The sequence below is a fragment of the Lagenorhynchus albirostris genome, chromosome 3, assembly GCF_949774975.1.
Source record: "Lagenorhynchus albirostris chromosome 3, mLagAlb1.1, whole genome shotgun sequence".
NCBI lineage: Eukaryota > Metazoa > Chordata > Mammalia > Artiodactyla > Delphinidae > Lagenorhynchus > Lagenorhynchus albirostris.
The window spans coordinates 48,877,931-49,454,646 of record NC_083097.1 but is presented as its reverse complement, the minus strand read 5'-3'; the positions used below and the strand labels follow the sequence as shown (position 1 = coordinate 49,454,646).

The following is a 576,716-nucleotide window of genomic DNA, read 5'->3' as shown; positions in this document are numbered from 1 at the left end:
ACAGGAATAACGATGCAGAAGTAGAGAATGGACTTGAGGACACGGGGATGGGGAAGGGTAGGCTGGGATGAAGTGAGAGAGTGGCATGGACATATATACACTACCAAATGTAAAATAGATAGCTAGTGGGAAGCAGCTGCATAGCACAGCGAAATCAGCTCGGTGCTTTGTGACCACCTAGAGGGGTGGGATAGGGAGGGTGGGAGGGAGGGAGACTCAAAAGGGAGGAGATATGCGAATATACATATATGGATAGCTGACTCACTATGTTATAAAGGAGAAACTACCACACCATTGTAAAGCAATTATACTCCAATAAAGATGTTAAAAAAAAAGACACAAATACTGTATGCTAACACATATATGTGGAATTTTAAAAAAAGGTTCTGATGAATCTAGGGGCAGGACAGGAATAAAGACGCAGAGGTAGAGAATGGACTTGAGGACATGGGGAGGGGGAAGGGTAAGCTGGGACAAAGTGAAAGAGAAGCATGGACATATATACAATATCAAATGTAAAATAGTGGGAAGCAGCTACATAGCACAGGGAGATCAGCTCGGTGCTTTGTGACCACCTAGAGGGGTGGGAGAGGGAGGGTGAGAGGGAGGGAGATGCAGGAGGGAGGGGATATGGGGATATATGTATACATATAACTGATTCACTTAATTATACAGCAAAAATTAACACAACATTGTAAAGCAAATATACTCCAATAAAGATGTTAAAAAAAAAGTTCTTCCATATATCCTGAAGTCAAATTTTCATCTAATAGTTTGATAAATGTGTAGAATTTATTTTAATAAATGATGAGAAGTAAGGATCTAGCTCCACTGTTTTCTGAACAGCTTACTTCTGTACCAAAAGGAGAATGACCTCTGAACCTGCTGGTCTGTGTAGTGTCAGCTGACTCCCCCCCACCCCTTTCTCTGTTATGTCAGAAGTTTACTTGCACTTAGGCTTGCCATAATCAAATAAAGAATTACTTATCTAAACGAGGCAAAACATAGCCTCTTTTTCACTTAGTCATACACTAATTTCATAGAAATTCTTTCTCAGTGTTTCACCTTCACAGATCTTTTTAATAATTGTCATTCAACACCTTCCTAGGATCCACAGAAATGAAAGGGTATTTTGTCTTCACCTATTTTCACATAATAAATCACCAGCTACATAGTAGGAACATGTTAACTGGTGACTAACCTCGAGTATCTCTCACTCTCCATTCAACTTTTGGGGTTCCCTGCTATATTTTCCTAAGCTACGCTTATTAATTCACTTATAAGCAGGTACCAGGTATGAACCAAGAATGAGGTAAAAAAGGAAGCACAAAGATAGCTATTTTTTTTACCCACAAAGAGGTTTCAATCAAATGTACAGACAAACAGATAAACTGTATGATTTGTCTTTTGCAGTACAGCAAATTACCGCAAAACTTAGAGGCTTTAAACAACATTAAATATTAATTGTAATAGTTCCTATGGGTTAAGAACTCAAGAGCAGCGTGACTGGAGTTTCTGGTTCAGGGTCCCTCATGACAATGCAGTCAGGTATTGGCTGAGGCTATTGTCATCTGAAAGCTTTTCTGGAAAAGGACGATCTACTTCCAAAGAGGCTAACTGAAATAGGTAACAAATTGGTGCTGGCTTTTGGTGGGAAACCTCAGTTCCTCTACACGTGGGCCTCTCCACAGAGCTGCTTGAGTGTCCTCACAATATGCTCCCCATAGTGAGCACTCCAAGAGAACAAGATAAACCCTGCAACTCCCTTAATGACCTAATCTTGAAGTCACATTGTCACTTCTGTTATACTGGTCACACAGACCAGTCCTGATTCTCCATGGGAAGACACTACAAAAGAGCAAATATCAGGAGACAAAATCATCAGGAGCCATGCCGAACTGGACAGTTAGAAAAGAGGCTTTTTGCAATCTTCAGAAAGAAAAATGGAGCTGGAGGAATCAGACTCCCTGACTTCAGACTATACTACAAAGCTACAGTAATCAAAACAGTATGGTACTGGCACAAAAACAGAAATATAGATCAATGAAACAGGATAGAAAGCCCAGAGATAAACCCATGCACATATGGTCAACTTATCTTTGATAAAGGAGGCAAGAATATACAATAGGGAAAAGACAACCTCTTCAATAAGTGGTGCTGGGAAAACTGGACAGCTACATGTAAAAGAATGAAATTAGAACACTCCCTAACACCATACACAAAATAAACTAAAAATGGATCAAAGGGACACCTTCAAGATGGCAGAGGAGTAAGACGTGGAGATCACCTTCCTCCCCACAAATACACCAGAAATACATCTACATGTGGAACAACTCCTACAGAACACCTACTGAACGCTGGCAGAAGACATCAGACCTCCCAAAAGGCAAGAAACTCCCCACATACCTGGGTAGGGCAAAAGAAAAAAGAAAACACAGAGACAGAAGAATAGGGATGGGACCTGCACCTTGGGGAAGGATCAGTGAAGGAGGAAAAGTTTCCACACACTAGGAAGCCCCTTCACTGGCAGAGACAAGGGGTGAGGGGAGGGAAGATTCGGAGCCACGGAGGAGAGTGCAGCAACAGGGGTGTAGAGGGCAAAGCGGAGAGATTCCCACACAAAGGATCAGTGCCAACCAGCACTCACCAGCCGGAGAGGCTTGTATGCTCACCCGCTGGGCGGGTGGGGGTTGGGAGCTGAGGCTCAGGTTTCAGAGGTCAGATCCCAGGGAGAGGAATGCGGTTGGCTGTGTGAACACAGCCTCAAGGGGGCTAGGGAAAGAGTCTCGAACTGCCTAAGAGGCAAGAGACCATTGTTTTGGGGTGTGTGAGGAGAGGGGATTCAAAGAACCGACTCAAAGAGCTCCAGAGATGGCACGAGCCACGGCTATCAGCGTGGACACCAGACACAGGTATGAAACGCTAAGGTTGCCACTGCAGCCACCAAGAAGCCTGTGTGCAAGCACAGGGCAATCTTCACACCTCTCCTCCCAGGAGCCTGTGCAGCCCGCCAATGCCTGGGTCCCGTGATGCTGGGACAACTTCCCCAGGAGAACACGCAGTGCACCTCAGACTGGTGCAACGTCAAGCCGGCCTCGGCTGCTGCAGGCTCACCCCACATTCTGTACCCCTCCCTGCCCCTGGCCCGAGTGAGCCAGAGTCCCCTAATAAACTGCTTCTTTAACCCTATGCTCTCTGGGCGGGAACAGACGCCCGCAGGTGACCTACATGAAGAGGCGGGGCCCAATCCAAAGCTGAATTCCAGGAACTGTTCAAACAAAGAAGAGAAAGGGAAATCTCTCTCAGCAGCCTCAGGAGCAGAGGATTAAATCTCCACAATCAACCTGATGTACCCTGCATCTGTGGAATACCTGAATAGAAAAGGAACCGTCCCAAAATTGGGGCAATGGACTTGGAGAGCAACTGGAGACTTGGGGTTTGCTGTATGCGACTGACTGGTTTCTGGTTTTATGTTTATCTAAGTTTAGTATTTTGAGTTTATTATCATTGGTAGATTTGTTTACTGATTTGGTTGCACTCTTCCTTTTTTTTTAATACATACATATATATTTTTTTTCCTTTTTCTATTTTCGTGTGTATGTGTATGCTTCTTTGTGTGATTTTGTCTGTAGAGCTTTGCTTTTACCATTTGTCTTAGGGTTCTATCTCTCCATTTTTTGTTTGTTTGTTTCTTTTTAGTACAGTTTTTAGCACTTGTTATCATTGGTGGATTTGTTTTTTGGTCTGGTTGCTCTCTTCTTTCTTTTTTTTAATTACTTATTTTTTTATTTTTAATAATTTTTTTAATTTTTTATTTTAATAACATTATTATTTCTTTTTATTTTTTTTCTTTCTTTTTTTCTCCCTTTTCTTCTGAGCCATGTAGCTGACAGGGTCTTGGTGCTCCAGCCGGGTGTCAGGCCTGTGCCTCTGACGTGGGAGAACCAAGTTCAGGACACTGGGCCACCAGAGACATCCCTGCTCCATGTAATATCAAATGGTGAAAGCTTTGCCAGAGATCTCCATCTCAACTCTAAGACCCAAGCCACTCAACAACCAGCAAGCTACAGTGCTGGACATCCTATGCCAAACAACTAGCAGGTCAGGAACACAACCCCACACATTAGCAGAGAGGCTATCTAAACTCATACTAAGCTCACAGATACCCCAAAACACACCATCGGACACAGTCCTGCCCACCAGAAAGACAAGCACCCGCTTCATCCACGAGAACACAGGCACTAGTCCCCTCCACCAGGAAGCCTACACAAACCACTGAACCAACCTCAGTCACTGGGGCAGACACCGAAAACAATGGGAACTATGAACCTGCAGCCTGCAAAAAGGAGACCCCAAACACAGTAAGTTAAGCAAAATGAGAAGACAGAGAAACACACAACAGATGAGTGACCAAGGTAAAAACCCACCAGACCAAACAAATGAAGAGGAAATAGGCAGTCTATGTGAAAGGGAATTCAGAGTAATAATACTAAAGATGATCCAAAATCTTGGAAAGAGAACAGAGAAAACATAAGAAACGTTTAACAAGGACCTACAAGAACTAAAGAGCAAACAAACAATGATGAACAACACAATAAATGAAATTAAAAATTCTCTAGCAGGAATCAAACTGAGGGAAAATAACTGAGGGAGAAGAAGGGATAACTGACGTGGAAGATAAAATAGTGGAAATAACTACTGCAGAGCAGATTAAAAAAAAAAGAATCAAAAGAATTGAGGACAGTCTAGAGACCTCTGGGACAACATTAAATGTACCAACAGTGAAATTATAGCAGTCCCAGAAGAAGAGAAAAAGAAAGGGACTGAGAATATATTTGAAGAGATTATAGATGAAAACTTCCTTAATATGGGACAGGAAATACTCAATCAAGTCCAGGAAGCACAGAGTCCCACACAGGATAAATCCAAGGAAAAAGACACATAATAATCAAACTATCAAAAGTTAAATACAAAGAAAAAATATTAAAAGCAGCAAGGGAAAAGCAACAATTAACAGGCAAGGGAATCCCTACAAGGTTAACAGCTGATCTCTCAGGAGAAACTCTGTAAGCCAGAAGGCAGTGGCAGGACATATTTAAAGTGATGAAAGGGAAACACTTACAACCAAGACTACTCTACCTAGGAAGGATCTCATTCAGATTCGACAGAGAAATTAAAACCTTTACAGACAAGCAAAAGCTAAGAGAATTCAGCACCACCAAACCAGCTTTACAACAAATGTTAAAAAAACTTCTCTAGGCAGGAAACACAAGAGAAGGGAAAGAACTACAATAACAAACCCAAAACAATTAAGAAAATGGTAATAGGAACATACATATCAATAACTACCTGAAATGTAAATGGATTAAATGCTCCCACCAAAAGACATGGACTGGCTGAATGGATACAAAATCAAGACCCGTACACATGCTGTCTACAAGAGACCCACTTCAGACCTAGGGACACATACAAACTGAAAGTGAGGGGATGGAAAAAGATATTCCATGCAAATGGAAATCAAAAGAAAACTGGAGTAGCAATTCTCATATCAGACAAAATACACTTTAAAATAAAGACTATTATAAGAGACAAAGAAGGACACTGCATAATGACCAAGGGATCAATCCAGAAGAATATATAATAGTTGTAAATATTTATCCACCCAACATAGGACCACCTCAATACATAAGGCAAATGCTAACAGCCGTAAACGGGGAAACTGACAGTAACACAATCATAGTAGGGAACTTTAACACCCACTTTTACCAATGGACAGACCATCCAAAATGAAAATAAATAAGGAAACAGAAGTTTTAAATGATACATTAAACAAGATGGATTTAACTGATATTTATAGGACATTCTTTCCAAACACAACAGAATACATTTTCTTCTCAAGCACTCATGGAACATTCTCCAGGAGAGATTACATCTTCGGTCACATATCAAGCCTTGGTAAATTTAAGAAAATTGAAATCATATCAAGTATCTTTTCCAACCACAATGCTATGAGACTAGTTATCAATTATAGGAAAAAATCTGTAAAAAATACAAACACATGGAGGCTAAACAATACACTACTTAATAAACAAGAGATCACTGAATAAATAAAAGAGGAACTCAAAAAATACCTAGAAACAAATGACAATGAAAACACAATGACCCAAAACCTATGGGATGCAGCAAAAGCAGTTCTAAGAGGGAAGTTTATAGCAATACAATCCTACCTCAAGAAACAAGAAACATCTCAAATAAACAACCTAACCTTACACCTAAAGCAATTAAAGAAAGAAGAACAACAAAACCCAAAGTTAGCAGAAGGAAAGAAATCATAAAGATCAGATCAGAAATAAATGGAAAAGAGATGAAAGAAATGATAGCAAAAATCAATAAAACTAAAAGCTGGTTCTTTGAGAAGATAAACAAAATTGATAACCCATTAGCCAAACTCATCAAGAAAAAAAAGGAGAAGATTCAAATCAACAAAATTAGAAATGAGAAAGGAGAAGTAACAACTGAAACTGCAGAAATATAAAGGACCATGAGAGATTACTACAAGCAACTATACACAATAAAATGGACAACCTGGAAGAAATGGACACATTCTTAGAAAAGCACAACCTTCTGAGACTGACCCAGGAAGAAATAGAAAATATAAACAGACCAATCACAAGCACTGAAATCGAGACTGTGATTTAAAATCTTCCAACAAACAAAAGCCCAGGACCAGATGGCTTCACAGGTGAATTCTATCAAACACTTAGAGAAGAACTAACACCTATCCTTCTCAAGCTCTTCCAAAATATAGAAGAGGGAGGAACACTCCCAAACTCATTCTACGAGGCCACAATCACCCTGAAACCAAAACCAGACAAAGATGTCACAAAGAAAAAAAATTACAGTCCAACATCACTGATGAACATAGATGCAAAAATCTTCAACAGAATACCAGCAAAGAGAACCAACAGCACATTAAAAGGATCATATACCATGATCAAGTGGGATTAATCCCAGGAATGCAAGGATTCTTTAATATACACAAATCAATCAATGTGATATACCATATTAACAAATAGAAGGAGAAAAACCATATGTTCATCTCAATAGATGCAGAAAAATTTTCAACAAAATTCAACACCCACTTATGATAAAAACCCTCCAAAAAGTAGGCAAAGAGGGAACTAACCTCAACGTAATAAAGGCCATATATGACAAACCTTCAGCCAACATCATTCTCAATGGTGAAAAACTGAAACCATTTCCTCTAAGATCAGGAACAAGACAGGGTTGTCCACTCTCACCACTATCATTCAACATAGTTTTGGAAGTTTTAGCCACAAAAATCAGAGAAGAAAAAGAAATAAAAGGAATGCAAATCAGAAAAAAGAAGTAAAACTGTCACTGTTTGCAGATGACATGGTACTATACATAGAAAATCCTAAAGACACGTCCAGAAAACTAGTAGAGCTAATCAATGAATTTGGTAAAGTGCAGGATACAAAATTAATACACCAAAATCTCTTGCATTCCTATATACTAATGATGAAAAATCTGAAGAGAAATTAAGGAAACACTCTGATTTACCATTGCAAAAAAAAGAATAAAATACCTAGAAATAAACCCACCTAAAGAGACAAAGGACCTGTATGCCGAAAACTATAAGACACTGATGAAAGAAATTAAAGATGATACAAACAGATGGAGAAATATACCATGTTCTTGGATTAGAAGAATCAACACTGTGAAAATGACTATACTACCTAAAGCAATGTACAGATTCAATGCAATCATATCAAATTACCAATGGCATTTTTCACAGAACTAGAACAAAAAATTTCACAGTTTGCGTGGAACACAAAAGACGCCGAATAGCCAGAGCAATCTTGAGAAAGAAAAACGGAGCTGGAGGAATCAGATTCCTGGATTTCAGACTATACCACAAAGCTACAGTAATCAAGACAGTATGGTACTGGCACAAAAACAGAAAGATAGATCAATGGAACAGGATAGAAAGCCCAGAGATAAACCCACACACATATGGTCACCTTATTTTAGATAAAGGAGGCAAGAATATACAATGGAGAAAAGACAGCCTCTTCAATAAGTGGTGTTGGTAAAACTGGACAGCTACATGTAAAAGAATGAAAATAGAACACTCCCTAACACCATACACAAAAATAAACTCAAAATGGATTAAAGACCTAAATGGAAGGCCAGACACTATCAAACTCTTAGAGGAAAACATAGGCAGAACACTCTATGACATAAATCACAGCAAGATCCTTTTTGACCCACCTCCTAGAGAAAGGGAAATAAAAGCAAAAATAAACAAATTGGACCTCATGAAACTTTAAAGCTTTTGCACAGCAAAGGAAACCATAAACAAGATGAAAAAACGACCCTCAGACTGGGAGAAAATATTTGCAAATGAAGCAACTGACAAAGGATTAATCTCCAAAATATACAAGCAGCTCATGCAGCTCAATATCAAAAAAACAAACAACCCAATCCAAAAATGGGCAGAAGACCTAAATAGACATTTCTCCAAAGAAGATATACAGATTGCCAACAAACACATGAAAGGATGCTCGACATCACTGAGCATTAGAGAAATGCAAACCAAAACTTCAGTGAGGTATCACCTTATACCAGTCAGAATGGCCATCATAAAAAGTCTACAAACAATAAATGCTAGGGAAGGTGTGGAGAAAAGGGAACCCTCTTGCACTGTTGGTGGGAACGTAAATTGATACAGCCACTACGGAGAACAGTATGGAGGTTCCTTAAAAAACTAAAAATATAAAGACACAGCCCTACTAGAGAATGGACTTGAGGATGTGGGGAGGGGGAAGGGTAAGCTGTGACAAAGCGAGAGAGAGGCAGGGACATATATACACTACCAAACTTAAAATAGATAGCTAGTGGGAAGCAGCCGCATAGCACAGGGAGATCAGCTCGGTGCTTTGTGACCACCTAGAGGGGTGGGTTAGGGAGGGTGGGAGGGAGGAAGACGCAAGAGGGAAGAGATATGGGAACATATGTGTATGTGTAACTGACTCACTTTGTTATAAAGCAGAAACTAACACACCATTGTAAAGCAATTATACTCCAATAAAGATGTTAAAAAAAAAACTAAAAATAGAAGTACCACACGACCCAGCAATCCCACTACTGGGCATATACCCTGAGAAAACCATAATTCAAAGAGTGTCATGTACCATAATGTTCACTGCAGCAGTAGTTACAATAGCCAGGACACGGAAGCAACCTAAGTGTCCATCGACAGATGAATGGGTAAAGAAGATGCGGCACATATATACAATGGAATATTAGCCATAAAAAGAAACAAAATTGAGTTATTTGTAGTGAGGTGGATAGACCTAGAGTCTGTCATACAGAGTGAAGTAAATCAGAAAGAGAAAAACAAATACCGTATGCTAACACATATACATGGAATCTAAAAAAGAGAAAGAAAAGGTTCTGAAGAACCTAGATGCAGGACAGGAATAAAGATGCAGACATGGAGAGTGGACTTGAGGACACAGCGAGGGGGAGTTGTGGGCTGGGATGAGGTGAGAGAGTGACATGGACATGTATACACTACCAAATGTAGAATGTATGGCTGGTGGGATGCAGCCGCATAGCACAGGGAGATCAGCTCAGTGTTTTGTGACCACCTAGACAGGTTTGGATGGGGAGGGTGGGAGGGAGACGTAAGAGGGAGGGGATATGGGGATATGCTTATACGTATGGCTGATTCACTTTGTTATACAGCAGAATCTAACTCACCATTGTACAGCAATTATCCTCCAATAAAGATGTTGTAAAAAGAAAAAGAAAAGAAAGAAAAGAGGCTTTTCTTTCACTTCTGTAAGCCTCCACTTCCCCATCTCCAAAGTGGAGATAATCACAGTACCTACCTCATAGGATTTTGTTGAGATTGAGGAACATAATGCATTTGAAATGTGATTATAGCATCCAGCATACAGCTGGTAGTGAATAATAGCTAGCTATGTATTTGTTTATTTATTTAATTGCTATTAATAGTTTTATTCATCATTCAAACATCCTGGAAAGGAGCGCACATGAAATACTCAAACCTCTGAACTCAACAGTAAGTAGCAACGGTTCTGCAACACACAAAGACAGACACACCAATACACACACACACAGAGACACACATACACAGAGACACAGACACACACACACACACCCTTGGTGAAACCATTCATTGCTATAATCATCTTAATGGAATCTATCAAAAAGGGTAAGTGACCTTAAGCAGAAAAGTGACGTTATTGGCAGGCTGAAGGAATATCTAATGAATCCCAAGGACAGAAAGTAAAAGCAAGCTTCAAGAAAACTAGTATGAGGAACTAGGAAGTAAGAAATTTCCTCTGTTTCTCAGGAACCACATGGTCTTTCAACTCTGCCTCTTTCTCCTCTCTCCCTATCTGTCCCTGCCCACACTATACTTCCTCAGTTTCTTCATTCAGGCATCCAGCAGAGAATAGAATCTCTGAGTCCAATTCCAAATTTCCAGGAAGAAGAATCTGATTGGGCCGTTTTGTCCATCCCTCACACAATGTTCTCTGATGGGAGAGAAAGGAGGACCAGTACAGGATTTACCGCCCACTCATCAGTATGTGAGGGAGCAGACTCTCTTTTCAGAAGGAGATGTAGGAATTAAGATTAAATGATTGGTGAAAGAAACTACTAGACTCTCTGGTACAGACTCTTGGCAAAGAAAACCATTACCAATTTGGTTCAAGTCAGCAAAATGAACCACATGTCCAACTCAGAGCTGAAGAGCTTTAATCAAAATTGGTACCTTCTTCAAAGAAATAAAAATAAATCTGTTCATTGAATGTACATACAACTAGCAGCCTCATTTATATTCTCATTTGAACAGATGTAGGGCAACAGATATCTACACACAAACACATACACGCACACACACACACACAAATAAATTATAAATAATGCTAGCTAGTGACCAATGCAGGGAAGAAAATTACCAAGTAAATTCATTTGATGTTTACATTTTACTCTCAAAATAGATTGATTGAATTATTCAAGCCTTGCATTTAATAGGAGGAAGTCAATTTCAACATATATTTCATGTAGACCCATAATAAACCCTCTGCACTTTATAGGTGACAGGATCCTTACAGTAAATGTGTCTCTAAACCAACTAACTCACTCAACTGAACCAACTTTTCACTCAACTGAAAAGAATCCTAGAAAATAACTTCTTGGTTTCAGAACTTTTGAGAACCTGTTTTGAGAGGTGGGTCCCAGTATTTGCCAAACTACTAATTCTAGTTGCTTCTTAGGCACGATCTCTTCACTATTTTAATAAAATGCTGTCTATTTCTTTGGTCTCTGAAACAAACCATTTGATTCTGAGTTATAAAATGAACATGGGCAGAAACAATTTCTCATCAGATAAAACCTTGATACTAAATGATACATCATTGGCCCTTGATACATCATTCAGGGCCACATCCCAGCTTGTTACTTCTCACTTTGTTTTTAACAACTTAGTACAACATTTGGATAAAGTTGTGTTATATGCTAAATTGTGCCCCCCCCAAATTTACATGTTGAATACCTTAGAATATAAATGTATTTGGAGAGAGGGCCTTTAGAGAAGTAATTAAGTTAAAACGAGGCTCTTAGGGTGGGTCCTCATCCAATCTGACTAGTGTCCTTAAGTGAAGAGGAAATTTGAGCATGAGGGGCCCATGCACACGAAGGAAAAATCATGTGAGGACATGGAAAGAAGACAGCTACCTGCAAGCCAAGGAGAGAGGCCTCAGAACATATAAATTCTGCTGACACCTTGATCTTGGACTTCTAATCTCCAGGACAATGAAAAAATAAACTTCTGTTGTTTAAGCCACCTGTGCTGTGGTATTTTGCTACGGCAGTCCTAGCAAACTAATATAATTGGATGCATGTTTTGTTTATCAAAAAATAGAAACACAATTCAATAAATATTTACCTATTAGCTGCCTCAAATACTTTCTGGAATGAGGCAAAGAATCAGGAAATAAATTACTGAGAGCCTACTGCAAGCCCAGCTCTCGGCAGATGACTAGAACACAGAGATGAATGTGGTGTCATCGTAGCCATCAGGCACTCAAAGTCTAGCAAGGGAGTAAAACTAATGGCTTCTGTGCCAAACAGAGGTACATGTAAGGTAACTCCTTTGAGGAGATGAGTGTGTGTTTCCACTGGGCTGGAAGAACAGTAGTGAAGAAGAGACATGAGGCAACAATAAGTCACGGTTCAGGGGGAAAACAGCAATCTTCCTATTTCTGATGTTTCAAAATTATGTGTGAGTACAAGCAGTCTTAAACTGCAGATAAAACCCTGATTTACTTCTCAGAAAGAGTAGTTCAACATCAACTAACTAAATAAAAATGGGATAGACATTTGCTAACAATTAAATTAAGAATACTAAGTATCTACACTGAATAGTTCCACCTAAGTCTCCTTTTATATCCAGTTTATCCTGTTAGCTCTTCATAATATAATCCTCTCTCAAACTAGATATTTTCCAAGGACCACACAGCCGAGGATCTTTCAAAACACATCCTAATGGTCAAACTAGGCATTTTATAATATTTGAACTTTGATTATTTTTACTCCCAAACTATGTGCTTCACATTAAGATGAAGTATAATTACACTTTTAATCATATATTTGTCCAACATTACGAGCCAATCCATGAATTCAAGAGAGTGTAAACATCTAAGGAAAACATCACCGCTATTTTCAGCCATCCTCATATTTTCGAAAGACCCCATCTCTAGAGAAACGGAGTGGCCCTGGTCTGTTCAAGCATTCAAGTCCAGCTCTGGGGCTCCCACAGAAGTCAGTGACCTGCCTCGCATCTGGCACCTGAAGAATAAGGCACTTGCTTTAACCAAAAGAATAGAATACCTGCAGTGTAAGACCTTGTTCCAGAATCCAATACATCAATTGACTATCCTCTGTTCTTGCCAAAAGTTTATTAAAGCAAATTGTATTTGAAAGAGGTTCTATTGAACATGTTAATTATCTAAACTCTAAACCTGAAGTCACTTAAAGTTATTAGAAAAAAAATCCCCAACGATCTCACTCATTCCTTTGCAGAAATGATCCAATACTTATAGTCTAAATATTTTGCTTTGGTGCAAAAAATCAGTTTATAATACAATGTATCTTTCACAAAATTATATTTTGAATATACTGTCCCTTATGGTACTCAATAGCCATTATGTATAAGAAGTTTCACAATCTACATAATAAATTCCCCTTTTCATATTGTGCAGAACAATATGAAAATTTTGCTCATATTGTTCTTCTGCTCATCCTGTTAAAATAGGAGTTTTCCTAGGTTAGGTCCTACCTCTCTTCTCTCATTACATCCTCTCAACCACAGTGGCTTTATCAAGTTCCCAACTGTCATCTCGATGTCAGTGACCCCAAACCTCTCCAACCACCATCAGCCCCAACTCTCAAACTAGCACGGTCCAACAGAGCTTTCTGTGATGATGCAAGTGTTCTAATCTATGCTGTCCAATATGGTCATTACTAGTCACATGTCACTACTGAGCACATAAGTTAAATTTACATATGTTGGCTAGTGGCTACCATATCGGACAGCACAGCTCTAGGCTTCCATTTGTACTTGACCCCCATGCCTGCCAGCACTTCAAAACTAATATGCCCAATTCAAGATCTTCAGTTTCTGCCCCCAAATAGCTCCTCCCCTTCGTTTGCTTATTCCTATTAATTGTGCCACCATTCTCTTGTTCACTCAGACTATGAGGGTAAAGCTATTTTTGACACCCACTTTTCCCCACATCCAGATTGCTTACTACACCATCAAACCTCTGATCAAGGAATAAAAAATCATTTAATAATTAATTTTTTAGGATAAATGTGTACAGCAACATATTCATGCATTTTAATTGGTATTTTAATTATGCTTTTCCCTCCTGGAAACATTAGCTGGTATTCAATATTGCATCCATGTAAGGTGAATTACATAGTGTGTATTGATCAGAGGGGGAATTTCAAACGAGAAATCTGTGATATACAGGGGGAGAGGGAAAAATGTCAAAGTTAGGCAGTAGAAATAATATGAGCTAAATTATTTAACTCAAGAGAAACTGTAGATGGTAGACATAGAAGGAGTAAGGAAAGAAGCAGAGGAGAAGGACAGGAAAGAGAGACAGCAAACAGAATTCTTCTGGCTGGTAAGACAAGGAAGGCCTTACTGGAGGTTTAACAAAATAGAGTTAAGATCTCAGTGAAGGTTGAAACTATGCAGGCCACTCCTGGCTGCTCTGAGGTAGTGACTTGCACCTTTCAATAACTACTTTATAATGAAGAAAACACAGATACTTGGTAATTAGAGGAGGAACTACAGTTTGTCTAGAGCAACACTATCTAATAAAAATATAATGCAAGCTACTTGTGCAGTTTTAAATTTTCTGGTAGACTCATATAAAAAGTAAAAAAAGAGAGAGAAATTCATTTTTTAATTATTTTATTTAATCCAATATGTCTAAAATATCATTTCAATATGTAGTCAATATTTTAAAAGTTATATATGAGATAATTTACCTGTTTTTGTGTAAGTGTTTGAAATCTGGTCTGTATTTAACACTTAGAGTGCATGTCAATTTGGACACTAAATTTTCATCGGAAATAAATACTTGATATGTATTTAGATTCCATAAAATTAACAGTTGGAAAAGTACATTCACATAGATATCGTGTGGTTCTAAACATTCATGTTTCCAAATCTGAATTATCAGTTTTAGATTAATTAAAATCAAATAAAATGCAAACTTTTGTTTCTCAGTCACACTCCACACATTTCAAGTGTCCAATAGCCACACGTAGTTAGTGGCTACTCCATTAGACAACACAAGCTTAGAGCTTACACCACTTTAAGAAAAAGCCTTGGAGGATTTTGTCAGAAAGTTTTGCTGTAGACAAAGGCTGCATGATAAAGGAAAGATTTGGAGTTATGTATAAAACAAGAGTTAGTTTGAGCATGCACAGCAGAGAGACCTTTGGATATTGCAAACCTATTTTTTCTCACCAACTGACTCTTTTCAGGCCAGCAGGTGATAAATCATGTGGTTAGAGAGTCACATTGTCTCACTGCTCTCTACTCTCTGACCTCACTGAAAGGAACACTGACCCGGGAAATAGAAGTAGCTCCCCTCTCGCAAACTACTCCACCATATAAAGTAAGGTAATGGAGGTTAAGCAAGGAGACAAGAAAATGAGGAATATGCACATGCTTGGGTTGTAAGTCCAAAAAGTCACTGGATAATTTTTTTTTGCATTTAACCATCGTATTGCTGTCCAATTGGAAGAAATATATCCTATCAGAGAAAATGACATATCAGTATCAATAATCTTCACAAATTCAAAGATTCATAGTAACTGAAAATAGTAGCCTGTCAGCTACCAAAGTACAAGAATTTTTTGTCTGTTTTATTCACTGCTCTATCTCCAGAACCTAAAAACTAGGTCCTTAATAGGAGATGAGCAATTATTTGTTTAGCAAACAAATTAATAAACAGTTCAATAGCTTCTCACGCAATAACCCCAAAGCAATAATACCAGAGTGATGTTCTAAATCTGCCATTCATTCATTTTTTTCAACAAACATTTAATGTATTCACTATGTGTCAATCACTCTATTAGATGCTGTGTATATAGAAATAATAAACACTATAAGGACTGAATAAAAAGGAGAAATGTCTTTATGAAGAACTCTATTTCACGATAATAAAAAAAAATCTTTACATCAATTAAAAGATCCACTTGACTAATAGTGGTTTAATTTCCTCAAAATTATATCAAATATTAAATTGCAACTTAATCTGAGGCCACTATATTTCACCTAACACTTAAAACCTTACACAACCTCCATCAACAGAAATAAACATTCCCCTTACAAAAAAGTACTATGAATTTGACTCCATCTGGTTTTATTTATCATACCCTAATTAGGCATTTCATTTAAGTTTTCTTTCCAAGTCCATGTGGGAGTTTTCCTATCATTTCCTGCTTAGCTCAAGAGATTTTTTTTCCTATATTGAGGCTTTTCAGACCAAGCTAATCATGGGCACACTTCCAAAATGTATAAGAATTAGAGAAAGGAGTTGATTGCTTAATTCTTGCCTCTAACTTGAAGCTTGTGTTAATTATCTAAAGCCAGAGGCCTCAGCATGCTCTCCAGAGCCCTGTGATCCACTGATTAGCAATGACAAGGCCATCTGGCCTTCCCACAGCACATTGGAGAAAGTGTCTTTTGGCATAAAAATCAGGGATGCCTGTAATTTAGAATGAGTCAGTGCTGCCACCACTTCTGAAAGAGATGATGTCTGACTGCAATACAAGTCCTATTCCAAAGGCAGCTGTGTCTGTGCACACTAATACCTCCCTCTCCCCATCTGCATAGCCTTTTATAACCTACCTTTAGCAATCCCATTCTTCAACACTCCCCTTTTGATTATGTTTCTTTCTCCTTACTACACCTAAGCTGGCAAACCTTGATTTGAGGCTGGTATGTACTTTCGGACTGGTGTCCAAATAGCTATTAATTAAGGGGATGCCAAATTTGAGACAGTAAAGGAGTTGGAATAGTCAGAGGGATGGCTGGGGGAGCCAGCATTTGGCATGTGGGTGAACCAAAGCAAGGGGGACTAGCTCTGTCCTGCTCCTTCCTCATCCATGCGGCCCGGCCCACAAACTGAAGAAGAAAGGGAACACAAGGATGACAAACATTCCAGTGGGAGAGACTGGTTGGGTGCCCACTGGTTTATCTTGACGGGATCAGCAACACACACTCATTGAGACTTTGAAGACAGCCAGCACTCTGGGCTTCTCCAAGCTGATGATTTTCAGCCAGTGTTTCCAGGGTAGTTTTATTCCACAAAAACCAAATAACAATATAGCCCTCAGTCATTAGACCATGTGTCCTATTTGTGGATTAGAAAAATTGGTCACCAGAATGTTGCCTAAGGATCTCTGGGTCCAGGAGCATTGTTCTTGTAAACCCCACTTATTTCCCAAGGCCATCACTAGACTGAGAACCGATGAAAATAGAAGACAATAAAAGTGAAAAGTGAACTTCCCTGGAGAAAAATCCATTTGATGGTGAGGCTTCACAGATGATTCCTTCATCATCTCATGGATGAGGTGTTCGGTGCAGGCAGGCAAAACACTGAAACAGCTGAATAGGTGAGCACTGTATTTTTGATTCACTAAATATTCACATTGGTAAATATACCATATCAGTTGTAATTTGCATCAAGCCTCCCTTTGGATCTCAGGATATTGCCTTTCATGTATATTCACTGTGAGTCTCACAAGACTGACATTCCCAGTGAATTATGTAGGCTTTATATTCTATTAATGTAAAAATTTGCCTTTTTAGTGTGTCCAGATTTCTTAACAACAGTGGGCTTTTCGATGCTGAGTATTCTGATTGAGTGCTTTTGTAAAGTTAGTGTTTTAAATTGAACTAAAAATTCTTCTTGTAGTTAAATGGTCTGGACAGGTCTAAGAAGACCACAAATACCCATAGACTCTTCCTCTTTGGTCTTTCTGTGAACTGAACAGTCTCAGATGGTCCAACACAGGCATTCTATACCGCATAGGTGAGAACAGACGCAAAGACACAAGAATCCCTTATTCTGAGAGGAAGAACTCTCCACCTTATGTTACAAACTACATCCCACCAAACTGGAAAAATTACAGTATTCCAAGGAATCAGGATTAAAATTCACACTGGCAGCCACATTTATCACTCTTGATTATAAAATTGCATCAGGTTTAACTGTCATGTATCTGTCAAGGTTCTATGCAAATTCAGATATTCTCCCAATGCCGTACATGTCATCTGTGATTTCTTATATTCAGTTTGGCAAGCTTCTATTCTCTTCAGGAATTCCTCTAAGTGTACCAGTATCCATTCTGAACATTACATTACTTCCTCAGGTCTTACACTGATAAATAAGAATATAAAGAGGAGATAATTATATTGTTATTTTATAGCTCCTCTCTTAAAAGGAACCCAAGGCTCTGAACAAATATTTAGCCTGAATTAAAAAAAAAGGAGAGGAGCTTCAAGATGGCAGAAGAGTAAGACGTGGAGATCACCTTCCTCCCCACAGATGCACCAGAAATACATCTACACATGGAACAACTCCTACAGAACACCTACTGAAGGCTGGCAGAAGACCTCAGACCTCCCAAAAGGCAAGAAACTCCCCACGTACCTGGGTAGGGCAAAAGAAAAAAGAATAAACAGAGACAAAAGGATAGGGATGGGTCCTGCACCAGTGGGAGGGAGCTGTGAAAGAGGAAAGGTTTCCACACGCTAGGAAGCCCCTTCACTGGCAGAGACAGGGGGTGGCGAGCGGGAAGCTTCAAAGCCACAGAGGAGAGCGAAGCCACAGGGGTGCTGAGGGCAAAGCGGAGAGATTCCCACACAGAAGGTCGGTGCTGACCAGCACTCACCAGCCCGAGAGGCTTGTCTGCTCACCCACCAGGACGGGCAGGGGCTGGGAGCTGAGGCTCGGGCTTCGGAGGTCGGATCGCAGGGAGAGAACTGGGGTTGGCTGTGTGAACACAGCCTGAAGGGGGCTAGTGCACCACGGCTAGCCAGGAGGGAGTCCGGGAAAAAGTCTGGAGCTGCCGAAAAGAGACTTTTTCTTGCCTCTACTGCTTCCTGGTGCACGAGGAGAGGGGATTCAGAGCACCGCTTAAAGGAGCTCCAGAGACAGGCGCACACTGCGGCTAAAAGCGCAGACCCCAGAGACTGGCATGAGACGCTAAGGCTGCTGCTGCTGCCACCAAAAAGCCTGTTTGCGAGCACAGGTCACTCTCCAAACCTCCCCTCCCAGGAGCCTGTGCAGCCCGCCACTGCCAGGGTCCCGTGACCCAGGGACAACTTCCCCGGGAGAACGCACGGCGCGCCTCAGGCTGGTGCAATGTTACGCCGGCCTCTGCCGCTGCAGGTTCGCCCCGCAGTCTGTACCCCTCCCTCCCCCCAGCCTGAGTGAGCCAGAGCCCCCGAATCAGCTGCTCCTTTAACCGGGTCCTGTTTGAGCGAAGAACAGACGCCCTCAGGAGACCTACACGCAGAGGCGGGGCCAAATCCAAAGCTGAACCCCTGGAGCTGTGCAAACAAAGAAGAGAAAGGGAAATCTCTCCCAGCAGCCTCAGGAGCAGCGGATTAAATCTGCACAATCTACTTCATGTACCCTGCATCTGTGGAATATCTGAATAGACAACGAATCATCCCAAATTGAGGAGGTGGACTTTGGGAGCAACGATATATTTTTTTTCCCTTTTTCTCTTTGTGAGTGCGTATGTGTATGCTTCTGTGTGTGATTTTGTCTGTATAGCTTTGCTTTTACCATTTGTCCTAGGGTTCTGTCAGCTTTTTTTTTCCCTTAGTATACTTTTCAGCGCTTGTTATCATTGGTGGATTTGTTTTTTGGTTTGGTTATTCTCTTCTTTCTTTCTTTTTAATTACTTTTAAAAGATTTTTTAATAATTATTTTTTGCTTTTTATTTAAATAACTTTTTTATTTTATCTTATTTTTTTTCTTCATTTCTTTTTCTTTTCTCCCTTTTATTCTAAGCCGTGTGGATGACAGGCTCTTGGTGCTCCAGCCAGGCATCAGGGCTGTGCCTCTGAGGTGGGAGAGCCGAGTTCAGGACACTGGTCAACCAGAGACCTCCCAGCTCCACGTAATATCAAATGGCGAAAATCTCCCAGAGATCTCCATCTCAATGCCAGCACCCAGCTCCACTCAACGACCAGCAAGCTACAGTGCTGGACACCCTATACCAAAAAACTAGCAAGACAGCAACACAACCCCACCCATTAGCAGAGAGGCTGCCTAAAATGATAATAAAGTCACAACACTGCAAAACACACCACCAGACATTGACCTGCCCAACCAGAAAGAAAATATCCAGCCTCGTCCACCAGAACACAGGCACTAGTCCCCTCCACTGAGAAGCCTACACAACCCACTGAACCAACCTTAGCCAGCAGGGGCAGACACCAAAAACAACACGAAATACGAACCTGCAGCCTACAAAAGGAGACCCCAAACACAGTAAGTTAAGCAAAATGAGAAGACAAAGAAACACACAGCAAATGAAGCAGCAAGGTAAAAACCCACCAGACCAAACAAATGAAGAGGAGATAGGCAGTCTACCTGAAAAAGAATTCAGAATAATGACAGTAAAGATGATCCAAAATGTTGGAAATAGAATGGAGAAAGTAGAAGAAACGTTTAACAAGAACCTAGAAGAACTATAGAGCAAACAAACAATCATGAACAACACAATAAATGAAATTTAAAATTCTCTAGAAAGAATCAATAGCAGAATAACTGAGGCAGAAGAACGGATAAGTGACCTGCAAGATAAAATAGTGGAAATAACTACTGCAGAGCAGAATAAAGAAAAAAGAATGAAAATAATTGCTGACAGTCTCAGAAACCTCTAGGGCAATATTAAATGCACCAACATTCGAATTATAGGGATCCCAGAAGAAGAAGAGAAAAAGAAAGTGACTGAGAAAAAATGTGAAGAGATTATAGTTGAAAACTTCCCTAATATGGGTAAGGAAACAGTTAATCAAGTCCAGGAAGCACAGACAGAGAGTCCCAAAAAGGATAAATCCAAGGAGAAATACGCCAAGACACATATTAATCAAACTATCAAAAATTAAATACAAAGAAAAAATATTAAAAGCAGCAAGGGAAAAATAAGATACAAGGGAATCCCCATAAGATTAACAGCTGATCTTTCTGCAGAAACTCTGCAAGCCAGAAGGGAGTGGCAGGACATATTTTAAGTGATGAAAGGGAAAAACCTACAACAAACATTACTCTATTCAGCAAGATTCTCATTCAGATTTGATGGAAATTAAAACCTTTACAGACAAGCAAAAGCTAACAGAATTCAGCACAACCAAACCAGGTTTACAACAAATGCTAAATGAACTTCTCTAGGCAGGAAACACAAGAAATGAAAAGACCTACAATAACAAACCCAAAACAATTAAGAAAATGGGAATAGGAACATACATTCGATAATTACCTTAAATGTAAATGGATTAAATGCTCCCACCAAAAGACACAGACTGGCTGAATGGATACAAAACCAAGACTCGTATAGATGCTGTCTACAGGAGATCCACTTCAGACCTAGGGACACGTACAGACTGAAAGTGAGGGGATGGAAAAAGACATTCCATGCAAATGGAAATCAAAAGAAAGCTAGAGTAGCAATTCTCATATCAGAAAAAACAGGCTTAAAAAAAGACTATTACAAGAGACAAAGAAGGACACTACATAATGATCAAGGGATCAATCCAAGAAGAAGATATAACAATTGTAAATATTTATGCACCCAAAATAGAAGAACCTCAATACATAAGGCAAATACTAACAGCCATAAAAGGGGAAATCAACAGTAACACAATCATAGTAGGGGACTTTAACCCCACAACTTCACCAATGGAGAGATCATCCAAAATGAAAAGAAATAAGGAACACAAGCTTTAAATGATACATTAAACAAGATGGATTTAATTGATATTTATAGGACATTCCATCCAAAAACAACAGAATAAACTTTCTTCTCAGGTGCTCATGGAAAATTCTCCAGGATAGATCATATGCTGGGTCACAAGTCAAGCCTTGGTAAATTTAAGAAAATTGAAAGAATATCAAGTATCTTTTCTGACCACAACACTATGTGACTAGATATCAATTATAGGGAAACATCTGTGAAAAATACAAACAATTGGAGGCTAAACAATACACTACTTAATAACCAAGAGATCACTGAAGAAATCAAAGAGGAAATCAAAAAATACCTACAAACAAATGACAATGAAAACACGATGACCCAAAACCTATGGGATGCAGTAAAAGCAGTTCTAAGTGGGAAGTTGATAGCAATACAATCCTACCTCAAGAAACAAGAAACATCTCAAATAACCTAACCTTACACCTAAAGCAATTAGAGAAAGAAGAACAACAAAACCCAAAGTTAGCAGAATGAAAGAAATCATAAAGATCAGAGCAGAAATAAATAAAAAAGAAATGAAGGAAACGATAGTAAAGATCAATAAAACTAAAAGCTGGTTCTTTTAGAAGATAAACAAAATTGGTAAACTATTAGCCAGACTTATCAAGAAAAAAAGGGAGAAGACTCAATTCAATAGAATTAGAAATGAAAAAGGAAAAGTAACAACTGAAACTGCAGAAATATAAAGGACCATGAGAGATTGCTACAAGCAACTATACACAATAAAATGGACAACCTGGAAGAAGTGGACACATTCTTAGAAATGCACAACCTTCCGAGACTGAACCAGGAAGAAACAGAAAATATGAACAGACCAATCACAAGCACTGAAATTGAAACTGTGATTAAAAATCTTCCAACAAAAAAAAAAAAAAATCTTCCAACAAACAAAACCCCAGGACCAGGTGGCTTCAGACGAATTCTATCAAACATTTAGAGAAGAGCTAACGCCTATCCTTCTCAAACTCTTCCAAAATATAGCAGAGGGAGAAAAACTCCCAAACTCATTCTACAAGGCCACCATCAACCTGTTACCCAACCAGACAAAGATGTCACAAAAAAAGAAAACTACAGACCAATATCACTGATGAACACAGATGCAAAAATCCTCAACAAAACACTAGCAAACAGAATCCAACAGCACATTAAACGGATCATACACCAAGATCAAGTAGGGTTTATCCCAGGAATGCAAGGATTCTTCAATATATGCAAATCAATCAACGTGATACACCATATTAGCAAATTGAAGGAGAAAAACCATATGATCATCTCAATAGATGCAGAGAAAGCTTTTGACAAAATTCAACACCCATTTATGATAAAAAAAAACCCTGCAGAAAGTAGGCATAGAGGGAACTTACCTCAACATAATTAAGGGCCATATATGACAAACCCACAGCCAATACTGTCCTCAATGGTGAAAAACTGAAACCATTTCCTCTAAGATCAGGAACAAGACAAAGTTGCCCACTCTCACCACTATAATTCAACATAGTTTTGGAATTTTTAGCCACAGCAATTGGAGAAGAAAAAGAAATAAAAGGAATCCAAATCAGAAAAGAAGAAGTCAAGATGTCACTGTTTACAGATGACATGATACGATACATAGAGAATCCTAAAGATGCTATCAGAAAACTACTAGAGCTAATCAATGAATTTGGTAAAGTAGCAGAATATAAAATTAATACCCAGAAATCTCTTGCATTCCTATACACTAATGGTGACAAATCTGAAAGTGAAATTAAGAAAACACTCCCATTTACCATTTCAACAAAAAGAATAAAATACTTAGGAATAAACCTACCTAAGGAGACAAAAAAACTGTATGCAGAAAACGATAAGACACTGATGAAAGAAAATAAAGATGATACAAAAAGATGGAGAGATATACCATGTTCTTGGACTGGAAGAACCAACATTGTGAAAATGACTATACTACCTAAAGCAATCTACAGATTCAAGGCAATCTCTATCAAACTACCACTGGCATTTTTCACAGAAGTAGACCAAAAAATTTCACAATTTATATTGAAACACAAAAGACCCCGAATAGCCAAAGCAATCTTGAGAAAGAAAAACGGAGCTGGAGGAATCAGGCTCCCAGACTTCAGACTATACTACAAAGCTACAGTGATCAAGACAGTATGGTACTGGCACAAAAACAGAAAGATAGATCAATGGAACAGGATAGAAAGCCCAGAGATAAACCCACACACATATAGTCATCTTATCTTTGATAAAGGAGGCAAGAATATACAATGGAGAAAAGACAGCCTCTTCAATAAGTGGTGCTGGGAAAACAGGACAGGTACATGTAGAAGAATGAAATTAGAACACTCCCTAACACCATATACAAAAATAAACTCAAAATGGATTTAAGAGCTAAATGTAAGGGCAGACACTATCAAACTCTTAGAGGAAAACATAGGCAGAACACTCTATGACATAAATCCCAGCAAGACCCTTTATGACCCATGTCCTAGAGAAATGGAAATAAAAACAAAAATAAACAAATTGGACCTCATGAAACTTAAAAGCTTCTGCACATCAAAGGAAACCATAAACAAGACCAAAAGACAACCCTCAGAATGGGAGAAAATATTTGCAAATGAAGCAACTGACAAAGGATTAATCTCCAAAATTTACAAGCAGCTCGTGCAGCTCAATATCAAAAAAACAAACAACCCAATCCAAAAATGGGTAGAAGACCTAAATAGACATTTCTCCAAAGAAGATATACAGATTACCAACAAACACATGAAAGAATGCTCAACATCATTAATCATTAGAGAAATGCAAATCAAAACTACAATGAGATATCATCTCACACCAGTCAGAATGGCCATCATCAAAAAATCCACAAGCGGGGCTTCCCTGGTGGCGCAGGGGTTGAGAATCTGCCTGCTAATGCAGGGGACATAGGTTCGAGCCCTGGTCTGGAAGGGTTCCCCATGCCGCAGAGCAAGTAGGCCCCTGAGCCACAACTATTGAGCCTGAGCGTCTGGAGCCTGTGCTCCACAACAAGAGGGGCCGCGATAGTGAGAGGCCTGTGCACCGTGATGAAGAGTGGCCCCCACTTGCCACAACTAGAGAAAGCCCTTGCACAGAAACTAAGACACAACACAGCAAAAAATAAATTAATTAATAAACTCCTACCCCCAACATCTTCTTAAAAAAATAAAAAATCCATAAATTCTGGAGAGGGTGTGGAGAAAAGGGAACCCTCATACACTGTTGGTGGGAATGTAAATTTATAGAGCCACTATGGAGAACAGTATGGAGGTTCCTTAAAAGACTAAAAATAGAACTACCATACGACCCAGCAATCCCACTCTTGGGCATATACCCTGAGAAAACCGTAATTCAAAAAGAGTCATGTACCACAATGTTCATCACAGCTCTATTTACAATAGCCAGGACATGGAAGCAACCTAAGTGTCCATCAACAGATGAATGGATAAAGAAGATGTGGCACATATATACAATGGAGTATTACTCAGCCATAAAAGGAAACGAAATTGAGTTATTTGTAGTGAGGTGGATGGACCTACAGTCTGTCATACAGAGTGAGGTGGGTCAGAGAGAGAGAAACAAATACCATGTGCTAACACATATATGGAATCTAAAAAACTAACAAAAAAAATGGTCATGAAAAACCTAGCGGCAAGTCAGGAATGGAGACGCGGACCTACTGGAGAGTGGACTTGGGGATACGGGGAGGGGGAGGCGTGGGCTGGGACAGAGTGAGAGTGGCATGGACATATATACACTACCAGGTGCAGAGTGGATGGCTGGTGGGAAGCGGCCACGTGGCATGGGGCAGTCAGCTCGGTGCTCAGTGACCACCTGGGGGGGTGCCATGGGAGGTTGGGAGGGTAGGAGATGCAAGAGGGAAGAGATATGGGGATATATGTATAACTGATTCACTTTGTTATAGAGCAGAAACTAGCACACCATTGTAAAGCAATTATACTCCAATAAAGATGTTTAAAAAAAAAAAAAGAACTACCATATGACTCAGCAATCCCACTACTGGGCATATACCCTGAGAAAAGCAAAAGCATAATTCAAAAAGAGTCATGTACCACTATGTTCATCACAGCCTTATTTACAATAGCCAGGACATGGAAGCAACCTAAGTGCCCATCGACAGATGAATGGATAAAGAAAATGTGGCACATATATACAATGGAATATTACTCAGGCATAAAAAGGACCAAAACTGTGTTATTTGCAGTTAGGTGGATTTGCAGTTAGGCACCTAGAGTCTGTCATACAGAGTGAAGTAAGTCAGAAAGAGAAAAACAAATACCGTATGCTAACACATATATATGGAATGTAAAAACAAAAACAAAATGGTCACGAAGAACCTAGGGGCAAGACGGGAATAAAGACACAGACCTACTAGAAAATGGACTTGCGGACACAGGGAGGGGTAAGGGTAAGCTGGGACAAAGTGAGAGAGTGGTAGTGTATATATGGACATATACACACTACCAAATGTAAAATAGATAGGTAGTGGGAAGCAGTCGTATAGCACAGGGAGATCAGCTCAGTACTTTGTGACCAGCTAGAAGGGTGGGATGGGGAGGGTGGGAGGGAGGGAGAGGCAAGAGGGAAGAGATATGGGGATATGTATATGTATAACTGATTCCCTTTGTTATAAAGCAGAAACTAACACACCATTGTAAAGCAATTATACTCCAATAAGAACGTTAAAAAAAAAAAAAGGAGTAAATTGATCTTTGGAGAGGAACATTAATCCTTTCAACTTTCTTATGTGTCATTTAACAAATTATCCATTCCAAGGCAATAAATGGCTCTCTATCAGCCAGGCTGAATTAACAACCCTGCAAGCAGTAACCATTTTATATATAATTTACTAATGATATTCATTATATCGTCTTGCCAAACCTTCATAATTATGAGAAAGAAAAGCAGACAAAGCCAACTCTACAAATAGGCAAACTAAAAGATCATCCACCCATCAGTCTCACCAGCCAACCCATAGCGATCCACCCTTCCTACTTGAAATCAAATCCCATAACATCATTCGACAAATATGTATTTATTTATGTATTTATTGAAGGCCTACTATGTACCAGGTCTACCTTCTCTAGGGGTCACTGGGCAGTACACACATAACCTGAAAGGGTAGGATGGCTTTTATCTTTCTTCTTTTCCTACATTAATTGACAGGAGAGCTTGGCCCTAAAGAATGGATTAATTAGTGCATGTAAAATTAAGAATGGTATAAGTAGAAAGGAGCTAACATTGCTAAATGCCACCTAAAAGTCTCACACATTTCATGTATAATCTTATTACAGCAACCAAGTGAGAAATAGTTTATGTGTATAATTTTATAATTAGGAAAACTTGGACTCTGAGAGGTTGAATATAACTTGCCTAAAGACACACAGCTCTGTATAGTTAACTTACACCTGTCTCACTGTTGAGCCTTATTAACTTACAAGCTATGTATGAATTAATAATAGGATACAGATGCTAAACAAAATGATGCAATGTTTGGCTTCAGGGATTAAAAGTATAGTGTTCAGATCAAGGAAGTGTAGTACTCGGATCATGGGGGATTTTAGTCCTTTTATCCTGAGACTAGCAGAGCATACCCAGAATGTATATTCAGTTCTAAGCATGAAATTTTAAAGAATTCTGATACTCAAAAATGTGCATAAAATGGGCAACAAAAAGATAAGGAAGGTGGGAACCCATCTCATAAATAAACTATGGAGAGAACTGAGGAATTCAGCCTGGAAGACAAAATGCTGAAAGGGATTATACAATAGCTGCCTTCAAATACTTCTGCTGTGCTTTTTAAAAAGGCACGAGTTTCTTCTTGGTGGCTCCAGAAGACAAACTAGGAAAACAGGAGTGCTCAGAGGGAATGAAGGCGTGTGTACTAGCTGCTACACCTTCTGTACCGTTTGAAATACTTAACACAGACTTAAACAAATTAATACGTTAATTACACTGACAACTCATAAGGAGGCAAAGGCTGAGATGATAATCCAATGGCTTTATCACAAAAGAGCATTACTGGCAATCCCCAATGTACCCAGTCTGAAATTTCTTCCAAGGTTATGAGCTTTAAACTCTTTGTTTCCTTTATCTTGCTAGCTACTTCATGTTAATAACTGTTAGCAAAAATTAAAAATCAGGGCTTCCCTGGTGGCGCAGTGGTTGGGATTCCGCCTGCCGATGCAGGGCACACGGGTTCGTGTCCTGGTGCGGGGTGATCCCACGTGCCGCAGAGCAGCTGGGCCCGTGAGCCATGACCGCTGAGCCTGCGCGTCCAGAGCCTGTGCTCCGCAACGGGAGAGGCCACAGCAGTGACAGGTCCATGTACCGCAAAAAAAAAAATAAATAAAAATCAGCATCCATAAAATATCTATTTCAACTTTGCTTTATTAGTGTATTTTGAAAATTAAATACATCCAATTAAGAAAATATATACAAATTGTCCCATCATAGGCTTTAAAATCTGTGAGCATTTTAACAGCCAACAGATAGCAAACACTCGACCAGTGAAGACGGATAAAGCTGTAACTTAATGGCTGACTCAAAAGAGGAAAGTATTAAGATAATAGTTTGATTCTTCCCTATTTTCCAGTTATGTTAATTACAACAGGCTGTCTACATGCTTAGAGTCAAACCATTTTAGCATCAGTCCAGGCTAAGTTCGTGCGGAAGCACAATCAGGACTTGGAAGAGGTTCAACTACAGATCTTGGCTCCTATCTTGTTAACCAACCATATACTGAGATGGAACATCATGGCAAACCTTGATTGACAAAGATGAGGTCTTTAGACTCAGTTTTTCACAAATGCAATGTACTGTGACGGATGGGATACCAAACTCTACAATTTAAATGGAGGTCAATAGATGGTAAAGTTCAATGCAAATTATTACTTATGGCAACAAAATACTGGAGACCAAAATATATAGATATTGAATTCTCAGTATCTGTGAATAGTGAACTGGTTAAAGACATTAAGGAGCATTCATATACTGAAACACAAAGCAGGCATTGAATTCATGCAAAACATGACATAAATCAATATTCCACCTTAACATGAAACTTTACATTGCTTCCACCAATGGTCATTCAACATCAGCGTCATAGACTGCTGAAGGCATGATATTCTCACATATTATACAGCCATATATCACTAGTCAAGCAAGATGAGTTTGTTGCCCTTGCCAGCATTCCCAGAACCTATTTCTCCACTTATCCTAGGAAATATGTGACATTCAACACCCTGCTAATTATGGTCAATGTGCCCCTGCTTTGTCTGCTAAATGTCTCACATCATCTTAATTGCACAAAGTAATCTTCATGTCTCACTTCAACTAGTTCTGTTTGCTTGACTTACTTTTTGCATGGCTTCTGAAGCAGTGGATATAATCCTTTCTTTGATGAGGATGCTATACAACATGGTGGCACTTGAGGATCAAAAAAACCTGAGTTTGAATCAAAGTTCCACTGCTGACTGGCCATAACACCTTGGGCAAGATATTGAACCTTTCTGAGACAGAGTTTTTTCATCTTTAAACTGGGACTACTGCCCAAAGTAATCTACAGGTTCAATGCAATCCCTATCAAAATACTAATGGCATTTTTCACAGAACTAGAATAATCCTAAAATTTGTATAGAACCACAAAAGACCCTGAAGAGCCAAAACAATCTTGAGAAAGAAAAACAAAACTGGAGGTGTCGCACTCCCTCATTTCAAACTATACTACAAAGCTACAGTAATCAAAACAAAATGGTACTGTACTGGCATAAAAACAGACATAAAGATCAATGGAACAAAATAGAAAGCCCAGAAATAAACCCAAGCTTATATGGTCAATTAATCTTCAACAAAGGAGGCAAGAATACACAATGGGGAAAAGACAGACTCTTTTATAAATGGTGTTGGGAAAACTGGACAGCTACAAAAAGAACGAGACTAGACCATTTTCTCACACTATCTACAAAAAATAAATTCAAAATAGATTAGACTTAAATGTAAGGCTTGACACCACAGAAGTCCTAGAAGAAAACACAGGCAGTAAGCTCTTTGACATTGGTCTTAGCAATAATTTTTTGGATCTGTCACCTCAGGCAAGGGCAACAAAAGCAAAAATAAACAAATGGGACTACATCAAACAAAAAAAGACTTTGCACAGCAAAGGAAACCATTAATGAAAAGAAAAGGCCATCTATTGAATGGGAGAAGATATTTGCAAATGATATATATCTGATATGTGGTTAATATCCAAGTTATATAAAGAAATCACACAACTCAATACAAAAAAAATCCAATTAAAAATGGGCAAAGGCCCTGAGTAGACATTCCTCCAAAGAACACACACAGATGGCCAACAGGCACATGAGAAGATGCTCAACATCACTAATCATCAGAGAAATACAAATCAAAACCACAATGAGAAATGATCTCACACCTGTCAGAATGGTTATCATCAAAAAGACAAGAAATAACAAGTGATGGCGACCTTGTCATTGTCTTGATTTGGAGAATAAATGCGGTGTAAGAAGATGTGTACAGGTGCCAAGCTGACAAGGAGGTGAACTGGGATGGTTGACTTTATGTGTTATCTTGACTCAGCCATTGTACCTAGACTGTAAGTCAAACACCAGTCAAGATGTTGCTGGGAAGGTATGTGTTGCATGCAATTAATATTTAAAACAGTAGACTTTGAGTAAACAGATTATACTCCATAGTGTGGGTAACCTCATCCAATCAATCATCCAATCAGCTTTAAAAGCAAAGAATGAGGTCTCTAAAAAAGAAGGAATTCTACCTACAGACAGCTTTCAGATTGATTGCTGCTGTAACACCAAATCTTCTGTGAGTCTTCAACCTGACAGCCTGCTCTGTAGATTTCGAACTTACCAGCTCCCACAACTGTGGGAACCAATTCCTTAAAGTACGTCTCATTATATACATGTACATATCCTATTGGTTCTGTTTCTCTGAAGAACCCTGACTAATACAATACGTGTGGGTATGTGTGTGTATGAGCAATGAGGGCTCTCTGTGTCTTTTGTCCATTATATATATATATTTTTTAATTTATTTATTTATTTATTTTTGGCTGTGTTGGGTCTTCGTTTCTGTGCGAGGGTTTTTTCTAGTTGCGGCAAGCGGGGGCCACTCTTCATCACGGTGCGCAGGCCTCTCACTATCGCGGCCTCTCTTGTTGCAGAGCACAGGCTCCAGACGCGCAGGCTCAGTAGTTGTGGCTCAGGGGCCCAGTTGCTCCACAGCATGTGGGATCTTCCCAGACCAGGGCTCAAACCCATGTCCCCTGCATTGGCAGGCAGATTCTCAACCACTGCGCCACCAGGGAAGCCCTGTCCATTATATTTTTGTATGCTTATATATTTTTGAACTTGTAACAAATATTTTATATTAGGTAAAGGAATTTCTTATCAGGTATGTATTGTATTTTTCTTTTGTTGATTTTTTTATCTTATATATGGTACTTTATGCTATATAAAATTTATACTTTAAAAAAAATAAGAAATAACAAGTGATGGCAAGGATATGGAGAAAGGGGAACCCTCGTGCATTGTTGGTGGGAATGTAAATTGGTGCAGCCACTAAAAAAACAGTATGGAGTTTCCTCAAAAAATTGAAAATAGAACTACCATATTATCCAGCAGTTCCACTTCTGGGTTTTACCCAAAGAAAACAAAAACACTAATTAGAAAAGGTACATGCACCCCAATGTTCATTGCAGCATTATTTATAATAGTCAAGATATGGAAGCAGCCTAAATGTCCATCAATAGAGGAATGAATATAAAATATGTGGTATATATGGTGTATACGCACACGCACGCACACACACACACAGCAGAATACTACTCAATTGTAAAAAAGAATTAAATTATGCCATTTGTGAAAACATGGATAAATGTATGTAGAGGGTATTATGCTAAGTGAAATAAGTCAGACAGAGAAAGGCAAGTACCATATGATCCCTCTTGTATGTGGAATTTAAAAAACAAAACAAACAAACAAAACAAAACAGAAACAGACATAGATATGGAAAGCAAACTGGTGGTTCCCAGAAGGGAGTGGGGTGGGATGTTGGGTAAAATAGATGAAGAAGATTAATAGATATAAGCTTCTAGTTATAAAATAAGTCTCAGGAATGTAATATATGACATAAGGAATATAGTCAATAATACTGTAATAATTTGGTATGGTTACAGTTACCAAACTTGTCATGGTGATCATTTCATAATGTATTTGAGTTTCAGATCACTATATTGTACACCTGAAACTGACATAATATTGTCAATTTTTTTAAAAAAATCAATAAATCCACATTTTGATACCAAAAGAAAAAGTGATACTGACTTTAAATATGGTTTAATGGCTTAAATGAGATGAACATGACTGTAAAATGCTTACTTAGCACAGCGCCTGGTAAGTAGTAAGTACTCAGTAAATAATACTTTTTAATTGTAGCGTTTCTTCATGCATCCTTTATCTGACTTTTCATCACACCTCCATGGATCAAAAATGTTCAAACCATTCCACTGATACAGTAAAAGAACCTCTTGGTCATAGAACATTAAACTAACTAGATGGACTTTTATTAGACATAAACAGAAGATCTAAATTTTACAATAAAGAAAAATCTCAGAATCATGGTTCCTTTTGCAGGGGGGCATATAACAGTGATATGGTCACTTTGTGCCAGATTTGATTAAAATTCAAAAACTTTAAACTAACATGAAATACAAATTTGATTGCATCTGGGAAAATTCAATCAATTTAGTTTTTAATTTTCTGTCTTTTCAGGGACAGGAAACTGGACAAATAAAATCCATAGATCATACAACAAAAAGAAATTTACTTTAAAACAATAACTTTGCCCTCTTCTAAAGGCTTTTTGTCTGAGAAATTTGCAAATGGTTCTGATTTCAGTTTCATCATCAGCTCAAAGTAAAATTCCCCCAAGGAGAGGCAAGGAATAAACGAAGTATAGGAAAAGCAGAAAGGATGTTAAACAATGCACACAGCCAAGTATTGGAGTGTGGGCAATGCTCAGAGAGAGAGTGGGTGCTTGGTGGTCAACCCCTAATTATAAGAAAGTCTCCCTCATTTCAGACAGCTCTGCAAGAAGAGGGCAGTCCCCAAATAGCTCACACTGAAGCAGCCTGGAAACCCCCAGTGGATCTCCTCAGCTTTGCTCAGACTTCCTGGCTTCAAAAAGAGTAAGCATCTACAGTCTCCTCAGCTTTGCTCAGACTTCCTGGCTTCAAAAAGAGTAAGCATCTACATCTACAATGATATTGAACTTCCCTCCCTCCCTCCCTCCCTCCTCCTGCATATGTACATCAAAAGAAAAAAAAAAGTCCATGTCACAAATTGGCAATCATGGGCTGAATTCACTGGATAGATGTACTTTGTTTGGCTTGCAGAGTTTAAAAGAAAAAGAATTTTTTTATTTGCCAACACTTAAAATTGAGAGATTTCACATAAATTTGAGATCTCGGGCTCATCTTAAAAATTTCAGAGATTTGGATCCAGTAACTCTATTGCTGGGTGTATACCCAAAGAATGAAAACAGGATCTAAGAGATCTATGCACTCCAATGTTTATTGCAGCATTATTCACGACAGGCAAGATAATGGAAACAATCTAAATGCCCATCAACAGATGAATGGATGAGATATATATATATATATGTGTGTGTGTATATATATGTGTGTGTGTATCTATATAGATAGACAGATAGATACACACACAATATTATTCAGCCATGAAGAAGAAGGATATTCTGCCATTTGCGACAACATGGATGGACTATGAGGACTTTATGCTAAGTGAGGTAAGTCAGACAGAGAAAGACAAACACTATATGATATCACTTACACGTGGACTCTAAAAAAGCCAAATTCATAAAAACAGAGAGTAAAACAGAGAGTAAAAACAGAGAGTAAACTTATCAAGGGATGGAGGTTGGGAGGATAGGACAGATGTTGTTCAAGGGTGCAAATTTGCAATGAGTAGTAAATAAGTGCTAGAGATCTAATGCACAGCATAGTGAATATAAACAACAATATTGTATTATAATCAAACTTGCTAAGAGACTAGAATTTACGTATTCCAACCACTAAAAAGAAATGATAACCATGTAACATGATAAATGTGCTAATTATTGCTACAATGGCAATCATATCATATAAATACATAATATGATAGAAATGTATCAAATTAACATGTACACCTTAAATTTATACAATGTTTTGTGTCAAATATATTTTAATTAATTAATTAAAGTAAAATTTAAGTGAGTCAAATAATAATTTTTAAAAATTTCAGAGATTTGGCAATGCCAGGCCAGCACACCCAGTGGAGATAAAAAAGGCATTCTCTTTTAAGGAGTGTATTCTCTCCAATCTGCCACAGTCCCCACCACTCCCTATTCTGACACCCAGCCCACCACACTTATTTACATTAGCTGCCTGGCACTGGTAGTTATTTGACTGCCCAGGGCCAACTGGAAGGCCATCGAGAACATCAAGCCAGATGCGACAATCAAATGTAAGTAGCAACCAATATGCCTATTAACCCAAACTGAAAATAAAACAGCAGAAAACCAAATTGCTTAGTGGAAAAATCCTGAACTCAGTGTTAAATTATATGGTTTTCCTCCCTGTGTCCACTATTGTATGCAGTTAGGCAAGTTACTTATCTTTTCTAAATTTCAGTATCCTCAAATACAAAGTGGGGATGATAACACCAGTGTCATAGTAGATGTCATAGAACATAATTTGTGTTACTTTAAAGTCCTTTATAAAGTAGAATAGCGTCAATATAGATTATGATACTGAATGACTCTAAGCAATATTTGACATAAGGATAAATGAAAAAGTTATACTATAGATGTTTTTAATGTTCTTACAAAAATATTCTAATGTATCAACCTGCTGATGATTTCACATTATTCTCTATGCTTTGCCAGTTCAAAATGCAAACTTTTAAGTACTGTAGCTATAGTTTAAAATTCTTTGCTGGTAAGAGAGAGAAAAATTAAAGGAAAAAATATGCCTTTGTATCTCATTATACTTAGGATTAATTACACTTTGGGTCATTCTGGTTTCTAAAGGCTAATGGGAACGTGACAAGCTTAACCGAGGGTTTGGATAAGGCACAGATCATTCACTTTTTTCCTGCCTAGAATTAAGCAGTATTTGGATTAAGCAGTGTTTGGATCTGATTACACCCATAAAGCTGCTGCACCCAAATGAATTTCAAATAAAGCTTCCTAAAGATATCAGAGTTCATTAAATCTCTTCCTCCTAGAACCGCAGGCAGGATTTGGGAGATGAGATGACCCTAAGCCCGTCATCTGGGGTTCCCTTCATAATTAATAATTCCAAACCCTGATTCACAGACAACATTAACAGAGGCAAAGGGACAGCCAGACTAGGCACCAAGACTTCTAATAAAGCAAGCAAAATTTCTCACAATTTTCCCTCATCAGGCCAACAATCACAGTGCTAAACAAAGGGAATTGTTTCAATAAATGATGCAGTGACATACCAGTCTTGGTGCCTCCTCCACGAACTGCGGGGTCAGCCCTGCAGGAAGCTGTGACATCATATGACGCTGCCCCCCAAATATGCCTAATATATGCTCCTTAAATTGAACTGAACTGTCTTCATTCCCCATTTTCTATTTTAGCAGCACAAATGATCTAAAAAGCTCTAGGCTCTTGATCTATCTGGGACATTCTCTATTTTGACCTTGGTGTTTATTATGGTAATATGCCCCACCCCCAAAATTGGGCAAAATGATAAATCTGTTTGAAATATAAGACTTGGGTCAAACTGTACACACTGGAACCTCCTAGATTCTGAAAAGGCATCTTGATAATGCAGTCACGATATACCACCGCTTATATTGCTGTGGCACTTAAAATTCAGTCTCTGAATGGGAGGGGTGAGTTTCTCCAGCTCCACTCCTTTTCCTGCACTCCCACCTCTTCACCTCTAGAGGCCAGTGTCATCAGCGTTCCCACGCCGTCAGAGGGGAAACGGCGCACTAGATAGCTAAGAGACCAAGCATTCCTCTTCTGACTCTGGCCCTCCCTGACTGGGCAAATAACTTAAAATCTCTGTGTCTTGGTTTCCTCATCTGTAAAGTGGGGTAATTACTCTATAATTAACTTACTTATTTCATTTATTTATTTAACTTTTGAGAAGATTAACTAAAGTAACGTATGTAAAGGGCTTGGCACAATGCCTGGCACACAATAATTGTGTAACAGATGTGACCATCTCTAGAGTATAGGGAGAAGAGTAGGATGGGCATCTGACCCAGAGGGAGCCTGAGGAAAACGAGGGTGGGATAATGGGACAAGTCAGCTCTCAGTTTCCATTGGTGTTATCCTCAGGCTCTGTGGGTCCAGATCAATGCTTCTCAAGGCATTTTCTTGAAATAACCCTTAACTGTAAAGAGAAGTGAATGCATGCCCTGGGGGCCTGTTGGAAGCTTTAAAATTCATTCTTATGTTTTGTGTTGAAGATTCATGTCTTTTTATGCTGCTCTCAAGCAAAACTGTTTTTGCTTTAATGTAAAAATAATATTGCCTCCTCCTAAATCTCTGAGAAAATTGAACCTCTCAGGAGATGTACCATGATTATATTGTGACTTTGCCTACCCCTTGGCACCTTCCCCAGACAGCTGAGGACAAATATGCTTCAATTTGCTCCCCATGTGGAGTTGTCTTTCCATTAGCACAAATGATAGTGTGGGTCCAACTTGGGCTATTGCAGCATCTCATTATAAACATATAAAACTCTGAGGCTCAGAGAAGCTACAGGACCTTCTCCAAATCACAATGTGGGAAGGGTTGGATGCAACCAGGGACAAGCTCTTCGGGTTCAGCCCACCTTCCTTATAAACATAAAACGGAGAACAATGCATTTGGGCATTTGGGCAATTTAGAACAGTCATCGTTCTAAAATGGTCTTAAAGGAATTATAAGTATTGCAGGAATACTAAGGGAAAGCATCTCTTAATGTCATAACATTTAAGAGAAGGGCCTGCCATCTACCAAACAGAGGTAAATAAATAGGAAAACTCCTCTGTAGCTCAGTTTGGGGAAGGAAGATAAGGAGTTTGCATCTGAAGACTTCATAAAAGTCACATTAGCTAAACTTGTGTTCAGGTAAAATGTAGTATTTACAGATTGGTCTTCTGCACTGACCATATGTCACTGTTTCTTACCCAAAAAGGATGTAGATGCTGACTGGTTTGTAGTTCTTATATAGGAGTAGCTATTGCATAAATACTGCCGTTGAAAAATAACATCTAAATTCAAATAAGTGCTAATATTAAAGGGTAACCACTCTGTCTACTTTTTAAATAAAAGATTAAATGGAACTTCAAATAATATCTATGATATGCAAGTCTAAAAAATTTTTATTTTCAAGTTTCCTGCCACAATAGTGATGCCTGTATACGTACCTCTAGAGGGAGCTCAAGGCTTTCCCACTATTCAATCTCATCTTTCCCCACTTTCTTTAGCGTCTTCACTGACACAGTCCTTGGGCCTCTCCACTCTGCCGAAGACACTCCACCCTGTTCCTCCCCATCCCCATAAAAGACAGCAGAACTGTGGGTGGGCCTCAGGAGAAAGAAAACCTCTAGTTTAGCACGGGGCCAACCTCTAGTCTAGCAGCTCTCTCCAAGGCACCAGGCAGCTATTCTCCTTGGGATAAAGCTGAATTATTAACAAGCCCAGTGATGGCCTGGAGGATCTCCTTAACAAACCCCTCACACCAGCAGCAGCAGCAGCAGGTAACTATGATGTGATTGTGGACCATTCATATCCCAGCCATGCTGGCTTCTCCCCAGACATGTGGCTATCGATGGGGACTTTTCATTCCAGCATTTGTGGTTATAGAAACATACACACACACACACACACACACACACACACATATATATATATATATACACACATATATATATATTATAATCTAGCATTTCCCAAAGTATATTTCAAAGATCACCAGTTTTACACTAAATTAACAAATTTTATATAAATTCCCTGTCAAAGAAGTTTAGGAAACACTGGGTTAAACAGAGTTCAAATGTTCTTTACTGCAGGACACCTCATAATCTTTAATGCCTGGTAACTCTCCAAAAGAAGGGACAAGAAGGAAGTGTTTCCCAAACTTATTTGATCACAGAACCTCTTCAGGGCTTCCTCTTGGGACTATTGTTAGAACGTTCTCTCAGAAATATTGCCCAAGTTGCTGAGACTGGTCAAGAAAAGAAGCACAGATTAGGGATTTTTAAAAATAATTCACCCCTGTATATTTCAAACAAAAACACTAATTCAAAAATATACAGGCACCCCAATGTTCAGAGCAACACTATTTACAATTACCAAGATATGGAAGCAACCTAAGTGGTGGGGCTGTGATGAACTGGGAGACTGGGATTGACATATATACACTAATATGTATAAAATGGATAACTAAAAAGAACCTGCTGTATAAAAAAATAAAATAAAATTCAAAAAATAAAAAACCAAACAGATGAATGGATAAAGAAGATGTGGTATGTATACACAATGGAATACTACTCAGACATAAAAAAAAGAATGAAATTTTGCCATTTGCAGCAACATGGATGGACTTGGAGGGCATTATGCTAAGTGAAATAAGTCAGACAGAGAAAGGCAAATACTATATAATATCACTTATAAGTGGAATCTAAAAAATACAACAAATTAGTGAATATAACAAAAAAGAAACAGACTCACAGATACAGAGAAGAAACTAGTGGTCACCAGAGGGGAGAGGGAAGGGGGAGGGGCAATAAAGGGGTAGGGGATTAAGAGGAACAAACTATTGTGTATAAAATAAGCTGCAAAGGGCTCCCCTGGTGGCGCAGTGGTTGAGAGTCCGCCTGCCGATGCAGGGGACACGGGGTCGTGCCCCAGTCTGGGAAGATCCCACAAGCCGCGGAGCGGCTGGGCCCGTGAGCCATGGCCGCTGAGCCTGTGCGTCCGGAGCCTGTGCTCCGCAACGGGAGAGGCCGCAACAGTGAGAGGCCCGCGCACCGCAAAATAATAATAATAATAATAATAAGCTGCAAGGATATATTGTACAACACAGGGAATATAGCCAATATTTTGTAATAACTATAAATGGAGTATCACCTTCAAAAACTGTGAATTACTATATTGTACACCTGTAACATATAATGTTGTACATCAACTATTCCTCAATTTTTTAAAATGAAAAACAAAAAAAAGGAAGGAATTTGGTCTGAATTATCGGGATATTGGCTTCAATCATCCATTCTAATTGACACTTAAAATGAAAGCTTCTGAGGCTCTCATGATCAGGTCCCCCTGCCACCACCTAATATTTTCATGCTACAGAACTCCTTAGGCCAATAGCATATGGAAATATGGGTTAACACTCCCCAAAAGCAAATGACTATTTACAACACAAATTGAGAGTCCCCGTAAAACCCTTAAGTCACAGATTCTCCCAGCACATTTAAAAAATGATTCTACTTACAAAACAAACTGTTTCTAGCAGTCACCACACTTCCATGAGATGGGATGGCTGGGGTGGCAAGAACAGCAGGGCAGGGGGTTCGCATGGGGGTCATGGGCAGGCCTTTTCTAATCACCTTTCTCAGGCGTCTCCTCTCAGATTCTCTCCCCAGCTGAGAATCACTACCCCGTTATAGACATGAGATGCATCCCGAAGAAACATGAAAGCAGAAAAATGACTAAGAATGAGAGGCTTCCCTGGTGGTGCAGTGGTTAAGAATCTGCCTGCCAATGCTGGGGACACGGGTTCGAGCCCTGGTCTAGGAAAATCCCACATGCCGCAGAGCAACTAAGCCCATGTGCCACAACTACTGAGTGCAAGCTCTAGAGCCCAGAAGCCACAACTACTGAAGCCTGTGTGCCTAGAGCCCGTGCTCCGCAACAAGAGAAGCCACAGCAATGAGAAGCCTGCGCACCGCAACGAAGAGTAGCCCCTGCTCACCATAACTAGAGAAAGGTTGAGCACAGCAATGAAGACCCAACGCAGCCAAAAATAAATAAAATAATAAAATAAAATAAATTACAAGTACTTGGTAAGTTAGAATGTTTAGAAAAAAGAATGAGAACTGTAAGACTGTAGTTTCGAAGATGGGGTTATATACCCCAGAAAATATGTTTTAAATTAATAGAATTTCTATTTTTCTCTCAAAATTAGAAATTAGACGTTAATATTTAACATACAGAATGACAATAGTACATGTACACAATTTGAAAAAACTATACACACACATTTTACAGAGAGACATTTTCAAAATATTTTGCTGATGGAGGCATAATTTAAAAGTTGAGAGACCAATGGTGTAGAAAAATACCACCTCAGAAAGTTTATGTCAGATTAATTAGAAGATAACTTAGACAGATGTCAGCCTGCTGTCCAAAAATAGTATACCATTCGCAAATAAATGCCAAGATGAAACTGAACTTATTTCTTTAATGGTTTCATACTGTTATAGGAACAAAACTTCAAATTCTGCTAAAACTGTCACTTTAGGAAATAACAAACATTGGGACTTGGGTAGCAACCAAGGAAGGAAGAAACAAAACTAAAAGTTAGCTTTTAAAACTATTAAGATCAAGATACAGGTTCTCTGCTCAAAAATATCAGCCACACATGAATTTCTGGCATTTTTCAATCAAAATAAATATTAATCAAGAGTAGTCTAAACATATTCACTTTTTACATTTAAAAATTGATGAGACTATATTTTTAATTTTGAGTGGGAATGAAGCTTAATGAAACTTGTGAGGATCTAACTGAATTCCTCACCAATTTATAAAATGCAAAGAAGTAGTCTGGGTAAAAAGTTAGGTTCTTCTTCTAAGACTAAATGGTCAGTCTCTTTACAGAGTTTTCAAAGTTTACTCAAAGAGGAGATAGGTTATCTTATGTTTTCCATAAGATAAATCCTATTTTAACAGTATCATTCAAAAGAGAAGTTCAGCCTTCCAAGATGAATTATATACAAGTAAAATGAGTTAATGTAAATATATTTCAATAATCATGTGTTTTAACATAGAAAGAAGCATATTTATGTTCATATAAAAGATGATACAATGTGTACAAAATATTTTTGCCTCTATGTTAAAGCACGCTTGTCGACTAGTAACATTCATGTATACTTTTATGGATAAATTGAAGGCCTGGAGATTTGTCAAGATCTTCACAATCCATATCATGTTCTAAATCTAGGAAAATCCTTGACTAAATCCTTATGAAAACAATTATGTATTTTTGCTTAATATAGAAGTCCACGCTCCTCTACTCTAATACTGTTAGTTACTATAATAAGTTAACCAGAGCCCTTTAATCATATCATCCAAAAGGGTATCTGTTTTCTCCTAATATTCACCTAAAAGCCCCTGCCATCAGCTTAAGATTAGGAACTGAATCTTCTAGGATAAACACCAAAAGAACCTAAGCAAAAGAGTGTGCCGTATACCCTGGACTACGATACTACAGGAAATAATCGACAGGTACCACTGATACCATCAGGAAAAGTCAACTGTGACTGAATGATGATGTCCAAGGCTTTTTAGTCCCCAAACTGAAGACTATATGAGGTAGACGGCTTCCATCTAATACCTTCCAAACCAAACCTCTTCAGAGGCAGAAAACACTGATTACCTTGCAGTGCTTTGCATGGTTTTGTGCCATATCCTCTTGGCTATTTTCTTGCCTCTCTGCTGGTTCAAGATTATAAATTGTTAGTAGACAGCTCCATTTTTAATCATGGTAATCTCTAACAAACCATCAGGTGGACGACTAATTATTCAGACACTGGAAAATCTAATCAATCCATATCCAGATAGATTATGGAACATACAATGTTCCAAACACGAGGAACTAACTCTAATTCAACTGCAGACAACATTCTCTGAATAACCTTCAGATCAGCAGGTACAGGACAATAGCACAGATCCCGGTTGAGCATGTCCCAGAGATCGTGGCCTCTCCTTCAGCTCAGGCTAAAGAAAGAGTAACCAAGAAGTGAAATAGAACTCACAGCTTGCAAAATTATACCATGACTCATGAACTAGATAAATTGTTCTAAATTGTGGCATGTAAGACGAACTATCTTAGCCCAAATGTTTTAACAGCAGCTCATTCAGACCATATAGTCCAAGATAAGACCATAGACTCACCTAGTTTCCAAATTCTGACTAATCCCCACCAAGTCCACCCTCTGGCTGACTCTAATCCCCAAAACTTATTAAGTGTCTTACCCAGGTTCGCCCATGTGTACATGCTTCCCTGCTATTAGACTTAACATTTTTTGACTACAGGTATGTTTCTGATGGTCTTTGGTCAGTCGGTCTGTAAAAGTCATAACGTCACACATCCACATGCTGTCTTGATAAAGAGGGTTTGTGAGTAAGGTGTATTTTTTTAAGCAAATGAGAAAGAAAGGAAAAAAAAACAGAAATGGAGGAAAAAAGAAAGAAAATTGGTCTGCTTCTTTGACAATATCAAATTCTTAGGCCCCAGTGATTCTTCTTCTATGTTGCTTCCAATGAATAGAGAAACCATACTGAGTTTTGTGAAACGTTTTGTTGCCTAGATAGCCTATACCCACCCCACAGATCTTAGAATATTATAAGCAATTAGCCAGTGCTATGCAAATATCAATGAAAACAACAATACAGTAAATTTTCATATATGTAGAGTAACTTCTAAGTTTGTTTTTGCGGCATTGCCTTATTTGAGATAATCAATGACCCTGATATTATTCTTATTTTAGAGACAAGGTCTCTAAATCACTGTCAAGCAGCTTAAGAACTAGAACCAGAATGCAAACTCAGTTATTAACCAACATGATGAATTCCTTTCCATTTTTTTGCAGAGACTTTATAAAATGAGAACTTACATAACCATGTACATAATAGTATAAAAAAATTCAGGTCAATCATCGTTTTCTTTTAGGGAAAACTAGAGTTGCTTTTTTTTTTTTTTTTTTTTTCCTCCGGACGCGCAGGCTCAGTGGCCATGGCTCACGGGCCCGGCCGCTCCGCGGCATGTGGGGTCTTTCCAGACCAGGACACGAACCCACGTCCCCTGCATCGGCAGGCAGACTCTCAACCACTGCGCCACCAGGGAAGCCCTGGAGTTGCTTTATTTTAAGTGTTGTTGATTAAAGAAAACAACCTTTTATCATCATTTTCATAGACTATAGATAGCATTTATGCAGTCAGAAGTTGTTTTAATTAGACACTGACCAAAACCAAAAGTTTTCATTAGATTTAACACTCAGTAATACTACCAAAGTTTTAATCTCACCTTACCAATAGGTCAAACACAGTCAAATGCTTTAAAAAGGCTTTGGCCATGCAGTCATCGTATTGGAATAATCACCTTTTAGATGGTCAGCAGTATTTGAAATGTGCACATGACCTCAGGTAAAAGCAATGGCCTGTGGAGAAGCTTAGCACATTTTATACTGGACTATTGAGCACATTCACAGTTCATAAAATTTAATGGTCTGTCTGTAATGATTTATTTTTAAGTCCGCCAGAGGCTTCCAGGGAGAACAAAACATGACCAAATGCCATCAACTACTTTGTCAAGCTTAATGGTAGCATTTAAAACCCCACCACAAACTTACAAATTAACTACTGTCTCCCAGCATGAACTGAAAGTCTCCCCTTAAATACATTAAAGTGCTTCTTGACCTACCAGGAATTTCTCTGAGCTGAAAAGGTATATGCTTTCCAGGTACTAGGTCAGAAATGTTATGAAAGAAGTCAGACTCATTAACACTATTCATACATAGGACTGTGGACCAAATTAAGAGCAGGTGTAAGATGGCATCCCTGAAAATCAGGACAGTCATTTTTACGGGTGGGAAGAGGATTAAAAAAGGATTGTTAATAGGAACTAGCTCTCTACTACCAGAGGCTAAGTGTGAGGGTCTAAATCTGATAACCGCTAACCAGAAAAGTGCACATTCAGTCCTGTCATCATATGCTTTAGTGTTTCCATGTAAACTGCTAACTAAGGGGAAAGAGCTATTTAAACCACTAGCTGTTAATTCACAAATCATCTGATGAACACATACACATTCTGGCCAAAAAAGAGCAGCTAATGTGTCAGGGGGACTCACTGTAATTTCTCTGCAAGACCCTCATTTGATCATTATGTGACTAAATTGATGACTCAATTTTGTGTCTGCATCCTTGCACTTATCCACACACTTGCAGAAAACAGACTAATGAGCAATAAAATGATCAAAAGCACGATAAAACAGAACAGGAATAAAGCCCTCAATTAACCACAAACTGAGAGAAATTCCTAGGTAAAAATCACTGTAAAGCATATTATCCCTGCTCCCGATATTGTATCTGTTAAAGCATCTAAGCAAGACTAGGCATAGAACAGTTACTCCGGAAATATAATGGATTAATAATAAACGTAGGATAGAAAAATATAAACATGGAGAATGAATAAAAGAATAAATGAATGCCTGGTTTTTACAAAGGCCTTTATTTTTATTGAAAAGTATTTCTCTCCTCTGAACTCAAGAAGTGCTAAGCGTGCACCAAACAATTCTAATTAAAAACCATCACCTTATTTGAATGTCTTCGACACAAAAGTTTTCATTCATATCTCTTGATGTCTGGTGTCTATATCCCATTTTTTCACCCTAGCCCTTTTGGTCTCTTGTCTCTTCATTTTAGTCATTTTATTAACCTTCTAATTATAAAAGTAATGCATGCTTAGTACAAAAAAAAATCAGAAAATATGAAAGATTACAAAGAGAAAATAAAAGTCAACGTTAATCCCACAACCCAGAATTAACCACTGATAACATTTTAGTGACTTCTCTTCAGACTTTTCCTTGTTCATATATTCAAAACAAGACACACTACACATACTATTTAATAGCTTTTTGTTTCAGTTTATTTTTCAAAAACACTTTGACTTAGTTCTATGAAATGAACCTATGGCTCCCTACTGATCCCTGTGGTTAAAAACACTTCAGCACAGGTCTGAGAATGCTTTTATTTTAGTTTATAGTTATATCCTATTAATCCACCAAGGATTTACCACATCACTGTTTGCGTTAGTCCAAAACTCGAATTATCAATGGGAGTCTGGTTAAATAAACCATAAACCTCCATGCAATGGAGGGATGGGATCTATGGTATCATAGATAGCTATTAAAAAGACTAGCTATCTGGGCTTCCCTGGTGGCACAGTGGTTGAGACTCCGCCTGCCAATCCAGAGGACACGGGTTCATGCCCCGGTTCAGGAAGATCGCACATGCCGCGGAGTGGCTGGGCCTGTGAGCCATGGCCACTGAGCCTGTGCATTCGGAGCCTGTGCTCCGCAATGGGAGAGGCCGCAACAGTGAGAGGCCCACGTAAAAAGACTAGCTATCCTAATATCTTCTCAGTACTTGATAAAAGTTTGATCTTTTGATAAGTTTAGCTTAGAAAGAGCTAGAGTTACTGTGAGTGATTTTCACCTTTAAAGAATTTTTTTTCTTCATGGACCCTTGACAAAACAAGTTACAGAACAGTATGTATTTCTACAAAGAGGTCTTAGTAAGAATTTTTACTTTTTCATCTTTATATCCCTCATGGTATACATATACTTCAAATTTTAAAAAGCACTGGTAAGAATAAAGCAGGAAAATTTTAATTAGGAAAAAAGATAGGTCACGAACTGTGACGGCCTGAGATTTTACACTACAAGCTAACAGGTTAACATGGTACAGTTTCATGAATACTGACAGAAGACACAAGACTCCTGGGTCAGAGATAAAGGACTATTACTGACAAAAATGGCAAAAGCAAAGCATCGGTATTTTCTTAGACCAGTTTCCCAATCTCCAATTCCCAAAGGTATTGCAAAGAGGGCCAGATGATACCTGCATACACCCTGGGTTGTACTTCGGGAAAATAACTGAGCTTTAAGCATCTGAATCTTTTCAGCACGCATGCCTGTTCTTTGCTCTGGAGGAAGCCACCTCTGTTTTCCAAGGCTATTCACTATGCAGACATGCATAAAAAGGTAATCTGGAACAAAGGGAGTCAGTGCCTCTGCTCTCAAAACTTGCAGAAATTTGAGAGACTTATAGAGAATCAGTTCCTAGTAGAATATATATCACTCTTATTAGTGGCTGCATATTTAATGATATTAGTGTTCTATGATATATTTAACTAATATCTTAGAGCTTAGTTGTTTCTACAGCCATCATTAACATTCTTGGATTTGTCCTATTACTTCTTTGAGATTATTCTAGAAATGGGATCGCCAAGTCAGACTTTAGTCAGACTAAACTTTTTATAAGATTTTCTTCTGTGTACCTTGCCCTCTAAGAAGCTTGTTGCTCATACCCTGCTTATGTAATAAATATTTGGTTCCCCTTATTTTCACTAATGTGGGATATTATCAATCTGTTTGATCTCTTCAAATCTAATAGGCAAAGTGATATCTTTGTTTTCATTTGTTGATTATTAATAAAACTGAATATTTTTCACTATATTTATTAAACATGTATCTTCTTTTATATTTTAAATATTGATATCCATCAAGCCATTATTTTTTTATAGAAGCATTCATCTCTGTCTTATTGATTGGTAAAAATTCTTTTCTTTTTTTAATTTTTAAATTTTTTATTGGCTGCACCACGCAGCTTGCAGGATCTTAGTTCCCCAACCAGGGATCAAACCCACGGCCCCTGCGGTGGAAGTGCGGAGTCCTAACCACTGGACCACAGGAGAATTCCCGGTAAAAATTCTTTATGTATCTTTTTTTTTATATAACAGAATTTTTATACAACAGAATAAATCTAGTTCCATGCACACCTGTAAATATTTACCCTATTCTTAAGGGCAACCTTCAAGCCCCCAGATTATTACTCTATCTCTGGGGGAAAATCTAGGGTAATTCTACAGCTATAACATAACTATAAACCCCTTTATTTCATCCTTTGGGCATCTCTGTCTTAATATGTCATCAAAGGTCTGTGCTAAATAGCTTAAAACTCATCCAATTGCAAATGTGAATTTTCACATAAGTCCTTCTTTCTTTTCCCTGCCAAATTTTATAGGATTAAGTTTGAAACTAATTATAAAAGCAATGTGGAACGCTAAGAAACAAGACTAAAAAAGGCTCTAATAGAAGAGTTTGATCCTAGCCTGTTATAATAGAAGTCTCTCACCTCTCCTAGTGTTACAGTGAAAGTCATTATCCACTAATATCCCTATTTCCCAGGCCAAGTAAATACAAAAGGTTGTTAAATCTGCATATAAGACACATGTGGTTTTGCTATAAATATAAAACTTAAAGAAGTGACATAATTTGTTAATCTTGCTAGTTGTCTCCCTATCTGGAGACTATTTTAATTACCTTTGAAAATTGTGTTCCATCAAAAAAACAAATCATTTTTTGCAGATCATAGCCGGAAATTAGAGGACTATAATAGGGAAAATAAATTTAAAGTACTTTAAAGAAGTGATTGCAACATTAAAATGAAGTCCTTCGACTCTATAATAAAGCACCTTTTCCCCACAGAAAGAAAGAAAAAAAAGCTGTTAGGCTGCTATATTCAACTTACAAGAGCAAAATTTGACAAGGACTTTCTGTGAAATGAAAGGCAATGTGTTAAATGAGAACTCAGTCGTGAATACCAAATCTCAAAATTCTCAAGGAAACCTTTTCACTGATTCCAGGTAGCTGATGTGTTTAGGTAGCAGATATTTAAATATAATTTTAAAAACTAAAACAAAATGAATAAATAATTTCAAGGTCAGGGTAAAAACTAAAATAACATAAGAGATCCAGATTCCTCCAGTGTTTATATTGGTTTAAAGGAATCAAAGTTGAACTAATATTCCTTAAGAGTTGGGAAAGCAGTGCCTCTGGATTCTCCAAATTCATGAGGTGCAAAGAGAACCTTCAGAACCCCATTAGAGACATCCAGGGACCAAAACTATATTATGTCCAAAGAAGCCAGTGGACTTCCCTGCTGGCTCTGTGGTTAAGAATCTGCCTGCCAATGCAGGGGACATGGGTTTGATCCTTGGTCCGGAAAGATCCCACATGCCACAGAGCAACTAAGCCCATGCGCCACAACTACTGAGCCTGAGAGCCACAACTACTGAAGCCTGCGCACCTAGAGCCCGTGCTCTGCAACAACAGAAGCCACTGTAATGAGAAAACCGCTCACTGCAACAAGGAGTAGCCCCCGCTTACCGCAACTAGAGAAAGCCTGCGTGCAGCAATGAAGACCAAATGCAGCCAAAAATAAATAAATAAATATATTTGTTAAAAAGAAAAGAAGAAGAAGAAGGCAGCATTTCTGGTGGCACCAGAAAGTGAAAGGTACTTTTGCAGCCAGATGTTGTCAATGTTCTCCATTCCTTGGGTCATAAAGAAAAGACCCCAAGTGGCCAGTAATTGCATTGTTTTTCTTCTTGACATTGTGTAACTATTTGGGGCCCACACATGGACATATATACGTGTAACTTTAATCCAACACCCCACAAACTCAGTCTCCCTATCTTGCTCAGGCCTGTACTGGAACGTAAAAGAATATACATGAACTGGACTAGTATCACCTCACCCCCTCCCTTTTATTTCCTTATTTCTCAAAACAACCCCCATTATATATTGAGCCTCAGGCGGTTAAGTGACTTATTTTATATCTCACACCTAGGAAACAGTCAGTCAAGTTTCTTTCACTCTCAGAAACTTTCAAGACTTGCTTTCTCTTTGTGGCTCTCTTGGCACCTGAGTTTCACTACCTTCTGGAGCACAGTGAGTGTCTGTTGGGCTTTCTTATCCCTCCCTAAGGTGGTCACAGAGGCCCAGCACAGCAGACAGTACCTTCTGCCTTTTGGAAAGAGAAGAGATATTCTCCTATTTGTGCATCCTATGCCAGGTACAGCTAAAACTCTACCTCTCTATAGTCACGATATCACAAAATTAGCCCGATATGCTAAGGGACGCTCCTTGGGATCATTCTGATAATCTTTCTGTTCTATGCATTTCAGAGGTGGACCTCACATGCAGAATGAGGGAGGAAGCCTCTCAGGAGGGAAGAGGCTGGGTAAACAGGTGAGAACAAAGCAGGAAGCAAAGAAGGGATCAGGCACAGTGCAAAATTTCTCTAAAACTCTAGAGGAAGAAATAAACATTCAGGAAACCAAGTGCTCAGGGGATGAGGTCAGTTGGTACTTCAGTCCACAGCTAAGATAACACCAACTATCCCTCTGCCCCCTGGGACAAGACAGATCTGATGCTCTTGGTTCTGAGTGGGGGCAGGGGGATGCCTAGCCATAGTTTGGGATGTCTGGCCCATGTAAAACCCTTCTTCTCTAAGAGATACCCTTATGATCTGTGGGATACTCTGTTAATAAATTCCCCTTTTTGGATTAAAGTCTTACTCTCAGATTCTCACAGGAAGGCACCTTGGTCCTGCCCTCATGCATGCCTAGTTTCTCTCATTCTGGAGCCTTTCTGGTTCACACTCTTCATTTAGTAAACACTTAGTCTTCTTGACCTCCCCCATCTATTATTCTCCTAGGGCTGCTATAAAAAATCATCATAAAATTGGTGGGTTAAAACCACAGAAATTTATTTCGTCACAGTTCTGGAGGCCAGAAGGCCAAACCTGAGGAGTCAGCAGGGCTCCCTCTGAAAAATCCAGGGGAGGATCCTTCCTTGCCTCTTCCAGCTTCTGATGGCTCCAGGAATTACTTGGCCCATGGCAGCCAAAGACCAGTTGCTTCCTCCATTTTCACATCACCTTCTCTCCTTTCTTATGACACTTATCATTGGAATGAGGATCCACCCAGTAATCTAGGATGATCTCATCTCATGATCCTTAACTTAATTACATCTGTAAAGGGTCTTTTCCCAGTGAGATCACATTCACCAGTTCTGGAATTAGGACACGGACATACCTTTTGGGGAGCCTCCATTCAACCCACTACACGCATGTAGGCACATAGTAGAGAAACCTAACTCAGTTCCTGTTTGTCTGTTTACTTTCCATCCTTTAAACAACACTGTCCAATAGAACTTTCTGCCACAACGGAAATGTTCCATATCTATGCTGTACAACATGGTAGCCACATGTAGCTACTGAGCACTTAAAACGTTAGCTAATAGAATTGAATGACTAAATTTTAAAATTTTTATTTAATTTTAAGCAACTGAAATGTAAGTAGCCCCATGTGGTTAACGGCTGCTATATCAGACAGCCACAGTTCTAAAATTTTTTTGTAAGATTTGCTTTTTATATTTTTTTTCCGACTTTATTGAGGTAGGATTGATAAAAAATTGCATATATTTAAGGTCTACAATGTAATTATGTGATATATGTATATATTTTTAAATGCTTACCACAATCAACTTAATGAATATATCCATCACCTCACACAACTACCTTTGTCTGTATGTGTGTGGCAAGATTGAAGATCTACTCTCTTAGCAAATTTCAGGTATACAATACAGTACTACTAACTATAGTCACCATGCTCTACATTAGATCTCCAGAGCTTATTTATCTTAAAACTAAAATTTGTGCCCTTTGACCAGTATCTCCCTAACCCCACCCCACCCCCACCCCTGGCAACCACCATTCTACGCTCTGCTTCTATGTCCTCAAAGTTCATATGTTTTTTCACAAATGGCAGGATTTCCTTCTTTTTATGGCTGATTTTTATTCCATTGTATACATATATACCACATTTTATTTATCCATTAATTATTCATGGGCTTAGGTTGTTTCCATATCTTGAAAATTCTAAAATTCTGACAAGGCTTACCTACTGTCTTCTCCTTTCCTGTTTTCTTCTTTTGTGTGTGTGTGGTACGCGGGCCTCTCACTGTTGTGGCCTCTCCAGTCGCGGAGCACAGGCTCCGGACGCGCAGGCCCAGCGGCCATGGCTCATAGGCCCAGCAGCTCCACGGCATGTGGGATCCTCCCGGACCGGGACACGAACTCACGCCCCCTGCATTGGCAGGCGGACTCTCAACCACTGCGCCACCAGGGAAGCCCTCCTTTCCTGTTTTCTGTCCTTACGAGTTTACACTCATTTCTTTATTGTCCTTCTCATGAGATTATAGAAAGTAGCAAAGATAAATACATGAGATTGTGGAAAGTAGCAGAGATGAATACATGTATTCACAAAAATAAATACAAGTAGCAAAGGTGCTTAGTCTGCCATATTTAACTGGATGGCCCTATCAATTATCATGGAACTGGCTCATATTCTCTCATTATGATAAAAACTATCATGGGAAGGGGAGTTCATTAACAAATTCAATATTTGGGTGGCTTTTTCTGGGTCATTTTGGCTAAGGTCTCAATCTTAGGACAGAAGAAAAATGGAATAATAGTACCTTGAGACTGCAAAAGCCAGGGTCGGCTGCCCATATTAATGACTCTTTTGAAAACGTACACTATTTTAAAAGAATATGGAAGTCATCAGGCAGGTAGAATGTTAGATGATGTTATTAACTTTGTTACCACACCATATGAATCAGACATAAGTACAAGGTCAAGTCTGACTCAGGCAACAAAGATTTCACAAAGATTTTATGAATTTTAAAATTAAAATTATGTGCTCGCTTTCAGCAGCACATATACTAAAATTGGAACGATACAGAGAAGATTAGCATGGTCCCTGTGCAAAGATGATGCGCAAATTAGTGAGGCGTTCCATATTTCACCCGCACAGAGGATTGGTGCCGACCAGCAATCACCAGCCTGAGAGGCTTGTCTGCTCACCCGCCAGGGCGGGCAGAGGCTGGGAGCTGAGGCTCCGGCTTCGGAGGTCGTATCCCAGGGAGAGGACTGGGGTTGGCTGCGCGAACACAGCCTGAAGGGGGCTAGTGCGCCACAGCTAGCCAGGAGGGAGTCCGGGAAAAAGTCTGGACCTGCCTAAGAGGCAAGAGACCACTGTTTCCTAGTGCACGAGGAGAGGGGATTCAGAGCACTGTCTAAACGAGCTCCAGAGACGGGCACAAGCCGCAGCCATCAGCATGGACCCCAGAGCTGGGCATGAGATGCTCAGGCTGCTGCTGCAGCCACCAAGAAGCCTGTGTGCGAGCACAGGTCACACTCCACACCTCCCCTCCAGGGAGCCTCTGCAGCCCGCAACTACCAGGGTCCCATGATCCAAGGACAAATTCCCCGGGAGAATGCACGGTGAACCTCCGGCTGGTGAAAGGTCACGCCGGCCTCTGCTGCCGCAGGCTTTCCCACAACCGTACCCCTCCCACCCTCCGGCCTGAGTGAGCCAGAGCCCTCGAATCAGATGCTCCTTTAACCCCATCCTGTCTGAGTGAAGAACAGACGCCCTCAGGAGACCTACACACAGAGGGGAGGCCAAATCCAAAGCTGAACCCCAGGAACTGTGCAAACAAAGAGAAAGGGAAATCTCTCCCAGCAGCCTCAGGAGCAGCGGATTAAATCTCCACAATCAACTTGATGTACCCTGCATGTGTGGAATATCTGAACAGACAACGAATCATCCTAAAATTGAAGCGGTGGACTTTGGGAGCAACTGTAGACTTGCGGTTTGCTTTCCGCATCTAATTTGTTTCTGGTTTTATGTTTCTCTTAGTTTAGTATTTAGAGTTTATTATCAGTGGTAGAATTGTTTATTGATTTGGTTACTCTCTTCCTTTTTTTTTATAGGTAAATTTTTTTTTCCTTTTTCTCTTTTTCTGAGTGTGTATGTGTATACTTCTTTGTGAGATTTTGTCTGTATAGCTTTGCTTTTACCATTTGCTCTATGGTTCTGTCTGGGTTTCTTTGTTTGTTATTTTTTTAGTATAGTTTTTAGCACTTGTTATCATTGGTGGATTTTCTTTTTGATTTGGTTGCCCTCTTCTTCCTTTCCTTCTTTCTTTTTTTCAAGCTTTTCTTTTAAGCCATGTGGCTGATAGGGTCTTGCTGCTCCAGCCGGGTGTCAGGCCTGTGCCACTGAAGAGGGAAAGCCAAGTTCAGGACATTGGTCCACCAAAGACCTCCTGTCTCCACATAATAACAAACGGCGAAAGCTCCCAGAGATCTCCATCTCAACACTAAGACCCAGCTCCACTTAATGACCAGCAAGCTCCAAGACTTGATACCCTATGCCAAACAACTAGCAAGACAGGAACACAAGTCCACCCATTAGCAGAGAGGCTGCCTAAAATCATAATAAGTTCACAGACACCCCAAAACAAACCACCAGAGGTGGACCTGCCCACCAGAAAGACAAGAGCCAGCCTCATCCACGAGAACAGGCACTAGTCCCCTCCACCAGGAAGTCTACACAACCCACTGAACCAACCTTAGTCAATGGGAGCAGACACCAAAAACAATGGGAACTACGGACCTGCAGCCTGCAAAAAGGAGACCTCAAACACAGTAAGTTAAGCAAAATGAGAAGACAGAGAAACACACAGCAGATGAAGGAGCAAGGTAAAAACCCACCAGACCTAACAAATGAAGAGGAAATAGGCAGTCTACCTGAAAAAGAATTCAGAATAATGATAGTAAAGATGATCCAAAAATCTTGGAAATAGAATGGACAGAATGCAAGAAACATTTAACAAGGACCTAGAAGAACTAAAGATGAAACAAACAATGATGAATGACACGATAAATGAAATTAAAAATTCTCTAGAAGGAATAAATAGCAGAATCACTGAGGCAGAAGAACAGATAAGTGACCTGCAAGACAAAATAGTTGAAATAACTACCACAAGGCAGAATAAAGAAAAAAGAATGAAAAGAATTGAGGACAGTCTTACAGACCACTGGGACAACGTTAAATGCACCAACATTCGAATTATAGGGGTCCCAGAAGAAGAAGAGGAAAAGAAAGGGACTGAGAATATATTTGAAGGGATTACAGTTGAAAACTTCCCTAATGTGGGAAAGGAAAGAATCAATCAGGTCCAAGGAGCACAGAGAGTCCCACACAGAATAAATCCAAGGAGAAAAACGCCAAAACACATATTAATCAAACTATCAAAAATGAGGGCTCCCTGGTGGCGCAGTGGTTGGGAGTCCGCCTGCCAGTGCGGGGGGCGCAGGTTCGTGCCCCGGGCCGGGGGGATCCCACGTGCCGTGGAGCGGCTGGGCCCGTGAGCCGTGGCCGCTGGGCCTGCGCGTCCGGAGCCTGTGCTCCGTGGCGGGAGGGGCCGCAGCGGTGAGGGGCCCGTGTACCGCAAAAAAAAAAAAAAAAAAAAAAAACTATCAAAAATGAAATACAAACAAAAAGTATTAAAAGCAGCAAGGGAAAAACAACAAATAACACACAAGGGAATCCCCATAAGGTTAACAGCTGAGCTTTCAGCAGAAGCTCTGCAAACCAGAGGGAGTGGCAAGACATATTTAAAGTGATGAAAGTGAAACACCTACAACCAAGACTACCCTACTCAGTAAGGATCTCACTCAGATTCGATGGAGAAATGAAAACCTTTACAAACAAGCAAAAGCTAAGAGAATTCATCACCACCAAACCAGCTTTAAAACAAATGCTTAAGGAACTTCTATAGGCAGGAAACACAAGAGAAGGAAAAGACCTACAACAACAAACCCAAAAAAATTAAGAAAATGGTAACAGGAACATACATATCAATAATTACCTTAAATGTAAATGTATTAAATGCTCCAACCAAAGGACATAGACTGGCTGAAGGGATACAAAAACAAGACCCATATATATGCTGTCTACAGGAGACCCACTTCAGACCTAGGGACACGTACAGACTGAAAGTGAGGGGATGGAAAAAGATATTCCATGCAAATGTAAATCAAAAGAAAGCTGGAGAAGAAATTCTTATATCAGAAAAAATAAACTTTAAAATTAAGACTATTACAAAAGACAAAGAAGGACACAACGAAATGATCAAGGAATCAATCCAGAAGAAGATATAACAACTGTAAATATTTATGCACCCAAAAGAGAGCACCTCAATACATAAGACAAATGCTAACAGCCATAAATGGAGAAATCGACAGTAACACAATCATAGTAGGGGACTTTAACACCCCACTTTCACCAATGGACAGATCATCCAAAATGAAAATAAATAAGGAAACACAAGCTTTAAATGATACATTAAAAATAGATGGACTTAATTGATATTTATAGGACATTCCATCCAAAAACAGCAGATTACACTTTCTTCTCAAGTGCTCATGGAACATTCTCCAGGATAGATCATATCTTGGGTCAAAAATTAAGCCTTGGTAAATTTAAGGAAATTCAAATCATTTCAAGTATCTTTTCCAACCACAACGCTATGAGACTAGACATCAATTACAGGAAAAAATCTGCAAAAAATACAAACACATGGAGGCTAAAAAATATACTACTAAATAACCAAGAGATCACTGAAGAAATCAAAGAGGAAATCAAAAAATACCTAGATACACCACTGTAAAGCAACTATACTCCAATAAAGATGTTAAAAAAAAAATACCTAGAAACAAATGACAATGAAAACACGATGACCCAAAACCTATGGGATGCAGCAAAAGAGTTCTAAGAGGGAAGTTTATCACAATACAACCCTACCTCAAGAAACAAGAAACGTCTCAAATAAACAACCTAACCTTACACCTAAAGCAATTAGATAAAGAAGAACAAAAACCCCCAAAGTTAGCAGAAGGAAAGAAATCATAAAGATCAGATCAGAAATAAATGAAAAAAAATGAAGGAAACGATAGCAAATATCAATAAAACTAAAAGCTGGTTCTGTGAGAAGATAAACAAAATTGATATACCATTAGCCAGACACATCAAGAAAAACAGGGAGAAGACTCAAATCAACAGAATTAGAAATGAAAAAGGAGAAGTAACAACTAACACTGCAGAAATATAAAGGACCATGAGAGATTACTACAAGCAACTACATGCCAATAAAATGGGCAACCTGGAAGAAATGGACACATTCTTAGAAAAGCAAAACCTTCCAAGACTGAACCAGGAAGAAACAGAAAAAATAAACAGAACAATCACAACCACTGAATTGACACTGTGATTAAAAAACTTCCAACAGGGCTTCCCTGGTGGCGCAGTGGTTGAGAGACCACCTGCCGATGCAGGGGACACGAGTTCGTGCCCCGGTCCGGGAAGATCCCACATGCCGTAAAGCGACTAGACCCGTAAGCCATGGCTGCTGAGCCTGCGCATCCGGAGCCTGTGCTCCGCAACGGGAGAGGCCACAACAGTGAGTGGCCTGCATACCACAAAAAAAAAAAAAAAAAAAAAAAAACTTCCAACAAACAAAAGCCCCAGACCAGCTGGCTTCACTGGCGAATTCTATCAAACATTTAGAGAAGAGCTAACACTTATCCTTCTCAAACTCTTCCAAAATATAGCAGAGGGAGGAACACTCCCAAACTCATCTACGAGGCCACCATCACCCTGATACCAAAACCAGACAAAGATGTCACAAAGAAAGAAGACTACAGGCCAATATCACTGATGAACATAGATGCAAAAATTTTCAACAAAATACTAGCAAACAGAATCCAACAGCACATTAAAAGGATCATATACCATGATCAAGTGGGGTTTATCCCAGGAATGCAAGGATTCTTCAATATACGCAAATCAATCAATGTGATAAACCATATTAACAAACTGAAGGATAAAAACCATATGATCATCTCAATAGATGCAGAAAAAGCTTTTGACAAAATTCAACACTGATTTATGATAAAATCCCTCCAGAGAGTAGGCATAGAGGGAACTTACCTCAACATAATAAAGGTCATATATTTCAAACCCACAGCCAACATCATTCTCAATGGTGAAAAACTGAAACCATTTCCTCTAAGATGAGGAGCAAGACAAGGTTGATTAGCCACAGCAATCAGAGAAGAAAAAGAAATAAAAGGAATCCAAATCAGAAAAGAAGTAAAGCTGTGACTGTTTGCAGATGACATGATACTATACATGGAGAATCCTAAAGATGCTACCAGAAAACTACTAGAGCTAATCAATGAACCTGGTAAAGTAGTAGGATACAAAATTAATGCACAGAAATCTCTTGTATTCTTATACACTAATGATGAAAAATATGAAAGTGAAATTAAGAAAACACTCCCATTTACCATTGCAACAAAAAGAATAAAATACCTAGGAATAAACCTACCTAAGGAGGCAAAAGACCTGTATGCAGAAAACTGAAAGAAATGATGAAAGAAATGAAAAATGATACAAACAGATGGAGAGATATACCATGTTCTTGGATTGGAAGAATGAACATTGTGAAAATGACTGTACTACCCAAAGCAATCTACACATTCAATGCAATCCTATCAAACTCCCAATGGCATTTTTCACAGAACTGGAACAAAAAATTTCACAATTTGTATGGAACACAAACGACTCCAAATAGCCAAAGCAATCTTGAGAAAGAAAACTGGAGCTGTGGGATCAGGAATCCCAGATTTCAGACTATACTACAAAGCTACAGTAATTAAGACAGTATGGTACTGGCATAAAAACAGAAAGATAGATCAATGGAACAGGATAGAAAGCCCAGAGATAAACCCACGCACATATGATCACCTTATTTTTGATAAGGGAGGCAAGAATATACAATGGAGAAAAGACAGCCTCTGCAATAAGTGGTGCTGAGAAAACTGGACAGCTACATGTAAAAGAATGAAATTAGAACACTCCCTAACACCATATGCAAAAATAAACTCATAACGGATTAAAGACCTAAATGTAAGGGCAGACACTATCAAACTCTTAGAGGAAAACATAGGCAGAACACTCTATGACATAAATCACAGCAAGATCCTTTTTGACCCGCTCCTAGGGAAATGGAAATAAAAATTTAAAAATGGAACCTAATGAAACTTAAAAGCTTTTGCACAGCAAAGGAAACCATAAACAGGACGAAAAGACAACCCTCAGAATGGGAGAAAATATTTGCAAAGGAATCAACGGACAAAGGATTAATCTCCAAAATATACAAGCAGCTCATGTAGCTCAATATCAAAAAAACAAACAACCTAATCCAAAAATGGGCAGAAGACCTAAAGAGACATTTCTCCAAAGAAGATATACAGATTGCCAACAAACACATGAAAGGATGCTCAACATCACTAATCATTAGAGAAAAGCAAATGTAAACTACAGTGAGATATCATCTCACACCAGTCAGAAAGGCCATCATCAAAAAATCTAGAAACAATAAATGCTGGAGAGGGTGTGGAGAAAAGGGAATCCTCTTGCACTGTTGGTGGGAATGTCAATTGATACAGCCACTATGGAGAACAGTATGGAGGTTCCTCAAAAAACTAAAAATAGAACTATCATATGACCCAGCAATCCCACTACTGAGCATATACCCTGAGAAAACCACAATTCACAAAGAGTCATGTACCACAATGTTCACTGCAGCTCTGTTTACAATAGCCAGGACATGGAAGCCACCTAAGTGTCCATCGACAGATGAATGGATAAAAAAGCTATAGACAATGGAATATCAATGTATATACAATGGAATATATATATATATTCACGTGAATATATATATATATACACACACAATATATATATGTATATATATATACATCAATGTATACACAATGGAATATATATATTCACGTGAATATATATATATATATTCACATCCACGTATATACAATGGAATATCACTCAACCATAAAAAGAAACTCAACTGAGTTATTTGTAGTGAGGTGGATGGTGACTTCACAATCAGAGTGAAGTCAGAAAGAGAAAAACAAATACTGTATGCTAACACGTATATATGGAATCTAAAAAAAAAAGAAAGAAAAAGGTCCTGAAGAACCTAGGGGCAGGACAGGAATAAAGACGCAGAAGTAGAGAATGGACTTGAGGACACAGGGAGGGGGAACGGTAAGCTGGGACAAAGTGAGACAGTGGCATGGACTTATATACACTACCAAATGTAAAATAGATAGCTAGTGGGAAGCAGCTGCATAGCACAGGGAGATCAACTCGGTGCCTTGTGACCACCTAGAGGGGTGGGATAGGGAGGGCGGGAGGGAGATGCAAGAGGGAGGAGATATGGGGATATATGTATATGTATAGCTGAGTCACTTTGTTATACAGCAGAAACTAACACACCATTGTAAAGCAATTATACTCCAATAAAGATGTTAAAAATAAATAAAATTATAATTATTTTTCCAAGTCTCTTTCCAATCTGTATTCCTTCAAATTCTGCCCCTTTTTGTCATCCTGGAAGAAAGGCAGGCAAAGCAAAGATTTATCCTCCCATAGTGACCAGTAGCTTTATCTGTAGTTTGTCAAAATAGGCCACGACCAGCCTCCTCAAGGTTAGGTCAAACTTTGAAATCTTAAATTATCAGTCTCTTATGTGTTCAATAGAAAACTGCTCATCCTGTTCACACTGTGCTATAAGGAACACTTAATAAATGTGCAAGAAGAGTCAGACAGAAAGCACACGAAGAAAGAAGCTTGCTTGCAGGTAAGTTGCAAAGAAGCCAGACTTGAGAACTGATTGAGCAAATAGAAAACACAAGGAATGTATTCACTTTTTTAATTGCCAAGGTTACTGAATTTATAGTTAGTCTGTTCATGAAGGAAAAAAAAACAGTTTTCTCACAGCTAACATCTGCATATGTCATAATCTATCTTCAGACATCAGTTTTACAAAAGTCAGAGATAGAGTTGCTTTGTTAGGGAGTTGGTAGCTTACAGGAAATGCTCAAGAATTCTTTTGTCTTGGAGACTAAAACTATGCAGAATAAAATTGTTATTTTTGGTTTGTCTCAGAGTGCAATGTGGGTTTTATTTTATCCTGACTGTGGGACATTATGGGCACACTTATTCATAATGGTGGCAGGGCCATATCAATTTTACTTCCACAGTTGATAACCTAACTCAATTAGCTACTAACAAATTATACTGAGAAAGCCATTATGCAGATGACTAAAGCCAACAAGCCATTCAATGTCAGTTAATGTGGATACAGGTTTTCCCATGTTCCAGACTACTGAACAGGTCTCTCTCTCTGTATTATCACTAAAATCATATCCCAACAATTTAGTTTATTAGGATAACATTAATGGTGACAAGTGGATACAAAATGGCCTATAATCTAAGTTGGCGAACTATGACTTGTAGGCCAAATTCAGCCCATCCACATGGTCTTATAATTTTTATTGGAACATAGTTAAGCCCATCCATTTACATATTTTCTATGGCTTCTTTTGCTCTACAATGGCAAAGTTGAATAGATGCAACAGAAACCTGCTGCCCACAAAACCAAAAATATCTACTCTCTGACCCTTTACTGAAAACACTTGCCATGCCTTGATCTATGATTTCAAATGAAGTTCAGAATTATTATTAATTTAGTACGTTCCTGGAATATCCAAATGTCCAGCCTTATAATATTAGGTTATAGACATTAAGGTCACATACATGTTGAATATGTATTAAAGCTCCTTTTTATTAAGTCATTTCTATCTCAAAGGAACACAATGTATCTTTAGAAAAAAGATGAAGTATGTCTTCAAATTTTGCCTATGGAAATAAAGGCTTAGAAAATATATTGTGCTACCTGGTTGACTCAGGGAAAGGTGATTACCCCAAGCCTCAGTTTCCTCATCTAGAAAATGAGAGTAATCCATACTTCATGGAATAAGTGATTTATTGGGAGAATTAAATTCAATGAGGTGGGTGAAATATTTAGCCCAGTACCTGGCACTCAATGCATGTTAGCTATTAATGATACCATCACTTAGTTAATTAAAAATAGAAGCATGGGGCTTCCCTGGTGGCACAGTGGTTGAGAGTCTGCCTGCCGATGCGTACCGCAAAAAAAAAAAAAAAAAAAAAAAAAATAGAAGCATGATTAGGTAGTAAATGAGGACTTGTGGTAGAAAAAAAAATATAGAAAATCACATTTCTTTGTATAAACTCTGATGTCTAACAATGAATTCCTTTTTAAAAATTAAACATGCAACTAAGCATATTGTCACATAGATAAATCTCAGTGTAAAGGCTTCCTACAACAATAATATATATGACAGAGCACTTATTAGAAAAGAAAAATACTGCCTTAAAGAATGTTAATTGGCAAACAGTACCGGGTAAGAGACATGTCTGGCAAGACTCCAGGACATACCCACTCCTGCATTTAAGACAGTCAACTAGTCTTAAATCTGAACTATTAATTCCAGTTGGAAAGACAACTTTTAATGGAGCCAAATAGTGATGGTTGAGTAACTAAGACATGCTATGCTTATTGATTTAAAGGAAAAAAAAAGCCTTGATTTTTTTCTGTATTGTTTTTAAGCTGTTTATTGGATTTTAAGTCATCTGACATAAAAAGCTCCTCCCTCAAAGAGCCGCCTAGACAAGAGGATGTATCCATTTCTAACAAATGGGCCCTTTATACTGAACCCAATCAAGACATATGAGAGGGTTTCCCTGGTGGCGCAGTGGTTGAAAGTCCGCCTGCCGATGCACGGGACACGGGTTCGTGCCCCGGTCGGGAAGATCCCACATGCCGCAGAGCGGCTGGGCCCGTGAGCCATGGCCGCTGAGCCTGCATGTCCGGAGCCTGTGCTCTGCAACGGGAGAGGCCACAGCAGTTAGAGGCTCGCGTACCGCAAAAAAAAAAAAAAAAAGACATATGGGAACCCCAGCAAGATGACAATATGGTATCACTTTACATTAGTATTCCTTAAACATTTGTTCACCTTTTATTCAATGGATAAAGGTTTTTCTATTTAAATTTTCTACTCCTTACATTCCAAACATATGAATATTAACTTCTGCTTTTTCCCCCAGTGTCTTCCACCATGCCTTTCTGTGATAGACTAAATATGGCCACAAATTTTTTTGCAGGAAATGGAGTCTGTTTTCCAATTGCTTGAATCTGAGTTGGCCTGAGTTGTGGTTTGCTTTGACCATTAGAATGAGGGAGAAATGACATGTGTGACTTCCAAGCATCAGTTCACTTGCAGCTTCCATGCTCACCCCCTGGAACACAAAGAAGCCCAGCTAGCCTTCTCAAGGATGATGGCCTTCCTGGAGTGAGACATCATATGGAAAGAAAGGCCCAGCCACCCCATGCATTCCAGCTCTTTCAGCTGATACCTTGGACCTATGAATGAGGTTATCCAGAATGAGCTGGCCCCAGACAGTCTGCCAAGGGGACTCAAAAGCATGAGTGAACACAGCAAACTCCAAGTGCAGCAGAGATGAGCCGCCCCAAATGAACCCTGCCCAAGTTAACAATCTACAGAATGATGAGCAAACAAAGAGCTATTATTTAAAGCCACTAAGTTTTGGATCTGTTATGTGAAAACTGAGACACATCCCATTTGATACATTAGGCTAAAATTAAGGCAGCCCAAACCTATTAATCCCCACGTGAAATTAAGAGAATTGGAGTAGAGGTAGGCCTTGATCAAGTCCTACCAAAGATGATGGAAGAAGACTAAGGTGTTGAAGAGAAGCAGCTTATGAAGCTTCTGAATTACTTCAGCTGCTCCACAACAAATAGTTCTAACTTTCCAGTCACAGAATTGCAGAAAGTTAGAAGTCAAAGGAAACTTTAAAATCTTATGGTCCACTATTGTATAGCACAGGGAACTCTGCTCAGTATTCTGTAACAACCGAAATGGGAAAAGAATTTGAAAAAGAATAGATACATGTATATGTATAATAGAATCACTTTGCTGTATGCCTGAAACTAACACAACATTGTTAATCAACTATACTCCAATATAAAATTTTTAAAATTAAAAAAAAAATCTTATGGTCCAAACCCCTCTCTTTATAAATTGGGAAACTGAGGGCCAAGGAGTAAGACACTTGTCCACAGTGAGGGGATCTTGGGCAGAGCTAAAGCTTGACTCCATGTCTGCTTTCTAATTGCTTTCTCACTGCTTCAGCAGGCATAAAATCCTTCCCCACACATCACGTCAGTTTACCCTCTTACCCACTCTAAGAAGTGGGTGGGGCAGATATTATGATTCTAATTTTATTAAGGAAGAAAGTGAGGCCAAGATTAATCCAAGTTCCCATTGCTAAGACTGCCAAAGTTCAGAATAGAACTCAGGACTTTGGCCCCTCATCAACTAGATTAATTCAGTCAACATTTGCCAAGCACCTGCTATGTGCAAGCTGGTATGCTGCTGGGGAGAGTCAAATGAATAATTACAAGTGTTTCTAACCCAGCAAAGGAGATGAGCCTCTTCTAAGAGATGAGAAACTTCACTTTACTCTCCTCACTTCTGGGCCCTAGGGTCTCTGAGAAAGCATGCGGTTTTCTCCTGGTCTTACTAAGAACAAGCAGACTGGAGTGTGCAGCCTGGTATCAGACTTGTAGCTATTGGGCAGGTCCTTATGACAGCTATATTTCTTTGGTCACAGGCAACAGAAACTACAGGCAACAGGCTGCTCAGAATAAACATAAGTGCATGGGAACCAGTGAGAAGACTGGAGAACTAGATTTGACCACCAACAGAATCCAGCTGCTCCAGAGGCTGTTAAGAAGGAATTCAGGAGTTATCTTTAAGACCTGTCTGCCAATGAGACAAATGGATTCCAACCATATTCAGTCTCTTTGTCCCTCTACTTAAGATTCATACTCCAGGGAGGGAACATTCAACTGGTCTAACTTGGATCAAATCCTAGCTCTTGGCTAGTGAAGGACAGTGCACCCGATTGGAGTCCCACCAGGCTACTTCCAGCAGGGACAAGGTAATGAGCCTAACATGATGCTGTTAGGAAGAAGAAAACGATTTTAGGCAGCCAAAGAGAAAGAAAAAAAAAATCCATAAGACTCTTAGAGTAACAGAAAACCAATTCCATCCTCTAGAAAATAAAACTGGGCATCAATTCCCAGCACTCTTAGTCTGTAATGGCTCCATGTGAACCATCTTGGCAGTAATTTAAGAGCTTGGCAAGTGGCAGTTACCCATATACCATCTACCACAGTTGCAGCATGAGTATAAAAAGCACACATCCAACCATGCTGAGCTTGAGACAGCCTTCTTTAGTAACAGAAACAATAACTGTCACACTCTTCTGTCACTTGTGCTTTATCACTGCCACTCTTGGGGGGTGGTGAACCAAAATAATAATAATAATGAAATAATTGTGTCTAGAGGCACCAGACTAGGCATTTTATATACATTAGCTTTTCTTTTACTAACACTGCTTTATGGCATGCAAAATACACAGGATACAACTTCATTCTGTCTTATGGTTGTCCTTGGCCAATATTTTCTCCTTTTTATTTCTAGAAGTCTCTAGTGATTATTTCTATCACCAGCATTATTTCTATAGGATGCTATAGGTCTAGTTGACAACAATAAGGGGCTTCCAGAGAAAAAAAAGTTCCAGAAAATGAAAGCTGCAGAGAATACTGCCTTGAGTTTTCTCAGGAGCTAACTCGTGCCAGCCTGCAATATTTCCTCTGGCTTCTAGGTTGAAATATTTTGCTTTTGGATTGACTTCGTAGGTGTAACATAAAAGAGAAAAATCAACTGGCTTACAGAAATAGATCACAGGCAGGCCGAGGCCCTGGTCTTGCTAGGGAACAGGTAACCTACAGAATTTGCCTTTGCAGTGAATATCCAGGGATAGTCTGAGGTTGCTTTGCCCTGGCTACTGAACCTGGTTAGCAGGCAGGCACACAGCCTGAGTCTCCAGAACAGCCCAGAGCATCTTCCCTCTGTGTAGGTAGAGTCAACAGCAGGTGGGAAAGTTTGGGGGATGAGGAAATCCCAGGATCAGTCTGGGAGCATCCTGCTTTGTCTATTTTTTGTAGTTATCATAAAGCAGTTCAATTTTTATATACTTTACTATTAAAAAAACTGTATGTTAATAAACAGTATCTGCTGGCATTTTTCTATCAGTCACAGCATCACTTTGTTATACAGCAGAAGTTAACACAACACTGTAAAGTAATTATACTCCAATAAAGATGTTTAAAAAAAAAAAAAGAAGCAGACTGGGGAAGGAGAAGAGCTGTTAGGTCAAGGAGCATTGATCACCTGCTGGATAAATGGAGGAGAGGGATTTTATCTGAAGCAAGTAAAGGTGGTAGTTCAAAAAATGAATCTGATTCAGACTGAAATCAAGGACCAGCCAAAGATAAAACAGAGCAAAGAATAAATATTTCTCAAGGGATTTAACAAACAGAAAAGATAGGGAGAAAGCTAACCCTATAATACTGTATTAAAAAAAACTAAAAGTTTGGAATAATTTCAGGAGTCTAGTACACTGTTGAGTGCTGAGAGCAGACACCTAGAGACAGAGGCATGAAGGCATCAAGATATTAGTCAATATCATTTAAGGTGTTAGTCTAGGTAAAAATGGACATTATATACATGAAGGTAAAAGAAAATAAGCATTGATATGAGTGCATTTAGTTAGACTCTTTTTGTACAGTAAAAATAAGCAGGCCCCAGTTATATCTTATTTTGGAAGTATAGTACAGTTGACCTTTAAAGAACAAGGGTTTGAACTGCGAGGGTCCAATTATGTTCAAATTTTTTTCAATAGTAAATACCATAGTACTGCATGATCTGCAGTTGGTTGAACCCACAGATGTGGTACCTGCAGATGGCTGACTATAAATTATATTCAGATTTTCAACTGCACAGAGGCTCAGAGCCCTTCACCTCTGCATTGTTTAACAGTCAACTGCATAAGGACAGGTAAAGAGTAAGGAGGCATTGAGAAAACATCTCAACCACCAAAGAGTTAATCTGAGGCCAAATGTCCAACATTAAGAGAAAGAAGAAGGCTCACCAAGAACTGGAATGAAAGTTTGTCCCTGCGATTCCCAGCAGAAGCTCTGGGAACACAGGGCATCTTGTCATCCCATCAGAAACAACAGTCCAGGGTGCTTCCGGGAAGATGGCGGAAGAGTAAGACACGGAGATCACCTTCCTTCCCACAGATACACCAGAAATACATCTACACGTGGAACAACTCGTACAGAACACCTACTGAACGCTGGCAGAAGACCTCAGACCTCCCAAAAGGCAAGAAACCCCCCACGTACCTGGGTAGGGCAAAAGAAAAAAGAATAAACAGAGACAAAAGGATAGGGATGGGACCTGCACCAGTAGGAGGGAGCTGTGAAGGAGGAAAGGTTTCCACACACTAGTAAGCCCCTTCACGGGTGGAGACGGCAGGTGGGGGAGGGGGGAAGCTTCGGAGCCACGGAGGAGAAAACAGCAACAGGGGTGCAGAGGGCAAAGCAGAGAGATTCCCGCACAGAGGATCAGGGCCGACAGGCACTCACCACCGAGAGGCTTGTCTGCTCACCCGCCGGGGCTGGGAGTTGAGGCTCGGGCTTCGGTCGGAGCGCCGGGAGAGGGCTGGTGTTGGCGGTGTGAACACAGCCTGCAGGGGGTTAGTGCGCCACGGCTAGCCATGAGGGAGTCCGGGGAAAAGTCTGGACCTGCCAAAGAGGCGAGAGACTTTTTCATCCCTCTTCGTTTCCTGGTGCGCGAGGAGAGGGGATTAAGAGCGCTGCTTAAAGGAGCTCCAGAGACGGGCGCGAGCCACGGCTAAAAGCGCTGACCCCAGAGACAGGCATGAGACACTAAGGCTGCTGCTGCTGCCACCAAGAAGCCTGTGTGCAAGCACAGGTCACTATCCACACCCCACTTCCGGGGAGGCTGTGCAGCCCGCAACTGCTAGGGTCCTGGGATCCAGGGGCAACTCCCCCAGAAGAATGCAACGTGCGCCTCAGACTGGTGCAACATCATGCCGGCCTCTGCTGCCGCAGGCTTGCCCCGCAATCCGTGCCCCTCCCTCCCCCCGGCCTGAGTGAGCCAGAGCCCCCGAATCAGCGGCTCCTTTAACCCTGTCCTGTCTGAGCAAAGAACAGACGGCCTCCAGCGACCTACACGCAGAGGCAGGGCCAAATCCACAGCTAAGCCCGTGGGAGCTGTGAGAACAAAGAAGACAAAGGGAAATCTCTCCCAGCAGCCTCAGAATCAGCGGATTAAAGCTCCACAATCAACGTGATGTTCCCTGCATGAACAGACAGCGAATCAACCCAAATTAAGGAGGTGGACTTTCAGAGCAAGATTTATGGTTTTTTTCCCCTTCTCCTCTTTTTGTGAGTGTGTATGTGTATGCTTCTGTGTCATTTTGTCTGTATAGCTTTGCTTCCACCATTTGTCCTAGGGTCCTATCCATCCGTTTTTTTTTTAATGTTTTTTCTTTTTTTTCTCTTCATAATTATTTTTTTATTTTAATAACTTTATTATATTTTATCTTACTTTATTTTATTTTATCTTCTTTCTTTCTTTTTTTCCTTCCTTCCTTCCTTCCCTCCTTCCTTCCTTCCTCCCTCCCTCCTTTCTTTCTTTCTTTCTACTTCTACTAATTCTTTCTTTCTACTTTTTCTCCCTTTTATTCTGAGCCGTGTGGATGAAAGGCTCTTGGTGCTCCAGCCAGGAGTCAGTGCTGTGCCTCTGAGGTGGGAGAGCCAACTTCAGGACACTGGTCCACAAGAGACTTCCCAGCTCCACATAATATCAAATGGCAAAAATCTCCCAGAGATCTCCATCTCAACACCAGCACCCAGCTTCACTCAACAACCAGCAAGCTACAGTGCTGGACATCCTATGCCAAACAACTAGCGAGACAGGAACACAACCCCACCCATTAGCAGAGAGGCTGCGCAAAATCATAATAAGTCCACAGACACCCCAAAACACACCACCAGAGGTGGACCTGCCCACCAGAAAGACAAGATCCACCCTCATCCACCAGAACACAGGCACTAGTCCCCTCCATCAGAAAACCTACACAACCCACTGAACCAACCTTAGCCACAGGGAACAGACATCAAAAACAACGGGAACTACAAACCTGCAGCCTGCAAAAAGGAGACCGCAAACACAGTAAGATAAGCAAAATGAGAAGACAGAAGAACACACAGCAGAAGAAAGAGCAAGATTAAAAACCCACCAGACCTAACAAATGAAGAGGAAATAGGCAGTCTACCTGAAAAAGAATTCAGAATAATGATAGTAAAGATGATCCAAAATCTTGGAAATAGAATAGACAAAATGCAAGAAACAGTTAACAAGGACCTAGAAGAGCTAAAGATGAAACAAACAACGATGAACAACACAATAAATGAAATGAAAAATACTCTAGATGGGATCAATAGCAGAATAACTGAGGCAGAAGAACGGATAAGTGACCTGGAAGATAAAACAGTGGAAATAACTACTGCAGAGCAGAATAAAGAAAAAAGAATGAAAAGAACTGAGGACAGTCTCAGAGACCTCAGGGACAACATTAAACACACCAACATTCAAATCATAGGGGTTCCAGAAGGAGAAGAGAAAAAAAAAGGGACTGAGAAAATATTTGAAGAGATTATAGTTGAAAACTTCCCTAATATGGGAAAGGAAATAGTTAATCAAGTCCAGGAAGCACAGAGAGTCCCATACAGGATAAATCCAAGGAAACACACACAAAGACACATATTAATCAAACTGTCAAAAATTAAATACAAAGAAAACATATTAAAAGCAGCAAGGGAAAAACAACAAATAACACACAAGGGAATGCCCATAAAGTTAACAGCTGATCTTTCAGCAGAAACTCTGCAAGCCAGAAGGGACTGGCAGGACATATTTAAAGTGATGCAGGAGAAAAACATGCAACCAAGATTACTCTATCCAAAAGGATCTCATTCAGATTTGATGGAGAAATTAACCTTTACAGACAAGCAAAAGCTGAGAGAGTTCAGCACCACCAAACCAGCTTTACAACAACTGCTAAAGGAACTTCTCTAGGCAAGAAAGACAAGAGTCATCTCAATAGATGCAGAGAAAGCTTTTGACAAAATTCAACACCCATTTATGATAAAAACCCTGCAGAAAGTAGGCATAGAGGGAACTTTCCTCAACATAATAAAGGCCATATATGACAAACCCACAGCAAACATCATCCTCAATGGTGAAAAACTGAAAGCATTTCCACTAAGATCATGAACAAGACAAGGTTGCCCACTCTCACCACTCTTATTCAACATAGTTTTGGAAGTTATAGCCACAGCAATCAGAGAAGAAAAGGAAATAAAAGGAATCCAAATCGGAAAAGAAGAAGTAAAGCTGTCACTGTTTGTTTGCAGATAACAGGATACTATACATAGAGAATCCTAAAGATGCTACCAGAAAACTACTAGAGCTAATCAATGAATTTGGTAAAGTGGCAGGTACAAAATTAATGCACAGAAATCTCTAGCATTGCTATATACTAATGATGAAAAATCTGAAAATGAAATCAAGAAAACACTCCCATTTACCATTGCAACACAAAGAATAAAATATCTAGGAATAAACCTACCTAAGGAGACAAAAGACCTGTATGCAGAAAATTATAAGACACTGATGAAAGAAATTAAAGATGATACAAATAGATGGAGAGATATACCATGTTCTTGGATTGGAAGAATCAACATTGTGAAAATGACTCTACTACCCAAAGCAATCTATAGATTCAATGCAATCCCTATCAAACTACCACTGGCATTTTTCAGAGAACTAGAACAAAAAATTTTGCAATTTGTATGGAAACACAAAAGACCCCGAATAGCCAAAGCAATCTTGAGAACGAAAGAAGGAACTGGAGGAATCAGGCTCCCTGACTTCAGACTATACTACAAAGCTACAGTTATCAAGACGGTATGGTACTGGCACAAAAACAGAAAGATAGATCAATGGAACAGGATAGAAAGCCCAGAGATAAACCCATGCACATATGGATACCTTATCTTTGATAAAGGAGGCAGGAATGTACAGTGGAGAAAGGACAGCCTCTTCAATAAGTGGTGCTGAGAAAACTGGACAGGTACATGTAAAAGTATGAGATTAGATCACTCCCTAACACCATACACAAAAATAAGCTCAAAATGGATTAAAGACCTAAATGTAAGGGCAGACACTATCAAACTCTTAGAGGAAAACATAGGCAGAACACTCTATGACATAAATCACAGCAAGATCCTTTCTGACCCACCTCCTAGAGTAATGGAAATAAAAACAAAAATAAACAAATGGGACCTAATGAAACTTCAAAGCTTTTGCACAGCAAAGGAAACCATAAACAAGACCAAAAGACAACCCTCAGAATGGGAGAAAATATTTGCAAATGAAGCAACCGACAAAGGATTAATCTCCAAAATTTACAAGCAGCTCATGCAGCTCAATAACAAGAAAACAAACAACCCAATCCAAAAATGGGCAGAAGACCTAAATAGACATTTCTCCAAAGAAGATATACAGACTGCCAACAAACACGTGAAAGAATGCTCAACATCATTAATCATTAGAGAAATGCAAATCAAAACTACAATGAGATATCATCTCACACCAGTCAGAATGGCCATCATCAAAAAATCTAGAAACAATAAATGCTGGAGAGGGTGTGGAGAAAAGGGAACACTCTTGCACTGCTGGTGGGAATGTGAATTGGTTCAGCCACTGTGGAGAACAGTATGGAGGTTCCTTAAAAAACTACAAATAGAACTACCATATGACCCAGCAATCCCACTACTGGCATATACCCTGAGAAAACCAAAATTCAAAAAGAGTCATGTACCAAAATGTTCATTGCAGCTCTATTTACAATAGCCCAGAGATGGAAACAACCTAAGTTTCCATCATCGCATGAATGGATAAAGAAGATGTGGCACATATATACAATGGAATATTACTCAGCCATAAAAAGAAACGAAATTGAGCTATTTGTAATGAGGTGGATAGACCTAGAGTCTGTCATACAGAGTGAAGTAAGTCAGAAAGAAAAAGACAAATACCGTATGCTAACACATATATATGGAATTTAAGAAAAAAAATGTCATGAAGAACCTAGGGGTAAAGCAGGAATAAAGACGCAGACCTCCTAGAGAACGGACTTGAGGTTATGGGGAGGGAGAAGGGTGAGCTGTGACAGGGCGAGAGAGAGTCATGGGCATATACACACTAACAAACGTAGTAAGGTAGATAGCTAGTGGGAAGCAGCCGCATGGCACAGGGATATTGGCTCGGTGCTTTGTGACAGCCTGGAGGTGTGGGGTAGGGAGGGTGGGAGGGAGGGAGATGCAAGAGGGAAGACATATGGGAACATATGTTTATGTATGACTGATTCACTTTGTTATAAAGCAGAAACTAACACACCATTGTAAAGCAATTATACCCCAATAAAGATGTTAAAAAAAGAAAAAAGAAAGACAAGAGAAGGAAAAGACCTACAATAATGAACCCAAAACAATTAAGAAAATGGGAACAGGAACATACATATCAATAATTACCTTAAATGTAAATGGACTAAATGCTCCCACCAAAAGACACAGATTGGCTGAATGGATAAAAAAACAAGATCCATATATTTGTTGTCTACAAGAGACCCACTTCAGACCTAGAGACACATACACACTGAAAGTAAGGGGATGGAAAAAGATATTTCATGCAAATGGAAACCAAAAGAAAGCTGGAGTAGCAATTCTCATATCAGACAAAATAGACTTTAAAATAAAGACTATTAGAAGAGACAAAGAATGACACTACATAATGATCAAGGGATCGATCCAAGAAGAAGATATAACAATTGTAAATATTTATGCACCCAACATAGGAGCACCTCAATACATAAGGCAAATACTAACAGCCATAAAAGGGGAAATTGACAGTAACACATTCATAGTAGGGGACTTTAACACCCCACTTTCACCCATGGAAAGATCATCCAAAATGAAAATAAATAAGGAAACACAAGCTTTAAATGATACATTAAACAAGATGGACTTAATTGATATTTATAGGACATTCCATCCAAAAACAACAGAATACACATTTTTCTCAAGTGCTCATGGAACATTCTCCAGGATAGATCATATCTTGGGTCACAAATCAAGCCTTGGTAAATTTAAGAAAATTGAAATTGTATCAAGTATCTTTTCCAACCACAATGCTATGAGACTAGATATCAATTACAGGAAAAGATCTGTAAAAAAATACAAACACATGGAGGCTAAACAATACACTATTTAATAATGAAGTGATCACTGAAGAAATCAAAGAGGAAATCAAAAAATACCTAGAAACAAATGACAATGAAGACACGACAACCCAAAATCAATGGGATGCAGCAAAAGGAGTTCTAAGAGGGAAGTTTATAGCAATACAATCCTACCTTAAGAAACAGGAAACATCTCGAATAAACAACCTAACCTTGCACCTAAAGCAATTAGAGAAAGAAGAACAAAAAAACCCCAAAGTTAGCAGCAGGAAAGAAATCATAAAGAGCAGATCAGAAATAAATGAAAAAGAAATGAAGGAAACGATAGCATAGATCAATAAAATTAAAAGCTGGTTCTTTGAGAAGATAAACAAAATTGATAAGCCATTAGCCAGACTCATCAAGAAAAAAAAGGTAGAAGACTCAAATCAATAGAATTAGAAATGAAAAAGGAGAAGTAACAACTGACACTGCAGAAATACAAAAGATCATGAGAGATTACTACAAGCAACTCTATGCCAATAAAATGGACAACCTGGAAGAAATGGACAGATTCTTAGAAATGCACAACCTGCCAAGACTGAATCAGGAAGAAATAGACAGTAGGAACAGACCAATCACAAGCACTGAAATTGAAACTGTGATTAAAAATCTTCCAACAAACAAAAGCCCAGGACCAGACAGCTTCACAGGCGAATTCTATCAAACATTTAGAGAAGAGCTAACACCTATCCTTCTCAAACTCTTCCAAAATATAGCAGAGGGAGGAACACTCCCATACTCATTCTATGAGGCCACCATAACCCTGATACCAAAACCAGACAAGGATGTCACAAAGAAAGAAAACTACAGGCCAATATCACTGATGAACACAGATGCAAAAATCCTCAACAAAATACTAGCAAACACAATCCAATAGCACATTAAACGGATCATACATCTTGATCAAGTGGGATTTATCCCAGGAATGCAAGGATTCTTCAATATACGGAAATCAATCAACATGATACACCATATTAACAAATTGAATGAGAAAAACCATGTGATCATCTCAATAGATGCAGAGAAAGCTTTTGACAAAATTCAACACCCATTTATGATAAAAACCCTGCAGAAAGTAGGCATAGAGGGAACTTTCCTCAACATAATAAAGGCCATATATGACAAACCCACAGCCAACATCATCCTCAATGGTGAAAAACTGAAAGCATTTCCACTAAGATCAGGAACAAGACAAGGTTGCCCACTCTCACCACTCTTATTCAACATTGTTTTGGAAGTTTTAGCCACAGCAATCAGAGAAGAAAAGGAAATAAAAGGAATCCAAATCGGAAAAGAAGAAGTAAAGCTGTCACTGTTTGCAGATGACATGATACTATACATAGAGAACCCTAAAGATGCTACCAGAAAACTACTAGAGCTAATCAATGAATTTGGTAAAGTAGCAGGATACAAAAGTAATGCACAGAAATCTCTGGCATTCCTATACACTAATGATGAAAAATCTGAAAGTGAAATGGAGAAAACACTCCCATTTACCATTGCAACACAAAGAATAAAATATCTAGGAATAAACCTACCTAAGGAGACAAAAGACCTGTATGCAGAAAATTATAAGACACTGATGAAAGAAATTAAAGATGATACAAATAGATGGAGAGATATACCATGTTCTTGGATTGGAAGAATCAACATTGTGAAAATGACTCTACTACCCAAAGCAATCTACAGATTCAATGCAATCCCTATCAATCTACCACTGGCATTTTTTACAAAACTAGAACAAAAAATTTCACAATTTGTATGGAAACACAAAAGACCCCGAATAGCCAAAGCAATCTTAAGAACGAAAAATGGAGCTGGAGGAATCAGGCTCACTGACTTCAGACTATACTACAAAGCTACAGTAATTAAGACAGTATGGTACTGGCACAAAAACAGAAAGATAGATCAATGGAACAGGATAGAAAGCTCAGAGATAAAGTCACGCACATATGGTCACCTTATCTTTGACAAAGGAGGCAGGAATGTACAGTGGAGAAAGGACAGCCTCTTCAATAAGTGGTGCTGGGAAAACTGGACAGGTACATGTAAAATTATGAGATTAGAACACTCCCTAACACCATACACAAAAATAAGCTCAAAATGGATTAAAGACCTAAATGTAAGGCCAGAAACTATCAAACTCTTAGAGGAAAGCATAGGCAGAACACTCTATGACATAAATCACAGCAAGATCCTTTCTGACCGACCTCCTAGGGAAATGGAAATAAAAACAAAAATAAACAAATGGGACTTCAAACCTTTTTCACAGCAAAGGAAACCATAAACAAGACCAAAAGACAACCCTCAGAATGGGAGAAAATATTTGCAAATGAAGCAAGTGACAAAGGATTAATCTCCAAAATTTATAAGCAGATCATGCAGCTCAATAACAGAAAAACAAACAACCCAATCCAAAAATGGGCAGAAGATCTAAATAGACATTTCTCCAAAGAAGATATACAGACTGCCAACAAACACATGAAAGAATGTTCAACATCACTAATCATTAGAGAAATGCAAATCAAAACTACAATGAGATATCATCTCACCCCAGTCAGAATGGCCATCATCAAAAATTCTAGAAACAATAAATGCTGGAGAGGGTGTGGAGAAAAGGGAACACTCTTGCACTGTTGGTGGGAATGTAAATTGATACAGCCACTGTGGAGAACAGTATGGAGGTTCCTTAAAACACTACAAATAGAACTACCATATGACCCAGCAATCCCACTACTGGGCATATACCCTGAGAAAACCAAAATTCAAAAAGAGTCATGTACCAAAATGTTCATTTCAGGTCTATTTATAATAGCCCAGAGATGGAAACAACCTAAGTTTCCATCATCGCATGAATGGATAAAGAAGATGTGGCACATATATACAATGGAATATTACTCAGCCATAAAAAGAAACGAAATTGAGCTATTTGTAATGAGGTGGATAGACCTAGAGTCTGTCATACAGAGTGAAGTAAGTCAGAAAGAGAAAGACAAATACCGTATGCTAACACATATATATGGAATTTAAGAAAAATAAACTGTCATGAAGAACCTAGGGCTAAGACAGGAATAAAGACACAGACCTACTAGAGTATGGACTTGAGGATATGGGGAGGGGGAAGGGTAAGCTGTGACAAAGCGAGAGAGAGGCAGGGACATATATACACTACCAAATGTAAGGTAGATAGCTAGTGGGAAGCAGCCGCACAGCACAGGGAGATCAGCTCGGTGCTTTGTGACCGCCTGGAGGAGTGGGATAGGGAGGGTGGGAGGGAGGTAGTCGCAAGAGGGAAGAGATATGGGAACATATGTATATGTATAACTGACTCACTTTGTTATAAAGCAGAAACTAACACACCATTGTAAAGCAATTATACTCCAATATTTAAAAATAATAATAATAATAAAAACTATGTTAACCAAAAAAACTAAAATGAAATAAAAATTTGGGAAAAAACATTAAAAAAAAAAAAAAGAAAGAAACAACAGTCCATAGTTGCCAGCTGGTTTATTGATTGCATCTCAAATTTATATTTTTTAAGAAAACATATCTGATCAGGTCAGATACAGAACACTCGTGCATGTTCCAAATCACTAGATGAGCTTTAATTTCCCATAAGTTTAGCCTATGTAAGTTGGCCTTTTAATCAAAAATTTCAACAAATATTAATTGAACACCTTCTATGTGCTTGTCAATGGCTCAGGCACTGGGGATACACCAGAATATGGAACAGGATAAACAAGATCCCTGCCCTCACAGAGCTTATGGAGGAAGTCAGGGTGGGGGGTGGGAAGATGAAAATTTTAAGATAATAAATATAACAACAGTCTGAGAAGGACATTGTGCTCTTAAACATTACAGGGTGCCTAACCCAGACCTGTGGGGGTCAAGAAATATTTTGCAGAGGAATGACATCCACAATGGTCAAAGTATGTTTGTGTATCTGTGTGTGCATGTGTGTGTATGTGTGTGTGCATGTGTGTGTGTGTGTGTGTGTGTGTGTGTGTGTGTGAGGGAGGTGATCCTAATGCAGGAAGAATAAATATATACCAAATCCCAGACACGGTAAACTATCTGGCCTTGGTGACAAAAAAGTACAAGGCATAAGTTTTTGAGACTGGAGCATGAAGTGTGATGGGGGAGTGGGGAGTGCAGAGACTGTAGCCAAGAGTAGCAATCAGTAAACACAAAGGGAAGACATTCAAAGGTTTCAGGCAGAAGAGTGACATGATCACACTTACATTTAAGGAAGATCACTCTGGCTGGCTGCTGTGAGGAAGATGAGAGATGAGTAAGAGTGGAAGCAGGATGTCACGGAGGAAATCCAGAAGGTGGTGGGCTTGGGGTGGGTGGACCTGTACAGAAAGAGGAAGTAGATAATTGTGGAAGATCTTCAGGAGGTGCTATCAATGACTTGGCAACTGACTTGAGTGTCATGGTGAAGAAGAGAAAGAAGTCAAACTCAACACTAAGGCATCTGGCTACAGGCTACTGAGAACTTGAAATTAAGAGAGGAGAAAGATGTGTTCAGGTCTGAGCATGATGAACTCAGGATGTTTATGGGAAACCTACACGAAGATGTCCAGTAGGCAGCTGGTATATAGACACATAGATATAGAGTTGGAGCTCACCAGGAGTACAGTCTAACCCAGAGATAGAATTTTGACAGTCATCAATGTATATAGATAATAATAGATGCCAGGGGCTCACATGAGCTCTCCCAGCATGAGTCAGCTGGACCAAATGGCAAGGTCACTCAGCACAAAGCAAAGTGCAGGAAGAAGTTCTGGCTGCAGAAATTCTGATTCTACAGAAATAACCACCTGGGGTCATTTTATGAGAAAAGTCTGTGAGCAGACAGTATTTCCTGGACTAACACAGTGGGAGAAGGAGGTGACTAACCTCTTCTACTTAGAATAATGTGGTTCAAATCTTTCTTAGTCAGTTCTATAGCTGCTATAACAAAATACCACAGACTGCATAGCCTACAAAAACAGAAACTTATTGCTCACAGTTATGGAGGCTGGAAGTCTGAGATCAGGGTGCCAGCATGGCAGGAGAGGGCTCTCTTCCGAGTTGCACACTTCTTGTATCCTCAAGTGGTGGAAGGGGCTAGTGATCTCTTTGGAGCCTCTTTCATAAGGGCACTAATCCCATTCATGAGAGTTCCACCCCCATGACTTAAGCACCTCCCAAAGGCTCCACCTCCTAATACCATCGCCTTTGGGGACTAGGATTTCAGCCCATGAATTTGGCAGGGACACACAACTTCAGACCACTGCATTTTGTGACACAGAATAGTCATTTGTTGATGAGATTGTCTGGAATAGACTGACATGCATGATAAGATAAATGATAAGAAGCTACTGGATCACTCTTCTTAGAGCTTCGACCATGGAAGCCCAGTCGAATGAAGAAGGGTAAGAGCTCCACAGTGCCCAGAATGCTAGTACTACTTCTCCACAGCCACTGTGCACATGTGCAAGAGGAGAAATATTGGAATGGAAGAAATATGGGAATGAATGAAGCACCCTGGGAGGAGAGTCACCAGAAATGATCCCCTACCATGGCAGCCCCCAGCACTGCCTGACCAGGTACCCAGAAATCCCGGCAGCAAACTCATACCAGCACCCATCACGGCATGCTGCCCAGGTTGCACATGACCAGGAGGAAGACAAAAATATTTTCCTACCATTTCTTCCTTTCATTGGCAAAGCTGGAATTTCTAGAAGGTAGGAGTGTCCTGGGTCACTGTTGATGTGAAAAATCACATTGGTGCTATTGTCTTGTATTGTTGAAAATAATTCTTTGAACTCACATCTCTAACAAAAGTGAGAAGAGTATTACAGCCTGAGAAGGCCTGGTGTTTTACATCATTTACATTAGTTATTTCACTTTACACTTAAGACATTCCATTGCATTCATTTACCTTATCTGACTGGCCCCTCCTTGATTAGCAGTCTGTGGCTTAAGTTGGCCTCCCAACTTGTGAATCTTTGATATTATAGAACAAACTTTCAGTAGGTCAGAGTGTTCTGAGCTTAAGCAGTTTAATTTGTTCAAAATAGTACAAATCACAAGATTGTGGTCCCTATTTTTAACAGTGGCAAACACAGGGCACTTTCAAGATGGTGGAGGAGTAAGACGTGGAGATAACCTTCCTCAGAGATAACCTTCCTCCCAACAAATACATCAAAACTACATCTACATGTGGAACAACTCCTACAAAACACCTACTGAATGCTGGCAGAAGACCTCAGACTTCCCAAAAGGCAAGAAACTCCCCAACGTACCTGGGTAGGGCAAAAGAAAAAAGGAAAAACAGAGACAAAAGAATAGGGACGGGACCTACACCTCGGGGAGGGAGCTGTGAAGGAGGAAATGTTTCGACACACTAGAAAGCCCCTTCACTGGCAGAGACGGGGGGCTGGGTGGCAGGGGAAGCTTCAGAGCCACAGAGGAGAGCTCAGCAACAAGGCTTCACAGGGCAAAGCGGAGAGATTCCCACACAGAGGATCACTGCCGACCAGCACTCACCAGGTCCTGAGATGCTTGTCTGCTCACCTGCCAGGGCAGGTGGGCGCTGGGAGCTGAGGCTTGGTTGGAGGTCAGACCCCAGGGAGAGGACTGGGGTTGCCTGTGTGAACACAGCTTGAGGGGGATAGTGCGCCACAGCTGGACAGGAGGGAGTCCGGGAAAAACTCTGGACCTGTCTAAGAGGCAAGAGACCACTGTTTCGGGGTGCATGAGGAGATTCAGAGCACCGCCTAAATGAGCTCCAGAGATGGGCACGAACCACAGCTATCAGCACTGACACCACAGACAGGCATGAAATGATAAGGCTGCTGCTTCAGCCACCAAAAAGCCTGTGCGCAACCACAGATCACTATCCACACCTCCCCTCCCAGGAGCCTGTGCAGCTTGCCACTGCCAGGGTCCCGTGATCCAGGGACAATTTCCCCAGGAGAACACACAGCGCTCCTCAGGCTCTTGCAATGTCACGCCGGCCTCTGCAGCTGCAGCCTCACCCCACATTCCGTACCCCTCCCTCCCCCCAGCCAGAGTGAGCCAGAGCCCCCTAATCAGCCGCTTCTTTAACCCCGTCTTGTCTGGGTGGGCAACAGATGCCCTCAGGTGACCTACATGCAGAGGTGGGTCCAAATCCAAAGCTGAACTCCCGGAGCTGTGTGAACAGGAAAGAGAAAGGGAAATTTCTCCCAGCAGCATCAGGAGCAGTGGATTAAACCTCCACAATCAACTTGATGTAACCTGCATCTGTGGAATACCTGAATAGACAATGAATCATCCCAAAATTGAGGTGGTGGAATTTGGGAGCAACTGTAGACTTGGGGTTTGCTTTCTGCATCTAATTTGTTTCTGGTTTTAGGTTTATCTTAGTTCAGTATTTAGAGCTTATTATCATTGGTAGATTTGTTTATTGATTTGGTTGCTCTCTTCCTATTTTTATTGTGTATACATTTTTTTTCTTTTTTTTTTGTGACTGTGTATGTGTATGCTTCTTTGTGTGATTTTGCCTGTATAGCTTTGCTTTTGCCATTTGTCCTGGGTTCTGACTATCCATTTATTTTTATTTTATTATTTTTTTTTTTTAGTGTAGTGTTTAGCAGTTGTTATTGGAGAAATTCTTTTTTGGTTTGGTTGCTCTCTTCTTTCTATTTTTTATTACTTTTTTATTTTTCATAATTCTTTTTTATTTTAATAACTTTATTTTATTTACTTATTCTCATTCTCTCTCTCTCTCTCTCTCTCTCTCTCTCTCTCTCTCTCTCTCTCCCCTCCCTCCCTCCCTCCCTCCCTCCCTCCCTCTCTTTTCCTCTGAGCTCTGTGGCTGACAGAGTGTTGGTGCTCTGGATGGGTGTCAGGCCTGAGCCTCTATGATGGAAGAGCCAAGTTCAGGACATTGATCCACCAGAGACCTCCTAGCTCCACGTAATATCAAACAGCAAAAGCTCTCCCAAAGATCTCTATCAAAACGCTAAGACCCAGCTCCAATCAACGACCAGCAAGCTATAGTACTTGACACCCTATGCCAAACAACTAGAAAGACAGGAACCCAAACCCACCCATTAGAAGAGAGGCTGCCTAAAATATAATAAGTTCACAGACACCCCAAAACACACCACTGGACACTGTCCTGCCCAGCAGAAAGACAAGATCCAGCCTCATCTACCAGAACACAGGCACCAGTCCCCTCCACTGAGAAGCCTACACAACCCACTGAACCACTGGGAGCAGACACCAAAAACAAAGGTAACTATGGAACTGCAGCATGCAAAACGGAGACACCAAACACAGTAAGTTAAGAAAAATGAGAAGACAGACAAACACAGAGCAGATGAAGGAGCAAGGTAAAGACCCACCAGACCAAACAAATGAGAGGAAATAGGCAGTCTACATGAAAAAGAATTCAGAATAATGATAGTAAAGATGATCCAAAATCTTGGAAATCAACCGTAGAAAATACACGAAACAATTAACAAGGACCTAGAAGAACTAAAGACCAAACAAACAATGATGACCAACACAATAAATGAAATTTAAAATTCTCTAGAAGGAATCAATAGCAGAATCACTGAGGCAGAAGAAGGATAAGTGACCTGGAAGATAAAATAGTGGAAATAACTATCACAGAGCAGAATAAAGAAAAAAGAATGAAAAGAACTGAAGACAGTCTCAGAGACCTCAGGGACAACATTAAAAGGATCAACATTCAAATTATAGGGGGTCCCAAAAGAAGAGAAAAAGAAAGGGACTGAGAAAATATTTGAAGAGATTATAGGTGAAAAATTCCCTAATATGAGAAAGGAAATAGTCAATCAAGTCCAGGAAGTGCAGAGAGTCCCACACAGGATAAATCCAAGGAGAAACATGCCAAGACACATATTAATCAAACTATCAAAAATTAAATACAATGAAAAAATATTAAAAGCAGCAAGGGAAAAGCAACAATTAACAGACTAGGGAATCCCCATAAGGTTAACAGCTACTCTTTCAGCAGAAACTCTGCAAGCCAGAAGGGACTGACAGGACATATTTAAAGTGATGAAAGGGAAAAATCTACAACCAAGATTACTCTACCCAGCAAGGATCTCATTCAGATTCGATGGAGAAATTAAAATTTTTACAGACAAGCAAAAGCTAAGAGAATTCAGCACCACCAAACCACCTCTACAACAAATGCTGAAGGAACTTCTCTAGGCAGGAAACACAAGAGAAGGAAAAGACCTAGAAAAACCACCCCAAAATAATTAAGAAAATGGTAATAGGAACATACATAGCAATAATTACCTTAAATGTAAATGAATTAAACACTCCAACCAAAACACATAGACTGGCTGAAGGGATACAAAAACAAGACTCGTACATATACTGTCTATAAGAGACACACTTCAGATCTAGGGACACATACAGACTGAAAATGAGGGGATGGAAAAAGATATTCCATGCAAATGGAAATCAAAAGAAAGCTAGAGTACCAATTCTCATATCAGACAAATAGACTTTAAAATGAAGACTATTACAAGAGACAAAGAAGGACACTACATAATGATCAAGGGATCAATCCAAGAAGAAGTTATATCAATTGTAAATATTTATGCACCCAACATAGGAGCACCTCAATACATAAGGCAAATGCTAACAGCGATAAATGGGGAAATCGACTGTAACACAATCATAGTAGGGGACTTTAACACCCCACTTTCACCAATGGACAGATCATCCAAAATGAAAATAAATAAAGAAACACTAGCTTTAAATGATACATTAAACAAGATGGACTTAACTGATATTTATAGGATATTCCATCCAAAAACGGCAGATCACACTTTCTTCTCAAGTGCTCATGGAACATTCTCCAGGAAAGATCATATCTTGGGTCACAAATCAAGCCTTGGTAAATTTAAGAAAATTCAAATCATATCAAGTACCTTTTCTGACCACAACGCTATGAGACTAGATATCAATTACAGGAAAAAATCTATAAAAAATACAAACACATGAAGGCTAACAATACACTACTAAATAACCAAGAGATCACTGAAGAAATCAAAGAGGAAATCAAAAAAATGCCTAGAAACAAACAACAATGAAAACACAACGACCCAAAACCTATGGATGCAGCAAAAGAGTTCTAAGAGGGAAGTTTATAGCAATACAGTCCTACCTCAAGAAACAAGAAACATCTCAAACAAACAACCTAACTTTACACCTAAAGCAATTAGAGAAAGAAGAACCAAAAAACTCCAAAGTTAGCAAAAGGAAAGAAATCATAAAGATCAGAGCAGAAATAAATGATAAAGAAATAAAGGAAACGATAGCAAAGATCAATAACACTAAAAGCTGGTTCTTTCAGAAGATAAACAAAATTGATAAACCATTAGCCAGACTCATCAAAAAAAAGGGAGAAGACTCAAATCAATAGAATTAGAAATGAAAAAGGAGAAGTAACAACTGACACTGCAGAAATACAAAGGACCATGAGAGATTACAACAAGCAATAAAATGGACAACCTGGAAGAAATGGACACATTCTTAGAAAAGCACAACCTTCCAAGACTAAACCAGGAAGAAAGAGAAAATATAAACAGACCAATCACAAGCACTGAAATTGAGACTGTGATTAAATATCTTCCAACAAACAAAAGCCCAGGACCAGATGGCTTCACAGGCGAATTCTATCAAACATTTAGAGAAGAGCTAACACCTATCCTTCTCAAGCTCCCCCAAAATATAGCAGAGGGAGGAACACTCCCAAACTCATTCTACGAGGCCACCACCACACTGATACCAAAACAGGACAAAAATGCCACAAAAAAAGAAAACAACAGGCCAGTATAACTGATGAACATAGATGCAAAAATCTTCAACAAAATACTAGCAAACCGAATCCAACAGCACATTAAAAGTATCATACACCATGATCAAGTGGGTTTTATCCCAGGAATGCAAGGATTCTTCAGTATACACAAATCAATCAATGTGATAAACCAGTTAACCAACTGGAGAAAAACCATATGATCATCTCAACAGATGCAGAAAAAGCTTTTGACAAAATTCAACACCCATTTATGTAAAAAAACTCTCCAGAAAGTAGGCATAGAGGGAACTTACCTCAACATAATAAAGGCCATACATGAGAAACCCACAGCCAACATTGTTCTCAATGGTTTAAAATGGAAACCATTTCCACTAAGATCAGGAATAAGACAAGGTTGCCCACTTTCACCACTATTATTCAACATAGTTTTGGAAGTTTTAGCCACAGCAATCAGAGAAGAAAAAGATATAAAAGGAATCCAAATCGGAAAAGAAGTAAAACTGTCACTGCTTGCAGATGACATGATACTATACATAGAGAATCCTAAAGATGCTACCAGAAACCTACTAGAGCTAATCAATGAATTTGGTAAAGTAGTAGGATACAAAATTAATGCACAGAAATCTCTGGCATTTCTATACACTAACAATGAAAAATCTGAAGGAGAAATTAAGGAAACACTCCCATTTACCATTGCAACAAAAAGAATAATATACCTAGGAATAAACCTACCTAAGGAGACAAAAGACCTGTATGCAGAAAACTATAAGACACTGATGAAAGAAATGAAGGATGATACAAACAGATGGAGAGATATACCATGTTCTTGGTTTGGAAGAATCAACATTGTAAAAATGACTATACTACCCAAAGCAATCTACATAGTCAGTGCAATCTCTATCAAACTACCAATGGCATTTTTTACAGAACTAGAATAAAAAATTTCACAATTTGTATGGAACACAAAAGACCTCGAATAGCCAGAACAATCTTGAGAAAGAAAAATGGAGCTGGAGGAATCAGGCTCCCTGACTTCAGACTATACTACAAAGCTACAGTCATCAAGACAGTACGGTACTGGCACAAAAACAGAAAGATAGATCAATGGAACAGGATAGAAAGCCCAGAGATAAACCCATACACACATGGTCACCTTATCTTTGATAAAGGAGCCAAGAATATATAATGGAGAAAAGACAGCCTCTGCAATAAGTGGTGCTGGGAAAACTGGACAGCTACATGTTAAAGAATGAAATTAGAACACTCCCTAACACCATACACAAAAATAAACTCAAAATGGATTAAAGACCTAAATGTAAGGCCAGACACTATAAAACTCTTAGAGAAAAGCATAGGCAGAACACTCTATGACATAAATCCCAGCAAGATCCTTTTTGACCCACCTCCTAGAGAAATGGAAATAAAAATTTAAAAATGGAACCTAATGAAACTTAAAATCTTTTGCACAGCAAAGGAAATCATAAACAAGACGAAAACACAACCCTCAGAATGGGAGAAAATATTTGCAAATGAAGCAACTGACAAAGGATTAATCTCCAAAATTTATAAGCAGCTCATGCAGTTCAATATCAAAAAAGCGAAAACAAACAACCCAATCCAAAAATGGGCAGAAGACCTAAATAGACATGTCTCCAAAGAAGATATACAGATTGCCAAAAAACATATGAAAGGATGTTCAACATCACTAGTCATTAGAGAAATGTAAATCAAAACTACAATGAGGTAGCACCTCACCCCAGTCAGAATGGCCATCATCAAAAAATCTAGAAACAATAAATGCTGGAGAGGGTGTGGAGAAAAGGGAAGCCTCTTGCACTGTTGGTGGGAATGTAAACTGATACAGCCACTATGGAGAACAGTAAGGAGATTCTTTAAGAAACTAAAAATAGAATTACCATATGACCCAGCAATCCCACTACTGGGCATATACCCTGAGAAAACCATAATTCACAAAGAGTCATGTACCACAATGTTCATTGCAGCTCTATTTACAATAGCCAGGACATGGAAGCAACTTAGGTGTCCATCGACAGATGAATGGATAAAGAAGATGTGGTACATATATACAATGGAATATTACTCAGCCATAAAAAGAAATGAAATTGAGTTATTTGTAGTGAGGTGGATGGACATGGAGTCTGTCATAAAGAGCGAAGTAAGTCAGAAAAACAAATACCGTACGCTAACACATATATATAGAATCTAAAAAAAAATTGGTTCTGAAAAACCTAGGGGCAGGACAGGAATAAAGATGTAGATATAGAAAATGGACTTGAGGACACGGGGAGGGTGAAGGGTAAGCTGGAACGAAGTGAGAGAGTGGCATGGACATATATACACTACCAAATGTAAAATAGATAGGTAGTGGGAAGTAGTCACGTAGCACAGGGAGATCAGCTCAGTGCTTTGTGACCACCTAGAGGGGTGGGATAGGGAGGGTGGGAGGGATACACAAGAGGGAAGAGATATGGGGATGTATGTATATGGGTAGCTGATTCACTTTGTTATACAGCAGAAACTAACACACCAGTGTAAAGCAATTATACTCCAATAAAGATGTTAAAACAAAAAAAACACAATGGCAAACAAAGTGGCTGCCAAGATCACTGGTACTGAGTTATAATTAACCTAAGAATATTACACATAAACTTCCAAAACGCATTCTGAATCAACCCATAAGATTTCTGGTGAAATCTCTCTCTCTCTCTCTCTCTCTCACACACACACACACACACACACACACACACACACACACAATTACCTCGCCTGCCTATGTGTGCATTATGTTTTGTGGTGGCTGTTATTCACCTCACTGACGCATGCTGAACCCACCCGAAGTGGCTGCGCTCCTGAAAATGGCTACTGAAAGTGGCTACTGCTCCGATTGTTTTGCTGGGGAAAGGAAACTAGAAACGAGACAGATGAAAACTCTTAAGAATATTAGCTTCATGCTTTCAACACTGTAACTATAAAGTAAGTAATTGTAAGGTAGAAAGAAAAAAATCAGGTCACCTGCTAAAAGTAAACAATTATAAATAATCAAAAGTCCTCCCACACAGGATCCAAATCTCAAAGCAAGAGATTTCTATCATAAACATTTGGCAGCTTCCATTGTTTGGTGACCCTCACTGAGAAAAATAAGATACTTGCATTAGGAAAAGAGAAACCAACACGCCTCAAATCCTTTGTCTCTTGAATATCATTTTACAATTACAGCAGCTTGCTTCTGAAGATTTCAGAACACTGTGCAAACAATTATGAGATCCCATTACAAGGCTGTTGGGGGAAAGGGGTTTTGAGAAAATAAAGCCTGTGCAAGGCGACCCAGCAAGCCACGGGGGGTGGAGAGAGAATGAAACTCTTAAAGCTGTGTCTATCCTTCTGTTTCAACTTTCTCACTTAGGGAAAATATGTATCCTACTTCCATATTCCTTTCAAATACATACCCCCGAGAACTTAAAACATGAAATGAAATGTCTCCTGTCTCCAGCTAAAGATCCAAGGACACACAAATATACCAGAATAACCTAAGGGCAGTGGCCTGATCATAGCTGTGCCCACAGCCCCACCACGATGCCTGCGAGATAATAGATACTCAGTAAATACTTTTAAAACCAATTAATCCAATGAAATATCCACAAAAAAGGCTATTCCTCTCATATACAAATATATTATCAAACTGTCCCAAATCCATAAATCACACACTTGTTTATTTCAGATGTGAAGTTCTAAGGTTTCCTTCCCCTAAGAATGTTGAAAGCTTTTCCCCCCATCTAAAATTAGTATGTCACAACAGAATAGCTACTTATTTATGTTCACAAGTCTCTGTTAACACTACAGAGCGTGTAGTGTCTTCTGGAAGGACCTACCTTCTGTAGGTCCTCTAAGAAGTGCTGAGATATTATTTCATGTCAACATCTCTGAAAGACTCTGAAAAGAAACTATGGTCACTGTAATTGGCACAAAAATTTTGGTATTTAACATATAAACAAGTCAGAAATTTGGTCCTCAAATTTGTTTAGATACCAGAAATAACCTTTTAAAAATAAACAGTTCAAATATCACCAGAATGCACTCAGAAGAAGAGAAAAAAGGCAGAACAAAGGGGAAGTAAAAGAAACTGACTAAATACCAAGTCACTATGTTGTGTACCAGGAACTAGTATAGTGTTGTAGGTCAATTATATTTCAAAAACAAACAAACTCATAGAGAAAGAGATCATATTTGTGGTTACCAGAGAGAGTGGAGGAAGAGGGAATTGGAGGAAGGTAGTCAAAATGTACAAACTTCCAGTTATAAGATAAATAAGCACTAGTGATGTAATGTACAACATGAGAAATATAATTAACACTGTTATGTGTTACGTATGAAAGTTGCTAAGAGTAAATCCTAAGAGTTCTCATCAAAAGGAAAAAATATTTTTTCATTTAATTTTATATCTATATGAGATGATGAACATTCACTAAACTTATTGTGATAATCATTCCATGATGTATGTAAATCAAATTAGCATGCTGTACACCTTAAACTTATACAGTCCTGAATGTCAATTATATCTCAATAATACAGGAGGGGAAAAAACTGACTGAATCTTACATAAACCAAAAGAGCACTTCCACCCCAACACAAAGAGACTGCAGAATTAATTTTTGATTAAACTAAATTTTGATCTTTGCTTCTTTGCAGGATTTTTTTTTTTTTTTTTTTTTTTTTTGGTCCTGGTTCTCACCTCCGGGAAGCACGGAGTCAGTAAAAACTGTGCACTGTGGTTCCCGTCACCCCTCTTCTCCAGATCAACACGCCAGTCACTTCCACCATTGCCCATGTGTCAAATCCCCTTGGATTTCTGGCACATTCTGCTCATCGGTCTCTGTCTAAGGAAAACCAGGAGTCCAGGTTTCCCCCGCAGGGCTGCCACTCCCTCCACTTTGAAAACTTGAGGGGCAGCCTGTTTGGAAACCACAACACCCTGCTTTCTGTCTCCCCATTCTCCCAGTGCAGACGTGTGCAGATGAGGGCTAAAGGCCACACACACACACCAGGCCTGCTGAGGACTTCAGACTCCAGGAGTGAGCCACGACATTGAACCGAGGGCTCTTGTTGTTGTTAATGAATTTACTAAGATATAATTATTGTACAATAACTTGCACATATTTAAAGTGTATAACTGGATAAAGTTGACCTATGTACATACCCATGAAACTGTCACCTCAATCAAGATGGTGGACATGTCCATCACCCCATAAAATTTCTTTGTAACCCTCTATAGAAACTCTCCTTCTCATTCCTCCCTGTCAACTGCTGCTCTGCTTTCTGTCACTAAAGATTAGTTTGCATTTTACAGAGTTTTATATAAATGGAATCATATGGTATATACTAATTTTTGTCTGGCTTCTTTTACTCAGCATATTTATATTGTGAGCCATCCATGCTGTATACACCAATAGCCTATTGCTTTTGATTGCTCAATAGTATTCCATTGTATAGATATACTACAATTTGTTTTTCCTTTCACTTATTAATGGATATGGATGAAGTTTCCAGTTTGGGGCTATTACAAACAAAGATGTTAAGAACATTTACGTACAAGTCATACTCAAGAGGCCAGAGACTCTCTATTCATAAGAATGAACAGATAGGCTATGGACTATATCTAAAATTTTCATTCAAAAAGTCAAAGTAAAATAGCCCCACAGGATGCTTATGCACAGGCTACTGTGAGACGACAAAGTTGATTTTATGATTCTACCTTAAATTCTTTTTCAATGTCAAGTTTACATCTAGACACAGAGAGGTTTTGTATCTCTTAAAGCACATAAAAAATAGATTCCACTTTTCCCCCAGATACAGGCATACCTCCACTTATTGCACTTTGCTTTACTCACAGATATTGCCTGTTTTTTCAAACTGAAGGTTTGTAGCCACTTGCATCAAGCAAGTCTATTGGTGCCATTTTTTCAATAACATTTCCTCACTTCAGGTCTGTGTCACACTTTGGTAATTCTCACAATATTCAAAGTTTTTCATTATTATTATATTTGTTATGGTGATCTGTGATCAGTGATCTTTGATATTACTATTGTAATTGTTTTGGAGTGCACAAACCATGCCCATTTAAGACAGAAAACTTAATCGGTAAATGTGTGTGTTCTGACTGCTCCGCCAACCGGCTGTTCCCGTCTCTCTCCCTGTCCTCAGGCCTCCCTATTCCCTGAGACACGACAATATACAAATTAGGCCAATTAATAACACTACAATGGCCTCTAAGTGTTCAGGTGGAAGGAAGAATCACATGTCTCTCACTTTAAATCAAAAGCTAGAAATAATTAAGCTCAGCAAAGAAGGCATGTTTAAAGCTGAGATAGGCTGAAAGCTAGAACCCCTGTGCCAATCAGTTAGCCAAGTTGTGAACGCAAAGGAAAAGTTCTTGAAGGAAGTTAAAACTGCTACTTCAGTGAATACACAAAAGATAAGAAAGCAAAACAGGGCTTCCCTGGTGGTGCAGTGGTTGAGAGTCCACCTGCCGATGCACGGGACGCGTGTTCGTGCCCCGGTCCGGGAAGATCCCACATGCCGCGGAGCGGCTGGGCCCGTGAGCCATGGCTGCTGAGCCTGTGCATCCGGAGCCTGTGCTCCGCAACGGGAGAGGCTGCAACAGTGAGAGGCCCGCGTTCCACAAAAAAAAAAAAAAAAAAGAAAGCAAAACAGCCCTATTACTGATATGGAGAAAGTTTTTGTGGTCTGGATAGAAAATCAAATCAGGTACAACATTCCCTTAAGCCAAAGCCTAATCCAGATTAAAGCCCTAAACATCTCCAATTCTATGATGGCTGAGAGAGGTGAGGAAGCTGCAGAAGAAAAGTTTAAAGCTAGCAGAGGCTGCCTTGTGAGATTTTAGGAAAGAAGCTGTATCTATAACATAGAAGTGCCAGGTGAAATAGCAAATGCTGATGTAGAAGCTGCAGCAAGTTACTCAGGAGATCTAGCTAAGATAATTAAAGAAGGCGGCTACACGAAACAGATTCTCAGTGTAAACCTAATAGCCTTATACTGAAAGAAGATTCCATGTAGGACTTTCAGAGCTAAAGAGGAGAAGCTAAAGCTTGGCTTCAAAGCTTCAAAGGAGAAACTGACTCTCTTGTTAGGGGCTAATGCAGCTGATGACCTTAAGTTGAAGCCACTGCTCACTTACCATTCTGAAAATCCTAGGGCCCTTAAGAATTCTGCTCAGTCTACTCTGCCTGTGCTCTCTAAATGGAACAACAAAGCCTAGATGACAGCACATCTGTTGACAGCATGGTTTACTGAATATTTTAAGCCCACTGTTGAGATCTACTATTCAGGAAAAAAAGATTCCTTTCAAAATATCACTGCTCATTGACAATGTACCTGGTCACCCAAAAGCTTTGATGGGGATGTACAAGTTTAATGTTGTTTTCATGCCTGCTAACACAACATCCATTCTGCAGCCCATGGATCATGGAGCCATTTCGACTTTCAAGTCTTATTATTTAAGAAATACATTTCATAAGGCTATAGCTGCCATAGATAGTGATTCCTTTGACAGATCTGGGCAGAGTAAATTGAAAACCCTTCTGGAAAGGAGTCACCATACTAGATGCCATCAAGAATATTTGTGATTCATGGGAAGAGGTCAAAATATCAACATTAACAGGAGTTTGGAAGAAGTTAATTCCAGCTCTCATGGATGACGGCGGGGCTCAAGACTTCAGTGGAGGAAGTCACTGCCAGTGTGGTGGAAACAGTAAGAAAACTAGAATCAGAAGTGGAGCCTGAAGATGTGACTGCATTGCTGCAATTAAAACTTGAACAGATGAGGAGTTGCTTCTTATGGATGAGTAAAAAAAGTGGTTTCTTGACATGAAAATTACTCCTGGTGAAGATGCTGTGAAGATTATTGAAACAACAACAAAAGATTTAGAATATTACATAAACTTAGCTGATAAAGCAGTGGAAGAGTTTGAGAGGACTGACTCCAACTTTGAAAGAAGTTCTACTGTGGGTAAAACGCTATCAACCAGCATTGCGTGCTACAGAGAAATCATTCATGAAAGGACCAGTTAGTTGATGCGGCACACTTCATTGCTGTCTATTTTAAGAAAGTGCCACAGTCACCTGAAACTTCAGCAACCACCACACTGATCAGTCAGCAGCCATCAACACTGAGGCAAGACCCTCCACCAGCAAGAAAGATTATGACTCACTCAGGGTTCAGATGATATTTAGCATTTTTTAGCAAGAAAGTACTTTTTAATTAACATATACACATTTCTTTTTTAGACATAATGCTATTACACACTTAATAGACTACAGCATAGTATAAACATAACTTTTATATGCACTGGGAAACAAAATTTTGTGTGACTCACTTTATTGTGATATTCACTTTATTGCAGTGGTCTGGAACCAAACCTACTATATCTCTGAGGTATGTATGTCTGTAATTATCTTAAAACCCTTGAGGCCATAATGTTAGAGAGAAAGAGAGAGCAGACACAAGAGAGAGTAGAGCAGACACAAGAGAGAGTAGGGCAGAACAGTCTCCAAACCTAACTTATTGAACATCGTTGGGAGTGTAGAGGACATCAACTCCTTGGTCTAAAAACTGTCAGAAGGAAAGAAATAAGCATTTATCCTTTTTTCCTCTATGAGCTATATTTCATAGTAAGCAAATAGCCTAATTTGATAAGGAAAAGTGTTTTTTTCCCCCAAAATTCCATCCAATAAACATGGAAAGGATGGTAGAATTAGAAAGTCACCACTTTTCATTCCCTCATCAAATGAATTAGTCAACAGTAATCAGTGGATGAAACTATTAGATAAAAGGTTGATGGGGAATTTACAAAGGAGGAATTGAGCTATCATCACCTGAACCTAGTGAACAATCTTGGAATTACTAAAAATAGGTGCATCCAGATATCATACACTTTCTGACATTTTATAACATGGATCACAGAGCACAACCTATGAAATATTCTTGCCCCGAAAGTTGAAACTGAATAGAATCAATGAAGGAAGTCAAGTAATACAGGTCCAAGTTAACTGACACCACAGGAAGCAAAAAGAAAAATCCAGAAATCTAAGGGACAACTGACCCAATTTTTTTCAAAAGTTAGGGACCGGATAAAGAATTGAAGAGGAGGACTGCCGTTAACATTGAGGCAAGACCCTCCACTAGGAGAGATATCATGATTCACTGAAGGCTCAGAGAATGATTAGCATTTTTTAGCAATAAAGTACTTTTAGCATTTTTAGGCATAATGTTATTGCACACAATAGACTATAGAATAGTGTAAACATAACTTTTATAGGCACTGGGAAACCAAAAAATTCATGTGACTTGTTTTATTGCCATATTCACTTTATTGCAGTGGTCTGGACCCAAACCTGCCATATCTTCAAGGTATGTCTGTACTTCATTTGTCCATTCAGCCACATATTCATTCACTCAAAGTTATCGAATGCATATTATACGCCTGCAACTGTACTAGATGCCACTGGAATACAAAAGTTAAGTTAAATACTTGCTTAGTGAGGAGCTGGCATCTTTACACTTTGAAAACCAATACAAGTTGTCCTTTGCCTGTTTTAACATGCCTTACCTCCATGGCAAAAATAAGTGAAACAATAGAATCAACAGACTGCCTAGATTGTTAGAAACATAAGCCAACTCCCACAGAGCACCAAGAGGAAGCTTCTGTCCCCTTTGTAGTCATTGTTCTTTCCATGCCAAAGCAGGGAGTTAACGTGGATATGAAGCTACATGATTTATTACCCGCAGTAACACAAGAATCAGTGAAAGGAGCGACAGGACAGCAGTAATCAACAGCTCTCCTAAGCATGTTGAGCAAAAGTTAACCCTTTGATACACAACTCAAAATCTCTTCCCTGAATGACCTCCTTCTTCATCTATCTACAAACCCACCCAACCCTTCTGCCCAGATCTTTTTCCAAAATGGAACTAGATAGACTACATGCAGCACCACTTCTATTACTTTTGACTGCCTTTTAATGTTGTTTTTTCCCCTCAATATAAATCCATTGGTATAAAATAAGAGGACGATTTCTAGGCCAACAGATGTGAGGCACATTCAGCTATACCCTCTCCTCTTTGGGAGCACAGTATACCCTTAATGACTTCATTATTGCACTTAAAAGAATGAAAATCACTATACCTGTTTTCTCAGGAGTATCTTTTCATATATAAGATCATGGTATCCATACCAGTATCCCTAAATGCACTAACTTTACACTTTCTATTTCTACTGATTATCCCTGATACCTCCCTTCTTCCAACATAATAGCTTTTCTTTTCATCAACACTATCTATTTAAAACAGAAGGACAGTTGAGTCTCAGGAGTTTTATTCCCCTACTTAACATGTAAGATGCACATTTTTCTAATATTTTTGCACGTAATATTTTCTAGGTATGGTTGATGCCTAATTAGGCAAGCTGAAATGATAGTAGGAATATGAGTAACCTTGAAAGGTATTTCTGTCTGATTTTGTGAGTATTGTGCAATCTTTGTTCTCATACAGTATCAGTCAATTTATTTTACTATTTTTCTTAAACTGATGTTTAAATGAGTTTGCAATCTATGGCATATACTAAATGGGCTAGGGATTTGGAGATAAAGTGAAAGAAGCATCATATATATGGATTTTAATGTGTCCTGAGCTAATCCACAAAACAAAAGTGATAGTGTTTGCTTAGCTTGTGAGACACTTAAGCTACCTTGAAGACTACAGCTTTCTACCATTGAATGCCATGAGTTATGCATACACCTATATATAGCATCCGCAGGGATTATCAGTCCATTTATAACCGGTACCGATGACACCAGAGTACAAGAAATGTCACATTTCTTTCTTTTTCTAAGTCAAATTAAACCCAATTCAAGCTCCAACTGGCCAAGGTTGAGAAGAAGAACAAGATCAATCAGATGTCAGCAATGCCTTATAAGAAGAGATCAAAAATTTTAAAACAGAAAAACACTAGAGCTTACAGAGTCTATAAAACCGAGACCCCATGTTCCAGTGGTTCATTCAAAGGCTGTCAATTTCTAGTGTCTATGGTTGCCCATGTACCATTACAATCCAGGTTCTGCCTTCTCTGGCGATAGGGGGCATGGAAGGTACATTCTGGTGGAATTAGATCTCCTCCACTTCCTAAACTACCACCCCATTCCTATACCAATCTCAGGGAATCTAACTGTGTATCTCCAGAAAAATGAATCACTGCTGCCCAACCTTCAAACATAAAACTTTGTATCAATAAACCCTCTTAGACAGTTTCACCAGATCACCAGACAGATCATCATGGTGATATTCACCTTCGAAATAAAAAGGCTTCTCTCAAGAGTTGTTGAGAGGAGAAGAAAAATCATAATGTTTCAAATTATATTGGTCAGGGTAGCACTAGTTATTGTGAGAAATAAAACCCCCAATATTCATGACTTGACACAGTAGGAAAAAAAATATGGATTTTCCTGGTGTGCATCATACTCTATTCCACATAGTCATTCAGGAACCCAGGCTGACAGAAGTTCAGCTGTTTTCAACTTGCTTCCAAGGCTGCTCTGGGCATTGACATCCAGCAAACAGAAATGGGAAGACAACATAGAGGAGGCACCCTGCTTCCTATCCACCTCGGCTCAACTGTGGCACCCATTAATCTTCTTACATTCTAGCAGAAGAATTGAGTCACAGAGCCTCACTTAAGAGCAAGGGCACTGATAAATTCTATGTGATGAAAAGGAAAGCATATATTTTCATTAATAATTAGCCGTTTCCACTACCAAATCATAGATAATCCAGAATTAAAATTTATCTGCTCAGTTGCTCTTCTTATCTGGTAATGAGACTCTCCAAAGGGCCAATAATTGGGAAGAGGGTGAAGAAGAGCAAAAACTCAACTAGATCATGATTCTCTTGCATAATGGAGAGAGATGGACAAGGAACAAGACAGAAATTCATAGAGCAATCAAGCTGTGAAGAAGTGTAAGTAGAGATTGCGTGGCTCATCATCTTATTTTACAAGTAAGAAATTAGAGCCCACTAAGGTTAAGTTAGTTTCCCTAAACCACAAAACTCATTAATGGCAGGAAAAAAAAAAGGAACTCAGATCCCTTGAGCCTTTGTCGGTGCTTTTTCCCACTAAGGTTCAATTTTTCCAGTTTTTGGCTTTGTTTTTTGACCAAAAAAGCATAGACACAATTCTTTCTAGTTAGAACTGTGAGACTCCAGAATTGTCCCTTGGGAAGAAAGATGGAGAGGAAGAGAACTTCACACTCTACCCAAATAATGCTGGTGAGCCCTTGCTGACTTTCTTATATACCTGTGATCAGGGTATAACTTCACAGCCCCAGGGTCACCAGTCACCAGCAAGGCCTCTGCTTTTCACACTTTGTTCCCATCTTGAACCACATATATTTAATTTTGGCAAGTCGTTCGTTTCCCTTTTGGCAGCATTCATACCAAAAACTGTGAATTTATTGCCAACAGGGACTACGTTTAAAGTCACTGATGATTCATGGAAAAAATCGAAATTTCTATTTAGGGATGATTCTGCTTCAGCACTGAATCATGTTTTTCAGAGTGGCTGTCACTGCATTTGGAACAGTATACTGGTCTCCCTCAGTTCATTGGCTCCTGTTATTTATTCCTCACCTGAAGCCATTGTCTCAGTTTGTGATGCTATAGTTCGTTGCTATGGAAACAATTACTGTTGAGTCAAAAGACAAAAGGATAATGGCTTCATGCATAGCCTCAGTAGCAGGAACTGATGAAAATCTCAGTAACAAAGATACTATTTTCACAGTGAAGTTACTAGTAAAATGTGTTACAGAAAGGGGAAATGGAATGAGAGGAAATAAAATGTCACTTGAATATGCCTGTGGTTTCACGAGGAAAACATTCGTTAATCTAGTTGGAAAAGTAGAATTGTGTTATGAGCTGATGATCCCTCCAGAGTGATCCAGAAGTTGCTAGAGTGAGGTACAATCTCACAGAATTTACCTGTCAGAGCCTCTCTACCTTTATTAGTAAAAGGCGACCTGCAGCTCTTTCTATGTAACTTCTTTTTACAGGAGGAGCTGCCAAGAAAGCAAGAGAGCCAGGGAGACTTACCAAAATGTCAGAATGATGAATGGAATTTCCCTGTTGATCATGAATTTTAGCTAAGGTCACAAAGCCACAAAGCAATAGGTACTTTATACATCCCACGTTCTAAAGAGAGCCACCAAAGGAGCCACCAGACACATCCTATGGCACTTACTAGTGAGTGCAGCTAACATCACCCCTCCATGCCTACTATACGGTGGCTCTCAAACATGGCTGTACAATAAAATAAGCTGGAGAACTTTTCAGAAATACCCATGCCTGAGCCCAACCAGTGAAGTCAGAATCTCTGTGGCTGGGCCCAGACACTAACATTCTTTTAATGGCTTCCCAGGTGATTCTAATAGGCAGCCAGCTTGGAGAACCATTGATCCACAAGAACAGAAGACTAGAATCTTTGGAGTTGTACCATACTGCCTTGGGGTGAATGCTCGGGCTTTTCCCTCCCTTTCTGGGCCCAGGTCAGGGAACTCTGCATTGAAGATGCCTCTGGCTATGCTCCCCAAAGGACTCACTCACCTACCCCAAAGAGAACCAGCACGTGGATACGAGCCACGCAGCTGTCGTGGACAGCCAGGGAAGGACCACGACAGCAGCAGTGAAATCAAAAGACTTTGGCTCTCTTCTAAGATCTCGCTCATCTTGTCTAGCCCAGGAGGAGCTAAAAGCACAAAAGGAAGGAAGAAAAGAGAGATGGTGCCCCCTTCACTGCCAGTACAAATACCTCAAGCTGAGGCCTGGCTGGCTGTGCAGGAATTTTGTGTAGCACAAAATTGGATGTGAGACTAAAGTTCCAACATAGACCAGATAAGACTGGACTTTTCAATATCTGAAAATGACTGAGGACATCGAATCTGCCCAAGTTGTTACTAAGGATACAAAAGAAAACGTGATTCAAGAGAGGGTGTTTTAAAAAAGTGATAGGAGAAAAATAAACCACTTCATATTTGAATCCCTCTGAGTTGAGATGTTCAATAAACCACTGGCAATCGATGGCTTTAATTCCTACATGGATTAATTGCATCACAACTTGAGGACATGAGAAAGCAATGAATTATATAACCTCCCATATTCCCTCTCTCAGTGATTCTACCATAAGTAAGTTACCAAAGGATTAAAAAGCAAAAAAAGGCTACTTTCAAAAAAAGGAGGACATTCCAAAAAGGAAGATAATACTCCTTCACTTTCTAGACCTAACCACAAAGAGGAGTTATTCTATTTGCAGGTACACAGGATGGGGCCCAGAGATTAAGGTGGTACCCTTGGGATCATCCTACTCTTCTTTTGAAATGTACTGATCAGAAGCAGTACCTGGGAGTCACCTACTGAAACTGCTAGAGTGACTGGCAGCATGATCACTAGAATGGAAGCTAGACCTGAAGGTAACCGAGAGCTGAAAGTCATTCAGAATGGACCACTCCATGGCTGTGAATGGCTGGGGCTTGTTATCCAACCTTGCTTTACTGTCATCATAAGCCATTCTTTCTTATTCACTTTCTGGTTGTAATTTACTCATGGGTGAGAGATGAAGGAAAAGTCCTGGAGACCTACACCCAACTACAGAAGTGTAGGCCACCGTGCAGTTCCCTGGATAAAGGTTCTGACTCTAATTAGTTGACTGAGCTGTCCCCAGGAAGGCCATTTTGGCAAGTACGTAAGTGATGGCTTAATTGATGGCACAAACTCACATTTCTTTGCATAATACATCAAACAATAAAAAAAGGAAAAGAAAAATCTCTTTCCACAATCAAGTCCAAAGACCACTGGGTGTTGACTGAGAGGTAGCCCATCAGCCGGCCATTTGCATTCTTTTCAAACAACAAATTTAGAATTGCTTTCACAATTACTAATAGATAAAACCCCAAAAGGATGGACATCATCTCTTAGAAGGCTCAAAATAAACTGTGTATTTCTTAAGATGGATTCTATTCCATTAGTATAGTATGAGTTAAATAAATCTATATATTGGATAGATGGGTGAATGAATGAACTAAAGATCAAACAAATGAACAGAGAACACCCGTGTTCAAGTTCAGACAAGCCTAGAGCAATGCTGTGTTGGGGGTGGGGCCCAAGGGAAGTAAGAAAAAAAGGAATTCATTTGTAGGAATTTTCCATTACCTAATAAATGTATCCATCCTCCCCAAAAAATCAGTTAATAAGAGTATTAATATATACAGAGTGGAAGCCAATTACCCAACTTAAATCCTCGTTAATCAAAAATTACTCAGATTTTCGGCCCTGAACCAAGATGGCGGAGTAGAAGGACGTGCTCTCACTCCTTCTTGCGAGAACACCAGAATCACAACTAGCTGCTGGACAGTCATCAACAGGAGGACACTGAAACCCACCAAAAAGGATACCCCACATCCAAAGACAAAGGAGAAGCCACAACGAGATGGTAGGAGGGGCATAATCACAGTAAAATCAAATCCCATAACTGCTGGGTGGGTGACTCACAGACTGGAGAACACTTATACCACAGAAGTCCACCCACTGGAGTGAAGGTTCTGAGCCCCGCATAAGGCTTCCTACCCTGGGGGTGCGGCAACGGGAGAAGGAATTCCTAGAGAATCAGACTTTGAAGCCTAGTGGAATTTGATTGCGGGACTTCGAAAGGACTGGGGAAAACAGAGACTCCACTCTTGGAGGGCACACACAGAGTAGTGTGCGCATCGGGACCCAGGGGAAGGAGCAGTGACCACAGGGGAGACTGAACCAGACCTACCTGCTAGTGTTGGAGGGTCTCCTGCAGAGGCGGGGGGTGGCTGTGGCTCACCGGGGGGACAAGGACACTGGCAGAAGTTCCAGGAAGTACTCCTTGGTGTGAGCCCTCCCAGAGTCCGCCATTAGCCCTACCAAAGAGCCCAGGTAGGCTCCAGTGTTGGGTTGCCTCGGGCCTTGGGCAAATCGTTTAACCTCTGTGCACCCCGCTTTCCCCCTGTCTAAAATGAGGATAACAACCCTGTTAAGTAAGTTCTGTGAGAATCAAACATAAAGCACTTAGTATCATGTAGTCAAATACACTCATTAAATAAATTTTTCTCCCCAGCCAGGGTAGAACTGTCCCCAGCATACTCCACTGTCCTTTTCCTTCGTCCTTCTGCCCCACCTACTAGGCAAAACTGTACCCAGATCAATGCTGCTGTCTGCCTGGACAAAAGGCCAGAGTAGTGAAAACTGGTGCCGCCACAATGCTAAGTCTCCACGTCAGCATCACTACATGAGCAATTCACTAGTCTTCAGTCGGCTCCTTCCACCATCCCCACACCTAACAGGCTCTTCCCCAATCAGAACTGAAGGCTATGAAGTCCAGGTAAGTACTAGCAAACCTCTAAGGAGAAATTCGGGGGAAACTGAACACTAGTCAGAAAACTAATGAGTTTTTTTTTCCCTTTTGTTTGACTTCAAACTGTAGTCACAGTTATGTTATAAAAAATTGTAAATAACCTCTGCCCAGCCTAACCCATCTCTAGGGCATCAGTTTGCCCACAGACTCAAGGAACTGGGATTTTATAGTTCGAAAAGAGCAGTGGGGGAGCAAAAGCAAATTAAGGAGGACAAAGAAATGAAGCTGGAGGAAGAAAGGAACTTCCTTAAGAAGAAAGTGAAGCTCTTAGAAGTCAGGCCAGGCAAACTCAAAAAATAGGTATCACTGTGCCTGTTTTTTAAACATGGCGCAATGGGTTGAATAACAGCCCCAAAGCCGTCCACATCCAGAGCCCCAGAACCTGTGAATGTTACCCCAGAGGACAAAAGAGAATGCACAGATGTGATTAAACTAAGGATATTGAGATAGGGAAAATGTCCAGCATTATCTGGTGTGTCCCAAACAGAATCATGTGTCTGAATGAGAGGGAGGCAGAGGGAGATTTGACACTGAAGTAGGAGTTGTCACGAAAAGAGACAAGAGATCAGAATGATGTAAAGAAGGGGTTGTGGCTGGGGGAGGGATGAATGGGGAGATTGGGATTGACAATCTATACGCCAATATGTATAAAATAGATAATTAATGAGGACCTGCTGTACAGCACAGGGAACTCTACATAGTGCTCTGTGGTGACCTAAACGGGAAGGAAATCCAAAAAATGAGGGGATATACGTATACATATGGCTGATTCTCTTGGCTGTACAGTAGAAACTAACACAGCATTGTAAAGCAGCTATACTCCAATTTAAAAAAAAAAAAAAAAAGGAAGGGATTGTGAGCCCAGGTAGCCTCCAGAAGCCCAGAAAGGTAAGGAAATGGCTTCTTCTCTGGGGCCTGAAGAAGGACCCAGCCCTCCAATCCCCTGACCCATAGCCCAGTGAGAGTGATTGGGTTTCTGAACTGCAGAGCTGTAAGAGAATGAATTTCTGCTGTTTCAAGCCATTCGTTACAAAGTAATTTGTTAGAGCAGCAAGAAGAACCTAATACCCAGGGGCAGTATGGAAAACCTCAAGCATTACAGGAACACTTCAAGGTGACAAGTTCGGCCTGTGTCATGAGGGAACACACTCAGATCTGGTCCTTAGGGCTTCAGCCCCGGTGAGGGGACAGCCTAATGAAGAAAAGCCATCAGGCAGCCCTGCATCAGCACAGGCCTGGGTTCAATGTTTTTCTATCAGATGGTGCCTCTGGAAGGAAGCAGCCTGCTCAGGGGGGGAGTGAGCTGGATTTGCTCAAAAAACAGATGCTGGGCTTCCCTGGTGGCGCAGTGGTTGAGAGTCCGCCTGCTGATGCAGGGGACACGGGTTCGTGCCCCGGTCCGGGAAGATCCCACATGCCGCAGAGCGGCTGGGCCCGTGAGCCATGGCCGCTGAGCCTGCGCGTCCAGAGCCTGTGCTCCGCAACGGGAGAGGCCACAACAGTGAGGGGCCCGCGTACCACAAAGAAAAAAACCAAAAACAAACAAACAACAACAAAAAAAGATGCTTTATGTGCTCCCAGAATTAACTGACTTCTCGCATATCTCTAACTACTGGGGATCCCAAAGGACCAAACTGGATGAGGTGTGTTAGGGGGAAAAAACCCTATATAGAGCTGTTATGGGCTGACTTGTGTTCCCCCAAAATTCATATGCTGATGTCCTAATGCCCAGGACTTCAAAACATAACATTATTTGGAAAAATAGAATAGAGTGAACCCCTAATGCAATATGACAAGTGTCCTCATAAAACGGGGAGGTTTGGACACAGACACACATGAGAGAACATCACGTGAAGATACTGTAGATTGGAGTTACGCTGCCACAGGCTGAGGAACTACCAGAAGTGAAGAGGGAGGCCTGGAGGAGTCTTTCCCTGGTGTGTTCAGAGGGAGCCTGGCCCTGCTGACACCTGGACCTCAGACACTGGCCACCAGAACTGTGAGAAAATAAATCCCTGTTGCTTGAGCCACTCAGTTTGTAGTGCTGTGTTACAGTAGCCCTAGCACACTAATACAAACTCCCGAAGGAAAGAAAAAAGAAAAGGAAGGAGAGCTCCCTGATTTAACAGACAGCGCTGGCCTGACGCAGGGTAAAGAAAGAACAGGACAGAGCTGGTTAAACTGTTAAAGTTCAGCTGGGCCTGTTTCCAAGGGAGGCGAGGAGAGGGGACATGGCAGGAGGAAAATGTACCTTTCCTGCTGCCTGAGGGGGCCAGGCCCCAAGGCTGAAAAGAATCAGAAGCTAAGAAAAGGGAAGTTCGGGGGTCAGTGGCGTGTTCAGAAGCCTCTGGGGTGCAAGTTTCAGAAGTCCTAACCTCTGCTTCTGTTCAGGAATATGAGGGTGATTCTCTAGCTCAAGCAACTGTGGGCACCAAGCAGTTCCTGTGTCCAGGGAGTTACGGAGCAGCAGCCAGAGCCCTGGTGGTGTGTGCAGCTCTCCTTCCTTCTCTCTGGGCACCGGGGCCACAACTAAGAAGCCTCGGAATCTCTCAAAGGTGAAGACGTTCAGAAAAGCTGGGACGGTGGCGACTGCAGGGAATCATTCATGTCTGACTTTATTGAGAAATTCCTTGCAAAACACCTCACTTCTGGTCACAGCACATCCACGTAAGAAACACCAGCTCCCCTGAGAAAGTGATCTTACAAATTGCAGGGAACCTGCTTCTGCAAGTTAATCACAGGTTTACAACCGTAGCTCTCAGAGGCGGAAAAGAGCAGTTTATGTTGAGAATTAGAAAAGAATTTTATCTGAGTGAAGGAAATCTGACTTCGCAACCAGATTAGAGGCTCGTTGAAGGAGGGCTAGACCTTGATCCAGTGGAACCTCCACTGTGACACTGGGTTTTCTCCCGCGTTCCTTCAACGGTTGTGGGTGGAAGCCTGGTGGGTTGTTGAGTGGATACCAGCCCCCAGCCACCGGTTATGGCCATGCCCTCCCTCAGCTTGCAAGCTCTCAGGGCAGGAGGTATCTTCTTTTGCGCCTAGAACAGTCCTCACATGTTTCATGGTACTAACTGAAAGAGAAGCACGGAGCCACACCAGATTGTAATCATTAGCCCAGAGGACCATCCTTTAGAGCATCAAATACAAGGAGCAACCCTTGATTACAGTCCACTCAGGTCAGGGCTGAGGCTTCTTAACCAAAGCTTCTTTAACCCAATCCTTTATGGGCTGCAGGTGAGGGAAATCAGGGACATAGGAGTTTGGTCCAGAGGATATTTTAATATTCTACCTTTGTTTTATGCACAGTATAATTCTCATGCCAGAGACCTCATCCTGTCCTTTGGTATTTAAAACACATTAATTCACGTCCCCTCTTCCACACACCGCACCCTCCAGGAGCTGCATTCCCAAGGTCACCACCAGCCCTCAATTTCTGTTCCCTAGACGCTCGCCACCTCTTATGGGGCTCCCTCTCATGGCTGTTTTCTTGGAAATTAATCATTTTCTCTTGAATCCCCCAGTGACTTTGACACTGCCACCACCATACCAAAATAAAACCAAACGCCACTCAGCCATCTTTAGCACATGCACACAAAGGTTGCAGGAGTTCAGAAGTTTGCAATGTGGCAAAGCAAACACATAATTTTAAAGTGAATAGTAAAGGGGCAGGACAGGAATAAAGACGCAGAAGTAGAGAATGGACTGGAGGACACGGGGAGGGGGAAGGGTAAGCTGGGACCAAGTGAGAGACTGGCATGGACATATATACACTACCAAATGTAAAATAGATAGCTAGTGGGAAGCAGCTGCATAGCACAGGGAGATCAGCTTGGTGCTTTGTGACCACCTAGAGGGGTGGGATAGGGAGGGTGGGAGGGACACACAAGAGGGAGGAGATATGGGGATATATGTTTATGTATAGCTGATTCACTTTGTTATAAAGCAGAAACTAACACACCATTGTAAAGCAATTATACTCCAACAAAGATGTTAAAAAAATAAAATGAAGTGAATACTAAAAATCCCTGTTCTTAAAAAGACTTGCCCACTCCTCCACTGGGAAGATCTCTTGGTCCACCTCTTCCACAGGCTCCAAGTCCTGTGAAGATCCTACTTCTTCCAGTCCATACCTCCAGGCATACCTTCCTTCCTTAAGTGGCTTACAAAGGTTTTCCTAAATTAAGACAATACCCTCCCTAAGATATTTTCAGATGCCAATTACTAATGACAAGTTTTGTACCCCAATACTATTCAAATCTGGTTTAAACTGGCTTGTTAGTTTTTTTAACAAAAAAAACTATTTTTCCCTATTTTTAAAAGCCGATTAATGTAATTTGTTCTATTTTTTAGTTTACTGCTGCATTTGGCTCAAGTTTCTGTTTATAAATAATCCTACTCTGGTTCACCTACACCATGCATTTCTGCCTTACATCATGTTTTGACAAATTCTGACAAAGTTAAAAGGGAATACGAAGCAACCAGCTGCCCCCATTTCAAACTTATCTTATGGAGTTACATTTTATTCTTGCTAATAACAACCCACGAAAGGGGTACTTATGAAAATTAGAAAATCTTTCATTTCTACATAAAATAAAAAATTGTCACTCCCATTCGAAAGTAATTGTATTAACAGAGTGTAAGAATAATTTATATTGAGTTATTAAATTAGTAACAAATTTATTTACTTCCAATCCGGAGTAACATCAGAGCCTATAAATGATTTTGCACATACCTGGACCCACACAGTGACCTTAAATGTATTTCATCTCGTGGTAAATTTTAAAAAGCAGAGGAGAAAAGAGGAAGTATATTTTTTATATTTTTGCTAATGGTGGACAGATTGGCAACGCCGTGTGTCCTGGGAATTCTGAAGTTTTGTTCCTTTTTTAACTCTTCCCTGCTCCCTCCCACCTCAGAGGAGACCAGGAATTCCTTGGATAGAGCACTCTAGCCATCTCCTTCAAGAATGAATTGTAACTGAGTGGAGGTTAACAGGTTTACTGAACAGAACATGGACTACGTATATTTGAATTCTTGCTCTGCCATTTCTAGCTGTATAATTTTGCATAAGTTATTTAGCCTCTTTGAGACACGATTTCCCTATTCATAGCTTGGAGTTATCAGAAAATTTATCCAAAATTTCAAAACAGGCAAAAGGGATTAACGGGTATACTTTCAGTGCAGTTTTGTATTGGCATTTCCATTGTCTAGGGTATTTTTCTACTCTGTAGGAGCAGAGTTTAACTGGCAAGGTTTTGTCCAGTAGGAACTGATGGGGTTCAGGACACACTACCCCAAAATATGGCACCTTACCATATCGAGTATCTCAAGCTGAATGAGTTTGAGAAAACAGCAGAAGCAGGAAGTTCACTCTGACCTTTCCCTTCCTGCCTTAAACAGGTCATAAAACTCTCATGTTGAAGGTACCTCCCTGAACCAAGAGGAAGGAAGACATTCTTATCACCAGAGACAGAGAGTTAGGGGCCGAGAAATCTGTACAAACAAACCTTGTTAAACTCACTCTTACCTTCCTTGTTACTTCTTCACCATTTACTACCTCTTGCCCAAACCCGACTGTCTTGCCATTCTTCACATATTTATTGTTTCTTTCTCTAAAAGGTATAAAAACTGCCTGGTCACTTCTTTGGGTCTTCATTCTCTTGTGAAGGATCCCATGTACACATAAAAATTAAAGTTGTATGCTTTTCTCCTGTTACTGTCTTTGTCAGTTTAATTTTCAGACCCAGCCAGGGACTAGAGTCTCTTAGAAGAGGGTCAAGGAAAACTTTTTCCTACCCCACAGGACGCAGAAAATTTCTATCCAGTGTAAGGTGTAACCACAAAGATTATGGGTTTTGGCCCTGGTGGACAGTACTCAATTTTGTATCTTATGTAGCAATCTTATCCTAACATTGCCTACAGAATACCTAGCTTCTCAAATGCCCTCTGAACTAGTTTTAACATCTTAATGATTCTTTCATTAATTAATGAGATAAATGAAATCTTTGATATATGTTCATTTCATATTTGCACAAGACTCACGGTTTTATCTTTGTGAAATCATGCCTTAAAAGAGGTAATCACTTCCATCTCTTTGTGTTATGAGAGGATTCAATGAAGTGAAATTAATAATAATAATAGGTTTATATTTTATTGATTGCTTACTCTGTGCTAAACAGGTACTTCCATGTGCTCACCTATTTAATCCTCACCACCCTGGGAAGTCAGCATAATCCCCATTTTATAGACAAAACTGTGGCATAAAATGGTTAAGAAAGGTACCCAGGTCACAGAGCTAGTAAGTGTCAGAGCTGGTGTAGAAACCTTTGAAGGAAGTTATGGGACCAATGTGCCTAGTACTTGGTAGAACCCATTCTCTTCCTTTTCTATAACCTCAGCAGCACCAGGACCCAGCTGTCCTAAACACCAGGGCTGTGAAAAGAATGTGGTAGTTAACAATTCCTTGCCAGCTGCACGCTTGCTAAAGAGTCGGTAGATATCTGAGTAGGGCCACCTCCCCTCCAGCCTCTCACATCCAGACTATCCCCTCCATGGTCAGCACTGGGTCACCGCCTCCAAGGTATTACCCCATTCTCCAGAGATGCTCCTTCCTCTGAACTCTGACACTAGTCTCTAAGAAGTTGAATAGATTGACGCACACTGCTAATTATTTTAGCCAGTGTCAGGATCCCCCTTGAAATAGCCTGGTCCTTTGGGGACTGCAGGTAACTTAAAAGAAGACAAGGAGAAGTTTGGAGATTTTCTTGACGTCATGGTTCTCAGATAAGAAGTCTCACTCACAGCTCAAAAACAGGTTATTCTGAACCAAGCTCATATGAAGGAAAGGAAGACAGAAAGAAAAGGCAAAAACCCCTTTTCCCACACACAGAACATCATCTTAACCATCCATACCATAGGGAAGAAGAAACAGAAACTTACCCAAAGAGATAGAGAAATTGATTGGCCCTAATAACCTTCACTTTTATCTGAGACATAGGTTCTGGGAGAGCTTTCCTATCATCTCTTTGGGACCACTTGGCATCTTGAGGCCTGTTGTCCTTAAGCACTGAAGGATCCTGACTTCTCTAGATGTTTTGATAACTGGGTCCTTCCCTTTTGTTTGTCATTAAGAGGCCCAAGCAAGAACCATGATTACAAGACTTCTGCATACCACCTGAGGGAGGGCAAACACTCTAAACTGGGAGAAAATAAATCCCTGTTGTTTGAGCCACTCAGTTTGTAGTGCTGTGTTACAGTGGCCCTAGCACACTAATACAAACTCCCGAAGGAAAGAAAAAAGAAAAGGAAGGAGAGCTCCCTGATTTAACAGACAGCGCTGGCCTGACGCAGGGTAAAGAAAGAACAGGACAGAGCTGGTTAAACTGTTAAAGTTCAGCTGGGCCTGTTTCCAAGGGAGGCGAGGAGAGGGGACATGGCAGGAGGAAAATGTACCTTTCCTGCTGCAGAAGGACAGGCTGAAGGGGGTGTTCCTGCTGCCTGAGGGGGCTAGGCTCTGGGAGCTGGGTCTGGGTCCCTGAGAACCTGTCAGATGGTCCGTGAGCCTGAAACTGTTTTCATAATAATACTAAGACATCATTTGCCTTCTTCACTGTTTTTGACATTTGCAAAAGCAATGGTGGGGGTAAAACTGCTGGCATTTTAACACAAACCAAGGCAGGGGCACAAAACTGTACCAGTGGTCATATTATTCTTCACCAGCATGCACTCACAGTTTTTTTAAAATGTCAGTTCCACTTAAAAATCTCCTTGATGAATCAGTTAAAAATAGCAATTTTATTAACTCCCAACCCTGAGTACACCTTTTTAATAAGCTTTGTGTCAAAATAAGAAGTGCATATAAAGCACTTCTGCTATCATGAGGTTGTCTCAAGGAAAAGTACTTGTGTGATTGAGTTTCAAGCTGAACTAGCTTCTTTCTTCATGGAACACCATCTTTACTTTAAAGAATGACAAAGAAACTGGTTGGTGGACATTTCTCAACAACAAATCAAGTGAGCCTGTCACTTCAAGGAAAATTGACAGTATTTGTTATTAACAATAAAAATTTGAGCTCTCAAGCAAAAATTGGAATTTTGGAAAATTTGTACCCACCAGTATGACCCTGACAAATTTCAGATATATAAAGCCTTTTCTGAGGAGATGGGTAGTAATCACAATAAATAATTGTGATTTTTTAAAATATTGTGTAACAAAATGTGTCAACATTTGGAAGAGCTGCATTATTTAGTGACCTAATGTTTTCCAAATGATCAATGCATGATGCTACAAAATCCTATGTGGATAAAAGAGCCATTCAAAGTGCAAGATGGACCAATGGATTTTAAGTTACAGAGGACAAAAATTCACTGACATGTTCTCATATTCTACACTGCAAGTGACCTTTAAGAAACTGTCTTGTTGACTATACTCTGAAAACTATAAGACACTGATGAAAGAAACTGAAGACAACACAAACAGATGTTTGTACCATGTTTTGGATTGGAAGAATCAATGTTGTTAAAATTAATATACTGCCCAAGGCAATCTACTGATACAATGCAATCCCCATCAAAATACCAATGGCATTTTTCACAGAACTAGGACAAATAATTTAAAAAATTGTACGGAAACACAAAGACCCTGAATAGTCAAAACAATCTTGAGAAAGAAGAACATAGCTGGAGGAATCAGGCTCCATGACTTCAGACTATACTACAAAGCTACAGTCATCAAAACAGTATGGTACTGGCACAAAAACAGACACATAGATCAATGGAACAGGATAGGAAGCCCAGAGATAAACCCATGAACTTATGGTCAAAAAAATACAATGGAGAAAAGACAGTCTCTTCAAGAAGTGGTGCTGGAAAAACTGGACAGATACATGTAAAAGAATGAAATTAGAACATTCTCTAACAACATATACAAAAATAAACTCAAAATGGATTAAAGACCTAAATGTAAGACTGGATAGTATAAAATTCCTGGAGGAAAACATAGGCAGAACACTCTTTTACATAAGTCATAGCAATATTTTTTTGGATCTGTCTCCTAAGGTAAAGGAACCACAAGCAAAAATAAACAAATGGGACCTAATTAAACTTAAAAGCTTTTGCACAGCAAGGAAACCATCAACAAAATGAAAAGACAACCTACTGAATAGGAGAAAATATTTTGCAAATGATATGACTGATAAGGGATTAATAGTCAACATATATAAATAGCTCATACAACTCAATGTCAAAAAAACAAGCAACCTGATTTAAAAATGGGCAGAAGAATTGAATAGACATTTTTCCGAAGAGGAAATGCAGATGGCCAACAGGCACATGAAAAGATACTCAACGTTGCTAATCATCAGGGAAATGCAAATCAAACCCACAATGAGCTATCATCTCACAACGGTCAGAATGACTACCAACAAAAAGAACACAAATAACAAATGTCGGCAAGGATGTGGAGAAAAGGGAACTCTCATATACTGTTGGTGGGAATGTAAATTGGTGCAGCCACTGTGGAAAACAGTATGGAGGTTTCTCAATAAACTAAAATAGAACTACCATATGACCCAGCAATTCCACTCCTGGGTATACATCAAAAAAAATCAAAAACACTAATTCAAAAAGATACATGGAAATGGGGATATATGTATATGTATAGCTGATTCACCTTGTTATACGGCAGAAACTAACACACCATTGTGAAGAATTATACTCCAATAAAGATGTTAAAGAAAAGATACATGCCCCCTAATGTTCATAGCAGCATTATTTACAATTGCCAAGATATAGAAACAACCTAAGTGTCCATCTACAGATGAATGAATAAAGAAGATGTGATATATACACTGGAATACTACTCAGCCATAAAAAAGAATGAAATTTTGCCATTTGCAGCAACATGGATGGATTTGAAGGGCATTATGTTAAGTGAAATAGACAGAGAAAGACAAAAACTGTATGATATCACTTATATGTGGAACATAAAAAATACAACAAACTAGTGAATATAACAAAAAAGAAGCAGACTCATAGATATAGACAACAAGCTAGTAGTTACCAGTGAGGGCAGGGGCAATATAGCAGTGGGAGTGGGAGGTACAAACTATTGGGTGTAAGATAGACTCAAGGATGTATTGTACAACACAAGGAATATAGCCAATATTTTGTAATAACTGTAAATGGAAAGTAACCTTTAAATATAGTTTAAAAATTTTTTTTTAATTTTTAAGTCAACTTGCGATGCTTTGCTTCATAAAATAGCAAAAGTGTGCTAAAATAACAGATAAATAAAAGGTTAGTATATTCATGTCTTCATCTGTATCTGACTGGTGAAGTAAAACACTTCATGAAGTAAAAATTTTCTGAATTTTATAAAAAAGAAATTACCTCTTGTTGAATTGTGGTTTAGTATCAAAGAAGAATACTCACAATTATCTGAAAAGACTAATGAAATATTTGTCCCTTTTCCAACTAAATATCTAGTTGAGTTCATATTTTCTTCACACGCTTTGACCAACACAACAGATTACAACAGACTGAATGCAGAAGCAAACATGAAAATCCAGCTGTCCTCTTTTAAGCCAGACACTAGAGAGAGTTGTAAAAATGCAAAACAATGCCACGCTTCTCACTAAATTTTTTGGTTTGGATAATGTAGTTATTTTTCATGAAAACATCTGTTATTTATGTTCTATGTATTGGGTTTATCATTGTTATTCTTAGGCAAAGAAATAAATATTTTATTTTATTTATTTTTTTTTTTTTACAGTCCAGGTTTTTTATTTTCTTTACACCCATCATGCCATGAATTCATAGGGAATGGGCTCCAACAGTTCAGGCTCCTTTCCATTCGTTCTCACGAAGTGTGCTTCTCTGGGTGGAGCAGGCTGGCGCTTCGGTTGAACCCAAGTACCTTTCTCTTTGGCTTCCTTCTTTTTCTGATCATTTTCCTTCACCTGTTTCAGGAAGCTATCTCGGCTCTTAGAGTGCTTAATATGCTCGATACGCACATTAATTCTCTTGGCAAGAATCTTGACCTTGGGGGATTCCCTGGTGGCGCAGTGGTTGGGGGTCCGCCTGCCGATGCGGGGGATGCGGGTTCCTGCCCCGGTCCGGGAAGATCCCACATGCCGCGGAGCGGCTGGGCCCGTGAGCCATGGCCGTTGAGCCTGCGCGTCCGGAGCCTGTGCTCCGCAACGGGAGAGGCCACAGCAGTGAGAGGCCCGCGTACCGCAAAAAAGAAAAAAGAATCTTGCCCTTAACTTGTTTGTTTACAATGATGCCAACAGCATGCTGCGTAACATTGTAGACTCTCCCAGTTTTGCCATGGTAACATTTGTGGGGCATTCCTTTTTGAACAGTGCCCATTCCCTTGATATCTACAATATCACCTTTCTTGTAGATTCGCATGTATGTGGCCAAAGGAACAACTCCATGTTTTCTAAAAGGCCTAGAGAACATGTAGCCGGTGCCCCTCCTCTTTCCTTTTGTGTTGGTCATTTTGGCGAATTACTGGAAGATGGCGGTTCCGGCCCAGAAATAAATATTTTAAATGTCTGTTTGACTTTCTAATATGGTGAAGATTGGTAGATAAAATAAAAGCTCAATAATATTTCATAGTGTAGATGGGACTGAGACCAAAAAGTATGAAAACTGCTGCCTAAGGTTACCAGCAGATGGCTCTCTTTAGTATGTAAAGAAGGACCTATACAGATGAGAAGACTAACACTGGCATATCCTGGAGCCTGCCTATGTGCCGGCCCTAGTCCTTAACTAAGGAGTAGGAATATGCCCCATATCAGCAGCCACCCTAACACAATGTCTTTATGTATCTATACCATATCCTTCTCTACAGCGAAGTGTGAGCATCTTTTTGAATAAGAATCCTAACTTCTACTCGTTCATGTCCAGTAAGTACCTTACCAACAGTAAATATATTATAGACTGATTTTTACCAAGAAAACCTATCTCGTAAGGGGTTTGTTCTCCTGAAGATGGACTCAATCAATTTGTTGTTGTACTGGCATTTACATAGCCTGGGATGGGGGAGGGGATGGATAAATCAGGAATTTGGGATTAACACACACACACTACTATATATAAGACAGATAACCAACAAGGACCTACTGTATAGCACAGGGAACTCTACTCAATATTCTGTGATAATCTGTATGAGAAAAGAATCTGCTAAAGAATGAATGTATGTATATGTATAACTGAATCACTTTGCCGTACACCTGAAACTAACACAACATTGTAAATCAACTATACTCTAATACAGCTTTTTTTAATAAAAAAATTAATTAAAAATAAAAATACATAGCCTGGGAGGAAGTGCTCTGCCTCTTTCTGGAAGGCTCATTCTCTTCAACAAAAGGGGCCGTGAGGAAAAGGACAGGACTCCTGTCTAGTTATCCAGACCAAACCAACACAATTTGACTTTCTCAATGTAGTGTTGCAACCAGACCTCCCACATCCTGCGGTCGATATTTGTGAGTCATAACACTCTGAAACAAATTAACTAATGCATAGCAAATAGGGAGGAGGCAGTTGAGTTTAACAACCTGAGGTTTGTAGAGGACTTCAACCTTTTCAAACCACCTACAGCTCTCACTGACTTCTTACAACACTATGACGTAGGGTGACCACTGTTACTATATTAACCAAAGAGCAAACAAGCAAGGAGAGATGGAATCACCCACCCACACCCACACAACAGCTTGGATGGGGCACATCAGTGCTGGACCTGGGGCTCCCAACCCCCAGCAGGTGCTATTTCCAGCCCCCTGAGGGAGCTCTGATTCTCACTGCCCTTTTGGTTTTGAAAGCGGCAAGGAGAAGGCCAGCGGCCATCTTTGCTCTCACATTCTTGTTTCTTGTGTGCTCTGCTCTAATTCTTTTTTTTTTTTTGCGGTACGCGGGCCTCTCACGGCGTGGCCTCTCCCGTTGCGGAGCACAGGCTCCAGACGCGCAGGCTCCGCGGCATGTGGGATCTTCCCGGACCGGGGCACGAACCCGTGTCCCCTGCATCGGCAGGCGGACTCTCAACGACTGCGCCACCAGGGAAGCCCTCTGCTCTAATTCTTTGATTCGGAAGCAAAAGTACTTCTTTTTTTAAGTAAATTTCATCTCTCCCTGGCATATTTTCATCTTTAAAAATGTCTCATATGTCACTGAGATTCCTTATTGACACCCCAATAAATCACAACTCAAAACCAGCTGGTCGGAAAAAAGCCAACCTGGCTCTGTGGTGTAGTGATGTAACTACCAGCCCTCTCTCTTATGTCTTGCCTAGTAATACACATCAAAGTGCTGAAGTTGTAACATATAGACACATATATTCTGGCAGTACCTGTTCCCATATTTTCCAGATGATAACATACAGATCAAGTATCAAGAGCACTTTCCAAAAATAATTTGCCATTAGAAAAGATATAGGAGCTAAAGACCAAAACACCCCAGAACTTCAGGGTTTCCTGCTTCATCTCCCTCATTGTTTCAGGTGCCTGGAATAATAATTTGGGTCTAGAACACTAGTAGTTCAGAACACACGTGGAAAGCCATGTGAGGTTCTATGGAATAAGACAGGTATTTATATGCAGGCTCACATGTTTCTGCTTCCAGGCTATAACTACACGGGGTATCTTCTTAGGAGGCCACAGACAGTCTGGATACACATTTTCAAAGACATCATGGATCCCAAGCAGCATCAGTTTTGTACTCAGATCTGACAGGCCACTCTCGTGTAATCAAGTTATGACTATTTTCCTAGTGATCTTCTCACCTCCACCCACTTCCAAGCCATGGACACCAAAGCATGCAGAGTGCACTCACCTGAGACCAGCTCCCATTCCAGAACTCAGGCCTTCCAAAGACTCACATCTACTGAGGTCCTCCGAGAGTTGTGGCGCTTTCATTTCATGAATATTAGTAAAAAGCAAAGAATGCTAGACTTGAGGCAGGGCTGTTTCTTTAAATCCCAAGGTGATCAAAGTTTGTAGTGATCAACGGAGAGGTCCCTTCTACTCTTCACCCCTTATTTCTGTCCCCTGCTCTTAGTTTTCTCTTCTGACAATACCTCAGGTTCATCAGACAAGGGCCTTCATCGAAGCCAAGGCACATGCAGCCCCTGAGCTTGCTTTTCTGTTACTGACTCCCAATTCTGGGATGATGGGATGGGCCTGGGAGGGCCACACCCTAATTACAAGCTGATTATAACACTTTCCAGCTGCTGATACAGAGGCCTGCTTGTCAACTCCTCTTAAAGTTTTCCCAGAGGCTTTCAGATGTTTGTGATGCTGAACTTTGCCAAAATATGATTCGTGTGTTCCGAGACGGAGGCTTTTCAAGTCAGACAGACCTAGGTTCAAATCCCAACTTTCCTATACCCCATATCTAGCCCTTGAGCAAGGTACTTAACTCCTCTGAACCTCAGCTTTCTCATCTGTAAATGGGAGACAAAAATAGCCATTTGTGAAAATTAAATGAGGTAATTTCCCAGAACAAGGTTTAGCAGATAAACGTGGTTCTTTTGCCTTCTATACTCTTACAAAATGTAAGGAGAGAAAATCAAGTGAGTTAATACAGAAGAGCAATAGCTCTTTCTAATCCTGTCTCTAATCCTTCTGCTGTGAACTATCCACTTTATATTCACAGATCCAGCAGAAGCTATTACACATGGGCTTACAGCCTCAAGACTTATAGCCCCAGCTTCACCCCCTTTCTTGGTAAGGGGAGGATGTTGACAAAAGTCTAGAAAGATTAGCTCTCCCGACCACAGGTTAAACCACTGGCTGGTAAACTGCCTACAGATTGGAATCAGCTGGAAAGCTATGGAAAAACAGCAAAGTGTTTCCCACCCTCAGAGATTCTGATTGAATTGGCCTAGGGTGAGGCCTGGGTCTCTGTATTTTTAAAGGCTCCACACATGATTCAAGTATTCAAAGAACTGACAGCCACTGGGTTCTGATTGAAAAGCATAAGGATTATCCCAGAGGGAACTTTGACTTGATTCATGACATTAAGATGTTTGTTTCCCTGGAGCCGGCAATAACCCCAGCCAGCAATTATTCCAGGGAACCTTGCTCCAGTCACTTGTTCACATTTAGAATTTTAAATTCAGCCCCAAAGCCTCAACTACCTCTGATCTTGTGTCAAGCAAATACAGCCTCCCCGCTGTGGGTGGCAGGCTGAGAAGGGGATGCGCCTTGCTCTGTTTTTTTCTGTTATTCAGTCCACCACCAACAACTGGTTAAACTCTAAAACATTCAAGCAAAGAAGAAAGCATCTTTTACACGCCTCTCTCCTCAAGTGAGAATCAGGTTGCATTAAAAAAGTGTAAAGAATCTCCAGTTTTATTCTCTAGACTCGTACACAGAGATCCAAGCCAGGGGGTGGAGGAGAAGGGGGGCAAAGGGAGATCGGAGTGAGGACAGGGACAGCTAAAGGAACAAGAGCCTATTAGGGGAAGAGTTTTCAGACAGCTGTGTTCTATAGTTTATGCCACTAGAGCCCGGGCTGAACCACCACCATCTAGGCAAGAAGTGAGGAGCTCCAGTTGGGGGAATGTCCTGGCTTCTTGCAGACTTTCCACGAGGGACCCTAGTTATATGAAAACAGTTGGTGGCTGTGACTTCTAGTGTGTGCTGCCACCTGCTGGAGAAGGCATTTATTTATCCCACATCACTCCTTAGTAGAGCATGTATCACAACCCAACTTACAGATGGGGAAACTGAGCCTCTGAGAGGCAACTCACTCGGCCTCAAACAAGGTCAAGCTCAAATCCACGTCTTCCAAGTTCAGTGTCTTTTCCAGGACCCCACACATGATTAAGATGATGCTTCTTTCCTGAAAGCACAAACCTCATTCACAGGAGGATCACAGTAAAAGTACATTTAAATGGTTGCTCTGAAATCACAGTAGAAGGCTGGCCCAGCATCCTCGGCTAGATTTCCAAGGTCTGGCTGAGTTCTCTGAGCAGTGGACAGCCTAGCTAATCCGACTGAGCTTTAATGAACTTGCTTCCTACCTCAGTGGAAAATATTTGTTGTTTCTCAGTCAAGAGACTTGCTGCATGGGCTTCTTTCTCCTCCAGGCACAGCCTAAATCTCTTACCATCAGACTCAAGCCTCTACAGCTGGGTCTGGCAGCAGCTAGGTCCCTCTTTCACAAGTTTATCCTTTTTTTCTCTCTCATCTGGCCTGCAACAGCCTCTGAAGATAACTGGGCAAGGTCCTGGGAGTGCTGTCTCATTCCAGCAGAGATGGGAAATGCACCCAGCTCTCTCCACACCGTCCCTCAGATGTTAGACTGACAGTTGAGAAGGTCTCAGCAGAACCAGCCAGGCCCAAGGAGCCTTCACTGAAGTCACAGAGCCAGTCATGAGTACCGAGCACTCACCGGCATTGATGGGAAGAGTCAAAGTAGAAGACGCCATCATACCACCACCAACGCCTGCGCCTCCACAAGTTAATAATCAAATGCGGTAGGAGGGAGGGTTGAGACCAGCAGTTCTTGGCCCTCACTGTGCCTCACAATCACTGGACCCCACCTTGAGATGCTGATTCAATTCATCTGGGATGGGACTCAGCCGTCAGCACGTGACTACAGACACCAGGTGGTTCTAATGTGAAACCAGGCTTCAGATCCACAGAGCCAGATAAATGGCAACCAATACAAGAACAGGATGTTCACGTATAAGGAGGTGCCACCGCAGTACTGCTTCAAGAGGGCGCTAGACCGGTGAGGGAGGCTGTAGAGGCGTGGGATTTAAATCACAGGACAGCTATTGAGAGGCAAGCCCGCAAAACAGAGAGAAGGAGCTCTGAGGTGTCCAGAAGGAGGAAATGACCCGTGGGAGTCTCAGCCATGGGAGAGAGCTGTGTGCTGCAAGCAGAAAAGACACATACCTGGGTCTGAGAGCATAAGGCTCGTGGTAGCCCTGAAAACTCTTATCAGAGCTGTTACAGGCTGACTCAAGAGGCAATTGTGAGCTATTTATCCCCAAATTAGTCCTTTTTGCCCATGTTTTACCGAGCTAAGGTTTTTCTAGAGTAGCAGCTATGGCAGCCATCCCTAAATTGCTCAAATCACAGTCAGTGGAGGATATGTTTTTCCATCCTGTTTCTCACACTTTGGTCCAAACTTGTCAGGTATAACGGCTCAGTTTTTGCTTGGAACTCAGTATTCCTGAATCCTCAAGTGCCTTCTCCTGTGGCTTTTGGCCCAGAATTCAACGTAGTCTCCTGGTAAATTAGGCTGAGTGGTGTAGAGTTGCAGCATGACAGCCAGAAGATACAAGCAGGCCTGACAGCCGCTAGGCCTCTTTCCCTCATCCTCACTTCGGCCTTCTAGATTTTATCACACTGAAGATAAACTCAAGGAAATATTTTCCTAGGAAAAGTAGAGGAGAGAGAGTATTTCTCCTAAAGGCCTAGGGTAGAGCTGATCAAGTCTTCCCAGCCCAGGCACATCTCCAGACCCATCTTAGCACCATGCCCAGCCATGCAGAAAGGAGAGAGAAACTGCTTGAATATCCTGAGGGAGAAGGAACAAAAGAGGTTCTGTCCTAGGAAGCAAGAACAGTTCAGCCTCTTTGTAGCTAGAGGAAAGCTCCGCCTATGAAGCCAGGACCTAATAAATGTCCTGGGGCCTACCCCCTGGCCCCCAGCTTCCCAGTGCTCCTCAGGAGCGGCAGAGCCGAGGGGACAGACAGGAGCCTGAGGTCTCTACATGGAGGCCACAAGCCTGAGGAGCCCGGCACCTGCTCTTGGGAACAAGGCTGCTGATTGGCTTCCCCAGGCCTCCCCCTTAAGTTGTTCAGAGGAGCAGTTCTGAAGCCCCTGTTTGGGGTCATTTTCCCAGCACCTTATACAGCACATAACCTTGAGGCAATAGTTTCCAACACCGGGTTTTCAAGGTAGCCTATGGTTGTCCAAAGTCTCCCAAACTTTTATTTCTATGCCTGTCTCCCCCACGGGGCTGCAAATACCTTGAGGAGTAGAGCAGTTTTCTTTTTTCTTTTTTTCTGTATCCCTACTGCCTAGTGTATAGGCCCGAACATTAAAAAAAAAAAAAGCTTAATAAATGTGGAACACAGACATAAGTGAATGCACTTGTCTACAGTGCCCCAGGTTCCCAAGTTACCCATGCGGCTCACTTCTTGGGTCTCTGAATGCCTCGCTCGTTCCAGCCCCCGCCACGTGGCAGCCTAAGACCTACCGTCTCAGCCTCTCACTGGGCACCAGTCAGATCCTGACCTCATGGCATGACCCCCGGATATTAGTGAAGCCCTATACGGAAATTTGCCCCTTGTCCTAAACATTAAATTGTACAAAATATTGGTCCTTTACTTGTTTTCAAGAGAAATACACATTTTAAATATATAAATAAAATCATGGCCTTGGTATGTGTAGTTCAGTACTTTGAGCTCTTCAGAGATGGGATCCTATAAAATTTCACAAGTAGTCTCCTTCAGAGAAGTGAGAGAGACCGTTACATGATGGATGACTCTGAGAGATGCTAAAGTAATTCTCTGAAATTTTTCTGAAGTTTTTCTATGAGCCTCAAAATCAGCAGAATCTCACCTTCTCTTTGCATGAAACAGTAGACTCTAACCATCAAAAGGGTTGCAGTCATTTCAGAAGTGGAAATAAATAACCCTCTCCTATCAGCTGTCTTCTTTTTGTTTCACATGCACACCAGTGAACTAGTCTTTACTGAACACCTGTTATGTGCATGTGATATTTCTCTGTACCCACAATTCAGCACTTAGCTCATATTATCTCCCAGACAAAATTAAATTCTTTGAGAAGACCTGAATTTTTCTCATAGTTCTTTCTAACTCTCCAAAGCTCAAGTCTAGCCCTGAATAGTCAGTCGTACAATACAAGCTGATGACTTCTGAGTCTTTCCTGAGCCTTAGAATAAGAGAGCACCAATTTCCCGATTGACAATTTACCCACAAAATTACAAAATCAGAGGATATTAATCACATATACTTGCATGTGTTATTAAAACATCTCTGTGATGCCAGGTTTACCACAAGCAGTCAAATTATACAAAACCTTTATAAATTAAGTCAGGAAAAGCAGAACAAGGCCAGCCTCCTATCCAAATGCCAGGGACACAGCTCAAGCTCTAGAGTGGGAGACACAAAAAATAATGATAATCTTAAAACAATGTAGCAAGGGCTATTAAACATGCCAATGTTCATAGCAGCAGTATTTACAATAGTCAAGACATGGAAGCAACCTAAATGTCCATCAACCAAGGAATGAATAAAGAAGATGTGGTACATATATACCATGGAATATTACTCAGCCACAAAAAAGAACAAAATAATGCCATTTGCAGCTACATGGATGGACCTAGAGATTATCATACAAAGTGAAGCAAGTCAGACAGGGAAAGACAAATATCATATGATATCGCTTGTATATGGAATAAAAAAAGATACAAATGATCTTATTTTCAAAACAGAAGCTCACAGACATAGAAAACAAACTTATGGTTACCAAAGGGGAAAGGGGGTGAGGGATAAATTAGGAATTTGGGAGTAACATATACACACTACTATATATATAATGGATAACCAACAAGGACCTACTGTATAGCACAGGGAACTCTACTCAATATTCTGTGATAACCTATATGAGAAAAAAATCTGAATATATATATATATATATATGTATAACTGAATCACTTTGCTGTATACCTGAAACTAACACAACATTGTAAATCAACTATACTTCAATAAAAAATTAATTTTAAAAAATAGGGCTATTAAAGAGGTATGCACAAGAGCTATGAGAGGTCAAAAGCAAGACTCCTGGATCCTGAACGAGAAGAGGGAGGCTTCATGGAGGAGTTGACCCCTGAGCTGGGTGCTGGAATATACGTCAGCACTTAGAGGCAAGATGCGGGGAGAAGGCGACAGATGTCAGGCACAGGAGTGTGGGTGCTCTTCCGGGAACGGAAGATGTTCTGAGCAGCTGGAGCACTGGAGCAGGGAGCATGGTGGGAGGGCGCCCAAGGTTTGGAATGCATCCTATAGCCAATAGGAAGGGGAGCCTGTGGGTGTTTGAGACAAGATGTCGTGTAACCGGATTTGGGGTCTAGAAAACTATGTCTGCAAGACCTGGAGAGAATGAATTGAGGAGGAAAGAAAATGATGAAGGAAAGGGGCAGACACAGCTCTCTCCCTTCCTTCCTGCAGAAGACGTGCAAATCATTCCCACGGGTGTCACACTGTTACCGGGAAGCAGCTCTGGTTCATTCTGGGAGAGTCAGACCCTACTTGTAAAGTCTGCATTTCAACACCCACCCCATGGAACTTGATTTAGGACAACTGACACTGCAGAGGTAATTGTCCCATTTCCATCCCAGCAGTTACTTGTGCACCAAACATTCTAAAACAAAATATGATGGCTCCATTGACAAATATCCTGTGTTGAGTTCTCCAGTTTCTCAGCACCCCGAAGTTCCAATATCTGCCTTGATTGTTTTAAAATGACAATTTCCTTAGCAGCTACTCTCATATTATCTGACAAGAATTTGTTAACTCCTTTCAATGCCAGAAAAGATATCCAAGGGCATTTGTCTCTGATCCTATCAACTGTGGCAACAGAGATGGGGTTCAATTTTTGTAGCTCTGGGCAGGCATCAAGCCTGTATTGGAGTCGATGAAATACAGTGACCAAACTGTTCTCTTGAAATGAATTTCAGAAGAGCTAGAACTCTGCTCCTATTCCCTTCTGGAGCTCTGAAATTGCTTCCTTATCTTTTACCTTTCTTTTTTCCCCAGGAAGAATGATTAAGTTGATCGGCAGTTTCTCCTTACTCCCTAAAGAAAGACCAACTGCTCCAAAGGTATTTTGAACTCTTTCCTATTTTAAATGCTGTCTCCCTGTGAAGCCAAAATAGACCCACCTGTCTTTCAGTTTAACCCCTTAGGAGGAAAAAAAGTGAGTCAGAATCAAGTCTTTTTGCAAAAAGGACTGCTGAGTTTTCTACTCATTTGGGCTGGAAAACAAGATCTCCTGTCTGACAATGAGAATACACACAAGAAAGCAGGGTGTCCCCTTGTCTAGGCATCAGGCACCTCTGTACTGGAGGTGGGCTCAGGAGACCCATCAGGTCTGCTGTCATTTCTGGTTTTCTCGTCTGTTTCCCCTCCACGTGTCAAGCAGGGTCTGAGTCTAACTCATCTCTGCACTGGCACTGCCTGTCACAGCGGATGGTGCACCATCGTAAGGATAACTTCAATTCAACACGAGCCTGCTCCGTCCTGGGCACTGGGCCGGCTGCCTCAGGAAGACATGGTGGTGCTTAATTTACTCAACATTTCCATTTTACATATGGAAAGGATATGATCCCCATTTCACATATGGAAAACTGAAGCTCACGAGGTTTATTCAACTTACTCAAAGTTACATACCCAGGAAGTGTCAGCAAAGATTTGAGCTCACTCCTTATAACTCCAAACCCACGCCTTTTCCACTCACCACGCTACCTCCAAAGGGGTGAACTGGTTGCTATTTGAGGGCTTCCATTTTGAGCTAATTCTCCAAAGTCCAAGCACTGTGTGTGGACTGATTCGCTTGACATAATTATGTTTTAAAGCAAATGTCTATAAGCAAATTCAAACTTCCATTTGACTTGCACTATAAAATTTTTAAAAATATATATTTTTATTGGAAAAATATCCCCTGTAAGACCAAAGTGGAAACTTTTTAGCACAGCAACTATAACAGACTCCTAGAACACGTTACTCAAAGGACGAGCCTCAGACCAGCAGCAGCAGCTGGGAGCTTTATAAAAGTGCAGAATCTCAGGGTCCACAATATTGGATCAGAGTCTACATTTTAATAAAATTAGGTGATTGGCACGTGCATTACCATTTTAGAAGCACTGACCTAGCCTTCTTAAACCTTCATAGCATGTTCCCCAGTTACCCCCTATGTTATTTATCTCACCATCCCCGCTCCTCTCCCAGACTCCAGACAGCCTTTCCATATATAGGATTTCTGTGACCTCACCCTCACCCATTGATATGAGTAGATTACATGGCATCATGCCTATGGTAGGTCTGCCTAAGGATGATTGACGAATGAATACTTACAAACAAACTCAGAACCACAATCTAGCCACGATGTACTTCAACAAACTGGTTTCCACAAATTGAATCAGTAATTTAATCCAGTGGTTCTGAACCCTGGACTCACATTAGAACCACATGGTGAACTTTCAGAAAACACTGACACCCAGGTTCCACCTAAGCCCAATTAAATCAGATTCTAACGTGCAGTAGAGTCGAGAGCTTGGCCTGGCTTGTCAAATCCTGTGCCTAGTAAACACTCAATAAGTGCCTGTTGAATGAATGAATCCGTTAAAGTTGAAATGCCATTATTTACCCATAGTGATATTTAAACTCACTGAGAATCCGGAGTTTTTATTCAAGTCACTTATCCAACTGGAATTTTGCTTTCCCTGACTTAATCACAAAACGAATCCTCTTGTTTCTTACTAGAATATAGTGCATCTAAATTAGCAACTCTGGATTTCCAGGCATTATGCTTACAAGCAATTCATGACAGTGACTACTCCACAATAGTAGTAGGAAGTGAGGACAGACACAAGCCGGGATGGGCGTGCTCAGGTAGGATTCTAGTTAGAGCTGCATTTGGGGTTTGAAAGCCTCTGAGCACGCTGTTAAGTAGTGTGGCAGCTTCATGCATTTTCTGCCTGGGGAGTATGGTAGGCTGATTGCACTGATGGCCCAGTTAAGGCTTTCTGGGTCTCCATGCTCCTGCAATGTGATTTATGGCTCCTCCCATCACAATCTGGAGTTTCTTCCCCACTTCCTGCATCTGAGCTTTGACTAACAGAACACAACAGGTGTGATGGAACCCTTGTTCCAAGCCTGGTCCGCAGGAGTCCTTGCACATTCCCACTCTTTTCTTTTGAAACCTTCCATGACCATGTGAACAAATTGGGCTAGGCTGCTGGAGGACGAGACCACATGGAGGAGAACCGGTTATTCCAACAAAGCCCACAAAAGCCCAGCCAAGATCAGCAGAGCTGCATGCCCATCCCACAGCGGGCTGAAGTCACGTTTGTCAGCCAGGCTAAGACCAGAAGGATCATCCAGCTGATGGGCAGACCATCGGCAATAAGAAATGCTTTTTTTTTTTAACATCTTTATCGGAGTATAATTACTTTAAAATGTTGTGTTAGTTTCTGCTGTATAACAAAGTGGATCAGCTATATGTATACATATAACCCCATATCCCCTCCCTCTAGTGTCTCCCTCCCATACTCCCTATCCCACACTTCTAGGTGGTCACAAAGCACGGAGCTGATCTCCCTGTGCTATGTAGCTGCTTCCCACTACCTATCTATTTTACATTTGGTAGTGTATATATGTCCATGCTACTCTCTCACTTCATCCCAGCTTATGCTTCCCCCTCCCTGTGTCCTCAAGTCCATTCTCTAAGTCTGTGTCTTTATTCCTGTCCTGCCCCTAGGTTCATCAGAACCATTTTTATTTTTTTTTTAGATTCCGTATATATGTGTTAGCATATGGTTTGGTTTTTTTTCTGACTTACTTCACTCTGTATGACAGACTCTAGGTCCATCCACCTCACCACAAATAGCTCAATTACGTTTCTTTTTATGGCTGAGTAATATTCCATTGTATATATGTGCCACATCTTCTTTATCCATTCATCTGTCGATGGACACTTAGGTTGCTTCCATGTCCTGGCTATTGTAAATAGTGCTGCAATGAATATTGTGGTACATGACTCTTTGTGAATTATGGTTTTCTCAGGGTATATGCCCAGTAGTGGGATTGCTGGGTCATATGGTAGTTCTATTTTTAGTTTTTTAAGGAACCTCCATACTGTTCTCCATAGTGGTTGTATCAATTTACATTCCCACTAGCAGTGTAGGAGGGTTCCCTTTTCTCCACACCCTCTGCAGCATTTATTGTGTGTAGATTTTTTGATGATGGCCATTCTGACCGGTGCGAGGTGATACCTCATTGTAGTTTTGATTTGTATTTCTCTAACGTTAGTGATGCTTATTGTTTTAAGCTAATTTGGGGGTAGTTTGTTATGCAGCAATAGCCAACTGAGGCAAGGCAAGTGAGTGATGGGGCTGTTTCTTTAAGATCAGAATGGTTTAACTTGGTAATGAAGGCTGTTGGGCTGCACCCCACAGACCTACAAGGCCTGCACTTGCCCAGCTTCAAGACCGAAGAAAGAAACCAGAGTCAGCAATAGGGACATTAATGGGTTAATGGATGGGGGAGCTTACATGTCTGGAGCAAGGTCCTGGAGCGACACGTCACCATGTGCAGCAGATGGCGTGCAGGACATGGCGGCAGGCTTCGCTCCAGGGAGGGAAGGGGAAACTACCAGTTATAGGGGAACTGACATCAGGTGGGCTCATTAGTAATCAGGGAAACCAGCAGAGGGGCACACCCCTCACTGCCTGTTTGATAAGAATAATCACTAGCTGGGGCCTGGGGCAAGTACATAGGAAGGTCAGTCTTGTGTGTGGTGTGTGGGTGAAGCAGGCACTGGTCAGGCAGGGGATGTAGAGAGAAAGAGAACGGCCATCTTGAGTGGCCTGTCCATACAGAGGCTAAGTGTCATCTTCCTGGTTCCACATCAGAATAAAATCTATCTCTGTAAAAACTAGCAGTTTCTTATTTCTTCTCCCAAGAAACATTAGTATTATGAATGCATACATGCTCTGTTTACCAGTTAATATATATACTTTTTTCCTTATTACCCTGCCAGTTGAGCACAGAGCAATGATCGTCAAGTCTGTCCTGTTAATAACCACAGGTCATATTAACTACTGAGCTGAATTAACTTTGGTGCTCTGCTCAGTTTTCAGTCAATACAATGGGCCAAGCACAAAGACTGCATCAACACTTTCACAGTGCTTTTCAAAGAAGTCACCTCTGCCCAGCTCATATGCAAGTCATGAGAAGGATTTCACCCTACTAAACAGAGGCCATAAGCCCACAGTTCTTCCCTCAGGGAAGAACCAGACAGCTCCATTCCAGCTCTGAGCAGAATCCCAGGGGTTCTTCCCTGGAACACTTTGAGACTCCCCAGAGCACACAACAGCTCTTTGATCTTCTTTGGTAGAGACTCTTGTTTTATGAGTTAATATTATTTGCCATTTATTGAATTTTAACAATGTGCTGAGCACATTCAGGGAGCAAGGATTGGGTGCAAATCCTGACCAGAATGCTGGTCATATTACCAAGGCGAGCTTTCAAGTAATGTTATCTTCCAAAAATTCAGGAGGAATAGAACAGAAACACCTTTGCAGTTGAATAATGGCTCCAGTACGTGGTCCCTCTGGTAAACAGAGATATAAGAAGATGTGAACTAGAAGTTTTAGTTGAGGCACCAGAACTAAAATTGCCACATTCTAGAGTGGATGTGAGACAATCGTGTGTAGGATTTACATTCAAGGTGATCAGAGTTCATTCATGTGACTCTGATCTTTGAACCACTCTCATATCTCACACCCAGGCTTCTCTCACATAAAATGATAAGGGTTAGAATTGGGAGAAACATTTATGAGAGACCTATTGGTATGCTGAGCCCAGATACTTCTTCAGGGGTCTCTGGCTTCAAGCCTAAGGACAGGGGCCACAGCAAGAACACCTGGAGAGTCTGACATCTGGTATGGCTGCTTCGGTGGCACAGCAGAGGATGAGGGTGTGTCAAGCACTACAAGGCCGCCTGAGCACATCGTTGAGGACTAGACGCAGGTCCCTCTTGTGAGGGCACTAGCAGGAGGCCCTCTTAGAGGCTTTCGCAGATGGCTGCCTAAAGGGGCAGCAAGATGCCAGAAGCACCACCAGATGCCTAGGGCTGAGCAAGAGGAGGCAACAAACCACACTGGGAGCACTGCCCTCTCTAAGAGAAAGTGCAGGTGAGAGATCACCGGCCGCTGGGATGAGCAGAAGCAGGTGGGGATGGGAGGTCTCTGAAGAACCTACAAAAGTGCAAATAAGGAAAGGAGTCCACTTTCAATACTTGCCAGACTCGAGGACAGAATGCCAGCTCCTCATGGCGTCAGTCAAGCTCCAGCTTTCCCGGCCTCTTCTTTTCTCCTACTCATGCTGCTACCCTGGAGGGTCAGAAAGTGAGGTTAGCAAGATGGACAAGGGCAAAATATAATGTCGGGGAAAGTGAAAAAGCAGCCCAAAGCAAGGGCAAGGCTTCAGTGTGTCTTGGTGGGGGAAAATAACTGGAATGGATTCTCACAGTCCTGGAGGCCCAAAGTCCAAAATCGGTTTCACTGGGTCGAAACTGAGGTGTCTGCTGGCAAGGCCACGCTCCCTCTGGAGAGTCTACGAGAGGGTCAGCCCCGCTTCTCGCAGCTTCTGGTGGCCGCCAGCATTCCTTGTCTCGGGGCTGCATCACTCCAGTCTCTGTCTCTGTGGTCACACCACCCTCTCCTCTTCTGTCCGTGTAATAAAACTTCCCTCGGTTTCCCTCTTATTAAGGATACGTGTGACGGATTTAGGGCTCACCCTGATTATCCAAAATAATCTCTCTACCTCAATATCCTTAATTTAATCCCATCTTTTGTCCTATAAGTTATAATTCACCCTTTTACCATATAGGGTAGTATTCGCAGAGTCCGGGGATTAGAATGTCAAGGAAGTGTGAAGGAAATTAAAGAAGGTGTTTAAGGTGGGGTTAACACCTGATGAATAACCTGAGGCATAGAGAGGTTAAGGGACTTTCCTAAGGTCACAGAAGCTAAATACCGGGTAAGTCAGGTCTTGAAGAAGCTAGTCAAAAGCTCTGCCTCCTATCATATGCTCTGACCAATGGCATTGGAATCCTTCGCATGCTATAGCTATTTTCAAGTATTACTCAAGCATCCTATAATAGTTTCCTCAAAAAAAAAAAAAATCGCCATTTGGAGGCTTCTAGGAAAACATGAAAGAAAGGAGATTCCTTCAAATTCAGTTCCCTGGAGTTCTCATCCATTTCTACTCCAGTATTGTTGAGAGACCTCCAGGCCAAAAAAATAAAATATGGGATTTCTTTTCTGGGAGGAGAAGAGCTGGAGATACAATAAAACACCACCAAACAGAGTTCATGGAGTCTAACTGTGCAGAAAGTATTCAGTGAATGCCTATTTCCAGCAGAACCTTGTCTGATCATTTACTGCAAAATTGCAGAAGGGAAGGGCCAGCAGCCTTCCCTATTATGTAAATGTAGACAGGGAGTGCTCCTTAGGGGTCCTTGTGCCTTGGATGTGTGACTTGTAGCCCAGACTGAAAGCAGCAGAGAGGACTAGCCCAGTGCTGGTGAAGGGTGAGGATAATCATCAACATTTGGAGAAGTCACCAAAGCACCTCCTCACTGAACCTTTACAGGGCAGAACCTTTACACCTGTGCGTCTCCACAAGCCCTGTGTTAGCGTGGAACCATGCTCCAGGGAGGTGCAACACAGAAACCCATCAGAGGTGACACAAGAATCCAAGAGCCCGAGAAAATGGAACATAGCCGTCAGCAAGTTAGTGTCGAGAGAGGGGCTGGAGTGGAAAAGAGGGGGGGCACCGGGGAGCTGAGAGCTGAGGGTTGGCTCCTGGAGGCCACCTCTCTGGAGACCAGGAGACAGTGTGTGAAAATGGATGGACTGAGGTGGAACAAATTCACAGAATGTTGCAGGGATTAGTGCCCCAAAACAAGAGTGGGAAGCTTAATTTCCTTGACAGTTTTACATAGGGTGACAGTAAAGGAAAGCCAAAGACTGTTTAAATAACTTGAAAAGCTCTTGTCTTAGTCATCATGAGATCTTTGCAAACTGCGCTCATTTTTAAATCAATGGCTGTCAACATGCTAAATGCTAAAAATATAACCATTCCCCCTTTTTCATCTTATAGACATGAAAATATTGACGTGATAAGGGTGTTTCCACCTCTGCCACCCACTTAGTGTCAATTCAAAGGAGAAACTGTTATAATTAGTCCTTTTCAAATGATCTTGACTTTCTTCTATCGTCTTCCAAATTCAGAAATACAAAATCTGTTGAAAGGGAACTTGCTACTCTCAAAAAAACTTGTCATCTAATTATATCCTTGAGTTGAGCAAATCTTTGCTGCTTTTCTCTTCTTGAAATCAGAAAAATCACTCCTTCCCTTCCTGGGGTGCAGATGGGTGTAGTTTCTCTTCCTGGATTTTCCACTCAACCCCGATCTCTGAGGTCTCCAGACCGACTCTCTAACAAAAAAGGGAAATCTTTGCTTTTATTGATTTTGTACAGCTTAACACAACACTGGAAGCACACACAGGGGACCTGACCCTCACACACAGCCAATAGCAGTAGAAAACGTCTGAGCTGACTTGGACCAGTGACGGCTCTCATCTCATTCCTAAGCTCACTCTTTTTATAGTAGCTACAAAATTCTGCTCATTGGGCCCGCTGGTCCCTTTGCTGACCTGTCCTGTGTTACCCTATTTTCCACGTCAGTTTTCAGCGTAAAGTCAATGATAGCCAACCTTGTAGCCTTTGCAGGTCAGAACGATGTTACCTTTCAACAGGCACACTGGGATTTTGCTGCAGACACTTCAGGCAGAAAACAAACCTTGCTCAGCATTTTAGACCACCTCTGGGTCATAAATGGCAAAGAGGATCCTATCTGCTTGTCAACACTGATTGAAGTGACTTTAGAGCCATGCTGGGAAGGATTCTGAGGCTATAAACTGGCTCAGTGGGAAAGAACGCTGTGATCACTTAGCAAGGGCCTGGCAGCACCCAGGGCTATTAATTTGCCAGTCTTGTTCAAGATGGAGCCATCTTAAAATCAACATCACCTGCTGAAGTGTATACTGGTCTCATATGCAGGCTTCTGGATGCTCGAACCAGACCTGTGGTTGACTTCTGTGATTTCAGACAATATCTTTGTTTCGCTTCCTCCTGCAGGAACACATTCTGTTGACAGTAATCCCTCTCAGAGGTGCTTGAAGATGAATGGGTTAATTTTAAAGTATTTAGGGCTCTTTGAAGGAAAAGCACTATGTAAATCCCAAGCAATTGTACTGTTATTGTCTGGGTTACCTATATAAAGAAACAAGTCTCTTAGGTCATTGGGCTTCTTTGACTGGATTTCAGTCTGTGAGGCGCTAAAAAAAAAAATTGCTATCGTATGTGACTAAGACAAATTGACCAAAAAGAATACTATATGGGTTGGAAAGCTGTTGCATTTCTTTACACTAACAATGAAATGTCAGAAAGATAAAGTAAAAAAAAAATTCCTGTTTAAAATCATGTCAAAATAAATAAATAAATAAAATACCTATGAATAAACTTAACCAAGGAAGTGAAAGACCTAATCACTAGGAACTAAAGAACGATATTCAGACTTCCCTGGTGGTCCAGTGGGTAAGACTCCATGCTCCCAGTGCAGGGGGCCTGGGTTTAATCCCTGGTCGGGAACTAGATCCCACATGCATGCTGCAACTAAGAAGTCCACATGCCACAACTAAGAAGCCCCTGTGCCGCAACTAAGAAGCCCACGTGCTGCAACTAAGACCTAGTGTGGCCAAAATAAATAAATAATAAATAAATAAATAAATATTTTTAAAAAAGAAAGAAAGAACATTGTTAAAGGAAATTGAAGATAATACAAAGAAATGGGAAAATATCCCATGCTGTTGAATTGGAAGACTTAATAATGTTAAAATGATCATACTACCCAAAGCAATCTACAGATTTAATGTAATCCCTATCAAAATACCCATGACATCTTTCACAGAACTAGAACAAATAATTCTAAAATGTATATGGAACCACAAATGACCCAGAATACCAAAAGCAATCCTGAGGAAAAAGAACAGAGCTGGAGGCATAACCTTTCCAGACTTCAGACTATAGTACAAAGCTATAGGAATCAAAATAGTGTGGTATTGGCAAAAAGAAATACATATAGATTAATGGAACAGAATAGAGAGCCCAGAAATAAACCCACACACCTACAGTTAATTAATCTTTGACAAAGGAGGCAAGAATATACAATGGATAAAAGACAATCTCTTCAACAAGTGGTATTGAGAAAGCTTGACAGTTACATGTAAATCAGTGAAATTAGAACACTCCCTTACACCATATACAAAAATAAACTCCAAATGATTTAAAGACCTAAATATAAGACATGACACCATAAAACTCCTAGAAGAAAACATAGGCAAAACATTCTCTGACATAAATTGTAGAAATATTTTCTTAGATCAGGCTCCCATGGCAAAAGAAATAAAAGCAAAAATAGACAAATGGGACCTAATCAAACATAAAAGCTTTTGCACAGCAAAGGAGACCAACAACAAAATGAAAAAACAACCTAAGGAATGGGAGAAAATATTTGTAAATGATGCAAATGACACAAATGACAAAAGGTTAATTTCCAAAATATATATACATACAACTCATATATACACAATATATATACTCATACAACTCAATATATATACTCATACAACTCAAAATCAAAAAAACAAACAACCCAATCAAAAAATGGGCAAAAGACATGAATAGACATTTTTCCAAAGGGGACATGTGGATTGCCAACAGGCACATGAAAAGATGCTCAATATCGTTAATCGTCAAAGAAATGCAAATCAAAGCCACAGTGATTTATCACCTCACAACTGTGAGAATGGCTATCATCAGAAAGAACACAAATAACAAATGTTGGATAGAAGGTGGAGAAAAGGGAACCCCTGTACACTGTTGTTGGAAGTGTAATCTGGTGCAGCCACTACAGAAAACAGTATGGAGGTTCCTTAAAAAACCAAAAATAGAACTACCATATGATCCAGTGATCCCACTCCTGGGAAAAGATGAAAACTCTAATTTGAAAAGATACATGCACCTCAAGGTTCATAACAGCACTATTCACAGTAGCCAAGACATGGAAGCAATCTAAACAAACACAGTATAGTAAATCAACTATACTTCAATTAAAAAAAGAATACTATATAGGCTAGATCCATAACTGGATAGTTTGACATGCTCTGTTAACATCATCTGGTCAAACCTCTGGCATTTTGACTAAGAGAACACAGTAATGGTGAACGTGGTCCTCTCAAGAACAAGCTGGAGAGGGCCTCTTACTTTCATGCTGTGAGGCTAGTGGAGCCGGGAACTCCCCTGCATGCCCCACTGGACCATCGTTCCGGTGCTCATCATCATTGTTTCAGCCACCTGATTTAGCCCTGCATCTGAGGAGCAGGGTCAACGGACTCACCAAAAAGGAATCCCATGGCTCAGCAGTAATCCATAGGTTCAAAGCAGCAGATATGGGGACTTCTGTAGCTGGCACCCTGGATGGGAAGCAAGTATTTGCAATGGCCTAAAACATGTTTGTGTCACGGGCATTGGGGAGAGTAAGAAATAAGGACAAATCTGTCTTTAAAATGCTGTGTTATACACACAGTGACAACAGTAGAAAGAGAAGAGACATACTGCAGAGTTGGCTGGATAATGATGAGAACCTGGAATTAAGGAGATGAAACCCAGGCTCTGGTCCTTGCTCTGCTCTCCACTGGCTGGGCAGCCTGGGATGTGTCACTTTACCTCTTCGTTCTGTCATTGGTATAGGAAGAACTTGGACTAGATGATCTTTAAGGTTCTTCCAATTTGAACTTTCTGTGAATCCATGATTCTAGTATTAGTTACTAGGCAAGGTGAGAAGCCCCATGAGCATATCCTTCTGGAATCCACATGAAACCTTTCCACCCCCAAGGGATTCAGCCATAGTAGTTGGGCATTTCTAGGTGTGAGGGCCACCAGGGGAAGAAAATATCAACGCAGCTTCCTTCAGGAGGCTGGGGACTGTGTTGTCCTCTCTCCCCACACTGGAACCAGTAGAGCAAGAGGGCAAAGCCATCTAGATGCTGTCAAGGATGAGGCTGAACAAGTGGGTCAACCTTTGCACCTTCCGATGGGACCACAACCCAAAGAGACCTGAGATACGAAGTTTTTTGAACGTAAAATAAAAAATTGGGGGAGCGAGTCACCAGAGCCACTTGGAGGTGAGATGGCCCCTCTGCATACACTTTCTGTTAGTCAAAAGGAATTAAACCGTGGGCGTTCCCCTGACCACTCCCCCAGTGGACTTCCACTCTCAAGGCCTGAGCTTCAGAAGCGGGAGGACAGCCTCTCCTCCGTAAGTGAGCAGAGGCACTCTTGCCCTCTGCGGGGGACGGTATGGGCAGGGAAACAGATGTCACGAACCAGAGAGACCAGGGAAGATTTCTTTCTGAGGCAACGATCCCCTTTGTCCCCTCTTGGGGTCAGACGCTGGCCCTGGAAGTCAGCAGTAGATCTGGCATTGCACAGATTCCGCTCCTGATAAACAATGGTTTAAATAAATTGAAATATGACTTAATTACGCTTCTATGTAGCACTTCAGCCTGAGCGACTCCAAAAAGGGAAGCAACTGTTGTGCATAAACCCTACTAAAAGCCCAAGTCAGCTGCCCTACTTCGAACTCCAGAGAGCTGTCGTGGCTCATGACCATTCTTTCCCATTCTGAAGAGCTCTCCTGAACTTTGTTTTCAGTCAAGAACGGAAGCCCTTTCTAATTGCTTAGGCATACAGATTTTTAAAAGAATTTTGTTTTAAGTGTTTTCACATCTGATTTTGAAATAATATTACCCATGATCTTCCAAAAGGCATTCACCCAATAACATGACCACACACGGATATGGTGCTTTATGGTTCAAAGTGTGCTTCCCAACGGGCTATCTCATACCACACTCAGAAGAGTAGACCCTCCTCCACTGTCCCATGTTACAATGCAGGCCAATTCCTTGCATTAAATAAGTAGATAGATGGATAGGTAGGTGATAGATAGACAGACAGACAGACATAGACAGCCTCTCTGGGGGTTGGTGACCCAGCGCAGCCCAGCTTGGTGCTTATTTTGCTCTAAGGTTACCTTTGTAGCACTTTAACCCTCTTCCTGTCCCCTGAGGAAATCCTGGGATGGCTTTGCCAAAAAGTCCCATACCCAGCATGAATTTATACTTGTTTCTGGGAGCTACAGGCTGAGAAGGAAGAGCTGTGTTCATGATCAACTTCCCTTTTGAAACTTGAATAAACCTGACACAAACTCATGATAATAACAATGGGCTTGACTGGCCAAACACATTACTGTAATTGTTTTCTGAAGGAGGATTTTTAAAAAGCATGAGTCAGCATAAGTTCTTGAAACTTCTGCGCTGTATCTTGGTTGGACCAGCTCAAACCAACCTCCAGGCATCGGTTCCCCTATTCAACTCTCTTTCAACTCTCAACTCTCCAAGAAGTGGAGGCTCTTCCTGCCCACGGAGCCTCCACAGAGGCTTTCCCATATTTCACCAAAATCTGAAAAAGAGCTGAATTAATCTGCTGTTGGCCTCTTGATGTGAACATGTTGCTTACCTTCATACCTCTCCTGAGTGTTTTTTATAAACTATTTTTCTAATATTGAATAAAAGGAAGATTTTTTTCTGTTGTTAATAACATTTTAAGCATTGGAAGTAGTTGGAGTATTTGGAGGGGTTAGGAGAAGGGACAAAGAAGCTTCCCAGGCCCCAGGAGGTGTTTCTTGTCTGAGAAAGGCATCTCAGTACACACATTCTGACTCTGACCCAGAGTTGAGTGGTGCCCAGTTTTGGATGATACCCAGCAAAAACATGAAGTCACCCCAGTTATTAAGATGACTGACTTTACTGTCCCATTTTTCAAATTTTGCCTTTGCCTGAACTGCAGGAATTCTTGATGTGTAAATGTACATGTATGTGTGTGGAGTGTTGCATGTGTGTGTGTGCATATGTGTGTGAGTACACATGGGCATGGAGATGGAAAATTTTGCAATGTATAAAGCTTAAGCTAAATTGTTGTTGGGAATAATAATTACTTACAGGTGAAGAACCTGAGCGGCAAGGAAGGGGATGTGGCATTTTTGGGCCTTGAGAACAAGTCCCTGTGAAATGAGAGCTGGGTCACCCATCCACAGCCCCCAAAGCTGTTTGCAGCCCACTGACTCCTGGCCCCCTGCCCTTAAGCTCAGTGTTTCTCAGAGTCTCACCAACATACTTTTAGTATTTTTCATATGGGTCACAACTGGGGTAGAGTGTTATTCTATTTGCAGATTATTAGATTAGAAAATTATAGGTTTACTGAGTTAGCTTACTATTCCACAGTCCATAAGGAAAGACCAAGGAATGTGTTCAGACCTTGTGAACACTTGTTCAGGCTCCTTTTCTACCCTACACCTCATTCTAGGCCCTGTGTGATGAGTTTTCTAATGTGCCGACTTGGCCGGGCTATAGTCCCAGTTATTCAATCAAACATTAATCTAGGTGTTGCTGTGAAGGTATTTTGCAAATGCAGTTGAAGTCTCTAATAAACTGACTTTGGTTAGGGAGATGATCCTGAAGAATCTGGGTGGGCCTGAGCAATCAGTTGAAAGGCCTTCAAAGCAGAGCTGAGACTTTCCCTAAAAGAGAAGAGAGCTTCCTTCTGTGAATTCCAGCTTGTGATCTTGGAATCCTGGATCCTGCCCTATGGGTTGCAGACTTGCTTTGCCAGCTCCAATTACAGAGGCCAATTCCTTGTATTAAATAAGTAGATAAATGGATAGGTAGGTGATAGATAGATAGATAGACAGACAGACATAGATAGATACAGATATAGACATATGAGTAAACATACAGATATATAAATATATAGATATAGATCTCCTACTGGTTCTGCTTCTCTAATAGAGATTTGGTACCAGGAATAAAATATGAACACATGAAGATATGGTTAAACCCTGACTAATATACCCAAGTCTCTCTAACATCCATGACTGTGAAACTTGAAGCAAAACAAAGCAAAAACAAAAGTGAGAATTAAGGAGAAGAAAATAGCCTCATTGTCAACCTTCCCTGGGCTTTAAAGAAAGCTTGGGGGTGATTTATATAAAAGCTAAGTGACATTGTAAAAAGAAAGCAAAACAAATCCTTCAGCTACTTTTTCTAAGCCTCTAAAACCTAAAAATGTAAAGTGTCCTTCCCCCAGAAAAAAAGGCCTGCCTTCATTAAAATGCCAGTAAATTCCATAATAATAAACTGAATCCTAATCAGCGGAATCATTCCTCAACTGAAGGAAGAGACATGGTCCCCATGTGGAAGTCCCTGCCATCTGGCAGATGAAGATCTGATGACGAAGTCCCCTGGCTTCATGCACATGCCTTTCCCACTTTAACTCCAACTCTAAAGCCATGAGGTGTCAGTCAAGAGTCTGGTGTATGTTTTCCTGGTTCTGCCTCTCCATTCCCACAAAGATGACCAAATCCATGGTCCTGGAAGGTCGTTCACCAACAAGTTTTTATTGACACCTACTCTCTCCAGGCTCTTCTCTGGGTGCTGAAGATAAGTTATTGTCTTTGAGAGCTTGCTTTGTGGTTGGAGAAATAATTTTTTTGTTTACTTTTATATATTTTTTTACTTTATTCCCTTATTTTACTATAATATATGAATAGGTTAGTAAGTAATTAACTTGGGGATCTAGTAAGGGTTATGATGAAAACGAAGTTGGGTCATGGGGTGGAAGTGGTGATGGGGCGAGAGAGCACAGGGCAGACTCCCTAAGGAGCTAAGACCTGGAGGAGGAGGTGGAGGGAACCAAGCAGAGCTCTGGAGTGTGGAAGATTGTGAAAGCAGCCACAAAAGCTAATGAGGCGCTAGCAAACAAGATGCAGTGGCTTGGAAAGTACGTGCACATCAGGCTCACTCTCTTGCTGATCCAGAAATCCTGTGACTGCGAGCATGTGAAGACACCTGGGCCAGCTAAATAAAGTGGTTGTTATTTTAAACCATTAAGTTGTGGGATGTTTGTTACATAGCAAATGCTCACTGATACATGGAGGTCCTCACTTGTTACATTTGAGATGGGGTCTAGGGAATTTTGTAAAGTCCACCTTCTCGCTCAGCATTCAGCTTTATCCACACCTCCGTGAGCGCCTCCTCTTTGTCCTGACTCACTCTTGGAGGTAGCTCTCAATGGGAGGCTGATGTTTCTGTGTGTCTTGCAAGCAGAGGCATTGACTGACTTTGTTCCAGAATATCTTTTCAAGTATTTTTGTTTAGTGAACAGCCTTGGGAGACAGAGATAGTGTGATGCTTCGGAGCACAGGGTAAGCATGCTTACTCTGTAAAAGATGCGAGTTCCTCAAGCTCCAAGGTCCTTTCCTATACGTGCACATCACCTTGTCCTGTTCGCATCACCTGGTAAGAATTGGGGCTTGGGGAAGGGGGTACAAGAAATCGCCAATATTCTGGCCACTGCTGATGCTGTGAGCAATAAAGTCCTTTGTTTCTCACTCAGGAGTTTCCAGTCTCGGCCGGCATCCATGAACCTGGGGCAGGACAACTCGTTAAATTGCAAGAAGGCAAAATCTTAGACCGTTCACATTTCCTGACACCCATTAATCAAAACTCCCATAAAACTATCAGCCAAACTCACATAGGGGATGCTTCTCTGAGTGTCTGTAAAGGTACATTTCTCTGCAAATTACCCTGAAAACACATTAAATCATTAAAGAAAAAGGAAATGGTGGGCTAGATACAGATATACTAGAAACACAGAGCTTTAAAGGCAAAAGAAAAATATAGCTTGTCTCTCCACTTCCTGCTTTCTCTTTCCACCCACGCCCCCAGCACACAGCGAAAAGGAAGCTGACCCGAGCTGTATTATGCACGAACTCCATCACAGGGGCACGTGGAGTAAGAAACCAGTGAAGCCAGAAAACGTTTTAAGTCTTTATTATAACAACCTAAGAAAAACAATCAGAGTTCTCGCTCCATTGGCTACTTACACAAAATTTTCATGCATCCTAGCATCTTAACACAATTCAAATCTCCATTTTCAGAGCAAAAGAGATATATATTTATTCCTAACCCCATTCTCCTCAGTTCAGCCTTTCTACCAGGAAGCTCTGTCTATCCATTTAACGTGTTCTCAGGTTTGTCCGATAAGTTATTGCTCTTAGACTAGAACGCTGGTAGGGGAAGGCTGATGGAGGAAAGATGCTGAGGCTCTCAGGAGAATCCACTTAGGGCATCAGTTAAATGCCCGCTGAGACGTCCTACAGAGGAGCAGTTACTGAATCAGACCAGAGTTGAGCACCTGAGCTGAGCTTTCAGAAAATGTCCTTGTCTCCTATCTTTGGGTAAATGTGTTTGCGAGCCAATAGCTTTTTCCCACAAGGCTCCGCCAGGACATAATCCACCCACAAGCTCCATCAGCCATAAGGTACCAATTCCTCTAAGTATAAGCAGAATGGTGGTTTTCAACCTTGGTTGCTCAACAGAAACTCCTAGGGAGCTTTTTAAAAAATACTGATTTCTGTAGGCCCACCCTAGGCCAATTAAGTTAGAATCTCAGGGGGAGCCAGGAATGAAAACCTTGTTAGAGCATGACAGTAGAGTATAGCTCTGGGCATATAAATATCAAACCAAATGCCTTTCTTCCCAATCCATCCTATTCTAGAGGGGGAATTAGTCAAGTTTTAAGATATGTATTTCTTTAGCCTGAATTGGAGATCAGAACTCTCGTTCACTTGTTCATTCAATAAACATTTGTTGATCACCTGGTAAATGTCATATACACCCTCAAGGAGTCAGAATCACAGGGGAAGACAGACAAGAGAGGCAGCAACTTCAGTGCCTCGGAGGGGAAGGCAGATGCTACACAGCACAGCGGCGGGGCACCCACAGATCACGTGTCTTTCTTCTCCTGCCCATCTCAGTCCTTGGCCTCCTCGCCCTCACCCCTGAACCCCAATCCTGATGCACTTGTGATTGTTAGGTCCCGATTGTAAGGGGATGTTCATCACTCAACAATCATCTACCCAAACCAGACAGTGCTTTTAATAAATCTTGTGAGCACCTGAATAGCCTTTTCCTCTCTTATTCAAAACAGAAAGAAAAGGAAAAAACAACTGACATTCCTAAACCCCAAGGTTACATGGAAATTCGGAAGTGACACATTCTCAGTGGGTTTCAAGCTAGAGAAAAGGCTGACGAAATGGGCCCCTGGCATCCTCTGCATGGAGGAAGCCAGTGCCCGTGGCAGAACCTTTTATGGAAAAATATCTGACCGGAGCACAGCTGCCAAGGAGCACAAACAAACCAGAGCTGGAGAAGACGAAGGCGCTCTCAGACCTGTAAGATACGGGGGGAGCGGGTGTTACCTGTTCTCAGCACACAGGGAGTAACGTCTTACAGCCACATTATCAGAGAGTATAATCTGCCTTATTTTTTTTTTTTTACATAGACTACCAAGCATCCTCCACAAAATGAGCCAGACAGCCAGACTTCTTTTTTGGGAATGCTGAATCTTATAGTGTACTTTTTAACATTTTCTGGAATAAGCACTGCTATGTGTACCCTTCACGCTGTGCTGTGATGAAGAGGAAAATTGGACTTGAACATCTGCTCCATGACTTAATAGTTGGATATCTTAGGAAAGTAATTTCTCCGAATACTTACATCCCTGGTCTGCAAGTTGGGGAAAATGATCACAGGATTATTGCCGAGACTGAATGAAATGATACATGTAAAGCCCTTACCTCAGTGTCTGGCACACAGTAGGTATTCAGAAAGAGTAGCTATCAGTGTCCACAATCCAAACCCACACTTGGAAGGAGACAAAATATAGCAACTTTGAATTTCTGGTTTCCTGCAGCAGTGTCCTACGTGTTTCTCCTTGCCTAATAAAGAAAAAAGAAAAATCCTGCGTTTAATAAACAGTATCTCCCAGATCAGGCCCATGTGGTACTGAGCAGATATGGGACAATATCTGGGATGACACATCAGGATCCTGCTCTCACACACTGTGAGACAGTAAAACGTCTGTAATATCCTGTTGCTGCATATCTGTGTAGACTCTTCCACATTATCACTTGTAAGCCAACTTTTCAGAACACTCCGGTAGACAAATGGAGAAAAATAGGACTTCCTCTCAAGTTAGAAAATGTTCCTTTATTTTATTTATTTATTAATATATTTTAGGTTGTCTTAAAATTTTTATTGGAGTACACTGTTGCGTTAGTTTCTGCTGTACAGCAAAGTAAATCAGCTATACATATACATACATCCCTTCCCCTCTTTTTTGGCTTTCCTTCCCATCTAGCTCACCACAGAGCACTAAGTTCCCTGTGCTATACAGCAGGTTCTCATTAGTTACCTATTTTATACATAGCAGTGTATATATGTCAATCCCAATCTGCCAGTTCATCCCCCGCCCTTTCCCCCTTGGTGTCCATACATTTGTTCCCTATGTCTGTGTCTCTATTTCTGCTTTGCAAATAAGTTCATCTGTACCATTTTTCTAGATTCCACATATAAGCGATATTATACAATATTTTTTTCTCTTTCTGACTTACTTTACTCTGTATGATAGTCTCTAGATCCATCCATGTCTCTGCAAATGGCACAATTTTTTTCCTTTTATGGGTGAGTAATATTCCATTGTATATATGTACCACATCTTCTTTATCCATTCATCTGTCGATGGACATTTAGGTTGCTTCCATGTCCTGGATATTGTAAATAGAGCTGCAATGAATATTGGGGTGCATGTATCTTTTTGAATTATGGTTTTCTCTGGGTATATGCCCAGGAGTGGGATTGCTGGGTCATATGGTAGTTCTATTTTTAGTTTTTTAAGGAACCTCCATACTGTTCTCCATAGTGGCTGTATCAATTTACATTCCCACCAGCAGTGCAAGAGGGTTCCCTTTTCACCACACCCTCTCCAGCATTTATTGTTTATAGATTTTTTGATGATCGCCATTCTGACAGGTGTGAGGTGATAAATAATTCTGGTTTTGATTTGCATTTCTCTGATAATTAGTGATGTTGAACATCTTTTCATGTGTTTGTGCCTTTATTTCAATGTTCTTTTATTTAAAAACCCTTTTCCAGAGTCAGGCCCACCGGTGTGAACTGAAGGAAAAGAGCAGGGAGTGAGGTGATGATGAGGCTAAGTGTTCTTAAGAGCATCAGACACAAGGAGAAGGGACAGAGGCAGGCACCCAAATGGGGCACATCTGAGACCCAGGTTCTCTGGGCCCAGGAACAAGCTGAGGGGAGCCAGCGCCCAACTGTGGGAGTTTTAAGTGGCACGTGCTCAATCCAGGCCCAGCATCCATTTCTTCAAATCTTCAGCATGGCTCCTCTAGGTGCAGAAGGACCAGCTCCAACCATTCATGCAGAGCAGCTCCCACAGGGACTTCCAACAGTTCACTGTGCAGCCAGAAATCAAGATCTCGTGGCCTCAGTTCCCACGATAAATGGAGCCACTTGTACCTGTAGAGAGGCGTTGTGTGCAAGCAAAGTTGGATTCGGGAAGCAACTTCTTGCCATCTTTCAACCTAACCTTTTCTTGGGTACTGACTAAGGAATGCGTACAGTTAGACATTACTCTTTTTCCTGCCTTCTCTTAGTCAGCTGGCCACATCTCAAGCACTGAGCTAACTACATTTTCTTTTAAAAACAGGAGGCTACTCAGGAACATACATCACTTCAAAATGGCATGCAGACACTCAAGGAGTCTGCCGTATTCTTGAGCCCCCAGAAGTGCAAACAAAAGGGAGACACTGAAGAGCAAAGAGACAGAAAGAATAAAAAGTCCTCATCTCTATCATAAGCAGGACCATCATAAGTGGTCAATTAATTTGAAGAAATCAAGGCTATAAGTCATGGAAACAGATACATTCTTATCATAAATGTGTTATTTTAGTTTAAAATATAGAAGTGCAGATCAATTCACCAAGGCCTTCCCACTGGGTGTGGGTCCATTCATTCAAACTTCCCATTGTCCTTCTTGCAAGAAACATTTCTAAGACGCATCCTTCTGGTGGAGACTGCTGCCTCTTCACCCAAATCCATTCTCACCCTCTCTCTGATAAAAGGATTTTAGCTCAGCATGTTTTTGCCCCAAAACCATACATTTCCCAGTCTCTCCTGTAGTTAGGCATGGTTTAACTACAGTCACGTGGTCATGTGACTGAGTTTTTGTCAGTGGAGTGTTGGCAGAAGTGAGGGTGCCTCTTGTGACTGATGTCTTGAGATAAAGGTTATGCCTCTTCAATGCTCTCTGTCCTCTTCTGATTCCAGAACCCGTAACACAGTTTCTACCATTTAGGTACCAACAAGGCCTAGGGGGTTGGCAGAACAAAATGATGAAAATCCTGGATCCCTGAATGACTGCACAGACCAACTCCCCGCTGAACTAGAATGATCAACTTGGATTACTACATAGGACAAAAAAAAAAACAACAAGCAAATAAAATTCCATCTTCTTTAAGCCAACAAATTGTGAGGCATATCTGTACAGCAGCCTTAGACCTCTCCTCACAATCTAATGATCTATGATATCCAGATTGAACTTATTAATAAAGACTAAAATTTTTTTAAGTTATATATATATACATATGCGAAGCAATTGGAGGGTAAATCCATCACACTTTTTATGACTTTCCCTCTGTTTCTTTATAGATGTCTCACCACATCTTACTTGAAATTTTTAAAGGTACTGTTTTATCAAGTCTTTACAAAGCATTCAATTTAGTTTTCGTAGAAATAATTTTCTTCATTTTCACCCTCACATTTCATCCTTTTATAGTAATATGTAATTACATTCTTAGTTAGAAAACAACACAGCTGGTATATACACATTGCTGAGCACGCTGACCCCTGGTGTGTCAGTTAGCCGTTGCTTGGTTGCAAACCATCCTGAGGCCCACACTTCCACAGTCAGCAGTGGAGACTGGGCTCCGGGAGCTCCTTGTGTGTCAGCTGCCATCAGCTGGGCCACTCTGCTTCTGGGGTCTGACAGAATGTTGGCTGAGGTGAAGGGGCCAGCAGACCACCTGGGCTTGTTCAGTGAGCCACAGCGTACTTGTCACTTCTGCCACATCCTGTGGTTCAAAGCAAGTCCCAAGGCCAGCCACTGTTCAAGGGTAGAGGAACAGACTCCACCCTCTTAGAGGAATTGCACAGGGGCATGGATACAAGGAGCGAGTGAGCTGTGAACATATTTCATAAACGGTTTCCACACCTGGTAAACACACCCTGGAGAGGTGGGAGTGGAAGCAAATGGACATATCTCGGGAGTGACCCTCCAGCCAAGAGGGTGCCAACGGGTGTCAAGCGTGTCAGTCAGTATGATTCGTGGGGGAATGGAGATCCCCTGCTCTTCTAGGAAAACTGTGAAGTGGACACTGTTAAAGAGAGCTCCTGCTATTCCCCAAACCTGAGAAGCTTTTAGAGCGAGACAACCTGCTTTTACCTTCCAAGTTACAAGCATCTGGGGGTAAGACTGACGTGGCAGAGAGAGTTGGATGGTGCTCACCAAATGCCCCCTGTGCATCCTCTTTCCTCACATTCCCTCACCTGCTGCAGTTCTACTGGGGCCATGTGCCTGGTTCTGGCTCATGAACTACGTCACTTATGGGCTGAAACAGTAAAAGCCAATGTGCCTCCTCAATCCCTCTTTTCCCTTTGAGCAGCCACCCTGAAATCCACACGTACCAAACGGTGTAGCTACAAGATTAGGGAGGGCCACACAACCCAGAATGAACTTTACATGACGGAGTATTCACTGTGCTGTGTTACACCACTGAGATTTCAGGATTTATCTTATACCCTAGCATATGCAAGTCTGTCCTGATTTATTCAAATGGTAATGTTAGGCTGAAAACGCACAAGGACTCTGGGGAGACCAAAATGATCTGCGAAGTGCATCCCGTGCTCAAGAATCAGAGGTCAATGATTAGCATGTAGAGTTCTTTTTTTTTTTTTTTTTTTAACATCTTTATTGGGGTATAATTGCTTTACAATGGTGTGTTAGTTTCTGCTTTATAACAAAGTGAATCAGTCATACATAAACATATGTTCCCATATGTCTTCCCTGTTGCGTCTCCCTCCCTCCCACCCTCCCCATCCCACCCCTCCAGGCTGTCACAAAGCACCGAGCCAATATCCCTGTGCCATGCGGCTGCTTCCCACTAGCTATCTACCTTACTACGTTTGTTAGTGTGTATATGCCCATGACTCTCTCTCGCCCTGTCACAGCTCACCCTTCCCCCTCCCCATAACCTCAAGTCTGTTCTCTAAGAGGTCTGCGTCTTTATTCCTGCTTTACCCCTAGGTTCTTCATGACATTTTTTTCTTAAATTCCATATATATGTGTTAGCATACGGTATTTGTCTTTTTCTTTCTGACTTACTTCACTCTGTATGACAGACTCTAGGTCTATCCACCTCATTACAAATAGCTCAATTTCGTTTCTTTTTATGGCTGAGTAATATTCCATTGTATATATGTGCCACATCTTCTTTATCCATTCATCCGATGACGGGCACTTAGGTTGTTTCCATCTCCTGGCTATTGTAAATAGAGCTGCAATGAACATTTTGATACATGACTCTTTTTGAATTTTGGTTTTCTCAGGGTATATGCCCAGTAGTGGGATTGCTGGGTCATATGGTAGTTCTATTTGTAGTTTTTTAAGGAACCTCCATACTGTTCTCCATAGTGGCTGAACCAATTCACATTCCCACCAGCAGTGCAAGAGTGTTCCCTTTTCTCCACACCCTCTCCAGCATTTATTGTTTCTAGATTTTTTGATGATGGCCATTCTGACTGGTGTGAGATGATATCTCATTGTAGTTTTGATTTGCATTTCTCTAATGATTAATGATGTTGAGCATTCTTTCATGTGTTTGTTGGCAGTCTGTATATCTTCTTTGGAGAAACGTCTATTTAGGTCTTCTGCCCATTTTTGGATTGGGTTGTTCGTTTTTTTGTTATTGAGCTGAAAGAGCTGCTTGTAAATTTTGGAGATTAATCCTTTGTCGGTTGCTTCATTTGCAAATATTTTCTCCCATTCTGAGGGTTGTCTTTTGGTCTTGTTTATGGTTTCCTTTGCTGTGCAAAAGCTTTGAAGTTTCATTAGGTCCCATTTGTTTATTTTTGTTTTTATTTCCATTACTCTAGGAGGTGGGTCAGAAAGGATCTTGCTTTGATTTATGTCATAGAGTGTTCTGCCTATGTTTTCCTCTAAGAGTTTGATAGTTTCTGGCCTTACATTTAGGTCTTTAATCCATTTTGAGCTTATTTTTGTGTATGGTGTTAGGGAGTGATCTAATCTCATACTTTTACATGTACCTGTCCAGTTTTCCCAGCACCACTTATTGAAGAGGCTGTCCTTTCTTCATTGTACATTACTGCCACCTTTATCAAAGATAAGGTATCCATATGTGCATGGGTTTATCTCTGGAGTTTCTATCCTGTTCCATTGATCTATCTTTCTGTTTTTGTGCCAGTACCATACCGTCTTGATGACTGTAGCTTTGTAGTATAGTCTGAGGTCAGGGAGCCTGATTCCTCCAGTTCCTTCTTTCGTTCTCAAGATTGCTTTGGCTATTCGGGGTCTTTTGTGTTTCCATACAAATTGTGAAATTTTTTGTTCTAGTTCTGTGAAAAATGCCAGTGGTAGTTTGATAGGGATTGCATTGAATCTATAGATTGCTTTGGGTAGTAGAGTCATTTTCACAATGTTGATTCTTCCAATCCAAGAACATGGTATATCTCTCCATCTATTTATATCATCTTTAATTTCTTTCATCAGTGTCTTATAATTTTCTGCATACAGGTCTTTTGTCTCCTTAGGTAGGTTTAGTCCTAGATATTTTATTCTTTTTGTTGCAATGGTAAATGGGAGTGTTTTCTTGATTTCACTTTCAGATTTTTCATCATTAGTATATAGGAATGCCAGAGATTTCTGTGCATTAATTTTATATCCTGCCACTTTACCAAATTCATTGATTAGCTCTAGTAGCTTTCTGGTAGCATCTTTAGGGTTCTCTATGTATAGGATCATGTCATCTGCAAACAGTGACAGCTTTACTTCTTCTTTTCCAATTTGGATTCCTTTTATTTCCTTTTCTTCTCTGATTGCTGTGGCTAAAACTTCCAAAACTATGTTGAATAATAGTGGTGAGAGTGGACAACCTTTTCTTGTTCCTGATCTTAGTGGAAATGCTTTCAGTTTTTCACCATTGAGGATGATGTTTGCTGTGGGCTTGTCATATATGGCCTTTATTATGTTGAGGAAAGTTCCCTCTATGCCTACTTTCTGCAGGGTTTTTATCATAAATGGGTGTTGAATTTTGTCAAAAGCTTTCCCTGCATCTATTGAGATGATCATATGGTTTTTCTCCTTCAATTTGTTAATATGGTTTATCACATTGATAGATTTGCGTATATTGAAGAATCCTTGCATTCCTGGAATAAACCCCACTTGATCATGGTGTATGATCCTTTTAATGTGCTGTTGGATTCTGTTTGCTAGTATTTTGTTGAGGATTTTTGCATCTATGTTCATCAGTGATATTGGCCTGTAGTTTTCTTTCTTTGTGACATCCTTGTCTGGTTTTGGTATCAAGGTGATGGTGGCCTCGTAGAAGGAGTTAGGGAGTGGTCCTCCCTCTGCTATATTTTGGAAGAGTTTGAGAAGGATAGGTGTTAGCTCTTCTCTAAATGTTTGATAGAATTCGCCTGTGAAGCCGTCTGGTCCTGGGCTTTTCTTTGTTGGAAGATTTTTAATCACAGTTTCAATTTCAGTGCTTGTGATTGGTCTGTTCATATTTTCTATTTCTTCCTGATTCAGTCTTGGCGGGTTGTGCATTTCTAAGAATTTGTCCATTTCTTCCAGATTGTCCATTTTATTGGCATAGAGTTGCTTGTAGTAATCTCTCATGATCTCTTTTATCTCTGCAGTGTCAGTTGTTACTTCTCCTTTTTCATTTCTAATTCTATTGATTTGAGTCTTCTCCCTTTTTTTCTTGATGAGTCTGGCTAGTGGTTTATCTATTTTGTTTATCTTCTCAAAGAACCAGCTTTTAGTTTTATTGATCTTTGCTATTGTTTCCTTCATTTCTTTTTCATTTATTTCTGATCTGATTTTTATGATTTCTTTCCTTCTGCTAGCTTTGGGGTTTTTTTGTTCTTATTTCTCTAATTGCTTGAGGTGCAAGGTTAGGTTGTTTATTCGAGATGTTTCCTGCTTCTTAAGGTGGGCTTGTAATGCTATAAACTTCCCCCTTAGAACTGCTTTTGCTGCATCCCACAGGTTTTGGGTCGTTGTGTCTCCATTGTCATTTGTTTCTAGGTATTTTTTGATTTCCTCTTTGATTTCTTCAGTGATCTCTTCATTATTAAGTAGTGTATTGTTTAGCCTCCATGTGTTTGTATTTTTTACAGATCTTTTCCTGTAATTGATATCTAGTCTCATGGCGTTGTGGTCAGAAAAGATACTTGATACAATTTCAATTTTCTTAAATTTACCAAGGCTTGATTTGTGACCTAAGATATGATCTATCCTGGAGAACGTTCCATGAGCACTTGAGAAAAATGTGTATTCTGTTGTTTTTGGATGGAGTGTCCTATAAATATCAATTAAGTCCATCTTGTTTAATGTATCATTTAAAGCTTGTGTTTCCTTATTTATTTTCATTTTGGATGATCTGTCCATGGGTGAAAGTGGGGTGTTTAAGTCCCCTACTATGAATGTGTTACTGTCGATTTCCCCTTTTATGGCTGTTAGTATTTGCCTTATGTATTGAGGTGCTCCTATGTTGGGTGCATAAATATTTACAATTGTTATATCTTCTTCTTGGATCGATCCCTTGATCATTATGTAGTGTCCTTCTTTGTCTCTTTTAATAGTCCTTATTTTAAAGTCTATTTTGTCTGATATGAGAATTGCTACTCCAGCTTTCTTTTGGCTTCCATTTGCATGGAATATCTTTTTCCATCCCCTTACTTTCAGTCTGTACGTGTCTCTAGGTCTGAAGTGGGTCTCTTGTAGACAGCATATATAAGGGTCTTGTTTTTGTATCCATTCAGCTAATCTGTGTCTTTTGGTGGGAGCATTTAGTCCATTTACATTTAAGGTAATTATCGATATGTATGTTCCTATTCCCATTTTCTAAATTGTTTTGGGTTCGTTATTATAGGTCTTTTCCTTCTCTTGTGTTTCTTGCCTAGAGAAGATCCTTTAGCATTTGTTGTAACGCTGGTTTGGTGGTGCTGAACTCTCTCAGCTTTTGCTTGTCTGTAAAGGTTTTAATTTCTCCATCAAATCTGAATGAGATCCTTGCTGGGTAGAGTAGTCTTGGCTGCATGTTTTTCTCCTTCATCACTTTCAGTATGTCCTGCCACTCCCTTCTGGCTTGTAGGGTTTCTGCTGATAGATCAGCTGTTAACCTTATGGGGATTCCCTTGTGTGTTATTTGTTGTTTTTCCCTTGCTGCTTTTAATATGCTTTCTTTGTATTTAATTTTTGACAGTTTGATTAATATGTGTCTTGGCGTATTTCTCCTTGTATTTATCTTGTATGGGACTCTCTGTGCTTCCTGGACTTGATTAACTATTTCCTTTCCCATATTAGGGAAGTTTTCAACTATAATCTCTTCCAATATTTTCTCAGTCCCTTTCTTTTTCTCTTCTTCTTCTGGAACCCCTATAATTCGAATGTTGGTGCGTTTAATGTTGTCCCAGAGGTCTCTGAGACTGTCCTCAGTTCTTTTCATTCTTTTTTCTTTATTCTGCTCTGCAGTAGTTATTTCCACTATTTTATCTTCCAGGTCACTTATCCGTTTTTCTGCCTCAGTTATTCTGCTATTGATCCCATCTAGAGTACTTTTAATTTCATTTATTGTGTTGTTCATCATTGCTTGTTTCATCTTTAGTTCTTCTAGGTCCTTGTTAACTGATTCTTGCATTTTGTCCAATCTATTGTCCATTCTATCTCCAAGATTTCGGATCAACCTTACTATCATTATTCTGAATTCTCTTTCAGGTAGACTGCCTATTTCCTCTTCATTTGTTAGGTCTGGTGCATTTTTATCTTGCTCCTTTATCTGCTGTGTGTTTTTCTGTCTTCTCATTTTGCTTATCTTACTGTGTTTGGGGTCTCCTTTTTGCAGGCTGCAGGTTTGTAGTTCCTCCTGTTTTTGATGTCTGTCTCCAGTGGCTAAGGTTGGTTCAGTGGGTTGTGTAGGCTTCCTGGTGGAGGGGGCTAGTGCCTGTGCTGTGGTGGATGAGGCTGGATCTTGTCTCTCTAGTGGGCAGGTTCACGTCTGGTGGTGTGTTTGGGGGTGTCTGTGGCCTTATTATGATTTTAGGCAGCCTCTCTGCTAATGGGTGGGGTTGTGTTCCTGTTTTGCTAGTTGTTTGGCATAGGTTTTCCAGCACTGTGGCTTGCTGGTCGTTGAGTGAAGCTGGGTGCTGGTGTTAAGATGGAGGTCTCTGGGAGATTTTCGCCGTTTGATATTATGTGGAGCTGGGAGGTCTCTTGTTGATCAGTGTCCTGAAGTTGGCTGTCCTACCTCAGAGGCAGAGCCCTGCTTCCTGGCTGGAGCACCAAAAGCTTTTCATCCACAGGCTCAGGATAAAAGGGAGAAAAAGTAGAGGGAATTAGTAGAAGTATGAGGAAAGAAAGAAGGAAAGGAGGGTAGGAAGGAAGGAAGAAAGAAAGAAAGAAGCAAAGAAGGAAAGAAGGCAAGAAGGAAAGAAAGGAGGGAGGGAGGGAGGGAGGGAGGAAGGAAGGAGGGAAAGAAGGAAAAGAGACAGAAAGAAAGAAGATACAGTAAAAATAAAATAAAGTATAATAAAGTTATTGAATTAAAAACTTCTTATTTAGAAAAAAAAAAAAGGGACGGAAAGAACCTTAGGACAAATGTTGGAAGCAAAGCTATACAGACAAAATCTTACACAGAAGCATACACATACACCCTCACTAAAAGAGGTAAATGGGGAAAAATCCTAAATCTTGCTGTCAGAGACCACCTCCTCAATTTGGGATGATTCGTTGTCTAAAGGAGGGAAGGAAGGACGGAAAGAAAGAAAGAAAGAACGAAGGTAAAGTATAATACGGTTATTAAAATTAATTATTAAGAAAAAAAATTTAAAAAAAAACATGGACGGATAGAACCCTAGGACAAATGGTGGAAGCAAGACTATACAGACAAGATCTCACACAGAAGCATACACATACACATTCACAAAAAGAGGAAAGGGGAAAAAATCGTAGATCTTGCTCCTAAAGTCCACTTCCTTAATTTGGGATGATTGGTTGTCTATTCAGGTATTCCACAGATGCAGGGTACATCAAGTTGATTGTGGAGCTTTAATCCGCTGCTTCTGAGGCTGCTGGGAGAGATTTCCCTTTCTCTTCTTTGTTCTCACAGCTCCCAGGGCTAAGCTTTGGATTTGGCCCTGCCACTGCCTGTAGATCGCTGGAGGGCGTCTGTTTTTTGCTCAGACAGGATGGTGTTAAAAGAGCCGCTGACTGGGGGCTCTGGCGCACTCAGGCCGGCGGGGACGGAGGGGCACAGAGTGCGGGGCGGGCCTGCGGTGGCAAAGGCCGGCGTGACTTTGCACCAGCCTGAGGCGCGCTGTGCGCTCTCCCGGGGAAGTTGTCCCTGGATCCCGGGAACCCGGCAGTGGCGGGCTGCACAGGCTCCGCGGAAGAGGGGTGTGGAGAGTGACCTGTGCTCGCACACAGGCCCCTCGGTGGCGGCAGCAGCAGCCTTAACGTCTCCCGCCCGCCTCTGGGGTCCGCGCTTTTAGCCGCGGCTTGCGCCCGTCTCTGGATTCCACGCTTTCAGCCGCGGCTCGCGCCCGTCTCTGGGGTCCGCGCTTTCAGCCGCGGCTCGCGCCCGTCTCTGGGGTTCGCGCTTTTAGCCGCGGCTCGCGCCCGTCTCTGGAGTTCCTTTAAGCAGCGTTCTTAAACCCCTCTCCTCACGCCCCAGGAAACAAAGAGGGAGGGAAAAGTCTCCTGCCTCTTCTGCAGGTGCAGGCTTTTCCCCGGACTCCCTCCCGGCTAGCTGTGGTGCACTAACCCCTTCAGGCTATGTTCAAGCCGCCAACCCCAGTCCTCTCCCTGCGCTCCGGCCTCAGCTCGCAGCCCCGCCCGCCCCGGCGGGTGAGCAGACAAGCCTCTCGGGCTGGTGAGTGCCGGTCGGCACCGATCCTCTGTGCGGGAATCTCCCCGCTTTGCCCTCCGCACCCGTTGCTGTGCACTCCTCCGCAGCTTCGAAGCTCCCCCCTCCGCCTCCCGCAGTCTCCGCCCGCGAAGGGGCTTCCTAGAATGTGGAAACTTTTCCTCCTTCACAGCTCCCTCCCACTGGTGCAGGTGCCGTCCCTATTCTTTTGTCTCTGTTTTTTCTTTTGCCCTACCCAGGTACGTGGGGAGTTTCTTGCCTTTTGGGAGGTCTGAGGTCTTCTGCCAGCCTTCAGTAGGTGTTCTGTAGGAGTTGTTCCACGTGTAGATGTATTTCTGGTGTATCTGTGGGGAGGAAGGTGATCTCCGCGTCTTACTCTTCCGCCATCTTCCGCCTTCTCCCCGCATGTAGAGTTCTTAAAATAGATTCCCAGGAACACAGAATTACTATAGTGTCAGGTTACTTATATTCCCAAAAAATAAGTAGTTTTTTTTTTTTTAAAGAGAGCTCTTTGATAAGCCCCGAGTACCAGGAAAAGATAACATGAAAGACCATTCTCTGTGTGCCAAATTCACCTCCAACTCTAGAGCTTCAGTGGGGGGTCGGAGGGCTCAGGTCCTATGGTAGGCGGAAGGGGCGCAATGTGTCCATTTTTACTTTACTCTGAATAAATCCCATTGCTCAGGACCACTGGATACTGACTCAGTTTATAGATCACCCCACCATTTCCCCAAAGGGAGGAATACGGAAGGGGCCTGATTTCAAATCAATAGACTGAGAGTAGGAAAATTTCTAGATAACCACAGACCCTCCAAGTAGGAGCCTAACCTCATTCCAACCCCATCCCCTGGAAGGCATGCTACTCTCACAACCAGAGCTCCCTGATTGTAAATGGGAAAGACCATGGTCAAACCCTAAACACAAAAGCTCCAGACACAGTGTTCTAAGGAGAGCTTCAGTAAGGCAGAGAGTTCACTTGAGTGTAAGTGGACTCTACCCCCTAGGATGCCTTTTTGTCTCTTTGTGAGTGGGGAGAAAGAGTGTCAGCTTCACTACCATGATAATTAGAATTGGAAAAAGCAGCAGATAAATGTGTCTGTCCATATTGTGTCATCATGATACAGCAGTTACAAGTATTCTGAGACACTGAAACAAAACATGCATTTAGAAGCATGTGTAAGTTTTCAGGGGTTTGAGCATCTTCCTCAGACATATCACTTCAGATGACACTCCTCTAAATCTGTAATATCCCCGTAGCCTGGTAAATCTGGTGAGAATGGGGGAAGGATCAACTATAATGTATGCAGGTTAACAGAGAGCTGCACTTAAAGAAAAGGAAATAGTTGAGGAGGCTTGGGTTGGCATGGAGAGGACTAGACAGAGAAGATAATAACAACTAAAGAGATGATGCAAATGATCCAATTCTCATACATTTAAAATCAACAACCTGGGTTCTTTTCTGACGCGAGGCACTAGGATTGGCACTAGAGCCCTGGTCACCTAACCTCACAGACTGCACCTGCATTCTCTGTAGATTACAAGATATCCCAGTGTCCCTTCTCCCAGGGATAATAAGTGAAATATCTAACAACTGGTCCAGCACGGTCAGTAGTGAATAAAACAAAAGCAAAAATCAATAAAGCACAGGCATGGACCAGTCTGAAGGAAGGACAGCCTCAACCCCCCAGGGCAGTCCTCAATCAGCTGCCACCCTCCACATACCTGGGCACCGCACTGACGGCCCCTGTACTGCCTCACCCAGCTGAAGCACATTCACTTTTCAAAAAATTTGTTTCACCCCAGTAACAGAGAAAAAACCAAAACCATCTTCTAAATTGAGAAGGAAATATGCCATGTACATTTTTTAACCTTCTGCATGGCCCCTGGCATATTCAGCTCTCTGGGGTACCTGTTTTGGTGACTGAAGCAATAAGGATCTGGATGGCATTGAGGATCCTGAGAAGCTGGGGGACACTGTCAGATCCACTGTCCAAATCCTTCCCAGTCCTCACAGCCCAGTTTGGACACCACTTCAGTAAAATCTTCTCAGATCCCTTGCCCAGAAGAAACCTCCCAGAGCAACTTCTCTGAAGTATTCTTATGACACTTATCCCATTCTGCTTTTTAAAAATGCCTTTCTCTCTTCCCAGAAACTTCAAATTCTGGGAAGGCAGGGCTCACACATGTTTTTTGTTTTTTTAATTTTTGAATTTTATTATATTTATTTTTTTATACAGCAGGTTCTTATTAGTCATCAGTTTTATACACATCAGTGTATACATGTCAATTCCAATCACCCAATTTATCACACCATCACCACCACCCCCGCCGCTTTCCTCACTTGGTGTCCATACGTTTGTTCTCTACATCTGTGTCTCCAATTTCTTCCCTGAAAACTCACACATGTTTAATCGTTGGATCCCTCACAGGCTGAGCATGGCGAATACCTGACCAAACAAGTGAAGGAAGGGAGCACAAGCCCAACCTGGGGGAGAGGGAATGGAGGGGAAGTTGAGGTAGAAGAGATGCTGGGGGTGGGGTTGGGAAGGGCAGGGAGGAGATTCATGTTTAAGGGTCAGGGAGTAGACATGGACAGACTCGGTGATGCCCAAGGCACTAGTGGACAGGGTTGTGACCCTGCATTTGGGGGAGATGCTCCCCATTTTCCCTCCTGGGAAATCTGAGAGCATCTCTTCCACTTTTTGGCACCTCCCCTCCCCTTTCACTTTGCTCTTTTCTACTGTAGGGTAACGTGATGTATATAGCATGACTACCAGAGGTCAGCATCATATAGGACACAAAATTAAACCAATAAGTTATTGGATACCTACTATGCAAGGCACTGTTATGGAACTAAAAGTCATGATGCTTATAGATCTTACTAATTGAGTGTGAAATGAAAAGGAAATTTCCCAGTCAGGGAAACTATCAAGTTCATTCCACATAACACTCATCAATGATTTGTCATCACTTCAATGAACTCTTTCCTGGCACAAGCACACCTGTTTGGGAGTAAAAGCTGTTAGATATTCAGTGTTGATAGGAGCGTGGTGAAAATGGTATACGCATACACTGCTGGGGGCATTATCACCAGAAAAAAATATAGAGCAATATAACTTTTTGGCTATAAAAATATTCATACATTTGACCACATAATTCCAATCCTGAGACTATGTCCTTTGGCAATAAATCAACAGAAGAAAAAAGTACATATTATAGCACCACATTCAACACCTTAAAACGGAAACAATTCAAATGTCAATAATAGGGAAAAGATTTTATAACTTTATGGTTAGTTTAATCACAATGAATTATGTAACTATAACAGTGGGTATTTATGGGAAATTTGTGGATATATAAAATATTTATAAATAATAGTAAATGACAAGAGCATACTTCAAAGTTTTTTGAGTACTACAGACATAACCGTGCAAAACTCTACGTGCATACGGACAAGAACAAAAAGATAATACTCAAAAATAATGAAAAAGATAACCACAGGAATTCCTTGGCAGTCCAGTGGTTAGGACTCCGCGCTTTCACTGCTGTGGGCCTGGCTTCAATTCTGGTCAGGAAACTAAGATCCCACAAGCCACAGGGTGAGGGCAAAAAAAATAGAAAAAGAAAAAGATAACCAGATGTGTTAAGGCAGTGGATTATTTTTAACTTAATTCTATTAAAAGTAGGGGTGCTACTTGGCAGAGTTCCACAGGAATGGAAAGAGGGGAGAAGTGAGAAGGTCAGTGAAAGACTAAAGGGGGAAGAAAGACTTTAGCCCACGACAAAATTCACCAACAACATACTGACGTTCACAGAGCTGCAATATCTGTTTGGCATTGAGTGTTTCCAATAAGGATAATGATTAGATAATTTGTAATAAGAAAGCATGCTAATGAATGAAATCTACTTATTCAAAAGGAGACTTATTCATGAATTCTTTCCCCTTTCCAAATTACATGCATGCTTGACTATATTAGATATGTATGGATATGTATTTGAATTTAATATAAAAAGAATGTGTTTGGAGTGGGTACCCTGGCTGTGGCCCCACCGTAAACCAGCTGTGTGGAGCTGAGAAAGTGACTGACAACCCCTGGGTCGCCATTTCTCCACGTACAAAATAAAAGAGCCAAACTGCAACTCTGAGGGGCCCTGGGCTGTAACATCTCCTGAAACTGGGAAATCTCCCATTTCTGGGAACTTGATGGAGTACACAGATCCAGCTCTTCTTTCCATTTAGCAATGTCCAGACTCCTGAATTAGGCAGGGAACCTGCCTTTAGGGGTTCTGACCACACCGGGTTAGAGCTTATCACCACTCATAGTTCTTTATTTATCAAATTACACTTACATGGTGCTTATGCCCTGTTAGGCGCTATTGATGAGTACTAACTCATTTAATCTCTCCAAGCACTCTAGGATGTAGAAAATACTCTGCACTCGTTTTACAGATGAAGAAACTGAGGCACGAGCAGTTAATAATTTCTCAAGGTCACTCAGCCGGCAAGTAGCAGAGCTGGGTCTCAAGTCCAAACAGTCTAGATCCAAAGTTCATACTCTTAACCATGAAGGGATGGATTTGGGAGGCTGTTTTCTGTTCATGTGACACCCACCACCCCCAACTCTCCAGCTAGGAGTTCGCAATCTCATAAGAGGAAAAGAAGGCTCAAATATAAAATTGCCAAGAGCATCCTACCTAAGAATGGCTCAGAATACTCCAAACTTTATCCTTCACCTTGGTGTTAGATAAGACCTAATGGATCCTTGTGGACTAACTAGGTTTACCAACACCTTCTGTAAGTCTGGCATTAAGAATAGACCACGTGGAATTTGGAATAAGAGGAAAGGGCAGATAAACAAGATCAAGTGCACTCCAGGGTGGGCCATCTCAGGACACATGCTTAAAAAAATGAAACTGAGTATTCAAAAGCCAGCCCTGGTTCCACCCAGGTCCCTAAGTTTCCCCTACCATTCCCATTCCTTGGTGATCGTTCCCTCTTCTGAACCCAGAGGGAGGAATTCAGCAAATACTTGTAATAAGAATGTGAACCGTAGAATAACAGATCCAATGAAGACAGAATTTGGTAAAGTATCTGTTTGGCTCAATTTAGACAATAGAATTGTCTTGAAAATTAATCTTTCCTTTTCTGTTTATAACAGCAAAACATGTTCATTACAGATATTTCAAATGATACAGAAAAATATATAAAGAAGAAAATAAATACCTACAATAGAACCACCCACTGTTAACCTTATGGTACATATCTCTTGATCTTTTTTCTGTGCATCTTTGTATTTTTGATACAATATTGGGATATAATTCGATAGCCTGCTTTTTTTCACTTAACAATAAAGCATCAGCTGTAATGACTATATGGAATTATATGTGAGTAGTAGGATTAAAAAATATGCAAAAACAAAACTGACAGTGGGTGCTTTTGCCTTCTAATATGAGAGGTTACATAATTTCTATCAGTGGAGAAAATTATATACTGTGTCATTCCATTTGGAGACTGGTCGGAGACCTAGAAAGTCAAATCTAATCATCCCAATCCTTCTGTGTTACTAAAGAGCTTAAACCCAGAGTAGACAAGTCCTTTGTGAGTGTTTGGATCTACAAGCAGAGGGCTAAAGTCATGGAGGGTGAAAGAGGTAGAGCAATATGATGGGGACCCAGAGTAATGGAACTTTTCAGGAGTCTATGATGACACTAAATAACAGAAACACCTACTCCAACCTTTAGTACAGGCTGCTGCACACCCAGATGCCTCACCAGAGTGGGCTGAGGATAAACCAAGAAAAGAGGACAAGCGATGTGTCTGGGCTGCCTCGCAGTCTGTGAGATGAAAACTGAGGTTGACAAAGCCAGAAGTCAGCACTGCAAATGCCTGTAAGAACTTGGCTCCTGGAAATTCATCAAAGTCCTAGAGAGGATATTGAATTTTCCACACGCTGTCAGATAAAGAGCTTGAGCCAATTTCATTTCAGTCTCAACAGATAGGGAAGCTCAGATGCCATGTAGCTATAGTGATGTCCCATAATTTATTTATTCAGTCTCCAACCATTGTTCATTTATATTGTTTATGCTTTTTCACTCTTACCAATGAAATGATAAACACTATAGCAGAGACTGTTAGCTAGTCACCAAATCCATGTCCTTCTCCTCTTCCTGAGCACAAAACTAGATTATACCTCCTAGCTTCCTGTATAATTAGATGTGGCCATAAGACAGAGTTAGAGCCAACAGAAAGTAAATGGAGGTGATGTGCTATCTCTTGGCCAAGGCTTTTAAATAGTGGTGGACTTCATGCCTTCTCTTTCTCCTTCTGCCCACTAGATGCTAAAAATGACAAGGCTCTAAGGAATGATGAGGCCACAGATGGAGGGAGGCTGGATCCCTGAATTACTTCATGGAGGAGAGCCTTTTGCCAGCCAGGAATCCCACTTTGAAGCGTTTCATGAGTGAGAAAAAGCCATTCTACCTTTTTTTGGCTTATCTGGAACTGCATTATTGGTTTGTCCTAACTCTACAGACATCTTGAAACACCAGTGCCTGCACACCTATCTATACTAGTTAGGACTGTCACTAATTCGTGTTCAAGTTTGGAACATTTTAAGGCATTTGATAATCTATGGCCAAACCGAACCCAGAATTTTGCCTCTGATAATCATTTGAGGTCGTTCCAATTCCTGTAACTGTACATTACAGTGTATAAAATGGCTTTCAACTCATCCCTTTATAGAGAAGTAAAAAATATTGGTTGAGAATGACTGCACCCTCCCTCTGTACCGAGCATGTTATACACTTAGTTCACTACACACATTGAACCACAAAGAGCGACTTTCACTATTAACTGAGCCCAGCTCTTCATTAGAAACCTCTCAGCACCCTTAATCTACATGGCACATCTCCATCTCTTGTCTCCATCTCACACTGTTCTAATCCAGCACCATCTTGTCTGAGCCAGATTGCCCACTGTTGGCTTCAGAGCCCTTGTTATACAGTCACAATTTTTGCTTGCTTGTTTGTTCAAAGTGAGTTTCCAAGTACTTTTAAGTGTTGTCTCTATATGAACTGCTTTTCAGAAAAGGGCCTTTTAGTGGAGTCTTGAAAGCAAAATTTGTATGTTTCAATACTTAGAAATCTCACTGAATCACCTACAAAGAACAATATAAGATGTGGCATATTCAACCCTGTACATGTAAAAATTGTATATTATAATGTATGACATATAATAAGGACTATAAAAGTAACATCTAACTTTCCTCAATTTTTGCTATTTTTCTCTTTTTTATGCTTAAAGTATTGACAATTAAGGGTTTATTTTTCAAGACCGATCCTCTGAAGGCTGACCTCCCAGAACTGGAGTTGCTCTTCTGCAAAGTCCCAAGGAAACTGACTAAAGCTCACTCCTTGAAGCAATATATTCTGGTCAAGCACAAGATTTAGACTCCAGTTCCCCATCTCACCAGGATGGAGCTGAGGTGGCTAATCCTGCCACGAGCGGCCAAACGTTCCAAAGGCTTGGACATCAGTCCCTCTAGCTACCACATAGAGAAAGAGCCAGTGATTCCCTAGTCATGGAGCTTAAAAGCTCCACAGCCCAAGAGCTCCTCTCTGGAGTCTGGTGCCTGGTTCTGCCAGATTGCCAGGCCCAACCTACATGGTCAAGAGTGGACAGACATGCCTTCTACTGCCCCATCTCTGTGGATTTCCCAGGAGAACACTGCTCCAAGAGATGTACCATGTGCTGCTGACCATTTGGCTTTGTTTGCATGAAAAACATATACTTGAATTTGCAGAAGTTAAGATATGGCTCTAACGTACTCGATTTCCTGTCTCACCTACTCTCCAATTCTGTCAATGTGGTGAATGACATTAATGGATATTCTAGGGTTCAACCATCTTTGCGTTTTTAAGATAAACCAAACTGGATCATTAAAGCTCTACCTACATATATAAGTGTATATACGTTATACATTGTTGGGTTTTCATTTCTGCCTGACTCTTCTGGATCCCAAGATTATACTAACTTTACAAGGTGAGTTGAGGAACATTTACTCTTTTCTATTCTCTTGAAGAGCACTTCAAGATTAGAATTATGTTCCATGAATATTTGGTAGAATTTACCTATAATATAGGTGATTTGGAAGGATTGGTGATTTTTTTTACTACTGATCCGATTTCTGTAAGGATGTGGTTATTACCAGGGCACTCCAGGAAGCCTTAGGTAACAAGTTCTGTGATCATCACTACCTGTTTCTGCAAGTTTCCCTGTCAGAACGGAAGCTCCACGGGGAAACACTGTGTTGGTTTCATTGATCACGGGGTTTCCACCTCACAGTACCAGCTTGAAATATATGTGTTGAATTAATGCTTTGTTAAATAAAACATTAATGAAATCTACTGAAAAGCTATCAGAAATACTAAAAATATTTAATAATATTAACAAAGTAGCAAGCTACAAAGTAATTATGTATAGCCCTCAAATATCAGTATTGACTAGTTTGAAAATATACTGGAAGCAAAATTTCCACCCACATTAGCAACAGCAAAGGGTCTAGGAACAAAATTAAGATGAAATGCAGATATTAACAAAAGAAAACTAAAAACATGTTTGATGGACACAGAATATTTGAATAAATGAGGAGACGTACACATTCTGAAAGTGGAAGACTGTATCTTGCAAAGAGATCAGTGCTCTAAAAAATAAATCCATTAATTTACTTTCAAATAAAGGAGGGGAAACAGAATGCAAAGCCTTATGAGCTAAAACAGTATGATAACAGCATAAGGTTCAGTAAATGGATAAATGGAAAAAAGAGAAAGCTCAGTGTATATATATGATGACGGCATTGACAGTGAGAGCAAATACTTACACGTACTTACTATGCGCCAGCTACTGTTCTACATGTTTTATGTTTTTATCCTTAAAACAACGCTGGAAGGTAAAGTACTATTATTAACTTATCCCCATTTTTACAGATGGAAAAACTGAGGCCAAGAAAGTGGAATGGAGGAAGGGAGAGGGTTAGTCTGTAGACTTGCATGTAATCTCTGTTTTATACATTGTGCTCATGTCCTCTACCCAGTCTAACATCCCAAAGTCAGCAGCCTCTTTGAGGTTGAAGCTCCCATCTCCTCAGCAAGGGTGGCCACCTGGGGCGGTGGAGGCCATCGGGAGGCCTGACTTTTTATGCAGACTTCCAAGCCATCCTGCTCTCAGTCCCCACACTCTTCTAGGACACGTGGTACCTCCAATTCCTAAGCCTTTCAGGGTTTCTACAACTTACTGGCCTCCTCCTATGCAGGCAGCTTGGGTTTCAATGTTCTTCCCTTTGATCAATCTGTTAACATTTACCTTAATATTTTTCCATCTTTTAAATTTTTTGTGAAAGTGTCATCTACTGCTGTCTCCACGGTTAAGTTTGTAGATGTTGACTTTGTTGATTTCTTCAAATCAAAATTGGGTTTTAAGAGGCAGCCCAAGAAAACTTATTATTTTCAATGTACTATGTTCAACCAGAAGTCCACATATTAATTCACCCTAAGGAAATTATCAATGAAGAACACAAAGATTTATGTCAAAGAATATTTATTGCTTCTTAATGTATAATGGCAAAAAAATGAGGATGGTCAAAATAGCTAACAATAAAGGATTAATTAAAGAACTTAGGGGACTCTGTGGTGACCAGGAAGCGGTGCCGTTCAGATCTCCTTCAACAGACTATTCCACGGGGGAGAGTTGACAAGAAGCCTCCGGCTGCCATCCCTTTGGATCCACATCAGTGTTCGTGTTGCGGTCACGCTTCCTCCCTGCTGCCCTCCCCCACCATTGACTAAGCATGGGAGGGGCACCGGAGCCAGGCCGTTCTTGTCCAACATGAGAACTGTGCGGTGGGCAACCTCTGCCCAAGGGCTGACTCCCCATCAGCCTAGGCAAGCCCTTCTCAGGGCTGTGAAGCTCTCCCTGGCAAACCCTTCCTCTTGATCTCCTCTCACAGGTGTCAGACTTGCACCATCCCCCTGCCTTGCCTGTTCCCTCTCCTTTGTCCTTCACAGAGATTTCTCCCGACATGTTCCTTGTACAGGCAATCCTCTCCTGGCATCTGCTTCTTGGAGGACCTGAACTGACAGAATATTAAGGCAGTTTTCCGAATATTAAGGCAGTTTTCAAATATTATATTTATAAAAAATGTATAAAGATAGAAAAATAAGATATAATGCTATCAAAAAATGCCAGTATTCTAAATGCATACACAAAGGATCCTGGTTTTGTTTTTTTAAAACCACATAGAGTAAAAGGGGTGTGTGTGTGTGTACACAAAATCCTTCACACATACACATCACAACATTAAGAGTGGTTATTTCTGGGTGAATGGATTATGAGTTGCTGCTTCTTTACCTTTTTCTTTATTTTCCAATGTTTCAATAGTGAACGTTATTACATTTATAATCAGGAGCAAAGATAAAGTGCACACACACACACACACACACACACACACACACAGTACTCATAAGGACCCTCAATCCCCCTGAGGCAGGATGCTGTCTGAAGGAGCACACTGCTGGCTTCATCTTCGTAGGTCGGTGCACAGTAGGCAGGCACAGCTCAGCAGCTAGGAATACAGATTATAATGTCAGCACTCAACAGCTTCCAAACTGTGCTTGGCTGATTCCAGATGTTTTCAAAATCCAAACTGCATTTAGGAATCTTGATGGATCATCAGAAGGAAATAAAACAGGTGGAGAGTCAATCCTACCAAGTCAGTATTTACCCAAACTACTTGATTTTCCATTTTATTACTTAACCGGTAAGCAAGAGTGGTGTCTTCTCCTCCTTGAAGGACAGGCGACTTTCCTCCCAAGCTTGCAAAAGTGAGGTCAGGGGACACCCAGCTGGCATAGGGCACACGCGCTGTCCTTCCACTCGGTCACCCTCCAACTTGCTGTTTGTCTCTCCAGCACAGAGCCTGCCCCGGGTTTGCTGTTCTTGAGGAACCCTTGTGAATCAACATGTCAGAACAATGTAACACACCACCACCACAAGAGGAAGAGCTGACACTCATCAGATGCCTACTTTGTGCCAGGTAATGTTCTGAACACTCCCCACACATTACATAGCTCATTTAATCTTCACAAGAATCCTACTGGAAAAATACTAACACCGTTCCTGTTTAACAGAGGAGGACGCAGAGGTGTAGAGAGGTAAAGCAACTCTGCCAGGACCGCAGAGCCAGTGTGAGGTGGAGCTGGAGTTTGAACACAGGACGTAACAGAGGAGAAATAAGATGGACAACAAAATGCAACTCAGGGGCACAGCGGTTGTCCTTGGCAGAAATGAAAGTTGGACAATGCCAGATAAGCAGCAGAGGAAGTGCGATTCCCCTGGGGAGCAAATCTGGCAAAACAGACCAGAGGATATGGACTTAAAAAACAGGGGAGGAAGTCAAGCAAGGGCCACTATATATGCACTGAGAGACACACAGGTAAAGTGATGCAGACAGGCATGAAGTGACAGCCAGGGGACACAGTGAACAAGTCCAGGAGGCCATTCTGTGGTGGAAAGGGTCATGGAGAGGAAGGGGGTGAGCATGTGAAGATCAGATCTAAGGGGTGTGAAATTAACAGGGAAATCGATGGCAGAGAGATGGGACTGTCAGCCAAGAGGAAGGAATGGACACACAGGGGTACAGATATCTCCGCTCTGAAAAAGCAAAAGGCCAAGAAGAGGGAAGCACTGATTGAGAGGGAAGTGCGTCATTTCCTTTTCACTGTTATTTTAACCCTTACATGACGTCTTCCTCAGCTGCCCTGCCAAACAGTGAGAACAATGAACTCCTCCCCCAGGGCTTACATGTTATAGGATGAGAAGGGAGCACGTCACTGGAGGCTTGAGTGAGGGTGGATGGTTGGTTTTCTATACATGCTATGTGCTTTTAGGGATTCTTGCCAAGAATGAGGTGTGATTTCAGGTGAGTAGGTGCCATTGGAGAAGAGAATCTCCTCCTGCCAAATTATTGTGGCCGTGAAATAAGATCACACATGTGAAGGACACATGCACAGGGCTTGACACTTAGTATGTGCTCAGTGAATAGTGGTCGTGAGCAGGGGGCGTCTCTCTCTACTCGGAAACATTCAATGGCTCCCCTCTGTCAACAGGACACAAGTCCAGGTGCCCAACCTGGCACTGAAAGCCTGTCGTTGGCGAGGCCCCTGCTTACATTTTTATAACCTTAACCACAGAATTGATTCACTACATTTACATCTTGGCAGACTTAGTCTTACTCAGCAATGTCAAAGAGCCAATGTAAGAGGATTTAAGAATTAACTGGCACGGGTCCCCTTCATCACAGAGCTTAGTCATGGATCACAGGAGTTTATCGGCGAACTCAGGTCCAGGTGGGTGAAGTGAGGGAACATCATGAGCTGAATCCTGAAATACTAGTCAAGTTTGCATGAGGTGTGATGCGGTGCTGGGTCCCCACTGGAGAGCAGCTTTCTGTTCTGACAGCAGCAGAACAGGAGAGAGATTGGTGAGTTCAAGATCACAGGGAGAAGAGAGGAGAGCATATGTTGTGTAATTCCAATTAGAAAACAAAGCTGGAACATTGGGTTATAGGGTAGATGGCCACAAGTGGTCAGGCTTAAAAATAAGCGAACAGGGCTTCCCTGGTGGCGCAGTGGTTGGGGGTCCGCCTGCCGATGCAGGGGACACGGGTTCGTGCCCCGGTCCGGGAGGATCCCACATGCCGCGGAGCGGCTGGACCTGTGGGCCGTGGCCGCTGAGCCTGCGCGTCCGGAGCCTGTGCTCCACAACGGGAGAGGCCACAGCGGTGAGAGGCCCGCGTACCGCAAAAAAAAAAAAAAAAAAAAAAAAAAAAAAAAAAAAAAAATAAGCGAACAGCAGTGGAGACAGGGCCCACTTGGCGAAGCCCAAGGAAACCTAGAGCAAATAAGAAGAAAACAGCTGCAGGCATTGTTCTCCAGGATAATGAAGACTAAAAGCCATTCCAGACACACAAACCTCATTTTTACCAATCATTCTTTGGCTCAGTGCAAAGAAGCTACTTTTCTTTTATTTGTTTTTTGCTCTTTTTGCCCTTCTCCTGGGAGTTTCCTCCCCTGTGCTCCATCCCCATCCTGAAGATTCTATTCCCAGTTCCAAACACAGGCACAGGATGTAGGCTTGCCTGGCCATCAGGACATCTTGTTCTTTTGGACCTAGTGATTGGTTCGGAGTTGAGTCTGTGGCCCAACAAGAACTACTCAGATGCAAATAAGACCTTTGTTGGGGCAGTAGGGGAAAAAGCACTTCTTCTGCTGGAATTTCCATAAGGAAGATGACATGTACCTGGAACTGCCCAGGAAGCCAACACTATGGAAAACAGAGCCAAAAAATGCCAGAAACTGGGTCCACACGACGCTGGATCAAACTGCACCTGAGACCAATATATTCCAACAAGGTCAACTAAGGGAGCCAATAAATTTCCATGTTTCTTAAGCCAAGTTGAATTGGGTTCTAGCCTCGCAACTAATGGAGTCACAACTAATGAAGAAACAGAAGCTGAGGCTGAAATAAACTGATCTCTGCCAGAGAGGTGGGATGGCCCCTGGACACGGAGACACACTCTGCCTCCTTCACCTGCCCAGCATGCAGGAACCTTAACCAAAGGCTGCACCTCGCCGGAGGGACAGCAGGTGTGGACTCCCAAAGACCCAACAGCTCTTAGCCCAGACCTGCAAGGAAAATAACTATCCTCCCTTGTATGCAGAGAGACCTCGTGCAGGCAGCTAAGAGGAAAAGCCAGCTGTGGGAGACTCTCCGGACAGTTTCTGCCCCATAATCTTCACCACAGCCAGCCCCTCTTGCCCACTGTCCACCAACTCTATCTGTCTTCGCCAGTGGCACTTGTCTCATCACTGTCCCCTGACCACAGCGTGTGTTCTCCTGACTCTACGTACAGGATCCTCCACCTCCTCCGCTTCACCCACCTACCTTGCCCATAAACCTGGCTCAAATCTCTGCAATTTTCTCTGGCCACAACAACACACATTTGAACTCAGTTTCCTTATCCATAAAACAGGACAATAATCTTTTAGATATTTAGCTATTAAAATATAATAATGATCATTGTAATACTGTAATAGCCAACGTTTATGGAGCGTTTTAATATATGTCAGGCACTGCCCTAAGTGCTTTATTTACCTCATTTAACCTTTATGTACCTTTGTGGAAAAAAGCATTGTTTTTACACACGTTTAGGCAACAAAGGCACAGGGAAGTTAAGTAATTTGCACAGCGTCTTACAACTAGAAGGTGACAGAGACATATTTCAAACCAGAGCAGTTTGCTGCCAGAGCCTTCATTCTTAACTGCTACGTTCGCTGCTCTAAAGGGTATTAAGATAATGTAAAAGCGTGGGATGCAAACATCAGAGTCCTGCCCAGACCACTTCTGTCTCAAACTGAAAATCCCCTCAGAGAAGTTTAATTACAGGTGACAATGGCAAGATGCTTTTTTTCCAAATAATATTTTATGACTTCACACCTAGGTATGAGGCCTAAGAAAGACTCTCTCTTCCCTTAAACCTCTATAGGTCCTATCACCAGTCGGCTGCCCAAGCCCGAAGCAATGATAACTGTACCCCAGGGGCACTCGTGAGAAAAGGTGAACTAGGGCTGGATTAGGATCATTTATCTCTCAAACCAGGAACTAAACTAGGTTAACAAACATCCAGATTTGCCCTGACCAGTCCTGGTCTGTGTCTGTTGCCCTGGTGGGAACTAATAAGTACCCAAGTTTGGTGTGAACCATCAGTTAGTTGGTGACCCTAGGCCCACCTATGTGCCAACTAAGAGAGGGAGATCATCATGAACATCCTTTCCTTTCCTCCTATGACTACCTCTCAGATTCATGTTCCTGCTACTACATACCTTCCTGAAACCAGGGAGATGGCATTTCCATGCTGTGGGGGTAACTTCTGGAGCTTATCTTCAGAAGCTGTGAAATGGCTAAGAGCAGACATTAGCTCAGCAAGATGAAATCAAACTATGTTAGTGAGGTTGGGCTGCTATAGCAAAATGCCATAGACTGGGTGGCTTGAATAATAGACATTTATTTCTTATATCCTTGGAGGCTAGGAAGTCCCAGATCAAGGTGCTGGAAGATTGGGTTCCTGGTGAGAGACCTCCTCTGGCTTGTGGATAGCTGGCTTCTCACTGGGTCCTCACAAGACAGAGAGTGAAAGAAAGGGCTCTGGTGTCTCTTCTTTTTATAATGGCACTAATTGCATCATGGGGGCCCCACCTTCAACCTCATCTAAACCTATCATCTCCTAAAGGACCCACCTCCAAATACCATCATGGGGAAGGAAGGGAGGGGTTTATGGCTTCAACCCATGGATTTGGAGGGAACACAAGATTCAGTCCCTAACAAACAAACCAAAAAACCTCACCCCAATTCCATTACCCGTCTCAAATAGTATTTAGCTGTGTCTCACTTCACTCAGGTCTCTGCTTGAATGTCACCTCACGAGGCAGCTTTCCATAACCAGCCTTTCTAAAAAACACTAAGCACTGCCAGCTTCAGTCTTCCCAGCCCTCACACACAGCTTAATCTTTCTTCTTAGCAATACTGTGTGTGTGTGTGTGTGTGTGTGTGTGTATAAAATATCTTTGTCTTGCCTAGTGAAAATATTCCGTAAGAGCAGTCCCAAGGAGAAAGCTGTCTGGAATTTCGTGGCAGAAGCTATGCCAGCTGCTGTTTCCCCACCACACAGCCCTTCCTCAGTGGGCGGCGAGGATAAACGTTTTCAAGCATGTGTGGTGCATATAAACTGACACTGTCAAATCATCCATGGACTCACACGAAACTTGTTTTATTTGTGTAACAGTATATTCTTTCCTTAACCAGGGAGGCCCGTTCCTACTCAGCGTTGGCAAAATGAAATTTGCCTCAAACCAGTAAATTCAAACCACAGTGGCACGTTTTTAGTCACTACTAATTGAAAATGTAGTCCTTGTGTAAATATTCAAATTCAGGTACTTTGTTATGACTGACTGTCCAGTTTAAAGGGCTTCCTCTGGTTAAACTCTAAGTTACCAGCCACCTCCTCTGGTTTAACTCTAAATCACCAGAAGGCCTCACCCTGGCCCATCACAGGGCAGCAGTGGCTGCTGGGGGAAGGTGAGGGTCATTTACATTACCAGTGGGCTCAGCTGCTCCGGCCTCACCCCACCGCCAGTGAGAGGCGGATACCAGCCTTGCTACCAGTCACCGGAGCCTCAGGGAGACTTCTCCAAGCTCTGACCTTGGGGGGGCAGAAATAGGCCAAGTGCCCCTCCCAGACACTCGACCTCTGCTTTCCAGGAAGCCCCCACTTGTATTTCCTGCTTGGGGGCCAGTAGGGGCTGCAGCGGGGAGGGGACCAGGCAACTTCGCTGGTCTGCTGTACGGTTTCCTCCACTCCTGCCCAGGGTGCACCATGCCTCGCCTTGTGCCTCACCTCATGATCTGGGGATCTTTGTTCTCTGCAATCTGAGGGGGCTGGTGATGAATGACGAACAGCAAGCTTCACAGCTTCACACTCCATCACAAATAAGCCCACAAGAAAAAGACTTTCTATGTACAGCTCTACTCCCCACACCCAAGTGCTCTGTAACACGCAAAGCTCTACCCGCCCATGAGGGAGTGCTGTGCCTGGTTCCAAACTTTCCTGATTTCCTCCTGCCTTGTTTTGATAACATTTTATCCTGGGGTGTTTGTTCTCTGCAGAGATGACAAGGCAGGAAGCATACGGATCCTGATTTGTCCTCCACTGCACAGACGTTGGAGCTGAAAGCCCAGCTTCAAAGTTTTGCTCTGCCACCTGCTTGCTGTGTGACCTTGAGCAAATCACTCAACCGCTTGGACACAATGTCTTCTCTGTGGAGGGGGTAGTATCATGAAAAGTAAACAAGTTAGTAGATGAAAAGCTTTAGGACCATTCTGGGCATGTAGTAAGTACTGGGCCATAGGTACTCAATGAATAAGGCTAGGCTCTGGAGGTCGGGGCTGCTGCTGTATCTGCAGAGCATTCAAACGATTCAGCCAAATTGCATTATCTTCATGGCACGTCCTCTGCAGGCTGTCCCTGCATGCTCAAGTGGGATGGCATTAGTGGCCCTTAGCAGGAAGGGGGGCCTGGTGATCTCAGAAGAGATTGCCTGACTTGGGTCCTGGGATGTTGGCAGAATTGCTTTTCAAAAATTTGGCTTTGCAATTTTTAATTGCTCAATCTTGGTTTTTCTGGCCCAAAGAACAGAGCTTCCTGCCCTCAGACCCCTCCTGAGAGAAGTCCTTAGCCTTGACAAGGAAGGCTACTTCGTGCATGCCAACATCTGCTTCCAGCAAACACAGGCAGGTCATTTGCATAAATCACGCAGACCTGGCAACTACGAAGGGGTGATGGGGTTACCTAGACAGGATTCTTTATCTGTTTGCAGTAATCACAGTTCTGATATTGTGCTCTTTTTGCCTTTTGCCTGGACAGCAGTGAGATGCAGAGAATCTTAGTGAGCAGAGACAAGCTGGGCAGCCAGAGGTGGGCAGCCTTTCAGGGCCCGGGTCCCGCCCGGCCACATGTACACTGCACCCCGTGGACATGTGCACTGGCAAGGATGGCCTTAGAAGCTGGAGGAGGGAGCACCTCTCCCTTCGCCTGGAGGTTTTGGCTTACAGACCCATGAAGCACCAGTGTGGGCTCTGGCGGGTCTTCTTCTTTCAGACAACCCAAGACCATGCAAATCCTAGAGAGAGAGAGAGACTGTGCCTGTGTGTGGGGATGGGAGCACCGGGAGAGGCGATGCATGCGTGGGAAGGCTGTGTGAAGGCCAGGCCAAGTGCGAGAGGCTGCATGGCACAGGGAGGGGAGGAGGGATAGCGCCTGGTGAGTACGGGTGGGGAGGCCGGGGAGGGAGATAGCTGATGGATGGCTCGGGGGCCGTGCAATGATGTGGTGAAGAGCACGGCCCGAGGTCAGGCGGCCCAGTTGATATCAGCGACCAGCCGTGGGACCCAGGGCCTTTCTCAGCCTATTTTCATAACTGGAAAATGGAGGAAATAATACTCATATTGTGAGAATCATATTAAATAGTACCACCATCAAAATGATCTTTGTCGTTGTTGTTTGCTGGATTACAATCATGGGTGCAGAGTGAAGGGAGGTATTCTTTGAGGTCTAGGAGCACCTAGGGAGTGACTCTGAACCACTCTGACTCTGACTCTGACTTTATGTGATTTTTCAATGAAAGTAGAATCCCATATATTCATCTACAGTGAGAAGTACAACTTGAGAGGAGACCAGACTCTTGTGTTCCACCAGCACACACTGTTTCTGAAGACGGGCTCCAGGGGGATAAGGGCCCAGTCGAGTTACCCCAAGGCTCTCTCTCCCCTGGATTTTATGGCACTGACAACTCCCATCTCTAAGGAGTCTGATCTTCTGGTTTGACATGTTAGAATCACACTGGAAATTACACAGGGGGGTGATATGTAATTTGATATGATTTAATGGTGTTAGACAATAGTGGTTAAGAACTCTGCATGTGAGAGTAAGACAAGGGAAGGGTAAGCAGAAAGGAAGGACCAGGGAAGGGAAAGAGAGGCATAGGAGAAATACCCAAAGGCTGAGTAGCCAGGAGCATGTAACTGCACAAGCTTTAAGCCACAGCCAGCCAGTAGCAGAGAATACAATTCAATCAAGTGTCCAGTCGGCCCCTGGAGCCTCTGTGGCAAAATATTATATCTTTATTTTACACCACATGGGGTTTGCTTAAATGTCTTTTAGATGGTTTATTGTGGGAGAGGGCAACCTTAATGAAAGAATAGGTATCATATACATACTTCAGGACTCTGAAAGAAGTGTAGAAGGAAGTATGACTTGCTACTTTTTCTAACAAAAATGGAAATTTGTAATTTCTGTTAATAAAAAGGCCGCCACCACATGAAGAGATGCTCAACATCACTAATTATTAGAGAAATGCAGATCAAAACTACAATGAGGCATCACCTCACACCGGTCAGAATGACCATCATCAAAAACTCTGCAAACAATAAATGCTGGAAAGGGTGTGGAGAAAAGGGAACCCTCCTACCGTGTTGGTGGGAATGTAAATTGGTAGGACGGTTATGGAGAACAGTGTGGAGGTTCCTTAAAAAACTAAAAATAGAATTACCACAGGACCCAGCAATCCCACTCCTGGGCATATATCTGGAGAAAACCATAATTTGAAAAGATACATGCACCCCAATGTTCACTGCAGCACTATTTACAATAGCCAAGACACAGAAGCAACCTAAATGTCCATCAACAGAGGAATGGATAAAGAAGATGTGGTACATATATTTAATGGAATATTACTCAGCCATAAAAATGAATGAAGTAATGCCATTTGCAGCAACACGGATGGACCTAGAGCTTATCATCTAAGTAATGTAAGTCAGACAGAGAAAGACAAATATCAATATGATATCACTTACATGTGGAATCTAAACAAATGATACAAATGAACTTATTTACAAAACAGAAACTGACTTGTAGATCTCGAAATCAAACTTATGGTTACCGAAGGGGAAACATGGGGGGAAGCAATAAATTAGGGGATTGTGATTAACATATACACACTACTATATATAAAATAGATAACTAATAAAGACCTACTGTATAGCACAGGGAACTCTATTCAATACTCTGTAATGGCCTATATGGGAAAGGAATCTAAAAAAGAGTGGATATATGTACATGTATTCTGGATATATGTACTGATTCACTTTGCTGTACACCTGAAACTAACACAACATTGTAAGTCAACTATACTCCAATAGAAATTAAAAAAAAAAAAAATGCTGCCACGGTGTTTTCTGTTCAGTGAGGTAGAGACCCCAGAATGGCCTGCCCAGGCCTGCATTACCAGACCCACAACTGATAGGCTCTGGGTCAGTGAGCTGGGTCTGGCAGGACCTCAGGAGACTTTCTAGAGCTGGGAAAGCCTGGAAAGACTGTGGTCATCAACAGCCCTTGCAGTGAGCGTGCAGGCTGCCAAGCTCTCACTGGCTACAATGGAGAGTTTCCTCTAGACCCCCCCTTGGTTGGGCCTGTGTCCCAGCTCACTCTGCTCTTCATGGTGGAATCTTGGAGGGTACAGTGCTCATCCCCCCTGCCCTAAAAGGCAGCCCAGAGCATCTGCCTCACGTCCCCGCTGCCTAGTAAAGAAGGCTCCTCAAAGCCAGTTGTGGCAACTGTCCAGCAGCTTCATCACTGCCTCGTAACCTGCTGCCTTCCTGCCCAGGTTTGCTCTCAGCCCCTCATTCTTGATTTTGGCTCTTGCCTATAGCCCTTATCTAGCTGTTTGGACTTGGAGCTCCTGGGTAGGGTAAGAGTCTGAATCTGAGTACTCTCTCCAGACTCTGGATCTTCTGCCCTGCGCGTGCTGAAGAGAAGCCATGCTAGTTTCGGTTCTTGGAATGCAACTCTGTGCTCTGGGTCATGGAAGCGTGGCCGGGCTGCCCTAATTACAACTGCCGAGATTTCTTCTTATGCTTCTGTCTATGGAGGAAGAGATGCAGGTACTCCCAGAACAGAGAAAGCGTTCCAAAAACTCTTGTCTGTCTTCTGATAATTTACTAAGTGGTTAGATCTTTCTTGCAAAAGAGAAAACAGCCAAGGGTTTAATGCCAAGGTTCCACATTTGTGGAGTTGTCTAGGAAGTACTGCTTCTAAGAGAAGTGAAGCTGGATGAATCTTACGAAGTCTAATCAAGTATATTTGATAAAGCCAGGACAGGAATCAGAACTAGTGAGAAAGAGTTAAGAACTAGTTAAGAACTAGTGAGAAAGCGTCTCTGCTATTCTTTGATGTTTATTCTTTTATGTATCTTTTTAAAATGCAGCACTTAGTAACTTACATAGCATAGCTGCTTTCCTTAGAGAAAAAAAGGTATTAATTGAAAATTTTACAATTCTCATTTGAATCTCATATATTAAAGTACATCTCTAAGTATTTAATCTAGTGGTTATAACCCTTTATGCATCAGAAATAACTAGGAAGCATATTAAAAATACAGATGTTGAAGCCTCATGCTCATAAATTCTGGACCCAGGCATTTGCTCTGTCAGCATATGTGATGTTTGAGAACCACCAGTGTAGCGCCTCTCAAATTTTAAAGTGCATATGAATCATCTGGGACCTTGTTAAAAAATATCGATTCTGACTCAGTCGGTTTGGGATGTGGTCTGAGATTCAGTGATTCTAACAAGGTCCCAGTCTGAGTCTGATGCTGCTTGGTTCGTACATCACATTTTGACTAGAAGGCATGGACAATGGAACCAGGTGCAACCGCTCACCTGTTGGCAGCTGGGCCCAAATTGGAGGCTAGGTACCTGAGAGAAAATAATCAGGCTCCTCAGGATGGACTCCTGACACTAAGTCATGGAATGATTAACAATGGACTTTACATACATCATCTCAGTAAATCTGCACATAAATGACACAAGATTTATCTATCTATCTATCTATCTATATATATATATATATATATTTTTTTTTTGGATGAGAAACCCAAGACTCAGAAAGTCATACAGCTAGTAAGTGCATATATTGGTTCTCTATTGCTATTTTACAAATTACCACAAACTTAGTGGCTTACAACACAACTTTATTATCTTTTGGTTCTAGAGTTCAGAAGCCCCCAAATCAAGGCATTGGCAGGGCTATATTCCTTTGGGGGCTCAAGGACAGAATCTATTTTCTTTCCTTTGCAGCTTCCGGAGGCCACCAGCATTCCTTGGCTCAAGCTCCCTTCCTCCATCTTCAAAGTCAACAACATCTCTGATCTTTTTTCCTTCATCTCCAAGCACTGCTGGGAAAGCATCTCTGCTTTTAAGGACTCAGGTAGTTAGACTGAGCCCCTCTGAATGATACGGGACACTCTCTCACCTCAAGGTCTGTACCTTAATCGAACCTGTAGAGTCCCTTTTGCCATCCCAGTTTCCAGGGATTAGGGTACAGACATCTTTGGGGCCCATTATTCTGCCTACCATCGGGGGTAAAGCAAGATTTGGAGCCTGGAATCAAATTCAGATCTGATTCCAAAGTCCACGCTCCTTCCAGTACACAACTCAAAACAGCAGCTAAATTGAATGTCGTTGCTGTTGTGTTTTCTGGAGGCCAAATGGAGAATGGAGCTTAAGTTTAGTGCACCTGTAGGCAGCCTGAATTCTATTATCATTTTTAATTGAACTCAATGGTGCTGAAGTAGATTTTATTTGTTGCAATTCATTTTGCATTCTCCTTAGACTCATCGAAACAGGCCTGCTGTGCTAGTGCAGATTCGCACTAACATCTAAGTGTGGTTCCTGGTTGTTATTTAACCTAACTAAAACATTAAGATGGAAACCAAGGAACATCTTTCAGATTTGGCAACGAATTATTTATACTTTCAAGCAACAATGTGGAAGCAAGATTAGTAAATGAACCTTGAGTATTCGAGTGCCTTGCAGGGAGCTTGTGACTAGTGAGGGTCTATGTTCACCACATCAAACTCCCCGCCACCATAGCAGCAAGGTGTTCCTGTCTGCAGAGATTTAGCCCTTAAACTGGGGCAAAACTCCTCCCACTCTTCTTGAGTGCATTTAGAACTAGGTTTTCTTTTTAAGAGCAGCAAGTTCATCCACAGAACTGGGGCTTCTAGTTATCAGAAACGTTATCATCAGGACAATGTGAAAAGAGAAATATTTAGTATGGGTTCTTTTAAATCCATCTATTACGGGTTGAATTGTGTCCCCTCCAAAATGAATTGTTGAAGTTCTAACCCCCAGCACCTCAGAATATGGCCTTATTTGGAAATGGGGTCACTGCAGATGTAGTTAGTTGAGATGACCGTTGTCCTCATAAGAGGAAAGAGGCAGGGGGAGAAGGTGCCCATGTGACAAGATGCAGAGACTGGAGTGACGCATCTATAAGCCAAGGAATGCCAAGGAGTCAGTAGACACCAGAAGAGGCAAGGAGGGATTCTCCCTTACAGGCTTCAGAAGGAACCAGCCCTGCCCACACCTCAGTTTTGGACTTCTAGCCTCCAGAATCATGAAAGAATACATTCGTTGTTTTAAGCCACCCAGTTTATGGTACTTTGTTACAGCAGCCCTAGGAAACTGACATACTTATCTTTCAGGATGTTGTTACAATTTGTATTTCTCACTTTACAGAATGGATGTATTACTGAAGATGTAAATGAAAATACATCAAACAATGATTGGAACATGACTTAAACACTGGAGATGTAGTCCCACAGAATGATTTTGACTACAAGATGTTACTTAAACCACACCACAGAAATCTTGCCAAAACACCATTCATGGGGCTTCCCTGGTGGCGCAGTGGTTAAGAATCTGCCTGCCAATGCAGGGGACACAGGTTCAAGCCCTGGTCCAGGAAGATCCCACATGCTGTGGAGCAACTAAGCCCGTGCACCACAACTACCGAGCCTGTGCTCTAGAGCCCACGAGCCACAACTGCTGAACCCACGCACCTAGAGCCCATGCTCCGCAACAAGAGAAGCCACCATGATTAGAAGCCTGTGCACCGCAATGAAGAGTAGCCCCTGCTCACTGCAACTAGAGAAAGCCGCGCACAACAACGAAGACCCAATGCAGCCAAAAATAAATAAATAAATTAATTAATTAAAAACAAACAAAACCACCATTCATTATGAAGTTGAACTTAGCAAAACAGGCATTTCCTAGTCTGGTTTCAGGAAGTTCTAAAATAACATTATAGAGCATGGACACAGCTCAGCAGTGGCAGTAACAGTCAAATGAGAACCCACTCACTTGTAAAGCACCTACTATGCTCCAGGCACTGTGCTAGGTGCTTTTCAGACATATTTTTCCAGACTATTACTCCTCCCTTTTGTAAAACAAAAAACAAACAAACCTTTTCCTTTGGGTGTTGACCTCCTGCAAGGGTAGAATCAGTGGAATGACTAATATAATCGAGTAGAAATCTCTGCCATGGTCCCACACTGACCCTTGTCATCACTGAAACTGCTCCTCCTTCTGAAGCAGTAACCTCAGTATCTTTGTCTCTCATTACCTCTGCCTGCCAGTCCTTCCAAGTTACTTATTAACCGCTCCTGCAACCACTGTTCTAACCCCATCAGGATCTGCAGTCCTTTGGACTTCCCATTTACCCTATCTTTTGCCTTCCCCTATCTTTACTTCCTTTTCATTAGTCTTAGAATTCATTGCCCATCATCTGGCTCTAAATCCTTCATCCTCTTCTAACAGCATCATCCGCTAAAACCCAACTCTGTGGCTACAGCTGAACAGAACAATACTGCGGGAGAAAGTCACACATGGCTATTTACCACACACATATGTTGCTTTTATAATGAGGAAAAAAAAGTTATTAAAAAGCAATTGCTCCGCGACGGGAGAGGCCACAGCAGTGAGAGGCCTGCGTACCGCAAAAAAAAAAAAAAAAAAAAAAAAAGCAATTGACCATGTAATTGGCTTGAAAGGTTTTTGCATTTTGTCAGCTTTTCAACTGCTATCTCTAAATTATTTCAGAAACAAAATTGCTAGTCTTTTGAGTTTTCCTTCTCTGAATGTTCATCTATAGGTTATATATATATATATATATATATATATATATATATATATATGTATATAAAACCTTTGGACTGTTTCGGCTCCAACATATGGCTTGGAAGTTATCACTCCAGTCCTTACAGGAAAAACCTGGACAAACTGAAAACCAATGACTTTTCTTGGACTCATCAGAGAACTGAGTTTGCAGGGCAAACTGTCTCCCCAAAATGTGGAGAGACAGGCAAATCCAGAGTCACAGCTAAAAGCTACTTACTTGGAGCAGAAGTGCCAGAGCCATAAACTGGTAGGATCAATTCTGGGGACCACAGTCTCAGGGGGAGCCCTTACTTTGGTGAGTATTACCTCCAGGGGCCCCACCAATTTCTCCTGGTAAAATCAGAGAAAGGTTCACTCATGGCTCCGGCTGATGGAAGGGAAGGATCATGCTTGTGAAAAATACCCAGAGCTTTCTCCATAACAAAGGCCTGATCCCCAGGGAAAAGACTTTACCAGACCCTTGTCCTAAAGCATGGGAAAAGGGCATTCCTCTCACTACAGCCCCTTCTCACCTTCGTGTCTTACCTCAGAGGGACGAGAGGGCTACCCAAGAAGAAACACATGGGACTTCCCTGGCGGCACAGTGGTTAAGGATCCACCTGCCAATGCAGGGGTCACAGGTTCGAGCCCTTGTCTGGGAAGATCCCACATGCCACGGAGCAACTAAGCCTGTGCGCCTCAACTACTGAGCCTGTGCTCTAGGGCCCATGAGTCACAACTACTGAAGCCCTCACGCCTAGAGCACGTGCTCCACAACAAGAGAAGCCACCGCAACGAGAAGCCCGCGCACCGCAACGAACAGTAGCCCCCACTAGCCGCAACTAGAGAAAGCCTGCACGCAGCAACGAAGACCCAATAGGGCCAAAAATTAATGAATGAATTAATTAATTTAAAAAAACAAGAAAAAGAAACACATGGTGGTCACAGGCCAGACACTCAAGCCCATTAAGACTTGAGATTTAATCATAAGATCAGAGAACATTCCCCTCCCACACACTTTTCCACCACACCAACAGGGCTCCAGTATAACGGTGGATTGCTGCTAAAAGAGATACCAGACACAGGTCCTCTCTGAGGAGAAGTACTTAGGGAAGCCCAAAGTCAAAGAGGGGAAACAAAAACAAGAACCCTAGGACAATTTGAAACCTCTGGCACCAAGAGCTAACATTAAACATTAAATACAGCCTAACTCCTAGCCAGATTAACATACCTGCTCACACTAGAAGATCATTTATCTCAGTCCCTATTACCCAACACAGTATGTCCAGCTTTCAACCAAAAATTAAAAGGCATGCTAAAAGGCAGATCAAGATCTGTGATCAAGCAAGAAATCAGAGGTCTCGGGCAAGCATCAGAATGAGACTCATATATAACATAGATATTAGAATTCTCAGACAGGGAATTTTAAATAGCTACCATTAGTATGTCATGGGCTATAATGAAAAAGACAACATGCATAAAGAGATGGGTATTGTAAGCAGAGAGACAGAAATTCTAAGAAAAAATCAAAAGTAAATGCTAGAAGTCAAAAACACTGTAACAGGGCTTCCCTGGTGGCGCAGTGGTTGGAAGTCTGCCTGCCAATGCAGGGGACACGGGTTCGTGCCCTGGTCCGGGAGGATCCCACATGCCATGGGGTGGCTGGGCCCGTGGGCCATGGCCACTGAGCCTGCGTGTCCAGAGACTGTGCTCCGCAACGGGAGAGGCCACAGCAGTGAGAGGCCCGCGTACCGCAAAAACAAAACAAAACAAACAACAACTACATGAAGAAAGGATGCTTATTGGAGAAGAAATAAATGAAGGTAAAATCAAACCTTTCTGGCTTTTTAAAATTCTTAATTGATCTGAAAGGTAACTGTTTAAAGTAATAGTAACAATGTATTGGGTGATTACAGCACATAGATGAGTGAAATAAGCGACAGCAACATCATAAGGAGTGGGATGCGAGAAGTGGGAACACTGCTATAAGATACCTACATTACACAGGAATACTGCTATTTGAAGGTGGACTTAGATTAGTAAAAATGTAAATTGTAAACCTAGGCAACCATTAACATTTTTTAAAAAGAGATATAATTGAAAGTACATTGGAAGAGGTACTAGGAACCCAAGGCTATAGGCCTCATTCAGGGCCCATTTCCTCACCTGTGAAATGGTAAGGTTAGAATAGATCCTCTCTGATTCCCTTCCTGCTCTGAAATTCTTTAACTAAAATCATTAAAATAAAACAAAAACAAAAAAAAAGCCTATATATCTGCCTTTATATCTACAAGGAGGAGCCTTTTGAAAGGTATAAAAATAATCAATTCCCTAATCTATTACTGCAGTAAGTGTAAGTTTGGGTTTCCATAGTTCCATACTGTGAGGTGCCTTTAGCAGGCTTATCTAGTAAGTATAATAAAATATTGGATTTGCTCACCTGGTTCAGCACTTCTCAATGCATTGTGTGTGAGTAAAGAACACACAAGGCTGAAGGAAAGGCCATTTCACACTATTGATTTCACTGCCAGAGACAGCACAAGACATATGCCTTTCAATCCAAAAAAGAAAGAAACCGAGCTGTTCCTTGACTAAACAGAACTCATAATTAGTTTGTGATTACCTCCTAAACTGTCAATAGACTTTCCTTTCCTGGCTGGTGTCAATATGCTTCTGAGCTCAGAGTATACATTTATGAGCTACAACTTCGCTGTCAATCAAAAAGTTTTGCTCTTCTAGATTATTGCTTAAGTTGCAATGTTCATTAAAAAGGAAAGAAAAAGAAGTCACTTTAGGGCCAGCCCAGAGAGCACTGTGGAAATGACCTGCCTCTTCTGAAATGAGATACTGATCTTGCCTCAGGCTAAAGCTATTGAGAAAACGAACAGCTCACTGGCAGATCTACTCACAGCTCATCTCCAGACTTAACCTGCTTTAACCCCTTTCAGTAAAAAACCCCAACAAGCAGACTTCTAGTCATAAGGCTAATTTCCAGCTTTAAAACATCATCCTAGTGGCAGACAGATATAAATGCTTTAAGCCTCACTGGACTCATAACCTGTTCTAGCAGTCACTTGCATTCTATTTTTGCCCTACAGGGAAATTAAAGTGGCATGAAAATCAATGTTTCACCTTGAAGGAAAAAAGGGCTAGATGACCAGACATCAATACATTTCTTCTTGGATTAGACGGTTCTTCAAAGCACACTTGGCTAAATAACTTTCAACAGGCCCAAATGAGTTGGATGCAGGCATTAACTGGAACAAGGAACAAATCTTGCTTGTTAAAGATCTTTGGCTAACTGGCGACGCTCTACTTGTTACAGTAAGAAAGGATTCAAGAGAAAATGTAGTCAATGACTCTCAGTTCTGAATTTTATCTAAGTGCTTCAGACCATGAGAGTCTCCTAGGCCAGGAGTTCAACTGGCCAGAAGCAAAATCAGAGAAATTCAGACCAATAGCTACAGCTCTTTTCCAGGGTATTAGGGTATTCACCTCAAGGGCTCAAAAGCTCAACTTCAGACAACTGCACGGGGCTGTCATGGGACATGAGGTTCTGCATACTAACCTGGATGTGTTTGGGACAGAATGGTTTCTTCTTAAGAGGAAAAAGGTAACTTTGAACTGCCGTTTCCGATGTCACAGTCCTATGGAAGTACCGAGATCAGAGATTCACATTTAAGGAATGATTATTTTCTTTTCTCTCCCCATTTTGCCAGCTGATCCTAAACCACACTAAAAGAAAATGTTCTAAAGTGTGGCATGTATTCTGCCTTTTAAGTTCAGACCAAAAATGATAACGTATTTGTGAAGTGTTAAAAAAAAAAACTATTTGTTGCATATTTGCCTCTTTGCCAACCGTTTACAAATCCAAAAACAACAAAGAGAAAGGCAGTTGTTTGCCTTCATTTCTTCATTTTTAGGTGGCATGTGAGTCCAGGTTACATAGGTGTTCACAAAGATCTACATATTTTTTAAAAACACAAGGGGGCAGGGGAGATAGAGAGAGGGAAAGAGACAGAGAGGACTCTTGCCTGAGGTGTGCCATAACAATAATGGAGTTTATGAGATTTAGGACAGTTGATGAAATGCGCACCAGGATCAATCTACCTTTCCATAGCTTGGTCATTGACTTATCTAGGTTAAAATAAAATTGCTGAACTTGCTGTAAATGAAAAGGCAAGCTAGTAGAGGTTAAGAGTTCTATGGCCAAAACAACAAAACAAACAAAAATACCACTGGAAATTTCTAGTACTGTAAGGTCTTTGAAAAATTATAGAGAGGTCTGGTGAGCACCACCTTATCCACTGTAGCATCATCAACAGAGAGACAACCTGACATTCTGTGCATCCTGTGACACCACGCAAGTATATTACCGATGGAGTCTTGTTGCCAAAAATGTTAACCTGAATCCAGTTACAAGGAAACAATTAGAACACTGCAGAGTAATGGAGATTCTACAAGACAGCTACCTTGGATTCTTCAAAAAAGCGCCAATGACATGAGAAAAGGACTATTCTAGGGTTAAAAACTAAACCACCAAATGCGATATATAAATGTTCAGTAGATTCCAGACCATAAAACAAAACGGGCATGATATAAAATACATCTTTGAGGGCATTTGGAAAATTGGAATACAAACTATTAGATATTATTGCATTAATTTTCGTCAGTATATAGTGGTATATTAGTGGATATGTAGAGAAATGGCAGTCTTAGAGGCATGGAAAGAGTAAATGTGGCAAAATGGAACGATTTGGTGATGAAGGGTACACTGGTGTTCGTTATACTGTTTTTTTTTTGAATTTTTGAATTTTATTTTATTTTTTAATACAGCAGCTACTTATTAGTCATCCATTTTATACACATCAGTGTATACATGTCAATACCAATCGCCCAATTCAGCACACCACCCTCCCCCCACCAATGCTTTCTCCCCTTGGTGTCCATACGTTTGTTCTCTATTCCTGTGTCTCAATTTCTGCCTGGCAAACCGGTTCATCTGTACCATTTTTCTAGGTTCCACATATATGCGTTAATATACGATATTTGTTTTTCTCACTCTGACTAACTTCACTCTGTGTGACAGTCTCTAGAAGCATCCACATTTCTACAAATGACTCAATTTCGTTCCTTTTTATGGCTGAGTAATATGCCATTCTATATGTGTACCACAACTTCTTTATCCATTCGTCTGTCAATGGGCATTTAGGTTGTTTCCATAACCTGGCTATTGTAAATAGTGCTGCAATGAACACTGGGGTGCATGTGTCTTTTTGAATTGTGGTTTTCTCTGGGTATATGCCCAGTAGTGGGATTGCTGGATCATATGGTAATTCTATTTTTAGTTTTTTAAGGAACTTCAATACTGTTCTCCATAGTGGCTGTATCAAATTACATTCCCACCAACAGCGCAAGAGGGTTCCCTTTTCTCCACACTCTATCCAGTATTTGTTGTTTGTAGATTTTCTGATGAAGCCCATTCTAACTGGTGTGGGGTGAAATCTCATTGTAGTTTCGCTTTGCATTTCTCTAATAATTAGCAATATTGAGCAGCTTTTCATGTGCTTTTTGGCCATCTGTATGTCTTCTTTGGAGAAATGTCTATTTAGGTCTCTGCCAATTTTTGGATTGGGTTGTTTGTTTTTTTAATATTGAGCTGCATGAGCTGTTTATATATTTTGGAGATTAATCCTTTGTCCGTTGATTTGTTTGCAAATATTTTCTCCCATTCTGAGGGTTGTCTTTTTGTCTTGTTTATGGTTTCCTTTGCTGTGCAAAAGCTTTTAAGTTTCATGAGGTCCCATTAGTTTACTTTGTTTTTATTTCCATTACTCTAGGAGGTGGATCAAAAAAGATCTTGCTGTGATTTATGTCAAAGAGTTTTCTTCCTATGTTTCCCTCTAAGAGTTTTATAGTGTCCGGTCTTACATTTAGGTCTACAATGCATTTTGAGTTTATTTTTGTGTATGGTGTTAGGGAGTGTTCTTTCATTCTTTTACATGTAGCTGTCCAGTTTTCCAGGCACCACTTATTGAAGAGACTGTCTTTTCTCCATTGTATATCCTTGCCTCCTTTGTCATAGATTAGTTGACCATAGGTGTGTGGGTTTATCTCTGGGCTTTTCATCCTGTTCCATTGATCTCTATTTCTGTTTTTGTGCCAGTACCATATTGTTTTGATTACTGTAGGTTTTTAGTATAGTCTGAAGTCAGGGAGTCTGATTCCTCCAGCTCCATTTTTTTCCCTCAAGATTGCGTTGCCTATTTGGGGTCTTCCATGTCTCCATACAAATTTTAAGATTTTTTATCCTAGTTCTGTAAAACATGCCATTGGTAATTTGATAGGGATTGCAATGAATCTGTAGATTGCTTTGGGTAGTACAGTCATTTTCACAATACTGATTCTTCCAATCCAAGAACATGGTATATCTCTCCATCTGTTGGTATCATCTTTAATTTCTTTCATCAGTGTCTTACAGTTTTTGGCATACAGGTTTTTGTCTCCCTAGGTAGGTTTATTCCTAGGTATTTTACTCTTTTTGTTGCAATGGTAAACAGGTGTGTTTCCTTACTTTCTCTTTCAGATTTTTCATCATTAGTGTATAGGAATGCAAGAGACTTCTGTGCATTAATTTTGTATCCTACTATGTTACCAAATTCATTGATTAGCTCTAGTAGCTTTCTGGTGGCATCTTTAGGATCCTCTATGCATAGTATCATGTCATCTGCAAACAGTGACAGTTTTACTTCTTCTTTTCCAATTTGTGTTTCTTTTATTTCTTTTTCTTCTCTGATTGCCAAGGCTAGGACTTCCAAAACTATGTTGAATAATATTGGTGACAGTGGATGTCCTTGTTTTGTTCCTGATCTTAGAGGAAATGCTTTCAGTTTTTCACCATTGAGAATGATGTTTGCTGTGGGTTTGTCATATATTGCCTTTATTATGTTGAGGTAGGTTCCCTCTATGCCCACTTTCTGAAGATTTTTTTATCATAAATGGGTGTTGAATTTTGTCAAAAGCTTTTTCTGCATCTATTGAGATGATCATATGGTTTTTCTTCTTCAGTTTGTTAATATGGTGTATCACACTGATTGATTTGCATATATTGAAGAATCCTTGCATCCCTGGGATAAATCCCACTTGATCATGGTGTATGATCCTTTTAATCTCTTGTTGGATTATGTTTGCTAGTATTTTGTTGAGGATTTTTGCATCTATATTCATCAATGATATTGGTCTGTAATTTTCTTTTTTTGTAGTATCTTTGTCTGGTTTTGGTATCAGGGTGGTGGTGACCTCATAGAATGAGTTTGGGAGTGTTCATTCCTCTGCAAGTTTTTGGAAGAGTTTGAGCAGGATGGCTGTTAGCTCTCCTCTAAATGTTTGACAGAATTCACCTGTGAAGCCATCTGGTCCTGGACTTTTGTTTGTCGGGAGTTTTTTACTCACAGTTTCAATTTCAGTACTTGTGACTGGTCTGTTCATGTTTTCTACTTCTTTCTGGTTCAGTCTTGGAAGATTATACCTTTCTAAGAATTTGTCCATTTCTTCCAGTTTGTCCATTTTATTGGCATAGAGTTGCTTGTAGTAGTCTCTTAGGATGCTTTGTATTTCTGTGGTGTCTGTTGTAACTTCTCCTATTTAATTTCTGACTTTATTGATTTGAGTCCTCTCCCTCTTTTTCTTGATGAGTCTGGCTAATGGTTTTTCAATTTTGTTTATCTTCTCAAAGAACCAGCTTTTAGTTTTATTGATCTCTGCTATTGTTTCCTTTGTTTCTATTTCATTTATTTCTGCTCTGATCTTTATGATTTCTTTCGTCCTGCTAACTCTGGGTTTTGTTTGTTCTTCTTTCTCTAGTTCCTTTAGGTGTAAAGTTAGATTGTTTGAGATTTTTCTTGTTTCTTGAGGTAGGCTTGTATAGCTATAAACTTCCCTCTTAGAACTGTTTTGCTGCATCCCATAGGTTTTGGATCGTCATGTCTCCATTGTCATTTGTTTCTAGGTATTTTTTGATTTCCTCTTTGATTTCTTCAGTGATCTCTTGGTTACTTAGTAACATATTGTTTAGCCTCCATGTGTTTGTGTTTTATACGTTTTTTCCCTGTAATGGATTTCTAATCTCATAGCATTGTGCTCAGAAAAGATGTTTCATATGATTTCAATTTTCTTAAATTTACTGAGGCTTGATTTGTGACCCAAGATGTGATCTACCCTGGAGAATGTTCCGTGCACACTTGAAAAGAAAGTGTAATCTGCCGTTTTTGGATGGAATGTCATAAATATCAATTAAATCTATCTGGTCTATTGTGTCATTTAAAGCTTGTGTTTCCTTATTAATTTTTTGTTTGGATGATCTGTACATTAGTGAAAGTGAGGTGTTAAACTCTCCCCCACTATTATTGTGTTACTGTCGATTTCCTCTTTTATAGCTATTAGCAGTTGCCTTATGTATTGAGGTGCTCCTATATTGGGTGATATGTATTTATAATTGTTATATCTTCTTCTTGGATTGATCCCTTGATCATTATGTAGTGTCCTTCCTTGTCTCCTGTAACATTCTTTATTTTAAAGTCTATTTTATCTGATATGAGTATGGCTACTCCAGCTTTCTTTTGATTTCCATTTGCATGGAATATCTTTTTCCATCCCCTCACTTTCAGTCTGTATGTGTCCCTAGGTCTGAAGTGGGTATCTTGTAGACAGCATAAATATAGGTCTTGTTTTTTTTATCCATTCAGCAAGCCTGTGTCTTTTGCTTGGAGCATTTAATCCATTCATGTTCAAGGTAATTATTGATATGTATGTTCCTATTACCATATTCTTAATTTTTTTGCGCTTGTTTTTGTAGGTCCTTTTCTTCTCTTGTGTTTCCCACTTAGAGAAGTTCCTTTAGCATTTGTTGTAGAGCTGGTTTGGTGGTGCTGAATTCTCTTAGCTTTTGCTTGTCCGTAAAGCTTTTGATTTCTCCATTGAATCTGAATGAGATCCTTGCTGGGTAATCTTGGTTGTAGGTTCTTCCCTTTCATCACTTTAAGTATATCATGCCACTCCCGCCTGGCTTGTAGAGTTTCTGCTGAGAAATCAGCTGTTAACCTTATGGGAGTTCCCTTGCATGCTATTTGTCGTTTTTCCCTTGCTGCTTTCAATAATTTTTCTTTGTCTTTAATTTTTGCCACTTTGATTACTATGTGTCTCGGTGTGTTTTTCCTTGGGTTTATCCTGTATGGGACTCTCTGTGCTCCCGGGACTTGCGTGGCTATTTCCTTTCCCACGTTAGGGAAGTTTTTGACTATAATCTCTTCATATATTTTCTCTGGTCCTCTCTCTCTCTCTTCTCCTTCTGGGACCCCTATAATGCGAATGTTGTGGTGTTTCATGTTGTCCCAGAGGTCTCTTAGGCTGTCTTCAATTCTTTTCATTCTTTTTTCTTTATTCTGTTCCACGGCAGTGAATTCCACCATTCTGTCTTCCAGGTCACTTATCCGTTCTTCTGCCTCAGTTATTTTGCTATTGATTCCTTCTAGTGTAGTTTTCATTTCAGTTATTGTATTTTCATCTGTGTTCTTTAATTCTTCTAGATCTTGGTTAAACATTTCTTGCATCTTCTCGATCTTCGCCTCCATTCTTTTTCTGAGGTCCTGGATCATCTTCACTATCATTATTCTGAATTCTTTTTCTGGAAGGTTGCCTATCTCCACTTCATTTAGTTGTTTTTCCTGGGGTTTTATTTTGTTCCTTCATCTGGTACATAGCCCTCTGGCCTTTTCATCTTGTCTAACTCTCTGTGAATGTGGTTTTTGTTCCACAGGCTGCAGGACTGTAGTTCTTCTTGCTTCTGCTGTTTGCCTCTGGTAGATGAGGCTATCTAAGAGGCTTGTGCAAGTTTCCTGATGGGAGGGACTGGTGGTGGGTAGAGCTGGCTGTTGTTCTGGTGGGCAGAGCTCAGTAAAACTTTAATCTGCTTGTCCGCTGATGAGTGGGGCTGGGTTCCCTCCCTGTTGGTTGTTTGGCCTGAGGCGACCCAACGCTGGAGCCTTCCCCCGGCTCTTTGGTGGTGATAATGGCAGACTCTTGGAGGGCTCACACCAAGGAGTACTTCCCACAACTTCTGCTGTCAGTGTCCTTGTCCTCACTTTGAGACACAGCCACCCCCCCGCCTTGGCAGGAGACCCTCCAACACTAGCAGGTAGGTCTGGTTCAGTCTCCTATGGGGTCGCTGCTCCTTCCCCTGGGTCCCGATGCACACACTACTTTGTGTGTGCCCTCCAAGAGTGGAGTCTCTGTTTCCCCCAGTCCTGTCGAAGTCCTATAATCAAATCCCGCTAGACTTCAAAGTCTGATTCTCTAGGAATCCCTCCTCCCGTTGCCAGACCCCCAGTTTGGGAAGTCTGACATAGGGCTCAGAACCTTCACACCAGTGGGTGGACCTCTGTGGTATAAGCATTCTCCAGTTTGTGAGTCACCCAGACAGCAGTTATGGGATTTGATTTTATGGTGATTACGCCCTCCTACCGTCTCATTGTGGCTTCTCCTTTGTCTTTGGATGTGGGGTATCATTTTTGGTGAGTTCCAGTGTCTTCCTGTCGATGTCTGTTCAGCAGTTAGTTGTGATTCTGGTGTTCTCGCAAGAGGAAATGATAGCACGTCCTTATATAGTATTCTTTCAATGCCCCTATAGTTTAAACTTTTTTTCCCTGAAGTTGGAGGAAGGAGATACAATTTTTTGTGACATGCATCTCTTGCCTTCCTTTCATCAGCTCTCCAACAACTTTTAAATTGCTACTCACTTGGGATTTATAAGGAACGTAGAAATAGAACAGAAGAATATTCCTCTCAGTAGGTGAGCCTTATGTTTTAATTAATGGAATTAGGAACTGGTTGAAAGGTACAGAATTCTAACATTTTCAAAATCTCACTGATGATTTTATGTCAGAGTAATTAAAATAGCTCTGAGTCTGGGTACTTTTAAATAACCTTACCAAACTATGCCATTTGAGATCAATTTTTAAAGGGAGATAAAATTATACAGTGCCAACATCATTCTCTTTTGTGAAAGATCTCCTTCCCCTGCACGCCTGCTGCTCCTGAACACACACTTCCATTAGAACCACTATTTTCGTATATCATACTGGCAAGTGTGTTCCCACTGAACTGTAAAACTTCACAAGGTAAGTACCATGTTCTAACCCCAGAATTTAGCATAGAACTATGGCATAAAACAGGAACTCGACAAACATTAGTTGAATAAAGGAATAGGTAAAATAAAGTTATAAGGTGAAGATTTTTCAAGGGAAACTAAAAACATGAATATTTTAACATCTAATGATGTTGCTTCTGTAACATGATTGATAGGGGAAAGAGGAAGGAGGGACCACATGTAATAACAACTTTAAAATGTTAACTGTTCATCACATTGGCCTTTGTCAGAGAGTTAGGAGAAGTCTCTGGAGTATAAAATAAATAGAAAAGGAGCACATGTAGGGAATGGAAATGATCATAACCTTGTATTAGGAAGCACAGTTCAACCAGAGGGCTGGCTGAGTTGTTTGTCCAAAACTTAATACATTTGCTATAAGGCTGAATTAATGAACAGAATTCTATAAATCAATAATTACATTTTATATCTTAATCGAGCACTTAAAAATTCAATAATTTCTCTTTTTCTCTGAGCTATTTACAAAGCCTATTTTAAATTCTGAGCTTTAAAAATGAACCAAACTTTTCCCCTGAAATGTTTTTTACTTTTTTTGCAAGGTGGCTATTTGAGTAACATTTGCTATAACACTATAATGAAATCTTTCAGGAATTGGAAAGCTGAGTATTTTACCATAACTGAAAAATGGGAGCATGTATGTATATTTCTGAAAACACTAATGGAAATAGTGCCTCAAATGAAAATAATAATGGAAATAGTGCCTCAAATGAAAGAGAAATTATTCTTCTTAGGCCAGTCTTGAGGACTGAGTAGTAATGATAAAGAAATAACACTGGGGGAAGGAAGCAAGATGGCAGAATAGAAGGACATGAGATCACCCCTTCTTACAGAAACACCAAAAATACATCTAACTGCTGAAAAACCACCAAGAAAAAAAACGCTGAAACCTACCAAAAAAGATACCCTACATCTGAAGACAAAGAAGAAGCTACAACAACACAGTAGGAGGGGCAGAATTGCAATAAAATCAAATCCCATACACGCCAGGAGGGGAACCCACAAATTGGAAACTAATTATATCACAGAAGTTCTCCCACAGGAGTGAAAGTTCTGAGCCCCATGTGGGGCTACCAAGCCTAGGGGGTGTGGCAATAGAGGGAGGAGACCCCAGAGAGTCTGGGTATGAAGGCCAGCGGTTTGACTGCAGGAATTCCACAGGACTGGGGGAAACAGAAACTCCTTTCTTGGAGGGTACACACAGGGTCTGGGTGCACCAGAACCCAGGGATAAAAAGCGGTGACCTCATAAGTGACTGGGTCAGACTTACCTGTTAGTGTTGGAGGGTCCCCTGCGAAGGCGGGGTGGGGGGAGGGGGCGGCTGTGGCTCACCGTGGGGACAGGGACACTGGCGGTAGCGGCTCTAGCGACTGCTCATTGGCGTGGGCCCTCTAGGATGCTGCCATCTTCTCCCCAAGACCTGGCCCCACCCAACAGCCTGTAGGCACCAGTGCTGGGACGCCTCAGGCCAAACAACCAACAGGGTGGGAACACAGCCCCACCCACCAGCAGAGAGGCTGTTCAAAGTCTTCCTGAAAAAATAGCTGCCCCATAATAAACACATCCACAGACACTGCCCTGCCCACCAGTGGGATAAAACCCAGCTCCACCCATCAGTGGGTGGGTACCAGTCCCTCCCACCAGCAAACCTGCACAAGCCTCTTAGCCAGCCTCATCCACCAGCGGGCAAACAGCAGAAGATAGAAAAACTACAAGCCTGCAAAACGGAAACCACAATCACAGAAAGTTACACAAAATGAGACGGCAGAGAAATATGGTGCATATGAAGGAACACGACAAAAACCCAGAAGAACTAAGTGAAGTGGAGACAGGCAATCTACCTGAAAAAGAATTCAGAGTAATGAGAGTAAAGATGATCCAAGATCTTGGAAAAAGAATGGAGGCACAGATTGAGAAGATACAAGAAATGTGTAACAAAGACCTAGAAGAACAAGAACAAACAAACAAAGATGAACAATACAATAACTGAAATGAAAAATATACTAGAAGAAATCAATAGCAAAATAACTGAGGCAGAAAAACGGATAAGTGACCTGGAAGACAGAATGGTGGAATTCACTGCCGTGGAACAGAATAAAGAAAAAAGAATGAAAAAAATGAGGACAGTTTAAGAGATCTCTGGGACAACATGAAATGCACAAACATTCGCATTATAGGGGTCCCAGAAGGGAAAGAGAGAGAGAGAGAATGGGCCTGAGAAAATAGTTTAAGAGATAATAGCTGAAAACTTTCCTAACATGGGAAAGGAAACAGTCATCCAAGTCCAGGAAGTGCGGAGTCCCAGGCAGGATGAATGAAAGGAGGAACGTGCCAAGACACATAGTAATCAAATTGACAAAACTTAAAGACAAAGAAAAAATATTAAAAGCAACAAGGGAAGAGCAACAAATAACATACAAGAGAACCGCATGAGGTTATCAGCTGATTTTTCAGCAGAAACTCTGCAGGCCAGAAGGAAGTGGCACAATATATTTAAAGTGATTAAAGGGAAGAACCTACAGCCAAGAATACTTTACCCAGCAAGGCTCTCATTCAGATTCGACCAAGAAATCAAAAGCTTTACAGACAAGCAAAAGCTAAGAGAATTCAGCACCACCAGACCAGCTTTTCAAAAAATGATAAAGGAAGTCCTCTAGGTGGAAAAGGCCACAACTAGAAACAAGATAATTATGAATGGAAAAGCTCACCAGTAAACACAAACATATATAGTAAAGGTAAGAAATCATCTGCACACAAATATAAAATCAAAACCAGCAATTACAAGGAGAGCAAAAATGTAGAATATTGGAAACTCATTTGAAATTAAAAGACCAGCAACTTAAACCAATCTTGTTTATATATAGACTGCTACATCAAAACCTCCTATTATCCACAAACCAAAAACCTACAATAGATACACACACAAAAAAGAAAAAAGAATCCAAACACAACACTAAAGTTAGTCGTCAAATCACAAGAGAAGAGAACAAAAGAGAAGAAAAAACACCTACAAAACAAATCCAAAACAATTAACAAAATGGCAATAAGAACATCCATATCGATAATTACCTTAAACGTAAACAGATTACATGCTCCAACCAAAAGACACAGACAGGCTAAATGGATACAACAACAACAAGACCCATATATATGCTGTCTACAAGAGACCCACTTCAGACCAAGGGACACATACAGACTGAAAGTGAGAGGATGGAAAAAAGGAATTCCATGCAAATGGAAATCAAAGATAGCTGGAGTAGTAATACTCATATGAAATAAAATAGACTTTAAAATAAAGACTGTTACAAGACACCAACAAGAACACTACATAATGATCAAGGGATCCATCCAAGAGGAAGATATAACAATTGTAACAATTGCACCCAACACAGGAGCACCTCAATATATAAGGCAAATGCTAACAGCCATAACAGGAGAAATCAACAGTAACACAATAATAGTGGGGGACTTTAAGACCCTACTTACATCAATGCACAGATCATCCAGACAGAAAATCAATAAGGACACACAGGCCTTAAATGATATATTAGACCAGATGGACTTAATTGATACTTATAGAGCATTCCTTCCAAAAGCAGCAGAACACACATTCTTCTCAGGTGTACATGGAACATTCTCCAGGACTGATCACATGCTGGGCCACAAATCAAGCCTCAGTAAATTTAAGAAAACTGAAATCATATTAAGCATCTTTTCCAACCCCAACACTGTGACATTAAAAATCAACTAAAAGAAAAAAACTGTAAAAAACACCCACACATGGAGGCTAAACAATATGCTACTAAATAACCAATGGATCACTCATGAAATCAAAAAAGCACTTAGAGACAAATGAAAATGAAAGCACAACGATCCAAAACCTATGGGACCCAGCAAAAGCAGTTCTAAGAGGGAAGTTTATAGCAATACAATCTTATCTCAGGAAACAAGAAAAATCTCAAATAAATAACCTAAGCTTACACCTAAAGCAACTAGAGAAAGAAGAATAAACAAAACCCAAAGTTAGTAGAAGGAAAGAAATCATAAATATCAGAGCAGAAATAAATGAAATGGAGACCAAAAAAACAATAGAAAAGATCCACAAAACTAAAAGCTGGTTCTTTGAAAAGATAAACAAAATTGACAAACCTTTAGCCAGACTCATCAAGAGGGAGATGGCTCAAATCAATAAAATTAGAAACGAAAAGGTGAAGTCACAATGGACACCACAGAATAAGAGACTACTACATGCAACTATATGCCAATAAAATGGACAACCTAGAAGAAATGGACAAATTCTTAGAAAGCTGCAATATCCATAGAAAATATGAACAGACCAATCACAAGTACTGAAATTGAAACTGATTTAAAAACTCCCAACAAACAAAAGCCGAGGACCAGATGGCTTCACAGGCGCATTCTATCAAATATTTAGAGAAGAGTTAACACCTATCCTTCAGAAACTGTTCCAGAAAATTGCAGAAGGAACACCCTCAAACTCATTCCATGAGGCCACCATCACGCTGATAACAAAACCAAAGATACCATAAAAAAAGAAAATTACAGGCCAATATCACTGATGAATATAGATGCAAAATCCTCAACAAAATACTAGCAATATGAATCCAACAGTACATTAAAAGGATCATACACTATGATCAAGTGGGATTTATCCCAGGGATGCAAGGATATTTCAATATCTGCAAATCAATCAGTGCAATACACCACATCAACAAATTAAAGAATAAAAAACATGATCATCTCAATAGTTGCAGAAAAAGCTTTTGACAAAATTCAGCACCCATTTATGGTAAAAAACTGAAAGCATTTCCTCTAATATCAGGAACAAGAGAAGGATGTTGACTCTCACCACTATTATTCAACATAGTTTTGGAAGTCCTAGCCATGGCAATCAGAGAAGAAAAAGAAATAAAGGAAATCCAAATTGGAAAAGAAGTAGTAAAACTCACTGTTTGCAGATGACATGATACTATACATAGAAAAATCCTAAAGATGCTACCAGAAAACTACTAGAGCTCATCAATGAATTCAATAAAGTTGCAGGACACAAAATTAATACACAGAAATCTGTTGCATTTCTATACAGTAACAAAAAAAGATCAGAAAGAGAAATTAAAGAAACAATCCCATTTACCATCACATCAAAAAAATAAAATATCTAGGAATATGGCTTCCCTGGTGGCGCGGTGGTTGAGAGTCCGCCTGCTGATGCAGGGGACACGGGTTCATACCCCGATCCAGGAAGATCCCACATGCCGCGGAGCGGCTGCGCCCGTGAGCCATGGCCACTGAGCCTGCACGTCTGGAGCCTGTTGCTCCGCAATGGGAGAGGCCACAACAGTGAGAGGCCCGTGTACTGCAAAAAAAAAAAAAAAAAAAAAAAAAAAAATCTAGGAATAAACTTACCTAAGGAGGCAAAAGATCTGTACTCTGAAAACTTTAAGACCCTGGTGAAAGAAATAAAAAATGACAAAAACTGATGGAAAGATATACCATGTTCTTGGACTGGAAGAATCAATATTGTCAAAATGAGTGTACTACACAGGCAATCTACAGCTTCAATGAAATTCCTATCAAATTACCAATGGAATTTTTCACACAACTAGAACAAAACAATCTTAAAATTTGTATGGAGACACAGAAGACCTCAAATGGCCAAAGCAATCTTGCAAAAGAAAAACAGAACTGGAAGAATCAGGCTCCCTGACTTCAGACTATACTACAAAGCTACAGTCAACAAAACAATATGGTACTGGTACAAAAATAGAAATATAGATCAATGGAACAGGATAGAAAGCCCAGAAATAAACCCACACATCTATGGTCAATTAGTCTACAACGAAGGAGGCAAGACTATACAATGGAGAAAAGACAGTCTCTTCAATAAATGGAGCTGGGAAAACTGAACAGCTACATGCAAAAAATAAAATTAGAACAATCTTTAACACCATACACAAAAATAAACTCAAAATGGACTAAAGACCTAAATGTAAGGCCGGACACTATAGAACGCTTAGAGGAAAACATAGGCAGAACATCCTTTGACATAAATCACAGCAAGATCCATTTTGACCCACCTCCTAGAGTAATGAAAACAAAAACAAATGAGACCTAATTAAACTTAAAAGCTTTTACACAGCAAAGGAAACCATAAACAAGACGAAAAGACAATCCTCAGAATGGGAGAAAATATTTGCAAATGAATCAACTGACAAGGGATTAATCTCCAAAATGTACAAACAACTCATGCAGGTCAATATCAAAAAGACAAACAACGCAATCAAAAAGTGGGCACAAGACCTAAACAGACTCTTCTCCAAAGAAGACATACAGGTGGCCAACAGGCACATGAAAAGATGCTCAACTTCACTATTAAAGAAATGCAAATCAAAACTATGATGAGGTATTACCTCACGCTGGTCAGAATGGCCATCATCAAAAAATCTACACACAATGAATGCTGGAGAAGGTGTGGAGAAAGGGGAACCCTCTTACACTGTTGGTGGGAATGTAAATTGATACAGCCACTATGGAGAATAGTATGGAGGTTCCTTAAAAAACTAAAAATAGAACTACCATATGAACCAGCAATCCCAGTCCTAGGCATATACCCTGAGAAAACCGTAATTCAAAAAGAGTCATGTACCCCAATGTTCACAGCAGCACTATTTACAATAGCCAGGACATGGAAGCAAACTAACTGTCCATCAATAGAGGAATGGATAAAGATGTGGTACATATATATACAATGGAATATTACTCATCCTTAAAAAGGAACAGAACTGTGCCATTTGCAAACACATGGATGGACCTAGACACTGTCATACAGAGTGAAGTAAGTCAGAAAGAGTAAAACAAATATCATACATTAACATATATATATATGGAATTTAGAAAAATGGTACAGATGAACCTATTTGCAAAGCAGAAATAGAGACGCAGATGTAGAGAACAAATGTATGGACACCAAGAGGGGCGGGGTGGTGGGATGGATTGGGAGATTGGGATTGATGTATGTACACTACTATGTATGAAGTAGATGGCTGGGTGAGAGCCTACTGTATAGCAAAGGGGAAAAAAAAGGTGTAATCTGTTTGCAGGACATATATTAACCTTAAAAATGCATTCCAATATATGTTAGGTGCAGACAAATACTGTTTGATTCCACTTATATGAGGTACCTAGAATAGTCAAATTCACAGAGTCAGAAAGTACACTGGTAGATGCCAGAGGCCGGGGGGTGGGGTGGGCAGGGTGGGGAGGGAGAATGGGGAGTTCGTTTTTAATGGGGAGTTTCAGTCTAGGAAGGTGAAAAATTCGGGAGATGGATGATGGTGAGAGTTGCACAACAATGTGGATGTACTCAGTGCCAGTGAACTGTACAGTTAAATACGGTTAAAATAGTATGTTTTATATTATGCGTCTTTTACCACAATAAAAAATCATTCAATTAAAAAAAACCCAATCAAAAAATGGGCAGAAGGGGCTTCCCTGGTGGCGCAGTGGTTGAGAGTCCGCCTGCCAATGCAGGGGACACGGGTTCGTACTCCGGTCCGGGAAGATCCCACATGCTGCAGAGCGGCTGGGCCCGTGAGCCACGGCCGCTGAGCCTGCGCGTCCGGAGCCTGTGCTCTGCAATGGGAGACGCCACAACAGTGCGAGGCCCGCATACCCCCCCCCCCAAAAAAAAGGGGCAGAAGACCTAAACAGACATTTCTCCAAAGAAGACATACAGATGGCCAAGAGGCACATGAAAAGATGCTCAACCTTGCTAATTATTAGAGAAATGCAAATCAAAACTACAATGAGGTATCACCTCACACCAGTCAGAATGACCATGATCAAAAACTCTACAAACAATAAATACTGGAGAGGACGTGGAGAAAAGGGAACCCTCCTACACTGTTGGTGGGAATGTAAATTGATACAGCCACTATGGAGAACAGTATGGAGGTGCCTTAAGAAACTAAAAATAGCTATCATATGATCCAGCAATCCCACTACTGGGCAAATATCCTGAGAAAAACATGGTTTGAAAGGATACATGCATCCCAATGTTCATTGCAGCACTATTTACATGGAAGCAACCTAAATGTCCATCAACAGATGAATGGATAAAGAAGATGTGGTACATATATTCAATGGAATATTACTCAGCCATTAAAAAGAATGAAATAATGCCACTTGCAGCAACATGGATGGATGTGGAGACTATCAGGTGATAGTCTCCAGTGAAGTAAGTCAGACAAAGACAAATATAATATGGTATTACTTATATGCGGAATCTTAAAAAAAATGATACAAATGAACTCATTTACAAAACAGAAACAGATTCACAGACTTATAGAACCAACTTATGGTTACCAGGGGGTAAGCGTGGAGGGGAAGGGACAGATTGGGAGTTTGGGATGGACATGTACACACTGCTATATTGGAAACAGATAACCAACAAGGACCTTACTGTATAGCACAGGGAACTCTGCTCAATACTCTGTAATAACCTAAATGGGAAAAGAATATGAAAAAGAATAGATACACATATATGTATAACTGAATCACTTTGCTGTACACCTGAAGATACCACAACATTGTTAATCAACTCTACTCCAATATAAAATAAAAATTTTTTAAAAATGAAATATCATATTAAAGAAGCTTCTGGTCTTTAAATGAAAAGAGAAACTGAAAGGGTAACTAGGATTTGCTACTTGAAGCACTGCCACCTGCTAGGACATAGTTAACACCAGAGTATGAAAGAAAACTTCCCTTTAAAATTCACTGGGCAATTTTTATGAACTCATTTTTTGTAAGGCAGAAAAAATAATCAGGCAAGCAAAGGTGAGGTATCTTTGGAAAATTTAATTTGGACCATATTTTCTTTCTTTTGCTTAAAACATCAAATATTTCCATACACTTTGGGTTCCACAACTTACAAAGGGGCAGTGGGTTTCCTGCAGTTACATACTGTACCCAACTTTCTATAGAAAGATCAGACATTTTCCAACCTTGCTTTTGAGTATTTTCTTAAAAATGCTTTAAAGGTTCCTTACAGTCAATGGCAAGTAAAACAAAGTAAGGCTTTATTTTCTCCTTTTTCCCCATTTTTGGTACTGCATGTTGGAGGAATAAGGAAGGAAGACTTGTCACATCAGTGTCGGTACCCTGGGGATCACTGCTGAGTCCTCCACGTGTATCCATATCATCGAGGCCCTGATGTACCCCTGCACAGAGGAACCTGAGATGGGTAAGTGCTGAACAGCCTGTCACAGCCATTTCGCAGCACAGGGGGTCTGTGGCTGCTGGTTTCTGTCAGTGTTCACAGGGCTCCTGGACTCCAGGGGTAACAAAGGAACTAGGATCAAATCACGACCAGAGGTCTCCCACCTGGCACTGCAGTACCACAGGTTCACATCTGTGGGCCTTACAATGTGCATTTAAAGACTAAATGTAATTACTGAAAATAACACAAGAAAAAAACCCCATTACTAATTCCCATATCAAATTACTAGAATGAAAATAAAAGCATTTGTCTGATAAAACATGTTTTCTATGTCAGATGAAAGCAACTCCCTTGCAAGATGATCTCAGTAATGTATATTTGTCACTATTCATATACTTTTGCCTGGTATACAAATTTCTGTAATTGCATCATCTGAACAGGTTTGTCATTTTTCAAACTTGTAGTCTGATTAACTTAAAAAAGGGATAGATAAGGCAGCCAAATTTAACTAATTTTGGTTGCAGAAAAACATCTCAGACATTAGCCTTCTTCTTCTCAAGTGTTAAGAGCATATGATTAAAAGGTAACAGTTTCTTCTCTTAACAGGAAGCTAAGCAGCTATTGTTGTCAAATCTATCTTTAGTAAACACAGGGCCCTCATAAATATAAAATTAAATTCTTTTGAGGAATAGGTTTGTGATTTTAAGTATGCAGGATTTACATGTATTCGCTGAATTTTGTAGTAAACAAACGTGGTCTTCCCATCTTTCTTTCAATACACAAGGGATTTCTCCATCGTCTCAGCAGGCTCTCACACACAGATGGCAGGTGGTCATCTCAGCCACATGTCACGCGCTCTCAGAAGCCCTGCAAAAACTCCTGTAGCTGGGTGACGATCTCGGTGTCCACTGTTTCCATGAGGGACTGGAAGCCTTGCTCTCCCAGCAGCTCCTGCTGGGCCTTGAGCTTCTCGTAGATGAACTGCTGCAGTGACACGGTATGCACAGGGTCCTTCAGGGCCAGCTGCAGGACAGAGAGGAGCCACACTGTGTCAGAGAGGCAAAACAAGTTCCTCTTACATGTGAGTGACTCAATTCTTTGTAATGTCTTTCACAGCAAAAAAATTGCTTCTGCCTCCCTTCTTGCAAGGGATTCTAAAGGAGCCTCATTGTGGAAAAGTTTGTCAAAGAAAATTTCACTCAATTAGTCTAACCTCAGCTCCCTAGGGCCTCTAAGCATAGTCATCTGATTAGCCCAATTTCTCAACAATTCATCCATGTAAAGAATCAAAACCTGGTGGAAAGTATCCTAAAAGGAACATAACATGCCAAAGAGCACTTAAACACAACTGTCCAGGGTTCCTCGTAGGAAGATCAGGTACTTTATTGTGGCAGCTTAGTGAGGCCCTCAGGACTGACAGAGGAAACACTGCCCTATCCTGGATTGCTATGCTACTTATATACATGTATATTCTTCTGGTTAAAAAAGAGAAAGAAAAATAATAAATAAAAATAGATTTTAACAACTCAAACACGTGCTCCTCCTCTTCCATTGGGATATTTGAAAAACAAAAGAAATATAATTAAATAAAAATAACCCATCCATCCACTTCCTAAAGATAACAATCACAACAGAGAACATTCTGGCCTTTTCTGTGCCTGTGGCATGCACATACATACACATAAATATACAATTAGTTCTGTTCTTTGCACTTATACTATCACACAAAAAATTCTACTCTAACACAGTTTAAGAATTCTAAATCAACTTATGTCATAATTTTTTTGTTATAGGCATGTTGAAGTAATCATGGTCTAGATTAAATACAATTTTAACTATAATTTTGCTGAATAATCTTTCACAAACACTGTTCCATGTTACAATCTATACAGCCTTTCCTATACATTTCAAATTATTTCTTGAGGATATCTACCAATATTTCAGAAGGATTACTAGATTACAGTGCATAGACAATTTTATGACTCCTGATATATATTATCAGGTTGTTTTTCCTACAGTTTGTACCAACTTAAAAGGTATAAGAGTTTTCAGCTTGTGACACTGTTACCACTGGTATTATCAGTATTTAAATTCCTTAAAATCTAAGAATTGAAAAATAACACAACTTTGCTTTCAGCTATATATTGCTCTCATTATCAACAATGCTGAAAATGTGTAAGGCTTTAAGTAAAGTGCATGAGTTTCTGTGTGAGAAATTCTTCTCTTTCCTTTACTGAGACTCAATTCTATTCTACGTAGATGAAGTAGCTGAGTCAGATATGCAGTTTGAACAATGTAAGTAGATTTCATTTTATTTATTTTATTTTTTAACATCTTTACTGGAGTATAATTACTTTATAATGGTGTGTTAGTTTCTGCTTTATAACAAAGTGAATCAGCTATACATATACATATATCCCCTAGATTTTAAAATAATGACCACAAATAGAAAATGTAACTGAGAGGTAGAGACATACGAGGCATGAATGTGAAATTAAACCCCTTATGTGAACATTCCAGAGTTACAGGATAAATCCAAGGCAAGGGTAATTTCAATACTCATCCTCCTGGAAGATGGATAGGAGAAAGAACAGCAAGAAAAACTGCAGACACAAAGCTCTAAATTCACAAGCCTGAAGATATCATTCACAAAATGCACAGAAATTGAAGATGAACATTTAAAAATATCTACTCCCTTAAGCAACATGCAATAATGTTCAATATCATTTTAATTAGTAAGCAACAGACCTCTTAGTAAAGAGGATGTGAACTTTGTTGAAATATCAGTCACTAAAACTACCTGCTACAATGTGAGTGAAAAGAAGCTGAGCTTGAAGATGATGTTCAACAAGTCACTCCCACTACTGAAACAAAGCTTAAGAGTGTGGTTTAAATGATGTTTCAATTTGCTCTAAGAAACTGTAAACAGTTAACTTATCACATCTCCACGCTTTAATTTCCAACAGACTAATAAAAAGGAAAAGTATCCCCATACTAAACCCCACCAGCTGTGGCATAACACGACATTGGTACATATTTTTTTAAAGTGTATTGATCAGTCATTAGAAGATTAAAAGTATTTGTTTTGTAAGAAGAGTTGTGGAGGGAAGAAGGAATTTAAAAAAACATACAGAATCTCCAATTACATACCTTACAAGATCTTAAAAACAAAACAAAACACACACTACTTTTAGTGAAAAAAACTACACGTTCACAAATAAATGTCTGTTTTGGCTGCTGGCAGACATTCATTAATCATGGTTATTAATACTCTTTTGAAGAAATATATAAAACAGATTGACCACATGATTCCCTAGAGAAGAATTATCATTGCACATGCACTAAAAATCCAGGTATCATTTCTTTGAATGCAATAATGCCTATAGTCACTAGAATTAAGAGACCCTGAAGTCACTAACAACATTTTCAAAACTATTACTTTTATGCAAATAATGTCCACCTAACATAATGAACTTAATTATCTGATTTAATGTGAAAAAATACAGAATGCCTAGCATGTTTACTAGGTGGTATGTTCTTGAGAAAATAATTAGTTTTCTAACATAATAAGTAAATTATAAACAGGAAGATGTTGGACATTATATATAAACAAACATAAGAAGGCTCTAAAAGATGGAGAGAAGAAGGCAGCACAGCACCCAAGGAACAACATGGTGTTGAGTGCCCTTTCTTCTTGCCTCATAAATTCCAGATTTGGGGCTGAAGAAGCCAGCAACCTGGAAACACCAATGGGCACAGACAAAAAAAGCTAAAACAAATAGCCTACTCTCTAGCCCAAGGACCAGGAAAGGGACCACAAAGCAAGACAAAAAACTTTTAGACAATAATTGCTCTACTTCAGCCAAACACCACAGAATAAACTGTGGCCCCAGTCCCACTGAGCTATTAGAAGGATTCAACCCACCTCCCATGTCTGTGGAGGTCCTTGGGGATCTTGAACTCTCCCCTTCCTCACCCAGGGAGGTATCAGTGGAGGCTTAGTGGGGAACACGGCCTCTTCCCCTACCTGGCAGTAACAAAAGTGGTACATCCACTTCTTCTGCCAGAGCAGTATCAGAAGCAGCCAGGTAAAACAGATTTAATAAGATGCAGAGTCTCATAACACAATACCAAAAATGCCCAGGTTTCAATAGAAATCACTCACAATACCAACCAAAAGGACAGGGCATGGGCAAGAGGGAAGTGGATTTAATTATAAAAGGGCAACTGAGAGGTCTTGTGCTGATAGAAATGTTCTATATCTTGGCTCATTAACGTCAATATTCTGGTTGTGAAGTCACAGTTCCGCGAATGTTATCACTGCAGGAAATGGACAGCAACAGTATATAAACCAGAGAGATCATTAATCTGGCAGCCTCAACCATCAAGAATAAACTGGGAGGCAAGAAATTAACTTCTGAAGGTGAATGACCAAAATAGTTTGACACCTATATGTGCAAATTTAAACAAAGTACTCATAGAAGAATCTTACAAAATCAAATTATTTATTCTTCTTTCCCACACATTTCTAACAGGTGTGATTATATTTGTTTAGCTGCAGGTTTGCTTAGATGCACAAATCTGAGGAGATAAATACCTGCTACAAGGAAAACAAAGACAGCAATACTGAGGCTCAATTGACAATATGAAAATATTGGGGATAATGGGAAGAAACAGAAAACTATTAAAAAACAGATCCAGACTAGATACAATGTGTGGTATTTTGGATTGAATCCTGCAACTAAGAGATTAGTGGAAAACTGGTGAAATTTAAATAAAGTCTGGAGTTTAGTTAATATACCAAAGTTGGTTTCTTAGCTTTGATAAATGTACAATACTAATGAAAGATGTTGATATTAGGGAAAACTGGGTGAAGGGTGCATGAGAACCCTCTGTACTACCTTTGCTACTTTTCTGTAAACCTAAAACTATTCCAAAATAACAAGGTTATCTATCTTTATGCCAGTACCATGCTGTTTTTTTTTTTGCGGTACGCGGGCCTCTCACTGTTGTGGCCTCTCCCGTTGCAGAGCACAGGCTCCAGACGCGCAGGCTCAGTGGCCATGGCTCACGGGCCCAGCTGCTCCGCGACATGTGGGATCTTCCCGGACCGGGGCACGAACCCACGTCCCCAGCATCGGCAGGCGGACTCTCAACCACTGCGCCACCAGGGAAGCCCACCATGCTGTTTTAATTACTATGGCTTTGTAATATATTTTGAAGTCAGAAAGTGTGATGGCACCAGCTTTGTTCTTTTTCAAGACTGTTTTGGCTGGCTATTCAAGATCTTTTATGGTTCCATATGAATTTTAGAATTGTGTTTTTCATTTCTATAAGAAATGCCATTGGGATTCTGATAGGAATTGCACTGAATTGGTAAACTGCTTTGGGTAGTATGGACATCTTAACAATATTAAGCCTTCCAATTCATGAACATGGATATCTATTTGTTTGTGTCTTTAATTTATTTCATGAATGTTTTGTAAGTTTTCAGTCTATAAGTCTTTCATTTCCTAAGTTAAGTTTATGCCTAAATATTTTATTCTTTTTGATGCTATTGTAAATGGGTTTTCTTAATTTCCTTTTCAGCTAATTATTAGCAATATAGAAAACACACCTGATTTTTGTACATTGATGTTGTAACCTGCAACTTTGCTGGATTCATTTATTAGTTCCAGCAGTTTTTTTTTTTTTTTTTGCAATATGCGGGCCTCTCACTGTTGTGGCCTCTCTCATTGCGGAGCACAGGCTCCAGACGTGCAGGCTCAGTGGCCATGGCTCACGGGTCTAGCCGCTCCGCGGCACATGGGATCCTCCCGGACCAGGGCACGAACACGCATCCCCTGCATCGGCAGGCGGACTCTCAACCACTGCGCCACCAGGGAAGCCCTCCAGCATTTTTTTTAATGGTGTCGTCAGGGTTTTCTATATATAAGATCATGTCATCTGCAAGAGCGGACAATTTTACTTCTACTATTTCAATTTGTATGCCTTTAATTTCTTTTTCTTGCCTAACTGTTGTGGCTAGGGGTTCCAGTACTATGTTGAACATGCAGAGCAATGGAAATGAATAGAGAGATCAGAAATAAATGCACACATATAGAGTTACCTATAGATCTTCAATAATGGTGCCAAGAATGCACAGTGGGAAAAGGATGCTCTCTTCAACAAATTGTGTTGGAAAACTGTATATCCATATGCAAAAGAATGAAACCCTCATCTTACACCACACATAAAAATCTACTCAAAATTAATTAAAGTCTTAAACATAAGACCTCAAACTGTAAAACTCTAGAAGAAAACATAGGGGAAAGGATTCATGACAGTGGCCTTGGCAATGATTTCATGGATATGATATCATAACCAAAATACACATGCAACAAAAGCAAAAATAAACAAGGGAAACTATGTCAAACAAAACTTTAAAAAGCTATTTTAAAAAAAGGATTCAGACTAAAAAAGTACATACCTCTGTGGCCATTTGGTTGGGGGACAAGCTGCCCTAGACACCTCAATTAGCTGACACAAATGTTCATTATATATACAGAATGTTTAAGCAGCAAGACTTGCAAGGTCATTTTCAAAATGAGAAAAACTGACAACCCTAAGCTTTGAATGACATCCAAAGCTGATTTTTCTCATGTTAACGGCATCAGTAGATGCCATTAGAATACTTCCAAGTTCTTGGTTTGTTCTCTTTCTGTTGCTTCCATATGCCTAACTCCCATTCTTGCCCTTCAAGAAAGCACATGATTATTTAAGAAATATTTCCTTTAAAATGGTTATGATAACATTAGGAACCTTATAACAGGTTTCAGTTATTCGCAGAAGATAACTAGCTAGAATTCCTGACTCCAGGGTTATGCTTAATAAATGAAGTGCTAAATAACCTGACTTACTTCAAAAGTACATACACTGGATTTTAATAAGCAAGTCTGGTATTCCCTGGTTCTGAAATTATTACTTGAAGACAGAACGGTTCTGTATGGTTCTGTATAGTTCAGAATGGTTGAACTGTGTATGAGGTCCTTCTGTTGGTAACTATATAGCCTTCTGACCTACAACAATTGACCCATAGGTGTTTAATCTTTAAAGCTGGTATAAGATTTTTAGCTCCTGTGGTGCTACTTACGAAGATGTACATTTCTTGTTCTTTGAGATTTTTATTCCTTAAAACTAAAATATAATTCACTGCATTAATCTTCAATTTCACCCAGAAAATACTCAGTAAAGCTGAATCTCCTATTTTTCTTAGGTTATGTGGCATATTGTGTAACTGCTCTCTTTTCAAGTCTCCATATAACCTATGATAATTTTCAGAAATTATTTACTGTAACATTTTTTCATATGATATTTTGCTAAAGAGAAAAAGTTTCCTGCCTTAGAAAAATACAGAAGATCTTTTTAAAAATAATATACTTTCTATGAAACCTGGTAGATTATGTATAAACACACTAGCTATGCAACAGGCCAAAAATATTAAAGAAAAATTTGCTTATAACAATGTATAACCATGTGGTCTTCAAAAATTCCATAGTTTGATGAAAATATCTTTTGTTTAAAATTATCTTCTTTTTTGACCTCTGATTGTTTCACCATAGGTAACTCAATTTCTAAAATATATCTAAAACATCTAAATTTCTAGAATCTCTTAGGATATAAACTCTTTTAATTTGGTGGCTTAACAAAGAGTTTGAGGCCTGCAGATGCCAACCAGGACCCACCTAATTAATAGGGCTTGGCAATGCAAATTCAGTCACTAACTACACCAAGTGTGAAACCCAAATTCCAAGGGAGCCACCTGAGATTTTTACTTTACTCTATTTTTAAATGTATTTTTATTTTAATCACTGTTGTGGCTGTTCCCTGAGGAATTTAAACTACAATTTCTATCTGATGAGCTTTAAGTAAAGGAACTATTTACACTGCTATGTCTAGAAAGACTGGGACCCAGACTTAATGAAATAAAAATGACAGCACACGCCTATCTCAATGACAAAAACTTAAATTTCAACTTAGTTATTAGCTTGTAACCTACGTTTTCTGATACAATTATTATTCTCTCCGCCAGTCCTAGACCATTACTACTTGGGTATTTTTACTCTAGTTTTAATTTTTTTCTAGTTACACCTTTCATAGGAGGGTGCATCAACTCTTTGCAAAGTAAGCTTAAGAGAAATGCAAAATTTAAACAATGAGCCCAACTATTTATTTCAAGTCCAGCTCTGAGGAACAGAACATCTGCTTATTTCTTCACATTTGTCTCAGTATGGAATGTTCTTCATGAGAGCAATGAAATAGAAATCAAAATATATTTATATTTACTAAACTCCAAACACAAGCAAGGCATGTGCTAGGCACAGGCTAGGTCCTTCACCTATAGTATTTCCTTTAAAACTCACAATAAGGAATCTTAAGGAGGCAAGGGAGCCTTCAGCAATTTAACCAAAAATCCTTAAAGAACAGTGGTTCTCACCCTTGGCAGCACACTGGGAATCGTTTGTGAAACTTTTAAAAATGATGACATCGAAGTCTTACGTCTACAAATTCTGATTTAACTGGCTTCAGGCACGAGGATTTTTAAAAGCTCTCCAGGTAATTCTGATGCACATCTAAGTGTTACAGAAAAATTTGGAAAAACGAGCTTTGAGGACTAAGGTCTCAAGTGAACCTAAAAAAAACTCTATATTTTTACATTTAGTAAAATAAAAGAATACAGGTAATAGACTAAATAAAACATATGAAACTTAATTCCCATTTACCACCATCTATTTCTAGAAACTCTTCAGGGCTTCCTTTCTCCTTTAGTTTCAGTGAGGCATTTTTAAATTCCTTTTGCTTTACTTGTATGCATACTAGGCAATGTCAGTGTCTTTCTTTTTTTTATCATTGTCTGATTCCTCCACCATCCCAAAGTTTAATGCCCTTTGACGTTTGGTTTTTGACTCTAGAATTCATTATCCAGTGGTATGTTTGTGTTTAGTTTTAAAAAGTTATTTTTTTAACATGTTAAAAGCATATTATTATTCTATTCGTATTTCAATAGAGGCTTTGCCAGGGATAAATGGTGAATTTAATGCTAGATTCAATTTGCTAAGGGTAATTTATATTTTTGCATCTATTTTTATAAATATAAAAATTTACTGTTTTTCTTTTTTCTGTTTCATTCTTTTCCTGACAATTCCCACAGCTTTCTAGGTTTTAGAATAGTTCAACTAGCACAGCATTACCTGTTCCTTAAATTTTGATACTACAAAAGGAAGAAAGAAAGAAAAGAATGAAGGAAAAAAGGGAGAAAGGAGAAAAAAATGGGGGAGGGAGAGAGAGAAGGAAAGCTGCTGCCAAAAGGATGCCATTAGAAAAGTTAAACGCATTAAACTGTTTAATTGATAGTACATTCCAATAAAACCACTTGTAAAATGAGCATATAAACGTTACTGAGTACTGGGGGAGGGTGTTTTATTGTTCTTTTTTTTGAGGAGTGGGGAGGCAATTTAAAACATTTCTTCCATGGCTATTATACATCTATTTCTACCTGGTCCTAAGTTTTTTGTTTTTTGTACTTTTTTTGTAATTTATATTTTATTTAAAAATTGTCCATTCTGACAAGATTTTCCATTGATTAGCCAAGAGCTGCATGTATAACTCCTGAAGTTATATGTGTCCTTATCTCTAATATTGATATTTATATTCACTCCCCCACCCCTTGACTGTGGCTCACCAGAGTAGCAGCTCATGGAGGTCAGGTGGGCAATGGAGTTTTTTTTTAAGCTCAGGTCCATCTCACAGTGGGACCAGTGGGTTGCCCATCTTGTGGCTATTTCCCAGTTCCAGAATGTATAATTGGAACACACATACTTAGCATCTGGAAGAATCCCCATATTGGGTTCTAGGTTTCCTAAGGCTGACTTTTGCTTTTTACTCACAACTTGAAATGAGTTTTGGGTTGATTTATTTTCATTCTTTCTTGTTTGATAATAACATTACTTAAGGCTATGTATAATTTAGTTGTACCCACATGTTTTTATGTGTAATAATCTCAGTGGAGTATGTCACCTAATTAAAAATTGCAAGCTTCCTCCTTAAGATATCATTTTAAAAACTTTATGTGACCAATATTTTTCTCAACAATTGCTTAATTTTGGGTTTCACTTCATTGCAGTCAGAGAATATGACCTATACTATTTCTACTCTGAAAAACTGGAGGTATTTTTGTAAGCCTCGACTATGCTCTTTTTCTAAATGTTTTATGAACATTAAAAAAAATGTATGTTCTATTTATAGGGTAAAATTTTTATTTACAGCTACTAAATTAACTTTACTGATTATATTATTCAGATTTGTCACTACACAACCACTAGGAGATCCTCTTAGGTTCAACTTTACGTAGGATCACAAGACTACTATAGGCTATCCTTAGCATCAGTTTACTCAGAAGGCCATGGGGATGACATGATATCGCAAAATGGAAATGTATAGAAAGATAAATTTTGCACCAATAAAAATGTTATGATAATAGGTGTATTTTTAGAACCCTGTAAAAATATGCTGCCTTTTCAAATGACCATTTTCATGTTTTATGAAAGCATTTCTACTATAAACCAACTTTAGCAGTAAATAAAGCTAATTTTACTGTGTAAATTAAGGACTATCTCCATTCAATTTCCAGCAACAGAGTTATCTCTTTACATTAAAAAAAATCAATTCTAATACATAACTAAATTAATAAATAAGAGGAAGATGCCCTCCTTCCAGTCATCTTAACATCAGAGTAAAATGACTATATAACAAAGTGTAACAGAATACTGAATTTAATAACATCAATGTTATTAAATTAGAATGGCCTGCTAGATGTCTAAATATGTTACCACTTAGCAATGCCTCTGATTCTACTTCCTACTCAAAGATATTATTAATATTCATGTTTGTCCAATCTGTGACATAATATACTATAAAACCAAATATGTGCCATAATACATTGATCCAATTATATGTAGTTTCCAGGTGATACAGAGAATGGAAAAGATTTATAAACAGAAACAGTGAAGAAAACTCAGATGAGATTTTCTATTTGCAATCTAAATGCTATCTTTGGATATGCTCAGTTTTCTGAATATCATTTATTTCTGTGTATAACCTTATTAAAGGGACTGAGAACATCAGAGTGAGCCATCTATAGGCAACACCAGCTCCCTTCTCTCTGCTTATTGCTCCAACTGCTTCTATGGTTCCAAGGAGTGAGATCACTGAGGAAATATTATGAGAATCTCTACTTTCCTGCTAAGATTCTCTACAAGGTCAAGCTATCAGGTGAAGGATAGAAGTGTAAGTGCTATATACAGGAAATTCCAAAAGAGACCTTTTAAAGCCAAGAACGTTTAATAAGGAGCCAGTCAGCGCCCTCAATCTACTTCAAAAACTGGGATTATCATTTATCAAATTGTAAACCATCAATAATTTATAAAAATGAAAGAATATGACAGGAATGAAAACTTCCCATTCTGACCATCTGCTGATATAGCAAAATTGTTAGAGAATTTGCAGTATTTTAAGACCTGCACTAATTCACTATTTCTGTGAAGGGAAAACTGTTCTATGGCTGTTTAACCTACATTTGCTGGAGTACCTGAAATGATCTCATACATGATTTAAATTACATTGTGTGTTTACTGTAGTAGGCATGCTTGGCACAAAACAAAGGAATAACTGCACAGCAGTGCCTCCAGAACTGAATTATCTGTGGAAGTCAAGTGGAAAACTCAAAAAACAGCAACACTATGATGTCTTTAGAAAACAACACAATTCAAGCATTTCAAAATGTCTGTCCCACTATTACCTTTTAATGTTGGAGTTTATTTAAGTCTCAGAGAACCAAGCCTATCAACATTTATTTTGTTTACATAAAAACAGAGTAATCACAATCAGAATATCTACAATACCCATCCGATTTAAGACCATAAATGATCTTGCACCAGTCTCTGAGAACTACGCTTGTTCTTTATTCAAGGAATAAATTCATAATGAAATGAAACTAGTAGAGTTTTAGAAGCAATTCACCAACACCTAGTTACCACAGGCCAGATCTTTCCTAAAAAAAGGTCACCCAAATCTCCAGTTCATGTTAACTGCTGATTTATACACGTTTAAGAAATTTGCTACCACTAGCATCTAATTCAATGAAAAGTTACTGAGAATCCATCTTGTACCATTCTACATCCACACCCTGTATGTAAAACGTGTTTGGGGGGTAGGGTGGAATTAAGGTAACAGGAAAATTAGTGGTGTGATAAATTTTTATATTAAATGGTAAAAAGCTGCTGCATAAAATGTCCTCTGGAATGAGGCAGCACTGTGTGTATGTGTGATGAAGGGAGGAGATAGAGAAGATGGGGGAGGTGAAGAGGGTGCCGGCAGACAGCAAAGAGAAGATATTTTTCTCAGGTATCCAGGTCAGAAGAAAGCTAGCTGGTTATGTGGTACATCCAATGGCATCAGTATTCACTGGGTGGAAGCAGTTAATTTGTAGTTACATGAATGGCGTAGGAAATGAATGGAGTAGGAAAACACTGTCAAGTTCTCTTAGCAAGCATAACATTGCAAGCCTCTCCCCAACTGTATGGCTAAGCACAATCTCAAACCTTTTCTTACCAAAAGTTTTCTGCTCTATTTTTTCATTTACTGAGAAATTTTTAAAAAAGCCATCAGATGGTAAATTTCTTTTAAAATACATATATTGGGTTGGCCAAGAAGTTCGTTCGGGTTTTTCCAAATGAACTTTTTGGCCAACCCAATACATCTGGTCTACAATGAAAATAAAGGAGAATAGGATTTGCATGAGAAACACTGGCTTGATAACCAACTTAGTTAGAACATATAGGTATTCTGTAAAATAGCCAATAAGTGATTTTTTTCCCCAAATAATTGAGTTTTACAACAACAACAAAAAAATGACAAAGTGAAAAGATCCCCTTTTATTTAGAGAAGCTCTTGACAGGATGCATTATAGTTTTTTTGAGTGGAACACAATTTTGTTTATAAAAGACAAAACCATTTATAGCATGCACTTATAGCTGTTCAGTTAAAAGAAAATCTATGGATTTTTGGTGCAGTGGGCCCCACAGGCGGCAGCCTGTCAGGAATGATAAAAGGTAAGAGCTAATGGAGAGGCTGTATGGTTAATAGTTCTAGAGCTTATGGAAATGAACAAAGGAAACAAAGAAGAGAGCCTATAGTTTGACAATCAGTCACATTACATAATGGCCATTTTCTTAAAGAAAAAAAGTGAACATCTATAAAATTCATATGTAAAGTATGCTAAGGAATTATGAGACAAATATCTATACAGATAACTTTAGTTCAAAGGAAAGAGAAGAAACAGTTATTAATAAGCAAGGCCTTCTACCCATGAAATGTGAAATGTAACAATGAAAATGTGGACATATTTCTGGAATTCAGGGTTTATACCCTAATTCACAAAATTTAAATGGTATCTGAAGTTTCATGGTCCACTGTCATTTATGCAGTCATAACAGATGAATAAGCAAATTCGTGGTAGAATATGGTTGTACAACAATCTTCTACAACACAATCTGACCAGGTCACTCCTCTGATGACAACTCTTTAATGGCTCCCTATTCCTACTAAATAAAACCCAAACTCCTAGCTTTCTATGGCTGCTGTATCAACCACAAATTTATTACCTTCTGGTTCTGTATATTAGAAGGCCAGAACAGTCTCACTGGGCTAAAATCAAGGTGTGTCAGCAGGGCTGCCTCCCTTTCTGAAGGCTCCAGGGGAGAATCTGTTTTCTTGGCTCTTCCAGATCTAGAAGGCTTCTTCCTCCATCTTCAAAGCAATAGCAGGTTGAGTCTTTCTGACACTGCATCATTCTGACCCTCTCCCTTCTGCCTCCCTCTTCACTTTTTTTTTTTTTTTTTTTTTGCGGTACGAGGGCCTCTCACTGTTGTGGCCTCTCCCATTATGGAGCACAGGCTCCGGACGCGCAGGCTCAGCAGCCATGGCTCACGGGCCCAGCCGCTCCGCGGCATGTGGGATCTTCCCGGACCAGGGCACGAACCCGCGTCCCCTGCATCGGCAGGCGGACTCTCAACCACTGCGCCACCAGGGAAGCCCTCCCTCTTCACTTTTAAGGACTCTTGTGATTACATTTGGCCCACCTGGATAATCTCCCTTATGATCAGCTGATTAGCAACCTTAATTCCACTTTGCTGTGTAACAAAACATAGTCATAGATGATACAACATATTCACAGGCTCCAGGGACTAACTAGGACACGGATATGCCTGAAGATGAAAGAGATTATTCTGCCTACCACACTTATCATATGGTATACCAGGCCCTCTACAACCCACCTTTTTTTTGACACACAGTAGGCAGCTAAATAAATGTCTGAGTGACATTCCCACAGTTCAGTGAAATAAAACAAAGAATTACTTGTCCTGAGTATTGCAGGATGTTTAGCAGCATCCTTGGCTCCTACCCACTAAATGCCAGTAGCACTTCTCTGGCCTTGTGACAATAAAAAATGTCTTTCAATGCTGTAAGTCCCCTGGGTGGGGGCGGGGGCAAAATTACACTCAGTTGAGAACCACTATTAAACAAGGATCTACTGTTTGTACGGAAAAGTAAATGTAAACCTACTTAATTCACACAATGACATAAAGCCATTTTGACTGGGGTTAAGAAAGTCATCAGTTTCTTCATTTCTTCCAGCTCAGTAAGAAAGTGTGGGGAAGAAATTAATTCTCGTTTAAGTTAAAAGAAAGTTATAACTAACACCTGGATAGTTTCTAGAACAAAATCTTTCCTCTTTTATACCTGTTTTTATTTTAAAGTAATTTATTTCAAGGTGACAGTTCCTGAAAAATCCAATGACTTATTAATATGATCTTCACATAAATAAGTACAAAATTGTGCAAAGCTGTTTTAAATCATTTCACTTTGCTAGGGTTTATGTAAAAATGAATTAGAGTGGCTAGGATAAAATGAAATCCGTATCATTTAATTTGTAAATTCTTTAGTTAACAAATCCTCTTTCATCAGAAGTGATATTTTATTTGTGAACATATCACTTTAAACAGGAGAATTAAATCATTTTAATTGTTTTAAATTAATATAAATGGACATGTTCTTTCTCATATTTTCTTCATTTGACTCTGAATCATGGTAGCACACCCTAGCTTTTGGTATAAGCTATGTCTTTATTCACATCACACAGTTAGGGTGAGACAACAAAGAAGCAATTGCTTTCAATGCACTGCTCAAAAGATCTAGCTGGAGTATGTATGTATGTATGTATTAGACTGATCTAAGGAATATTCTAAAAGGAAAATAAATCTGCAATTCTTAGCATCAAAATAGCCAGTCTTACGCCTCTGACTTTCAAACAATACAGTTTTTGCTGTTTTCCAGCATAACTCTTTCCCACTTCAGACCAAGGTAATTAACAATTACTTAATAAGTGTTCAGTTTACCTTAGAAGTTATATTATGGTAAATTTTCAAGTAAAATATCCTTAGAAACATCATTATGAGTATTAAAACACATTGTTAGGCTACAGTAATTAAAATAGGCAGGGTTACAGACTACAATTTGGAGTTCTGAAATAAATCCATGTTAATCTGGCAACGGAGAATCTGATTGATAAAGGTGGCATTTCAAAACAGCAAAGACAAGACAGGCTACTGATTAATTTTGTGACACAAGCCATATGTGTATGTATGTGCATGTATGTATTTTATATATTTATATACATATACATATACAAAAAAAGCTGATGCTCTACTTCACTCCTTTATCAAAAAATTTCCAGTTAAAGATTTAAATGAAATAAGCCCATAAAAACACAAGAAATGATTTCTTAAGAGTGGGGTAGCCATTCCAATCACTCCATAAAACTATACACAACAAAAGAAGAGTTCAAAAACAAAGTCAAAAGCCAAAAAAATGCTGTCAAATTAAAGAGATGAAAACAACTACCACGGAAAACTCAATATACAGTGATGATCTCTCAAAGAGGAGTGCAGATCTGGATTGATCATGTCCTCAGAAGATAGCACTTCATCTTTCAGAAAGAGGGTCAAATGAAGTGAAAAGAAAAAAAAGCCTCACGGATAGTTGTGAGGGGGAATCTGAGAACTGAAGCAGAGACAATTTGCAAAACTGTACCCAGGACTCACAAAACAGAAAAACTATCCTAAACCATGACATGCAAGACAAGCAATCTAAACCCATACTATTTTACCACAGCTTATTTAGATCCACGTATTCCAAGACAAGAAAACTGACAACTGATCCAATGGTAACTGCATTGAACTCGTGTTAAAGGTAAGACCAATGACTGACCCAGCAAACTGACTGGCTTACAAATTCTAACCAATCCTTGACAAGACCATTCTGTAACTAAACTCCAGCTCCCAATGTGTACATTCTCCCTTGTAGTAACAAGCTAATAAACCTAACTTTGTTCCTAGTTTTAGATAGATATATAGACAGACAGATAGATAGATAGATAGGTAGATAGATAGAAACAAAGATGAGAATTAAGGGCTGATTTCTTTAATCTATAAACAGGTTCAGGTTATGTTCAGGTTACTGACTGTCGCCTAACAAACTAGTCCAAACTAGGTGGCATAAAATAACAACTATTTTTTAATGTTAATGGAGTCAGTGAAGCCGTCTTGGAGTTGGAACTACCTGAAGAGTCACTCACTCATGTGTCTAGCAGTTAATGCTGGTTGTTCTCTGGGACTTCTGCTGGGGAAAATAAGACCTATGTTCTCCTTGTGGATGCTTGGGTTTCCTTACAGCATGGCAACTGGCTTCCAAAAATAAGTGTCCCTAGGGGACAAGGTGGAAGCTATATCTAATGATCTAGACTCAGAAGTCATAAAGCACCACCAGCAAGCCTGACCAGTTTCAACAAAAGGAAATACAGGCCTAACATCTTATTGGGGAAGAATGTCAAAGTCACATTTTAAGAATGGCATACGGAATGGGAGATATTATGACCATTCTTGGGAAACATAATCTGTCAGAAAACTCTTATTTAAAAGCAAAAAAAAAAACAAATAAAATTTCTAATAGAAAAATATAAACAAGTCATTCATCAAACAAAGGGATATAAATGAGCTACAAGCATCTGAAAAAGGCTCAGCCTCACTCATAATTAGAGAAAGTACATTAAACAACAAATTACTGCTTTCTAACTATCATATTTTCCAGGGTACAGGACAACTCATGTACCACCACTGGGCACATAAATTTAAATTGTTAGTTGTTTTCCTTGAAGTGACGTGCTTACTTTCGAGAAAATGCATGCCAAATGCTCAAGTCTGAATGATCATATTTATCTTTCAGCTGCTCTTCCACTTCCACATTCAAGTAGTGTTCATGAAAAAGGTTTAATTCAGCTCACAACTCAATCACAAAGGTACTTTTCCTCAAGACCAACCACTGTCAGAGAATATTCCCATTTTGACACAGAAAATATTTAAAAGATGAGCACTCAAGAGTGGAGATATATGAAAATTAATAATTTGTACTATGTCATCAAAGACATTCTTAAATGAAACTGGAGCTTTAAAAAACAAAAGACTAAGTGTATGGTAGTGAAGAATATGATGACTGCTAGTATAGTTTGCTGTCACTGACCTTATTAATGCTGAAGTGCCAGCAGTTATACCCACCACTGGGTACAAAACATTGTTTTAGCACCACCAGTGCAAATGTTCACACAATGAAAAGGGAAATAATATCTTAGTATTATTATGAAATCATTATTATTATGAGACAATAATACTGTTAAAAGGGTTTGGGGAACCCCTTGTTATCTGTGGCCTACACTTTGAGAACTGCTGCACAAGAGATGCATGGGATGGAGATTCATTCAATGGAATGTCATTGTGTGCAGCTATTAGAAGAAATAATGCAAATCTAAATTTATGTACAGGAAATATGCTCATGCATTTACTACATTTAAGAGGAATCAAGCAGCAAAATAGAATGTATAGTGTTTCTAATTTGTGAACTACATACAGATGTTTATATATGTAAACTAAATGTTCGGAAAGATACATATAATGTTAGTAAAGGTTGCCTTGGCGAAAGGGTATTCCACATCATACAATGATTTTGTGATTTTTTAAATTAGTATAGGTTACTTTTATAATTTAAAAAAAGTCTTCAAAATAGGAACTTCCTTACGTAGAACAATTCTTTGAAAAGCCTTCTTAAATTTCCCTTTCCTCAAAAGATAGGCTCCTTATAAAAACACAATTAGCATACTGATAATTTATTGAGAAAAAGAAAGAAGCAGAAGAGGAAAGCAGGAATAGAGTAGGAAAACCCATCAAGAAGACAGTCTAAAGTTCACTGTAATGTTACCTAAGTTCTCCCAAACCAGGTCATATTCTTCATCTAAAAATATGAAGACTTTATTTATTGAGTCAATACCACATTGCCAAAGTTTCCAAGTGAACAGTGGCAAATTACTGAACTCTTCCTGATTAAAGTTTTCAGTAACAATTCAAGTAAATAATGAATAATGAGAGGCTGCCTATTTTTTTAATACTCAAGAACAATACTGATGTAAGCAGGGAATTAATCTGAGATCTCAAGTAAAAGCAAAAACTTAGAAGCCATCACTTTATTTAGTTCCAAGAGCATTTTCAATAGAATTTTCTTTTCTAGTGTCTTTTGATTACTATGATGTAGCCTACTGTGAAAGATCTTAACCTCTTGATCTCAGACTATTTTTTGATTAACATTTTAGCTCCATCACAGGGAAAAACTGCTATCTCAGGAGGATGCCTGGTTATCAATTTGTGCCTTTATTACAACTCAGTTGGATTATTCAATTCATTACTTCCTATCCTCTTGGATGGTTTAATGTTACTTGCAATTCCACAGTTTGTAAGAGCTGAATTAACCACTGCAATAGCATATTTCAAGATACGGGGTAAGTTTAACATTGATTTTGAAGTCTCACTTGGTACAGAAAGTTTTGTTCAATCCAACTTTGAAATATTTAGTATTTTTTATATAGCTGGCCTTAGGTATATAAAAAATATACCTAGGATAACCTTTTTTACATTTTAGCATCACCTAGAAATGAAGATAAGGATATATTAACAGCAGTATAGCAGTCAGTCAAACTTATAGGTAGAATCTAAGCAAAGCATAGATAAAAACAAGTAGATCCTCCCATTTTAAGAAACTGACTTTGTAATAAGCTAATGGCATTGAATATTTTTAAAGAATATGTATGTATTATTTACCAACATACACAAGAAAATAGGTTCTGTGGGTAGATAAACATGCTAGCAGAGAAAATACTGATTATAAAGATCAATGCTTTGTACATGGTGAGCATTCAAAAATGTATATGGAATGAATACAAAAGAAAAATAGCTCATTTAGAAGATGCTACTCTATTGCCACTGTGTGGAGGTCAAGAGAAGCAGTTGTGTAACTGCAGCAGGTAGAATTATTTGGTACCTGACTAAGAGTCAACAGAGAACTACTTTTAAGAGAATGGTGAACTGGGAGGATTTACACACAATTTTAATAAATTGGGCCTTAAGAGAATCAGAATGGTGAAAATATGTTAAGTGACAACCAAAAATAAGTGACAGCAAGCAAGTATATAAAAATTTAACCAGTACAACTGCTTTACTTGCAAAATCAGAAGCAATCATTTATAGTCACTATTTTTTAAACTGTTCTTTAATATTAAAGTTTAAGAATTGAGTTTTAAAGCTTTCTAGGAGGCAGAGGAACAAAGACAAATTTTACCTATTTATAATGTTTTTTAAAATTAGATATCAATAAAAACATTCATAATGAACAATTTAGATCTGATTTTCTTGTTAACAAACCAGCTTCTGAATGGCTTTTTCCTATTATCTATCGACAGACTTTATAGATCACTATGTATCAAAGACTGAAGAAAAAAATGAAAACATCTCAGCAATTCTGAAGGGAAAAAAAAGAATCAGATGGCAGGCCATAAAGTAACAAATGTGAGTACTTCTATGTTAATGATTAAAAAGCATTCAAGCCTATACTTCTATAGTTTCAATCAAGCAGTAGCATAAAGAATATCCAGTAGTATGATAAATGAGAAAAATCTGACAATTAGTATAATAGATTTTCAGGGGCCATCTATGATACTATTATAGGTTACGTAAACAGCCTGTAAATATTTCATATTCTTGTTGAATAAAGAAAAATGAGAAAACGGGACATCTTTCATTGTTATCAAAATAAAATTTGAAAACTTCACAAATTAAGCAGGGATTAAATAAAACAATTTTTATTTTCAGTAATAAAAAGTTGTATCAAAAGATTATTTTAGTAATGTGAAAATAAGAGAAACGATTTTTTTCTTTCAATACTTTAAAAATGCTGCTCTGCTACTGGCTTGCCTGCACTGTTTCCAATGACAAGTTTGCCACTGGCCTTATCTCTTTCCCTCTCTATATAATGTGTCTTTTTCCATTATGCTAGGAGGTGGATCCAAAAAGATATTGCTGTGTTTTATGTCAGAGTGTTCTGCCTATGTTTTCCTCTGGGAGTTTTATAGTATCCAGTCTTACATTTAGGTCTTTGATCCATTATGAGTTTATTTTTGTGTGTGGTGTTGGAGATTGTTCTAATTTCATTCTTTTTTTAAAATTTATTAATTTTATTTATTAATTTTTGGCTGCACTGGGTCTTCGTTGCTGCATACAGGCTTTCTCTAGTTGTGGTGAGTGGGGGCTACTCTTCGTCACAGTGCAGTGGCTTCTCTTGTTGCAGAGCACAGGCTCTAGGTGCGTGGGCTTCAGTAGTTGTGGCACATGGGCTCAGTAGTTGTGGCTCACGGACTTAGTTGCTCCGCAGCATGTGGGATCTTCCCAGACCAGGGCTCGAACCTGTGTCCCCTGAATTGGCAGGTGGATTCTTAACCACTGTGCCACGAGGGAAGCCCCAATTTCATTCTTTTACATGTAGCTGTCCAGTTTTCCCAGCACCACTTAATGAAGAGACTTGTCTTTCTCCATTGTATATTCTTGCCTCCTTTGTCATAGATTAATTGACCACAGGTGTGTGGGTTTATCTCTGGGCTTTCTATCCTGTTCCATTGATCTATATTTCTGTTTTTGTGGCAATGATATACTGTTTTGATTACTGTAGCTTTGTAGTATAGTCTGAAGTCAGGGAGCCTGACTCCCTCAGCTGTGTTCTTCTTTCTCAAGATTGCTTTAGGGGCTTCCCTGGTGGCGTAGTGGTTGAGAATCCGCCTGCCAATGCAGGGGACACGGGTTCGAGCCGTGTCTGGGAGGATCCCACATGCCGTGGAGCAACTGGGCCCGTGAGCCACAACTACTGAGCCTGCGCGTCTGGAGCCTGTGCTCCACCGCAAGAGAGGCCGCAACAGTGAGGCCCGCGCACCGTGAAGAGTGGCCCCCGCTTGACACAACTAGAGAAAGCTCGTGCACAGAAACGAAGACCCAACACAGCCAAAAATAAATAAATTAATTAATTAAAAAAAAAGATTACTTTAGCTATTAAGGGTCTTTTGTGTTTCCATACAAATTAAAAAACATTTTTTTCTACTCTGTGAAAAATGCAATTGGTAATCTGATAGAAATTGCAGTGAATCTGCAGATTGTCTTGGGTGGTATAGTCATTTTGACAATATAGATTCTTCCAGTCCAAGAACACAGTAAATCTTTCCATTTGTTTGTGTCATTTTTTATTTCTTTCACCAGGGTCTTATAGTTTTCGGAGTACAGGTCCTTTGTCTCCTTAGGTAGGTCGGATTTTGCTTTTAAGCTTTGTTTGGCAGGAACAGAGCAATACCTAATCTAGGGCTAATTTTGCTCCACTGCCGAGGTAATACAATTCTGAGTCCTCTACCTAATACTCTGTGAATTCTGAGATTTCCACTCTGACATGAGGGACTACTCCCTGCTCTGTGTCAGCTCTGAGTATTGTTCTCGTAACAATCCATTCTGGAGGTTCTTTCTCTGGACTTGGGTAACTTCTGCACTTGTATGTGCTAATCAGTACTCAGGTGAAGACTGAGAGGGGACCCAATGAAGATCCCCAAAATTCTATGTGAGCAGCTTCCTCTTCTCTGGTAACCTGAGCCACTCTGGTATCTTCAGATTTCCAGCTTCCTCTCCTCAAATCAGAAAGACCACTGGGCTCCCTAGGCCACTCCCTGGAAACTGAAGGCAGTAATATGTGGCAATCAGCGGGCTCACAGTGTTTGTTTTTTGTTTCTCAGGGATCATTATCTTTCGTATTCTGATCTCCAATATCTTTTTTAAAATGCAGTGGTAAAGGCAGTCAAAACATACAGAAAAGTTGCTATGTAAGTCTAGCAGAGGGCAAGATCATTTCTGTAACTGGGTATGGGTAGGAAAGGTGATCAGTGAGAAGAGAGAGTACCTCATGAGAAAAATGGCAAAAGAGTAAGCTGAGTGGAGAGAAGGAGGATAAAGGGGCTACTCCAGATGGAAGGACTAGTATGAACTCCATAACAGAGACAAGAAAACATAGATATGAACGGAGATAAGTTATTTGGTTTAGCAGACAGCATGGGGAAAAAGGAAGACAAGCCTCAAAAGGTTGGCTGGAGTCATATTACAGAGGTCTGTAAAGATTAACAAGGAGTTAAATTCTTATTGCAGTGGTTCTCAACCCTGGTTGTACATCAAAATAATATGTGCCCCTTTAAAGAAATATGTATGCTTGATTCCCAGGCCCAGAAATGTAGTAGGTCTAAAGCAGGGAGGCAAAGGATATGGTTTGTCCAAAGTTAAAAACAGCAGAAAAACAAGGAAATCTAGGTTAAAAGCTGGGAAAGTGATTATGAAAACAAGGACGAATTATGGGGCTCCAGATAAAGGTACAAAACAGATTTACCAGGAGAAAAGGAATAGTTAGTGAGGAAGAAGAAGAGGTTGTGATGAGAGAGAAATGTCAGAGTTCAGGATTTTGGATGAGATCAGTTCCAAATGAGGATAAGTTCAAGATTTAGCATGAGAAATAGAGGGGAAAAATGTAACAGAACTGGGCGAGTTGAGGAAAAGCGAAAAGCTCTAAATTCATAACCAGAGTGACATTTCATGCAAGTTGAATACTAAAGAGTATTTTCAACAATTGTATAATTTACCTTGATTACTCAATGTTATAGGGTAAGGATTCTCAAAAGGCAGTTCAGAAACCACCAATAATAAGATAATGGATTAATCTCATATTATTTGTAAAACAAAAATGTCTTTTTAACATGCATTTCAAAATACTGATATTGAATTAAGAAGAAGATAGTACCTTATTAGTGACAAATACAATTTTGTCTTTCTACTAGTTCTGCTGAGTTTTTTAGAGGTAAATGGGAACAGGCAAAAGAATAATCTTACTGGTTCTCAGTGATCAAAACTGTTCAGGCCTAGGGGCAGGACAGGAATAAAGACGCAGACGTAGAGAATGGACTTGAGGACACGGGGAGGGGAAGGGTAAGCTGGGACGAAGTGAGAGAGTGGCATGGACTTATATATACTACCAAATGTAAAACAGATAGCTAGTGGGAAGCAGCCACATTAGCACAGGGAGATCAGCTTGGTCCTTTGTGACCGAGGGGTGGAATAGGGAGGGTGGGAGGGAGACACAAGAGGGAGGGGATATGGGGATATGTGTATATGTATAGCTGATTCACTTTGTTATAAAGCAGAAACTAAGACACCATTGTAAAGCAATTATACTCCAATAAAGATATTTTTTAAATAAATAAATATTATGTAACAACCTAAAAAAAAAAAAAAGAAAAACCTGTTCAGGGAGAGTTTACAATGTCCCATCCCAAACCACCACTATAGTGCACGCTGCTGACATTATATTTGAACTAAAAATTTACAAAACAACATTGTGGAATATTTGCAACTGATAATAAGGTAACTTTCCCTCCAACAATGTATTCTATATTCCAAATGTAAGTAAAAGTCTGAGGAAAACTGCTGTATTTCATAGTTACGCAAATAAGTTTTCAGGGAGAGTTGATGAGAAGGAAGGAAGCTGAAGGGAGAAGGAGAAGAGGGAGGGAAACAGAGGCAGAAGTGGAGGAAGAGGCCATCTATCTGCTCTCAGAAAGAGAAGTATCAGGTACCTGAAGGGTATGATTTTCAGACAAGTTCCACTCCCACAATGCAGCACTTGTCCCTCCCTGACCCAGTGCTGTATTTGGCAATAGTAGCACAGGAGACAATACTCACTCGAAGGCAAAATGCAAGGCATGCTCAGGCTTTATTATATTTGCCACAAGACTTAGGATCTGGTCATGAATTTATCAAATAAAATGCAACCCAACCTAACATATCATCAATTTGCTTAGCTGTGCTACAGCAAAAGCAGAAGACCGTATGAATGATGTTTAGATAGACCTTTATTTGTGCTACTGCTTCTACTAGCACAAGTGAGTGAGAAGCTAGTGTAGTTTTAATAATGTTCAACTTATTTATACCCCATTATCAATTAAAGCATCTCTTAAGTATGTATAAAACTAGATTATTATTTACAGAAACAGATTATCAAAATATTTCTAGGGCTTAAACTTTAACAGGAAAGCATGATCAACACAGCTTTACTTATTATATCAAATGTTTCATTAACAATGCTTTCTTAGCAGGTACCAAAACATTTCCAGAAAGCATTAATATGCTCAAAAACTTAAATTTGAGAAGTTTCAACCTATAAATGCCTAGTATGTCGCATTTCACAAAAAAAGAAATTATAAGGAACTTAAAATGTTAAGGTATTAGCTAAATTCTTTATAGAAGAGGTCATGAAATTACCATTCTACTACTGGAGTATACTGGACTGAGAGGAAACTTAGAAATGAAGTGTAATGCTTAAGCCACGTTCAATCTTCTCAGAATTAGTTCCCCCCAAACAGAACAGAGAAGAGCTGGATAAAAAAGCACACAATCAAAAGTCTGGACCACTTAATAGCTTTCCTGAACAGAAATTTCATCCTTATTTAAGATGAAATACAGAGAATTCTCATAAACTTATGGAAAATCATTTGGCACATTTGATATAATACTAATCATCCACCTTTCTAAATTATAATCACTGCTGCTTCACTCTACCAAAGCAGCTACTGAAATGAATACGCCACATTTTAGGGACTACTTTAAGACAACAATGACAGTCAGTAAATCAGACTTTCAACTATGTAATCCTGGAATCAAGCAGCTACACTTTTTCTTCCAAGTAAATAAAAATTTTCATTTTAAAATGAAAAAACTCTTTGATGCTAGATTGGTTTTTCTTTTGAATAATAATTCATAATCATCTACCAGCAAACACTTCCCTTTTAAACTACAACCAAGACACATTTAGATAATTCTCAAATAATTTCTAATGTTAAAGACATCACAGTACAAGAATGATGATATAATTACAGAAAGAAAGTACATAATTCATTCTTGTAACCCTGAAGATACAGTGAAACTAATCTTGTTTGTTACTGAAAAATTAGCACTGTATTCACAATTATATTTATTCAAGGCTAATATACATAATCTCAGCATTAATCATAAACACTGTGGTATTTATCAGCATAAGACTAAAAGCCTTATGGCTAAGGCACTGGAAATCTTAATAGAGATGACAATATAAATCTACATCAAATAGCTACTGTGACAACTAATTTCAAATAAAATCAGCCACTTTAAAAAATAAAAGTTGTTCTATAAATCAATACTACTTAAAACAGAATAATGATAAAATAATGAGTGCTCAAATAAAATTTAGGATCACAAAACTAAATCAAAGAACTTTAAGGGTTATTTCGAAAACTATGTTCTTACACTGCTCTCGGAGATAGTACTGCACTTACCTTCAAAATAAAGTTAGAATTAAAATTACTACTCTATGATGTTACTAAGGATTCTATATGTAATGAAGAATAGACCTGGGTAAATCAATTTGCAAAGGACAGATCTACCAGACTAACCATGTTACTAAGTGTACAAAAAGCTGATCTGAAAGGAAGCAGAATACCTATTATTCATTTATAAGTTCAGAACATTATTAAGAAAAATGTTATCATATTTTTCTATAACACCAATGATATATTCAAGGCTTAAAAAGTAGAGGGGAAAAGACAAATTGTTATGTTCTACCAAAAGATTATCATTATTCTAAGTGAAGAAAATACATTTTGCATGTATTTAGGATACTGCTTAGCAGTCTCATTTCATGGGAGAAATATTTCCAGAGATATATTCACAACTGAAAACTTCACTAGGACACAGATAGTGGGGAAAGAAAGGAATGGTATTAAGAGCTTTAAAAAAAAAATCAAATAATTTTTTAGCTCATAGGCCTTGGAATTTGCTAATCCAATTTCCCCCTCATTTCTCAGATGAGGAAATGATTCTCAAGAGACAAGGTGACTTCCTCAAGGTCATAATTAACAACACAAACAGGACTAGAATTCAGGTTTTATGAACTTGGATATTGTCCTTTCCTCTACACTAGCGCTAGGGAAATGACATCTAGCATAAAAACAAAGTAAAATGGATTAAACTCAAACACAGTTTAAAAGAAGGCTGTCAGAGCCATGCAGTATTAGCTGTACACCTAGGATGAAGCCCTTGAGGAGTAATGTGGGATAATTCAAGGAGTGAATATCATGAGTAGACTAATGATAGCCAACACTTACAAAGTAATTATTAGGGGTTCAGCATTATCTATCTCATGACCATTTTATGTTATTAATTTATTTATTCTATTTTTGAGGTAGAGAGTGTTGTTGTTCTCAATTGCGAATGAGGACAGAAAGTACAATGACATTAATAACTGGTGAGGTCAGGAGACTAGAGCAGATTCCAAGAAAAAAAGGAGAAAAAGTTTATTTATGTAACTATTTTATATTCATGTGTCAAAGTATTTAAAAATTTATGATTATAAATAATTTTAGAGATAAGATATTTTAGATGTTTCCTATTTTTGGTTCCTTTTTCTTATCAGACTCCTGTAGTGAGAGTTATGGTTTTCAAAACAATTTAGCAGTTAATTTAAAGACATTCTTATAAAGGCTTGTAATGTATTTCAGAAAAAAAATCATTATAAGATCCATGAAATAGGGAATAAAGAAATTTCAATAAATCTCAAAACAGAAGAATTAGCATTACAATTTAAATAAGGTTTGAGGGTCATATGGTTCCTGTAAGTAAAGGAGTAAACCCTCTGCTAAGACAAGAAACAATTATTTCAGATCAAAAGTTAAACTCAACTTCCTGTACTATGAATGCAATTTATCTGTTTTAGGAGTATACCCCAAATTTCAAAACTCAGTTATGTTACATTAATTCTGCAACAGGGTCAGGCGAATGGATGGATGGATGGATGGACGGACGGAAGGAAGGAAGGAAGGAAGGAAGGAAGGAAGGAAGAATGGACCACCACATATTTTGAAACCTCCAGAATATCATGACAATATATGGTTTTCCCGGATTTTAGAAGCTACTTTTGTAACTTACCATCTTTTTCCTCTTATCCTGTTCTGTGGGTGGCTCTTCATCTTCTGTTACTTTCGGTTCTTCAAGATGAGACATTAACATACAGCTGCAGTTTTTAAAAAAATGTTTTAAATAAATAAAAAAGTCTATAATATACTAAAAACAAACCTCAAAATACTGAGAACAATAATGCTTCTATGTACCAATATGTGAGGAATAGCTAGATAAATTAGATGTATAATTAAAAAGTTTAATTATGAAAAGATATCTCACTTTTAAAAGGGTCACACCAAAAAAAATTTAGAGCATTTTGCTTCAGTATTTAGGTAATAAATTGTAAGAAATTTATTTATAGGCAACTTTTGAACCATAAATCACTTGACAAAGCAAGATATACCTTTTATATCTTTCTAAAAAATGATACTAAAAAAAATACTTACACTTAAAATTAATACTTCTTTTCCACTAAGCTTCATATGTCTAATTATTTATGTTTCATAACAGTAACAGTAATTTAAACAGTAACATCATTAAAACATTAATTATTAATTATGTAACAATCTACTTTGTGCTCCAAATTACATTACTATGCTATGAGGAACCTGTCCCTGATAGCACTTGTACCAGCAGGACAGTTATAAATCATTTTATTTTGATTATCTGCACTACTGCTCTTCACCATTAGCAGAGATAATAGAAATATAGCTTCCTATTCAGTCAACATTGGTTCCAGGGAGACAAGATATGAATATTGTCTAATGAATCAAGTTGATAGAACAAATGTCACTGTTCCTAATTTAGAATAGAATTCAGTAATTTATCAGAGTCATAGGTTCTTAACCAATAAACTGTGGCAAAGAAAGCTTGGTTTCTCTTATGTTTTGTGGCAAGTACAGGAGAAGGACACTTCCTAACTCAGCCGTGTAAATAACTTTTGATTCAGGGTTAAAGACAAGCGCTGACACCAGAAACCTGATCAGGCTCACTCCTGCAGGGGACATGAATGTCCTTTTATCCTTAATCCCCCACCATTAAAAAAAATAATTTTTGGAACAACTGTCTCTGATGAGTCAGTACACCTGGTGGGATCAAACAGTAAGAACCTTAAACTGGAAATCAGAAGCCCTGAAAAACAGCAAGAGCTCAATCGCTAACTCACTTCATGGCTTTAACCTCTTGGAACTGCAATGCTTTCGTTCACCATGATATACAAGTTGACTCTTCAACAACATGGGTTTGAACTGCAGGGGTCCAGTTATACGCAGATTTTTTTCTACAGTAAATACTACAGTACTACATGATCCCTCGTTGGTTGAATCCAAGGACGTGGAACCGGAGGAACTGTGGGTATGATGGCCAACTATAAGGTATACTTGGGTTTTCAAATTCAAAGAGGGTGGGTACCCCAATCCCCGAGTTGTTCAAGGTCAACTATAAAATGATACAGCACAACTAGTCGGCCAAGGAACTCTGGCGCAAAGTTGGAAAATTATGACATCATTATCTCAACCCAAAAGGTATGTAGTTTAATATAGTAAAATGTTTAGAAAAAGTCTAGATCCCAGTTTGCATTTTAGAACTGAAGTAAGATGGGAGTTCCTTCACTTAAGCTATTTTAAGTCTGCTGCAGACTTGAATTTTAACTGCAATAGATCTGGATCCCCATGGAAGTATGCTTTGTACTGCATCAAATCCCTTCACTACATCCCCAAATCTGTCAACTTACTTGTATAGTAAAAAACTCTCTGTTCTTCCGTCCCTAAGTTAAAAGATTTATCACACTAATAATAAAGTATATTCTGGATATAAATATACACACTTTTTCCCCAAAGAGCAGGATATTTTTACTTTGCAATTCTGCAAATTGCATTCATTTGGGTCTCTGAAAGGTAGCAAGTGGAGAAAAACAACAAAAAAAATTGAACTGAAAAGCCCAAAGCTGAAATTCTCTACTGCAAGAAAATCTCCAATTAAAAGTCAAACCTTGGGGACTTCCCTGGTGGTCCAATGGTTAAGAACCTGCCTTCCAAGGCAGGGGATGTGGGTTCGATCCCTGGTCGGGGTAGTAAGACCCAACGAAGCCCGAGTGCCCGTGTGCCACAACTAGAGAGCCCGTGCACCACAACTACTGAGCTGCGTGCTCTGGAGCCCAGGCACCACAACGAGAGAGGAGCCCACGTGCCGCAGGGAAGCACTCCCGTGCTGCAACTAAGACCCGACAAAATCCATAAATACATACATACATACATATATAAATAGATGTCAAATCTCATTTTGTTGACAAAGATTAAAGATAGGGAATCATGTTTTACATAAAAAGCATGGTGAGAATTAATAGAATTCTAGTAAGCTAAAATGTGTGCGCTGTGAATGTAGTAATAGTAATAAAATAATAATAACAACAGTTTAAAATAGGGACAATTAACATGTGAGCATAGGCAGCCACCCCTCACATCCTACTCTCATCCACTGAATACATCCAGGCACTCTACTCTGCTAACTCGGAATCTTTCCCAACAAGAAACTCCAACCAGCCAAACACAACCAACAGTGTTAGCATGCAACATGAAATCTTTTAAATTATTTCTGGTTTAAAGGTACACCTTTCATTTAATCTATACAAACCCACTTCTTTTTTTTTTTTTTATTTTGCGGTACGCGGGCCTCTCACTGTTGTGGCCTCTCCCGTTGCGGAGCACAGGCTCCGGACGCGCAGGCTCAGCGGCCATGGCTCACGGGCTCAGCCACTCCACGGCATGTGGGATCTTCCCGGACCGGGGCATGAAACCGTGTCCCCTGCATCGGCAGGTGGACTCTCAAACACTGCGCCACCAGGGAAGCCCCAAACCCATTTCTTAAGGTTATAATAAAACTAGAACTGACATTATTCCATTGGTCTCTGCAGTGGACACTTAGGTTGCCTACATAATCACCCTCCTTCCTAATAGAGCCCTGAACTTGTCGGTTACCCTCCTCTTCCATGTCACCATATGCTTCAGAAAAAGGTGATCTGAGCCCCAGGTGCCAGTGGCTCAGTAAGCAATCATGGCAATCCTATTCCTTTAGTTAATGACTGCTTTCAACAGGAGCGTGTTTAAGAAATTCTAGCCAATTAGACATGAAGGGAAGTCTGATGAAATGCCTTCTAGAAAAGTGTCCTATGATGTTAAAAAGACATAAGGAAAAAGAAGATTACTTGGTTGGCACTGGCATTGTCATGAACTCTAATGCCTAGAAGTACTTTCTGACGATTAAAGAAAGTAGCCTGCATATGAAGTTAATGTGTTGAGGGGATGGAGTAGAAAGAACCTGGTCTTTAAAGATATTGTGAGGTCACAAGTAGCTAATCCTAGAGCCTCTTACCTGCAGTTGTTTTGTTGTAAGGGATAACAAATTTTTTTACTGTTAAAGACAGCTGACTCAGGGTTTCTCTTACTTGCAGCTGAAAATCCTTTAACAGTCCTTTAAATAAATATCTTATCAAAAATTCATTTCTGGGCTCAGGCCAAGAAACAGTCTCCCTCTCCTGATACACCTACTTCCCTCTACATGAAAATAGGAACGAGGTAATTCCTAATGTATCTCTTTGCCCTGGTAGTTAGCAAGATCAGGGCTGTTTTACATCTAGATGCCACATGTTTCGCCATTCAACCTTGTTTAAATTCCTTCAATCCTGTGTTAATAGTTTTCAGTCATCATGAGCATGAGCTTTTCTTATTCACTGCCTCAAATCCTCTAGACTGAAAACAAGCAACTAACTAAAGGTTGTATATTAGCAGTATAGACAAAGTGCCACAAAGGAACAGAGAAGGATGCGATGAATTCTTCCTGAGAGCATGGAAAGGAATCTTAGAGGTAGGTATTTGCGAAGAAGGGCAAAGCTAAGGGTGTGACATGCCAAGAAGAAGAAATGTTGAGTCAAGCCATGTATATAAAAGTGGCACATTTGGGGAAGAAGGTAGAATCTAGGGAGGAAGAGACAAGGCTAATAATGTAAACTGAGGATCAGCAAAGAATACTGCCCCATCAACTTTATAAGAACTGGGCTTTTAATTTTAAGACATGGAGCAGAATGGATCAAAAGGGTAAAATTGGAGAGAGAGAGAGCCCAAGGAGGTCACTGAGACCAACGTAAGTTAGGATAATGTACAGGGGATAATTTAGAGTCAAGGAACCAAGGCTTCTTCTGATATCCTCTATTCCATTTTGAAGAGCTATCTGGTGGGTTAATGCATCAAGTGAAGGAAGAAAAATGCTGATATAAGCCTAAATTTTATTTTTGTTTAAAAAAAAAGCTATATCCTTGATGGCTGATATGTTTTATACTCTCTAACTATAAAAAACACGATTTATGAGTCTTTTTCAAATAAATTTTAGTGCCTCTAAGCTTCCTGAAATGCTGGCTAAATCCTTTCTTCCTTATTACTTCCCAAATTTTGGCAATAGGTTGTCAATCTCATCTCCCTTTGTGCCTAAAAACAATGCATAATTTAAGGAAAAAAAGGGAAGCCACTCTAACCAAAGACAAGCAGAAAGCAAATTACAGGTGTCATTAATATATTTTCCTGGTTTAATAAAGTAAGAATTCTACTAACTAAAATACAAACATATAAAGAAACTCAAGCAAAAAGATGAAACTAGACCATACACAAAAATTAACTCAAAAGGAACCAAAGACTTGAACATAAGACCTGAAACAATAAAACTCCTAGAAGAAAACATAAGTGGTTAGCTCCTTGACATTGGTCTCGGTGATGATTTTTTGGATCTGCTCCAAAAGCAAAGGCAACAAAAACAAACAAGTGGGACTACATTAAACCAAAAGGAAATCATTCAAAAAAATGAAAAGGCAACTTACTGAATGAGAGAAAATATTTTTAAATCATGTATTTGATAAGGGGCTAATATCCAAAATATATAAAAATCTAATTCAATTCAATACCAAAAAAATCAAACAATCTGATTAAAAAACAGGCAGAGAATCTGCACAGACATTTTTCCAAATAAGACATACAGACAGCCAACAGACATAAGAAAGGTCTCAACATCACCAATCATTAGGGAGATGGAAATCAAAAACACAATGAGATATCACCTCACACCTGTTAGAATGGCTATCCTCAAAAAGTCAAGAAATAACAAATGCTGGCAAGAATTATGGAGAAAAGGGAACCCTTGTGCATTACTGGTAGAAATGTAAATTGCTGCAGCTACTATGGAAAATAGTATGGAGGCTCCTCCAAAAACCAGGACTACTACATAAATCAGCAATTCCACTTTTGGGTATTTATCTAAAGAAAAACACTAATTCAAACAGATATATGCACCTCCCAGATCTGGGAGACCAGATAATGGTCTCCCAGTCAGTTTGTTGTGCTTACATCCAACATTTTCCTTTTACAAACCAAAACTTCCCTCATGGCTGAGTGTGGCATATAGAGCCAAAAGACCTTGGTTCTAGTCTTGACTCTTCCACTAATTTGCTGTGTCACTGCACTTTTCTGAGCTTCTGTAACCTATCTTTTAAATAATGAAACTACACTAGATAATTTCTAAACTTTATTTCTGAGCTTCTGTAACCTATCTTTTAAATAATGAAACTACACTAGATAATTTCTAAACTTTACTTCTAACAACTTCCTGACTCTCAGCGCTTCCAGTTAACACACTATGCCTTTTCTTTCTCTGACATTCTATTAAAGCACAATCTGGAATTCTGCTGTTTTGTGTGCTTTGTTCAAAACATATATCATTGTCTTTACACATTACTAGTGTTTTCGTGGTGCTATTATTATACACGCCCTCCCCCTAACTAAATTATATACTCCAAAGAAGACAGGGAACATTTGAATATATCCTAAATATTTCACAAACAGTTGTAAACTTTGTCACATATTATATATGTAAACACAATATTTATAGTCATGTGCCATAATCCCTACATTAACTTTTTTTTTTTTTATTTTGCGGTACGCGGGCCTCTCACTGTTGTGGCCTCTCCCGTTGTGGAGCACAGGCTCCGGACGCGCAGACTCAGCGGCCATGGCTCGTAGGCCTAGCCGCTCCACGGCATGTGGGATCTTCCCGGACCGGGGCACGAACCCGTGTCCCCTGCATCGGCAGGTGGACTCTCAACCACTGCACCACCAGGGAAGCCCCCTACATTAACTTTTTAAAAACTGCCTACACACATAAAATGGTTTGTTATTTTGGGTTTGTAATCACAAAAGTCTGAGGTTTCCACTTCATCTGAACTCCTATGTTCCTGAAAGCTAAGTTACACGCCAGAAACATTTTGTTTATACATGTTTAATAAGATTCAACTACATATATCTACTTTCCATATTTTTCAACAAAGTATGATTCGAATGGCAATCTTTCCCATTTGCTATAGATGGTTTTATAAAAAGCAAGGAAAATGGGCTAAGTACATTATTGAGAAGTCAAGCAGTATGGAATCTCATGAAGACTTGCTTATCATTATATGAAACATGCTTTAAATTAATAGCAATATTAAGAAAGATATGATAATTCTACTATTATAAATAACAGGATATAGTGATAAAAATTTTTTTTCACATTAATAGTTATATAAATGTGAGATTATCAGCATTCCTGATAACATAATTTTAACTAATCTCCCGAAGAATACACAGTTGACCCTTGAGCAACACAGATTTGAACATGTAATAAATTCATATTACAGTGCTACACATATTACAGTACTACACAATCTGTGGTTGGTTGAATCCATAAATGTGGAATCGCAGATACAGAGAGGGTCAACTGTAAAGTTATACGTGGAGTTTCAACTGTGCAGAGGGTTGGTGTCCCTAACCCCCACGTTGTTCAATAATCAACTGTAATTTTAACTACACTCTTTTGGAACTAGTCAAGTACCATATGACCCTCTAATATCTTAAAGGTGCCAGTGATGCTTCAACCAGTCAAATACAAATATAAGATGCTAATCCATTCCCCTTTCTCCATAACTCACCTGAAGGGCAGGGGAACATTGTTAGTGGGAAAAAAGAACATACTATTCAAGATATCTTAAAAGAGGAATTTATATGTTAAAATACACTTGGGATTTTTTTAAAAACCTAATGTCAAATCATAAAATGATGATTAGACCAAAGAAGTCCAATTGAGAATTTCACTATAACAAAACTAAGCTTATCTCAAGATCCAACAATATTATAAGTAAAGTAACAAAAATATTTTTCTTTTATGAAGACAAAATTTAAAAGTTGCCATACCATGGCAACTTATATGGTTACAGTAAACAAAAATAATGCAGGATATAATTAATTACTCTCCAAGTCCAAGTGCAATTAATTAAATGATCCACCTACTCTTTATAAGTTCCCGTTTCAGGATCTTCTGTCATGACATCATGTAGGCCCTCCACTGAGATGTTTATAATCCCACAGAATTTATCTTGGATAACACTAGAATAAAAGAAGAGCAAAATAGGTTAAAATGAAGTATTTCAACAGGTAATTCTTATTTTTCCCCTCAATTATCCTCTTGAACATGAAGAGAAATTTTAGTCTGAAAGTACAAAAGAAACTTTCAAAATATATTTCTTAAAGCAGAAATTGTACTTTGCATATTACAGTAAAATTTTCTTTCAGTAGATTACCAGTATGCTTAAACACTTAGGTGGGTAGATCAGATGGGAAAGAGATGCTTTAATATTCTTTATTATAATAGTCTTGTGTTAATGTCATAACTAAAAGAATAAAGGTATAAAATTTTGAATATCAAAAGTCTCTACTTCTGAGGAAAAAGACAAGCGATAGACTGGGAAAAAATATCTGTAAAACATAAATCTGATGAAGAACTTGGCGCTGAAAACTCAGATGACAAATAACTCAATTTAAAAATGGACAAAAATTTGAACAGATACTTCACCAAAGAAGAGAATACAGATGGCATATGAGCACTTGAAAAAATGCTCAATATCATTCGTCATCAGAGAAATGCAAATTAAAACTGTAACGAAATTTTTCTTTTTTTGGCCGCACCATTCGGCTTGCTCGGGATCTTGGTTCCCCGACCAGGGATTGAACCCGGGTCCTTGCAGTGAAAGTGCCGAGTCCTAACCACTGGACTGCCAGGGAATTCCCTGTAATGAGATTTTAATAAGTAAAATTAAGAAGACTGACAATACCAAGTGCTGGCAAGGGTGAAAAACAACAGGACCTCTCATACGTTGCCAGTAAGAATAAAAAATGACACATCCATCTTGGAAAACACATTGGCAGTTTATAAGTTAACACTCCACACAACTAAGCAATCCCATTCCTGGGTATTTACCCAAGACCAAAACAAGTATTCGCAGATCTGTATGTAAATATTTATGGTACTTTTACTCATAATCCGAAACTGCAAAGATCCTAATGTCTACCAACTAACAAATGGATAAACTGTGGGACATTTATCCAATGGAATAATCAGCAATAAAAGGGAACAAACTACAGATACCTGCAACAACTTGAATAAATCCCAAAAACATTACACTGAGAAAAATAAAAGATTTGAAACGCTATATACCGTATGACTCCATTTATGTGACTTTCTGGAAAGGCAAAATTATTTAATCAGTGGTTGCCAGGCAAAGGGACACAAGGGAACTTTTGGGGGTGATGGTTATGTTCTGTATCTTGAGTGTGGAAGTGTTATACACTGTGTACATTTGCCAGAACTGTATGCTTAAAAGAGGTTTTACTGTATGTGAACTATACCTTAATAAGCCTAACTTTTAAAAAGTAGAAGTATATGACCATTTACTGGCACACAAAATTATGCTAAAAATAACTGAATAAATTATAACTCATCTCCAGGGAACTAATAGTATCATTCCTGCAAGGGACATACTGTGTTTCTCATACTGCATTAACATGCATAATTAAGTTTTAAAATGTTCACTAAAAGTAGTTCCCAAAGTCAACACAGTTTGGGTCATGTTCTCACCTTTGTAAAGTCAAAACCTTCTGTCTGTACTGTCAAGTGTGATCAGGTTTTAGAGAACTAAATCACCAGATGGGCAAAATAACCAATAGTTGTTATCATTCCGTTGCATTTTAATGTGTATGTAACAACCTATTGCAAGAGTATATATTTTTGATATCATTATATATCCTTCGCATAAGAATTTTTAAAATCTCTCAAGAAAGAAACACATATACAATCTGCCTTATCTGGTTTAGCGAGAAACACCTTAGAAAAAGGTATTGGAGCCAACAGGCACATCAAAAGCTGCTCGACATCGTCATTATTAGAGAAATACAAATCAAAACTACAAGGAGGTATCACCTCACATCAGTCAGAATGGCCATCATCAAAAAAGCGACAAACAATAAATGCTGGAGGGGAACCCTCCTACACTGTTGGTGGGAATGTAAGTTGGTACAACCATTATGGAGAGCAGTATGGAGGTTCCTTAAAAAACTAAAAACAGAGTTACCACATGACCCAGGATTCCCACTCCTGGGCATATATCCAAAAAAGATGAAAACTCTAATCCAAAAACATATGTGCACCCTAATGTTCAGAGAAACACTATTCACAATAGCCAAGACACAGAAACAACCTAAACGTTCATCTGCAGATGAATGGATAAAGAAGATGTGGTACATATATATATATATACAATGGAATATTACTTAGCCATAAAAAAAGGATGAAATAATGCTACTTGCAGCAACATGGATGGACCCGGAGACTGTCATACTATGTGAAGTAGGGTAAACAGAGAAAGACAAATATTACATGATATCACTTAATATGTGGAATCTAAAACAATGATACAAAGGAACTTATTTACAGAACAGAAACAGACTCACAGACATAGAAAACAAACTTATGGGTACCAAAGGGGAAAGGGGGGTAAGGATAAATTAGGGATTTGGAATTAACAGATACACATAACTATATATAAAATAGATAAACAACAAGGACCTACTGTACAGCACAGGGAACTATATTCAATATCTTGTAATAACCTATAATGGAAAAGAATCTGAAAAAGAATATATATATGTGTGTATATATATATATATAACTGAATCACTTTGCTGTTTAGCTGAAACACTGTAAATTACCTATATGTCAAATTTTTAAAAGTCATATTAAAGTAAATGATTTTTAAAAAGTATTAGAAACCAAGATTGTGCACTAAAAGTTCAGCCACTCTCTGTCATTTCTCTAGGTGTTGGTCTTCTTGTCTGTAAAGTGAAGATTGGACTCGGGGATGGCAGATACATGACAAGGAATACAGCCATTTTCCCTTCCCACTGCAGAGTTAATTCACCACTAATCCATCATAGCAAGCTAAGGCAGGCAGGGCCTGGCATTCCTTTCTAACAGAGCAGCATTCTGGATAGCTATCAACAACTGATTTCAATTAGCTGAAAAAGACAAAAGTCCTGTATTCTATAGCTTCCAAGGCTCTTTACCAGGCCTTTATGTCAATATTATTTAGGGACAATCCACTCAGGCAGCTGCCTTCTCTGCTCAGATCACCTCCAAGATCAACCCCACACCTTCTAGGGCTAGAAATTTCCCAAGAAATCAATGGAATTTCTGAGTACTGTGTATTTTCTCAAAATGATTATGAATTTTCCTAACAGGTATCTGACAACCCACGTGTGACCATGTTCTACTATGTGTGTGAATGTCAATTATAAGGCAGTGTAGGGGAGAGAGAGATTTAAAAAAGGTATAATTTGACAACCAGCTCATTTGTTTACATGTTTTACTTCAAATTATCATACTGATCAATGCTGGGGCTACCAGCATGGTCACACATGTTTCTGAGGAGATGGTAAGAAGTTGTATCTTTGCCATAATTAGAAAATGATACAGTGCTACAGCACTGGGCCTCAATTCAGAGATGAACATTTACAGAATGAGCCTTGAAGGCTCAGAACAGATTGTGATAAACTGCAGCATGGATAAGGTAAACTTTTGACTGCACAATTCTTGCCAAAGGCAGTAACTTCACCCCTTTCTCATAAATGATCGGATTATTTAGATGACACTGCTAGAACCAGAATGAAGCTTGAAAAGTTCTGAGAGAAATCTAATAGGTTCAGGAGGCTGAGGTTTACAGAAAGCCAAAAGACAGTATTAGTGAATGACTGACAAAAAGGAGTGTTAAAATCAAACTAAAGAAGAGATAAGGATACTCACAGAAGCAGACTGGACACAGGCCAGAAGATATAGGTCCAACCTCGGCTCTACCTGCACATGCTAGTCAGGAAGAAAGACTATTGTCCTGGCCCATGCTTATTCAGGCTTGGAGGAGAAGTCAGTCATGTGATCACTGTGATTCACACTCCTTCCCTCCCCTGCCTCCAGCTGAATTTCTAGCTCTACCAAGTGAGAGGCTTAGATGACTGTCTTGTAGGGGTGAAGAAGGGAGGTGAGGCAACCTCAGTCAGTCATTTTTTTCACTGAAATGTCACCCATACTGCACAGAAAAGGACACAAGAGGCAGAGATCTAGCCTGGGGGAAAGCAGGAGAAAAGGGGGGATTAATTCCAGTAGACGGGGGAAACCATGCTTACCCTGGGGTACTTAGTAAGTGCCAGAGCGGGTGAGGCTTGGACTTCAAGTTCAGAAAAGGGGAAAATGACTATGGCACAGAGTAGAAAGGTATGTAATCTGGCTTTGAATGAAAAGAGTTGACTCTAGAAAAGGAGACGGACTGAAGAAAAAGACTGGAAAAGGAGATTCTATGCCACATTTTGGGATCAATAAAAGGAGAAATTAAACAAAAATTATCTTCAGAGTATTCAATTTCAAAAAGCACTCAGAAGGATGCAACTCAACTACCACTCATTAAGCAGTTTGGGAAAAGCACCCCAAAATAATACAGGTAGCAAAAACCTAAAAGAGGCTTGTACTTTCCTTGCATACAGATGTTTAAAGAAAACAAGCATTAAGAAGTTACAAATTCTTTTCCTCCTTTTTAAAGTATTACAAAAATGTGTAAATGTTACATTTAACAAGAAGCCTTTAAAATAAAATTTTTATAGACAGTATTCTTTATGATTCTTTTTGAATATTAAGCATTTGTTTCCCTTTTTATCCACACAATACTCTCAACCCTGTACTTTATAAATTAAGAATAAATCTTGTTTTTTGTAATATACAATCTTTCTGAATTACATGCTTTAAAATGTAATTAGACATCTAAAATGGAAACAATCAAAAGAGAGCTGGAAACCAGGAATGAAATAGCAATAGGTTTGGAGGAACAAAGGGAAGGAGAAAAATCATTGTACTTTGATAATCTTATACACATTATTTCTTTAAATACAACAAGCCAGGAACTAGGTATTATACTGTTTTTGTTTCTTTATGAAAAAAGCTCAGTTTTTTTCTTTTATATGTATTACATACTGGAGTTACGAGTAATACTTTATTAGAATTCTCAGTGTATCATCTCCTAATAGTAGTCTTCTTGTGTATATCCATTCAAATCTGGTGTCTGGTATAATGTCGAAGAAGTAAAGGTAGCCAGAGAAAACCATGTAATTTTAAATCTCACTCAACTCTTAATTCTCCAAAATCAGTGCTTACCACGAAGTGGCAGTTCACATTAACTAGGGCACGGCAATCTAGTATCCCTGAAAGAGACAGCCAAACTCCATGCTAGTCTATACAATGGTCCCTCGATAGCCATGGATGGCTCAAGTCCCTTATACTATAAAATGGTGTAGTACGGTAGGCCCTCTGTATCCATGGATATGGAACACGCAGGTTTCTACAGCACGGTAGAAAAAACAACATTCAGGAGCTTAAAGAAAAAACAAAACACTGATTACTGATTATTCCAGCCAGAAGTTTATCTTGGTATACTCCCATGAGCAGACTTCAGAAGACTGGCTTACTGAGTATTAATAAGAGGTGGATTTATACCAGGATACCAATTAACTCACAAAGAAAGAAGTGATTAGAGTAAGTGGTCATATTACCTAGGCCAATTCTTCCTGGTGTATAGGTCACCATGGTCAAGTTCATTCACTTTAGTCGACATTTTATGAGCTCACAAAACATGTTAGACATCCTGAAAAGCCCTGGGGATAAAAAAGATGGCCACCTCAGGGAACTTAGAAACTAAAGGACAAAGAAATGAAGCAACAAAAGAGATGTTCCTTTTTTGTTTTAAATCAGGTTATGATATCCTGAATAACTGACTTTCTCAATTTTACAGGTTTCTGACTTACTGGGTTGGCCAAAAAGTTCCTTCAGGTTTTAAGTAAAAATAAAAGACGCATTGTTCATTTTCACCAAGAACTTTATGGAAAAACGTATTCACTGTTTTGTTCCACTACCTTCTGCCAGTTTTCAGGTAACTTCATAATTCCATCTTCCCAAAACTTTTTATCTTCGTGAGCAAAGAACTGTTCCAGGTGCCTTTTACAGTCTTCCAGAGAATTGAATTTTTTTTCCATTAAGAGAATTTTGTAAAGACCGAAATAAATGGAAATCTGAAGTGCAATGTCTGGTGAATAAGATGGATGAATCAGAACTTCCCAGCCAAGCTGTAACAGTTTTTGCCTGGTCATCAAAGAAACATGCAGTCTTACGTTAACCTGATGGAAAATTATGCGTTTTCTGTTGACTAATTCGGACGCTTTTCGTCGACTGCTGCTTTCAGTTGGTCTAATTAGGAGCAGTACTTGTTGGAATTATTTGGTTTTCCGGAAGGAGCCCAAATTAGAGGACTCCCAATTTCACCATATACACAACATCAACTTCTTTGGATGAAGACTGGCCTTTGGTGTGGTTGGTGGTGGTTCATTTCACTTGCCCCACGATCTCTTCCATTCCACATTATTGTACAGTATCCACTTTTCGCCACCTGTCACAATTTGTTTTAAAGACGGAACTTTTTCATTACGTTTAAGTAGAGAATCACATGTGGAAATATGGTCAAAAGGTTTTTTTTGCCTGGAACCCAAACGTCAAAGCGATTCATATAACCAAGCTGGTACAAATGACTTTCAATGCTTGATTTGGATATTTTGAGTATGTTGGCTATCTCCTGTGTGGTATAACGTTGATTGTTCTCAATTAATGTCTTGATTTGATCTCTATCAACTTCAACTGGTCTACCTGACCATGGAGCATCGTCCAGCGAGAAATCTCCAGCACGAAACTTTGCAAACCACTTTCGACACACTGTCAGTCACAGCACCTTCTCTATACACTGCACAAATCGTTTTTTTCGTTTCAGCTGAGTTTTTACCTTTCTTGAAATAATACAGCATAATGTGCCGAAAATGTTGTTTTTCTTCCATCTTCAATATTAAAATAGCTACAAAAATTCACCAATTTTGATGTTTTTTTTTTAATGCACGCTGATATGACAGCTGTCAGAATACAATTTAACAAAATTGTTTCAAATGAAGTTAAAGACAACTAAGCGCTATCTTACGGAAAAAACTGAATGAACCTTTTGGCCGACCCAGTATTTACTGGCTTAAGTCAGAGTATCTTGTCGTCTGGATGGTGCTCATGAAGCACTGGCAAATTACTATTCTCTAATCCTCATCACTGGCCTCTAGAGACTGGATCATTCTACCACCACTTGAGATCTTAGAATTTTCAAGTTAACTTATCCTTTATTTATTGCATTAGGATAGATGCTTCTCCTAAAGGAATCCCAAATTTGATATAAACTTATTTTCATTTCACAATGCTAAATGGGACCCAACTGATTCTATTCATTCCCTTATTATTGAGGGCTTCAAGGAGGCAAATGGGTGCCTTCTTTTCTTTCTCCTTAATTTAAGAACTTTCAAGGCCTATCGAGAACCTCAGCAAGCTCTACTAAAACCACCTTTCCAAAGTGGTATTGAACTATTCTTCCTTTCACTGCTCTCAGGCATTAAGTCATCACCTCCTGAATACAGAAGTTCCTGACTCCAATAACTGCTTACTCACTTCCTGCTCCTCACAATGTTCTCCCTCCTTTTTTCTATTCAATGTATAATTCACATTTTCTTCACGAAGTCTTCCCTTGACCACTCTTTACCTCACTGTAATTGAGCACTCTGTCCTTTGAATTTCCAATAGCATAAAACCTCTGCACTACTCATTTGGCGTGCCACTCATGTGGCACCTTTTTTATTACTTTCTTCTTATGTCCTTTAATTTTTCATGCCTGCTCTCCCTAAGATGGTAAGTAACATGAAGCAGAGCCCATATGTTACGTTTATTTCTTTATGTCTCTTAGGGTAACATTATGCATCATGTGAACACACAATAAATAATCATAGGAATTTATGATCCCCAAAGCTCGAAAACTGCCCTCCCTTGTTTTTTTTTTAAACAATACTATTTTTACTTCTTTTTAAAATTACAAGTATAGGTAACTAAGCTGTAGATAACATATTACAATTGACTAGTCTACACCTGACATTAGGCAGAAAATAGAACAGAAGGTGGCTGTGTTGGAATCTACATCTGAAACATTCATCTTAGAAAATGCAAGGAAAGTTTAACATCAAGGATGAAAGGAGAGAATAAAAGTAAAACTGAAGGGCAAGAAGTATTAGTAATCTTCCTTTTTACCTATCATACTTTTCCTTTTATTATTTTACATACTTGGTTGATACATTAATTTATTTGCACAGACCAGAGGTACAACTATGCTACAGAAAGAAGACCGGCCTTTTTAAACATCTGCTTGTTTTGTTCTTCAAGTATGTGGTAAGTGATGTTCTATATATATATACAGACACAAACATTAAGTAAGTAGGTGAGAGCATTAAAAATTTTACTCAGTGGGTAAAGACCATCTGATCATTTAAAACAACTCCACATAGTGTTTAGTAAACTTTTCTTTTTCAGTTAAATGCACATGAGTAAAACTACAGCTCTTAATCTTGACTCAGTATTTCCTAAAGGTATGACATTTTCTGGGTGTGTAACAGTATCTGTAGAATATGTGAATTGCAGAAACTTCACACAGAGTGATTTTTTCTTGCTTTTGAAAACTATGTACTAAAGAAAAAAAAATCCATCATTCTCGTGTTTTTCACCCAACTTAAAAAATCACGCTTGCTTAAAATTATTTCTGTCCTTTTGTATCACTATGAACCCAACCACAGGTGTCCAGAAAAGAAAATGCCCCTAGAAAGACAGTGCAAAATTTTTAATCCCAAAGGCACAAATAAAAGAAATATTCTAATATTCATTTGGTTAGCCTAAACAATAAATATTAGGTTAAATGTGAACAGGACTCTAGTTTCTTTCCACTTATCCAATTTTTATCAGTATTTTTCTAGAAAGCATTTTACACTTCCAGTTTTTAGATTAACTGATCCATTATCATAGAGCCTGTGCCTTAAGTAACTTCTCTGTAAGTGATGGATTTACACATTTACATCACACCTTCATTCCCTTGGGCCTTGGAAGAAAACAGGAATGCAGAAACACCAAATTTTCAGTTACTTTTTCTGAACAGTTTTATAATCGAAAATTGATGATTTAAGTTTTTCATAGTAGCAAGCCCAAGAAAGAAAGAAATCAGAACTTCAGATACTTTAAAATTTTCTCTGCTCTAACCAGACAACAATTATACTATTTGTACACTGCACCTAATAATATCTGAACCCACTCACATCATTAAATCCTAAGTCAGAGGGTCGATGAAGTTAAGGTAATTTAAGAAAATAAGTTTTTAAGCACTAAAAGACACAATCAAATAAAATATTCTGTAAATTATACTTTTCTGCTTATATTAACAATATTAAGCAAAGAACAGCAGTTTACTAAAAGAAAAAGGAAAACGAAAAAAGCCTTGATTTATCGGTCTTATTCCAGAATTCCGACCACACCGGAAGTTATAAAAGTGGTGACATTTATACTAAGATCAGGTTTTTCCCCTCTCTATTTTCCAGGACCTAGGCTGGAAATATTTCTGTCACTTAAATGGAAACATACATCCTTTCTACATAGTTAATTCTCTTCGTGGTCATGGAACAGTGTATGTGTTAATAAATCTAGTTCCCTTGACAAATACTGGGCAAGGAAATAAAAGGATAAAAAGTTCATAATGGAAGTTCACTAAGTTATTTTAAAATTAAAGTTTATACAACAATTATCCTTACATATTATAAAACATTCCCCCAATTAACTTTTTTTCTTTTTTGACTGCATAGAGGTGGGGGGGAAAAGCAAGCCGTTATCTTTAAGACAATAAGAAATAACTACAATGATCTATGTATAGTGGGATGAGAAGAAACTGCCATATTATATGATTTTCAAGAGGAAGACTATGCTTTAAGAAACACTGCTCAGTGAAGATATACTAAGGTTCCATTAAAAAGAAGATGATCAATGACTGGCACAGAACTGTTTGGAAACGACATTAGGCTGAAAAAACCCAACCAATGCTTATTTTCAAAGCTTATAGGAGTCACCTGACAAACTTTTTTTTTTAAAGTGATACAAAAGAATTTAATAGAGATTTAGTAATTATTGGGTTGGAGGCACGACCTCACCATTATAAATGGTGGACATTGTTGAAAACAGAGCTATACAAGTTATCACAAGGCAATTGAAGATAATGTGCTCTGTAAAACAGTGTTATGTGATCAGAAGGGAAGTCTGTGATGATGAGAACATTGATGTCAAAGATTTACATGAAGCATTTGAATAAAACTATCACGAAATAACGGGGGGAAAAATCTCTCTATTTACATTATTTTAAAATATGTATATGGAACTAAACTAACAATATAATAGGCATTTGACTATTTTGTTACAGCTTTGTAAATACAACACATTCAAGCTGACCAAAAACCTTATGTAGATTTTTCTTATAGGGAAAATGAGTTAAATGCCTGCTATTTAGACCTGCCTCATTCAGGCACACTGCCAAATTCCTCCTAAATACTGCTAGCACTCACAATGACCTCTCTGAGCTTTGGAACCCTATTACATCTACATCCTCCTTATCCACTCTTGGCAGTCTCACAAGCATCTCTAACTTAAGGTAGCCAACACCAAACTTTTGAGTGCCTTCCCAACAAAAACAAAGCAAAACAAGATAGAAAATCAAAATCAGGCTCTCTTCCAGTTGTCCTTATCTGACTACAGAGCAATTCTAAGCACCCAGTGACTCAGGCCAGAACCTGGGATTCAGTTGTGACCTTTCTCCTCATCTACCCTTCAAAAACCCAATTTATCATCAAATTCTGTCACATTTATCTATGAAATTTTTCGACTTCTCTATATTCCTACTGTGAACAGCGTGCTGCAAGTCAATTCTGTCTCTACTTTGAACTATTGCATAACTTCCCACATGGGGACCCTTCCACTCTTTGCTTCTTCTAATTCATTCTCTACACAGTGCTCTTTTGCAAAATCTGATCATGTCTCCCTTGCTTTAAAGTAAGGGTTTACACATGCTAACACATATATATGGAATCTAAAAAAAAAGAAAAAATGGTTCTGAAGAACCTAGGAGCAGGACAGGAATAAAGACGCAGACCTAGAGAATGGACTTGAGGACAAGGGGAGGGGGAAGGGTAAGCTGGGACGAAGTGAGACAGTGGCATGGACATACATACACTACCAAATGTAAAACAGATAGCTAGTGGGAAGCAGCTGCACAGCACAGGGAGATCAGCTCTGTGCTTTGTGACCACCTAGAGGGGTGGGATAGGGAGGGTGGGAGGGAGATGCAAGAGGGAGGGGATATGGGGATATATGTATACATATAGCTGATTCACTTTGTTATACAGCAGAAACTAACACAACATTGTAAAGCAATTATACTCCAATAAAGATGTTAAAATTTTTTTAATAAATTAAGTAAGTAAGTAAGGGTTTAACCTTTCAGTAACTTCCCATTACACATAAAAATCCAAACTCCTAATCATGGTTTACTCAGCCCCATCTGACCTGGTTGCTGCCTACCTCTCTCTGACCTCACCTAACTTTTCATACTACTCTCCAGCTATACTAGCCTTCTTTCTGACAAACACTTTCTTAGTCTTAGGACTTCCATGGAGGGATTCCATCTGCTAAGAATGCTATTGCCTGAATTTACCTGGTTAGTTGTATTTACAGTAGGAATGAAACTCCAGGAGGGTATGGTCCTAAATGGAAAAAAACTCAGATTTTTCCTTCCCAAGTAGGGAGAAACCTTGTCCTTCCCTACTATGTTTCTCTTCTGTGAGTCTTCTTTACTCACAGCACACTTTACTTCTGGTCACCAATTGTGTGGAAGATTTTCCCAACATGCCATTCTCTGTGACACCCGCTGGATGACCTACAATTTAACTCAATTCTAACACTATCTCCCTGGAGATAATGTCAGATCACACAGGTTAAGGTCTCAGACCCACAAGACTGAGCCACCCCCCAAGTATCTCAGATGCCAAAGGTTCCAATGACTCCTCCCTAGGTTCAACTAATTTGCCAGAGAAATCACAGAATTCAGGGAAACATGTTTACCAGTTTACTAAAATATATAATAAAGAATACAGATGAATAGCCAGATGAAGAGATACAGAGGGCAAGGTCTGGGAGGGTCCTGAGCACAGGTGCTTTGGTCCCTGTGGAGGTGGGGCGTATCACCCCTCCGATGTGGATGTGTTCCCCCATCTGGAAGCTCCTTGAACACACTACTATTGGGATTTTATGGAGAATTCCTTACATACATACTCAATTATTAACTCCATTTCCAGCTCATCTCCCCTCTGTGGAAGATGGGGCTTGGAGCTGAAAATTCCAAGCCTCTAGTCATGGCTCAGTCTCTCTGGTGACCTCAGTCTAGGAGCCCACCCCAGAGCTGCCTTGTCAGAACAAAAGATGCTCCTAATGTTCTTATCACTTAGGAAATTACAAGGGTTTCAGGAGCTCTGTGCCAAGAATCAGGGGTAGAGACCATACATATTTTCTTCTTTTATCTCACAGGTCCCCATTCTAGAGGACAATGCCTTAGGAGGCTTTCATAGATGAGAAGCAGATGATTTAAGAAAAGGGGTTCTGAAAGCCAAAACATGAGGAAACTGAACTAGAACATAAAAATATTTCCTCCATGGGACCTCAAACAAAATACAAAGAAAATGTGAACTTATGTATTAAGAATAGAATTAACACTAGGAAGAGTATCAGAGAAGGTATCTGGCAAAAAGTTAGATTTTCCAAAGCCAGTATCCAAACTAAGAACAGGCAAGGGTTTATGCTCAGGTACCGGAAACTCAAGACATACGGGAAGACATGGAGATAAAAGGAAAGTACTGTATATTACAATTACACACTATTGACAATCAAAAAACTACTTCCCACTAAAATATAGTGCCGTCTACTATGTCACATGATGCCTCAAAAGTCAGGAACAATGAAACAAGGCACATTTGGACCAGTAGAACGCATACTATACATTCCTTTCATTCATGCTGCTTTCTCCATATTTATCTTTTAACCCACAAGGCTTCTCACATTAAAGTATGCAGCCACAAGAGCCTACCAACTTCAGTAGAGTGATGACTAGAGATGGAGGGCACTTTTAAAAAACTATACTTGAGACAGTATAATACTGAAAACCATGGGCCTATCACTTGTTAATATTGCTCCGTAACTGTGAAATCACTAACAAACTAGATAATAATTTGAGACAACTGATGCATATCCCTCCCCACTCACCTAAGGCCTTATCAGCAAGTCCAGTAATAGAAAAGAAAAAGTTTTAATGAGAAATAAAATGGGCCTTCTCAGGAGGAAAAAAATTAAGTTACTATTCAGTAGGCGATGCATAAAAACAAAGTCTAACCGGTAAACAGAACAACCTTCTCTTTGGTTTCACGTACCCCGTTCTCTTTCCTTAGTCCAGAGCAGCACAACATATTACAAGTCCATGAATACGTTTTCCAGTCTGGCCCAGTAACAGAAGACAAGCAAGGAGTGGGATCCTTCTAACAAGGGAGAACAAGAAGTACAATAGGATGTGGGGAAATGCATGAAGGACCAACTTGGTAGGAAGACCTAACATCAAAGCTCATTTTCAGAACCTTGTAAAAGGTTTCCAGGCTTTCTTTTCCCATTTTGCCAACGCTTAAAAACAAATATGGCAAATTTTACTGTTTTTGTTGTGGTGTGGGTAAGAAATGGAGTGAAAATGCCCTTATTACATGGGGGTCCCCCTCCACCTTAAAGCTTAAACACTTGGTTATTTCTATAATTTTTAAGTTCAAGAAATGTCCACATATATGTTATGTTTGAATGTTCTATTTCTTGACCTAAGTAGTGATTAAAACAGGTGTATTTACTTCTCTATGTGGTTTATAAATAAACAAGAGTTTTCTAAAATGTTGCCTGTAGTCTAACGGCAAATATTTTCCAAAAACCTAACATCTGATTTCTCCCTCACCTGCCATGCCTCTGCCAATCACCAAGGCACCTTCCAAAGTAGCTCTAGAATCCATCCATCCTCTCTGCCACCACCCCAGTCCAGGGCTCCAGCATCTCTCCCATGAATCAGCGATTACTGCATGCGAGATTCAGATTAATCCTGTTTCTAGTCTTGTTCCTTCCAGAAAGAGTGCACTTTCAGTTTGTATTTGCCAAATGCTAAATGTTTAAAAGAATCCTTGGGACTTCCCTGGTGGCTCAGTGGTTAAGAATCTGCCTGCCAATGCAGGGGACACAGGTTCGAGCCCTGGTCCGGGAAGATCCCACATGCCCCAGAGCAACTAAGCATGTGCGCCACAACTACTGAGCCTGCACTCTAGAGCCCACGAGCCACAACTACTGAAGCCCACGTGCCTAGAGCCTGTGCTCTGCAACAAGAGAAGCCACTGGAATGAGAAGCCTGCGCACCACAATGAAGAGTAGCCCCTGCTCACCACAACTAGAGAAAGCCCGCATGCAGCAATGAAGACCCAGTGCAGCCATAAATAAATAAATAAATAAATAAATTTATTTATTTATTAAAAAAAAAAAAAGAATCCCTGAATGTGTAGCCAAACAGCAGCATTAGGTTCCCTTAACAATGCTTAAAATCCTTCCATGGCTCCCTGCTGCCCTAGGGAAAAACATGAAATTACAACATCCTTCATCGTCTGATTTCTCTCTCTAGCTGCAAATCTCATAATATACCACTCACAACTCCAGTTGGACTGAATTTTAGTTCCTGAAAAGCAGTATTCTATTTCTTCAACCCTCTACCTACTACTCAGCTCTCTTTCGCTGGGCTAATTTCTACTTAGCCTTTGCAATCCAGTTTCAATGTCACTTTTCTCATAAAGCTATCTCTCACCTCCACATATGTTATACAAGAGAGTACCTTCAAGTGCAGTATTTATCATACTGTACAATAACCATGTGTGTCCTCCTCTACATTTCAAGCTCTACTGAGAATAGGAACCATGTCCATGCTATTCACAATTATAACCCTAGCACCCAGGCAGCAGTATAGTATAAAATTAAAAGCATGGGCTCTGGAATCAGACAGACCTAAAAAGTGTCACAAGCTGTGAGAATTTGAGACAGTTTCTTAAACTCACTCTGCCTAAATTTCCCTACCTGTAAAATGTAGATAGTACTACCTTATAAGGCTTTTTAAGGATTAAATGTTATATATGAAGTATTTAGCATAGTGCTTGGTACACAGAAACATTAGTTATTATTAATTACTTAATACAGTGATTATCAAAGAAAATATTTGCTGAATGAATACAGTATTCACAAATTATTAAAAACATATTTATTAATGCTAAGCTCATATAATTCATTATATATCCAAATAAAGTCTATAATTCTATAAGGATGCTTCAGTTTTATTCATGTCCATGACACTGAGGTTTTCTTATAGTCAATATTCAGTTGAATTATAACGCAGAATGTTCAAAGAGAATGACCTGTGCCTCACTTTCAGGAACAATTTGTTTATGAAGTCGAATCTGCTCCAAACCAGGGCATTCTAGAGAATTTGGGGAAGTGTTACAGATTGAAGCTGTTACATTATACCTTGCTGACTGATAAAAGCTGTAGTATTCAAGTCTATTTTCCCCTGAGTTTTCTGGTGCCTTTAGTTTTTGTTTAAACTGAACAACTTTGTAGATCAAAAAAACGATTACAACACAAGCTAAAATAAAAAAAGCTAGCAAAATGTCAAAAGCCTCATTCAACTTTTCAACTTCTTGTGTACAAATTACAGATGTTTTCCCTGACACCGAAGCAGCATCAATCGGTAGAGCACTGTTTTTTTCCAAGTTCAAGTTAACAGGAGAAGTAAGCTGTATTTGCACAGGTAACACTGCAGTAGTCTCTAATGGATTACCAAAGGTATTCTCTTGAAAAAATCTACTGGCAGGTGAAGTACGAATTCGTTCCCAGAAAGTAACACTCTCAGTGTTTTCCAAATGTTTCCCATTTGTGGTTATTTTATGCCAGGCCATCATTAATGCAGTGGTCTTGTGATGAATATGAAGAGATTTTATAGCCCAAGCTCTGGATACATTTGTTGAAGATGTAACACAATTTGTAAAGTCAGTCCATTTAATATAATGCAATGCTCTGCCACGCATGGATGGGGGATTCTGACAATAGATGTTTAGAGTAATGGCTGAAGATGCTAACCAGTCGCGAAGACCCAATAGTTTGCAGTTACATTCCCAAGGATTAGAATTTGCCTGAAGATGAGTCAATGAAGACAATGGCTTAAGGACCCTTGGATGTAAGTCTGTAAGATTATTAAATGACAGGTTAAGAATCTTCAAAGATGCTCCCATGTTTTCAAATGTATCATTATCAATGCTGATTATTCTGTTTCTATCTAACTTAAGATAAATTAAATTCTTTAACAAGCTAAATGTGTCAGAATTTAAATTTTCTAAATCATTATGACTTAAGATCAAATGTTTAAGATTACTAATTCCACTAAACCCATCCCTAGTAACATTTTTAATTCTTGAATTTTTCAGGAGGAGATACTCCAAACTGACAAGTCCTTTAAATGCAAAGGGCTGTATTTCTTCAATATGGTTATGAGACAAAGAAAGTCTTTTAAGATTCTTAAGAACTTCAAAAGCATTTGATGGTACTTTTGTTAAATTATTACCTTCTAGATACAAACAATCCAGGTTTCCAAGGTGTTGAAAGCCTGAGTCTGATATCCTCAAAATTTTATTGTTTGATAAATCAAGTATCCGAAGAGCAATCATACCAACAAACGTACCACTCCCGAGGACAGTGAGGCGATTTCTTTGTAGATTTAAGTACTGAACTGAAACTAGATCATGAAATACTCCTCTTGGAACAAAAGATACTTGATTAGACTGTAAATATAAATTACGAAGATTGGAAAGTCCCTCAAATATTCCAGGATCCAAGCGTTTTATAAAATTATTATTCAGATATAGAAAATATAGCTGCCTCAAATGAACAAAAGCTTTTGGATACACATACACAATGCTAGAATTATCTAAATACAATGCTACAAGAGAATGAAGTCCAATTAATTCACTTTCATTTATATGAGATATATTATTTCCAGTCAGATATAGAAAAACTGTACTTTCAGGAAAATTCTTAGGAATGCTTGAAAGGCCTAAGTTACGGCAGTTAATTTGTCTCCCAGTGCAGAGCTGGCAAACAGACGAACATCCAAGTATCTCTTTATGGAATAATAACACAAGATAACAGGTAACAAGTAGAAACAGTCGTAGGCAAGGCAGAGAAAAACGCACTCCACACATAGCCCTGTTCTTGGTTTTTCTGTTCATATCAAAATTGGCTATAAAAAGAAAAGGTAAAACTTTAAATCATCAAAAAGTTCGTTAAATGAAAGTTTTATAATACTAGAAATTCTATATTTTATTTTATTAGGATCAGCCATAATACTAAGTATCATGAATCATACTATGGTGATAGCATAAAACAGTAAGGCTGAAATACGTTCTAGAATTATTAGCACCTCCAGGCCATTAACCCACTGTTTGACAAAATGATAATTCAAATTTAATGAACTGCAAAATAAAATGTTTGCTAACTTAAATATTACAACTGACTATAACTAAAGTGACAAATGATGATGCAGGGATAAAGATCTTTGGATATAATATGCCCCTTTATCAACTTAAAGTCTAATATCAATTAAACAACATTATAATTTAGGAATTATACACATTCATTACAGAACAATTAAACTCTCTTTAAACTACAGGTTTTTACAAACCAAATTATTTTTTGTTTCAGCTAAAAGTTCATATTTAAATAAATAATCTTACCAAGAACAGGAAATTCATATTATTAACACTCAGCTGATTCAAGTAAAGGTTTTCTTTCTATATCTGAAGAGCGACATTTCTAAACTCCATTTCTTTTGTGGCACTGTTGACCTCCACCCCTCCACCTCTTTTTTTTTTTTAAGTCACAATTTGCTCAGGAAACACCACTCTTCACATTGGTTCCTCCACACTCAGTGTGTAAAACAGAGGTTGCCATGGATACAGGAAACTGAGAGACAGGAAGTAATGTTATCTGTGTTTCAAAAGTATTGTTAAAAGGAAATCTCAGGAACTTATTTTTTCAGAATGCAGTTAACTTGAGTTTTCCTAACGCACAAACCTAAATATTTCATTTTAAAAGTAAGTATTTTTTAAACATGAAAATTTTAAATATTCAGAACGAACAAACTCTGTATACATCAACAACAAATAGCTATCAAATGGAAAAAGCAAGTTGAAGTAAGCAGGCAGACTCTCAACCACTGCGCCACCAGGGAAGCCCAAGAGTAATGTAACTTTTGTGAATTTTTTAAATGCATAGAATATTTATATTTGCATTGTTTTGAATATACAGTAGCGACTTCAATTTTGCTTTATTCCTTAAAAAAAAAACAAGTAGCAAAAACAAGTAATTTAGGACAATGAACTTGACAGATGCTGTTCTTCTGTGTTGTTCTTTTTTAATTAAAAAAAATTGGTGCATATAAAGTATTGAATACGACCAATTAGTACCTTAATATATTAAGGTATATGCCTTGAGTTATAGACTGATATCAGGTTGCATACCAAGTTACTGACAAAGGTTATCTTTGACAAGAAAAGTTGAGGAGAGTGAAAGAAGCCCTTTAATGACTTTTGACCATATATACATCTGAATTAACCCGAATTTTTTACAATAAAAATGTATCTGTGCATAATGTAATATTTTAAAGTAAGGATTTAAAGAGTTGACTATAAACTATATATTATACATTGTTTAGTCATTAATTTTCCAAAAACCTGACTGCTTAGACTTTCTAATTCTGACATTTATTAATATTACTAATACCCTGACAGTGCACTTAAAATATCAGTAATAATATATATAACTGTATACTATAACTCCCTTTTGATATTAAAGCAGCTTTATTTCACATCAAGACAACTACTTCAGATAATAATATAAATTATTTCCATATTAATATTTTGTATAATACCCAGCACTTTCTTTCAATTACAATAAAAATCAGAGGTGCATACTAGATAACAGATCTTTATCAAAATGACTTACAAATCTCACAGCTATCCTTTGTGGCTGGTTATTGTTACTGCTATTTTATAAACACAGAAATTAGAAAACAACAACCAAAAAACCAAATGACAGAGAAATGACATAAATTAGAGGTAAAGATGGAACAAGAGCTAGGTTTTTCAAGTTCATTTTGTTTCATATTTTCAATAACATACAAATCATAATGAGATACGTCTCACAGATTTTTTTCAACTGTGTCATACAACTTAAAGAATTATGATGGGGTTCAGGACACGGTACCCCAAAATATACACCTTGGCATACTGAATACTTTAAGCTGAAGGAGTCTGAGCATACAGCATGAGCAGGAAGTTCTCTCTCTGACCTCTCCCACCCCCAGCCACACCCCCATACTCCCTGCCCTTGTCCCCTGAAAGAAGTCATTAAACCCTCAAGTGAGAACTGCCCTCCCTATAATGGGAGGAATCCTTATCTCCAAAGACAAGAGGACTCAGAAGAATCCAAACAAATGGGACTTGTAAAATTTCCCCTGGTTTATTATACTTACCTCATACACTTTTCCCTATCATATCTTTCCATGACTTGCCATTCTACATCAAACACAGGTTTAACAGTTTCTTTGAGTCTTCATTTCCTTATGAAGACTCCCATGACATGTAAAATGTACATTAAGTTTGTATGCTTTAATCCTGTTGTCTTGTCTTTCTCAGTTTAATTTTCAGACCCAGCTAGGGACCCTAAGAGAGTCAAGGAAAACTTTTTACTCTCCTACAGTCTAGAAAAAGTCAGAGAAATTGGTCCATTGAAATCAAAATAAAATTTAAAGAGGGTAAACTACAAGGTAACAAGATCAGAACATTCATTAATTAATTTTGTCCTCTGTTCTAGAAATATCCAAAGCAGACAAAAATATTTATTCTTACTAGATCTTGAAGTAAAGATCTGTTCATCTAGGAGGTGCTGCTCTTAGACACAAGTGATCACTACTAAAGAAGACCGCAGAAATCAAAACATGAAAAAAGTTGATGCAGGGAAAGAATCCAGAGACCTCTGCATCTTTCTTGCTATGAGCACATCACTAATTAGTGGCAAAATTGCCCACTCAAGGTTTAGATAAGAACTCAAGTTTCCCAGCTTCCCACTGCACTTACCGGAGTGTACATTTCCCTGTGCTTTAAATACTTTCATTTCACAGTAATCTGTATTATTTAGATAATTTTAAATCCTCTCATGAGCTTTAAGTTCTATAACATGTTTAATAAAATCTTCATATATCTCCAATGCACAATAATTCTCCCCAACTGAATTGTGACATTTTGAATTTGCTCTGGAATAATACGTCAAAATGATTCCTCGTATCCCTTTTCTCATTCCTACTAATATTCAATAGAACTATTTCTGAACACTAAGCCTCCTAAGTAGGCATCCTCCCTCTTCTTTCCAGGAGATTGGCTCACTAAATTATTTCTCTCTCATTCTTATTGCTAAACCTTCTTTTGTACTACCTCTATCTTTAAATAATCTCATGCCTTAAGTTTCAACACATATCTATTTCCTTTCCATTCAGCAATTCCATCACAAGTACAAAAATACAAAAATAAGAGGAAAACTGTTCTATTACCATCTTTTACATATATGCCATCTACATTATTTAGACATATAGCGTCTATGTATAAACCAATCAAGATGGGTTTACATCTAAAGAATGGTTTACAATAGCAGTTACTGACCTTATTATGGATCTTAAAAATTACTTATAGATCCTAAAATCAAAAGAATGAAAACTTGAAATGGGGTTTACAATAAAAATTAGTCCAGTAACAATAAAAAATATTACCATTTTGCTCAATGTAGGGGAAAATTTTAATGAGGAGCAGTAACTCAATACAGATTGCTTAACAGTTGCCAGGAAAAACAAAAAAAAAGTATCATACAGCGGAGAAATCGGACAACACCTTGACCAGAATTGACATGATTAATGAGAAGCAGGTAGACACCACATACTGCTAGATGCGATATTTCAAGAAGGACACATTGCTTATGTAATATTCCAACCAGGGATGATTAACTTGGATCTAACCATGAGGAAATATGAGACAAACCCCAAATGAGGAACATTCTGGGAGAGAGTAAGGGAGAAAGAAAGGGAGAGAAGGAGACAGAGTAGAACTGTATTTTTCAAAAATGTCAGTCGTAAGTGAGAAAGACTCAGGAAATGACATTACGGTGTAAAAGAGACTACAAAGACATGACGACTAAAAGCTGAAGTATTTAGGAGTAAAAGGCCATGATTGATGCAATTTACACAAATGGTTCAAAAATAAAGCACCATGTATGGTTGGTGTGTGTGTGTTGGTGCATGTGTGTAATGTCTGTATACACACACATAGAGACAGAGAGAATAAGATACGGAAAGAGAGAGAGAGGACACATGCTAACAAGTCCAGGCTGTCATGCTCATGGAACTTACTGAGAAAGTCATTAAAATGTACTAGAGGGACTTCCCTCGTGGTCCAGTGGTTAAGACTCCACCTTCCAATGCAGGGGGTGCAGGTTCAATTCCTGGTCAGGGAACTACATGCCCCACAGTGTGGCCCAAAAAAAATGTGCTAGATACCCAAATGTCCTTCAATGGCTGAAGTGGTACATCCATACAATGGAATACTACTCAGCAATAAAATAAGAACATTCTAATAACATACACAATAGCTTGGATGGATTTAAAAGACATTATGCTTCAAAAGGATATATACTGCCTGATTCCATTTATATGACATTCTCAAAAAGACAAAATTATAGTGAAAGAGAACGGATCAGTGGTTGCCAGGAGTTAAGGGTCAAGGGGAGGATGACTTTCCTAAAGCATATAGCAGAAGGGAGTTTCCTCAGGTGATAAAATTATTCCTTGTATTCTAACTGTGGTGATGTTTTCACAAATCTACATGTGTGAAAATTTACAGTAGTGTATACCCCCAAAAAAGTCAAATTTACTCTATGTAAATTAATAAATAACAGTTTTTAAGTCCTTTTATTTTCAAATACAAATATTTGTGGATAAAAAACAAAATACATATAAAAAACTGCTAGACAAACACTTGTTTGATTTACAATCATGACCAGTTTTACAAAGGAAAAACAAAGAGTACTTTGAATGGAGAACAGGGAACCCTCCTACACTGCTGGTGGGAATGTATATTGGTGCAGCCACTGTTGAGAACAGTATGGATGTTCCTTAGAAAACTAAAAATAGAGCTACCATATGATTCAGCAATCCCACTCCTGGGAAAAGATGAAAACTCTAATTTGAAAAGATACATGCACCCCAATGTTCATAACAGCACTATTCACAGTAGCCAAGACATGGAAGCAATCTAAGTGTACATCAACAGATGAATGGATAAAGAAGATGTGGGGTATGTGTGTGTACACACACACACACACACACACACACACACAACGGAATATTACTCAGACGTAAAAAAGAATGAAATATTACCATTTGCAGCAACATGGATGGACCCAGAGATTATACTAAGTGAAGTAAGTCAGACAGAGAAAGACAAATATTATAAAGATATCACTTATATGTAGAATCTAAAAAATGATAAAAATGAACTTATTTACAAAACAAACAGTCTCAAAGACACAGAAAATAAGCTTATGAATATCAAAGGGGAAAGAGGGGGGCTGAGGGATAAATTAGGAGTATGGGATTAAATAGATACACCAGTATATGTAAAATAGATAAATAACAAGAATTTACTGAATAGCACAGGGAACTATAGTCAATATCTTGTAATAACCTATAATGGAAAAGAATTTGAAGCTGTACACCTGAAACTAACACAATATTGTAAATTAACTATAGTTCAATAAAAAAAAGAGAGAGTGCTTTGAAGGTACTGAAAAGCATGCCAATTTACAGAATTTGTCAAGCACAGTCCAAACACAGAGAGACTAGCCAGCAAGACTGGTGCAGAATGACTGAATAGGATAAGACTCAAGAAGTAAGCCAAAATTTTGGCAGACCCTGTAGGACAAGTTACTCCATGGAAGCCACTGAAGAGTTCTCAAGTAGGAGAGGGAAAAGAACATTTTTGCTTTTAAAAAAATGGTTCTGTCTTCTTCTTTGTGAAATACGACTTGTAGGAGATATAAGATCAGTTTAGGAGACTGAAGCAGTAGTCCAGGAAGAAGAATAAGATAGCTTATATAAAGATGGTGGAAGTGGAAATGGAGGCTATGGATCTGAGATACATTTACAGGTCTAGTTAACAGCTTTGGTGATGGATTAAATGTGGGAAGTTTCTGACAAGAGTAACTGGGTGTTCAGAAGTATCCAAGACTGAGAGGGGCATAGTACATTGGTTATCTCACCTCCATCAAATATATCCAATTCAATAACATTACTGAGAACCTACTATGTGCCAGGCATTGTGCTAGACTATAAGGATACTAAAGATAAACAAAATCCTGGTCCCTGATCTCAAGCAGCTCAAGATGCCCTGAGAGAGAATAAATGTTCAACTGAGATACTCATTTTAACAGTATCCTTCCTGACCATGTAAGGTATTCTGTAAGCAAGTATCCTATGTTTAGTGTTAAACAGAGGGAAAAAAATGTGTACAACATTATCATCATCACAGGCAACATTTATTTACTGAGCATATACTACTTCCCAGGCATTGCTCTAAGTATTTTAAACGTATTAGCTCACTCAACATACAAAATAATGCAACAGTTTAGTTCCATTTCATAGATAAGCAAAGAGACAGGGATAGGTTAAGTACTTTGCTCAAGGTCATGCAATTAATTTTAAGAGCGAGAATTCACATCTACCAGTGTGGCTCCAGAGCCTGGACCTTTCAGCCCTTCACTATCTCAACACATGGGCCTAACTTGTGAAACCCCAGGAGGTAAAGTACAGAAAGTAGAAATAGACAAGTAATCCAAGATAAAAGATGCATGATTCAGTCAAAAAAATTCAAGGAGGCAGAAATCACTTTTAGACATAGAAATTGGAAAGAGTTTTGACAAATGAAAAACTGAGAGATAAATAAAGAAATATCAAAGGAGAGCAAATGATACCGTGAGCCAATAAAACTGTACCTTTAACTACCTCAAACTCTACCCTCTACCCTCTTTCTCCAGTTTCCCTTCAACCTACAGACTGAATTCCAAACATTTTTCTCTGGTCTATAATAGATAAGGGCGTTTAAGGGCCATCACTGAGGAATGTTAAGAGTAGCAAATACAAACTAAGGGTCAACTCTATACAACCACTTTGTAAAGAGTAGTCAACAAAAGCTTCTTTCTGGGTTGAAATATCTGTCAATTCCTGAAAAATGAAATGGAGGCAACAACAATAATGAAAAGAATAATGAGTAAGTGCTCACACGTGTGCCCAAGGGATGTGCATGAAACAGCTGCAGGGAGATAAGAGTCTTTCCTCAAATGGTGGCATTGGTCACATTTGGACAGACTGAATGGGGGAAGGACTCAGAGTAAATGAGGGAAAGCCTAAGATGGTACCTTCACACACTTGGTCAAAATGACTGATGTAGTAACATTAATAGTGGTAGCATGTCATGAAGAACCTAGGGGTAAGACAGGAATAAAGATGCAGACCTACTGCAGAACGGACTTGAGGATATGGGGAGGGGGAAGGGTGAGCTGTGACAGGGCAAGAGAGAGTCATGGACATATACACACTAACAAACGTAAGGTAGATAGCTAGTGGGAAGCAGCCGCATGGCACAGGGATATTGGCTCAGTGCTTTGTGACAGCCTGGAGGGGTGGGATAGGGAGGGAGGGTGGGAGGAAGGGAGACGCAAGAGGGAAGACATATGGGAACATATGTATATGTATAACTGATTCACTTTGTTATAAAGCAGAAACTAACACACCATTGTAAAGCAATTATACCCCAATAAAGATGTTAAAAAAAAATAGTGGTAGCAGCGTTACTTGATAGATAGTAGCAATGACTGATAGAGTAACAATCATTTTGTAAGCAGCTTTTGGCAGGAAAGTGCTCTCTACAGGAGGCCCCTTTTGTCACTTTAGCAGAGCTATATTGTCACTAACCTTAAACCAGGCACTCCCATGCTCTACTCATCTCCAGCCCTAGCACAGCTTTCAAATCTTTTGATCACACAATATCCTGCCTAACCTGTTGGTTCTTTCCATAGATCAAAGAAGTAGAAATGAAGAATAAATAATTAACAGATGACCAGATCTCTTTCCCAGCTTCCCCTTCAGTAATCTTATGAGCAAACTGTGTGAACAAGGTAGCATCTAAAGAGAGATCACAAGAAGCCGACAAGCTGGCAAGCAGGGAAAGATGGTGATGACTCTGACTCCGAATCTCAATGATGAACTGAGATTACCTCCCCTTTTTTTCTTTAAAAACTTTCATGGCGGGCTTCCCTGGTGGCGCAGTGGTTGAGAGTCCACCTGCCGATGCAGGGGACATGGGTTCGTGCCCCGGTCTGGGAAGATCCCACATGCCGCAGAGCGGCTGGGCCAGTGCGCGTTCTGGAGCCTGTGCTCCTCAACGGGAGAGGCCACAACAGTGAGAGGCCTGCGTACCGCAAAAAAAACAAAAAAAAAACAAAAAAAAAACTTTCATGGCCAAGCAGAAACTTCAGAGTTGGTTTGGGGACACAAGGCCGCCTTCCCCCCAGATTGCCAGCTTTCCGGTTAAAAGCAATGTTTTCTATTTCTACCAACACTTGCCTCTTGAGTATTGATTTTTGAGTGGTGAGCAGCCAGACCTGTTTGATAACGATTGAGCAATTATTTGCATTACACTTTAATAGGCATTAAATATACATTCTCCAATTTATCCTAATAATGACCCACAGGTACTAGTTCAAATGCCTCACTGTTGAAATATGAGAAAACTGAGGCCCAGAGAGGAATAAGTGGTCCAATGTCACACAAATAGTAGGTAGAGCATGCGTCTCCAGCTAAATTTAGCTTTCCTCTCCATCACACTGTGTCTTTTTCTCTCTGAGACTCAGAGTAAAAGCAGAAGCCCAAAGAAAAGAATCCCAAAAAGTAAGATGCTCCTCAAGCTATGAAAGTATTTACCTACACAGGAAAAATCAGAAGTACATAGGATTCATGATAGAAAAAGTCAGAGGACTTTTTCTATTCCTTAGTTTTTATCCCCTTGTTGAAACTAGCTACTCTGTAAAGATTATTTTTCTATTTTGCTTCAGGGCCTATACCCAATCAATACCTCATTCTCAATCAGAATCTTCTCTTATTCTCATTAAACAGTTTAAGGTCCTGAAACTTCAAAGCAATCCTATTCACTCACAGTATTGCTTTCTTGGGTTATCTGTTTAAAAGAAGCTTGATGCCATACAATGGTTGGTGATTAGTTAACATTACCCATGGTCTATAAGATGACTGCCACATTATCAAAAGTTTGTCAGAAGCCCTTATCTAATTTGTAGACATGGCGCTGGTCCTAGATGTGAGGAGAGCATTAAGAGTGTAGTCCCAAAGTCACAAGCATTCAGGAACTCTCCTAAGCAACTAGGACAGGAGATGGAAGACGTATGTAGTTGTTGTTCTAAGAAGCCAGGTTGCACTGAATAATAATGTGTAAACTGAATGCACAGCATGGTGCCCTGGCACATGATAGAAACTTAAAAAATATTGCTGAATGTCTGTTGTATCAGTATCCCAGGCTTGATATTAGAAAGAAAGGTAGGGGCACTTTAGTTCTGCTGTATGTTTCAAGGGTAAAGTGAATTTGTATTGGAAATGAAAACCAAAATGGACTATTTCCATTCAAATTCTAAGGTGAGAGGATAGAAACACTTCAAAATACTTCCAAATCTACCGAACTTTTGGGTGGGGGGAGACACTGGGTTTTCAAAGGACCTGCCAGAAGAACAAGTTGACGTTCGGCTTTAAAAAGAAAGTTTTATAAATGATTATAACCCTTCAATAAAAAAATCACTAAGCCCAGGAATTAATAATTTACTTCTATTTTTCACAAAACTACTCAGTGAACATGCAATTATGGCACCAACTGTCCATCTTCCTAAACCATCTTGTCTACACCCTCCAGCTTCTGTTACCAAAAGATACATGTGCATAGCCTAATCAAAAAAATAAGATTAAAAGCTGCATTATAGAGGGGTTTTTCCCCAGTTAGACTGAAATGATTTGAACCAATACTTACTGAAAATTGCATTAGGTTAGATGCAAAGGAAAACGTTAATAATCCAAAGATTATTCTTTTGGAAATCTAAAAGCATCTATTCCATTAGTAAAACATATTCACAAGGAGATGAGGAGCAGAACCTCAACAGCTGAGGTCCTGAATCCTCAAAGTACTCTTTCACGTGTTTCTATTTTCCCTACATAACAATGAGAGAAAGAGAAATAGTCATCATTCAATATACCCAAGGAGGATTATTCATTGTGTGGTCAACTCTGGCAAAATAAATATTCTAAACAATTTCCCCCTTGACACCTCACTGCCCCTTTCCACAAATTAGTATATAATCAGATAATACTAGGATATATACTAGGTTCTAACTAGGTTAGAAATCAGTTCAAGTTAAATCTTCAGGGGAAAAAACAGCAATAATAAGAGCAAACATCATAAAACAAAAGCCCTAGACTATGCAAGGACATGTCCGTTTTCCCCACAGTAATCTCACTATTTAGCATTCCACAGACATTCAGTAAGTATTTGATGGAAAAGAGGAGGGAGTGATCATTCACTTAAAGGGCAGAATAATCACCTTTAGGGGTGATTATAATTATAATAAGGGTGCCTTCTGCCACTCTGATTCTGCACCTAGAATACTGTATGGCACACTGAAATAGCTCAGCCAAGGCTTGATCATCTTGCCTATTAAGTACACACAAAAAGTAAAGAATAAAATACTTTCCATCAGTCCTCTCAGATTGGCTTCTCCTATCTCTTCTCCAGAGGGGATACAAGAGTTTGACACACATACACAGCATAGCTTTTCAGTGGCAACTTGACTTCCAATGCCATCTCAACCTACTTACGGAAACCCATTTATAAAATCATACCTCTACAATGTATAGGAATCTGTTGTTTGAAATTACCCATTGCTCTAATCTACTTTATTGAAAACAAAAGGTAATTCATAACTAATTCACTTTAGAAATAATGTCTCATAATCTCTCATCTTTTAAAAAAATTATGGCACATAATATGTGTAAACAAATGTGTTCACTGATGACTTTTCATTCCAAAATTAACCATCATTATCATGGAAACAACAAATGATGCAAAAGGATTGTCAGCATTTACTGAATGTTTATTATTAAATGCCTTGGGAATTTCTTTAACTATACTCTTTGTATAACCTGTGCATGTATTTTTTTAACTGTAGCATTGTAGAACACTATAAATTGTTTATTATTCATTACAGTAAACTGATATTCCAAGAAACCAAGTGACTTCCCAAGTGTATGAACAAAAATTCAATTCCAAATCCCACAATCTCACACTCCCTCCTCTCTAAATTTATGAAACTATATTTAATGCTCAAATGACCAATTTAAATTTAAATGACACATCCTTTTCAAAGTAATACATCTAAATTCATTCCACACTTTTTTTTTTGCAAAGGGTATTGGTCAGGTATTAAATAAATAAATATATATATATATGCATGTATAACTATACACACACACGCGCACTGTGTATGGGTTGTCCAAAAACTTCCGTAGATCTTACAGAAAACCCAAATGATATATATATATATATATATATAGACTTTAATAAACAGATTAAAAGTATGCCTAAAGTAGCCCCATTCGAAGAACTCCTAATTTGCAACAATACTACAAATCAGAGTATACATAAAAACACTCCTCTTAAAGGGCTGCTAAATGTGAACATCTTTTTATGGTGTGTTAATATGACAAAATTAAAGAATGATCTAATTACCTAAAAAAGTGCACTTTTTAAAAGACTGACCAAAAAGTATGCTTTACTTCCAACTAGAACTGACAAACTGAGAGATCAAATTAGCTTAATTTTTCAGGCATAAACATTCTTTAGATGTTCAGAAAAAAATGTTATTTAAGTGGGAGAAAAACTAACACCCAATTACAGTGTAAATATTTATTAAATTCATTCAATTAACTTACCGTGCACCTACTATGTGTTAGTCATGGTGCTAAGAACAAGAGACAATTAATACTCAGTGTATTGATTATGCCTTTTTATTTTCTGTGTGCTGATGCTTTGACAGATGGGACCTGGAAAGACTGGCCCTCTTAGGGTTAGCCAATTCCGAGAAATAGAAAATGGCTGCCTTTGAGCACATATTTCATACACAAACTAACTGATCCACAGCTCTTACTCCAACTATCAAGCTCTTACACTCCATGCCACTATCTCCCTTCTCCTAACTAACCTAGGGCCAGGTACCAGACAACTCATGACAGTCCCTACATCCTGTAGCCTACTAAAATTACTCAAACTTGCCAGTCCTAAACCGGCTTACCCTTGCTTTCGCATCCCTTCCCACAGAAACCACAATAAAGGCTCTTGCCCACATTTCGCCCTCTCCCTCTATCTCTTGACCAACTCTGGTGTTTCCCCATGTGGTTCTCTGTGGTGTGGTATGCTCCTTCCTCTTGGGAACGAACTGTAAGTAACAAAAACCTTCAATGGCAATTGTCCCTGATCTGCTGGCCTTGCCGTATCTGAAAAATATTAAATCCTACATTTTAAAGCACCCAGGGTCTACTATGGAGGCACCTGTATTTCGTAATGTTTACTGAACAAATAAATGAATGACTAAGCCAAGAATGAATGCTGGCAGCAAACATGCAAGCAAACACTAGATCAAAAATTAAAGACCTGAATTCTAGCATAAAGACCTGAATTCTAGCATTTTCAATATGTGGTAAGTTGGGCAGCAGCAAATTTACAATGAGTAAATTATGCGTAACAGTATTGCTAGATGAAAATTAGTAACTGCCTGATTCATCTCAGAGAATAAAACTGACTCTCCCTTGAAGGCCTTACTTTCCTAGGATTTATGCTCTATTCTCAGCCTAGCTCTCCAGCTTTATTATTCTTACTCTCTTCACTCTAATGGCTGCCACACTGGCCTTCTTTCAGTTTCCTGAAGGTGTCCTCACCCCTCCAGCTACAGAGCCTTTGCCCAGGTTGTTCTGCCTTTTTGGAATACTCATTCTCTCTCAACTCAATTAACTAGAGTTAATTTCTCTCAACAAACTAGAGTTAATTTCTCCTCTTCATATCTCAGCAAACATTTCTTCAGGAAAGTCCTTCTGTACTGCATTAATGCCCTAATCTGGCAGCTGCACAGTATCCATGTCAACTGTTATCATTTTTATTCTGTAGTTCTGTAATTCTTTAACTTCTGTCCTCTTCACTTGACTGTTACCCCGCAAATACAAAAACCACATTTATCCTCATACTGTTCCACTACTACTCATTAACATTAGGATATTAGAAAGCAAACAGGTAGCTGGAATGTAATTAAAATAAAGCAGTTTTATGCCTCATTGGTCAAAGTATTTAGAGAACATTCCTGGTAATAAAGAAATAATCTCTCAGACGCTCCACTCCATGCTCTGAGGTCGATTAAGGTCTGCGCCTGCACCAGTGCTGGCTAGCAGGCTCACCAACCTGCAGGCGGGGGCTACCAGGCATGGAGCCGGCGCCAGTGGCAATGGGAAACCCAGTTACCAAAACTGACTCTAGATGAGAGAACCTAACAGACCAGTAACAATGGAAGAAATTGAGAAAGTTATCAAAAAGCTACCATCCCCCAAAATACCAGGCCCAGATGGTGTTACAGGTTAAAAAAAAAATCCTTCACAAAGAAAGATCTTAAGCAACATGATGAACTCAGAAGCTCATGAAAACAGGCCACCAATCCTAATGTTTTAAAAACAAGATATATCACCTCATATTGCGAATGTTAGTGAAATGAAGCATTACTTGTGTGGATTCTGTGTAGCTTTCAACAATGTAGCAATCATTGGGCTTCCCTGGTGGCGCAGTGGTTAAGAATCCATCTGCCAATGCAGGGGACATGGGTTCGAGCCCTGGTCCGGGAAGATCCCACATGCCACAGAGCAACTCAGCCTGTGTGCCTCAACTGCTGAGCCTGCACTCTGGAGCCCACGAGTCACAACTACTGAACCTGCATGCTACAACTGCTGGAGCCCACACGCCTGGAGCCTGTGCTCTGCAACAAGGGAGGCCACCACAATGAGAAGCCCACACACCACAACGAAGAGTGGTCCCCACTCACCTCAACTAGAGAGGGCCTGCGCACAGCAATGAAGACCCAATGCAGCCCAAAATAAATTAATTAATTAAAAAAAAACAATGTAGCAATCCCATTTCCCATTGGAAGGTCCTCTTGGCAAGAGCTGTATGAAATCAAAACCCAGGATGCAGTACTTCAGTTGAGAAGGGATGGATTTCGAAACTTGCACCATGGAATCCTTCCCCCATTAATGGACAAGACAACAACACTAGCACTTATGTTTGGTCTGTATGAGGATTTATCTTGCCTTCTCCTTAAGCATATCAGTACTCCAGAGTTTGCAACCGGTAGGTAGCATGGCAGCAGTACTTGCAGGGATAACAGAGAGCAATTTTCATACCACTGGAACGAGTTCAAACATTGCTTCAAGACCACAAGTATCATGACAAATTTACACTTGTCAGGCTTTCAAGGCACTGAAATGCCATGGAATTAGAGAGTCTTATCAAGGCCTGGTGCCTGTTCTTTTCAGTAATGGGTTCAGCAACGTCCTTTTTTTGCCCTTCGAGGTCCCATCAAGGAACATCTGCCTATGGCAATGACTCACAATGCTCGTTTGGTCAATGATATTATCTGTGGAGGTCTATAGGGTGCCATGTTGGAATCTTGTTTTTTCCAGTTAATATTGTAAAAACTTAAATGCAGTCTCAGATTGATGGTGAATTTCCATCTTTCCCCAAGGTTTTCCAAAAACTCTGGTTAAAACAGGACAGGAATCTGACAATCTTTTCAGAGGTGCCCATCTCTTGGGGCATAACTGATGCAACTTATGAATTCTTGTTAAAGATTATATGAAAGAAATCAGTTAAGTGCCACTTATCAACTGAAGAGACCCAAGAGAAATGCATTTTGGCCTCATTCCTAATCAGCCAAATACAAGTTGGTGTCATAAATCCAGGGCACAATGAATTATGGGCAAAGCTGCTTTCCTTAAGCACCAACAAATTCAGAATAGACACTTTCAGTAGGAAAAAAGAATGGCGGGGGGGAGAGCGAGAGAGAGGCTGGGGACAGGGATGAGTGAATAAGGACTGCTGAAGAGCACATGGTTCCTTCTGGAGGTGACAAAATGTTCTAAAACTGATTGTGATGATGGATGCACAACACTATGGATATGCTAAAGAGTACTGAACTGTACACTTTAAATGGGTGAATTGTACGGTCTGTGAATTATATCCTTATCAAGCTGTTACCACACACATACACACAAAAGATGTTTCTAAGACATTTTTCTTGTGAAAGACGTAAAAAATTAAGAACTAATTTTTACTGTAGTAAAGCTACTAAAATATTAGGTTAAGAATTTACAGATAAAAGAAAATAATGTAAAATGCTAAATAAGAATACATGACCTAGGAGTAAAAGATGCATCCTAGTGGCGCAGTGGTTGGGTGTCCGCCTGCCGATGCGGGGGACGTGGGTTCGTGCCCCGGTCCGGGAGGATCCCACGTGCCGCAGAGCGGCTGGGCCCGTGAGCCATGGCCACTGGGCCTGCGCGTCCGGAGCCTGTGCTCCGCAATGGGAGAGGCCACAGCAGTGAGAGGCCCGTGTACCGCGGAAAAAAAAAAAAAAAGATGCATCCTACTTTAAAGGATGAAAATAAAATTCTGTCACATTAAATACTCACTTAGGAATGGTCAGTTTAAACCAAACATAATTCTGGTAAAACAACACATCCACAATTTAAAAATTTTAAACTGCCTTTTATTTAGCTATATTTAAACTATAACAAAATACTACTCTTTGGAACCTGTTACTACCTTGATTCTACTAGCCTGTTTTAAAAGCTGTAAAATGACTTAGAAAATTATCTTAGAAAATTTATACAGAATAATAAATTTCCAAATGCTGATCATAATATACACTATTCTTGAGATAGAAGAGAACTACGGAGAGGTACTAAGTGTCCAACCCAAACCTGTGTAGTATATCTGATACCAAGAGGACTTTATTATAAGGTAATTTCACCTGGAAAGCAAGCCATCATACCTAAAAACCCTGCTGCTTTGTCAACCTCTTTTGAATTATTCAACTAGCTTAAGTAAAATATTCCCCATTAGGGACTTCCTTAAATCTAAAAAAAAAAAAAAAAATCAAAAAATTCAAAATTCTTAAAATGCTTAATCTCAGAGAACACTTATTCACATCTGAAGTTATTAGAACTGCATTATAAAAATGTGTCTTTTAAGTTAGACAATGAATTGCTATTTCAGAGAACAGAGTCAAAGGAAAGTTTGATTATTCTCATTCTCATCTATAAAAGTTTTTGTTTAATCTATGCCTTTGGAGGAAAACATTAAAAGAGTTATATGTAAATAATGTTATTTTCATATAAAAATTAGCAGAAAAAATATTACTCCCTTTATGTATAAATAATATGGACCCTAAGAAAGGGAAAAAATTCAAACTTGAAATTATTCCAGCTACAAAACAAAAAGGACACAAGACAGTTGTACTACACAACTACAGAAAAAAAAAAAAAAAAGGATTGCACTATGTTCAGAAGGTGACCAAGAAGATATACTAAGAACGTCTGGAGAAGACATGGACAAAATCATGTATCCTTAAGTTTAAGTGACAATGCAGAATACTACAAAAGCTCATCAAGCTAAAGGTGACATGCCTTTGACATATGTGGTTAGCATATTTTTAATGAATTAACGAACAGATAAACAAATACTCAATATATTAAAAATGTCCTGAATTTAAATTAATGCATGTACACAGAGACTTAAGCTTTTAGAACTTTACAGTGCAGTAAAAGGACGGATGGATGAGAAAGAGAGGAAGAAAGGGATAAAATAAAAACAGCTAACCTCATCTATCCAGACAGTTTGACCTCAATATGTAAACTCATTTAATCTTTATAATACTCTCATTAGGACGATACTATTAGTATCCTCATTTCAAAAACAAGGAAACAGGCACAGGCAAGTTATTTGGCCATGGTCATTAGTGACTAGTGGCACTGGAATTTAAGTGTGGTCCTAAAGCCTACAGTCTTTAACACATTTCTGAATCAGAAGTCGTGGATCATGGTAAAAGATAGCTTAATACAATAGTTTCCCAAATGGTCATTCTTTAGATCAGTGATTCTAAACTGGAGGTGGGAGGTTCTACTGGCATCTAGTGGGTAGAGGCCACAGATGCTGCTAAATATGCTGCTATGAACAGCAGCCCCGATATGAAAAAGTCATCTGGCCCCAAACTGTCGATAGTACTATGGTTGAGAAACTGTTTTAGAAAAGCGTTATTTCTGCATGTGAAAATCCATTATAATAAAAAAGAAGAAAATAACATTTCCCAAGGTAGCCTGATTCAAAATATCATTATCAATACATTATTCTCTAGACCTGCTTATTTCAGGCAAAGGAAATGTTACATTGCAAAGTCTAAAGAAACACAGGAAGAGGAAATTACTATTATGTAGGAGGTTAACCAAGAAATATCACTGGGGATGTGGATGGGGGAAAAAATTTCCCCAAACTCCATCAACTATGTACCTATAAGTAGAAGAAAGGTGATAAAACTGCTGACCTAAACGTCAACATTACCTTCCACTAGAGCATGTGACCATAAATTTTCCTAAGTTATGTCATGGGCCAATGATAACGTGGCAAACTTAAGTTTTTTTGGTTGCTTTTCAGATGGTCACATTTTCTGTAGCTATCAATGCTTCTTTAGTCATTAATCCATTAAGGACTATAAAGTTAAATCATTGTTCTTTAAAATTCTATTACATTATTCAAGACTTTCTTGGTACTTAAAATGACATGAATTCACTACTGCCCAATAGATTTTTCAATACTTCATTTTAAAAACATAAATAAGATCTGATTTTCCCATTCACAAAGCTATCTCTTCACAATTTTTACTTTCTTCTTTAAAACTTTTAAATTTATTTTTCTATTGAAGTATAATTTACGATGTGTTAGTTTTTAGTGTATAGCAAAGAGATTACATACATATTTTTTTCAGATTCTTTTCCATTATAGATTATTACATGATATTGAATATAATTCCCTGTGCCATACTGTAAATCCCTGTTGCTTATTTTATATACAGTAGTGTGTATGTTAATCTCCAACTCCTAATTTACCCCCACCATAAGTTTGCTTTCTGTGTCTGTGAGTCTATTTCTGTTTTGTAAATAAGTTCATTTGTATCATTTTTTTAGATGCCACATATAAGTGATATCATATTTTTTAATTTGAAAATTTAATGCTTAAGAAAATTTCAAGCCTTAATAAAATTCTGTCCCTCAATTTATGCAGACTGACATGAGCCCCAGTCTAAGTATTCTTTTAGACTTATAGAAGCCTTTTTTATTTTCTTTACAGAACCCAACTATTTCCACAACTTAAGTATCAAAAATGTTTTTGAATCACACACATAAAATTAAATATTGAAGGCAACAGTATTATCATAAAAAGTGTAAAACGTATATGCTTTAGATACAATTAGGTATCCTCACTTTTTTTTTTTTTTTTTGCGGTAGGCGGGCCTCTCACTGTTGTGGCCTCTCCCGCTGCGGAGCACAGGCTCCGGACGCGCAGGATGAGCGGCCATGGCTCACGGGCCCAGCCGCTCTGCAGCATGTGGGATCCTCCCGGACCGGGGCACGAACCCATGTCCCCTGCATCGGCAGGCGGACTCTCAACCACTGTGCCACCAGGGAAGTCCCTCTTTCTCACTTTTTAATCTGTGTCATTTCAAGTTTTCCCTCAATAATCTCAGTACTTTATGTTACAGAAAACTCTAACATGTTCTATTAACCTTAATACTTTTTTTCCATCCATTAATTTACTGAGCAAATGTTTACAGTGTTGACTACTGCCAAAGAACAGGTTCTTTAACATTTCCATTTTAAAGGCCTGAATAAATCTCTAGTCAGTGTATTTCCACTAAGAGAAAAGAAAAGAGCAGTAAGTTAAAATGTTGGTAACTTCAATTTGGTTTCCAAAAATAAATAAGACGCCACTCAGCTTCACAGTGAGGAAATAATGTTCGTCTTCTGTACATCCACCTGGGAAGCAGCACACCTGGTAGTTCAAAGAGCAAGCTCTGGCATCAAGCTGCCCAAGGTCAAACTTTGCCCTATGACATGTCACTTGCCAGATCCTAGGCAAGTCATTTAACATTAAGTTATTTCTTTGCTCTATAAAAAGAAGACAATCATGCCTCTAACTGAGGACAGTTTAAAAATTAAATGAGATATAAATGTAAAGTACTCAGAAAAGTATAATGCATATGATAATGTAAGCACATAAGGTAGGGGGTCTCCAGAGAAAGAGAATCAGGCATGGCTTTGACATAAGAGAAGCCATTTTTGCCCTAAGTCATTCTGTGATCTAAGCCTGGCCACAATGCTTAACCTTGAGCAGCACTTGGTAATAATGATCTTAAGGAAACAAAAGAACAAACTGTTATCAAGCAAGAGAAGTAGCAAGAGCAAAGATAACAAATTAGTTGTAAAAACTCACAGTTCTGTTTCAATAGTAAAGACTAGCATGAAGCACTCTTGAGCAGTTCTGCAGAATTTAAACCTCCTAGCCACTCAACCTCCAGATCAACTGGAACATAAGGGATGATGATGACCTTCACTGACCCCCATGACTTCAATCAACCAAAGCTTGGACTCTGTCAAACACCCAAGCACCTTCACAAATATGCATGTACTCTTAGCTTAAAACTTCCCAAATTTTGCTGTTCATGGAAACACTCCATTGGGAAAGATCCCCAGTGCTCTTCTTACTTGTTGCAAGTAATAAATCCTTCCTTCTCCCAGTCTTTGACTTGGTTCTACCTTTTGGCTCCACACCCACCAAGAGGCAAACCCAGTTTTTGGCTAACAGTAAGTGCTCAAAAATTATTATCTATTGTTATGGTGTTAGGACTAAACAATTACCTGTGTTCTTAATCCAAATTACCATACCAGAAATAAATAATAAATTTTTAAGAAGAATTTCTAAAGCTAACTGCACTTATTTCACTAATTTATCACTAGGATAAATGTGCTCTAAAAATTCCCTAAGACAAAAAGATATATCATTCTTCTCACACAGTATCAAGTCTTAAAAGGCCTGCTTTTATGCCTTTAAAATTAAAAGTAGCCCAAAAAAAGCATATAATGCCAAACAAAAACAGGGATAAAGGCAAAAAAAAAAGCAAAACCAAGATACTCTTCGAAAAATGTCCAAAATCAAAGCATTTTGTATTTGCTTTTGGAAATGAGAATTTTAACAAAGCTTTACTGTAAAGTATAATATAATGACTTCATCTAAGAAAGGAGAAAACAATAACTTGTAAGCTTCTTTAGAGATAATCCAAAATAAATAACAACAAAATTATGTAACAAACTTTTGAATTACCAAGAGGATAATATATTTTATGAAGTGCTACTGACATTGAAATATTATATATTTAATATATTCATATAAAAAGAGGACCTAAAATAAGTCTAACAAAATCTGGTTATTTTAAAAATTGGGAATTCAGACAAAAATGAAATTGGTAAAATGAACATAACCAAGTTAAATAGCAGTGCCCACCACTCCATGCACATCTCTTTAGATCTAGACCAACACTTGCCACATCATTATCTACTAACAAAATTAGCATACATATGCATAAAAGAGCACTGCCAGCAACATACAGCAATACCAATGGCCAAAACAGTGCTAACATTTTGATGCTTTAACAAAACAGATTTTAAGAAAACATTTCCTCACCTATTATCAGATGGCAGAAGAGAAAGCAAAGCCAAAGCCGAAAGTTTTCTTCTTTCAGGCTGGGTAATATTGTCCATGCGATCAACCCACATTTCAATCATATTTCCCAAAAGCTGGTCCATCTGAAAAAAGACCAGGAGGCATCTCAAATATTTGAAATGCTATTTACTTGTGGATAAGTACTGTTAAAGGCTAAAACCTCATAAGGAATGGCTAAAGTTCAATTCCAGCAAACCAGAGAATTGGAATATAAGAATTTGGGGCAAGCCTTGAGCTGGAAAAAAATAATTTGAGCAAAACCAGAAAACGACTCTAATTAATCTTGAGAGCCAATTAACTCTGAGAGCCAAAGAGACTTATTCAACTCATCTAGGCTAAGGGTCCAGTTGTTTGGTCAAATACTAGTCTAGATGTTGCCATGAAAGTATTTTGCAGATAAGATTAACATTTACAATGAGCTGACTTTAAGTAAAGGAGATTACCCTAGATAATGTGGGTTAGGCTTCATTCAATCAGTTGAAAGCCTCAAGAGCAAAAACTAAGGTTTCCTAGAAAGAAGAAACCCTGCCTCAAAACTGTAACATAGAAATCCTGCCTGAGTTTTCATTTGCAGCCTGCCCTACAAAATTAGAAATTGCTAGTCCCTGCAATCATATGAGCCAATTCCTTAAAATCCACCCCCCTTCTTGTGTATGTGCGCCTCTACATGTGTATATTCTCTCAATCTCTCTCTCTGTCTTTCCATATATACAGAACTGGTTCTATTTTTCTGAAAACCCCTAACTGATACAGTAAGAATCTATAAAGTAAAACAGGACCAAGTATACTCATCATGTATACTGAAAGTGGGTCCCAGGGTTTGCTTATAAACACCTGTACACTTCTTGCACCTTTTAAAGAATGCATTTAATATTAAAATCTGTATTTCATGGATTTTAGTAATATAAGATCAACCTTGAATTCCCATACTTTCCTACTTTTGTGCTTCTACATTTGTTTCCAAAAAATGTTTCAACACATTTTTTTTCCAACACATTCTGAAAAATAATAAACAGTCAAGGAAACACTTATTAGTTTAAGGCAATTATTTATACTTGAGTTCCCCAAACTGTGTGCATCCCAAGATGCCACAGTAAACTCACAAAATATTTAAAATTATTCAGAGAAACCTAACGACATCCGTCAGATACTGCAAAAACTACTAGTTCAAGATAGTTCCCAGTTTTAACATTACACTCCTTTTGATGACTTCATATCTTTGCAAAGTACTACCAAAAAATCAAGGTAGAACAGAAGATGAAAGTGGAGGTATCCAACATGATTCTAAGGTTTAAGAACTTGGGTGTTGCCCAATAGGCATACACATTCCATTAATCAGTAATTGTGTTTATTTAAGAATGAAACAAAGATATTATTCTTTAGATTTTTGTGTATAATTTTCAATAGATAGTAAGTTATTAGGACGTGAATACAAATTAATTTGTTTGGATCTAACTACTTAATAAAAGGAACAGTTAGCTATTTATATTTCTTTTAGCCTAGAGGCATTGTGAAAATATTACTAACATATTAAGGGCACAATGAAGCAATACAGTCCAGTAACTGCTGATTTATACCATGTGTCTTCAATTTGTACTTAATTTGGAAACAAATGGCTCAGATATTTTATAGACTTACTGCAATTAATATCTAGTAAGCAAGATTTAAAAAATAAAGCATAACCATACAAAAGCAAATATCCAGTTATTAAAATGTAATATATACAACTAAAGCTATAGTAATATATGTGGTTGAAATGAAGATGCAATCAGCAAAGACAAGTATCTCTATGGTCTAATTTTATTTACTTATAACTTACATTTATTTCCTCTATTATAAAAATATTTAACAACAGCACATAACAAAACATAGAAACAAGACAACTGTAACATATGTTGATGACCATTTATAGCGAATCATAAAGCAAAAAAAGAATTCTGCAGTATTTCAGAGAACTAATTTCTAAAATCAAGGTATTTCTTAGGCAGCATAATAAAAAGATGATGAGATTTTTCTTTGATAATGTATGCTAAAATCTACCCTGGTGGATCATGCTGAAGATACCACGATTAAATAAGTATCTACTATAGAAAGACAGAATTTTATTTCTGACTGGTTCCATCATTTTTACAACTTTAAAGAATATGAGTTATAAATGTTGTCTATAAGAATTAAGTAATTTTATATAATTATATTCCCTGTAGGAACAGAATAATATGTTTATGCAAATGGCGATCTTTTTTTATTTCTCTCTCCAAATGTTATCTTCTTAGTCTAACCTTCATACCAGTTGCTATTCAAGCAATAAAATGTCACTTTTACATAAAATTTCATGAAACATTCATTGTGTGGAAACAAAAAAGTACCTTCAATCTCTCTAGTATTAGGAAGATGTGTGCTGTTTCAAGTCAAACACTTAGGACTGATTAAAGAAAAAGTCTTATAATCAAAGTAGCAGGTCCTGAGGAAAGTCATCTTCTTACCTTGTAGAACTGAAGTTAACAAAATGTTTCACTCCTCCCCCCAAATTTATAAAGTCTAAATTAAGGGATATTGCCAGAAAGAGTAAGATGACAATGTTTCTAGAAAACAAGGAAATACTTAAGGAATAGTTGAGTTCAGTCTTAGTTTTATAGAAAGATAAACAGATAATATTACTCCAATTACGCAGCTGCACACACCTTATTGCATCTTTATAAAAAAGTTATTTACCCTAGAAGCATACTGACATTGTGAAAACAATTTTAGCTTTGAACATATGCATTTGCTGGCTCCCTCTGAAATCCCACTAAAATGAGAGTAAAGAAATATAAAAAGCAAACAAATAACCCCCCAGGGTCTATAAAAGAGGAGAAACTACATGGGTAAAGATGGCTACAAGTTTTTGGAAGATGGCAGGTGAATGAAAGAGTGGTAAGTGACTTGGCCGAACAGAAAAGCCTGGAACCAAACTGCCTGCCAGAGGAATAATAATCTAATGCAAACAGACTTGGTTTTCAGAACCTTGCAATCATCAGGCCACAAAGAAGACAGAGGTGAGGCACAGAGCTCAAAACAGGAAAACTAGCTGGGAATCTGTATAAAGAACACTTAGAACCTTCTAGATTGCTTTCCCCACTCCTAAAGGAGTCCAAAGATACAGTATCTGCAAAAATAAAATCCAAGAAGCTCCAACTCAAGGCATCAAGAACAGGGGGAAGGCAAGGTGAGAAACAAATTAAACAGATGACTTAAATAAAAATCAGGACGCTGAATGGCGAAACACCCTCATCCCAAAAGCCTGTTTTCCCATCCTGAATTCCACAACACTTGTTTAAACCAAGATAGATGCTATCCCTCAGAAGAAAGAGGAAGCCTAAAGAGAAAAAGGGTCTACAAATACTGTCATTTTCTAGCAAATTTCCCTACAGCAAAAGTACCATTCTTCAATACCCTAAGGCTCTAAATTCTAAATTACGTTATCAGTCTAAAAAGTTTTCTTCATTCAATATAAAAAATGACTCTGAAAGACTCTGACTAGCAAATGCTTAGAGGTGGAACTGTTCTAATGGTGACTTCTGCAATGAACCCAACTTCTTTCCTAAAGATATTAAATCACTCTTAATTAACTTGGTTTTCTCTACTATCTGACAACTGTTTTCAAGTGTTTAGAAGAGACAAACCTTTCTGCAAAATCCTTGCTTGCTTCAAAGCTATCTGGATTTACTGGAACTCATTTTCCTAGTCCTATTTGATTCTGATGTTCTTTAAAACTGTGCTCACAGTCAAAAGTAGCCATTTGAACTACAATAATATTTCATTTTCTTTCATTTCCGTAGTCTCTAGACTCAAACATGATGGCTTGACAATTTTTGGTCAAATTCTTCGTGAAAAACATTTCTTCTTCACATTGAAAAGTGAAAAAAGAAGTGTTCCATGAAAAGCCAGTGCTCTAAATACAGTGAGAGAAATAAGTCTGAACCTATAACATCTCTCTTCAATCCTTCATATTGTCAAAGGGTTGAAATAGTAACAGCACCAGCCACAGGTCATTATTTCTGTATATTTTGATGTTTAACACAATGGAGGTGGTGGCCTACTCTCGTGTATTTTTTTAAATGTAAACCTAAGACATTTGCGATAATAGAGAAACATAGGACATTTCAGAAAATTTTCCACATGACTTTTATTTATTTTTAAATTTAATTTTTATTTTATATTGGAGTATAGTTGATTGATCACATGATGACTCTTAAATGCACAGCACCTAAAGAACTATCCATAAGTTAGTCTGCCCTGGATTAGCAAAGCATATTATTTTGGGTAGAAAGATGGTGTTAAGCACAGGATAGCACACAGGCAAATTTCCTTTAAGGTCTAATAACAAGTAAAGCTATATTTTCAGATCTTCTCCATTCATGCAAATACATACTATGCTAGGTGACTCATTTCCAGATTCAAATAATGCTGCTACTAACAATCACTTGAAGTAAAATGAAAATATTTAAAAATCAGAAAGTAACTATAAATTTAAAATTTTTAATATAATCTTTCTTATTTTTTATACAAATTGATATTTTAACACTGTCTAACAAGCTTTGTAGCACAAATCGTTATCAAACCATTTTAATAATTTCTGCCTTTCCACCACATGAGGACTCAGTGAAAGGTCAGCAGGTTACAATTCAGGAAATGGCAGAATCCAACCACGCTGGCACCCTGATCTTGGACTTCTGAGCCTCCAGAACTTTCATCACCAACTGAGATATGTACCCCTCTATACAGATGAAGCCATGAAAAGAAAAATATGGTACATCTCCCCAACTCTACCATCTCCTAGCTTTGTGACCGTGGAGTTCACAGTCAAATGGAGAAGACAAACAAGTAAGCAATTCTGTAATTCAATCTGCAAGACCATTCAGCTGACCTGTAGAAGAGGGACTGGAGGAAGTCCAATATTAGAGGTTATGGTAATATTCCAGTCACGAGAAAAGCACTTGGGCTATGGCAGCAGCAATGGAGGTGAAAAGAAGATGGATTTAACATGGCTTACAAAAATACAGGGGATGAAGGAATAAGTTAAATGATACCAGGACAGGGCTCAAAGTTCTTTGAGATAACTGGCCCAGGCCCTTAAATAAACTAAGGCGACAGGAAAAAAGGATGGAGGTGAGAGAGCTGTTCTACAATAAAAGATGAGAAAACTTTTGAATAAATGAGAGAGAAATACAGATTAAGCATAATGGACACACAAAAGAAGAAATGTCAGAGGACACTGAGTGCTCAAAGAAGACAGAAGACCTTGACGTAAAGATACTGGGACTGGATTGTAAGGAAAAGGTCAGAGTTGGCCTCCCTTAAAGGAGTGACTGTGGCTGCAGATAAGCAGAGTCAGTGACTAAGTCTTAGAATATGCTTATGGTTTACTAGGAAGTGAAACCCATGAGACCAAGAAGGAAATCAATGGGAAATTAACTTACAGTGTCCTGGAACCTAAAGAAGGGAAGAATTTCAAGGAATGTGTGAATGAGTGTGTCACCTAAAACCAAAACAGGAAGTTACTGTGCCCTCCAATGAGGTTTATGTTATACAAATATAAAACACGTATATAGTTACACACATATACACATAAATAAATACATATGTATACACATATATGTTTGCATGTTATAGGTCAATCTACCTTGATTCATCTAAAAGACTTGTCTTTTTCTGGACTTTCCTGGTGGTCCAGTAGTAAAGAATCTGCCTTCCAATGCAGGGGACTCGGGTTCGATCCCTGGTCAGGGAACTAAGATCCCACATGCCATGAGGCAACTAAGCCCACGCGCCACAACAACTGAGCTTGCGTGCCACAACTACTGAGCTTGCACACCTCAACGAGAGCCTGCGTGCTGCAACTACAGAGCCCACGCGCCACAACTAGAGAAAGAAAACCCACATGCCACAACTAGAGAGAAGCCCGCGCCACAATGAAAGATCCTGCAAGCGGCCTCAAGGAAGACCCCGCGTGCCGCAACTAACACCCAACGCAGCCAAAAAAAATAAATAAAATAAAATAAATAAATAAATAAAAGACTTGTCTTTTTTGCATTAAATTTCCTTGGTACATTTGTCAAAAATAAACTGACCATTAATGTGTGCACCTATTTTCCAACTCATTTCTGTTTCATTGACCTAAATGTTTATTTTCATGCTATCCCACTTTCTTGGTTAGTATATATAAGTTTATAATAGGTCTTGAAATCAGATAGTATTATATATTCTTCAACTTTGTTCTTGTTTAAAGTAGGTTTGGCTATTCTAGGTCCATTACATTTCTATATAAATTTTAGAATTAGCCTGCCAATTTCTACCAAAAAAAAAAATTTTTTAGGGAAAATTTTTATCTTAGCAATAACGAATCATCTAATCCATGAGCATACATATACATTTACTGAGATGTTTTTTAATATTCTCAGCAATGTTTAGTAGTTTTTACTGTACCTGTCTTACACACATTTTGTTAACTGTATCCTAAATATTTCTAGGTTTGAATGTTATTGTAAATCGTGTTTTGAGAATTTCAGTTTCCAGTTGTTCACTGGTAGTGAAGAGAAATAAAATTGTTTTTTACATATTGACCAAGTAACCCATGACCTTAGTAAATTTAGCAGTAGTTTTACTGGAGACTGTAATATACAATCATGTTGTTTGCAAAGTGAGTCAGTTTTACTTATTCCTTTCCTATCTGTATGCTTTTATTTGTCTTCTTATTGCCTTGTTGCACTGGTAGGGCTCCCAGTATCATAATGAATGGAAGTATTGATATATCAAATCTGTTAGAATTCTGCTCATTCTACTGCAAATATTTTGGATATTAAAGCTGAGAGATCTGTGATAGATACGTTAAATCACTTTTTTGTAATTGACCATATAAAAGAAAAAATTATGAAAGTGAAAGATATTATGAAAATTAAGAAATGTGAACTATCATTCAACCAAAACGAAGTATTAATTATAAGAAAAATTGTGTAATTATGTGACCGCCCCCCTGTTTGATGACAGATGAAAAATATATTGAATCTTTAGGTTCTTTCATTTACTGTATCCTAAACTTGGCTAATGATAGTTGTAAAGCTCAGCTCACTGAAAATGAAATAAAATTAAACCAATTAATATGACTTTTGGATAAACAAATATGACTTTTGGATGAAGTCTAAATATCTCTAAATATCCCAAACAGCATTTAGAAGAGCTAGAAAAGCGCTGAATAGAACTGCATTTAGTTTAATATAAGATGAGAGGTGATTCATGACTAGAAACATTAAGACAAATTACTACTTTTTGAGACTACAGGTTGGCTAGTGACTAATACTTAGGGAGGAAATTGTTGAAAATATTTGATGTCATTTTTTTATGTAAAATCTTGACTCAAACTAGAGTATTATTCAGCTAGTGTGAACAGCATCAAATAAAGAATCATATTTACAATTTTTAAATATCAGCAAATGATTTAGAAATTACTGTTTCATGTGCATGTGTATAAAATAAATTGATATCTTTTTCCTATGTTTTCTTCTGGAAGCTTTTATAGTTTTAGTTTTTTTGATCAATGATTCATTCTGAGTTAATTTTTTTGTGTCAAGTACTTCTTTGAAGAAATGATCTGGTGATGTGCCCAAAACTATCTGTGGAAATGTTGACACATGTTTAGGATTTGACTACATCAGAGTAGTTTTGAACATCTCAGCTTTCATATATTGCAAGAAAACTATCAACATTTGCTTAATAGCATTAGTACATATGAGGGAGAAATGAAAAAGTAAAACTGCAGGGTTAATATTCTTCCAATTTCATAATTCAATTCCTGATTTGCAGGTATATTATTTATGTTTCTCTGATGCTTAATCAGTATGACAGTAAACATGAAATTTATTAAGAAAAGCTTTCTGATTTGTTTGATTTACATCCCTCATTGCATATGATTAAATTTAGTGACTTAGAACCAAATATGTGGAAAATGTTTTTTTAGTTTTGACTGAAACTATATACAACTTCTCCCTAGAGAGACACTGGCAATGAGGTTTTCAGTTAAATATTTCTTACTGAAATATTTTTCTTAAACACCATATTTATTATTTCAAATATTGTTTCACCTAGCTATATGAGTTCAATAAACATCATTAAATATTTTCAAAGTCATGAATTTCTCATTTTAAGTAATCTATATAAATATTTCAAAAAGCCGTTTTCTCATTTCAGTAAATACATGTTAGCTAGCAGGTGAAAAACAAATTTAGAATATAATGATAGTCCCATAAATATTAATTTTTTGAAATTTCTATTAAATATTTCATGTCTTAAGATACTGTATTAAAACTGCATAGTTGACAGAATTTTTTAAATGCTGATGGTACTTTTCCAAATGTTTTTGTTCACTCTGACAGTGGAAAAACTTTATTATCTCAATCACTTTATTATCTAACATAAATTCATGATGTTTCCTTAATTTTTTTCCTCACTGACTGCTGCAAAAATTCTTTACTTTGCCAGAAACATTAATAGAACATGACTGACATTCTGATGAAATGTATTTAGAACCTTCAACTTCTAATGATACAATTCTTAAGCACCTTTGCATCCAAAGTTTATATCATTAAGCAATAACAAATCACTATATTTTGCTGAAATAATAAAAATATTTTTCATTCCAGAAATAAAGATTACTTTTACTTGGCACCGAGTCCTAAAGTTTCAAGAGGTTCCAGATCGTTCTAAATTCTTCAACATATCAGAAGATGTTCTACACTGCAATTTATTGTTAACATAATTTCTTCATTGTACTCCTGCACATTCAAAAGATTTATTTACAAAACAGAAATAATAGGGACTTCCCTGGTGGTCCAGTGGTTAAGACTTCGCCTTCCAATGCAGGGGGTGTGGGTTCATCCCTGGTCGGGAAGTTAAGATCCCACATGCCTCGCAGCCAAAAAACCAAAACATAAAAGGCAGTATTTTAACAAATTCAATAAAGACTTTAAAAATGGTCCACATCAAAAGAAAAAAAAAATGATAAACTGCTTCATAGTAAAATTTGTACTATTAATTATTTACAGCATTTATCAAGGTTATTATTATACTATTTTCTAGTTAGCAGGGACTTATTACAATATTTTTAAAATTTCAATTTTAAAAATCAAAGAGGAGGGAACACATCCTAACTCATTCTATGAGGCCAGCATTATCCTGGTAATAAAGCCCAACAAAGATAATACAAAAAAGAAAAGCTACAGATCAGTGTCTCTTACGAACATTAATACAAAAATCTTCAACAAAGTACTAGTAAACAGAATTCAGCAACATATTAAAAAGATGATACACCATAACCAAATGAGATTTATTCCAGGAATGGAAGGATGATTCAACATATGAAAATCAATCAAGATAACACCCCACATTAACAGAATAAAGGATAAAAAACCCATGATCACCTTGATAGATATAGAAAAAGCATGTAACAAAATTCAATACCCTTTCATGATAAAAACAGTGAATAAATTAGGAATAGGGAGAAAATATCTCAACATAATAAATGCCATATATGAAAACCCATGATGAACATCAGACTGAATGACAAAAGACTGAGAAGATCTCATCCTTTAATACCAGGAACAAAACAAGGATGCCAAATTTCACCACTTCTATTTAACACAGTACTGGAAGTTCTAGCCAGAACAATTAGGCAAGCAAAAGAAATAAAATGCATCAAAACTGGTAAGGAAGAAACAAAATTATGTTTCCAGATCATATGTTCTTTTATGTAGAAAATCCCAAAGATTCCTCCAAAAAAACTGTTAGAAAATATGAACTCAGCAAAGCAGCAGAATACAAAGTCAACAAAAATCAGTTGCATTTCTATACATGAGCAATGAACAATCTAAAAAAGAAATTACAAAAACAATTCTATTTTACTATCATCAAAAAGAATAAAATGCTTAGGAATTAATTTAACCAAGGAGGTGAAAGACTTGTATAATGAAAAATATAAAACACTCCTTATTAAGACATAAATAAATGGAAATAACATCCCATGTTCATGGACTGCAAGACTTAATATTAAGATGTCAATACTACTCAAAGCAATCTACAGTTTCAATGCAAGCTCTGTCGAAATCCCAATGACACTTTTTGCAGAAATATAAAAACCCATCCTAAAATTCATATAGAATCTCAAGGGACCCTGAATAGACAAAACCATCCCCCAAAATATGAAAAAAAGCCAGAGCATTCACACTTTTGGATTTCAACATGCCTTACAAAGCTTTAGTAATCAAAATTATGTGATAATCATACAAAGATAGACATATAGACATGGAACAGAATACGGAGCCCAGAAATAAACCCTTGCATATATGGTCAAATGACTTTTGACAAGAGTGCCAAGATCATTCAATGGGGAAAGGACACTCTTTTCAACAAATGGCACTGTAAAAACTGAATAACCACATGCAAAAGAATGAAGCTGGACCCTCATCTCATACCATATACAAAATTCAACTTAAAATGGGTCAGAGATAAATAACAAGGACACACTGTATAGCACAGGGCATTATAGCCATTATCTTATAATAACATTTAGTGGAGTATAATCTGTAAAAAAATAATGAATCACTATGCTGTACACCTGAAACTAATATAATATTGTACACCAACTATACTTCAATTGGAAAAAAAAAGGGGAGGTCAAAGAACTAAAGGTAAGACCTAAACTATAAAACTCGTAAACAAAAAAAAGTACAAAAGCTTCACTACACTGAATTTGGCAGTGATTTCTTGGATATGGCACCAAAGGCATAAGCAATAAAAGGAAAAAACTAAGATATATTGAACTTCTTGAAAATTAAAAAATTTTGTGCATCAAAAGACACTATCAACATAGTAAAATGGCAACCCACAAAACTGGTGAAAATATTTATAAATCATATATCTGATAAGAGATTAACATACAGAATACATAATTAACCCTAAAACTCAACAACAGAAAAACGGATTCAAAAATGGGCAAAAGGGCTTCCCTGGTGGCGCAGTGGTTGAGAGTCCACCTGCTGATGCGGGGGACACGGGTTCGTGTCCCGCTCCGGGAGGATCCCACATGCCGCGGAGCGGCTGGGCCCATGAGCCATGGCCGCTGAACCTGCGCGTCCGGAGCCTGTGCTCCGCAAAGGGAGAGGCCACAACAGTGAGAGGCCTGTGTACCGAAAAAAAAAAAAAAAAAAAAAAGGGCAAAAGACTTAGACATTTCTCCAAATAAGATACACAAATGGCTAACGAACACATGAAAACATGCTCAACACCACTAATCATTAGGGAAATGCAAATCAAAATTACAATACGACTTCATACCCATTAAAGTGGACACTATCAAAAACAAAAACAAGTGTTGGAAAGGATATGAAGAAACTGGAACCCTTGTGCACTGTGGATGGGAATTTAAAATGGTGGAGCTATGTGGAAAATAGTATGGTGGTTCCTTAAAAACTTAAAAATAGAATTACAACATGACCCAGCAATTCCACTTCTGGATATATACCCAAAAGAACTGAAAGCAGGTCACAAATAGATATCTGAGTACCCATGTTCATAGCAGCTTTATTCACTGTAGCTAAAATGTGGAAGCAACTCAAGTGTACACTGACTGATGAATGGATAAGTAGAGTGTGATAAATATATACCATGGAATATTATTCAGCCTTAAAAAGGAAGGAAATTCTGACATATCCTACAACATGATGAACTTTCAGGATATTATGCTAAGTGATATGTTAGTCACAAAAAGACAAATACAGTATGATTCCACTTATATGAGGTACCTTAGAGTAGTCAAAATCACAGACATAGAAAGTAAAATGGTGTTTCCAGCAGCTACAGGGAGAGGGTAATGGGGAGTTATTCTTTAATGGATATAGAGGTTCAAGTTTTACAAGTCTGAAAGAGTTATGGAGAAACATGGTGGTGATGATTGTACACTATGAATATGTTTAATACCACTGACCTGCACACTTAAAAATAGATAAGATAGTAAATTTTATGCTATGTGTATTTTATCAGAAGAAAAAAAATTGGACAAAAAAATTTAACAGAGTAGACAGCTTTTCTTTCTCTTCCCACAGCACGATGGACAAAACTCTAACATAGTATTTATAATAGTATTACAAAATTGCCTGTGTAAGTACTCTCTCACTTAAAAGAATACTATCGGCTTGTCAAACCAGGTGTCTTCAGTGTCTAGTGGAGAAGTGCCTATTGCAGGATGTATAGGAGGCAGTAGAATGTGGTCGCTGAGATATCAGCTCTGAAGTGAGGTTGCTGGGGTCTGCATATCAATTCCATCATTTGCTAGCTTTGCAAACTTGACCAAGTCACTAAATCTCTCCAAGCCTCAGATTTCTCAGGTGTAAGATGGAAATAAAAATATTATTATCCATTGGGTTGTTGTGAAGAATTAAAATAATACATAAAATTTATATTGTTAAATATATTGTTATTATTAAAACCACTCAACAGATTTTGCTGAACTCAAGTGAATAAACTCTTTAAACTTTTAACATTATTCCATCACAGTTAAATTTAATGAAGCTAATGAAAAATCTGTCCTGCCTATTCATCAAAATAAAGTCTAGATTCTCTAATTACATTAGTCTAATTCTGGAAAAACTATATACATTCTACAGTTCACACTTCCTTACTCTGATTTTCATTAAAAGTGGAAATGGTAATACCTATTTCAGCCACAAACCAAAAGCTTTCACAAACTGCCCCTCCATTCTAGAGATCAGTCAAGTACATTCCACCTTCTACATTTTATAAATCTTAACAGATTAATGACTTAAGACATAAAAACCATATTTTAATATAATGTATGTAGTCTCAAGTAACCAACTCACTTAATAACCTATTCCATACTTACTCTGGTAGTTGGTTTACTCAGGTAGTTGGTAGTAGTTACAGTATATTTTTAATAAGCTTCTGCTGAAAAAGTCATTTCCCACAATAATGATGACAGAAACTCATTGCATGGCATTAAGAACAAGTTCATTAAGGAAATGAAACAAAGGTAGTACATGATTATATGTAAAGTATTCCTGTTTCATTTTATGTATGAGTTAACAAAAACGGCAACCATAACAAATCAAAATTCTATCCTATGGCTAAGCAGAATAAAATTGCCTATTTTGAGAGAGAACAAAATTTAAGTTTCAACTGCCATTCACAGGTTTCTTTCTCCTTCTCCCAAATTATAGTATCAATACAACTTATTAAAGATTTAAAATAACAAAAATATTTATTTCAAAATCATCTGTTTGTTGAAAGTAATTCTATGAATGACTCAACTATGTACTATTTCATTTCGTATTCTTGAACATAATAAAATTTGATTCAGGGAAATAAATAAAGTTTAAATACTACAAGACTTTTATAGACTCATTATTTCACAAAATTATTTCCAATCTTTATTTGAATAAAGACCTCCTTCAATTTAAGTAAATTGATTCTTACCTCCTGATTAAATTTATGTGCCATCTCATTAAGTAGTGAGGAAAAGAAACTAGTGTTTTGTAGCAGGACTCGACCCATAACGCCGAGATACGTTGACATCACTACAGGATACCTCTGTACAATTAAAATACAGCATATGTAAAACTGTGTTATGGTACAAATATAAACAATCATTGACAAAAAGTAACAATCAACAGGGATATGAAATAACAATATTCTTCTTTACACTGCTTCTTCAGAATGAACACCAATATTGCCTGAGTTCTAACTAAATATATGTCATACAAGGTAATATATATGTATTATGTACATAGTTATATGGATTACATATGTGAAGAAGAAATAATTTTTCAATGAATAAGGAAAATAATTAAAATAGAACCCTAGAATCCAATACTAACTTTAGAAGCTTAAGAAAAATCTTACCTCCCCTTCTATAATACCTCTGAAAACACAGGGTAGAATTGGTTGAAACATTTGCGGGCTTAATACTGGGTTCACTTTAAGGGCATTTTCCACAACCTAAAAACCAAAATGACACATTGGTAATGCTTAATAATGCAAGTCACTGCTTTATGCAAAACACAGGTAAAGAAAACAACGTATTAAATATCACATATATATAAGTACATGAAGTATTCAATATTCTAGACACACTTTTATAAGATAATCCATTAAAAATTACAATTCGATTTTAAGTATGTAATATTTAGACAGTTATACATCTTACATAGAATTATAATTAATCCCATTTTGATAACAGATATGTTGTTAATGTACTTCTTATCTTTGCATTTTAAATAAATAACCCTTATAAAATGTTAATGTCTATTTAACGTTTTATAATGTTTATTGTCTTATTGAGGCAATAAAAGGCACTTCTAAAGTATTTTAATAGTGAAAAGGGAAATCAGTAACAACTACACTCACTATCCAAAAGTAAGTCTACATTTAAATTTATCCATAAATTGGATGGAAAAGGGCATGTTGCATATATACTGCATATTTACTAAATGAGAAATAATCTTATTTTATTTATAATACAATCATACAGATTATTAACCATGCACATTGTTACAGATGAAAATTTGAAACATAAATTACTTTTATCTGAGTGAGATGGGCTCCCTCTATAACAAAGACAGGCAGCATGAAATTCAAACTGGGGTGGGATTTGTTTGTTTGTTTGTTCCAGGGTTGGGGGGGGAGGGGTGGAGTGAGGAAGGCAGTGGTCAGAAAGCAGCAGTGAGGTCCAAGAAGAAATGTCTATACTTCTAGCCCCACTGCTTGCGGGGTAAGAATGAAAGCAGACACCATTTGAGAGGGTTGTGGGCAAGTACCAGTCTCAAGGCAGAGCCAGGTTTCCCTTAAAACGTCCAGCAATGTTTTTCAAGACTGACTATTGGCATTCTGAGTGGGACAAGTGTTTACTGCGCAGGACTATTCCACCTATCGAGGGGTTTTTAGCATCTCTGATCTCTGTTCATTATGTGCCAATGGCATGCTCCCAACACAGCAACAAATACACCTCGTGCATTTCAAAACATTCTCAAGGTAAGCAAACAGTACAATGAATGACAACATCCTCTAATTTTGTGCAAGAAGTAAAAGGAATGTGCAAAGAAAAGTCTAAAAATACAATAACTTTTACTGTGGGCCGAACACCATGCTATCTAATAAGAAATACAGGATAAAAGATACCACAGTTCCTGATTAAAAGCAACAGGAGATGATGAGACTCAGAACATGATTAAATCTGACCTCAATAAGGTTTACTTTGTCAAAAAATTAGATTTGGAATAGAGGGGGAAGGTGTAGATAAGCTACCCAGAGGCAGATGTCACCGGACATTTTATCTATGAATGGAAAGCAAGGCCATCTGCTGACTGTTAGACACACTATAACTTCATTCCCTCCTAAAACCCCACTTAACTTATATAAAAAGATTTTAAAGGGAGGGTGAATAATTTTTAAAGGACAAAAGGAATGAGAGATGAATACTGGAAGGTACAAAGAAATTCAAGAGGTAAATGACTTATCAGATGAGAGAAAGCTGAAATCTAAGGTTACAATAGAGAAAGCTGAGAGCAACTCGATGCACATCAGATGTATCTTCTCCCTACCTCTCCCCACCAAAAACCACAGGAATTAGCAGAGCCATACATCTTTGGAAAGGAGGGTAAAGGAAAAGCTAAAAATAAGACAGGTTGGAAGTCTACTTAGGAAACAAATTGCCAGATATTCCCTAATCTGCATATTTGGGCAACTGACCTTCCCCGACCCCAGGAGAAGACAGTATATTTTCTTTAAAGGGTCTAAAAGAGAGACTTTCCAGACTAAAAGGGCCCAGGAGTGCCTGGTACTATTAATTAAAAAAACCCTAAATCAAGGTACATCACTGCAAAATTTCAGAACACTAGGAAAAAGAAAAAGAAGCTACAAGCTTGGGGAGGGGGAGCAAGGTGGGGGAGTTAGCATGGCTCTGAAAGAGACTTCTTCAAGAAAATTAAAGTAATAAAATCCTTATGGGTCAATGTGTCTGAACATATTGAACAGAGACAAGTGGCAGAGAACTCAGTGCACTTAAAAAATTACACTAAAAAAATTATTAACTCCAAAGATTACAGAAGTTTGTACAGAAAAGGAAAAGTAATCACATATTTAAGATTATGACTTTTAAAATGTAAATTCACTGAAACGTACCATTCAATACAATCCAGCTGTCATTATGCACTTTCTTTATATATAAAGGTACAGTATGTAAAGGATTCACTTATTTCAGAACAAAAATGGAGTCTTTGTATTCAAAAAGTTAGGAACCATAGAAACAATGAGATCCTTTCTGAAAAATTATGCAGGAAAATGCCACTATCAGACTTGGAGGCAAGGACTGTGGATCAGAATCAAGAGAAAATCAGAAAGCAGAGCTGATCAGATATAAAAAACCAATTGAACAGCTGACCAGAGGTGAAGAAGTCTGGGATTACTCCTAGTTTTCACGTTTGGTCAATGGGTACAATCGTGATGCCGTTAATAGTGAGGCTTCACTTTAGACATGGTGAACTTGAGAAACCTGTGGGAAAATCTGTATGGAATGGTCTTATTTCCACACACATAACACTCTATACAGTCCAATTTCTAGGGAAGGTATTGCAGTTGTGACCTAAAAGTCAGAGTTCAAATTATGACTATTTCCATAATGAAGAAGGTTCTTTCATAATGATCAGAATCCTACCAAACATTTTGATCAGCAGCGCTGCTTTCACTTCTAAACAAGATTTTGAAAAATGCATCTAACGATTTCAGTGGTAATACACAATTTTGTATATTTTAAGTGAAATGCACGTATAGCCAGATGGCCAAACATGTCCAAGAAGGAAATAACACCAAAGACAACTAAAGCAATAACAGGTAGTTTATTAAAAGGTAATTTACAGATACTGAGAGAATTTAAATCATAAGTTACTCTTCTTGGGGAGAATCATTATGTTCTCAGGGATTTTAACATGTTTGATATGTTTTAATCCACTTAGTTTAGTTTTGTTTTGATGCTCAAACTGTCCCATTATTAGGCAGTGGGAGCTCCTTCAAGTTGACTCTTGCATCCTTTTGAGAAAATCCCACCTTCTCTTCCTTCCGGCACAAGGAGAGGTCCCCAGTTTATGTTGTGTCTCTCTTGCCCGAGCTCTGGAGTCAACCAGCAGGACACAGTATTTACAGACCATAATCTAGGTTCTAAGGTGCTCATTGCCACTGGATTGACACTGCTTCTAGGTCTTTGCTTACACAGATTTAGGAAATTTATTTTTCTCTTCCTGAGAAGTATATACCAATAATTCACCAAATTCAATTTAAGACTATAGCATTTTATATAACTTCTTTAATAGTTCCATCCTTCTTCCCTTATATTGAAAAATCCCAGATTCTAATAACCTTAGCTTATTTGCTTCTAACTGCTGTGTACAAAAATGCCCACATATGTACATATGGGTTTCAAAATAATAATACCGATATTACTGATAACAATAACAATATTGAAAGCAATTTATAATTTCCTTATGTTTCTTTTTGTTCTAACGTTATATCCCACCAGGGAGGTACATGTAAAATACTATTACTTGAAATATTCTCAGATGACTTATGGCACCAACATAATAATAGTTAGATTCAAATGTTTCCTTTTTTTTATGTTTAGAACTGCTTTTACTTTATTATTTTAAATCATGTGAAACATCTCTATGGCTTCAAACCCTAAAGTACAAAACATACATCCTGAAAGATCTAGCTTGCATTCTCTGTCCCTCTTTCCCCTACATAACTACTTTTCTTAATTTGGTTTATTTTTCCATTGCTATCTATGCTGCACTCTTTAAATACAAGAAAACTCTAAACACTGTTCCTTGCTTAACTCTAAAACTGTATACAGAGGTCATCTTCATTCCTTTCTAAGGCTGCACAGTACTCCTCTGTGTGGCTAAATAAGGTGCAGTACCGCCTATCATCCAGTCACCTATTACTAATTATTTTTATCAGCATTTTGCTATTACAAATAGAACTTCTTAACTTTACTTTCAATCCACCCCCTTTCTGAATACACCTGAAATAGTTTAGAAACAGACTATGTTTTTATAATATAATCCCTGTGAAAAATGTAGGCTTTTAGTTTGTGCCTTACACTCAAACAATTTTTTTGATTTAGGCTGACATTGCATACAAAGTGGTTAAGACCACAGATGCTTAAGTCAGAATGCCTATGTTTATAACATGGCTCCAATACTTACTAGTTGTGTGACCTTGGACAAGGTATTTATCTTTTTGTGATTTAATTTCTCATCTGTAAAAATGGGGAAAAGAACAGTACCACTGTCACAGGTTTATGTGAGGATTAAATGAACTCTATGCTATGTGCTTAGAAATGTGTATCATACAGTAAATGCTAGTATTAGCTATAATTATTACAGAATAAATTATACCTTAAAAATACACGTGCCATCTTAAATAAGGCTTATCACAGTGAATAAAACCAACATGGCTCACTACTGCTTAATAAGACCATGATAAAAGAGATAATTTCTAAACTCAAGTTGGTATGTATACATATGGATAAATTTCAAATTTAAAAAAAATGTTAAATTTGAGTATTTTTAGAATATAATTGTATTCATCTAGATAACTTGTTCCGAATCACAGAATACATTAAAGCCTATTTTTGCTCTGAAGGCAGGCATACTTGTCTCTCTATCCAATTTTCATAACATTGTAATTTTCTGCTTCAAAACAAAGAAGTTGCTTCCAGATACTGTCAGAAATTAGTATAACAGTGACACTTAGTCAAAAATATATTAAAAATGTGCATACTATATTAAGAAACAGTATCTGAGAGGTATTAAAAAATGGGAAAAAAATGAGCCAATATTAAAAACTATTATAACTTTATTGGAACTCTGAGAATAGGAAAATGCCAAAAATGTTGAGAGTTCTCTCAGCTTTCAAGTACAAGCATAAAAGAACCATTATCCTAAAATATTCTTTTATATAAAAAAAAACACAAATAATTTTTTCATGATAATTAGTATATTTCTAGTATTTAACATCCATTTAATAAACAATAAAATTCAGTTTCTGGGATTTCAAATCAAATACAGAGGTTTAGCTACAGCAATGTTATATAAAAATACAGTCTTAAACATATGTTATATAATTCAAGTATTTATATCCTATTTATGACCCCCTGGCTAGCATACTTAGAGAGAAACTGGTTTAATGTGTAATGCATGTTAAACGTTACAAATATTTCAATGTATATTTGGATGGTAACTGATTTGTGCTGAATCATTCAATCAAAAAATATTAGGCACAACTGGGGGACAAATAATAACATTACCTTCTCTCAGTTCAAGGAAAAAGGAGAAACAAATAGATTTCCTTCTAGTAAAACTGTAAGGGTAGTGCTGTACATTATATAAATTTGGAATTTTTCATAATAAAATTTTTTAAAAGAGCATGTTATTTTGAAAAGAAAGAAAGAATTTAAAACAATTATTTTTAAAAAACCAGCTAAGATAACATGGTTCTGGAAAAAGAGTAAAATTCTATCGCTGTGCAAATCATCTACTTAAGTTATAAAAAATTTAACTAATGTACTATTTTAAATAAACATTTATTTACAAAAGATGGTCAAAGGAAGAGTTCCCTGGTGGCCTGTTTTCCCCCAAAGGGAGATTAAATAATTAGATAACTATATAATTAGATTAAAATAGCCAACACTTGTATTAGCTGATTACATGTTAGGCAATGTTACAAGTGCTTTATACATATAAGGTCATATAATCCTCACCACAACCTAAGGAAGTACGTAACATTTTTATTCCCATTTTACAGATGGAAAGTGAGGAGCAGAGATTAACTGGTTCACCTCACACAGCTGTGAAGTAGCAGGGCTAATATTCTAACCCTAGCAGTTTTGCTTAAGTCACCTGCTAAGTTACACTAGGTCTAATTATTTTGTAAGAATATAATTTAAAACAAATAGTAAAAGAAAATAAATATTCTCCTTATGATATATCCTAAAAACTTGCCTCATTTTTCAAATAAATTTCACAATCCCATTCCATATGACTCAGAAAAAGTTGTCTTTCAATAATTACTAATAATATTGCAGAAAAGCAGGAGGAAAAAAACACTTTCAATTCAAATTTTTTCTGGTAGGTGTTTATAAACATAAGAAACAACCTTTTTTCATCACTTAGAATTTATAGATTATAATTTGTCACAGGGATTTCAGATAATATATAGTTACAGATTATTAAAAATCATATAGTACAACATCTTATATAATAAATAAGAGAATTTAAGTCCAAAATGTACTCAAGAACGTATAAGTAACAGAGCTGGGTGTACAAAACCAAGGCACAGGTCAAGGAGAGAACAACATTCCAAATGCAGTTATTATTTACTAAACTTAGGATCATGGAAAAGCTTACAGTCTAGTAAAGGAGAAGAAGATAAAACACACACATATTGAAAAATCTACAAAGGCAACATCAAAATGACACGACAATTTTCTCTCAAATTTCTATCACTCCCACATTGCCAATCAGTTATTCCTCAAACAGAATTAAGTCCAAAGTATCAATTCCTTATATCCCTACTTTCAGAGAAGAAATTATCACCAAGGCAAAAGATGAAGCTGAGATTCTGTAAGACAGATGGAAGTTCCTCAACATAATTATATACTGCCACTATATCAGTTTGGTAAGGGCATAAATGCAATAAAAATTCACAAAAACAGTTTAGCAAACAACATGTTTAATGTTACTTGCTTGTAAGCTTTGGAGCTAGAACACTTTGAAATCAGTACAGGTGAGGATTGATAGACACATGGCGGTAGACTAGGACTCCAGTATCTGGGGTCTTGACAAGCCACACACACAGATTCCTGTTATTACTCCTTCAGAGCCCACAAGCTTCTCAGTAACAAGGGCATACATTCCCATCCTTTACCCCCTACTCTAAAAAAGAAACTGAAGAACCTATGAAATTAAAACCAGAGAGTTCTGCTGTATTTTCACTCTATATTTACCCACTTCTTAGTTTATAACAATATTTTGGATTTAAGTTTCCATTGTGATTTCAAATATAAAACAGCAAATCAGAGAGTGTGAAAAATGTAATATGTTTGATAAACAATCTTTCTGGGAAAAATCAGAATTTACCAAAGTACTTTTTATTTCAACTCTTGTTAAAAGCCTTTACTTTACAAGATTTCTCTTACAAAGTCTAAGACGACATTCTAATATAACTGAAACATTCTTAAATTTTAACCTAAACATCTGTAAGACAGAGTTCATTTAAAAATGAATACTGAGATGAATACTACTCAGTCCCCTCTCCCTCCTCAATAAGTGCAGACGTACTAATCATCCTGTAGTGCTCCTCTGCCTCATAGTGACAGGCATCAGGCAGCTCTGACAATCTTGTCTTTTTATCTGGAAACACCAAGGTCATATGCCAGTTTCTTACTCTCTTCACCTAACATTATATCTACAGCTTCAATCACTACCAGTCTGGCCAGCTCTCTTAAAAAACAAACTCTTGCCCCTTCTACAAACGCTCTAGACTTAAAATACCAATCTCCTGTATCATTCTGGCGCCATCTTCCTTTCTATTGGGTCACTTTTACCTACAAAATCTACTCAGATCAGATTTTCCTCACTGCCTCTCCACACACAAAAGCTATCTTTTTATTTTTTAACAGTAAATTCTTGTTATGGATTGACTTGTGCCCTGCCCCCTGCAAAAGATATGCTGAAGTCCTAATCCCAAGTACCTGTGAATGTGACCTTATGTGGAAATAGAGTCTTTGTAGATATAATTAAGTTAAGATGAAGTTATTATGGTAGGCACTTAATCCATTATGACTGGTGCCCTTATAAGAAGAAAAGACAAAGATACAAGGAGAATGTCATGTGACAATCGAGGCAGAGACTGGAGTGACGCATGTATAAGCCAAGGAAGCCAGAAATTGCTGGCCACCACCAGAAGCTAAGAGAAAGGCATGGAACAGATTCTCCCCTAGAGTCTTCAGAGAGAGTATGGCCCTGCCAACATCTTGATTTCAGACCTGTAGTTTCCAGAACTCTGTGAGAGAGATAATCACTATAAATATTATAAATTAGTTCCTGTTGTTTTAAGCCACCCAGGTTGTGATACTTTGTTATGGTAGCCCTAGGAACAAATATAGTTCTTAATAATATAATCATTTTCTCATCACTTTCTAATTTAACACTTCAGTAATCTGGCATATGAACCCCTCCAATTTATAGACACTAAAGGTTTTAAATAACACCATTATCCCCACCTTCAACAAACAATTCTCACAGTATTCTCTCTGTTCTTATTTCTGTTCACTTCTCTGCAGTACTTAACACTGTATTAATCTAATTCACCCCACTAGGATTGCCAGAATTAGCAAATAGAAGTACTATGTTTTATCTGGTAACCCTAACCCTACCAAACATTTAAGACCCAGGTCCCATCTCAACCCTTTCTCCCTGAAAAATGTTCTCTGCAAAATGCTGGGTTAGATGACCACATCTATACTCCCAGAGTAACATAAAGCCAATGGACAGCAATGGCTCACACTAGAAAGTGCTCATGAAAATCACCTAGGGAACTTTTTAAAAAGAAATACCAACATCTTATGTCCTACCCAAATTTTCAAAAAGTTCACCAGGTAATCTGAGATACCTCTAATCCAAAACAACATAACACACTAAATATGGGCTGATTGCTTACATGCCTCCTTCCCCCAAAAGAATGAATTACTCAAGAGCAGAAACTGGTTTTTCTATCATGTATGCCTACCAGAACGCACTGAATACCAGTAACAGGGGTTGGCAAACAATGCCCTTGGGCCAAATCCGAACAACTACATGATTGTGTAAATAAAGCATTTTTGGATACAGCCACAGTCATTAACTTACATACCATCTATGCCTGCTTTCAATCCACAACAAAACATATAAATAGTTGAGACAAAGACTGTAGGGCCCACAAAACCTAAAACATTTACTAGCTGGTCCTTTACAGAAAAAGTTTGCTGACCCCTGACCTATATGGTGAATGACTGGATAATCAACAATGATAGTAAATGCAACCAATTTGAAAATCAAATTAACATGCATATTAACACAGATATCTGGAGCTTTAGAGGTGCATACATGTGTATAATGTCCAAAGAACAGCACATAAAATAGTGTAATGCTTGAATAAGTGCCAACTGATGATTACTCTTATTGGCTATTATGAAAGACTTTACTGCCTGCACAAACTTATACCCACTTAGCCCCCCAAAATGTACTACGGGTTGTTGCTATGATTATTGTGGTTAACACATTTCTTACAATGAAACTCTTTGGGCAAACACTTTTTCATTTCACTGGGAGGAAATCAAATTGTTTTTAGGATCTAAAGCAATGCCATAGTTTTCACACAAAAAAATGCTACTTGGTTAAGCTACAGTAACACTTCACTTAACCAGCTCTCATATCTGACTTAAAACATAGCTAAGAAATTAGAAACAAAAAAGAGATGCTTTTAACAAAGTACACCTCATAAAATCCATACAAAATATGTGTGTGACATACATGTGAAGATATATTTATATATACATTTATATTTAAATATATACATTTGATACTCCTTTATCTTTAATATATAGATATATAAACATACAACTCAGAGACTGTTGGTTCTTAATTATACATAATTATATACAATATATAAAGATAATATACAGTGATTCTATAAAGATATAGTGCATAAAGATTAACTCAGAGCCCATGGGTTCTTTTTTTGTTTGTAAGTTTTTTTTTTAATTCAGGTATAATTGACATATAACACTATATTAGTTTCAGGTATACAATATAATGATTCAACATTGGTTCTTAGTTATACACAGTCCATAAAAACTTGGTACTCTAACTTCTAGAGCCGATCCAAATTAAAAGTACCAAATTATAGTGGGAATATTGTGTCCCAAAAGCAGGCTAACAAACTGGACAGGTGAGAAGTATCAGATGTCACCAGGCTTTGGATCATTTATAAAAGTTTTTAAAGCCTTGCTACACAAAGTTAAGTCTCAGGATGAGGGGGAGCTTTGAGTGGGGTCCCATCAGCAGAAAGTTAGTTAGAAATGTGGAATCTGCATTTTAACAACATCCTCAGGTGATCTATATGCACAATCAAATTTGACACCCCTGGTCCAGAGGTATTAGACCAATTTAATACAGCTGAAAGAAAATATTCTGTCTAGAATTACTCTTCCCCTTCTTGCCCATCATCTAAACCCAAATGAAGGTCTAATTTCACAAAATACAGATGGAAAATGTACAACAATATTCATTAGAAAGATGACAGTACCTTTAGCACTTGAACTTGGCCTTCTGTAGTAATTTCGTTTAGCAGTTCACAAAAGGACTGACATAGACCTACTGCGTATGTCTGAAATTCAATGAAAAGTCAAAATATACATATGAATATATCTGCAATATCAAAAAAGGTATAAAATTAAATTGGGGACTCATAATCTATTTGAGAACTAGATACTAAAGCTCTAAGCATATAAAATTTCAATTAGAACTCTTTAGGAAAAGTTTAAGAAATAAAAATACAGTTTATTGCTATTCTAATTTTTGTAGAAATATAAGGATATATTTACATGTAGAGCATTTTTTTATGTTAAATAATATAATTCATGAGACTACATCACATCTGCCCCACAGTAGGCAATGCTTATGACATTTTTCCCCCCTTAAAGTAATAAATCAATCTATTAAATTTTGAAAAGGTTTCAAAATAAGATTCCTGATTTCAAATAAGAAACAATCAAAATAATAACTATACAAATTTTTACAATGCAAAAACTACAACATACCTGTAAAAATTCTGTTGATGATAAAAAGATATAACCATTGATGATCTTAAAGCAGGTTCTGAGACTTTCTGAACTTAGTTCTGCCAAAATAATAATTGTTTTAAAAAGAAAAAATTAATTCATTGTTCAAAATCAGTTTAAATGAAGTGACTTATTTAAAGCTAAGTTACATGCCCTTCTTTACAAATCTTTTCTGAATGCTATTCAGATGGCTAGTATATAAATATCTATCTAAAAACTGGCATTAACCTGTAACTTAATGCTTTCCCATATACCTCCCATTAGTTAAAACAACTTAGAAAATACGAAGCTCCCTTTTCTTTCCTTTCAGAAAATAACTACATGATCCAACCTCGCATTTCAAACTAAATTTCTAGTACCAGCATGGCAAACGACATGCAACTGAATCACTTTATCATCATATTTTGATGTCTGCTTAAATGGGTTCACTCAATAAGCATTTACTGAGTGTCTATTGTGCTGGCACTCAACATGCTACCCTACTTACGAAAAGAGTCCCTGTTATATTCCGAAAATTATACTGTGTTTAGATATTCTCAATTCTTGGGCTTTGTTCTTCAAATCCACTCCTCTATGAAAAACCTACACATAAAAAATCTTCTTTAAAATGTTATTACCAGAATAGTATAGGAAAAGGATATTGTTTTTAATTATTCTTTTTCAAGTGCAAAGCAGAAAACTTGTTAAAACTGAAAATGATCAAATGTTTATGCAGTGTTATTTTACACGTCTTATCACATACAATAATGATACAATAGAACACAGATTACAGATGTATATTAATTATACAGATCAAAACATGACCCCAAAATATCATCTATATCTAAAATCTTTCATTCTGTATTGCTACTATTTTAGAAATCGTATTCACTTGCAATAGGACAGATTAAAAAATGTTTCCTGGCAAAAGTGTAGGCCCTGGGTTCTTACCTAACTCATATCCTAGCAAAGTGACAAGATATTCTATTCAGGTGAGAATTACCCATACACTTTCACAAGAAAATAACAATCCCACTCAAAGCTCAAAATGTGTTTTAAAGGCATTATTTTCTATACTTTAGGAATTTAACATATTAGTTTAAAATGAGAATGTAGAGGGGACAGAAACTAACCAACTTGTTACCATGCTAACAGAAGACATAAAAAGAAATAATAAAGGCTGTCACCTAAATATTTTTCACAACAGAAGTAAGACAAAATCTCAGGATAAAGGGGTAGGCCATTACATCGGATAAAGTTATTCTTATGAACAATTCACATGTCCTTTTCTCCTCAAGGAGCAAGTGCAGTCAAGTCTAAACTTGTGCACACTGTTTAACAGACCAACAATAGCAGACTGTTTGGCAACCACCGTTTTGGCAACCACCGTGATAAATAAGGCAGAGGGTCTACATTTAAGTGAGAACTTAGAATGGCTACATTCCAGGTATGTCAGTGAATATAATTTCTCAATCACTGCCATCTAAAATTTTATCAAGATCTATGATGAAGGAGACAATATTAAGAAAGATTTATTTTAAAAACCATAGTACCAGGACTTCCCTGGTGGCTCAGTGGTTAAGAATCCGCCTGCCAATGTAGGGGACACGGGGTTGAGCCCTGGTCTGGGAAGATCTCACATGCCACGGAGCAACGAAGCCTATGCACCACAACTACTGAGCCTGCGCTCTAGAGCCTACGAGCCACAACTATTGAAGCCTGTGCGCCTAGAGCCCGTGCTCTGCACCAAGAGAAGCCACCGCAATGAGAAGCCCACGCACCACAACGAAGAGTAGCCCCTGCTCACCGCAACTAGAGAAAGCCTGCGTGCAGCAGTGAAGACCCAATGCAGCCAAAAATAAATAAATAAATTTATTTAAAAAAAAAAACCCAAAAATAAAAACCATAGTACCCATCTCTTCTTACAGATATTTTAAAAGCTATTTCTAGATTAATTTATATAAGCAAATAAGCAATTAGGTCACTTCATACTGTTTTCCATGCCTCCATCATGCAAAGGACTTTTACTAAATTTCCTAAGGCATGCTATCATCAGCAAATATTAAATATCAATAGTAAAAAAAAGTCCTAAAAGTAATAAATTTATCTATTTTAAAGTATATTGAACATTGTTCATTATATCCATGAGTTCCTAGTAAGACTCTGATAAAAAATTATTTTCTGGTCCTAGTATCAGGAAGAGCTGCCCATACAACAGATCTGTATTTATTTTCAGCCCTGTGAATAATTTAATTCAAATGTTCTCAACCATGGGCAATTTTGCCCCCTAGGGGACATCTGGCAATGTCTGGAAACTCTGGTTGTTAAAAACTAGCATCTAGTGGGTTGAGGCTAAAGATGCTATTAAGCTTCCTACAATGCTCTAAACAGTCCCTCACAAGAAAGAATTACATGGCCCAAAATGTCAACAATTTTGAAAATCCCTAACTTAAGTGATCAAGTTTTTCTTTCATAGACAGAGCGCTCTGATTCAAATCTGTAACCCATCAAAGTATCTAGTTATGCTGTGTGCACATATGATTTATATTTATTAGTCTAATTATATTTTATATTCCATTCCTGTTTTTCTCTATTCTTTGGCTCTTATTTTTAATTTCTACTTTCATGTTACATTTTACTTATTCTTTTTAATCATACTATTTAATGTTTATGTTTGGAAATGAAACTATAGTAGTTTCTTCTTTTAATTCAAATTCTGATAAAATATGAAGGCTAAAATGTGTAAAATAGCCTACACATCATCAAGATGTCAGGTGGGAAAAAGTTCCTTCCAAATTAGAAAAATGTTATTGGTCAAGGAACATTAGCTTGGCACTTACAACAACATGGACAAGAGTCAGTCAGGTGTTCATCTTTTAAGTAATGAGAATACTGAGAAAATTAATACCATAAAAAAGATTTAAAGGATTTTAAAAATAAGCCTTTAGAACTGAATTATTAGAATTAGTTATAGCCAATGGTTCTACTTAAAGTATCTCCAGTTCTACTTACATTTGGGGAGAAGGATACGAAATGAATTTTAGCCTTGGATTTATTCACACTTAATTAACATATCCTAAAAATCATTAACTTAAACACCAATATTGTTGGTTTTATGTGTTTTAAATGAAAATGAGAAACTACCAGCCAGCAGCTTTATTTCTACTTGGAAAAAATAATAGCTATCATATTCATTAAATAAATGTTTAAAATCACTGATCTAATAGGAAAAAATGTTTTCACCTTTAAGAAAAGTGAGTATTCATTTCGATCTATATTCTTAAAAGATTAAAGTAAATATCCTGGTTATATTTCAAAATAAATTTTAAAGCTCACCTGAAAGAATGTGTATGCAAAAAGCTACATATCAAACAATATTAATTAGTTGTGCAATACTCAAACAAAAATAAAGGTAATACTGATGTCGAGGTATACTAAACATTCACAGATATAATTTGTATACAAAATTTCTTCATATTATTAAGTTAACTAACAAATCCTACAGAGCCAGTGGTTCAGTACTTTTTCTTTTAAAATAGCAATAATGTTGACAGTAATAGTAGTAATACATATAATTACAAAACACTTAAACAGTGCTTTCTATGTACCAGACATTGTTCTAAACACATAAAAGTTCTTATTGATTTAAAGGACTATGCATCAACTACAAAGCTTTCTATGGTAAAACTGTACTTTAGTACCTACCTAAAACTACACTCAAAATAGTGTCATATGGTTATAGGAGGGTTAGTTATGTGCTTTTTTTTCAGTCTCTTCTTCCTGGCTACCAATCTTCTCTCCCACCACATTGTAAAGGCCAGGCAGGCTGAATTTGGGGTGGAATACAGAGATGAAGTGAAATCACCTTGTGAAGTTACCCATATGTGAAAATGGCTGAATCCTGTTCATGACTAAGTTGATAATGGGCCTGGTCGAGGTTTCCATTCTCAGGGCAAGTATAAAGAAGCACTGTGGATTACCGTGGATGGTACTATATATGGTCTCCAAGTTAGGTAGACTAGAACTGGATGGCCTTCACTGAGAGTAAAAGAAAGTAAAAGGACTTTGCCTATTCTCTTCCTCTATGGTATCTTAGCTACAAAACTTCCTAGGAGACTAGCAATAAGTGACTGGTCTATTGCCACTGTCTTCATGTTTGAAAATTTCTTCCATAATTTTATGGGGATGCTAGATGATAAAACATCAAATGGCTTTTTATTAGAAAACAGATGGCATCTTGGTATTATCTGAGGTCTAATTTATTCTGAAGAATGAGGTAGAAGAACAACAACAACAAAAAAAATCAGAAAACAAGAAGGACTAATCACATTATCTATAGCCCCCATGATCATCCAGCAAATGAAGACAGATGTTTTTTATTTTTTTAATTAATTTATTTTATTTATTTTTAATTTTTGGCTGTGTTGAGTCTTCATTGCTACACACGGGCTTTCTCTAGTTGTGGCGAGTGGGGGCTACTCTTCGTTGCAGTGCGCAGGCTTCTCATTGCAGTGGCTTCTCTTGTTGTGGAGCATGGGCTCTAGGCATGCGGGCTTCAGTAGTTGTGGCACATGGGCTCAGTAGTTGTGGCTCGCGGGCTCTAGAGCGCAGGCTCAGTACTTGCGGCGCACGGGCTTAGTTGCTCTACGGCATGTGGTATCTTCCCAGACCAGGGCTCGAACCCGTGTCCCCTGCACTGGCAGGCGGATTCTTAACCACTGCGCCACCAGGGAAGCCCAACAGATGTTTTTTAATCAGCTATAATTATGTTTTAGTCCACACTTGTTGATTTTATCAAAGAATGTGTCTACCTTTCTGGTGCATCATTATACCTCAGTAATACCTTCCCTCTAATAAAACTGCTCACTACAAGTAAGTTCTCAGAAAAAATAATTTTGAGATATTGCCATAATAAGTATGCCTTTTTTCCTAGTTTTTTCCTACATGAATGCCCTCTCCTGACAATATTAATCTATTCAGTCAGTATACCCAAAGTTCTAATGAAGGAATTAAAGATGCTTCATGGGTGAGCCTTAGAAAGTGGGAACTCTGAACGGAATAAATGTAAATAATTTTTACATTTTGTAAATAAACGATTTTTTAAAATGGTAGTAATCTGCAGACTGAAAAAGAAGCAAAGGGCCAGTAAATAGCACCGTATACAATTCTTAAATACTCAATGAGGTTTAAATGTGAATCTGCACTGGTAAAATCGCTCACAAAAATAACCCTGTGAACAAAATATTTTTTGTAAATTTAAGGTATTACATACTTGTGAATGGTAGCTGATATGTAGCAGACAAGTATTGGCTTTCTATGACTAAGTATCATCAGAATACATGTTCAGAAAAGAATCTAACCAGGTATCCATGGTGGCTAACAGAGACTAACAGCCTACTCCTAGCACAGTGGCCAGTTCTCTGGTGTCACATGCCAAAAGTGTTGCTTTAAAACATTAAGCTTCCTGATTTCAAGCTTCTAAATAAGCAATACCTCAACAAACAATAAATGATTTTCTAACATTTAATAATCTTTATTTTGGTGGTTCCTTAGCTAAATCAGAAATATGTACAGAGCTCATTTGTTAACAACTGACAGCACAAAATCAATTTTCAATTAACTATAAGTTAAGTAAATTTAGTGTTTGCTCTTTAATACGCAGAAATAACTCTCAAAAGTTATACTGTAGGAAAAAATCTAGGAATTATTAAAACACTACACAACTTATTTCTCAAAATCAAGGGCTTCAGTAAAAATGGAAGGTATGATTTATAGTCACCTATAATGCCCCAAATTATGGTTGCATTCAAAAACAGTGGTAATTTTATGCTTTAATACATACCTAGAAGTGGTGACATATTCTGAAATATACGAAGTAACTCTGGTGTAATACATGGGCTGTTTTCCAAAGTCACTAACCTAGGGGAAAAAACCAGACAATTAAATCACTTTCCATAACCATTAAAGCTATAACTATAAAAAGAACCAAAGATACCCAACTTGACCAGTAATCAAGAAAATATAAATTATAACCAAAACAAGGTACAATTTTACCCCACCAGATCAGCAGAATCTTAAGTGTGACATACCATGTATTGTTAAAGCTATAAAAGTGGGAACTCTTGCATACTGCTAACAACAGTGCAAGTTGATATAATCACTTTGGGAAATAATTATTATCTGGTAATACTGAATATGTACATGTGTATACACCTATGACCTGGCACTATATCTAGGCAGAAATGTGCACAGGGCATAAGGTCTTATACATTTGCTCTAGAAGTCATGCACAAGAATGTTGCATTATTTGAACAAACAAAATGGCAAACGAGTAAATGAATTGTTACAGTCACACCATTAAGCTCTTCACTATGGATGAATCTCCAAACAGGAAGCAAAAAAAGTAAGTTAGAACACATATGATACAACTTATACAAAGTTAAAATATACTGTTTAGAGATACACGTGCATATGTGATTTTAAAAGCATTAAAACACAAGAAAGAAAACCAAGGAATGAAAACAAAAAAATCAGTACAGTGGGTTATCCCTGGCATGGATGCAGGAAGATTCAACAAACATGCCACACCATGGGCTTCACAGACATTTCTATTGTTGTATTTCTTACCCAGAGTATGGAAAATTGATTTTCATTTTATGTAAGTTATAAATAATTATAAACAATATGACCTCATATTATTTTGTGTCTATGAAATACTTCACAAATTTTAAATGACAAAATCAGGTAATCTGGGCAGGATATTACACAGGGAAAACCAGCTACCCCCAAAATGAAGTACTTCCAACATGCACAAGCAATGATGTCTTTGACACCTTAACTTGATCAACAGTAACAGGATTTTAAAGAGAAAGACGAATACCATATGATATCACTTATATGTGAAATCTAAAATATGGCACAAATGAACCTATATGCGAACAGAAACAGACTCAGAGACATAGAGAACAGGCTCATGGTTGCCAAGGGGGAGGGGCGTGGGGGAGGGATGGACTGGGAGTCTGGGGTTAGTAGATGCAAACTATTACATACAGAATGGATAAACAACAAGGTGCTACAGGGAACTATATTCAATATCCTGGGATAAACCATAATGGAAAAGAATATAAAAAAGAATGTACATGTGTGTATAACTGAGTCACTTTGGTGTACAGAAGAAATTAACACAACATTGTAAATCAACTATACTTCAATAAAAAATAAATCTAAGAAACAGCAACAGGGGCTTCCCTGGTGGCGCAGTGGTTGAGAGTCCGCCTGCCGATGCAGGGGACACGGGTTCGTGCCCCGGTCCGGGAAGAGCCCACATGCCACAGAGCGGCTGGGCCCGTGAGCCATGGCCGCTGAGCCTGCGCGTCCGGAGCCTGTGCTCCGCAACGGGAGAGGCCACAGCAGTGAGATGCCTGCGTACCGCAAAAAAAAAAAAAAAAAAAACTGAATGGGGTATTTTAATACATCAGGGTCAAGATGAAAAAGCAAAATAATGTGAACTAACAATCTACAAGTTAAAAAGAACAGATATACATGAAAGTCTGCATCTTTGATACTATCATTACTATTTATGTGAATATATTACAAAAATAGATACTATAAGAAGTCACTAAAATTCACATTAAGTTTAAAAAAATTTTACAAGTGGTATGTTATATTTACAATGCAATAAATCCAGGCCTGAACCATATATTTTAATATCAGCAAAAAAATAAACAATGTTGGGTCAAAGAACTCATGAAAAAAAAATCACATAATCAGTCTGAAAAATTTTTCATTGTAAACAAGACCACAAACATCAACTGGTACTGGTAAGCCCTACCAGTTCAAATTTCCATTCCCCAAGATAACTATTTTATACCTTTGTCCCCACAAACCTCTCTCATCTTATAAATACTCCCATTCCAGCCCATGACACTCAAGTGATGACTATACTTCATATTTTGTTGAGAAAACAGAAGCTATTAGATGGAACACCTTCCCATCTCATTCTACTACAATACAGAAACCTATCTTCCTGCCTCGAGTTAAAATGGACGAAATACCCCTGCTGCTATTTAAAGAAAAAAAAAAAAAATCAACTCCTTCCACTTATGCTGAATCCCATCCCTTCTTGCCTCCTTCAATTATCTCACTCTCTTGAGCCTCGTCATACCTCTAGATCTTCATTCCCGTACTAGCCAACTGTTAACGCAATTTCAACACCCTCTTCATAGTAAAAACTTTCAAACAAGCTGTCAATGCTCACAGTCTGTACTTACTTAACTCCAATTCATTCTTCAATCTACTCCAATTCTTCCTTCTGTTCTCACTACTCCACTGAAACCCCTCCTATCATCTCCATTCACTTCTCTGTACACCCTTACAAGGACAATCAGCAACATTTGACATAGTTAACCATTCCCTCTTTTAGGAAATATTCTCTCTTGGCTTGGTTTTCCTCCTATATCATCTCTGATGGCTCCTCGTGTGACCTCAGAATGTATTTTCTTCAGGATTCTGCCCTGAGCACAAGGCTCTCTATCTGCCCTTTTCTTCCTAGGCAATCTCACCAATTCTCAGACTTTATAAATCATACACAACATGCTAACCACTTTACAAACAGTATCTCATGCTCACAACAACCACATAAGGTAGAAATTATTTTCCTCATTTTACAGAAGGCTCACAGAAAATGATTACAAACCTAATGCAGTGGTATACGTGGGATTGGCCACCTATATCTGCTTCCAAATACGACTTCTAACCCGTTAAGAAAATTATATTAAGAAGTGTGTACCCTGATTCTCTAAATAATCTTAGCTTTAATAAATTTGATAAATTTTTAAAATGTATCCTAATGATTTAATTTTGTTTACATATAACGAAAGGCTAGGAAAAAAGAAATTACCATCAGTAGAGCAATGCACTTCTCATGCACTGTTCATATAATGCACTGTTCATATAATCCCTAAAAAATTTATATACCTCTCATTAACACATTAATATACTAAATCTGTAATTATATTGATAAGTATATGAGTCTGCCTCTTTATTATAATATTTTTAATCTTTATGATAGATATCATATACATATGGTTACAGAAAAGTATCTGTGTGCCAGAGATTAATGTTTTAATTTGTAATCTAGAGTAGAAGGTGGCAAACTATAGCTCATGGGCCAAACCAATACCCTTTTTCTGTAAGTGATGTTTTACTGGAGCATAGCCGTGTCCATTTGTTTATATATTGTCTATGACTGTTTTGGTGTTGAAACAGCGGAGTTGAAGAGTTGGGACAGAAAGTACATAGCCTGTGAAGCCTAAAATAATTACTATCTGCTCCTTTAGGGAAAAAGTTTGCCAACCTCTGATCTAGAGTAATCCATCCTGTACGAATAAAAATATATGAATATAAGAGGCTCCAACATATGCTAATTTACAATCATTTAAGTCACTTAAGTTCAAACAACATAACCCAGAAAAGAATATGAGAAACACAAATTGCAAATTAATAAGTATCTACCTTAGTTATGTTTTTAAATTGTTCATCTAGTATTCTGATACAGATCATTAATTTTACCATTTGCATCAAAGACAATTTCTTAGAATCAAAAAACTGTTCATTCCTAGACATCCAAGCAAAACTGAAGGAAGGGAGGGAGGAAGGGAAGAAGGGAGGGAAGGAGTGAGGGAGGGAGATACCACAAATGTTTATTTTTTCTGTTGTTACTTTCTATGATTTGCTTTTTTAATTCCAATACTAGGTTTTTAATTAGAACTTTAAAACCTTTCGTGTATTACTAATTACATCTTAAATAAAGATTGGCCCTGAAGAAAACTGCTGCCATCAGTAAGACGAAGAAAAAAGATTTCTAGTCAATGCTCAGTCTGTACTTACTTAACTCCAATTCATTCATTTCACAGTTTGTAGCTCTGAGATGCCACAGAAACAGGGTTGGTTTGTTTGTTTTTTACCTCTAAACACTATATACTACTTACTCAGTAAAATAATAAGCCAAGACTAAGTAGCATTAACATTTAGGGCTGAGGTATTCTATCTCAGTACTTACTGGGTAAAGTAGTAAGAGGTTGAAAATACCTCAATATCCCCCAAAACATCTCATTTAACACGCTGGAAGTTTTATGTCAATTTTTAGTTTTGATCAAGATTCCCCATTTTACATTACAAATTCCAAAAGAAATTCAGAAATTCAGCTGAGTTCTTATTGAAACTTCCTGTCTAACTTTGACTATTATAAGCCTACACTGAGTGACAGCTGCCAAGAAAAGCTGGAGCTACGTATTATGCTACCCAGTTCAGGGAAACTGACTTTATGTTTTTTGTTTTTAAATGCTGAGTTTTTAAGCCCTATTACATGACCTTTGCTTTATTGCCATGAGTAGGGAAGGCCAGGAAAATAAATAAATAAGATCCACGGTATCAAGTATTTCCTCTTACCATAATTCTAAACCATCTTCCAGAAGATAAACATGTGGAGGCTGGGAAACATCTGTACTCAGTTGAATAACTGGGAGCAGGAAAGGGTACAGGTTCTTGCTGTCTGCTCCTAATCCCTATGGGAAGTATAAATAAAACTTAACATAAGATACTCTAAGGTCCCACCTCCCACCAAAAAATCACCTATCATATTTAAAAGCCCTAAAACCAACTTATAAAAAATCAATCAATCAGATTTTAAAAGAATGGTTCTAATTATAAGCACTACTAAAACAAAATTAGTTCTGTTTACAATTGGAAAAAATATTATTCAATTGCCTAATGGTAGTAAAACCATATACACCAAAGCTACACACATCTGTTCATTTTAAGAGATTTCTCATATAAATATTTATTTTTCCTTCTCTGACAACTGAAGAGGTGTTAACAATGATGTAGTAAATTCTACAAATTATCTCACCTAAATAAGCTAAAATGAACCCAATCTAAATGTTCATCAGTAAGATAATTAAATTATGATACCTTCATATTCTAGAATACTGAGTAGCCATGAAAAAGGATTAGGCATGGAATGAAAACGATCTCAAAAATAATGACAAATTGGGATTAAAAAGAAATGTATATAACAATTCCACATGCCAAACTATTTTTTTAAATAGCTATGTATCTGATATGAAGATACACGCATAAAAATGTTTCTTGGGAGCAAACAGAAAAAACTGTTAACACTAGTTAAATATGGATATTGGAAAAGGATGTTGCAAGAAGGTAAAAGGAGTCTTTTTTTAATGTGTGCATGTTTTTTAACGAAGAATTTCTGCTAAAATTTTTAATGAATTAAGAATACAAAGATGGGGCTTCCCTGGTGGCGCAGTGGTTGAGAGTCCGCCTGCTGATGCAGGGTACACAGGTTCGTGCCCTGGTCCGGGAAGACCCCACATGCCGCGGAGCGGCTGGGCCCGTGAGCCATGGCCACTGAGCCTGCGCTCCGCAATGGTGGGAGAGGCCACAACAGTGAGAGGCCTGTGTACCGCAAAAAAAAAAAAAAAAAAAAAAAGAATACAAAGATGGAAGAAGAGGGGGTTTTAATTTAAAATTCTACTTTGACTAATTACTGTCTTATGGAGGTTGACTCAGTATATCACACTAAATCTAAGCACTTTGAAAGAAACAAAAAGGATAGAAAGTCAATTTTTAATTCATAATAATCTCTGTAATCTGATAAACACAGAAAGGAAACCAAACTATCAAACACCTCCTCACTTAGAAAATAATTCAGATGTCAATATAGTTGACATATAATTACAATGCAACAAAATACATATATATTCCCCTTTTGATGACATATATATGTGTATATATATATGAATTTTTAACAGTGAGGTATAGATACTTCAGTGGAAATACATAAAGCTTATCCTGAAATATGTTAAGTTTGGCCCTTTCTATAACTAAGCATCAGCTGAAAGACTTTATTAAAGATTTTTCCAAAGGAAGAGATTTATAAAAATGTCACATTTCATAAAGTAGTAAATTGGGCCTTAAAATTCAGTTAAATTTCACTCTCCATAGCTCAATTCTTAACAGAACAAAAAAAAGAAAAAACATGAAGAAAAACTAGTCGTTCATTTTTAATATCAAGTAGACTTAATATTCCTAGGAATGTCAGAATCTACTTACTTAGTGCACATTCCAATGAGCACAGTATGCTAGCATTAGCAAAACTAAAGTAAGCAACTGCTAAAAACATAAGACTCTCTCAGTTAAAGCCTGAAGAAATTTACCTTTGTAATCTAGTGGCTTGAAGAATGTGTCCAATCCCAAATATGCAGCTTTAAGTAAATTTATTTGAACATTCTTTCAATCCACAACTGTAACTGTAAGACACTGTCTACAATACTATGAAATAATTACAGTTAGAGCTACAAGATGTTGTCTACAATACTATGAAAGCTCAAAAATAAAGTCATCAGTTATTAATAAAATTATCATAAATGCTTGAAGGGGGGAAATCATATTGTACTATAATTACATAAAACATAAAAAGAATTTAAAATTAGGTGAAAGGTATAAGGAAATCTCTCTGTACAATCTTTGCAACTGCCTGTGAATCTATAATTTAAGTTAAGAGGTGAGAAAAGTACAACACTCTCTAAAAATTGCTATTTCTCAGGTTATTGTCTTTGGTTCCCTTCTCATGTCCCATGTACATGCTGATAATGTCCAAATCTACTATCTCCAACCAAAACCTCTGAACTTCAGATACCCCAAATGACAGAGGACATCATCACCCAGAAGGCATCTCAAACTCTCAAGTATACCAGTGAACCAACTCATTGTCTTCCTAAAAAAAATGGTTCCTCTTCCTGCATTTCCTAACTCAAGTGACATGAATCACTGTCTATCTAGAAATAAATTATATCACAACTACCTCCTGGTTCTTCCTCCTCCTCACTCCCAATCTAAACAATCCTTAATTCTATCTCCCTAATATTTTTCAAATTTTTCCCCTTCTTTCCATGGCTTTACTTCAGGTCATCATCTCTTTCATGGTTAACAGAAGAGCCTCCCAACTATTTCCTTGACCTTGGTTTAACTCCATTCCAAACCAGTGTCCCCACTGGTACACTGATTACCTTTCTAAAATACAAAGGATAACATTTCTTCCTCTGAACTTCAAGAGATGTTCTTTATGCCTTCCTAACCAGACCCCCACACCCAAGCTCAGGACTCTATGTTGCAGCTATACCAAACAACTCCGTACCAGAAATCACTGTTAACTTCCTCAGAAAGCTGACAGACTTAACACATGCATTTACTACTGTGCTCTCCCAAGATCCACTAAAAGGATATATGAGGATGTGCTTTTAAAGACCTAAAACCGTAAGTACAAAGACAGCATAAGAAGAGATAAAAGCAACTCATTTTTGGAAGCGGGAAAGAAAAACAGATTTAGCAAACTCAGAAAATGAAAGCTCAAAGCCAGCAGTGAAAAAGGGCAAGAAACCACCTGATTTATATCACAGAAACTCCAAAAGACTCAGGAACTGATAGCTCAAGGTATTTTGGGAAGGGGAAGTTGAAGAGGAGGTATTAAAAATAATAGGACCTCTAGAAGGTATTTTAAAAGACATCTGATGACAAGATCTCATCCAAGTGCAACAGTCAACAACTGACCCTCTCCTGAACCCAGTATAGAACTGGCCATTTATTTTCTGGTTAAGTAAAACAAATCGTCTAAAGATAGGGAGATATCAGGTAATCAAGACTAAGGATACTATATAAAACAGGGAGATATAACGTAACAGACGGGAGACTGATGGATCTTTCACTAAGGAAAGATCTGAAAAACACGGAACCAAAACATCTGTCCCATACAAAAAAAACCTCCAGCTAGATTATCCTAAAGAAAAAATCCACAATCAGCAAGCTTCGCATACATACTTAACCCTTCCAATTAGCTTTTTAGTGCTCACTCTTAAATTTATACAGACAAAATGTTGATATAGCTCTTTTAGTTGGGTGATGGTTACCTAACGATTCATTATACTGTTCTTCCTTCTTTTGTACATGCTTCAAATTTTCACAAGGGAAAAAAAAAAAGCAGGCAACCAAGGATCAACATATAAGATTAAAATATCTAATATGAAAAACAGAGAACAGAACAATAAAATAGAAAACAGCAACTTGAAGGAAACAGAGACCACACATAGAGATGAAAGCTTAGAAGAATACATCATTAATATCCTTGTCAGAATAAAAGATAACATTGTATTCATGAAAAAAAAAATGAAATGCTGTAAAATGATTATTCAACAATACAAAAAAGAACTCATCGAAGGGGGAGTTGTGTCTCTTCATCCACTGAAGAGACACAAACATGTATAAAATAATCAATAAGGATATATTACACAGCACAGAGAAATATAGCCATTACTCTGTAATAACTTTAAATGGAGTATAATCTATAAAAATATTGAACTATGTTGTACACCTGAAATTAATATAATATTGTAAATCAACTATACTTCAATAAAAACAAATAAAAATTTTTTAACTTAAAAAGAAAGAACTCATAGACATTAAAAATATTATAGCAGGAAAGAAAAACTCAATAGAAAGGGTGAATGATAAAGCTGAAGAAATACCCCAGAAAGTAGAGCAAAAGGACAAAGAGAAGAAAAAGCAGAAATGAAGAAAGATACAGGGCTGGTTCATTCATCTATCATCTAAGTAATAAGAAGTTCAGAAAGAGACAAAAGCAAAACACGAAGGTGCAGAAATAATCAACAAAAAACAATAGACTTATCTAGAACCCAAGAACACGAGTTTCCAGTTTACAATATACACCACATGTCCAGAACAGTGGAATAAAAATACACCCACATCATCATGAAATTGAAAACAGGAACACAGAGAAGATCATACAAGTTGTCAAAGGGAAAGGAGAGATGAAACATTCAAGAAACGAGAATTAAAATGGCTCAGGATTCCTAAAAGCAACTCTAGAAGCTAGAAGACAAAGGAAAAATGCCTCTAAAATTTTGAGGGATAATCTAGAATTTTACACTCAGCCAAACTATCAGTCAATGTGAAAGCTGTAAGACATTTTCACACATGCAAAATCTGAAGAAAACTTACCTCCCATGTACCTTTTGCAAAATGCCACTGGCATTCATGGGCTCCAACAGAAAGAGGAAGTAAAACAAGGAAGAAGACAGGTACAGAAAACAGGCATCCTATAGAAAGGATAGGCAAGAAGAACCCCTTAGATGACACTGAAAGGGGATCCAGTTATAACAGCTGTGAACAAACAGAGAGTAAAGCCAGGCCAGACTAAAGCACGTAAGAATCTTCCAGATTCCAAGATGATGAAAGTAATAAAATACCTGATGTGTGTAAACACACTGAGGGAATATTTAGATAACAAGTGGAGAGAATGGATTCAGTTACACAGAAAACTAAATATAGCAGGCAGAATACTAAGATGACCACCTATGATTCTTAACCCCAGTTGTACACACACCATTTGCCAGTTATTCATTCAAGTGCTAATTTAGATATTACTTTACAGATGTGATTAAGGTCCCAAACTGAACGACCTTATGACAGGAAAATTATACACGTAAGCCTGACCTAACCACATGAATCCTTTAAAAGAGAGTTTTCTTTAGTTACTTGCATAAAAGAAAGTTAGAGATTCAAAGCCTGAGGGGATTTTACAGCCAAGAATCTCCCCACTGCTGACGCTGAAGATGGAAGGGGCCATGTATCAAGGAATGTGGCTGGACTCTAGGAACTGAGACGTGCCCCAGCTGACAGACAGCAAGTACACTGGGACCTCAGTCCTACAGATCAAGGAATTGAACTCTGCCAACAAGGGGACTGACTATAAAGACAAGTCTTCCTCAAAGTCTGCAGGGGAGAACTTAGCCTGGCAGACACCTCAATTTCAGCCTGTCAGACCCTGATCAAAGAGTACAGACAAGGTGTGCTGGACCTCTGATCTACAGAACTATAAGTTATTTTGGATGTTGTTTTAAGCCACTACTTTTGTGATAATTTGTTACACAGTAATAGAAAACTTATAAACTAAGCAAACAAATTATTATATAGGAGTGAAGATTAGGAGGATGGTTGTACAATAAAGAAAATTAATCATAACATAATGATATATGCCTTCAATAGCCTTTATATAGTCACACAAATAAAAACACTAAATAATGACGTAATTTAAATTACAATCTAACTATATTGGGAGGATGGGAGGAATAGGAGTCATACAGAGGGAAATGAAAGAATTAAAATTTCATCTTCTAAACAGGGTGGTCAAGAGATAATGCCTAAAATGCTTAAATCAAGAATGAACAATATAAGTATGTTACTTAGAGCTAGAGATAAAAAACCAAAGAGACAGGGCTATAAGTGTTGAAAGTAGATTCCTCCACCAAATAGGAAATGGATATACTGCTACTTTTCATAAAAAGTCTTCAAGAACTGACTCCTTAACCTATCTACATACAAAACTAATCAATACATAAACTCAAGGGCTTCCCTGGTGGCGCAGTGGTTGAGAGTCCGCCTGCCGATGCAGGGGACACGGGTTCGTGCCCCGATCTGGGAAGATCCCACATGCCACAGAGCGGCTAGGCCCGTGAGCCATGGCCACTGAGCCTGCGCGTCCAGAGCCTGTGCTCCACAACTGGAGATGCCACAACAGTGAGAAGCCCGCGTACCGGAAAAAAAAAAAAAAATTTATATATATATATATATATATATATATATATATATATATATATATATATATATATATATATATAAAAATAAACTCAAAAAAAAAAAGTATCCCATTCTCACATGTCCAGGGGGCTTTACATATGCTGGTCAATTTGTTTAAAATATCTTTACCACTCTCATCCCTGAACCACCGTATCTCATTAACACCTCTTGTTCAACACTATTTGGGTATCACCTATAAAGGAAGCCTTCCCTGATGTCCCACCTCACCCTCCAGTCTAAGATGGGTAACCTACCAAGTGCCCCACAGCATCATGTTCTTATTGCTAACAGAGCACTTAGCTATTCAGTCTTCCCCTAGACAGCCACATTCACAAAGAGCTTGCCCTATTCATTTCTGCATCCCAGTGCCTAGTACCATGTATTGCATATTGAAGCTGTTCAAAAAATCTTTATTCAATGAATGAATGCCTACTTCCACTGAGGCCAACTACTGCAGACGAGTGAGTTTATTTTCATCCATTATTACACTCCTCAGTCAGAGACTATCAGTCTGGGTTCCCAGAATTTAAAAAATGAAAACAAAAATATACAAATACCTACACTAATATCTGCCTATTAAATTTTAAAATTCAAAGGGTGGCTTGTACACGAACTATATTTCAATAAATAAATAAATAAAAATAAAGTCAAAAGATGAACTGTTTTCCATGAAAGGAAACTTACCTATAACCCTAGTATAATCTTCTCAAAGGACTGAAAAACTTATTTTTTTAAACACTTTTTTTTTTTTTTAATAGATTTATTTATTTATTTCTGGCTGCGTTGGCTCTTATTTGCTGTGCGCGGGCTTTCTCTAGTTGCGGTGAGCAGGGGCTACTCTTTGTTGCACTGCGCGGGCTTCTCATTGTGGTGGCTTCTCTTTGTTGCTGAGCACGGGGTCTACGTGTGTGGGCTGCAGTAGCTGTGGTTCACGGGCTCTAGAGCGCAGGCTCAGTAGTTGTGGCGCACGGTCTTAGTTGCCCCATGGCATGTGGAATCTTCCCGGACCAGGGCTCAAACCCGTGTCCCCTGCACTGGCAGGCGGATTCTTAACCACTGCGCCACCAGGGAATCCCCTGAAAAACTTATTTTAAGCTAGTCTCAATTTTAATATTAAATGTTATATGCTTTCTCTAGGAAGGGCAGATGATTACTTAGACGGAGGTTTGTATCCCTGGCCTATACAAATACACAGGGTACTGAAATGTCAGGATTAAAGAAAAAGGTCCTATATACTCCAAACATTCCATGCAAGTTACTATGGCTTCCTCAGATTTCCTGAGGTAACATTGCCTGAAGAGACACACCTCCCTCACAAAAATTGAGTCTAAAAACAAATTTGGCAGGGATATAAAGCAAAAGATATGGCGATCACTCTTTGTTCTGACACTTACATGAGCAATCTCAGGCTACTTGTTAACCTTCTCGTAGCCTTTCTATCCCCATCTATAAAAGGGATATAATTTTTCAGGATAATCACAAGAATTAAAGGATAGACAAGAAGAGATGCTAGGCCAGACATTTATTAAAAAGAAAGTACTTTAAAAAAAATTTTGTATCACTAATCAAGTATCTAAAGCTGCCTCAGGAATTTGTAACTGCAAAACTCATCCATAAATATTTAGTGAAAGAATGAATTTATGTTTCAAAAAAGTACCAAGGTAACAGAGAAAGGTTTTTTTAAAACTAATATTAGACAGGGTTTTTTTAAACTTATTAGAACATTTCATAGTATTAATTCTTAATTTCAAAAGAGAACTCCCCATTGGAAAAAATCTATCAAACTTTGGGGCAAGGCAGTAAAAATCACTTGTGCATCCCTGTAGCCAGATATTCTAAGTCTTGGCATTAAGTGCTTTCCTCACCATACTCTCACCATCAGACTATAATTCACTATAACAGTTCAATGAGGACTACAGTCCCATCTCTCTCTCTCTCTCTCTCTCTCTCTCTCTCTCTCTCTCTGAAATTTTAGGGTCCTCTCTTCCTGCTGCACATCCCCATACCTCAAAGGCAAGATACTGAAAATCAAATTCATTCCTTCCCTCAAAAGCAATTCACCTGTTTTTCTGCCTTCCCAATATGTGAAAGGGAAAATTTTTATATTAAATCAAGGAAAGAGAGTGAAAATGGAGAGTAACTTTATGCATAAGAGTTCTGAATACCAGGGAAGCTGCATGCAAAGAACAAGTGACTGACTGCACAAATCACAAGTCTACCATCATTGGGGAAAACTACATCCAGTGAAAGAAATCGTCTTTTAAAAGTAGAGAATATTTTTATGTCAAAAAATGCCCATAGTAAACATATAAAAGGTATTTTTAAACTGTTTAGATCACACATGAGACAAATGTAAGACCTTTTACTATCACTGACAAAAACCACATGAAAACAGTAAAAAAATTTTAAAGAAGAAAAAATACTAAACTAAGAAACTGTGGAGAAGTAACTTACCTGAACAAGATGAATAAGTGTTGTCAAAATAGCACATCTCAACATATTGTGTTCTTCACTCTGCTTCCAAAGAAGAGGCAAATACTGTACCAAACACCCTACGTATGGTCGTATCTATCACAACAGGAGTAGAGGAAGCAAAAGAATTATATTAGTAAAGAAGGCGACTTACCTCAAGAAACACTGACAGACTTAATAGGTCCCAAGCAGCAAATATTTAATATTTACTAGATGTAATGTATTAAGCACATATCCTTTTAAAGATAAATTAGACATTACATAGAGACACAAAGCTCCATGGTAAATATTAACAATTTTAAACAAGTACCAAATTTATTGCATGAAATAAAATTTAGGAATAGAAAACAACATACTGAAGCCAGTTATTTCTTTAGAATTTAATAGAAAATGCTGTTACATCCTGGTTCTTTTTAATAAAACAGATTATCTAATTGGATATTATACTGTCTTAAAAAGAGTTAGCACTTATTCATTCAACAATTACCTAATGGCATCTTCAAAGTATCAGGCCCTGAAGACTAGGCACCAAAAAGAAGAGGATATAAAGGTAGACACACAAATCCTTACAATGAAAAACAATAAATGCAAGGTGAAGGTGTTCACAAGGTATGGTAGAAACACAGGAGAAGAAACTCCTCTTCAAAGGATAAAACTGTTAACTCCACTATGGATTAAGCTCACCAGTTTTAAAAATATGCCCTTAAGCACAGCACAGCTTGACATTGAGCTTTTTGGAAAATGAAATGGATCCACACAGAAAATGGACACAGTGCTCCAGCTTCAGGCTTACAGTCACACAGTATTTGGAACTGATCTGATGAGAGTACCCTTGGTGATAAAAAGAAGTACTAGACTTTCACAGCTTGAGTACTATCTATCAATCCCACGGATTAAAATTAAAAAAAATGCTCCCAAAAAGAGTAAGAGTTTCTTTATTCTGCTTATAGAACGTCATACACTAAAAGGGTAGCCAGAAAAAACTGTAGGATTTCTTCCCCCGGGGTTTGGGGGAGGAGGTACAGAAAGATAAGAAGTTAAACATTTGCCTAAATATTTCAGTGAGATAAAACTGAATAAATATTAAGAGACTATTTACATATAAATTCTCAATCATACTATTAAAATATTTATTGAGCACTTAATTTTGCTGAGCACTTAATTTTGCTAAGTGCTCTATCTCAAAGATCCCTCCAATTAATTTATAAAGGCAAACCAATTAACACATAAAGACACAGGTTTCAGAGTACCTAATGCATTCATATTCAACTAAAAGCAGCATATAACAGCATGTTCTACTGATAAGGAAAATAAACCAGCTTTTGTTTTGAACAAATTAGAGAGAATACTTTCTAAGGCATGGAAGAAAGGAAGTATATGCTATGAATTATAGATAGGGTAAGTAATAAAACCAAAGCACCCAATTACATTTGAAAGTCATGAAATATTTATATCCCAGTCCTAGTTATTCATTAGAATATATGATGTTCTAAATTAAAATTAATGCTTCAAAGGCACTATTTCAAAAATCACTCATAGATTCAGTGTTGCAAAAGACAAAAAAAGAGTTAGCGAATCATCAAAAAATCTACAAACAATAAATGCTGGAGAGGGTGTGGAGAAAAGGGATCCCTCTTGCACTGTTGGTGGGAATGTAAATTGATACAGCCACTATGGAGAACAGTATGGAGGTTCCTTAAAAAATTAAAAATAGAACTACCATACGACCCAGCAATCCCACTACTGGGCATATACCCTGAGAAAACCATTAATTCAAAAAGAGTCATGTACCACAATGTTCATTGCAGCACTATTTACAATAGCCAGGACATGGAAGCAACCTAAGTGTCCATCAACAGATGAATGGATAAAGAAGATGTGGCACATATATACAATGGAATATTACTCAGCCATAAAAAGAAATGAAATTGAGTTATTTGTAGTGAGGTGGATGGACCTAGAGTCTGTCATACAGAGTGAAGTAAGTCAGAAAGAGAAGAACAAATGCTGTATGCTAACACATATATATGGAATCTAAAAAAAAAAAAAAAAGGTTCTGAAGAACCTAGGGGCAGACATAGAGAATGGACTTTAGGACACAGGGAGGGGGAAGGGTAAGCTGGGACGAAGTGGCATGAGAGAGTGGCATGGACATATATATATACATTACCAAGTGTAAAACAGATAGCTAGTGAGAAGCAGTCACATAGCACAGGGAGATCAGCTCCATGCTTTGCGACCACCTGGAGGGGTGGCATAGGGAGGGTGGGAGGGAGACGCAAGAGGGAGGAGATATGGGGATATATGTATACATATAGCTGATTCACTTTGGTATACAGTAGAAACTAACACACCATTGTAAAGCAATTACACTCCAATAAAGATGTTAAAAAAAAAAAAGGGCTGGCGATTAGAAAACAAAGTGATGACATGAAAGCCAAACACATTCCCTTAGGGCAGGAGGAAGGTGGTTAAAAAATACATTATTAGGGCAACTGAGGAAATCTGAATATGGACTTGATATTAGAAAATAGTACTACATCAATGTTAAGTCCTCTGAATCTAATCATGGTTATAATTAAGAAGGAGAGGTCTAATATACTGGGTGAAGTGTCATGATGAAATTAGGTGAAGAATATATGGGTAGTGATTTACTGCAACTTATCTGTACATTTAAAATTTTTCAATGAAATGATGCGAAATAAAAAATACTACGCATATACATTCTGAAAATGATTATAACATGAGTTTTTTGGTAGACCAATTATCAGTTATTTATATAATATTTAAAAAACACGTGGAATTAAAATGTTTTATAGACATTGGGCTAAATAACCCTATAACAGAAACTGAACCACAAGCATTAAACAATTGAGACGAAACAGCTCTCATCTTTTGGCACTTCTCCAAAGAAAACAGAATGGGGGGCTGGGGGGGTGCCTACTATGAGCATTATAATTATACTCTTATGAGTTAGTTCATTCTAGATAGGGAGATACCCACTTTCATTCATAACACATTAAGAAAAACGTGATATATACACTACTGTGTATAAAATCAATAACTAATGAGAACCTACTGTATAGCACAGGGAACTCTACTCAGTGCTCTGGGGTGACCTAAATGGGAAAGAAATCTAAAAAAGAGGGGATATGTGTATACGTATGACTGATTCACTTTGCTGTATAGCAAGAAACTAACACAACATTGTAAAGCAACCATACTCCAATAAAAATTAATTTTAAAAAAGGGGAGAAAAGTACTTTGAGACAATTAAAAAGAAAGAAAAACGTGAAAATCAAATATGTGACAGCCTAAAAAATGTTTTAGCAAAGGCTCCATTCACAGGGGAATTTAAAAAGTAAGTCTCTAATGAAACCTCATTTTAGGTAACATTTTCAACCGAACATTTACTATTTCACGCTGGCCCTTTAATTTTTAATTTTGTTCTTTTCCTTTAGAAATGCTTAAGTCCAAAGACTATCTACCTGACATTACACCTGATGATTAACACATTTTTCCTGACTGTGCATTTATGGGATCCCTGCACCAGAATAATTTAATTATAGGTTTTCAACTATGCTTTTTAAAAGTAGAGGAAATATAATCTTCAAATAATTGCAAGCTATGGTATAAAAATTGTGAGTTCCCTAAAACTTCAAAAACTATTATGTGTCAGAAAGCACTGTTGTAAGATGGCTCAAAATGTTTGCAACCTAGTAAACAAAAATCAAATTCATATGTAAATGATAGCTGAAGGATATATAAATGATGGTGTTATTCAAAGGTTAACACGGGAAAATGTTAAAGAATCTACTAAAAACATTTTTCGTAACCCTTTCCTACCTGCATTCTGAAAACAAAAAGTACTACTGGATAACTATATCTTATTGCTATTTACTAATGATATAGACACCTGAGCTGCTTAGGCTATTTGTGTTACGAAAGATGAGTATGGATAAAAACAAAAGCATTTTTAAATTTAATAAGCAAGAGTAATGGGGGAAAAAGGTTTAAAGGTTTGGAGAGATGGGGGTAAGAAAATACATTTCTAAAAGAAGAAAAAAAATATTCTTTAAGAAATTCCCATTAGTCAGATGATATCTAAATAAAATTATAAAAATGTGCCAAATCTTTCTTATATAATCAATTTTTAAACAACTTATTGCAATTGTATGGTGATCTAAAGCATACAGAACATCTGTAATAATTTCGCACTCATGAAATCATTTTTTGTGTTTGTGAGTTATCTTTAACTTTACCATTTTATACATGGGGACACGAGGTTAAAGACCTTGCTCAAGATAAAGAGCAGAGACAGGGACTTGAAATAAGTTTAAAACAGTCTCAATGACCAAACTCTCTCAATGTTGTTTATAAACCAATATCAAAATGAAATAACGTAATTAATGTAATAAGAATCCCAAGTGTTAAGAAAACTGTAAGATATTACTACTTTGAGACACCAGGACTCAGATCTGCTTAAAATGATCAACGGTCACTCAAAACTGCAACTGCTGTTAACATACTATAATGCTGAGTTTGAATACTGTCAATGTCACTCAGATGTCTGAACTTCGGTAAGTTTCTTAAAGCCTCTAATTTTTTGAGATAATACGTTCTAATTCCCACCCAAAGGTTTTTGTGAGGATTAAGTAAGAAGTAAATGCAAATCATCTGGCACAGAAGTTGGAAACTTGTCATTACTCAACAACTGATAGCAATTTTCATCAACTGCTTTAGAATTAATAAACAGGTTCAAGGTGTCAGAATTCACTAATGAATTCAGGAGCAGTCTTCAGGACTGTGGACTCGAGGTACTATCTTTCCCTAATACCTCACAGATTTACTCAGCGCTTTTCAAATAAAAATATGCACTGGTAAACTTGGATATAAGAAATTACAGAAAATTATACTGTGATTCCTGGATTATCAATTTTTCACAAAGATTAGGAGTGATAAGGGAAGCTGAATACAGTTAAATAATAATCTACTGTTAAGAACTTTACATATCATTTTTATATTAAACCAATCATGGATATAATGTGGACTAGACTGCAAAACACACTCAATTTTTAAGGTACAAATAATAGACTTCTGCGAATATTTGCATTTGCTGACAGACACCTGTGACTATGCACTCAAACACACTAAATTTTAAGAAGTATTATTAAATATAAACTGAATTTTCTAAGAGATATATAATTTTGCTTTCTAATAAACACCTCTACATTGCTGATCCAAGTTTTTATTTTTTAATTTTAATTTTCTTAGGTCATTTTATAAAAACTCAAGCATAAATGTCAATTTTGATACATAACTGAAATCACAACCTATGAGAATCATTTTAATGATGTTTTAACACTTAAACAACATATATAAAGCAAAGATATTAATGAATTCTATATATACTCTACTTACTCCTCTAACATCTATTTTCATGCTTTACAACAAAATTACCTGCATGTTTACTCTTTCAATCACACAAGAAAGGACATGTAAAACATGCATCTTTGTGTCACATTCTGTAACTTGCTGCAGTAACTGAAAAAGTAGTGTGAACATCGTTTCCAAATACTGTAGGTAAAAAGAAAAAATAAAAGTTTGGAATAGAAATGTAAAAACTTTTACATAATGAAATAAGAAATAAAACTAAATCATAATATCAAAGCAATACAAGACAAATAGACAAAACCTTAGCATTACCTATACAACTTCAAAATGATCAAGGTGCCAATATTTAGGGCAGTGATTTTTTTCTTTATTGCTGTTAAATGTGTCCATTTTAGAATTTAATTCATCTAGACACTGAGTAATGTTTTCAGAGGAAAACTGTATCTAAACGTTTTATGTATAAATTTTATACTGCTAAACCCAACTTTTAACAGCGCTTTGTCATTGGTTTTCCACATATGCCTATTGTTCTGCAAAGTCTACTCATTAAAGCAAAAGGAATGCCATTATTGCAATCACATACCAGCTGTCTCATGTGGCCCTTAACATATGCTGCGCAGAGATATAAACTTTTGTAGATAAATACTTGTAATTCTAAGAACAACAGAATATTTCTGATTAGGAAATCGAAAACAAAAATCCTATGTCTGGCTTTTAACTCCTACATCTTGAAAATTATAGTAGGAGTTAACAAATCACAGGATGCCAGATACATAAACATTTGTTCTTTCACACATCTGGTTCATTTTTATATAGATTGGTAAAACATATTTCTTTCATCCAAAAATACCTAGTGATTCTTTTATTAAAGAAAAATTTCTGCTCTACAAGTTTTCCCATCTATGACCCCATAAGAAATATAAGTAGACATTTTATCATAAAGTTTTCTTCTTGTTTAGTCCTCTCAAGAAAAACAAACACTAACGCACCAACCTTACTGACATATTTAACAAGAGCTCACTGAGTACCAATTATGTGAAAACACCACGCTAGGTGCTGAGAGTTGAGTGAAGGAAAAAAAGAAATGAGTAAGACTTGGTATTCTGCTTTTCAAGTAATTTGCAATCTAGTGTAGGACAGACATACATACACAGACAACAGAGGGGGATAACCTAAGGATGAAAAGTAACAGACAAACATGAAGTGAAATTACTGTTTTATAATTGTGAGAAAAGAAGTTCAGCAGTCCACTCCAAAATAGATGACAAGATAACTAAACAAAAAACAAGCAGAATAAAAGTAAACTATTTCAAATTAAAGTTACCAATAAAAGCAATCACTTCCAAAAAATCTAATATACTTTTCAATGCAACTTTAATAAATAACTGATACTACATATATAATTTCAGCTATAAAATAACACAACATTCTAAAAGACATAAGCAGAAATTGTTATAAAACCTAGAAATAAATATTCTTACCGGTAGAAACTGATCTGTTCTAAACTCAAAATCATCAACAGGTGAAGAGCAGTTAAGGAATACTGAGAATATATGAAATTCAGAATATATGAAATTTATCAGGATAAAGTATATGTAAAAACCAAATACAACAAACCAATCCAAAATTACATTTTAAACTACCTCATAAATTAATTTTAAAAATAAGTAACAATTTTAAATTGTTGTTAAAATTCTTTGCAATGAAGTGTTTTAAAAGTTTTTAAAGGATATTTAACTTCAGAGTGGTAGCTGTTTCAATACGGACCTAAAAGAAAGTATACTGTGAATTACGAATCATTCTAGAATTACTAAACATCATTAATAATGAATGACAAAAAATTTACTGCAAATCACTTTCTCTACTTAAAGTCACAGAGTACATTAACATCTAGAAATAAAAGGACATTCTCCTTATTTAGCAAGGACTAAAAAGAAAAAGTAAAATAGTGTCAATTCCCACCCTTCTCAGTTTCCCATAATTTGCTTAAAGGAGTCTTTAATCCAGTGAGTGCTTCCAGGAAGAAAACTAATTTGCCATAACACTGTGGAGAGTGTGGCACTGAGAGAAAAGAGTGTGAAGATGGTGTCAGAGGGAAAGGGAAGGTTGAGAAGCAGAGAAGAGAAGCAGGAAAGCAGGGTGGGCTTGGAGAAGCCGGTGGATGTATAAGTGAAGAGTGAGGGAGGAGAAGAGAAGGAAGAGGGAGGAGGAAAAAGCACACAAATTCCCATTTGCAACCTCAATTACAGGAAGTCCCTGAAATAACCAAAAGATAAAGTCTGATATTTTCTAAATCCCAAAGTTCACAAATACAGAAAGGTTTGTACAAGCTCTTAACCTTGCCAAATCACACTTTCTTTGTGTATCAGCATGTTACCTGGGAAAATCATATCATGACAGCATAATCTTCCTATTTCTTTTAGAGTTTTACCTGTGACTTGACCAGCTAAATGGGCATGGGCTACCACACTCAGTTTCCACACCAAGTAACATGAACTCAAGCCATGATTAAATGCTATACGCTGCTCTGTAAAATAATGTATCTAAAACTTTTATTTCCTGGCTAAGAGCCATTACTTTCTTAGATTGCTACTATGCTTCCCACACCTGTAACAGCAACTGGTTTTTCCTTTGCAGCCATTTTCCACAAAGAAACAGTTTTGATCATTTTATAGGAGCTTCTGAGGTCTTGAGGTGCTGATTAGGCATATTCATCAAATGTTAAGTACTCTAGTTCCAAATCCACAGATTCTAAGAGCCTAGAGTGCAGATGTTTTCTCACCTGCCTTTTCTTTTTATTCACTGTTTCTAAAGGTAATATGAATATTTCTAGATTTTTTAATGATTTAACAAATGTGCTGATTATCCAATACATGCAAAGCACTATGCTAAGTGTTCTACTATGAAATGACCTAATGAAAAGATGACATACTCATGCAATTAAAAATATTCAACAAGGAACTATAACTCCCAGGCATTGTGTTGGGTGCTGTGGGAAAAAATGCTGAGTAAGACACACCTAGTCCTTGTCCTCAAAAAGCTTACAATCTAGCAGGGGAAAAAAACACCCAGATATTAAATAATTATCAATAAAAATGGCTAATGTGAAGAGCTTAAGAACAGGATAATCCCCCTGAGGACATGAACTATTTCTAGTCATCTTCAAATTGTCAGCATTTAGTACAGTGTAAGGCATATAACTGGCACTGTGGCAATAATTTAATTCACAAACACCAGGACTTGAAAGTGCCCCCCAAAAGGAAATCAAACTGTCAGCACACTAACCCTTAAATCTCTCTTGATCTTCCTCCACAAAAGGACCAGAGATGCATTTAACCCATAACGATGACATTTACATAAATAAGTATAGGAAAGAGACATCTGAATGAAAACTATCTGTTTTCCCTCCTAACAAAGGGAAGAAGTCAGTGCAGTACTGCATGCAGAGAAAAAGATGAAATTAATCATGATGCACTCTAGCTTAACTGCAAGACTAGGAAGCCAGATCATAAGGGAAAACAAAAAGCACACAGTTTAAGAAAAGAGAGAAGCATTTAAAATATGACAAACACAAATAAGAACAAAATTAGCTATTCCTGAGCTATAAAAGAAATAGGAAGTACTTACTGCATAGAGACAATGAACTTTGCAGCAATTCACAAGTAACAGGGAAAAAAAATCAGGACCTGAATTTACAGAATGAATAGTTGGGGACTGTGACAGAAGATTGGCAGAAGATCATCTAACACAACTTCCAAGACATGATTCAATATATACTTGATAAATAAATGCAAGAATACGAAACAAAACAAAAACAATCTTCCCTTAACCAGACTCCAAACATAACTTTTCATAGAATAAACCTAGCTTTTTGAAGGAGAATGAAACCCGAAGTATCCAGAACCATATCTAGACTGTAACTCAGCCTGAGTCTACCCTACCCCTTCAGCTGAAACATCAGAAAAGTTCTAAGAAGATAACAAACTAATTCCATACTGGGGCAAACAAGTGCCATCAAGCCATCAGAATCATTGGAAGAATCCCAGAGAAGCATGACAGCAACAGAGAAATGAACAAGAAGAAATCACAGGTCAACACTACTTCCAAAGAAGACTGCTACATAAAGGCAAGAGTAACCAGAAACTTCGGTGTCCAGCATGAGAATGAGCCTTGGCATAACTGTCAGGGTGGTTGATTTGAGTTCTAGGCTTGGAGCAGCCTAATGCTTGACCACTACTACAGCCTGCCCATAGCAGTGAAGGGAATTCCACACACTAGAGGAGTGAGCATGGAGCTGGGACCTGAAATAAGTGGCAATGTCTCAGGGACTTAAGACCACCAGGAAAATGTAAGTAAGGCAAACATGAGAGAATAATTATGAAATAGATTATATTTCTCTGCTGAAAAGAAACAGAATAATAATTTTATAATGTTTTATCCTTATCTCTTAACTCTTTCAATAAACATTTTATAATTTTCTGATTCCATGCTAGGCATGGAAAGAGATACTAATATGAATAATATTATCCTACTCATCGGCTCTTTTATTACTTGGTACTATTATGGTACTATTTTTACTTTATTATGCAGTCAAGATCACTGAATTACATATTTTCTTCTGAAATACACATGTAAATAACTTTCCTAAAAGGATAAAAAGCACCTTCCATATTTTCATCTCCTTTTAAGAAAAACATTCTAAAGCTCATTTTCATATAATATGGATACCACACACATCATTACAAAACCAAAATGGACTATAAGAAAGTTACTAGATTAAAGTTTCCTTTCTTCCTGGTTTTAGAGTGCCCTAATACCTTGATGTCTCAAACACATTTTTTTTTTTTCTTTTTGCGGTACACGAGCCTCTCACTGTTGTGGCCTCTCCCGCTGCGGAGCACAGGCTCCGGACGCGCAGGCTCAGCGGCCATGGCTCACGGGCCCAGCCGCTCCGCTGCACGTGGGATCTTCCCGGACCGGGGCACGAACCCATGTCCCCTGCATCGGCAGGCAGACTCTCAACCACTGCACCACCAGGGAAGCCCTCAAACACGTATTTTTGATATTTCCTTCGGAAATTACTGGGTTGGCCCTAAAGTTCGCTCGGGTTTTTTCCACAACATCTTACCCAACGTATTTGCTGAATATAAGTGAATTTAGAATTCATTTTGTGAAAACACAGACTAACACAGAGTTTAAAACCTGAAACAGTTTTTTTGAGACACAAAGGATGGTCAAGTGGGAAAACTTGAAACTGTAAGAAAGTGTGACAGAACTGGGAGACCCATATAAGGCAGAAGAGTGGAAAGACAGGAGAATTTCAATGTACCTTGTTAAAAATACCTCTGCCCAGATCCCAGCTGCACCTCCCACAGTGAATTCAGGGTTTGCTACAGTCATGTACATGCCACTCAAAGTCCCTTCTTAAACTCCATCAACTGGCTTTCCACCTGAAAAACTCCCTATTTCTATGCTGGTAGTCAACCTGCCCATGAAGATGGCCTTTCCTCTGCTTGACAGACAATAACCCCCACACACCCCACCCCCAAACTATAAACCTTCTGGCTGTACCACAGTCTACATTATACACTGCCTCTTACAAGGCTGAAAGAGTACACTGATGCTAATTTTTAAGTAGCTTCCTGCTTGTTTTATTGAAAGTTGCATAAATAACCTAAGTAAAACAAAAAAAATTTTTAATTACTTATAATTTCCGAAATTGAAAGGTTATTACTGGATCAGAAACCTTACCACTAAAGAAACCAAGTATGTAAATCAAATATTCTGGTTAGAGAATCCTCTGGGGTTCCCAGGAAAAGAAAGTTCCTTTCACCTAAAATTTAGTCATTCTGTTTACACTGTGGTAACAACATTCTCAAATCTGAAACTTGCCATAAGCACTGCATCTACTAAGTAACATGTTCTAAGAGGGATGGAAGAAAGCATGCAGAAGATATTTTTTAATGGATTTTTCAATAAAGCATTGTACCACTGTTGTCCTTATAAAAAATTAATACAAATGGAATCTTACTTGATATCATGTCGAAAAATAAATCCCAGATGGAATAAAGAACCACGTGTGAAGAAAACGGATTTATTAAACAAGAAACAAAAAGAACAAAATCAAAAAAAGGAAATCAATAAATCCAATTATACTGAAATTAAGAACCTCTGCTCGGGACTTCCCTGGTGGCGCAGTGGTTAAGAATTCCCCTGCCAATGCAGGGGACAGGGGTTCAATCCCTGGTCCGAGAAGATCCCACATGCTGCTGAGCAACTAAGCCTGTATGCCACAGCTACTGAGCCTGCGCACCACAGCTACTGAGACTGCACTCTAGAGCCCGCGCACCACAACTACTGAGCCCGCATGCCACAACTACTGAAGACCAAGCGCCTAGAGCCCATGCTCTGCAATAAGAGAAGCCACCACAATGAGAAGTCTGTGCATCACAGTGAAGAGTAGCCCCCGTTCACCACAACTAGAAAAAGCCTGCAGGAAGCAACAAAGACCCAATGCAGCCAAAAATAAATTAATTAATTTAAAAAAAAAAAAGAAGCTTAGAAGTTAAAGTTTTCAAAGTAGCATTATCTTACACCGAATCAAAATTCCCAACATTTATTACAAAAAGTTTCCAAATACTGCAATATTATAAATGCTTGCCCATTATGCCTAGATCAAGTTTTAATTGCTAAATACTGATGAAAAGTTATAACACTATTTCAAATAAACCAAAAAAATTTCACTCAATTTGCATTATATTCCTCCAGATCAAACAACACTATCATGCAACTATCAGAGATATTTACTCTACCCAGTAGCTTCTGACATTATAAAATTTTATAGAGTCCTGAGTTAGGGGGTTTTGAGCACAAGTCACCCATTCTCCTTGTCTGGCCCTGCAATAAACCTTCTTCTGCTCAAAAAAAAAAAAAAAAAAAAAATTTATAGAGTCCTATACCAACTGGGGAAGTTGCTTTCTCCAGTTGCTGCACTATTTCTATTCTGCCACAGCAAGCCTTGTAATAACACGGCTATAAGACTAGGAAGCCATGTAGACAACTAGTTAAATGTATCCCAACTCCATAACAGCAGCAATCAAGCAAGAGAACATAGACTCTGAAAGCCAAAGAAGATTTAGATTCATCAGAATCTATATACTTTGTGTGTGTATATATGTGTATATACATACAAATGCACTCATGTATGTTTGTACATGTATGTCTGAATGCCTGTACATTGTTGTGTATGTCTGTATGTATAAGGTATCTTCCCACATTTCATTAGCCAGCGTTTCTCACAGGTTGAAATTAGAATAGTATATCTTATATACTATTGATCTTAAATGTACTTAAAAAAAGGGGGGGACACAATGTACGCACCATGAACTTAGTGTCTTACAAAACACTGTCTTCTTAAGAAGTTATAAGAAAATAATTCTGGCAGGCCAAAACTGTAAAAGTGTAAAAATGAGATGCAGCCACTGGAAGACATACAGGAAAAGGGCAAATCTATATCTACAGCAGCATTTCCTCAAAGTATATTCCTTGTATATTAATGTTTTTGTCACCTTGGATAGTCACTACACAGATGTACATTTTAAAGATTCTTATGGGTCCTACAGTAAAGAGGATTATTTGAATATTTAGTCCAGTGTTTTCCAAACTTAACTGGCCATGAAACCCTTTTCCCCCAATAATGTTTACTGATGTGACAGATTTAACGTTCTGCTTTTAAAGTGCTGACCTAAATGACTCATTTTCTCTTCACTTCTCTCCTAATAGACTCATTAAAAAAAGAATAGAAGATCCAAGAAATTTCTCTTTCCCACAGAAAACTGACCTGAAATTTAAATCTTCTGTAACACTTTCATGAAGCATTTAATGTCTTCTCTCTGATACCACTGATAGAACAGCAAATAATATTTCCAACTAGGAAAACAAAACTTAAATCTTACAAATGCTTTATTCTAAAGGTATTACAAAAGTAAATTAATTCCAGCAAATAGTATTCTTAGAAACAGCTAAGTTTTATTATATTAACAAACTTCTAAGAATTTAAACATGGTAAAATAAAACTGGATTCTCTTGTTTAAGCATGGGATGCTTAAACTATTTAATAATTACAGAATGATATTTAAATTCTCAATTATTTACACAAAGTAGGTAACATTTAAGTAGAAAATCCAAAAATCAGTTCTATTTGCTTTTAGAATGTATCACTGCTTCTGCAATTATAATGTTTTCTTAATTTTGTAATTTCTCTAATTATGTTTTCCTTTGTTGAACATTAAAAGTAGTTTATATTATCATGGCACACATGTGAAAACAAGAAAAGTATGACCCAAGCCTTTGCTGAAAAACAGGATAATTGGGTAGGTTCGAAATTTTTTTAGAAGGTGGTATATTGAGAAATGATTAAACAAGATCTTAGCAAAATTTGGGCAGGGGGGGTGGAATCATTTAATTTTATCTAAAAATAATTTGAAGCTCAGAAAAAAAATCAACCAGATTCACTTTTTAAAGACTATGCTGGAGTCAAACCTAAGCACAAGACAAAGAAAATGTACAGCAAGTCATGAATATATTTACTCAGGCATAAAATAAAGCACCAACGGTGGGGGTGGGGTGGGGGGAGGATACTATTCCACACTATGCTGAACTTCTTTTAAAAAACCTCTTTGGCGGGCTTCCCTGGTGGCGCAGTGGTTGAGAGTCCACCTGCTGATGCAGGGGACACGGGTTCGTGCCCCGGTATGGGAAGATCCCACATGCCGTGGAACGGCTGGGCCTGTGAGCCATGGCTGCGGAGCCTGCGTGTCCGAAGCCTGTGCTCCGCAATGGGAGAGGCCACAACAGTGAGAGGTCTGCGTACCGCAAAAAAAAAAAAAACCTCTTTGGGGACTTCCTGGTGGCACAGTGGATAAGACTCCACGCTCCCAATGCAGGGGGCCTGGGTTCGATCCCTGGTCAGGGAACTAGATTCCACATTCATGCTGTAACTAAGAGTTCCAATGCCACAACTAAGGAGCCTGCCTGATGCAACTAAGACCTGATGCAACCAAATAAATAAATAAATATTTTTAAAAAAAACCCTCTGAGTAAATGACATACAATAAAGCAGCAAATCTACTTGCCTTGAAGGGGAACAAAAGAAGCAACAAAGACGTCATTATCAAGTTTTCAGTAACACAAAATCAAGAATATTATGTGAACACTATACATAAAGTCCTAAAATAAACAATTCCAAAGGCAAACAAACAAACCCCAAAACTGAGAGACAAAGAAAAAATCAATAGTAAGGGTGAAACAGATTATGGTGTTATCTTAAATGTAAAAATGACAAATTCTATTCTGAATAAGAAAAAGGACACGTAAAGCTATAAAAGGATTTTTTAAAAACTGCCTTCTTTTATTCTTATTAAAAAATATAATTTTAGATTAGTAGAGTTTGGTTAAATTTTTTTTAATTTACTAGTGATGAGAAGGGCAAAAAATAATCAAAGGACTTTTTTCCCTCAAATCAAACTACTCACCAAGGAATAACTACAGCACTGAAAGGCCACCAACATTCTACAGAAAGATATAAACCACTTCTGAATTTGAACTTTAACATACCTTAAACTTATAAAAATAACTCTTTTAAAACCTTTAAGCAACATACCACTAAGTCTTGATCCTGAAGCAAGTTACAAATTGCCTCATATAACATGGGTCTTAAGTCAGACTTGAATTTCACAGAAATCCACTGACCAATGAGCCAAATCACCCTGCGTCGCAATGGCTTATACCTAGATAGGGAAAATCATGAAATTAAAAGGTTACATATTTTAAGAAGCCTATTTCACTTAGTATATTTCATCGTTTAAATCTAAAATGTAGTAAGAAAACAATATGCATTTTTATATAAAAGTTTAAAAGCACTTTTAAATGTACCACAGTATAAATACTAACAAAGTTCTGATTTGAAAAACTGAAAATTCTTAGGCAGATATATTGTAAATCTGATTATTTTGTATTAAAGAATTACAACATAGTTATGTACATAAAAACCAAGTCCACTTCTGTTCCTTAAAGTAACCAAAAAAAGTTAATCTAAATAGGTATAACTAGCAAATGTTCCAAACCCTAAGGCTGGACAGGCCCCAAAAAGTAATAATAAAGGAATTTTCCAATTCCAATACTGTTAATCTCATAAAAGGTTATTTTCAGAACACTGTGAGAAATCTCTAGACATAAAATATGCATATAAATTTATACTGATTTCAGCTAAAGTTTCTAATTTTGTAAAAGGTGCCCAATTACAAATTGTGACTCAGATTACCAAAATAATGATTTGTATTTTTTAAGTTATAAAACATTTACAGTAACATGTACATATACTTGTTTCTCTATGGCCATCTTTGCTAAAGAAAAGGAAGGTTCTTTAGGCAAAGAGAAAAATCACTTGTGTCCAAGAATTCCACCCACAAAGTCTCTTCTTGATATTATATTTATTTTAGTGGCAAGATGATATTTATTTCTGGGTGAAAATGTAGCAAACTAATGAATATACCACATTTTTTAGAAAATTATAATCTTATATGATTAAACACGTAAAAAGAATTATTCACTAAGTTCCAAATGAAGTGTATTCCCTGCTTTCAAAATGTTTAACATACCTAAAAGAATTAAAGACTACAAACCTATATACTAGGATTGCAGAAACTAAAGAGAGAAGAGCAGGCAGAAGGAGATGGGATTTGAACAGTCTTTAAGATAAATAGCATTTGGGGCAAAAAACTGAAAAGACGCCACTTCAGGGGACAGGGGCAATTTGAACAAAGTCCCAGAGGTGGAAGTAAACAAGACTTGTGTAGAGTAAAGGAAGGAACCACAGAGTCTTTAATTTTGGATTGAGATCTCTGGGATTACCACATTCAACATTCTGTTCTCGACAAAGAGAATGAAGCTCAGAAAGGTTCAAATTCCAAGATGACAGTCACTTCTGGGCAAAGTTAAGAATAGGAGTCAGTTTGTTCCTCAAAGTGTGGTTCCTGGACCGCAGTATCATTATCTGGAAGTGTGACAGAATCACACAATCTGACCCAGACTGATAAACTAAACCAGAACCTGCATTTTAACAAGATCACCAGGTGATTCATATGCACATTAAAGTTTGAGAAATACTGGTCTAGTTCAGTTCTGTCCAAAAGAAATATAATGCAAGCCAAATATGCAATTTTAAATTTGTTAGTACCCACATTAAAATAAGTAAAAAGATACATGTGAAAATTTAATATTTTTATTTATTGCAATATATCCAAAATATTATCATTTCAACATGTAATTAATACATGGTTGATCAGTCTAGACTAAACAGCCTATAAGGGTTTAAGGACAAGCAAAGTGCACATGTGTCTCCCTACTAAAGGCTTTCTCTCCAACAGAGGCTCACTAGCTCTCTGAGGGCAGAATTGAAGCCCATCTTATTCACCACTGCCTCTACAGGACACAGCAAATTCCAGTGCTGAAAATATTTGATTGAATAAATGACTGAATAACTGAATGGATAGCTACTTAATGGTCAAAATTACTTTTAAAGTGTCTCCAGCTCTACAATTCTATGGCTCTAAATATTTATAAAATGATCCATATATAGATAGTTTTCTATTCATTTATTAAAGTAGTCAAGATATGTTAACTGATCTATGACTATATGCTAGGCATCCTGACAAGTACCACATCTACAGAAATAAATCACTAGAACTGCACGATTCAAAACAAGAAAAAAGTATCTTGGAATTTTTTTTAGGTGTCTAATTTTAAATGAAGAAAAATTTTTAAAATTATGGAAGACCCTTTCCCTTCCATTTTACTCATTCAGTACCTAAAATTAAAATAATTAGGCAAGTATTTAAATGTATATGCAACAGAAGAATTGGGCAAAAACCCTACTAAATGTCAGATAGATCTGTACTACTGAATTAGGCACCTCAATACAAGCCTAATGTGTGTCCAAATACTTTTTGCCATGGTGTCTCTGCAACTCCTTCTCCCCAAAGACTTGCAGTATGCTCTCTCCGTGTGATCCCAAGGCAGTCACCTTTGATGGATGTTACTTTGGTTAGGCTACTTCTGGCATCAGGCCTAGCCTCTATTAAGTCTCCAATTGGCTTCCTTTTGTATACAATTTCTTTCTAGAATTCAGAGATCTCCATCTTCTGTTACCTCTGCATAAAATTTCCTCCTGCAAATCCCATTACTGGGCATACAGCTGGAGAAAACCATAATTCAAAAAGACACATGCACCCCAGTGTTCACTGCAGCACTATTTACAATAGCCAGGTCATGGAAGCAACCTAAATGCCCATCAACGGACAAATGGAGAAAGAAGCTGTGGTACATATATACAATGGAATATTACTCAGCCATAAAAAGGAACGAAATGGGGTCATTTGTAGAGACGTGGATGGATCTAGAGACTGTCATACAGAGTGAAGTCAGTCAGAAAGAGAAAAACAAATATCGTATATTAACGCATATGTGTGGAATCTATAAAAATGGTACAGATGAATTGGTTTTCAAGGCAGAAATAGAGACACAGATGTAGAGAACAAACGTATGGACACCAAGGGGGGAAAGCGGGGGTGGGGGGCAAGGGGGTGGTGGTAGGATGAACTGGGAGACTGGGATTGACATGTATACACTAATATGTATAAAATAGATAATTAATAAGAACCTGCTGTATAAAAAATAAATTAAAAAAAACAAAACTAAACTAAAAAACAAAAATTTCCTCCTGCAAACTAGCTTATGTAACATCAAATACTTCATACATGTCACAATTCACATTTGAAGTAAAATAACAAGAAACGATTTTGCTTATTTTTCAGTTATAAGATTCACAAGTCTTATTCCTTTCTACACTGGACACTATCAGCTAAGTCAGACTATGACTTTTTTAAAATTTTAAGCAATTTTCATGCTTTCTTGTCTTCATTAGAAAAATCAATAAGATGAAATAAGTATATAACAAACACAGAGTTTTATACTTGCCTATTGTGAATGACTTGTAATTCTGGAAGAAGCTGGTTTTTAAACCACTGATCAAAATCAACACTGTCAAACAGCTCATAAGCCGCTAATCCAACAGCATTATACACTAAGAAGAAAAAATTTAATTTCAGATACTGGGCAAAATGCTAATTGTCCTTATGCAAGAAAATAAGCCTTAAGGACTACTTTGAAATATGTAATATGTTAATAGAGAGAAATCTACAATATGTTAATCTGGGAAATTATTTAAACAGACATTTTAGAAACATTATTTAAGTTACTTTATGTTTTTCTTAAATACTCAGTGCTTTCAAACAGAAAATTACATTCATTTAAAAATATTCAAGTCAAATTATAAAAACAACATCTGCTTCCAAATAGATGCAATATTTTATGCTATGGGGTCCCTAATTATCCTCTTTCCAGCCTCTTCTCTCACCACAACCCATTAAATTCCATGTTCCAATTAAACAAAAATACACCCAATTCAAAACTTAACTGGACTTGTTCCTCTTCCCTTCAAGTTTCTGTCCCTACTGCTCCTTCTGTCTGGAACCGCCCCCTCCCCCTTATTAACTCTCACTTATCCTGTGTTCGCACAGAACACTTCTTTAGGAGCCTTTCCCTGGGTACACCAAAACTACCTTGTAGTTTTCCACAGTACTACATAATTACCACCTATTGTAGCATTAATCAACTGATACTATGTTATAATCAACTGTCTGTTTACTTGGCTATCTCCACCACCAGGCAGCTCCTAAATTTAAGGTATCTTTGCATCCCAACTCTCCCAGCATAACACCTGCCACAAAAGAGACACATCATCTTCTGAAGAAATGTTTCTAAATCATTTTCGTTTAACATACCAGCATCTTTGATTAACAGTGCATTCATATCTTCCACGTTAGTGGGCCCTGAAAAAATAAGTATCAGCAAACGTAAATAAAACTAGTTTTTAAAAGATATTTAAATTCAATTTGTTAGTTTCTCAATTCATTAAGTACAATATATTTTGTGATATTACATGTAGGTGTAAAGAGAAAGTTTAAGTTTTGTTACCATCACCGTTAGAGAACACAGATACAACATGTAAAGCTATATTACAATTTTAAAAAATCATTATAACATATATGGAAAATGTTATGTCAAGCAGCGTTCTAGAAAAATGTATGCCAAATTGCTAACTATTGTATTGTACCCTGATTATAAGAGATAATTCTTAGAAAGAATAAAAAGATGAATCCCACAACAGAAAAAAAAAAAGAACAAGTATGGGCAATTCACACAAGAAGTTCTAAACATAAAAAATAAACCAGGTTATGACAATACATTAAAGGGTTAACAACAAAATGCAAAGTACAAACAGAAAAAACGAGAGCCATTACATAATGTGAAAACTTCAGAATAAAAGCCGGCAGTCTCTGCACTACTCTCCAGAAAGGAGACTACCATGGTTAAGACAGGAAAAAATACAGTTTACTTAGTTAGTATATTTCTTTAGAATAGAACGTTTTCTAGCAAGTTTATCAAAGCACCTTTCTGCTGCTAAATATGATTTCTTAAGCTCACTAGTCCAAATACTAGAGTTAAGTACAGCCCCAAATAAGCAAATCGCTCCAAAACTAGAAAGAAAATAACTAAACTGAAATTACTGAAAACCTTACCACCCCATAGAGCAGCTTACCACAGTGTAACCTAATTAGCTTACCCACTTTCCTACAGTGGTTCAAGAAAAACTGAAAATACAATTATTATTCAAATTATCCTTAAAAACGAACACAAAAAACTTGATTGATAGCTCATTTCTTCCCTTGGTTTATAACTTAAGCAGGAATACTCTATTAAATTTTTGAGAAAACAAAAGCCTAAAAAGTGAGCTACCCTTTATAATACTACAAACAAGATCAGGAATCTCCTTCTCTACAGGAGATTCTCTTGCTGTTATTTCCTTACATTACTACCTACTCAATACCTGAACCCTTATAATGTGACTCCTGCCCAAACCAATCAAGTAACCTGTTTAAGACTCTAAAGTTCAGGATAGTCTTTGATAGCTTTCCCTTGCCCAGCAGTCAGTTAATTGCCAAAAGTCAATCAACAGTTACTGAGTGTGCTAGGCGCTGGGAACAAGGTGTGAACAACACAGATGTGTTCATGGCCTCCTCTCTGAAATTTATAGTATAGAAGAATAGTCAGTGATAAATCACTTTTTACAAATGAATCTATTTACAAAACAGAAGTAGAGTCACAGATGTAGAAAACAAACTTATGGTTACCAAGGGGGAAAGGGGGGTGGGGTAGGGATAAATTGGGAGATTAGGACTGACATACACACACAACTATACATAAAATAGCTAACTAATAAGAACCTACTGTGTAGCACAGGGAACTCTACTCAATACTCTAAAGACCTATATGGGAATAGAATCCAGAAAAGAGTGGACATATGTATAACTGATTCACTTTGCTGTACAGCAGAAACTAACATACCATTGTAAATCAACTACTCTCTGATAATAAAAATAACTAAAAAAATGATAAATCACCTGTGACACTTAAAAAATTTAATTACTTGTGTACAAAGTACAATCATCAAGCGCTAAAAATTTCACTTCATCATTTTCTCTTAAATCCATTACCTTCTTTCCATTCCCACTGCCACTATTCTAAGGCTAATAACATTTATTATTTTAACTTCTTCTCCCACTACTTCCTACAGCATGCTCCAAATAGACTATTTCTCCAACCAATATACTTGACTGCTATTTTGTTTATGCTGCTAGTATGCTTACCACAGCAAAATCTAATTACCACATTCAAGGCCTATCTCATTTGTGAATTGCCCATCCTTGTTTTCTATCTTGAAGGCCACTCTTTCAGAAAAGCACACATTCTGTCTTTCTCAAATTCATGTCTAGTATATGATCTAGGAAACACTGCACTGCACATAGTAGGCACTCAAAATATTTTACTGAACACTAATTAAAAGATAAATCAAAGTATCACAAAATATACCTCACCTTGAAGTGTTTGCATCATTTCTAAAAGTACAGGAGTAAGAGTCTGGTTATATTCATGGAATATATCTATAAATAATACTTCAGTGCATGGCTGTTGGGGGAAAAAAATTTCTAATGAAAACAATGGTATACTGCATTGATTAATTCTACATTAAAGCAAAGAATACTCATTCTTAAAACTCTATGTTTCCAATTCTTGATGTTTTTTGAAAAAAAGTTTATTGCTGTTTTTTGTAAACACAGTCAGAAATAAAATCAAATTTAATAATTTAATTATTAACATGGAATGTTTATTTCACTATTTCAATCATTTGGCATTATGCATTCCAAAACGCCAAACTGTGAAGAGGAGAAATTTACATGTTTAATTAATAATTCTTTAAATCTAGAAAGCAATCTGGAGTCACATTCATTTACAGAATTATAAATGACTGTCCAGGAATTAATGTTAAAAACTGTATATTTTCTTGGCAATGACTTAAGTAACAACAGCAATTCATGAATTCAATTCACCAGAGTTGTTCTTCCTTTAACAGACACAAAAAGAAATCACAAATAAAAAGAATGATTCATTTTCATTCTTAAAAGTACTGAATCACTAGATGTTTCATAATATAAAGTATAATTAAATGTTGAAGGTATTGTGCTTTATGTTTAAAAAGGAATCTTACAGATATACAGACTGAAATATGTACAGATGAAATGACAGGTCATCTCAGATATTTACTTCAAAATAATCTAAGTGGTTTGTAAAAGAGTGCTTCTATGAAACAAGACTAGCCATGAGTTGATAACTGATAAAATAGGTTTCGAATACAGAAGAGTTCATGATATTATTCTATTTTTTAATATGTTTAACATTTTCCATAAGAGAAAGTTTTAAAAACTTAAAGCAACAAAATTTTTTAAAAAAACTTTTAAGTGGGATTCCCTGGTGGCACAGTGGTTGAGAGTCCGCCTGCCGATGCAGGGGACATGGGTTCATGCCCGGTCCGGGAAGATCCCACATGCTGCGGAGCGGCTGGGCCCGTAAGCCATGGCTGCTGAGCCTGCGCATCCGGAGCCTGTGCTCCGCAATGGGAGAGGCCACAACAGTGAAAGGCCCACGTACCGCAAAAAACAAACAAACAAAAAAAAACTTTTAAGCACTAATATTTTCTATGGAAGCTTATGAAACTAAAAACTGTAACACACTTAGGAAAATAATGGCAAATTACGTAAATTATGTAAACACAACAAAAAATAGTTCAAAGACCACATTTGATAAATCTTCCTCAAATGTTGCCCTTATCAATAAATGTATATTTAAAAAGCATTCTATAACTAAAAGCAATGGGCTGGTCTCTGAGAATCATATTAGATAGTAAGAGAAATAATGTATCAAAAGGAGCTTTATAATTACTGAAATACTTAGGAGGAAAAAAATCATTCTAGCCAAAAAAAGGTAGCTTTCACTGCAAAAACATTTCCTACTTCTGCAATGACAGTTATTTCCCAATCAATTTGTAAAATGAAGAAAAATTCAGTTTGCAAAGCTCCAACTTAAACAAAAATTTCAGATCTAAGTTCATAATTTAATTAAGTACTTTCCTCTCAAATATGGACTCTTGCAATTATGAATAAATGTTCCCTGTCTGACTTAATGCTTGAAATCTTCAATAGAGTATCATTCTCTACTAAGAGTTATAGAAGCATTAAACTTTTCCCTATCAATTTTTCTTTCAATCAATACTCACCCTCAAACTGTATTTCCAAGAATCTCCTCCTGTTTCTTCCACTGCTGCAATTAAAAATATAACAAATGATGCTCTCCACAAATGCAATAATGATGTTTCCAAAATCTCAGTTTGGAAAACAAAGACTTTAAATAATATCAATATAATATAGCTGTGAACTGCTTTAAAATAACACTGAGAGCGCATGCTTGGGAACACAAGGCCTTACAAAGATTTCTTTACTATAACCTACAGATCGTATCTGTGTACATCATAGTCATCTATCAAGTGCTCATATCCATAAGGATTCTTACTTTCATTAAGAACTCTGTATGGAGGAAAGCTCAAAGTACTTGTCACTCCCAGAGTATGTGACATCACCTGATACACTATCATTACAATCCTGAGAATCATTTCATACAATAATGATGTTTTACAAGTTCAAATGATTAGCCATTTTCCATAAATTTCCTATATTTAAAGTAAAATACTTCAGGGACTTTTAAAACTCTAGGGATTCAGTGTTTCATCTTATAATATTATATTACTGCATTAAAAAAAGCAATAAGCATAAGACTTTAAGAGAAAAAGCAAAAACAAAATATGCATTATACAGTGTAGTGCTGTATTTTCTAAATGGATTAAAATATTTTTAAATGAAAAAGAGAAAGAAGATAAGTCTTACAAAAATGTTTAAGGTGTTCTAAAAATATTGGAAACATGTGTATAACTACACAAAGGCACCCAGCCAAAGGGATGAGTAGAGGTTAAAATCTAGCCTATGTCTGACCATGGCTGAAGCAATTCACACACGAACACTTTATTCACACACAGGTACTTTATCAGGTACACAAGTCCTTGATTTTCTGTAGCAAAGGACCTGATATTCTATCTAGTACTAAAATTCATATAGATAAAAAGAACTCCTATAAAAACATTTTAATCATCAAAAAATTAATTTTAAATTAAAACTTAAATAGGTAATCCATTCGGCAATTCAGAAATTTTCATCTCCAAACTTCGTTCTGAAGTAAAAATTTCTACAAATAAAAAATAATACAGAATGAACCACAAAGATAATAGAGAAAGACAGTTAATTTTATATTTTTGTTTTAAACTATAGGATATATTCATAACATCTAAAAAATTTTATGTTTTTGGAAAAAATTTTATATACTTGAACATGCATTCATTTTCTCCTTCTCAATTTGTGCTAATGGCTAATAAAGAGAGAATGATAAGCTAACTTTTAAAAACCAAGATTCTCAGAACAAAAGTACTACATTAAAATACAGTGTTATTATACCTGTCATTCAAACAAATGATATCTATTGATGGAAGGGGGAAAAGAACCATGCAAAGACTGAAAAACGGATACTTACTAAAGCCTTCTGGGTCTTCTTCCCACATTGTCAGTTCTTCTTCAGTTAACAGAAAATAATGAGAGACTAATCTTCTACATATCTCTGTCAAAGTGGGATATGTGAAGAATGCCATCTTAATCTTATGAGCTTCAAGAGTTTCAGGGCTGCTATCTAGAAAAATAAAATTTCCAAGTCAATTGTACAGACATTCTACCCAAGTTGGATTATGTAACTTAAATTAAAAAATACCTCCTATATAGTGGTGTATAAATTTTCATTTATATTATGGACAAATCTCAAAGATGCTCTTGCCTTTATTCATACCACACACACATCAGTCTTGCTTCGTCTTACCACTATAGCTTGTACATTTCCATGCTATATTATCACACCACATTGAAGTGAGTTACTTATGTATCTCTCTCTCTGTCCTACAAGACTTTCTCATTCATCTCGATATACATGTACATGAATGAATTCCAAATACAGTTTACCCTTGAACTTTGCGAGGCCATTTACACTCAGATATTTCAACAGTAAATACTACAGTACTACATGGTCCGTGGTTGGTTGAATCCTCAGATGCATAGGAACTGCAAATACAGATGGCCAACTATAAGTTATACTCAGATTAACCTCCTCATTGTTGGAGGGTCAACTGTAATACAACAAACAATTTAATCTGTCTAGAAGCAACATCACTTTATACAAGGTCAGAGCAAAGTTTTAATTGTACAAATAAATACAGCCTACAAATGAGCTGCAGTGGTTACCGGAGGGCTTCAACTGATCTTCTACTGTGTTGCAAAAGAAAGTTTACTAAATGCACTGTATGGTTTCTAAAAGCTGGCATTCACATATTAAAGGCTCAAATCCTTATCTCTATTACATGTCCCAGCAATATTTTATTTTTCAGACTTAAATAAATGAATTTCAAAAAACTTACATAAAAATAGCAATTGCTTCATGCTTAGATTAAAATAAGGAAGTGAACAAAATAAAACTACCAGTAAAGCATTACCTTCAAAGTTTTTGGATGGCTTATAAGCATAATTTTTGACAATCATCTTAATAAGATTCATGCACTGGACAATGAATCGTTCAAATGTAACTCCTTCACCAACTTCTGTAAACACATAGCTTACAGAAAATTCCAATGATCTCTGAATTAGAGGAGTAAATGAAAAGGGATGCTGATCCAAGAAGTCCAAAAGCTATAAAGAAATAAAAATTAAAATGTATCAAATTCACATAGGAAATATAATCATTCATAGGTATATCTCATAACTTTGGTAATAAACACTTAGCAAGTTTTGAACCTTGGTGGGAAGTCCATGTATATATGTATATGCAGTTTCACATGTAATAGACATGTAATATACTTCCTGGGATACATCATACAACAGTGGATTAAATCAGATTATATCTCATTACCTGAACTCTCTATTATTTCTAGTACAAGGTTCAAAATAAACTTACTTCATACTTAATTTGATATCAATGGGCAAATGTGATACAAAAAGTACAAGTATACAAAAGATAGGCTTTTAAAAAAGTAATAGATAAAGGCAAAGAATCAAAAAACTATCCTGCATCAACTGTATTTCAATGTATCAAACAGTTGATGAGACAGATTTCTTCCTTATAGAAGAATTCCAGCTAATAAATTCAAAAGGAATAATAGAGTTACATTGCCATCATTTTGTAACCCCTAATCAAACAACAGATCTAAGTTATGATCATCAATGGTTGCTAAATAAGGGAAAGGCTACTGAAGAACTTTACAATAGCTCACTCATCAATTTTAGACAACCAGACACTGTGCATTTCCTGATGTGATACAATAGGAAATATACAGAATCACCTGTAAAGTATTCTTGTCACTGCCATCCTCCTCCCAAAAAAAAAAAGGCCTGAATGTGATCAAGCCTCTGTATCTAACTAGAAATTTATAATAAATATGGGAGTAGGAGGGGTATAGAGACAAAGAAATATGTTAAATAACACATCAGGATGTAGGCAGCCAAATCCACAACATGGAAAACTCTACAGGAAATGATCTGTTATCTCAACAAATAAGTAACAAGAAAGAAAGAAAAAAAAGACATAAAGAGAACCAACACTACTGAATCCTTATTCAAAAAAAAAAAAACTATAAAAAATTTATGAGAGAAATCTGAAAACTGACTAAATATTTAGATGATATTAAGAAGTCATTCCTACTTTTTAAATGTGATAATATTGTTAGATTATATGTTTTTTTTAAATCCTTCCTCACTTAAAGACACATATTCAAATATTTATAGATAATACTATGTGATATCTGGGCTTTGCTTTAAAACAAACAGAAAGGAAAGAGAAGCAGCATACAGGTAAAAACAGAATTGACCATGACCTTATTTTGATAATTGCTGAAGCTGAATGATAACCTCATGTGATTCAAAGTTACTCAGTTCTATTTGGAGGCATACTTTAAATGTTCCAATTTAAAAAGCTTTAATAAAGTCATAAGACCATAAATATGAATTTCATAAATTATATACTCACACTGTGTAGTCCCACTGCCTAACCACATCATTTTGTTTTACTTTGCTATGTGTTTTTTGTTTTTAACTTAAAGGATCTAAGTCAATTTTATCTGGATCTTGGATGAGGTGGGCTTTGCTGCTGAGGCTCTTTGGACCATGAGAGTTGGAAATGAAGACAGAAACTGAAAGTGAGTTGGAAATGAAGACAACTGAAACTGAAAGTAACTGCTACCCAACCACAAAAAATAAGAACAGCTCATTTCTACTCCTTTGCTCCACTGGCCCCATCAGGGAACAGACAACCTCAACCCTATTAATGATCCTTCAATGAAAAGGGGGAAATATGCTACAGATTTAGATATTGCCACCTATCTTCAAACACCTGTTTTAGGGCTATGCAGTCCTCCAACCAGGTCTTCCTCACTGCTATACCCAATTCTTTGTACGTTTCCCAACCTCCAAGACCAAAACTTTGTAAAAATTAATATTTTTTATAAAACTTAATTTCATCAGAAATACATACACACTGCCTAGTACAATGCACCCATATAATTATATTCAAAAGATATCTGATATTAATGATGATAATCTGTCATTATGAATATAATGATTTCCTAGTATTATCTACTGCGACATCTTAGCTGCTTTCTGCTGAACTGCATTGCTGTCTTCTTTATCTCTGCTTTTTCCAGTGGGTTTGAGAATAATGAGCCTTATGGGAATCAACTTCTCTAATATTTATTAGGACTGATTTTTTTTTTACATCCAGGTGACATACACTATGATATATGGTATATAAATTTAATTTTTATATGCATTCTAAAGACTTCAAGATACAAGGGTTTTGGGGTTTTTTAGCTTTCTTATACACAGTAAGAAAATAAGTTACCTTAACACTAAAGTGAAAGTGTATGCTTATTAAAAAATCATTTTCCTTCCTAAATTTGAGTATGTACATTTCATTTGAGAAAACATACTTAAGATAAAAAAAAAACTTACCACTTTAGTAAAAAGAATGATGGTCTTTTCCAGTCTATCTCTACATATATTATCTGTACCTATACTTCTACCTGTTAGAAATACATTTCAAATATTAGTAAAAAATTTATAATATTCTAGAAATTCACAACCAAGACAATGACAAAACTTTTTACAAAAATACTGCTCAGATTTATTTTTGCACATTTTGCATTATGTGCATTTTTGCACATTTTGCATCACTAGTGTGTATTCCCAACTCTAAACAAATAAACAATAAAAATTAAGTTTTTAAAAAGCAATACCAAAACTTGTACTTGACACAGTAAACTTCAGTGCCATATTTCATAAAATTAATCCTAAAATACAAACTGAGCCCATTTCACAGTAAAAGGATAGCAATTTTATCCATAAAATCAGGAATCACAGTTTCAAAATCTAAACTAGTTATATCTGAAATACCTATCAAGCAACATAAGTAAAAACACAGAATTCAAAGATTAACATAATCATTATTTTTCCTATATCGTCTAACAATTTTCTTCTGATAATTTCCCTGGTATAATTAATTTCTGTACATTCAGAATAATGTCCATCAGCTCATTAACTATCTTGCTCCCTAATCATACTAATCATATTCTGTCTCAACAGTTATGTCATTCTCTTCTCCTGGAAAGACTTCTATTCTTCCTTCTTTTTCCCCCAGGGGGATGACCAGAGGAAAATGACCATTTTTAGGGGAAAAAAACTGTATTATATGAGCTGTCTTATTCATCTTTACATGCACAGTACCCAGAACAATACCTGGCAACACACTCAATAATGATTCTACTAAACCGAAAATGACTGACATAAAACAATCAGCAACTCCCTAAAAGTGAGTACACTAAGGTATCTTCTCAGGATAGTAAGTCTCCCAATACACTCACACATAAAAAACATACATGTATACAGGTTATACATACGTGTGTGTGCACGCATTCATGTGTATCCTGTGTATGTTATGTGTGTGTATCCTGAGCAAAGGTGCTTATAATCATAGGGAAGAGAAAAGGATAACAAACAGACCACCAATATAATACAACACAAATGCAAATGCTAAATTCTTTCGTGTGGGAGAGTGGATCAGAAAGGGTCCTATAGGTAAGTCAGAAAGGTTAATAAACAAGGGATTTACAAAATGAATGTAACCATTTAAGAACATTTATATCAAACAGATACATAAAATGTACTAAAAGAAACAATCAATAAAAAGTCTAAACAGCATTTGACAGAGGGTCTACACTTATTATCTGCTAAACATACTACCGTTGTGGATGTCTGCATGGAACGGAGTAGTAGCAGCAGTAGAAATACAGAGGAAGGAATGGATATAAAATAATTTTATTTTTTAAAAAACATTTCCTCAATACTTAGGACAAGACAGGTATATGAAGACAAAGCTGAGCTTCCAATTTAATTTCAGATAATTAATTACCGAGATAACAAGATTTTAGCCACTCCAGATTTGCAAGTGCCAAGCGGAAGCTATTAATGAGTAAGGATTCTACAGTTAAAAACTACTATCATGGAAGTACTTACTGCACTCCAGAAATTGTTTTAGACGTTCAAATATTCCATGTAAAAAACCCTAGAAAAGAAAAAAAATTTTGAAGAGTCTCAATTTATTGTTATAATTTTACCTTACACTTTTTCAGGGAAACTAAAACATACTTATCACATCATATTAAAAAGTTAAAATTAGATAAAAATTATTCCATTATTATAAAATGTCTTCAGTCTTCCACAACAAAATAACTATTTCACCTCCTCAGTGTCTCATTTCAATAACCTAAATCACTTTGCAATAAATAAAAAATTATTTATTAAGCATTCTATTTCACTACATATTCTCTATTCTCCTTACTGTTTTATTTTTTTTATAGCCTTATAACCCCCTGACATACTGTTTATCATCTGTCTCCTCCCTCTAAAATGTAAGATCCTTAAGAGCCAAGAACTTTTCCTTGTTATTTTGCTCTATCCCAGAATCCAGGAATGGTATTTAGCAATAATAAGTACTCGTAATATGAATAAATGGTAGCAATTATTTATAGCAGAGTTCTCAATCTCAAGTATTAAAAACATTAGCCTTCAGATACCAGAAAAGGCAAGACTCACCATTTACCATATGGGTCCAATACACCTTTACCTTTTAATATATATTTTAAAATATTATGAAAATTTCACAGAAATAGGGCTTTCCTGGTGGCACAGTGGTTGAGAATCCGCCTGCCAATGCAGGGGAGACACGGGTTCGAGCCCTGGTCTGGGAGGATCCCACATGCCGCGGAGCAACTAAAGCCGTGTGCCACAACTACTGAGCCTGCGCTCTAGAGCCCGCGAGCCACAACTACTGAAGCCCACGCACCTAGAGCCTGTGCTACACTACAAGAGAAGCCACAACAATGAGAAGCCTGCACGCCGCAACGAAGTAGCCCCTGCTGCCACGACTAGAGAAAAGGCTGCGCACAGCAACAAAGACCCAACACAGCCAAAAATAAAATAAATTAAATAAATTAAATTAATTAAAAAAACTTTACAGAAATAAATATAAAGGAATAGTGAAAAACAACTTTATTAAAAATTTTTAAGAATTTAATTATCACAGACTTCTTTGTATCAATAAATTCTGGTGTATAAACATCATAAAAGATGTCACGTGTCCTGCTAGCAAATGAGATGGTCCAGGTTTTTGTCACAAAATACTACACAATGAAGGCCTTCCTGATGAATGACTAACTAGAACAGAATGCTCTATTTCTTCTTTGAAATATAGAAATATATTGTTCACTCATCAATTCCTGAGCCTGAGACAATTCAACTAGGATATCATCACCTGAAGACACAAAGGCTGGGATTTCACTTAGACAATTTCACTATCATCACTAGGGTCTAGAGTGCTGCTACTGGTCTCTCTGAGAGCATCCATCTTCAGATTCATGTAAAAATTATAAAACATTTTCCTGTTAATTTTCTTTTCTCAGCCATTTTGAGCAGGAAATGAAAAATCCTGAACTCTCGACTGTGTTAAATGAAAGCTAATAGTAAAGAGATAGTGTTTGTGGTCTTTTACACCTTCCTAAAAGACGATGCAATACAGTAGACAACACTGTAAGAAAACTGCAGGACAACAACAAATTTCACTATTGCCTCATCCTCTGGCAATCTCATCATTCTTTCATTTTCATACTATTTCAATCTTTTTAAGCACAGTTGAGAATAAGTAATGATAATTAACAATAAAATAATTCCTAGGATGATGAAACAGCAGAATGTTTCAAAACAGGAAAAATAAAATCACCGAGATCCCATATGTATGTTAAATTTATACAGGGGTTCAATGGTCCCATATAGTAGCTACAAGATAGAAGGAATTTTATTCTATTTTCTTTTAAATATAATTTGTGTACCAGTCAGGGTTCTCTAAAGAGAGGAGAAAATTATAAAGGCCATCAATTTTAAGCGCATCAAGAGGATCAGGAACTTACAGAACTAGACCATCGACTAATCTGCAATCCAAATCAACTAATTCACTTGACTATTGTTATGTAATAATAAAGTAAGAACCCCTTAAAATTATCATTAAATGGTCATTTACAGAGCATTTTAATTAGGTGCTGAACTCATTACAAAAATCATTATCTCCCTTAATCCTCACAACATCCAATGGGATATGTACTATTATTTGATCTCGTATTACAAAAAAGGAAACTCAGTATCAAGGAAGGTAAGTAAATAGTCTGAGGTCATGTTATCAGGAAAAGGCCAAGCCAAGATTCAAATCCAAATTTATCTGCCTCCAGAAACCCAGATCTCATGACTATCATATAGTGCTTCTTAAGCATCTTTTAAATTCCATGGTATTTTAAAGATCTTTATGTTATTTGAAAAGTTGCCCATAATTTGTTAAAATTCTATTCTCTTTACAACTAGTCAATATACATTAAATGCCACAACACAGCATTTATAACTGAGTAAAGGCTGACGTACAATTTCTGAGACAGAAGAAAGACTCTCAAGGAAAAGCCAAAGGCTCACAAAATAGGGATAGTATTCACTGAAAACTATTATTCTAGTTTACAGAAATATGATTCAAATCAATTCATTTTCACTAAAAAAACCCTGACATATTCAGTATTTTAGTTAATGTTATGGTACTCAGAATAATATTACATAACAAGATAATCACTGAGTCTTCTGACATGTTTCTACCATATCATATAGTCATTCATTTAACAAATAACTACTGAACATTTTTATACTGCAGAGATTGTTCCAAGCTCTGGAGTGAACAGTGAATGAAACAAAGTCTCTGCAGTCATGAAACTTACACTCTAGTGAGGGAAATGAGGGGGAGTTGTCAAACTGGTTTCTGGAAAATGTTCTTTGACAGCATGGCAATAAATATAGATATTTAAATGTATCAGTATTTAAAACTGGGATTGTTTTTGATATATCGTCAGGCAATTTGGTAATATATATCAATATCATCAGTGTGCATACACTTTAACCCAACATTTCCATTTCTAAGAATTTATCCTAGAAGATCACTTAGAAAAGTACACAATGACATATGCACCCAAATGTTCATTCCAATACCATTTATCAACAATTAAAAACTGGAAACAACCTACATGTCATCAACAGATAATTGGGCAAGTAAATTATAGAAAACCTATGATTAATTTTATCATTTTTAAAAAAATTTGTACACCGACAGCAATCATATGGATTTACTATACAATCATTAAAAACATGACATATAACAATATTACTGACATGAGAAAAATATCCCTAATACACTGAGTTTAAGAAAAAGCCAAGTGGACTTCCATGGTGGCACAGTGGTTAAGAATCCACTTGCCTATGCAGGGGACACAGGTTCTAGCCCTGGTCCGGGAAGATCCCACATGCCACGGAGTAACTAAGCCTGTGTGCCACAACTACTAAGCCTGCGCTCTAGAGCCCACGAGCCACAGCTACTGAAGCCCGCGCACCTAGAGCCCGTGCTCCGCAACAAGAGAAGCCACCACAATGAGAAGCCCACATACCGCAACTAAGAATAGCCCCCACTCACCACAACTAAAGAAAGACCTTGCGCAGCAACAAAGACCCAACACAGCCAAAAATAAATAAATAGATGAAGGGAGGGAGGGAGGGAGGGAGGGAGGGAGGGAGGGAGGAAGGAAGGAAGGAAGGAAGGAAGGAAGGAAGGAAGGAAGGAAGGAAGGAAGGAAGGAAGACGGACCCAAGTAAGGAAACAGCTTGTAGGTCTCATTCATATAAAATTGAGGAAGAAAGTATATCTGAAAGAATATGCATAAGATGTCTTAAAGGATAATTAACAAATGTTAGCAATATCTCTGATAGTAAGTTTTTAAATGATTTATTTCCTGTTTCCTTTTCTGAGTTTTTTAACCTTTAAAAAAATAAGCATATAATGCTTTTATAGAAAAAAATCATCTTTACATTATAATGATGTATATTAGCAGTTTCTGAACTCTTTTAACAATAGAACCATTATTTCAATCATAATCTTATGGAAATACAAAATATAGTAAAGATTTAAAACAAAACTGTGACTCCGGTCAAATCTAGTAGGACAGACCCAAAGACCCAATTAAATATACTCTTTCCACAATTCCTATGCAGCCCCCAAGACAATCCAGAGAGTAACATCTTAGCTGACCTAAACTCACTGTGAAAACTAATATAGATCTGAGCAAGTATAATACAATTCCATTTTGTTAAGGAATAAAATTTATGCAGCTATATATTTCTGCATATAGAAAATGTAGATGACGTGATACCAAAAATGAATATATTTCACAACTTGTTGGGCTTATCAATGGAATTTTCCCCTCTTATATACATAACTTTTAATTGAATGCAAAGAGCATAAATGTTATGATTCAAGGGGAAAAAAACACATTTTAAGAACATAAAAACAGACAAAGGAAAATACCAAGGATATAAATCAATCTACACTGACCCTGGTAATGTTATCATAGCACTCAAATTCGTAAGAGTTCACTTGAATTCAAAGTAACACTCTCAATGCACCACGGCGTCTTGAGAACCATCCTAGTTCTACTTCCTCTCCTTCACATAATATTTCTGCTTTAACATAGTTTCTGTATGTCTAAAAATAGACCACAAGTCTAAAAGTGTAGTATAATATATACAGAATAGTAAAAAACTAGGTGGTCATTTAATAAAAAACTTTTAAATGAATGCCAAGTAAAAAGAATAAACTTTGTAACATTCAGGAAAATACCAAGCACTTTTCCGAAGTTAAAAAAATTAAATGACTTCTTTCACTTACCATCACCTCCATATTCTTATGAGGTTCCACGAATCCATTAACAGTTAACTTACGCAGCACTGAAAAGTAAAATCAAGCTTTACTTACATCTTTTTTTTTCATATTTTTTCCTATTAAAATCATAATCATAATAGACTCAGAATCACAAAGCCTCATCAAGCCTGGAGGTTAATCTAGCTTAATCCTTTCATTTAATAAAGAAAGGTAACTTCTGGTCACTGGTTGGTTATGAAGTGGGAAAGATGGAACTAAACCCCAGTTATTGTGACTAAGAAGCAACGCTCTTCTCACTTATCGTAACTACTCATGTTTTTTAAAACCATACTGCAAAATTTAGTTCAATTTACATAACTGTTAGCACTTCTCACTTGCAATAACACCTACAGGCTAAGTTGAGAAGGTTACCTCTATTCCATAAACTTGAAACTATGACTCAACAGTGACCGAAAAGGTTTATTCAGTTTCAGGCTACATTAATGAAAATATAGTACCTGCAAAAAGGGATAAAAAGATTAAACTCTATTTCCAAATCTGGAATAAACTACAGTGCTCAATTGCGAGCATCACATTTTACAAGTAAACCAATGTACACAGGGAGACAAGCAGGATTAACAGATTTGAAGTCAGATCTAGACTTAAATCGTAGCTCCAATGTCTAAAACTGTATTATTTTGGGCAACTTTTCTGATCTCACATTCCTCATCTATAAAATGTGGTTATAAGTCCTACTGCATAGGGTTATTAAAGAATTCAATAGTACAATATATGTAAAACACTTAGCAGAATTCAGTAACAACAAGCATGATAGCAGCATAAGACTACCACCTTATATTATCAAATTTAAAGTCACTTCACTTTAAGAAAACAACTTTATAGACAGCATTGCTTTCTATATAACTAAAGACTTATTGTTCATGAGGTGAAGTCTAAGGGCAGTGTAACCCACATACCTACAGTCAATTAACCTTCAATAAAGGAGGCAAGAATATACGATGGAGAAAAGACAGTCTCTTTAGCAAGTGATGTCAGGAAAGCTGGACAGCCGCGTGTAAGTCAATGAAGTTAGAACATTTCCTCACACCATACAGAGAAATAAACTCAAAATGACTTAAAGAGTTAAATATAAGACATGAACCATAAAACTCCTAGAAGAGAACATAGGCAAAACATTCTCTGACATAAAGCGTACCAATGTTTTCTTAGGTCAGCCTCCCAAGGCAAAAGAAATAAAAGCAAAAATAAACAAATGGGACCTAATCAAACTTACAGTTTTTGCACAGCAAAGGAAACCGTAAACAAAATGAAAAGACAACCTACAGACTGGGAGAAAATGTTTGCAAATGATGCAACCAACCAGGGCTTAATTTCCAAAATATACTAACAGTTCATATGACTCAATAACAAAAAACAAACAACCCAATCAAAAAATGGGCAGAAGACCTAAATAGACAGTTATCCAAAGAAGACATACAGATGGCCAATAGGCACATGAGAAGGTGCTCAACATCGCTAATTATTAGAGAAATGCAAATCAAAACTACAATGAGGTACACCACCTCACACTGGTCAAAATGGCCATCATTAAAAAGTCTACAGGGACTTCCTTGGTGGCGCAGTGGTTAAGAATCCGCCTGCCGATGCAGGGGACACAGGTTCGATCCCTGGTCCGGAAAGATCCCACATGCCGCAGAGCAACTAAGCCTGTGTGCCACAACTACTGAGACTGCACTCTAGAGCCTGTGAGCCACAACTACAGAGCCTGTGAGCCACAACTACAGAGCCTGTGAGCCACAACTACTGAGCCTGGGTGCCACAACTACTGAAGCCCATGCACCACAACGAAAAGCCACTGCAATGAGAAGCCCACGCACAGCAACAAAGAGTAGCCCCCACTCGCTGCAACTAGAGAAAGCCCGTGTGTAGCAACAAAGACCCAACACAGCCATAAATAAATAAATAATTTTTCTGAAAAAAGTCTACAAGTAATAAATGCTGGAGTGGGTGTGAAGAAGAGGGAACCCCCCTACACTTTTGGTGAGAACGTAAATTGGTACAGCCACTAAGGAGAAGTGTATGGAGGTTCCTTAAAAAAATAGAGTTGCCATATGAGCCAGCAATCCCCTTCCTGGGCATATATGTGGAGAAAACCATAATTCGAAAAGATACATATACCCCAATGTTCATAGCAGCACTATTTACAATAGCCAAGACATGGAAACAACCTAAATGTCCATCGAGAGATGAATGGATAAAGAAGATGTGGCATATACACACAACAGAATACTACTCAACCATAAAAAAGGATGAAATAATGTCATTTGCAGCAACACGGATGGACCTAGAGATTATCATACTAAGTGAAGTCAGAAAGAGAAAGACAAATACCATATGATATCACTTACATGTGGAATCTAAAATATGACACAAATGAACTTATTTACAAAACAGAAACAGACCCACAGACATAGAAAACAAACTTATACTTACCAAAAGGGAAGGGGGTCGGGGAGGGATGAATTAGGAATTGAGATTAGCAGAAACATACTATCAGTACTATATACAAAACAGATGAATAACAAAGTCCTACTATATATATAGCACAGGGAACTATATTCAACATCCTGTAATAAACCATAATGGCAAAGAGTATGAAAAAAAATGTGTGTATATGTGTGTGTGTGTGTGTGTGTGTGTAAGTGAATCACTTTTCTGAATCATCAGAAATTAATACAACATTGTAAATCAATTAAACTTCAATAAAAAATTAATAAAGTCAGTGTATTAAAATTAGACTTAGAATGCAAATGTCTAAAGACCCTCAGTTTCATACCCTCAATTATATACAACTCAAGTTACTGCACCATAATAGGAGAAAATAGGGCTCAAGCTGAATCCCTTACCCTGGACAAGATCTTTCCCACCACAGGACCTTGGTCTACACTATCTGGGACAGTGCTTTCTTTCTCCCTTTATCACCTAGTTAACTTCCATTTATACTTTATGATTTTAGTTCAAACATCAGTTTCTCAGGGAAGTCTTTTCTGACCTTATTATCAATCATCATAACATTGTAAGGCCCCCCGTCACAGATGTCATTTTACATGTACTTGTATGACCGTTTTATTATATCTGTCTCCCCAGAACCAAGCACCTACCTATAAATATGATGAATGAAGTAATGAACATATGCCTGTCTAAAGGATACTAAATGCACACAGGTATAAATGCAAAGATTACATGTGACAAAAGCTCTAGTCCTAAGTATTTAAGTCATAAAAGCAAAGAAATTTACAGCTTGACAGAACAAGTATTTTAAAGAAAAATGCTATGAGATTTTTCCACGTCAGGATGCCTTAGAAATGCTAATGTGTATCTAAGATCTTGAGATGCTGTGATATCGAAAAGCCTAAAGCAGGCTAATGTAGAGTAGAACAGCATCATTTGGGTCAGGAGTTAGGCTTTGAAGTCAGTGAGACAAAAAGACTCTACAATCAAAAGGATTCATGAAAATTCCTTAATCATTAAATACAGTACTTACACAACGCTTTATGTATCTAATCTTGTATCAGTTTCTCTAATTCTTTCTGTGTAAACATTTCTAAGGCCTTTTAATGTCTTCCTCAAGAATGTTGGCAAAACCATCTCCATTCACTTGTAAAACCACCTGTACAATGGATTGGATTTTACATGTCAACAGTCCTTTAAAATAATTTGTCCACAAGGTTCCCCAAAATGTGCTGACAGTTTGGGGTTTGTGCATCCACTATCTTATCGATGTAAGTGATGCACTGGAGTAGTGCCATTGTAAGGTACTAAGGTGAGTATGATAAAAGGGTTTACAAATAAAACAGAGAATGCAAAATGAGCTGCAGTAAGAAAGAAATAAAGGTTGCTTGAGCTCAAACTAAGAAACACAAGATAAAAGAGCCTCAGCAACCAGAACAGAAGGAAGACAAAGAAAATAAAATGATGGTGAATGTTTTAGAAAGGAAATGAACCTCGGAATACATGCATCAAGATAAGCTCAGCTCAGGGAAGGTGACAGAGATTTATGCTAAGGGAATGCCTATAAACAAAGCATAGGAAAACACAGGCCAAGATAGCACCCCAACAAGCACCTTCTAAAATCCAAGTGAGCCTAAGGTACAAACAAGAAAGATGAGTTCTCAGGGAAAAGAGAGCTGGGAGATAGAGCTCAACTAATAAGCCTTGGGGACAGAAGTTTAGGAAAGTCGGCATGACAATAACAATGGTAGCAGCCCAGAATGAGAAATGAAGCAAAAAAGAAGTGCAAGTATTTGAAAGGTATGCATTCAGAGCCAAGAAACTCCAGTAATGTGAATATAACTTCAAGCTATCCATCTGAACTATGTGTGCTCTCATCAATTAGCGTAGAGGAAGAGCTATTCTTACAAAAGAAAAGCAAACTACAAGAGCCCTTGTCTCTGAGGGAACTATTAGCGCCTTATTCTTCCACCAGTGCAACTGGAAACAGCAAGTCCATACAGATAAACTATTCGGCCACTATTCTGAGGTATGTTGTTTCAAAAATAAGCATGTCAAGTTTAATAGTACCTTTCAATGACAGTAGAGTTCGTTCTAGTGAACTTAGAACTGCAGCTTCATTGCCAGAAGAAACTTGTTGAAGGAATGTGTCTGTGTGGTGATTCCACAGAGAGCAGGCAAAACTATAAATTCCAGAAGCTAACTGCAAAGATATCAACAAATTTGGTCACAATATTATTACAGATTTCAGTAATCAATTAGACCTACGTAGTAATACGTTTTGGTTTTAAAACTGAGCACACATTTTCAATTCTTGACTAAAATAGTCAAGAATCACTTACAGCAACATTTTAAACTTTTTTTAGTCACAATGCACAGCAGTAAGTATAGTTTACATTGGCTGCTGCTAAGAACACACACACACACGCCCCCCCCCAAATATTAGTTTCTTGAAACACTGCTTAGCCTAATGCCTGCATTGCAGTCTGATATTTCCTATTTTTACTTTTTTTTCTTCCACTAATAGTTGTAACACTCAGCTTTAAAAACAGAACTGTCACTGAGTTTATCAGATAAATCAATATACTAAGAATACAAAGGAGTTAAATTTCTGTGTTCTGCCAATTCTACCCATATGGTCTTGGGTATTTAAAGCCAAGAACATAACAAACCACATCACTTGTCAGGCCGCTTGCCTAATATGTACCAGTATTTAAAAACCTGACTCACACTAAGAACCACCTTCCAGTGGTATCTTCATTTTTTTTCCAGAAGGTCTAAGAGCAAACCACCTGAGCCTACATGGCAATCTTCTTCAAATAAAATTATACATAAGTGCATATGACTAGTTATCATTAGTACACTTCAGAATGATTTTTTCTTATTTGAGATATGTCGTATCAACTAATTAAACACTGTATTTACTAATGTGGTCAGGCATCAGAAACCAGTCAGAAACACAATCCTATAAATATAATATTTCTATGAAAAAGCAAATTCCACTTGTTATTTTAATTCAGTAATCTTAATGGTCTGTGTGTCCAGGTATAGAGAAACAGCTTCACCATACCCCTTGGAAACTGCACATATCTACAGAGGCAAAGGCTTAAACCTCAGCTAATCCGAGTATTGGCAGAACATCTTGTGATCCTCCTGGAACACAAGAGGAAGCAACTGCTAGAACACCAATCTCCTGCTCACCTCCCTATCTCCTCTGTTAGATGGTTTCTCATGGCCTCCTGGAATCTGATAAGGTATAAAGTATCCTATCCCACCCCTAACTCTCTCCCCCAGAAGAGAGCTGCAGAATATAATACCACTTAGTTACAGTCCAGAATTGGCTTCCCAGCAATGGGGCATTCCACAACCTGGACTGGAGTCATCCAGCCCCTATTGCTTTGGTCATTGTTTTTAGTGTGTAGACATATAGCATTTGTGACAGAAATCAAGAAAGAAACAGCAGTATGAAAAAACTTTAATATTCTTCTTTGTTTCACACTCCAGTTCTGGAGCTAAGCACCTAGTTTAGGCATTAGGCATCTATTATGCCACAATTCATAATTCTTTTTAGCTAGCCTACAAAAGGGCTCTGCACAAACAGCGATGGCTGGAATGAAGCAGCAATAGCACTACACTTTCAGCCCAAGGGTAAAAGGAAGGAGACAGACAAAGAAGGAAGAAACCACAAGAATTTGGGACGGAATACTGCTAACTATCCTGTAAACACAAGCCCTCCACAAGCTTCTATCTGCTCCAGAAAATACCAACTGATACATGGTCACAAAAGGCTCATCTGGAAAAGAGAAAGTAATAATAAAGCACAAATAAGGAGGGATAAAAATATTTATTCTACATTTTATTCTCAAAAATGTAGAAGGGGTAGGGAATATTCAGTTAGACAATATAAAAATAAATTATTTAATGAAACATTTTAGGTAGTAGTTCACGAAAATCCCAAATACTTGCACTTTTCTTTTTCTAAACCAGAAGAAACAGTGCCACCCACTGACTGCTTAGCAACTTTGTAGAAGCATACAGACTTGACTCCTTGAATATCAAAGGCAAAACATTACAGGAAGTTTTATTTCTTTTAGCATTTTAAATATTCTTAAACTTTTTTAGCCTCAGGGCCACTGTCCTCACAATTTTCCCTTAAGAAAAGTGAGCACCAAAAATGTTTAAATCAAAGTCTTGTAATTCATCACTAATAGTGGGGCAATGAATATTATCCACAAACTGGAGCTTTCAAAACCTGCTTAACCTAACTCTAATCAACAAGATAGGGACTTCCCTGGTGGTCTAGTGGTTAAGAATCCATCTTGCAAAGCAGGGGACACCAGTTCAATCCCTGGTCAGGGTACTAAGATCCCACATGCCGCGGGGCAACTAAGCCTGTGCACCACAACTACTGAACCCGGGCGCTCTGGAGCCCACATGCCACAACTAGAGAGAAGCCCATGTGCTGCAACAAAGAGCCCGTGCACCACAACTAGGACCCTACACAGCCAAATAAATAAATATTAAAAAAAAAAAAAAGATAACCAAAAAATGTTTCAACATGTCAATGGTGCACCAATAAAAAAAGAAAAAGAGAATACTATTCTAACTTAAAAAGGCTCCTAAGAAGGAATTAATTCCCTGGCGGTCCATTGGTTAGGACTCCGCACTTTCACTGACAAGGGTGCAGGTTCAATCCCTGGTCAGGGAACTAAAATCCCACAAGCCGCATGGTGTGGCCAAAAAAACAGACACTTAAGAAACATGATCAAACGCTATATACCTGCCATATTAATTTTTCTGGCTCAAACACACCACCTGTAAACATATTTAAGAACAACGTAGAAAACTGGCTAGAAGTATTACATCATATTAAATCACTACTTTTACGTGTGTCAAGTATGATAAAAGTTAAATGATTATATATGCTAAGTAACCAGATTAGGCTCAAGATGGAATCACTCATGCTAAGCCCCACAGCAGCAAACCAAAACTTAGAACTAAGGTTCTATGCTGGGCTCTCTCAGAAAAGGCAGGTCTAGGTCAACCAATCAGTGCCTGCCTGCTCAACACAAGTTACCTGACCCAGCTCTAAGACTTCTCTTTGCTCCATATGAGGAAAATAACCCTGGATTTAGCTATTCAGCTAATTCCCAGTCTAGCTTCCTTGTTCCTGCTCGCTTTTGTACAAAAAACTCTTTCAGCTTGTACAGCTCTTTGGAGCTCCTATCTGCTAGACTGGATGCTGCCTGACCCATGAATAGTTGAATGAAAGTCTACTAGGGGCTTCCCTGGTGGCGCAGTGGTTGAGAGTCCACCTGCCGATGCAGGGGACACGGGTTCGTGCCCCGGTCCGGGAAGATCCCACATGCCGCGGAGCGGCTGGGCCCATGAGCCATGGCCGCTGAGCCTGCAGGTCCGGAGCCTGTGCTCTGCAACGGAAGAGGCCACAACAGTGAGAGGCCCGAGTACCGCAAAAAAAAAAAAAAAAAAAAAAAAAAGTCTACTAAATCAGTAAACTGTCAGTGGAAAATTTTCTTTTAACCTTTAAAAAAATAAATCTATCTTTTTACAAATGAATACTCAAGTATTTAGTAATAAAATATCGTGAAATCTTTAAATTACTTTAAAATATCTTAGAAAAAGCAATAAAGCAAAAACAGCAAAATGTTAACTGCTAAATCTAGGTGATGGGTATATGGCAGTTAATAGTTTTTCTTTATTTTTCTATATGTTTAAAAAATTCACAAGTAACTCTTAAAACATCCACACATTTGTAACAAAAAAAGGTAGTTACTTTAGTAGTAGTCAGCTTTTTCCTTAATATTTAAATATAAATTTGTTTCCACTTAACCATGACATACATATATATCAAACTACCCAAATGTGTCAGGCCAGAAGCTTTGGTGGATTATAAGGTTTCAAAAACAATTTCCAAAGTGCCAATGTCTCTCAATTGATATTTATTAACTTTCAATGAAGGACATTCCTAAAGACCTGTAACATCTGTTACCTACATATTTTTTAAGTAAAATCTAATTTTTATTTTGTTCTCAAACTTGCCACTGGTACACCTCAGGCCCAGGAAGGTCACTGTGGCCCATCTTCCAGATCCCTCAAGTCCTCTAATCCTAGCAACAGCCATAAGGCTGTCCTTAGCTACTGATGTCTAGACAATGCTCTCAGGTATACAGAATATGATCTCAATATGAGGAAGGAGGAAGTGAATCTACCCTCCTCTCCATTTGGGATCCTGCCTTTGTTCACAGCTGCATTTCAGGCATCCAATACAGTGACTGGCAGAGTAGGAACTCAAATATTTGTCAGACAGATAGACATGGGCAAAAAACAAAACATAAATCGGCAATGCTTCAAGAGCCCCTTTTCCTAGGACCCAGACAAGAGTCCTTGTGAACCATCCAGAAAGGATAAGCACCATGCTATACTCAAAATCTCCTCTTCTGTTTAGTGCACAGCTTTTTTTTTTTTTTGATCAAGTTAGTCACCTTGACTCTCTCCTCCATTAAAACTTCCCACCAAAAGTTTCCTCATATTTATATAAGCCTAGACTCACACGCATGCACGCACGCGCACACACACACACACACTCTTAAGTCCCCATACAGGCTCATAGCAGAGATGACCCTTTGTGTATTATAGGAGTCACTCTTTAAACAACGTGATTAAAAGCCAATTTGAATTTGGCAGAGCAAGAGACAAGATCTAGAATCAGCATTTAATCAGTACTTGGCATTTAAAATCACCAGAACGAAACTGAAAACAAAATGAATTTAACCTACTTGATGATTTGCTTATAAACACATTTATCTTTTAAATAAATTTCACTATTTTGTAAATTTCCTGGAGGTTCAAGCTATACCATATAAGTGGCACCTTGGCATTCTCAAATGTAACATTCATAACTTCAACTATTTGGCAATTTTCCCTAAGGACCACATCATGAAATTATAAATTTATAAGAAGTTAAGTATGAAAATCTCTTTTACGAGGCTGAGTGAGCTTATACTAACCAACCCATCTCAAAGTAGCTATGTGGTTCTGTTTTGTTAGTTTATTCAGAAAACAGTAACTCATCAGGAAGACTCTTCGGTAGTATTGCAACCTGACTTCACCTTGCCACACAGTTTTCTCTTATCTTCACCATGCAAATAATACATATGCTGTTAGTGGGAACATTATTCATCATAAACCCTTCAGTTTTTTATATTTTCCTAAATGTTAGCTTTGACTATAACAATGTAATACAGTATTTAGTTTTCTTCTGTGGCAGATTTTAATAAATTACTAAATGAACTTTGAGGGTTTGTGTCTTACGCCTTTCCCCATGAATGTCAAGAGACGACTATTTGTCTCTTTCATCTTCTTCAGTACCTTAGATATCTCTCGTACACAACAGGCAAACAATATCTGCTGACCTATTCTCAGGGAGAAGAATTTAAGATTAATTCCTAACATCCAAACTTTAAAAATTCATAATAAAAACTGGTTATGGAAAATGTCCTTTTTAGAGATTCATACTCTATAAATATTATTGGATGAAATAACACATTAAGATTTGCTCCAGAAAAGAGGAAAAGTAAACGTGGCAACTCCTTAAGAACTGTTAAATATGAGTGAAGAATATATGCGAGTTGTTGTATTGTTCTCTCAACTAGAGTATATTTGAAATTTTCTTAATTAAGAAAACGATATAACTGGTTGTATGCCAAAATTCCACAGAAAAGTATCCAATAAAGTCAGTAAGTCAAGAACTTAACTGTATGCTAAGAAAATACAAAAAAAATAAAACTAAATGTACAAAGGTCTTGGCTTCTAGAAAAAACAGTGATTGAAAACGCAAAATTGGGGCTTCCCTGGTGGCGCAGTGGTTGAGAGTCCACCTACTGATGCAGGGGACATGGATTCGTGCCCCAGTCCGGGAAGATCCCACATGCCGCGGAGCGGCTGGGCCCGTGAGCCATGGCCACTGAGCCTGCGCATCCGGAGCCTGTGCTCCGCAACGGGAGAGGCCACAACAGTGAGAGGCCCGCATACCGCAAAAAAAACAAAAACAAAAAAAACCGCAAAATTGATATTTAAATTACACCATAACTAAGATTTCCATCTCAAAACTTTAATGGTGTTTGTATAGATTAACTTGGAATAATAAAGATTATAAATTCTCAGAATCACACAACTTTAGAATTGAAAGAAAATTTTAAAGAATCATAAAGTTTAAATGTCTTACTCAAAATTCCAAAGCTGCTCAGTACAAAGAAACATTCTTCACTGGAAACCAGGTCTTCTCATACTTGTTAACCCATATTTCTAAACACAAGTGAAATACACTTGCTTTCAAAAAATCTTTTCTTCTTTTTTGAGTTTCAGATTACTTCATTTACCATAGCATAAACATTTGTGGGTTACACATCATGTCTACAAGGTATTATTTGGTTAATACATTTACAAGTACATTAGAATTACTATCTGTACCTTAAATCCCTTGCTTTTGTAGACTTTAGATTTTAACTGTACTTAATGCCAACTTTTTTATATTCAGGTTTGTATGAAAAGCTTATGATTTTCTAGAAAATGAATCCTCTTTGTGTCAAATCAAGCTCAATTTTGTAACTGCAAAGCAATTTTCTCTCCACTGCTGATTTTGTAGTTTGTCACCCCTGAAAAAGACTTATTTTAACGTGGAGGGAAAACAAGATATAGAAATTGTTGGGGCACGCAGAGCAGTAGGGAAGGGTTTTAAGTGCACACTGCACTACTTTGCCATACCAACTAGCTCAACTATGACCTTACACTTAATTTTAGGTGGGAAACTAATTTAGTACATGAAGACCATCTTAACAATAAAGTAAACACATTACTAAAAGGAAGATTTCCCCACACTTCAGATTACCAAAATAATAGGAGTTGCTTTATTAACTAGCAAACTTGCTCTTTATAATAGTATCTTCCCACACATGCTACCTTCAATTAAAGTACACATCTTGTTCCCCAACCCCATGAGATAAGACTCCCCTCCTAGTCCCTACTGTGCTCCATGTTTCCAGGTTCAGATACTCCATTCCAGAATGAAAGGTGCTAAGCTGAATTATTTCTTCCCGGTATCTTGAGTTTTGTATATGCTCCTCAAACTCCTGCTTTTTGAAGTTTTGCACTATACCACTTTGAAATCTAGAAGGTATCTAAGAACAAATCTCTTCTTTTACCATTTATTCATTTAACAGTTACTGAGCACCATCCACTGATGTGCATTCTCCTGGGCTGGATAGTATGACTATAACAATAAGAGCTACAGTCCACCCTCATAAAATTCAGTGTGGTGGATCTCAAAAAGGTAAGTCAACAATTATAATGTAATTACAATGCAATGTACAGTGTAATAAATACTCTGCTGGAAGTAAGTACAGGACGCTAAGGAGACCTATATTTCATTTTATATGGAGAGGAAATAGCCTCACACTACAAGAAAACCAAGCAAGAAAGTTGAAGTGGACAGGAAGCTAACGCAAACAAGCTATACAGACTAAGGCTAGTTTAGATACAATTTGTAGAGCCTGACTAGGCTAAATATAAATTATATCTGAAAACCAAGGAGGCAACACATTAAGAGAGTACAACTTCAGAAAGTCAAACTAAGAAGTAAGACTTCTATAGAAGGGGACCCTTCACTATAGAGTAACTGTAACCCAGAATCTTCTACACATTTGATTTTGGAAAACGTCTATATAAAAGAAATTGAAGGGGCCTAAGATGGGGATAAAGGTGAGAAAAATCAACAAGAAATTCATAGAGTGACTTGAGAAGATAAAATGTCCATTTCTTTAGTCCTTGTTAGATATCAAGCAAAACTGACAAGGATTTTAAAAGCAACCTTTAACAAAAAATTTCTTACACTCAATATCCTCAGATAAATAGAAAATTGGCTATTTAAACCTACTGGGTTAAAAATAAAGAGAACATAATGTGGTTCTGGTTTAAACTTTGGTGTATTAAGAATCACCTGGGGAGGGCTTCCCTGGTGGCGCAGCGGTTCAGAGTCCACCTGCCGATGCAGGGGACATGGGTTTGTGCCCCGGTCCGGGAAGATCCCACATGCCGCAGAGCGGCTGGGCCCATGGGCCATGGCCGCTGAGCCTGCGCACCCGGAGCCTGTGCTCCGCAACGGGAGAGGCCACAACAGTGAGAGGCCCGCGTACCGCAAAAAAAAAAAAAATAATCACCTGGGGAACCTATCAAAAATGCAAATTCCCAAGCCATATCCTCAAAGTGAGGATTCCAAAGGTAAGCAAGAACACTTAAAAACACTTGGAGACTCCCATTGTTACCTGGTACAGTTCAAAATGTTAGGTTGAATAATATGAAAATCACTGTTCTGGTAGTTCAAAACAGTGAAATACAAACAAAAGCACCAAAGCAACTGAATAGAGAAGGTAAAGTTTTTTCAACAAATGGTGCTAAAACACCTATAGACACCCTCAGTTGTGTCAGACTCCTTCCTACATTCACCGATTACCCAGGCGTGTCAATTGTAACTTCCTAAATTTCAACTCTACATGCTTCTAAATGTTCTCTTTACCGCTGCTTCATTTAAGAGTTTTATCATCGAATCTGAACTGCCTCAGATAGCCTCAAACCAGTCTCTTTGCCTTCAGACGGTTCTCCACCAATTTTTCCCCCTCACTGGCGACTAAGTGACCTTACCAGTCATATCACTAACCAGCTTAAAACCTTTTGGGTGTTATCTATTAGTATGAACCTTTTGAGGTCAATTAGAAATTAAAAATCCTTCAATAAGATATTTAGAGGTAAAATTACACACCTTTTAATACAAGTAGCACAGTTTTCATTATCAAATACTTTGTTAAATCACTTACATCATAAAACAGTTTTCTATCAGCAGCCAGTCGTTTAGACGCCAGGGTCTTGGTAACATGATAAAAGGTAAGCAACGCTCTGTGCTGTCGAAGATCATCTTGTACTTTGACAGATTCTATAAGAGTGGGAATCAGTTCAGGCCACTGTCTAGGACAGTCCAATCGAGCAACTTTTGCAATCAGCACGGCAATTTGAGTTGCAATCTAAAGGAAAAAGAATTAATCTTCAGAAATAAACATATGAAATTAAAGCAATAGATAAGGAATGCATTCATAGTTGAAAATTACCTTTTTGGTTAATTATACATTTAACAAAAATGAGTAAGATTTCACTGAACAACTGCTTAAGATAGTAGTTCTCAAAGTGTGATCTATGGATCCCTAGGGGGCCTAGGATCCTTTCTGTGAGGTCCTCCCTTTCCCAATAACGTACTGGTATGAAGCTAGATTTTCATCACATAGCTTCTGCCAAAATAATATCACAACATTGTAAATAGCAGATATATTTGAAAATCTAGATGTCTTCTTTTAAATAGCCAGACACTAAAGAGATAGGCAAAAATGCCAAACAATGTTACTCTTCTCATTAAATATTTATTGTTTGGGGAAATAGCTATTGTTCACTTTTTTAAATTCTACTTATGTTAAAAAATAATAGTTTTTTAGATTTCTCAATTTTAATTTCTAATACAATAAATATCAACATATATAACCATTTCGTGTTTTACTTTAGCAGTATAAGGAAGTTCTAAGAATGCAAACTTTGAGAACCAATGACCTCAGAGTAGAAATGAACATCAATATTAGGTATTTACATAATATTTGTTCAGATCAGTTTCACAAATTCTGGTTGACAGAACACCTAAGCAATGGTTTACCCCTCAATCACCCAAGACCCTGACCCCCCAACCACCTCCTGCCCCACAGAAAGTAACTCTGTTCCTCTCCATCTTCCCTCATCTCCCTCAGTTGAAGAAATGCACAGCAAAAAACTCAGATCACTTAAATAGGTTTAGATAAAACTGCATTGGATACACCACCTAATACAGTGTGCTTTAATATTCAAATTAATGAATCAAATGTAAGAAATAGTAGTAACTTGGAAAAATAATTTTTGTATCATAAGCAAACTTATTTTATTCTTAAAAGAAAAATCTCACTATAAGGGAAAGAAAAATTCAATTCCCACAGAGTAGTGAGAACTTCAAATGTGATGAAGGAAACAGACAAAAACCAGAAGCCATCCTGTAGTTTAGGGGAAGGGGGGATGGGAGTGCTAAATTAACGTCTATAATTAATATATAGAGATGTGCTTTCAATATTGGCTCAAAAACTGAAGAAGTTAAAAAATATCCAAGTATATCTATCTTCAAATGACTTCTGAGTTTTAAATCATTAACAGCCAAATCTAATCAAAATTCTTAACAGGTAGACTTGGATCTAAAAATTAAAAAACCATCAGAGAAATGTGTATAAACATCACAAATGAACATTATAAGATTTTATTTTTAACGCCAAGAAACAAAGTTAGTTTGGAAAAGAAGCAAAAACTAAGGGAAAAGAAAGAATAGTTGGCACTCATTTTCTCACTAACCTGGTTTATTGGTTCATTGAAGTTGGTGATTAGCCCTGCACGCAATGTAGATTTCTCTTCCTCTGAGAGAGCACTGTAAAAAGATATATTTGTTATGCAAGAGAATGCTGCCTAATAATGAATGCAGGTAAGCACGACTGAGAATTTTAGCAATAAAAAGTCTTTCAAACAATGTGTCCTTGATTGTTTTGGTAATTAAACAGAATTATTTCCATTACTTGTATATTGACACATCAGGTAATACAAAAGCACAAAATTCCTTCACAACTGAATAAACAGGAAGCACAAAACAGTAAGCAATAGGAAATAAGATAAATCCAGAGTAAAGAACGTGATATTTTGATGTTTCCTTCTATTGATATAAAAACAGTTGCTTACCAAAAAATTAATGACGGTCTTTAAAAAATCTATGAGTAAATATTAGTCTTACACTGACTTCTTTTACAAAATTCTATGTGGAAAGGGATCAGGAATCAGAGAATATTTGGGATGGAAGACTTACTAGAAATCAACTAGTTTAAAATCTCTCATTTTACATGTCTGAAAAGAATAAACATGATACTAATAAGTCTGACTGCAAATGAGGAAGGAAACTAGATAGCAAAAGGAAAGAGACGGAGACTATCCATCTGTATAAGATTGCATACATTTTGAATTTTGAACTATATGAATGGTTTTATTTATTATAAAATTAAATTTTAAAGAACTGATTTTAAGGTTGTCCATTCTGGCTATGATAGAGTAGCTGGCACTGGATGAATCATCCCCCCAAAAATGTGCTATCGGGCTTCCCTGGTGGCGCAGTGGTTGAGAGTCCGCCTGCCAATGCAGGGGACACGGGTTCGTGCCCCGGTCCGGGAGGATCCCACATGCCGTGGAGCGGCTGGGCCCGTGAGCCATGGCCGCTGGGCCTGCGTGTCCGGAGCCTGTGCTCCGCAACGGGAGAGGCCACAACAGTGAGAGGCCTGCGTACCGCAAAAAAAAAAAAAAAAAGTTGCATACAATTTTTTAAAAAAATGTTTTAAAGCGTCTGTTGAGTTGAATTGTGTACCCCTCCCCAAACCCTCCAAAAGCTATGTTCAAGTCCTAACCCCATATACCTGTGAATGTAACCTTATTGGGAATTACGGGCTTTGCAGATGCAATCAAGTTAAAACGAGGTCATACTGGATTAGCGTGGGCCTTAATCCAATGACTGGTGCCATTTATAGGAAGAGAAGAATTTGGACAGAGACACAGAGAAGATACTTGAAAATAACACTATGTAAAAATGAAGGCAGAGATTGGAGTGTTATTTGGATATTAACATACCTCTCTCAGTAACTGATGGAAAAGGTAGCTCAAAATCAGTAACAACACAGAAGACTTCAATAGCATAATTAACAAATTTGACCTGATATATAAAACATTATAATCCACAACAGCAAAACATACTTTCCTTTCAAGTGCATATAAAACATTTACCAAAATACCATATGATGGGATCATAAAACAAGACAACACATTTCAAAGAATGAAATCAGTAACAACAACAAAAAGTCCCACATGTTTGGAAATTAGGTGAAATACTTCTAATTAGCCTATGGGTCTAAAAAGAAATCACAGGGGAATTTTAAAAATATTTTTGAATGAATGGTAATGAAAATACTACATATCAAGGCTTGTGAAACTGAACTAAAGCCATGATTACAAAAAAGCCTTAGTGTTTTAAATGCATATAAAGAAAAACTGAATATCAATTATCTAAGCTTCCATTTCAAAAAACTAAAAAAAGAACAGTAAATTAAATTCAAAACAGTAATCAAAAGTACATCAAGCCTTATAAAGTACAATACCTAAAGCAAAGATAGAAAAATAGGCCAATAGGACAAAATAGAGAATCCAAAAACAGATCCATATGTATAAAGTGCCTGATTTATAACAAAGGAACCACTGAAATGCTACTGGGGAAAAATACATGGTGCTGCCCCTACTTCACATCTATAACTTACACAGAAAGTGTAAGTTTACACAGAAATCACACAGACATACACCAAAATGTGAAAAGTAAAAAACAAAGCTTCTAGCAGAAAAAAGAATATTTTCATGGCTTTGTGTTGAGGAAAAATTTTGTAAACAGATCCCAAAAGAATTAATTATAAAAAGAAAGGTAGCTAAATTGAACTTCATTAAAATTACAAACTTCATCAAAAGATGCCAGCAAGTAAGTGAAAAGGCAAGTCACAAAATAGAAGATATTTTCAATATATATATATTCAACAAAGGACTTATATCCAAATATATATATAAAGTCCCATAAATCAATAACATAATCCAATTTTTTTAGATGTGCAAATGGCAAGCCCTTCACAAAACAGGATTTCCAAATGACCAATATGTATACGAAAAAGGTACTCATTGTTTATCAGGAAAATGCAAAAATTACCAAGCACACCGGCATGACTAAAATGAAACACATCAGACCAAGTATGGTGAGAATGTGTAGCAAATGTCAACGCCCATGCTACTAGTGGAAGGGCAAACTGGTACAAATAGTTTGGAAAACTAATTGACAGTATCTACTAAAGCTGAACATACACCTAACCATAAATGACAATAAAATACAAACTTATATGCAACAAGACATGCAAAAGATTTTTCAAAGCCGCCTTATTTTTAATAGTCAAAAACTAGAAACAACCTTCATACCCATCAACAGCAGAATGGACAGATAATGGTGGTATGTTCCTAAAATGGGACGTTATAAAACATAAAAGAGCAAACTACTGTCCCATGCAACTACATGGATAAATCTCACAAATATAACACTGAATAAAAGTCAGACACAGGGCTTCCCTGGTGGCACAGTGGTTGAGAGTCCGCCTGCCGATGCAGGGGACACGGGTTGATGCCCCGGTCCGGGAAGATCCCACATGCCGCGGAGCGGCTGGGCCCGTGAGCCATGGCCGCTGAGCCTGTGCGTCCGGAGCCTGTGCTCCGCAACGGGAGGGGACGCAGCAGTGAGAGGCCCGTGTACCAGAAAAAAAAAAGTCAGACACAAAAGAGAACATACTATAAGGTTTCCATTTGTATGAAACTAATCTAAGGTAAAACTAATCTATGGTGAGCAATGTCAGATCTTTGAGGAGGACATATAGGTGACTGTGAAAGGGCAAAAAGGAAGCCTCTGGCGTGCTAGTTCTAGATTAGTTCTGAGTGGTAGTTACATGGATGTGGTCACATTACAAACATTCAAACTGTACCCTTCGTTTGTGTACTTTTTAAGTATGTTACATACTATACTTCAATAAAAGTTTTTTTTAATCTTAACAGTGACTTGCTCAAGATTAGTAAACAAATGAGAAGACAAGATTAAGATAAACATGAGGGGGCATGTGGAACAGGTGAAGGGAGTATAAAAGTACAGACTTCCAGTTATAAAGAAGTCACGGGAATGTAATGTACAGCAATGGCAACTACACTTAGTAATATTGTACTGTGTATTTGAAAGTTGCTAAAAGAGTAAATCTTATAACTCATCACAAGAAAAAAAATTCTCTAGGTATGGTGACAGATGTTAACTAGACTTATGGTGGTGATCGTTTCACAATACATACAAATTTTGAATCATTATATTATATATCTGAAACTCATATAATGTTATATGTCAATTAAACTTCAATTTAAAAAATAAACATTTAGGCAAAAGGAGTTAAAGCCCAATACAATTCTATGCTTTCCCATTAAAAATGATCTCACCTGCTATATTAAAAAAATTAATAAAAAATTCAAAAATTAAAAACAAAAAAACAACTAATACTAAACTTTCTTTGGGTTATTTGTATGGAAATATGTTAATATAAATGTTTCAGACATTACTTGAAATTCCTAAAAATCTTATATGTTCTGGTATAATGTTATAAGTCATAATTCTAATTATTATTTTAAAATGTATATCTCAGAAATAACTAAATTTCCTTGTCAACTGCATTATTCTGAACTATCATCAAATCTTTAACCGTGAAGGACTTCCGGGAAGATGGCGGAAGAGTAAGACACGGAGATCACCTTCCTCCCCACAGATACACCAGAAATACATCTACACGTGGAACAACTCCTACAGAACACCTACTGAACGCTGGCAGAAGACCTCAGACCTCCCAAAAGGCAAGAAACCCCCCACGTACCTGGTTAGGGCAAAAGAAAAAAATAAACAGAGACAAAAGGATAGGGACGTGTCCTGCACCAGCGGGAGGGAGCTGTGAAGGAGGAAAAGTGTCCACACACTAGGAAGCCCCTTCGCGGGCAGAGACTGCGGGTGGCGGAGTGGGGGAGCTTCGGAGCCGCGGAGGAGAGCACAGCAACAGGGGTGCGGAGGGCAAAGCGGAGAGATTCCAGCGCAGAGGATCAGGGCCGACTGGCATTCATCAGCCGAGAGGTTTGTCTGCTCACCTGCTTGGGCGGGTGGGCGGGGCTGGGAGCTGAGGCTCCGGCTTCAGTTGGAGCACCGGGGGAAGGACTGGGGTTGGCGGCGTGAACACATCCTGCAGAGCGTTAGTGCACCGCAGCTACCCGGGAAGGAGTCCAGGAAAACTCTGGACCTGCCTAAGAGGCAAGAGACTTTTTCTTCCCTCTTTATTTCCTGGTGCGCGAGGAGAAGGGATTAAGAACGCTGCCTTTAAAGGAGCTCCAGAGATGGGCATGAGCCACTGCTAAAACTGCGGACCCCAGAGACAGACATGAGACGCTAAGGCCACTGCTGCTGCCACCAAGAAGCCTGTGTGCGAACACAGGTCACTATCCACACACCCCCTTCCGGGGAGCCTGTGCAGCCCGCCACTGCCAGGGTCCCGGGATCCAGGGACAACTACCCTGGGAGAACACACGGCGCGCCTCAGGCTGGCGCAACGTCACGCCAGCCTCTGCCGCCACAGGTTCGCCCCGCACTCCGTAACCCTCCCTACCCCCGGCCTGAGTGAGCCAGAGCCTCCGAATCAGCAGCACCTTTAACCCCGTCCTGTCTGACCAAAGAACAGACGCCCTCCAGCGACCTACACGCACAGGCGGGTCCAAATCCAAAGCTGAGCCCCTGGGAGCTGTGAGAACAAAGAAGAGAAAGGGAAATCTCTCCCAGCAGCCTCAGAAGCAGCGGATTAAAGCTCCACAATCAACTTGATGTACCCTGCATCTGTGGAATACATGAATAGACAACGAATCATCCCAAATTAAGGAGCCCTGTGGATGAAAGGCTCTTGGTGCTGCAGCCAGGAGTCAGTGCTGTGCCTCTGAGGTGGGAGAGCCAACTTCAGGACACTGGTCCACAAGAGGCCTCCCAGCTGCACATAATATCAAACAGCAAAAAGCTCCCAGAAATCTCCATCTCAACGCCAGCACCCAGCTTCACTCAACGACCAGCAAGCTAGAGTGCTGTATATTCTATGCCAAACAACTAGCAAGACAGGAACACAACCCCACCCATGGGCAGAGAGGCTGCCTAAAATCATAATAAATTTACAGGCAACCCAAAACACACCACTGGACGTGGTCCTGCCCACCAGAAAGACAAGATCCAGCTGTGTCCACAAAAACACAGGCACCAGTCTCCTCCACCAGGAAGCCTACACAACCCACTGAACCAACCTTAGCCACTGGGGACAGACACAAAAAACAACAGGAACTACGAACCTTCAGCCTGCAAAAAGGAGACCTCAAACACAGTAAGATAAGCAAAATGAGAAGACAGAAAAACACACAGCAGATGGAGGAGCAAGATAAAAACCCACCAGACCTAACAAATGAAGAGGAAATAGGCAGTCAACCTGAAAAAGAATTCAGAATGATAGTAAAGATGATCCAAAATCTTGGAAATAGAATAGAAAAAAATGCAAGAAACAGTTAACAAGGACCTAGAAGAACTAAAGATGAAACAAACAATGATGAACAACACAATAAATGAAATGAAAAATACTCTAGATGGGATCAATAGCAGAATAACTGAGGCAGAAGAACGGATAAGTGACCTGAAGATAAAATAGTGGAACTAACTAATGCAGAACAGAATAAAGAAAAAAGAATGAAAAGAACTGAGGACAGTCTCAGAGACCTCTGGGACAACATTAAACGCACCAACATTTGAATTATAGGGGTTTCAGAAGAAGAAGAGAAAAAGAAAGGGACTGAGAAAATATTTGAAGAAATTATAGTTGAAAACTTCCCTAATATGGGAAAGGAAATAGTTAATCAAGTCCAGGAAGCACAGAGAGTCCCATACAGGATAAATCCAAGGAGAAATACGCCAAGACACATATTAATCAAACTGTCAAAAATTAAATACGAAGAAAGCATATTAAAAGCAGCAAGGGAAAAACAACAAATAACACACAAGGGAATCCCCATAAGGTTAACAGCTGATCTTTCAGCAGAAACTCTGCAAGCCAGAAGGGACTGGCAGGACATATTGAAAGTGTTGAAGGAGAAAAACCTGCAACCAAAATTACTCTACCCAGCAAGGATCTCATTCAGATTTGATGGAGAAATTAAAACCTTTACAGACAAGCAAAAGCTGAGAGTTCAGCACCACCAAACCAGCTCTACAACAACTGCTAAAGGAACTCCTCTAGGCAAGAAACACAAAAGAAGGAAAAGACCTACAATAACGAACCCAAAACAATAAAGAAAATGGGAATGGGAACACACATAATCGATAATTACCTTAAATGTAAATAGATTAAATGCTCCCACCAAAAGACACAGATTGGCTGAATGGATACAAAAACAAGACGCATATATTTGCTGTCTACAAGAGACCCACTTCAGACCTAGAGACACATACAGACTGAAAGTAAGGGGATGGAAAAAGGTATTTCATGCAAATGGAAACAAAAAGAAAGCTGGAGTAGCAATTCTCATATCAGACAAAATAGACTTTAAAATAAAGACTATTACAAGAGACAAAGAAGGACACTACATAATGATCAAGGGATCGATCCAAGAAGAAGATATAACAATTGTAAATATTTATGCACCCAACATAGGAGCACCTCAATACATAAGGCAAATACTAACAGCCATAAAAGGGTAAATCGATAGTAACACATTCATAGTAGGGGACTTTAACACCCCACTTTCACCCATGGACAGATCATCCAAAATGAAAATAAATAAGAAAACACAAGCTTTAAATGATACATTAAACAAGATGGACTTAATTGATATTTATAGGACATTCCATCCAAAAACAACAGAACACACATTTTTCTCAAGTGCTCATGGAACATTCTCCAGGATAGATCATATCTTGGGTCACAAATCAAGCCTTGGTAAATTTAAGAAAATTGAAATTGTATCAAGTATCTTTTCCGGCCACAACGCTATGAGACTAGATATCAATTACAGGAAAAGATCTGTAAAAAATACAAACACATGGAGGCTAAACAATACACTACTTAATAACGAAGTGATCACTGAAGAAATCAAAGAGGAAATCAAAAAATACCTGGAAACAAATGACAATGGAGACACGACGACTCAAAATCTATGGGATGCAGCAAACGCAGTTCTAAGAGGGAAGTTTATAGCAATACAATTCTACCTTAAGAAACAGGAAACATCTCGAATAAACAACCTAACCTTGCACCTAAAGCAATTAGAGAAAGAAGAACAAAAAAACCCCAAAGTTAGCAGAAGGAAAGAAATCATAAAAATCAGATCAGAAATAAATTTAAAAGAAATGAAGGAAACGATAGCAAAGATCAATAAAACTAAAAGCTGGTTCTTTGAGAAGATAAACAAAATTAATAAACCATTAGCCAGACTCATCAAGAAAAAAAGGGAGAAGACTCAAATCAATCGAATTAGAAATGAAAAAGGAGAAGTAACAACTGACACTGCAGAAATACAAAAGATCATGAGAGATTACTACAAGCAACTCTATGCCAATAAAATGGACAACCTGGAAGAAATGGACAAATTCTTAGAAAGGCACAACCTGCCAAGACTGAATCAGAAAGAAATAGAAAATATGAACAGACCAATCACAAGCACTGAAATTGAAACTGTGATTAAAAATCGTCCAACAAGCAAAAGCTCAGGACCAGATGGCTTCACAGGCGAATTCTATCAAACATTTAGAGAAGAGCTGTCACCTATCCTTCTCAAACTCTTCCAAAATATAGCAGAGGGAGGAACACTCCCCAACTCATTCTACGAGGCCACCATCACCCTGATACCAAAACCAGACAAGGATGTCACAAAGAAAGAAAACTACAGGCCAATATCACTGATGAACATAGATGCAAAAATCCTCAACAAAATACTAGCAAACAGAATCCAACAGCACATTAAACGGATCATACAACATGATCAAGTGGGGTTTATTCCAGGAATGTAAGGATTCTTCAATATACGCAAATCTATCAATGTGATAAACCATACTAACAAACTGAAGGAGAAAAACCATATGATCATCTCAATAGTTGCAGGGAAAGCTTTTGACAAAATTCAACACCCATTTATGATAAAAACCCTGCAGAAAGTAGGCACAGAGGGAACTTTCCTCAACATAATAAAGGCCATATATGACAAACCCACAGCCAACATTGTCCTCAATGATGAAAAACTGAAAGCATTTCCACTATGATCAGGAACAAGACAAGGTTGCCCACTCTCACCACTCTTATTCAACATAGTTTTGGAAGTTTTAGCCACAGCAATCAGAGAAGAAAAGGAAATAAAAGGAATCCAAATTGGAAAAGAAGAAGTAAAGCTGTCACTCTTTGCAGATGACATGATACTATACATAGAGAATCCTAAAGATGCTACCAGAAAACTATTAGAGCTAATCAATGAATTTGGTAAAGTAGCAGGATACAAAATTAATGCACAGAAATCTCTGGCATTCCTATACACTAAGGAAGAAAAATCTGAAAGTGAAATCAAGAAAACAATCCCATTTACCACTGCAACAAAAAGAATAAAATATCTAGGAATAAACCTACCTAAGGAGACAAAAGACCTGTATGCAGAAAATTATAAGACACTGATGAAAGAAATTAAAGATGATACAAATAGATGGAGAGATATACCATGTTCTTGGATTGGAAGAATCAACATTGTAAAAATGACTCTACTACCCAAAGCAATCTACAGATTCAATGCAATCCCTACCAAACTACCACTGGCATTTTTCACAGAACTAGAACAAAAAATTTCACAATTTGTATGGAAACACAAAAGACCCCAAATAGCCAAAGCAATCTTGAGAACGAAAAACAGAGCTGGAGGAATTAGGCTTCCTGACTTCAGACTATACTACAAAGCTACAGTAATCAAGACAGTATGGTACTGGCACAAAAACAGAAATATAGATCAATGGAACAGGATAGAAAGCCCGGAGATAAACCCACGCACATATGGTCACCTTATCTTTGATAAAGGAGGCAGGAATGTACAGTGGAGAAAGGACAGCCTCTTCAATAAGTGGTGCTGGGAAAACTGGACAGCTACATGTAAAAGTATGAGATTAGATCACTCCCTAACACCATACACAAAAATAAGCTCAAAATGGATTAAAGACCTAAATGTAAGGCCAGAAACTATCAAACTCTTAGAGGAAAACACAGGCAGGACACTCTATGACATAAATCACAGCAAGCTCCTTTTTGACCCACCTCCTAGAGAAATGGAAATAAAAACAAGAATAAACAAATGGGACCTAATGAAACTTAAAAGCTTTTGCGCAGCAAAGGAAACCATAAACAAGACCAAAAGACAACCCTCAGAATGGGAGAAAATATTTGCAAATGAAGCAACGGACAAAGGATTAATCTCCAAAATTTATAAGCAGCTCATGCAGGTCAATAACAAAAAAAACAAACAACCCAACTCAAAAATGGGCAGAAGACCTAAATAGACATTTCTCCAAAGAAGATATACAGACTGCCAACAAACACATGAAAGAATGCTCAACATCACTAATCATTAGAGAAATGCAAATCAAAACTACAATGAGATATCAGCTCACACCAGTCAGAATGGCCATCATCAAAAAATCTACAAACAATAAATGCTGGAGAGGGTGTGGAGAAAAGGGAACCCTCTTACAGTGTTGGTGGGAATGTAAATTGATACAGCCACTGTGGAAAACAGTATGGAGGTTCCTTAAAAAACTACAAATAGAACTACCATATGACCCAGCAATCCCACTACTGGGCATATACCCTGAGAAAACCATAATTCAAAAAGAGTCATGTACCAAAATGTTCATTGCAGCTCTATTTACAATAGCCCAGAGATGGAAACAACCTAAGTGTCCATCATCGGATGAATGGATAAAGAAGATGTGGCACATATATACAATGGAATATTACTCAGCCATAAAAAGAAACGAAATTGAGCTATTTGTAATGATGTGGATAGACCTAGAGTATGTCATACAGAGTGAAGTAAGTCAGAGAGAGAGAGACAAATACTGTATGCTAACACATATATATGGAATTTAAGGGGAAAAAAATGTCATGAAAAACCTAGGGGTGAAACAGGAATAAAGATACAGACTTACTAGAGAATGGACTTGAGGCTATGGGGAGGGGAAAGGGTAAACTGTGACAAAGCGAGAGAGAGGCATGGACATATATACACTACCAAAAGTAAGGTAGATAGCTAGTGGGAAGCAGCCGCATAGCACAGGGAGATCAGCTCGGTGCTTTGTGACCACCTGGAGGGGTGGGATAGGGAGGGTGCGAGGGAGGGAGACGCAAGTGGGAAGAGATATGGGAACATATGTATATATATATAACTGATTCATTTTGTTGTGAAGCTAAAACTAACATACCATTGTAAAGCAATTATACTCCAATAAAGATGTAAAAAAAAAATCTTTAACCGTGGTCATTTTTAAGTCGTTTGTCATTTACAGACAGTTCTGGGTGTACTCTGATGCTTTTGCAAAAATGTTCCTATAAAAGGGTTTCATCGGGCTTCCCTGGTGGCGTAGTGGTTGAGAGTCCGCCTGCCGATGCAGGGGACATGGGTTCGTGCCTCGGTCCAGGAAGATCCCACATGCCACGGAGCAGCTGGGTCCGTGAGCCATGGCCGCTGAGCCTGCGCGTCCGGAGCCTGTGCTCCGCAACGGGAGAGGCCACAACAGTGAGAGGCCCGCATACCGCAAAAAAAAAAAAAAAAGAAAAAGGGTTTCATCTTCAAGGAATTCATGCAAAAGACTCTGACAAGCACAGGTTTCTGGTAACTGACTATACTGCTGAACTGAATGAATAAGATAAGCATTTTCAGAACTCTAATGGAAAACTGATGAATTCATAAAAGTGCTAAGAAAAGATCAAGATGAAAAAAACATTAATTACATGGGACTGAGTGAACTGATGAGGATGATTATAATTTTTGTGACTGTTTGAATAAAAAAAAATGAGAAAAAAATAAACCAATATTGATACATTAAAAAAAAATAGTTCTTGATATGATGCTTCAACTCAATTCTTCAAATAATCTATTTACATTTAAAAAGAATGTTTTCATTTTTTGCTTAATTATTTGAATCAAATATAAGCATTTCTAATTTCATGGAAACAATCACTCTCTTCATAAAATTAGTAATTCATATTTTATCGTTATGTGGATTTAAATTATCTCTTAGAAAATATGATTCACAAATATCATTGTTAAATCTTTTGGGTTGCTTGGTTTTATGTCATACATGACACAGAAACATACAAATTTATAACATTTCTTGCAACAATGCCTTGCAGTATTATAAATACAATGTTGGATCCCTATCAGTTATACAATTCTTCTGTAACTTAATAGCAGATATTCTAAATTGCATAGCAGATAATGTCATACAAAATATGAAGAGAATGCACAATTTGAAAAATTAAATTAACTACATTCTTTAGATGTTTTGTTTCTTCATTAACTAAAAATCTTGTATATTTTCTGCCTCCTTATTCTGATTGTTTTCCTCACAACTTTCTATAGCTTTTATTATTTTTATTAAGAAACACATGCTCACTTTATAATCATTAGAAAAGAAATAGTGCAGATAGAAAGAAAAACCCTAGAGTCCTATCATCCTGAGATAACTCCTTTTATCCATTCAATTTCTTTCTCTGCCTTTCTTTTACTCCTTAATTCTCTCCTTCTGAGAAGTGTGTCACACACACTTTTTAATAAAAAAAAGATCTCTTAAGCTCTGTCATAAATTTATTTCTCATATTTATATGTGAAAATTTAGATGACATAATTATTAGCTCATGCTTTAATGACGTAATTTAACACTTAGTTACCTGATTTTTTAAATTGTTTCTAGATTTGTTTTTCCTGTTATCAACAACAAACATTGCATACACATTATACAGTTGTTTGATTATTTCCGCAGGGTAAATTTTTGATGGGGAATTTTTTCGGTGAGGAATATGTACATTTCCAGTCTTTTTAAGGTATATTACCAATGTGCTCTCCCTAATGGTGGTGGCCATATATAATCCCTCTGGCAAAGGTTCAGTGTGCGCTCTTCAGGACTGTACGTTACATTCCTTTTTTTAAAAAAAAAAAAATTTATTTATTTATTTCTGGCTGCATTGGGTCCTTGTTGCTGCGCGCAGGCTTTCTCTGGTTGGCGCAAGCAGGGGCTACTCTTTGTTGTGGTGCATGGGCTTCTCTTGTTGCAGAGCACGGGCTCTAGGCGTGGGGGCTCGGTGGCTGTGGCTCACAGGCTTGGTTGCTCCGCGACATGTGGGATCTTCCTGGACCAGGGCTCGGACCCGTGTCCCCTGCATTGGCAGGCGGATTCTTGACCACTGTGCCACCAGGGAAGCCCCCTACATTCTTTTTAATATATGCCATTTCAACAGGTGTGATCTTCTCATTGCCTAAATTGGAAAAACTTTGACTACTAATGATTTAAACAATTTAAAATATATTTATTAGCCAAATGAATTCCATCTTTGAGATTTATCTACTTTTTCTAATCTATTGTCCCTTTATTCTATTTATGGGAATATAGGTCTCCTTTATGGTTTCTTTCTTTGACTTTAAGCTTAGCTTCTGCAACACCAAATTATATACATATTAACCTATATTTTCTTTAGATACCTTTATGTTTTGAGTTTTTTACAATTAAACTTTTACTTCACTGTTGTGAAGTAGAGATAAGGCTCTAAATAGTAGTATTGAAGAGCGCATCTTTCCATCCTAATTTGAAATGTGTTCTTTATTATGTACAAAATACTTACATGTACATGCATCTTCTGGACTTTTTCTTCAGTTTTGTTGATCTGTTTATTTTTGAAAAATGCTACATTGTTATGATTGTTTATTTCTGATATGTTTATAATGTCAAGTAATACAAGTCCTGTGTATTACAAAAAAAATAAATAAAATAAAAATGATCTCTCTAATCTTTTTATAACTATGCTGCACTTTTCAATTTTAATAGCTTCCTTCTATCAATCAAATCCCTGAAACAATGTTTTCTCCTATAATATTTTTTTTTGTTTTTTTTAGATGCTGGGGGTAGGAGTTTATTAATTTATTTATTTTATTTATTTTTGCTGTGTTGGATCTTCATTTCTGTGCGTAGGGCTTTCTCTAGTTGTGGCAAGTGGGGGCCACTCTTCATCGCGGTGCGCGGGCCTCTCACTATCACGGCCTCACTTGTTGCGGAGCACGTGCTCCAGACGCGCAGGCTCAGTAGTTGTGGCTCACGGGCCCAGTTGCTCCACAGCATGTGGGATCCTCCAAGACCAGGGCTCGAACCTGTGTCCCCTGCATTAGCAGGCAGATTCTCAACCACTGCGCCACCAGGGAAGCCCCTCCTATAATGTTTTGATTCAAGCTTGAAATTCAAGTTTTCTTCTATGTCAAGAAGCCAGGTTCAACAGTTTTCATGTAACTATATGCAACTGTATTAAACTATATAACTATTAAAGAAAACAAGCCATTAACCTGAGAAATCTCATGTTTTTAGCAATTCTACAATAAGAGTTAGCATTCCACCTTCAACTTCATGCACTTGTTATCATTAGATGAATTCAGACTATATCCCAAGCAGAAATTGGATAGTATCTAATTAATTAGGACCCAGTAAGAATTGCATTTTACATAGTAATGATATAAGCTTAAATTAATCATTCTGTGCCAACAGTGGTAAGAACAGAAACTATAAGAAGGAACTTAGATAGGAACACAGTTGTTTTTTTTTAAGTGTCTGAAATTTAAATGAGTTTGATAACTAATCTTTGCTCCCTGCTTTACATTCTTAGCATCCTTCCTGCCTAAGTACATTCATCTCCTTTCTAGCTTGTATCTCAATATATCACTAAAAGAGACAGCTTGGGGTTTAACTACTTATTATAAGATATCTCCCTTAACTTTTAAAATTTAAACTAAATTCCAGTTTCTAATTCTTTACATGAAAGTACAATCTGAAATATTTAACTATAAATTTACTCTCCCATCCAAGACAGTCACTTATAACCATATTCTTCATATAACTAGTAAAACAAAATGAATTTTAGGGTACATATAAAATTTAACTGGACATAGCAGTAGAAACATATCTTGTTGCATTGTTTCCTACAACTCAACAACATACAAAATTTCTCATCACTAAACACTCCATTTCTCTCAAAATTATGAATTAATTCTAAAATAAATAGAGAAGGGCTTGATTTATACTATAGTATCCTAAGTGTAGCCTTAAAATACTCTAGTTACTTCCAATATTACTCAAGAGCATATTTTACAAGCACTATGAGGTATTCATTTTTTTTAAAAAGGGGCTTATAAATATAAAAACTACAGAGTTGTGGTGCCATCTACTGGAGGACAAAGACTATGTTACTCCTTTGGCAAAGTTCACTGTTTTCTATCCAACAAATTCCTGGGTCCAGTCTACACTGTCTTTCCATCAATTATATAACATGTAATTAACTATTAAGAAAAATTTGTTCACTTAACCACGTAAAGAGAAGTTACAACTGAATCTGATGAGATTACAAATATATACTACCCAATTTCCACCACAGAGGCAATTATGCAGAAGACTAGAGAATTAACATCAGTTGGCTCAGAAATGACCTGGGAGTTCCTTCTCAATGACATTTTCCAGAATTCAAGCCTTGTACTTCCTTTAAAAAAAAAGGACATTTCTGAACATGATTCATTAATTCAGCATTTGTTTTATGCCCATAAAATCAGAGATCCTCTAAGACAGAAGGCCAATGAGAAATCCACAAACCCTATGCCCATGGGGAAAAAAAAAACTCACAGAAAAAGGCAGTATTATAGATGTTGATTTGTAATTAACTATGTAGAACACTTTACTTCTTCAGTAGTTAACACACTTCTTTTCTTTTAAATATCAAACACATCACAAATCTGCATATCATCCTAGAGCAGGGAGCATGTTAATCTCTGTACTGTTCCAATTTTAGTACATGTGCTGCTGAAGTAAGCACAAATGAATTCTTTCACATAAAGAATGAAGATTAACAGATAACAGTCTTACACCGCCTTGAATTTGAAAAGGATGACACTGAGGGGGGGAAGAGGTGGAACTTACTGAGGTGCTACACGTCTCCAGTAGCGATCAATTCCATTTTTAAAATACAGCACAGCAAGCCACCTTACATTTATATCCAGAGTGTGGTTTGTGAAAATATTCTGTAAATAAAAAACAAAGCATCAGAATGAACATGTAATAAGTTAAAAGTATAATTAACATAACTCAAAAAAGTATGGATAGATTTTTAATTAAATGCTTCACTTAAATTTTATCACTACCCATATCATATCGTTATTTTCTAAATATCTATAGCTCTACAATTCATGTAAGAAAGCATATCTGCTCGGGAGCATGTTAATTATGTAAGCTGAGTAATGGGTATGTGGAGATTCATTATACTATTCTATATTTAGGTAGGTTTTTAATTTTTCCTAATAAAAAATTAAATTCAGAAACAAATCTAATTACACAGCATAAGCTACACGCACACACACGAAACTAAAATAAACACTGCTAAATTAAAACAGAAAAAGCAGACCCACCACAGCACAGATTCAAAGAGCCAAAGCCCCTGGGTTATTAATTCATGCTATGAAATAAACAATTTCAAAGCATCCTCCTTATCAAAGCAATTATGCTTACGAATGAGTTCGACAGCAAAATATTTTCAAGTAATATAAAGGCAGAAGTGATATGAATAATTTCAACTCAAAGTTAACCATTACTCAAAAAATTTATTCACTGTGTTAATCAAATACAGGCAGTCCCTGCCTTGCACCATAGTGGGACAGTGTAAAAATGACTGTGCAAGCTAAACCATGCAACATGACCTTGAAGTCAAAATTACAACTGTTCTATAACCTTTAATTGATTTTAAAATTTATTAAAATTGTTATCAAAAGCTTATAAGTGACAGTTATAAATGTATATGAAATAAAAAGAATAGTAAACCTAATACTAACACTGTAATTTAAAACATCACAGTGAGAATTAAAATGTTTTACTGCTTTCTAAAAAATGTTTCTAGAATAGCGGGTACATAGGACAAACAGGATTGTAGGAATATGTTAACTAACTACAACTGTACTACACCTCACACCAAAAACAACTCAAATCCCTGGAGTTGACCTCTTAAACACAACCTTGTGTGGGAAAACCTCAAAGCCAAAAACAATGATGTGGAAGTATCTCCTTTACTATAAAAACAATTGATGTTAAGTATTAAAAATAGGTATGTATACTATAAACCTATTTTTAAAAAATCATGTGCAACGAAAAAAAAGTTACGAAGATAGTTGTGTAATGCCCACTTATTCCTTAAGACCCCTGACAACTGAGTCAGAGTCCCTCTTTTGGGTCTCCTTTGCAAAAGAAAGAACAGATTCTCTCACCACATTAATTGCATAACTAATTAACTGCATTCGACTTCAACACTTTACATGCCTACCTCCCACACTAGATTGAGTTGTGTCTTATGAGTGGAGTATAGCACACAGCCCAGCAAAGCAGAAACTTCATAAATTTCAACTGAGCAAATGAGTGAATGAATGAAAGTAACGTGGGAATACTGCGGAAGTCGGCGAATCTCAGCCGAACTCAGCTACACTTAGGAACCAAGAAAAGTCAAGCTGCAGGTGTCAATCCAAGTAAATATATATTATATACTGAATAAACATATTGAATAACAGTATTGGAACACACACCTGAGATCAGATATACAAATGTAGGAATCTCCAGACTAAACTGGATGGCTAAGGCTCAAACAGAGCAAATGTGGCAAGACAGTGAGTACAGGGAAAAAAGAAAAAATAAACTCAGCAGTTTTTAAATCTATTATAATCTATTCTATCTAAAAGAAATTTTACTATCCCTCTAAGAAGAAAAGTATACCTAGTAAAAATAAAAACAAAAAGGTCTAGGCACTTAATATTAATAATTCATACATTACACAAAAGGTATCAAGCAAGTCTATTGGTTTTTCCAAGGTCAAGCAGTAACCAAAATAAGATAAAATGTTTTCTATTTTGGCCTGAAAAAACACAAGGCTAAATACAGAGCACATTCATTTAAATAAGCATATAGTCAGAGATTTTCTAAAGATTTATACTATGCCCCAAATTTACAAACATAATGCTGGGATTATCTACAAGAATAAGATACTTTCTTTAGTATCTTTAGAAATTAATGTTTTTTATCTTTGTGTTATTGTGTCAAAGAGCCAACTTTCATGTTATATATTCAGAATATCAAGTATGACTCCAGATATTTAATTTCCCTTCCAGGCATGACTAGGAACTTCTTAAATGTAACAACTCAAAACTTTTTAGTCATGAAGTCAAAATATGTATGTAGTGTCATAATTTTCTATTTTACAAGATATAGTAAACAGTTCTGCTCTGAATTTTTGACCCAGTCACACATACTGAATTGGTTTTTGATCCAACTGGTAACCTCCTTGCCATGGCCAGAAACTAAATCTCACACACTAATCAGAGTTCAGAAATTTTCCGAAGAAGAAAAGAATAAGAAAGGCCTTCAATACAAAAAGACATCTTTTCATTCTGGCATTGAGAAAACGATTTTCATTAATTAACCAAAAGCTTCTAACTCGCAGAAAGATATAGTTAAAGCACATATTGTTAATTATCATACTATTTCCCATAATACCCAGGAAAAGATCAGATATGTTAAGAAAATAAAATTTTTAGACAGGGGAAAAGAAAATGGCGTTTTAAAGTGAAACACACTGACCAAGGTAGACCTGACGGATGCAGTGGTGGGGAGACCTGAACAACTCTGACAACATAAATTAACTGGGGCAAGGATAAGGATGAAGACAAAACATCAAAGTGTACTACCTAAAGTCTTCAGGTCAGCATTAACACACTAAAATAGATTATCAGCACAGTGTTGTCTACTGAGCAGATTCTACCAGTACCCTGCTGGGTTATTTATTCAATCATCAATAAACATTTTTTAAACATTCTCAAAGAGCCATGCTCTGAATTTATATGTGGCAGGAGCAATGGCAGGCAAACATTTGGATCAGTTTCACTAAAGTAAACCACCAATACAAGTAAGTTTTTAGAACAATTAAAAATAATAGTGTCTCATTTTATTAAAATTTATAGTAAACTCTTTTAGAACAACTTACCAGCAACACTGAATAGAAACCTGGCTGCGTCTCCCACTGTTTCAACTGCTCCTCAGCTGGTTTTAACACAGCAGTATCCTGACTGGTGGCCTGTGTTAAGACCTGAAGAACGACAGTACTGGCACTATTGAGATCCATGGAAACCTGGCAATGATAAGTTAACATACTTGAATGTATATTATACTTAAAAAATTAACACTAATAAAAGGGAGAAAAGGGACTTCAATGTTCTGAATTATCCCATACTTCGTATCTACTCTTTCATGTATCTGCTGGATTTCTATCTTTTATGTACCACCCATACTCTAACTTAAAACTCCCATAATTCAAATCGCCTTTGCTTAACTCAATTTATTTCTAAAGGAAACTGCCTTTTATTGTCCCATATATAGAAGGTAGTAAATTGGGGGGGAAAAAATGACAAACAAAAACCAAAGTTTCTAAATTCTGGTTAAATACCACTGCCTGCCCAAGACTCTAATCATAATGCCTTCTTTGTTTGTTAGTTTGTTTTTAAAGATAAGCATTATAGGGCTTCCCTGGTGGCGCAGTGGTTGAGAGTCCGCCTGCCGATGCAAGGGACACGGGTTCGTGCCCCGGTCCGGGAGGATTCCACATGCCGCGGAGCGGCTGGGCCCGTGAGACATGGCCACTGAGCCTGCGCGTCCGGAGTCTGTGCTCCACAACCGGAGAGGCCACAACAGTGAGAGGCCCGTGTACCGCAAAAAAAAAAAAAAAAAAAAAAAAGATAAGCATTATAAAAGCTATAAAAGTATTAACTACTTTATTCCTAACAAGACCAGGAGGAAGAGAACTGAAAAAGGAATGCTTTGACAGAGTGCTAAGTACCTCACATTATCATCTTAGGTGCCACCAATAAAACATGTCTGAAAATTCTTTTTTTTAATATAAAAGACAAATGCATACCCAAGAAATATTGTGGAGGGGAAATAAAGAACTGAACCAACAAACAAAACCCTAAGTTAGAAAGGATCTTAAGGGTTGGATGATCTAATCCTATACCAAGAATCTGAAGCCATTCTAAAAATACATAAGCAATTTATTGAATTCTCCAGGATTCTGTTTCTAATCATCCCCAAAATTGTGTACAATTGTTTACTCAGAAAAGTATGTATAGTTCACAATACACATATACAAAGTATGCAAGATTAAAACTGAAAACTAAGAGTTGATAAAAAATAGTTCCCAGTACAGAGGTGACTGGGAATTAGCTTTATGACAGTAGTTACCTAAAACTGAAGAATGTTCCAGACAGTAAAAGTCTAAAAGTCATTAACCCATAAGGAATATAGCCAAAGCAAATTACCTCCTTTGTTAAGAGTTGTAATTAAATTGCAATGACTCATGAAAAGGGAAGATTCCAAAAGTTGATTCAACAAGAAATTTTACCCAAATATTACAACTTTTAAGGAAATTAGTCATTTTGAAGTCTATGTGAGTAAAGCAGCGCTAGGGCATAATAACTGGAATCAGACAAAATATTACCAATTAGCAATGGAGCTGAACTACTTTTAAATTAGTAGTCTGTTGTCTGTATTTTAGAACTGACTAGGGTGGTACCCTGTAAATATATATTGTCTCCCTCACTAATTAGGAGTTTTGGGGGTGTTTTGTTTTGTTTACTTTCTTGGTAAATTTTTTTTTATTGAAGTATAGTTAATTTACAATGTTGTGTTAGTTTTAAGTACCCAGCAAAGTGATTCAGTTAGATAGATACATAGATACTTTTTCAGATTCTTTTCCATTATAGGAGTTTCTTGAACAATGTAAGTTTCCATGTTTCATTACCACTTGGTAATAAGTGAATGGATTTTTACTCAATTTAGATGGTTTGTTGGTAATGTGTGATTTCAAAAACAGGCTATATAAGAGAGACTCACTTCATGGAGGCCCTAAGAAGATACTTTAAAGAGACAGGCAGTATGTCTTCCTGCCTAGTTGAAATATAATGCAAGCCACAAAAGCAAGCCATGTATGTACTTTTTACCTTTTAAGTAGCCACATTAAGAAATAGAAACATGTGGAATTAGATTTATTATATTACATTTAACTCAATATTTCCAAAATGTTATCCTTTCAACATGCAATCAATATTTTTGAAAGTAACAATGAGATATTTTACATTTCTTATACTAAATCTTCAAACTCCTGTGTATATTTTATACTTAAGGCACATCTTATTTCAAACTAACCACATTTCAAGTACTCAATAGCCACATGTGGCTAGTGGCTACCATATTAGCACAATCTCACTGAAAGTGTGGCCCAAGGACTGGCAACACCAGCATCACCTCACAGAAATGCAAATTCTCAACCCTCTCTCCAAACCTAGCAAATGAAAATAGGGGCTGAAGGCAGGAGGCAGTGGGACAAAAAGCTGTGCTTTAGTAAGTTCTCTAGGTAAATCTTAATAATCGTCAGAGTTTGAGAAGCACAACTTTAGAACATCTAAAACTAAGGTACACCTGAAAGTCCAGCTCTACTGCTAATGCAGTGAATGACAAGATGTACAGCAGTTTCGATTATACATTCTTACTAAAAAAGGTAGACCCAAGACTTCCCCGGCAGCACAATGGTTAAGAATCCGCCTTCCAATGCAGGGGACATGGGTTTGATCCCTGGTCCGGGAAGATCCCACATGCCTCGCAGCAACTAATCCCATGCGCCACAACTACTGAGCCCGCAAGCCACACCTACTGAAGCCTGCACACCTAGAGCCCGTGCTCCTCAACAAGAGAAGCCACTGCAATGAGAAGCCCACGCACCGCAATGAAGAGTAGCCCCCAGTCGCCACAGCTAGAGAAAGCCCGAGCACAGCAACGAAGACCCAATGCAGCCAAAAATAAATATTAATTAATTAATTTTAAAAAAAGAAAAAGCTAGGGCTTCCCTGGTGGTGCAGTGGTTAAGAATCCGCCTGCCAATGTAGGGGACATGGGTTCAAGCCCAGGTCCGGGAAGATCCCACGTGCTGTGGAGCAATTAAGCCTGTGCGCCACAACTACTGAGACTGCGCTCTAGAGCCCGTGAGCCACAACTACTGAGCCCGTGTGCCACAACTACGGAAGCCTGTGCGCCTAGAGCCTGTGCTCCACAACGAGAAGCCACCGCAATGAGAAGCCACCGCAATGAGAAGCCTGCACACCACAACAAAGAGTGGCCCCCGCTCACCACAACTAGAGAAAGCCTGTGCACAGCAACAAAGAACCAACGTGGCCAAAAATAAACAAATTAAATATATTTTTTATATATATATATATATTTTTTTTTTTTTTAAAAAAAGGTTGACCCAGCACTAATTTGCAGTTCTCACAAGGGAACTGAGGTATACAGAGCAGGAATTCACTGATTCTCTCCCAAGCAATATAAGAGCAACCAGCTTTAAAAAAATAATAATAAAATAAATAAAAACAAAAGCCAATATCTGAGCATATATTACATGCCAAGCATTGTACTAAGTGCTTTATTCATTTATTTATTCCTAATAATTATTCTATGTAGTAGATACTCTTATCCCCATTTTTTAGGGAGAAACCTAAAGGATCAGAGACCTTACCTTGCCAAGGTCACAATCTACTAAGTAGCAGTCCCTGGACTTGAACACCAAAGCCACTATTCTTTATTTTATTCTTTTTTTTTAAATGCTGGCCTTAGACAAGAGGCCAGGATGGGGACTCAATTGTTTGTTTGCTTATTTGGCTGCACCAGGTCTTAGTTGTAGCACGTGGGATCTTCATTGAGGCATGCGGGATCTCTTAGTTGCAGCGTGCAGGCTCTTAGTTGCGGCATGTGGGATCTAGTTCCCTGACCAGGGATCAAACCCAGGCCCCCTGCACTGGGAGCGTAGTCTTAACTGCTGGACCACCAGGGAAATCCCCAAAGCCACTATTCTTAATCAATAACTAATACTGCCTTCCTTGAGTGACAGAACAGACATTTAAGGTATCTCTGTAGTCCCAGGGCCCAACAAGATACATGACATATGCTTAATAAATATTTGCTGAATTAACAAAAGTGATCAATTTCGAGCAATAAAGGACTTCACACTGAACCACACAGGAGCTAATTAACTGATTTATTCAATAAAACTGCTGAAAGCCTGCTGCATACCAGGCACTGTTCTAGGTGCTGAGAAAATAGCAGTGAACAAAATGGTGTTCTGACTTCATGCAGTTTACATTCTAGTGGAAGAAAACAGATCTGTTTTTTAAAAAAAGAAAGAGGTAGTGATATGAAGAAAATAATGTTAAAAATTGACTCTAACTGAATGTGTTACTTCAGATTGGGTGTTCAGAGAAGGTTTCTCTAGTGACATTTACAAGAGACATGAGAGTGACAAGAGAGACCCACAAGCAAAGATCTGAAAGCAGAGTTCTGGATTGGGAAAACAACTGAAAACAAGGCCTTAATATTATAAACAAACTTAAGAAAGCCAGTATAACTGGCACTTAATGAGAAAAGTGGAAAGTAGTACAAGATGAGATTGGAGATGTAGGCAGGAACAGATCATGTGACGGACGACCTTGTAGGGGAAAATAAAGTGTCTGGACTTTGATACACACACAAAAAAAGTCACTGGAAGATAGGAAAAATATACGAATATAATAATAGAGAAAGGCTATACCAGAACTCATCCCTACCCCAAACTCAACCTTCAAAAAGAAAGAAAAAAGCCATGTCTCTGTTTTGGGTTACTACTTGAAAAATAAAATCACTGACTACTGCCAACCCCCAGAGCAATTGTTACCTAGAACAAAGATTGTGCAGAGCACTCACATACACACACACCTTCACACTTCTCTGGACCTTCGCAACAAAGCAATCCTTAAGTCTATGTTCTCTTATCTCTGGGACTTCCCTGGTGGTCCACTGGGTAACACTCTGTGCTCCCAATGCAGGGGGCCCAAGTTCGATCCCTGGTCGGGGAACTAGATCCCACATGCATGCCGCAACTAAGAAGCCCACATGCTGCAACTAAACACGCCACAAGGAAGATCCTGCATGCCACAACTAAGACCCAGCACAGCCTAAATAAATATTTTAAAAAATTTTAAGTCTATGTACTCTTAACTTTATGCCCCACTTACTCTTGCCATTCACCTGTTCTAATGGAAATGCTAGAGTTCCCCATCCCTACCTCCCTCCAGCACCCTGCTCCATCCAGGTCTTCCCCAGCAGTATATGCCCTGTCCTCTCCTCCTCTTGCTTTGATCCTTGCTCCCAAAAAGCTCATCCAGTCTGGGAAGGAAAGCTCAGCTTATATATTTTTGGAGAACCAATTCTATGCCAAGCACTGCAGTAGTTGTTAAGATAAGAATTAGAAAGGGTCATTTTCTCTCCCCAAAATATGGGAAATAATGAGGTGGGAGGCAGAGAATTATTCTTACTAAAACAAACTACAGGACTTCCCTGGCGGTCCAGTGGTTAAGACTCCAAGCTCCCAATGCAGGGGGCACGGGTTTGATGCCTGGTCGGGTAACTAAGATCCTGCATGCCACACGGCATGGCCAAATAAATAAATAAATAAATACTGATGCTGCTAAGTATTAAAAAAAAAAAACTATGAAAAATAAGTTTCTAGAATACCAGTTGGAATCAGAGTATATTTCCCCCACAGAAACAATATTATGAGTGATTTATCTATTGGGTAAAAAGGCTTTTCGGTCTGAGAAACAAATCATCATTCATAACTTATACTGGAAATATTTCCAAGTACTAATCAACTTCCTGAAGGGAAGCTTCAGGCAGCAATCAGTTCCTAAATTGCAGATTAAGTGCATCATCAAAAATAACAATCCAGACCCATAATGGATTATTAAACATACCACATTACTAAAGCCTATTAAATTTTTTAAAGATCCCATAACAAACCTATAAAAAAGCAAATCTGGCATGTGTACTAATATCACTGTTTTATAGAGGAAGAACTTACAGCTATCAAGAGAACTGTCCAGGATCATTGTAGAAAACTAGTACATGGCAGAGTGAGCCCTAATAACAAGGTGTTTAGAATCCCAGCTCTTCCTACTAAAACATACCACCCTACTCCCTAATAATTAGAAACACACCAGGCTCTCCCATAATAGGTTCCTGGAGAAAAAGATTCCAAAATCCATCAGAAATCTGAAAGGACTACATTTTCTATGTATTAAATATTCATACAGTACTCAATTGTGGAGTTTTCTTGAGAGGACAACAATGGCAACAAAGAACAGGGGGAGAAATGTACTGAGTCATTCAAATGTAACAGTGTGGAAATAAACTTCATTTGGGATAAAAGATAGATGACTACTGACTAGCAGTAGTCAGTTTGGAGGGTAATACACCTGGAAACTAACCTTCAATATCTTTCTCTTGGAATTAGCATGCAGAAATATAACAGGGCTACTACTGTTATTTGCACATAGTAGTGAAGCAGACACACAACTAGTCTCCAAAAAAGCCAGAGACCTGAGACTGACAGAGAAAGAGAGGGAAGAAGAAAAGAAGGGGGTAAGGAATGAGAAAAGAAGGGACAGGGTAGAAGGTAAGAGGAGAGGGAGAGACAGACACAGACTAACTGGTGGGAATGGGCAGAGGTATTTCTCAAAGAACTTGACAGGATCTTCATGGTGATCAATCATCATGTAGGCCTGAAGGCCATGGAAGCTAGTCTCTCACAGTAGAAGTGCTGTTACATCTCCTCTGTTGAGGTCTATGTGTAGTGAGAGAAATCCCATACCTATGTTAAAACAATGTATCCTTTCCCTTTCTGTGCTCCTATAAATTATCAAGAGACAACCAAGCAAACAGCAAGATTAAATTTGCCTAGGTCTTCTAATTAATAGTGTATACACTGAGGTTGCTTTGATTTTCATTAATATGTATAGTTTCAAAATCATAAGCAAGAGGAAACACTGCTTGTGAGCATTTTATTAGCTCTCAACTACACTACAGAAGAGCATTATTCAAAATCTAAATGCATACTCTTTTTTTCCTCTAAGAACAATAATACGAAAGGAGAAGGTGAAAATTAAAAGGGCAGGCATTTCACCCTTCTCACTATTTCACAAGTCAGTCAGTTCAATTTATTCATTACTGAACTTTATTGTAGGCTTTGATTCTATTAAAGTCTAAATAATCTAGCAATATGTGACCAAGAGCCTAAAAATACTCATACCTTGTAACTGGACTTTCTAGGCTTGATTCTATAAGATACTTTGCCAACTGTGGAAAAATCCGAAGTCCAAAGATAATACAGATGCACCTGTAGTTGGAAATTTACCAATTTTCATTAAAAGAAACAAATAGGGAAAACTCAGTACCCCTGCCTACCACCAACAAACAGACTTCTCAGGCCTGCATCGACTTTAACTTCAGCCATGACAATTTTCTTTAGACTACTACATTATCTGTGCTTGTCCTTAGTTTTAGGACATTCCACACAAACAATAACCACACCCCACTTTTAAAAGTTAAAGCAGTAAGTAAATTGAAGAAAAGAAGGTGTAAGATTACAAGAAAAATTGAAGAAAAAAGAATTTCAAAATCAAAAAAGGTTCCCTCAGTGAAATAATTTATTCAGGCATAGATCAATATGGATGCTAAAACCATTAAGTGAAAGAAGAGCTGTTGGGGAACAGAATATTCCCAGTGTATCGCCCCACAGATTACTTGCTAAATACAATGAAGAAATAAACAAACCTTTAAAATGAAGGGATCTGTCAGTCTCCGGCTCAACCAAGAAAGCAACTTTAGTATCACCAACAGCTGCACAACTTGAGCTAAAGTGCCTCCTGATGTGATGATGCAAAAAGAAGTATACAACCTCATCTCTGAACTACCAAAACTGATCAGCCACAATCTAATCAAGACTCTAGATTCAATTTCCAGTTTAAAAGAAAGGAGAGAGAATACTTCTGGGATGGTGGCATGAAGAGCTCCACAGATCCTCTCCTCAGTTAAACAACTGTAACTGATAAAAGTTATAAAAAGCAACCATTTACAGTCTCTGGAAAGCATATTTAAGGACATACAGCAAATGGAGAAACATTTATGCAAGAAATACTACTAAATCTTGGTAAAAATAGCAACAATCTGTGGCATTTGAGCCACAAACTCACTCCTGCCCCAGTGTGACAGAAGCTATACTCCAGGCAGAATGAGCCAAGAACATGGGGCCCTCTCACTCCGGGTCTTAATCTAGGGCTACAGTTCCTCCCCAAGAAAAGCAGACAGCTAGCATTTCTTTTCTTTCTTTCTTTTTTTTTTTTTTTTTTTGCGGTACGTGGGCCTCTCACTGTTGTGGCCTCTCCCGTTTCAGAGCACAGACTCCGGACGCACAGGCTCAGCGGCCATGGCTCACGGGCCCAGCCGCTCCGCGGCATGTGGGATCTTCCCGGACCGGGGCACGAACCCGTGTCCCCTGCATCGGCAGGAGGACTCTCAACCACTGCGCCACCAGGGAAGCCTGACAGCTAGCATTTCTCATCTAACTGAGCTACATACTGAAGCTCTATTCCAGACAAGCACAGCCAAAAGGTCTGGGGTACTCTTCTTCCACCCAGGCATCAGTCATGGGGCAGAAGCTCTACCCCAGGCATATCAGGCCAAAAACAGTGGGCCTCAGTCATGTCCAACCCAGCTTGCTCAGCCAGGAACAATAACAGTTGGAGATTTCAATACTCCACTTTCAAAAATGGAGAGAACATCTAGAAAGATCAATGAGGAAATATGTCTTGGGAATTCACTGGCAGTACAGTGGTTAGGACTCCACACTTTCACTGCTGAGGGCCCCGGTTCAATCCCTGGTCAGGGAACTAAGATCCCACAAGACACACGGCATGGCAAAAAAAAGAAAAAAAAAAAAAAAAAAGGAAATATGTCTTGAACAACATTATACACAAACTTGACTTAACAGACATTCCACTCAACAGCAGAATGAAAGCAACCATTCATCTCAAGTGCACATGAAACATTCTCCAGGACAGACCATATGCTAGGCCACAAAACAAGTCCTGACAAATTTAAAAGGGTTGAAATCATACAAATATGTCCTCAAATTGCAATCAGTAACAGAAATGTGGGAAATTCACTCACACTTCCAGATTTCAAAGCTTACTACAAAGCTACAGTAATCAAGACAGTGTTGGTACTGGCAAAAGGACAGATACACACATCAATAAAACAGATTTTAAAATCCAGAAACAGACCCTTACATCTAAAGTCAAGTGATTTTTGGCAAGGGTACCAAAACAATTCAATGGAGAAAGAATAGTCTTTTCAACAAATAGTGCTGGAACCACTAGATATCCACATGCAAAAGAACAGCTGGACCTCTTCCTTACACCATAGACAGAAATTAACTCCAAGTGGATCATAAAGCTAAGCATAAAGAGGCAACTCTATAAAACTCTTAGAAGAAGATCTAGGAGTATACTTTCATGACCTTGGGCTAGGTAAAGCATTCTCAAATATGATACCAAAGCACATGCAACTAAAGTAAGATCAGTTAAATTCATCAAAATTTAAAACTTTACCAAATACCATCGAGAAAATAAATACAATTCACAGGACAAGAGAAAATATTTGCAAATCATATACCTGATAAGGGGCTTATAAGCAAAATATACAAAGAATGTTTATAATCCAACAATAAAAAGATAAACAATCGATTAAAAGGCAAAAGATGAGGAGAGGTTTCTCAACCTGATAAAGACAATCTACAGAAAACCTACACATAACACCATACTTAATGGTGAGAAACTCAAAGCCTTCCCACTAAGATCAGGTACAAAGCAAGGATGTCCCTTCTCAACACTCCTTTTCCACATGGAACTAGAAGTCCTTGGTCATGCAATAAGGTAAGAAAAGAAAATAAACGGTATACATATCAGGAAGGAAGACATAACTCTGTCTCTGTTCAGAAGTGACATGATCATCTATGTAGAAATCTGAAAGAATCAACCAAAAACTTCCTGGAACTAATAGGCAATTTATAGCAAAGTTGTGGGATACAAGGTTAATAGACAAAAGTCAAATGCTTTCCTATATACCATCAATGAACAAGTGGAAATGAAAATTAAAAACACATTAAAATCATTTACATTAGCACCCCTAAAAATGAAATACGTATAAATCTAACAAAATATGTACAACATCTATATGAGGAAAACCACAAAATACCAATGAAATGAAGGAACTAAATAAATATTGAATAGATACTCCATGTTCATAGATAGAAAGACTCAACATTGTCAAGATGTCACTTCTTCTCAACCTGATCTGTGGATTCAATGCAATTCCAATCAAAATCCCAACAAGTTAACGTACAGATATGAACAATCTGATTCTAATGTTTACATGTAGAAACAAAAGACATGGATTAGCCAATACAATATTGAAGAACAAACTGGGAGGACTGACACTACCCACTTCAAGACTTACTATAAAGCTACATGAATCAGGAGAGTGATACTGGTGAAGGGTAGACAAACTGATCAATGGAACAGATTTGAAAGCCCAGAAACAGACGCCCATAAATATAGCCAACTGATCTTTGACAAAGGAGCAAAGGTAGTACAATAGAGGAAAGATAGGCTCTTCAACAAATGGTGCAGGAACAAATGAACATCCATGCAAAACAAAATGAATCTAAACCCAGACTTTACACCCTTCACAAAAATTAACTCAAAATGGATCATAAACCAAAACTTAAAACATAAAACTAAAAGACTCCTAGAAAATAACATAGGAGAAAACCTAGATGACCTTGGGTATAGTGATTTCTTTTTGGATTCAACACCAAAGACACAATCCATGAAAGAAATAATTGATAAGCTGGACTTTACTAAAATTTAAAACTTCTGCTCAGCAAAAGACAATGTCAAGAGAATGAGAAGACAAGCCACAGACTGAGAGAAAATATGTACAAAAGACACATCTGATAATGAACTGTTACCCAAAATATAAAAAGAACTCTTAAAACTCAACAACAAGAAAACAACCCGATTAAAAAAAATCAGTCAAAGACCTTAACAGACACCTTACCAAAGAAGATATACAGATGTCAAAATAAGTATATGAGAGGATGCTCCCCATTATATGTCATCAGGGAAATACAAATTAAAATGACGATGAGATACCACTACATACCTTTTAGAATGGCCAAATGCTAGCAAGAACGTGCAGCAACAGGAACTCTCAGACATTGCTGGTGGAAGTACAAAATGGTACAGCCACTTTTGGAAGACTGTTTGGTGGTTTCTTACAAAACTAAACATACTCTTACTATAAAATCCAGCCATCGCATTCGATGGTACCTACTCAAAGGAGATGAAAACTTTATGTCCACACAAAAACCTGCACATACATATTTATAGCAGCTTTATTCATAACTGCCAAAACCTGGAAGTAACCAAGATGTCCTCTAGTAGGTGAATGGATAAACAAACTGTAGTATATCCAGACAATAGAATATTATTCAATGCTACAAAGAAATGATCTATCAAGCCATAAAAAGGGATTGGGGAAAAATGTGGAATGACTTCAGTTTGAGGTGATGAAGTGTTCTAAAATCGATTGTAGTGATGATCACACAACTCTGTGAATATACTAAAACTCACTGAATTGTACATTTGCAGTGGGTGAATTGTATGGTCTGTGAATTATATCTTAATAAAGCTGTTATTTTCTTTTAAGTGCTCTGACTATGTAAATGCCAAAGTTAGCAAGAGACCAGGAAAAGCTGAAGAAATGAAAAATGTGGCTAAAGTAACAACAAGTGATGTTAACTGAGAGCAAGGAAGAGCACTTGTTTAAGAAACTAAAGCAAGATGAAAGGACAAAAGACTTCTGACATAAGCCAGAAGGTTCCAAAGATGCTAGTTCTATTCAAATTCACACTGTACCATTTGGATTCATTTCAGTTTCTCAACAGAGACTGCTTGGCAGGAAAATTCTTCTCTGTGCATGCATTATAGGTTGTTTAGTATCCCTGCATAGTATATGTAAATAACACTTCCTAGGGATTGTTTTGACTCAAGATGCTTCCATATATCTCCAAATACCTTCAACTCAAAGAACCACGAGGGCTATGGAAGCATTCCCTATGAGACATCATGCACACTGTCAAAGACTGGTCTATTCTGGAATAAAAGATACACACTAAAACATACAGAACAAGGAGGAGAGGAGACATTCCCTTGCCTTCTCTTCTCTACTCCTAAAATATTCTACCTAGTCAAGAGTTTCAAAGGACTTACAAACTCCTGCTTGGTGGTAGAAACTCAAGCTTAACTCCTAAATCAATCAGGATTTTAAAAATACTCTTAGTCTATTTTGTAATTAGAGGAATATCTATAATGTCAAATAAAAAATACCACATAAACATAATAAAGCTATACAAATATAAAAATGCCTAAGAATAAAAGACAAGCAGGAAACATAAGATTATAAAGTGTTGTGCTAAGGTAGTCCTAAGAGTTATGGGGATTCTAATAGTCTACACATTTTACCTTAACAATGAAAAAACATTTTTTTTAAAAGGCCAAGAATTTTCACTTTACACCTACTCTAAATTTCCATGGGAATATTTGCTTGATTTCTCTTCTGTAATCCTAAAACTTATTCAAACTCCTCAAGAGTTTCAAATCATCATGTATTTCTCCTGTCCAGCACACACCAAGAAATCATGGTAATATATTATATATACACATTTAAGTAGATAATGTAGTCAATAACTGCACTCTCATCATAAACATTCAGGACTTGGTTTTCAGTAGCAAGAGTTGATAAGCAACAGTTCTGCCATATTACCTGGATTTGTGATGGCAATATTTACCAAAAGACATTTTCCTCATGCAGGGGACTCTGAGTCTTATATTCTAACAGCAGTTTTACCTACAAATATTCATCTCTAAAAATTCTTACTATGTGACATTCATAAAAACAAAACTTTAAAACATTTAACAGTCTGAGAAAAATGAAACTAAGAAAAAAAATTCTGATTTATTATTTACTTTCCTTTAAGCTTCACATATAGACTGTACACTTCCATGATATAAAAGGAAAATAAATTTGTGTTTGTTAGCAATATTGTGTTTATCTTTAATTTCACTTCCAAGTATTTTCCATGAAAGGTTCCACATCAACTTGTTCCTTGACAAGATAACATCCTACTAGATCTACTATTTCTAAAGATGTAGAAATAAACTGATTAATCTGCAGTGCCACCTGATGGTAAGAAGTAAGTAGTACATCCCAAAGAGTGTGTTCTAAGCATCCTCTTCCCATCAACGACAGGGGAAGAGAAGGACACTGGAATTCTCAGTGACCACTTGGCCAGGACAACCATCTGCAAAGTGACAGGACAAACTTACAGCAAGTGTTTTCAGGGTTCAGGAAGTTAGGGCAAAGAATGCTGAGAAAAGCACTCCTGAGGGAAAGAAATGAATGGGAGCCTAAAGAATAATGTAATACAAGATGGGATTGAAAACATGAAAATGAAAACTTCACAGAGGCAAAACATGACAACAACTTTACAGCACTGTCTCTACTTCTGTACTTAAATAATGCATCATTAAAACTACTCTCGGAAGATGGAGGAAGAGTAAGACGCGGAGATCACCTTCCTCCCCACAGATACACCAGAAATACATCTACACGTGGAACAACTCCTACAGAACACCTACTGAACGCTGGCAGAAGCCCTCAGACCTCCCAAAAGGCAAGAAAGCCCCCCCGCCACGTACCTGGGTAGGGCAAAAGAAAAAAGAATAAACAGAGACAAAAGGATAGGGACGGGACCTGCACCAGTGGGAGGGAGCTGTGAAGGAGGAAAAGTGTCCACACACTTGGAAGCCCCTTCGCGGGCGGAGACTGCGGGTGGTGGTGGAGGGGGGGAGCTTCGGAGCCGCGGAGGAGAGCACAGCAACAGGGGTGTGGAGGCCAAAGCAGAGAGATTCCCGCACAGAGGATCAGGGCCGACCGGCACTCACCAGTGGCTTGTCTGCTCCCCCGCCGCAGCGGGCGGGGCTGGGAGCTGAGGCTCGGGCATTGGTCAGATCCCAGGGAGAGGACTGGGGTTGGCGGCGTGAACACACCCTGCAGGGGGTTGGTGCACCACAGCTAGCCGGGAGGGAGTCCGGGGAAAAGTCTGGACCTGCCTAAGAGGCAAGAGACTTTTTCTTCCCTCTTTATTTCCTGGTGCTCCAGGAGAAGGGATTAAGAACGCTGCTTAAAGGAGCTCCAGAGACGGGGGCGAACCGCGGCTAAAAGCGCGGACCCCAGAGACAGACATGAGACACTAAGGCTGCCACTGCCGCCACCAAGAAGCCTGTGTGCGAACACAGGTCACTATCCACACCCCCCTTCCGGGGAGCCTGTGCAGCCCGCCACTGCCAGGGTCCCGGGATCCAGGGACAACTACCCTGGGAGAACGCACGGCGCGCCTGAGGCTGGTGCAACGTCACGCCGGCCTCCACCGCCACAGGTTCGCCCTGCACTCCGTGACCCTCCCTACCCCCGGCCTGAGTGAGCCAGAGCCTCCGAATCAGCGGCTCCTTTAACCCCGTCCTGTCTGACCAAAGAACAGACGCCCTCCCGGCGACCTACACGCACAGGCGGGGCCAAATCCAAAGCTGATCCCCTGGGAGCTGTGAGAACAAAGAAGAGAAAGGGAAATCTCTCCCAGCAGCCTCAGGAGCAGCGGATTAAAGCTCCACAATCAACTTGATGCAACCTGCAGCTATGGAATACATGAATAGACAACGATTCATCCCAAATCAAGGAGGTGGACTTTGAGAGTAAGATTTATTATTTATTCCCCTTTTCCTTTTTTTGTGAGTGTGTATGTGTATGCTTCCGTGTGAGATTTTGTCTGTAGAGCTTTGTTTCCACCATTTGTCCGAGGGTTCTATCCGTCCGTTTTTTTTTTTAATTCTTTTCTTAATAAGTACTTTTTATTTTAATAACTTTATTTTATTTTACTTTATCTTCGTTCTTTCTTTCCTTTCTTCCCTCCTTTAGACAACGAATCATCTCAAATTGAGTAGGTGAACTTTGACAGCAAGATTTATGATTTTTTTCCCCTTTTCCTCTTTTTGTGAGTGTGTATGTGTATGCTTCTGTGTGAGATTTTGTCTGTAGAGCTTTGCTTCCAGCATTTGTTCCAGGCTTCTATCCATCCATTTTTTTGTTTTTTGGTTTTTTTTTCCTCTTAATAATTATTTTTTTATTTTAATAACTTTATTATATTTTATCTTACTTTATTTTATTTTACTTTATCGTCTTTCTTTCTTTTCTTCCTTCCTTCCCGCCTTCCTTCTTCCCTCCCTCCCTCCCTCCTTTCTTTCTTCCTTTCTTTCTTTCTTTCTCCTAATTCTTTTTTTCTACTTTTTCTCCCTTTTCTTCTGAGCCGTGTGGATGAAAGGCTCTTGGTGCTGCAGCCAGGAGTTAGTGCTGTGCCTCTGAGGTGGGAGAGCCAACTTCAGGACACTGGTCCACAAGAGACTTCCCAGCTGCACACAATATCAAACGGCAAAAATCTCCCAGAGATCTCCATCTCAACACCAGCACCCAGCTTCACTCAACGACCAGCAAGCTACAGTGCTGGACATCCTATGCCAAACAACTAGCAAGACAGGAACACAACCCCACCCATTGCAGAGAAGCTGCCCAAAATCATAATAAGCCGACAGACACCCCAAAACACACCACCAGACGTGGACCTGCCCACCAGAAAGACAAGATCCAGCCTCATCCACCAGAACACAGGCACTAGTCCCCTCCACCAGGAAGCCTACACAACCCAGTAAACCAACCTTAGCCACTGGGGAGAGATACCAAAAACAACGGGAACTACGAACCTGCAGCCTGCAAAAAGGAGACCCCAAACACAGTAAGATAAGCAAAATGAGAAGACAGAAAAACACACAGCAGATGGAGGAGCAAGATAAAAACCCACCAGACCTAACAAATGAAGAGGAAATAGGCAGTCTACCTGAAAAAGAATTCAGAATAATGATAGTAAAGATGATCCAAAATCTTGGAAACAGAATAAACATGCAAGAAACATTTAACAAGGACCTAGAAGAACTAAAGATTAAACAAACAATGATGAACAACACAATAAATGAAATGAAAAATACTCTAGATGGGATCAACAGCAGAATAACTGAGGCAGAAGAATGGATAAGTGACCTGGAATATAAAATAGTGGAAATAACTACTGCAGAGCAGAATAAAGAAAGAAGAATGAAAAGAACTGAGGACAGTCTCAGAGACCTCTGGGACAACATTAAACGCACCAACATTCGAATTATAGGGGTTCCAGAAGAAGAAGAGAAAAAGAAAGGGACTGAGAAAATATTTGAAGAGATTATAGTTGAAAACTTCCCTAATATGGGAAAGGAAATAGTTAATCAAGTCCAGGAAGCACAGAGAGTCCCATACAGGAAAAATCCAAGGAGAAATACGCCAAGACACATATTAATCAAACTGTCAAAAATTAAATACAAAGAAAGAATATTAAAAGCAGCAAGGGAAAAACAACAAACAAGGGAATCCCCATAAGGTTAACAGCTGATCTTTCAGCAGAAACTCTGCAAGCCAGAAGGGACTGGCAGGATATATTGAAAGTGATGAAGGAGAAAAACCTGCAACCAAGATTACTCTACCCAGCAAGGATCTCATTCAGATTTGATTGAGAAATTAAAACCTTTACAGACAAGCAAAAGCTGAGAGAGTTCAGCACCACCAAACCAGCTCTACAACAGCTGCTAAAGGAACTTCTCTAGGCAAGGAAAAGACCTACAATAACGAACCCAAAACAATTAAGAAAATGGGAACAGGAACATAAATATCGATAATTACCTTAGACGTAAATGGACTAAATGCTACCACCAAAAGACACAGATTGGCTGAATGGATACAAAATCAAGACGCATATATTTGCTGTCTACAAGAGACCCACTTCAGACCTAGAGACACATACAGACTGAAAGTAAGGGGATGGAAAAAGACATTTCATGCAAATGGAAACCAAAAGAAAGCTGGAGTAGCAATTCTCATATCAGACAAAATAGACTTTAAAATAAAGACTATTACAAGAGACAAAGAAGGACACTACGTAATGATCAAGGGATCGATCCAAGAAGAAGATATAACAATTGTAGATATTTATGCACCCAACATAGGAGCACCTCAATACATAAGGCAAATACTAACAGCCATAAAAGGGGAAATTGACAGTAACACATTCATAGTAGGGGACTTTCACATCCCACTTTCACCAATGGACAGATCATCCAAAATGAAAATAAATAAGAAAACACAAGCTTTAAATGATACATTAAACAAGATGGACTTAATTGATATTTATAGGACATTCCATCCAAAAACAACAGAACACACATTTTTCTCAAGTGCTCATGGAACATTCTCCAGGATAGAGCATATCTTGGGTCACAAATCAAGCCTTGGTAAATTTAAGAAAATTGAAATTGTATCAAGTATCTTTTCCGACCACAATGCTGTGAGACTAGATATCAATTACAGGAAAAGATCTGTAAAAAATACAAACACATGGAGGCTAAACAATACACTACTTAATAACGAAGTGATCACTGAAGAAATCAAAGAGAAAATCAAAAAATACCTAGAAACAAATGACAATGGAGACACGACGACTCAAAATCTATGGGATGCAGCAAACGCAGTTCTAAGAGGGAAGTTTATAGCAATACAATCCTACCTTAAGAAACAGGAAACATCTCGAATAAAGAACCTAAACTTGCACCTAAAGCAATTAGAGAAAGCAGGAAAAAAACCCCAAAGTTAGCAGAAGGAAAGAAATCATAAAAATCAGATTAGAAATAAATTTAAAAGAAATGAAGGAAACGATAGCAAAGATCAATAAAACTAAAAGCTGGTTCTTTGAGAAGATAAACAAAATTGATAAACCATTAGCCAGACTCATCAAGAAAAAAAGGGAGAAGACTGAAATCAATCGAATTAGAAATGAAAAAGGAGAAGTAACAACTGACACTGCAGAAATACAAAAGATCATGAGAGATTACTACAAGCAACTCTATGCCAATAAAATGGACAACCTGGAAGAAATGGACAAATTCTTAGAAATGCACAACCTGCCAAGACTGAATCAGGAAGAAACAGAAAATATGAACAGACCAATCACAAGCACTGAAATTGAAACTGTGATTAAAAATCGTCCAACAAACAAAAGCCCAGGACCAGATGGCTTCACAGGCAAATTCTATCAAACATTTAGAAAAGAGCTAACACCTACCCTTCTCAAACTCTTCCAAAATGGAGCAGAGGGGGGAACACTCCCCAACTCATTCTACGAGGCCACCATCACCCTGATACCAAAACCAGACAAGGATGTCACAAAGAAAGAAAACTACAGGCCAATACCACCGATGAACATAGATGCAAAAATCCTCAACAAAATACTAGCAAACAGAATCCAACAGCACATTAAACGGATCATACATCATGATCAAGTGGGGTTTATTCCAGGAATGTAAGGATTCTTCAATATATGCAAATCAATCAACGTGATACACCGTATTAACAAATTGAAGGAGAAAAACCATATGATCATCTCAATAGATGCAGAGAAAGCTTTTGACAAAATTCAACACCCATTTATGATAAAAAACCCTGCAGAAAGTAGGCACAGAGGGAACCTTCCTCAACATAATAAGGGCCATATATGACAAACCCACAGCCAACATCATCCTCAATGGTGAAAAACTGAAAGCATTTCCACTGAGATCAGGAACAAGACAAGGCTGCCCACTCTCACCACTCTTATTCAACATAGTTTTGGAAGTTTTAGCCACAGCAATCAGAGAAGAAAAGGAAATAAAAGGAATCCAAATTGGAAAAGAAGAAGTAAAGCTGTCACTCTTTGCAGATGACATGATACTATACATAGAGAATCCTAAAGATGCTACCAGAAAACTACTAGAGCTAATCAATGAATTTGGTAAAGTAGCAGGATACAAAATTAATGCACAGAAATCTCTGGCATTCCTATACACTAAGGATGAAAAATCTGATAGTGAAATCAAGAAAACACTCCCATTTACCACTGCAACAAAAAGAAAAAAATATCTAGGAATAAACCTACCTAAGGAGACAAAAGACCTGTATGCAGAAAATTATAAGACACTGATGAAAGAAATTAAAGATGATACAAATAGATGGAGAGATATACCATGTTCTTGGATTGGAAGAATCAACATTGTAAAAATGACTCTACTACCCAAAGCAATCTACAGATTCAATGCAATCCCTATCAAACTACCACTGGCATTTTTCACAGAACTAGAACAAAAAATTTCACAATTTGTATGGAAACACAAAAGACCCCAAATAGCCAAAGCAATCTTGAGAACGAAAAACAGAGCTGGAGGAATCAGACTTCCTGACTTCAGACTATACTACAAAGCTACAGTAATCAGGACAGTATGGTACTGGCACAAAAACAGAAATATAGATCAATGGAACAGGATAGAAAGCCCAGAGATAAAGTCACGCACATATGGTCACCTTATCTTTGATAAAGGAGGCAGGAATGTACAGTGGAGAAAGGACAGCCTCTTCAATAAGTGGTGCTGGGAAAACTGGACAGCTACATGTAAAAGTATGAGATTAGGTCACTCCCTAACACCGTACACAAAAATAAACTCAAAATGGATTAAAGACCTAAATGTAAGGCCAGAAACTATCAAACTCTTAGAGGAAAACACAGGCAGGACACTCTATGACATAAATCACAGCAAGCTCCTTTTAGACCCACCTCCTAGAGAAATGGAAATAAAAACAAAAGTAAACAAATGGGACCTAATGAAACTTAAAAGCTTTTGCCCAGCAAAGGAAACCATAAACAAGACCAAAAGACAACCCTCAGAATGGGAGAAAATATTTGCAAATGAAGCAACTGACAAAGGATTAATCTCCAAAATTTATAAGCAGCTCATGCAGGTCCATAACAAAAAAACAAACAACCCAACTCAAAAATGGGCAGAAGACCTAAATAGACATTTCTCTAAAGAAGATATACAGACTGCCAACAAACACATGAAAGAATGCTCAACATCACTAATCATTAGAGAAATGCAAATCAAAACTACAATGAGATATCAGCTCACACCAGTCAGAATGGCCATCATCAAAAAATCTACAAACAATAAATGCTGGAGAGGGTGTGGAGAAAAGGGAACCCTCTTACAGTGTTGGTGGGAATGTAAATTGATACAGCCACTGTGGAAAACAGTATGGAGGTTCCTTAAAAAATTAAAAATAGAACTACCATATGACCCAGCAATCCCACTACTGGGCATATACCCTGAGAAAACCATAATTCAAAAAGAGTCATGTACCAAAATGTTCATTGCAGCTCTATTTACAATAGCCCAGAGATGGAAACAACCTAAGTGCCCATCATCGGATGAATGGATAAAGAAGATGTGGCACATATATACAATGGAATATTACTCAGCTATAAAAAGAAACGAAATTGAGCTATTTGTAATGAGGTGGATAGACCTAGAGTCTGTCATACAGAGTGAAGTAAGTCAGAAAGAGAGGCAAATACCATATGCTAACACATATATATGGAATTTAAGAAAAAAAATGTCATGAAGAACCTAGGGGTGAAACAGGAATAAAGACACAGACTTACTAGAGAATGGACTTGAGGCTATGAGGAAGGGGAAGGGTAAACTGTGACAAAGCGAGAGAGAGGCATGGAAATCTATACACTACCAAACGTAAGGTAGATAGCTAGTGGGAAGCAGCCACATAGCACAGGGAGATCAGTTCAGTGCTTTATGACCGCCTGGAGGGGTGGGATAGGGTGGGTGGGTGGGAGGGAGACGCAAGCGGGAAGAGATATAGTAACATATGTATATATATAACTGATTCATTTTGTTGTGAAGCTGAAACTAACACACCATTGTAAAGCAATTATACTCCAGTAAAAAAAAAAAATTATACACCCAAAAAAATATATATATATAGAAAAATCTATAGTTATATTTTACTAAATTTATTTTACTAAAGAGACTATAGTATTTTACTATAGCCTGTTAATGGTGATTACATTAAAATAACAATGTTTGAAAAAAAAAAAAACTACTCTCTTCTCGGGAATTCCCTGGCCGTCCAGTGGTTAGGACTCTGCCCTGTCACTGCCAAAGGCCCGGGTTCAATTCCTGGTTGGGGAACTAAGATCCCACAAGCCGTGCAGTACAGCCAAAAAAAAACAAAAGGAAGATTAAAAATACTCTCTTCAGGACTTCCCTGATGGTGCAGTGGTTAAGAATCTGCCTGTCAATGCAGGGGACATAGGTTGGAGCCCTGGTCCAGGAAGATCCCACATGCCGCAAAGCAACTAAACCCATGAACCACAACTACTGAGCCTGTGCTCTAGGGCCCACAAGTCACAACTCCTGAGCCTGCGTGCCACAACTACTGAATCCCGCACGCCTAGAGCCCATGCTCCGCAACAAGAGAAGCCACTGCAGTGAGAAGCCCGTGCACCACAACGAAGAGTAGCCACCACTCGCCACAACTAGAGAAAGGCTGTGCGGCAGCAACGAAGACCCAATGCAGCCAAAAATAAATAAATAAATTTATTAAAAACAAAAAATACTCTCTTCTCTAGCAAAAGAAAATGTGAGATGAAGACATAAATATGTTTGAGCTTTACACAAAATAAATATGACAGAACTTAAGAAAATGTAATATTCATAAGCAATATTGTAGCATAAAGGAGACTGAGAAATTGTAGAACAGAACAGGCAGAGTGATATGAGGAGCAGGATGAAATCACCTAAGGAGAAAAACATGCAGTAGTTTGACAGAAGGACATTTGACAGAAGGACAAATATTCAGAAAGAGGAAGAAAAGCCAGATACAAGCCATTGAGACAGTGGCATAAGAACTTGAAAGCTCCAAATTTCCTCCTGGAAGAACGGGTACTGGGCGAATAAAAACTTGAATGGCGAGTAGCCCTTTTTGTGAAATGTATAAGCAATATAGTATTTACCATGAATCACTGGAACATTTCTTACAGAGAGATGTGAGGAAGATGTCATTTTTTCAAAGATAGTTAAATTCCTGCAAGTCAAATCATGATCTATAGCCCAAGTCTAAGAAAAGAACAGTAAGAGGCAGAAAACATTCTTGAGGAATTATGGATAGGAAATATTACCAAACTGTTCAACTGCCTGGAGTCAAAAGCAAACTAGAGAAAGACAATGTGTCAAAGACAAGAAAGAAATGAATTTCTGTGAAGACCAGGGGAAGAGTTCAAACTCTGAGAAACAGAAATCTTAAAGCAGCTTTGCCAAAAAAAAAGTTAAACCTGAAAATGACCAAGCTTCTAGACAGCACGACCAATGTAGTTAGAGCGGAAGTAGGTGGAGGTAAGATGAAACAAAATTGACCATGAGCTGACAACTGTTAAACCTGGGTGGTGAGTAGATAAGGGCTCATGATACAATTCTGTCTATTTTTGTGTATGTTTTTTAAAGTGGCAGCTAATGGACCATGATACAGAGAATACTAAAGCTGCTGACATCAGCCGCTCTGGAAATCTTTTTTTTTTTTTTGCGGTACGCGGGCCTCTCCAGCTGCGGAGCACAGGCTCCGGACGCGCAGGCTCAGCGGTCATGGCTCACGGGCCTAGCTGCTCCGCGGCATGTGGGATCTTCCCGGACCGGGGCACGAACCCATGTCCCCTGCATCGGCAGGCGGACTCTCAACCACTGCGCCACCAAGGAAGCCCTGGAAATCTTTAAATGCACTAGATAGTAAAGCGCTCCTTCCTCCACACCACTCTTCTACATAGAACATACTTCTGTTATTACATCTATTTCCTTTTGAGTCCCATCTACAAAATCACGAGCTACTTAAAGGCAAATATTGTGTCTTATTCATCCATACATGCGAGCACCTAATACAGTGTCAGGGCTATAGCAAATGCTCAGTAAATGTTTGATGAACTGAACAAAGCAATAATGTGATTGTAATTTCTAAGAGCGGAAGGCAGGCTTTTAGAAATGATGAAAAAGAGGTCAAAGAACAACAATATTTCTGGAAGTACAGAAATTATATCACAGTAAAGAGAGAAATATCTATAAAAGATACTACGAAAGTAAACAGTATGCTGAAGAGCTAAAAAAAAAATTGAAGGAAGGAATAAATGAATGAATAATTCGCTCAGTATCTTCACCTACTGAAATGAGGCACATTGAGCCAATAAAATTTAACAATGCTTTTCACTGGGAATATCTAACATCCTCTGTTCTAATCCTGTTCTCTCAATCAGGTTTCTGATACTTATTGGCCTGTCATTAGACTTTTCCACATTCATTCATTCAAATATTTACTGAACACCTACAATGACAGACATTATTCTAGGCACTTAAGATACATCAATGAACTAAAAAGACAAAAAATCTCTGCTCTCATGGAGAGTATATGCTAGTGGGTGGAGAGAGAGAAGTAAATTATACAGTATGTATAATTTACATACAGTATACAGTGCCAGAAGACGGCTGTGAAACAAGTCCTGTCCAATAAACCCAAGTATTCATGTCGTACTGGGGGTTTTTAGTAAAATGGCATTGATAAACTTCAATAAGTCTCTTGCCTGTTTGGTATACACGAGAGTCCCCCATGACTGAACACCTCCTCATAGGAAAAGTTAAGGAGCTTATCCTAAACAATAGTGACACCCACCAAGGTAGTGTCAGCAGTGAGGCCGCAACTAGTGTCACCACCAACTTCTCTGACACCTCTTTAGGTGAAAGAAAAAAATATACAACTGTATAAAAACTATTAAAGAACAGCAATTATGCTTATTGGTTTTAAAGTTCCTTCTCTGATGTCAAAGAAATAGTAAGGAAAAGCTGTACGCTTGATTTTGGGAAGATACTGTTCTTTGAATGGCAGTAATAGCACAGCCTAAATTTAACAGACCATAACTGACCAAATTTTAGTCAAAACTTTTTGCTAACTGTTAAGGGATCATCAGTCCTCTCCAAATATACATATCTTTGATTAGTTTCCAATTACTGATCCAGGATATCATACAACTCGTCTTAGAAGAATCTCATTCTTGTTGTGAGAGTTCAGCCTAAGGACTCACTTGAATTTATAAAAATTCACTCATTAAAACATGTATACGGCTTCCCTGGTGGCGCAGTGGTTGAGAGTCCACCTGTCGATGCAGGGGACACGGGTTCGTGCCCTGGTCCGGGAAGATCCCACATGCCGCGGAGTGGCTGGGTCCGTGAGCCATGGCCACTGAGCCTGCGTGTCCGGAGCCTGTGCTCCGCAACGGGAGAGGCCACAACAGTGAGAGGCCCGCGTACCGCAAAAAAAAAAAAAAAAAAACATGTATAGGCAGTATGCCAGTAACACCCTAAAATTAGAAACTGTTCTACATTTTATCATTAGAATTATGTTCTGAGTCATTAAAATAATTTTCTATCACCTTAGAGCCATCCACATCAGTTCTCTAAACAGTAAGTATATCTAATTTAAGCATTTTGTTTTACTGACCAAGAAACTGTGTCCTAAAAAGGTTGAAGAGAAAAATTGTGACTCTTGTACAGTCACACACAGGCAAATTGGTGACATTTCTGGAAACCTAGAATTCAAGTCTCCTATCCCAACCCAACACTCTCTATTGACTACCACATTTTTCCTTTAGATCACAGCGTTGTCAAATACCAATGAAATTAACCAGTTTTTAAAAATCTTTAGACCTGAGAACCAAAATACAATATCAAGACTAGAGCTTATCTTCCTGATAAATTCTGTTACAGCAAAACTGAAAACCAAAATTTAAAAAATCTTTAGACCTGACAACCAAAATACTGTATCAAAAGACTAGAGTTTATATTCCTGATAAATTTTACTATAGCAAAATTGAAAACCAAAATTAAAAGTCAATGAAAATACCATACACAAAGTTAACAAGATTTATCAGGAATTTTTTTTAAAGAGGTATTACTTTATAATCATCAGATTGGCAAAAATTACAAATTCTGAAAATATTCAGTGCTGGCAAGAATGTATGTAAATAGAAACCTTTATGCACTGCTGCTAGGAGTATACATTAGTAAAACCACTTTGGAGAGCAATCTTGTCATCATGAATGAAATGTGCTTGTGTGTGTGGGTACATTCTATGATCAGGTAATATCCTATGACCCAGCAGTTCCACACTTGGTACTATACCTAAAGAAACTCCTGCATAGGCATACAAGGAAGAGACAAGGATAAGGGTGTTTGTCTTGGAGTTGTCTACAGTAAGAGAGAGCTAGAGACAATATGCTGTCCACCGTTAGTGGAACAGATACATAAAATATATCTTATCCTCCCCTTGCAGAATATGTTCCCTCTGGCTGCAAATCTCCTGCCTCTAGATATCTGCATGTCTTGCTCTTTAGCTTCAATCCAGTTTCTGCTCAAATTTTCAACTAATCAAATAAGTCTTCCCTGACTGCCCAATCTAAAATATCTTACCTTTCAATCCAGAATCTCTCTAGTCCAGATATCCTTCCTTCTATTTTCTAATCTTCCATTTTTCTGCGTAACACTTTTAACTGTCTGACATTCTAATACACATGTGTTTATTGTTCAGAATCCCAATTAGAATGTAAAGTCCAGACACCAGGAGATTTGTTCAAAGGAATACCACCAGAATCTAGAATTAGTACCTGGCACATAGAAAGTGATTAACAAATATTTGTTCAACAAATGAATTCAATGACTACATCCCAATCTCCGCTTACAGCTGTGTAAAGTCACATAATTGAACCCAAGTCTCTGACTTTTCAAACCCACTCACAGTATATAACCTGAGTGGTTATATAACCTCCAGAGTATATAACATTCCACATTTTTTTCAACCCCCTGGCAATTCAATTTGCATTCACAGTATTCAGCAATGAAGCAGCTTCTCATGGCCAGGCACTACTCTGAGAAATAAATAAGGGAGTCTTTGCATTCAAGTCTAGAGAGGAAAAAAGACAATTACAATATAGTATAAGCACTATGATAAGCTGTTATGGAAGGAGGTCAGAAGATGACCTAACTCACCCTAGGAAGGCTGGGGAGGGCTTCCCAGAGGGGAGCAAGGCAGCATTTGTGCTGAGTAGAAGTTATCCAGATGAGCACATTATGGGTATTTGTCAGATAAGTGATGGCTACATTCTAGGCAGAAGACACACAACATAAAAGTGCCTCAATTTTAAAAAACATCCTAACACTTTTGAAGAACTGTAAACAATTCAGCATGACAAAACAATGTGAGGCAGGAAATAACAGAAGGTGAAAGCAAAAACAAGCAAGGCTCATATCATTAACATCCCTATTTCCAAGGCTTGGTAGTTTGGATTTTTATCTGAAAGTCTGCATAGAAGGATTGCAGAATAACAGCACCATCTGCCTACAGAAAAAGGAAAGGTACAGAGGGATGGTATGCATTCTCAGAAGCATGGAAATTATTTAGAAGGTTTACATAGAAGTCCAGATAATAATGATAATCTGAACCAAGGCAGTAGCCACAGAGAAAAAGTAGATGAAAGAGGTAAAACAAGATTTGGTAAACAGTAATATAGTTAAGTGTGGGAAGGTTAGCACATAAGGGTAATAACAGGGAAGAGTTAAGATTCTAGTGTCTCTGACTGAGTGATGAGCTGCATGCACGAATCACAGGAAGAAGAGAAGCAACTTCAGAAAGGGTGAGATACATAATTTTTTTGACATGAGTTTAAGGTATCTTAATACAACCACAATGTATCAGAGTTGATCTGTGCTAAACAGATCTGGGAGTCATCAAAATAGATATAGAAGTTGAACTCATAAAGGATGAAAGCCTTCAAGGAGAGTAGGCAGAGGCAGAAGAGAGGAGAAGATAGTAGATAGAGTGAAATGAATATTTAAAGTGGCCAGAGAAGAGAGAAAAATATAAGGAAAGACTGACCAAGACATGGAAGGAACATAAGGAGACTACAGTGTCACAGAAACGTAAGAGAATTTCAAGGAGGACTAGTCAAAATGTTAAATGATTAAAAAGATTCCATTAGATTTCAGAATAAGGAAATCAATAGTGAGCATCACCCCATCAAATTCAGTGACTGCAGTGGATTGGCAGACTTCAACACACTAAAAAATAAATAAATAAATAAGAAGAAGGTGGAGATAATGAACATAAGACAACTTTTTCAAGAACCTTAAAGGAAATAATTACAGATAAAATTGAAGAGGAATCTAGAGTGAAAAGAGTGTATTTAAGACAAGTGCATTTAAATCCTGGTAAGTTAGTACCAGTTGAGAGTAAAAGGAATAACCAAGTGTTATGGACTAAACTGTATTCCCCAAAATTCATATGTTGGAAGCCCTAACCCTCAGTATCCCCAGTACTGAAGATAAGAATTTTGAAGATGTGATTAAGTTAAAATGAGGCCATCAGAGTGGACTCTCATCCAATATGACTGGTGTTTTAATGAGAAAAAGAGACACTAGAGGTTCTAGTGCACAAAGGTACAACCATGTAAAGAGGCAGAAAGAGGGCATCTATAACTCAAGGAGAGAGGCCTCAGAAGAAACTATTTCTGCCCTAACCTTAATTGTGGACTTCCAGCCTTCAAAACTGTGAGAAAATAAATTTCTCTTCTTTAAGCCACCCAGTCTCTGCTTTTTGTTATGTCAGCCCCAGCAAACTAATACACCAAGGAAACACTGTCCCTGAGGAGAAAAAACTCGGAACACAATTAGAGATGAACAGATAGAGGTAGACAAGTATGCAGGTGAAAGAGGGCAAAAAGCAATGAAGTTCCCACCAATGTATTGCATTTCCTCTGTGAAGCAGAAGACAACATTATCCAGGAAAGAGGAAGGAAGGAAGGAGGTGGTGGGCTAATAACCACCATGGGAAACAAGAGTAGTTACTAAAGACACAGAGGATTATTAGGCTGCCTTTCCATTAGTCAGTAAATGTTTGTTACGTAGTGTCATTCATGAATGCTTTAGTTCAATTTCAATAGTGAACTCTAGCAGTAACTAGTAAAAGAAATGCATTGCAATGAATCAGAACCTGGTTTAAAAATCTAGATAACATGGGACCTTGTGCAAGTCACTTACCATTCTGGGCCTTAAGTTTCTTCAACCAGACAAACCAGACTTGATAATCAGCATAAGATCACCTCAGATTAAAAATAAGAAGTGCTATAATGTTTATGCAGGTTTGTGCATGACCTTGGTCTTCAACTTTTACCAACCAAAGTAGTGTGTCTCAAGCTGTAATGTACATTCATCTGGAGAGCATGTTAAAATGCAGATTCTGATTCAGTAGACCTGGGGGTAAGCCTGAGATTGTGCATTTCTAACGAACTTTCAGGTGATGCCTACACCATATTTTGAGCTGCAAGGGTGTAGAACACTGATCCAGATCAAGTTCTACAAAGCTTATAATTATCGGCTTATCTGTAATCAGCCTGATATTTAGAAAACCAAGAAAAAACACTCTAGACTCACACCTGCACGAAATGTCTTGCCATTCCGTGAAACACTCTGAAATTAACTGATAGTCCCCATTTCGTGCAGACAGGAAAAGAAAGGAATCATAGGAAAAGAAAGGAATTGCCATCAATAACACTAAATTAGGAGAAGCCCAAGATTAAATACAAACACACACATGTACACAGATATACAACACAAAGGTTAAAACCTATCTAATCAAATACATTTTCTTTCTCAAAATATGAACATTTCTGGAAAAACACATGTATTTATCTCTAGAAAAATCTTCAGTATACTTTAACTGTCACATGTCTACAAAGATTCTTTTGCATTCTGGTTTGATCCTGAACGCAAACAAATTCTACAGTGTCACAAAACCTAAAGTTGTTTTTTTTTAAACCTAAAGATTTTTATGTTAATTCCCAAATAATCTTCACCTATTTGTTTAGAACCTCCAATTGTATTATCACAACTAAATTTGTTTGTGTTGAGAATTCTCTTCTGCTTTAGGAAGTGTAACTAGGGCAGAGACAGCCCAGCTGCCTTAGGGCTATAATATATCGCCACAAATCATTGCTATAATTAAACCGGTTTTTACTATTCCCTGTGCTAGGGGTTACAGGAGGTAAATTCCACAATCCTATCACAACCAACAGGGAGAGATTTTCAATCTAATTTCACAGAAATCTTCTTCAGTGACAAAAGACCTAAGAAAAAATGTCATGAAATGGATGCCTCATATCGTAGAGTCACTCTGCCTTTAACCTGAAACCTCTGTACTGAACAGAGAAGTTTGAAATAACGTGAAAACGAAGTAATGAACTCCCTATCCAAGAAAAAATAAAAAATATTATGGCTGTAAACTACTCTTCCTTATTCCCTTCTGAAGAATAACCAAATCGCAAGGGCACTAGCGCACTACAATCGAGCCCGTTCAAATGGGGTGGGGAGGGGAGATCAACTGCAACCTTGGTACCAGGAGGCAATTTAGCAGTCCTATCTATCTAGCCAAGTCACTCTGAAAAAATAAGGCTTCCCTCATTCACCACCAGGTCACAAAAGGATTTTTTTTAAAAATGACAAATGCAATGGGCCTCAAAATAGTTTTGCTGAATCACAAATACCGTCAAGTTATAAAGCTGCAGAAGTCGCTGGGCTCGAGCACTGTCGGCCATACCTCAGCAAGTAAGTCCTCTATGAACATGTATAACTTCGTTAAAGTCAAGCAAGGGTCTAATGGTCAATTAAAGCTTTCACAGTATTACTATTAGTAGCAATACTGTGGGTGCAATCACAACATACAGTGGTTTTATACTAAAGATGACCACGTTCTCTGAAAAGTGGCACCACCGATCCCCCAAGGGCAAATGAACCACCCTAACCCGCAACGCAGCCACAATGAGCACCCTACGTCCTCATTCTGGCACCCAGTCCCTGCCTCCCCGCGCCCTGATTCCTCCGCGACCATGCTTCCCGCTCCCGGGCTGACTGGGGCAGCCTCGAGCTCCCAGGGGTCCTTGGGGTAACGGAGAGCCAAGCCTGCAGGCCGCCCTTCTCCCGCTAATGCTATGCCTGGCCTCCCACTAGCCACACGTTCTTCCCTCACCTCTCGGGTCTCCGCTGCCCAGCCCACTCCTCCCTTCCGCTCGCCCGCGCTCTGGGGCTCTCAGGCCTGGGCCTCACCGTTTGGTTCGGTCCGGAATGGCCCGGCTCTCCCACTTCCACGCTCCAACACGAAGCGGCGTCAGCTCGTCCTGCGCCCCACGCTTCCAGTCCACACGCCGCCGCCTACTGATGCCGAAAGCCGCTTCTAGTATCGCGCCATGTTCCGCGTCGCGGCTCCAAACGACGCGGGCGCTCGAATACTGCGTCACAGACACCCGGAGCGCGTGGACTAGGCAAAGACAGAAGACGATAGGAGAACGGCGAAAGGAGAGGGAGGAGCTTTCCCTTCGAAACCGAAGGCGCCGGGCGTCTAAGGCAGCTCTGTGCGCTTGCGCAGTATAGAGAGCTGGGACCCCCCCCCCCACCGGACGCTGAGCGACCTGTAACCATGGAAACCATAGTTCGGCTCTGCCCCACTCCTGGGAAAATCAACTGTCCTGGGTTGACTGAAGCTTAAATCAGAATCATTTTCCCTTTCTTATTCCAGATATCAGCTGCCAAACTGCATTGTTTTACGGATCTGTCTCGGTAAAGAAGAATTATTTAAAATAATCCTACTCTCAGCAGTCAGCCCTCCCACGAATATTTATTTTTTTAAGGTCCTAAACTTGCTTGGCGCTCCAGTCCAGAACGATAGCAAGAGTGGAAAGATTAAAAGGGAGTAAATCCAGTTCTCTCTGCCTCTGCTTCTAATTAGCTTAGTGACGTAAGTTTTCTTACATTTAGAAAAAAATAGTTTAGTGTTCACAAAGATTAATAAAAATAATAGATAACATTCATTAATCATTTAGAATGTGCCAGATACAGTTCTAAGATCTTCAGATGAATCATGTATTTAAATCCTTAAAACAACCCTAAGAGGTTGAAGAAGCTGAAACATTAGAAAGATCAAGTAACCTGCCTAAGTTCGCACAGCTAGTAAGTAGTAACTAGCAGTGTTAGGTTTGAACCAGGCAATCATAAGCCTTGCATTACAAGATGCTCATCACACAAGGGCTATTTTTGAAAGTAAAAATATAAAAATATAAAATATATATAAAAAATATAAAAATTACCTAAATGACCACCAAAAGGAATGACTAAATCATGACACATGCATATATAATACAAATTGGCCATTAAAAATAATGTTGAAAAAGAATCTGAAAAAGAATGGATATATGTGTATGTATAATTGAATCACTTTGCTGTACACCTGAAACTAACAAAACATTGTAAATCAACTAACTATACTCCAATATAAAATAAAAATTAAATTTAAAAAAATTTTTAAATTATGTTGATATGTTAACATGTTCACAATGCATTAGGGAAAGAGTGGGTTACAAAACAATATGCTCAGTATGGTTACATTTTTGGAATAAGTATATGCGAAAATGTTAGGGTTTGTCACTAGTTGGATGGTATTATGGGCATGTTTTATTTTTAAATTTATTTTGTTTGATTGTATCTTCTGATTTTACTGAAAGGTAATACTTCTCAAATTTTAAACGTGCATAGAATCACATGGGGGTCTTGTTAAAATACAGAACCTGATTCAGTTGGTCTGAGGTGGGGCCTGAGAGTCTTCATTTCTAATGAGTTTCCAGTTAATGCTGCTCTTCATAGATCACACGTTGTGTAACAAGGCTGTAAGGAATATGCAATAAAGCAGGAAAAAATTGCCTAATTTTAATTAAAATGAAAAAATTTGTTTAGAAGGATCTTTTCTGTTTGGAATAATGGGTTCGTCAGATATTGAAGGAAACCTGTAACTCAGAAAAATACACATACATAAATTTTGCCTACAGTTTCAGGGCACCAAATTAAGATGCACTTGGAGGTCCTAGCTTCAGCTACTATGAATGTAAAATCTAGTAATATAGTATGTACAAAACAAATATGTACAGCTGGATAAATCTCATATGACTGCATTTTGTTGCTATATTCTCATATTCTCACGTTCTTTGAAGAAAAAGACAAATATTAAATTAATTTAAATTACATGATCATTGGGCTGTTCAGAACATATTTAAAATATAAATATATGTTCAGTGCTTTCCCCCCAAAATGGTTGAAAACTGAAAAGAGAAAGCAGAAAATTGATGGAGCAAATGATAAGTTAAAGAAACATTAGCTTCCCTCACCCCTCAGTCTCAAGTAGGTTCCAAAAAACAGATATACATAATAACAATGCAAATTATTTGCCTCAGTAATATTATGATTGCTAACTTCTAAATATTCCCTATGTGCCAGTTACTGTTCTGTTTTTTAAGTGCCTGACATTGAACTGTAGACATTTCATGTAGTTTATTATCCTCATCACCACCCTATATGGAGATTATTCTTTCCCTCATTTTACAGATTAGAAGATGATGCTCATGAATTAAGTAATTTCAAATTCTTAACTGGAGAAGCACAGACTCAAATTTAGATACATGCTTTGTGGTAGATAGAATAAAAGATAGCCAAATCCTAGTCCCTGAAACCTGTGAATATATTACTTTTCATGCCAAAAGGGACTTTGCTACTATGATTCAATTAAGAATCTTGAGCTGGAAATATTATCTTGTGGGCCCAATGTATTCACAAGGGTCTTTATAAGAGAGAGACAGGAGTATCCGAGAGAGAGATGTGACCATGGAAGCAGAGGTCACAGCGACACGGGGCCATGAGTCAATGAATACAGGCAGCACAGAGAAGCTGGGAAAGTCAAGGAAATGGATTCTCCCCTACAGCCTCTGTAAGAAACTCTGTCCTGCAGATGACTTTAGACTTCTAACCTTCAGAACTCTCAGACAATAAATTTGTGTTGCTTTAAGCTACTGTTTGTGGCAATTTTTTATAGCAGCAATAGAAAACCAATATGTGCTCCAAAATCATAAGGTTTCGAATTTGCTACACTTCATTTAATATTGTAACTTGGGTAAAATTGGGTCTTGGGCAACTCTATAATATAGTTCATTAGCTGCTTATAGATTAACTCATTAGAAGCTTACCAGCTTGGGAAAATAAGTCTTTGAGAAACTAACTGATCTGCCCTTGGTAATATAATTTTGTAGCAGCTTCAGTTTTGTTTATATTTTTTTAAATTTATTGATTTTTGGCTGCATTGGGTCTTCGTTGCTGTGCGCGGGCTTTCTCTAGTTGCAGCGAGCAGGGTCTACTTTTCGTTGTGGTGTGCGGGCTTCTCATTGCGGTGTCTTCTTTTGTTGCGGAGCACGGGCTCTAGGCACGCGGGCTTCAGTAGTTGTGGCTCGTGGGCTCTAGAGCGCAGGCTCAGTAGTTGTGGTGCACAGGCTTAGCTGCTCCGTGGCATGTGGGATCTTCCCGGACCAGAGCTTGAACCCGTGTCCCCTGCACTGGCAGGCAGATTCTTAACCACTTCGCACCAGGGAAGTCCCTGTTTATAATTTTAAAAAAATTTGAAACAGTATAAGTGTCTTTCACTAAGGATTGATTACATAAATTATGGTACGTTCATACAATGAAATACTCTCTACCTGTTAAAAGTGGTGATATAGATTTATATTCATTAACATTAACAGATGTCCATCATATTTAGTTAGGTAAGAACAATAGGTTAAAAGAATTTTTTATATCCAAAAAGTCTTGGAAAATATCAATAGCTTAATGGAGGTGAACTCTGAGTGATAGGTTTCACTTTCTAAAATCTTTTTGTACTATCTAAAATTTTTTGCAATGTTTAAGTATTACTTTAATAATCAAAGAAATATAATAAATAAAATATTTCTACTTTGGAAAAATAAATATAAGAATACCATGTAGCTTTGTATCTCTTAAGGTGAAACGGCATTTTTTCATATTCTCCTGGTAAGAATGAAAATTGATTCAACTGTTTCAGAAAATAATCTATTAGTATATATTCAGAGACTAAAATGTTCATATATTTTGACTAAATAACTCCATTCTTGTAAATCTCTACTAGGGAAATAATCCAAAGTATAGAAAATATTTTTCATAAATGCAGTAAAATGTGTATGGCTCTATTTTGTACAACAGTGGTATAGGAATGATTTAGTGAACTCTTACACAGTCACAAGATGAAATCTTCTGCAGCAGCTTTCAATACTGACTATTAAGATTGTACAAAAACTAGAAAAAGTGCTTTTTATGTTACTGTATTTTATAGAAAAAACCCAGTAAATTATATGATCTCAACTATGTAAAAATATGTATTGCTAAAACAATAGGAGAAAACAGCGTGTGTCAAAACCTTCACAGAGGTTATCCCAGAATAGTGAGATTAGACGTACATTTTTCATCTTCTTTCTACCTTCTGTATTTTCCAGGATTTTTGCAAGTTAAGTTTTTGGTTTTGTTATTTCGTTTACAATGTAGTTGTCCTATCTTTGGGGCCCAGGAAACGCATAAAAGGGGAAAATAAAACCAGTTTTACTTACTACATCTCTGTCATTAATTGTTACTTTGTACACAATTTATTCTTAAATTCATGGTAACCAAAGATTTAATTTTTTAACTCCATACTTTAGAATTCACTTGACTCTTACATTAGCTTGTTATTAAAAGAGTGAAATTAATTTAAATTGTATCTAGAATGACTCAGCTAGTATCTTTTGCTTTCCTGCCATTCCATCAGTGATGAGAGTACAGTCATCCCTTGGTATCCACGGGGAATGATTTCAGGACCCTTCCTGTATACCAAAATCCGCGAACCTCCAAGTCCCTTGCATAAGATGGCCTAGTACACTGGGTCCTCTGTATCCGCGGATGCGTAACCTGCGAATTGACTATGATGGCAACACTCAGAAGTAGAGACCAAAGGAGCCCACAAAAGGCAGCTGGTGTCCTGCTGTGGCAAGAGCACAGGCTTCCACCCCTACTTCTGCTGCCAACTACCTGAAAGACCTTGAGCAAGTACCTTTAATTTCTGTGAGACTCAGTTTCTTCATATGTAAAACAGCATAAGCATGCTTGCCCTAACAATTTCCCAGGGTTTCATTGAAAATCTAATTGTGTGGAAAGTACTTTGAAACCCATAAAATGCAATGTGAAAATATAATATATAAATACAAATATTAAAAATATAATATGAAATAGGCTCTATAATAATCCACAAATAGAATTCTTAGTACAATAATTTTCCTGTTGTATCTGGAAAGCTTCAAAGTGCTTCATTTTGCAACAGAATATATATTATTTTATGGTAATGATATGAACACATTTATCTGACAGATGCTTTTGGTAGGTATCAATGATTCGATATTAGATTTTCACTAACAATTATTAGATATTCACTGACAATGCTTAGACTCATCATGCTGGTATTAAACAGAGACCAAAGTCTTCTTTCTTAATTAATTGTATTAATTTAAAATAGCATTTTAATAATCTGAAAAAAATTAGAACATTTTTTATAGAAGACTCTTGCTCATAGTATTCAAGGTATATTACTTCTTTCAGCCAAATTTCATCACATTTTTCTGTTAAGATTTAGACAGCATAGTAGAAATTGTCTCTAGGTACTCTTTGAAATTGTTCTACGTTGTAAGGCAGCACTTCATTTTAGTATTGGATATTGGCACAATATTTTTTTGTTCTAATCAAATTAAACAGCTTGATATTAAGTATATTTCAATTTGATTTTGTTTTATCTTGTCCAGGTGAATTAATTTTTCTTAGAAATATAGTATTTCAGTTAATAAATCCATGTTAAAAGTGTGAAATTCAAACATTCTTAATGTTTTTATGACTTTTAAATATATTAAACGTCTGCAAGGAACTATAATTTATACAAGAAAATGCTCACAATGTTTTATTTTTATTCTTTATTATATTCCCTGGCACATTAAGAATGTTATCATTTCAAGCATGCTGTGAATTTAAATAATCCTCTTCTACCAAAGCAAATGTTATTGTATTTATTTTTCAAGTTATGATACACTTTGTTAACAAAAAACACTATAAGAATGGCAGTAATCAATTGTGCACACCCAAACTGAAAAATAATTATTTTTAATTAACAAAGGATATAAATATGAAGCAGAGAAGCATAAAATTATTTTTCACAATTACAAAGCCATTCATAGCTGCAAAGATAACTCAAATACATTCCAGCATAACTTGCATACACATTTCTTTAATGCAGCTCATATCCCAGCCTCACACATTCCCTAGGGCTCATGGATCCATGCTGCACCCAATACTGTCTCACTTCTGAATGTTACCTTGGTACTAACAGAAAAAAAAATCCCAACAATTGGATGCAATTTGGCCAGAAAAATAAGCAATACCAATTATTAGAACAATTTTCCTGTACTGATGAGGGTGCCCTTCCCATCCTTTTTCAGTTCTGTAGAAATTCCTCAACCAAATATGTTATTTTAGTGCAGAAAGTAGTGAATCCCTACCTGCAGTGTGCATCAGAATCTCCTAGAGGGTCTGTTAAAAATGCATTTGCCAGGGCCAAATCCTATTCTGATCCAGAATGTTTAGGGTGGGCCTTGGGAATGTGAATTTTCATTACATGTGGTATTTGTTTGTGAGGGCTGCCATAATAAAATACCCCAGACTGGATGGCCTAAATAACAGAAATTTATTTTCTCACAGTTCTGGAGGTTAGAAACTCAAGATCAAGGTGTCAGCAGGGTTTGTTTTTCCTGAGGCCTCTCTTCTTAGCTTGCAGATGGCTGCCTTCTGGCTGCATCCTCATATGGTCTTTCCTCTGTGTATACACATCCCTGGTGTGTCTATGTGTGTCCAAATTTCCTCCTTTCATAAGGATACCAGTCAGATTGGATTAGGTCACAATCTAAAGGCCTCATTTTAACTTAGTAACCTCTTTTAAGGCCCTATGTCCAAATACAGTCACATTCTGAGTACCAGAGTTTAGGGCTTCAACATATGAATTTTGGGGAAACACAGTCCACTATGTAACATGTGCCCTAGTTTTTCGGATATAGGTGACTCAAGGTTCATACCTAAACAAACACCAAGTCAGTCTGTAGGTAAGCTAAATGTGCACACTCACCTCAGTCATTTAGTTTTATGTGGCTTATTTTGTGACAACTTCCAGGAGGGTCTTGCTATTTCACTCCTAAAGAAAATTATCATTTGGCTTCCATCCTTATTGTCTATCATGCTACATAAAATAGTCTCTCCCACCCACCCTGTTGATCTCTTTCTCCTCTACTTTACTTTTTTCTTCATACTTATCATCACCTGACATAATGTCTGTTTTTCCTCACTAGAATGTAAGCTCCACTTTGTTTTGCTCACCACTCACTGTACACACCCCCGTGTGCAGAAGAGTGACCCAGGAAGATGAAAATGTCCTGGAGGTGATCTTGCATTCCTTCTGTCAAGAAAAAGCAAGGTCGGGACTTCTCTGATGGCACAGTGGTTAAGACTCCGCCTGCCAATGCAGGGGACACGGGTTTGAACCTTAGTCCAGAAAGCTCCCACAGGCCGTGTAGTAACAAAGCCCATGTGCCGCAACTACTGAGCTCATGTGCCACAACTACTGAAGCCCATACGCCTAGAGCCCGTGCTCTGCAACAAGAGAATCCACCGCAATGAGAAGCCTGTGCACTGCAATGAAGACCCAACACAGCAGAAAGAAAGGAAGGAAGGAAGGGAAGGAAGGAAGAAAGAAAGGAAGAAAGGTGACTGAACTAAGGAAACTAGGCAATTTCACTGTAATAAATAACAAATGTTAAAAAAAAAGAAAAAGCCAGGTTTTCTGCTGAGAAGGAGCTGGGGAGGTGGTAGGGCAGGAGGCCTGAGAAGAATTAAGATTTGAAGATCCTTTATGGAGAATGGGAGAGGAAGATTAGAGGGAGTTCAAGAAGAGCTGGCTAGGCAGCATTCAGAATCCAGCTAAATGTGAAGCCCGTGAATGTCTCCTACAGGTACTGTGTGTGAGCTCCAGCAGTTCTCACAGCTGGAGAGGAGTGGAGAGGGAAAATGGATATTTTGATTCCTCAGTGACCACCATTGCTCCTTGGGATAACATTTGAGGCCCTTCACCCTAAGTTTCTATTTACATTACTTGTTTACTTCTCAGCTACATCAAGTTTCTTTTTCTTCCTTAAATACCCTTATATCTTGACTTTGTTAGTACCGTTCCCTTTGAATTCTCAAACTTACCCTGGCTAATTTTTGGTTCTCTTTTAATGATTCAGCTCAAATATTATATTTTGAAAATGTTACCCAGTTTCCTCAAGTATTAGCCATAGTGCTAATATCATGCTTCTTTTAAAGCACACTGTCTTTGGAATACAGACCTGGGTTCAAGAGGCAGCTGTCATTTACTGTGTGATCTTGAGCAAGACATTTAACATTCTTTTTTTACCCTTCAGTTTCCTCATCTGTAAAATGAACACAACGATAAGCCCCTATTTTAGAGAACTGTTTGAAATGGTGAAATAAGATATCAGCAAATGGTGCTATGTCTTCCTCTATTGATAGAAATTTCTTTAAAAGCAGCAATCAGGTCATGTTCATTCTTAAATTCTTAACATTTGACAAAGTGCCTGGCACACTGTAGATTCTCCAGAATTGTGGAATAAATTAATGATCAGTGGAATTAAAGAGGTAGTTGAAGATGCTACTAGGGTATACAATTTTTTTTCCTAAATTAGAATTACAGCAAAGAAAGAGCAAGGCTTGGGAATGCTCACAATCAATTGTGCAGGAAAGTCTGCTTTGGTAAAAACATAAAAAGATTGTTTCTTCAAGGAAATAAGGTACACACAGAAACATTAAAAACTGAGAACCATTACAATGGCAGGCAAAATAGACATGGACATTGTATTCATGGAACTTACAGTTGGATACATTGTCCTATCACAATACCCAATGCATAACAATTACCACATTTACAGAGTTTCGGACTTTTTGTCTAACTCTCTCAGTAGAATAAACTTTGAGAAGAGCAGTTTCCCATTTAACTTTGAATCTCTAGCAGCCAATAGTGTTTAATACACAGCTAGAGCTCAATATGGAAAAGTTTAGGAAATTAATGACGTGGCACAGAAGGAAGTGAAGCAACTAGTAGCTCTAGTGGAACTAGAAAATTACATTCTCAGAGTTACTTTTTACAACTCAAGCAGCGGAGAACTCACTCCCCTAGAGGAGCAAGCTCCTCTTCCCAAGTTCCTGGGATTCTCACCCCACGATCGGCTGGGAAACAGGAGCGAGGCACGTAACAAAAAGAAACCTTCTTTAGATTTCAGCGATTCCAGAACCTGGCCTGATGAAGCATCCACAGGCCTAACTACGTTAATATAAGTTAAACTTCCTCCACAACCTTGAGGTACCACACCAAAACCTATTTAACCCATTCGGTGTGGGTAGGGGCGAGGCCCCGCCCCCGATTCCAAATTAGCCAATCCAAACTGCCAGAATCGGTAGCGCGGTGTCTTCTGTGATATGTAGGCTTCCGAGGCCAGGCTTTCTCCCAGCTTATGACTTCAGTTCCCGGCGGCCAGCGGGCCCCAAGGTCGGCCCTCTTTCTGGGGGCGCACCACGGAGCAAACCAGTGGGCGGGTCCTCGCCCCTCCCAGACGTGGCCAGAATCTGTGCTGTTGGTGCGGGCCGGCGATTCCCACGTGGTTCGGTGACTCGCGGTTGCAGGCTCCGGTCCTCTCTAACTTCACCGGCCTGTGGGCCTGCTGCCTGCAGAGATGCCGAAGATCAAGGCAGGGGCGAGCGGCCGGTGCCGCGAGCGGCAACAACAACGGCGGGAGCTGAAGAGCGCAGGAGGTGGGGACAGCCGGGAGGGAGCTGGGGTCAGTCGGGTTGGGGCTTCCGGCAGGACCGAACCCGGGGCGAGGACGGAGTTCTGGGCCGGGACAGTGAGACCAGGCGTGGCCCGTGCTCTGGGAGCCGCGCAAGTCCCGGGTTTCCCGGAGCGCGGGCCGCAGGCCCGGCGCGCAGCTTCTGGCTTCCTTTCCAGCAGAAGGGGTGAACTGAAACTCTGTCATCCCGGCTCCAAGCGTGACGTTTGGTGGCTCTCGTTGGCGCACATACTTTAACCCAACTATCCTGCTTTCTTTTCTGGGATGGTCCAATATTTGATTTTAGTTGGGCAGTTAAGGCTATTTCATGTTTTCTTCCAGGACTCATGTTCAACACGGGGATTGGGCAGCACGTTTTGAAAAATCCTCTCATTGTTAACAGCATTATCGATAAGGTGGGTGTGGAAGAGGAGAGGGAGAGAGTTATTGGGTTACTGATTTTATTCTTAGGAATATCTAAGCACAGAAAGGATGCCTGGCACAAAATAGATGCTGTATAAATACTTGTTGAATGAATTGAGGAACTGTGTAGGATTCACAAGCTGTCTTCAATATGATTTGCTTCCTTCTGTGGGTCTCGGTTTCTCCTGGCTCCAAATTCTTTTATCTTTCTGTAGATTATTTACTTCTTAGCTTAACATTTCTACTTGTTCGATTCCAGATTATTATTATTTTATTCCCAATCACTTTTTCTAGGCACCATCTATCACTGTTAGTTTTTATTTACTCCAGACCCTAAAATTATGTCTAAACAGACACCTTTGGAAGTTTGTTCCCCAGAGAAACCTATATGGTAGAAGCCAATGCCACACATAAACTCTTTGGAGTATTCTTCCTGTATGGGTCTATTGATGTTCTCTTATTGTTTTGGATGATTGGGTGCTAGGACAAGAAACACAGGTGGTGCAAATTACTTTCAGGATTGCAAAGGAATCATCCTGGAGCTGTAAAAAGAACATTACATAGGTAATCTCGACTTAGTGTCGTTTACAGAATGAGAATTGGCCTAGCTTTTTAACCTTTTTGGCTCATGGATACCTTTGAGCGTCTGATGAAAGCTATGAACTGCAGCTGTGTGCATACAGACACCAAGTTTTGTGTAAAATTTCTGGATACTCCTGCATCCCTGAAACCATACATGGATGTAGAATTGAGAAATACTGGTACAACGTGTTATGGTTCTCAGACAAGGTCATCATTTTGACCTTTCCAGTTTGAACTTGGTGATAACAGAGTTGATAACAAGATGCTGTTGGAATCATTTCAAAGGTAGAAAGCAGAATGCAACTCTCAGAAAGAACTGCTATTCCTGCTTTTCTTACTCCTAACTATTGCCCCAAGTTAGGAGAGGTGTTAGATTTCCACTTGCACCTAATGTTAATGAGATAATTTTGTTAAGCACATAGATCATGAAGGAATCTTCTAAAAAGGGAGTCAGGATAGGATCTAACTGAGCACTTTTGAGTAAAGATATTCAGATGTAAATTAAATTATTACAGATGTTCCTGTAAAGCTAAAGTGGTTGTGCTTGCTTGTAGGCTGCCTTAAGACCAACTGATGTGGTGCTGGAAGTTGGACCTGGAACTGGCAATATGACTGTAAAGTTGCTAGAAAAGGCGAAAAAGGTAAAAGGAGGATTTTGGTATCCTCTTGTTTGGTATCAGAAATTACTATGTGAGCAAGCTCAGGTGGCTTACAGATCTATTTAATTAATTGCTCCTTTGCTAGAAACTTTATCTTAGAAAATATGAGCGAACTGGGTGAAGGGGGTCAAAAGGTACCAACTTCCAGTTATAAAATAAGTAAGCCGTGGGATGTAATGGACATGATGGTGACTATAGTTAACAGTACTGTGTAGTATAGTTGAAAGTTGCTAAAGAGAGTAAAAATTCTCATCACAAGAAAATAAAATTGTAATTATGCGGTCATGAATGTTACATATATCTAGTCATTATGTTGTACACATGAAACTAATGTTATATGTCAATTGTATCTCAGTTTTTAAAAATGGATTAAAAGAAAAAGAAACTATGGGGTATATCAATCAGGAAAACAAACCACATTGGATATTTCAATACAGGGAATTTAATATAGGGAATTGGTTACATGGTTACTAGAGGACTAAGAGAAAAAATGGGAACACTGAGGTAACCCAATAGTAATTACAGAGAGCACCTACCACCTCTAGGCTCAGGGGAACAAAGCACAGCAATTGGAGTTATTGGACCTTAGGACTTTAGAGGAGATCTAGCACAGGCCTCTGAGATTAGGGTGTCACCTGGCCACTGCTGGTACCTTCTTTGTCTCTTGGCTCACCTAGTTCCAGTTAAATTAGACCACTGTTTTGTCTTCTGGTGGAAGTAGACAACACATTTTAAAGAACTTATCTGAAGAGAGCTCAATGAAGAGACCATTGACAAAATGTGGGAATGTTAAGGGAACCAGTAAACATTAGTGAAAAACCTAGGGACTAGCAACAGCAGGAAATAGTTACTATCCAAAGACCTCAAGGGGCAAGAGGAGGGAAGTGTGTTACCGGAGCCCAGTAAGAGCAGGAGCCATCGAACAGGGGCCACTCATAGCAGAACACAGCCGCTGCCAAAACTTGTGCAAGGCACAGCCAGACATTAGGAAATACTCAACGTTGCCCCTTGCACCGGTAATGCCTTTCAGCAGGCCGTTGCCTTTCAGTAGCCAATCCCAACCAGAAGTCAAAGGGCAACGGAGCTGAACTGTATGACCCTACAGGCACAGAGAAAGCTAGAGAATGGACCTGGGAGCTAAACAGACTAAACGGCACATATATCTACTCTGTAGATGTGGTCTTCCTGGAAGTCAGTAAAACCTCAGCTTATATTGAAATAAAATTAAAATTTTAGCCTATCTGGCATCCCTTTTCATTTACTTGAGAAGTTATCTGTGCTGTATGTTCTGGATCTCAGTAGATGAGAGAAGTGATATACTCATTCCAGGAGCAGTTGCTTTGTGTGCTTCTAAGAACATTTACTACAAAGACATATTGTGTATTTTTTCCGTCATCAGTTGAGTTACAAAGCGTGGAGCCATATGAGCACAATACTTCTGTCAATTATTTGGGTAGAACGCTCACATAGTACGGTTGTCTACTTTTCTGGGTGGTGTTTTTGTTGTTGTTCCCTTAACCCCATTCCCACATTTTGTAAATACTCTCTTCATTAAATTCTCTTAAATAAGTTCTTTAAAATATGCTGGTAGAGTACAATTGAAGGAATATTGATGGTAGAATTGGGAAAAGGAGTTTAATTCATTTAAGTCATGTAAGAGTTTCCATTGAGATAACAGGAAAAGATTTATACTCCATAATTAACCTAAAAAAATTTTTTTTTTAATTTAGGTAATAGCCTGTGAACTTGACGTAAGGCTAGTAGCTGAACTTCACAAAAGAGTTCAGGGCACGTGAGTATACATAATAGAATTAAAGTGCATTTCAGTCTCATGAAACAGTATTCTTTTTAATTGCTTTTCTTTTCTTATTATCAGGCCTCTGGCCAGCAAACTTCAAGTAATGGTGGGTGATGTGTTGAAAACAGATTTGCCATTTTTTGATGCTTGTGTGGCAAATTTGCCTTATCAGGTATGTTTTCAGAATGTAGGGAACATTATATATCCTAAATTGTTTTCTGGTGTGTCTTTCCCAGAACTAACTAGTTAATTCTCTTACAGATCTCTTCTCCTTTTGTCTTCAAGCTGTTGCTGCACCGACCTTTCTTCAGGTTTGTGACAAGAAGAGCAAAGTTACTGCCAAATCTTAGGAAAATTGACAGCTTAGGCCATGAACACAGACAGCCAAAGATTAAGGTTAATTCAGTTGAAAAACTACTGGAGAATTTGTTTTGTAGAAAGTACCAATTTGTGTGCCGCTTTCTCTCTCTCTTCCTCTCTCTCTTTCTCTCTCTTTCAATTGCCAGAGTTATTTGGGGGAGGTGTGGTCTAAGTCCTGCTCCTGAGACCAGGTGGCCTTTCCCTATTTTCTCATGCTCTTGCCATTAGCCCAGGTCAAACTTTTTATTACCTTATGTCTAGATTCTTACAGTGGCCTCCTAACTGGTTTCTAGTACAGTCTGTACCAGTAGTTTTCGAATCGCAAGTCAAAAACTCCTTAGTACTTATAAAATAGTGAGCCATGACTGTTATTTTTTAAATATTTATTTATTTATTTTTGGCTGCGTTGGGTCTTCATTGCTGCATGTGGACTTTCTCTAATCGTGGTGAGCGGGGGCCACTCTTCGTTGTGGTGCGAGTACCTCTCATTGCGGTGGTTTCTCTTGTTGAGGAGCACAGTCTCTGGACACGCAGGCTCAGGGGCCATGGCTCACAGACCCAGTTGCTCCATGGCATGTGGGATCTTCCCGGATCAGAGCTCGAACCCATTTCCCCTGTATTGGCAGGTGGACTCTTAACCACTGCGCCACTAGGGAAGCCCCATGACTGTCATTTAGAAAAAAATGACATGGAATAGAATATATCAGAGGGCATTCAGTGCATGTCACCGAGGTGATTATAGTTTCATGAAACTTTTTGTTTGAGTTCCCTAAACATATATATATAGAGAGATTTGTGGCAGGTGTTGCAACGTCAATGTACTTCTTAGTGTGACTTATTGTCAAAAAAGTTTGAAAGTCAAATCCCAGCTTTGAAGATGCTCTTCTCCTGTTCAGGAGCTTCCCCCTTGCTTGCTGAATAAAAAGTCCACTTTCCTTAACCTGCTAAACCAGTTCGTTTAGGTTTTGTTTTTTAAAATATTTATTTATTTATTTGGCTGTGTCGGGTCCTAGTTGAGGCACATGGGATCTTTCGTTGTGGCACCTGGGCACCAGAGCGTGCAGGCTTAGTAGTGTTGCCCTGTGGCATAGTGGGATCTTAGTTCCCCAGCCAGGGATCGAACCTGCATCCCCTGCATTGGAAGGCAGATTCTTAACCACTGGACCACCAGGGAAGTCCCTGGGTTTTGTTTTCCTAGAGGGGCTTATGGACTAGTGCTGATCTGAAATACTTTCTCATCTGATCATTGAGGGCTTACATTTGCAAGGGGTTGGAGCTACGGCCATTACACAATGAAAAACAAAGGCAGCTGGATCATTTTGTGGTAATAAAGCTCAGGTTGAAAGTGTTCTCCTCCCTTCTGGCCAGCTGGACTAATTATTAACCCCAGATATTGCTTTGCTGTATTTCCCACTTAAGAAAAGTCATTGCAGTTAAAATACATTTATAGTTGAAAATGACCTTGTTCCTTATTCCTTTCTGCTGTCTTTTCAGATGTGCTGTACTTATGTTTCAAAGAGAATTTGCTCTCCGGCTGGTTGCAAAACCTGGAGATAAGTTATACTGCAGACTGTCAATTAATACACAGCTATTAGCACGTGTGGACCATCTAATGAAAGTACGTGACTGTTGTTGAAGTAATGTGGCTTAACTCATCCTTGAGCATCTAGCTGTGCCTTCTGGGAGGAAAGCATATTTGATTACTATTTCAAGTTGTTTTTGAGAGGACTCCTTAAACATTTTCTGATTAATAGGTTGGAAAGAATAACTTCAGACCACCGCCCAAGGTGGAATCCAGTGTCGTAAGGATAGAACCTAAGAATCCACCACCACCTATCAATTTTCAGGTGAGGTTAAAATAACTAGGTCATTCAGTAAAGGGAAAAAAAAGTCCAACCTGGAAGATGTGTGTCTGTAGCAGCAGAAAGGTAATGAGTCAACCTAAATGTCTAAACAGGAGAGTGTTAATTATGATACATCCCTGTGATGGAGTAGATGGAATTATTTGACACAAGATAGTTGTTGAGGACCTCAAGAGCATGGAAAATGTTTGCAAAAGGTAAAAAGATTAGAATGCCATTGCAATTTGCTGAAGATTATAGCTATGGAAAACATGTATCTATTTGAATAAGACATGGAAAACAAGATAAAATGAAAATAGTTGTGTTAAATGGTATGAGTAACACTTTTTAATCAAAATTCTAATTTCTGCCATTTAAAAAGAGAAGAAAGCCAGATGATGTGATGTAAAACCTTACTGCAATCACATGGGATAAAAGCGTGATTGCTTATGTGGTCAGTAACTGGTGGCAGTGGAGTGGTTGTCAGTTATTCCTGCAAGGTTTACTTAGGTGTATTGTACAGGCTATATTCTAAATCATGTCTGTTTTGAGTTTTTTGAAAATGATACTTCGATTTAAATAAATGCCATGTTCTTTGTTCAGATGTGGAACAAATATGTATTTTTCTTCTATTTTTAAAATTGAGGGTAAAATATTCAGTGAGGTGCACAGAAGTGTGAAAATCAAGTGTGCATCTTACTTTTGCATATGTGTGCCAGCCAGATCCAGATATAGAACATTTTCATCACTCCAGATATAGAACATTTTCATCACTCCATCACTCCTTTCATTTTTATATATTAACACAAAATAATACCTAGTAGGTATAGGCAGGTTTAATATTCTGTAAGAAAATATCCATCTACTGTTTCAGGAATGGGATGGCCTAGTAAGGATCACCTTTGTTAGGAAAAACAAGACACTGTCTGCTGCATTTAAGTAAGTATTTTACTAATTTATGATATATGAGGGATCAGTGCTTCAGATACTGTGCTAAGTGCTAGAATTTGGTCCTTTTTCCTGAACAGATACCCTAAAGCATAAACATGATCCATGTCCAGACACATTTTTATCTTTCTAATTTTTTTTTTTTTTTTTGGTGGTACGCGGGCCTCTCACTGTTGTGGCCTCTCCCGTTGCGGAGCACAGGCTCTGGACGCACAGGCTCAGCGGCCATGGCTCACGGGCCCAGCTGCTCTGCAGCATGTGGGATCTTCCTGGACCGGGGCACGAACCCGTGTCCCCTGCATTGGCAGGCAGACTCTCAACCACTGCGCCACCAGGGAAGCCCTATCTTTTTAATTTTGTACTTTGTGAGGCAGGAGAACTTAATGAAGAAAAGTTCCTGGACTTGGGAATTAGATCAGGTTTTTGTTTGCAAAATGGGAAATAACCAAAAACTGACCACACATCCTGCCTAGTTTTTCCTTGGAAAGATGAGGTATGATGGACCCCTTCCACATTTTTAAAAGATTTATGGCATTTTAACTTGGAAAAATATAGCAGCAATTTGGGGCCCAAGGTCAAAAGAAAGGTGAAAGCCACAATGAAAAAAAAATGTTTGTAGATGATGTTTTGTGGAGTCTAGAACTTCTTTAAGAATGTGAGAGATGTTTATCAGGACTTACTTTTTAAATATTAGTAGTTGCGATTATTTCAGAAGTTTAAATATTCAACACCTTTTTTAGTTCCTTAATTTCGCCATATGGAACGCAAATTTAATCTTATAATAAACTTAAAGGAAATTATTTATAATCTGACTTGGGAATAATAGTGATATCATGTCTTTATGTAATACAGGTCAAGTGCAGTGCAACAGCTACTGGAAAAAAACTACAGAATTCACTGTTCGGTCCATAATATCGTAAGCAGAAAATGTTTCTGTTGTTTCAATAATTTGTTCTGTTTTAAAATGTCCCTCTATTTCCTATTCTGTTTCATATATCATTACAAGATTCTTAATTTTGAACATTCCATAGGATCCTTAAAAGACAGTATGTCATGTCTAACTAGCACTAGAACTTGAATTCTAACAGGTCATTGCTGCTATGTATTTTGCAGAACATATCTGAACACCCTTGAATACTCCACTCCATCCACTTTTACTGACGGTTTTTTTTTTTTTGCCATAAAAAGATTCAGTTGAATCATAATTTTCTCAAAGTTTTAAGCTTGTGTAACTTACTCAGCGTAAAATAATTGTGTACCATTTGCTAGCCTTTGAATTGTGGCCGTCCCTTCTTGCTTGTTGCTTACGTAGCAATTACAAATTTAAAGTTACTATTTTCTCAGTGACTTTTTTTTAATACCCAGAAATTGAAATAATTAGAACAAAGTATGAGATAAATAGCAGATTTCTGGTTGTGAACCTCATGTCTCTGTATTATATTATCTGTGCAACATTTTAACTAGTTGTGTGTGTGAGCACACATAGACATATCCATATATATAATGACTGTGATGTTTGATAACTTTTTAGTTCTTTCAAGCTAATTAAACGGAGCGGACAGATAAAAGCAAATTTCTTTTGTTTTTTTTTACTCAGATCTTACATGGTTTAATGTACCACATTGCTACCTCCATTTTATGAATAAAGTCATTGTACATCTACCTACATAGGAAATATTATGCTGGATTAAGACAAGTTTTTAGATGAAAGATGTAAAGTATGAAATATTTTCAAGGGCTGGAGAGGCCATCTATGAGAAAAACTTAACTAGCTGGTAAAATGAAATTTGTACCAAGAATATGTTACTTTTAAAGAAGTAACAATTGCTGTAAAATTTATGTTATAGTTTTAATTATTTTATGTGTTATGAAGTACTTTGTGACGCCTGAAACAACTATTTCAGAATTTCTAAGAAGAAAAAGGGCAATATACTTGATTTAACTCATTCAAGGTCTTCTGTGTATTTGGTATATGCTAAAAAATCATCCACTTAACTAATGAGAGATCCAAGTCTTAATCTGCACAAACAGGCTTTCCAAAACTATCATGAACTGATAAGGTGACTGTTTATGACTTACTGAACTAAAAAAAAAAAAAAAGAGTCAAAGTGACTTCATTAAAGATATGTTGTTCATTTATTCTGAATCTTATATTGATAGATAATACCAGAAGATTTCAGCATAGCAGATAAAATACAGCAAATCCTAACCAGCACAGGTTTTAGTGACAAGCGGGCCCGTTCCATGGACATAGATGATTTCATTAGGTAACTACATTTTCCTTTTCCTACATTTTTACATATCTTTACTGTGACACCTTCAGATTTAGAAATTTAAAGGCTTTTAAGTGGTATAAGGTGCTACCTGGGAGTTATTGCATAGCACTTCCATGGTATGGAATAGTATTTGGTGTAGAAGACGGAGGCTAGTTAGCTGCAGCAGAGTGAACACTTCTGTAAGAACAGTGGTGGGGAACAGTCCGAGCCTGGAGATAACCTCTGTGGCAATGTGTGTGGTGGTGTGCATGCTCCTCCCCTCTAGCCCCCTCCCCCAACTCCCATTCACAGTTAGTCTTAACAGTTTGTCTCTTCAAAGTAGTCTGTAAGGTAAAAGAATCATAATATATATAGTTGGGTCTTTTTTCTTTATTGAGAATAGCTTTTAAGTATGAAATAATATTAGTTACAATCATATCTGGTTATCATTTCTAACTGGTTCAGTAACTTATTTTGTGGACTGAGGCAAGTTCCACACACCTGAAGCAAAAGAAGGGTGTCATAATTAACTGGGCAATATAGACTGAAATTTGTTTTCCTTGGATTAAGAAAGTAAGTCTTAGCAAAGCAGAGTAAGGCATCAGATTACCCAGGTAATTATTAACCTGTATTCATTGTTTTTAATCACTAACACTCTGATTTCCTAACTAATAAACCATAATTTTTTTCCTGTTTATCCAATTCATTTTTAAAGCTTCCATGGTCTAGAGGCTGATAAAAAAAGAGGGTAGATTGTTATAAAAGTCATTGGTTTGACTTTTCTATGCTAGAAACACAGTTGTATGTAATTGAGACAAATGGCGCTTATATTTTATTGGCAGGCTAGCAGTACTACTGAGTCTTTATTAGATGTTAATCCTAGGAGTTGAACATTATTCATAAGTACCTATCTTCCTTTTTCAGATATCTTAACCCATCTCGATGGTTCTTATGGGCCATTCTGAAAATAATCTCGGGCAGGTCTAAGTAGAAATATTTCATCTTATTTTCCTTCATTCTTATTAATCTTCTTCAAGGTTACTAAACATGCAGTTTGCTAACTAGGATCTAATAAGTACACAGGTATCCAGAGAGAAGCAGTATTTAATTTGAAACTCAGTAACAGCGAACTCAGAGAGGAAGAATGGACACATGAGATTAGCCATTCATCTCTCTTCTGCCTCTAATTCCAAACAGCTTCACATCCACTTACCAGGTTGAAATGGAACAAGGGCCAGTGTCCTCTTAGGCCAGGGACAGTGTAGGTCTAAGATCATTTTAAATTCATCATGCCTTAAGACATACAGGCTATGACAGAAGAGGCACCAAAATGATGTGGTTTTAACCAATATACATCTCATAAATTTAGTTGAAGAATAAAGTTTCTTTAATGACTAGTGTTAGGAGTGGGTGGGCTTCACAGGTTTGCTGATGTATTTGTGTTTTAGAATTCATGGTATAGGGACTATGTATGCACTGTTACTTGCTACAAACTAGCATTTCAATACCATCCCATTTTGGTTTCTTTTTTCAGATTGCTACATGGATTCAATGCAGAAGGTATCCATTTTTCTTAGGTATCTGCAGAAGAGAAGTTTCCAAACTCAACAAAGTAGAATTATATATTCTTAATAATTTGAGAAGATGAACTATGCTTGGACACTATGTGCTTGACTATTTTTGATTTACTACTGTTGTCACCATTTATTACTCTGAATTTTTAAGGAAGTAAGTCAATTCTAACTATACAGGTTTTTTTTTTTTTTGGATTCGGTTTGATTTTAATACACAACATAGGGCAGGGTCCAATTTATACATGATACTCTTCAAGTTTAAGAGCCGCAGACACGCACAACTTTACACTTAAAAAAGTTATTTCTAACAGTGTATTATATAAAGATGTTACACTAATATTTTCTATGTTACATATTACTATGAGAACCTTTTTTTAGGATTTTAGCTCTTTAGGCCTTTGTTCTTCAAGTCATAAGAAAGTTAAAGTATGCTTAATTTAGTCACATATTCCCCATACCATTTTTTCTTGTTATTCATGTGTACAGTAAAGCAATTGTTTCCTTGTTTCCTAAAATGTTGTTTTGCTTCTCTCATTCTTTCTCTGTTTATCCTATTAATTTCTATCACTGCCTACCCCTTTAGCAATCCTGCAGCATAATAGGCTAGGGTTCTAGGCAAGCCTGAGTCTGCTACTGCCACCACATGGTGCCAGGCATATTACTTCTGGGCATTCCTTACTTGTAAATGAGGATGCTCAACTAGAATGAAATGAACTATAAGATTGTATGTTTTTTCTTGGCGAGATAGTCATAGATTTAAAATTTCAAAGGGTTTTATAAATCAACACTGGCTTTAAAGTTAAAATCCAAATTTTAACAGAGGTACACTGAGTGAACCTAGAAGGAAAAGATAGGTTGTTTGCATAAACAGATTTTTTAGAAATCTGGCTTCAAAGTGATATATTAAAACATTCCTATACAACTAAAATAATGTATATTTTTAGTTAATTATTAAGAGGGATATCAGCTTTCAAGTCTGAGAAAGTAAAGAATGTTTAATCCAGATCCAAAAAATTTAAGTTATTCTTTAAATAACTGCACAAAGCCACTTTTGTTACATAAATACTACATAATTAAGAGTAGGTTTTTTTAATCTCACAAAACTACTTAATTAGCAAAGTTCACTTGTACCATCTCTATCCTTAAAGGAAAATTTAAATTTAAGATTTAATTCAGCTTTCCCTCTTATTTCCCTGTCCTCCTATGGACTGCTGAGTTTCAGTCCCTTTTATAACCTTCAGATTTCCCTATCTGTAAAACTGAGGGAATGGATTATACTACCAAGATCTTTTCTGGTACTGATATTTAATACACCTTGAATACTAATCAGAATGAAGCCATTATAGTATAAGGCAGTACATTTCAAATTGAGGAGACCTTCCAGAGATAGTACCCTTCTAATTTAAATAATAAATTAAGACTTATCTGTTGTGCTTTAAAATGAGTAAATTCACATATCTCTATGTCCTTTGAAGATCATTCCATAGATTTAATAATAAGCACACTGTGAAAATCTACACTTGTTCTAGATTTCAAGTTTACAGAGGAGCTTTTCACCATGGTGTTAGGATTCCCACAGCGACCTTCTGAGTTCTGTGGACAGTGAAGTAGGGAATCTGGCTCATGTGACTCTATTCATAGCTTCCCATTAGCCCATATGAATGAGCTGGTAGTTCCCTAGAGTAAATCAAAACAAGACACCCTTGGGAGACTTTTTTGTTGTTAATGTACTCCTAGACACTATCCTGGGAACTGAGGGAAAACTCCTAGAGAGATATATAAATCTTCTAACAAAATATTTACATGAAAAGTGGCCAGTTTTCTTCCTTGGAATAGCAATCTGTAAAAATATGTGCCACCATTTAAAAAGCAGCATGCCCTAGATGAGCTGATTGGTGAGAATTCAGTGATGCTCATCAAATCATGGTGAAACATCATACGTTAGGTAATGGCTGGAGCTTGGGTCAGATGTGCCTTTCAAGGCACAGTCATCTCTTTCTTAGCTTAAATTCTTTTTCAAGAGAGTTATGTACTGTCTATTCTTGGCTTAAACTAACAGTTCTATTATGGACTACTTTCAATGTACATGTACATATTCATGCATCAGAAGCCAATTTCCTTTAACAGTACCATTTAAAAGGTTCATTTTGGGGTGCTAATGGACACTTCAACTTAAGTAATGGTATTGGTAAAGATCAAATTGCACTATTAGTCTTGTTAATACCACACTGGAACACACACTGCATATATATGTATTATCCTAAGATAAAACTCTTTTCAGAATTTCATTACTTTTTATTATACACCAACTAGTTTATATTTTAGTTCTTTACAAAGAAAATGCTAAGAAAATTATAACCACATGTTATATGGTTTTAAAATCATAATTCCAGATTTTTTTACATATAAGATGGAATGGTCCAGCAGCTATGTCCACTGTCACAGACTTTAGTTCCATTCATTGATATGGCACATCCTGCAAATCTAGTCACACACAAAAAATGTCTCAATTACAGTAAAAATGTACACACAATAAAGGTAATTTACAATGACAAATAAGGAATGTAATTTATCTTGGCTGTGCTTCAGAAATTTAGGGTGAGTAGCCTTAGTCAAGGCACAAAGCAGGAAGAGGTGAGCACAGCTGTTTCTAGAAGTGGGCAAGGTATGTACAATCACTGATGAGGTATGCATGCACGCAAAGGATTTAAAACTGCTCAGTCTTGCTATGAAAATTGAACTGAGTTAAAAGGAAATGCTGTGGCTTCCCCCTACTATTCACCTCTGGATCAAGTCCACAATCTTACTTCATCATACAGAAAATAAAATTGGCAAGGATCTTCAAAAGTAAATCACTATGTGGGTAAATGAAACAAAATGCTTCACTATTCCCAAACCTTGGTTGTGCCTTCTGGACTAGAAGCATCTTGTAGACAAAGGAGTGTTTCACAAAATTGAAATGTCATTCAGGTTGAAGGGACAAGATATTTTCCACAGACACTTAAAATTTCAAACTTTCGAATGGCCCTTACAGCTGAACCATTGTATGTTACAGTAGCGAGGGTTCTGGGAATCCTTTAGCAGCAAATGCTGATTTAAAGGGCACGGGGTCTCTTCGGGTTGATTTGCTTGCTGGCCTGTTCTTCCTCTTGTAGAGCTGCACGAAAAGATTTCACTTTATCTTGGAAAAAGAAAAGAACAAGGGAATAAGTTTTGCATTACATGCAATGCAGCACACAACTTTATGGGTCCTATCAAATCAGCTCTCTTTATTAACTCAGGATTTTTCCTTCTTTGTTGTCCAGAAACTCAGAACAGTGCTCAACTATAGCAACAGACTCATTAGATTCCTGGAAATACTTGTGGGTTTTTTTTGTTATCTTCAACAGATTTCTGTTCCATTTGGCACATTTTACTGCATTCAATTTTAATTTATTTGAATTCCTTTTTGCAGTGTAAAGAGGCTATATATGTGTGTAAAGTAGACATTTCTTCTCTCAATATTAGAAAATGTCTATTCCCAATTCCTATTTTACCTTTTTAAACTATGAAATTTTAAGATTATTTGAGTTTTTAAGAAGACATGTCATTTTTTCCTTATCAGGGATTGCAAAAGGGCATGATGGGGAAGGGAAATTACAGGACATACATTTCTTGGCCTTACAATTCTGTCCTACTGTCTATCGTGTACTGATTCAGTCACTTAAGAGTAAGAAATACGTAAGTAAAAATTGGAGGAGGCAGATGATAGCTGTGTGAAGATGAGAAATCTTTCCATAACAGTGGTTCTCAATTTGGGAGTGATTTTCGCTCCCCTCCCGGGGACATTTGGTAACATCTACAGACATTTTTGATTGTCACATTGGGGTGGTACTACTGTCATCTAGTCAGTAGAGACCAGCGATATTTGTAAGCATCGCACAATGCACAAGAGACAGCACCTTCCAACAGTTTCCCAACTTAAAATGTGCAAAGATTATGGCTTTCAGAAAAAAGGAGAGATATAAAGTTGGTATCTCAATTTCTTTCCCCTCTTCCTAAGTAAAACGATGTTGAAAAAGTTGACTTTTCTGAAATTCAGAAAGGAATTTAAGGGGACTTCCCCAGTGGTCCAGTGGCTAAGAATCTGGCTTCCAATGCAGGGGACACGGGTTAGATCTCTGGTTGGGGAACTAAGATCCCACATGCCATAGGGCAACTAAGCCTGCACCACAACTAGAGAGAAGCCCGCATGCCGCAATGAAGACCCAGCACAGCCAAAAATAATAAAAAATAAGAAAGGAATTTAAGGACTTCTGGATTTGATGCCTGGTAATACAAGATAATAGCTCTCAAACTTCTTATGTTAATAACAAAATTATCTCTGGATGGTAAAAAAATTTTCTTCTAAGGAAGGACTGAATAATATAATATCTAGGTAGTAATTTCTTCAAAGTTTGCTTGCTTATACATGAATCCTGAGAAAATTAAGGAAAGGAACTAAGTTGAAAGCTACATCTTACAAAGAAAAAAAATTAGGATGCATTGTGATCTGTCTTCTGAATAAAATGCATACCGAAAAAGCTGCTTGTGCATTATGACAGATTAGAAAAATGATCAAAACACTTTAAATCAAGGCTTGAATATGAAGAACATGAAAAACAGCAAATTTTAGAAACCCTACATCTGCACAAACAATTCTAAATTGGCAAAACGGTCACTGCTGACTCTATAAGATACGATTTCAAATAACCAACTTTACAAAGAACCTAGTTTAAAAAATTTGAAGCAGCTTGTCTGATGCTAAAAACTAGCAACTTCAGTCTGGTTTCATGTTGCACTGCATGCACACACAAAGAAACCTACTTGCATATAAATGAAGATAGCTAATTTGCCAAAACCTAAGAAAGCACATACAATACATGCTTATCTGAAGCTGCAGAGATAAGCTAATTAAAAAGCCGAGAAGCCATGGCATGTAGGTAAACCACATGCCTCCCTTCATAAGCAAAGTAGAAAGAGTTGTTTTGAAACCTTCCCCTTCATTTTTTAAAACAAGTGTTCAAAGGAAAAACATGACAATATGCACAGAAAGGAGATGCACATAGGAGGCTAAAGAAAAATGACCCGTAATAGACCTAAACCAAGAAAAATAATTCTGAAAAGCATCGGCCCACCAAACTAAAACTCTGAATGGGTATACAAAATTTACAAACTTGTTAAAATATATTGTCCCTCTTTAATCAAAAGATGTCTTTACCTTCTCCAAAGACTAAAAAAAAAAAGATGACTAGAGAGCACTTGAAATGATTTTTCATGTTTCATTTTTAGAAAAATCAGAATGGTTCGTTGGTCTTCAATACCTCTAGAAAGATGTTAAATGTACCCATAATTTTCACTTCAGATATCTTCTTACAATATGAAATCCTCCCACTAATTACATACAAATATTAGGCAGATTTCAAACACTAAAATGAAAAAAGAATTACCCCGCAGCTCAGTTAAAATGTCTATTTTTTGCTCAAGAATAGCTTCAAGTTGTGTAGCATATGAATCTACATCATAGTCTACTTCTTCAGTCATCTCTAGGAGAGCCTTTTCATCTTCTAACCATCGAATAGATTCCTGAAATGACCAAGAAAAAAAAAATCAATAATCCAATGAGGCTATTTATAAGACAGAAACCAATTAATAAATTTCATGTTAATCAAACATACTCAAGATAGTATTCTCTAAAATATTAATAACCATAAAACATCTTTATTATAGAGTAAAACTAAGAAATATTTCCTTAAATTTGAACACAAACACCACTGTGACAGGCCAAGTAAGATGACTTCATTTTCCTATTATGACTCTACTTTGAGTGGGGTTTGGGGGAGGGAATGAAACACACACACACACACACACACACACACACACACACACACACACACACACACACACACACACACACACACACACACACACACACACACACACACACACACACACACACACCAATGAGCATAGTAAATCTCAAACTTCAACAGCTGTCCCTAAAATAGAGACAACGGGTGTAATAATAAAGTTACTGATCAATCTGATGAGCCCTATTGGAGCCCAGAACTTGTAAATCATCTGGAATTAACGTATCTATTTGGGGCCTCACAGTGGTTGAGCCAAGAGGTAATCCTAAATTCTACACACTAGCTCTTCAATATTATCGACTGTAAGGGAACACTGGATAGCCCTTTTTTTTTTGGCCGCACCGTGTGGCTTGCAGAATCTCAGCTCCCTGACCAGGTATTGAACCCGCGCCCTCCACAGTGAAAGCGCAGAGTCCTAACCACTGGACAGCCAGGGAATTCCCAGGATAGCCCGTTTTAGAAGAGTCAAATGAACCACTAAACAGTAGCTACTTACTACTATTCATAAATGCTTCAAGGAAACCATTCCTTTTTTAAAAAAATAATTAGTTATGTTTGGCTACGTCGGGTCTTTGTTGCTGTGTGCGGGCTTTCTCTAGTTGCGGGGAGCGGGGGCTACTCTTCATTGCAGTGCCTGGGCTTCTCATTGCGGTGGCTTCTCTTGTTGCGGAGCATGGGCTCTAGGTGCGCGGGCTTCAGTAGTTGCAGCACACAGGCTCAGTAGTTGTGGCGCATACCTCATTGTAACAAGGCATTCACCAGTCTACTGCTGGATTCCAAGACAATTCAATTGTGCTGCACACACAACTGTTCTATAAATGTACCAATTTAGTTCTGACACATCAAGTATAAATTTGAGTTTGAAAGCCTCACCTGACTGAGTTTTATGGGTGTCCATATTGTTCTAGCAATTTTCTTAAATTACAAGTGTCCTTTTTTGATTTAATCTAAATACCTAGGCCTCTGAAGAGATTCCCATAATATGGATTTGACTGAAACTGTAACACTTTTAATGTATACGCTATTCTGAAGTTATAAACAGTTCTCTTATGTTTTTGAGACCTTCATCCAAGTGCTTGAATGGCGAGAGCTGAGGAATGTTAATGTCTGTTTACAGATAAATGAAGATTTCTTCAACATCAGAGAAGGAATATAGGTTAACAGGACAAAGGATTTATATACTGTGGGAAGGGGGTGGGGGGCAACCTGACTGTACAGTCTCCATAAATATGTTCAAAATTATCTTCACTTCCTCAAAGGTATCACCCTCCAGAATATTTCCTTTTTTTAAAAAAATAAATTTATTTATTTTATTTTAATTTTTGGCTGCGTTGGGTGTTCGTTGCTGCATGCGTGGGTGAGCAGGGGCTACTCTTTGTTGCAGTGCGTGGGCTTCTCATTGCAGTGGCTTCTCCTGTTGGGGAGCACGGGCTCTATTTGTGCAGGCTCAGTAGTTGTGGCACGTGGGCTCAGTAGTTGTGGTTCACGGGTTCTAGAGTGCAGGCTCAGTAGTTGTGGCGCATGGGCTTAGTTGCTCCACGGCATGTGGGATCTTCCCAGACAGGGCTCAAACCCATGTCCCCTGCATTGGCAGGCGCTTTCTTAACCACTGTGCCACGAAGTCCCCAGAATATTTTCTTGTTTATAAAAAGGGAGAGGGGAGGATCGTATGGTAAAAGGTTTTTTAAAATAGGTTTAACACACAATGGGATAAATACCTAAGGAGTTACTGCTATAGGAAGGGATATAATACCCCTCAGTCATCTGCCACTGACAGCTCAGTCAGTACAGTAACTCTCCTGAAATACTCCTCCTTTTCTACAAACACTGACTCTTCCTCAATTGTTCTGATACCCTTTAGCAGAGTTTTTCCTACTGCTGTCAAACAAACTGGCCTACCATGAAGAAAGGGGTAGTGGAGGGTAGAAGTTCAACTCCTCTATAAACGGACAACTGACAAAAGCAAATGAAGTGGGAGAACAGAAGAAATAAAGTAGATCTTTCCATCACAGCTGCAAAGAAAGTTTGTAGTGATCATTCATTCTATTCAAAACGTACTGTGGCATATGCCCTACAAATACACATATACTTACACATAAACGAGTATTATTTTTAGATTAGTGTGATACTCAAAGAATTACAAAAGTTGGTAGTTAATTTTTCTAGAGAAACATTTGATTAAAGATTCTGTCTTACTTTACCTGGAAGACTGCCCTGTGATCTTCTACAACTTGTTCTTCCATTTCTACCATTTGTGAGACAGCTTCGTGGAAAGTAAACAATTGTGGAGAAACCTCTTCTTCCTTAAAATAAAAATAGTTTAAAAATTATGACATAAGTTTATATTTTAAATGTTATAATAAAAAAGTAGTTTTTCTGTGTCATCTACAAAAATGCAACTTAGAAATTGAGGATGCTTGAATGTTAAAGACAACTAAAACAAAACATGAAAGGCAAAGCCACAATTTCTTTTTATGGGTCAAAAATATTTAACATAACACTCAGTAAGACAAACTTAAACACATCAGTAAGAGACAGTTTTCACTTATCCCAAGCTTTACTGCAGAATTACTGTAAAAAAGCAATCTCTTTTGGAGTGCAACTTTTCAAAAATACATTTATCACAGGCTAGAAATATACTGAAATATTTCCTCAGTGTTGTTTACTTTCCCTAACAATTTAATTCACATATATGTCTTAAATTTCTTTTCACGTAAACATAGTATCTTTCATGACTGTGACTATCAAATTGGTATTCTGAAGGATTCAACTCTTACTAAATTTTAATTTCTGAATTGCATTCTACAATTTACTTACTGGTTTTTACAGAAATTTTAATGGACAATTCACAACTTTATCAACAAAAACTCACATATGTATATGCAACATATATTTTGGTCCTACATCAAGTCAAACTTCTCTGGCCTTGCTTTCTTTTTTGAGCTTCCTTCCCAACTCTAACATCTAATGATTTATTTCCTCAAAATGTGGCTGTAGTGATTGAGAAGTACCCTTAAAATTGTTTTATAAAATGTCAGTAGGTAAAGCAACATTTTTCAAATAAAATACACAATTCTAAATATATGTGTATTTTCGTTAAATTAAATATTATAAGTAGACTTTGACTTATTTGACTCTTTCATCAATAAGCTGCCATCCCTAAAAGTTTATATAATCAAGTTGGCTAAAGAATTTTTTATTTTTTCTTTGGGAAAAGAGCCATCTGCTTTTAATCAGGACATGCAGGCATGATTCTCTCATATTCTCTGTCCTTCTGGTAAATACACAGTCAACCACCTTTACTCATTTTATCTGCCCACTTCCCTGCCAAGCCAAGAATGTCCTGTCTTTTCTCTGCTTCAAGATATTATGCAAACTCCTATCACTTCCATGCAGCCCACTCAGAATACTTTTTGTCTATACAACTACTTATGGAATTCTAATGCACTTGATTATCCTCTAGTTTGTCTACCTGTATTACTTTTATCTCCAGGGCATGTCCTGGACACCATCCCATTTTAATCTACCTTGTTAAAATTTAATATAGCAATAAGAATACGTACACATGCACCAATACTTAACTAAAGGCTAATGCTGAACCATCTCAAGACAGTTCCTTGGGGAAGGCAAAGTTGAAAGAAATCCACACTCTTTCATATATAAGGGAGGTTGCAAGAACCCATGATGTCATGCTTAAAGCCTCTGGATTAGTTCTGGTCACCTAGCCAACCTCTCCAAATTAAGGTCCTGCAAAGACCAAATAGATGCAAGAATAAAATGTGAGAGATCTGCTATAGGGAGTGCCTATCTTGTTCTGGTTTTCCATATCTCTGGAAGCACCGTATCTAGGAGCAATGCAGGGTTTGCTTTAAGGAATTTTTTTTTTTGCTTTAAGGATTTAAAAAGCAACTGCAGTCTCTTTCAAACGTTTTGGGGACAGGGGATAGACTAACGCCAGGATTTCATTTTTAGGTCTTTATCCTCTATGGTTCAAAGTTCAGAACTCTTATTTTATTTTTTTATTTTATTTCATTTTATTTTTTGCGGTACGCGGGCCTCTCACTGTTGTGGCCTCTCCCGTTGCGGAGCATAGGCTCCCGTCGCGCAGGCTCAGCGGCCACGGCTCACGGGCCCAGCCGCTCCGCGGCATGTGGGATCTTCCCGGACCGGGGCACGAACCGGTGTCCCCTGCATCGGCAGGCGGACTCTCAACCACTGCACCACCAGGGAAGCCCAGAACTCTTATTTTAAACCAGGTTTCTTAACTTCGACACTACAGACATTTTTGGGGGGAGGAGGAAGGCTGTCCCTGTGCATTGTATGTTTAGCATCATCCCTGGCCTCAACCCACTGGATGTTAGCAACACCATCCCACCTGTGACGACCAAAAATATCTCCATACATTTTTCCCTGGAGAGGGGCCAAGTCACTCTTGGTTGAGAACTGCTGCATTGAGTCCTACTTTGTAGAGTATTTTGAAACATGATAACAAAAAGTAGGATATCCGTTTGTTTACTCTAGAATATTTTGGACTTTAAAATACCTGCTGGAAAGTACAAAAACATTAACTTAAGTTATACTGTTTCCAAAGAATATCTTATTGCAGCAAGCAATCAATTTAGCTGACCTAAGATTTCACTCTGGTATAAGAAAGAGCCAGATTTCAATCCTGCTGGGCTTCAGTACTTACTACTTGTATGATCTTAGTCAAGTTAAAAACAGGGATAATTATAGTATCTACCACACTGAATTGTGAGGACTATACCAGATCATAAGATGCCTAGCAAATATATGTCATGAAGTAAGCAACTAATAAATGCTACCTTTATCATTATAAGAAAATGCCACTATAGGATTCTTAGTGGGAAAAGAATGATACAAAACTATATAGATTATACATTTAAAAAATGAAGTTAAATAACTATGTGAAAATGTGTTTGTGCTTTTTTGTTCTTTCTTTATACCTCATTGTCCTTATACAGTGGGCACATATTATTATTTTTAAGTAACAGGGGAATCAGAATTTTAAATTTATGAAATGTCACCAAACATTCAAAAATACAGAAAGCAACCAGATTTAACAAATGTCAGATTTTTTCCATTTTTGATACAGTTCATGAATCCTTTTAATGCATGTGCATGTGTCCATAATCTTGTTCTAAGCTTTATACATGTGATATATTGTATGTACAATTCTTAAACTTGTTTTTTCCCTGTATTACTTTAAAAATCCCCCAATTTTAACATCAGTATAAAATCTGGAAAAAAGAATAGTTAGATCAGGGGTCAGTGAACTTTAGTACATATTTTGGGGTTGTGAGCCATACAATCTTTGTCACCTCTGGTCTTAATGAGCAGGGCCATGTTTCAACAAAACTTTATTTGTAAAACAGATGGCAGGCCCATAGGCTGTAGTTTGCTGATCCCTGATTTAGATGATAGTTTTCACTTATTCTGCTATGGATGAAATGACTTAGATAATTACAACTATATTATGTAACTTACATTTTGTTCACAAAGAAGTTTTAGATCATCCCTCTGAGGGGAACTCCCCACACCCCACTGTGCCTCTAAATCATCAATCTGATTTGGTGGATGGTGCATTATTGGACGGACATCACTAGCAGCAGTTGGATCCACAGTCAATTCTTTCACCCTATAAACACATAAGAGGTATCTATAATTAACAAAGATTCATGCAGAGGAACAAGAAATATCAACCTATTTAATATAAAAGCAATTCAATAAACATATTAATATTGATGATGTCAGCTTTCCAGATCAAATCTAACTGAAATCTGTTGAAATACTAAAGGTATGTTTAGCTGTGAAGCTTTAGGAATTTACTTAGGTATATAACTTTACAATTACTTCAAACATAATTACTGTGCATTACAAATTGAGAATCAACAAAGTATGCAGATTCAGTATTTCAAAATAAATAAGAGACACTTGTTGCAACTAAATTGCTGAATAGAAAAATGCTAACAGTGGCACTTAGATCAATAAATAAATCACAGTTAAAAATCAGGGATTTTTTTGTTTTTTGGCCGCACCGTGTGTCACACGGGATCTCAGTTCCCTGACCAGGGATTGAACCTGCACACCCAGCAGTGGAAGCGTGGAGTCTTAACCACTGGACCGCCAGGGAAGTCCCCCAAAATCAAAGAATTTAATACACTTTGCAGATTTGGTAGTTAGAAGGCTCAATTAAAATAGCTACATGTGAAATATTTCTAATCTATAAAGATTATAAGCTGTAAAGTTCTATCATTAAAAAAAGTTTACCCCTTAAACTTCAATTTACATATTTGGGAGAGGGTACACTTTTTAAGTCAAGAGGAGCCTTGTGATTTCCTTGCAGACAGAAAGAATGTAAACTATTCATTTTAAATAAGACAGTTTATCCTTCAATGGTAAATATGCAAAGATGACATCATCCTTAAAAAGATGAGAGGGGAAAAGGAAGCCTGAATTCTAAATCAACATTTTAAAGCAAATTAATAAAGTACATAAAAATGAAGATCATGCAGTATAACCACCACCTGCCAAACAAAATGAAAATGAAAAATAAAATGGCTCAGGACAAAAGTATATGCTATGAAAGTAAATGCTATAAAACATGTATACATAGCACAATCCAAAAGAAACTATTAAAATAAACATCTTATGTATAGAATGAAGTAGACCTGGTAATTGAAGGAGAAAAGTCGTCATACTCATAAGAAGGAGAGAGATCAGGGCGACTGCCACTACCCTGTGAGAAGGGAATGTCTGATGGACTAATTCCAAACTCCTTTACTCTGCAGCACCAAAACAGCAACAAATTAAAAGAAAATGCTCTTGTAAAGACAGCAATGCACATTTCAAGTTTGCATTTAGTACTCAGTTTAATTTGTTCAGAAAAGGATCAACGTTGTTATGACAATATATTTACACTATCTTAAAAATAATCAATGTGAAGAGGATTTTGAACCCCTCTGTTCTATTGACTCCCTACTCCATAGTCCTTCCTTTTCTCATGATCTTTCTAGAAGTTTAACGAGTCCATCACCTAAATTTGAAATGCCCTGTATTTAGCTACATGACCACTCATGTCTAATTTCCTTGTGTAGTCAATACCATGAATATTTTATTAGCATTAATGAGTCCTCAACACTCTTGCAGTCTTTTCAAACAGGACACAAGAGAATTAAGTCCTAATGGCATACACCATTTATAATTAATTAACTTCTTTCCTATGCACCTAGAATGGTATTAGCTATAAAGCAATCCTTGAACAAAATGAGAAAACAGTCACTCAGATAATTTCCTGTGTTTGGTGATTCAGGTGACGAACAATGGTGAAAAAAATCCTTTAGCAATGGAATTTAAATTGCTTTTGCTAATGTCTCTGAGAGTTATATTTAACTAAATCATGGCTTTTATGATCCAATTTTTGTGACTCCCTATGTCCTCTTTAGGCCAATCCAATTTCATAACAGTAGGCAATATTTATTAATTACTTCCTATATATCAGATATTATGATTAATATTTTAAGACATTATATTATTTAATCATTACGACAATATTGTGATATTATTATCACCACTTTACAGATGAGAAATAGGTTCAGAACAATAAAGTATCTTACCCAAGTTCATTCAATGAGAATGTGGCATAACTGAGGCTCAAACCTAGCTGTGAGTACGAACCTTATGTTTAAACACTTCAATATACTAACCATATTCTCTGTTTTTCTCATTACTTCTCTTAGGTTGAACTAAATGAAATTACTATTGTTATACATTAAAAATAGTCACATAGATCAAACTAATAATTCCTTTTATTTAGAATCTTTATTTGACCTATTGGTAATATCTACTCTGAAAGGTTGAATACCAGATTCCTTTGCCTTTATCCTTTTGGAAAGCTTATTTACACACGTGCTGACAAACCTAAATTTCTAATACTGACTTAATAACTCTTTTTACTCCCAACCCCATTACTTATTCTTTCAGAATCTCCTAATTTAGATACCTATTAGCCCCTAACCACACATTTTTCCTCTATTCAAAGCTCTCTTGCCCAACCTAAACTATTCTATATGCAGTAATTATATTCCTCAAATGAGCTATCAAATGAGGTTGAAAATCTTTATTCCTAGAGATATGGAAATAAAAGACAGAATTATTTGTCCTAGATGGTTAGTAATGGTTGCAAATGAATCATATTACGTGATAATAAATTAAAATATTTTACTTGGACCTAAATGAACTAGAGGAATAACCAGATACAGCATTTTCACATCAGGGGGATTCCTTTGCAGCCAGAAGTCTGAAGACATGGAGGGTTTTAATTCTACAACACGGCAATCATTTTACTACACTAAGCTGTTCCTCATCTCTCCCATGAACAATTCTGAAACAAGAAGCATTTTAAATTAATGAAAAAAACCCCACAATACCAAAAATGTTCACTACAAAGAATGATTAAAAGTACTATAGGGGCTTCCCTGGTGTCGCAGTGGTTGGGAGTCTGCCTGCTGATGCAGGGGACGTGGGTTCATGCCCTGGTCTGGGAAGATCCCACATGCTGCGGAGCGGCTGGGCCCGTGAGCCATGCCGCTGAGCCTGCTTGCTCCGCAACGGGAGAGGCCACAACAGTGAGAGGCCCGCGTACCGCACAAAAAAAAAAAAAAAAAAAAAAAGTACTATAAAGGTTCATAGCTAGAATCTTATAATTCAAAGTTTAAAGGGTATTAAATTTAAAAATAAAGTTCAATTATTTTTAAAAGTTATTATTTTTAATATCTTTACAAAAGGTCAATAAGTTTATACTTTCCAACAGTTTTTACTGATGATTTTTAAAAATCTCTTTAGTTGAAGCAAAAGCAAAATACCAAAGAACAAAGCGTATGATCTCATTTATGTGAAGTTCAAATACAGCTACCTATATTGTTCAGGGATACATTCATAGGTAGTAAAACTATTTTTAAAAAGAGGGAAAGAAAATTGAGAAATTTATTCCACAAAAGTCAGGACAATGGCTACCTTGGGGTAGAAATTAATGGATTTAGGCATGTTATTCAGGATTCGTGATTAGAAAGGGACACATGGGGAATTTTCTGGGGGACTGGAAATGTTTTATTTCTTGGTCTGATGACAGGAATTTTCACTTTGTAAATATTCATTAAATTATTCACTTGTGTTTTGGGTACTTTTCTGTATGCATATGTATTTCATACTTTAATGAAAGATTAAAAATAAAATTTCCATAGTGATTAAAACAAAAAAATAGTACAAATACTCATGTTTAGCAAAATTAAGAGATTCTCCACACTAGAAATGGAATACAAAGAGGAATTTTATCTCTAGGTTAAAATCACAAATGCAATATGTGATAATACAAATTTAAAACTATATATATAGTCATTCAAAACAAGAGCAATGGGAACAAATCTCTGGAACAAATATAAACATGCCTATTACAATCCAAAATTCCAAGGGCATTTTGTGACTATAAGGAATAAACTGCTTTAATAATGTGTAACGCTTTTTGTCCTCTCATTTGTAATAATGCAATTGTCTATTAACACTATTGCCATAAATAATAAAATGTAACCCATACAGAACACCAGAAAGAACTGTGCTATCCCTACTTAAACCCTAGCTTCCCCATGTATAATATTTAAGATTATCAGAAATAATTTTCAGCATATGCAAAACAATTTAAGAAATACGGACTGGCTCCTGATACTCACTTACTTTTGAGTCTTAATATAATAATAAGAATTTTCATGATTTAAATATAGTAAAATATTATGAAATATAACTTGGTTAATGGAAAAATACAATCATGTTCTATGATTTTAAGACCTATTCTACTAAAAATATGTCTTCCCAAATTACACAACACATTTCCAATTATTTTTAGAATATGACAAAATGATTCTAGACATCATTTCAATGAATAACATGCAAATTTTTTTTGAAAATGTAAAGAGCAATGCAGTAAGATTTACCCTATCAGATATTAAATCAAACCATATATTGTTCTATTCTCTTCAAATTTCAAAATAAATAACCATTTCTCATACCTATTTGCATATCTTAATGTATTGAGAGTATTTTCACAGGATGCCATGCCTGGAGAGATTGTGGCAATCTATGGGGGAAAAATGCAAAGGTAAAGAAAATGTTATAAATGATGACAAATAATACTGACATATGGCTCAGTCAGGTCTAATTTTAATATGGTCATCTAAAAAAAGAGTTATTAATGATACCTTAGCTCCAAGATAATTCACTATCTCATACCCATAATCAAAGAATAATTATAAACTCCAGTTAAAATATAAACAACTCTGATGGCACCACAAAATGATCAAATATCAGGCAGAAAATGGAGGTCAACACCTAGAAGAAGGGAGTAACATTGAGTGACTGTCCGCCCCTACTTTTGATAACTTTTTTTGCCTAAGGGCAAACTCTGCTGCTGTCACACAGGACAACTAAAACTTCAATAGAAATCTGGAGTTTCACTGGTTAAACTAAAGGATGGAGTTTGGAGGTAGGCACCACAGCAGCTGGGAAGTGAAGTTTGTCCCACAAGAGAAATAACCACAGAGGAAGAAACTCATATTCTACATATATATTTATACTACCCAAATCTCTGGCTGACCCCTGAACACAAGGTTGACTGCAAGAAACATAGCTAAGTCTAAAAGAGCTAAACAGAGATTTCAAGGTCAGTTGATGCCCACAGCTGGGGAGACAAGAGTTTGGAGTTCAGCTAAGTTAACTGCCAGCTAAAATAACAACAACAATAATAACAAAATCAATAATCTTTAGAAGAACATAACAGAATCCTGAGTGTCCATAAAATATTCATTCATAATGAAAATTATATAATCCAAAATTCTAGATATATGAAGAAACAGAAAAGTGTGACCAATATGCAAGGAAAACAGAAATCAATGAAAACCAATCTCACAAAGACTCAGATGTTGGAATTAGTAGAATGCATTATAACTACAATATAATCCTATCAGACGGGCAGGGACCACATTTCCAAGTATCGCTGTATCTCTCACAATAGACTTTAAATGACTGTCATTAATGTATTTTATAATTTTCCCATATATACTACATAATTATTCATTTACGATTAAAACAAAACAAACAAACTTACCATGCAGGTACGAGAGTTTTCACCTATGAATGAATCTCTTAACACCTGAGTGAGTTTACTTGCTCGGAAAGGAGTATGAGGTTTATTTCTACCTAAGGCTCTGATGCACTCCTGAAAATTAAGAAAGCAAATTTCATAGATTTTACTTCTTATAAACAGTAATCTTAATGAACATATTTAAAACATCTCTTACCATAACCCTAACATTTAAGATCTGATCAGCTCTGAAAATTCTATTAAGAGATTTACAGCATAGTAGAAATGTTCCCATAAATCCTAATTCAAGAAAATGAAATTTGGAAAACAAAAAAACCCAATCCAAAAGACTACTTTATTAATTCCAAAAGATTCTTCTGGAGACTATGATTAGTGTTTAGAAGTAACAGGCAGTAGGATAACTGTAAAAAGTTAAACTTTTAAAGTGGTACTACAAAAGAAAAAAATAGAATGCTTTCTTTGCTTTGCTAGTCAAGGAAGATATATAATAGTGGCCTAACTTTTTGAAAGCCATTCCACATTTTTCTGAGAAACTTTCTTAGCTCAGTTTTATGGTTCCTTGCCCTCCTTCAAGAAAAAAGACTGATTAATGATTAAGGCCCTCTGGAATCTCCCTAAGCAGCAATGGAATTGGCCTGCTGACTAACAGATCTTTATCTACCTTAAAAAGAATAAATAATATGTGTAAAGAAAATTTCTGGGTACAATATAAATCTGTAACTGCAAACATAAACAACTAAATTTTGATACCTCTCTTACTTATTAGAAAAAACAAATAGTATAATTTTGTAACTGAGTAAACAAAAATGAAGTCAAAAGTAAAAGACTTTTCACAATTAAATGCACTTTATTTACCTTGAGTGCTAAAAGGCTTTTATTAATTTCAGCACCTTCAAGCCTAGTTTGCCTGTCTGCACTGGAAGTATCAGCTCCTCTTTCATTTCCAGCCAAATCAATGAGAGAAAATTTGCCATGTAGTTTTCCTTTCCTTCTAAGAATAATCTGAAACACTGCATGACTCCGAGATGAATGTGCATTTGCAGATGTTTGACCGGATGTTCTACAATGTAATTAAGAACATTCTGATATGTAAAAAGTTCAATTTATATGTGCAAACCACAATATTTTCATTAAAAAAAGAAAAAACTATTCAGTTTTTATTATTTAAATACAAAAGAGACATTTTGAATTAACAACACAAACATAACCAGATTAATACAATTTAATCTGGCATACTTCAAAAGTTTTTATGAGTAATGATTTTACGTCCAAAATGCACTGAATAACATCCTTGCTTTGCTTTTGAAAGTATCTAAAACTGATCATGAAACTGTTTCCCTTTCTTAATTAAAATGAGAGCTACCTGCAACTGTTGCCTATGTCAATGAGTTTCAGTACATCTTCAACACATTTGACCTCCCGTTCCTGTAATCCCACCACTTGAACCTGCTGTTTTCCATCTTCGAGCACTCTTAATTTTGTTTTCCTGTTTAGCAAGTCAAAAACCTAAAAAAAAAGAAAGAAAGCTAGCTTTAAAAATAAAAAAAGAATAGTTCTATAAAAATGAGTCATTCAGAGTCTGAAAATTATTTCAAAGAATTCTAGTAATAATGTTATTAGAATAATAATGATCGATACTGAAGTTAGAGTTTCAAAGGGAATTTTTAAAAATCTCATCACAGAACTTTAACATAATATTCCAAATACATATAACAATTATGTGGTGGCAATGACTGCCCAACAATGTGAATATTGCTGAACTTCTATGCTTAAAAATGGTTAGAATGGTAAATTTTATGTTATGCATTTTTTAACCATAATTTAAAAAACTAAAAAACAAAAAATTATTTTTTTAAGTTTCCACTTACCTTACCACTATAAATTTCAAAAAAGGTTGCATACACTTGAAGTTCTAACTTCTTATAGTTTGGCTTCTTTAGCATTAAAAAAACATCTCGAGCTGTCAATAATTGCATATGGAGAAAATTTATTAAGATGCAATAAATATTGTTTTAAAAAAGCAATTCAAATTTTCCGTTTTTAAAAAGCAATTCTAATCAACTAATGTTTACCTAGAATGATAGTATCAATAAGAAAAATGAAGATTAAAGTGGATATTAATTTTCAAAAGAAAATAGTAGCAATAGTTTTTCTACATTTAAAGTTTAGAGGCCACTCTCCTTCATATTCAAGAAGAGAATGCTACTACTTATCTTTATAAATAGCATAAAATTATAGGCGGTCATAATAAGGTTACTTTCATAATCATACCAAATGGAAACTTTTCACAAAGCAGTTATTCAACAACAAACGCTAAGCTCCAACAATATGCCAGATTACAACACAAACATAATCAAGATTTTTGCCCCCAAAGCACAGTTCTTTTCAAAACAGTCCGCTAATCTAAAACTGACATAATATATAGTAAGTATAGCATTAGTTACCCTTAAAATTCTGGACAGTACTTCCAAATCTTATTTCCAAGCCACCTGAATAATATTCAAGAAGAATATTATAAATAATATGCAAAAAGGGAAGTTACCTGCTAATGCATAAATTCCTTTAGAACAGTCTTGGTTCTTTCCTGAAAAGTCACCTCCCATTGTCTATATGTTAAAAAGAAAATAGAATTTAGGTCTTAGAATTAAGCTATAAGGAAAATAAACTGGCTTCATACCAGGATGTAACTGTAATGAATTACTTACATGAGTCTTTCCACTTCCAGTCTGCCCATAAGCAAAGCATGTAGCCATTCCCCTTTCAAATATAGTTTCCACTAGTGGTCTAGCTGTAAACCTTAAAAATAAAATGTACCAGTCAGAACATACAGTTAATATTTAAATTAAACAAATAAACAATAAAACTAATATCAAGTGTTATTATAAGCAAATCTTATATACCAAGATTTTTAACAAATCAGTGGGATCAACTGCGAGGCCACAATTGACCACTGATTTAAAATTTTAAATACCCATGTCCTAGGATTGCTTAAAGCTCTTTAAGGCATATTTTCAAGCAATAATTCCGAAATAAACAAGGGCCACAATAATAATGGACAGGGGAAAAAACATGATAGTAACTGAGCTAAAGACATAATATATAGAAGACAGTAGGAAAGTTTTAAAAAATAACAACAAAATATGGTAATATCAGCCAGACAAGTAGGACAGATATGAAAACCAAAACCAAAACTAAAAACCCCAACCCAACCCAAAAAAAGTATCAATGGTTTCAACAGAAACAGAATCAAGAGTGGTAATCTCAATACAGAAAAGCTAGAGGGGAAAAAAGTACAAAAACATTATCTAAACAAGTATAAAAGTGGTAAAATTTCCTTGAATGTGAGTAAGTAAATATAAATTATGCTTATAAGACAATGAATTCTGAGTTGATAGTCTTGATTCAGGAAAAGGATGCCCAAATATTATGTATTGGTATAATCATTGCTGGAGTTAAAATAAAAAGGTAGAGAGGGACAAAAAAATACTTCAATGAGCAGAGCCCTAAAAGCATGATAGAAAACAAATCTACTTTTTACACAGTCTTCAAAAGAATATATGTAGAACACTTTATACAGCTCTATTGATTTTTTTTTTAAAGGCACAACTGGAGAAAGTACAGAACAAAAGGAGCAGAAAAATGTTCTAATCAAAAAGAACTGGAAATGAGTCTGAAGAGTGATCAGACCAAAAAAAAAAAAAAAAAGGCTAACTTCTCAATCCGTAAAAGTTAAGGATAAGAGAAAGGGGAGAGAATCAATACTGGTAAAATTAAGAAGCATAAACACAAAATGTTTACTAAATCTAGCACATACACAGAAACATACTTTTATTTATAGTGATTTCTTGAAAATGATTACAAAAGTCAGACATATTTTACAAGACAGGAGTGGAAGCAGAGAAGGGAGTGAGGGGGGAGGACAGGACTCAGTTCTCAAAAAAGTAAAAAATACACAATTTATAATTATAATTCCCTTTCAAAACAAATTTTTCACAATACCTCTATCTAGCATTCACATGTTCTTTAGTTTTGTCCTCTTTCTTTACAGCTGAACTCCCAGTTTACTGGCTTAAGACCAGTGGAGTTGGTCTTATCTCATTTATAACATCTTCAATTCTTAGGATTCTTATTAACCCTTTAACTTTCTGTTTTCCAGTCAAATTTATAAAATAAAAGGGCAATGAAACACAGCATTCAAGTAACTCAAGACAATTTAATATAGACTGAAATAACAATGCTGCTAAAATTGACCTATTAAATAATAAGAAGTAAATGTTTACAAACTATGTATAAAAATCTAAATTTGGATAAAATGTGGGATATCAATGCACAATACATGTAAGTTTGAGTTGTTTGTAAGTTGAACATGTGAACATGCAAGAATTCATGTATTAAAACTATTCCAAAGCTTAGAAATGATAAAACTAGGGAAATGCAAGTAGATTTACAGAACTTTTTTTTCCTTAAGTGGCCATGTGCTAAATAAAGATTCAGACAAATAAGTGACGGATGTATAACGGTTATTTCAAATTTCTTCACTACTGCAGAGATCAAAAAGTAAAAAACAGCCACATTCCATCTCTAGAGGTACAGAAAATGTTTTCTAGAAATTTCTTATCCATACATATGGTATGTTATATAGTGTATAAAGTTAATCATTAATGAAAACTGATTTGGGGAGCATTAAAGAAAACAAGTGTTAAAATTCATTATCATGTTTATTAAATATTCTTATTTGTTTAAACTCAGGGGGAAAGAAAAGGATATTACACCTCTGGAGAGATATGCCAAGATCAACATAAGTTTCAGTGGTGGTGGTAAACACACAGTATAAGAACAAAATTCTGATTTAAAACAAATTTACCTACCTGTAAACCATTTCATTAGGAGCAGAGTCATCAAAGGCATAATCGAAACGAAATGTTTGGTTTTCTAGGTACCTTGTTAAATCTACTTTTTGTTTTGGTTCATGTACCATCACAACATCTTTACTAGGGATTGTGATTACATCAAGATCTTTCATTTGAGTTTCTAAAAGAATAAATGAAAATCAGTGCCCAGTAATTTTCACAGTATTTGAATTAATGCACAAAAATTATTTTAAGTAGTAAGAATTTCGATAAAAGTAGTAAGTCCTGTAAATATAAATATCCCATAAATATGCCATTCAAGTAAACAGAATATTTCAACAACAGAGTAAAAAAAAAAAAAAAAAAATCAAGATTTCTGTAAAGCCAGGAATGGAATGGCAAAGATTCTTAGAACAGTATCACATCAACAGACCTAACCATAGAAATCTATATAATGGTTATGTACAAATGAAATGATTTACATTTAACTCTTCCAAACCAATCTGATTTCTGCCATTATCAAAATAAATTGCAAACAGGACAAAAATGAACCCTTGATTAGAACTCAATAAGCATACCTTTTTTATTGAGTGGTCGTTTTCTTACACAAACACATATCCTATGTTCATCAATCTAGAAATAAAATATTTTTTTTCCAGTGATTATCAATGGTATATAAAACACTGAAAAGTTAATTATGTAATATTTCCTCCCGAGGTTTTAGAAATTTATGCATAGCATAAATAGGATAAGTAAGCTTAAAAAACAAATTAGCTTGAAGAAATTTTAATAGCCATCAGACACAATTATTTCAAAAATTCTAAGTATAATGGAAACTCGCTTATTTTGTCATTTGGTAAACCACTAGGAAATAACTTTGTAGAGGACACCACCACTCTTAGTAGCAATAGGTTCACGTTAAGAAACTACCTTATTCACTTCAAGATGTGCTGTATACGACAAAAGTAAAATTTCCTACCAAGTGGCATATTTTCAGATTGATTATAGGGAAAATTGTAGGCAAAGATAACTAGCTGTAGACAAGAAACACAGTTCTCAGAAGATTATTGGCCAAAATAATTTGAACAATTTTATAATATGCCAATTCTTAGACATTAACTTTTTTCATAAAATTAATGTTCCCAATACTTGCCTTCTAATGATATTTAGTATAAAGCAGGAATTGGCAAAGTACGGCCTGAAAGCCTAATCCAAGCCACTACCCACTTTTGTAAAGTTTTACTGAAACAGCCATATCTATTCATTTATGTATTGTCTATGGCTGCTTTTCATACTACAAAGGCAGAATTGAGTAGTTGTAACAAAGACCATATGGTTCAAAGCCAAAAATATCAGGCCCTTTTCAGAAAAAGTTTTCCAGTCACTGTCATAAAGTATGAGCTCAGATGTAGTTTAAACAAATGAAAGGGTAGCAAGGAGTAAAATATATGAGATGCAAATGTTATGAACTACTCTATTAAATCATATATAATACACCTGCCTTAACACAGGTGTATTATATGTATTTTGTGTACCCAATACATTCCGTATACACTAGGTCAGATGTATTTTGTGTACCCAATTCATTCTGTATACACTAGGTCAGATGGATTATTTTTCATAAATACAAATTACTCACAAAAGTATTCCCTGTTCAATAAATTCCCATTCTTCAATAGGAAAGGAGGTGCATAAGACAGAACATTCTTCAAGCACTAGATTTCTAGTTTACAGCAGTCCTCAACAGCCATCACTTATTGTTAAAAGCCAGAGTAACATTTATTTTAAAATAAATTAGTAGTAAGTTGGAATGATGGTGGGATCTACAGCCCAAGCCAAGAGGAAACAAACTTGGAATTGAGATAAAAGTATAAGTGATGGTCAGAAAGGAAAGTGGGTCTTCTGACATCATCCTTGACTGTTGCTCTGCCCTACCAAGGACACAGAGGCTTGCTTTGAAGTGGATTATCTTTGTGAGATGCATGTCTAACGTATCAAATTATGGGAAATAATGAGAAAATAAGGGTAAGTGTGAGTGGTTTCTTTCTTTCTTTCTTTTTTTTTTTGGATGCATCACGTGGCTTGTGGGATCTTAGTTCCCAGACCAGCGACTGAACCCGGGCCTTTGGCAGTAAGCGCTCAGAGTCCTAACCACTGGACAGCCAGGGAATTCCCAATGGTTTCTTGATCTTCTTAAAATAGAGAAGGAGAAGGAGCACCCATAAAGAGAGAAAAAATTACAGAACTAAATACAGTATTAACTTAGGGGGTATCAAACATGTTTTTATTTACAGCATAAAAAGTTCCAGAGCAACTGTTAATAAAGAATCTTACAGGATCTGCTGTTGTTAATGGTCTATAATCCAAACTTCCTCTAAAGTCTCTGATCATACACATAATTTCATAATTTGGGTTTGTAGCATCAACATCCTGTAAGAAGACAGAGAATTCATCATTTATTATAATTACAATAATGTAGTATTCGTTGTGTTTATGTTATATATGGTTTGAAAATTAAATAGGTTGTGTCATTTATAACAGCCAAGCCCAAACTCAAACCTGAGATGTGATATAGTTTCAGAGTTCAAGATTAATAGTATGCCTAGGAATCACTTTCACATTAAAAAACACAATTCTGTTAGTCTACATGCCTTCTGTTAACTCCAAACAAAATACTCCTTATTAAAACCACCTTTGACCTATTTCAAACATGTTATACGTATACCTTAATTCTCCTAGAAAACTGAGCAAAACAAAAACAGTGTTCATCCTAAACATCAATAAAGAACTCTAGAAAAGCCGAAATTCTTAGAAAAATGCATTTAATCAGATTCTTCTTCCAAATTCCTAATTCAGTGTTTCAGCAAAATAGAACTATGGATTCATTTATGTTCATTTCCTATTATTAATGACTCTCTAAAAAAAACTAAGGCATGGTATAATACAGCCCCAAATCAATAGGACATAGAATTTAAAGGAATCAAAAGCCAAGATAATTTTTTAAATCTTTAAAATTCAAACTACTGCATGCTAACTGCAATTTACTATTTTGCTTCAAAACTGAGAAAATTCAGATTAAGATACAAATAGCAACAGTTAACAGCCTCTCCTAGCTATGAGTATAAATTGTTAAACATTTTAGGTCAGGTTCTTTTTCCCATATACTATATGCAGACTTGCTTTGAGTACAACTAAATTTCAAAACTGTTAATGTAACATACTGTCAATTAACCTTTTGGGAAATAACACCAACTATGTCAACTGAGAAGCAGAATGTGAAGAAGAGGTCACAAAGAGATGTAAAAATATTATGAAGTACCCACAGGAAACACCAGGTGGCATCTGTACTAAGTATCAGTAGATACAAGCATTATTCATTTCAAAACCCAACTGGTCATTCTCAGGTCACTTTCAGATATAAGTTGATTTATTCAGGTTGAGTATTATACTGATTCCACAATTCCACAACACAACATCTTTATGATTAAGGGCATTTGAACATACTCCTAAATAAGGAAACAATCCTGGTATTTTATTACAGGAAACGAGTTCTGAGAATATAATAGATACAATGCAAGCACAATGGAGGAATTATTTGTACAACAGCATAATTTCTAATATGTGAAGACCTGTAGAGAGATAAAAGACCAGTCTTCTAAGCAACTTTTCCATCGCTAGTAAAGTTTTGCTACTATCTAAAGGAAATGTGAGAAGAGGGGCACATCAGAGATACTCTCAACATCTAGTATAAATCAACACACAACGAATTTCCACCCTTTCATTGTGATATGCTGAACTTATTAACCATGGAAAAACAATAAAATGGATAGTATAACCATATACCTTAACTTGATGTTTTTCTGAATGTATTTTTAGTCCTTTAAAAAAGCCAAAATCCTATTATTCTCAATGTTATACATCCATTAGAATTCTGTAACACAATGGCTTAGTATTCAAAATGGAACAAGCTTTAGGACTAACACATACCCACTAAAACTTGAAAAGTTTATGTAGTAAAAAATCTGTTACGATAACTTATTTCCCCAAGAGTTTATATTATTCCTCAATATCAATTTAAGGAACTATATTGAAATCTTTAAATGAATGCCTCAATTATTTTTTCATAAGCCAATCACTTTCACTGACACAGTCTAATCTTTGGTTGGTGCATAAACAAAATATGTTTCTGTTACAAACCTGGGCTCTTTTTTCTCTAAGTTCTTGCTGTTGTAGTCTCCTTTTTTCCCGTTTTTCTTGCAATTTCTCTACTTCTTTCACACAATTAGATTTTCTACGTGCTGGAAGAAAGAGATGAGCTGTAGAAGCCTAGTTTTCTTTTTAGAGTACCATACTTACACACAAAAATTTTATGTATGAAATTTTACCACACACACCAAAATAAGGTACACAGTGACAAAACATGCCTATGACAAATATGTGAACTTTACTTATGAGCTGCTTTAACAAAGCTAGGAACAGGACAATATACAAATAAGAGTCATGAAAAATGACTCTAACATATTGATACATGTCATCTCTTGGTTTAGAATCAAAGATCTTTGAATTGGAAAGGATCAAGAAGCATAAGCATTTCTTTTATAACATCTGTCAAAATTATCTGGCCATGATTTTAAATTCAAAGCAACTGAAACACTGTTATAGTTTTATATTTATAAATTGTTTCCTCCAAAATATACATTTAAAAACCCAATTAACAGACTAAACCAGCAACAAAAAAAATTTTCCACAATGGTAAAAATAAAATCTGCAATTAAGTTTGTAATTTGGGGACTTATAAAGTTGACCAAGAGAAAATACATGTATGCCTAAAATGACTGAATCCTTGATACATGATTTACATACAAGGGGGTCCAAATTCCTTTTTTGCAGCTTGAACTGGAGATATATCTGAAACACTACCATTCTGTTGTGCAGAGGAAGACTGTTCAGGAAGTTGACTAGGCCGCGCGCGTGCAGAACCAACCACTGAAAGTGAAACAAAATTTCAAAATATATGTAATAATCAATTCTGTTCAATAAATAAAACTCAATCTGAATTATTTATAAAAAAACCAAGTCAAGCTTGATTTTAAATAATAATTTTTAAAAAGTAAGTGTGCAAAATACAGATTTTATACGCATTCTCATTTTGAAAAACTTACACAATTCAGAAATACAGCAAGTAAAAACATAAAAGTCCTGCAACCCTCCTTTTGTTCTAAATCCCACTCTTTGTCAAATATGCAAATCCTCAACAGAGAATTTCCCACTGTGGATGTTACAAAAGTGGAAAAAGCAATATTAAGTTAAATATAAATATCACATTTTACAAAGAAATATAAATTTTCACAAGACTCAAAGAATAGTGCTGAAAGTGCAGGACTTTCCCTCTACCTCCAATCTTTCCTCTAATACCTACACCTGTCCTGCCTCAGCATCCATACATACAGAGGAAACATCACTATGAGAAAGGACCATTCTGAACTGCTGAATAGTAGAAAAGAAATTAACTGTGCTTTATATCACCTAGCTGAAAACATATGAGAGACCTGAAATTAACTGCAATTGATACCTGTTTGACTTGTCTTCAAAGTTACCCATGACATTTTTTGAAAGTTTGTTAGCCAGAAAATAATGTAAAAATATCACAATGACTAAACTTACCCTTGTGAATCAATTAACTACTACCCCATTCCTTTCTTTCTCATAATACTCTCCTCAAATCTGAAGAATTATTGGGTAAATAAGATGCCTCAAAATGGCATATATCATGGAGTTTCACATTCATCACATACCTTTATAAATCATTTTTCTAATATCACTGACATTATTGTGTTGGGAAATCAAGACGATATCAATCTTAAAATTAGCCATGTAACGTTTAAATGAATAATAACGTCAAGGGTAATATTTACTTTTGATTTACCTTGTCTGGGCAATAGGCAAAATTAATAGGTAAATTTTTACCTCTATTATCTCTTGGAGGAGGATCATTCTTAATAGAAGCCACAGTCCGTCGATTCTATAGAAAAGAAAATGTTCGTTTTACTTTCTCTCTTTACTCTTCATATATATGTCTATCATAATCAGCTTCCTTTATTTATTTATTTTTTGCTGTTTTTTTTATTGTGGTTTCAATGGAGAAATACATCATCTGCTCACAAAATAGCTCTTGAAAAATACAAGTACAGATACTATAACACAAAGCAAACTCTAGTCATGAGACACTACGTACATCATGCGAAACCAACAGTCTGATCTCCAGGTTATGAAAACTAGAATTAAAAAGTCACTACACAGAAAAGGTCCAAGTTCCCAGCTTGGCAAAACTTGGGTGCGGTTACATGAAATGCTTAATAAACTGAATTCTTTTTCCCCAATGTGTGAACAAAATGACAAGACTAAATCTGTACCTGGCAATTTCAATCTAACTCTGAAGCTACACAGAACACACAGACACCTTGTAGACTTCACCTGTTAGTCTGACCATCTTTTCTTCTTAGGTGGTAGGAGGAAAGGCAAGGTGACTGTGCAGAGCAAAGATGTGGGACGTAGAAGTACTGTATACTAGACATTACAAAGTATGGTGAAAAGAAAGCCTCAATTAATGCATAGTCTAAGGGGGAAAAGACTACACTCCAACTTTGGAAAGTTAATTTAGAAGGATAGGGGAAGAGTTGAAGTAATTACAGTTTAACATGAAAAATGTACATGTGATAGAATGGAACACAATAGAGGATTCATAAAACATGCTCATCAGAAAAATCTGTTGGGTTTGCTTTGTCCAGATTAAGAAAGAATAACTAAGCTTATCAACATCTGGCATCCCTCATATTCTGTAAAGATGAATGCACTGCTGCTTACTTATGTGGAATTATTTATTGACAAAATGAAAAAAGGAGTAGAGAGCTGACTAGATGTCAAGTGCTTGCTAGAAATGATTTTTAAACGTTTCTACATGTAAAATTTACTGACAAATTTTAGTCAACCATTTAAAAATCAAAATTTGTTTAAAATTCTTGGAGAAAATGCCTTTTTGCCCACATGTTTAAAATTGAAAATCAACTTTACTATAGACAGGAGTTTTGTGGAACGTACAAAATTCCTCATATTTAGAGATCAAATGGCCATCCAAGATAGATATCATGTTTCACAGGCATTATTTTTAGTCACCCTAAAATTTCAGCCATGGGACCAAAAGTTAGTGTTCTGTGCCATGTGGCCACAGGGTCACTGCTTTCACATCATGGCTTAAGAAAATACTGGCATTTCGTTTTTTATGAAAGAAGTCCTACCTTATGCATACAAGCAAAAAGGGGAAAAGAAAAAGAACGGGGAGGGAGCAAAACCTTTGTTTCAAAGACAAGATACTGAAAGCAAAAGAATGTGGAGCTTTAACAAGCTCAAAGAAAAATATTCCCTGGCTGATCGCTGATTTGGATGCACTCTAAACAATTCTATAAAAAAAACCAGTATAGCATTTCTTAATCACGACCCCATCAAAACGAAGTATCTCCTAATTATTCTTTTAATGTCAAATATATACCCTAGAGTTGACATTTCATTTTTAAAGGTTACAGCTACCTCATAGGGACTGAACTAGATGTACTCTTATCTGTTCTCTGAAGTACAACAGTACACCACTGCACAATGGCATCCAATTTGAAAACTAATGGTAAAGGAAATTCTTCAGGAAAAAATGAAAATCTATCAAGCTGAAAATCTAAAATTAGTTCTACTTTCCAAAAAAAAAAAAAAATACATAAAAGTGCATCATCAGAATAAGGAATTCTTATGCCAGCTTGTATTGCAAATTTTCCAAACAATGCAGCAAACATAAACCCAGTCCACATGTCAATTATGAATACAAATACAGCCTGAGGTTTTTTTTTTTTAAAGGCAGTAATTTTTTGAAATAGTTAATGCAACTGTTGCTAACACAATTATCACAGTACTCCTGGCTTCACATACTAACCTGGACTTCCGATCAAGTGCTGATTAGTCCAGTAAGGGAGGTCACAAAAAAAACCTAAATCCATTTTCAGTCATGTCTAGTCTTGTACCCTCCATTCTCCTTTCTTAGCATTTGAAGACAACAGGTTGAGTTGGCAGATATTGTTTATGGGCCCCTGAGGTTGTTTTTACCGATTCAGTCTCAGTTTTATTGAATTCCTGATAACAGAAATAGGATTTGCAGGGAGAGCAGGGCTATCAGAAAGGTCTGTACTGGATGTTTTCTGAGAGGCCAACAGAGAAGCCGCTGTCTGAATGGTTTCCTTTCTTTTTTTTTTAATAAATTTATTTTTTATTTTTGGCTGCGTTGGGTCTTTGTTGCTGTGCACAGGCTTTCTCTAGTTGCAGTGAGTGGGGGCTACTCTTCATTGCAGTGCGTGGGCTTCTCATTGCGGTGGCTTCTCTTGTTGCGGAGCATGGGCTCTAGGTGCACAGGCTTTAGTAGTTGCGGCTCGTGGGCTCTACAGCGCAGGCTCAGTAGTTGTGGCGCACGGGCTTAGTTGCTCTGCGCATGTGGGATCTTCTCAGACCAGGGCTCGAATTGGTGTCCCCTGCATTGGCAGGCAGATTCTTAACCACTGCGCCACCAGGGAAGCCCAATCTGAATGGTTTCTGATTGAGTTGTACTTGTCTCTGTATCAAGTTACTCCTTTGTTTCTGTTTTATCATGCCCACTCAAAGCAACACAGCATCTTCACTTGTCTCATCCTCTTCTGTTTTGGTTTTCTTGGGACTCTCTTCTTTATGAGGTGAGAATGTCCTTTTGACTCCTACTATAGGATTAGGTGTCTTTGTTGCTGCATTTTCTGAAGGTCTTGGTGGTGGGTTTATCAGACGTGTTGAAGAAACAACTCTGGAGACCGTAGGCTTTGGTGGTGAAGAAATGGCTGGCTGTGTGGCAGTCTGAGGAATGCTTTCACTTCATGTACCCCCTGAGCTTTCACGGGAATTTACCTGTGGCACAGAAACTTCAGTAGCCTGTATGTTGGTCATAGATGCTGCTGTTACAGCTGGAGCAGGACTGTTTCTGCCCTGAGAACTGCCAGAACTGTTCAATATACTGGTCTTCATAGCACTGGTAGGTGAAGACACAGACATGCTGTTATCACTGTCCATAGACAAGTCGAGCCTGCTGTCATTCAGAGGTGTCAACCTGACACCTTTTGTTGAACACTTTTTCTTTTTCTGAAGCACATGATTAGGCAGTAGTTGATGGAGTTGCTTTCTTCTTACATGCATTGCAGCAATTTTCATGTCCACCTCAAACATCTTGCTGTTTATTGCTTGCCTATAAAGACTGAATATCGTAGGTGAGACCAACACTGAGATTTTCAGAGTTTTCTGTTTTTTTTACAACACTAACCCAATCACCCACATTGTGCGAAATTCTTCCTTGTCAGGATTTTCTTTGGGTGCTGGAAGTGACTGGGGATTCACATGAGCCAGTGTAATAAATTCATTCTTCTCCAAACTTCCAACCAGGATTCAGATTTTTTTTTTTGCGGTACATGGGCCTCTCACTGCTGTGGCCTCTCCCATTGCAGAGCACAGGCTCCGGACGCGCAGGCTCAGCGGCCATGGCTCACGGGCCTAGCAGCTCCGTGGCATGTGGGATCTTCCTGGACCGGGGCACGAACCCATGTCCCCTGCATTGGCAGGTGGACTCTCAACCACTGGGCCACCAGGGAAACCCAGGATTTGGATTTTTGATTCCACCAAGCCCACCCATTTTAGGCGTTGTTTTCAGTTGGTGCACTTGCTAAAGTACAATATAATGCTCGTTCTTTTGAAAGAAGTTGGAGCTTCAAAAAGTTTAGACCACTCTGCCTTACTCAGCAATATTTAATCTGTGATAGCAAGACCTTGTTTAAATTCCTCAACCATGACCATCCGTGTTGAAACGCATACATTGTACGTAGAGTTCTGTTGTGGGTATGGTGGTGTAATTATAGGCAGAAGATGGTACCTATCACTGGGATTTACCCTTGGGTCCCATATAGGCAAATTAAGACTGCATTCTTCAGGCTGTTTCAATAGGACTGGATTTGGCCATTCCCATTTAGAAAATATCAAGAAAAGTTTATGTACAAGAGTTGATGCTATTGCATTTGGATAAAGCTGGCAAGTTCTTGCTACTAGCATAGCCCAGGAAACACCACTGAGGAAACCTAATATATTGGAATAGATGTTGTGGCATTTGGCCCACAGTTTGATAGCTCTCAGGGTTAACCTGAAGTTGTCAATGTTTGGTACTAGATGCAAAATTTCATCGGTTACCCTGCAACTCCCTATGCATCTTATATCTAAATTTTTAAGCAGACTGTCATCTCTTAAGTCCAAGTCTTCTGGAATAGTCTGCAGTGATAATCTTGCAAACAAAATATCAATCTCTATCCCATCAAAACACAGTTTGATAACTGGTACAAGTGCCTCTTCAACAGCTCTTAAATCTTGTACTTCTTCCTGTAATTTGAACTTATAGAATGAAGTGAAAAAGTCACTTCGATCAACATGTCTTGGTGCAACACACAATGCAACAATATCGGCACCTTCTGTATGTACTCCTAATCTACAAGATCCAAATGTAAAAATTTTTCCACCAACCTTTTCAACTACAGATCGTGGAAGAGTCTTGCTTTCACTGATTTCTCATATCCACTCTTTTACCAGGTTATTTAATTTTCCCAAAATTAAAGTCCTCTTCCGCTTCAAAAAGAAAGCTCCTCTTCCTCTTCAAAAACGCTAGAGGGCTTCAGAGTCTCAAACAGTTTCGGTGTAAGTAGGGAGTCAGTCTCCTTGGGGGCTGCTATGCTGATGGGAGAGGTAATGCCACAGTGCTTCTGTGGCGGCTGTGTTTGCGGTGATCCCTGCGTTGTAACTGGAACTGGCATGTCTCCTGAGGTGGCAACGCCCAGTCACTCCCCACCCCACCCCCCTGAAACCGCTGCCATCCTGGGCAAGATCCACTGAGGCGGGGTTGGGGGGTGGGGGGATGTTTAAGCACTTCTCCTCCTTCCCCTTCATCCTAACATGGCCTCAGCTTCCTTTAATTAAACATAAGTGGTAGACATACAATAATATAAAACTAAATGAAAAAAAGGGAAAAAATAAATGACGAAAAACTAAAATTATCTTCTGATAAACTATCACTAATGTCATCAATATTCAAGTTTTTTTATATGAGTATCCTGCCACTGCCCCAAAATATTCAGGAATGAAAACGAGCCAGGCACTGTTCTAAGGACCTTATATGTATTAATCCATTTAATCTTCACAACAACCTGTGACATCATTATTACTGCTATTCTGGTTTCACAGATGAGGAAAGTGAAGCAAAGAACGATTAAGTAATTTCATTAAAGTGTGTGTTTTTTAATCATCATGCTATCCTGCCAAAATCATGTAATACACTTCATCTCTGGATGTCAGGGGTAAATAACAAAATACTAGTTTTAGACAACTTACAGCCCATTGTTAAACTGAAACATCAAAATACTATGAAATGCACTGTCGGTTTTTACTAAAAGGTTTCATTAGACTTTCAAAGACTTCAACACTGCATAGATAGGGCAGCAAGTTTTTGGTCCTATTATTTATTTACCAAGACTCTATTTTATTCACCTAAAAAAAAGATATCAAATAATGCAGTGGGTCTCAGTGCTAACTGCACGTTCAAATCAGATGGGTACTACTAAAAGGATATTGATGCTAGGGCCACCCTTTTTTTTTTTTAAACTATCTATCTATCTATTTTATGGCTGCATTGGGCCTTCATTGCTGTGCACAGGTGGGCTTTCTCTAGCTGCAGAGAGTGGGGGCTACTCTTCGCTGCAGGGCTTCTCATTGTGGTGGCTTCTCTTGTACAGCATAGGCTCTAGCAACGTGGGCTTCAGTAGTTGTGGCACATGGGCTCAGTAGTTGTGGCTCATGGGCTCTAGAGCGTAGGCTCAGTAGTTGTGGTGCATGGGCTTAGCTGCTCCGCAGCATGTGGGATCTTCCCGGACCAGGGCTCGAACCCGTGTCCCCTGCATTGGCAGGTGGATTCTTAACCACTGAGCCACCAGGGAAATCCCAGGGCCACCCTTTAGATAAAATAAAACTGAATCTCTGCGAGTGGGTCTAGGAATCAATATATTCTAAAAAATTTCCAGGTGATTCTAATGCACACCAAAAGTTGCTAATTATATTCCAAGAAGGATAAACTATGATGATCATTCAAGGTTGTGAAGCCAAGTATGAAAAACAGTCCACTAACAAGGGGTAACTAACTAATGACCTGTAAGCAGTGACTCTCAATATATTGAATTTATATAAATTGAAAATCTGTCTTATGGTCATATGCATGGTTTAAAAAGCACAATGTTTTGCTGATATTGTTGAGTTTATATCATATTATATGTGGATGCTTATGTATGTCTTCCCTGCAAGATAGTGAGTTCCTATAGGGCTAAAGTCATGTCATATTAATCTTTGTAGAAGATAAAATCAACAATGTAGTAAGAACTTTTGATTAATTTATTTTATTTATTTTTGGCTGCATTGAGTCTTCGTTGCTGCACCCGGGCTTTCTCTAGTTGCAGCAAGTGGGGGTTACCCTTCGTTGTAGTGTGTGGGCTTCTCATTGCGGTGGCTTCTCTTGTTTCAGAGCACAAGCTCTAGGTGCGCGGGCTTCAGTAGTGGCATGTGGATTCAGTAGTTGCGGCTCTCGGGCTCTAGAGCGCAAACTCAGGAGTTGTGGTGCAAGGGCTTAGTTGCCCCGCGGCATGTGGGATCTTCGCAGACCAGGGCTCGAACCCATGTCCCCTGCATTGGCAGGCGAATTCTTAACTACTGTGCCACCAGGGAAGTCCATGAAGTAAGAATTTTGAACACAAAGAATTGCACATTTAACAACTGCGAGGGACTATCTGATTTAAAGAGTTGTATTCTGATACAAAGTTTTAACACAGAGACATTTCAATAGAGAGGAAGAGGAATTATCTTTTAAAATAATAAAAATCACATGCCTTTTATTTTTGTGAAGATAAAACTGTTAGGGGGCATAGCATGGTTTTAAAATTTATAAATAAATTATTCTTCACAGATAATACAGAAATAGTTACACTACAATCTGTCATTTCCCATTTTTTTAATAAATGTAAATAGCAGAATTACTTTTTCAAAAGACTATTAAAATGGGAATTTATTATGAATAAGAAACTCATTTTTTTTTTATCAAAGTCATATGTATTCACTCAACAAATATTATTAGCAAGCAAATGGTTTCGACCCATGTCTCCTAAGAAACAATCAGTCTTAGGAAAAATCCTAATCAGGCATGGAATTTCTAGGATCTTACCTAATGATCGTCATAATTGTGAATTAGATAACTGTTCGATCCTTGAAAGTATGTGTGTATATACACGCATGTAGATGGCAGAAAGAATTAAGGTTTTTCTAAAAAAGCAAACAAATACTTAAACATACTCTTCACAGTCCCATTTCAAACCAAAATACACACACACCCTGCTCTGAATTTGCATCACTAACCTTTACAATTTTGTTTACTTTGGCTGAGGATGCTGGAGGTGGGGGTGTCTCTGGACTGGGCTCAATTTCTTCATCTGGTACAAGGTCAGGGTTAAGTGAAAAGATGCTCTCCAGGTCAATCTGTTTGATAAAATGCATATATTTTGAGAGTGAATTTGGACAATTAACCTCTCATTTTCAAATAAATTTATACACAGAGAATAAATGTCCAATCACATAAGATATGCAGGAGGAATCTACCTTTTTTTTTTCTTTTCTTTTCTTTTTTTTTTTTTTTTTGCGGTACGCAGGCCTCTCACTGTTGTGGCCTCTCCCATTGCGGAGCACAGGCTCCAGACATGCAGGCCCAGCGGCCATGGCTCGCAGGCCCAGCCGCTTCGCGGCATGTGGGATCTTCCCGGACCGGGGCACGAACCCGTGTCCCCTGCATTGGCAGGCGGACTCTCAACCACTGTGCCACCATGGAAGCCCCGAATCTACCTTTTTATCAGTGAAATTTTTTAATCACTTGAAAGTTTTTCAAGAATGATAAAGGATACATGCACTATATTAAACTATACAGTTTTCTGTTTTGTTTCATATTCAGAATCTTGATTATAAGACTAGAAATAAAATTCAACCCAGTGATCATACCTCTTTGCCTTTTGTATCTCCATTTTCTATCCATTCAACAGTTACACTTTCATTATCTTCATTTAAAGATGTTACCATTGCTTGATGTATTCGGCCTAAGTAAGAATAAAATATACACTTTTAAAATGCCACAAATTATGGTATTCCTAAATACTGTCAAAAATAATTTTATAATTTACAAACTTACAAAACTATGATACTACTTTCCTTACAAGGGATTTCCACAGATTCTCAGGATTAGGGAATGAATTTTATCTATGGGACCATAAATCAATTTGCCAATTGTCAAGACCAGGAACTCACTATGAGCCAACAGTGATTCTGAAGAACATAGAACAAAAATTAATGAAGCAATTTTTTAATACTACGTAGATATAAATACTTTTAAATTTCACTATCATATACTGTACAATTGATCAAATTGTTTTAAAATTATTAAGAAAAGGAATCTGAATCCAAAAAGTTTGGGAAATACTAATTAAAAATGTTCTCTAAATCCATTCCACTCCTTACTTTCTTTGACGACTACAGTATTTACCATCTATACAGAGAAGATGTTATATATTATGTATTAAACTTGTTTTCCCTCTCCTAATAGACTGTGGATCTTACCTGTTAATAACTATAGATTTAAATATTTTACATTTTTACATAATATTCCATTATGTTTATCACAACTTATTTAATACCTATTGATGGTCAGTTAGGTTTGTGCAACTTTTTTTTACTATCATAAACATTGCAAAAAATACTATTGCACATGCTGTCATGCACTTGTCATCGCACAGATCAACAGATATATATATATATATATACACACACACACACAGGAGTATGAGTACTGCGTGTGTATGTGTATTTTTTCACTTATTTCATCTGTTTTCATCTTACCCACCCATTTGATTATTAGTCAAGTAAGAATGGGAATTATTTGTTATATATCTGCATCTTCAATATTATGTAATAAAATGCTGAACATATGGAATTTTCATATGTATTTCCTAAATTAAATCTTTGAGGCATCTATAATTTATCTTAGAATAATTTACAGCTCTAAAATCTTTTTAAAATCCAGATATATAGTATATAAAACAATGTTATTGTAATAACAAGGCATACGTATCTTTAAAGAAAATATGAATACTACTAAGTTTATAAGTATTACTATGTATGAAGTTACTGTCAATCAATATTTTTTCTATATGGGCTCATATAAAAATTTGAAGAAGAAATAAATATAATCTTGTTAAAAATTCAAACTTTGAAGATTTAAGTACATACTCTCAGCTTTAATACTGGTGCTTTTTTATGTTTTTTGTTTGTTTTGTTATAAATTTTATTTATTTAGTTAGTTAGTTTTGGCTGAGTTGGATCTTCGTGGCTGCATGTGGGCTTTCTCTAGTTGCAGTGAGCGGGGGCTACTCTTCATTGCGGTACACGGGCTTCTCACTGCAGTGGCTTCTCTTGCACGGGCTCTAGGCATGCGAGCTTCAGTAGTTGTGGTGCATGGGCTCAGTAGTTGTGGCTCGTGGGCTCTAGAGTGCAGGCTCAGTAGGTGTGGTGCACGGGCTTAGTTGCTCTGCAGCATGTGGGATCTTCCCGGACCAGGGATCGAACCCATGTCCCCTGCATTGGCAGGCAGATTCTTAACCACAGTGCCACCAGGGAAGCCCTGGTGCTTTTTTAAAAGCTAAAATATGTACTGGCAACCTTTCCATGACAGATCAACATTAACTTTAACAATTTCATAGCATTCTATAAAAGGAATGCATAATTTATTCCTTTACTAGAAGTAATTTAAATTGTTTCCAATTGTTTGCCATTACAAGATGCTACACTGAGTATATGTACATAGGTGTGACTGTTTTCATAAATAAAATTTCTAGAAGCATACTGGGTTAAGGAGATTGAAATTTTGATAGATATTTGAAAATTGCTCTCCATTTATATTCCCATCAACAATGGGACCTATTCCTCCATACCCTATCAACACTGAGCATCATCAGTTTAAAATACTTTTACCAACATGATAGACTAGATCTTTCTTTAAGCTACTACTTTGTGAGCACATATATGTCAGAGACTGGCTCATTTCATCTACATTGGTTCATTCAACATAACAAACATACCTATGAAGTGGCTACCTCCCTTTTTAAAATGAAGAAACTGAAGCTCATGGTTATACAGCTAATAACTAACACGGATTTGAACCTCAGTCAGATGCAAAAGCACTTGCTAGTATTACTATGCTTCTCTTCTCTCCTAAATCAAGCTGATGGGGAAGAAGCCTGTGTGGCTTAAATTCCAAATACCCCTGTAAAAATTCATAAACTGTAGCATAGACTCTCAACCCTCACTGTGCACCAGAAACTCCTAGGGAGATTTTTTACAAAATAAAATGATGATGCCCGAGTTTTACCCCCAGATACTGTCATTTCTTACCAGTTCCACGGAAATCACCTTGCTGTAAGCCACCAAGGCCTTGATCTTGGATTATTGCAATTCTCTCCCAACTACTCTCTCTCTTCTACCAGATTTGCCCTACTGCCTATTCTCCATAGAACAGCCTAAACATTCCTGGTAAAAACTAAGTCAGATTATTCCTTTGCTCAAAACTTTCCAGTGGCTCCCCATCTCACACAGAGTAAAAGCCAAAGTCCTTCCAAAGGCCTTTTAATGTCATATAACAAAGACCTACATGATCTGACCCCTCATTACCTCTGTGACCTCGTTCATCCCTGACTATGGTAATTCTCCAGTTTTACTGACTGATCCCTATCTCACACAGTATTCTCCCTCCCTCCAAAACAGTTCTAAGTGGGTCAAGGACTAAAATGTGAAAGACAAATGTAAAAGCAACTGAGTAACTCGCGGTGCCATTTACTCAGATTAAGTGTAACTTAGAGGAGAAGCAAGTGTCGGGGGTGGGGAAATGATGAGCTGGAAAAGACTGAGAGGATTCAAGGAAGAGGATTAAAAAAAGGGAAATCAGATAATGCTCACTGAAATTTGATTTGGACAGAAATCAGGTAAATAACCAGTACAAATAGTATATGTCAGTTGGGTCCTCTGGGAAGCAGATGTTGAGACAGCTATGAGGACAAGAGGTTTATTGTGAAAGATAAAAGGAGAAGGAAACAGGACTGGTCATGGAAAACTTTCAGACCATGATGCCTATCTGAAACCTCTGAAAGAAAGGGGACATAAAGCAGGATTGAGCAAAGAAAGCCTCAGACCTTGATGCGGATCTGACAGTCTTGGCCAACCCATCAGGGAGCTCCAGAGCAAAGACTGACCATTAGAGGAGTGCCACACTGGGCCTAGTACTCACACCATGCTCAGTCACTAGCTGGAGGTTTCCCAGGAAACACAAGGCCTCAGCTCAAAAACTATGGAGCCTTAAAGATATTAACAGCTGAGGCTGTCAGCTAAATGTACTCCCTGAAGCTGAATAAGTTTTTTTCAAAGGGGGATCCAAGCAGTGTATCTATGATTGCCACAGGATGTGAACAAGAGAAAGATTGAGTTTAACTGGTAATGGAAGCAGAGAGTAGACCCCAGAGAGCCATGAGCTGCCCTGCTATCCAGCATTACAATCTAAGAGGAGCTACCATCTCCATAACACGAGTAGTGAGGCTGAGACCCAACAGCCACTCCCCCCCCACCGCACCGCCCTTGGCAGCCTCACAACAGTAACACCCACTAGTGGGGACAAGAAGATTATTGCTACAAAGGTTTTGGGAAAAGTGAAGTGGTTTAATATAACACATTGACACGATTTCATCAATAGGAAACGACTCCAAAGAAGATGCATTTGAACAATGGACTACCATAAAGAATAACTTCCAGTAGGAAATGGAGAGGCTGTGGTTGAGGTTGTTGAAGAGTACAGACAGAGGTCTCCATGCAATTCCCAACAGAACTACCACAATAATGAGAATAGAGAAAAGCACATGCATGTTTCAAAAGGCAAGACCAACACCACCATTCTTATTGTTAAGCATCTAACACAATATTCCAACATTCCTAAGGAGGGAGAAGTGACTTAGTGTACTGATACTAAGTGTGTGAGGAGAGGCAGACCAGTGGGACAATGTCTGTATTAGGATCACAGATTACGATTTCACAGGGACTTTAATCTCAAAGGACAGCCTTAGAGAGATCAGTAAGGAAAAGGATAAAGAAAATCACGGAGATAACACCCAGTATCAGCAGTCTTCTCAACAATGGTACCTCCACAACTTCCATTACTAATGCAAACACCCAGAAAGCCTTAAGCCACAAGTCAGGAGAGTCAAAAGCAGCTGATCCCCCAGTTAAGACGAAGCTCTAGACATCTAGTAGGGCAGGACTGAGAAAATGTTGGCTTATCTCTACCATAGTCCAGTTTACTCAACCAACAAGAAATGAGTGTGTTGTTTATGGTTTCCTTTATTGTGCAAAAGCTTTTAAGTTTCATTAGGTCCCATTTGTTTATTTTTGTTTTTATTTCCATTTCTCTAGGAGGTGGGTCAAAAAGGATCTTGCTGTGATTTATGTCATAGAGAGTTCTCCCTATGTTTTCCTCCAAGAGTTTGATAGTGTCTGGCCTTACATTTAGGTCTTTAATCAATTTTGAGTTTATTTTTGTGTATGGTGTTAGGGAGTGTTCTAATTTCATTCTTTTACATGTAGCTGTCCAGTTTTCCCAGCACCACTTATTGAAGAGGCTGTCTTTTCTCCACTGTATATTCTTGCCTCCTTTATCAAAGATAAGGTGACCATATGTGCATGGGTTTATCTCTGGGCTTTCTAACCTGTTCCATTGGTCTATATTTCTGTTTTTGTGCCAGTACCATACTGTCTTGATTACTGTAGCTTTGTAGTATAGTCTGAAGTCAGGGAGCCTGATTCCTCCAGCTCCATTTTTCGTTCTCAAGATTGCTTTGGCTATTCGGGGTCTTTTGTGTTTCCATACAAATTGTGAAATTGAGGTGGATGGACCTAGAGTCTGTCATACAGAGTGAAGTAAGTCAGAAAGAGAAAAACAAATACCATATGCTAACACACATATATATAGAATCTAAAAAAAAAAAAAAAGGTCATTAAGTACCTAGGGGTAAGACGGGAATAAAGACACAGACCTACTAGAGCATGGACTTGAGGATATGGGGAGGAGGAAGGGTAAGCTGTGACAAAGTGAGAGAGTGGCATGGACATATATACACTACCAAACGTAAAATAGATAGCTAGTGGGAAGCAGCTGCATAGCACAGGGAGATCAGCTAGGTGGTTTGTGACCACCTAGAGGGGTGGTATAGGGAGGGTGGGAGAGAGGGAGACGCAAGAGGGAAGAGATATGGGAACATATGTATATGTATAACTGATTCACTTTGTTATAAAGCAGAAACTAACACACCACTGTAAAGCAATTATACTCCAATAAAGATGTTAAAAAAAGAAATGAGTGTGAAATTCCAGCAATAAGAAATGAATAAAAAGACTGGATCTGAATGAACAAATGAAGTGTTAAGTGTTTGCTTTTTGCCAGGGGATCAGGTAACTAGAAATATCTGGAGTACCTATGCAGCATGGGAGGCTTTATTATTTTTACCAAATGATGTCTCTGAAAAAAAATTTCTAAGACTGAATTTTCCCAATATGCTTTTAAAGGTTTCTGTTTGTTTGTTTTATATATGGCTCTGTTGAGATACTCAAATATCTCATTTTTAATTGTAGTAAAAATTTACAATTTGATTTTTTCAAAAGTCAAATGGTAATCATCTGTTAACAAAGGTGTTAATAAAATAAAAAAAGGGACAGATATGAGATTTTTCAAAGAAAAAAATCATTATGATTTAGTGATAAATAACATATAGGTATTATAGGAAAATTCTGAGCCTGGATGACTGGGAAAATGATGCTACTAGTGGTGGAACAATGATATACTTTCTCCTGAGTCTATGCTGTTAATTACAATCATGCACTGGTGTTATTAAGACAACTACAGATACAGAATTACAAGCTCAGAGTTAGAAATATTTCTAATCAGTGTTAGAAATACCTTTCCCTAGAACCTGTGACAATCTTTCCATGTGGCCCTCCAAATACTATCCTATTTCTCTGATTTGAGAAAATTCTTATACTCCATCCTAATTTGTTGCCCTTTGACTCTGATTCCCCATCGACTTTATTGTAAGTTATATCATACACACATTTACACTTTAAAAAACAACAGAGCAAACACCTGTGTACCCACCATGAGCCAGGTTAAGAAACAATACCTTTGAAACCCCGTATGTCCCCCTCCCTAAGTGAACCTCCCACTCCCTCTCCTTTTCCCCTCCACCAGAAGTAACCAATACCCTGATAGTTGAGATAATCATACTGTGGCTTTTCTCTATAGTTCTTTCATTTATAAAGGTAACACACACAAAAATTTAAAGTTTGCCTATTTTTAAACTGTACATAAATAGACACTACTTGTAAGACCTTTCTTTCGGACAACACTATTTTTCCGAGATTCACTTAAGTTGCTGTTCACTCATATATGTTTACTCATTTATGTTCACTCATTTTCACTACATACGAATATGCCAAAATTTATCTATTCTACTACTGTTGATGGACATCTGTTTTTATGTTTTTGCTGTTAGGAAAATGGTGCTGTAGGCATTCCTATACATGTGTACTGATACAAATACACAAGTATTTCTGGAATATACAATGAGAAGAAATACAGAGTAGGAACATCTATAACTTTTCTAGTTAGCGTTATGATGTCTCCTATAGTAACTGTAACTGCAAAGATTTGCAATACAACTAGCAATTACTTCACATTCACAATAATACTTAGTATCTGTCAGATTTAATATATCATACTGTGGTTCTAATTTCTCTGACTAAATGAGGTTATGCCTATTTTGAGTTCCTTTGGCCATTTGGGCCTTTCATGTGTTTTTTAATTTTTTTACTACTTCTCTACAAAAATTCTCTATGTATTCTTGCTAATAATCTTCTGTTATATGTTGTACCAAATACTTTCTCCAAAGTTGTGGCTTATCTTTTCAGTTTCTTTATGGTGTCTTTTGATGACTTTGATGGTTTTTGTTTGTTTGTTTTTTTAAGACGTTGGGGGTAGGAGTTTAGTAATTTATTTATTTATTTTTGCTGTGTTGGGTCTTCGTTTCTGTGCGAGGGCTTTCTCTAGTTGTGGCAAGCGGGGGCCACTCTTCATCGCGGTGCACGGGCCTCTCACTATCGCGGCCTCTCTTGTTGCAGAGCACAGGCTCCAGACGCGCAGGCTCAGTAGTTGTGGCTCACGGGCCTAGCTGCTCCGCGGCATGTGGGATCCTCCCAGACCAGGGCTCAAACCGGTGTCCCCTGCATTAGCAGGCAGATTCTCAACCACTGCGCCACCAGGGAAGAACCGAGTTTTTAATTTTAATGTAGTCAAATACATATATATATTTCTCAATTATGGCTTTTTATGTCATAAAATTCTTCCTGAGACTCAGGTCATTAAGACAGTTTCTTATATTTTCTTCTAAAGTTTTACAGGACTTACTGTATAGCACATGGAACTGTTCTCAATACCCTGTGTAATGACCTGTATGAGAAAAGAATCTGAAAAACAGTGGCTATATGTATAAGTATAAATGATACACTTTGCTATACAGCAGAAACTAATGCAACATTGTAAATCAACTATAGTCTAATAAAAAGTTTTTTTTTAATAAAGTTTTACAAAGCCTTTTATATTCAGGACTGTAACCCACTGTCATTTTGATCTTTGTGTATGGTAACACAATTTCCATTTTTTCTCCATGGAAAACAAATTTTTCCAGCACCACTTCCTGAAAAGCCCTTCCTTCTGCTTATCTGCCTCGCCTTATTGTTCTTTAAGATTTTCTTTGATCTTCTTAGTCTTTTGCAGATCTGTATAAATTTTAGAATCAGCTTGTCAAGTTCCAAAAATAAAATAACAATAAAAAAAACCCTACCTGTTAGGATTCTGATTAGAATTGCATTGAATATTTTGTTTTAGATTTTTACATCATTATCAAGAGTAATACTAGCCAGCAGTTTTTCTTTCTCATACCAACCTTATTCTGGAATAGTTGGTATAAAATAAGAATTATTTGAAACTTGAGTGTTTGGTAGACACTGGCTAAAACCATCTTGGCTTAGGGTTTTATTTGTGAGATGATTCAATTTCCTTAGTATAGGATTATTGTAGTTTTCTATTCTTTACTGTTTTGATAATTATATTTTTCTAGGAGATTTATATTAAGTTTTCACATTTGGGGCATAAAGTTGTTCATAATTATGTTGAATGCCTGTGGCATCTGTAATGATAATCACTTCTTATTCCTAATTTTTCAACTTTTTTTCCTTGATAAAATCTCACCTGAGATTTGTCAATTTTGTCTTTTCCAAGAACAACAGGGTTTGTTGGGCCCCTTTATTATATGTTATTAAATACTTAATTACTGCATTTAGTCCTCCTTATTTCTTTCAACTTACTATGGGCACATTTTGCTAGTTCTTAAATTCTTAAGGTGAATGCTTTAGCTCATTCATCTTTATCTTTTACCTTATAAGCAATTAAAGCTACACATTTCTCTCCAAGAACAGCTTTAGTAGCATCTTAAACATTTTCATAGGTAGTATTTTTGTTATTGTGCAGTTCAAATTCTTTTCTAATTTTCTTTATTATTCTTTGACTCTCGGTATCCTGTTACTGGTTTCTAAAGGTGAGATACATCACCAATCAGAACAGATAAAGCCACAGATAATTGGTATGACTTACCCAGTGCACAGTGGCTGAGTATCACCCCTGTATTTCTACCTTAATGACACTGGACTGCCTCCTTTGGAGGAAAATTTCCTATAAACTTACCTCTGGGAAGCAAATCAGCAGGAATTTTTGATCAGCATCTTTAAAGAGGAGCCACAAGTCTTTGTCTTCAAACAGTGAACCTGACTCTGGTTCTTTTTGTTTTTTAGTCCCCCATCATCCTTTAGGAGTCAAATTTTTCAGGAGTCATCCTTCAGGAGTCAAACCTTGCCTGCTCAGCTTCACTCATCCCTCAGTATTTCTGATCCATTTCTGCTCCATGGTGGTATCTTGTTCTTGAGCTCACTATTCCTTTTTAAAGGTTTTCTCTTATATGTCTGGGGCAGATGGATGCCAATACATGAACTTTATTATACTATTTTGACCAGAAGTGCCAATTCATCTTTAAGTCCTATTTCATGTTCACAGAAAATGAAAGTGAGATTTGAAAACTGTTAAGTTCACACTATAATATAAAATCAACACTATTATATAAATTAATGGTAACTGTTAGTTTCAAAACTCTATTTTTTAAAACTTAAATCTAGAGACAGATTTAAAAGTTTTCAGCTTTACTTCAACCTACTTGTAAAGATAAATTACAGTGTAGAAAATGTCATCTGTTGAGAGTGAAATAAAAAAACAGTTGCAAAGAGTTTTGAGAAATAGAGAAATCCTGCAGAACATCCCCCCAATCATTTTCCCAGTAGAACACCTCTTGGTTTTTAATACACAAACTTCATAAAAATTATTTCTCAATGTAAGATATTTTGGCCAATATTTAAATAGGAAAAGATTTATATTTGTCCATGCCAAAACTCAATTCGCATTTTAAACAAGAGTGTGCAAAGAAAAGTTCTGAGTTACACTCCAAATATAACTGATAGATGGTCAGAATCACAATTAAAAAAGCATGCCAAGTATCAAAGTGATACAAAACACAGGCATAATACTCAGTGTCAGCCACTTCCTGAGACCGTGTACTTGTCCTAAATGTATTTCCACAGCCTTTTATATTTATTTCATCCTGTTTTCCCCAGTGTTGAATGAGTTCCAAAATATTTAAGAAAATGTTGAAGGAAAATATTGAGGATGGGTAAAAAGCAATTATAATGGAAGAAAAGATTTTACTGTATATGAAATGGATTTGTTACCCTTATTTTTTGTTTGTTAAACATTACAATATTTTACTTATATGTAGGTGAATTTATAGTGTCTGTTACATTTTTGAAATTGGTTAGGAAGTTTGGGTTGATGACTACTGTTTCAATTTTTTCCTATTTAAAATAAAGGCAAACAGATTCCCAGGCAGCATTTTCCACATAAAACATCTGATTTTTAGGAACAGATTCCTGACCTCAGTGGGAGATGAATGTATTGTTTAAAAACAGGATCCTCTTGGTTTCTACTATTGAGAACTAACAGACTTTTACATATAATTAAATCATATGAGAACCACCGTAACTCTAAGAAAAAAATCAGGAGTCTATATTTGACCATTTTTAACCTAAAAAAATACAATTTCATATGGTTAAACCTAAGAGAAATGTAAATTTCACCCCAAATTTAGATGTCAGGATAATTTATAAAAATAATATCTACTAAATCAAATAATGTAAATATATAAAATATTTTGAAATCATAATCTTTATTTCAAAGCCATTTATGTTTAGTTCACTTTAAGAAGTATCTTTACATCATTTAAGCCTCAACTTTTCGTTACGGTGAAATCAAAGAGAGAAAGTTCATATCTCAAATTTTAAAAATCTGTTAGTAAATATTAAGACAAGTGATTTTTTAAAAAGAAAAATCCCCACAAATGATTGAACAGAAGAACAAACACCTGAATTCAAGCCACCTTTGCTCCAGTGAACAAAAATAACAAATATATGCATTCTATATTTCAGGACTTTCTAATCTTTAAAATTAAGACGGCTACTTAAGATTGCTATTGGTGCTATTTAACTTGCCATAAAATCTCATCTATTTATTTAGCTGTCAAAAACACTTTTACATGTTGACAATTGCCTTTGGTCTTTGAAAACAGGATCCTATTATATGTTTCCTAGTTCACAGCTGAATTCACAGCAGCTGTGAGGCTAAGAAATGCCAGCAACCAATTAGGCTGGCATAAACCTTGTCTAGCATATAAAGTATAATTTGGCTGCAAATGCAGAAGGCAAGAGCTAAAATAAAGCAGTCAAGAATACTAATAAAATATCATTACAAGTATTTAAAAGTCGGAATATTTAAAATGCTAACAAATATATGTACATTATTAAAAGGATATAGTGGTAGAAGGTAAGGAAAAATATGAAAAAGTGACAATCAATTCTTTTCAGACCCACACTGTTTTTACAGAGGTTGCAGCTGTTTGTTACATACCTAGGATTACAAACTCCATGTTTTTTTTCTATTTCTAATTACCCTAGAGTTGAGGTATACATAAGCATACGTGCAACAAGTCTTCCTAAAAAGTAAACATTATTTTTATCAGTCCCTCTTGAGCTGTTTCCATAAAATTTTCTTTTCATATTTCTAAAATAGTAAGATGCAAATAAAGTTTTCAAAACTGAAACATGAAAGAATAACACAATTAAAATGATTAGTGAAAATAAAACTTGAATTGTGATTGTTTATAATGGCAATTTACAAACCCTTAGAAGTTAATATCTATTTTTGTTTAAAGTTTGATAAATTTAAAGACACTGACAAAAATCAATGCTTTATAAATATTATTAGCTAAAAATATTAAAAATTTTTTACACAAACTTTGGATAAACCAGTAGTCACTGGTCATTCATGTGCATATAGCCAGGCAAGGAAAACAAATCTAGATTATATGCTAATAAATTAAAATAAATAGTTCTCTAGTATATCTATTCTTTTTTTTTTTTTTTTTTTTTTTTTTTGCAGTACGTGGGCCTCTCACTGTTGTGGCCTCTCCCGTTGCGGAGCACAGGATCTGGACGCGCAGGCTCAGCGGCCATGGCTCACGGGCCTAGCTGCTCCAGGCATGTAGGATCTTCCTGGACCGTGGCACGAACCCGTGTCCCCTGCATCGGCAGGCGGACTCTTAACCACTGTGCCACCAGGGAAGCCCTAGTATATCTATTCTTGATAAAACATTTAGTAACCTCGGTTTTCAATCAGAATACCACTGCATAATTTGAAAGGCTTTTTTTTTTTTTTACTGACTTTTTAAAAAACGGTAATAAAAACTAGTTTTCTCCTCTCTGCAAACAGGGACTAAGAGGAAAAGTATAAACATCCATACTAGGAAGAACAAAAAATTAAATATTACTCTGAATTATAAAATCACACATTCAGAAGAAGTGCTTGGCATGATGTTGCTTCCAGAGGGTGAGTAAAATACATATGCTTACTCAAGTCAAAGTAGTTGGTAAATAAATATCTGAAAGAAGCACTTTCTTCCAAGTCAGTTCCTACCAGAAGAGAATCCTGATAAATTTTCTTAAAACACACTAACCTCAAAACTCTTAAAACTTCATTTCATGTGATTAAAATCCATCTTAAATAGGCTTATTATTTCTTAAATTTTGTATAAAATATTGATTCCAGTAAAATAAATCACCTGTATAGTTATAAGAACCAGTGCCAGTGTAGAATGCAAATTTGAGTGCATCTTTCCAAGTAGAGTCATAGCAAAATGTATTACGTTAATTAACTTTTGTTGTCTAAGGAGGTTTGTTTTAAAGCTGTCTTTTAAAACATACAATTCCTTTCTTCAACTTATTAAAAGGATGCTCATTCAGGAACATGAAGATATTCCAATGGAAAAAAACTGGGAAAAATGGAGATTTCCACAATGCTGCTTTAAAGTAGAATATGACAATCAAAGGATGTTACTACGAGCATTCTTTGGAAAATGAAAAATGTTAAATACACAGTAATATTCATACATTATTTTTTGTCTTGCCAGTTACCTCAAAGCTGTTTATAATTTATTATTTATATTCTCTACAACAGTAAATGTCAATGTTCCTAGATGCCACTGACCAATAAATGAGGACAGACAATAATCTAGTGATTTTTCAGAGATCATTACAGCAGATCCAGTAGAAGTCACACTCCCGAACTCTGATATCCAGGTTTTGTTAGCTAATCTAAGCAGTGATGAAAAGAATCCTTAACGAGGACTATGTAAGCGTCACACCTTCTTCAACAGCTCTGGTGGAACAAGGAGCCATTAGAGAAGGGCACAAATAATGCCTCAGCTGACAGTGGTTAACAGTGCTGTTGCTGTTTAGTAAATCCCTGGGGAATGTGACTTTGCCAAACATAGAGACCTTTTTGTTTTGGTTTATCACATTTAAGATGTTACTGTTTATAACTAAATTTAAAAGTTTTAGCATTTCCTTTCTTACACTTTAAATACAAAGCTGGAATTCTGAAAAATGGGAATGGTACGGCTAAGAATTTTCACGAAGAAAATACAAGTTAAAAATGGGACAAACGTCATTAATACTGTAAACAAACTACACATTTTCAAAGTCTTAACTCGTATGTCCATTGTTTTGAAAAAGGATGTGAAAATTCAATACTGCCCAGTTTCTCTGGGCCGACAGGGAATTTCAGATCTTGTTGGGTTTTTACAGCAATGATTGAACCACACTGCACACTAACAATTTGGGTAAAATTATCATTTAGAAGGGCCCATCATGCAGCTTTTAAGAAAATTTCCATCCTTATTTATCTACACGGATAATAAAAAAATGTCACAAAGGGGCCATGATCCCATTAAAAAGTATTAAATCACTATAGTTTCCTGATATTATTATGCATATTTGGGGTTGGGGGGAAGAGAGGATTTAAAAAGTGTCCAAAACCACTAGTAAAGAAAACATAAAAGCTGAATTTCTAAAATCATAAGTTATCTCATTAGGGTTCTAGCTGAACTAGTGAAAATGTAAACAAACCAACCAACATTTGAAAACAGCACTTAAAAAACCGTCATTAAGTTTATTAACTAAAGTTTAATAACTAAATAAATCTCAATACATTTTAATTAAAAGATCATTCTCCTAGGTGACAGAATATCCCAAATACACCTTTATTCATTTGTTTAACGATAAAAGATTTGCAAAGTTTTATAGTGGTGGTGTTAAAATAACATGTTGCTGACAGTCCAAAGTCTTTTAGGATACATGCTCCCGAAGCAAGCACTAATCCAATGTTTTGAAGAACTACTTTTCACAGATACCTGCTGCATATATTGAGCAATGCTATCTAATTGCTCTCTGGCTTAAATTCCTATTTACTCAAAAGGGAATTCCATACCAATATAGCCGCATTATTCTGTGAACTTTTTATATCTACATGTACATATCATCTTCTGTTATGCCTAAATACATCCTAACAAGAGCTAGGGGTATTTTGGAATGTTTTTCAACCGTTTCCAACAGCAGTAACCCGGGTAATGTAGATCTGTGCATATATTTATTAACAAAATTTAAACATAACTCAGAAAGCTGCCAAAAACATTATAACATTATTTAACATTATAACATTATAAAGCATTATAACATTATTTGTTATAGCAGCCTATGCAGACTAATATGTCCTCTTTCAAATAGTAGAGGACATAATCAGGAAGTAGGAATACAAAGATAAACAGGGCACATTCCCCGTCCTCTGCCAAAATCTCAGTCCATGATTGCAATGTCACTACTTCTCCCAGGAATCTGTCATCACAACCAAACTCTGCTCCACTCTACTATGGAAACCTATGATGGCAGTGGCTCTAACCCAGAGAAATTTCTACTTTTAATGCCTGGCCAGTGTGGATTAAGAGAACAGATAATCACTCCTTTAAACCCTTTTACCACTAAGGTAAAATGTGAAACAGCAAATTCAGTGTGGCTAGAGCAAAAGGTATACAAAGAAAAGTAGAGTCATAGAAGCACATAACACATAAACAAATACAGAGTATATGTAGTATCAAAGTTTCATGGGGCAGTGTGATTAGGGGAAAAAATTTAAAACAGCTCTTTGGAGAAGGGCAATAATGAAAAAAGGTTTGAAAAACACTGATATAGACAGTACTTAAGGCAAGGAGAGTGGATGTGATCACCAAGAGAATGAGGGTAGACATCCTGGTCTTCAATGTGTAGAGTCAGGGAGTTAATGAGATACCAGCAAAGAAGATCAAGAACTTGCCAGAGAAAAATAAGAAAAATCCAAAGAGTAAAGTCCTAAAAGTCAAATGAAGAAGGTATTTCAAGGAAGAGAGAATGAATCAACTGTGTCAAATGCTGTTAACAGATCAAGTATAATAAAATCAATGTCTAAAAGTCAAAGTGCGATTAACAGTTATCACTTTTTCAGATGAGAGAAATAACATTCCAATATGCCGATGGAAATAATTCAGTAAAAAAGAAAATATTGATACAGCACAAAGAGAGAACTGATGAAGTAGTAATTTTGGACAGGTGAAAAGGCATAGGATCTAGTGAACAAGTAAAGGAAATTGGCCTAAAATGGGAACAGAAAAAGTTTATCCATGGCAAAGTAAGGCAGGCAGATTTACAGGTGCAGATACCGGTACTTGGTTAGATACAGAAAATTTGTAAAAGTTCTTTTCTGATTGCTTATATTTCTCAGTGGGGAAAAGGGAAGCAAGGTCATCTGCTGAGAGTGTGGGTGAGTAAATAAACACTAAGGATTTTATGACAAAAGTCAGCTAGGAAAGAATGAATGGGCTAGAGATATGATTGCTCATTCAAGGAAAGGAGCCATGAATTTAAATTGTGACCAGTAAGCATAATTATGATTTTTTCCCTCCAGTCATTTTCAGACAACCTAGAAAGAGAAATGCGGTTTAAAACATGTAGAAGGGAGTGATCTAAGGTTTTGCCGATCAAGAGAGGGGGCAAGGGAGTTTAAGTTACAAATATAAAGGGAGGGTTTATTAGAAAGTGAGTTCATGAGGGAAAGATAGGAACAATAAAAAGTAGTAGGATTATAAATCCTGGTGGAGTTAAAAGATTAGTGGAGTCAAGATACTAGAGGGAATATGCTGGAAAGACAGAATGGTGACGAAAAACTGGGATGCTTGAAACTGAGATTATGAAAATGTCAGGAATATAGTGAGCTAATTAAGGCCAAGGGTAAGATCACTGGAAGGAAGGAAGGGAGGGAGGGAGGGAGGGAGGGGGGGAAGGGGGAGGGAGGGAGTGAAGGAGAGAGGGAGTGAAGGAGAGAGGGAGTGAAGGAGGGAGGGAGTGAAGGAGGGAGGGAGTGACGGAGGGAGGGAGTGACGGAGGGAGGGAGTGAAGGAGGGAGGGAGTGAAGGAGGGAGGGAGTGAAGGAGGGAGGGAGTGACGGAGGGAGGGAGTGAAGGAGGGAGGGAGTGAAGGAGGGAAGGAGTGAAGGAGAGAGGGAGTGAAGGAGAGAGGGAGTGAAGGAGGGAGGGAGGAAAGCAGTTCAAAGAACTGAGAGGAGAGGGTACTAGAAAATCATCTATATATGAATGATGCAATTACCAAAAAATATGATAGGAATAGGGTAGGAGAGAATAACAGTGAGTCAGGAGCAAAAATCTTCAAGGAATTAGGGAAGTTGGCAATGTCTGAAGTTTCTTTCTTGGGAAACCAGGTATATGGTGCTTCCATTAACCAATATAAGGAACACAGAAAACATAGAAATCTGGAGATAAAGGCAATGGATTCCATTTTGATGAGTTTAATTATAAATACCAGCAGGAAATCCATGTGGTAATATCTAGAAGGTGGATCTGAAACTAAACAGAAAGATTAGGTTTGAGGGGGCATTTAAAAAAGTTTTTATTTAAAAATTTTAAATCTATTATGAAAATTACAAACATACTATAAATACCAAATACTCTTCATTTAGTTTCATTAATTTTAACACATGGCCAATCTTATTGCCATTCCTCCCACCACGACTGTATTACTTTGAAGCAAATCCCAGATATATCAATTCATCCATGTTTTTCAGTATGTATGCAGATGTAATTTTACGGGGTTTTTACATTCTCTTTTTAAGAAGAAATACCTTCTTACGAATTTATTTTCCTCTTTTCCCAGTTTAGTATAGCTGGAAGGGTTCTTAATAAACTGAACTACATGCCATTGATCTGTTTTAAAATAATATTGAGGATATGATCATGAAAGAAACCAAACCAAAATAAATCATCTTTACCATAATTCAAGTTTAAACTCTACTTCCCACGTAGCTCTCTATGCTTGATTTTGTGCTGTCTTACTATGGTTCCTCTAAATCCCAGACATATACTACATATGCACACCTACACATATAATAGGAACCCTTCAACTCTTGTAACAAAGACAGATGACTTCACAACTAGGATTCCAATACATCCCAAAGCCTTATTAATCCTGTTATCAAAAAACTGCAGTATACTTGCTAACAATGCTAAAATAATCTGCTCTCTATGTTCAAAGGTCAAGAATGGGTGTTAGGATCAAGGAAGAACATATGTAAATATTTTAGGTGATATAGGTCATGGAAAGGACTACAGAAGTAAAAGGACATAAAAGTAGATCACATTTTGAATTAGGCAATGGTTTCTTAGATATAACAAAAGCAGAGCAACAAACGAAAAGAAAGATAAATTGGACTTCATCAAAATTAAAAACTGCTGTGCTTCAAAGGATACTAATCAAGAAAGAGAAAAGACAACCCATGCAATGGGTGAAAATATCTGCAATGCATATAAAACAGTTTCCAGAATATTTAAAGAATTTTTACAGCTCAACAATAAAAAGATAAATAACCTAATTTTTTAAATGGGCAAAGAATTTGAAGAGACATTTCTCTAAAGAAGATATACAAATGGCTAGTAAGCACATTCACACCCATGAGAATAGCTATAATAAAAGACAGTAACAAGTTTTGACAAGGATGTGGAGAAACTGGAACCCTCACATATTATTGGTTAGAGCGTAAAATGGTGTAGCCATGGAAAACAGTATGACAGTTCCTCAAAATGTTAAACATAGAGTTACATGACCCAGCAATTCCACTCCTAGGTATATATATATACACCCAAGGAAACTAAAAAACATATGTCCACACAAAAATTTGTAGGTGAATGCTACTCACAATAGCAAAAAAACTGTAAACGACTCAAATATCAACTGATGAATGAATAAGTAAAATGGATTGTTATTCAGGCACAGAAAAGAATAAAATACTGAAACATGCTACAACATGGATAAACTCTGAGCACAGACTATGCTAAGTGAAAGAAGTTAGACATTAAAGGTAACATATCGTATGGTTCCACCTATATGTAATGTCCAGAACAGGCAAAGTTGATGAGTAGATGTTAGGGGCTGGAGTGAAGGAGGAATGCAGAGTGACTGCTAATGGGTGTGGGTTTCTTTTTGGAGCGATGCAAATGTTCTGAGATCAGTGATAATAGTCACACAACTTTGGGAATATACTTAAAATCACTGAATTGTACCCTTTAAAAAGGCGAATTTTTTCCCCTCATCTGGAATTTTATTTTTTTCCTTTTCTTTACAGAGATATAATTGATATATAACACTATATTAGTTTCAGGTGTACAACATAATGATCTGTATATATTGTGATATGATCACCACAATAAGTTGACATCCACCACCACACACAGCTACAAATTTTTTTTCTTGTGATGAGAACTTTTAAATCTACAGTCTTAGCAACTTTCAAATATACAATACAGTATTATTAACTATAGTCACCATGCTGTACATTATATCCTATGACATTTATTGAATAACTGTAAGTTTGTACCTTTTGATCCCCTTCTCCCATTTCACCTACCCCCTCATACTCCACCACCTCCCACTTCTAGTAACTACCAATCTGTTTTAGGCACCCGAGTTTGGTTTTTTGCTTTGTTTTGTTTTTAGATTTCACATATAAGTGAGTCATATGGTATTTGTCTTTCACTGTCTTATTTCACTTTGCATAGCGCCCTCAAGGTCCATCCATGTTGTTGCAAAAGGCAAGACTTCATTCTTTTTTTACGGTGGAGTAATATTCCATTGTGTATTATGTATATATACACACACACACCTTGTATCTTCTTTATCCATCCAACCACTGATGGACACTTTAGTTGATTCCATGTCTTGGCTATTGTAAAATGTTGCAATGAACATAGGGATACAGATATTTTTTTCGAGATAGAATTTTGTTTCCTTCAGACAAATACACAGAAGTAGAATTGCTAGATCATATGGTAGTTTTATTTTTAATTTTTCAAGGAACCTCCATACTGTTTTCATAGTGGCCACACCAATTTACATTCCCACCAACAGTACACGAGGGTTTCCTTTTCTCTACATCCTCACCAACACTTATTTCTTGACTTTTTGATAATAGTCATGCTAACAGGTGAGGTGATATCTCACTGTAGTTTTGATTTGCATTTCCCTAATAATTAGTGATACTGAACATCTTTTCATGTACCTGTTGGCCATCTATACAGATGTCTTCTTTAGGAAAACGTCTGTTCAAATCCTTGGCTCATTTTTTAAACAGATTTCTTTTTTGCTATTAAATTCTTTAAATATTTTGGATATTAAATCCTTATCAGATATATGGTTTGTAAATATTTTCTCCCATTCCGTAGGTTGTCATTTCATTTTGTTGATGGTTTCTTTTGCTGTGCAGAAGGTTTTTAGTTTGATGTAGTCCCACTTGTTTACTTTTGTTTTGTTGCCTAAAAAGGGTGAATTTTACGATATGTGAATTACACCTCAATTTTTTGCAAAAGTAGGTAACTAACTAAAAAGAACACAGGGAAATAGATGATCAATGACAGAACTCTGGGAAACATTAACATTTAAGAAGTTGATAGGAGCATGAATTTAGGAGATTAAGAAGAATAGTTCAAAAAGAAGAGAACTCATATAATCAAGCCCAAGAAAACCATTTTAGAAATGAGATTACAATTTGCAAAAAAAAAAAAACAAACAACTTCACCTTTACTTGTAATAATGCAAATTTAAGTAACAATTCACCATTTTGACCTAAGAAAAGGTTTTAAAATAAAAACTTTATTGAGGTATAATTCACATAACATACAATTCATCACTTAAAGCATACAAGTTAATGTTTTTAGCATATTCAGATATTTACAACATTACCATAGTCAATTTTATAACATTTTAATCACCTCAAAAAGACACCCTGTTATCCTTGAGCTATTACCCTCCCCTTCCTCCAATAATCACTAACAATCATAAGCAATCACTAATCTACTTTCTGTCTCTATAGAGATTAAGTTTATTGATTCTGCCCTCAATAGCGAGACAATTTACTTAAGGGAGTTAACTAAGTACAAACTGATAGAAATACAGGCAAGTACTTCATTAGCATAAACTATTTAACTGTATTCAGAGTCTCAAAGCTCCCAATCTAAACTATTATTTAGTAAGGCTGTTCAAGTTTATTAGGTTAAAAACTATAATGTCCATTTTTCAAATTTTTTAATTAAAAAAATCACTTTCTTCTCATAATCACACACTAGAACTTGAATGTTTTTCATTATATGTCCAGACCTCATAAACACTTTAAAAATTAAACCTGTTATCTTTTTTTTTTTTTAATAAATTTACTTATTTATTTTTGGCTGCGTTGGGTCTTCGTTGCTGCGTGCAGGCTTTCTCTAGTAGCGGCGAGCTGGGGCTCCTCTTCGCTGCAGTGCACGGGCTTCTCAATGTGGTGGCTTCTCTTTGTTGCGGAGCACGGGCTTTAGGCACGAGGGCTTCAGTAGTTGCAGCATGTGGGCCCTAGAGCGCAGGCTCAGTAGCTGTGGCGCAGGGGCTTAGTTGCCCCGCAGCACATAGGATCTTCCCGGACCAGGGCTCGAACCCGTGTCCCCTGCATTGGCAGGCAGATTTTTTATTTTTTTTTGCGGTACGCGGGCCTCTCACTGTTGTGGCCTCTCCCGTTGCGGAGCACAGGCTCTGGACGCGCAGGCTCAGCGGCCATGGCTCACGGGCCTAGCTGCTCCGCGGCATGTGGGATCCTCCCAGACTGGAGCACGAACCCGTGTCCCCTGCATCAGCAGGCGTACTCTCAATCACTGCGCCACCAGGGAAGCCCGGCAGGCAGATTCTTAACCACTGTGCCACCGGGGAACCCCAAACCTGTTATCTTTTAAGGGCCATTTAGCTTCAGAACAAAAAAAAAAAACATTCTATAGGCACAGTATGAACTTCATAATCCAAGCTAACAAACCTCAAAAACGTATGTTTGTACACTGTATGGACAAGTATATGAGGAAACAGGCAATTCTGCAGATAGGAAGGTAAATTCACACACTCTCTATGGAAGCAAACTGGCAAGATCTATCAAAATTTAAAATGTACAATTCTCTGACCCAGCAATTCTCCTTCTAGGACTTTATCCTACAGATGTAGTCATGTATGTAAAAAATGACATAAGCTCAAGATTATTCAGTACAGTACTAGCTGTACAGTAGCTACAGAATGGGCATAATCTTAATTGTGGTATATATAATCACTAATAAAATGCAGCTATGAAAAAGAATAAGTGAAGTAAGTCAGATAAAGACAAATATCATATGATATCGTTTATACGCAGAATCTAAAAAAATGATAGAAATGAACTTATTTACAAAACAGAAATAAACTCACAGACTTAGAGAGCGAATTTACGGTTACGAGGGAGGAAGGCGGAGAGGGACAGATTGGGAGTTTGGAATTGATATGTACACACTGCTATACTTAAAACAGATAACCAACAAGGACCTACTGTATAGTACAAGGAACTCTTTAATATTCTGTAATAACCTAAATGGGGAAAGAATATGAAAAAGAATAATACATGTATAACTGAAACACTCTGCTGTACACCTGAAACTAACACAATATTGTTAATCAACTATACTCCCAATATAAAATAAAAATTAAAAAAAAGAAAAAGAATGAGACTGTTATTTATGTACTCAAATGTTCTCCAAGATATTGTTGTTATTATTAAGTGAAAATGAAATTAAGAAGCACCAGTGTGTACAATATGCCGTCTGTAGGGAAAAGGTACACATTTACACACGTTGCTATTCAAAACAGGTAATTAAATTTTAAAAGGAAAGTATATGTTAAAAGCAATGACACATACTTTGTTATGTCATACTCTTGATGCCTGGAGGATGAACACAAATCAATTTTTACCAGAATGTCAAAATTTGAATAGACAGAGTGGTGAAAGAACAGCACAGCTAGATATTCATTTAATCACTGGTTCAGCAAACAGATAATTTATTAAGGGTGTAGAGATCCTCTGCTAGGCACTGGGGATATGATGAAACTTGAGTCTCACCAGAGACAATTAAACACATAATACTGTCCCATGAGTGTTCTGACAGAGTAAATAGAGGGGAAGCAGAGAACAGAAAGCAGGGGACCCATCCTGGTCTAGGAATCAAAGAAGGATGAAGTGTTTAACAGACACAAAAAAGTGCAACAGCAGTTAGACAGGTTAGGTACAAGTTCTAAGAGCTCAGTGTCTGGAGTGCCTCAGGTAAGTGGCAAGAAATGAGACGAGAGGAAAGTCAGATTGTTCAGGGTCTACAGTAACCTATGTTACAGAGCTGGGTTTTTTTATCCAAAGGGTAAGAGAGGTAAAGGAAGTTATCAGAAAGTTTTAAGCAGGTGATCATGTTTGAAAGGTTATTCTGAAAGAGTAACCAACCAAAGGTAGAGAGACCTTAAGAATTTATTAGGAATTTGTTGCAGCAATACAGATGAGACATAATGCTAGCCTGACCAAAGTATAGTAGAGGGATGGAAAAATGTAAGGACTGAAGAGGTACTTGAGCAGTGAAGAGAACCTGATGATAGGAAACAAGGTCAAGACAGAACAAGGAGTCAAGGAATACATCTAGGTTTCTAACTGGGGTAACAGGGTGAATGAAAGTAATGAGAGATACTGAAGAAATAGATTTGGGGAATGGGTAATGGGTTCAATTTTGGACATGCTGTATTTGAGGTATTTATGAGCTATCCAAGTGGAGATAATTAGTAATACATTAGACATACAAACAGTATGTGTCTTCAACTAGCCTGAAGTGAAGAGAAGCATTTAGTTCACCCAGAGAGAATACTGTGCAAGAAGTACTGCAGGGCTAGGACCAAGCCCTGAAGAACACCAACATTTAGAAAATGGAGAGATAAGGATGCAACTGCATAGATTAAGAAGGAGAGGTATGAGGGGTAGGAGGAAAATAAGTTTTATTTAATTTTAATTTAGTTAAGAAATGGCTCTTAATTAAACCCAAAAGAGCATGTAAGGTTAAAAGAAATGTATCTCTTTTTTTTTTTTAAACCGTAGTGACATTTTAGTTTTACACCAAGAATTTTTCTTTTCTTGTTAACTGAACTATAGGTGATTTACAACATTGTGCTAGTTTCAGGTATACAGCAAAGTGATTCCATTATACACACATATATATTCTTTTTCAGATTCTTTTCCATCATAGCTTATTACAAGACACTGAATATAGTTCGTTGTGCTGTACAGTAAATCCTTGTTGTTTACCTATTTTATATATAGTGATGTGTTTCTGTTAATCCCATACACCTAATTTATCCTCCCCCTACCTTCCCCTGTGGTAACCATAAGTTTTTTCTATGTCTGTGAGTCTGTAAATAAGTTCATTTGTATTGGTTTTTAGATTCCACATATAAGTGATATCATATAATATTTGTCTTTCTCTGTCTGACTTACTTCACTTAGTATGATAATTTCTTTTTTTGGCTGTGCCACATGGCTTGTGGGATCTTAGTTCCCCAACCAGGGATTGAACCCAGGACACCACAGAGAAAGCACTGAGTCCCAACCACTGGACCACCAGGGAATTCCCCAGTATGTTAATTTCTAGATCCATCCAAGTTGCTGCAAATGGCAATATTTCATTCTCTTTTATGGCTGATTAATATTCCATTGTGTGTGTACACACACACACACACATACACACACACACACACCCCTTCTTTAACCATTCATCTGTTTATGGACACTTAGATCATGTCTTGGCTATTGTAAATAGTGCTGCTATGAACACTGGGATGCATCAAATTAGAGTTTTTGCCTTTTCTGGATATAGGCACAGGAGTGGGGTTGCTGGGTCATATGGTAACTCTACTTTCAGTTTCGTTTTGTTTTTTTTTAAAATGAAGTACAGTTGATTTACAATGTGTTAATTTTTAGTTTTTAAGGAACCTCCATACTGTTTTCCATAGTGGCTGCACCAATTTACATTCCCACCAATAGTGTAGGAGGGTTCCATTTTCTCCACACCCTCTCCAGCATTTATTGTTTGTAGACTTTCTGATGTGTATCACTCAATAAAACTACATCCCAACGTCTAGGGCCATGTTGTAATCAACTCTCAATATCACCTATAACTGGAAAACAATTTGTAAAAATGCAACACACATATTATCCCAAAACAATTTCAAAGAACAGTTTCATAAAAATAAAGATCACTGAACTTAGGCCCCCCAATTAATCAATAATACCAGTGGACTCCTAGCAAGTAGGTCTAATATTGTATTTTCCTGACAATAAAGTTGCTCATCTAATAAGAAGCATTCTTTCACATGCTAGCGTACGTACTTGTACAAACTCTGGAAAATCTGGGAGTGAGGGCCTAAACTTAGGCAATGCGTACAGACTCGAATAGTCTAGAACTTTTTTTTTTGGCCGCGCGGCATGTAGGATCTTAGTCCTCCGACCAGGGATCAAACCCATGCCCCTTGCACTGGAAGCACAGCATCTTAACCACTGGACCGCCAAGAAAGTCCCTAGAACTTTTTTTTTTTTTTTTTGCGGTACACGGGCCTCTCACTGTTGTGGCCTCTCCCATTGCGGAGCACAGGCTCCGGACGCGCAGGCTCAGCGGCCATGGCTCACGGGCCCAGCCGCTCCGCGGCATGTGGGATCTTCCCGGACCGGGGCACGAACCTGTGTCCCCTGCATCGGCAGGCAGACTCCCAACCACTGCGCCACCAGGGAAGCCCCCTAGAACTTTTTTTTTTCAAAAGAAATTATATAGCCAGAGTACTTGCACTGAGTACTATAGCTATTTAATATTCTGTTGTAACTGACAAAGTAGCCTTTTCTAGGGGAAAGTCCTGTACCTATTCCCTCAAATGCATCAGATGAAGGGACTCATAATAATGGTCATGCTGCAAATGATTAATAAAAACACCTGAAGGCAATCTATACTATAGAAAAAAAAGAAAGTATTTAATTAATGACCTGACTTCCAATGCCTGGAACATTCGTAGTACACAAAGAACTCTAAAGGAATTAGAATGTACAGGACTTTAGAGGCAGATAATCTATGTTCTGATCTCATATTTGCTACTTTATGTATGACCTTGGACAAGTCAATTTCCTCACTGTAGAAATATAAGCAAGTTTTGACCAATAGCAGTATTTCATCAGAGACCTGTCTGTGGCTAAATTCTAAGACTTACCTCATTAATTAGGGCCTCAAATTGGTTCTAATTTCCTAAAAACCATATAGATAAATCACTATATCCATTTCTCTTTAGCAGTCCATAGTAAACTACAGGCTTAAAAATACTACCTTCCCCACCCCGCAAAATTTAATGCTGTTTGCATTCCCAACTCACTTTTCATAGGATGACATAATTAGATTTCATATGCATATCTTACATCAAGAATTACCTATAGTTTAACTAGAACAGGTAAACTCTTGTTTAAATTAAACCCTGACCAATTTCAAGGATGAAGCTTCTAATACAATGCTTAGACATTTGTCATGCTATTTGAGCTATAAACTCAAAATGTCCATGGGCCAAAGTAAAGAGATGGAGGTAAAGTTGCTAAGCTTATCTGAATCCTCTCATTGCACTACAGCTCATTTAAAAATTTTGTCAGCAAACCTTAAGTATCTCATATTGGCCAACAGACTAAGCATAACAAAAATGAAGAGCAAAAATTTACCTTAACTGCAACCCTACTGGGTTGATCCTGATTCTTAAAATATTACAAATTCTTGTCACTAGTTGGTCCATTATTTCGAGAGTAGCTCTGACTTTTAACACCCGAAGTTTGCGTACCTCCCTCCCTTTTAAAAGTAGATTTTTTTAAAGAGCAGTTTTAGGTTTGTGTCAAAATTAGACAGAAGGTACAGAAATTTCCCATATATCCCTTGTCCCCACATACCCACAGCCTCCCATACTATCAACATCCCACACGGGGTACACTTATTACAATCAACGAACCTATACTGACACGTCATTAATACTCAAAGTACATATTTTACATTACAGTGCATTCTTGGTTGTGTATCTTCTTTGAGTTTTGACAAATTTACAACATGTATTCACCATTACAGTATCATAAAGAATAATTTCACTGCCCTAAAAATCCACTGGGCTCTGTCTACTCATCCTTTGCTTACCCATTTTTAAGCCCTAAATTGCAAATAGTACTTAAGAGATTCTAAATGCTGAAATGACATTCAGAACCTTGAGGATGAAAAGGGAAAGCAAAAGCCAGGGCAGAAAAAAATAGGCCAAAAATAAGAGCAAAGGAGAAGAGCAAAAATAAGAGCAAAGGAGAGCAGCTGCATTTTAAGAATCAAAACACTCCATCCCTTAAAGACGGGAAGCCAGATCCTTTAAGTACTGTTTTTCCTTCCCAATCTCTTCTAGGAGTTCTGAGAGGGTCTTGGCTAATATACTATAACTGAGTCTTCTTAAGTAGGCAAAGCGTTACAGCTTAAGTAAATTCCTGATCTACATATAAACATTTATTGGAAGTGACTCATACCTTAGACTCACTTATTTTTAAGATACTAATAGCAAAAACTATGAACAGTCTTGAGTTGGATGCTCTTTGATAGCACATTGTACACTGGCTCTGCAGTCCTCTAGGCTGTATTCATGAATAGGATTAGTTTGATTAAACAGATTGAAGAAATTTTATAACCGACACTCAGCCTTCCCAAATGTTAAGTCCGTTCCTTTCAACGCATCTGCCCTTTATTCAGCACAAGTGATATATTGACTATAGCACCAATTCTTTTTACAGTGTTCTGTATTTCATCTGTTCCTTAACCACTGTTTACCCTCCTTGACTAATGCAATCTTATCCTTGCTAGCTCTCATTTTCAGTACTACTCTCCCTCTAATCTATCACTAATCACTAGCTAACTCCTATTACTGCTCTTAGGAGATTAAGTCCTACAGTACTTTCCAAGTGTCCTAGAAATTAATTCCAAGATGCCTTAACTTACCTTCGTTGCCAAGTCTTTAATAAGGTGTCCCAGATTACTCCTCCTTCCTACCTTTCCTCATCTATCACCCTCTGGTATGCCTGCTTTAAATGCCCTTTACCTGACAGCCCTCCATTTGCAGCTCACATGTTGTGCCACAGGCCTAGAATGCCTCCTTCCCCTCAAGGCAATCTACCGGTCATCTTCCTCCCATCATTAAAACTTCACTTGCCATGAGGTTTTGTCAGATTACTGTTAGGAGATGCTACTTTTTCTAAAATAATGGATCACAACCCTGGGTGCACACTGAAATCACCAGTGTGTGAAGTTAAGTTTCACCAGCGTATGGGATGTTTTAAAATAAAATACTGAGGCCCTGGCTCCATATCAGACCAATTAAAATAGAATCTCTAGGCAAAGGACCCAGATACCAGTAGTGATAGGTGGGGAGTTGTTTATGTTTGTTGTTTGTTTGTTTCCAAAGCCCCACAGGTGATTCTAATAAGCAGTCAGGGCTGTGAACCACTACACTAATCCTACCCAGGCTAGAAACAGAACTCCCATAACATTTATCCAATATGTTCTCTAAATATATCCATATCCCACATCCCAAAAATACACTTACCACATAGCCTTGACCAATATATAAATTGTAAATATATTGTAAATATCTAAAATTCTCCTTCATGAGGCTTAAACACTTTACAGTAGTTTATACACTTGAGCACAGGGTTTCTCTTGTAAGATGGGAAGATACTGTCTACATTATAGGGTTGTCATGAAAGTCAAACAAGATACTGGATTTAGCAAAGCAACTGACTTATAAAGGGCACAAATGTTAAATCCCTTCAGGTATCAAGATTAACACCTGGATTCACTTTTTAAGAAAGAAACAAAACTCAAGTGGCAGTATGGAAGATACAAGCTATCTGGATGAGGCTGAGTAGATAGCTCCTGGCCAAGAGTTCTAATCAAAGGGGTCATTCTTTGCATAATGTAGACACTCAACAAATTTCACCAGAAGTGTATCCCATCCTGATCCAACCCTTCCTTTAAAAAATTTTATATAGGTGAAATCTGGTTAAAATTAATGCCAAAACCAATAGAAACCTGGAGAAAAAGTCTTTGAAAGTAAGTAAAATATAGCCCACGGAGGTGCGTGATTCTCATAGTCCCTTGGCCACACTGTGTGAAGAGGCTGTTCCCAAATTACACAGAAGCACCATCAGCTGGCTCTGTCTGCTCCCTTGGTCCCTGCGTTTACAAGCACCCCAACACAGGATATCTAGAGAGGAATCTGCTGCCAGGGACTGTTCTGCCAGAAATTTAAAATGGAATAAACCTTATTCCTGTAAGTATCAAAACAAAGGTTAAAAGTTATAAAGTCAAAACTCAAATGAGTATTAGAGAACAGAAAATAGGCCAGTAATGACAAATAATGCCAATTTCAATTGACTGACAAGGGCTACCAGGACTGGTGGTGCTGTCTTTTAAGAAGAATTCTGAGACTGAATATATGGGTTTATCAGGAAAGCATGCCACGAGAGATAATGGATATTGGTCATGGGAAGAGGAGGTGAAAAGGACAGCATGTATGACATGTATTTTCCATCCAGAAGATTCTTAACTTCAAGAGTCTAAAAAGTCTAAACCTAAAAAGGTAAGTGGTAATGATGTACACACAGAATGGCATAGTTCTATCAGTACTAGTCACACTATGTTATCAATCATTTGTTTCTGAGGGCAGGAAGTATGTGTATCTTATTCTTTTTTTTAGCTCCAACATGCATCAGAATGACCTATATTTAACAGACTGTTAACAAAAGTATACTTAATTAACTCTGTAATAAGAAAACAGAGAATTATGAGATCACATTATTTTGTGATATGACATAATCACTGAAGGTCTATACACCAAAATACTCTCACACCCTAATAAATGCCCATTTGAACTACAAGCTTGATTGCAGTAGGTAGGTGGTGAGAAAAACAAGCAGTACCCAAAATGGGAAAGCCCAGGACTAGATTTAGAAGCACAACTTTTAAAAGGGACACCTCTCCCCTCATTTTACTCTTGGGAGATAGAAGCAAAAAGTTAAACCAACAATGAAATGATACTCCATTTCATTTTGCATAAGTTTTCACTAAACAAATCCCAATCACCATGAACTTGTATTTAGTTCTCGTACATGGCACAATATCCACTATGTGTAATCAAGCACTTAAATATTTAATATGATGAGGTTCTAATGTCTATTTTCACTTAGGAACTACAATACCATTAGTACTACTTTAATTAAAAGAGCTATTGTGTGATAGAAGAGCAACCTTCCCACAATTGCTCCACAATTGGACCAGAAGAGCGAAAACTGGTTTTACTCAGGGCTTAAAAATTTTATCTATTCTCAAGCTCAAAACTACAATATCAAAACAAATAAACACCTTAAAAGATTATTTTAGGTTACAGGATAGAAGTGTTAAAAGCAAAGTTGGTGGTTAATTCCAAAAATTAAGCCTTGCAAAAAATTAATGTAATATTAACGACAAGTATACTTGTGACTAGAAAGAATGGGTCTGGATGATCCCTCAAGGAATCTTTTTCTGGATTTTCCACACTTGTGCCTCCTTCCCTATTTGAAGGGACACAAGCTTAACTGGCTCTTTGCTATTTTCTCTAGATTTTTGACACACAAACAAGTTAACCTTGTTAACGTGCCTTTCCCCACAGTTCCAAAATTTCTGTCATAAGAATCAAGTGACTAGGCAATGAATATAGATTTCTTTCTGTGGTAGTTCTGGAAGCAACAAGTGATTGACTATTGGAAAGGGCTTTAAAGCCTTAGATTGCTGAATCTTAATGCTTATAGTTAATAAAATATCAGACATCAATTTGATCTCACCAATAGGGCAAATTTAAGCAACATTATTAATTGTAGGTTATCTGAGCAAAAGGGGCTTTCAAAAAAGAAAAAAAAAGAAAATCAAAGTACACAAAGTGATCAACTTCATACCATCATCAGCAAACATGTGCCAGCATTTGAAGAGAGCTAGGAGTAAAAGGACTTCGGTTTTGGTCCAGGCTATGCCTCTTATTAACCATGTGATCTTGCAAGTAATCCAACCTCAGATTCTTCACCTATAAAACAATGAATCTGCCACCACCTACCCTACTTACCTCACAGGGTTTCTGTGAGGATCCAATTAGATAACCTATTTGGAAAACTATGAAGACCTAAAATATATATATGTATGTGTATATATATATATATATATATATATATATATATATGGAACCACCATCATGCTAATCGCCATGTAAAAAGAAATCACTAGTCCACAATTTCCTCCATTCTACCCACTTCATAATCAAAATCACATAACTGTACCAAAAGGAACTATATTGCTATGTGGTTTATTTTTATTACCTAAATTCAGTCTGTTCTCCAAAAGCCTATGTAACGACATGTAAAGATGAACTAGCAGAAGAATATATGTGGCAAAGTACATAGAGAATTAAGTCATTGAAATCTTTTCTAAAGATTGCCTGCCCCAAACTCAAAGACTCCTGATGGGTCCTTTGAAATCTTCACTTTCCTCTGGATTTCAGATGCTCAATTAAAGCACTCTTTTCAGCATTTAATTAAGACACAGGAATATTTTTTCTCCCACAATTCTGAGTTTTGTGACCTTCTAGTAAACATATCATAACAGTTTTTACTGGATCATTACAATTGGGCTCTATAATACTGCTCTCTGGTGGCTTTCCCATGAGTGAGACGTAATTTCCTACATCTTTACTGGGCTGTAGAAAGCTGTATATGGTTCCCAAATAATAGAGAATTCTTCCTCTACTGTCACAGTTCTTGATAGTATGGTTTCTACGCTATGTAAGCCAGGTTCCTGGCTGCCACTCTATGAAGGTGTATGAATCTAGACAGGTCACTTATAGTGACTTGGGACTCAGTTTCCACATCTATAAGAATGAGAACTAGATCATCTCCAAGGATCTGTCTGGTTGAAATAGTGTATGATTCTCTTCAGATCACATTTATCAATCCTGCAACTAAGAGACCCCAAAGAACAATCCCATCATAGCTGCAGCTTCGAAATATGCAAAACATATCTCATCACTCCCCCAGCCCCCAAACAATAGTCACAGCTACTGTAGAACGAATAAGGAATGTTTTAACAGTGCATGGTGTTTTGTTTTGTTTTTTGGGGGGGGGCATCTCTCAGTGAAAACTACCTAGTTACACAACAGTTAAGACTGCAGTTTTCAGGGTCATTAGATTCCAAAAAGAAACTGAATCAGAAAGATAATAGGAAGACACATGCAAGAAAATAAACATGAGTGTTCATTTCCAGAAACCAGTCCAATTTCACACCAGGTTATCTCCTGTGGCTAGGGATAATCTGAGGAGTCCAAGCCTAACCTCTGTCACTTCTAATCTTAGAATACCAAAAAAGTCAGCAAGCCTTCACAGATCACTCAGTTTCAATCAACTCTGGGAGTCTTGAATAAGAGGCCTGTAGGAGGTGTGGTGGGCATGGGGGGTAGAGAGGGAAGTGGCTCACAGGATGAGCACAGAGGCAAGGGTCTCCCTTCCAGATAAGACTTCATCTTAATGGTTAATTAAAATAATGTTCGAAAACCAAAATCCAATAATGAATGATTTGCTCAAAAACTAAATACAAGGAACTCAGCTAGGAACATGATTGGATACGCAGATGAATTCAGGGAATTTAAAATTCCTTAATGCTCTGGCTCTGGTTGAAGTGGGCACAGGGAGGCTGCCATCCCTCAATTGCATTCTCCACACTACCCCTTGTCTGGTCAGTTTGAAAATATAATATTAAGAAAAATGTACCCAAATATTAATGCTTAAGGAAATATGCTGTCTCACGAGTCTCCTAATGACTTAGGAATTCAGTGGCTGACTGGCCATCCAGCTTTAGTAATCAATGAAGACTTAGCAGGGATTAGTTTTGAGCAGGGTATTGAAAGAGAGTAACAAGTCTACTTTAGTTACCTGGGAATATATATTTTTTAATATAACATAACGGATGGGAGAAGCATGCTCGGAAACAAGGACAAGGATCACCATTAGCAAGCATGCAGAAAAACATCAAGTCACCAGTTAACAGCAGTCTAGCAGCCCTTCTTCATCCTGTGGTTTCCACTGTCTCAGGCATTACATTCATGCTCAACCAACTACAAAGTTTATTTCTGTTACAATGACCACTACTGTTTTATCTAAAACACTTACGCTATAGAAATGGGAAGAAACAAAACAGCTTCTTTAAAGTGAAAAAGGGAAAGCTTGGGGGGGCGTCTCCCAGACATCAATTTCTACTGTGAAACACCACCACCCAATGCAAATGATCATTCCCTTCTTTTCAAGCTCTCTGCTTATCTGTTACCTTCAACTCTACCATGCATCTGAGGAGCATAAATATGTACTATAAGTTGAGATGATATACATTGTAATGATTTCCATTATTTCTCAAGGACAAACTGCTTTGAAATGTGATTTTAGGTTACTTGCACTTATGTAAGAACACAAAGCTCTTAAATGTCTGGGTTTCTAGTACAGGCAGAAGGTTAAGGCAGAAAGAGTATTAAAAGCCTCTATCCTAGAACCACCCACCCAAACCAAAATTGTTTCCAGTCCGATACATTTAAATAAAAAGGTGTTACCCCAGAAAATATAAAATTATCCAAACCTTTCAAATATCATGATACTTCTGATAGATTCTACAGTAACACCTATAATCATAGTTAAAGGCTTAGAATGTAAAGAACTTACACATTTTTATGCCCCTCCCCCAAATTTAAAATAACATATAAACCCTACTTTTGCTAGTATACGGTGAACGTGCGTTTACCTCAAAAAGAAACTGCAGTTAACAGCACTGCTTAACAAAAGTTATTTGAAGAGAAAATATAAAGTAACCCCAACCCAAGTAAAAGAGACATCTCTTTCCCACTAGTGTTGCTGGTAACTTCTAAAGCTCTAAGTGGTATAATTCATCTTTTCACATACAGGATAATAATGCTTCCAGTTGTTAACACAAATTATGTCAAATATAACGAAGGGGAAAAAATCATCAGCTATACAAGGTCTCCCAATACATCACATAGATAACATGAAAGTCAATCTCAGCTTCACATAACTTGGTCAAACCTGGTAGAAACCAAGAGGGTGTGGATGTACCAGCGACAGTTACCACCGACTAGGCTAAATGATAATAAGCCACAAATTAAAGGTAAGGTATAAGGAACACCGCACACCTCTCGGTATTACACACCTCTACTTTCTTCAATGCGTGGATTGAAAGAAAATAATTTATCCCCCTCCATGCGGTTTCTCCTTTACAATATAAATTATTTCCAAGCCTGGCTGGCTAGTGACATAAAACATTTTCCCCAAGAGAAACCTATAGAAAGATACAGAAGCCTAGGGCTTTCTAGGCTTTTTTAATTAAGCCCGTGCCTCGTCTTACACTTTCCTCTAGGTTACCTCTCCGGAGGGTGTGAAAATATCAACAGACGGTCCCCCAGCCCCACCCTCCCAGTAGTGCCTCGCACTGACTAGGTTCATCCCGCTCCTTCCCTTTCAGCCTCATCACCTTTGAGAAGCTTATCGAATACTTCTCCCCATTTATACCCGCACCCTTATTCATGCCTGAGCACGACAAGCTCCGCATCCTTCTTCCAAGGAAGGGACTAGCAAAAAAGAAAGAGGCATGCTCGAGAAACGACTGACGAAGAAACGTGACAGCCAGACACTTTAAACCAGCGGGGTTGGCCTTTCTCCCCCACCTCAGCCTGGAACCAGCAGTCGGTTCCCTAAATACTGAAATCTCTGGTCTTCACACTCTCCCCACCCCCGCAGAGATGAGGCCGGAAAATGAAAAGGCCGGGGTGAGACGCAAGGCTGGGTCAACCCTAACGGAGCCCGCTGCCCCCACCCCCCGGGCTGGCGTCCCCGGGGAGGATGGAGATCGCGGGAGGAGCGAGGGCTCCCGGCCCGGGACCCGCCAGCGCGCCCGCCCGACGCCCCCAGAGACGCAGCCCGCTACACCCGGGCCCTTCCCCGCCGGCCTCCCCCGGCCCAGCCCCCCGAAGGGCCCCTCCCCGCCCCGGCACTGCAGCGGCACCCGGGGCGGACCCCAAGCTGGCCTCACTCGCACACACGCCACACACAAAAGCGCCGCCGCCGCCGCCGCCGCCTTCCCGCCCCCACTGCGCGGCGGAGTAATCAATGAGGCAGCCGGCGCCCGCGTCTCCTCCGTGCACGCCCGAATGCGGGGCCCGGGCGGCAGGGGCGGCGGCGAGACTCACCATCGCTCCGCTTGATCTCCACGTAAATCCCGATCTGGATCTTGCCGAAGTTGGCCGTTGCCATCACCTCATCTGGAGCAGCGGCGGCTGGCCGAGGGAGGGGGACGCGAGGGCGGAAAAGGCGGGGAGGGGACGGGGTAGGTGTGGGAGGGGGAGCGGTTGCCCGCGGCCGCGCCGGCCCGGGCGACAGCGTGAACGCGAGCCGGGGCCGCGAAGAGCAGCGGCGGGCTGGCAGGCGGAGGCCCCGGGCCTGCAGGCCGGCGGGAGAACGCGCACGCCGGGGCGTCGGGGTGAAGCGAGGGCCGGGGCCGTGAGGCGGCGCGGGCGAAAGTGGGAGGGCCCGCGCCGCCCGCCCTGGAGCAGACGCTGGGGAGGCGGGGCGCCGCGCGCCTGCGCAGAGCACTCCTCCCGCGTCTCTTCCTCTTCTGCCTGCCTTTCCCCGCTGCCTCGAGGGGGCCCCGCCCGCAGTGAGGTCGGCAGAGGGAGCGGAACGCTGGCTCTACGGGTCGCAGCGAGCCTGCGTCTCGGTTGATTTCGGCGTGCGGCCTGGAAGAGGCAGGAACCCGCGCCCCTGTGCCATCCGGCCTCTCTGGCACCCCAAAATTGGCGCTCTTGCTGGAATGGATTAAGGACCCTGTGGTTTCTGGGCGTTCCGGCTGGAGCGCGTGGCTGAGGGATGAATTTAGGGGTCGGCCATTGACAGCATGGGTTCAGTGTTTCATCTGAGAGTGTCACCTCTGTTGCTACTTAGAGGTGGCCTGTCCAAGTAACCGTCCCAAGGTTTCCCATCCAGTTGTGGAAGAAAAGAAGAAACACCTTTGAGGAGTCACCCACCCTAGGTCAGAATGAAGGTCCTCTTTTCATGGCTTTGACTTATACTCATTGCCACTCAAAAAGAAACCCTGTGGTATGGGGGCGCGGGGGGGGGCTTGACTGCTCGGTTTATGATGCATCCGATGCTGGTGTCTTGTCTCTGCTGTAGGGTTCAAGACTATTTGCACTGGACCATAAAACCAGTAACTATGATTCAAGGACAGAGGGCAGACACAAGGTTGACTAAGGAAGGTGCCTTTCCTGCAGTCACTTGATTAGTCTGACCACATCAGCATGTGGAGAGCGGGATTCTTCATCCTGGCAGAGCAGGAAGGCCATGTGGACAGGGACCATAGAAACTATGTTTACAGGACTGTGTAAAACAAACCTCCAAACGTGTGACTTTTGCTTCTAGTATTAGGACTTGATGTGGAGGAAACACACTTATCGTGCCCTGCTTTCTCTAGTCATTGTTAATCTCCCTGTAATATTAACTAAAAACTTAACAGTTTTCAAATTTAAAAATTGGAAACTGGATATATGTGTGTTAAGTGCGTGTGTGGATATATGCAAATGGCTAGAGTTTTCAACCTAAGTAATCAAGTCAAATAGATCCTAAAAGAATTGTTGAAAGATTCAGACTACGTTTGTAACTTGAATATATTAAAGGCATAGTTGTCAAAAGAAGAAAGTTTCTTAGATCCAATCTAAAGTAAAAATAATGTCTATGAAAAAAACACTGGGTAGGGATTCCCTGGTGGCGCAGTGGTTGAGAGTCCGCCTGTCGATGCAGGAGACACGGGTTTGTGCCCGGTCCGGGAAGATCCCATATGCCACGGAGCGGCTGGGCCCCTGAGCCATGGCCGCTGAGCCTGCGCGTCCGGAGCCTGTGCTCCGCAAGGGGAGAGGCCACAACAGTGAGAGGCCCGCGTACCACAAAAAACAAACAAACAAAAAAAAAACAAAACAAAAAAATACACTGGGTAGACAAGTTAGAAAATAACCGGCTTTTACATTCCAGAAATGACATTACTGTAAATCTCAATTCAGGACCTCTGTTTCAAAATAAGATTTGACCAAATCAAGATTCAGGGTTTTTTTTTTTAATAATCTTGAGAGTTTTATCTGAACTCTTTGAGCTTCTGTCTAGTAGAACTCATTCCCTGATGTCTCGATGACTGAGGTGTACAGCATCTATTTATTTGCTTGCAAATTCTTTAAAGAATACAAAGAAATCAAGCTATACACCTATTAAATTTAAAATTGCTTCATAAAATATTATGTTTTATCACGGTTGCTGACACATACTTTGCACCCTGTGGGAAGTTTTCATGAGGGTCAAATGAAATAAAATGTGATAGTACTTTGTATTTATAATCAAGTTAAAAAACAAAGTAAACCACCCTACAAAAAATAACCTAGTACTCTACTGTAATCTTCAAATCATTAATTCAAATTTTATATCCAATGATGTAAAATTAAACACACTTTGCAATTTGCCTCTGGCCCTCATCACCTCACACTTGAGAGGATAGCAAGAGCTTTACAGACCTGTCTATATTCTTTTACCCACTCGAGTCCATCCTAACTTAACTGACAGAATAATCTTGCTTAAGGATAATTTCCATCAAGTCATATCCTATTAATAGTGGCTGCTGTTGTCCTACCCTATCCTGAGTTGATAAACCATTTCAAAAAAATCATAGTTATTGTCATCGAGCCAAGCCAATCTCTTTATAAGGCCTAGATTAAAAAAATTTTTTCTCTACTTTGGGGTCATTACTACATAAACGTTAAGAGATTATTCCAAGGAAGAGGCTGTTAAGCCAGTGAGCAGGATTTGAAGCAGAAGCCAACACTCACCTTAACCAGTTACCTGCTCCTCTGGGGAAGAGCAGAGGCATGACTTGGCTCCAGTTCTAGCTCAAATTATACATACGTGTCTACATCTTCTTACTTGAAGTTTTCCATTCAGTGTTTGCATCTATTCTCAATTACACAAAGTTTGTGGATCTAGGATCAAATGAAGAAAATGGATGCAGTTGACAGAAACTCTTCGACTTTGTTGTCTCCTTTCTGTCCTGTGCTGTTTTGGAGACTTTTCGGTTGTCAGTGTTTCCCATTCCCATTAAATTTACTTAAATTTTAATTCTAATTAAACTGGTGTAATTTTATTGTAATATATTTTAGTCCTTAAACAAATACATTAAAAACACCTGGGAGATATAAATCCCAATTTTACCCGCTCTGAATATTTGCTCTTTTCTTCTCTGTTGGATTTCTCTTCCTGCCTGCAAACATTTTCAGGCTCCTTTGTCTTGGAAAAAAAATCTTTTGATCCCTCTCTTCCTATTTAAATTCCATTCTATTTTTTACTTTCCTTCCCCTGCCAAATTCTCAAATGACTGCTTTAAATACCCACTACCTTGATTCCCCATCACTCATTCATTTCCTAACCCCTAAATCTGGATTTAATCCTCTACTGAATTATATTTTTTTAAGTCAACATTTACTTGTAATTACCTTATTCAGTATACACTACCATCTTATTTTTGAATTTTATTTATTTTTTATACAGCAGATTCTTATCTATTTTATACACATTAGTGTATATATGCCAATCCCAATATCCCAATTCATCCCACAACTACCACCATCACCACCACCCCCCGCCCTGCTTTTCCCGCTACACTACCATCTTTATTTGCCTTGAATTCATTGAAGAATGGCCTACCTGCTCTTTCCCAAACAATACCGTTCCTGCCTCAGTTTCTGCTCATATAGTAAGTGATTTACTCACCTCTATTTTTATTTTTGGCTGTGCCACATGGCTTGGGGGATATTAGTTCCCTGACCAGGGATTGAATCCATGCCCCCTGCAGTGGAAGCACAGAGTCCTAACCACTAGACAACCAGGGAAGTCCCTTACTCTGCTCTATTTAAAGCCTTTCTATGTGGCAAGGCACAGCTGTAGTCTCGCTTCTTTATGGTGCTTTCTCCACCCAATCCAATTTATAATGACGGTCCTATCTGGGTGATTCTCCCCCCAGCCATGATCATCAGAAGCACTTAAGAAATATTTTAATAAAAATATGTAAGCACAAACTCTACTCCAGGCCTAACAGTTTAAAATTTCCAGGGGGGAATTTAATGTGGTCTGTTTTTTTTGTTTTGTTTTTTTGTTTTTTGTTTTGGCTGTGTTGGGTCTTCGTTTCTGTGCGAGAGCTCTCTCTAGTTGCGGCGAGCAGGGGCCACTCTTCATTGCAGTGCGCAGGCCTCTCACTGTCGCGGCCTCTCTTGTTGCGGAGCACAGGCTCCAGACGCACAGGTTCAGTACTTGTGGCTCAGGGGCCCAGTTGCTCCACGGCATGTGGGATCCCAGACCAGGGCTCGAACCCATGTCTCCTGCATTGGCAGGCAGACTCTCAACCACTGCGCCACCAGGGAAGCCCATGTGGTCTGTTTTTTAAAAACTCATCAGGAGATTCTGAGGTGTATATATAACTGGTTGAGAACCAGTTGATTACCCTTGAATTTCCATAATTTGATATTTTCTATACATTGCCCACGTAGGGACTGAGTACTGAATAGACACTGATTGGTTATTTACCTAGTCCACCTTCTTCATTATAATTCTTTCATGTATACTTTTTTTTTTTTTTTTTTTTTTTTTTTGCGGTACGCGGGCCTCTCACTGTTGTGGCCTCTCCCATTGCAGAGCACAGGCTCCGGACGCGCAGGCTCAGCGGCCATGGCTCAGGGGCCCAGCCCCTCTGCGGCATATGGGATCTTCCCGGACCGGGCACGTCCCCTGCATCGGCAGGCGGACTCTCAACCACTGCCCCACCAGGGAAGCCCTCATGTATACTTTTTGATAGTCTACTTATCAAACTTATTTTGATAGTATACTTTCACTTATACCTTTTGATAGTGTATTGGATTGTATTAACAGTAAGTTTTTGGTACAAAGCTAATTTACAAAGCCTTTTAAGGTCCATATTGAATTTAGATCTATATAGAAATATCAAATAATGTGGTGTCATATTCCATCATTGTCCACATTGAGGTATTCCTAATCTTTATACTTATTAATCAAATATTTGCCTTAATTTTCATTTACATAACGAATTCCTCTCAAGTATAGGAAGTGTAGAGGTTTCCCCTTACACCAGATTTTCAGTAATTTGATGAGTATGAACTCATAAGTAACAGGAGGTGGTCTTTTCACCATTTGTAGTAATATATCCAAATTGAAAATGATTTATATATTCTTACATAGTTCTTATTAATTCGGGAGCTTAGTAAGCTCTTATAGAGTTGTCGTGGAGCATCAGCGATGTAAAACAAAATGATTGATGGTGTGCTACACATTCTCATTATTTTAAAAAACTATGGCCGGTGTTAGTTTTTTCAATGTATTCAGTCTAAGTCAAGTATAACTAGAGAGAACAGGTTTCCCTGAAATATTTCTTGTTGTTAAAGGATAGCACTTGATTTTTTGGTTGCTGTTTTGATGTAATCAACTTAACAGAAAGCAAATTTTCCAGTAAATATTAAGGTCCCAAACATACCTTATTTCCCTAATCTTTGTTAATATGCATACTTACTTTTATGGCGTTTGAATTCCTTCTTTAAATTGAAAATATATGTTATATACTGTGAGTGGAGCCTAGCTAGGCCATAGTAAATACATTTTACAACAGTGGAAATAAAGACATTTTTCATTATAGATTTAGTCTCTTAAAATAATTGTTTTGCTTGACTTCACTTCTTATGACTATTTCAGTGTGTTTTTATAGTCCATATGTCCATATACTTATAATTTTTAATAGCCATATACTATTCCATATATATGTATATTTTTGACATTGCTTCATGGCATGCGGAATCTTAGTTCCCCAACCAGGGATCCAAACATGTCCCTTACAGTGGAAGCACAGATTCCTAACCACTGGACCTCCAGGGAATTCCCATACTATTTGATATATTTCTAAATCATTTTTTGCTTACACATTCACTGTATTCTTGGGTTATCTTCAATATAAAATTCTAATTATGAACATCTTTGTAAACCTTTTTTGTGGGAAAATTTCTCTAAATGAAAATATCAGGTCAAAGGATATGAAAGTTATACTTAAAATATAAAAGAGATAACATCACTTCCTTCTTAAAATCAGTCACCAGCTTCCTAGAATAAAATCTAAATTCTTTACAGAGCTATACATGATCTAGCTTTGGCTACCTCTCCACCCTTGTCTGGTACCACACTCCTGCTCATTCTGCTCTAGCGTCACTGAGTTCTTTTCTTTCCCTTAAATATGTCAAGCTCTTCCCCAGATCAACATTGTGGCTCTTGCTCAACTTTTCATAGGATTGTTTCTTGTTATCTTTCAAGTCTTAGTCAAAAAGCACCTCCTGAAAAATGTCTTCCCTTACCCTCCACCTCACCCCCACTTTACTCTCTATCACTCTGTAACTTAACACCACCTGCAATTACCTTGCTCCATTATTTACTTTTTCATCTGTCTCCTCCCCCATTCTAAGTAAGCTCCCTGAGGGTAGGAACCTTGTCTAATGTTCTTTGTTACATCTTCAGCACATAGAACAGTACTTGGAACACAGATGCTCAGCAAATATTTGTTGAATAAATTAAGGAAGTTTAACTCTGTTTTATATTGTCAAATTTATACTCTTTGATTTGATAGTCTTTTCTTGAATGAGGTAAACTGGTAATGTATTTCCTCATTTACATGACCTAGAAAATCAAAATTTAATGTTTCCATCTTCTAAATCTCAAAATCTCTACTAGGTATAGATTATTACATAAGTAATAAATTCTCATAAAGAATTTTATTTTATTTTTAATTTAATTTTTATTTCATTTTAAAATATAGCTGATTTCCTTTTTTTATTATTTTCATTTTATTTTTTAACATCTTCATTGGAGTATAATTGCTTTACAATGGTGTGTTAGTTTCCGCTTTATAACAAAGTGAATCAGCTATACATATACATATATCCCCATATCTCCTCCCTCTTGCGTCTCCCTCCCATCCTCCCTATTCCACCCCTCTAGATGGTCACAAAGCACTGAGCTAATCTCCCTGTGCTATATGACTGCTTCCCACTAGCTATCTATTTTACATTTGGTAGCATATATATGTCCATGCTACTCTCTCACTTTGTCCCAGCTTGCCCTTCCCACTCCCTGTGTCCTCAAGTGCATTCTCTATGTCTTCATCGTTATTCCTGTCCTGCCCCTAGGTTCTTCAGAACCTTTTTTTTTTTTAGATTCCATATGTATGTGTTAGCATACGGTATTTGTTTTTCTCTTTCTGACTTACTTCACTCTGAATGACAGACTCTAGATCCATCCACCTCACTACAAGTAACTCAATTTCATTTATTTTTATGGCTGAGTAATATTCCATTGTATATATGTGCCACATCTTCTTTATCCATTCATCTGTCGATGGATATTTAGGTTGCTTCCATGTCCTGGCTATTGTAAATAGAACTGCGATGAACATTGTGGTACATGACTCTTATTGAAATATGGTTTTCTCCAGGTATATGCCCAGTAGCGGCCTCGCTGGGTCATATGGTAGTTCTACTTGTAGTTTTTTAAGGAACCTCCATACTGTTCTCCATAGTGGCTGTATCAATTTACATTCCTACCAAGAGTGCAAGAGGGTTCCTTTTCCTCCACACCCTCTCCAGCATTTATTGTTTGTACATTTTTTAATGCTGGTCATTCTGACGGTGTGAGGTGATACCTCATTGTAGTTTTGATTTGCATTTCTCTAACGATTAGTGATGTTGAGGATCCTTTCATGTGTTTGTTGGCAGTCTGTGTATCTTCTTTGGAGAAATGTCTATTTAGGTCTTCTGCCCATTTTTCGATTGGGTTGTTTGTTTTTTTGTTATTGAGCTGCATGAGCTGCTTGTAAAATTTTGGAGATTAATCCTTTGCCAGTTGCTTCATTTGCAAATATTTTCTCCCATTCTGAGGGTTGTCTTTTCATATTGTTTATGGTTTCCTTGTTTTGCAAAAGCTTTTAACTTTCATTAGGTCCCATTTGTTTATTTTTGTTCTTATTTCCATTTCTCTAGGAGGTGACTCAAAAAGGATCTTGCTGTGATTTATGTCATAGTGTGTTCTGCCTATGTTTCCCTCTAAGAGTTTTATAGTATCTGGCCTTACATTTAGGTCTTTAATCCATTTTGAGTTTATTTTTGTGTATGGTGTTAGGGAGTGTTCTAATTTCATTCTTTTACATGTAGCTGTCCAGTTTTCCCAGCACCACTTATTGAAGAGGCTGTCTCTTCTCCATTGTATATTCTTGCCTCTTTTATCAAACATAAGGTGATCATATGTGCGTGGCTTATCACTGGGCTTTCTATCCTGTTCCATTGATCTATATTTCTGTTTTTGTGCCAGTACCATACTGGCTTGATTACTGTAGCTTTGTAGTATAGTCTGATGTCCAGGAGCCTGATTCCTCCAGCTCCGTTTTTCTTTCTCAAGATTGCTTTGGCTATTCAGGATCTTTTGTGTGTCCATAGAAATTGTGAAATTTTTTATTCTAGCTGTGTGAAAAATGCCATTGGTAGTTTGATAGGGATTGCATTGAATCTGTAGATTGCTTTGGGTAGTAGAGTCATTTTCACAATGTTGATTCTTCCAATCCAAGAACATGGTATATCTCTCCAACTGTTTGTATCATCTTTCATCATGGTCTTATAGTTTTCTGCATACAGGTCTTTTGTCTCCTTAGGTAGGTTTATTCCTAGGTATTTTATTCTTTTTGTTGCAATGGTAAATGAGAGTGTTTTCTTAATTTCTCTTTCAGATTTTTCATCATTAATGTATAGGAATGCAAGAGATTTCTGTGCATTAATTTTGTATCCTGCTACTTTACCAAATTCATTGATTACCTCTAGTATTTTTCTGGTAGCATCTTTAAGATTTTCTATAGTATGTCATCTGCAAACAGTGACAGCTTTACTTCTTCTTTTCCGATTTGGAATCCTTTCATTTTTTTTCTTCTCTGATTGCTGTGGCTAAAACATCCAAAACTGTGTTGAATAATAGTGGTGAGAGTGGACAAGGTTGTGTTGTTTCTGATCTTGGAAGAAATGGTTTCAGTGTTTTGCCATTGAGAATGATGCTGGCTGTGGGTTTGTCATATATGGCCTTTATTATGTTGAGGTAAGTTCCCTCTATGCCTATTTCTGGAGGGTTTTTATTATAAATGGGTGTTGAATTTTGTTGAAAATTTTTTCTGCATCTATTGAGATGATCATATTGTTTTCCTCCTTCAATTTGTTAATATGGTTTATCACATTGATTGATTTGTGTATACTGAAGAATCCTTGCATCCCTGGGATAAATCCTACATGATCATGGTGTATGATCCTTTTAATGTGCTGTTGGATTCTTTTTGCTAGTATTTTGTTGAGGATTTTTGCTTCTGTGTTCATCAGTGATATTGGTCTGTAGTTTTCTTTCTTTGTGATATCTTTGTCTGGTTTTGGTCAGGGTGATAGTGGCCTCGTAGAATGAGTTTGAGGGTGTTCCTCCCTCTGCTATATTTTGGAAGAGTTTGAGAAGGATACGTGTTAGCTCTTCTCTAAATGTTTGATAGAATTCACCTGTGAAGCCATCTGGTCCTGGGTTTTTGTTTGTTGGAAGATTTTTTAATCACAGTCTCAATTTCAGTGCTTGTTATTGGTCTGTTTATATTTTCTCTTTCTTCCTGGTTCAATCTCAGAAGGTTGTGCATTTCTAAGAATTTGTCCATTTCTTCCAGGTTGTACATTTTATTGGCATATAGTTGCTCGTAGTAATCTCTTGTGATCCTTTGTATTTCTGCAGTGTCAATTCTTACTTCTCCTTTTTCATTTCTAATTCTATTGAATTGAGTCCTCTCCCTTTTTTTTCTTGATGAGTCTGGCTAATGGTTTATTAATTTTGTTTATCTTCTCAAAGAAACAGGTTTTAGTTTTATTGGTCCTTGCTATTGTTTCCTTCATTTCTTTTTTATTTATTTCTTATCTGATCTTTATGATTTCTTTCCTTCTGCTAACTTTGGGATTTTTTTGTTCTTTCTCTGATTGCTTTTGGTGTAAGGCTAGGTTGTTTATTTGAGATATTTCTTATTTCTTGAGGTAGGATTGTAATACTATAAACTTCCTTCTTAGAATGGCTTTTGCTGAATCCCATAGGTTTTAGGTCATCTTGTTTTTCATTGTCATTTGTTTCTAGGTATTCTTTGATTTCCTCTTTGATTTCTTTAGTGATTTCTTGGTTATTTAGTAGTGTACTGTTTAGCCTCCATGTTTGTATTTGTATTTTTCACAGATTTTTTCCTGTAATTGATATCTAGTCTCATAGCGTTGTGGTCAGAAAAGGTACTTGATATGATTTGAATTTTCTTAAATTTACCAAGGCTTGATTTCTGACCCAAGAAATGCTCTATCCTGGAGAACGTTCCATGAACACTTGAGAAGAAAGTGTGATCTGCCGTTTTTGGATGGAATATCCTATAAATATCAATTAAGTCCATCTTGTTTAATGTATCATTTCAAACTTGTGTTTCCTTATTTATTTTCATTTTGGATGATCTGTCCATTGGTGAAAGTGGTGTGTTAAAGTCCCCTACTCTTATTGTATTACTGTCAATTTCCCCTTTTATGGCTGTTAACATTTGCCTTATGTATTGAGGTGCTCCTATTTTGGGTGCATAAATATTTAAAATTGTTATATATTCTTCTTGGATTGATCCCTTGATCGTTATGTAGTGTCCTTCCTTATCTCTTATAATAGTCTTTATTTTAAAGTCTATTTTGTCTGATATGAGAATTGCTATTGCAGCTTTCTTTTGATTTCTATTTGCATGGAATATCTTTTTCCATCCCCTCACTTTCAGTCTGTATGTGTCCCTAGGTCTGAAGTGGGTCTCTTGTAGACAGCATATATACGCGTCTTATTTTTATATACCTTCAGCCAGTCTATGTCTTTTGGTTGGAGAATTTAATCCATTTACATTTAAGGTAGTTATCGATGTGTATGTTCCTATTACCATTTTCTTAATTGTTTTGAGTTTGTTGTTGTAGGTGTTTTCCTCTTCTGTATTTCCTGCCTAGAGAAGTTCCTTAAGCATTTGTTGTAAAGCTGGTTTGGTGGTGCTGAATTCTCTTAGCTTTTGCTTGTCTGTAAAGATTTTAATTTCTCCATCAAATCTGAATGAGATCCTTGCTGGGTACAGTAATCTTGGTTGTAGGTTTTTCCCTTTCATCACTTTAAATATGTCTTACCACTCCCTCTGGCTTGCAGAGTTTCTGCTGAAAGATCAGCTGTTAACCTTATGGGGATTCCCTTGTATATTATTTGTTGTTTTTCCCTTGCTGCTTTTAATATTCTTTCTTTGTATTTAATTTTTGATAGTTTGATTAATATGTGTCTTGGCGTATTCTCCTTGGATTTATCCTGTATGGGACGCTGTGCTTCCTGGACTTGATTGACTATTTCCTTTCCCATATTAGGAAAGTTTTCAACTGTATTCTCTTCAAATATTTTCTCAGCCCCTTTCTTTTTCTCTTCTTCTGCTGGGACCCCTATAATTCGAATGTTGGTGCATTTAGTGTTGTCCCAGAAGTCTCTGAGACTGTCCTCTATTCTTTTCATTCTTTTCTCTTTATTCTGCTCTGCAGTAGTTATTTCCACTATTTTATCTTCCAGGTCACTTATCCATTCTTCTGCCTCAGTTATTCTGCTATTGTTTCCTTCTAGAGAATCTAAATTTCATTTATTTTGTTGTTCATCACTGTTTGTTTGCTCTTCAGTTCTTCTAGCTCCTTGTGAAACGTTTCTTGTATTTTCTCCATTCTACTTCCAAGATTTTGGATCATTTTTACTATCATTACCCTGAATTCTTTTTCAGGTAGACTGCCTATTTCCTCTTCATTTCTTTGGTCTGGTGGGGTTTTACTTTGCTCCCTCATCTGCTCTGTGTTTCTCTGTCTTCTCATTTTGCTTAACTTACTGTGTTTGAGGTCTTCGTTTCGCAGGCTGCAAGTTTGTAGTTCCCATTGTTTTTGGTGTCTGCCTTAGTGGCTAAGGTTGGTTCTGTTGGTTGTGTAGGCTTTCTGGTGGAGTGGACTGGTAACTGTGTTCTGGTGGATGAGGCTGGATCTTGTCTTTCTGGTGGGTGGGACCACGTCCAGTGTTGTGTTTTGGGGTGTCTGTGACCTTATTATGATTTTAGACAGCCTCTCTGCTAATGGGTGGGATTGTGTTCCTGTCTTGGTAGTTGTTTGGCATTGGGTGTCCAGCACTGTAGCTTCCTGTTCGTTGAGTGGAGCTGGATCATATCTTTGAGATGGAGATCTCTTGGAGAGCTTTCGCTGTTTGATATTATGTGGAGCCGGGAGGTCTCTGGTGGACCAATGTCCTGAACTCGGCTCTCCCACCTCAGAGGCACCGGCCTGACACCCGGCCAGAGCACCAAGACCCTGTCAGCCACACGGCCAGGTATGTGTAGAGTTTCTTGCCTTTTGGGAAGTCTGAGTTCTTCTGCCAGCGTTCAGTACGTTTTCTGTAGGAGTTGTTCCACATGTAGATGTATTTCTGGTGTATTTGTAGGGAGGAAGGTGATCTCCATGTCTTACTCCTCCACCATCTTGAAGGTCTCTCCCTCATAAAGAGTTTTAAAATGCAGAAGAGTATAAAGTAAAATGAAAGGGAAAACTCCTGGTCCTCCACCAACCCACCCCTCACACACTCCCCCACCCTTGCTTGCCCTCCAATTTCCCTGGCCTGGGTGGAACCCCTGTTAATACTGTATTAATCCAATAATCCTCAAACTGTATTGGGCACAAGATTCATGTGGGCTGATTGTTATGAAGAGTCTGGGGTTCAATCACCAGAGATTGTGATTCTGTAAGGTTTAGTATACTAGTTCAGTAGCAGATCTTGTATGATGTAGTAGATCAGTAGATCTAGTATGAAGTCCAGGAATATGTATTTTTAACATGTACTCTAGGTGATTTTTATACAAATAGTCAGATGATAATGCTTCGAAAAAATTCTTTTAAAATGTCATTAAATATATGTAATAATACCTGTGCAATTTATATTTTAAAGAAATCATGCTGTATATACTATTTTGAACGTTTCTTTTAAAATATATTTTGGACCTCTTTCCATGCCAGTGTTCATAGATCTATCTCTCTTTTAATAGCTGGTTATTATTCTACTGTATATGTGAATAGTAGAGGAAAGTGTAAGCAAACTGGCATTTAGATAGCTATTTTGGTTGTTTCCATTTTTATCTCTTGCTCTTTTCAACAGTGTTTAGTACATTCACTTTGTACAGTTGTGTGAATATTTCTTTAGGGTAACATCCTAGAAGTGGAATTGCTGAGCCAAAGGATAGTCACGTTTACAATTTTGGTAAAATTGAGCAATTTTTTTGTTGTTTTGATGTTATTTTGATGTTTTTGATGTTACACATCAATTATATTTCATACATTATTTGACCTAAGCATAGTATATCATCATTTTTATTGTTAATCCATGCCCTGATATACCCTCTCTCATTCCTGTAGATCTCTAACTGAATTCTTGGCTTTGACATACTTCCTTGTTTTGACTTCTAGCTTTTGTACAAAGCCTGCCTCAGGAGTTGCTCCAGACCCCTGCTCTAAATTCACAGCCCAATTTTCTGTAATTTTCCAGGGCTAGCTGTTTCCATGCCTCCCTTGCACTCATTGCTATATCATGATTCTGTAAGTCCCCACCCCAGTCCAGGACTCCATAAAACAATTCCACCTACATCCTTCTCACCTACTCTTATACATATGGAACAATAACAAACAATATTAACAATTTGTAGTTATGTGCTAATTGTGTGGTGTAGGCTCCAAGTAGAGAGGAAAGTCAATGAGAACTAGAGCAGTTAGGAAAGATTTTTTAAATGCTCTTTTTGTTTTTACGTTTTGTTTATGAGCATTGAAGAAGTTCAGTTTTAAAAAGAGAGTAGGGATCAACAGGTGTGATTTCAGGTAGGCCCTGAAAGATGACTGAGATCTAAATAGACAGCTAGCAGAGAAGAAAGCAAACATGGCAAACAAACAAACAAAAAAACAGAAGTAGGGAATTTTTCACATGACCACTTTGATGAAGCCATTTTGATGCCAGGTAGGACAGCCCAGTTAAAATGTAAAAGTCACGATTTCCTTTTTAAATCCAAGTAATGTGTGCAACCAGAAATCTATAACCTGTATTCTACCTCTAATGTCCACTCTAAATATGGTGGCCTTCCATTTTCTACTTTAGTCACTTTTATATTGCTTGACCTTTAAGTTAGCAAGTACTGCTCTTTTTTTTCAGACTTTTTAAAAAATTAATTAATTAATTAAGTTTGGCTGCATTGGATCTTCGTTTCTGCGTTCAGGCTTTCTCTAGTTGCGGTGAGCAGGGGTTACTTTTCATTGCAGTGCGCACGCTTCTCATTGTGGTGGCTTCTGTTCTTGTGGAGCACAGGCTCTAGGTGCATGGGCTTCAGTAGTTGTGGCTTGTGGGCTTAGTTGCTCCGCGACATGTGGGGTCTTCCTGGATCAGGGCTCAAACCCGTGTCTCCTGCATTGGCAGGCGGATTCTTAACCACTGTGCCACCAGGGAAGTCCCAATATGTACTGTTTTTATAATCAAGATTTTTTTCGCAAAAATGTAGGATCACAAACGTTTATGGGAGGGAGACTGAAGATACATATCTGATAAGAGATGTACAGCTTGAAAGTAACTAAAAAAATCTTTAGGTGGATATCATTATAGTGGGCTTTGAACACCATGCAGAGACATTCACCCTTGGTAGGGACATCGGTGGGAATTCCTTTGAGGACAGGTATGACAAAGCAAAAACCAATTTATTTAAAGCTACAATTTACTTTATATTTTATTTTGATAGAATGTCCAAGTCAGTCACTTTAGATTCAGTACTGCAGTGAACATTTATTGCTTCCTTCTCAATAATCTCTTCTTTCTTCCTAGTAATACCTTGAATTTCTCAATTATATGGTTTGAGTGGGATTGACCCCTCCTCCAACAGTTCCAAGGGTAGGCCCTGATTAGCATAAGCCTGTCAGTGTATTTCATCCCCCTGACTCAATGATTGGTTCATAGATGAAAACATTCCAATAAGGTGCAAAGAGTCTCCTTTCTCAGACTTGGTTTGAGTAATTGGGGAAGCAAACTCTCACTTTTCTGCTAGAAAATGGACCTGAAGAAAGTAGCTCCAAAGTTGTTAGCAACCATCTTTGTGACCAGAAAGTGAGGACCTGGTAAAAATGGAGTCAACATTGACGAAGCAGAGCCAAACTTTTGAGGGAGAGAAACTGGGTACTTGTTCTGAGCTCTGTAGGACATTGTCAATATCATGTCTTATGTACAGGAAATGGATGTCAGGTTAGGGTTTGAATTTGTGCTTTGACAGAGTTTATAGCAGAAGCAAAAGTCACTAAGGTGCACATTTCCAAAGGGATATAGAATCTTTAGCAGAAGTTAAAATAGTCTCAGTAGATTTATTACCAGTCGGCTTCTAGAAATTATTTTCAGAAATCTCCTATCAAGCTTCAGCTTACCATTTAAACGAGTACTAGAAGAGGTGGGGCTAAAGATGTAAAGCAGTTTGGGTAATTTTAGTTTATTTTCTAATCTCTTGATAAGAAGTATTTGCGCTACATTAAAAGATGTAAAAAAATGAGAAATTTAAGGTTTCATTTTGAAATCAACTCACTTGGTTTTACATAAGATCCCAACTACAATCTGAAGATATAAGGTGCTATTTGAACCAGTCATTGAGTAAACATATGTCCTTATTATTGAACTTGAAGATTTGGGAAATCTTTTTAAAGAAATGATTTTTCTCAGAATGTAGGAGCAGTTTCCTATAAATCATGTTAGTCCTGAAGAAACGATAGCAGGGGTGGCCCCAAGCCTTGTGGTATTTGTAAGAGTTGCTGTTGAAGGGCTAGCCAGCGCCATGGTTAAAAGAGTGATAAGTAAGAAAATGAAGACTATCTGAAGAAAAGAAAAGAAAATACAAGTATTGATAAAACATCAGTTGATGTCAGAGAATCCATGAACGTTTAGTTTATGGTTTTGAAACAGGCATGGCTGTGATTGTGACAAAGGCAGTCAGAGCAGTTCAAAGAGAAAAAGTAAGTGGATCCTTCAGGAGTTTTAGGAACGTTTAGGTGGAGTGTTGTCATGGTCAGTTGCTGGAACTATGACATAACTATCAGTACCTGTCCAGGAATTAAAAGAACTTCAGAAAGAGACTTTTGAGGAACGATCAGAATGTGTACACATACTGGATATTAGATATATTAAAGAATTGTCATTAATTTTATTGGGTATGAAAATGATATCACTGTTCTATTTTTTTAAAATGCCATATTTAAAAAATCCCTTATTTGCTAAAGATACACACGCATATGCACACGCGCACACACACACACACACACACACACACACACACACACACCCTACAGAGACTTTTTTTTTTTGCGGTATGCGGGTCTGTCACTATTGTGGCCTCTCCCGTTGCAGACCACAGGCTCCGGATGCGCAGGCCCAGCGGCCATGGCTCACGCACCCAGCCACTCCGCGGCATGTGGGACGCCCCCAGACCAGGGCACGAACCCCTGTTCCCCGCATCGGCAGGCGGACTCTCAACCACTGCGCCACCAGGGAAGCCCCAGAGACTTTTATTAAAGTGGAGAGACCATGAATCTTTTAAGATCTTTAATAAAGATGGAATTTTCAGTCCTTGCAGGTTGAAGGTTGGTACAAGAATGTCACATGTCATGGAAAATGGAAGATTTGAAAGTCACAGGTGTTCTTTAAATGAGTAGCAGAGGCTGCTAGTGATCCTCAGCCTTCCTTGTCTTAGTGTGGCCGTACGACAGAGTTCTGGCCAATGGAATGTTAGTAGAATTGATGTGCACTCTTTCAAGCCATCAAACCTTCTATGCCTTTTTCTCATTTTCTTTCCTCATCTGTCAGCTGAAGGACAGAACTCCTAGAAAAGGGTGGAGCCAAAAGCTGGAAGGAGTCTGGATCCCTGAATGACTGTCCCTCTCCCCACTGAACTGCAATGCACCATGGGATGAGTAAGAAGCAAATTTTTATTGGGTTAAGCCACTAACATTTTGAGATTGTTTATTACAGAAGTTAGTCTGCTATGACTAATACACAAGTCACCATCAAAATTTTATTAAATGATAACTAAAAGTGGTGGTTTGATTATGACCAAGAGAATTCTCACAGGTCACAGGTTTACTAGGGAGCAGACTCTGAAATAGATATTAGCACGTAGGAAATTTACAGGGAAGTGGCTTAGGGATCAATACCTTTGGGAGAGTGAAAGAAACGGGACTGGGTGGAAGGAGAGTTGAACTGTGATGCGGTGACAACAAAGGCCACTGCAATTGCATGGATAGCTTTAGAGCTAGGAAAGTCTTTCAAAGTTTCTGAAGTTGAAATGAGGGAGCAATTGTACCCCTTTACGTGGGCCAATTTTTGCCTATGGGTACTCCTGGGGGAGGGGAGTAGATGTTAGATGAGGCAGCGCCTGACGAGGAATTCAGCTGTGAGTCCTCAGTAGCCAACACTCCTGTAAATGGGGAAATTAATGCCTTGGTTTTTGGAGCACAGGTTCCGGACGCGCAGGCTCAGCAGCCATGGCTCACGGGCCCAGCCGCTCCACGGCATGTGGGATCTTCCCGGACCGGGGCACGAACCCGCATCCCCTGCATCGGCAGGCGGACTCTCAACCACTGCACCACCAGGGAAGCCCAATGCCTTGGTTTTAAAGATGCGTCTGGGCAGTGCAACACATGCCCACTTCAGGAATATTCCAGGAGCTGGTTTGTGAGTAGCAATATGCTTTTTTAAAAAAATAATTTATTTTATTTTTGGCTGCGTTGTGTCTTCGTTGGTGTGCGCGGGCCTTCTCTAGTCGTGGAGAGTGTGGGCTACTCTTTGTTGCGGTGTGCGGGCTTCTCATTGCAGTGGCTTGTCTTTTGCGGAGCACAGGCTCTAGGCTCACGGGCTTCAGTAGTTGTGGCACGCGGGCTTAGTTGCTCCACGGCATGTGGGATCTTCCCAGACCAGGGCTCGAACCCGTGTCTCCCGCATTGGCAGGCAGATTCTTAACCACTGCGCCACCAGGGAAGCCCTGCAATATGCTTTTAATGAATAGGCCAAGGAGCTATTTATTGTTTATGAAGAAGACTGCCTACTGAGGCTAAGGGATTAGTAAAGTCTGTATTGAATGCCAAGGAGTTTGAGAAAATAATATTAAGACGCCAGAAGATGGTAGATGGAGGAAGTAAGAGAATCTTCCTGGAGGTTTTAACCAAGAGAGAGATCAGGCTAAAGATAACTGCATGAACTAAAATACAGCTTCTAATTGTTACCCTCCACTGACTTTTTGATTATCTATTTGATGATAATTATCAAGTCTCATTGAATACCAGTTGGAGGCTATTAAAATGATCAAAACAGGGGTTCAGTGAGGTCTTTACATCTTGATTCATAATACATTTTTAAAGAAGGCAACCTTTCTCTTAATGAATCTTTATTATTTGTTGCAGAACAGTGTCTTGAAAGGGTAGAAAAGTTGCCCAAAGATAAACTCCATTTAGAGCGTTAAGTCTAATGTTTTAAAATTACAATCTCTACTTGCTTCACAAAGCCAGAATGAGTGAGGGGTAGATTGATCAAGGGCAACATTACTCCAGGGGTAACAAAAGAACTGCCGTGTTGGAGTATCTACCTTTTTCCTCAGTTATTAACATACCCACCCCAAACAAAAAGAGAATATAATTAACACTCACCACCACTTATTAATAACTAATAATTAGTAAATAATAATTAGTATTTTATTCATAGTCAAAGATCTTTTTTACTTGCAAATGTTTTAAAATTGTTCTTTATTTTTTATAAAAATGATTGGTTTAAATTATACTCAATCATAACCCCATTACTATCTTTCTAATTCACACAATGACATTTAGATAACCTTTGCTAACTGTTAAGACAAATGAAAAAGTGGGAACTTGCCCATGAGAGGAAAGCCCCCTAAGAGTTCAGAGCTACAGAAATAAATCCTCAGGCCAACTCCATGGGTGCTCAGTTGATCTAGTTCATGTTTCTATTGGAGTGCTGACTTCAAAGTAAACTTCCTGAAACCTCACAAATACTGACCTCTTTCAGAAGCTGGTAATATGAAGCAAAACAAAGTTTCCAAACTCAGCTGCAATGAATTGTACTTGAGAACAGACGGTTCCTGTTAGAAGTAACTATACCCTATCATGTAGCCCAGCAAACTGTCCTGGATTACCACACTTGAGAAATTCAGGTTTGCTTTTTCTAAGTTTCCTATTCTCGGGAAAATCAATCTTTTTCAATGGTCATCTCATTGGAACAGAAATCACAGGCCTTATATATTAAATAAAGCGTTATAATTTTTATAGATGTGTGTGTGCGTGTGTGTGTGTGTGTGTGTTGAGAGAGAGAGAGTGTGTGTGTGTATATATGAAATGCTAATGAATGTAAACTATAAAAGGAGTGATTTAGGGTACTCCATAAAAATACATGACCAATTTTTTCTTATTGGATTGTATAGAATATATAATATTAGTGAATCTGCTGCCAAGGAATTCTTTTCAAACTATTTCTGGAATTGGGGGTCCTGTAGAGTGAATTCTGAAAAATTCTCCTTGAGAATTATTTACTCATTCAACAAATATTTACTGAGTGCCTGCTCTGTGCCAGGCATTACTGTAGGTGCATGGGACACATTATTGTACAAAACCAAGATCCTTGTCCTCATGCTGTTGGGATCTTACATCCTACTGTAAAGAAAATAGATAAAAACATAATAAATAACTAAGTGATATAGTATATTAGAGGGTGATAGATATACGGAAAAAAGAAAAAGTAGAGCAGGATGAAAAGGATCAGAAGTGTTGGTGGGGCAGATAGTTTACAGGATTAAGTAGGGGAGTCAGGGCAAGGCTCATTGGGATAGTGGGTTGTGAACAAAGACCAGAAAGACATGAAGGAATTTAGCTCTGTGACTACGTGGGCGAAGAGCACCGCAGCCTGAGGGAGCAGCCACACGAAGGCCTGTCTGGTTGGTTTGAGGAAGAGCAGGAGTGAGCAGAGGAACAAGTCCAGCTGTGATGCAGCTGTGGCCAATCCCTCAGAGCTGTCTTGAGTTAGGCCAAAATGGTCAGGCCTTTATACTCCCACGGTGATCTGTCAATGGATGTGGGCCACCCTGGAATGGCTGTGACCTTGAGCAAGGTGGCTCTCTGCAGCTGAGGGGGCTGAGAGTTGTGGGCTATCTACTGCCATCACTCCTAGCAGCATTCATTGAAGAGGTTGCTGGGAGGTACATCTCAGTATCAGTCTCCGTGGCCTCCTCATTCCCAAGGTCACCTGTGGTCCATGACAGCTGATGTAATTCCAGTATTCCAACCAGCTGGAAAAAGGGAGAGAATGAAAAGGAAATATCCCGGTAGTTGCATGTGCTACTTCTACTCAGTCTGTTGAAAGAATCTAAACACATTGCCATATCTAGCTTCAAGGAAAGCTAGGTTATGTAGCCTTTATTCTTGGTGGACTAGGACAGCAAACAAACAGGCAAAAGGGATATCAAAGTACAATTAGCAGTCCCTGCTACTATCATACTCCCCATTTTTGTAGGGAAGAGAACGTGGCTTCACCTCATGGAAGAATAAATGAAATGGAGTCCTTTTAGCTTATTCGGGATTTCATGATTTGGGGTATTGGGGAATTGAGAGGCAGCAAAGAGACAATATTATCTTGAAGAGCTCATAGAAAAGAAGACTTTAGGGGAGAAGGGTGATAGCAGCTATACAGATAAAGGATCAGGCCTGTGAAGTCTGGGAATGAATGTGAAAAGATTTGTATCCGTAGGCTGGTGGGGCTTGGGTTCAGTCGGGAGGTATTAATACAGCATAAATTACTATAGAACTAATTCCTTCTGGATCCCCTCCCTTGGCTTGCCTCTCCTGACTTTTCAATCTTCTTTACTGGCTCTTCTTCCCATTCTTGACTCTTTTTTTTTTCGGTACGCGGGCCTCTCACTGTTGTGGCCTCTCCCGTTGTGGAGCACAGGCTCCGGACGCACAGGCTCAGCGGCCATGGCTCACGGGCCCAGCCACTCCACAGCATGTGGGATCTTCCCAGACCGGGGCACGAACCCGTGTCCCCTGCATCAGCAGGCGGACTCTCAACCACTGCGCCCCCAGGGAAGCCCACATAGGCATATTGAACTTAAAAATCTATCATACTGAACTCATTATTTTCAAATACATTCCAATCTCATAATCTGTATTTCCAACTGTATTTTTTTTAAAAAAACATTTATTTAAATACTTAAAGACAGTGATATTGACTAATTAGACTTGGAATCAAATTGCCTCTTTTCCTTTCTTCATTTCATTTTTGTAAGTCACAAATGTTCATTTTTCATACTTTTTGTTTTGTTTTGTTTTGCAGTACGCGGGCCTCTCACTGTTGTGGCTTCTGCAGTTGTGGAGCACAGGCTCCGGACGCGCAGGCTCAGCGGCCATGGCTCACAGGCCCAGCCGCTCCGCGGCATGTGGGATCTTCCCGGACCGGGGCACGAACCTGCATCCCCTGCATCGGCAGGCAGACTCTCAACCACTGCGCCACCAGGGAAGCCCCCAACTGTATTTTTTTAAATCTAATCCACCTAATTACTCAGGGAAAAAAAATCTGGGAATCATCTTGGATTCTCCTTGGCCTCCCCACTGTCCCAATCACCAGATTTTATATTTTAGATTTTACTTCTCTCCAGAATCTCATCACTATTTCTATTGCTTTAGTTGAGGCCACTACTACCTCTTATTTGGATTATTACAACAACTTTCTAATAAATCTCTTTATATCCAGATTTACCTTCCTCAAATCCATTTTGCATACTGCATCTAGCATAATCTTTCTAAAATTCAGACCTCATGAAGTGATACTCCTGCCTAAAACCCTCCAGCAGCTCCCCACTGTACTATGGTGTTTATCAAATGTGGTCCTTAGAACACGTTTGACTAGAATCACTTGGATGGCATATTAGAAATACAAATTCTTAGGCCTTATTGAAGACTTAGAATCTGTGGGGATGGAACCCTGAAGTCTGCATTTTTAACTTGTATTTTTAGAAAGTGGTTTTTATGCACAAATTTTTTGTGTGAATGCTAATCTGTAAGATAAGTCTAAAATCCTTTTCAGGGTATACAAGGCTCTTTAACATTTGGCTTCTATTGTCTCTTTAATTTTTTTGTCCTACCACTACCTCTGCCATTTGTGGTCTAGGAAACACATGTTTCCTAATAAGCCGATTCATACTTCTTTGTCTTTGAATATGCTAGTTCCTTGGATTGGAGCATTTTTCTCCCTCACCTCTCTTCCACCTCATGGAAACCTTTTTATCCTTCAAAATCTTATTACTTTCTCTCTCTCTCTCTCTCTCTCTCTCTCTCTCTCTATATATATATATATATATATATATATATATGTATATATATGTTCTCATGACATGGTATCTGGTTTCCCCCAGAGTTAATGATCTAAAGGAGCAAGACAGACACTGTAACACTTTCGTTTTTTTAATATATTTTTTATTAAAATTTATTTTTTATTGAGGTATAATATATATTATAAAGCTGTAATATTTTTTATGACCTAGACATAGAAGTCATACTCTGTTTTTCCTTAATATCCTAATAGTTATATAGGACATCCTCATTCGGTGTGGGAGGAGACTACACAAGTGTGTGAATGACAGGAGGTGAAATTCACTGGGGGTAATCTGGGGGGCTGGATCCCAAGGGCATTGTAATTTTCACAGCTTGCATTAGGTTCCTAGTCTATATGGCCAGAGTGAAGATAAAATATGAGATCATGTGAGAACATTCAACTCCTCTGAGGGAAGAAAAGAGGCACTATGTGGATGGAGAAGGTGAAGAAGAAATATCTAGAAAAATTGGGGGAAGAATGCTGGGAAAAAGATGTGTCGATTACTAGTCACAGTGTTGAAAACTCCCTTGAACAAGAGAGTTTTTGAATGCACCTCTGTGGTACCACTTGGCATAGTACATCCCAATCATGAATTTACAAAGATTTCTTTGCTACTAGATTATGAGATCTCTTCCTTCATCTTTGAGTTTACATCACCATGTACGTTGTCTGGCACAAAGTAGATGACCAAATATATGTGAACTGAACTGAACTAAACAGATGAGGACATGAGCAAAGTTCTTAAATAATTAAAGATATGGTTAGGGTGAGCACAAAATTAACATCAAATCTCAAATTAGAAGGCATTTCCTGACACTTTAAAGACATGCTCTTTAGATGAAATGAGTCAAAATTTTTTGAAACTTGTATATTCAAAAGGTAGAACAACTGAAGTATGAATAATTTATGTTAAATATTAAATAAATACAATTTATTGAATAAATGAACATTAGTTGGGACTTTTATTTCTTGGTGCCAGGAACAGAAGCCAGCTCAAACTAGCTTAACAATAAAAAGAGGGTGGATTTATTGGAAAGTAACTGGAGTAGTTAATGGAATCCAAGAGGCACCAGATCCTCAAGAATAGAAACACTAACTGTAGCACAAAAGGAAACCCAGAAATTCTTCTCCTTGTGACCCTTATCTCTACTCTCTCTCTACATCTGCTTCACTTTCTCAGTGTAGACCAGTTTTCTTGTTTGCAAACCACAAGCCAGTAGGAAAAATTCTCAAGTTAGCATTTATAGTGCAGCCACTAGAGAGAGATGATCTGTTCCTCTCGGTTCCAGTTTTAAAATTCCTGGGAAGTGACCAATAGACTCATTTAAGTTCAAGTGACCACTCCCAAAACTAACTGATCATGCTTGGGGGGCAGTGTCACATTATAAAAATATTGCAAAACCTGATGTAACCCTAGAGGTTGGACAATGGGGTAGGGGCAGTTCCTGGAAAATAACTCCTGGGTATACAAAACAATAGGTATCTGTTCCATGAAGATTTAAATGTTAAGGGATGACATATTCATTCTAAAACACGAAGTTTGTTCAAGGTCCAACACAGTCTCTGGAGCTTGATATGAAATCACAAGATAGTTTCAGTGTCATTGTGAGAAATGATTGGCTGGAATCTTGGTCTGAGGCAGGGTAACATTTCTCATGTTCTGGTCATTATTACAACATTGTCCTGGCCAGGGTGAAAGCATTGTCTGCATTGCTACATGTAATGAAAAGGGTTTAAGATTTTAATTTCCTTTGCTGATGTATTGAGGAAGGCGTCAGAAGAGATTAACTATAGATTACAGCTTTAACTACATTATTTAGCCATAATGGAGGATTCAGATGGCTTTTATAACACGTACTTCCTTCTAAGATTTTGGTGACAACAGTAGTAGATTTGCTAATAACTGACTTCAGCATCTGAGAGTTTAAAGCCTATGTTTAAACGCAAATGTTTTTTTATGCTACCTAGTCTTTTTTGTTTCGTGTACTTTGGCAAAAAAGAAAATGTCTCTAAAAGGTTTTAAGACTGCCATTACAAATGTGGTTATTATAGTAAAAATAGAAAATATAAGGCTATTGTACGTGAAAAATATGGAAGAATATGTTCTTGATCTAGTTTTTAAAAGGAAGAGAAGTTATGATCAGAGTGAAGTTACCTCTGTAATACATTACTTTCTTAGTCTGTTTGTACTGTTATAACAAAATACCAGAGACTGGTAGCTTATAAACAACAGAAATTTCACATTTCTGAAGGATGGGAAGTCCAAGATCAAGGCACTAGCAGATTCAGTGTCTGGTGAGAGCTGGCGTCTTTGATGGCTGTCTTTTTGTCATAACCTCACATGGCAGAAGGGGCAAGGAAGCTTTCAGGGTCTCTTTTATTTATTTATTTTTATTTTATTTTATTATCATTATTATTAGTTTTGCGGTACGCGGGCCTCTTACTGTTGTGACCTCTTCCGTTGCGGAGCACAGGCTCCGGACGCGCAGGCTCAGCGGCCATGGCTCACGGGCCCAGCTGCTCCGCGGCATGTAGGATCTTCCCGGACTGGGGCACGAACCCGTGTCCCCTGCATCGGCAGGCGGACTCAACCACTGCGCCGCAAGGGAAGCCCTATTTTTATTTTATTTTTAACATCTTTATTGGAGTATAATTGCTTTACAATGGTGTGCTAGTTTCTGCTTTATAACAAAGTGAATCAGCTATACATATACATATATTCCCATATCTCCTCCCTCTTGCGTCTCCCTCCCTCCCACCCTCCCTATCTCACACCTCTAGGTGGTCACAAAGCACCGAGCTAACCTCCCTGTGTTATGCGGCTGCTTCCCACTAGCTATCTATTTTACGCTTCGTAGCGTATATATGTCCATGCCACTCTCTCACTTTGTCCCAGCTTACCCTTCCCACTTCCTGTATCCTCAAGTCCATTCTCTAGTAGGTCTGCGTCTTTATTCCCGTCTTGCCCCTAGGTTCTTCATGACCTTTTTTTTTTTTTTGATTCAATATATATGTGTTAGCATACAATATTTGTTTTGCCTCTTTCTGACTTACTTCACTCTGTATGACAGACTCTAGGTCCATCCACCTCACTACAAATAACTCAATTTCGTTTCTTTTTATGGCTGAATAATATTCCATTGTATATATGTACCACATCTTCTTTATCCATTCATCTGTCGATGGACACTTAGGTTGCTTCCATGTCCTGGCTATTGTAAATAGAGCTGCAATGAACATTTTGGTACATGACTCTTTGTGAATTATGGTTTTCTCAGGGTATATGCCCAGTAGTGGGATTGCTGGGTCGTGTGGTAGTTCTATTTTTAGTTTTTTAAGGAACTCCATACTGTTCTCCATAGTGGCTGTACCAATTTACATTCCTACCAACAGTGCAACAGGGTCCCTTTTCTCCACACCCTCTCCAGCATTTATTGTTTGTAGATTTTTTGATGATGGCCATTCTGACTGGTATGAGGTGACACCTCATTGTAGTTTTGATTTGCATTTCTCTAATGATTAGTGATGTTGAGCATCCTTTCATGTGTTTGTTGGCAATCTGTATATCTTCTTTGGAGAAATGTCTATTTAGGTCTTCTGCCCATTTTAGGATTGGATTGTTTGTTTTTTTGATATTGAGCTGCATGAGATGTGGTAAATTTTGGAGATTAATCCTTTGCCAGTTGCTTCATTTGCAAATATTTCTCCCATTCTGAGGGTTGTCTTTTGGTCTTGTTTATGTTTTCCTTTGCTGTGCAAAAGCTTTTAAGTTTCATTAGGTCCCATTTGTTTATTTTTGTTTTTATTTCCATTTCTCTAGGAGGTGGGTCAAAAAGGATCTTGCTGTGATTTATGTCATAGAATGTTCTGCCTATGTTTTCCTCTAAGAGTTTTACAGTGTCTGGCCTTACATTTAGGTCTTTAATCCATTTTGAGTTTATTTTTGTGTATGGTGTTAGGGAGTGTTCTAATTTCATTCTTTTATATGTAGCTGTCCAGTTTTCCCAGCACCACTTATTGAAGAGACTGTCTTTTCTCCACTGTATATTCTTGCCTCCTTTATCAAAGATAAGGTGACCATATGTGTGTGGGTTTATCTCTGGACTTTCTAACCTGTTATATTGATCTATGTTTCTGTTTTTGTGCCAGTACCATACTGGCTTGATTACTGTAGTTTTGTAGTATAGTCTGATGTCCAGGAGCCTGATTCCTCCAGCTCCGTTTTTCTTTCTCAAGATTGCTTTGGCTATTCGGGGTCTTTTGTGTGTCCATAGAAATTGTAAAATTTTTTATTCTAGCTGTGTGAAAAATGCCATTGGTAGTTTGATAGGGATTGCACTGAATCTGTAGATTGCTTTGGGTAGTATAGTCATTTTCACAATGTTGATTCTTCCAATCCAAGAACATGGTATATCTTTCCATCTATTTGTATCATCTTTAATTTCTTTCATCGGTGTCATAATCTTCTGCATACAGGTCTTTTGTCTCCTTAGGTAGGTTTTTTTTTTGTTGTTGTTGCGGTACACGGGCCTCTCACTGTTGTGGCCTCTCCCGTTGTGGAGCACAGGCTCTGGACGCGCAGGTTCAGCGGCCATGGCTCACGGGCTCAACCGCTCTGTGGCATGTGGCATCTTCCTGGACTGGGGCACGAACCCATGTCCCCTGCATTGGCAGGCGGACTCTCAACCACTGTGCCACCAGGGAAGCCCTCCTTAGGTAGGTTTATTCCTAGGTATTTTATTCTTTTTTTGTAATGGTAAATGGGACTGTTTTCTTAATTTCACTTTCAAATTTGTCATCATTAGTGTATAGGAATGCAAGAGATTTCTGTGCATTAATTTTGTATCCTGCTACTTTACCAAATTCATTGATTAGCTCTAGTAGTATTCTGGTAGCATCTTTAGGATTCTCTATGTATAGTATCATGTCATCTGCAAACAGTGACAGCTTTATTTCTTCTCTTCCGATTTGGATTCCTCATTTCTTTTTCTTCTCTGATTCCTTGGCTAAAACTTCCAAAGCTATGTTGAATAATAGTGGTGAGAGTGGGCAACCTTGTCTTCTTCCTGATCTTGGAGGAAATGGTTTCAGTTTTTCACCATTGAGGATGATGTTGGCTGTGGGTTGCACACAGCATGCCCAGGGTCTCTTTTAAAAAGGCACTAATTCCATCGGTGAGGGCTTTGCTTTCATGACATAATCATTTCCCAAAGACTCTACCTCCTAATACCATCACCTTGGATGTTAGGATTTCAACGTATGAATTTGGGTGGAACATAAACATTTAAACCATAGCAGTTACTATCAAGTGAATGGCTTCTAATCAGCAGGGATATTGTGTGTGTGCGTGTGTGTGTTGTGCTATGAGGGGAGGGACTGGGAAGAATGAAGACTATTCTTAGATCCTTTCTCCAATGCTCCCAAATCAACACTTTCTATTTTATTGTTTATCATATACGACACTCCCCTTTCTTTTTGTAGTACCACTGAAGTCAGCGTTAGAACCAGGGAAACATGATCTCCACAACATTAGTGCTCTCTGTTCATTCCTGCCTTTGCGTGGGCTGAGGGAGGAGGAGGCATATACCAACCTCCTCCACTGCCTATTAAGTTACCTAGCTCATTTTTTTCCCTGGGCTTCCATGTTTCCTGACTTTAGGCTTTTTCACATTGCCGGGACTGTGATTCATGCCGCTAGCTCTTTCCATTAAGGCCTAGTGAAGGCTTGTCATTCATTGATTTGGTTTCTACTTTGAGGTTCAAATTTTGATGTAATGCTCTTCTCAGTCAAACTCATCAATGCCAGCATTTAATGCTCATTATAATTATGATTCTATTTCCTTTACATAATCAATGATCAACTCCTGAAAGCGATTTCTATGAATTTTGGCAGATTTACACTTTTTATGTCTTCTCTTTCTTTTCAGGTATTTTATTATCAAAACGTCTCACATTTTGTAAAATCTGTGCATTCTTTCCACTCGTGAATGTAATTTTTTAAGTGAATAATAGACAAAGTAAATGCGTTCTCAGCTTCTAGGTAATTAATCCATCCAGTGTCTGTAGTCTAGATGAGAAAAATTATAAAGCTTTTGTCAGTCCTACAGAGAGACAGACAACCCAAAGGGAGGTAGGACCATTATACTCTGTAAGACTCTGCACAAAGATGGGGAGACAGAGTCCCAAACTAAACTGCAATTCACATTTGGACCTGCCCAGTATTAGTTATCTGTCAGCCTGATTATATAGTAATCAGAAGCTTAGTAGCAACAAATTACATAGTGCTAAGAAAACCGTCAGATGGATTTGTCCCTAAATCCATGGCTTTTGTCATGTCATTATTTTTGTAGCATTTATGTTGTGGTTTAAATTAATACTTTACTATGTTCTGTGTTTCCTTTTTAAACTCATCCCCCCAAATTCCTCCCAAACACTTTTGACTTAGGAATTTGTGCATGGAACAAAGTAAGTTCCAATAAATATTTGTTAAATGAATGAATATAAATTGGACAGAATAATAGATTCTTTCATTTTTGCGACTAGATTTCTTCGGCAATCTAATGAAGCCTATGGACCCTTCTCAGAATAATGTTTTTAATGTATAAAATAAAATACATAAGATTACAAAGGAAATCAAATATATTGGAGAAATGAAGTAGTTCTGAAAACTGAGAAAAAATAATACATGGATTTCTTTATCAATCCATTAAATTAAGTGATTGTATCCAATAACTACCATAATTTCAAAGTACATAATGATGAATATAATGATTTTTTTGAGATATCTGCAACAACTGTAATGAGGTATGAAAATATCTGAAATTTCCATTGGTGACAGTGTCTGTGCTAAAGTTGCCATCTCCTGATGTTGTTGACATCTACTCTGTGACTCTGGGTCTGTGTCCTTTCTAACCTGGGCCCCAAAGAAACCCTATTTGTATCCAGAGTTTCTGAAAGTCTCTCACGAAAGTTGACCCTTCAGACTTTTGCTCTTCGCCTTTCATCTCCTGCAAGCAACCCTCAGAAGATCCCCTATTCCCATCCTCTCCAGAGGAATAGGTGATACTTCAGACAAGTAAAGGAATGTTAATTCACCACTTCCTGCCTGCCCTCCAATCAACAAAATCTTAAAGACATAGTTCTGATTTTTGTCTTTCACCCTGTGTGGTTTCAGTTCTTTAGATGACAACATCATCTTATTTATTTTGGATTTGTTTGCAGTCATTCTGGTTTTAGAATTTTAGAATTTATATTGATTGTCTCTCCCTGTATTTACTGACATCACAACCCAGAAGTTGTGCTCTTACCCAACTGGCTGGAATGATGGTTCCAGCTGCTTCTAGACTTACTGGACAGCCACCTACATCTTAATACCAAATGCAGAGGGGTCAGTATGTTGCAACCATATTTTACAGTAAAACTTAAAATAAACTGTTTTATCTAAGACTTGACCCCACTTTAAACATTATGGATATTCCCAGGGTTCAATCCGTAGCACTCTTTACTTATCTTCCTAATCTTTAATAATTCCCAGGCCTAGTTTCTCTGGGTTCTTCACTCCACTCCCTTGCTTCCTTCTCTGGAGAGCTGGATCCTGCATTTTGTGATCTCTTTCTGTTGGCTGGAGTCCTATCATGAATAGACAGTGTGATGGTTAATTTTATGTGTCAACTTGGCTAGCCTATGGTATCCAGTTGTTTAGTCCAACATTAGGCCAGATATTGTTGTGCAGGTGTTTTGAAGGTGTGATTAAAATTTAAATCAGTACACTTTGAATAAAGTAGATTACCCTCCATTATGTATGGGTGGGCCTCATCCGATCGGTTGAAGGCCTTGAGAGAAAAGACTGAGGAAGAAGGAGTTCTGCCTCTAGACTGCCTTATGGGTCTCTAGCCTGCTGGCCCACCCTGCACATTTCATACTTGCCAGCCTCCACAGTTGTGTGAGCAACTTCCTTAAAATCTCTCTTTCCGTCCTAATGGTTCTATTTCTCTGTAGAGTACAGATTCATTGTCCTGAACCTTGATGAGTTTACCCCCTGACTTTGAGTTTTGTTTCTTTGTTTGGGCTTCTCCCACTGTCATGTTATTTGGATCTGTCCCCATCAATATCTATACATGCCTGTCCCAAACATGATTTTTTCCATTTCTTGGAATATTGGACATTTTATTTTCCAGCAGCATTTGCCGGCACCCGCTCTGCAGCAGGATCATTTTCCTCCTAACCTCTCCCATTGTTTCTAGTTTTTTCTGTCTTCTCCCCAGACTAATTTGATGAGGTCCCATGAAGTCTAGTGCCTGAGTCTGAGGAATCTTGATCCTTCTAAACATAGAACATATTCTAAGCACGTCATTAGTTCCAGTTATTAAAACATGTATATTTTCCTTGGTAAGTGAATAGATTCATAATCTGCTTTTCAATTCATTTCTTGTGAATTTGGCTAGTGGGACGTAGTCATCCAGAACCAGTGCGTGTATGACTGAGCTAATGAAATTGAATTTTCAGGACCAGCAAAGTTGAGTTGATGAATTGAGTAAAGGTACTTGTGTTAGCTTCCTAGGGCTTCTGTAATAAATTACCTCAAATTTTGTCACTTAAAGCAAAAGAAATTTATTCTCCCTCAGTTCTGGAGGTCAGAAGCTCCAAAATCAAGGACTTCTCTCTAGAGGCTTTAAGGGCAATTTCTTCCTTGCGTCCTCCAGCTTCTGGTGGCCGTTAGCATTCTTCAGCTTCCTTGGTCTGTGGTCCCATCACTCCAAGCTTTGCCTCCATCTTCACATCGCCTTCTCCTCTATGTATCTGTGTCAGATTTCCCTCTGTATTTCTCTTGTGTTGCCATTAAGGCCACCCATGTAATCCAGGGTAATCTCACCTAAAGGTAACATTCACAGGTTCTGGAGATTAGGATGTGGGCAAATCTTCAGGGAGTTTACCTACCACAATATCCTTTTGCAACAGCCAACTCCCTCTTTGACTTCTCTTAATTTCATGAGCAGTTTCTAATAAAAATTCTTTCTGAAAAATGCAGGTGGAGTTCTTTGAAATGGGTCAGTATAATGTGTAAATTACACAGTCTACAGAATGGGGATGGGAGATATATCAAGAATGTTATATCCACATTTTTAGTAGATTTCTTTGCAGATTCAATCATATGAGGCAGAGAGTCTGTAAGAAATTGACCTCGATAGGTCTTGCCATGCAAAATGCATCAAAACAAGGCCCAGGAGCAAAGAGTGTCTGTCATTTGACTTCTAGTGACCCTAGTTACTCACAAGATAATGAAATCCAAATATATAATTTCAGATTCAGGATGAGATAGATGCTGTAGTGAAATGGATGTTTGTAACACTACTAGAAGTACAAGAAAGCAGTCAGATCCAGTAGTGATGTATGAAAAATCAGCAAAAAGACTTTCTACAACATTTTTCTTAATAATATTTTAATAATCAGTGAAGCTTTTGCTCAATAAATATTTGCTGGGTGAATGAATGGATTTCATGGGTATCGTGATATTGCTAGAGGCTGTGGTGGGACAGTTTGTGCTTTCCCTCACTGTTACAAGGTGGTAAGCAAAAGTGTTTTAAGAAGGAACTTTGCCACACCACTAGGAATCTATGTTAGGAAATCTAACACCATTTATAGCTTTGCTTTTCCAAGGTTTTTGTTCCTGGATGGGTCATCTCCAAGGGAGAATTAGTGTCATTTCTTTTGCATTCAGTCTTTGCATCAGTATCCTTAAAACTAAGAAATAAACTTTTTATTTGATGGATTATTGATAAATTTAAATATTAACATGTCACACTTAACCAGTGACATTTACCTAGTGAAAACCACCAATTGTATCAATACATTTGATTATATTCAATGAAAATTATGACTTTGCCTTAAAATATTTCTTTAAAATGTTTTGAATTTGAAAAACTGACTTATATATCCCATTTTATTGATTGATGCCTATACTAGCAGGTTCTCATAACTTTTGGTGGTGTGCATTACCTCCCACTTCAGTTTTGGTGGGAAAGTTATTTTTCTGTACACATCCTTTCCCTAGAAGATTGCTTTGGTTATTAGAGGATGTTGGTCAAAACACTGAACAAGCACATCAAATTTTTTTTCTGAGAGTAAAAGCAATGGCACTTTAGGAGATATTCTAGTGAGTAACTGTTCTGACTAAGCTTTCACAGATGTTTGCCTTCATTGGCTGCTATTTTGGGTTCACACTATCAGCAGGAACCAGAAATGTGATTCTCTTTTGACCCTCAATTTTAGCAGAAAATGTACACTGAAGAAGCATGTGGAGGGGGGAAATACGATTAGGAAATACCAGTAGTAGCAATATAATCAACATGCTCAACTAAAGGTATTTTCTTGTTTTAAAATATCCCCGAGAATTTTAACACCACAGTAAAAGTGCACTCTCAAACATGTTTTGGTTTAGGGAAGACACAAATGGTAGTCTGTGTTGTAAGGCATCCTCAGGATTCAACATAAAACACTGTGTAGGAGAAATTATATTCTCTTTACATTAGGCCAAGTGACTTGCCTACTAGTCAGGTTTTAAACAATGAGATGAACTATGTGTTTTCCTTCTTGCATTGAAGCAAATTAAACTTTGTTATTGAACATGACAGTGATTTTTGGAACATCTAGCACATATTTTTTAGTATTTTATTTTTATTTCATCTGAATTTGTATTTAAGGAGAGAATATTTTCTTACAGTGTAACTCAGTTTTATAACTTTCAGAATATCAAAAATCTTTGAAATGATAAAAGCAAAGAAATACCTTTTTTGTTCACTTATTTTTTAATTTTTATGCATCAAAAGTCCTTTGAATTTGTTTCCTTTTTCTTGAGTTTATCTGAAAGTAATATGCATACTCAAACACTAATAAGAGTTGTAAACATGTCCACATTCATAGTTCCCATCAAAAATAGATCTGAAAAAGGTTACAGTATTCTAAATTTTCTTACCGAGTAAAAATATTATGTATTCCAAATTCATGTTAATTACCTATTATAAAAGCCTTGTAAAGTGAAATATCTTGTGAATCCGTATCTATTTCCATCTATATCTATATCTTTTTTGTTTGTTTGTTTTTGTTTTTAAATTTTTTTAACATCTTTATTGGAGTATAATTGCTTTACAATGGTGTGTTAGTTTCTGCTTTACAACAAAAGGAATCAGTTATATATATACATATATCCCCATATCTTCTCCCTCTTGCGTCTCCCTCCCACCCACCCTCCCTATCCCACCCCTCCAGGCGGTCAAAAAGCACCGAGCTGATCTCACTGTGCTATGTGGCTGCTTCCCACTAGCTATCTAACTTACGTTTGGTAGTGTATATATGTCCATGCCTCTCTCTCGCTTTGTCACACCTTACCCTTCCCCCTCCCCATATCCTCAAGTCCATTCTCTAGTAGGTCTGTGTCTTTATTCCTGTCTTACCCTGAGGTTCTTCATGACATTTTTTCCCTTAAATTCCATATATATGTGTTAGCATGCGGTATTTGTCTCTCTTTCTGACTTACCTCACTCTGTATGACAGACTCTAGGTCTATCCACTTCATTACAAATAGCTCAATTTCATTTCTTTTTATGGCTGAGTAATATTCCATTGTATATATGTGCCACATCTTCTTTATCCATTCATCCGATGATGGACACTTAGGTTGTTTCCATCTCCAGGCTAATGTACATAGAGCTGCAATGAACATTTTGGTACATGATTCTTTTTGAATTATGGTTTTCTCAGGGTATATGCCCAGTAGCGGCCTCGCTGGGTCATATGGTAGTTCTACTTGTAGTTTTTTAAGGAACCTCCATACTGTTCTCCACAGTGGCTGTATGAATTTATGTTCCCACCAACAGTGCAAGAGTGTTCCTTTTTCTCCACACCCTCTCCAGCATTTATTGTTTGAGGATATTTTGATGATGGCCATTCTGACTGGTGTGAGATGATATCTCATTGTAGTTTGTTGTTGTTGTTGTTGTTGTTGTTTTGCAGTATGCGGGCCTCTCACTGTTGTGGCCTCTCCCGTTGCGGAGCACAGGCTCTGGACGCGCAGGCTCAGCGGCCACGGCTCACGGGCCCAGCCGCTCCGCGGCATGTGGGATCTTCCCGGACTGAGGCACGAACCCGTGTCCTCTGCATCGGCAGGCGGAATCTCAACCACTGCACCACCAGGGAAGCCCCCTCATTGTAGTTTTCATTTGCATTTCTCTAATGATTAGTGATGTTGAGCATTCTTTCATGTGTTTGTTGGGAGTCTGTATATCTTCTTTGGAGAAATGTCTATTTAGGTCTTCTGCCCATTTTTGGATTGGGTTGTTTGTTTTTTTGTTATTAAGCTGCATGAGCTGCTTATAAATTTTGGAGATTAATCCTTTGTCAGTTGCTTCATTTGCAAGTTTTTTCTCCCATTCTGAGGGTTGTCTTTTGGTCTTGTTTATGGTTTCCTTTGCTGTGCAAAAGCTTTGAAGTTTCCTTAGGTCCCATTTGTTTATTTTTGTTTTTATTTCCATTTCTCTAGGAGGTGGGTCTAAAAGGATCTTGCTGTGATTTATGTCATACAGTGTCCTGCCTATGTTTTCCTCTAAGAGTTTGATAGTTTGTGGCCTTACATTTAGGTCTTTAATCCATTTTGAGCTTATTTTTGTGTATGGTGTTAGGGAATGATCTAATCTCATACTTTTACATGTACCTGACCAGTTTCCCCAGCACCACTTATTGAAGAGGCTGTCCTTTCTCCACTGTACATTCCTGCCTCCTTTATCAAAGATAAGGTGACCATATGTGTGTGGGTTTATCTCTGGGCTTTCTATCCTGTTCCATTGATCTATGTTTCTGTTTTTGTGCCAGTACCATACTGTCTTGATTACTGTAGCTTTGTAGTATAGTCTGAAGTCAGGGAGCCTGATTCCTCCAGCTCCATTTTTCGTTCTCAAGATTGCTTTGGCTATTCGGGGTCTTTTGTGTATCCATACAAATTGTGAAATTTTTTGTTGTAGTTCTGTGAAAAATGCCAGTGGTAGTTTGATAGCGATTGCATTGAATCTATAGATTGCTTTGGGTAGTATAGTCATTTTCACAATGTTGATTCTTCCAATCCAAGCACATGGTATATCTCTCCATCTATTTGTATCATCTTTAATTTCTTTCATCAGTGTCTTATAATTATTTACATACAGGTCTTTTGTCTCCTTAGGTAGGTGTATTCCTAGATATTTTATTCTTTTTGTTGCAATGGTAAATGGGAGTGTTTTCTTGATTTCACTTTCAGATTTTTCATCATTAGTGTATAGGAACGCCAGAGATTTCTGTACATTAATTTTGTATCCTGCTACTTTACCAAATTCATTGATTAGCTCTAGTAGTTTTCTGGTAGCATCTTTAGGATTCTCTATGTATAGTATCATGTCATCTGCAAAGAGTGACAGCTTTACTTCTTCTTTTCCGATATGGATTCCTTTTATTTCCTTTTCATCTCTGATTGCTGTGGCTAAAACTTCCAAAACTATGTTGAATAAGAGTGGTGAGAGTGGGCAACCTTGTCTTGTTCCTGATCTTAGTGGAAATGCTTTCAGTTTTTCACCATTGAGGATGATGTTGGCTGTGGGTTTCTCATATGTGGCCTTTATTATGTTGAGGAAAGTTCCCTCTATGCCTACTTTCTGCAGGGTTTTTATCATAAATGGGTGTTGAATTTTGTTGAAAGCTTTCTCTGCATCTATTGAGATGATCATATGGTTTTTCTCCTTCAGTTTGTTAATATGGTGTATCACGTTGATTGATTTGCGTATATTAAAGAATCTTTGCATTCCGGGAATAAACCCCACTTGATCATGTTGTATGATCTGTTTAATGTGCTGTTGGATTCTGTTTGCTAGTATTTTGTTGAGGATTTTTGCATCTATGTTCATCAGTAATATTGGCCTGTAGTTTTCTTTCTTTGTGACATCCTTGTCTGGTTTTGGTATCAGGGTGATGGTGGCCTCGTAGAATGAGTTTGGGAGTGTTCCTCCCTCTGCTATATTTTGGAAGAGTTTGAGAAGGATAGGTGTTAGCTCTTCTCTAAATGTTTGATAGAATTCACCTGTGAAGCCATCTGGTCCTGTGCTTTTGTTTGTTGGAAGATTTTTAATCACAGTTTCAATTTCAGTGCTTGTGATTGGTCTGTTCATATTTTGTATTTCTTCCTGATTCAGTCTTGGCACATTGTGCATTTCTAAGAATTTGTCCATTTCTTCCAGGTTGTCCATTTTATTGGCATAGAGTTGCTTGTAGTAATCTCTCATGATCTTTTGTATTTCTGCAGTGTCAGTTGTTACTTCTCCTTTTTCATTTCTAATTCTATTGATTTGAGTCTTCTCCCTTTTTTTTCTTGATGAGTCTGGCTAATGGTTTATCAATTTTGTTTATCTTCTCAAAGAACCAGCTTTTAGTTTTATAGATCTTTGCTATCGTTTCCTTCATTTCTTTTAAATTTATTTCTGATCTGATTTTTATGATTTCTTTCCTTCTGCTAACTTTGGGGTTTTTTTGTTCTTCTTTCTCTAATTGTTTTAGGTGCAAGGTTAGGTTGTTTATTCGAGATGTTTCCTGTTTCTTAAGGTAGGCTTGTATAGCTATAAACTTCCCTCTTAGAACTGCTTTTGCTGCATCCCATAGATTTTGGGTCATCATGTCTCCATTGTCATTTGTTTCTAGGTATTTTTTAATTTCCTCTTTGATTTCTTCAGTGATCACTTCATTATTAAGTAGTGTATTGTTTAGCCTCCATGTGTTTGTATTTTTTACAGATCTTTTCCTGTAATTGATATCTAGTCTCATAGTGTTGTGGTCGGAAAAGGTACTTGATATGATTTAAATTTCTTATATTTACCAAGGCTTGATTTGTGACCCAAGATATGATCTATCTTGGAGAATGTTCCATGAGCACTTGAGAAAAATGTGTATTCTGTTGTTTTTGGATGGAATGTTCTATAAATATCAGTTAAGTCCATCTTGTTTAATGTATCATTTAAAGCTTGTGTTTCCTTATTTTCATTTTGGATGATCTGTCCGTTGGTGAAAGTGGGGTGTTAAAGTCCCCTACTATGAATGTGTTACTGTCGATTTCCCCTTTTATGGCTGTTAGCATTTGCCTTATATATTGAGGTGCTCCTATGTTGGGTGCATAAATATTTACAATTGTTATATCTTCTTCTTGGATCAATCCCTTGATCATTATGTAGTGTCCTTCTTTGTCTCTTATAATAGTTTTTATGTATTTTGTGTGATATGAGAATTGCTACTTCAGCTTTCTTTTGGTTTCCATTTGCATGAAATGTCTTTTTCCATCCCCTTACTTGCAGTCTATATGTGTCTCTAGGTCTGAAGTGGGTCTCTTGTAGATAGCAAATATATGGGTCTTATTTTTGTATCCATGCAGCCAATCTGTGTCTTTTGGTGGGAGCATTTAATCCATTTACATTTAAGGTAATTATCAATATGTATGTTCCTATGCCCATTTTCTTAATTGTTTTGGGTTCATTATTGTAGGCCTTTTCCTTCTCTTGTCTTTCTTGCCTAGAGAAGTTTCTTTAGCAGTTGTTGTAGAGCTGGTTTGGTGGTGCTGAACTCTCTCAGCTTTTGCTTGTCTGTAAAGGTTTTAATTTCTCAATCAAATCTGAATGAGATCCTTGCTGGGTAGAGTAATCTTGGTTGCAGGTTTTTCTCCTTCATCATTTTAAATATGTCCTGCCACTCCCTTCTGGCTTGTAGAGTTTCTGCTGAGAGATCAGCTGTTAACCTTCTGGGGATTCCCTTGTGTGTTTTTCTCTAGCTGCTTTTAATATGTTTTCTTTGTATTTAATTTTTGACAGTTTGATTAATATATGTCTTGGCGTATTCTCCTTGGATTTATCCTGTATGGGACTCTCTGTGCTTCCTGGACTTGATTAACTATTTCCTTTCCCATATTAGGGAAGTTTTCAACTATAATCTCTTCAAATATTTTTTCAGTCCCTTTGTTTTTCTCTTCTTCTTCAGGAACCCCTATAATTCGAATGTTGGTGCGTTTAATGTTGTCCCAGAGGTCTCTGAGACTGTCCTCAGTTCTTTTCATTTTTTTTTTCTTTATTCTGCTGTGCAGTAGTTATTTCCACTATTTTATCTTCCAGGTCACTTATCCGTTCTTCTGCCTCAGTTATTTTGCTATTGATCCCATCTAGAGTATCTTTCATTTCATTTATTGTGTTGTTCATTGTTTGTTTCATCTTTAGTTCTTCTAGGTCCTTGTTAAATGTTTCTTGCATTTTGCCTATGCTATTTCCAAGATTTTGGATCATCTTTACTATCATTATTCTGAATTCTTTTTCAGGTAGACTGCCTATTTCCTCTTCATTTGTTAGGTCTGGTGGCTTTTTATCTTGCTCCTTCATCTGCTGTGTGTTTTTCTGTCTTCTCATTTTGCTTATCTTACTGTGTTTGGGGTCTCCTTTTTGCAGGCTACAAGTTCGTAGTTCCCGTTGTTTCTGGTGTCTGTCCCCAGTGGCTAAGGTTGGTTCAGTGGGTTGTGTAGGCTTCCTGGTGGAGGGGACTAGTGCCTGTGTTCTGGTGGATGAGACTGGATCTTGTCTTTCTGGTGGGCAGGTCCATGTCTGGTGGTGTGTTTTGGGGTGTCTGTGGACTTATTATGATTTTAGGCAACCTCTCTGCTAATGGGTGGGGTTGTGTTCCTGTCTTGCTAGTTGTTTAGCATAGGATGTCCAGCACTGTAGCTTGCTGGTCGTTGAGTGAAGCTGGGTGCTGGTTTTGAGATGGAGATCTCTGGGAGATTTTCGCCGTTTGATATTTTGTGGAGCTGGGAGATCTCTTGCGGACCAGTGTCCTGAAGATGGCTCTGCCACCTCAGAGGCACAGCACTGACTCCTGGCTGGAGCACCAAGAGCCTTTCATCCACACGGCTCAGAATAAAAGGGAGAAAATGCAGAAAGAAAGAATTAGTAGAAGAAGAAAGAAAGAAAGAAAGAAAGAAAGAAAGAAAGAAAGAAAGAAAGAAAGAAAGAAAGGAGGGAGGGAGAAAGGAAGGAAGGAAGGAGGGAAGGACGGAAAAAAGAAGATAAAGTAAAATAAAATAAAGATAAAATATAATAAAGTTATTAAAATAAAAAAGTAATTATTAAGAAAAAAAAATGGACGGATAGAACCGTAAGACAAATGGTGGAAGCAAAGCTATACAGACAAAATCTCACACAGAAGCATACACATACACACTCACAAAAAGAGGGAAAAGGGAAAAAAATCACAAATCTTGCTCTCAAAGTCCACCTCCTCAATTTGGGATGATTCGTTGTCTAAAGGACAGAAGGAAGGAAAGAAAGAACGAAGATAAAGTAAAATAAAATAAAGTTATTAAAATAAAAAGTAATTATTAAGAAAAAAACATTAAAAAAAAAAAGGACGGATAGAACCCTCGGAGAAATGGTGGAAGCAAAGCTATACAGACAAAATCTCACACAGAAGCATATACATACACACTCACAAAAAGAGGAGAAGGGGAAAAAATCATAAATCTTGCTCTCAAAGTCCACCTCCTTAATTTGGAATGATTCGTTGTCTATTCATGTATTCCACAGATGCAGGGTACATCAAGTTGATTGCGCATGTTTAATCCACTGCTCCTGAGGCTGCTGGGAGAGATTTCCCTTTCTCTTCTTTGTTCTCACAGCTCCCAGGGGCTCAGCTTTGGATTTGGCCCCGCCTCTGCGTGTAGGTCGCCTGAGGGTGTCTGTTCTTCGCTCAGACAGGACGGGGTTAAAGGAGCCGCTCACTCAGGCCGGGGGGTGGGGGTGGGGGTGGGGCGAGGGGCACGGAGTCGGGAGCGAGCCTGTGGCGGCAGAGTCCAGCGTGACGCTGCACCACCCTGAGGCGCGCCGTGCGTTCTCCCGGGTAAGTTGTCCCTGGAACCCGGGACCCTGGCAGTGCCGCTGCACAGTCTCCCTGGAAGGGGGGTGTGGATAGTGACCTGTGCTCGCACACAGGCTTCTTGGTAGCGGCAGCCTTAGCGTCTCATACCTGTCTCTGGGGTCCGGGCTTTTAGCCGCGGCTCGCGCCCGTCTCTGGAGCTCCTTTAAGCGGTGCTCTTAATCCCCTCTCCTCGCGCACCAGGAAACAAAGAGGGAAGAAAAAGTCTCTTGCCTTTTTGGCAGGTCCAGACTTTTCCCCCGGACTCCCTCCCGGCCAGCCGTGGCGCAGTAACCCCCTGCAGGCTGTGTTCACGGCGCCAACCCCAGTCCTCTCCCTGCGCTCCGAAGGAAGCCCGAGCCTCAGCTCCCAGCCCCGCCCGCCCCTGCGGGTGAGTAGACAAGCCTCTCGGGCTGGTGAGTGCCGGTCGGCGCCGATCCTCTGTGCGGAAATCTCTCCGCTTTGCCCTCCGCACCCCTGTGGCTGCGCTCTCCTCCGCGGTTCCGAAGCTTTCCCGTACGTGGGGGGGTTTCTTGCCTTTTAGGAGGTCTGAGGTCTTCTGCCAGCGCTCAGTAGGTGTTCTGTAGGAGTTGTTCCACGTGTAGATGTGTTTCTGGTGTATCTGTGAGGAGGAAGGTGATCTCTGCGTCTTACTCTTCCGCCATCTTTGGAGTAAAATTTCTTACGATGTTCTATATCTGTATCTTTATGTCTATGTCTCTGTAACATTTGTTATATTGACAGACTCTTCATATGTGTTACATCAACAATTCAGATTTCTGCTTATTTTTAAGCTGCCCAGAGTGCCAACTAAACGATTAGTACTGTCATTTCAAGTTAATGTGCAAGGTGGAGTTAAGGGGTTCAAGATAGGGATAGCAGAGTTTCAGGGTACTCAACATGTTCAGATGATTATTTCCTTTAAAATAGAATCTTGGTAGCTATCACACTAGGTTGAAATGATATGTTTGTAAAATCGTATACCACAATTGTCATGAATCTTCCTAGATGTCTGTCTAATATAAAAATATACCCAGGAATCAGGGAATTAAATAGTACTGTACAAAGAGTATGGACTTTGGAGTCAGACAGACTTGGATTTGAACTCCATATCTATCTCTTTTTTCCTGTCTCTTGTTAAGTTAATGTTTGTGAGCCTCTGTTTTGCCATCTTTAAAAGAAATAGTATCATCTTTTGTAAATTAAGTTAGAAAATGTATATAAAATGCTTATTAGAGTACCTGATACATCAAGTCCACTATAATTATTAATATTTTCCTACCTTTTAAAGACCTGAATTAAATTAAAATAACTCTAGATATAGTCTAATAAAGCAAAAGTCCTTATATACATTATTACAGTCATTAAGATAAACATAGATTCCTAAAAGAAATATGGTTGGGTCTATTAGCAATTGAGCTGGGGTCCCTAAGTAACTTAACCTTTCTCCTTTAATAATAGTATAATATAAATAAAGCCAGTAGAGGTATAGCAGTAACAATAGACATTTATTGGGCACTATGGGCCATGCATTTTGTTGTATGCACTCTTGTTCAATTCTTACAACACTCTCATGAGGCAAATACTACTATCATCCCTATTTTAGGAAGGTTCAGTAACTTGCTCAAGGTCACACAATTAGTAAGTGGCAAGGCTGGGACTTGAAGCCTATATGACTTCAAGTTGTGCACCTGAATTAAGGTGTGGCAGCGGAAATAGAAAGAGGTATTAAGAGTTAAAATGGATTGGAATTCCTTACTGTTTGGGGCCTAAAGGATAGAGTGGAGTCAAGGCAAGTAAATGCATCGCTAGTGGCTCCCTTCTAGGTAGAACAGTTGCAAGTAGCAAAAACCCTTATGAGTTAACTTAAGCTCCCCCAAAGAATTTATTGTAAGGTTCCAGTAGTGACCCACAGAACCCAAAGCCAGGAATGCAGCTGCTATAGGAACACAGGAAATATTTCTTTCTCTTCTCTGAACATTTGGTTCACTTGTCTCTATGCAGGGGGGCTTCCTTGGCTCCCAACCTCCATGGAACAATTCATCACTGGCCCCCAGCTCCCGAATTTGCCTACTTCAGGTTCAGCTACATAGAGAAACATTCTCTCTTTCTCTCCTAATACAAAGGTAATCAAGCTGACCCAGTTGGAATCAGGTACCCCAGTCCAAGAAACTGTTGCCAGGGCTACAGAGTTATATAACACAAACTTGGCTTCTGGGAAACAATCCAGGGTGGGAGCAGTCCCCAGAGAAGAGGGTCTAGGCTGACACCTTCATGTGTGGCCACCACAGTGCCATTCACTAAAAGGAAATGTCCAGGGTCCTAGGCAGTGGTGATATCAAGGAGGCAGTGAACTGGAGACTTTATTCTAGAAATGTTTATCCTACTGATGGTGAAAAGTTTGCAATAATGGTGAGTTGGAAATAGCTTTATATTTCAAGACTTTCTGTCTTAGAGACATCATTTGGTGCAGAGCACAATATCTGTTCCTGGGTGTCAACAGTATCAACTCTGTATACCGTCAAAGATAAGGTAATATCCATTCTGCATTTCCCCCTCTTAAGTCTAGATTGACTCTAGAAAGTTTGAAGTTCAGGTAACAGGGTGCTGTGGTGTAAGGGGTACTCAAAACATCAGTTTTTGGGGAAAACGTCATGGGTGTGGCGGCTTTTAAAACTTGCCATTTTATAGTTGTGAGCATTTTTTACTTTCTAAGGGTTGAGACTTAAACTTACCTGTGGAACAAACAGTTCCTTTATTTTGGGAAAAGCTACACTGCAAGACGAATTAAGTTCTTTCCCATTGTTCTTGGAGGAAAAACCTTAATGCAAAGGAGTTATTCAGGAACAGATGCATCCAACAGAGCAGCTTTGTTTAGTGAAATAAACTGGGTACACCTTTCAGGAAACTCGTGTCTCCAGCACTGATATTTTCCTTAGAAATGGATTTAGGCCTCCATTCTGACCCTCTTTGGGCCTACCACTCTCCATAGGGTGAGGAGTCCACAGGGCCAGTGGGACATGCCCTCTTGGAAGCTGCTCTCCCACTTGTTGACCACATTCTAGGTATCAAGAACCCCTTGATTTCCTGCTCAGACATCCCTGACCCTGATCTCAGGGCCTCTTTACTGAGTCTGATTTCTTGAGAAGGCTTTTGGAAAGAGCTTAAAGGAGCAATGTGGTTTGACCACTTGTAAGGTCTTTTACGGTACAGGATGGAGCTGAGTCAAAGGAGAAAAGGGGTGAGCCAGGGGTCTCCATTGCCCTGAGTACCACAAATGTTAGGGGTGGGGCTGCCCTCAGAGTGGTAGTTCTCATACCTTAATACACAGAAGAATTATGTGAAGGGCTTGTTTAAAATATGTATAGTTTGTACCTCCACATGTGTATATGTTTTTCTATCCAAGAAATTTCCCTCAGGATACCAGCAGTAGAGCCCTCCACAACTGTAGGGTTATACTTAGGGCTGACATTTTAACTTTCTGTTGGGGGAGAGACTTCCAGCCGGCTTGTTGTGACCCAGGTTGGAGCAGGTAGACTGGTAGATCATGGGAAATGTGCTGATGGGGGACAAAGATGGTTCTGATGCCTTTTGGAGGCTGTGGCATAAGAACAGTGCCCCCTTGAAGAAAATGGATTATCTAGGGAAGAAGTCAGTCCCATGGTAGAAAAGGAGGGCTTCAAAGGTAAGCCTTAGGCTGCGGCAGAAGGGAAATCTCCATTCTCTCTTTTGGACTTGACAGTTTGTCCAGGAATCTAAATTGTGGAAATATTTGGGTCATTCTTAGAGGTAGAAGTGAGCTGGCCCCCAAACAAGGAAATAGAATATGTACTCTTGGGGTTGCAGCCCCTGGTCTCTAATTGCCCCTTCGATTGGCAGGTATAAGGATTTGCAGGTTATTTTTCCTTCTCATTCTTCCTAAACTTGAGGAATTGGGTAGAGGCAAGGAAGAAATTAGTGTCCTCTTCTCTTGAGGGCAGAGCGACCACAGGGAGGGCTCATCAGTGCCCAGGGGAGTGTCATTCTCAAGAAGCCATTACCACTATCCCAGCATGGTGGGAAGTTGAAGAGGCCAAATACAAAGATGTATTCCTGAGCACATTTGAGGCAGTGTTTGGGAAACTCAGGGGTAGCTGGGGGGACGGTTTGAAGAGAGTTAGTTTCTAGCAACTAAGCTGAAGTGGTTTGTGCTTTTGTACATTGTCCTGACTTTACTTAGTAATCACAGGCTGGGGCCAGGGACTTTTGGGTCACATTCATGATCTTTTTGAATGTTTCTTGGTATTTTTATGCTCTGACCACATTCTGATGGGAAAAATACTTTATGCTAGTTTCATGTGGAACTCTGAACAGGACAGTTCAGTTCTGTACTTCCTGGAGGCACAGCCTGACACTACAGTAAGACTAATATAGTGAAAAAGAAGTGTTCCAACAACGTGCTTTGCTGCTGAAGATAGTAATGGTCAGAAACTCATTCCCAGAGGTAGAGATCTACAGAAAGCGTAGAAAGGTTTTTAGGGCAATTAGAACAGGGGAAATATTACCATAAAATTGTGGTTGATGGGAAAGACAAAAATGAAAGGTGGAAATTGAAATCTGAGTGACAGGTTCAAATGTTCATTATTAACCAGGCCTTAATGAAACAGTCTATAGTTAATCAAAAGGGAATTAAAAGCTGAGGGCCTGGAAAGGCCCCAGTGTTTTAAGGGATGGGGGATTGTAAACATATAACTCTTTAAGCTGGAAGGACAGGTTTAGGAAGCCCAGAAGATGTGGAGATAAAGTCCAACCACAAACTGAAGCACACCCAAATATTTACTGGCTTAATCTTGGAAGAGGCACCCACACTCTGTGCCCCATGACACAGTTTTAGAGGGGTAACTGTTCTCTTTGCTTGGGTAAATAGATTTGTAACCCCAGGAAGAAATAATGAACTGATAAATCAAAAACTTATAATTTAATATTTTTATTTTAAATCTAGGAAAACATTTAGTAACTAAGCTTGTAATCAAACCACTTTTGTATATTCCATTTGCATTTTAGGCTTAAGAGGATTTGAGCTCCTAAATTTAAAGATTTGGTTTATTAGATATATAAAATTGCTTATGAGAAAGATTTTTCTTGTTTTTTATACTGACTTGTCAGGTGAGTTTTTTGTCATTGTAATTTAGGATGTCTAAGAGAATCTGATTAATTAAATGTATTAAATAGCTAAATATTTATAAGAGCTACCAAATATAAGCAATATATAAGCATCACTCAAAGGAGAAGTATAAATGATTGTTCTTATTTGGGTATAAAAGTTCATAAAGAAAAATAGATTTAAAAATATATTTTAAGGGCTTCCCTGATGGCACAGTGGTTGGAAGTCCGCCTGCCGATGCAGGGGACACGGGTTCGTGCCCCGGTCTGGGAGGATCCCACATGCCGCGGAGTGGCTGGGCCCGTGAGCCATGGCTGCTGAGCCTGTGCGTCCGGAGCCTGTGCTCTGCGGCGGGGGAAGCAACAGCGGTGAGAGGCCCGCGTACCGCAAAAAAAATACGCTTTTCTGGACACAAAAGCCGTTTTGGATAATAAAAGCTTACTTGGACCTCAAGTGGTTCATTGTGGCTCCACTACTCCCTTGCTTGTGACATTTAGCAAGTTATTCAACCTCATTGTTTCTTTTTCCTCACTGTAATATGGAGATAATAGTAGGAGTATTTCATGGGGTTGTTAATGAGACTTAAATGAGGTATACAGTAAAGCACTTAGAACAATATTTGGTATATACTAGGTGTACAATAAATAAATATAGCTCCACATCTCTGCTGTGGCACTGGAAAAAGTTCTGGAAAAGGGCCCCAGAGATGGAGGGGCCAGGATGGCTCTGGTTTGCAGCACTTGAGTCTTCCCCTGATTCTTCTCCTCAGCAGTTACTTGGCTTTTGAAACTCATCTATTATAACATTCTTTTACTTGAATAGTTTAAAATCATCTTCACTGTAGTAACAAAGTCCTTAAAAGAAAAACACAGATACATGGCTCTGCAGGGGCATTTGTACATGGTGGTGATGGGCTTACATAAGCAAACCTATAAAACATATGAATGATAAAAATATCAGACTTCTCAGGTAAAGTTAAGGATTGCTGCTGTGTTCACTGGATGGCAACAATTTGGTTAATGCATGTGATTACTACAGTAAATTGTATGGAGAAATCAGGTATGGAAACAGTGCTTGTGTCAAAGCTGAATTCTGTTTTGATTTAATAAGAGACATGGGCAAGCTGTATTCATGATTCATCCTCTCCTATACAAGAAGGGTAGAGAGAGTGAGCTGAAGGGAACTTGGATAATAAAGAGCCACATCCTAGGACTTTCCTGGTGGCACAGTGGTTAAGAATCCATCTACTAATGCAGGGGAAACAGGTTCCAGCCCTGGTCTGGGAAGATCCCACATGCCACGGAGCAAACTAAACCCGTGCACCACTACTGAGCCTTCTCTCTAGAGCCCACGAACCACAACTACTGAGTCCGCGGGCTCTAGGGCCTGTGTGCCACAACTACTGAAACCTGCACGCCTGGAGCCCATGCTCCATAACAAGAGAAGCCACTGCAGTAAGAAGCTCATGCACCGTAACGAAGAGTATCCCCCACTCACCACAACTCGAGAAAGACCACGCACAGCAACAAAGACCCAACACAGCCAAAAAAAAAAAAAAAAAAAAGAAAGAAAAAGAAAAAAGAAAGAGCCACATCCTACCTTCTACCCACATCAGAAAATCTTTGTGTTCTACCAGATATTGGAACTACACGGGAGGAGGGAGATAGGTTACTATCAGATATCAAATAGCAAATTAAACTAGCTACTTGTGTAATGGTTAACACTGCACTGCAACTCAGGTAGACATTTTATTAAGCCTGAAGAAGGTGAGAATGTAGTTAACTAAATCTGTGGTTAAAAGACTCATGGAATGTGGGAATCACAAAATCTGTCACTTGATTGTTGCTTATTTTGAATTACTAGTCCAACTGTTACTACAAAATCATAGAATCACATGACACTTCACCTGTTTCAAGTCATCCACATCCTTCTAATACAGCTTCTCAACAAGAACTAATTTGATTTTGCTTTTCATAAAGACTCTCAGGGAATAGATTTTATGACTTCCCTTGTTAGTGCTTTCATAGCTGTCAGCCTACATCACTAGGAAATCTTTCCTGGTGTCTCTTAGGAAATTCCCTGAAAATTAATGAGTAACTAAATCTTGCTCCTGAGTGGGAGGGAAAGATAATGGAATATGAGTCTGCTGAACCAAAGGTGAATGGACCTTCAGTTTATTTGATGTCTGAGTTTCCAGAAGTGGTGAGGCAACTTCTGTAGGTGAATCACAGACTAGGAGGATATGTGGTTGGCCCTGACACACCCACTTTGTTTCAGGGAGAGTCAAATGGAACTGTGCCAGGGAGTACTACTGTAAAACATAACAGAACCTCAGCTCACTCTGGAACACTTTAGAAAATTGGAGACAGCCATGGACGTGGTATTCATCATTAAAAAAAATTCATTGTAGAGTAAAGGGACCATAAGGAATTCTTCCTTATTTTTAAATGTATATTCAATTTTCAATGACTACTTTGAAATTATAACATATAGTTCAAAATAGAATGGCTTATTAAACAGTCAGTTTGCTGAGTCAGGGTTGGGGCAGATGGGACCATTTTAGAAATGGCTGAGGTGGTGACATCATATGTCATGGCCATTAAGGTGAGGAAAATAAGGAAATACTCCAATGTCTTCAAATGGCAGCTACTCAAGAAAAAAAAAGGTCAGATATGGATACAGATTGAAAATCAAGTTAAAATAAGATTAGATAATTCTTGGTAACTTAGTTAGTGGCAGAGAAGTGTTAAACAGCCATTTAAACACTGGAGAAAATTTCTAAGAGAATTATTGCTGTTTCTAAGCTGGGGCTCGAGGAAAGACGGATTGGGCCAAACCAGGAAAATTAGGGGGCAGAAATCTGTTCTACAAGATAAGGTTATCACTCTCACCACTGTTATTCAACATAGTTTTGGAAGTTTTAGCCAAGCAATCAGAGAAGAAAAAGAAATAAAAGGAATCCAAATCGGAAAAGAAGAAGTAAAGCTGTCACTGTTTGCAGATGACATGATATTATACATAGAGAATCCTAAAGATGCTACCAGAATACTACTAGAGGTAATCAATGAATTTGGTAAAGTAGCAGGATACAAAATTAATGCACAGAAATCTCTTGCATTCTTATACACAAATAATGAAAAACCTGAAAGAGAAATTAAGGAAACACTCTCATTTACCATTGCAACAAAATGAATAAAATACCTAGGAATAAACCTATCTAAGGAGACAAAAGACCTATATGCAGATATAAGACACTGATGAAAGAAATGAAAGATGATACAAACAGATGGAGAGATATACCATGTTCTTGGATTGGAAGAATTAACATTGTGAAAATGACTATACTACCCAAAGCAATCTACAGATTCAGTGCAATCCCTATCAAACTACCAATGGCATTTTTCACAGAACTAGAACAAAAAATTTCATAATTTGTATGGAAACACAAAAGACCCTGAATAGCCAAAGCAATCTTGAGAAAGAAAAACAGAGCTGGAGGAATCAGGGTCCCTGACTTCAGACTATACTACAAAGCTACAGTCATCAAGACAGTATGGTGCTGGCACAAAAACAGAAATATAGATCAATAGAACAGGATAGAAAGCCCAGAGATAAACCCACGCACCTATGGTCAACTAATCTATGACAAAGGAGGCAAGGATATACAATGGAGAAAAGACAGCCTCTTCAATAAGTGGTGCTGGGAAAACGGGACAGCTACATGTAAAAGAACGAAATTAGAACACTCCCTAACACCATACACAAAAATAAACTCAAAATGGATTAAAGACCTAAATGTAATGCCAGACACTGTAAAACTCTTAGAGGAAAACATAGGCAGAACACTCTATGACATAAATCACAGCAAGATCCTTTTTGACCCATCTCCTAGAGAAATGGAAATAAAAACAAAAATAAACAAATGGGACCTAATGAAACTTAAAAGGTTTTGCAAAGCAAAGGTAAACATAAACAAGAGGAAAAGACAACCCTCGGAATGGGAGAAAATATTTGTAAATGAAGCAACTGACAAAGGATTAATCTCCAAAATTTACAAGCAGCTCATGCAGCTCAATATCAAAAAAACAAACAACCCAATCCAAAAATAGGCAGAAGACCTAAATAGACATTTCTCCAAAGAAGATATACAGATTGCCAACTAACACATGAAAGGATGCTCAACATCACTAATCATTAGAGAAATGCAAATCAAAACTACAATGAGGTATCACCTCATACCAGTCAGAATGGCCATCATCAAAAAATCTGGAAACAATAAATGCTGGAGAGGGTGTGGAGAAAAGGGAACCCTCTTGCACTGTTGGTGGGAATGTCAATTGATACAGCCACTATGGAGAACAGTATGGAGTCTCCTTAAAAAACTAAAAACAGAACTACCATATGACCCAGCAATCCCACTACTGGACATATACCTGGAGAAAACCATAATTCATAAAGAGTCATGTACCACAATGTTCATTGCTGCTCTATTTACAATAGCCCGGACATGGCACAACCTAAGTGTCCATTGACAACTGAATGGATAAAGAAGATGTGACAGATATGTACAATGGAATATTACTCAGCCATAAAAAGAAATGAAATTGAGTTATTTGTAGTGAGGTGGATGGACCTAGAGTCTGTCATACAGAGTGAAGTAAGTCAGAAAGAGAAGAGCAGATACCGTGTGCTAACACTTATATATGGAATCTAAAAAAAAAAAAAGAGGTCATGAAGAGCCTAGGGGCAGGACAGGAATAAAGATGAAGATGTAGAGAATGGACTTGAGGACACAGGGAGTGGGCAAGGGTAAGCTGGGACAAAGTGAGAGAGTGGCATGGACATATATACACTACCAAACGTGAAATAGATAGCTAGTGGGAAGCAGCCGCATAGCACAGGGAGATCAGCTCAGTGCTTTGTGACCACCTAGAGGGGTGGGATAGGGAGGGTGGGAGTGAGACGCAAGAGGGAAGAGATATGGGGATATATGTATATGTATAGATGATTCACTTTGTTATAAAGCAGAAACTAACACACCATTGTAAGCAATTATACTCCAATAAAGATGTTTAAAAAAACCTAACAAACTAGTGAATATAACAAAAAAGTATGCTCATAGATATAGAGAACAAACTAGCAGTTACCAGTGGTGGGGGAGGAGCAATATAGGGCTGGGGGAGCAGGAGGCACAAACTTTTGGGTGTAAGGTAAGCTCAAGGATATATTGTAGAACATGGGGACTATAGCCAATATTTTTTCATAACAATAAATGGAAAGTAATCTTTAAAAATCATATTAGGGCTTCCCTGGTGGCTCAGTGGTTGAGAGTCTGCCTGCCGATGCAGGGGACACGGGTTCGTGCCCCGGTCCAGGAAGATCCCACATGCCGCGGAGCGGCTGGGCCCGTGAGCCATGGCCGCTGAGCCTGTGCATCCAGAGCCTGTGCTCTGCAACGGGAGAGGCCACAGCAGTGAGAGGCCCGCGTACCGCAAAAAAAAAAAAAAAAAAAGAAATCTGGTCTAGTAAAGAACCCTAGAATAAGGCCAAGGGATAGGGGATTAGTCCAAGTAGGGTTTGGAGGTGGAGTGAGGAAAAAAGATAGGAAAGATCTAAGTATCAAGAGCATAGCTTCAATTCAAACCCCAAGTTCAGGTTTCAGTCCTAGTAAAAGCAGTGAAGACAACAGCCAAAAGTTCCAAGCGGCAGAAAATCAACACAGATCCAGACAAGTAGGAGAGAGCCACCCTGGTCTTAAGGTGCTTTGGTGCAAATTAATAAAAGCCACCCCTTCTTCTGGGAGATGGTGCTCAATGTCAAGTCTCAAGGATTGGTGAGTGAATTGTAGGCTGATGTCAGCTTCCAAAAACCAGGGCCCACATGTGGGACCCAACTACACAAATGTGCACAGTGGCTCGGCGAGAGTGATTGCATCAGTGTATCACCACACCATTAGTTCTCATCCTAGCACCCCGGTACATGCCCACTGATTCACAGTTTCTGGGGGTAGGGTCCTGGAATCAGTATTTTGTCCCTTAAGATAAAAAAGTATTTTATATATATATACACGTGTGTGTATGTGTGTGTATATATATATATATATATATATATATAAAGTATTATATATACACACACACATACATATATGTATATTTTTTTGCAGAAGTAGTACCTGCCTATGCCTCTTGAAGCCAAAATGAAACAAGAATATGCATGAAGACAAAACTGAAAGCCTATCTTCCTCTTTCTACCCCACCCCGAAGGCCCTAGGATTAGTCACTCCTGGTAGATTTTATTTGTGCATACAACAATGTATTTGTATTATCTATATTAATGTCTCATACAGGATAAAAAACTGTGAAGTAGTATTCACAAGGTTTCCCTATGCATTTCCCACTCCTCTCACCACGAAAAAACGAATTTTTGCTTACTTGGAACTCAGGATTTTGGTTATAGAGATGAAGAAAATGAGCTAAAGGAGACATCGAACTTGAAGGAGCCTGAGATGATTGTATCAGTCAGGATCCTGGCAGGAATCAGATGGCACACTCAAGCTGGGGCACAGAGAAGAGCTTAATTGAAGGACTGTTTACAGAGGGGTGGGCAGGGTTTAAATAAGCTACCCAGAGGTGTGGAAGTCCCCCAGGGGTAATAACACCTGGGAGCTGCTACCACCTCCAGCCACATGGGGCAAGGAGTGCCGGCTGTTGCTGCTGGGACCCAGGCTGACAACTCAGTAGGGAGCGATCTGAGCGGTAAAAGCACTTGACCTCCCTCTCCTCGCTTCCTTCTACTTCCTGCCAAGTCTTCCCACTGGCCCAGCTCAATTGGAAGCCAGAAGGCAAAGGGGCCTGGTGATATCATCCATTGAGGTCAGCCTCAGAGCAGGCCACAGAGCAGGAGAGCAAAGGAGGCTGGTGGGGCAACTGGAGGATATCCAGCACAATATGTTTCTGAAAATATGTATCTTAGCAGGCAGGAGAAGTGACGGAAAACATTGCCAGAGCCCTGTATGAAAAGAAAAAGAGGGGTTGGGGTATTTAGAGAAAGCAGAAGATCCTTTAGTGACAGAGCACTATGCTGTTGCTGCTGGTGCTGGGGTGTGTGCTTCTGTGTGTGTGCGCACACGCGTGTGCATGTGTGTGTGTGCATGTGTGCGTGTGTGTGTGTGAGAGAGAGAGAGAGATAGATAAAAGAGATTTTAAAGAAAGTTGCCACAGATTATAAATTGAATGCTCTTTAGTGGTTACAAGACACTGTGTTTCTTTTTCAAATATTCTGGTTTTGTTGGAATGCTGGTTTACTTTTTTCCCTTCAAATATGTACAGGGATTTTTATACAAGGAGGTTCATTATGGCATATCCTTAGTGCAGAGAAAAAAACTAGAAGGAGATATAAAAAAATGTTCACTGATTTAATTTCTAGAAAATGGAATTATAGCTGACTTTTATTTCTTATTTTGTGCTTTTTAGCATTTTCCAAACTTCTGGCCATAAAGATGCATTATTTTACAGTAACTCAGTCTTGGACCTAGATCCTTTTCCTTTCTTTATCTTTACTCCCCATAGGTGATCTCATCCGTTCTCACGGGTTTAAACATCATCCATATGCTGAAAACTCCCACATTTACATTTCTAGCTCTGACTTCTCTCCTGAGATCCAGACTTATTTGCCAACTGCTCCCTGACATCACCCCTGGGTTGTCTAATAGACATCTCAAAGTCAACATGTCTGAAACAGAGGTCTCGACTTAACCCCCTCTCCCTCTAATTGCCTGATCTCTCCTTTCCCAGGACTGGGGGTTTAAAAATTGTATTTTGCATAGTCAATCCACATGTTACAAAACGTAAAAGGTACAAAAGATTAATCATTGTAAAAGATGTTCCTGTCCTAACCCAGGTTTTGTTTCCCTGTTCCCTATCAAGTTTTCCTTCCCTAAAACATTGTCTGAATTTTTATCTTCTTTGTGCATACGAATATATGTGAATATACATTTTTATATTTTTAAATTTTACATAAAAGTTAGCTTTTTTTTTTTTTTCCGATACGCAGGCCTCTTACTGTTGTGGCCTCTCCCGTTGCGGAGCACAGGCTCCAGACGCGCAGGCTCAGCGGCCATGGCTCCGCTCTGCGGCATGTGGGATCTTCCCGGACCGCGGCACGAGCCCGTGTCCCCTGCATCGGCAGGCGGACTCAACCACTGCGCCACAAGGGAAGCCCAAAAGTTAGCATTTTTTTATCCACTGCTCAGCATCTTGTATTTTCTCTTAGCCCCTCTTGGAGATATTTCTGTCTATACCGGTATAAATAGAGCTGTTCATTCTTTTTAATATCTGCATAGCATTCCATTATGTGAATAGGGTTAATTTTCTTTAAACAAGCCCTTATCCTGAGGCTAGACTATTTGCATTCCAGTTATATTATGTGTGATAAAAAATTATACCATATCAGGATTACTATTATATAACTGTCTTTTTTGACCCATCAATAGATAGTGGGCATTCTTCCATATTAGTGCCCACAGAGCTACCACTTTTTAAAAAAATCACAGCCTTCACATTTTATAATATGAATGTGCCATAATTCACCCAACCACACCTTTGTTTATGAGCACTTGGTTTTCCGTAGTCTTTTGCTTTCATAAGCAATAGTGTGATGGACATCTCCCTCCAATTCCCTGTGGTGGTGTTCACCACACCTTATTTCTTTTTCTCCAGAGCACACAGCTAGTCTACATTTCCCAAGCTCCCTTCCAGGTAGAGAGAACAAGTTCTTGTCATCCAGTTCTGACAGACAATATGGGTCAAAGTGATGTTTTCAGCTTCTAGACCTGGTCCATAAACATCTCCCACACCATCCTCTGTACGTTCTCTTTCCCCAACTTGCAACTTAATAGAGGGGACTCCAAGGACCTAGAGAAGGAGGGAGTCACCACATAGCTCTCTGAATGATGTGTGAGCAGAGCTCCCCTGTTGACTTGCATTGGCCTGTGATATGAGCACAAAATACACACATTGTATTGAGCCACTGAGATTTTAAAGGTTATTTTTCACTTCGGTTTGTCTATCCTAAATAATACGCACATATCTATGCTTCTACAGAGAAGCATTAGAGGCATCTATTTTTGTAGGATGAATTTTGAGAATCACTAAGCCTAAATGGCCTAAACATTTAAAATTTGACATTTATTGTCAGTTTGTTCTCCAAAAAGTGTACATTAGCTTATACTCCCTCCATAAAATCATGAAAATGGCCAAGGAGAATGAAAATATCTCTTCTATTTATTTTATAAAATAGGTATGAAGGAGTAATTAAAGTGGAATCTAAAAAAAATTAAAGCTTTAGCATTGCAATGACATTAAAGGTTTAAATGGTAAATATGCAGATTAGTATTGTCTAAAGGATTATTGGTTGCCGGTGTTGATGGGGGTGAGAGAGTATCTGCATTTAGTTAAAGAGCTCTCTAGGTGATTCTGATGCCAGGTTTGGAAACCACTAGCCTGATGTGTTGTGGATTTCAAGTGGCTAAATGCTGTGTATTCAGTGGTGCCCCTCATAAAGTATCATGGAGTCCATATATACCAATAGAAGAATCTTTTCTAGCTTGTCTCAATCTAGAAGTTGTACTTCTACTCTTTTTGTCTCTAGCAGGCTTTAGAAGTAATCCTATCATCACAACACAGACAGAATAGCGCGTTAGGGGCAGAGAGCCCTCAAAGCACTGAGAGCTGTAGGACTGAATGAATAGATAGAGAAACAATCCCAACATAGCAGCTCACTAGTAGCAGACATTTTGCAGAAGTGTCTTGGTGAAAAGCAAAGGTTTTTTAGAAATCAACTGAGGAACACTTTGTCTGAATTTGTTCAAAATTCAGAAGAAAAAATAGACAACCAAAAGCAGGAATTGATTGATTATTTTCCACAGTTGGGATTGGCCAGTACAATTCAAAAAGTAATCATGTCTTTAAAGAAGAAATAATCAGCAGAAACTCATCAAATACATAAAGGAAAAGAGAACTAGACCAGAGAAGATTCCATTCCCTACTCAACATCTGCCAGAAGGATTTATTAAATCCTAGTGAGAAAAAAATGGAAGTTAAAATTGGAATTCTAAATGTGTGTGTGTGTGTGTGTGTGTATATATATATATATATATATATATATATTCTAAAAATGACTATATTGCAAACTGTACATGGGTCTTATTTTCTTAGTGTGGGCTGGATTCTCAATTAATCCTATAATTATCTTTAATAAAATCCCAAGTTAATTCTTATAGATATTCTTATCAGACTGGGAACACACGCAATCCTAGCTGACAAGTGCAGTGATGACAAGTGATTCTGGTGCTTTTTTAGATCAGCCACATGCCTTTGAAAGTGGTGTCTTTATAAGACATGTTTCTGTCAATGGCATGCATTTTCCATAGGCTCTCAGCTTTGGAAAGATCTGGTGGCAGTGTTAACTCCCAGTCATAGGCAGGCTGGGATTCAAAGACATAAAATCAATTTGTTAGTGGGAGGGTTCTGGGATGCCCAGAAAGGACTGTGCTATAGAGGTAAATGCTGGGTCATTAACATGGTCAAAGAACAATTGGAAAGGCTGATTTGACATTAAGCTACCTATCTGGGGTTCCTTACTCTCCCAGGTTAACAACCTGGGAGAGTAAGGAACCCCAGTATTGAACTCAGAGGCTGAGGGAGGAGGACATTTGATAGCTCTAATTTTAAATATTGGAGGACTGCAGGGATAGGTGTCTTGCTGGAGTACTAGGTGGCTTATTTTATTCTATTTTTTGGTGTAGTACTTTCTGGAAGACTGGGAGAAAAGCAGAATTTTGATTTTCAGCTCTGAAATAGCTATATAGTTGTATACTGTACAGATACTGTAGGAGATAAACACATATTCCACCTTCCTCTTTTATTATAAAACCCCAATTTTTGTAGGTAATTTATCTTCTACCACTCTACCTTGCGCTTCATGAAGCCAGTCTTGGTAATTCTGTTTCTATTTCTACTGATTGGTTTAGGAATAGCTATGTGATTCAGTTCTGAGCCACTGAGATTTGAGGAGACACTGGCAGGGAAGTTTCTGAGACAGGTTTCCTTCTTCTTAAAAAGAGGCACAGGAAGGACAGATAAAATTGTTCATATATGGCAGCCATCTTGCAACCATGAGGCAACTAGCCTGAAGACAAAGTCAACATGAGAGAATGGCAGAGCACAGAGCTGGGAAGTACCTGCATCCTTGATGGGACACTGAGCAATTGAATGGAGCAGCCCTGGCGCTGCCTGTCTTATGTGAGATAATAAATGCTCATTGTTTAAGGCAGCTGAGTCAAGCTTTCTGTTACTTGCAGTTAAAAGCCAACTATGTGATACTTTCCTAAGAAAAGTCCCCACAAATCACCTGATGGCAGTGTCTTGATAGAAAATGCATGGTTCTAAGAAGGAAATGAAAGGTCTTGTTTAGACTCTGTCACAAAATTGTAAACAGGAGTGAAAAGGTCTTCCGTTGTTTGCTAGGGAAAGCTTCAAGAGGTTTCTATAACTTTTAGGAATTCTGAAGACAACTGTGAGTGTCTGTGTTATGTATTCATGATTTTAAACTTAATAGAGAGCTCCTTTCGTACTTTTGTCTTATCAGTATAAATGAATGTTTCAAAGCCACTGCAGTTATTATTTCTTGAAAAGGCACTAGATGAAGGAATGAAGATGGCTAATGTCAGTGAGTGCTCACTAAGCCCTGGGCGTATGCTAAGTGCTTTACATAAGTTATCTTCATTGTTCTTCAAAACAATCCTGTGAAGTAGGTTCTATTATCATTCCCATTTTACCAGGGAAGACATTATGGCTGAGAGTTAATGTAACTTGCCTAAAGTCACAAGTAAGTAGTAAGCACTGAGGTCTGAACCCGAGGGAGGTCTGTGTGACTCTAAACGCCAGGCACTGAAGTCTTACACTGGGCACAAGGACATATTGGCCGCTTTCCAGAGTCTTCCTTTGGTTGTTTACCTTCACAGACCCAGAAGCAATGTCTGGAGGTTTCCTTGTTAGTTATGCAAACAGTCAATCTGGTTACACAATAAAGGAGAGAGGCCAATTCTGGCACTAATTTTAGGGCAAACCACAGATGTCTTTGATGTTTTCATTGTACATGAGAACAGAGCCAGTGATCTGACAGCTGCTGGCAGCTCTGATCAAATATGCAGAATATTAAGGCAGCTTTATCTCAGTGCCTAATTACAGCTGGTACAGAGGAAATTTATTTTGCAAAGGGGGAGATGTCAAGTGGTATAAATGCAATATACAACCAGATATGATTGCCTCATTCTATTTTCTCAGGGCTGTCCAATTACAGAGCGTTTTTGGAAAAGTGTTTATTAAATGATTTTCCTCTCAACTTTATTTTAAATATTATTGGAACAGCTCAACTGCCTTATTGTCTTCTACTTCAATTTATTTTCTTCAATATAAAATATATCCAGTGCTTAATTTCAAAAATAAATGTAATTATGACATTCTTGTCCAGTCCAGACTTTTATACCCACATAACAATGTAATAGGACCATAATTTAATGTCTTTTACTATCAAAAATTGTTTCATATTAGTAATGACAGAGAAATGGCTTTATAATGCCAATAAGAGACAAAGAGCTAGTAGTTGGCTACTTCAAGTACCCGTAATCATAGCTGGATGAGGCTCTGCTTCACATGTTTGGCCAAAGATGCTGCAAGCTATGTGAGGTTGGAACAAATGTGCCCAGATTTCCTTCAGGGAAGGGCTTGTTGCCCAGCTGTGGGAGGGCACTCCAGCCGTTTGCTCCTTCAGGATCTGCCTCAGCTGTAGAGACAACCTCATGATGCCATGCCATTCCAGGGACTGAGTGAAGAGGGGTACAAAGGCCCAGCACTCAGCCTGGTATGGGAGACTCTGAGGGGCAAGTCTCCCTCTAGAGCTCTCCCTCTGCTCAACCTTCCTCCTTCCCCTTCCTTTCAGTGCTGATCTCTCATAAACATCTTACATCCCAGATTCCATCTCTGCATTTCTCAGCATCTACTTGTAGAGAACCCAGCCTGACACCCTGTAAAGTGAATCACCTTAAAACAGTTCTACTTCTGGGGGGATGATCTTTCAGCCATTGTTTGGGAGTAGACTGTATGTTGAGTTAAAAGTCCATTGATGACTTTCATTATTAAATTGACACATTAAAAGTTATCAATTAATTATATACCAGAAATTTAATTTTTCTCAACATACTGAAATGCATTGCTAAAACAGTACTCTTTAAAAAAAAACAAAAACCTTTCTTGACTTCATTGTAGCATGTGACTCTCTAAGCCCCTTTCTCCTTAAACCTTTTCCCTTTCATTTAAAAGAAAAAAACATACTTCTGACTGTTCCATTATAATTGGTGCTTGCTGCCTGCTTTATGATGCTGTACCCCAAGATTCTGTTCTTGGCCTTTGCTCTTCTAGTCACTTTTCCCAAACACTTATCACATGACTTCAACATCTGCTTAGACGCTGGTTATGTCCATTTTCAAGTTTATGATTCAGGCCTTGTTGCTGAGCTCCAGAGCCATATAATTTCCCCAAACAAAAATACCCCGAATGGAATGTTTTATCTCCACATCCTTCCTTCCAAAACATCCCAAAATGTAAATAACGAACAATGGCAACATATTCATCCTCCAGTAGTCCTGTATCCATGAATAGTACCACTATTCACCCTGTGATCTTAGCTTGAAATGTGGGAAACAACCTAGACTTGCCCCCAGAAACTCTCCATATCCAAGCAGTCCTGAGACCTTAGATTCTCCCTTCTCATCAACTTGAGTCATTTCACCTCTTTCTTTCCACTGTCTTTTATCCTCTCTTCCATGGGTGGCTTAAAGTCTCCAATATAGATAGTCCTATAGCCCTTCTCCTTAAACCCGTCCTTTTTTTCTCTACCATCTGATCAAGCTATGTCACTGCTGAAAATCTCATGGCTGCCAGCTTAACACACAAGGTCCTGAATGATATCGGCCTTATCTATCTAGTCTCATTGTCAGTCATTTTTCAGGGTCTGCCCTGAGCCCTGGGGATAAACACATCAGTCAGAGCCACGTTCTGGTGCCTTAGCAAGATGTGGTTCCTTCTGCCCTCTGCCATATGACCCAGCAAGCCCACTACTGGGCATATACCCTGAGAAAACCATAATTCAAAAAGAGTCATGTACCAAAATGTTCATTGCAGCTCTATTTACAATAGCCGGGACATGGAAACAACCTAAGTGTCCATCATCGGATGAATGGATAAAGAAGATGTGGCACATATATACAATGGAGTATTACTCACCCATAAAAAGAAATGAAATTGAGTTATTTGTAGTGAGGTGGATGGACCTAGAGTCTGTCATACAGAGTGAAGTAAGTCAGAAATAGAAAGACAAATACCGTATTCTAACACATATATATGGAATCTAAGAAAAAAAATGTCATGAAGAACCTAGGGGTAAGACAGGAATAAAGACACAGACCTACTAGAGAATGGACTTGAGGATATGGGGAGCGGGAAGGGTAAGCTGGGACAAAGTGAGAGAGTGGCATGGACATATATACACTACCAAACGTAAAATAGATAGCTAGTGGGAAGCAGCCGCATAGCACAGGGAGATCAGCTCGGTGATTTGTGACCACCTGGATGGGTGGGATAGGGAGGGTGAGAGGGAGGGAGAGCAAGAGGGAGGAGATATGGGGATATATGTATATGTATAGCTGATTCACTTTGTTATAAAGCAGAAACTAACACACCATTGTAAAGCAATTATACTCCAATAAAGATGTTAAAAAAAAAAAAAGGAATACGCTTTCTGTTCCCCCTTATCCTCTTCAACTGGCTCTTCCCCATCCTTCAGAACTCAGCTCCTGCTGAGACCACTTTTGGAAAGATCTTCCCAGACCCTTCTCCCCTCGCACCTGAGCACATATCTATCAAGGCATTTATCATATTGTGAAGGGATTTTTTCATTCAAACTGGTCTACAAAACTCTTTGAGAACAGGGGTTATACTTTATAAGAGTTTATATCAGGATATTTAGCATAGTGCCTATCACATAGTAGGCTTCATAATGTGTTTGTGAGATGAATGGAAATGAAGTGTTTAAAAATGTACTTACTTTTCAATGAACCATTATAATGGTAGATTTGTAAAATGCACATGCACATGTTGATATTTTACCATGTCAACCCTTGGCACATTTTAGAAAAGGTTTTTATCAATACTATGTATCACAACACACAGATTAGCAAAACTTACATTGGCTTTTACTTTAAAAATTATCTATAACAAAATTATTGATATATAAATTATATGTAATATAAAATTATTTTCAGATAATTTAATAGTATATGCTTTATTATATTTATATATTGTATAATATAAATTATTCCTAGATATTATGACATTTATATATAATATCATATACCTTATATACTTTATTATTTATTGTATATGTATATATATATTTTTTGGTTGCATTGGGTCTTCACTGCTACATGCAGGCTTTCTCTAGTTGTGGCAAGCAGGGGCTACGCTCTCCGTTGTGGTGCGTGGGCTTCTCATTGCGGTGGCTACTCTTGTTGCAGAGCACAGGCTCTAGGCGCATGGGCTTCAGTAGTTGTGGCACACGGGCTCAGTAGTTGTGGCTCGTGGGCTTAGCTGCTCCGCGACATGTGGGATCTTCCCGGACCAGGGATCGAACCTGTGTCCCCTGCATTGGCAGGCAGATTCTTAACAAGGGAAGTTAAGTTGCATCCCCCAGGGAAGTCCTTATTGTATATTTTTAATATAGATTTCTATAGCTATATAATATGTGTTATACAATTATTTATATAGATAATTTTAAAAAACTATTATTATAGGTAATTTAAAATGCAATATAAAATTATTTTAATATAGTTTTGAAAGGAAAAGCTAGTCTACATTGGCTAATGATCTACTTTGGCTAATAATCTACATGTTGCTAATGAGGACTTTTGAGTAGGTGTAGTGTTTTTCATGGAGTAGCTGACACACAGTTTCTGCCTCTTCAGACTGATTGTCAACATATGGGTAAATAACAATCTGCTGACTTTGAAAAATTAGTTATAATCCATTTCACATAATGCATGCAAAGCACAGCAGGCAATGGCCCATAATTGAAGGATTAATTTTGGGCCTTAGGGTGGTTTTTAAAATTCACAGGCTGATAGAATGTTACACCCCATATGGACCCAGAATATTCCCATCAGGGAGTTTCCTCCTACAGAATATGACATGTACTGAGTACCAGGAGAGAGAGAAGTTCTCTATCCATCAGCACAGCAGCTGGAGACCTTCCCTGATGATAAGGTGAGCAGAAGGCTGAAAGTGCTTTAGAAGAATTTGAATGGGACCTGAAATGGAACAAATCTGTAAAACCACTTAGGTCAGTTCTAATTTTTCTGCTCTCAAAGGCACACTGCGGCATTTTCCTGTCTCATGCCTGAACCTTGCATCCTGCTAAAATTGCTCTACGTGCACTGCTCCCTTCAGATCTTAATGGCTTACCAGCGTGGCATGAGAAGCTGCCATGTGACTATTCTATCTCTTACATCTCTTCAGTGACTTTCTCTGTTTACTCCCACCCATCTGCATCAATATATACCATTTCCTTCAAAAGTCTGCGCCTGTTCTTTATCTCCAGTTACTGCTTTCCTCTCCTGTTTGTCTTGTAGGACCCTTTCTGAATCTCTCAGGAGGGATCTCTCCAAGCCCCATTTTTCACCAGTCTAATTCCAACCAGCCTGTGCTGGTTGGGAAGTAGGAGAAAAGAAACTCTTGCTACTAACCTGCAGGGTCTTCTCTGCTCGTGGGTAACGGTATGAGTGTTTTTATGAACTGTTCTCATTAGTATGAAATGCCTAACAAAGCAGTGATTTGGCAAGCCTGAAGTCACACACTGGGGCTCATAGCAACTTGCTTTTACTAGCAACATGAGGATTAGAAACACTTCCTTGCCAAGTGGCTTTGAATCAGCTAGAATTGGGGGAACAATGAGGCTGGATGCCCTTTGCTGAGGGTGATAAGGTTTTAGAGTATTTGTTAATTGTCCAATCATTTGTTCAGAGAGGCAAAATATACACACATACATTAAAAACATTCCTTGGTTACTTATTAGGCTTTATGTTACTTTTAGTAAGAATGCTTGAGTTTGCAAGTAAAGCTTATAAATCACTTCTCAGATATCTTTGCAAAATGAAGCTAAAAGATGATTTTTAAAGAATCAAAAATAGCATATATGATTTATAGCTGAATCAGGAAAGCATTTGATGTTTTTAAAAAAGGAATAATTGACTAAAATTTAAATTATCTGCTTTCCCTAAAAACCCAGAGCTGAGCAACAAAAAGAAATGTTGAGAGTTATGCTGGGTATGTGTGGGGGAAGGAGGTGGGTCTAAACTGGGAATGAAATTTCTTGGAGAAAACCTACAAAACTGGCCAAGCACACATGGATTGCGTGACTTCATTTAGTTGGAGAAGGAGTGCTGAGCACCACACTGAACTCAGATGTCTTCCCCTAGGAGAAATGATCTCTCTTTTCTTGGAATGGCTGTAGCACTGAAAGTTTGTTCCACCCTTTGGCACTTATCTTATGCTATCGTAATAATATCTCTTTTAGAAATGTTTTATCTCTTCATTATAACAGTTCTCTTTTTACATGTCTGATTTACCTAGGATCTCCATTCATTCCAGGTGGCCTGAGGCAGCTCTGATGTATACCTGTTGCCATGGTGTAATTATTAATAGTGCCCCTTTCACTCTCAAAAATGTCCTGGTTTGGATGATAACTTACAAGGTTACCACAGTCTTACCCCAACTATACTGAAATCTCCTGTGCAAGAAACAAAACACTAGGAGTTTGAAGAGATCGCAATGAAGGGCTTATTTACTGAAGTGTGGTCAAGGTTAAGGGAATCGAGGAAGGATGTTAAGGTATCAGGCCTGAAACAAAGGGTGGAAATGATGTTATGGGAGCCCATGTGAGACGCAGAGCCTTAGAAGAGGGTCAGCCCTAGAGAAGCCGTGGTCTTAGAAGGACTCAAACACTACAGAACTGGCCAAGAAGGAAAAGAAATTCCTTACCACTCTGTCCTTCTATCATTGGTCTCCTGACTGTGCTTTCTATTGTCTGAAAACAAAAGGAAGCCAAAAGGCAAAGGACCCCTGGTGAGAAAGTTGGAACGTGTTAGCTTCCCTCAGAGAAAGGGCAGAAAAAGGCAGAGGATGGATTGAGGGAGTCAGGGAGTCGGGGATCAGTGGGAACTGGCAAACAGAGACTATAGTTCCTTAAATGGAGTCTCCTGTCTTCAAGTTGATTAAGAAACATCCGTGGAAACACACATGCAAAACATTGCAGGAAAGGCCACAATGAGCAAGATTTGGCAGCTACTCCAAGGAATATACTCTCCTTGTTGGCGGAACAAGAAATAAACTTAAGAAAGTTAAACTATAATACTGAAGGAAAATGACAGTTGAGTTCAGCAATATAAAAGAGGTGCTTAGCAGTACATGTTGATTGTTGGATTAATGGCTATAGACCCTAGATGTTAAAGGAATTCGAAGGATGAAAGATCACAATGAACTGGAAGAGTTTGAAAAAGGATTTATGGAAGGGGAAAGGTTTTCAGTGGCACCAAAATCAAAGCCACAGTGGCAAGGAGAAGTAGGCCTTCTTTGGGTGAATGGCATGAAAAGAGCGTAGGTGTCAACATGAAACACATCTTCCCCTGGTAGGAGGGCTGGAGACCCTTCAAAGATTTTCAAAAATTTCAGAACTGCCCCAGGATATTACCTATGGAAGTGTCTAAAGGGAATTAATTGGGTTGTAAGAGGCATGAGTTGTGACTAGCCATTTATTCATTTCTTCAACAAGCATTTGTTGAGGGCTTGGTATGTGTCAGGCACTGCTCTGGATCTGCTGATGCCAAGTAAAGTAAGACGCTATCTTTTCCCTTAAGGAAAGCGAATGGAAAAGTTGGCCTAGGAAGCAAGTCATTGTTTTGCTTTGTGATTATAGAGTTGTGCAGAGATGATATGTGAGTATACAGGAGATCATCTAAATGAGACTCAGGCAGAGAGGGTGAATGAAGGTGGTTAAGGAAGACTTCCTAGAGGAGGTAACACAATCTGAGTTCTGAAGGGTGAGTAGGAGCTTCACAATTGTTTATCCATTTATTTATATCCATCCTGCTTCATCCTAAAAAAGGAAGTAAGATGATTTGCTTAAGAAATACACACAGCAGAATATAAAGAAACTCAGATAAAACGTGGGGTGAGCTTATTTGCCCTTTATATACACTTCACATTTGATCTCAGAACAGCCTTACAAGATTGTAATTATATCCTCATTTACTGATGAGGAAGCTAAGCCTTGGTGTTTAAAATACCTTGCCCAAATCACAGTCTTGACAGGCAGTGGTAGAACAGAACCAGGCTTGTTTCACTCTAGAATCTGTGATTTCTATTACAAAAGATGAGCTTGTGGTTTACCTCCCTGCATAGAGCTTGTGGCCAGAAGGTGCTTCACAGGGTAGTAAAGGATAGTCATGCATTTTGAAGGACTGAAGAGTAAGTCAGTGAGGGGACTGTGAAGGGTGGACCAAGCAGAAGAATCCATGTGTTCAAAGGAAGAGGGGTGTGAGAGAGCATTGCATGTTGGAAGGATAGTAATAACTCATTATGGTAGGAAGATTCTTAATAGAAGAGTGGTGAGAGATGGGGCTGGAGGGAAAAGTAAGCGCCAAATCTGAAGGGCTTTGTTTATCCCTTTACCTGAAGGTGGTGGAAGCATAGGAAGGAGTATAAGCAGGGAATACTACGACCAGCCCAGAATTTTAAAAAGCTCACTAGGACAGCAATGTGGGCAAGTCTGGGTCAGGACAAGACTGGAGGTGGGGAGGGGAGTTAGAAGGCTTGCTGCAGTCATGGGGCAAGAAGATGATAGGAATGGGGCAGGAGAGGGTTAGATTGGGAGCTATTAGGGAGAAACCATTAGACAGAAGTGGGCACGTGGATCTGGGGATAAAGGAAAAAAATTCTCACTTGAGCAGCTAGCTGGGTGATACCATTCATGAGAAAGGGATCCTGGAGAATAGTTTGGAATTTGGGGGTGATGAGCTTGGATAATGATGGCCAAGAATAACTATTAAAGAAAATGAGCTTAGCTTTTTTACCTTCCTATTCTAGTTGCTTAGTTTATTGTTGCCTTAGAAAAGATACGAGAGCCCCAGAGAAAATATTCAATAAATAATAAAATTTAAATGTAATAAAAGTTAAATGTATTTATTTATTTTGATAAAGCTTATTTTTTATTGCAAAAGAGATATGTATGCAGAAAATTTAGAAAATACAGACACGCACAAAAAATTATTGCTGTTACCCAAATACAATCTTAGAATGACTTGTAACATTTTGGTGTATACACTTTCAAGTTTGGGCATGCTTTGCTTTTATAAAATGGTTGTACAAAGAAGAGTTGTTTTTAAAGTGCTCTGAAAGAAATATATAATGTCCTTTAATTCTCAAGTGAATTAAATGTCATGAAAGAAAATAAACTGATGTAAATATGTATCAGAGGAAAATAATTATAAAGGAAATTGGTATGGCCATTAAAAAGGAAGTGTGGAAACTATCTGTGAGTTGAGTCACCCTCTGTTTTCAGTGAGGACAGAGACCATGTTTCCCACTGAGATTCCTTTGCTTTAATGATTTTCTCAATGTTTCCCCAAGGAGCATAAAAAATGTGATCAACTCTTCAAAATGATCTAGGAGCTGATCAACCTTGTGAATAATTGCAATCGTAGTTAAGTTCAACTTCCTTTCGATAGTGTACAATGAATCTTTTGCATACATCTTTTAACGTTCTTGCTTAATTTAGAAGCAATCCTTGGGGCCAGACAACACATTGTATACTCTTTTTTTGGCTGATCATTTTCCTCTTCCTGAGAATTCTTACTAACTACACTCTGTGCTAGGTACCCTCATCAGGCCTCTAGTAGTCAAATACCCGAAATTCCTCTTCCCCAATGATGATGTTGCACACTACTGGAAGAGATATTTCTGGCTTGTCTGAACAAGGCTAGATTCTTGATCCAGCACAAAAGGGATACTGGAGGCCAATGATAAAGTGGTAGTCTCTGTTCAGACAGCAGGTTCCCCCAAAGTGTTTGGAAAATCACTCATGCTTTTGAATGCCAAGACATCTTGGCCAGATGTAGATACGTCTCAGCAGTCTCAGCTCCCATTTTCTATTGCAAATATCTTTTATTCTATAATAAAATGAATAGATAATATAATCTAATCCCACACTTAATTTTACAGGATGGCGGCCTAAGTATAACATAAAGGAGAAATTAAAGAATGTAATTTTTATAATAAAGAAACATGCATTGTAGTCAGATGCTGGCACTTATAGAGTCATTGTGACTGTGACAGCTACAAATGCAGACTGATACTGAAATGTTGTATTAATGATTCAAATACCACACCTGGCATCATCGTTGGTGAAGTGATTTTTTTAAATGATAAATAATTCTGAGTGAAGTTATGAGTGAGACGATATCCAATCTTCTTTGCATTTATGTGGTAGTTGCATTCCTAGAAAATACAGTGCATTTAAAACTATTCAAAAATATTCTGTGTTTTATGTATAAAATAAAGTTATGTTTTAGGCTCAGATCTTTGTAAACAGGTTTTTCACCTAGGAAGGACATTCAAAGCTCATCTCTGATATGGACAGCCCTTTGTTTGCGTGACTGACTCACAGATTGTTGGATATCGCTAATCCCAGGACCCCGGTCAGTTATACCCTATTCATTGTGTGACTCAAAAACATCCATGTCCCCGTAGGAGGGTATATTTCCCCTGTTTCACCCCAACCACTGTTTTAACAGATTTGGACTCTTTTTGACCCAGAAGGATCTGCCTCTGAGGTAGAGAGAACTAGGTTAACCTGAGTTACCTCATGATTTTTCAAAAACTGTGGTAAAATATGCATACAATACAATTTGCAATTTTAACCATTTTTAAGTGTACAGTTCAGTGACATTAAGTATATTCACATTATTGTACAGCCATCACCAGCATCCTTTTAACTTTTCACCTTTTCCTCCTGATTTTTTTTTTAAAGAAATCATGTAACACGTCTTATTTCTAGTTTTTTTTAGGTCTTCCTAATGGTGCCTGTTGGGCATTGGTCTGTTTCTTGATTCTGTTCAGGCCAGATTTGTGACTCAGGTTTTCGTCAAGTTGGCCATGCACTGACCTCTGCCTATGCTGACCACAGTCCTACCTGCCATCAAGTGGTAACCACGTATCTCCCCCGTTCCCACAGGCCTTGGTCTCCAGAGCTCAGCTGCTGTGTCTAAGGCTGAGTAACCCTATTATTCCTCATCAATCCCCATTCCAAAAAATTCACTTTTTATTACATCATTTCAATGGATTTGGTCATTTTAGACCTCCTCATATGCAACCTTACATTCCTGCTTTGTTTGTCTACACATGCCTATCTGAAGTCATATCTTGTTAGGCTGCATAGTTGTTAGAAGAGGCAACTTGGTATGGTGGAAAGAGCACAAGACCTGGAATCAGAAGATGTGAGTGTTAACTCCAGTTCTGTCATGTACTAGCTGACAGAGAATACAAGAGCCTTCAATGCTTGGAAGCTTTATTTCCTCATCCGAAAATGAGAGGGCTGGTCACCAGATACTCTACAGCTTTAAAAATACACGTTTCCAAATTAATTTCTGTAAAAGATAATATCTGCTTTACCTACTTCACAGGACTGTCAGGTCAAATGGAAATGAAAATCATAAAAGTATAGGTATTATTAGATAGCCCTGACTGTTATCAAAAATGCTTCAACATTCAGATATGTTGAATGGGATTCAAAAATCCCCTCTGAGACTTCACTGCATAGCTTTTCCTTTCTGTGTGTTGGTCATTTATTCAATCCTTCCTTGGATTCCATGAACTAATCTCCTCCTCTTCTCCCCCCACTTTGGTTTAAGTTAATTGAGCTGGGTTTATTTACTCTCTCATTGCAGCTGGTTAATTGAGCTGCAATGAGAGAGTAACTAATGAAGAAGGATCCTGAGTGTCCAAGAAGCCCAGGAATGTGATGTGCTTTAAAGTAGATGATATCAAACTTCTTCAGGTGTTGTCTACCTGAAAGTCGAGGTTCTCCTATTCTAACACTATCAAGCATTTATATATTTATTTCCCTCACATACAATAGGAAAAATGATTATCTTTGTAGAAAATACGACTTTATTATATGGATGCAGGCAGGTCTCATACATCCAAGCTTTTTATTTATTTGCTACTTGTTCCTTCATGTTGTCTTTTAACTTTCAATCATAACTGACAAAACCTAAGAAAAATTATGAGAGAAATAAATTTTTTATTCAATAATTGAACATTCACCATGTATCAGGCATTGAGCTAGGTGCTAGGTTATAACTGTGAATGAGACTAAATCATTGTCTCCAAGGAGTTTATAATCTAATGGTGGGGTAGGGGGAGAGGTAAATGGGCAGTTGAAACACAGTGGCTTTAAGTGCTCTGATTTGAGCACCATGTAAAACTGTGGGTCACCTAATCAGTGTGGAGGGGAAAGAGGTTTCCTCCAAAGAGGTGACATCTAAACTGAGACCCGAAAGTACACAGATTTAACCAAATTCAGGGACTTGGGTTTAGGGAATAGAGGAGGCAGGCATTCTAGACTGAGGCAAAAACATGGCAGAAAGTTGTGGTGGCAAGAGAGAACATAGAATTTCAAGTAACTAGGTTACAGAGTACAAGGAATGAGATGGCAATAAACTGGGGCTGGATAAGCAATGCCTCTTACGCCACACAAGAGTTTGGCTGTTGACTGAGGGCAGTGGGGAGTAGATTTTGAGCAGTAAGTTAAGGGGAAAAAATCAGATTTGAGTTTTAAAAAAATGTTTGGAAGTCCAGTTAGGAAGCCTGTGACCTAATGCAGGTTTGAACTGATGGTGCCTTCCTTGACAAAGATGGTGGCAACAGAGATGGAGAGGAATGCACTAGATCAAGAGAAATCGAGGGTGGAATTGATGGGACTGGGTCATGGATTGGACGTGAGGGAGAGAAAGTCAAAGATGATATTCAGTGTCTGGTTTAGGTGCTTTGCTGGATGGAGGTGCTGTTCCTTGGGAGATGACGAAGTCGTTGCTGAGAGTGGCCTGTAACACAAGCAATGGAGATGTCCATCAGGGGGTTAGATAGCGTTGGTGCTCGTGGGATCTGGCAATTTAAGTGTTGACTGAATACAGTTAATAACTGATACTGTGGATAAGATTACACAGGTGGAATGGATGAGATTACCAAAGGAGAATGTATTATGTAAGAAAATCATCGAAGGGCTTCCCTGGTGGCGCTATGGTTAAGAATCCGCCTGCCAATGCAGGGAACACGGGTTTGAACCCTCGTCCGGGAAGATCCCACATGTCATGGAGCAACTAAGCCCGTGCACTACAACTACTGAGCCCGTGCTCTAGTGCCCGCGAGCTACAATTACTGAGCCTGTGTGCCACAACTACTGAAGCCCGCCCGCCTAGAGCCTGTGCTCTACAGCAAGAGAAACCACCGCGATGAGAAGCCTGCGCACCGCAATGAAGAGTAGCCCCTGCTTGCCGCAACTAGAGAAAGCCTGTGCACAGCAAAGAAGACACAATGCAGCAATAAATAAATAAATAAAAATGTTAAAAATTAAAAAAAAAAAAAGGAAAATCATGGAAGTGAAGACAAATCTCTAGGAAACCTCAACATTTAAAAGATACCACTTTTGGTAGCAGTTCCAATAAACGGCCTGGTCTCTGGAACTCTGCACTAAGACACAGGTCCCCAGGAAAGGTGGTGACCCTACTGGATGGTCATACATCCTGTGAATGAAGCATGTATTACGACAGTAACAGAAAATTTACAAATGAGAAAGAAAAAATACTTTGTCAGCATCCCACAACTGTACCCATTTGTTTTTCCTGTGTTCCTTTGGGTTTCTCCATGGAACTCATAATCAATGCTGAGTCATCCCTCAGGATTCACCTTTGGCTTTTGTTTTGGTCACAAGATGAGAGTTAGTTTCATGCTTGAGGCAAACACATGCTGAGACTTGAGGGGCCTCCTGCATTTTGGGCTGAGAGAGAGCCTAAGAGAGACCCCTGATCAAGGGCTCAAAGTGTATGAGATCAATTGTAGAACAAATATTAATATTGAACATCCCTGCTAGCTGTCTGAGAAGGTTTCTTATTACAGGCCCCTTCAGACTGTCATTTCCTGGGCTTGCTTTTAAAAGCAAAGCCCAAACTTATTTTTGAGAAAGGACAGAATTAAAATTCAGCAGATAGTTATTCATGCTGAATAAATAAATTCCTCTTCAGAAAGTGAAGTAATCCTTTTCCTCTCGGATTACAGAACTGCTTACAATCACTGTTGTCCTCACATCAAGAGCTCAGTCTTTGTGGCATCTTTACTTTCTTGAAGGAGGAAGTCAGGTAGCTGTTATCTAAGCGTATGTCATATACGTTGATTTTCCCTACTAAATCTGAACGTTTGGGGATATACAGGTAAATGTTTCTTGATCTGCGATCTCCCTAAAGTGAATGTAAAAATGCCATGCCTGAATTGAAGAATAGCATGTATGGTTAAACTAGCAAGGATAGCAAATATTGTCCTCTGGTAATCTTCTGACACTAAATGAGGTTTCTCATTATTTTGTGCCTTTTCCATCCCATTTCTTATAATGCTAGGATCCCTAATTCTTCTATATGTTATCATGTTGGGGGCCTACTTTATCAAGAATAGTATTTTTTCACACAATTTTCCTCTGAACAACATGGCAGGCCCCTAGTTTGTCCTGATCTATAATCCGACACTACTCTATACAGATACATAAGCAAACACTCTTCTTTCTTTTTTTTTTGGCCTTAGGAACCTGCTCATGTATCAGATTTTGGTGGCATGTTTTCAACACAAAGCTGATGTAACGCAGTTAGTTTTGACCCTCCTGAACATGTGGGGACATCATGGCCGAGACCAACAGGCTTCTGGCCTTCGCATATTTTTGGAAACAGAATCATAACATACTCAGTGACACTGTTTATTCCTAAGGGAAAAATGTAATAATTAAAGATTGCATTCCTCGGCTAGGGGTATGTGGCCAAATACCCCAAAATATTATTAAATAAAGTACATGACAATGTAAATTTCTAAACCAATAAAAAAACAGTAAAGTTGTTCTCTAGCTTCTATAAAATGGGCTGATTACACCAGGGACCCTAATGATGTATAAAATATACTGATAGTACATGAAAATGTAACTTCAATGTGGTGTGAATTTGCTCTAAAATTAATATACTGCTGATAATAAACATTAAACATTTAACTAAGAACAATTTTGCTTCTTTCTCAGAAGAGAAAAGATTTCTGGTTGCATTTTGGAAAGCTCAGATTTCTTTAAAACATCTGTCCAGGGAAATTTGAACTAATTTCTCTTTTATTTCCCTCTCTTAAAAATTCCCATTAGCAAGCAAATATATTCAAAACCATCCCATTGATCTTATAACTGTATTTTATAAAAATATCCTCGAGCTTTTGCTTTTTGTCCTATAGCCTGAAAGTGCTGAAGTATGGGGTCTGAATGGCACACAGGGACGAAGGGAACTGGGAAATTAGGAACAGCCAAGCTTGGAGAGGGACTGCTAGTCTGGCAGCGTGGTAGACATGTGGAGGGAGGGGCTTGGCTTCATACTTTCTGTTTTCTGACCTTGTTTCCAAGGACATAGTGTAAAAAGTGAAGACCTTTTGGAGCTTATTTAAAACTATAATGGAAATTAAAGAATGAAATTTAAATGCTAGTTCCATAATAAAATCACAGCTTGGCACTCTTCCTCTCCAAAACCCAAACAATTCCTTCAAAGCAAACCACCCATCCCAAATTCAGACACAGCCCATTCTTCCATTTCCCCCAGAGCCTTCTGGTCATATCAGTTCAGTGTCATGCCTTTTTCTTTTTTTTCCAGCCTCACTGAGTGGCATGCGCGATCTTAGTTCCCCTACCAGGGATTGAACCCGCGCCCCCTGCTGTGGAAGCACGGATTCTTAATCACTGGACTGCCAGGGAAGTCCCCAATGACATGCTTGCTGAGGCCATAAACACCCAGGCACAAATACAGGCAGGGAACCCACTCAATTTACCTGATGCAACCCTGCTGAGATTGTCTGTTTCCATGGACATTTAATCAAGTCATAGGAGAGTTTAACTTTCTCTCTCTCCTCATCTCTTCTCCTATCAGCTTATCTATTCTCCTCAAATCTCCTAGACCAGTCCTGGCGAGAAATTTGACCCTTAAAATGAGTACAATGTATCGAGCACTTACTATGTGTCAGGCACAATGCTAAGTATATTATATGTATTATTGCATTTAATCCCCATGTGAGTTAGGGAGTTTTAATTTCACTGTACGGTAAGAAAACTAAGACTCAGCAAAGTTCATTAACTTGCCTAAGATTACACAGCTAGTTAGCGGTGAGGCTGAGATTCTAACTCAAGTCTATCTTGCTTAAAGCCCATGCTCATAGCCCCTCTGCAGTACGACCTTCCAATGTGGCCACTGTCCTCACCTCAGTACCTAGTGTTCTCATGAGGCACCTCTGGCTTCTGAGATGTCTCTCCCTCCTGTGGCAACTTATGCCTGGGACGTTGCCTAATATTCTTCACTGCATTCAAACTTAACATTCACTCGTTCAACCAATTTTATAAAATGCCTCTTTGTGCAAGAAAGGCCACTTTGAAACCAGAGCTCTCCCAAGGAAACCAAAGGCTCCTAAGAAACAACGTTCTAATCTGGATTGCTATGGAAGTAACTCAGAAGCCCTTGTCCCCTCCACTTCTATTCTTGGGTGGGTTTGGTCTCTAGTTGGTTTAGAAATTCTTCACCCTCTTTTAGACTCCCTGAGGGAGTGGCTCATTCCAGGGCAGCCCCACCTCATTCGGCCCATAGCAGGCTTCCCTCCTGGCTCCACTCCCCAGAGGCTCGCACCGAGAGTGGACAGCTGTAGGGCCCACGCTGCGCAGGGGCGTGCATGTATGTCCCCAGACAGGACATAGTCTCATTCTCGGAAAAACCTAATGGCTGCTTTCTTGCTTTAGTCACATTCTTTAGCTAAACCTTTCGGGATGACTAAGACATTCTGTGCCCTGAAATTGGGAGTGGTTTTAAAAAGTGACCTCAACTATTAGATTCCAAAGATCCAGGCTTCCACCCCCATGTACAGTTATCTGTAGCCAGGAAGTCTTTCCATTCGTCTACTTTTACCTCCTTCTGTGTGCAAACGTGATGTATCCTATTTGAATTCAAAGTGGCTCAAATTTCAAGTACCACTCATTAGGGATGCTGTTCCCTAAATACATAGACGCCTCTGTCTACATATTCAGGTAGTGAGTGGGAGGGAGGCAAGAGATGCCAAATTCACAGCTTGTTCTCCTCCATTCCCTCTCATCAGACTCTGTTTTATTCTCTCTTCAGACACCTGTTTCTCCTTGTCTTCCAATTGACAATAGTAAGTATTACCTCAGAATCCAGAGCGAACCTCTAAGTAAGCGCTTATTAGCTGAGAGTACTTTCAATATCTAATAGCAATAGCAGGACTGAAATCAAGTTGTAGGGGGATCGTGGCCACAGGACATTGTCACCACGTGGAGCGTACACCACCCTCACGTACGGATAAGTGGGAAAGCTACTGACGTGAGATCCTTTTCCCAAAATGGCTCTTTCAGAATCATGTCAGGGTGCCTATAACTTCTATCATTAGTTACTTTTTTTAAAAAGCCAGTTTCGCCCATGCTGGTGTTCAAGGAAATATTAACAAGTGCTCAATTCTGGAATACATTTGGGAAATGGGGTTAAACTAAGAAAAGTACTTTTTTTAGCTGCAGGCTGCCCAGAGCCTTTACCCTGTGAACATGCATTATCACTCTTTGCAAAGGGGTTTGTCATGGGTAGCATTTCCCAGTTATTCGACCATGGAACCTCTTTTTTCACAGCAGACCTATTAATAGCTCCTAGAAGAGAGTTCCAACAGTCGTAGTGTGGTGAACACTGAAGGTCTTTGTCCAGAGCTTTGAAGGTTTTTGTCGAGACTGCATGTATTATCCGGGAGAGGTAATGGAGTGGACCACTGTTATCTAAGAATAAGGTGGCTGAAATTAGCTAGCAAGTCGCTTGGCATGGCTTCCTCTGTCTTGAGTTTGAATCCTGGTTCCATCATTGCTCTGTGACTGAGGACTGATGCGCCTTCCTCCTCTACGTTTATAACCCTCACTTTACAAGGTTTTGTGGGCATCAGAGATAATGTTAGTAAGACCCCAGCAACAGCTGCCCTTCTGCCCCCCCAGTCCCTACAGCAAGACACTGTAAGAAGCTTTGTCTATTTTAGACATTCTCTGGCTTAAAAGGAGGAAAGATTTTCCTTCCTAACCTAATTGAACTTAATCCCCACCTACACCTTCTCAGAGCTTTTCACCTCTGAAAAATGTGGCCTTAATCAAACATGACTGCTAAATATGGGGCAGAGTGAGAGTGGGCTGGCAGAAGATTAAAAGGAAAAATGCTGAAGGATATTTCATATTAAAATTTCCTGGGCAATTTAAAAGAGGGGTTTGATGCAGAGAATTCTCACAGGAGTAGCTGCATATGGGCAGAATCGATGAACCATGGCTTGGATTTTGTAGAAATGTTTCCAGTTGCCAGTGAAGGCAAACAGCTCATAGGTGTTCCACTGCATCTTGACCAGCTCTGTAGGCACGGATACAGGTGATTAAGAAGTGACGTGGGGCCCTGCCCCATGATGCCAAACAGACTCTCAGCAAGCATCTGAACACACTTTCAAAATTAAGTTCTTGAAGATTGCTTGGGTATTATGCCTTATGTTAATATAGCTCTTTAGAGTTTTAAAGGACTTACTTTATTATTTTTTTAAAGTTGCTTTGAGCATTCTCTTATTTATTTATTTACGTTTACTTTTGGTAGCGTCGGGTCTTAGTTGCGGCACGCGGGATCTTTTCATTGTGGTATGTATGCTCTTCGCTGCAGTGCGCATTCTCTCTAGTTGTGGTGCGTGGGTTTTCTCTCTCTAGTTGTGACACACGGGCTCCAGGGCGTGTGGGCTCTGTAGTTTGCGGCATGCGGGCTCTCTAGTTGAGGCGCACGGGCTCAGTAGTTGTGGCGCGTGGGCTTAGTTGCCCCGCGGCATGTTGGATCTTAGTTCCCCTACAAGGGATCGAACCTGTGTCCCCTGCATTGCAGGATGGATTCTTTACCACTGGACCACCAGGGAAGTCCCATAAAGGGCTTACATTTTTTTTTTTTTTTGTGGTATGCG

The 576,716-nt window shown here is 38.2% G+C and overlaps 5 protein-coding genes, 2 non-coding genes and 2 pseudogenes across 13 annotated transcripts; 3 read left to right on the top strand and 6 right to left on the bottom strand.

The window, feature by feature from the left end:
• The first annotated feature begins 51,352 nt into the window (after positions 1-51,352).
• On the top strand, positions 51,353-51,460 carry LOC132518998 (U6 spliceosomal RNA). The gene has a single exon (XR_009540102.1). It is a non-coding gene; the product is annotated as a U6 spliceosomal RNA (small nuclear RNA).
• A 58,503-nt stretch (positions 51,461-109,963) lies between these two features.
• On the bottom strand, positions 109,964-110,693 carry LOC132518083 (large ribosomal subunit protein eL21-like). Its single transcript, XM_060146096.1, has 2 exons — positions 110,433-110,693; positions 109,964-110,212 (listed from the first exon to the last, which is right to left on the bottom strand). Exons 1-2 carry the CDS (start codon positions 110,686-110,688, stop codon positions 109,986-109,988), a joined length of 483 nt encoding a protein of 160 aa, XP_060002079.1. The 5' UTR covers positions 110,689-110,693; the 3' UTR covers positions 109,964-109,985.
• An 83,344-nt stretch (positions 110,694-194,037) lies between these two features.
• Positions 194,038-410,149, bottom strand: IPO11 (importin 11). Its single transcript, XM_060142999.1, has 30 exons — positions 410,014-410,149; positions 379,761-379,904; positions 376,664-376,764; positions 361,108-361,180; positions 359,514-359,717; positions 350,695-350,827; positions 346,120-346,178; positions 341,334-341,382; positions 339,774-339,844; positions 337,268-337,460; positions 336,265-336,417; positions 334,904-334,947; positions 333,168-333,258; positions 331,014-331,061; positions 330,148-330,253; positions 326,774-326,900; positions 318,846-318,879; positions 318,594-318,634; positions 317,179-317,295; positions 311,701-311,814; positions 302,968-303,083; positions 298,361-298,437; positions 292,519-292,598; positions 292,005-292,085; positions 281,508-281,603; positions 281,082-281,195; positions 267,525-267,646; positions 229,308-229,403; positions 221,974-222,058; positions 194,038-195,436 (listed from the first exon to the last, which is right to left on the bottom strand). Exons 2-30 carry the CDS (start codon positions 379,896-379,898, stop codon positions 195,272-195,274), a joined length of 2,928 nt encoding a protein of 975 aa, XP_059998982.1. The 5' UTR covers positions 379,899-379,904; positions 410,014-410,149; the 3' UTR covers positions 194,038-195,271.
• Positions 244,679-247,487, bottom strand: LRRC70 (leucine rich repeat containing 70). 2 transcript variants are annotated; one of them, XM_060143001.1, is made up of 3 exons: positions 247,218-247,483; positions 246,050-246,266; positions 244,679-245,671 (listed from the first exon to the last, which is right to left on the bottom strand). In XM_060143001.1, the coding sequence occupies exons 1-3, from the start codon at positions 247,233-247,235 to the stop codon at positions 244,818-244,820; spliced, it is 1,089 nt and encodes a 362-aa protein (XP_059998984.1). In that variant the 5' UTR covers positions 247,236-247,483; the 3' UTR covers positions 244,679-244,817. The 2 variants fall into 2 exon arrangements, with proteins under 2 accessions (XP_059998984.1, XP_059998983.1); XM_060143000.1 differs by having other exon boundaries at positions 244,679-246,724; positions 247,218-247,487.
• LOC132517877 (mitochondrial nicotinamide adenine dinucleotide transporter SLC25A51-like) lies at positions 260,188-261,588 on the top strand (annotated as a pseudogene).
• On the bottom strand, positions 376,456-376,559 carry LOC132518908 (U6 spliceosomal RNA). The gene has a single exon (XR_009540030.1). It is a non-coding gene; the product is annotated as a U6 spliceosomal RNA (small nuclear RNA).
• A 9,329-nt stretch (positions 410,150-419,478) lies between the features above and the next one.
• On the top strand, positions 419,479-432,952 carry DIMT1 (DIM1 rRNA methyltransferase and ribosome maturation factor). 5 transcript variants are annotated; one of them, XM_060142995.1, is made up of 12 exons: positions 419,481-419,721; positions 420,078-420,151; positions 421,295-421,381; positions 423,130-423,191; positions 423,276-423,303; positions 423,483-423,508; positions 425,052-425,175; positions 425,312-425,404; positions 426,273-426,337; positions 427,199-427,262; positions 428,507-428,613; positions 430,136-432,949. In XM_060142995.1, the coding sequence occupies exons 1-12, from the start codon at positions 419,643-419,645 to the stop codon at positions 430,176-430,178; spliced, it is 852 nt and encodes a 283-aa protein (XP_059998978.1). In that variant the 5' UTR covers positions 419,481-419,642; the 3' UTR covers positions 430,179-432,949. The 5 variants fall into 5 exon arrangements, with proteins under 5 accessions (XP_059998976.1, XP_059998978.1, XP_059998977.1 ...); XM_060142994.1 differs by having other exon boundaries at positions 419,482-419,721; positions 423,276-423,369; positions 423,459-423,508; positions 430,136-432,939; XM_060142996.1 differs by lacking the exon at positions 420,078-420,151 and having other exon boundaries at positions 419,564-419,721; positions 423,276-423,369; positions 423,459-423,508.
• KIF2A (kinesin family member 2A) lies at positions 432,450-500,995 on the bottom strand. 2 transcript variants are annotated; one of them, XM_060142991.1, is made up of 20 exons: positions 500,702-500,995; positions 466,259-466,353; positions 465,626-465,745; positions 458,051-458,105; positions 456,947-457,069; positions 456,281-456,381; positions 454,418-454,513; positions 452,662-452,716; positions 452,102-452,264; positions 449,939-450,029; positions 449,776-449,839; positions 449,102-449,193; positions 448,597-448,739; positions 448,089-448,293; positions 447,237-447,347; positions 446,143-446,210; positions 441,569-441,719; positions 438,265-438,366; positions 435,644-435,779; positions 432,450-433,356 (listed from the first exon to the last, which is right to left on the bottom strand). In XM_060142991.1, exons 1-20 carry the CDS (start codon positions 500,763-500,765, stop codon positions 433,271-433,273), a joined length of 2,121 nt encoding a protein of 706 aa, XP_059998974.1. In that variant the 5' UTR covers positions 500,766-500,995; the 3' UTR covers positions 432,450-433,270. The 2 variants fall into 2 exon arrangements, with proteins under 2 accessions (XP_059998974.1, XP_059998975.1); XM_060142992.1 differs by having other exon boundaries at positions 457,004-457,069.
• Positions 460,723-462,987, bottom strand: LOC132518082 (poly(A) polymerase alpha-like; annotated as a pseudogene).
• Positions 500,996-576,716: the final 75,721 nt, after the last annotated feature.

Excerpts from the sequence above, each read along its gene's own strand:
- KIF2A (XM_060142991.1), bottom strand. The coding sequence starts at position 500,765 with ATGGCAACGGCCAACTTCGGCAAGATCCAGATCGGGATTTACGTGGAG. Across the intron at positions 449,194-449,775 it reads AGGAATTTATGCATTAGCAG|CTCGAGATGTTTTTTTAATG; the intron begins GTAACTTCCCTT and ends AATTATTGACAG. Across the intron at positions 441,720-446,142 it reads ACATTAAGATATGCAAATAG|GGTGAAAGAATTGACTGTGG; the intron begins GTATGAGAAATG and ends ATGTGTTTATAG.
- DIMT1 (XM_060142993.1), top strand. The coding sequence starts at position 419,643 with ATGCCGAAGATCAAGGCAGGGGCGAGCGGCCGGTGCCGCGAGCGGCAA. Across the intron at positions 420,152-421,294 it reads TTAACAGCATTATCGATAAG|GCTGCCTTAAGACCAACTGA; the intron begins GTGGGTGTGGAA and ends GCTTGCTTGTAG. Across the intron at positions 423,509-425,051 it reads CTGCACCGACCTTTCTTCAG|ATGTGCTGTACTTATGTTTC; the intron begins GTTTGTGACAAG and ends CTGTCTTTTCAG.
- LRRC70 (XM_060143000.1), bottom strand. The coding sequence starts at position 246,713 with ATGAACAGAAAAACCAAGAACAGGGCTATGTGTGGAGTGCGTTTTTCT.
- LOC132518083 (XM_060146096.1), bottom strand. The coding sequence starts at position 110,688 with ATGACCAACACAAAAGGAAAGAGGAGGGGCACCGGCTACATGTTCTCT. Across the intron at positions 110,213-110,432 it reads AGTTAAGGGCAAGATTCTTT|CCAAGAGAATTAATGTGCGT; the intron begins TTTCTTTTTTGC and ends TCAAGATTCTTG.
- IPO11 (XM_060142999.1), bottom strand. The coding sequence starts at position 379,898 with ATGGATCTCAATAGTGCCAGTACTGTCGTTCTTCAGGTCTTAACACAG. Across the intron at positions 318,635-318,845 it reads AGCTACCACTCTGAAGTTAA|CTGTTGATGATTTTGAGTTT; the intron begins ATATCCTTTAAA and ends ACTGCTCTTCAC. Across the intron at positions 292,086-292,518 it reads CATCAACAGAATTTTTACAG|ACATACGCAGTAGGTCTATG; the intron begins GTATGTTGTAGT and ends ATTGAATTTCAG.